At 42.0% G+C, this 544,356-nt stretch overlaps 7 protein-coding genes and 1 long non-coding RNA gene across 16 annotated transcripts; 4 read left to right on the plus strand and 4 right to left on the minus strand.

The window, feature by feature from the left end:
• Positions 1-7,607: 7,607 nt before the first annotated feature.
• Positions 7,608-166,914, plus strand: HHAT (hedgehog acyltransferase). Its single transcript, XM_065631678.1, has 12 exons — positions 7,608-7,678; positions 8,054-8,190; positions 10,485-10,552; positions 12,034-12,147; positions 12,781-12,975; positions 14,263-14,475; positions 17,993-18,164; positions 28,067-28,217; positions 44,661-44,696; positions 84,514-84,715; positions 100,089-100,233; positions 164,591-166,914. The coding sequence occupies exons 2-12, from the start codon at positions 8,097-8,099 to the stop codon at positions 164,686-164,688; spliced, it is 1,488 nt and encodes a 495-aa protein (XP_065487750.1). The 5' UTR covers positions 7,608-7,678; positions 8,054-8,096; the 3' UTR covers positions 164,689-166,914.
• Positions 166,915-181,600: 14,686 nt separating this feature from the next.
• On the minus strand, positions 181,601-359,755 carry KCNH1 (potassium voltage-gated channel subfamily H member 1). The gene is made up of 11 exons (XM_065631601.1): positions 359,683-359,755; positions 346,355-346,478; positions 346,004-346,110; positions 335,642-335,770; positions 326,862-326,980; positions 318,672-319,064; positions 305,374-305,803; positions 270,401-270,600; positions 266,454-266,706; positions 254,261-254,457; positions 181,601-182,449 (listed from the first exon to the last, which is right to left on the minus strand). Exons 1-11 carry the CDS (start codon positions 359,753-359,755, stop codon positions 181,601-181,603), a joined length of 2,874 nt encoding a protein of 957 aa, XP_065487673.1.
• A 1,249-nt stretch (positions 359,756-361,004) lies between these two features.
• Positions 361,005-373,501, minus strand: LOC135987152 (uncharacterized). Of its 2 annotated transcripts, XR_010605969.1 has the most exons (4): positions 372,300-373,501; positions 371,938-372,065; positions 365,230-365,325; positions 361,005-361,368 (listed from the first exon to the last, which is right to left on the minus strand). It is a non-coding gene; the product is annotated as an uncharacterized LOC135987152 (long non-coding RNA). The 2 variants fall into 2 exon arrangements; XR_010605968.1 differs by having other exon boundaries at positions 371,938-373,495.
• Positions 373,502-373,993: 492 nt separating this feature from the next.
• RCOR3 (REST corepressor 3) lies at positions 373,994-398,629 on the plus strand. 6 transcript variants are annotated; one of them, XM_065631433.1, is made up of 12 exons: positions 373,994-374,278; positions 374,854-374,910; positions 380,851-380,928; positions 382,507-382,559; positions 384,286-384,447; positions 384,782-384,906; positions 386,434-386,530; positions 389,184-389,402; positions 391,032-391,109; positions 391,900-391,957; positions 397,374-397,615; positions 398,070-398,629. In XM_065631433.1, exons 1-12 carry the CDS (start codon positions 374,137-374,139, stop codon positions 398,412-398,414), a joined length of 1,656 nt encoding a protein of 551 aa, XP_065487505.1. In that variant the 5' UTR covers positions 373,994-374,136; the 3' UTR covers positions 398,415-398,629. The 6 variants fall into 6 exon arrangements, with proteins under 6 accessions (XP_065487505.1, XP_065487506.1, XP_065487509.1 ...); XM_065631434.1 differs by having other exon boundaries at positions 386,434-386,512; XM_065631437.1 differs by lacking the exon at positions 397,374-397,615 and having other exon boundaries at positions 398,070-398,393.
• A 5,298-nt stretch (positions 398,630-403,927) lies between these two features.
• TRAF5 (TNF receptor associated factor 5) lies at positions 403,928-427,581 on the plus strand. The gene is made up of 12 exons (XM_065631598.1): positions 403,928-403,990; positions 415,416-415,561; positions 415,929-416,266; positions 417,405-417,462; positions 418,753-418,854; positions 419,444-419,608; positions 419,925-420,002; positions 420,382-420,456; positions 420,734-420,826; positions 422,115-422,255; positions 422,766-422,934; positions 423,982-427,581. Exons 3-12 carry the CDS (start codon positions 416,007-416,009, stop codon positions 424,557-424,559), a joined length of 1,719 nt encoding a protein of 572 aa, XP_065487670.1. The 5' UTR covers positions 403,928-403,990; positions 415,416-415,561; positions 415,929-416,006; the 3' UTR covers positions 424,560-427,581.
• A 680-nt stretch (positions 427,582-428,261) lies between these two features.
• On the plus strand, positions 428,262-440,191 carry LOC135986949 (serine/arginine repetitive matrix protein 2-like). The gene is made up of 8 exons (XM_065631506.1): positions 428,262-428,593; positions 428,703-428,938; positions 429,538-429,609; positions 429,855-429,989; positions 436,527-436,579; positions 437,208-437,291; positions 437,527-437,619; positions 439,110-440,191. Exons 1-8 carry the CDS (start codon positions 428,262-428,264, stop codon positions 439,158-439,160), a joined length of 1,056 nt encoding a protein of 351 aa, XP_065487578.1. The 3' UTR covers positions 439,161-440,191.
• Positions 440,192-446,000: 5,809 nt separating this feature from the next.
• Positions 446,001-467,218, minus strand: RD3 (RD3 regulator of GUCY2D). 3 transcript variants are annotated; one of them, XM_065630878.1, is made up of 4 exons: positions 467,164-467,208; positions 466,429-466,641; positions 457,791-458,100; positions 446,001-450,274 (listed from the first exon to the last, which is right to left on the minus strand). In XM_065630878.1, the coding sequence occupies exons 3-4, from the start codon at positions 458,084-458,086 to the stop codon at positions 449,977-449,979; spliced, it is 594 nt and encodes a 197-aa protein (XP_065486950.1). In that variant the 5' UTR covers positions 458,087-458,100; positions 466,429-466,641; positions 467,164-467,208; the 3' UTR covers positions 446,001-449,976. The 3 variants fall into 3 exon arrangements, with proteins under 3 accessions (XP_065486950.1, XP_065486951.1, XP_065486949.1); XM_065630879.1 differs by lacking the exon at positions 466,429-466,641 and having other exon boundaries at positions 467,164-467,218; XM_065630877.1 differs by lacking the exon at positions 467,164-467,208 and having other exon boundaries at positions 466,429-467,086.
• Positions 467,219-519,232: 52,014 nt separating this feature from the next.
• On the minus strand, positions 519,233-528,291 carry SLC30A1 (solute carrier family 30 member 1). Its single transcript, XM_065632744.1, has 2 exons — positions 527,479-528,291; positions 519,233-524,081 (listed from the first exon to the last, which is right to left on the minus strand). Exons 1-2 carry the CDS (start codon positions 528,107-528,109, stop codon positions 523,171-523,173), a joined length of 1,542 nt encoding a protein of 513 aa, XP_065488816.1. The 5' UTR covers positions 528,110-528,291; the 3' UTR covers positions 519,233-523,170.
• Positions 528,292-544,356: the final 16,065 nt, after the last annotated feature.

Below are 544,356 nucleotides of genomic sequence, written 5' to 3' on the forward strand. Positions count from 1 at the left end.
GTAACCTGAGATGTATTTTTTTGCTACATTTATTCCATTCACTGAGTCGATTAAAAAGGCAATGTTTTCAGGAATATAGCTATGGATTAAGTTTAGATATGCATAGATAGAAGTAATTTCTTATGCCACTGAAAAAGATGTGTATAATGTAGTGTCATAGAATGGGATTAGCATCTGATTTACAACCTCATATAACTAAATTTAAAACACCTTTTGGCTCATTTACATTTTGTCGGCTACTTGCCCTGTTGGAGGTCAGGTGTGAGTCTTGCCATTATTTGTAATAATGTAAACTAGAATTGAGTAAACTGGCTGTGATCTGGCCTTTTTTTTTCTGAATTTCATTCTGCTATTACTTAAAAATGGTAAGAAAATTAATACCTAAAGTAGAGTTCTTTTTTTTTTTTTTTTAAGAATCCCTGGTCCCATATTTGGACTGGACCATCTATTCTGCCCAAGGATGACTGAGATACCAAAATACTGAGGTGTTTAAGCACCCCAATAGCGGATTATCCACTTCCTCGCTAGGAATCATGGGAGGTTTCAGTATGATGGCTAAGGTATGTAGGAGTTGACTCACCATCCCCTTACAGAATCACAGAATGTTAGGGATTGGAAGGGACCTTGAAAGATCATCTAGTCCAATCCCCCTGCCAGGGCAGGAACACCCAGATGAGGTTACACAGGAAGGCATCCAGGCGGGTTTTGAATGTCTCCAGAGAAGGAGACTCCACAACCTCCCTGGGCAGCCTGTTCCAGTGTTCCGTCACCCTCACTGAGAAGAAGTTTCTTCTCATATTTAAGTGGAACCTCTTGTGTTCCAGTTTGAACCCATTACCCCTTGTCTTACTGTTGGTTGTCACCGAGAAGAGCCTGGCTCCATCCTCGTGACACCCACCCTTTATATATTTATAAACATTGATGAGGTCACCCCTCAGTCTCCTCTTCTTCAAGCTAAAGAGCCCCAGCTCCCTCAGCCTTTCCTCATAAGGGAGATGCTCCACTCCCTTCATCATCTTTGTTGCCCTGCGCTGGACTCTCTCCAGCAGTTCCCTGTCCTTCTGGAACTGAGGGGCCCAGAACTGGACACAATATTCCAGATGAGGTCTCACCAGGGCAGAGTAGAGGGGAAGGAGAACCTCTCTCGACCTACTAACCACCCCGCTTCTAATCCACCCCAGGATGCCATTGGCCTTCTTGGCCACAAGGGCCCAGTGCTGGCTCATGGTCATCCTGCTGTCCACCAGGACCCCCAGGTCCCTTTCCCCTACACTGCTCTCTAATAGGTCATTCCCCAACCTGTACTGGAACGTGCGGTTGTTCCTGCCCAGATGCAAGACTCTACATTTTCCCTTGTTATATTTCATTAAATTTTTCCCCGCCCAACTCTCTAGCCTGTCCAGATCTCGCTGGATGGCAGCACAGTCCTCTGGCGTGTCAGCCACTCCTCCCAGCTTGGTGTCATCAGCAAACTTGCTGATAGTACACTCAATTCCCTCATCCAAGTCATTGATGAATATATTGAATAGTATTGGTCCCAGAACTGACCCTTGAGGCACTCCACTAGATACAGGCCTCCAACCAGACTCCGCCCCATTGACCACGACTCTCTGGCTTCTCTCCTTTAGCCAGTTTGCAGTCCACCTCACTACCCGATCATCCAGTCCACACTTCCTCAGTTTTACCGTGAGGATGCTGTGGGAGACGGTGTCAAATGCTTTGCTGAAGTCAAGGTAGACCACATCCACTCCTCTGCCATCCCTTAACTCCCACCATTTCACACTTAAAGCTAGACAACTTCTAAGGAGTATTGTGGGAAAAAGAAAAATAACCCCTTTGTGTTTAATAGCTGACTACTTAGAAACCAAGGCTCAAGCATGGTTATTTAAGACTCAGGCGGGATCAAGGTAGTTGCACCTCATCCCAGCTGTGCTAACGCTACACAAGTGGACTCTACATTCATGGTGAGAGCAAGGCGGTATGACTTTGCTTACAACACTGCTTTCATTGGAGGGTAAAATGGGTAACAGGTAAAGAAGTCCATTAAAAGGCTTTTACCAGGAGTCATGGTTTTCAGGGCTTTAGTTAAGCAAAGCAGGTAGTGTGCTGACAAGGAAGTCTCTGAGATGTTCAGCATGAATCCAACTGTGAGCTGCTTAGTTACAATACTGTATTAATTTACTGTATCTTTTACAAAAGTAATTTTATGAATCCCCAGTCAGAAGCATGATGGTAATTTTCCAGCTTCAAAGCATGAAACAAGTTCTCAAAGATGCAAAGGATTCATTAAAAAGAAGCCAAGAAAATTATTATATCTGCATGCACAGAAATACTGACATTGCAATTGCAAGGCTCTCTCTGTAAACAATGTCGACATAGGTACGGGTAAAGGTGATGGGAAAAAAACCAAAAAAGCCACCAAAACCCAACAACAAACAGTTGGCACTTCACAAGAGCCAGTTCCAGAGTTGGGAGACAGAGGAGAAAGGAACCTGTAAAGATGGGGCTATCTGCAATGCTGACCAACTTGGTGTAACATTCACTTTTCATTAAGCCAAGCCAAACAAGACAAAAAGGGCAAACTCGCACGTGGTCTCCAAGAGTCCATAACTCCGTGCCTGAGATCTCTGAGGGAGGGTTCACGTTAACCTCAGTTGTGTCATGTTTAACTTGGCCACGGCAAGACTCACTTGGCTCTCTTCATAAATACCACACCTTTTGTATTTCTGACTGTCCCTATTTTAATACTACTGTTTTGCTACATGGAGATTTCTTGTCATACTTGTGATTTCTTCTGAATATACACGGCTCATCCTCCTGTCTGCTGCTGAGCCTCTAATCTGCAAACTCTCACCATGTGCTGATCATGTCCCATCATTCATACTGCATGCTGAGGGCATTACTGTGTGATTTCCAGAGGGTGAATGAAAACAAGAGGCTTGGTTCAATGCTGTAAGATATCGACCTGTGAGGGAAAGTTCTAGGTCACTGCTTGTAATTCCCAGAGGGACTTTACATTCAGAAAAGCAGTGAGAAGCTCTACACTTTAGCCTGCCTGAGGACTTTACTGCTGGATTCATGAATGCTCATTTTGACTTCTTAACTGCATGCAAAACAAATTATAAGTTGGAAAAAAAAAAAAAGGGTTTCCTCAAAAACATGAGCTTTGGTTTACTTCCCCAGCTGCAAAATGCCTCAGTTGCTCACCACATTGCCTTTTGCACTCCCTACCCTGCCTCACGCTGTGGTCATGACGAGGACCCAGAAATTAGGAGCTCTGTAGTGAGCTCACCTCAGAAGAACTCGCTCAGAAGAGCCCTTTTAAACGGTTTCCTGCTACCTCTGTCCTTGATTATGGAATTGTTTGCCTAAATTTCTGACGATCACATCTATAGCTGATCACATAAAAAAGGGAGACTTCCACCAAACGGAATTCGAACTTTACAGTCAAAACCCAACATTTCCGACTCAGGTGCTATAACAGCTTCATAAAAGATGGAAATAAAAAAGGGGGACATGAACATCTGCTAGAGATGGACTCTCTTCTAGTGATGCTTGAACTGATCTACAAGAGGCTGGCACTGCGCCCACCACTGTATACTGGGGCCGTGGTGGGGACTGGATGCCTTCCTGCTGGGTCCCAGTAGTGAAGACAGACCTGGACTCCTTTGGCAGCTTGTTGCCGGTGCCCTTTGTAGCCATTCTGAAGTAAGAGTGATGCAAACCTTAAAGCAGAAGTGATGCTCTGAATTTGTCCCAGAGAAACACCTCTACCATCACAAATCATCATTCTGCCCAAGGTGGATTGTTTCGTTTGGCCTTGGATAAACCTTCCACAGGTATACTCAGCATCACACCAATTTCTTGCCAAAGGGCAGATGCCTTGAAGAGGCTGCCAGGCCTGCGTGGCTGCTGGGACACAGAGCAAGAGATGTTTAAAAAACTATACCTCCTTGCTGACCAAATGAGAAGTGGGGTTTTCTGCTGCCACTTTTCTAGGGTTTTTACTCTTGGATTCCTCTGCTGCCTGTCAGTGACTACAGCAGCAGCAGGACTTGCTTTTTACTTGTGGCATCTAAAATGTCGAGGACCATCTCAATGCGTAGGTGTTCATGCCAATGATGTTCAGCAGCTTAGTTTAGAGCTAGTCTTGCAAAGTCATTCACTGAGATTTTTGTCGTGTTTTAGTATATAAAATCCTTTGAATAAGGGTGAGGGGAAAAAAAAATAGTCTCATGTAGAAATCCGGGCAGTGACATCTTCCAGCTGGGGCTTTTGTCAGAATTCTTCAGCGTTCCTGCTCCATCGACTGGGTGGTCACAGAGCATACATGGGCTCCTGGATGTCGTCACTTTACTAATGACAAAGACATCCTTTTCAGTGCAACCCGACGTAAAAGCTGTAATTTGTTACCTCTGCCCTTTCCGAAGCTGCAGTACCGCTGCTGCATGCACACGGTTTGTGTTCTGCAGCCACCTAGAGGGCCTGCTGCCTGTGCTGACTTCACGCTGCTGACCAGAAACCACAAACCAGCAGGAAAATACAAGCTCTGCTGACCCTTAGTGGCCGTAACTCGCCTGCAGTGCTGTGGAAAAGTTTCTACAAATTCAGGACTGCTGTTATGGTGCTGTTATGCAGGTATCGTTATATTTTTTTTAAGGGGAAGGTACTGACTAACCTCCTGAGGGCAAAAGTTGGGGAAGCACTGTCAGCAGAGAAGAGGATCTGGGCATCACAGAGGAGTATGTACCTGACTTTGAGATTTTTACGGGAGTTTCACAGAGCACATGCAACATCTTGCATCTAGGGGCTATATAAAAATTGGCTCTGTAAACCAAAGATGAGCCATTCCCTGGCAGAGAGAGACAGAAAGAAAAACTGGAGGCAAAAGGCAAAATGATTAGGGACCACCATGTGGCTCTGACAAAGACAGACATGATTTTTAGAGATACCAGGAGATGCTTATCTGGTTCAGATAGGGAAGATTTAATCCCTTGTAGTGGTGAGACTTAACCTGGAGTATCAGAGACCGGTCTGGCTTTTAAAGATCAGGAAACAGGAATTTTAATATGCAAAGAAGGCCTTAAGGTGATCGAGAGAACTGAAACCCCATTTTATTAGAGAAACTCAAAAATCCAGCAAGATGACATGCAAAAGACTATGAAACATTTCTCCCATTAAAAAACCACATCACCGATGTCAACACAAGACAGGGATAAAAGTCACATGGTGTGAGAACAGAGGAGCATAAATTGCCCAGACTTTAAGGGCTGGGAAGTCAATGCATTTTTAATACTAAGAGCAGTGAGGCTCATCAGCTGTGTCTGAAGTGCTAGGAGCAGGGAACCCTTGCTAAAGTGCAGGTTGATCCATGAGGTTGTTGTCAGCACCAGCACTTCCAGCCCCACATTCCTGCTTTGGTGGTGCTCTTCAGACCTGCTAACTTGTCAAGCTGTGTCATGATGACTGCAAAAAGTGTCCCTGCCTCAGTGTACCTTGCACTGCAGCAGGGGGGGATAAAAGCCTCTAAGAGGCTGTTACGGACATTCTTTTCATCTGAATGCAACCCTTCATTTTTACTTCAGCATTAATTTATACCATGTCTCTTGGAACAACTTTTCTGAGACTGCTATGTTGAAGATGTCTGTCTTTTCACTCTTCCTTGCAGCATCTGTCTCCCAGTGCCATCCCTGTGGCTTGTCCCAGTGCCTGTGAAGCACTGGAGCTGGTGCCCTTTTCCCGTAATACCTTTATACAAGTGACGCTCTCTTATGGTCGCTCAGCCCTCAGAGTGCCTGCATCCGCAGTCAGGTCCTGATAAATGTTATGGGGAACACAGACCAGATCGACAGCTTCCTACCCAAATGGCTCATGCGTTTGACATAAGTCAGCTGCTGGATTCTCAGCAGACCTAAGCAGTCCTGCACGACACATTTCATTCCCATAGACAACGGTGGTTCTTATTTAGTGAGGAGAAAGCTGGGTCTGTTCAGCCTGGAGAAGAGAACGCTGAGAGGGGATCTCATCAATGTTTATAAATATCTCAAGGGAGGGTACTATTCAATATATTCATCAACGACTTGGATGAGGGACTAGAGTGTACTGTCAGCAAGTTTGCTGATGACACCAAACTGGGAGGAGTGGCTGACACGCCAGAGGGCTGTGCTGCCATCCAGCGAGATCTGGACAAGCTGGAGAGTTGGGCGGGGAAAAATTTAATGAAATATAACAAGGGCAAGTGCAGAGTCTTGCATCTGGGCAGGAACAACCGCACGTTCCAGTACAGGTTGGGGAATGACCTATTAGAGAGCAGTGTAGGGGAAAGGGACCTGGGGGTCCTGGTGGACAGCAGGATGACCATGAGCCAGCACTGGGCCCTTGTGGCCAGTAAGGCCAATGGCATCCTGGGGTGGATTAGAAGGGGGGTGGTTAGTAGGTCGAGAGAGGTTCTCCTTCCCCTCTACTCTGCCCTGGTGAGACCTCATCTGGAATATTGTGTCCAGTTCTGGGCCCCTCAGTTCCAGAAGGACAGGGAACTGCTGGAGAGAGCCCAGCGCAGGGCAACAAAGATGATGGAGTGGAGCATCTCCCGTATGAGGAAAGGCTGAGGGAGCTGGGGCTCTTTAGCTTGGAGGAGACTGAGGGGTGACCTCATTAATATTTATAAATATGTCAAGGGTGAGTGTCAGGAGGATGGAGCCAGGATCTTTCCGGTGACAACCAATGATAGGACAAGGGGCAACGGGTGCAAACTGGAACACAAGAGGTTCCACTTAAATATGAGAAGAAACTTCTTCTTAGTGAGGGTGACAGAGCCTGGAACAGGCTGCCCAGGGAGGTTGTGGAGTCTCCTTCTCTGGAGACATTCAAAACCCACCTGGACACCTTCCTGTGTAACCTCATCTGGGTGTTCCTGCTCCAGTGGGGGGTTGGACTGGATGATCTTTTGAGGTCCCTTCCAATCCCTGACATTCTGTGATTCTGTGAAGAGGACGGGACCAGACTGTTTTTAGCGGTGTCCAGCGATAGGATGAGGGACAACAGGCACAGACTGAAGCACAGGAGGTTCCATCTGAATATGAGGAGAAACTTCTTTACTCTGAGGGTGCCAGAGCCCTGGAACAGCCTGCCCAAGGATGTTGTGGAGTCTCCTCTGGAGACATTCAAACCCGCCTGGACACCTTCCTGTGCGATCTGCTCTGGTGAACCTGCTTTAGCAGGCGGGTTGGTCTAGATGACCTCCAGAGGTCCTTTCCAACCCCAACCATTCTGTGATTCTGTGAAATGAGTTCTGCCGCAGCCCTCCAGACGCGCGCCGGCCCGGCCGCAGCGGGCGGGGAGCCGAGAGCGATCCCGGCCTAATCCCCACGTCCCCGGAGAAGCCGCCGGGCCCCGCCGCAGCGGGGGCGCGCTGGGGCCTGCGCGGTTCGCTCCGGCGCGGCGGGGAGCGCTGCAGCGCCGCCCGGCGGCCCGGAGAGAGCGCGCAGGGGCGTGGAGCCCGCCCCGCCCGCCCCACGCGGGGGCGGCACAGCGCACCGCGGGGGGCGGGGCCGTCCTGCCCGAGCCGACTGCCGCGGGGCTCCGCCTGCCCGAGCCAGCGGCCGGAGTCTCCCCAGTTCGGCGCGCCTGGGGACGTGGTTGCTGCTCCTCCCGCTCCCGGCGGCGAAGCCCTCCTCAGGTGAGAGCGGAGCGCGGTCCTCCCTCAAGTCCCGCGTCGGCGAGAGCAGCTGGGGTCCGGCCTGGCTCTCGTCCTGCCCCGAGGGCTCCGCCGGACCTGGGCCGTGCCGAGCCTTCAGCCCTGGGCCCTCCGCAACCGTCGCGGCCGGGCAGGGCTTGTCTCCCGTCAGTTGCCGGCGGAGCCCGGGCCCCTCCGTGCGCCCCGCCGCAGGGCAGCAGCAGCGCGGGGGCCGGCAGCGCGGTCGGTGGCCGCCGCTCGGCCCGCCGGGGTCCCGCCGCGAGGGCCGGCGAGCGGTAGCCGCTGGGGCCGGTGCGGGTTGTCCCGCTGCCCGTGTGTCTTCCGCGGGGAAACCTCTCCCGTCCTCTCTCCGCGCAGGGAGGCGGCCGGCGGGGTCAGCGGGGGAGCAGCTCCCGGGCCGATGCTGCTGCCGGGCTGGGAGGTGCGTCTCTACGGGCTCCTCGCCGTGGGCTCTCATCTCTACGCTTTCTACGAAGCGCACCAGGTGTCTCAAAGTAAGTCTGCAGCGCAGGTGTGCTCGCTTCTGCAGCGCATCCCGCCCGTGGCTGGTGAGGCAGCTCAGCTCGAGTTGTCCCCTCTGGGTTGGTTTCTGCTTTGTTCCTCTGCAAGGAGCACCTGCGTTCTTTCAACCCCAGGTTCCAGTATAAGTTGGGGAACAACCTGTTAGAGAGCAGTGTAGGGGAAAGGGACCTGGGGGTCCTGGTGGACAGCAGGATGACCATGAGCCAGCACTGGGCCCTTGTGGCCAGTAAGGCCAATGGCATCCTGGGGTGGATTAGAAGGGGGGTGGTTAGTAGGTCGAGAGAGGTTCTCCTTCCCCTCTACTCTGCCCTGGTGAGACCTCATCTGGAATATTGTGTCCAGTTCTGGGCCCCTCAGTTCCAGAAGGACAGGGAACTGCTGGAGAGAGTCCAGTGCAGGGCAACGAAGATGATGAAGGGAGTGGAGCATCTCCTTTATGAGGAAAGGCTGAGGGAGCTGGGGCTCTTTAGCTTGGAGAAGAGGAGACTGAGTGGTGACCTTGTTAATGTTTATAAATATGTCAAGGGTGAGTGTCATGAGGATGGAGCCAGGCTCTTCTTGGTGGCAACCAATGATAAGACAAGGGATAATGGGTTCGAACTGGAACACAAGAGGTTCCACTTAAATATGAGGAGAAACTTCTTCTCAGTGAAGGTGACAGAGCCTGGAACAGGCTGCCCAGGGAGGTTGTGGAGTCTCCTTCTCTGGAGACATTCAAAACCCACCTGGATGCCTTCCTGTGTAACCTCACCTAGGTGTTTCTGCTCCGGTGGGGGGATTGGACTGGATGATCATTTGAGGTCCCTTCCAATCCCTGACATTCTGTGATTCTGGCTGTGAACCGGCCCTGTGTGAGGAAGCAGTAGCCATATACCAGCTGGAGTGAGAGCTTTGCCCCAGGCTTTTCTGCCTCAGGTGCTGGGAAGGCCCTTGGCAGTGGTGTCCTGGCACTTGGTTGTTGGGGAACTTGTGAGGGAGACCTTTGAAGCTCAGCTGCTCAGATGGGGGAAGTTCAGTGAAGTTGTGTCTGATTTTTTTTTTTTTTTTTCTTCCTGGCTGGTCTTTAGTGCTCACACCTGCAGCTCCTTGGAGGTGGGTGGTTCTGAAACAGCTGTGCCTCCTGATGGTGCTCGCTGGGGACTGAACCTGGGGAGGCTTCAGGGCAGGTGGGTGCTACCCTGCCTGGAGCTCTGGGTTGTTTTTGCAGCTTTGAGGTTGGTTTCACAGAATCACAGAATGTTAGGGCTTGGAAGCGACCTCAAAAGATCATCCAGTCCAATCCCCCCACCGGAGCAGGAACACCCAGATGAGGTTACACAGGAAGGCGTCCAGGCAGGTTTTGAACGTCTCCAGAGAAGGAGACTCTGCAACCTCACTGGGCAGCCTGTTCCAGTGCTCTGTTACCCTCACTGAGAAGAAGTTTGTTTCCAAACATACACCTGTGTCTTGCGTAGCCTCTCGTTAGCTGCTATGGTGGGTTGGTTTTGGTTCAGTGGGGCTGCATAGTGCAGAGGAGAGGTGAGGTTTTGAACCATTTAAATACAATTTGTCGATTGGAAAAAAGTTGTGTTCTGGCACACTAATATTTTAAGGGAAACAAAGGTAGTATTATCTAATAAAAGTAAAGCTAGTTAGAGAGGCTTGTTAGGGAAATGTGTATTGTATCTTGTTGGGTTTAATCAGCAAGGTGTTCTACAGTAATGACCCTAGCTGGCTCTATTAAGGGAAGAACAGAAGTGCCAAAAGGCACTTGCAGGGCAGTGAAGAAAGTGCTGCGTAAATGGGTACAGGGCTGTGCGCCTGTGTGTACAGTGTGTCTTCCGTAGAGATGGCAAAAATGTCATCGGAACGGGTTCTGGAGGTGGCTTCTCTGAACAGCTTTGCCCTGCTCTGGCTGTACTGGTCACTGTCAGGTCTGTGTGTCCCTTTTGCTCCAGTGGGAGAAGCCAGACAGCCCTGAAAAGGGGGAAATATGTATTAGTGCAGCCCCTGTGTGGTAAAAGGTTGGTCCCTGTCTGCTACTGCCCCTCTTGCAAGGGGGAAATCAAAGCATAAGTTCTGGGCAGGTCAGTGGCTTTGCCTTTGCTGCGAGGCAGAGCTGTTGCCTGGGGAGCAGTGACATGGTGATGTGCCCTTCCCTGGCTCCAAGCGTCCCCACTGGCAGAGGTAGCACAGGAATGTGGTGCTCTTGAGCAGCAGAAGCCACATCCCTGGCTTTCCCAGCTCTGACTGCTGTGTCCTTAGCAAAGGTTTGCTTTCTCTGCAGAGTATGAAGCTGTGTTGGACAGAAGGTTTGCGCTGGAACCAGGAACTCTCTTTCAGGGCCTCAAAAAGGTAGGATGAGTGACCAATACTAGCATCTTTTATTTTGTGTCTCTATCCCCTTTGCTCTCCTGAGCTTCTGGTCTAGCTTCAAAGGTTTGTAATAACTCCAAATTCAGATACCCACAGTTACTTTTGGTCTGTTTCTAATGAGGAAGAGGGACTTCTCAGGTGTGCCTAGATCTAAGAATCGTAACCAAAGTTTTGTTTCTCTTATTGATCCCTGGCCTAAGTGTATCTCCTTCATATATCACTTAATAACCCTCTGTTTTACTGTTTGGCCTTAAAAGCTATGATCGCCCTCAACATTTCCTGCAGCCTTTTCCCCTTTTTTCCTGTCACTGGCTGGTTTGGATAATGCTTAACATCAGTGAACATGTTTTCTTCTTTTTTGGCCTGTAGTCCAGAATAGAGGATAACAGATTTTAGGGGCATAAGGGCTTAAATAAACATGATTGGTCTTAAAAAGAATCTAAGAAGAAAACTCTGCCTCAAACCAAAAAACAACCAGACACCTCCCGCCTTGCTTGCTTTTAACCTCACATCCTTTTGAAGAAGTGCAGCTAATATTGAGGATGATTTACACAAGACCAGGAATGCATGTCTGTAGAAGTATTTTGGTGTTGAGGCCCACCATCGCTGATGGTAAGGGACCCTTGACGTGTGTTTTCAAGAAAGGCATAAAGCAATTGTAGACATGAACTTTTAGTGAGGCTCTGTGTGAGACAAGGGGCTACCAGCTGATCCCTCTTACCTCATTTAGGTAAAAATGTGCCTAGGCTTTGTTGAAACAAGGAATGAAACTTCTCTTCCAGCAAGGTGTCTTTTCACCCAAGAATTGCTTAGGAGAGGTGAGGGGCATGTGCGTGGAAAGCTGTGCTGTGCTTCTCTGTCGCCTTTCTTAAAAGGTTGATGGAAGTTGGGAAAAAAAAAAATCCTGGCTAAACTTTGCATGAGTTAAATATAGTCTAAAACTGTGGGGGGGCCTTTTTTTCTTTCTAAAGTGAAAAAATAAAATCTAAAATTAACAGGATCAGGGCAAGCAGAGGTGTGAATTGTTGGATTTGAAGAGATGAGACTCTTGTTCCTCGCTGCATCTCTGTGTAGTCACTAGCCTGTTCCCCACGTCCTGGTGTGGAGGGGTGCGTGGTTGCCTCACTACCCACTTCATGGTTAGAAAACTCCCATGGCATTTGTGATGAAAGGCAGCAATTGCTGCTTGGTCAGGTTCGGTGCTAGCATGGGGCCTAGGAGTCATGATGTTGTCTAAAACTCTTTTTTTGAATTTCACACCACTGCAAGTCAAAATGGAGCTGTCAGAGCTCACCTCTGTAAGTGATCAGACTGCATTGCTGAAGCCAGATATTCTCCAGGTGTTGATTTCTGTGGTGTTGGGTAAGAGACCTAGTGTGTTACAGAGACATTTCCTTATCTTGTAAGGATGTGCTTTTGTGGCCAGATACACATACTGACCAGTTCCCTTGATGCCTCAGGACCCCATGGACTTTGAGTGGAGCTACTGGATCGAATGGGGAAGGGAACGTATACTGTGGCTTCTGGCTGGTCACCTGCTGGTATCACAAGTGTCCAGGCTCTTGGTGGAGAAGGTATGTATGGATTTTCTTCACAGCAGAGGGTCTATGGGGTTTCAGTTTACTCTGGGCATGGGAAACTCAGCACTGAGGCTACTGAGTGTGGGAAATACTGCTCTGTGGGGTGCATTGTGTGACTGGGTCTGTAATGATGCACAGGTGAGAGCAAAGAGATAAGTTGTCTTAGGTCTGTCTTTGGACGCTTCAGCCTCCAACCCTTGAAAGCATGTGCTTTGTTGTGAACCGTTAACCAGTGTCATTTGTCCTGTACACAAAAGGCAGGTGTGGTTATTCCTTTCCAATACTGTAAAGTGATGACTGCTTGGCTTTTGGCATGACTGCACGATTGTGGGAAATGACTAGCATGTTGTGTCACATCTGCTAGTTTGGGTAAGGAAAGGAGAAAGTTATGTTCTCTCCCAGATCAAGGAGGCTGTGGGTTTCACACACGCTGCTACAGAAAACTCTTCCCTTCCATCTTTATGGATACAGTTGGGTTTCCCTGTATTTTTTCATATGTGTTCTTAACCTTTTTGACTACATTTGTTTCTACTATAGACTCTGTGTAGCACAGCACAGATATTCAGTGGTTTTCTTCTCTAGAAATAATAATAAACTAAAAATTGTTCATTTTTCTTTTTCTCACAGTATAAGCCATGGTGCTTGATGGTTTATGGAATGGCTGCCTGCTGGTTGTTACTGGGAATCAAGGGCTTTGCTGTAATTTTGTTACATGCATCTATTTCATTTGCTGTGGCTCAGTTTCGGCTGTCACTCCTGACATGGTTATCCTCCCTTATCCTGCTGTCCACATTACGCATACCAGCTGTGGAAGAAGCCAAGGTAATGTGGGAAGGGCTAATTAAGCATCAGATGAATTATGGTGGTGGTTGTCTGTTATAGTACCTGTCTTGATGACAGAGTGCTATCGCTTCAGTTAATGTAAGCAGAGAATGGCTCAAAACCTTAGGCAGTAGAGCTGCAGTGATTCGTGCTAGAGCTTCTACAGTTAGCAAAGTTGTATTTCTCAATCACACTGGCCGGTGCATTGAGATGAAAGTACGTGCCTTAATGTGCAAGAGGTGTTCAGTAGAGCTGGGTTGTGACAATACTTTACTAGTGCTCTAGTAAACACATTTGTTGTTCTTTGGAGCTAGAATCCTACCAACCCGTTTTTGGGTTTGTATCCAGGAGTTGCTTAGTCGAGCCTGACCATGTTTTATTTGTGACTGCAGGCTTCTGTGTGGAAAGGGAGTCTGCAGCACTTTGATGTGTACCAGACAAGTTGCTTGCTTACAACGAGTTGATGCAAGCTTGGTTTTGCTCTTTCTCTAATGGTCTTTCCTGGGCAGTACAGACTTGGGAGAAACTGCTGCACAGGTGTGAGGAGATGTCCTTGTTGCATTTGCTCGGACTAAGGGGAAAAACTGGGCATATGTTATAAGGCTTGTTTTTCTGATGATCACAGGGGGAGTGCAGAGGGGAGAGGAGTGGATAGGGTCTCTTTGTGTGGTGTAGACAGCTTTGTGTCTCGCTGAGAGGAGGAAAAGGCCCACTGCAATATAAATGCAAAAAAAAAAATCATGCAGACTATGCTGCTGATTCCAAGTGTTTCTGTGATGATGTGTGTGTGTTGTTGGAAACAGGTGTGACAGTGTCAAAAACTTGATAAAGGCTCAGTAACATCTTTCCAGCCTCGGGCTTTCTTCTTTCTTCCAGATCTGAACTGCAGCCTTGGCTTCAGCCCTATGAGTCCCTTGGCTGTCAGTGGGATTGCCAGCTGGTTTGGATATTGTATTACTGGACCAAACCTGAGGGAGATAATGGCATTCCTGTAAGAAAAGCTCTTCTGCTGTCATAGTTTTTCACAACCTAATATGTTTCTGAAATCAAACTATTGTCTCTTTATGCTGGCTACAGTACCTTTGGAGACCCTTCATCAACAGTCAGTGCTTGTTGTGCATGCATTAAGTAGTACTGTTCACTTCAGATGCTTGTTCCAGCTGCTGTTTGCTTTAGTTTCTTCCTGCTACCAGTGATCCTGAAAATTAGGATCTGGGTGGACATTGCTGTCCTGCCATATAGAAAACGCAGCTTTGCACCATTGTGTTCTGGCTTTTTGTCTTGCAGAGAAAGTGGTATGACACTGAAAACGAGTATTATCTGCTGCTCTTCACGCTGTCTGTCCGTGGTCTCTTCTGCACTAGCTTCAGCCTGGAGTACTGCTGGCATGGACCTGCCCAGAAGTCATCCCACTCATTCCTGTGGATGCTGGCATATGTGTTTTATTATCCTACGTTCCACAATGGACCTCTTATGAATTTTGATGAATTCAGTAAGCAGGTAATCGTGGTTTTAAGATCACACAGTTAAAAATTTTCAGTGCATTCACACCTCAGGTGAATTGGGTGAAGACCTACTGAAGCGCATAGTGATCTCTTTTCAGCTGCCAAATCTAGACACAGACCCTGTACTTTGAAGAACAGATTAAAGCATGATAGGTTGATTTCCGCCTCTCCCTCACCCCCCATCTTGAGAAATTTTTTAATACCAGTCATGAGAAAATATTAGGTAGACAATTTCTTCTAGTTTTCCTTGATGCTCTTTTAATCTTGTGGTTTCATGATGTAGTTTACAGGTAAGCCTCAGTTTTGATTTATTTTTCTACTTACTTACTTGACAAAAACTGATACAGATGAGACTTTGAAACAGATGGTGTTCCTAATGTTGGTCTGTATCTATCATCCTTTTCTCTGTAAGCATTGAAGTATGATGCATGCAAAAGGAAAGGCTGTAGTTAGAAGCCAGTCTTGACTATGTATGTTTGTATGTCAGTCATGTTGTAATACTGAACTTGCATAAGGCTGGTAACTAACACTGAGAATATATTCAGTCAAAATATATTTTCAAAATAAGTCTTTATATGTAGTGCTTGGGTGGAGAGAATTTGATTAGATTCCAGTGTTAGAGAAAGTGGAAAGAAAGCAAAACAGTTTTTGAGGGCTGGATCATTAATCTTCTCTATCAGGCTCTGATCTGTCTTCCTTCTGGCATAAAGATTTTTCCCTCAATGAGGTACTTTGAAAATAACAAACAAACAAAAAACAACCCAGAAAAAACCCCACAAAACAAACAAAATTAAAAAAACCCCCAAAACCCAAAACAAACCTACAGAAGAGGATTTTTTAATTCATGCATATTTTTACTTCAGTAAAAGCATCTAGAACTGATTCTATAATATTTTTCCTACTTAATGGTGATGCAAAGGATGTCAGTTTTTACTTAGTCCTTGGAGTTTAAGAATTGTTTGGGTCTCTAAAGCTATCTTTTTTTTTTTTTGTCTGACATCGTATTCATCCCTTCAACCAGGGAGCCACTGACATATGTCGTTACATTTGGAGAGGGTTCATAATTTTAACATGTAGCTGCTGAGCTGAATTTTTGTTTTCCTTCATCAGATGGAATAATGTAACATTTTCAGCAGCACCTGGCTATTAACTCTGAGACATATTTCAGAGTCACAGAAAGCTGCTGGTTTGTGTTAGGAATTCCTGAATACTCTAGTTTCCCTCATGTTAGTGTGAGAACAGCTGATGATTTAATTGGAACACTTTTCTTCAGACTTCAGCAAGCTGAGCAGCTGCTTTAATGTGAAAGACCTACCTATCGTACTGCATGTTTTTTCTAGTGCCTTGCAGGCTGCTTTTCCAGCCTGCTTCTACATGATGGGGAAACCCCCAGATTTCCATGCTTTGTTTTCCATATTTTCTTGCACACTTGAGTAAGAAGCGTAATCACCACCCGAAATATCTATAGCTAATATCATTGGGATAAAGCAGGTGAATGGACATTTAAAACAAACCTGCTGTTTCAGTTTATGCATAGAAATTTCTGATCAAGCCACAGCAAATAGACTGGGCTTTATGGAAATGAAAAGTGAGATTCTGGTAGACCCCTGAATGAGAAGTCATAAGCTCATTTGTCTTCAGTAGCTTTGGAAGAGACAAGGCTGAATGTTGTTATCCTGGGCTTGGATGTTGTAGGAAAAGTCCACATAGACTTGCATAGAAACTGAGGTAACTTATTTTTCTTACTGTTTGTTTTGTAGCTTCTGAAGTGTGTTAAACTCCAACTATATTCTTGTACCCCTAGGAGGAGGAGAGGTTTTTTGGTTTTGGCGGGGGGGGGGGGTGGTGTTTGTTTTGGTGTGTGTTGGTTGGTTGGTTTTTTTTTAAGGAATGCTTCAGGAGACCTGTGAGACTCCACGTTGAGAGCAGCTTGGGGGTAGCTGGGAGGAAAAAGTGTGTGTGGGGTCTTGCATTGAAACTGAGCTCATTGGATGTGGCTCAGCCAAGACCCCCTGTATTCTTGGTGTGAGGACAAAAAAGACGACTGAGAATAGGATGCCTATATTTGCAGTTAAGTTCTCATTTAAATATGCACAGACCTCTTTGGCTAAAGCAATGAAGAAGATGGGCCAAACTGGACAACCTTAATGTGTTTCTTGTTGGTGTTTGCTGAAGTGCATTGTCAGAGCTCTTACCTGAGCAGAGAATGTTGCTTTGAGAGATGAGGCTGGAGAAGGATTTCGAAGTTCGTACTGCCCAGCAGTTGATTCAAAGTGTGTAATAGAAACAGTGTTTATTGCTGCTATCAGAAAACACCACCTGCAGAACCCCTTCACTGAAGCTGAGACGAGGGCTTCCGCTGAGCACGCTGGAAAGCAGGAGTCCCGGACTTGGAGAAACCGCTGTATGGCCTGAAAAGCATAGTACAAATGCTGGCAGTTGGCTTCTCTTGCCAGACAAAAATGAGAGACTGTGACACGTCATCAATGGCCTTGTTGAATTCTTGGGCTGAAGCACATCATAGGAGTTCTAGTCATGGGTTTGAAGGCCTGTTATGCAAACCCCTGTGATGGTAATCTCCCAGCTTTCATCTAATAGGTAGAAATGAACCTTTAAAATGAGTGTCCTGCTTCATTTGTGAGTAGAGCTTAACTGCCTGTTAGCTGTGCTGTGTGCTGGCAATTAGGGGGTTTGTCTGTGCAGGTGGGTTGGTTGCTATTCTTGTTACATGTGGTTTTGGTGGCCAGTTAGAGACTGGAGGAGATGTTATGCACACATGCAACGATAGATGTGCAAAATATGACTAAATTTTTAGGCAATTCTATGTTTCTGTTATTTGATCATATTCTTTTTTTACTGTGGAAAGAAGGTAAAATAATAGTATACCGATGTCTTTACTATGGTTAGCAGTGTGTTTGGGATGTCTTGAAGCCTGTCAAATGCAAACCTTGTCTTATCTGATATTTAACATACACTTAACTGCCATTTGCTTAGCATGTCATGTAGGTCTTGCTGACCTTGGCAATGCTACAGGAGAAAAATGAAGAATTATCCTCAAATCTCATGCAGCTGGTGGAAGCTGGAGGTATTTTAAGAGCGAGTAGTCATTGTGTTTGGTAGGACTCCTGCTTGGAAAAGCTTCTCCTTTGTAGCTGTAGTTTCTTTAAACATTTTTGATTATCTCTAGAAGTTGATCAAGTTACAGGAATTAAAGAAAAGTATCTCATGTCTGGATTCTGTTCAGGTTAACAGCATTCGTCTGGCCTTTTCTACACCACTTTGGTGCAGGATATGTTCGCATTTGGCTTCTTGTTGATTTCTCCTGCTTGCCAACTTTGAGAATGGACAGACCAGTCTCCCTCAAGAGTACATCAGGAATTTCCAAATGGTGTAGTCAAATGGTCCCTTAGTAATAATGAATAGCAAGTGAAATTTTAAAAAGTTCTCAGGATGAGTATTTGAGTAAAACAGTCAGTTATGTGCCATATAACCTCTTTGGATCTCTTCTTTAGATGAGGAGACAAGAAACCTTCAGTTTGAAGACCAATCTCGGCATCTTAATTGTGGGCGTAATTCGTATTATTTTTTGGTGGTGCCTGGCTGAGCTGATGATTCACCTCATGTATATCCATGCTCTCTACAGCAGTGTTCCGCCTTTGGAAGCTGCATCATACTGGGCCTTGGGTGAGTATAGAAACCATAGCAGAAACCTTCCTTCTCCCTCCACTTCAAGAACCCCAGTCCACTTCTCTTTTATGTCCATCTGTAGGTACTTGTGAATAGTACATTATGACTGATTGCTGTCAGAAAGGTAGTGTACAGACCTAATATAACAAGTAGATCCCATAGGAAGCTCACAGTTAAACTTATTGAGCTGCTTCCTAAGCTAAAAAAAATTCTGTATTTTTTTCAATATTAAATGTGTCTAAACTTTGGTTTAAAGTGGCTTCTCTCCTAAAGTTATAGAATTGGACGCTTAAAACAAAAAGGTTTGTTTTAGTATAGGGATGGAGGAGAGGAGATGTTAAGAATTAAAGCGCTTTTGATCTCCCTCTGTGTTTGATGTTTCTAGTTTGTATTCATGTTGAAAGTTAATGACAGTACTCAGGAAAAGAACAGAGGGAAGGAATTACAAAGTGACCTGAAAGTAGCAGTCAGTGCCATTCAGGTCTGTATTGCTACTTGACTTCCCCTTCTTCTGCCCCCTTCCAGCCTTCTACTATTTCATTAAAATGCTTAGCTGTGGGGAAAAAGTGAGTGCTGGCAAATGTAGCATAAACCAGCAAGAGCTTTGGGTGCTGGTATGTGGGTAGACATAGGCTAATCTGTAAGCAACTGGTGTATGTGATCGCTTTGATTCTTTTTCCAGTCCTGCTATGTGTATCACCAGGTAGGAGGAACGAAAGGAGAGAAACCCCAGGCCCTTAAAACTGGGTTCTGAAAAAGCCAATTGCTGAATTGAAGGAGAAGCCTCTTACTGTACCAGCAAGTAACAGGAATTGATACACACACTGGTACGGTCCTGTCAAGCGTTCATTTGAGATCATGGATGATGAGCAGTGTGCGTGTTGCAGGACACTGGTGTATTGGACTCTGGTCAGTAGAGGGCAATGTGTGTGCTCTGTATGTGTATATATGTATATGCACATATATGCACTTAATATATATTTTGAAATATCATTTTTATATATAAAAAAAAGAGCAAGAGCAGATGGAGAGCAGAAAGTGAGAGGTTTGCCTCTGTGATTTGTTCTACCCCTCCTCACTCAGTCACTGTTTAGAAAGTGAATTGAGTTTTCATCTGTTCTAAGTGTTAATTTATTGATGAAATAAACCTGTTAGCTCCTGGTATTGTCTGTATGTCTGACAAAATGCTTTGTGTTACTGAGCATGTGGAACCTCATAAAGGCTTGCCATTGGATAAGGCAGGCAAGGCTATGGAATTAGGGACAAAATATTCCAGCTTTGGTGTTACTGGCAGGTTTCTCCCTCACTTAAGACTACCAATGTTGATTTTAAACAAAGAGGGGGAAGAGGTGGAAAAATTTACTCTCCAGACAACAGTCAAGTAGGCTGTACATTTATTTGATGAAATCAAGTGTTATATCCCAAGAATTAAAATGCATTTTGAACAGATAATTAGAAAAGGCTAAAATGCCTCAAAGCAACAGGTGATGAGAGCCAGTGTTAAAGCAAGCTTGGACTGTAAAGCTGCCTGATTAAAATAGGATCATTTGAATTTAAGCAAGTCCTCTGTGGAGAGGTGTTCAAAGTATAACCTTACTGTCATTGATCTTTGTCTTTACAGTAATGCAAACAGATGTTTAAATATTACAGTGCAAATGAGATTGAGGCAGAAGTTTGTCAGTTCTTAAAATGTTTTCTCTGCAGGTTTTATCACAATGATTATACCGATCTCCTTAGAGCCAAACAAGTGACGGGCCACTGTTGTGACTTCATTTAGGGAGCCACTGATAATATGAGTAAGGGTACTGGTGATATTTTTCTATTGGTCTTTATGGATCTTACCATGCTTCTACACCAGTTCTTGTACAGAGTCAAACACTCCTCTTTGTTATTTTGCATTCTGTGTTATTAAAACCAGTTACATCAGATAATAGAGTCTTGAGACCAAGGAAGGAGCTTGTTGCTGACTTGGGAGGACTAACCACATGATATATTAACCTTTCTGCACTGCTGAGGTTATTTGTTCATTTTGTGTTTCCCGTTTAACCACAGCAGCTTCAAAGCAGCACGAAGCATCTACTTATATTGTGATGCCTGGCTGCCTTGATAGCCTGGTCAACTTAGGGGAAAGGATGCAAGGCTGTTTTGCAATCAGCTGTAATCAGCCCTAATTGGGGAGACTATAACTGCTTCTCCATTTTTCTTCTGGGTTATTTTTGAACAATGAGCAATAAATTTGAGCAGTGCAGGTAAAGACAAACGTGCTATGGGATTTTTCTCTTAAGGGCCATGATGATGGTCAGTGTACACTTCAGAAGTGTGAAGGTACACAGCGTTCTGTATTGCTTTGTGTGGTGTTCCTGTGAGGTGAGACTGCAAAGAAACAAGAACAAAAAGAAACCAACCAAACAAAAAACAACCAACCAAAACAAACAAAAAAGCCCAAACCAAACCCTGAGTTGCAGTACGTGTTTAAAAATGCCGGTGTACAACATTAATAAATGTGCATGGCCATAAATGACAAGGCAGAAGTGCTGAAGTTACCTGAAGTAACATAACTTAAAGAACTTAAAATAACATAAACTTAAGAAAAAATAGTACCTGGGAGAATGTGCTACCCAGCAGTAAGAAAAGTATTTTCCCATGTGTGGAAGAAATTAGGCAAATGAGTTTCTAGAAGCAGCAACATACAAAGTGGTGCATGTGTGATTTTGATGCCTGTGTATTTTACTGTTACAAAGATGCAAGCTGCATCCAATGTCACTACTGTTAGTACACTTTGAATTGTATAGTGTTTCTTTTTTTAAACTTTAAAAATGTAGAAACTTGTGTCCTTTTGCAACTAAACCAAAGATCCTCTTAGGTCAAATGTTCGGTTTCCTTTCTCCATGCCCTTTACAAGCCAGTGCCTGCATTACTGTAACAGCACTTTTGGCATATAGGTTACGTTACCTCATTCCTTCCAGTTCACTTGCAAATGCCTAGTTTGTGTGTTCTACTCTTCTGAATGCAAACATGCCACAGTTGATGTAGAGTTTTTCATTTTCCAGAGGAAGCCACCTTCTGTTCCAGATAACCCAGCTGGGCTGTGTGTTTCTCGTGACATGCGTTACCAAAGTATCTCAAAGGCTCAGAGGGCGTTGCAGCCTTACTTCACCCTTCGCTTGTTGAATATTCTCCAGTCCCTTTATTGGTGATGTAATCTGGGTAGATGAAGCCTGTCTCTTGGATAAACAATGTGACACGTGCTTTCCTCCGTTGTTGTTGTGGTACTATGGATGGAAGAAGTGTTGTCCTTTCCAACATGTGTTCTTGAGGCTTCTGCAGCTGAATGACAGATTCACTGACTTTACATAGTAACAGGGAGCTCAACAGCACTAAAGATCTTAAATAACTCTTATTTTTTTCTTCACTGTGACAATGTAAGCATATCAATGGTAGCAGTCACTCAGTTGGGGTACAGTCTGTTATATAGAAACTGGAATGGATGATGTGTTGCTAATTCATGTGTTGTCTGATTCTGAAAATGCAGAAATTAAAAGCTGCCTATATTTTCCTTGTGAGGCTCTGCATCCAGCATGCAGCAGCATTTACTTATCTCTGCCCATCTGAGGAGAGCTTCATGTCAGCCTCACGAGGTATAGGGAATGATGAAAGCCAGAATTTTGCGTGAGAATGTATTGTCTAATACTGTCGGTGCACTGGATTAATCCAGGATACTAATAGGTATTGTAACTATGAAAATATATTTAACTAGGAATCTGTATATACATGCTTTGTCAGAGGTGTGTGTCTGATCCATACATCTCGTATGTATGTCTCTGCATGCATGATACAAAGTTGTGAGTGTTCTGTGGGTTTAATTTACTGGTCTTGGCATGTGCCATTTGCTTGTCCTAGTGAAGTACGCACAAGTTAGTGTGAATTAGCTATTGCTGTTTTAATTATTAACTAGGCTCTAGTACTCCAAAAGGGTGTTTATTTTCACGTGAGTAGTATGTAAGTCAATCTGGAATGATATGATCTGTTCAAAGGTGGAGAGCAACTTGGTTTAATCTGTAATTGGTGATTTCATGTTTTGATTTGTTAAAAGAAGAAATGTTGTGTAAGTGCCTCTTTGAAAGTGAGACCTTCAGAGTAGTCTGTGTGAGTTGGATGTAGGATGCTGGCTTTGATGTGTTGTGGTTCTTTTTCTAATAAACCTATAGATAAGAAATGGATTTCTGAGTTCATTTTAAGAAGCATGTAGTGTTTTGCTATTGAAATTAGGTTATCTGTGCATCTGTCTGAATGGTAATGAAATACTAAGAGTAATCTGAGATTTTTTTTTTCCATCCTGTAAGATAATAAGGCAAATCTGATGAATATTTGGCATCTTTGTCTGTTTTGAAAACTGGAAATACAAACATGAATCAGAAAAATTAGTAAGACTTTATTCCCTAAAATATTGAGTAGTTCACTGCTTTATAGAAAGAAGTGTGGGGAGGGGAGGAAGGTAAATTTTTTATAAGCTTTCCCCCAGGCTAAACTTCCAGTTTAGTATTGGCAATTAACCTACTTTTATGACTGCTTTTTTCACTCATGCGTTGTGTCTTAACCCCAACCGGCAACTGAGCACCACACAGCTGCTCGCTCACTCTCCTGGTGAGACTGGAAGGGTAGAAGTGAGAAAGCTTGTGGGTCGAGAGGGAGTGTAAAAGGTAAAACAAAAGCTGTGTGCACAAGGAAAGCAAACCAAGGGATTAATTCACTGCTTCCCATGGGCAGGCAGGTGTTCAGCCATCTCCAGGATGGCTCCATCATGTGTTACGGTTACTTGGGAAGACAAACACCACTGCTCTGAACATCCCACCCTTCCTCCTTCTTCACTCTATTTTTTATTGCTGAGCATGGCGTCATATGGTGTGGAAATATCCCTTTGGTCAGCTGTCCTGGCTGTGTCCCCTCCAGCTTCTTGCGCAGCCCCAGCCCGCCCGCTGGCAGTACGGAGCGGGAAGCAGAAAAGGCTTTGACCCTGTGTAAGTGCTACCCAGCTGTAACTAAAACACCCCCGGATTATCAACACTGTTTTCAGCACAAATCCAAAACACAGCCCCATACTCGCTACTAGGAAGAAAATTAACTCTATCCCAGCCAAAACAGCAGAACGTGATAACCGCTAGTTTTCTTTTAAAGAGTTAATTCCTGCAATTATTCACTGATGAACACAATGCCTACTGTAGATGTTTTGGGAGTATTCAAGGTATAGGTGGCTTTAAGGTATGTGCATTCTTGAAAAAGCTTCTGGTTTTCTTTAACCTGGAATACCTGTCTGTGCCTTGACCAAGGGTGCCAGGGCAGCTCTGTTTAGTCTTAAGTAACTTCACTTTATGTCCATCCAACTTTGTGTAAAAAGAAGCACTTAGTCTTGAGGGCAAACGCTGTGGTATGTACTTTCCTGCCACTGCTCCATATGTTTTAGGATTTTTCTTGTGTGCTACTGGAAGGCTGGGGTATGAAGTTGAGCTGCACAAGTCTCCGTGGTCCTTTTTTTTTTTTTCCATTTATCATTCATTTTGATATTTGTGAGCCAGCATCTCTTCCAAAGCACTGTGAAGCAGCTGTGAAAGACACTGCTGAGCAATATGAGCCTAATTATTAATTGCATTGCTTTCTATTCAAGTAATGAAATTAGGGTGCTGCGTGTTTCTTGCACGATGCTCTTTTTCCATGGCTGAAGACAGGAATAACAGAACTGAGTTGTCACTTTTGCCTTAGTTTGGATGGGTGTAGCAGGGCCAAGTGGAGGGTTCGGGCTGCCTGGGGAAGAGGACAGCACAGCAGGGTGTTGGCGGGGCTGCTGGCCGGGTGTAGCCTCCTGCTGTGGTCGGTAGCAAATTGAGCATGTCGTAGCAGATCTGGTCTTGAGGCTCTTGTGAATAAGGAGCGTCCTGCTGTGAAGAAAATGCGGTAGCCCAGTGTGTAAAGCTTGTCAGTCGTGCTCTTATTGATTGATTAATGGAGCTGGAGACTCCTGATGCATTTTATGATTGTTGGTGTTATGGCTAAGATATGCATGTAGCCTATCTGCTCCAGTGCAGAGCCATATATTATTTTTCATGGAGACTTTAGTTTGAGGGAATCCCTGCTTTTTTTTTGGGGGGTAGGATAAAAGTCATGTAAAAAATAAGAGAGAGGGTAAATGAACCACTAACGCAGGGCTGTCAAACTCATTTTCACCAGCGGCCACATCAGCCTTGCAGTTGCCTTCAAAGGACCGAATGTAATTTTAGGACTTTATAAACATAGCTACTACTACTGCATTTATAAACGTAGCTACTACTACCGCATTTATAAACGTAGCTACTACTACCGCATTTATAAACGTAGCTACTACTACCGCATTTATAAACGTAGCTACTACTACCGCATTTATAAACGTAGCTACTACTACCGCATTTATAAACGTAGCTACTACTACCGCATTTATAAACGTAGCTACTACTACCGCATTTATAAACGTAGCTACTACTACCGCATTTATAAAGTCCTAAAATTACATTCAGCTCTTTGAAGGCAACCGCGAGGCTGATGTGGCCCTTGGTGAAAATGAGTTTGACACCCCTGCACTAAGGCCTGATACTTTGAATTTCATGATATGGCCTCAAATTCTAAACTGTTTCAAAAATCTATTTGCTGTTAGGCTTGTGCCATGTGTCAGTAACCCTTTCAAAATATGACTGCATATTTATTTCTGATATGTGTTTTCTAGTTGAACCTGCCCTGGTAGTTGACAGAAACAAGCATCTGCAGTGATTAATGCCACAGGGTCCATGTAGCTGCAAAAAGGGTAAATTTGTGCTGTTGTGCTAATAATAACATTGGCTGCTGCTAAGTTACAATTCTTGACCATGAGTTTTGGTGATGGTTTATGGACAGAAAAATGCCAAGTGTAGTTTCTAGTACCTGGATCCAAATCTCTTGTTCCTTACTTATGAAAGTGTTGTTTGTTAACTTCTGTCAAACAATATCAGGTAGTTTACAGAATATGAAAACTAAAAAAAAAAAAAATTAAAACAAAATTCTGTGAATATTCTGAATTTTAGTTATCCTTGAAACGAAGTTCTATGAAACTTACAAAATGCTGTTTTGCAGTAAACTTGAGGAAGGCAAATATTTGGAGGTCTATAAATGCATTTTTAAAGCATAGGAAAACTTAATGTATTGAATGTATTGAAAATATCGATTTCTATAAAAGTCAGTTAATCTGGAACTTCAGAGAGCTTGACTGTTAAAGTGCATGGGTTTAAGATTGTTTGGGTAGATTAACTTTTTTTTTAATTCATCTGTTAACATGTCTTAGTTTAAAAAAAAAAAAAAAAAAAACCTTAAGTCTGAATCCTTTGAATTAATTTATTCTGGGAAAAAGATAGCATTTTTTCCAATACTTTTCCCCCAAATGTGTTTTTAATACACACTTGATATAGCTTGTTTCCAATTTAAGATAATATTTGTGTGCAAGTTCTTCTTAAGCTTTTTATTCTCTAATTTTTGATTTAATTATGTGATACTGTTAATGAATTGAGAGAACTAGCATTGATCTGACTTTTTTTTTTTTTGATTTAATGGTTAAAACCAGGTGAAGCAGTGTGCTTCTGGCTGCCTTGTGCTATAATGGAGCAAATGCAGAGCAGCTGGTGTGTGTGGGGTTTGCAGGAAGGTTTGAAGGCTGGGCCTGTGTCCAGGGCAGCCCAGCTGCCGTGTGGCCGTGAATCTTGCCCTTGGTTTTCAATGTGTGGCCAGAACTTGCGGCTGGGATGAGCTGATGACCAATGAGAACTTTATCTCTGTATTTGAACAGGGATCTTCCCATTGCTGGTATCGTGTGTCTTAGAATTACCACCTGCAGAGTAGCCAGTGTGTGCCAGGTAATGAATGGTGTGATGTCTACAATTATTTAAGATACAAGTACTATTGAGCTGTCTGTTAGTTAACAGTAATAACAACTTAGATGCATGTTATTAGAGATGGTGAAAATGCCTTTTTTTTTTCCTTGAAACTTGCGTATTATAACTGTATCTGAGAATGTGGAATTTTTTCATTGTTGGATTTAAAATAAAATATATTGATTTGGGGTCTCAAGAGGGTGGTAGTCTGTGTCTCTAAATCTGTCTTTCCATCATGCACAGTCAAAGGATTTTGAATTTTACCAGTGCACGGACAGCTGTGATCTTCATAATCAGTTTGTGTGGGTGTCAGCATTCAGCTCTCCAATGAAATTTGTCAGAAAGGAAATAAGAAACTGAATGAGATGGGAATTAAAGCAGAAAGTTGGCTGTATAGATGATTTAGCAGTAATCTAATGTGTAGCTTATTGGCTCGTATCCAGATTGTGCTTCTGATTGTATGTTTTTTCTCTGGGGAAGAATGTTACTGAATACTAGATGACTGCTTCCCTAAAGAAAAATACCATAAGCTTCATGTCTAGGTATTTTGTTCTAACATCACTTTTTATCTTGTGTGGCACAACTATTTTTTTATATTGTGCACATGGAACATGATATTAAAACTAAAAATGTTGGATTGTAGCAGCAATGTTCTGGCCATGTGTAGGCCAGCAGGAGTTCTGCAATTTACATTATTAGTGCCAGAATTTCACCCTAGGTTGTTACATATTAGATGAATTTTTAATGTTTAACCTTTTGGTTGTCATCCATAATATACTATGATTTAGATTTTCAGGGACTTGTACTGCTGGAGTCAGACTGAAAACTTTGTCTCCAAAGGAAGTTTGTGGAGAGGTTTTAAAATTACATTAAATATGTAAAGTACTGCAGTCAAATCACAAGTTAATATCAGTGAGGGAAAGCAAAACACTGGAAAGGAAGAAGATGTAACAATTGTGGTTTATATATATATATTTACTCTTTGAAGTTATAGTAATTTTATTTTCCCTTGTTTGGGATTAGATTGTATTTGTATCAACTGTCAGTCAGATGGAAAAGTTCACTAAAGTCAGTGGAACTTTTAGAAGGAGTAAACTCTCACCAGTTTCTGTAAAGGTGTTGGTCTCTGCTCTTCACTGTGTGTGGTGTGGTTTTTTTTTTTCCTTATGATTAGTGGTCAAATACCATGTAAAATATTATTTTTAATAATCTTGCTTTATTTATAATGCACTCTAAAATTTTTACTTGTATGAGTAACAACTCTGAAAATAGTAAGTAGTATTTTCATCTCGCAGCTGTGCTAGGTGCCAAAATTTCTCCTTCGTAAATCAGGCAGCTAGAGCACCTTAAGGAGGCCTTTGTCCCATGGGTTTAAAAACTGAAATATGCCTTATGTCAAGTGGAGTTCCAGACTTCTGTGCCTTGGCTGCAGCAGGAGGGATCTTGGGGAGTGTTTTGGGGGACACAAATAACCTGATAGTACATAGAATGTTTGTGGACCTATTAAGATAAGCTGCAAAGATAACCATTGTTTATACCTGTTCTGCGGAAACAACTGAGGAGTGGTTGGTTGGGTTTCTTCAAAGATTAAAAAAAAAAAAATTGTCTGTGGTGAATGTTCGTCACTTACATGTGTATGTTCTGATTTTTTTTTTAGCCCAGTGTAAGTCAGTGTTTGTTTTTCATAGCAGTCTATACCCACAGTCCAAAGATTTTTTTTTAAGTGGAACTACAAATAATTACTTATGCCTTTATATTGGAATAATGGTATTATTTTTGTGTGTGTGCCTAAAGTTATAATTGCATGAGCATATGTCCTATAGCTGTTGCAAAAGTTGGTATTGTATATCACACCAGCTGATGCTTGCTTTAGTTCTTTGAATAATGGCTGTTTGGAAGTAATCAGTGTTAACAGGTTTTAAAAGTATTTCAGGACTTGTTTAAGGTATGATATTTTTATTTTTTTTCTTTTAGGTGGCCTGGCTTTAGCTCAAGTGCTATTTTTTTATGTGAAATACCTGGTTCTATATGGCATTCCCGCCCTCCTCCTTCAAATGGATGGACTGAAGCCTCCAGCTCTGCCTTGCTGTGTGAGCCTCATGTACAGTTTCACTAAAATGTGGAGGTCAGTCATTATTGCTTCTCAGACAGTTTATTACTGACACATGGCAGTGAGAGTATGAGAACATGCATGTGTGTGTTCGTGGACGCATACACGTTTGCTTTCGTGTCCTCGTGCTTCTTCCTTCACCTCTGTGATTTATCTTTTGCTCTTTCTAAATGAATTTCAATTTGGTGACCTTTTTTCACACTGCAGAGGGTAGGGGCAAGTGCCCCTTTCAGCGTTTTTATCCTCTTAAATATTAGAATTAAACTCAGCCTACTTAGCTTCACTAACATAGCAATATTTTTTTCCAGATATCTATTAAATGGTTCATTTTTCAGTCTTGGTATAAAACCCACATTTCAACTAGATATCCCTCCAGAGAAGGAAAATAAATGCTTGATTAATCACCCTGCGAGGAAACGTGTAGTTATAAAACTTTAATATGTAGAGTCATGCAGTAAAGTCTTCAACACATTAAAAATGCTATGAAAAATGGTAACTTTTTATAATGTAGGATGACTTTCTCAATCAGTACAATATTTCACGAAAAAAGTATCAGTTTTGAATCTTACAGTTGCCTTAAATCAGTGATCACGTAAGTATTTTCCCTGAGAACTCTCTCCCAGTTGGATTCTGCTTGCTGTTCAGCCTGCGTGTAACACTGGATTCACTTCTCCCTTTCCTTGTTTTCCTCTCCACTGTCTCTAGGTCCTCTAGTCTGTGGAATGCTGTGCCCCAGACTTCTAGAAACATGACATAAAATGATTTCGACTTGTGAGCTTTTTAGTGCAGAGCTTAACGCAATGGTGCTTACCCTGTTTGGTCTCTGACTGCTTTGCAATATTAATAAAGCTTTTAAATTTTATTCATAAAAACAGCAGGCCTGATATTATCAGAGCTTTATTTTAATTTTGTTTTTGGCTTGACGCTAGTTGTAACAAGAAAGCTTTATAGTTTTATAATAGTTGGCAACTGTAGATATGTAGTATTCAAAAAAGTGCAGCAGAAATAGAGTACAGAAAACAAATGAACTGTTAAAAATGATTTGAGCCACTAGTAAATGCCTCTGTTTAAAATCTCTTCTGGAGTTTGAACTGAACTTATGACCTACAGAGTTAATATAGAAATCTGTGGCTTTTCCCAGGCACTCTCCTGAGAACAGAGAACAGCATCTCCACTCCCAGCTATTATACCAGGGAATCTGTGTATTGCTCTGGAGGTGCCAAATAGAATCATAGAATCTTTTTGGCAGGAAAAAAACCTTTAAGGTCATAGAGTCCAACTGTTAACCTATCACTGTCAAGTTCACCACTAAACCATGTCCCTAAGAACCTCATCTATGTGTCTTTTAAAACCACCTCCAGCGATGGTGACTCAACCACTTTCCCGAGCAGTCTGTTCCAGTGCCTGACAACCCTTTCTGTGAACTTCTGTGTCAAACAAATGTTTGTAACAAATGATGAAAAGGTACTTTGTGCCTGCGAAGATGTGTGGTGTATCACAGTAGAAACATTGGGTATTGTTTAAAAAAAAATTCATAACAGTAATAAGAAAACTGAAACTAGTTTCTAAGCGTAAAGTTTCATTATTTTTTACAGAAGAAAAATGAACTGCTGATGTTTACCATTTGCCCAAGTATTACATTCACATGTATCAAACATTCAGTGCAGAAATAATAATAAAATTATCTTACAGATGGGATTTGTTTGCTTGCTTCGAAGGTTTTAAAAAAATCAGTTTATATACAGATGATTTGATGTACAACTCTGTGGATAGTAGAATTTCCTACAGCTGCTCGTGAATTATGGGTCAATCTCAATTATCTAAGAAATCTCACATAGCTTGCCATCTGAATTCCTGAATTATGATGCCCCTCTGCCTTTACAGTGAAACTCTTCAATCACTGCTACCCAGAGGCTTTGCAGTCTTTTTATGTGTTTTGATATGTTATATAGGAATGCCAGCGTTAGAAGTGGGAATAGCCTTTGTTTCTAAACTGTACGACTGTCTGAACAGGAGAGGAAGTGTGGAAATAGTGGATTTAGCATAAAAGCTAGCAAAAAAAAAAAAAAGTGAAAGGGAAGAGCTTGTGTTGTGAAGCATTGTGAACAATGACACTGTTGCCTTGACCTGCTAAATACTCGTTTGTAGTAATGCAAATATGCTACTGAGGTGTCTCCCACCACCACCTGGTGTCCTTTGAGCACAGCAACAAAGATTTTGATCTGATGCATCCAGGCCAGTGTCCGTTATAATCGATGTATACTGATTCAATTCACGATGTGATACAGCAGGTGGAAGAGCTTTCAATAAGGAGGGCAAGAAAGATACCGCAGCTCGTCTAAAATTTCTCTAGAGCTGAAAAGCAAAGCAGGTATTAGAAAAACAAATTGGGTACTACGCCTCCCCATTCATGGTACCTAAACAATAAACCAAATTGTGTCCATTCAAACTTAGAAATAAAAGGCTTTAATTAAAAAGGAATTATCAAGTTTATAGTAGATTCTGCCGAATTTGCAATTTATTTATTCAAGACAGTCTCCTGAGTTGAAAAATTAGCAATATTGCTTACTGTCTCAAGACAAATACAGGTGCTGAATGTGTTACTGTGGTTTCATTTTACAAGGATGTCGTTATCTTGCTAAATATGCAGCTGCATAGCTAATAAATGCATGATAAATTTATTACTATTCAAAAGCTTGATTATAGCTGTGAAAAAGAGATTCTGAGCTCCTGACTTCCAGGTGGGGCAGCAAGTTCAGTGACACACCAACTTAGTTTTCAATGTCTGCTTTATGTTAAGTCATGAGGAATTGAAACATGTTTTTTGTGACCAAGGTTAGAAGCACAGTAATGACTCATTTGAGAGCAACCAATGTCATTGGAAGCTTAAGTGCTTTTAAAGAACTGGTCAAGGCTGATAGCTGCCACAGAGCTTCTCAGGCAGGGGCTGAATTGTGTAGTACAACTGGAAAAAGTGCTACTGCCAAGACTTGCAAATTTGTTCAATATGGAAAAACACCCTAGTGGGGCAGTAAGGGTATGGAAGCTACCAAAACAATAGATAGCACATATATAAATCCTATATCAATTTTGACATGTCAGTGAATGACTTTGGCAATGTATTCCACAAGAAAACTTGTCAGTTTGTAAATTAGGACGTTTAGCACAGATGCTGCTCATGTTCAAAAAACCCCATCGTGCTGCCATTTTTATGTTTCCATAGTATGTTACTGAGTGTGGTGAGTGCTCATCTGCAAAGATGTTGGACACATTGATCAGATGTGTTTTGACATGCTGTAGGAACAACATGGTGTAAGAAACCAGTTATGTCTGGTCACACACTGATAAGAGATGTGCAGAAGCACAGCTCCTCTGCCTTTACACCTTAAAACTTCCACATTCCCAGGTATCTTAGCCCAAAATAGTTTGGAGACAAGGTGGTTGGGGAGAAATTGTGTTAAAACTTTGTGTGTTTAATATAGGTTAGCCTCAGCAAGAGTGGAGGTTCTTCAGGAAGGCAGGAAGGAGTAGTATTTGAAAGGTAGATTTCACAGGAAATGGAATTTCATCCGAAGAAAAGAAAAAGGAATTTAAGACATGCTGCCAGATAAAAATAAAGTAATGCAATGATGGAGAAAGATCTGGCCAGTTTCAGCTGCTGTGCTGTAAAGTTTCAGAATCTATCTTGTACATAACACCTCAACTCTTGACCAGACAGGAGTCTGATGTAAGTCACTCCCCATTTATTTTGCATGCTAATGGGTAGGCCAGGAGGGCTATATTTGGTGTGCATAGACACACATACACACTTTTATATGAACACGTGTTAAGTTCATCCCATATGTGTTCTGGTGGTATCCAAAAATGGTGTCCAGGTTAGGATTGGAAAGAAACTGGCTGCCGTTCAGTCTGGTTTACCTGCCTCATTATTGCAAAAGCACTTCTTGCCTTGTACAATAAAAGTGGGCTATATGCAGTGTCTCAGTGAATTGCTCCAGATTATGGATTAGAATTTTTCTGTAGGCTAATCACATCTCTGCTGCAACCATGCTATAGAAAATGGATCTACAAATGAAAATATACTCTGCTCTGCATCTGTTTCTTCCTTATCCTGGTACTTTTTGTCTACCTTCACTGTTGTTCTTTTGTCCTTTCTTTTGTTTGTTCTTTTTGTCCTTTCCCCTCCCTCAGGAAACAGTTCCTTGTGTGTGTCTATTGGAAAGGACCACGCAAAGCCTTTTCCCTTCCTTTCAGCTTCTTTTCTGGGAAAAGACAGGTCTCACACTGATGCTATGTGTGAGTGTGAGCACAAGAGATCACTGTCTCCCCATGCAGTAATTTTGGAATGGTGAATAGCAAGCAAAAACTTACTGTCTCTTACTTCTGGCTTAAGCGCTTGGTAGTATTTACATCTAATTGCTATTATTAGATTGTGGTGAGGATTGGAATAGATTTTTAAACAAGAAGAATGGATTTTCTGACCTGGGGGTGGGGGGGGAAGTAATTATCTAAATCTGTTTTCAGCTGTGCTTCTCATTCTCTCAGCTCAGTTTATCATGTATTTTCCTTCTTTGGGCTTCTGGTTTTTGTATTGGAATAAATAATGTTGGGAGTTAAGTTTTAAAATGTATCACAGAATGTTAGGGATTGGAAGGGACCTTGAAAGACCATCTAGTCCAATCCCCCCGCCAGAGCAGGAAGATGAGTAAGCTGCTGAAAGGCTTTATGTTATATCATTAAGGAAATTTAAATAAGATCAGAAATGGCGTTTCAATGCTTGATTCGGAAGCTTTCCTCCTTAAATTCCCAAATAGCCAATGTCTGGTACAAGGTAACACAAACATAATTGTCCAGCTGGAACTGTGCTGCAGCCATGTGTATTGAGGATGACATCCCTGCATCTGGGCTCAGAAAAAGGTGCCTATACAAGTTGAGAGGCTTGTACTGTAACAAATTACCGTGTAAGACTTTTGCTTTCTATTTGAGTGTTGTAGTGCTCTTTTGCTGTGGTGTTTCTGAATAAGTTGATGGATGGTCTGAAATTTGAGATGCAGATATTGAGATATTTTCTCCTTAAATTTCTCATTCCCATGAGTTTAGTTCTCTGATAATATGCTAGTAATAAAAGCAAATCACTGTTGTGCAACCTGTCATTTGGAGGTAATTACAGGGGGAAAAAGGACAGATGATGAATGATGGATCGTAAACTCCTTCCCGTGGCAGGTATCCTCAGGAGTCAGTTTTGTTACAGATCCTTTGCAAATTTCACAGAATCACAGAATGTTAGGGATTGAAGGGACCTCAAAAGATCATCCAGTCCAATCCCCCAGCCGCAGCAGGAACACCCAGATGAGGTTACACAGGAAGGTGTCCAGGCGGGTTTTGAATGTCTCCAGAGAAGGAGAATCCACAACCTCCCTGGGCAGCCTGTTCCAGGCTCTGTCACCTTCACTGGGAAGAAGTTTCTTCTCATATTTAAGTGGAACCTCTTGTGTTCCAGTTTGCACCCCTTGCCCCTTGTTCTATCATTGATTGTCACCGAGAAGAGCCTGGCTCCATCCTCCTGACACTCACCCTTTACATATTTATAAACATTAATGAGGTCACCCCTGAGTCTCCTCTTCTCCAGGCTAAAGAGCCCCAGCTCCCTCAACCTTTCCTCATATGGGAGATGCTCCACTCCCTTAATGCATGAGGGAAGGAGAGGCAGGCAGCGAAAAGGAACTCCACATCTCCGTGGCAGTGTGAAGAAAGGGATTCAGTCTAAATCGCCCAGAGCCTGGTGGAAATTTGGGTGGCACATCCAGATGTGTGGCTCAGCCCTGCTGCCCACCTTCCTGTGGCAGCGGCAGCCTCAGCTGCTTCCCAGAGCTCCAGGAGGATCTTCCCTGGGGTCCGTGCCTGCGCAGAGGATGCTGGGCCAAGCCTACTTGTGCTACGGACAGAGAATCTTACTTTAAGTGCTGTAAATGGCCTAGCAGTCAGCTGCAAGGTGATCAGGTATTTTGAGGCAATTCATTTTTTATCTATCCTATAGGTGTAGACAGCTATATTTTTGAAAGCTCCCTGCTGCATGCCTCTGACGGGATTCACCCAGCAGCTGGAACTGAGAGACAAGAAAAGGAAAAACAGGAAAAACATATTTCCCTTTTTTCTGGAGATTAGGAATATCACTTCTGGTGTATTTCCAGCCTTTGATATTTTCAAAGAAAAAGTTTCTAGTGTGTTTTAGACAGTGTATCAGGTAAAACAAAAAAGTTTTTAATGATCTAGCTTCTCACTGTTTTTAATTTTTAAAAAATGTTAGCGGTGCAAAATTTGTTATATTTAAAAATCAAAAGGCACTTTTTCCCCACCCTCTTTTTTGAAGATCTTTTAAATGTGAAAAAGAATTGTTTAAAAGGATAGTTGGATTAAATAGAATTATACCCAAGGTGTTGAAATGGCCCAGTGCTCATGAGTAAGGGGAAGTTTTATTGAAATCTTAAGAACAGAAGAAATCAATATTGCAGCAGTGTGCAAAAGTCCAAATGCATCAATGCCTGTAAGCCACGGTAGGCTTTCTTTTGCAAACTTGAAGTCATAAGATCTGGTTTGTGTGTCCTGTCTGGACAAGTACACCGAATTTGGTCTCAAATCGGTAGTAAAAATAAAATGTATAAGAACAGTTGTGTCATGGAAAGCTCGTGTTTGCATGTATTTGTGGGTGGTGTGCTTTAAAAAGCTTAAAGAATATTAGTTTTCATTTTTTAGAGGCTTTTAATGTGATCTTTGAAGATGATGGGTGGGTGAGAGTCTCGGAGAGGAAAGGGCTCTTTTTTTTCTGTCTGTTGGTACAGAAAGACTCAAGGTGAACATAAGGCAGGACTCGCTCTGTCATTCCCCCTGACAGCCCCGCAGTACTTGCAGGTGTGCTCCTGTGTGAAATACCCAGCTGCTGTGCGGAGTAACAACCGGAGTCAGGGTGGCCTTTCGGTGGGCAGAGCCCTCCTTAGGCTACGGAGTTATACATAACCTTTAAACATTGCACCTGCTTGCCAGTATCCGAATACTTAAGTTGCTTGCCCAGAAGTTGGGCATTTAATTGCAGAACTAGTGTGCATTTTTTAGCAGTGGAATAACTTGTTTCTAAGTTGAGAAAGAACGCTTTTCCTGATTTACTTGTTGTATTTTTACATTAACTAGTTTGATGCTTACAGCCAGGCATTGATCTGTGACACATTGTTTTTAGCTAGTGTGTCACCTGAATATGTGAAAGACTCTTTAGTTCTGGACTGGTTAGTCATTCTCTCACCGATAGAGACAAAAGATTTAACTGCTTTTGACGTCAGCCAAATTAGTGCGTGCTACAGTTCTTATCTACTGTACAGCTCAATTTACTGGTTATATTAAAGCTTTAAAAAGCTCCTTAAATCTCTTCAGTAGAGAAAAAAAATCTATTATTTGTCTCTTTGGAGTATAAAACGAGGCAATAACGAAGCACCCTAATCCTTTTTGGATTGCATAAATTGCATAATTGCTGGAAATTTATTTGCGTGGTGACTGCTTTGGTACTGTAATTTAAAATTGCTGGTCTTTTTTAGCAAGCTAAGCCCACCTACTGCTGATCACCCATGAAGCCCATTCTTCACAGTATTTGACATGAGCTTTGCATAGATACAAACTATTTTACTGCTGCTCACATTTGGCACACAGCACTCTGCCTCCTCACAACCACTGTAGAAAATGAGTAATGGCTATTAATAAACTTCATTGTTCTGTTTGCAGTAAGGATAGGGATCTCATAGTAATTGGACAATCGTGCTGCTTTGCAAGAGTCTTCCTTGAGGAAAACTGAAGAACAACTTACTCTGTGGGAGTTTGCCACTAATGGGCATTAGGTTTCACCCATGAGTCTACCACAGGCTTTTGAAGAATTAGAGAAGGTATAAAATTAAAGTAATATTTCTTCTGAAAGGTTCTGGGGGAGATTAACAGAGTACAAATGAGATTTGCGCTTTTTAAGAAAGTGTCTGCTGAACTGTATCACCAAGATCCAATATGAGGGATATGTGAGAAACAGAACTCTTTTCTTGTCTTAAAGCCTCCTAAGTAGGCAGACCTGTGTGTAATCTGAAGTTTAGAGTGGCACTGACTGATGCCTCCTTGAAGTTCTGCTTGTCTTTCTGGCCAGGAGATTGCAGGGGTGAGTGGAAGTCACTGCACAGAATCGTTAAAACTTTCCTTGGACTTTTGGATATAATACAAGTTGTGTGTTGAAGTCGAAATGAAACAACAAAACATATTAGATCATGGATCCAATTTGTAGGCTGGAGGCCACTAGCAGTTCGTGAAGACTTTTCATGTGGTCCACAAAGGAACTTTCTCCTTGCGGCCATCTTATTGTAGATTATGTTTGCTATGCAGGTCTTCAGCCTGAACTCCCAGCTAATAAATGAAACTTCACATTGATATTTTCTATTCAGAGGTGAACGTGTCTGTGACAAAATGTATACCAAAGTTGGACTGTATGCTGTACTATACAGGCTGTCCAGAGCCAGTCCAGGTATTTCTGCTTCTCTTGAAATCAGTAAGGGTTTTGCTGCTGATTTTGCCTGGGTCAGGATTTCACTGTGACTTCCCACCGTTCTCCCTGTGATACTATGGGGGAAGTACTTTGCAGGTAAAATGTTCAGAGTTTGCTCTGATCAACCTTAAAGTAATCGCATATTTACAAAATGCTCTTTTGTGAAGTAACGTGGATGTTTATGCATTGGCCACGTTGGTGCTGAAGAGCTGTACAGCACTGAGCAGGGTCTCCAGTGGGAGGCATCCAGCACAGACTGAACCCAGCGGAAGCTTTGGTTATTCTAATAGTGGAGGAAACCAAAAAGCAACCTGGTACTGGTGAATCACACCAGGAGGAAACAGAACAGAAATGCAAAGTGTTTTATCTAAGCATGAAGTGTTAAAATTTCAGCATGTCCTTAAGCAAGTTTTGGAGAATATGATAAATATATCTTCATATATACACAAGTCCTGCTTATTGTTACTGTAACAAGAAATTGCTTGTCAAAGACATGATATAAAAGCATTTGACAGTCTTCATATTTTTTCTTTCAAATAACATTGTTTTTCTTTTTTACTCGTAGTTGCATTTTTGCATTGAGACAAAGCTGCTACTACTGGTTTGCTGCATTGCAGATGGTTAGAACTTAAAATCAAAGCTCGCAAACAAAAGATAGTCTATTGAAGTTCAAGATCTAGGCTTAAACAGGTCCTTAAGATCTTGATGTGTAAAAGAACTTTGAACTCACTTACACAGGAATTTTCTCACTGAGTTGAGCCAGGATTTGTTTCATTGCATGTTGCATGGTAAGAACTGTTTTGGTTTTGAATAGGAAATGGTAGGATTTGTTACTGTTTATCTTGAAGGAATTCCAAAAGAGCTGCATATATGTATTTGTTCCAGATTCCAATACCATGTTAGTGGGCAGACTAAAATCAGTATGTGGGTGGAATTCAGCAAGTGTCTTGCACTAATTGAAAGGCTGAAGTGAAAAATGAGAGCTCCAAGAACATACTTGTATGTGGCAAAAGAGTCCCCAGAAAATGTTGCATTGTGACTTCCAAGGCTCAGTGTCCAAAAGTATATTCCATCGTTTAGGTAATATTAATAAATAAATCCAAACGGGCTGTTAGATTTTTCTGGTTTATCTGCCTCATCAATCATCTTCCCATCTTCATTTTAAAAACTAACAACCCTAAACAGCCTGGGCTTTTTAGTTGAATATTTGCAGTTTGCTTGCTATGTTTATTTTTACTGTCAAATGTCTTGTAACAATTGCTGTTTTTTCTATTTGAAATTGTGCATCTGCTTTCTAAATAGTCTATCTTAGCATGGTGGCAGTTACATTATTTAGGAAGGAGTGTGATTGTCACTGAGAGACAAGCTATGCTATGAAGGTGTAAGTTTCAAGTAAACTTGCAGAAAACAATATATCTGAATCTTTGCAAGCTATAGATCAGCAAAAGTGTCTTTTCAAAGTATGGATGGCTTTCCCAAGTCTTTATTTAATAATGATGATGAATCGATGGGTAGCAGTCACTACTTGAAAAATACGTATTCTATTTGGTAGGCAGACCTCCTCCAGGGGGTTTGCTTTAGCAAAGTTTTATAGTTTATTGGGACATTAAATAATAGACTTCAGCAAATTCTGTATGCAGGTTTTGTATCTGATTTCGTTGTAGTAATCTTATTCTTTGAACAGCACTCTAAAACGTTTCAGACTTATGTTGCGCACTTGCAATGATTTGTAATTTGGAAGCTTTCATTTTTTGGATTGCCAATTGGGGAGGTTGCCACAAGCAGTGTTGGAAGAAAGATGAGCAGAAAAGGGAGGATCAGGAAGAGTACTTTAGAACTGCTAAACGGTGGGGCATCTGTCAGGCATTTTCGCTGTACACCATCTTCTGGGCATCCCTGCTGTAAGACATTGCTCGAGAAAGAGGGACAGTAAAGCAGTTGAGGAGTATTGTGTTGGTGAAAGCAGCTGTCGTTCAATGACCTCTTGGTCTCCAGTGCAAAGTGTTCTGGTGTGGAGAGACTTTTAGTCAGCAGCTCATCAGCAAAGTGCCAGATGTGTTTGTGACTGCTAATGGAAGTGCTGGTCTTGCAAATGCTGCTCTGTGGTTAAATAGGGTGGGCTCCTCTGAAGATACATGATTGAATTAGACTTCCCAATGTCAAGTTTAGCCACACTGGTAAAAGGAATGGCCGAGAACTGTTGTTGAAGCACTGCAGCAACTACAAAGCCCACAGGGTACAGAGTACTGAAGCTGTAATAAATAATAACCCACTTGTTGGATTTCATCACCAGCATAAGTGGCAACAGGCAAATAAATGTTCTGAATTCTTAAAGATATTGACATTTTTAGGAACACATGTGATTCTAGCACAGGATCCCCAGAACTATCAAGTATTGTTATTGTGAGTGATAGATTTTTTTTTTTGTCTGTTCAAAAGTGGTGCAGAGTATATCTTGTATTAACCATAATAGCTCTCCTTAAGTCCTTTCTCTATTGTAAATATATTTTCCATATATATGGCTGACATATGCCATTATTTTAAGTTCACTAAGGATGTTGGATATATGCCACTCTTGGTATCTAACCTGTTACTCTCTTAGAATGGAAGAGATTGTGCTGTGTATGTGAGTTTTCCCCACGTACTAAATTATATCCCGTAACAAAGAACAATCCATTAAAATCTTACTTTATCTAGGCTCTTAGGCTGATCAGAACCCTGATGGTGGATGTAAGAGGTGCTGCACTTGTGAAAGTAATTATTTCCTGCCTTTAGGGAGTGTGATTTTGATTCTCATCTCTCATCTAAGTGATTTCCAGGCAGTTACTCTCTCTCTATATATATATATTTAATTTTATTTTTGCTTTGAGGAATACTTGGGGATAAGTAGCCCTTGCTTCTTTCTGCGAAGTGTCCTATCTTTAGTCCATGCATAAGACTTTTCAGAGTGGTGACATTCCATGTGCTTGCAGTGGGCATCTTTGAAGTGCACAGTCAGCCAAGTGCATCCCAGATTATGCTACCAGATGCGTCATTTTTGTGCTTTGTTTCTAGGAATAACATGCAGTCCTGGGGAGGAACTGGTGGAAACCAAAACTGTGCTAGTTTCTCTTCAGCACATGGTTTAAAATATGTATATACAAAATCAGGCGTTAGCAACTCAAATGATTGTAATTTAGGTTCATTAAAATTGTTCCATTAATGAGCTGTGCTTTAAATTGATTTGTATGGTCCTGACACGTGCTTGGTATTTTTTTTAATGCTGTAAATCATTGGAAATGAGGTTTTGCAACCAAACTTTGTTGTGAGATGGGATCCTTTAGCCAGCACAATGGAATTGTGGTCCCTGACACAGCTCATTATCAGAAGTTTTCTTCTAGGTAGGTATGGGGTCAGATCCTTAAGTAATGTAATCTGGCATAATTTAATTGAATTCAAAAGTTACACACTGAAGGCTCATACAACTCCTCTGTTCAGACAAGGTTCTTAGGGGTATGATTTAGTGCTAGAGTTAGATTAGGTTATGGTTGGACTCGATGATCCTGAGGGTCTCTTCCAACTGAAATGATTCTGTGATTCTATGTTAGGGAACCTGAGTTTAGACCTCAGTTAAAGGAAGGCCCAGGTTTGCAAAGTGGGACCATGAACAGTCCATCAGATAATGTGATGGTGATTCTCAGGAAACAACAGTCTGTCACTGCATGTCAATCTGTAGCTCCACTGATAGCCACCCTGTCTGCTGTGCTGGCCTAAGGGCACATGGCCAGGAAAATTGGAACCAGCTGCTGGGAGAAGGTCCTGACTAATTTTTAATCCTGATTAGTATGTGCCAGCCTGCACCAGGCAGATACAGTCAGAAAACTCTGCTCTACAGCACTGTGAAGTGGCAAGTGGCAGACACGGGAGTTCAAAATAACAGTGGACTGTAGGATTTGGATAAATGGAATCTTGGAGCACCTCCAAAGTACCAGTGACACAAGAGGGAAACAGGGGGCTGGCTCCTCTGATATCCTATTTGTGGCAAGAACAAAACTTGTCATGGTTTTTCTCATTTGGCTTTTTGATATGTATATATGCCTTTTGCATCCTGGAGACAAAAAGACAGTTTGAACTTTTTTTTTTTTCTGGGAATCATGAGGATTACAAATGTTGCTGCATATGCTATTGCTGCTGACCATGTTTCATACCAGCAGGTTTCTGCGTTTTCATATATTTTCTGTATTTTTCATATATTTCTCTTCTGCCCTCTAGGCTTTGTGCTGAATGCAAGTTAGGAGGCCCCTTGTCGCATTATGCATTTAGCTTTTGATGCAAAAACTTCATGTCCGAAATAATTTTCAAAATGTACCTTGAGGAGAGAGATGTATGCTCGCAGGCAGAGATTTCAAATATCACATTTTGGAAAAGGGCCTTGTTGGTTTAGTATATGTATATTGTCGGTCACTGATTTCTAGTTAATGTACTGGGAAAAGATGAATTCGATTAGGAAGGATTACATGTATAATCTTTCATTGAAGTATATCAGAAAATAGAACTTCCATGCTTAACAAAAGCATTAAATTTCTGTATGGAGCAGAACTGTGATTCAAAACTGATGCCCTTCAGAGGAACAGAATTAGATACATTTTTATAAAGAAAATAGCTATCAAATTGACTGCAATGAGTAACGTGATGATGAAATTGAATATTTCCCCTTATTTTTCCACTAACTAGTCAAGATTTTTCCCTGTTCAAAGACTACTATTTTGATAAACTAGATTTTGCCCATTATTTCTCAAAAACTTAAAATAATATATTGCTACTGACATTCGCACAGTATAGATAACTTAACTGGCAAGTCATTCTTCACTCCCATTGCTGTGGATATCCTTTCCCTTGTTTTAATTAAAATCTAAAATAACCTTTCTTTCAGAAAAATTGTACTCATTAGAGGATTTAAAAAAGCATTTGTAAAACTTATATGTAAGGGATGTGCCCTAAATTGCAAAGGCTACCAGATATAACCTGTATTTTGCGGAGAAGCTCAAGGTTGAACAAGCTGTATAAAGCTGGTTATAAATTATTGCAATATCAAGTATGGGTGTACTTCATAGGCAGTAGATAATGTCCATGTGCATGTGGCAGGTGTAATTCTGAGTTAATTGCGAGGGCATCCTGTCATGCCTGATAGATTCCTGTGATGTCGAAGGGATCACTATGAAATTTTTAATACAAATGCAGTGCGATTACTTGTTCTCTTTTTTTCCATTTAATGAAGTTGCTTATTCCACCCCCAAGTTTCAGTCTGAGCACTACAATAAAAACCCACTTCTTGTTTTTTTCCATCTGAGAATGGAGGGATTAATTCTATCTACTGGTTCTACTTCCATTGCTACTTCACTCTATTTTCTTTTCACTTTTAGACTTAACTGCAGGATGTATTTAAATATGAACAAGTAGAACAGTTGAGAGTAGTGTCCGTGGTAGTGTTTTGTCAAAGCCAACCTCCCAGAACCAGTATTGCAGTACTTTTGCCTAGCACAATCTCTCCATTCATTATCCTAGATGCTTAAAAGTCTATGCACCAAACATCCACAGCTTCAAGTAATGCAACTATTTTTCCCATTTACAGTTTGAGATTGTTCAGGCTTGGTTTTGCTTTTAGAACTAATCAACGATACTGTCTTGAGGTGTGTTTAAGATGAAGGTGCACACTCTGCTGCTGTATATTCTTGTAATTACACCGTGACTAACATAATTACATCTTTAAATGACCACTTACACTGTTGAGAATTCAGGATCTTAGGTAGTCACTTGAAATGTGTCAGTACAGCATCAAACTGAGGAATAATGGGGCCTGCCTATGCTGAGTTCTACCTAATGAGGCTCTGATCTTTTTTCCTCCTTTTCATTTTTTCTGCTAAATTGGATCTATGTGTGTTCATTTTTAATACTTATGGAAGATTTTGTGGAAATATTTTAATAGCTATAGCCCATATGAAATAATGTTAATTTTTTTTTAATAGCAAGTGCATTATGTTCTGGAAAGAGGGAGAAATCAGAGAAAAGATGGCATGTAAGTTCACAGCAGACTGTCTAATCCTCCCTCTCTGTCTGAACTCCTCTGCCTCAGCTTTGTTCACCTCAATCTCCTTCAGCTCTCATCATCTCAAGTTAGCAGGACCATTCAGTTTCCATGGTCATTGTAGCCCAAGTCTTTTGGCTTTTGCTTCAGCATCAAAAAGCGGTGATGTTTTATACTCCACATCCCTGTCCCCAAGAAGCTCAGTTGTTGTGTCCCCTCAGCAGCTATAGCAGGTTCGGTTGTTGCCATCAGGTGATGGTATGGAGGACTTGGAAAGATGAGCTTGGGTGCAGATGTGAGACAGCTGTTCAGCATACGGCTGTTCCCTGGGACTGTATGAGTTTCTTCTTCTCCCCGTCCCAGCACAAACATACTGAAGTGCTTGGTCCTAGAAATAAAAGTTTTCCAGAGCTATAAATATGGACTGTGGGCAGCTGTGATACAGAATCCTGCCTGTACAACACAGGCTATTATAGAGGAGGGGGGAGCCAAATCACAGTATGTGTCCAGGCAGGAGGAATGCAGAAAGATAACTGGATACACTTCATGCAGTATAATTATACAGTAATATAACAATAATGTAAAATGGGGAATTATTTTAGGAAGGGGTTGTGAAAATATAGGTTTAACTGTGTGGATGTACCTGGCAGAGTATTTCTTCTGTTGTGAGACAGCTTTTAAGTGAGAAATTCACTCCCCTGCTCTCCACCCCGCTAATAGGATGCTATTAAATATCTGATGACTTCTCTTGCTGTTTCAGGTAGAAGGCAGCACACTGCAAGCAATGCCATTAAGATAAAACCATGTTGTACTCAAATCACCAATTAGTTGTTTTTTGGAATGGAATGCTCAAGAGCTCAGTATATGCCAAAATGTTTTCGGTGTACAGAATGTGAGCCTATTCCACAGCAAGTCCAGCACTAGAAAGAAGACATTTGGATTTCCCAATTGTCCTGTTAACACACACAGTTAATCACAGAATATTAATCTGGGATTATATTGATAGTGCCATAAAACTAGCACATATTTCAGATATTAGGTAAATAAATCAGCAGATACCTTCTTGTAGTGTCAAGGGTTTGCTAGTACATTATTCATGAGCCTGATTCTCCTGAGCTGGCTGAGGGATGGAGGAAACAGAAAAGGCAAAAAGACGAAGTATGTTGTTAGTGCTGAAGTTTTCAGGCATGATTCTTGTAATTTAGTGTGATCGAACTTGTACTTATTGTCAAAAGTCCTTGAAGTTATGTTTCTCACTAGATCTGAGTGGAATACACTTGCAAGGCCCACTTCTTTGTATATTCTGTGTATCTGAAGGAGGCATAAGGGGGTTCTTTGATTATTCTGTATCGTGGAGAGAATTCTTGGCAATCCCTTACATTTTAATGCAGTACAGAGCAGAAAAGGGAAAGAAAGGGTTCCACAGTAGTTTTGTGTAGAGGATCTACTTACATATATGACAGGAAACACACACGCTCACTGGTCATCAGGATGCTTAAAAAATTATTTCCAGTAACAAAATATACACAATTTATGCCTTATGCTGGGTTATTCTACTCTGAATGTTACTGCCTTATTGAAGAAATACTCAAACAAGGACTTGGTGAGCTTGTTAACGTGAATCTAAATCTTTCTATATGATGATCATCTTAAATTTCGCATACCATTACAGGAAAGAAATTGTGTATTACACTTCTGTTTTTATCGTTTCCAGTAGTGTTATATTTATCTTTGATGTTACTGATTGTTTTGAAACACAGTGTTTGTACCATACCCAATGAGTAGTATTTTTTAATAATTAAAGTATGGTGGATCTTTTGTCTTTCAGAAGTTTTGACGTTGGGTTACATCGCTTTCTGGTCAGGTAAGCTAATGTTTATTTTGAATTGCAATTCCATATTTAAAAGCATTTCTGTTATAAGTAGACATGGCTGTGTGAACTCAATACTACTTGATATTTTTTGGTGGCAAGATCCTAATTTGTCTTTTACTTATATATTAGTTTGAGAAACTCTTAACTGTTTGGCTTGGGTATCTGCACAATGTCAGTCTCTAAGGAACCTCTTCAGGTGTCATTCAGGAAAACCTTGACTCAGAAAATTTAGTGCCAGCATTCTGCTTGTTCCTGAGGAAATCTTGGCTTATTCTTCAGTAGAAGAAAAAATTTTTTGAAGTTTTTTCCACTGGAAAGTCCAAGTACCTTTGTACCTTCTAGTAAGTGCTTGAATTTTGCAGAAAATTATGACTGTGGAGGAGAGTTTTATTTTCTCAATAGAAGACTTGACTGATTCAATGCACGGGATGGACTATGTTCTGAAGGTGAATAAGGAAAGTGGAATAATTGTTGTGTTTTGGTGACATTTAGAGGAGTGCAGCGATTAAAACGGCACTTCAATAATAGAAGGGAGGTTAATGCATTTGAATGCTACACTGAGGAACTGGTTTTGCTGTTTGGAGTTCTTTTGTGTGAGCAAAGTCACAAGTGTTCACTAAGAATGTGTTTGTATTCATGTTTAATAACACACCTATCACTCTCTACTGATCTTTACAAAGAAGTGTGATGTGTAACATGAAAGATGAAGTTTTCCATGGTCTTCAGGCCCTTAGAAAATTAATTCTATAAGTTATTTCATCCCACTGAAATGTTGCAATATCTGTCTGTGTAGAACTTTACCTTGGAAGAATGAATGCAGTATATGAGCCAGAGGGTGCTTTTTGGGTCCCACCATGAGGACTGGATGAACTTAGGCTTCCCTTGATTTGGCCTTGCTACCGAACTCATTATTTCAGGTTACTTTGTCATATTTCCTGGATAAAGACTGTTAAGCCTTCACACTTGTGAGTCCTTGTGGCCTTAACACAAAGGGTATATCTTAAAGGGAAGAATACTGGGTAGGATCATACTGAACACCATGATTTTGTGGTTTAAACTAAATACAAAACCCACGAAAGATTTGAGATCACACAAAGCCTATGTCACAGCGAAAATCAGGTGTGTTTTAAGGCTGCACAGGCAGTCCCCCATCCTGACATCTCATAAGCTTTGAGCAGTTAGCTGTGTAACATTAGTGTTGTTCTACATATTTCTTCGCATGTAACAACAACTTTTAACAGACAGCTGTCTTCACTAAAGCCATAGTGTCAATATTGCTGAAGATATACGCATTTCAGTGTGTAGATATAGTTTTTAGACTACCAAAAGTATTTATGTTCTGGTATCTGTTCTACAGAATTAGTCTACCTATATTTTGACCAGCAGATTTATTTTTTTTTAAATAATCATAGAAATCTAAATCATCGTATAAGAAATGGTTTAAAAACATCCTACTGTTGTAAAGGGAATACAGTGCACAAGATCTCCTGGGAATGAAGACAACTACTTAACCAAGAATAGAATCGTAGTAAGCACTGATGCACTAGGTTTGAGCCCCTGGTAATGCTTCTGCCACAAAACATGCTTTCACTTGGTTGTCACAAAGAATGTAATAAGATATTATTCTCTTGTACTGCATTGTTTTACATCCTGCAGAGATGCAGCACTGGTGTTGGATGCTCATGCAATCTCTGGACTGCAAAGAGCCATTGAATTTGAATGAGCTGAATGTCATCTTTGAGTAATGTGTCATTTTTTTCAAAGCCCAGTGTTGTCTTTATGCAGTGTGGTGTTCTAACCTTAGACAGCTTTGATGCTTCATTCTCAGTCTGTCACTACTCCTGTTAACAACTTGAGGAGCCATCAGATACTTTCTTGGTAATTGTACTGCTGAGGAGGGAACATCATTGCCTTCTGTTGCGGCAGTATGAGTTTTGCTTGGATTTCCTTAACTAAAAAAAAAAAATACTTTGTTTAGTAAATGACTTTTGGACTAGGAAACAGAAGACTTGGTGTTACATCTCTGCTGTTGGTCTGCCAAGTGACCTTTAGGAAGTTACTGCCTTTGTTTTTGCCTATTTAGACAGTCTCTGCTCCTGAGAACTTGCAGATCTTCTCCTTCTGTGTTCATGTAGTATCTGTCATAAATGGTCCTCTTCACAGTTTGGGTTTCTATGTGTGAAACACAAACAGCGTGTGTGTGTGGGAAACCAAACCCAAACAAAACCCAAATAAACTAGAGTTGCAGGAAGTGTTGAAAATCCATGAGTTGAGATTTGAAATGTTCAAGAAACAGTATATCATTTCAAATATAAGAATGCCACCCTGCAGTGGAACAGGGAACCACGTATGACACTTTCAAATGTAAAATTAAATGCAGCCTCTGCTAAAAGGACAACCTGTGTGTAATTAGTTATTAAAATGCTGATTGAAGGAACTAGAACTGTAGATAGCCTGGCATGCACAGCCAATGGTGCTTGCCCAAGTGAAGCGTGGTACAAACTATGATAGAATTACAGCTACACAGCTTCCTCTGTGTTCTTACCAAAAATAAAAAAAATTGCTATCCCTCTATCTAGCTCTGGCTTGAACTGTGCTTCTGATGATTTTAAAGATAGCTCAGAATTGTTTAAAAATCCCACCTTTTAAAATGCATTTGTTATTGAAAAGTGTATATTATACTGAAAGGCTAACTCTGTGGTGTTTATTGGCTTGGGCTGAACTGGATTATAGGAGTAGGTTTCTAATCACTTTACTTGCATCCTGAAATATGGTGGTGTCATGGAACTACTATTCGTGAAATTAAAGTTCAATTGAGTATGTTGGGGTCTGGGCCTTGAACATTTTGTTGGCTACACCATAGTGTTTGAAAGGGGAATCTTGGAATTCATGGGGAAAATATCAGTAATTTCATGATGAAAACTGGGTTTTAATACTACCCATTAAAAATGTACTACCACACTCGGAAGGTCATTTGCCCACAGTTTTCACACAATGATATAAAAGAAAGTATTTGTTACTTCTTTTAAGATCAGCAAATTTATTAATCAGTGTTATTTAAATCACACAAGTACTATATAAACATAGTAATTTTTTTCATGGTGACTACAGGGATAAAAACCCTGTTTCTTTTAAATCTAGACGTTCTCAGAATGGAGCAATGGATGTATTTTCAGAACTCAAAATGCATCAAAATAGCCTTTGGGGTGGCAGTTTAGAGGGCAAAGAGCAAGAGAGAGGCTGCCTGGTGCTGTTTGTTCACTGAAGCAATTTTATCCAGGCATGACCAGGGCATTGGATGAAATAAGATCATGAACATAAGAGAATATTTACTGTCCTAATGCCAAACAGTGCTTCCTTTAGGGCAACATTGATGAGGGTAGCAGAGAAGAGTGACAGTTCCTGGAGGCATGATCGTTTTGAAAAATCTCCAGGCTTTCAGCACTGCTGTGCCTTTGAAAAAAATGTGAGTCATAATCATTCCAGTACTGATCTGGCTTTGAAAAGAGCTGCAGGACCACACACCCCCAATGTCTCCCAGAGGTGTCCATCTGTTAGCAGTGCTGACAGCTCACCCCATGGCTTGCAATTACTTTACCTTGCTTAGAGTTGCAGGTGGTTTAGGTTTAGCTTATTACCTGCTGCAAAGGTTCTCCAAATACAAAGCCTGAAAATCGTCCGTTTTTCTAGTTTTCTTAGGTAAAGCAATGCATACTTTAGCTCTGGCATCAAAATTCAGTATGTGTTGCCACCTCTGGTTTTTAGTTAGAAGCAGAGCACCTCCATGTAAGGGCAGAATGGTCCCAAGGCGAAAGAGGGATTATAGTTCTAAACAAGGTACCGTTATAAAAGAAGATAAGGAGAGAAGTCTGTTCATCAGCTAGCTGAACTCATGTTTTCATTCTCTGTGAAATCCTATACGATGCTACCCAAAGGAATAACAAGATAATGATGTTTGTGAACTATCTGATAACTGGTTTGTTAAGTAAATATTTTTAGAAGTAAAGTTTTTATCCTTGTTCTACTCTGTTCAGAAAGGTACTACTGAGATCAGTTCCTGTGAGATCAAACTTCTTCTGAAGTGCAGACATTTCCTCCCGAAAGACATCTCGACTCTTTTCCGAGATGGTGAGAAGTGTTACCCTTATGGGAAGTGTAGACTCGCTGAAGAGCTCAACAATATTCGGGCCATCCCAAGCTGAAGAGATCTGTGCCCCTGCTTAAAGAAACAAGCATTTCTTGTTATCACTGTTTCTGTTTAAAAACAAAAAAAAAAACCAACGAAAAAAAGTATCTGATGCAACAGTCCCTTTCACTTTGTATTTCATCCTTCCTCTGACTCCAGGGCTAGGTAAGATCAGAGGTGATTCTAGGCTTGGGCAGCTTGACACATGTTCCTTGCCCTCATTTAGGAGCCAAATACCAGTGCTCATTCTGTGCAGTCTCTCTGCTGCTGCTTTGAATGTGGCTGCCCATAAAATACTATTGGTGTTCTAATGTACTGTCCTGGGCTAGACAGCACAGTATGAAAGAGATTCTACTTTTCTTGAACAGAGTTGATCAAGGTATTTGGATAACCACCTCTGCCTTTGAAATTGCTAGGTGTAAAGTCCCACAAGGATGCATCCTTTCTCCTCTGCCAAGAAGTTTGGCTTTTTGTTTCGCTCTGTGTCTTGGTCACCTAGTCATCCTTACTGCCTGCACAATTATCATAGAATAGTTTGGGTTGGAAGGGACCTTCAAAGGTCACGTAGTCCAACCCCCCTGCCATGAGCAGGGACATCTTCAACTAGATCAGGTTGCTCAGAGCCCCGTCCAGCCTGGCCTGGAGTGTCTCCAGGGATGGGACATCTACCACCTCTCTGGGCAACCTGGGCCAGTGTTGTACCACCTTCAGTGTAAAAAATTTCTTATAGCTAGCCTGAATCTCCTCTCTTTTAGTTTAAAACCATCACTCCATGTCCTGTCGTAACAGGCCCTGCTAAAAAGTCTGTCCCCATCTTTCTTGTAGGCTCCCTTTAGTACTGAAAGGTGCAATAACGTCTCCCTGGAGCATTCTCTCCTCCAGGCTGAACAATCCCAGCTCTCACAACAATGTATGCCCAAACTGTCTCCTGCAGCAAACCAAATAATTTCCTGGAGAACAAAAATCTGTGTGTGGTTCTGCGGGTCGTTCACAGCACAGACCCTTTCCGATACGTGGTGTGGGTACCAGTACACCAATTTTGCCTTCCTGTGCCCCATGCAGTCCTCTAGTATTTCCCCAGTAGCTTTTACTCTTAGGACCTTCCTTCTCTTTTCAGGCCATGCTTTTGTTCAGCACATAACCTTTTGCCATAAAAAGCGGCCATAGTGCTGCCCTCACCTTGCTTCAGCCACCTTGATAAAAACACAGTGCCTTAAGGGGCAATTTTGGCATTGTGTGGATTTGGCTGATCTATTCCAAATGACGTTAATCCCGACCAGTTCTGCCAAACCTTTGTGCTACTTTGCCTGCGAGTCCTGGTTGAGCAGACATTTGGCTTTTATATGTAGCCCGTGTGTCTATGGGAGACCCACCAAATAAGCAATATTCTTAGTGTTGCCTGTGACAGTTTTATGTTTCTTTCTCATTTTTCTCACTTGACTCGCTGCTGGCTCAAAGGTGCTGTATTGATTAAGCAGGAAAACAATTTATATTTATCTGTAATCATCAAAGTAACATACAGGGTAAAAACTGCCAAAAATGTAAGTAACACACTGCATCATTCCACTTAAATCTACTGATAACGCTTCCTGGGGAGGATCCAGTGATGCTGGTACATGCAGGTGGGACATACGCTGTGTAGGGTACATGTAACTGCTGTGCTTTTGTTCTCTCTTGGATCCTTTCTGCCTCCAGTCCCTGGCCTTCATACCAAGCGAGGGCTAATAGGGTGTGAGGCTATAGCAAGTGGTCACCAGTCCTGACTCTGTGGGTCACGGTGCTCCGCTGGAGCAGCGCAGGTAAAGCCAGTGGAAGGAGCAGAAGCAGCATGTTCAGCCAAGCGTGTCCAGCTGTGAAACAAGCTTCTAGAGCAGACTAACACAGAAACGGACTGTTTCCAAGTTACACTACAAAAACATCCTTTTGGAAAAAAAAAAAAAAAAAGCCCCACTGTAACAATACCTCCTTAGCCAGGGAGCTTGGAAGAACAAAGGCGATTCTTGCCATCTTTTGTATGACTTGTGGCAGAAATACGATATGCAAGAGTCAGCCTTTGTAGAGAATTATTTGAAATTTTGTGATTAAGTTAGCACATTGAAAACCGAAGAATGTAGTCTTGTTGCTAATGAAAGCAGTTGTAGTAATCGCTAGATGTGATTGAATGGCTTTGTGTCTAATTGATGAGCAGTTTTAAGATTAAAGTGTTTATTTTATTACTGTGAAGAGGTATCGATATTAGCTTAGGAATTATTTCTTGTTTGAATTTACTTTTAATATGGATCCTTAGGGTTTCTGCAAAAAGAATTTTTAAGTTCTAAAATAAAGAAAAGTACATCAATCGATCTATCTGTAGAGACCCCAGCATGGAGGAGCTGAAAGCTGGAGATCTTTTTATAAAATCTTGCAGTTCTGCCCAGCTGCATTGCAGACTCCCCTGAGTTTTGCAATGTTTGCTGGTGTTGGCAATTTTTGAAGGGGTCAGCACTCGTCTAATTGTGTTCCTGTTGAAAGCAGTGGTAACACTGAAGTGGTATTTAAAATAAAAACAACAAAACCCACAACATCCAAACGCAAACCCCAAAACACACAAACAAAAACAACAGAACTCCGCCCTGGGTAGTGCTTGGAAGCTTCTAAAATGTTCCCAGCCACAAGATCCAGCCTTATCGCCACTCAAGGCCGTAGCTGAACTGCTGTGGGTTGCGGTGGGAGGCTCCGTGGATGTTCTGCTCTGTGTGTGTGTGCTGGGCATAAGTATGGACTGTACAAGTGACTGTCATGTATGAAATCAGTTGGGGCTCTTTGCTTTGAGTGGGACGGTGTCCAAAAACCTCAAATTTGTTTTAAAAAAATAAAACACCAAAAACCAAACAACAAAAAAACACTTGATCAGACAGTAATGAAGAATGATGCGGAATTGCTTCAGAGCAACTGCAGTCTCTCAAATGCCATCTCTGAATTAAACCTTTTTTTTTTTTTTCTTTTAAATAGAGAAAACAATCTGTTGTTACATAATGAATTAGCATTGAGCATGTTGCAAAAATAAGGCTGGGGTTTGTATAAACAAAACCGAATCTTTATGTAAATGTTATGTAAATGTGACATTTAAGTTAAACTGTTGGCGTGCGGAAGTCAGGATTAACAAGGTACAGATCTCATCATGTTTATGTGTTGCAACTGTTGAATTAGAGCGGTTTGTTATTTTTGTTGCAGGGTGTTTGAGTTACTGTCTATGGGCAAGAAATACACCGTTTGTGGAATGTGAAGGAGCTTGAGATTCAGTTCAGGCTGCTTTTAAATAATTTTACTGAGTAGTTAAATGGAGCTGGATCTAAGGTTGTATTTCAGTATAACAGAAGAAAGTATGTGCTCATGATTCTTGAACCACCTGTGACTGTAAGGATTCTAAATTTGTTCTTTGTGAAGTCCAGGAAATTATATCATGGGAACATTTAGACTGTAAGGGCCAGAATTTGGCTGGAGTTTACACGTGATTTTAGTCTGAGGGACTTTGCGTCTTTTATAACTGAACCAAACTGTATTTCAGAGTCACAAAACTGAATATATAAAAAGTATTATTTACGTGAAGATATTATTTATGTAATCCTTCCAATTCCACCAAGCACTTTTTGTTAAAGGGAAACGTGTAAAGGTTTCATATGATCTAGAGTATAAATTTACAGATTTCTTTATAACTTTGTTTTCTTTCTGATTAATTCTTTTGTTTTTCTCACCTTTAACATTGTCTTTTTTTTCTTCTGTGCATTTTGGTCCATATTTATACTTGGGCATGCTAAGAGACACAATTACAACTTGCAAAGAGTGGGATACGGTCAGTATAAACTTCAGTCTCAAAGTTATTTCATGTTTTATGTTTTAGATGTGTTTCGGTAAGCTGTGTGCTATTTTTGTGTGATAGTATATTGGACTGTGGAAAAAAAAAACCAAACACAAACTAGGATGAAAAGAGCATTCTTTTTTCTTCTCAGCTTCTGGTAAATTAGTTGTGTGCAGCACAGCTGCCATAAATTACAGACTAAGTCTTGGTAACCTGAATAGCTGCTGCTCTGAGGTTTCCTTTCATCCTCCCCCTTAGAAATAAACGCGTTGTGAACCTCCCGCCCTGTTTTCCCCGCCCGATGCAGGAGGGAACGAACCCTCGAATTGCAGCGGCGTTATTCCTGGCTGGCGGCTGGTTCGGGACCCGGGGAAGCCCCGGCAGGAGCGGTCGCTGGGGAGCGCCGTTTCCGAAGAGCCCACTCGAGTTTCCCGGCCGTGCCGCGGGGTTCAGCCGGGACCCCCACCCCCGCCGGCACTGCCCCGTCGTGCCGCCAGGGGGCGGCCGTGCCCCGCCTGCCCGCGGCGCTGCCGGCGCCAGCCGGGGGTGCGCAGCGGGGGCACCCGCGGTCCGCACCGGGGGTGCTGCCTGAATGCGGGCACGGAGCTGCCCGGCAGCGCCCGCAGCGCCGCGGTTTGTCTTTCTGCGCTTGTACTTCCCTTAGAAACGTTTCAGCTAGAAGAGACCCTCAGGATCATCGAGTCCAGCCATAACCTAACCCAACTCTGGCACTAAACCACGTCCCTAAGAACCTCTTCTGAATGCCTTTTAAACACTTCCAGGGATGGTGACCCCACCACTTCCCTGGGCAGCCTGTTCCACTGCTTCACAACCCTTTTTGTGAAGAAATGTTTCCTCATATCCAATCTAAACCTCCCCTGGCACAACTTGAGGCCATTTCCTCTCATCCTATCACTTGCTACTCGGGAGAAGAGCCCAAGCCCCTCCATGCTCCAGCCTCCTTTCAGGCAGTTGCAGACAGTGATCAGGTCTCCCCTCAGCCTCCTTTTCTCCAGGCTGAACAGCCCCAGGTCCCTCAGCCGCTCCTCATCAGACTTGTGCTCCAGGCCCCTCACCAGCCTCGTCACCCTCCTCTGAACTCTCTCCAGCACCTCAAAGTCTTTATTGTTGTGAGGGGCCCGAAATTGAAGACAGGATTCAAGGTGCAGTCTCACCAGTGCTGAGTACAGGGAGATGATCAATTTTAACTAGCAAGGCTTGGAATGGATGGAACTATGTATGTTTAAGCTGTGCTTTCTCTATAACATATTTCTTTTCATGCTGAACATCATGGGGAATAACATGGGAGTCCATAAGCCTGCCTTTGTGGTTTTTGGAAGACGGTCCCGTTCTACGTAATGTGCATCCCCAAGGATGAAATCTATTATGCGAGCTCTCTGCTTTTGTGTCGTCTTTTCCTGAAAAGTCCCAGTTCAGACAGTAGGTAGTTTTTATGACATATGGGATTCAGGCACAGCCGCTCAGAATAACCGATCTGAGTTAACACAGTGGAATGCAGAACGACTCCTGCTGTCCCTCTGGGCAGGAAGGCTCCTGTGTATTTCTCTTCCCTGGCTACCTTATGGTGTGGAGCGTTCTCTCCTGAAGATCACGGCTCTTTGGCTCATTGTTATGCTTGAGGTCAGCTTACTTGACTTTGCCTGGGTCCAAAGTGGTTTTGAGGTGCTTTGTGATAGAGCACGTCAAAACAACAACCCCTTAACCTGAAGTCAGAAGTTACAAGGTTTTCTCACATTGTTGCACCTGGATAGTCAATTCTCAGAGGCGATACTGAAGTAGATGGCATTACTGCTGATTTTACGGCACTGCGGCTGCGTGCAGCAGTTTCAGTGGGATCGATACCCCAGTAACTCCTGTGGTTGTTAATACACAGTCTGCTTTCATTCCTTGTCTCGGACTGTGTAAGCTCCAGTGTATGGACTTGGTTCTAGGCTCTCTGAATAATCCAGGGGCGTTTATAGAGTTAAGGAAGTTTGTGAGTTTAAACATCTACCTCAGAGCAAGGTGCGAAGAGTGGGCATGAGAAATAAATCTAAAAGAGGGGAGGAAAGGAGGAGCGCAGGAGGCTTGATAACTCATATCTAGTTACCCACAGATCAGGTGCTTGGAGGGTTTCAGTGTGGAGTGAAAATACTTTGAGACACCTGAGTGGTGTCATTAGACCTCGATATCTGTGTATCTGTCTGCAGCAGTATTGATTTCAGTAGTAAAACCCGAGTAGAGGACTTGGCTGCGGTTATTTACAGCACCGGTGTTAACACTAATGTGTTCAGAACTGTAAGCAGGGTACCCAGGAGAAGGCAGAGTACACTACTGAAAAGTGCTGCCTGTTTGGGATGGGAGGCATTTTAGTGAATGTCAAGCTGAATAAGATACCATATTGAAAGCCAAATTCTCTCCAGATTGATTCCTGGGTGGCACATGGAGTTGCTAAGTGCAAATCACAGGCCGGCAGTGTTATGGAAGGCTCTGGGATCCGTCTGCGGATATAAATGCTGTTCTCGCTGGCGGGCGGTGCTGTGATGTAAAGTGCAATCCTTGCTCCACTGTGGACTGTGGGAACTCAGTGAGATCTGAATTTCACCCTGAAGATCTCCATGTTTTTTCTTTTCATAGATGAAGCACGATAATGATCATCCTTTGTAAAATGCTTTGAGATCTATGGATTAAGAATGCTATATAAGAGCTCAACGTTGATATTTACTATAAGCTCTTTACGTAACACCAAGAACAGATGATAAAACAGGACAGGAAATAACTTGGATTTGGAATTGTTCTATCACAGATATAAATTTAAGGTAAAAAAAAGGAAATACTGTGATTTTTTGAAATCTGTATGTGCTCTTAATTGCATTTACTTGTGCGGATTATAAATGTAAATAGGGAACTGTAGTAAAAAGTGGTCTTTTAAGCAGCAAAGGTAAAATCGATAAAGCATGCATAAATTATGTAAGTTAATGTCTTTGCAAATAAATGCTGTTTATGATACACAGTTTAAGGGGAAACACTCCATCTGTAGTTCCTAAAGGAATTGGGCCATGTGAATCAAAATCTCATGCAGACTTCCATCTTAAAGGTCACAAATAAATAATCGGGTAGAACTCATATTTTTGAAGGAACAAGGGGTCAAAACCTGCAGACTTCTATTTATCTTGCTGTCTGAAATAAGAGAGTAAAAGAACACACTGTAAGCTTCCTAGTATATCCCAAAAATGTGATTGCAGTGCTGAAGAATGAGCTAAGGTCATGGCAACTGAAAGATAATACTTTTTATCAGCTCTCATATAGTTCTTGTTTAGTTTCTCCTGGAGAAGATTTAGCATTTTCTTGCAAGCAACGTAGCTGGACACTTGAAAAGTAACTCCACATTCCTCTGCTACTATGTTCTATGGGAACAGCAAAAGGCAGTTGGCTTGCCTGAGTTACGTGATGTCACCGCAAACTTAAAAAGCATTAAATAAAGCAGAATTCTATCTTTGTTGATGTGAAGAGCATCAGGATGCAGAAGTAATAAATATTACTCTACTGTTTTTTGTGAATACTGATATTATATAAGGAACAATATCTTCTCTAGCTATAAGGATAATGGCATTCCATGTGTAGTGCTTTTCAGAGACTTTTCTGGTAGATTTAGAGATTATTTCAAAATGTATGTAACATTTTGGTACAATGAATTGCTTTTCAAATCTGGATTAGACTGTTGCTCTGAAAATATTAAATATTAGGCATTTACAACTTGCTAGTGAGGCAGAGTAGTTTTAAATACCGACCTTAAATTTTTGATCAGTGGTAGGGAACAAACGTTAGAATATAAACTTAAGTAGTTTTTCTTTGAGTGCTGCCAAACTCAAATACACATATATGTAATATATATAAATATATAAAATATATTTTCTGGATGGATGGTATTAGAGTTACTTGTCGTTCCTCCCCCAAGCAATAAGAAGCCTACCTAAAATAAAAGTTTCCAGGAAATCAAAATGAAAATGACCTGATTTAGATGACATTTTTGCTGAAAAGTGCTGTTATACAGAACTAACCTTTCATTTAGGGTGATGACTCAAGATAAGAGGAGCTTCTTTTGCATTAGAAGCAAATGATTAAAAGTGCGGCTATTGAAATGGATAGAGCTCGAGAGCAGCCTTTGGTGGTCGGACAGTTTTAGCTGACAGCCAAGCAAGAGCTTATAAGTGAGACACCTGCAATTTTATCATTGTTCTCAAGGCAAGGAATCATCTTCTACTGAAATTAAATTACACATGAAATAACAGTAAATGAACCTGAGTCAAGGGCTTCCTCTTTCCCTGTTCAATAAGGGTTTATCCTGTATAATGTACGTGAGAGCAATAGCAACTGGTACATGTCCGTGTGCCTTTTAGAGCTTCCTTGGACAGTCAGCTGTTGAAACAGACCTGACATACTGTGGGAGCCTTCTGTGATGTAGATCTTAATAAATATTTCATTTCTTCTTGTTTATAGTGTCTTGTAGGTTTTAAACTATGTAAACAGCAAAATGGAGATGGTTAACAAAGTAACCATGGAAACCTCCTTTATCCTCTTTCTCTCCTTCTCTCTGTGGAAATGTTTTTTGATGATTGTTATGATTTCTCTCACTGTAATTTGAAATGAACTGACAAAATAACCCATAAAAATGGTATTTTAAGTTGTTCGTTATCTAATCACAACCAATAGACCAATATTTGTGTGATCAGTGTAAAGAGCTTCCATTCATACTCTTTATTTGAGGTAGCACTGAAAGAATAAAGTAAGGGCTACCAAATAACTGTATGTAATGCAGGTGAAATGCCCTCTGAGGAGGAGGCAACCCGCAGCACTTCGTTCTGTTTGAACTCTCAGAGTGGGAGACACTCTCTTGGCACTTGCAGTCACTTGGCAGTTTTTAAATGGGAGTGTGTTGATTCCTTTCTGGTTCATATAGCATATTGACAACATACAGTCAGGTTTCGTGGAGCTGTTCATCCCTGGATCTACAGAACTGACAAAAAGGAATGTGAAAGGAAGTTATGTTTAGAAATCATTAAGCTTTAGCATTAGAAGTGCTGGAAGACCAATATTAGGTATAATTTATCTTTCTAATTAATTCCTCACAAAATAACAATTGCAAGTACGAAATACATATTTTACATAATCTGAAACAATTCTAAGAAACATGTTGAAATTTGATTTCAGTAATATAAACTCACATTTTATGTCTTAGATTAACTTAGTTTCAGTGATTAGATATGTATCACCTGAATGCTTTTATTGTCACTTGTCTTCTGTAATTTGGAGTTGGAGAATAACTTCTTAGTGGTCCTCCACTGGTCCGGAGCTTTACTCTGTTTATTAGAGTACTGGATGTGCTGTTTTCAGTCGGGTTTTAAGAATTTCCGTTGCCAGGATTTCCATCACTTTTTGTCCCTGCTTTTATGGGCAACAATTCTAGTCCATTGAGATGAACTTTGCAAGATTTTCCCTGTCTTCTCTGGTTCCTGATTCCAGAACTGAAGATCTGTTGATGTTTTGAACTCTCTAATCAGAGCTTTGCATGACTCAAGAGCAGTGGTTAAGGAGCGAAAGTTATAATGAATAGTTTTGTACTTTCTTATTCATGGTTTTGCCTCAGGTTTTGGTTTGTGGTACTGCAGGGCATTCTGTCTTATGCAGATTTCCAGTTGCTAAAGGAGTTGTTGTAACAGGTAGGAATTAATTCCTGACTTCAAGTAAAGAAATTGTATAGAAGCCATTAGTATTTCACTTCTGTATATATAAAAAATAGCCTTAATAGGGCCAAAGTGTTGAATACACCAGGCAGAAATTTTTCCTGCAGGCCAATCTTCTGTTATTTGTGGTCTCCTGTAGATGTGATATCAAGCTCTTCTGGTTTTAGAGTCTCAAAAATCTATAGTGGCAATGTTAGCATAGCTACAACTAAGTGAAAAGTTGTGATTGAATTCTCTGTGGTTGAACTTCTGGGCATAATCTGTGAAGAAGAGTTACGGGCAAGTGCCAACAGAACTGCAGATGTGGTACAGTGATACATGGATTGCTCAAAGTTGACATGGTCTTATTTGCTTAATGTTACCGAATGAAATATTTCAGTGCTAGGAGGCAAGTAGCCATATTGCAGAAAATTAACCTTTGTTGCTTTCTGGACAGGGCTTAAACAAGGGTGTACAGTGCGCAGGTCAGAGGCATAGTGCTCAAAAGTGAGTTTAGAAAAGTGTCTCTCACCATATGTGCCCTTAGTTCCTCTCCAAATTATTTTTGTTCTTCATGTTGCTATTTTAGATGTTTTTCTCCTCTTCTTCTGGTGAAAGGAGGAAAGATGAAAACTTGATCCGCCTTGGACAAGGCACAGTGACACAAGGTTTCGAAGTGCTGTCAAGTGCACAGACCAAATCAACAGGGAAAGCCTGAAATTATTTTTCTCAAATTCCTTTCACCTTAAGTATGGCTTATAACAAAAGACTCAGAAAGCAATATTCAAGCAGAAGTGTCTCTCTTCAGCTGATGGTGTCTCTGAAGAGTTCAGAAGTAAATGAGAAAAATAATGACTGCTTTCATTAAGATGTTTCACCTGTGGAAGTAAATGTGTTTGAGATACACTCTTTTGCTAGACCTATAGATGCACAAATTGTTTTTAGGGTCAGACTGACAAATCATTTAATCACAGAAAACCAATATATCTTTGATCATGATCAGTGTCTTGGAGGCAGCACATGACTGGACGATTATAATTTCACTGAAGTCTCATAGACCCTCCAGGACTTTTAAAAGTGTAGTAACAGGTGGGTAGCTGTACATATGTGTGAATAAATGCTAGGCCACTTTCCACCTGAGCAAAATGATTTCTTTTTTCTCCTCATTAACAAAAAAGTTACTAATAGTGTGGTCTCGGGTCAGCATTTTGTGCTTTGTTTGTGTCTTTATAACATTCAGCTTCAGACTTTGAAAATACATACCATTTTCTTCAAAAAGTTCCCATGTTTGTGTTGAGACTTTAGGTTTTGGTGCTGCCCCCAAAAACTGCTGATGGAAAAGACTGCCCAGAGGTGCACGCAGTGTGTCCTAGTTTTGTCAGAGGATCATTTCAAAATAAATCAGTGATCAAAATGTCCTGTAGTTCAGACTCAGAAGGCATCAGAAGACTAACAATAAAATTAGTGTTTCTGCCTCTTGTACATTTCCTTTTGATGTCCGAGTTCAGTGAGGAGCTCCCCGCTCACCCATGCAGGCCTCTTGCTGCCCGTGCTTGATGTCTGATTTGTCAGGATGGACCTTTCTTGAACTTGCAGCAGGTGATCCCTGAATGTCAACTAGCTTTCCTGGGCCACTCTTCTCTTCAGAGCCATATATTCTTTAGACAGCTCTCTGAGGAGAATGATGTCTGCTCTCCTGAAATCCAAGGCTGGGGTCCTGCTTTCTGCCCTGCTCCCTCCTCTCAGGTTCCCGAAGCCCAGCTGGTTACTGCAGCCAAGGGTGCCTCTGACTTTCCCACTCCTGGCCAGTTCTACGTTGTTTGTAAGTACAAGGTCCAGCAGAGCACTTTTCCGTGTTGGTTCCTTGATCACCTGTGTCGGGAAGTTGTCATCAGTGCACTCCAGAAGTCTGCTAGATTACTTGAGGGCTGCTGTGTTCTTCCTCCAGCAGATACTGGGGTGGTTAAAGTCCCCCATGAGGACGGGGTTCCGTGAACACGAGGCTTATTCTTGTTGTTTGAAGAGGGCCTCATCTCCTTCATGATCAGAGGGTTTATAGCAGATACCTGCTGCAGTGACACCCAGCCCCAGGTAGAGCTCCACAGGCTCCAGCTACTCCCACAGGTTGGGCAGGTCCCCTCCTGGCCTTCCCGTCCCGCAGATCCTGTATCCATCCATCACAACACGGCGGTTGTGGAACGGCACAGGCTCCCAGCTCCTCCTGCCCGTTCTGAGCCCCCAGGACAGGCTCGAGAGCTTTCTCCCTAAGATGGTTCCACGTTATTATTGTTGTCTGTTGAGCAACATGTGCTGTAAAGTATACAGAGATCTACTTCCGTAGTCCTGAAACACATTACAGAATTGTTTTAAGCTAATATCCTTTCTTGAACATGTCAATTTTTCCTACATTTTGATTTGGTTTTAATTTATGACCAACATTAAAGGGTGTGGGGTCCTTTTTCTGTGTAACCAATTTAGTGCTAGCCCTTAAGAAAGTATGTTAATGAAGAAAACTCCCCAATTACTCCATTTAGGTATACATTCGATGATGAACATGGCTTCCTCTGTTTTGTTGGTTTATCTTGGTTGTAATTTCCAAAGAGCAGTGTGATTTTTTTGGAAAGATGTCTAATTAATCAATATTTTTTGATACAAAGAAACAAAAGGGAGCTTTAAAGGGAGCTGGTTTATTTGCATTCTTTTATATGTAACTCAGCATTTTGTGATCTGTCTATATTCATTTATTCTGGGTTTAATAACATTCCAGCTGTGCTTTTTTGAGTCGTTGCTACTAAACAGAAAGGTATCAATGAAATATTTATATGTGAGCACCTGGCAAACTGTTGTGCAGTGCACAGTTCGGCTGACTTTGTGAGAAATCTCAGGTCAGAAGAGTTATTAGTGGCAGCCTGCAGGGAGGGGAGCACTGATATGGCAGTGCTAATGTTCTTCCAGTCCGGATGGGAATGGGTAAAACATGTTGTCAATCATTAGGCTTAGAAAATTGGGGAAATATAAGGGAGAACAAACAGAGGTCAGTAGCACAGATTTACTTGTCTTATAGGTAGTACTGGCAATACAGTTGTTTTGGAAAATGCTCCTGTATTTCCAATACCTTTGTGATTAATGATTATTTCTAGCCTTTCACCTTTGTAGAGACACTCCTATCTCACAACTGACGCAACTGGAATCAAGATTGAGTCCATTGTTTTTAAAATCCCTGTGTACAACACATAGGGACATAATTATTGTTTCTCCTTGCTCCTGTGCATCTACCTGTACGTGCTCAGTGTACAGTTCACAGTCCCAGCTCTGCTGAAATGCCCAAACATAGGGGGAGATACCATTTAGTAACTGTAACTCTTTCCTAAATACTGTTAGTGCTTTATTGATTTAATCTAAAATGTAAAGCCATACTGTTTAGACTTCTCATATCAGAGGGGAAAAAAAATTAAAATCTCTTCACAGAATCACAGAATGGTTGGGGTTGGAAGGGACCTCTGGAGATCATCGAGTCCAACCCACCTGCGAAAGCAGGTTCACCAGAGCAGATCGCACAGGAAGGCGTCCAGGCAGGTTTTGAATGTCTCCAGAGAAGGAGACTCCACAACCTCTCTGGGCAGCCTGTTCCAGGGCTCTGGCACCCTCAGAGTAAAGAAGTTTCTCCTCATATTCAGATGGAACCTCCTGTGCTTCAGTCTGTGCCCATTGCCCCTCATCCTATCGTTGGGCACCACTGAAAGGAATCTGGTCCCATCCTCTTGACACTTGAGATATTTATAAGCATTTATAAGACCTCCTCTCAGCCTTCTCTTTTCCAGGCTGAACAGACCCAGCTCTCTCAGCCTTTCCTTCTAAGAAAGGTGCGCCAGTCCCTCATCATCTTTGTAGCTCTCTGCTGGACTCTCTCCAGTAGTTCCTTGGCTTTCTTGAACTGGGGAGCCCAGAACTACACACACTATTTCTACTATGCAAGTTGTCTCAGACAAAACTTTGTCTCTCTGGTGTATGTGCTTGTTTCTCTTTTTGTTTTTTGTTTTTTTTTTTTTTTAAATGCAAGATGATGTTGCCAATGTTTAAGATATTGGAATGTGAAGATAAGAACCTCAACTAATCCCATCTGACCAAAGGCACTTTATTAATTTCCTTATAGCTGCCCCTTCACTAATTTGAGGTAAATTGCACTAGAGGAGGTTTTTTCCTCCATTGCCATGGGTCAAGGAAGAGGAGGAACCCAGACTGTTTATTTCTGCTGCATATGCAAATACCTCAGAAGACATGATCTAAAGGCAGGTGGTGCTTGCAAGAGCAACAGGCTTTGATTCCTCTTCACTTTACAAAAAACATAGCCAGAAAATGTACAAATAGGCTGAAAATTGCTGTTGTTTGCTTTTGGTAGTGTCTCCTACCCATGCTGCCAGAGGGTAGATCATAACACTGGGCACTGGAGAAGCGATTCCTCTATATTCAGGGGAAGAGTGAAATGACGGGGAGTAGGAAGATGGTCCGTGGAACGAGTTCTGACAGCACGGCAGGCTGGGCTTCTCGGCGGCAGATGGCATTAAAATGTCAGAGCATTAAAATATGCATGTCTGGAATAGGATTGGGCATGTTAGAGGTAATTATTCCACAGAAAAGTGATATTTCCATAAAACAGATTCTGAGAGGATTTAGGATGGTTGCTGCTGTAATTAGCTACGTTAGGCTTATTGCCTTGTCTTTCAGCCCTGGCAGGAGACTGCCACAACCACGCTAGTTAACACTCTCAATTATTTAAATAAAGGCAGAAATGACTAAAGCTTCCAATCCTGCCTTTCTTATCTGGGAAAGGAAAACATTCTTTGCTTGGAAAAGATCTCCAGAAAGTGTCTTTCCAAGTTATCCAAGAGCTGCTCTGAGATAGGTTCCTATTGACCCTTTTAGGTGTAAGATTATTCTTCCTCAACTGCATGGTTTACTCTTACAGGAGGGCCATCTATTTTCCTGGTCCTTAAAGATTAAAAATCCACTTCTTAAGAACGGTGCTCATATATTTTGCTGTCAATATTTTGCTAATGTCTGGGTTCTGGGATCCTGGTAAATCATACAGGCTGGCCGATAAAGCGCTATATTGATAGAGAAATGTGTTGCTTTTATCTTGTAAAAACAGCAGATAAGCACTGTGTGCTGAATCCTAGCTGTCTGTGGTTTTGGATGTGTTATTTATGTATTATGCAAACTGATGGGCCTAATGAATATCGTAGTAACAGGTGTTCTGTGTGTGAAGGTAAAAGTCCTCTGTAGTGTTTTCCCTGTAGATGCAGTATATGCTTTACTTAGTTGCTTATAGATGTTCTGTTTTCTACCACAACACACTGAAGGCCACGACTTTGCATCTGAATCTAAACCAGGTTTTTGTCAGTGAATCCTCTTGTCATATTGGTTCCAGGGGCTATTGTCTCCATTTTTCAGCAGTTTGGCTGTTAAAGGATTCTGTTTATCCCTCCTACTAGCGCTTAATTCATCCTATGTATTATGATGGCTCTTTAGGCCATCTTGTGTATCTACTCCCTAAACCCTTGTTTTGAGCCAGAATTCCTGTATGATGAAGCGAGTGCACTGGCCCATGTAACTATCTTCTGGACAAAGAAACATGAAAGGCTGATGGAGTCTCCTTGTCCCTACACTCCCAGCTACTGTGGATTCTCGAAGAGAATTGTAGAGGATTCGTAAGTTGATTTCAGAATTTTTCTACACCTAGGTCTTGTATTACTTGGTTGTTTTTAGTATTAGGATCTCAGTACATTAATTCCTTGTAACACTGGTCATGTAAAACCTTGCGTTGTGTGCTAAAGAAGGTAGCTTCTAAGCAGTTTACTGCATTAGCCTGTGTTTAACTCAGTGTCCATACCAGCCACTTTTGCTATGAACTATATACATAACTGAAGCTGAGAGTGAAACTTCCATTGTCTTTCAGTTCCTTTACATCCTCTTGTCTTAAACTCTCTGGGAAGTCCTCTAGTGACCAATTTTCCTTTGGTCATCTCTGCACCTTCTCCTCGTTTGTCCAGCAACTTGCAGAAACAGCGAAGTTCAATCACTACAATGCAGATACCACCGTGAGAAAAGGTGAAGTCGGTAACATGGTCTTTGCCTACTCCCTAGATAACTACACTGATTGTCAGCTTGCTCTGGCTTGGCTCTTGAAGTTTTTAGGATATATATCAAAGACTGCAATGAAAGGTATCTATCTTTAAGGTGAAGGATGTTTTAAATGTTACTGTTGTGAAGCACACATGTAAATTTGGTGTAAATTTGGTATAATTTTTGCTACAATTATCCTTCCCTTCCTTAGACTTTTCCAGAAAACTGCATATGTATACTGCAAATGGAGATACCTATTAAGTGGCTTACCCTTGGTTTAGGAATTGTAGGTTCAATATCCTACTTTTTGATGTGTTTACATAAAACAAATATCTGAAATTCTTAACATTGCAATAGGTAGGTTATTTTCACTTAGGCACTAGTTACATGAAATTTTGTTTTGATCATATTATTCTGGTACAACACCAAAGTTTTCTAACATCATCTTTGCAGCTTGTACATCTAGTGAATAGAATTGTAGAAAATTAAATATGATAGGTTTTGACTGTGTAAAAAAAATAGCATTATGCTATGTTTATGTTATACGTGATAGGGAATTCCATACAGCCAAACATTATCATTTTTTGCCTCCTTGCTGTCAATCACAGATTTTACCTGAGATTTTTCACAAATTTTGAGGCTTTTTGCCTAAAAAATGAAAACTACTCATGAAAATTGCTAAAAATTCCCCAAAATCACATTGTATTTGAGCTGCCTTTTCTGTTGCAGTGCACTCTTTGTTTCTGCAGCTTGTGTTCTTCTAACAGCTGCTCACTCTCTGTCTTTTAAATCAATTTTAATTCTTTGGCACAACCTTGTACATTCAGTGCATTTAAGGGTTTGGAATTTTGGGGGTGACGGGTAAATTTATTTTGTCTCTTTTTAAAACATCTATTCATGTTATCTCTGCCTTTCTCTTTTTCTTATTCTTTATCTGCTGGGGTTTTTTTCCTAGCCTTTATCATTTCTGCCACTCGGGTTTTGCCCCTTCAGCCAGCCTGCTTAGTGCTGTGGTGCCCTTATCTAGCCACTGTCTCAAAATACTTCTTGATGGTGATGATGATAAAAAAACCAACAGTAGCAAGGATGACCGGTAATTTCAGCTAATGAGAGCGTCTGCTCCCTTTCAGTCAACCTTACTCTGCATTCTCCCCAGTCTCTTTTTTACTTTCCAGAAGTCTGTCTCCATGCAGGTGGCTGGAGCAGATACAGCGCTGATGGACAGTGTATGCGGCACTGTGGCTGCCCTGGTCTTGTTAGTTATATCCCCGCCTTTCCATGATGTTCCGTGGGAAGTATTCCTGTGTCCTGATTCACATTTCAGGGTTTCTCTAAAAATATCTGTGTCGAGCAATGTATATACATCCCATGCATATGGAAACACTGTAAATGTAAACTAGGCTCCATCTGGTTCCTGCAGGTTGTTCACTGTTGCTCGGTGCGGTGCCTTGTTTGGGTGGGATAATGGGGGCAAGCTCTGCTCATTTTGCGGTGTTTCATGTATTTGTCTCCTCTCCTTGTGTTCAGGGTACGTGTTTTAGATTCAGATGAACATTTGGCTTTACCCTTTGGAAGGGTGACTTTCAGGATGGTTCTTATTATCCCTTATCTTATTACAATCTCTTTGTCATTGGTGGTTTTTTTTGGTTGGTTGTGGTGTTTTTTTTCCCCTGGTGACATAATATGTTTGTAGGCTATCATTATGCAGTATTTCATTTCTATAGATGGCATCCCTATTTTCATACATAGTTGCAGAACTATAATGGGTAATACAATAAGCAATTTCTGCCTTTGGTGCAGTCAAGTACTAGCTCATATGACTCAAGTGTCAGGGGAGGACAGGACAGGATTTGGAACTGGATTCTAGGGCTACACAGCTTGATTTTCTGTAGTGTTATTTTTTGGGTTTTGGTGGGGTGGGTTGTTTGTTTGTTTGTTTGGTTTTACAAATTGCTTTTTATATTGTGCAGATAGTCTCCAGCTTAGCTATCTTCAGCAGCACAGTGCAGCGTGCCCTTGAAATGACGTTGTTCCATTCAGAGAGTGCTCTGTCTTTTATGACTTCCATGGCTGAGAAACTTATGCTGTTCCTCGATGGCGCCCCGGTGTGATGACACACTGTCGTGGTTTGATTGCGGGATGACAATAAAACCATGAGAGATGTATTGTTAACCTCCTCTTCCCCCTCTTCCCCCTTCAGCCCCTCCCTCTCCTCCCTTCCCACTAAGGACAGGCGATTGGGATGGAAAGGAGGACAGAGAGAAGAAAGCTGGAAAAATTAAAAACGTTTTACTAATGCTACCAATAAAAATAGAGAAAATAATACAAAATATACAAAACCAATCTTGAAAGTCCCACCAACTGCTCCGGCAGATGTAGGGCTGGCACCTGAAGTCCTGGACTGGACTCTGCAGCCAACCGGAGCTGGATTCAGTCTGTCACTGGGCCTCAGTTCGCAGGGACAACTCGCAAGGTCCTCTCCCAATGTCGGCCATAAGGAAAAGGGACGAGATCCTTGTGATCCCCCACTCTTAAATGAAGTATCACATGAATGGGATGGAATACTTCAGTTGGTCAATTTTCAGTTCACCTCCTGCTTGCACATCTCGCAAGATGCATCATTATCAATGACCTCACATTCCATTGCTATGTCTACCAAAACATTTATCTAGCTTTCAGGAAAACTGCAGTTAGTAAGAAGATGTTAGCTGACAGGGAAATTCACTAAAAGAGAAACTTGTTTTTAACAAAACCAGGACACACACATCGCACAGTCCGGCTGGCACCGAATCTGAATCTTCTCGTGTGTTTTATCACTACTCATGGGCTACTACTAAAATGTGAAAGCTGATCTGCAATCTCTATACTCTTGCTCTGCTGAGTACTAATCAAGTTCAATGGTTGGGCTCTGTGGGGCTCAGAGATCCGAAAGATTTCAGTATGAAGATCCAGGAGGCAGACTGGGGTCAGTAACCATAATCTTCAAAAGTAATGAGGCCTTCTACCTGCAGGCTAAAGATGATCTTTTCAGGAGTTTATTCTGTCTGGTAATAGAGTCCATGGTTTTGTAGTGAACACCTGCCCAAACTAAGGGCCATGGTATCACCTTTTAGTCCATAGGCAGAGCAGGGTTCTCAAACCTTGCTTACTTCATATCCAAACATACTTTGAAAAATGCATGCAGTCTCTTTCCGCACCAAACTGCTATGCTATATTGCAGTCATGTTTTTCCCTCAGTGGTGAGTGAATAAACCACAGAGTACAGTGGGTTTAGTGTGCGTGTTTTGGTTTTTGTTTGGTTTTGTTGTGTTGTTTTGGTTTGGTTTGGGGTTTTTTGTTTGTTTTTTAATACGGTGCTAGAATGCATTCAGATACTGTAGTGGTGGCGGTAGGATAAATGTTTCTATAGAACAGGCAAGGATGTGGTTTGACAAGCACAGACTGTTTCAAGTAAAATACAGAACACTTAGCAGTGCCCGAAAGTAATTTTGGAACAAACAGAAATCTTTTGAGTATTGTTTTGAATAGATATACTATCCTTGATCACACAGGACACGCAAAGAATAAACTGTGTTAAGATGACATCCAGTATAGCTGTCTTGTCTGAGAGAGATAAGCAGAATGAATGAAATCTGCATTTTTGACCATTACATTTATGACATATCTTCTTTTGTTTACCATTTTATCAGACTTAATATGGCTTTCCATGTATCTGTTTCATGCAGACAAAGTACGGGAAGCTTCACTGAACCCTATTCAGAGAATGTGAACCAGCTGAACCCTATTAGATCAGATTGCATATTTTAAAGGTATTTTCGTATGAATTTGAAGAGTGATTGCAACATGATAATTTATCTGCCTTGAAAGCAAGTCTCCCTTCCCAAGTGCACAGAAGGAAAGAATATGTTTTTAGAAACGTAATGATGAAAAACAACCTTTAGCATCAGACATATGAGTACAGAATTCATAGGTAAGCTGAAGGGTCTAGAGAATAAAGGACTGCTAACCGTGTTCTTCCTGTATGTTTGTTCAGCCATGAAGAGATACGTAGTCATACATTGATAATGATGACGCTTTATACTTAAATCACTTTATAATTTCCAGGTGCTGCACAGATTTTAATTAGCATCTCACTTTACTTCCAGTCAGCTCATTCTCACTGAGTCAGAACACATTATTCCTCGGTAGGCAATGTTTCAGCATAATCAACTTTCAGCTTGCAAACAGTCTAAAAATCTGTTCTTTCTAGTGTACAAGCAGTTATTAAGACTTATACATGGCAAGGTCACTTGCATTTGAATAATTATGATATAATGCAGAAACATAATTGCCATCTGGGCAGTAAAACCATTTCCATCATTATCGGTCAAATGGCAAATTTCTAAGATACACTTAATTTGTCTCTCATTCCTTCTTCGGCTCTGCTTTAATTTTCAGAAGATGGGTTGTATTTTAGTTACGTAGAAAGAAAAGGATACTGAAAAGGAATGAAAAGCATGACAGGTATTTTCCCTTCTGCAGTTCATTTCCACGTAGACTTCTTTTCATGATATTTTTCTTCACTTCTGCAAACCTGCTGATGAAAACAAGTAGTAGAGTGCTTTCAAATGGTGCCAGCACAGTTAGCTGCATCCTGATCTGTGTTTGCTTTGAAGCATTTGCGTTCAATCATTTAGCTATTACGTGAAGCTGATACCAGTGCGATGTAGTAGGGGTTAAAACTTTGGGTCTATAAAAAAAGGTTTGGGGAGTTTGTTGAGTTTGTTTTCATCTGTTGTTAATGTCTGAATAATCATAACTTAAGAAAGCCTAGAATTGGAAGGTGAAAATGTCAAGCAATTATTTTCTTAGTGTAATACAGCTCTTAGTCATGTTTGACAACTTGAATATTTTGCATACTTGACCATCTCTTGCCAGCAGCGAACATAAATGAGAGACAGTGATTCATGCCTACCTTTGAACTGGTCAAGTGCTGTCAGTAAAACATTCTCTTCTTTCCTCTTGGCCCTTTTTCTCTCTCATATGTACATGCAAAAATCCACATGGAGTTAGCTGAATGATAACTGGGGGTGTTGCGGGCCCTTGCCATGCTCCTTAGTGCTTTAATAAGCCCTGTACAGTGTTACCTAGCAGTAAGCTATTCAGTCTTCTTCAGCAATGAAACCAGGATAGCATTGCAAAATCCCGCCCAGTGTTTACTGGTTTCCTGTCAAAGCATGAGATACGGTGAGTGTTGAGCCAGGGATGGCGGGTATTGCGTTGAGGATGATCAAGCTGCACTGTGCAAGTCGTGATGTTGTCCTAGTTTCTGACCTTTTTGAGAGGCAGAGGTGGGATATTTGAATACTTCGCGCTAAGTGCTGGATCAGTCCGCGTGCTATAGGTTTGGTGACTGGTAATCCTAAGTGGGTTTGGATTTTGAGAGAATACTCTAGGCATAGTAACTAAGAGAAAAATTTGCATCGTGGAAAAAGTTGGGAGAAAACACTATGTGCAGTCCTGGAGCCTGTGAGAAACAGGAAAAAAAAGTGCTGTTAGTTACTACACTTTTGAAAATATATGGAAATGGAAAGCTTCTTGGATCACTTTAAAAAGTTGAGTTCTGCATGTTAAGTACACACTTGATGTTAAGCATGTACATACTGTCCCAGTTAAGCAAGACAGTGAGGTCTCAGCCTAACATGGGATCAGTAGAGTTTAAATATGCCATCTCTGTGCAATTACATCACTTGTCTTGTTCATTCACATACTGGCTTTCAGAGAGAATAACAGTAGAAGAGCGTTTGTACTATCATGGTTTTGTCTGAACAGGCAAAATGTTAAATCTAAGTAGCGTTATCAACTAGAAAATTCTGAAACTTGGACAGCACAGGCTTGTCTTACATTGTAAGCCCTCTGTACAGGCTGCTGTCTGATGCTGGATGTTCTCTGCTGCCAGTCTTCCTCGGTCTGACGTGGCCGTGTTGCATCATTGATCCTTGCAAGATTATGTGCAGGAAAGATAAAATACTTGGATTCAGAAAAAGGTTCTTTGCCGCTTTGTTTTTTGCTGTAAGGAACATGGAAAGAAAACACTTTCTCAATTACTGAATCTCAATGGTTAGACTAGAAGTGGTACTGAAATAATGCTGAAATGTTGATTTTAGTAACGCGCTTCAGTTTTAACTGAGACAGGGCCAAAATGGATCACTTGCTATTAATAGATTACAGAGTAAACAGGTGATGCAGTCCATTTTTTTATCTTGTTTGCACCCAGTGCAAAAAACCCCAAGAGAGAGGAATCAAGCCTGCATGATGTAAGGCTTCCTCTGCCTCTTTTCCAGCAGATTAACATAAAATAAGGAATATATTTGTGTAATACTGCCGACCAGGCTCTTTTATGCAATGGTCTGAATGGTGTTAGAGTTTGTCAAGCACCTGTGGTTGGTACTTTTGGTTTCCTTCTCTCTCTTTATTGAATAGTGGACTCAACCCATACTTCCTTTGTCTTTGAAGTACACAAAAAGTATTTGATACATGTTTTGTCAACAAAACCAAAGATTGATCATAAAGACATTTTCTTGATAATTTAACCTTTCAAAAATTCTGAGTTAAAATGGAACAGCATGGTTGGTTTTTGTATTGCTATTCTCCTTTAGAAAGTGAAAAAGCATAGCAAAGGTGGCTGAAGGTAGAACATGGAGAAGAATGCCCTTGCTATTGATTTAAACTCTACCTACTCAGCAAAACAAGAGCCAGAGGAATCACAGCTAGGCTTCCTTCACAGAGTGTACTGATATTTGACATTGAACTCTATTAACAAGGTTAAAAAATGCCGTATGATAACTAAGACCAGATTTTCTTGCTCAGATACAGCTAGCAAAAAACCTGTGCAAATATCCTGCTGATATCAGGGGTTATCATTGTTAAGAAATGTGTATTTCAGGACTACAATTAGGTCTAAAACTCAATTTGCAATTTAAATTTTGCCTGCACTCACTTTTGTACACTCTTTGTTCTTGTTACAGTAGGAGCTAAAACTCAGCTCCTGATCTGGACGGCAGGAGCCCCACCTGAACTCCTCAACCTTCTGCCAGCAGTGGATGCTTTAAAGGTTTTAACGCCAACCTGCCAACAACGTTGGCTTTGTGCTGTCTCCTGGAGATTTAAAGGGATGTTGGTGCTCAATTGAATGAGCCTGTGATCGAATCCTTTGACTTCCAACCTTACTGCTTTCTTGATGTGCCGGGCAGGAGCAGAAAAGCTGTTACCTAGTGTGATCTTTGGGGTAGCCCTGGCAACTTGTGCTCCCCGGCTCAGAGGGAATGAGGGAACAGTGGCTGTCCGAGAGGGATTACCTCAGGAGGCTGTGTTGTATGCTCAGCTTATCCCATAAAGGCACAGAAAAGAACTGGAGATACAGAAAACAATGCTGGGTATTGTGTTGTGTGCTTGTTCTTTAAATAAAATTTGAGCTTAACACTGATGCCTTGCTGCTTAGCTGCAAACTGTACTGTGCATGTGCTCAAAAAGGGGTTTAACTGGCAGGCTTGATATTAAGAACTGCGATTTAGTTTGCACTATATTTTCTTGATGGTTTCTCCACTACTTCTCAATCGATATGCAAGTAAAAATATCAATAGATCATGGAAGCGTAGCAAGAGTTCTTGTACAGGAATGCTTAGAAGATTAAAACTGGACAGCCAGGTCATAATTATGTATGGCATTCTGCCCAGCATGTGAGACAAGAAAATCGTTGGATCTTGCATGTGGTATCAGGTTTTTATAATAAAGAATTTTAAATGTAGGGAACTTTTTTAAACATTAACATGGAAATCTTTTAATGTGTGTACTTTGAAATAACATTCAAACTGGAAGAACTATCTGTCAAGTTCACTGTGCTAAATCAAATCTCCAGACTATGCTAGTGGTAAAAGAATTTATTTTTGTCTTGCTGCTCTGTTAAATGTATGTTCTGCTTAATGAACCCCACCTCTGCATGCACAAAACCCACAAAATGTGCAGGCATCCAGCCAAAGCATTTGTGTGAATATATGCAGAAAAAGAAATATGATCACACAATTATTCAGTACTTTTTAATCTTGAAATAGCAATGAGTTGTAGCACCATCTCTGTAACTATGGAAAGACCAAGAAATCTTTCTGATTTTTCAGACCTCAAATTCTGAAAAGGTTTGATTTGGCTAATTTTAGGGGGTAGAGCAGGGGAGACTTAGTGCAAAAGGTACTTGGCAATGAAAACGGGCACAGAACCCAGATGCCTGTCCATCTGAAGCTGATGAAAAAAATCTTGCTGGCAATAAAAGAAAATAGGGTCTGGCCTTTTCTTTTAGGAGCAAATAAACCGATCTTAGTTATCGGTGTCCAACAAATCCAGTGCTCTTCTTGGTAATAATTTGGTGCATGTGCATTAACAGAACACTTAGATTTTTCCTTAGGAATAACCTAGCCTGGGTATCTGGTGAAGTGTTTGTAGCCATTGATCATCATTCATGTTTGTTAGCCAGCATTTTCAGCCTGTTACTGTCTCCACGCTAGTGAATCAGCTCTGAACTGTCGTATTACTGTATGTAATTTCTTTTCAACAGTGTTAAAGTGTACAGGATAGAATGGAGACTGAGGCAGTCATAGACTTGCCAGATGGTTACGAGGAGAAGATGGAGTGGGCTGCTGTTATGGGACTGGGGGCTCTTTAGTTTATAGAAAAAGGTGAGAAACACCAATGAAGAGGCTAGCATCACTAATAATCAAATGGGTGAGCAAGTGAAAATGAGGAAGTGTCATTTTGTGGCCACTCCACATTCATTCTCACTGAACTTCAGTAAACAGTACGGTAGAGATGGATCATCATCATAAATCTCTGCAGTGGTGCTGTTAAACAGAACATTTGCAATGTAAACAGAAGATGTTCCAGGACATCATCAACACACTTGACCCCAGACAATTACATTTGGCTTTCTGGTATGTGTAAATTCTGTCCATATGGCTATACCCTGCTACTCTATGAACTCTAAATTGAGAATCATGAGTTTTAGGTAAAAGCTGAGAGAGAATGGGAGACTCTTCCTTGACCTGGCTAAGCATATCTCATCTACTTCAGGGCAAACAGTCAAATCACTGGTGAGGGTGCACCTGCAATTCAGGTTCTTTCTCGTTGCCTCTTAGCTTTTGGTCTCAGCCAGGAGCTGATGGATGCCTAGTTGCCATGTAAATGCCAAACCTCAGCATCCTTCCTTCTGAAGTAATCCATCTGTAAAGGGGAAGAGTGCTCCTGGAGGCAGGGGTCTGTCTCAGCTTGGAGGCAGAAAGCAGTGGACAAGGTTGTTCTGCTCAGAGCTCTCCATAAGTCGCGTGATACCTGTGCGAGCAGTGATTTGCGACAGAGAGAAGCTGTTTTCCAGTCAGGACCAGTCCCTAACAAGGTAGCAGAAAATCAGCAGCTGAGAGCAGGGGTTGCCCACTACCTCCTAGTTGAGGCTGGAGTCAAGGACAAGCGTTCCACCTCCATCTGGCGTTACCCGTGGTTTGTGGGTGCAGAGCGCCATGGTTGCACTCAGTGTGGCAGGACGTTGTCTGTGCCTGTGCTTCGTTTTTTGTCATCTTCGTTGCCACCGTGGCAAAACTGCAGCAGGATGGAGATCTTTTGTACTGTCTGATGCTCTCCCAGGTGTGGAGCTTACAGCCCTGGGAGGTGCTCACACCCTGTTGCTGAGGGGTGCGAGTTATTGAATACTGAAGCAGATTAAATGCTTCATTCAATATTTGGTGAATAATTCTACCAGTTTCAAAGCTAAACCATAGCTATCCTACTGTGGTGTTCTTTTGATTACTGTTTAGACTTTGACTGACAGATTTGGTTTCAATTGAGGTTTTTCAAGGAAAACATGGCAGTTTGGTGTTGCCGTGTCTATTTAACTCTTTGAAGCTACGTGCTATTTCTTAGCTGGTTAGCCCCAAGTACTAAGGGTGGTGTGAGCACAAGCTGCTGTTTCGTAGTCTGTTCCCAAGCACCACCAGGAATTTGTTAGGCAATTCCCAAGCTGAGTGGGCTTTTCTTGCTCCTGCTTGGTTCCACCCACTTTTGAAGAAAGAAAAAGAGGGTTTTTTTGCTTTTTACAGTCTGTTGAAATCTCAAGAAGCAGAAAACAGGAAAAACAATCACTGATGACCTAATATGTAAACCAGATGCTTCCTTGAATACTTTTCAGATAATTTAATGAAGGAACGCTGTCTGGAATGTTGCTGACAGTCTTAATGGTCTTTAACCTGTTTTCTACCCTTTCTGGTCTACATTTGTACTTCCCAGTTAAAGCCAGTTTTGGTAATTCATCATCTTGGGGCTTTTTGTGAAGATCGATGCAGAGAAGTCATTCTTTTATCAAACAATATTTTTTCTCTCTTTCTAACAATCAGATTACCCTTAGACAACTGGTCAGATATACAGCTAAGTGGTGTAGGAAGACAAGAAAATTTATGGTACATTTTCTGCTTACCTGTCTGTGATGCCCTAACTGATGATTTTCCCTGACAGGCTTTTACTGTTCCTTTTTCCTTGAGCATGCACTTTTTTTTTTTTTCCCCCCATTTCTTTCCCTTCCTTACACATATATTTAAATTTCTGGATATAGTTACAGCATTTCTTACTCAACTATTACCTTTGCATTGGGATAATTTGTTGCCCTGTGTTTAAATCTTATTGGTTTGTTTAGCTCTGTCACTGCTGTCTTCACAGGAACTGACCAGGGAAATATCATCCCCGTTTTTAAATGGGGAAAAAAGAAAAAACAGGGGAACTACAGGCCAGTCAGTCTCACCTTTGTGCCTGGCAAGATTGTGGAGCAGATCCTGCTGGAAACGATGCTAAGACACACAGAAAATAAGGTGGCAGCCAACATGGTTTCACTAAGGGAAAAAAGCACCTGACAAATTTGATGGCCTTCTATGATGGGGTTACAGCACTGGTGGATAGGGGAAGAGCAAGTGATGTCATCTATCTGAACTTGGGTAAAGCATTGGACACTTTCCCCTGTGACACCCTTGGCTCTTAATTGCAGAGACATGGATTTGGCGGATGGACCACTCACTGGATAAGGAATTGGCTGGATGGTCGCACTCAAAGAGTTGCGGTGAATGGCTCAGTGTGCAAATGGAGACCAGTGATGAGTGATGTTCTTCAGTGGCTGGTATTGGGACTGGCACTGTTTAGCGTCTTTGTCGGTGACATGGACATTAGGATAGAGAGCACCCTCAGCAAGTTTGCTGACGACACCAAAGCCATGTGGTGCAGTTGATGTGCTGGAGGGACGAGATGCCATCCAGAGGGACCTGGACAGGCTTTAGAGTTGGGCCCATGCAAACCTCATGAAGTTCAACAAGGCCAAGTGCAAGGTCCTGCACTTGGGTCAAGGCATCCCAAGCACAGATACCAGCTTGGCAAAGAGTGGATTGAGAACAGCCCTGAGGAGAAGGACTTAGGGGTGTTCATTGACGAGAAGCTTAGCATGACCTGGCAATGCATGCTTGCAGCCGAGAAAACCAGGTCTGTCCTGGGCTGCATCAAAAGAAGCGTGTCCCTGCCCATGGCAGGGGGCTTGGAACTACATGATCTTTAAGGCCTCTTCCAACCCAAACCATTCTATGATTCCAAGACATTTCCCACTTAAGTTTTATCTGGATTGAACCATGTTCCTGACTGGTGTTACGAGAGTGTGTCTATGCTTTCTTACAAATGAGAAAAAAATGAGGTCATTGTTATTTAAGGACGCTGCTTCAAGAAAAGTAAACGTTTTGCTTCACTCTGCTTAATTGAATTCTATACCCATTCTCACGTATATAACAGTTAGGCAACGCTGATTTGGGCTGATAAATAGGGATTGTACCCTACATGAGAGGGGATTTAACTCTACTGGTGGTTCAAGGGTTTTTGACACAGGCTGGAGAGCGTATAAAAGTTCTTTAGTGTGGGAGGTGCTGTATAATCTTAATATAAGTCATCCCCGCTTTGCCTAGACATCTCAATGCCTTGGCTGTATTTTATAAATAGTCTTTTCCCAGAACTGCAGACAGTATTTTCTAAGAGATGTGAACTCAGGAGAGGTGAGTGAATTACTCAGCTTGGAATAATGTCAAAGTCTAACTCTCTAAATTGTGCACATGCAACTTGAAGGAATATATAACGCTATTCATTATTTAAGCAGATGTATTGATATTGATCAGGTTTCCTGCAATATTTATGCAGCATCTCTTCTACATTTATTCTTTTCATTAATTACATGCCTTCACTTTGTTTCAGAGATGCATTTGAAGTACATTTTTCTGATATTGGCTTATAATCTGAAGGTTGTAACACTACTGAGTCTTCACTGACTTTGGAACTTTGGATCTCAAACATTATTCTGGTTTCACAAAAATTCGTATTTCTGATGTACCCAGGTGAAGCCTTCTGATGCCTTGATTTCTGCTTGTCTGTAGAGCTACACAGCCCAGTGAGGCAAAGGTACTGCATGGTTTGGTGAAACTGCTGTGTGGTCTGTGGATACTAACAAAGCCCTTTGACGTGCCTGTGTGCAAAGCGATGCATAAATGCAAAAGAATCATCAAGCTCTCCACAAAGGGGTCTGTGAAGATTAAACAATCTTTTCTGTTACCTAGCGAACTGCAGAGGGCTGTTTAACTTTTATCACAGTGTATCTAAGCAAAAATATTTTAATAAGGAAAATAGTGTAGGTTCTATTGTAGTGACTACATTTCATGCGCTCCTTTGGCAGGGACTTGCTGGAAAAGGTAGCTGTTAAATGGATGGTGATGAGTGTATTTTAAATATCTGAATCCACAGATGCGGATGGATCTGCATTTTGTCCGATGTACCAGGTGTACTCAGATTAGCAGGATGGCTAAATAGCTTATGCTTACACCTGTGGAATTTAAAGCAGCTTTCTAAGGGGCGAGAAAATGTAGTAGGTTATTCCTGGCATGGTCAAAGCAACAAATGATACTTAGCTAACAGTTTTTCACTGACTGAACCACCAATAGTTTGATATCGGCAGAGACATGCACAGGAAGAATTGGTCTCTGTTGCTTTAGCTGTAGTTGAAAACTGCTGTAAAATGTGCTGTTGTGAATGCACACTTATGATGAGAGGGGAGATGGCAAGGGAAGAGATTTGTTGCAAAGGGTTTATTTGTGTGTGAAAATTATGCCTATTCAGCCTCTGGTGCAGATTTGCAGAGTTCTGAATTTTGAGCTGGGCACTCCAGCTTAAGAGTCAGGAGAAGTAAAGAAAGTAGGTGCTTGTGTGATGAGCACATGCACGTGAAGGGGAAAAAAAAATTCTTTTGTTCATGGTGTTGCTTATGCATGTTGTCTAATGATTGTTTAGGGCACAGCGAGCAATTCCCAGTGCAGAAAGCAGGAGTGGGATCTCTGTATGTCTCTAGGTAATGTTGTAGCCACAGACTTTTTTTTTTCCTTGCGTATTTAGTCTCTGAATCTCATTTTCTTTTCTGCCTAGTGGCAGCCTGGTAACAGGCAGCTGGAGCACTCCTCTGGGAGACAAGATATGTCGGTCTCCTTGGCAAAGAGCCTGACCTCTACCATTTTCTAAGCAAAGAGTGACAGTGCTATTAATAGCTCCCTCCTGGAGCCAGGTTTTCAAAGGAGCAGAGCCTGATTGCTGCGCCTCGTGCTGAGCCTAGATCTTATCAGCCTATGGCAGGTGTATTGTGAGTATCAGGAGTGAACTGGGCCCCTGAAGGAGAGTGAAGTTCAGAGCAGCTCTGCAGTCTCTCCATGGGAGGAGGCAGGAGGTGGTGGCTGCTTCCCAGCCCATCAGCCAGCTGGGGACACAGACCTCATGCCCAGTAGCTGAGCTGTGGGCATTTCACTCTCCACTCTTTTGGCAATAACATATCAGCTCCTACCGTCAAGACAAAAACCCAAAAATCAGGGCCCTGATTTGGACTTAGTGATTTAACCAGTCTTTTTGGCTCTTTGGTCATCTGGAACCTCTCCCATTTCCATTGTGATCAAAGGTGGTTGACTGGTAGTTTTGCATTTGACTGCACACAGGTGGTAGGCAGGGTCTTTCTCTTCTAGATGTGCCCGGGAGAAAACTAAACACAGCAGCCGATCAGGAATGAAACTTTTTCTATTAAAAGGGAGTATTATGATTTAGATTAAAATTTCATTTGAAAGTAAATGAATCTCTTTGAAAACATGAGCTTCCTTGGAAGAGTGAATTTGAAATGATTTGTTCAATATTTCCCAGTTATCTGCCCTTTGACATATGGACTTGACTTGCATCATTTTTGGTGGCATTGAATGCAAGGAAAGAAAAATACATTAGACACTTTTCAGATTTTTAGTAGCAAACTGCACGCTCAGTCTTTGCTAGGGAACATGCTAACTGGAAAGTGAACCAGAATTCAGGTCATATGTCTAAAGCCGAGTGTTCTTGCATATGAGTATTCTCATTAATGCTTTGTAACCCAAATGGACTTAATTCCTCATTAAACATTTTTGTGGTAATTTAACAAGGCATGCCTGAAACCAGCATTAGCTTAGATATTTTAAAGGGTCTGCATTTGTCAGGGTCTCTCTAAACATCACATTAAGCTAGTGAGGTGAGAGAATCTTACAGAGCTTAAAAAGCTTTTCCAACAGCCCCGCAAAATTATTAGACTGTGTAAAAAGAAAAAACCAAAGGGTTTCACAGTAAGAGTAAGGCTTACCTCTCCTAATGGAAATTTTGCCAAATGATATTTCAAATACTAGTGGTTATTTTTTTTTTAAATTTCTGGTGCAAATATGTGGGGCTCAGCCTTCAAAGTCTTGTTTACAGGAGACGTTTCTATGATTTAAAACCGATTTATTCATGTAGGGCCCAGTCTTGCAAAGGCTTACAAGTGTGCTTCACTTATGCACTCTACGTAGCTCCATCCAAGTCAGTGAAAGCTTGAACTGACAAAACAGGAATTGTAAGAGCTCACCCAGAAGTAACCATTTGCAGAACTGGGCCTGATTTTTTTTTTTTTAATGCAGTAGAGAAAAAGTTTGAAATCAGTGCTTTAAGGACACAAAAAGAAAACACAGGATTACATATAAATAAATGAATGAAGCCAAACCCCATTTCCAGAGGGATTTCCCCTCTAGTTCTTACCCTATGTCCTACCGCACTTTTCATTTCAATCAAATCCCTTTTGTGGTGAGAATCTTTGGGATAATTTAGAAGCAAAATGTATGGTAACTTGGCTATTTAAGTTTATCCTCAAAATTGTTCTGGCTCACATTAAGCATTGATTTCATAACTAATGGTGAAGAACTTCCTACTGACTTAAAGCGTCAAATTGTCCAGGCATAATGCTGCCCAGATGAAACTTTGTATATGTGTCCACAAATGGACACCATCACTGTACAGAATCTCAAACTAATTCTGTTGTCGGGATGTAAGATGGGAGACTTTATTATTATTTTTTTAACTTTTACTGTGTTGGCTATGTAACAGTGTGGTTAACCCTTGAATGCTTTGAAATTTAGAGAGGCATTGGAATTTTGTACATCTAATGTTCCCTGAAATAAAACACAAAAAGCTCATAAATTAACTATATTTACAAGAAGTGTACCATTACACATTTAAAAAAAATATATATATATTTCACCTGGTTCTGCATAAGACATTCCAAGACCAATAGCTAAGGAGAAGGGAAGACAAATCATGGATAGTGTGCATCTTGCTGTATGGCTTTGCTTCAGGAAGAAATTTAAGCGCAGGTTGAAGAAAGCCACTGGACAGAACAGCATTGAATCAGGTGCTTTACTTGCACTTCCTTCAAGATTTAAATGTGTTTAAAATTACATGCATGTGCAAGTAAGAGCAGTGTATTCAGGCCTCAAGAAATAAAAGCCCTTCAGAGTGATTCTGAACTGGTTGCAAATGCTCCTTTAGTGGTTTTCTAAAGTTATTGGAATAAAAACTTTATAAAGTGGATGTCGTGAAAAGAAAAGAAACAATGTGTTTTCCAAGGAAGTGATTGTCAGATCTCTTGTGATTGTTCTGTAGATTACCACTTCAAGAAAACTAACAAAATGGTTATTGGATTTAAAACTTATTCTCTGTAAGTAAATGTCACTTTTAAATACCTCAGCTATTATGTTTGTGCTTGCATTACTTTAGGGATTTAAATGGTACCATTTACATATTTTATGCAATTCTCTAATGTTCACTTAGTGAGTTAAAATTAAGATAAGTCGTGTAAATGGAACAGCTTGCTGGCTGTAGATAAGCTGATTTAAGCTACTGTAAGTGGGACTAAAAGTAATGCACTTGGTTATTCAGAAGACGCATACACAGTTACGCTTTGTGAAAGTAACATGTTTAATAGCATGTAAGTTTTAGTTTGAAATCAGAACAGAGCCCATGGAAATGTGGTAAAGACTGACAGCACCTTTACCTGGGAAGGGGAAGGCTAAGAATGTCTGTTTAGTTGTGTCAGATGTGTGAATAATTTTTACTATATAACGTTCTCTCAATATTTATTTATATTTATGTACCTCAAATGCCCCCCGGATGTTTTGAGATATTTAATCAACGTGGAGTTCTCTTCCCTGTTCTCTCCAGCTGATATGCACAACTTTTTCTTCTGACGACGTGTAGTACTTTTCCTTGTTGTCATTAGGGGAGGTCTAGCCAGTCTAGGAGTGGTTGGCAAAGCCTGGCCTGTGGCATTCACGAGTTCCTCTTTGACAGCCTGCCTAGAAAGCTTCTCTGTTCTTCCACCTTCAAATTTCACCTTGGAAGTTTTGGCAGGGATTGACTTTTGAACCCTTAAGTTGTTTTATTTTTGAATACTCACCTGGCCTGCATTTTTTGATACTAAGCATCTTCCACAGGTCTAATCATTCCTGTCTGTAATTTTCATGGATCTTAAGGGGGACGAGCATTACCCATCCCTCTAAAATAACCTGGAGAGACATTGACCAATTATCATCCCCAAATCTACTTGCCTTAACATTCATTTCTCTTTGGTAAATATTTTGTTGCTTTTCTTTATTTATCTGTCTTTGGCTCACTGACTACCATATAACTGTTGTGTTTTCTTTTTCTGTGGTTATGTGAATTAAGTTGAAGTTGTTGCACACTGGCACCACGTTTTTCAGCTAAGTCTGCCTTCCTGCACATCTACGGTAAACGAGTAATCTGCTTATGAGCCGTTAAAAATTCTGCTACAAGGGTGTTCCTTCGAGTTGTGTTAGTCTGCCATGAGGACCCATGATTACTTTTATGTGCTAACAGTCCCCGAACTGGGGGTTTTGAGCTTTTCTGTGGATTTTCTGTGATTAGAGATGGAAATAGTCTTAAAAGCTGTGTGGAAGCTTAAAATGAGATATTTATGTAATACTGTTCTGCATATGGCGCAGCAGATCAGCATGCTCTACAGCAGCCTCTCAGTTTGTGTAAACCCTGAGTTTCTAATCGCAGTACAGAAGGACTGTAGGATAGATTGCGGGTAGATGGTAGTATTGGGATGAAGGAAAAAGCTTGGGAAGCATGCAGATATATAAGACATCAAGTCGTAGTAGCCGTCGCCGCTTTACCTCTCTCCCTGCTTCCCTCCATCTCTCCTCAGGGATTTTGTTAGTGAACTGGAAGGCAGAACAAGTTTCCTCATGTACTACAAGAGGATCCTTTTCTTCCCTATCCTGCCAGGGGGGAGTGAGTGAGGGGCTGTGTGGGGCTTAGCTGCTGGCTGGCATTAAACCACAACAAATCGTTAGTTACAAAGTGTGTGGTGTGTTGTAAATGACAATACAGAAGTAACATGCTTCTTCTATCATCTGACTTAATAATACCATTCACTGGTTTATCCTCTCTCACACTTTAGCGTAAATGCAGCTTTCTGTAACCAGATGAGTGGAAACACACAGGGGAAGTATTGAGAAATTAGATTCTAAACTACCACAATGCTCAAAAATAAGCAAGGTGCATTTTTTGATTTTAATGACAAGGGCTTTTGCAGTGGTTCTTCTGCAAGACAATTTCGGTTGTATCAGAGGGCACAAAGTGATGGCATCGAGCCGGGGTCTGGCCCTGGCTGCTCGCTGAGTTGCTTGTACGCAGCCCTACCACTGTAAGAGTGTAAGCACAAGAACATGACGTGGATATGATGTGTGGATGATGAGGTAGCAATTTTTTTTTCCTGATGTAATAATGGATTTTTCACCAATTTTTCTGCCCTAAAACAAACAAACAAACTAACAAACCACAAGAAAATACAGAATTGCTCTTCATGCCGCTTGAGAAAAATGACTTAACATCCATCAGTCCTTTATATGTACTTTAAAATTGCCAGTGGGACTGCCCTGACAGTGGAAGGCGAGACGACACGGTCCGAGGGCGGTTTGCTGCCTTGTGACAAGAAATGGCAGCCAGCCTTCCTTCTCTTTTCTCACGGCAGCTAGCAGGGAAGGAGAGAGGCGTCGCTTGCTGCTTCGCATTTCTCCTACAGGCAAGGAGGCAGACTACACAGTACTGGAGGGGAAGGTTGAAGCGTTAGTAAAGGTTATGTGACTCCTTTGGGCTTCTCTCCTTGTGAAGACCTGTCTGGAGAAGGACAGCGTGAGTGAATTTCAGTTGCACATGGGCCTCAACTAGGAGCTAAAACTTCACTGACTTTGAACATTCATCAGAATTATGAGTTATCACTGTTCAGTTACCTTGCCGCTGTTGCTAAATGCTAAAAATCAGAAAAGAGCCTATTTTTCTCTGCATGGTAATGTGAAAGCGTTCAGACCAACCTAAACTGAGCCTTTTTTTTTTTTTTTTAATTTTGGAGCTAGTATTTATCTCTGAATTTAAAAGCTGATAACCAGAGATAATTTCACTGCGAAAAATTTCCTTTAATTATCTTAGCAAGTAGGAACAGTCTCAAATATGAGCACAGCGTGTTATGCTGAAGGAGTGACGGCTGAGGAGAGCTGTCGCCAGCAGTTCTCATATACCGCATCTCCTCACCAGTAACCATGAGCTGCGTGGTGACTCCGTTGCCTGATGAGCTTCTTCAAAGTGTTGACAGAAATATGTGACTTTTTCAGATAAAGGCTGGCTGTGCCTTACTCAGAAAATGCCAGGAGTGGATGTGGCTCTCTAGGTAGGAAGGAAGTGAAATGACCCAGAAAACAGTGTCAGCTTTCAAAATCCCATTGCTTCTAGTATTTCTACTGAATGAGCTCTGCTTTCTGGGCACTTATAAGGATCAATTAAAGACAGATTCTGACCCCTGGATTCGGTTTAAATACAGAATATAATAGCATGCAGGGAGCTTCGTATAGGTTTTCGGGGTATTTTTGGTACATGTGCTCTGAAGGTCATCAGGAAGACGTGATCCTGGGAGTGTAATGTGGGAACCAGATAGGAAATATTTTCAGTTCCTATATTTTTTAATGAAAGACTTAGAAAGAAATTATAAGCTTTTAAAAATAAAATATGTTTGCATGTGTCTACATTTCTGCCAAATGTCTGTGGGTTATGACTATATATGACTTCATATAATATTTTAAATTTTTTTGTTAAGAGTCTTATAAATTTGAATTCACATGAAGATTACGTGTAATTTCTGTGTATGTAAGTTGACTTGCAACCACTGGAGTTTAAAAAACCTGAACATTTGTCTTTTGCAATTTTCAGAATATAGTTTGTGCTATACATTTGCCTAACGCAGAGTTCCTGTGACCACAAAATTGCCTTTTTGCCAAATGGCATATGCACATATTTCATGAAGTGGTCTACAGAAACTAGGGCAAGCTCTAGTAAACAGAAAGTCAGATAATTATTCGAACTCCTTTTTTTATGCCACAAAATAAGAAGTTTGTTCTGTAGTGGATATTTTTCTGAGATTTCTGTGAAGTCTCTAATAATGTTGCTTATCTGTCGTTTCGCCTACAGGTACATTTATGTTCCGATGGGAGGATCTCAGTCCAGTCTGCTGGGAACGCTCTTTTCCACAGCCCTCACTTTTGCCTTTGTAAGCTATTGGCACGGAGGACAGAGTTATCTGTGGTACTGGGGCGTGCTTAATTGGCTTGGAGTAATTGTGGAAAATGGCATCAAGAGGATACTTTCTATTTCACTTATTCAAGATGCAATTGTAAGTTGGGTCTCTATTCATTTCACGTTCTTGTTTCCTGGCTCCATGCTCATCTGAAGTTCCTGGTTACTACTTTGGTTTAATCTAGATCAGAAGTCATGGATAACAGATAAAAGTTAGCATTCTCTTGCCCAGCCTCCAGTGCTTGAGGTAAGCCATATAACTAGAATTTTGCAAAGTACTGTCAAGGCAAACGCTGAAATGTGCCTAGTCTTAAAAGCTTCCTCTGCAGTCCTAGAGTAAGCAAGTGCTTGTCACATTGTATGTGGCTGAACAGAAGGCAGTTTTAACATTTGTATCCTGACTTCACTTGAGATAGCCTTAAAATATTCATCTTCACTAAAATTAGGAGTGTGTATTTCCAGTCATGTGTTTCCTGGACAAATGCATGTGTAGCAGCTGCTTGCATCTGGGAACAAGCTTACACTGGGAAATCTTTTACCACTAAAGAGCCAAGTAAAGAAAATATTATTTTGCTCTGAAGACCTCTGATATTTTCACTTTACTTATACTTTTGACCTTCATGCTGTCATTTCCAAAGGAACAGATTGTCTTTAGCACACAATCATATGCAAAAGCACTATTTTAATTTCGATGGTCATTTTAGTCTGCAGGTTTGCTCACTGTTAAATCCCAAATCTTCTAGTAACTGTTTGTAAGAATAAATAATTCATATGTCTTGCTTCTTTAGTAGTGATAAGTGCACAGAATTCATACTCCAATGTAGTGTTGTAGTGGTGGTGACTCACTCTGCAGCCTGATGAAGTCCTGATGCTCAAGTAATTATGCTTGTTCTCCATCCCACTCATCTCAGTTTTCACTTTTGTGGCATCCCATGTGTGGCAACTGATACAGCTAAGTAATTCAGGAGCCAATAACAGCCAGTGCTACCTTCTATCATCCAGCTGTCCATCACCATGAATTCAGCGACAGTCTGAAAGCAGTTTTTTTCCTTCCTAGAGAACGAGTTTATCAGATCCATTAATCCTCTCTCTAGGGTGAAACTGAGCTTCACCACCTGACCGGCTGCATACGTTTGTCTTTGGACAAAGTTTTTTAGGCATCCAGCTGTATGAGGAAAGGGGCTTTTTGTATTTGATGCCACTGTATCAGAAACTTTAAATTCTTAAGGGATTAAGTGCTTACATACCATGGAAATGAAAAGGATGTGGCATTATGAAGGTGGGCCTATATGTGTTCGATTAATTTCTAACACATAGTTCTAATTACAGTTAACTGATGCTGGCAGTAGGCTTCTTTATTTGTGTAAATTAACTCCATAACAATGAACCAAGTGCATTTGAGTCCTTCCTCCCCTTTGTTTTCATCCAGCGTTTTTAAAGGCCTATCCAATGTCTTCTGTGCCTCCCTTGTTTTCCATTTCTGTTTGGAAACGTGGCTGTAGACCTTCCTTAGAAGCCACTTTCACATCTTTCCCTTAAATATTTCTGAAGCCAACGTTTTTGATATGAATAGTTTGGGCATCTGAATTAGTGCGTTGGGCTGATTTTGCTGCATTTGGTTATGGCCGACTCACGCTTTGCCTTGTGCCTCGAAGGTTTCTCTACAACAACATGAGCTACAGTCTTTGGAAACTGCCCTTCATTGCCCTCTCCTCACTCTTCTGACAAAATCCCATTTTCTTCTTCAACACTGAGACAGGGGAGGAGACGAGTCGTTGAACTTTGATCCTTCCTTATCAAGGACGGAGTGATGCGACTTTCCCTACAAAGCGTCACTTATGTTTAAAATGAACTGCAAACTCCTAACGCCCTGTATAAATTTCCCTTTTTCTCTTGTAATCTGGCTTTTATAAGCATTCCCATAGTCTCGTCTCAGCGAGAGGTGTGCTGCAAGCCGAGTCACCGTGGCATTGAGAAGCCCATTCTGTGAGATGGGTTTTTCACTTAAATTTCATGTTGACAAGCTGAAATTGATTGCATTCTTGTGTTTCACTCGCTGTGTTGGCTCTTGAAGGCTATTTTTTGAAAAGGAAGCTTTATTTTTCTACCCAGAATAGCAGATGATTTTTTTTAAAAAATACAGAGCACAGGTTTATGACTTTTTTAACTCATTCTGTTTACCAAACCTCCTCATATATTGTTAAAGTTGAGTTACATAATTCAGCTGAGCAGGAGATGTTTAATTAGTAAAATATTTTTAAAAAATTGAAGAATAACTTGAATTTTAATTCTGCTATCATTTTAAAGTTGAATTGATCACAAAGAATAGCAAGAATTACATCAAAACTGCTTTCCTTTTTCCCCTACTATATTGTCTCAGTTGTCTTGCAAATGAAAGATTTGGAAATCTAAATAAAGCACATTTGAGTCTCGTCCTTCACCGAATCCTTGTGCTGACTAAGAAAATATATATATATATATATATGAAAAGAATTGGACCCTATATTTATGCAGATTTTATGGTAGTTTAAATCTCAGCACTTGAAATGTAGCACAATATGGGTAAATAACACTTTTGTAGCAGCGTGGCAGGTTTTAAATGTCATCTCAGGCATATTGAACTAGAATGATCAAAGAAGCATGGTCGTTATTTGTGAGAAGTAAAATCAGCACATGAAATCAGCATATAAACTGCATCAGCATATAAACTGAAGATAGTAAATTTCCTGACCCAAAAAATGGGATCCGAAACTTTTCATTTGTACTGGTTGCAAACCATCGCCTGGCTTCCTGATTTCAGCTCTGAAAGAGCTGATGCTCCTTCTTATGTACTTATCAGCTTACACTGCTCTGAGCTTTCATGTTGCAGCGAATTGTGTTGTGAGAAGTTATCTGTGTCTCTTTTTTTCCCATAGAGGTTACTTGTTGGATACCGGTAAATTAGAGCTGAATTAAGTAATATTGTCTTTTCATTAAAACATCTCATATAAACAAAAAAATGCCATGCATCATAAGCTAGGGCATATCTGGGAACTTTATATTAAATTCAACAAGTTTCATTGTGTTTTTATCAGGTGGTGGTGTTTGGTTGTTTCGAGGTGGGTTTTTTGGTAGCTTTTTTTGTTTGGTTGGTTTGTTTTGTTTTTACTTTTTTCATGAGATATTTAGACCAGTACTGAGCAAAGTAGCGCTTTGTTTTACCTATTCTGTATTAATTCCTTACAGATGAACTCCAGTAGTAACTTGTTCAAAATCAATGACGAAATTTGTATTGAGTTTTAATAAATAATGTGTCAGATTTCTGAAAGAAAATGCTAATGGCTATTATTCTTCCAGTGATTTAATATTTTTCCTTAAGGAAAACAATGTATAGATCTATACAAGAAATTAGATCTTGGCATAAAAATAGATTTAGAATGATTTAAACCTTAGAATAGATGACAACATCTTTAAATTGATGGATTTTTAAAAAAGAAATACTTGGAAATCATCCAAAAGAAGATGTAGCAAAGGGAGTGAGGTTGGCAGATTATTAAAACTAATGTTTTAATCTCAACTGAAATGGCAACATTTATCTTCTTAGTTCTTTTGTAAAGTGGAAATATGTCATTCAGTCTAGTAAGCATTTTTAAAATTGACACGTAAAGATCTCTCTTCTAAAATCATGCTATGATGAATTTTTAGTTTAAGATTTTATTTCTAGATTTATTTAGTAAGAAACTAAATATGAAATTCAATATGAGAAACTAACCTATTTTAAGCATGGCTTATTTTAAAGTAATCTTTACTGTCTTTGTAAGTGTTTTGGTTTTTTAAATATAAAATACTTTGGTTTCAACGTTTTCCTTTATGGCTGTAACAAGGTGCACTAATTAAGTCCGTTTCAGTACACTGTAATTGTCTTCCCAACCTCTCTTTACAAAAGCAGAAATATTTTGTATGATGTCAGTGTTTTAGGTTAGCGTGTTAGATTAGATTTGCTTTGTGTGTTAGGTTTTTTCCCCCAGAGGAACGAACTCCAGACACTTGTCTTTATAGTTAAAATATCACTGTTGTTCTGGGTACTGGAGGTGTGATCAATGACAATTGGGATCCTCAGCTTCAGAGAGAACAGAATTTTAGACATCTTTCAGAAAGTTGGTTGTAGTGGGGGGTGTGTCTGTTTTGGTTTTGTGGATTTTTTTTCCCTGTTTAATTTATTTTTTTTTAATCCCTGGGCTGTGATTTGACAGGGAGTTCGGCTGCTCTAACAGCTCGCTCTGTTGAAGGAGGAAAGGTTTCATTTGCCTTTCCTCCCTTCCCTGCAGTCCCACCGCTTCCCCCCTGCACGCCTTCCTGCTGGGATCCTTGCTAAGCTGACCTAGTGCTTTATCCCAGCAGAAAGCTTTACTTCCTCTGGTTATTTTATCCCTAGATGATTCGTCTCATGGAGAGGAATCTGAAAAGCACCCAAAGCAGTACAGTGTCAGACACAAAAGCCAAGGAAAGGAAGGGGAAGAGGAGGCGCTTGACTGCTTGGAACCTCCTCCTCGCCAACTTACAGAAGCAGTACAGGGTAATAGGCTTGAGCCTCAGTATTTGATGTCAATTCAAAGAAACCAGCTGGGTTAGGGCCCAAATTTAGCCTAGCCAAGATAAAGCAAATGTATAGAATAGAATGGAATCATTTCAGTTGTAAGAGACCCTCAGGATCATCGAGTCCAACCATAGCCTAACCTAACTCTAGCACTAAACCATGTCCCTAAGAACCTTCTCTAAACACCTTTTAAACACCTCCAGGGATGGTGGCTCCACCACTGCCCTGAGCAGCCTGTTCCAATGCCTGACAACCCTTTCCAGAAAGAATTTTTTCCTAATATCCAATCTAAACTGCTCCTGGCGCAACTTGAGCCCATTTCCTCCCGTCCTATCACTTGCTACCTGGGAGAAGAGCCCAAGCCCCTCCATGCTCCAGCCTCCTTTCAGGCAGTTGCAGACAGCGATCAGGTCTCCCCTCAGCCTCCTTTTCTCCAGGCTGAACAGCCCCAGGTCCCTCAGCTGCTCCTCATCAGACCTGTGCTCCAGATGCCTCACCAGCCTCGTCACCCTCCTCTGAACTCTCTCTAGTAACTCAGTGTCTTTCTTACGATGAGATACCTGTAAAGCTTCCTTCTGCAGCTGACTGAGGCAAGATCTGACCAAACATTAGGAACTCATTCAAGGGAAGTATGTTTTACCCACCTTGCAAGATTAGATCTTTAATAAGATCTCTGTAATAAAAAAAAGACCCTTCTCAGCTGTTCTTCAGCACACACTAGGCTTTGATCTTTATTTCGCTTCATTTGGTGGAAATACTATTTATATCACTGGCTTACTCATGTCAAACCTGTCTGGCCTTTTCTTTTTTATTAATAGTTTTGTGTAATTCATACGTATTTTAATTACATCATGGTGATTCAATTAAGTGACAAGCATTGCCAATGATACTCTCTTAGTAACCTTTTTATGTGCGCTTTTTTTTTAATGTACTTTTGTTGGGCTTGTCACTCCACTTTCTGAGAATCTGTGAGAGTGTAAGGTGGGGCAGTCCCTTAATCATACTCTTATTTTTTAGTGCAGAATTGGGTTTTGAGATATACGAGGTGTTTCAAAAAGAGAGAGCCAATTTGAAATCACATTGCTTTGAAATTGGGTCCATGTTTTTGAAACATCCTGTGGATATCACCCATGTCAAAACCCAGACCAGTGGATGGGGCTTGCTCTGCACCCTCCACCCCAACCTTGAGTTCAGCCGTATCATTGGTCTAACCAGAAATCTCCACTATCCAAAGTAGATGTACTCGGACTCAAAATCAATGGAAACTCCTTTCCCTAGGTGTGAACATTAGCCAGGGCAGACTTGTGACCACTAGTCTTTGTGTATGGTACCTAGAATCAGCAAGTGGAGTTGTCAAGGTGCTGTTTTGTACTGAGCTGATGAGTGGCCATCAAAGGTGAATGTGGGCTGGCTGATGCATCCTAGGTTTTTCCCACTGACTTTTAGCTTTGCCAACAATAATTCTGAGTCAAGTAATTCTTGCCACATTTCTGCTTTTCCTTGATTTTTTTTTTTTTCCTTTCTTCTCCACCATCTTGTTGTAAGTGTTCATTTGTCTTCATGGAAGTGGATCCCAGAACATTTTGAAAGTCCTGTTAAAAATGCCCAAACACGGACACACACAGACACACACTTGCACTCTGACACTGGTTTTCTTTACTGAGGGAACTTCTTGCCCTAGACTCAGTAACAAAGACTTAGAGTCTAATAGGTGTTGTTTTGTGTGAGAGTCAAGCATATGTGATATGGTACAGGCTTTTATACAGTGAATGACAAAAGTGGCTGCAGTAAGATTTCAGAGATAACTTTCTACGATTTCCTACCTTTTGAGTACAAGCATCTGGTTTTTGGTCAGATCTGTGCAAGAAATATGATTCTTGATGCCAGCAGTGGAGAAACTGTTGTGCTTTTCCGTCTGTCTTTAACCAGATGATTGCCGCTTTGCTTCAAACCGCAGCAGCAGCTGGGAAGCCCCTTGTGTAGCTGCTCAGTTGTCATAACAAAAAAATGTTTCTCCCACCTACCAGCATTATTTAATTTATCTTCTGTTTTGGAGACATCAGGCAGTTTTCTGGTGCTCAGGCCATCATGCACTTTGAAAAGCAACTAAACCATGCAATGGGGTGAGAAGAAGGCAGAGTGATGCTGGTTATGTGTTTCTTTGTTACTGTTACGTGAATACAGCCTCCCTCTGTTGTTCACCTCAAAAATTAGTCCAGACAATAGAGGTCAACAGTTAGAGAAATACAGGTTAAAGTACCGAGGAATGGTCACACTCTTGTCTTCCTGCTGTGCCTTGAGCTACAGAAACTTGTCACAGGGAAAGCGAGGTTTGTATGTGCTGAGAGTGTTTATCAGATGTCTCCATGGGGATTACCACTGTCTTATTATTTATTTGTTAACAGTTTCACAGTGGCAGTGTGGGAGGGCCATAAGGGTAGGACCAAAATGCAGCACTGATGATTGGTGGAGTTAGATCCTTTCCCAATTCGATTACAATTTAAAAGGTAAAAATGTGAATGAGGGAACTGAGAGAAACAGAATGAGCCGAATGGGAACCATAAGAACAACAATAAGGGTGTCAAGGACCTGGACACAGAGGAGAGTGCATGGTGCTCTCAACCTGTCTTCCTTGGTGAGAGCTCAGACGCATTTACAGGAGTATGTACGCTGCCATTACTTGGTTAAATTCCCTGCTTTAAACATAAAACAGAAAAGAGGATGGTGCATTTCAATGCTGTTCATTTCACACTTTTCACAAGCTGCTACTTAAAAAAAAAATGTTTGTGCAGGTTCTTTGAGGGTGAAGAGTAAGTGTAGGAGCCAGTACAGAAATTTACTTCTGTGTATGTCAAACTTTCACACATGCATATGTAAGTGTAGTGCATACATACAAGCTGGTAGGAGGCTTTCTTCAAACAGAAGCGGGGGGTGGCTGTTTGCTGAGAGATGCTATAAATGTAGATCTTTTGGAAAATCTAAAAATGAACTGGTGCTAGTGCAAGACAGCGTTTTTGAGTGAATGTTTGGTAAGACATCAATAGAGAAGATGAGTATCTTCTCAAATACTATATATAGCATTTATTCCTAAATTCAGAAACAAGTTCTATTTGTGAAAATGGGTCTTAACTGACAGCTGCTTGATTTTAATTGTGTGGTCCTCTTTTTATGGGAGTGATGTAGGCAATTACAGGTCATTTGTATCATCCTGTGTCTTGGAAAAATGTTGTCAGTCCCCACCTTCATCTGTGACCCTTCCAGGAGCTAATTTTTACTTTTGCTTTGGAAAGAAAGTATATACCTTGACAAAAAGAAACAGGAGATGACCTCATGGCACAGTTCAGCTTGGGGCAAAGGGAGGGAACAACTGCAAGCAAAATAAAATGCCAGAAAAGTAAAGAAAAGTAAAGAAAAGTAAAGGGAACTGTGTCTGGGTTAGAAGTAGATGAAGAATGGAGCAAACAGGAATGATTACCATGATTAGTGAAGGGTACAGTATATGTTGATGGGAAATTAAATTTATTCTTCCATTTGGTGTGGCAGTTGTTGATGGATGAGATCTGGAAGCACATATTGTTGACTCTTTGCTTGCAGGCCTGTACCTTATCTTGTTACTGTTATAGCTGTGGGGATTCCACAGTTTCTTTTGGATTATTTCATAAATGGATATTTTGCATGTGTATTCAACCGGAACTCTCTATTTTTGTTGCTTTTCAATTTTGTGGTACCGTCTTTACTCTTATATCCTATTCAACATCTCTCCCTCAGCTTAAGAGTGCAGGAGTAGGTATTATATTGACATGTCAGCCTCTCACCAGCTGCCTTTCCCTTGCTTCTGCCACTCTTCGAGCCTAACTCCTACCAACACTTTATTAATGAGCACATGCAATCCCTCCCATTGTTTCTGCAGTCTCCCAAACACACTTTTGTCACTATTACCTATTGACAGTGTGTATTAGCAAACATTTTTAGGAGTTGCCCCACTACTTGGACCCAAACCATCTTCATTTCTGTTGCTCACTTTAAAAATTAAATAAACTGACATTCTGTTTGGCAGAGCTTTGTCACAATTTTCAGCCTTTCCTCCATCCCATCTGCTCCCCCAGCTGCTCAGTCACACCCTGCCCTCCGTTTTCGGTGCTCCTAGCTGCAGATCGATAAAATAGCCGGGAACTGTTAGTCAGGATGTGTCACTTCCCTTCCCACCGGCCCATCTGCTCCTCGATCTCTTTCAGCTTTTCTCTCGTGCTCTTGTTTTTATGCTGTCCCGTTATTTTTGGCAAATGGCCGCATTGCGGATGACCCAGATTCAGGGGATGCATTGAAGTGTTCACTCCTGTGGTAATGGGGCAATTACCAGGGTTCAGGGGTAGATATTGAAGAGTTGGAACACCATTTGTCTAAGAATATTTTCTAAAAGAAAGCACTTTGGAAGTGCTTTCAAGATTGACTAGGTGGTTTCTGTTGGGCCTTACTCTTCAGTTGTGATACAATGAGAGGTGAAACCCGAGGTTCAGATCCTTATATTGTGCTGGTAAAAGGAACCTCCTAGCAAGGGGTTTGAGGTTTTTTCTGAGCATTTTCCTGATATGTATATGGCACCACCTGTGCACCACCTGCACTGCAGCAACTTTACCCACAAACATTTTAAACATCCATACTGTCCTTGCCAAAATCCTTGTAAACCCTGTATAACAAACCATTGCAAAGAATGTTTCCTTTCATTGTTTTTTTTTGTGACGTAAAGATGAGTCAACATTACATTAGCTTTTAAGCATTGCTTCTCTAGTAAAAAAATTCAGGAATTAGAAAGGACAGAGCTTTAATAAGTGTCGGAAGAACAGTTACTCCCCTTTTGTACACTGGGAGAGGCAGTGAAAGAAAATACAGGACTAGGTGTTATATTCTTGGTAGCTAGTTTGCTTGATTTCTTCAAAACAACAAATAGTGCAGTTTGTATATCTTTAAATTGTTATGGATGAGTTGACTGATAAGTTTAAGTGGGAGAGGATGAAATCTGTAGAACAGATAGTAAATAAATATATGTTTAAAAAAGACACCTTTTCTAAAAAAATGTACTAAATTATTTTGACCCTTTAAAAACCAAAGGCAGGTGAGAATAGAATAATGTAATCTGTGTAGTGTTGTAGTATCAAGCACATGTTTCATGTCACTCTGGCCATAGTATCTGACAGTCTTATTCCATGGTGCATATGTTCCCATAAGAAATATTCAACTACTTCTCCAGTTTTACCATACGCTCTTATTTTGCCATGTGCTTGGATTGTCATGTCTCTAGAAGAGTAGTTAAAAATAAATAAACCTTGTGAATCTCTGTTTTACTCCACGAAGATGGACGCTTGTTTAAATTGCAGCAAATTTAATTCCCTTTCATGGGACTTGTTTTTTAGTGTGAGCAAGCTCGATAATGTCACTGACTTTATGTAGAAGTTTGCTTTAATCCGTCCCAGAGCTGCTATATAAATGAGATCCATTGCAAATGCAGCACACGTAGATGTTTCCCGTTGCTGTAGGAAGGTGTACAATTGGGTCCATGGTGAAATACTGGGGAATACATTTCTGTAAGAGGAGACTGGAGTGGGATATTTTGTATAGGACCACTTAGTTTTGAGTGCTATAAAGAATTTGGTCTTGGGTGTCTCCTCAACTTTCACATGAGAGGGTGGATGGCTTATGCTAGTCAATATTCCCCAAAGTATTTTCTCTGTTGTTGGCTAGCTGGAAGGTGTAAATGCATTCAGTAAAAACATTTCTGGACCTTAATTTTATCTCCCCATGCCACTCAGTAATACTGTTCTACACAGTCCTGTGAATCAGTGAAAAATGCAAATATATTATTGATTAGCTCTTACCTTAGAGAGAAGTTATTTTAAATGATGTTCTGCTGTCTGAATCCACTTCTCCTGCCACGTTTGTTTGCTTTGCAGTCACAGTGGTGTAATTACCTTGCAAAGCAAATGAAATTGTTATTTTTTCTCACATCCTCTCTGACTTCAAACTTCCACCATGTCCTTTAACTTGACTCTCAATTCTGACCCAAACAATCTATTCTGGCACGTGTTGTCCTTCATAAGCTATCTTTCTCAAGAAACAACCAATATGCAAGCTTCCTATTTTTGGCTTGTTTTTCACTTAGAGGCTAAATATGACACGCATGTGTAACTGGAGATGGATTTAGGAATGGGAATGTTTGGACTGTGCAAATCCTTTTCATGGCTGTCTTCTTCCATCCCTCTCAATCATATACACAGATTTACTTTTCAAGGTACCCCACTACATGATAGTATAATTTAGTTTTGTAAGATGACTGAGAAGGCCCAGTTGAAAGAGATCTGATGGTACCCAATTTTGCTAGACCAAACAATGTGCAGAGAGAGTTTTTTTTCCCAACATCTGACAGAAATGTCTGAGGCTGATCTTCATGCGCGGCAGGAATTGGACTGGAATATTAACCCAAACTTCATTCAGTTCCAGCAAAGGTGGCTTGAGCCAACCTTTGTCAGTCATCTCCTATGTCATGCCACATGTCTTTGGACTGAGTGTCTCAACAATATATATATTTTTTTTTAATATGTTTTTTCCTTTTTTTTTTAGCTAAAATGCTGCAGTACTTTTATTTCACAGTGTGTGAGAAGGTGGGGGTCATCATGATTACTAAAAGTAAAGTATGATGAAGTATTGATGCGAGATTACAAGTAAGATGGAACGTGGAGGAAGGATGCAAACTTAAGAGTTTCATCCAGGCAGCCACAGATTCATTGTCATTTTGACCCTATGGGCCCTTTTGTCACTCTGTCTTCCAGCCGTATTTCCAACAGGAAAGAGGAAAGAGAAAACAGAAAAACACCACAAATCCATAGCAGCTGCTTGTATTGTTGCAATGGAACATGTTGTTAAAAGCATTAAATAGCATAATGAAGAGTTGTGGGTGTGGAGAGGTTTTTTTTTTATTTTGTCTGCTTTGATAAAAACAATTTGCTGTATATTAAGAAAAATCCACACAGTTAGATACTTAAACCACAAATGTCATTATGGGCTATCTAGGCCAGCCTGAGTCCTTTTTATGGGTAAATTAATGCTTCCAGTGTATTAATTTGAGCACAATAGCTGCTCGGGTACTTCGATAGTTAGCTTTTTCTAGATGACATGAGATATTTAAAGAACGTGGTTTTTTGTGGTTTTTTTTGTTTTTTACCTTTGTTGCAGCTGGGTGAAAGCTGCATTGACATCAACGACTCTCAGGAAAATGTTTACTGCTTTTTGGATCAATGCCTAGCAAAGTTAATGGAAATTAGCTAGAGCAAAACCCAGAAAGGGTTCAGTGTTTGTCTAAACTGTTTTTCTCTTAAACTGGCTGTACATACAGACTGGGGGACGAGATGCTGGAGAGCACCTCTGCAGAGAGGGATCTGGGGGTTCTGGTTGACGGCAAGTTGAACATGAGCCAACAGTGTCCCTGGCAGCCAAGAGGGGCAACCGTGTCCTGGGTGCACCCAGCGCAGCATGGCCAGCCGGGCAGGGAGGGGATTGTCCCGCTCTGCCGTGCACTGGTGCGGCCTCACCTGGAGCACTGGGTGCAGCTCTGGGGACACAGGATAAAAAAAATTTTAAGCTACTGGAGAGTGTCCAGAAGAGGGCTACGAAGTTGGTGAAGGGTTTGGCGGGGAAGACATATGAGGAGCAGCTAAAGTCACTGGGTTTGTTCAGCCTGGAGAAGAGGAGACTGAGGGGAGACCTCACGGTGGCCACAGCTTCCTCACAACGGGAGGAGAAGGGACAGGCGACAAACTCTTCTCTTTAGTGACCAGTGACAGAACCCGAGGGAATGGCAGGAAGATGTGCCAGGGGAGGTTCAGGTTGGACACGAGGAAAAGGTTCTTCCCCCAGAGGGTGCTGGACACTGGAACAGGCTCCCCAGGGAGGTGTCACGGCCCCAAGCCTGACGGTGTTCAAGCAGAGACTGGACAAGCCCTCAGACTCATGGTGTGAACTGAGGGGTTGTCACATGCAGGGACAGGAGTTGGACTCGATGATCCTTGTGGGTCCCTTCCAAATAAGGACATTCTGTGATTTTATGATTCACATACCTTATAAATGATGAAAGGCTTTTATGGTCTGTACTGCAGTTAATTTGTACTATTTAATATGCAGCACTTTTGTAGATTGTGATGTTTTATATGTGATAGTTTTATTTATTTTTTTTAGTAACAGCGTTATTATTTTTTTTAAGTAGCAGAGCTTTTTTAGCTATTCATGTTGTTTGTTTTAGTCATACTGCTTTGGGTTGCAAAACAGGCAGATCTCACAAACTCACCAGGTCTAATCAGTGCCTTGGTGGAAGATGCAGTCCAGCAGCAGCTGTCCGATGGGTTATCCATCCCTAGCTCTTTCTACAGCTTTACCAGAAGATTCTTTTTTTTTTTCCTTTCCTGATTAAAACTTCCTCTATAGAGCTGATGAGTAAGTTTGATAGGCAAAGGGAGAGTGAAAGTTAGATCCGATGATAGACTGTGCCCTATAGGTAAGCTGCAGCCCAATCGGAATTAATTAGCATGGTGTAAGAAGGGAGTAAATTTGGTGACGCTTAACACGAAAGATCAAGCTAGCATGATCATAACTATTTAAACTTGATTGTTAACATGAATTTAGTAGGAAGATTTGAAACATTTTATCTGTGTACATACACTTAAGCATTCTGAAAAGGCATACATTTTTCTTATATGGGACAATGGATTCATGCTGTGCATTTCAGGGCTAGACAAACTTAAGATATCCTCTGCCTGTGTATGAACTGATGAGAATGTTTTGGAAGTCCTTGGGCATCTTTGGAGATGCAAAGTACTAGAAAGGAAAAAAGTTGTTTCACTAAGGAGCTGTCAGTGTCTGTGAATATTTATATAATTATCTTTTATTCTCTACCCTTATTCTGTGATGCCTTAGTTTTGATCCAGAACTCTCAGAGAAAAATGTCATTCTCTGTTTTCATACATGCATGTTTTTCCTAGCATTGTATGGAAGATTGACTGTTGCTGTATTGTGCATACAGCCTGATACGGAGTACTTTTCCTTCAAGCTGATCTATCCCCATTTTTGTGCTGACTCAGACTGACTCATACACTAGATATAGTTCTGACTGGGGCTAACACTCCATTTACCGGAGATCTACTTTGCAGTAATACGTTAAAATCTTATATTTATGCTTGTAACTGTCATTTATTTGAAGTTTTGTCACTTTATAATCTAGCAGTTGAAATATTTGTTTTGATGCTTACAAAACTAGCAATTGAGTTGTCTAGCAACATATTTTTTAGGTCTGCTTTGAGCATGTGTTTATGTTGTTTCACGTATCTGAGCACGAATTTTGGTGTGGCTGCAACTATTGAAGATTAATTGCTACTCTTTTTTTTTCATGCTGCAGTCACAAGGCTGACTGTTTTCTGTAACACCACTGTTAATGACATGAAGGCTGAGAAGCTCCTGGTATTTTCCTTAGTTTCCATGCCTGGCAAATGCTCCTCACTTTACACGGAGCATTTGGTCTTTTGCAGATTCAGGCCTTATGTAAAGAGGCTTTTAGCCTGGGGCAGAGATATTTTTCCTTATGCAGTAATGAGACAATAGTTCCATGTGATGTGCTATAATGCTTTTTATAATTTGTTCTGACAAATGAATATTGGAGGAAGCTAAAACTTTCTCATCCTTCTTTGACCATCTTCTTGCAGTGTCTGTGCTGCACTCACACCTCAGGTGATAATGCAAAATATAGATTCTGAAAAATGTAAGCTAGTATATGGTGGAGAGAGACATAATTTATTTGTATCATTACAACAACAGTACCAAAAACTTTACAACAGATGTTTACGCTTCTCAAATGTGAGCAGTTGTATTTGCACTGAAAAAAAGTTTGGGACTGCATGTGTATTTACATTTTTTTAATATGAAATTAGCTATTAATTAAGAGTCATTGCGACAAACAGTTCTGATCTAACTCTAGAATATTTCTGTGAAGTCTTATTAATTAGCCAAAAAATTAATGACTTCCGAAGTTGTTTGATGGTGTTTCTTTTGTACTGAAGTGCTTTAGTCCATGTTGGAAACTATTGGATAGTATTATCCCCGCCAGAAGCATGTCATTACTGTTTACATCCATCAGCAAAAATTCATCAATGAGAACATTTAATTAAAAAAAAAATATATATAGAATGTGTAGAACTGTGTCCAGTTCTGGGCTCCCCAGTACAAGACAGATCTGGACATACTGGAGTGAGTCCAGGAAAGGGCCACAAAGTTGGTGAGGGGACTAGAGCATCAGCTATAAGGGAGACTGAGAGAGCTGGGGCTGTTCAGCCTGGAGAAGAGAAGGCTGAGAGGGGGGAAGAAGACAAAGCCAGACTCTTCTCAGTGGTATTTAGCGACAGGACAAAAGGCAATGGGCACAAACTGAAATACAAGAAATTCCATTTAAATGTAAGAAAAACTTTTTTACCGTGAGGGTAATCAAACACCAGCACAGGTTGTCCAGTGAGGTTGTGCAGCCTTTATCACTGGCGATATTCTAAGCTCGACTGGACACAGTCCTGAGCAGCCTGCTCTGGCTGACCCTGCTTTGATGACCTTTCTAGGTAACCTCCAGAGGTCCCTTCCAGCCTCAACTGTGATTCAAGACCCCTTTTTATCGTTAAGTCTTACCCAAACTTAAATAGCATTGGTGGGAGTTCTGCTAGATGTTTTAAAAGCTTTGGGGTCTGTTCCATAAGGATTTGAACTTCTGTATAAAAGTTGTTTATTGTAACTGCAATTTCTTTTTCTAACCTTACTTGAAAAATTATAGGGATTGTTAACTTCAACTGCACCTTTTTTTTTCCCCTCTCAGGAGCATTTCTTCTCTCCAAGAATTCGTCGTCGACTTCATGCTGTCCTAGCATCTGTTAGCACTTCAATGCTGATTTTATCAAATCTAATATTTCTTGGAGGAAATCACGTTGGAAGAATCTACTGGAACAGGATTTTTATGGAAGGCAAGTTTATTTTTATGTGCTTTCTAGACAACAGAACTTTCCCAATATTACCTTGGGTGGGCTGAGCTGGGTGGTTCTCTCAATCCACTAACTGGGAGTAACTTTTTTTCTGTTGCTGTTCAAAACCGTAAAAAACCTGTCTGACAAAATCTGAATAACTTTGCAGGCTGTGTGACTACAAAGAAACATTGCCTTTCTTTCATCAAATCTAGGAAGGGAGTTATCAGTGAAATTACTGAAGATCAAATAATAAATGTGTGACAAGTTAGCCAGGTTGCATTCTTTTTTCCTTTTCTGCATTTCATGTATGTCAGTAAGAACAGGTGTACTAAAGCCAAGCCCATAGGTTCTGTGGAAGGTTAGTAAATGGGATCTGCAAAATACAGTGCAATTAAACAATTAAGTCTCTTTTTTTTGTAGTGGATCTGTTGTCAGGGTAGGGACATCGAGGACAGGGGAATTTTGCGTGACAGTATCAGCCTGTGGTGTTCCTGAATAAGCAGTATGCAGCGAGCACTATGCTGTGAGCTGACTCGGGGGACAAATCCAATTGTTGGTTTTTTTGTTTGGTTTTTTTTCCAGAGCTCAGTGTAAACAGGAACAGTTTTCTTCTGAGGTTCTTATTGCTGCCAGAGCCCCACATCATAAAATAAAGGTCTTGTAGAGGAATATTTCTTCCTCATGAGGGAAGTACCAATAGGCTTCTGTGCCTAGAAGTGCTGTCCTAGAAAGACCACCACTGTATATTGCTCCATCATGCAGTGTTTCCTCCTCTTGTTCCTTGCAGTGGTTTAGAATTTAGCTCTGGGGTTCCAAGGTCATACTTTAGCATCCCAAAATAATGAAAGTATTAAAGAGTAAGTTATGTGCATAAACTCAATGATTACTCTTCTGAGCTCAAGCAAAAAACCCCATTCAAACAGCCCTAAGAAAGGTACATTTTTAGCATAAAATATAGTGAAGCTTTTTGTTAATATTGGGCTGGGAAGATAGGGTGAAATACTTATTCATGTTTGGTTTTTGTTCTTAAAACATAAAAGATTTGTTTTCTGTTTTCTTAAAAAGGCTTTGTTTTCTCTGAAATTGTTTCCTCCCAGTTAGCTAGTTAATAATTTCAGTAAAAAAAAACAAAATAGCTGAAATAATAAGTTCGGAAGTACAGTTAGACATCACTTCTTATGTATAAAAAAAAAAGCACTAGTGAAATTGTCCGTTTCAGGATTGTTTTCTTAATGCAGTATGTATATTATCAATGGAGAAAGTAAGCGTTCCTCTTCAGAAGGGTTAGCAGTTGGCAGAATGCTGGGGGTTTAGCAAGTGGAACAGTAATTAAAATGGATCAATTATTGATTGTTTTTCTAGGTTTGGGTTGGTGGTGTTGGGGCTTTTTTTGTTTTGTTTTTCTTTAATAGTTCTTCGGCCTATTGCTCTGCATATAGCTTGAGTACATCTAGTTACTTCAGTATTAGGTACTGGATGTCTAAGATAGGAATAGGAAATGAGTTTAGTCATGTGCAACTTTGTCTCCACCATGTGTTAATCAAATTAGCTTTATTTTTACAACGTAAAAGCTTTTGCTTAGTGCAGATCATACTCTGCTAGTAGAAATCTCAGTGTTAAGCTGGATATGCCTGTATCCTTAGATCACACAGATGACTGAGTGTATTCTATTACTGCATTATGGTTCTGACAACTCATGTGTCTGAAACACCCACTAAGATCTTATTGCATCAACACTCCTGCTCCATTGTGGTTTTCCTACTGTGGAACAATTGCTGAGCATTGAAAGTCAAATCCAGAAGGATTATTCAGAACTATGGTCTTCAATTTAGAGTAAATTTAAGTGCTGGTCTGTAGGAGATGTATTTAGAGAGTGCAGTACTAAAAGGTGAAGATAAATCAATTTGTGTATAGTCTTCACTGTTCTGGTGGATTCAGTTCGTCAATATATTTAGACGAAACTAAATACTACAATATATACTCTTCGGGCATTCTTTTGTTAGCCCAAGGACAGATGAGATAATCTAGCTGCTTGTCTTCAACTCAAGTTTTTGTCATTACCTTCATAAAAAATTAAATGGGGATATGCCTGACTTGTTTGAAGAAGTGTATGGGTGGTGGTAGTGGGTGGGTGTTCTGTGAGGCAGGATAGCGTTTGGTTTGGGGTTTTATTTTTAAATTATTGTTCTGGTGTGATGGAAGTAACATTAAGTTCTCATGCATGAATATTTTCTCTTGTGCGCTATGATGTTGAAGAGCTTTGATTAGAACAGATGTTGACCTCCCATCACTGTCTTGTGAAGAGTAGTTCAGAAATCTGGCAAGGGACCCCCAAACCACTTCTCTGCATAATATCCAAATCTGTGTCCTTGCACTTGGTAGACAAAGCAACATTATCATGTCCATTACATTACTAAGATGTGGTAGATATGTATCTAGTTAAATTGAGTCAATAATTTTTAGCTTTGGGTCGAGTAGAGAGAAGATACTTAATGAATTTTAGGCTATAATACAAAAATAATATTCTTGCTCTATTTAAAGCCTTTTTGATCTGTTTGAAATTTATCTTAGTATAGGAAACATAAGCAGGGTTTTGCACGACTCTAAAACCAAATCTAGAGAGTAGACGTTTGCATTTGGAGTACATCTCTACATTCACAGCAACCCGGGCAGCAAGACTTGAGATTAGTTGAGTTAGCAGAGGGCTCTGCAGCAAGAGTGTGATATAAGGAGGTAAGGAATAGACATCAGGTAAGGCACAGAGAGCTGTGGAAAGAAAGCTGTCCACCTGGCATCAGCTGCAAAGAATAGTTCCTTTTCTTTGTTTAAGTTCCACAGAATTACGTCTATAGAGATTTTGTACATATATGGGTAGGAAGAAGAGAATAGATGTGCGTTTCACAGTTTGTAAATATAATTGGTATATGTAGGTCACTAACAAAAATAGTCAAGAACGTATGCTAAACTCAAGCAATAAAATGCATCTCAGCAGAAAGCAAATCTCCAGGTTTAGGTGCAGCTTTAGGTGTCGTGCGTGGCATTTTCAGCTCTAGCAAGTAAATGAACCTCAGAGTATCAGTATTTTAAAATCCTAAATGCCCAATGTATAGCACTTTGTAGTAAAACATTATGAATTCTATTGTATAATATCTAAAAAACAGTGCTTGGAGAGCACATTAGCATGTGTGTGACAGTGATGAAAATTTAAAATGGCTAATGGAAAAGTAAGTTTTACTGAAGCTGAAGATGTATGAAACGCACTTCTAGTTTTGTTCTTCGGTTACTGAACAGGATCTACTGTGTTCTTTTGCAAAGACCAAGTATTACCAAAAGTCTATACAGTTGTCTGAGAGTGGGGAGGAGAGGCCATGGGTGTGAAAGCAGTTAAAGCCCAGGCCAGCATAGTCAGTGCAGGGAGGAATGTGCAAGTGAGCTACCTTTGTTTTCCAAGCTTTGTGGATTTCTTTCTAGCAACAGGATTTGGAAGAAGTGGTTTCTCCTGTGTGGTAGGTTTTGCATGCTGCAATGCCCCTTGCCATGCCATAGTAATCCCTCCTCTTTTCCCAGAAGTCTCACTTGACAGATATTTGAACTGATTTACAGTGCTTTGGCAGTGCTTTCCACAGCTCCCATACCACTGACAAGGAGAACTTATCTTTGAGCGTGCCAGGTAGCAGTATTTGTTAGTATTTGCTTTCCTCTCGTGAAAAATAAATTATATTTATCTGGCTTTACAATTAATTTCTGTGCATCATTAAAATCACTATTGTCAAAATTACGAGAGCAGGAGTGTGTGTGTCTTATATGTATGAGTATTTGTTCTTAAAGTTGTTCTTAAACTGTTCAGACCAGCCTTAATGCTTATTTATAAAACTTAATTTGGACCCATAAGTTATTTACAAAGAAAACAGTTCCTCCAACAAGCATTTGCTCTGACTTTTTTTCAGTAAGACTTTTCTCATATGAGATGGTGTCATTCTAATAAGAAAGCAGGAGAAATGTCTTCTACCTAACAAACTGGTTTTCATCCTGTCTTCAGGGTAATTAATTAATTAATCCTTCACTTCAAAATGAGAGGCTCCAATGAGCGGGGTTCCCTTTGGAAGGGCTCTCTCCTGGGACCAGCACGGTGCAGTGCTTTCGGGTAAGAGGCTGAATTACCTTAGCAAGTGTGGCCAAAGGCATTAAGCTGGGAGGAGACACAAGTATATTGGGTAATAAAAGTATAAAATGCTTCCTCCTCTCTCTTTGGCTTGCAAGGAGCAGAGCCCAGATCGATGAGGACAGCGCACGGTGTGCGTCAGGCATATTTTACTTTGAATAGCTGTCTGCAAATTGGACAGCTGTCATTTAACTTAGCTATAAACCAGTACTTTGAGTATCCAATTTACCTTGCTAAATTGTGAGGAGTGCCTCTCTTGAGGGCAGTTCATCCCACATACATCTATCTTAGCACAGGATAAGATGCGTTGTCACTCTTCACTGAGTTCAGAGGCATTTTGTATAGGCTAGTTTAGATTAGATTGGATGTCCAACCTTTGAGAAGGTGTCCTTTAGTAGACAGCCAGCTAAGAGTGAATTTCACCTTCACCGCAGGAGTACAGTTGGGCAGAAGTCCTGCAATGGACGGTATCTGACTGTTCTACCAGATTGCAAATCTAGTGCATCACCAGCGTCATACCACTTACAACAAAGACCTTACACCAAGATGCATTGGCAGCAGTGTTAAATGCATAAAATAACCTCTTCTCCTACATGATGTTCTGAAGGTTAAAATATGTCCAGTTTTGGTTACTGCAGTTTAAAAAAATAGTTATCATCTGACAATTAGGCAGAGGGAAATACAGCAACATCTTTTGCAAATCTAGGAGCCATGACCGTGAAATAAATGGCATTGTTTTGTGTTGAGAGGAAAGTATTCGGGAGAGAAATAGGTATGTAGATGTTTCTTCAAAGAAAATGTTACCAAGCTATTCTGTATTCCCAGAGAGGTCAGGAGAAGGAAAAAAAAGGTGTAAAATGTAGCAAGGAAGCTTGAGTTGTAGGAGAAATCTTCAAACTGTAAGATGGGGAAAGTATTGAAACACATTACCTATGGAAGCTGTTTGACTGCCATCTTTGGAGGACAGTCTCCAGGTGGACAAAAGTCTGTCAAGCAATGTAGAAAATACTGAACCTCTGAATGGTCCCAGACCTGTTCCAAACTCTGTTTTTTCCAGGTCGTTTATCAGCAGATACAGCTGTTTACATGGAAGAGAAATCTGTGAACAGCACAGCAGGATTTTTATTTGGATTCATATATTTCTGCAGTAAGTTAAGGACCATGGTAATTTACAAAAATGCAGTTTTAGTAACATTTGGTAGCAGTTTCTTTATGAAGTTGGGTGAGTTGATGGGGAAAAAAGTCCATAGTATTGGGGCTGAGGTGCAATTTAGTGGAAGTCATGGTGCAATTTTAAACTGCTGACAAATACTCTCATGGAGAAGTCTGAAATTATTTGCTGTTTCATACTTGGTCTTCTAGTATTTAGGATGAAGTGCATAGTGTTGTATATGAATATTTCATTAGATAAATTTCTGAGAGCATTTAAACCCGATGGTACTATGCAAAACTAAAGCTGATTTCTCAATGTCTAGTATTTGTTCACTGGTTGAAGATGGTGAAACCTTTATTTTGCCTCCAGATTTCCCTTTTGGCTTGCTTTGAAGCAAAATCAGGTTTTATGCTGATCAGAGTTCAGTTATTTGGTTAATTTATAGGGAAAAGACATTTTCTCATCACTTAACCTAGTTTATGGAGGCAGAAAGCCTTTGGACTTCTTCACAGCTGTGCAGTGCTACCTCAGATTGTGTTTCACAGGACACCTTAGACATTGACTTGCAAGTGAGAATTTCCGTGATAATGGCATACAAATGCAGATGTTTGAGTGAGCCAAGGAGTTTGGTGCAACATGCATAAATGTGGAATTTTTGGCTTGCCTTGGCAGAAACAGTAGACCATTATCGTACGACATTAAATTAAAATGATGCTGTTTGCTAATTGCACCTTATGGCAGTATTGAAGATTATTCTCAGAGTTTATGTTTATTTTATGTAAATCACGTAGTGAACGAATTGAGAATTGAAAGGGTATCGGGATCCTTCAGGACATCATCCTGGACTGCTGTTACCATTAAAAATTTTCCCCTTGATTTTGCAGACAGTGAATCTAGCTCCTTTTTTCTACAAAAAATTACTTGTATGCTAGTGCTTGAGTGGTTGAAAACCACAACTTCACTACTGTGTAACTCCGTGTGCGAGATGTCAGTAACAAAGAAAGGTGAGAGATTCCTGTATCGGTTGTTGTATGCTTTAGCCTGGCTCATGTAAGGCCATGTCTGCCCATTAGATGTGTTGCTGATCATATGCCTCATTTGCTGCAATAATGAGTGTAGGAAAAACATCTCAGGATGATCAGCAGTTCATACGACGGCATGTCTCCCTTCAGAGACTATCTGAATATTGCTACTTAGCTTAGTTAAAAGATTTAACTCATTTTAAGGGCTGAAGGAAGCTAACAAAAAGAGGTGGAACAAGGATTCCGCTGTAGAGTAACTGGCATATGGTCTTCCAGCATTTCTGTTCGTCCAGATTTTCACTGAGAAATCCCACTTGCTGCTGTTATGCAGCAACTTAAGTTGATTTTTTCCAAAAATACATTTATGAATGCTATATTGATGGATTGCACAATTTAAAGAAATGTTGCATAGTGGCAGGAATAGTACTGAAAACATCACATTTTTCAAAATGATCCATTCCTCTTCATGCACAAAGGAAACTTGTTTTTACAATTATTTATGTGACCCTGCTTGGTGGGTGTAGTTCATTGGGAAGCGAATTGGCAAAATACCACGAAAAATAAATTTTAGTCTGCAGTAATAAGGGAGCAGTGATATTTTTTCACCTTCACCTCTCAAAGGATGAGAGCTGTATAAAAGCAAATATTCACGCTTTTGGGGTGTTTTCTTTAGAGTTGAAACAATAAAGCATGTTCTGCCATTTTCTGTTGGTTTGAGCCTCCATTCTATGTGAAAATTGTTGGAGCATTGCCACATTTAAATTCAACTGCTGCTGTTGGATCTCGAAAGTTTACTATTTGTCTTTACAGTCTTAAGACCTGACCCTGCAATCAAATCAATGCAGAAAGATCCTTCTATTTGGGAAGCCCTAGAACGTGTGCAGACACATCTGCTGGGATCAATATGACTGCAGGGTCAGAATCAGTCAGAAAGGACCTACCTCTCACATACCATGTCAAAGCCTTTATTTTACTTAGGGCATGCACAAGTACAAAAAATGCAGGGGAGTCTGCACTATGGCTACATGTGCAGCTTTCACGGTTGTGCGTTGTGTTCTACGTGACTTACAGAACTAAGTAAACTACACCGCACACAAAAGACGGGCTCGTTCCTCCATTGCCCTGCCTTCTTGGCAATGTACTTGGCTCTTTTATAAACAGCAAGTTTGCTATTTAACGAGCCTTGCTGGTCACAGCAAAATGCCTCCAGATTTTCAATGACTTGGGCAAGATTCATACAACCTTTTCTTATCATTGTAATGATGCCAGTCAAGTGTAGGATGGTACAAAGAGGAGTTGGTGTAGTGGGCTGGCCAAGTCCACACCTTGCTGGTGGTGATGGGCTTAGTGTGGAAGCTGGAATGAATGATACCACCAAACATGCATGTTCTACTGGTATAGCAGATCAGTACGTGCTGTTTCAGAGGCTGAAGTAGTTTGAATGTGTGGATTCTTTATGTCTTAAACACAGCATGAACATAAAAAATAAAACTAGTTTTTGTCTCAAAAACCTTAAAATTGCCATGACCACATGACTGCTTGTCAACGTGTAATTCAGCTTGTAATTCCTATAGCAGAGCTCAGCAAATAAGTAAGAGGATGAGAATGGTTTTAAAATTCATGGGAGAACTTCTTAAAAAAATTATCTTGTAACACCTCTAAAATGCCTTTCTCTTTTGGGTCCTTATACACAAAATGTACGATGACAGACACGTCAACAGGCCCATGTAGGAATACCCTTGGAACCACATTTTCTTGAAAGCGTTCTTTGGGAATTGCTAACAAGACAGGAATAGCGTTCCTCATTTCCCCTCTGAGTTGTAGGTTAACCAGCAGGGACTCTGCTGGGGGCAGCAGTGTCGTTGCTTCCAGAAGCGCCACTGGAAGGTGGGAAGGTACCTGTGGCTATGCCAGATCTTTTTTGCCATGCATGGCCAGCAAGAGTAATTTTTGAGGACCATCAGCTTTCTTTCTCACTCCAGGTCCTGCTCATCCTCCACGTTGAGGGTAGAGAGACAGTTTTGGCCTTATGTTGCAGAGGAAGAAGTGTAGTGACCCACACTGGCCATGACTGTTTCTCTTCCCAGCCATTGCACATGCTGCCTCTTGCCATGCAAAATAGTCCGGCCAAGAACCTTAGGAGGGCAGAGGAGGCTCACAGTTTTGCCTTCTCATTCCCCTGATTTTTTGGTTTTTTTTTTTGCCATACACAGCAGGAGTGTCAGAATGACTCACAGCACCATAGCCTCGTATAAAATACTCGGATTGCTGTTTTATACTTGCTGTGTCACTGCACTTATCGGGAAATTTGTACAGAAATGAACTCATGGATGCGGTAGCAAGCATGTCACTGATTAGTAACAGCCATAGTTTCCGCTAAGAGTTAACAACAGTTGAAAAAAGTTCTCTGAAGAATGATGCAATCTTCTTTTCCCTTATTCAGAAATTTCCAGGGGTCTTGTAGCTGCTGCTTCTTTCTCATCATTGAATCCTGTTTCTTCCTTCTGTCAGCTCCTTTCATCTGTCTTCAGATTTGAACTAGTCCTGACTCTCTCACTTTTTTTCAAACACTTATGGAGAGTGCAGTTCCCAAATACAGAAAGTAACTCTCTAACAGCAGGAACTGGAACACCAGCTGTATTTAGTTTTGCAATCATTGAGACTTTCATGGCAACTTTCTAAGTTGTTTATTCCCTGAAAAATGATGTTAAAACTGCATTGTGGGGTTCCACAATTACTGCCACTTGGAGCCTGCTAGATGAAATTTTCTCAGCTTATAGGAAAAAACCACACTTTTATTTTTTTTTTTTTTTTACAAATGTCAGCCCTGCATTATCAGCTTGAGATGGGAAATTCAAGCTGTGTTCCTTCTGGCTCTTGCATCTCTGGCAGCAAAGTCAGAGATGCTCTTAACGATTCTGTTGTGAAGGTGCATGGGTCACAGAGGAAGCTGATCCTCTTCTAAAGATTGTGTTGTCTGTGCAACAGGAGGGAAAAGCAGTTAAGAGCTTATTTTTCTCACTGAGAAAGCTTGACAGGAGTTTTTTTTACACTATAGCCCAGTTCTGCTGCATAAGTAGGCAACCTTTTTACACTAATGCTGTTCTGTCTGCAATTCTGTGTTCACAAACAAAGATAATTGTCTCAGACTATTTTAGCATATTTCTTTTTATCTCTGAATGAATTTATTTCTACCATCAATTAAATAGACACTTCTGTAAAGAATAGAAAAACTGAAAGTACGAGAATTCTGCAGAAAAATGACTGATTTAATTAGGTCTTTTCTCGTTGTCTTTTGGGTTTTTTGGGGTAGGGTTTTGGTTTGGGTTTTTTTTCTGAGAAGGAGAAAGTGAAACTTTGTACTCATATTAGATAAAATTTGTAGACTCACACCCTCATAAATGCTGACAGTTCTGTGAAATGTCTTCTAGCTCCTGTCATCATGTTTCTTGCTAACTTGCGTGCTGTGGCATGTTTTCTTAGTGCACTTGGTCCCAGCCCACAAAGATCTGAAACTGTTCATAGTTGGGATTTAAGTTCATGCCCGAATTGGAATATATCAAACTTTAGTGGACTTAATCAAACCCTATGAGAAACGGCCCCATGCGGTGGGGCAAACTTAACCTCAGTAATCCTAGAAATGTTACATTTTTCTGTTAGTTCATATGCGTGTGTGTGTAGGTGACAGTATGTAGCTGAGATACTAGACCAAATAAATGCAAGAAATATTAATGTCTTAAATCCAGTTGTAAAGTTGGAGATCATCATAAGAGTTCCCAGTTGTTATAAATTACATCTGCTGCTTGTTGTTCATTCTGTAGTGAAATAATTATAAATTTCAGAGCAGGGAAATTCCTCAAGAATGTTTCCTCGAAGAAAGTAACAGACTTCCAATATTAGGGTAGTTTTTATTTAATGAACTGTCTTCCATTTTATCTTTCCCTTTTCTCATTTATTATTTCTAAATTTTCTAATATAAGGAGAGCATCTACTGAAACCCAGTTGTGACTTGTTAGGTTGCGGATATCTTCCTAGGTGTTGAATTTTCACTGTTAGTAGGTTAGCCTAAAAGCCTGTTAGAAATGTCTTAGCCCTCCATGCTTTAACAAGATGCGTTTTATTTCTGACAGCTGTTGAGATACCTAAGTCTTTTTTTCTTCAAATCTCCGTTAAGCTGCCAGACTTGTGTATTCCTGCCCATTCTACTAGTTAGCAGTAAATGGCGTGAGACATTTTTAGCTAGAGTGGCATGCCAGTATTTAAGCATCCTAAATACAAAATACGCTCTGTTGTTAATAACTGATTTAGTTATTCTGATTATTTTTAAAGGTACTTCCTTATTTTTGCAGCTTGCTTGGGAAAACCAAAAAATAACATAATAGGGGGTTTTTGTGTTGTTAGCATCCGTGCTTCTAACTATTGATTTTCATTATTTCTGCCCTCTTTCATGTGGTTTTTATTAGACCCATAGCTAAGCCTTCTATCAAATATAATAATCCTTGTGCAAATTCTAACTTAGGCTTTGAAGCAATCCTGGGAGAAGAGTGACTTGTGTATTATAATACAAATTATCCATAAAAATTCTCCCACTGGTGGGACTTTTATGTCTGAATAAAGATTTATCTTGCATCTGTATTGAAAAAAAGTCAAGTCGTGCTACTTGTGTGGAGTATTGTTGTGGGAGAGGGTTGTTTGTCTCTTCAGAAATAGTAGTAAAGTGTTATTGAAGTAGTTGCATTGTTCAGATGGAAAAATATCTTCTTCAGCAGTTCTTAACATTGAAAGAAAAGTGTAACTATCTTGTCCCATTACCGGCAGGTTAATATGCATCCTACAGTGAGGAATAGTTTGCAAATAATTGGAAGTGGTTTAGACTTGAATATTGTGACTATAATGCTTTACCCCAACCCCTTTGTCTGCTAGTAAATAGTGAAGGCATTTTCTATTTAACAAATAGTTTTTATGTAAATAGTTGAAAACCAGCAAATCAGAGAATCTTAATGTTGTCCCAGTTGTCCCAGTCCTATTCACTACCTTTCATGTAGAATGCTTAAAACAGTGACCTTTGTTCTAGCATCTGTCGCATGCAGCTGAGAATGTTTTATATATTCCTTTATTACTGTATATAAAAACTGCCTCAGTTATGTTTTTAATGTAGCAAATCAGAAATTAAAACACACATGCGGAACAAGATCATCTTCAAGACATGGGCACAGTTCAGTACAGATGAAGTCCAACGTGTGGGTATCTTATTTTTTTTTACTCCAGTATCGAGACAGGAGACAATTTGCTTATTCCTGTCCAACTAGTATGTTTAAAAGTTTAAGAAAAGTCAAGCTGTAGACTGGTTAGCAATGTGGAAAATGAAATGACTGAAAAACACTAGAGAATTGCTAATGGCATGTACAGTATTTTGCCTTAGCTTAAGTTCAATTTTTTTCCAGGTCAGGAGCAACTGAGAATTTGTACCGCCTGATTTTTTTACTGTGCCCGTGGTATACAAACTGGGAAGAAGGGTTGAGATAAAATTGCTGTTGTTTAGCAGGAACTTAGCAGGATCGAGGTGGGTCTGCAGACTGCTCTAGCAGTGGAATAAGCTTGGAGACTGAACTCCCTCTCTTGTCAATGGTTTAGCCATTAGAGACCACAGCTATTGCGTAAAAGCTATGAAAAAAGTTATGGATTCAGTTTTTGTCACACCCCAGGTGTGCTAGAAGGAGTTTCTGCGTGGGAGTTTGGATATTACTGCCTGCAAAAGCAGTCTCCCTCTAGCTGGTCTTATTCCTAGCCTTACTAAGGATGTCCAAGCAGAATAAGATTCTGTTTTCCAGCATTTTCTTACACAGATTGGTTGCCATTTCATCAGAAATAACAGGAGATCTGCATGACTAAGACATCTAAGTGCCTCTGTGAGTCGGCAGGTAGAGCCGACAGGGGAAAACCTTCACTAGAGCCCTGATCGAAAACCATCAGTGTCCCCCAAAGAGACTTTTAACATTATTTTAACCATAAGTCTACGAGAGCAGGTTGCTGTATTTAGCACCTTGTTTTTGTCCACATGCCAAAAGCCTTCCTGGTGCTCACCGAAGTGTGTAAACGGTATTGTGCCCGGGTTAATACAACTCTCATAATGTGATTTGGCCAATGTTGCATATTAAGTCAGGGGCACAAGTAGATGGAGAAATCAGGAATCATGAGTCCTATTCACTAAATCATCCTTCTATGAGAAGTTAATGGTTACAACTTGAGCTCTATAATTAATATCTTGTTGCAGGCCAGCCATGTGATACCCTGATAACAGCTAACCTTGCCAGTGGAGAGAAGTTTCATGCTAGACATTGAGGATCTGTCTTCATTTTTCTTGGATGACCATGCAGCAGAAACAGAGAAAGCAGTATTTGTTAGTTAGATGGGGCTAATTCAGGTATTACAAGTAAGCTGCAGCTAAAGACCCTTGAAAGTCTTTTAAAAAGTGCGGATATTCTTGCAGCATTGTGGCAGACTGTCATGTGGACAGAGTTTTAGTAAGTCGGCCAGTCCTGGCACACCCCAAGGTCTGTCTTCTGTGGTATCGTGTATCGTGCTAGCACCCAGCACCAGACACTCAGGGGAAAAAATAAGTAAGGAACAGGCTAGGTCTGGAGAGTGCAGCACAGCAAAAGCTGTTGTTACAGTGGGAGCCAGTGCACGCTCCAGTCTGAGCAGTCCAAGCCACGAGGGGCAAGGTTGTGTAAACATGGTCCTTTTTCATTAGGATTGGGGACGTTCTTGGCAAGGGTAAAAGTTACTTGGGCCTCATTGAAAATCTGGTCAGTGAATGTACCGCTGACTTTGGTGAATAACCTCATACATAGGGCAGAACATAATTGCTGGGCAGTGCTGCCTAATTGCATAGGGCAGTACATAATGTTACACCTCCCTGAAACAGCAGGATTTAATTTCTGTTACGGAACTGAGGAAGCAGTCATTATTTCTTTATCTTACAAGTATGTGTTTGGTCTCTGCTCTCCTCTGCTATAGACGGAGGAGTCAGATATTTTGGCTTAACTACAACTAAAGTGTGAGAAAAACAAAAGACAAAAGCTAATTAATATTCTTTTGACTGCTGCTCTGAAGAAATGGAGCTGTATTCTCAGCTCCTTCTTAAGCTCCAGTGCAGATTAAAAGAAGACAATGACTACAAGGGAGGACAGAAAAAAAAGAAATGGAAACAAGGCAGACTCAGCCAAGAAAGAGGTCTGGCCTAAGCATTTCTTTACACTGCAAATTCGTGCAAAATAAACCTTGAAGAGAGACCTGCATTGAAGCCCACTCTGTCTTTGCAGGTTTACTCCATGGCTTTTGCACAGGGTCTCACTCTCTCTTTGCTTGGAGAAAAGCTGTTGTCCAGTTCCTTTTACTGGCCTGGTTTGTGGAGCAAACAGTCCCGCTCTGAAGTAGCACAAGGAACACAGATGGTGGATCATGCAGCACAAGATACCAGTGGTGTCAGCAACTCAACTGCAAGAGCACATTCCACTGGATGAGTAAGTTATACCTACTTAAAAATGTAATACGGACCAACACTTTCAATCTATAAAAGCAGAGTGCAGATTCACATCTCACGGCTGGCTGCTTTAGCTTGTGTGGCTGGCACTGATACAACCGCTAAGGACAGAGAAAGCAGTATTTGTTAGTTAGATGAGGCTAATTCAGGTATTACAAGTAAGCTGCAGCTAAAGACCCTTGAAAGTTTTTTAAAAAGTGCGGATATTCTTGCAGCATTGTGGCAGACTGTCATGTGGACAGAGTTTTAGTAAGTCGGCAGGTCCTGGCACACCCCAAGGTCTGTCTTCTGTGGTATCATGTATCGTGCTAGCACCCAGCACCAGACATTCAGGGAAAAATGAGTAAGGAACAGGCTAGGTCTGGAGAGCGCAGCACAGCACCCGAGCAAGTTAATTGACTTTGACACGGTAATCCAGCTAGTATGAACTGTAGAGTTGGGGGCACTTTTTTTTTTTTTTTTTTTTTTTTTTAATGCTGTGTAAAGGGTTAGGTACAAATCAGCTTCTGTAGCACCAGGAGCAGTTCGGCACTTGTAGTGAAGAACTAAATCTGTGAAATTACTGGCGTCTGGCATCTGAGATACTAATATATCCAAGGAAGTGCTATTCTGACTTTGCCTACGTTCTTCCTCATCCCCTATTCTCCAAGTTTTAAAAGGATTCTTTTTTCTTTAACACTTTCGATCATTGTGGCTGTTCTGATTGACTTTGCTGGCAGCTCTCTCTGGAAGGACATCTGCTGAGGTTGTGGGATTATGGAGCCAGTGCTAAGGAAGTGCATCGAGGCAGCTTATAGTTTACTCCTTTTCAATATGTATAACAGCATGAATTCCATTTAACAATTCCAATAGATATCCAAGAACACTTTGTTTCAAAGATCAAGCTTTACTTTGGGTTAACACTGGGTTTGATGTTGGACTATCACCCTTGTTTGTGTTGTGGGTATGAGAGGCCAGAGCACAGAGTGCATTAATGCAGCTTCTGAACTCCATGCATGCTGATTTTTATTTGAAGTGTAAACTGAATCTTTTCTGGTTACTGTTAATGTTACCTAGAGAAATATACCCAACCTGTGAAAGTTCCTTCAGCAATCAAAGCTCTTATGTCCATTACAGCTGGCAACAGGTGGGCTTTTTTCCTGTCAAAGCTGATTCTCTCAAAAGAAGTTGGATTGACAGGACAGAAACAGCTCTTTGGACTCTCCAGTAATGAAGACCACCTTTTCATTGCTGGTAGAGGTTAGGGCAGCTGTAAACTTTCTGCTGAAATTGATAACCTACAACAGCTGTCAGCAGACTGGAGACTGCTAGACTCTGCTGTGGTTTAATGAAGTCCAGCTAAGGCCTAGGAAAGATTTAAAGCCCGCCTACTCTGGCTGTGCTACTCCTGACCATTTGTTCTTTTACTTTATTTCTAAAACAAAATATGCTCATTTGTCACATGTAGGGTGACTTGTTTCTCTGCTATGTCCACCATTTTGAAGTGAAACATCATGAAGTATAACACCTTTTGGCTGTATTTCTCTTTCATTTACCTTAAAAAGAATATAAAACCCTTTGAAAGGATAGAAAGCTATGTCATTTCCTGCAACATAGTGTAATCTGGAATAAAACCCAAACCATATTCGGTCATCTCAAATTTTTAGAAACATATACTGTCCCTGGCAAAAATCCTTTTTGTATGTTCATTCCCTAATTCTCTTAACAAACCAACCAAACATTTGGTGGGGTGAGCCTTTTTTATCATTATTATTATTATTAGCAGAGCTGGCTCCAGGAAAGCATATGTGTGTTTGACTTCCTCAACACTTACATTTTACTGAAATACCACAAGACATTCGTGAGGCTTTGTGTTTAGCAGACAGTGTACTTGCAAGGCATGAAAGCAGGCACGTTGCCCTTATTTTGTTGTTTTGTTTACATTTAATCCTTTTAAATCCTTTTTCTTAGTCTTTTCCAGGAAAGAATTAAATGCATGGCTATTTCTCTGACTACTTTCATTTCTAATCATTCTTTGTCAGGTCATTCCTTTTGACAGTTTCGAATTTTACTGGTGGTTATTGAAAGACATCAGAATTCACTCTGGGCTAGAGGATGTGTGGTGGGTAACCTATCACTCTTGACTGGCAGACTGACAGTAATATTGCTCTGCAATAACTGTCACAGATCAGTGACCATTTAGGATATCATGGGTTTTGTGGGTTCCTTCCCTCTCCCCAATCCCAATATCACCCTGAACATGTCTTCATATAGGAGAATAAAAATAGTTTGAGGACGTCAAAGAGCAGACAACTGCGTGAGGAGACTGAGTAGCATACAAATGATTAATGAAATTATGTATTTGGCACTAGCAGCGTTATTTTTTGGATAATGGATTCCGGAGGAGGTAAATCAGTAATGGGATTTAAGAAGCACAAGAGGAGATTTCAGTATAATAAATTGCATTCACAAAGATGTTACCAAATATCAGTAGATATTACAGGAGCTGGGAGGATTTTTGTTTGAACTGCAAACAGCACACTCAAATTTTTAACTCTGTTGAGCACTGGATTGGTAAAGTATCTGTTGAAGATGGCATTAGCGCTTTGCATTACTTTCATCATTCACCGTGCTCCTGTAGGGAACTGAGCAGGTTCTCCTGCTGTGTAAGAAATACCAGATGTTCATTAGTCCTTGCTGGCTCCATGAAGAGGCTGATAACCTCATGGCACCTGAAATGGTCTATCTCACCCCTCACCAAATTTCCAGATTGTTTTGTTGAAACAAAGAGCACCAGTGTGAAATCTTCAAGTCCCACAACATGCTAGTTTTCACAGAAAGTGTTTGATCTTCCCTCTTTGCACTCTGTGTCTGGACAGGTCTTTCTGTTTTCAAAATATTTTGTTCTTCTGTTGAACTACTTGGTGTTCTTCAGTACCTTCTTGTGAATCACCTTATTAGAAGACTTATGGAAGCCTATAAATGTGAAGTATGGTAATTGGTTTTCCCTTCATTCACTGTCTTGGTGTTGTAATAATTACGACAGTTTTCCTATGTGAAACTATGCTGCCCTAATAATTGAAAACAGTGGGAACAGTAGAATTATTTCACTCATTCGTCAGGTATGTGTGTAGGATTTACCAGTCTGTGACTCTGCAGTTTGAACATGTGTTGTTTTCCTCCCTGTTAAACGTGAACGTGTCAGGCAAGGAGGGAGAGAACTGAATTGAGCACAGACACTTCATCATACACCAGGAAATGTAATTGGAAACACGCATTGAGTGGATGGTTGTAGCTGCGTTTGCTCTCTCCGCGTCACAGGTGGTCTTGGCCTAAGTAGGCCCAGGCAGGACCTTCAAGCAGACGTTCTTGCTGCCTGCTGCCCCAGGCAGCCGGCGTGTCCTGGGCCTAGGGAACGTGGTACTGGCACTGGGACAAGGTGCTCCCGCAGCTCTCCAGCGCTGGGCTTCTGGTGTTCTTCAGCCTGCCGGAGCCCGCCCTTCCTAGCAGCCCTGCCTGACAGGCTGAGCTTTTCCGACACAAGGAACTCTTCTCCTTCCCTGGCTGCTACAAGCCGATGGGACAGATTATTTCCTTCTGTTTATAAGTGGCCTTTTACAGACTTTACTGTACCTCCCCATTATTTTTCCTATGTGTCTTTCCATCAGTCTTTCTTTTATGTTGTCTCCAGGTCTCTTATCATTCTTACTGGATGTTTTCCAGTATGCCTATATGCTCAGGTTAGGTAACCTAGTGAAGCTGCAGAAATGCAGTATTCATATTTCATTAAAATCTCGGTGATATGGTCTGGCTCCAGTTACAGTGGGGTAGTGTCAAGTTCAAAGTTTCAATTTCAAATTCATTGAAATGTATACCCATGCAGAATTGGTTTGAATACAGCTGTTCTTCCTGTTGACTAAAGGAGAAGGGTACAATGCTTGCCTGGCATCATTTTACCATAGGATAATTTCAGGTAATGAAGATAAATCAGGTTTATTTTATGAGTGTAGTCAGGTACTTGGTTTTGAAGAAGCTTTAATCACAGTCCCAGAGGTGCTGTAAAGAGAGGCTGAGTATTTCAGTTTACTCTAAACAGATTAGAAACAGCTTTGCCTATGCCATTGTTGGCATCAGTTTTACAGAGCTGGAGTAGGAGTGCTCACATGGTCATTACTGCATTTGCTTAATTAAAATGAGCTGAAAACATACATTTTCATTAGACCAATATTAAGCTACAGTTTTGTTTAGGCAAAAGCAGAACATTAAATAGACATTGAGTATTATCACTGATGTAAGTTTGATCCAAAAAGATACATGTGTTTATAAATACACAGAACCTTAAGCTAAAATGGATCTGCCATTTTTCCTTTTACTTATCATGCACTGGGGAAAAACTCACGAGGTAACTATCACAGACTAATTTATACACAGCAGCTTTTAAGGGTTGATTAAACGTCCGAGATAACCTGTGTGCTCAAATCACAAGTTTGCCTTGAATATCATCTGACAAATTTATTAATGCTCGAGTTTTCAAACAGAGAAAAGGAATGTTAAAATGCTAAACGTGTTTTATGAGATGCCCTGAGGAAACCTCCTTACATGTAACTTTGCTCGAATTTGATGTAATGCTGGCATCGCTTTTTACAGTTTGTAATTTTTGCATTTGATTTCTTCCTGGTAGGTCTAACCTCCTGCCTTATCAGTGCTCTCCAGGTCTCAAAGGGAGTAGTGGCCAGTAGTGAATTCACTGTGCTTATTGCTGTTTCCACATAACTTATCTGAAATGTAATGGGCATACTCCAGGATTTCATCTATCTCCTTTATGACAATAATTAGTTCTCTGGGTTTATATTTTAATTTGTCATTCTGCAATTTCTGTTTCTTAAAATAATTGTTCTATTGCAATATTTTTAATTTCAGTGGGTCTTACAGCTTGTCTATATAGAAAAGTAATTATGAAGATCCAAACGAGTCCTCAATTTAAAGTTGCCAGAGTTACTACAGAATAGCATATTCCTGGTCAATGCTACTGAGCAGACATTCTTTATTATATTTCAAGTGAAGCACAGACATTGTTTGCCCTCCAGATCATAAATGTAAACTGCTTGTCTGGCAATTGAGATCTGGTTTCTTTCAATCTAGTTCTAATAGCATGGCATTTTTCCTCTGAAAAAGGAAGAAAAACGTGTTTGCTGGAGACATGGCATGGAGCTTTTTATCCCAGCAAAGAGTTTGATACCCCATAACACTGAAGTACACATAGAACTGATATGTGTTAGACAACCTGAATTATGGCAAGTGAAAAAAATACTTTGACAATGTTAGACATGAGTGAGGGGCAGGTGAATGGGAATTTGTGGGGACTCCTGTCTTGAGTGAATTGTTTTGGCTAAAAAACATACATTTTCAAGTATATTTCATTAGAAATATTGTCATCTTTGTTACTTCAGACAGAGGACAAGTACATTTTTCTTGTAAAACAAAGTTCTATTCTGACTTTTGAAGCAATATTGAAGAAGCCCTGTAGCTACACCATGAAGAGGTGCCCATGGTAGTGCATCAGGTTGGTTTGGGTTTGTTTTTTTCCTCCCTAGACTTGAGAGTGTACAGTAGCTCTTTTCAGAATATGAGTTTAACATCAAAATAATTACAAAGGGTTGCTTGGTTTGTTTTTTTTTTTAAATAGCTGCTGTTTACCTGTGGCACATCTGTCAGCCGTGCAGACAGTGGACAGTAGAACGTTAGGCCATTGAAACTGCTCCCCACTAGTTGTGGTTTGAACCTCAAGTACTGTCTTTCCTTGTAGTGCAGAAAGGAAAACTTGCTAGGGGATGGGAAAATTTGGTTTTGTCATTATGCTAAGTGTATGTTAAGGAAATGTCTGTACACAAGAGCACGTATGTGGAAGTCATTCACTGAGACCATGCTTTCACTCTGTTTTCATATTTGCAATCCAGTCTCTGTTGCTGGGAAAAAAAGGCAGGAAGCTCATAGCAAAAATAATATTCTGTGGTTGTTTTGTTGGGTTAATGTTGATGTTGTTGTTGTGGTGGTTTTTGGTTGTTTTTTTTTTTTTACTTTTAAAGCGGACAATAGTTATTGTTAGACCATTTTTAAAAGTTACTGTGGAGAAAATCTGTATTTTTTTGTCCTGACAAATTAAAATTAAAAATGCATGGATGAAATTGAAGCTGAAGTAGAATTTGCATTGAAAAACAAGATTTTGTTCCATAACTTAAAAGAAGAAACAAAAATGAAGTGTACAACTTTGCATAACAATATGATCATTATGTTAGGATTCCTCCAGAATACTGTATTGGCATCTGAATTTTGGGGCGCCTGTCATTTATTTCTTTTACTTAATGGCAAAGTTTAAGAGGCAATATCCTCTTTCCTTTTGCTCTGATCATCATCCTGCTATTTGATATAGTTTTGACCTGCAATAACTAATAGCTCTTTAAGGACACTTAGGAATTCTTCTTCCAAGTTTCTGTTGTTTGCATTTCTCCCAGAATATCAAGTATAACCTTGTGAGGGTAGTTTGACATTTCTGCAGCTGCACTCCATCCCACTCTGTTTTCCTCATGACCAGATTTCGTGAATTTCCTATATTCTTTATCCAGAAAGATAATAGGTTTATTGGACATAATTAGTTTGCTTTAAATCATTGCTGCTTATCACTCTTACCTTTGTCATCACAGAGGTTGTTTGTAGTTTTTGTTATCTAAATATTTGCAGCATTCTTTTACTAATTATACATGCCAGCACTTACAGCTGCTCTCCATTAGATGAGCCTAACCGCTCTGCAGCTACCTTTTCATCATTTAAGAAAATCGGTTGGTGATTTGGAAGGGAGATCAACTCCCTTGGCACCCTGGCAAGGGTATCGTCTGGCTCTTGGGCAGCTGTGAGCTGGTGTCAATGGAGAGGCGTTGGGGTATGTTAGCAAGGATGTGGCTGTTGGATGACAGGCTGGGTCAAGCAGAGAAAGGAGGGCTTCCCTTTACCGTTTCCCATTTTACTAATCATAAGTGCATCTCAGTAATAGAGTATCTGATGAATGGTGGGATGGCTGTTGTCTGCATACATAATGGAAAGTTGAGCCGATTCAGACTTTCTGATTTACAGGGTTTTTTTCCCGTCCATCTCTCTGCTTGTGATATTTATCATTACAAAGAATGCCCTGCAAATGCAGCCAGTTCTATGAATCTCTTAGCTTTATTGGAAAGGTAAATAAATCCAGAATAGGCGTTGTAAAGGATTAGCAATGGAGTGAATTGCAGTTATAGTCACCCATGTTCATGATTGTGAGCTGCATTTACACACCTTTCCTCCCACAAAGAGTGACAGAAACAAACTAAAATATGACAGGAAGGTGGTGGATGGAGAGTTGATGGACTCAATTGTCTTCTCTGAGTTGCTTTAAAAAAAAGGAAAGAATTGTTTTATGTTACCATCTTTCACAAAGCTGGTACCTTTTCTGAGTACCAGGGAAAAGGCAGCACAAAACAGCTTTATATTCGCATCTCTGGGGCTTGGGGGTCAGTCACTGCTTCATTAGTTCACGTGCAGGAATGACAGCTCAGGGCAGAAAGCAGATTAGCTTCTATTAATTACTGTAAATCCCTTATAAAATCTTCTGTGGTGGAATTAATAAATAATTAGTTGCTGCTGGAAGCAACCGAGATTTTAAATACATAAAAAAATAGCGATGACTTAGAACTGTATCGCATTAGCTTTGTATTTGTGTTGAGGTTGAGGGTGACCATGAAATTGTGACAGTGGCAAAATCTCACCGGCCATCTAGACCACTGCCGTCTCAGACTGACATTTGTAAGAGCTGAAATATTTTTATTCTCTCTAGTTCCCATCCAGGACTAATACTGAAGGGATGAGTTTGTATTCAAGGGTGTGTTTGTTGGCTGTCTGCTGGAGAGGTTTCGCTGAATGACTTATTTGGGCTAATGTAATTAAGCTTCTCACAGCCTAGAGCCAAGCCAGAAAAATAGCAGCGTAAGTGTGCTGCAGCGCTCTGGGCTCGCTGTCCTTGCGCTCGCCGTCCGCGATCGGCAGGGCACAGCTGCGGCAGGAGCGCATCCCTACCAGTGGCAGTCGGCGCTGAGGGGCTGTGGATTACAAAATGCTTCTGACAAGAAAAATGAAAATTTTAACATGGTCTAAGTGTCTCAGGATGGATACTGTAACTTAGGTGCACATTAGAAATTTGGGCTTAAGGAGGGAAGGCTGAAGGGGATCTTTCTGCCCTCTTCAGCTTGCTAAGGGCAGGGTATGGAGAAGTGGGGAACAAAGTCAACTTAGGGATGCAGGGTAACAGGACGAGAGGCAATGGTGATAAGTTGCAACAAAGGAATATCCAATTAGTTATTATGGAAAGAGATTTCAGAATGAGGATGTTTAAACAGTGGAACAGATTGGCCAGCAAGGCTGTGGAGCTTAGCTGAACAAAGTCCTGAGCAACCTGAGCTGCTGCTACTGGCATCTGGAGCAGATGACCTCTAGAGGTCCCTTCTGACCTAAATTAAGCTGTAGACCTAGCCTACATCCACATCTCCATGGTGTACTTCACGAAGAGAAAAGGTGACTTCAGACTGGGTTTGTTTGATAGCATTTTAAGGTTTTAATTTGAGCAGAGAGGAATCCAGTTCAGGTAGGTCACATCGCTCTGTGATGCAAAGTGCTGTAAACAGACGCAATCCGAGGATTCACTTCTGAAGCGTATCTTTTATTTTTTAAAGTTGTTTTAAAATTATTATTATTTTTTAAACTCTTTCCTAGTGCACTGTGTCAGGAACATCCAGCACAAACTAGATAATTAACACTCACTATCAGATATATTGTTTAAAGTTAATCACAGGTGAAAAAAATGATGTTGCAAAACAACTCTATGTAACAGCCTGGCAGAGTCAGCAATCTGCAGCAGATAGGAAAAGCTCCAACTTGCTTCTCATACTCATATGTTTTCCTGCTCGCTGATACTGTGATAGATTTTTGGTTTCTCAGATTTCAGTTTAGCTTCTAGATTTACTTGAGCTGCTGTAACAGTGAAATGTGGTTGTTCTTTGGTGAGGTTTGCAGCTGAGTGTGGCAGATAAAAAGCTTATCTCTCTTCTACTGTGTTGTTCAACATTTTGAAAAGTTGCTTCTAGTTTCAAGTGGGAACAATACCGAGAGGATTAGCTTTATCTTAAGAAATGCAACAAAACAGTGCTAACGAGATGCAGAAACATCCAGGCTGAAACTTACTATTTGAGGTACCTCCAAGATGGGTGCAGTGTAAGGTTGCTGACACACAGTTCAATGTTCCTCTTTATTCTGGCTCAAATATCTGCTCTTTTGCCTTTTTATTTCTTTTTTCTTTTTTTTTTTTTTTTGGTCTCCTTTTCTATTTCCATTCTTATTTTCCTTTTCCCTTTGCACATCCTATTTTCTCATACCCTACCCCCAGAATTTTTGTTTTGTTATGTCCTTATCTGCTTATGCTGCAGGTCTTTCCTCCTTTTCCTTCTTTGTTTCTTTTTCTTGCTGCCTTTTTCCTGATTTCTTGTCTTCCTGGTTTTTAAACCACCCGCAGCATTACCTGTGCACTGGCCCAGTTTCACTTGTACCCTTACCTATCATTGTACAATTGTGTATTCTCTTCCTTATTCCATTTCCAAGCATGGTAGGATGCGATTTTGCTTCTGCAGAAAAGTAAAATCCCCTGCAGATCACTGAAATGGCTGTTTGCTGACAGTAAGCACCACACACACCTTAGGCCTCCTGACTCCAGGGTCGTACTGAAATAGCAACAAGCACATAACTGGGTGCAGGTCCTGGGGGTCTGCAGAGATTGAGGGGTCTTTGGAGCAGGGGATGACCCGTGAGGTTGGTGCTGTTGAGTTTCGCTGAGCATGCCCTTGCCACGCAGCAAAGTGCCGTGCTGATGCCTCTAGGCTTTCTCTTGTGCCTGTCAAGGATGACCTGTTCCAAGAGTCCTTTCCAAAGCAGGTTTCTCTTTTTTGTCACCTCCGATTAGCCTGATATGAAAAGGTGTTTATTCACTCTCCTGACTTCCACTGATTGATTCTGATCAATGGCAGCCTCTTTAAAGTTCAATTGCTCAGCTTCATTTTTGCATGTTAACTCAGTTCTGCAAATCACTGCTTCCCCCCCACAATTTTCATTATCTTTGCTTGGAGCAGTTATCAAAAAGACAGCTCAGTGGTAGACCTTAAATGAATTACAGCTTTGGCTTCTGAACCTGGTACTTAGAAAGATGGAAGCAGAGGAGCACAGTGTGTCCAGCTTCTGCTTTTACTGGCTGCAGCTGCAGCCACGATGTGGGCTGAGTCAATGTGAGGTCTAAAGCCTATACAGCGATATCAGAAGTTGCCAGAGCCCTATTGCCAGCAGTGCTTGTTGTCTCTGTTGTGAGTTACGTGGCTTGGTATCACAGAATCACAGAATGTCAGGGATTGGAAGGGACCTCAAAAGATCATCCAGTCCAATCCCCCTGCTGGAGCAGGAACACCCAGATGAGGTTACACAGGAAGGCGTCCAGGCGGGTTTTGAATGTCTCCAGAGAAGGAGACTCCACAACCTCCCTGGGCAGCCTGTTCCAGGCTCTGTCACCCTCACTGTGAAGAAGTTTCTTCTCAAATTTAAGTGGAATCTCTTGTGTTCCAGTTTGCACCCATTACCCCTTGTCTTATCATTGGTTGTCACCAAGAAGAGCCTGGCTCCATCCTCCTGACACTCACCCTTTACATATTTATAAACATTAATGAGGTCACCCCTCAGTCTCCTCTTCTCCAAGCGAAAGAGCCTCAGCCCACTCAGCCTTTCCTCATAAGGGAGATGCTCCACTCCCTTCATCATCTTCGTTGCCCTATGCTAGAAAACTTTGTAGCTTTTGACTTTAATTTCACATATTAAAAGGAGAAATTGAGGAAATGTTTTATTTCCCAAGTTACTTTTTTTTTTTCTCAGTAAAATTAGTGATGGAATGAACACAACCTACCTGCCTTTTTTTGTCTGTTGTCTGCCAATGATGCATCCAGTCACAGGGGATGAAATGGAGAGCAGCTCGTGGTGGCGTCCAGCCATCTCGCAGTAAGAGAGGCTGCCTCCAGAGCTCTGCTACGAATGAAACAGGCCATTCCATTGATGGGCATTGATCACTGTTGGCACGTATTCCTGGGGCTCGTTGCCTAGTCGGGGTTGTAGGGAAGAGAACGAGCTGTAGAGCTTGGGTTTGTATCCTGGGCTTGTGCAGACTTGCTGTATGGGCTGAAGTAGCTGTAAGAGGTTGTGAGAGCAGAGGGGATGAGCTAAATGCAGGTCCTGTTGCAACAGGCAGTGCCGGCTCCTGATGATCATATCGGGTGCTGAGAGTGAGGAGAGAAACAGTGGCATCATGGAAGGTACAGAGCAGGAAAGTGGCCCTATTGTCCTACAAAGGACAGAGCTGAGGAAAAGCAGTGACATCCAGTGCTTCAATACTGTGTGTCTTTGCTCTTGTAAGTAATTGGCAGGAATGGTGTGTTTTGGTGCTCAGAATCAGCAGAATGGCTGATCCCTGTAGTGCAGGACTGTCATGTGTGGTATCTCCCTGGGAACATTTCTTTGAGAAGATCTTTGTCTCTATCTCGATTGTTCCTTCCCATGAGATACAATTGCAAGGTGATAAGGGCTGTTCCATAGTTCTGAGTCTGATGGAGGAAATGAGCCTTGTAGAAATTGTTCCTTCTTTGTAGAAAAGCAAACAAAAAGAGGTATTGACAATGTGAACACACCACGTGGAGTGTGTTCCTTTTCTGTCCCTAGCAAAACAGGGGACTGGCACTGTCATTCTCAAATGGGACTCAAACTGCAGAAGCTACAGATGAGAACAAATGGAATACCTGGAAACTCTGGTGATTCTTCTAGTGGCTGGCGCCTAACTGAAAGAGTTGGATCCATAAAACTCAGGGTGCAAAGAGTTACTCATTTATTAAAGAATTCAGCAAGTTACTCGGTAAAACAGAACAAGGCCACTCAGTATTCAGGATGTTGAACCCAAATTATACAGCTGATAAAAAGCAAGAAATAGGAGACTTTACTGTAGCACCTAACTAATAAATCTGTTCTGAGAGAAAAAGCAGGAGCCGCAGTTCTGTTGCTGAGAGTCACTGGATTTGATACATGGAAATGAGTGAGATTCCACTCACGCTGCTATGGAGTGACAAAAATCTGTCTTTCATGTAGGTGAAATGAGGCTGTGCTTTGTAGTATTTCTCTGTAATAATGGGCTCCCTGCTTCTCTTTACTCATTCGTGTTTGAACAAGTTATAATTAGTGGCAGCATAGCTTTGGCAGGCGGCGATGGGCAGGTGGCCATGCCACTTAGCAGAGCTGGAGCCCGGGGAGCGGTGGCTGCTGTTCTAGGGCTTCCCTGCCAGCTCAGGTGTAGCAGTTGACCCTGCTGAAGCCCTCACTTCCCTAGCATTTGATTTTTGGATGCGAATTGTGTTAGCGAGCCCAATTTCTTATTTTATAGTATTTGACAATGGCTTTCCAATAACATTTAGCGCATCTCACAGCTCTTATCTAATGGAGCAAAATCAGGTGTTGGGAAAAAATAGCTATATCATGACGTACAGATGAGCTTATTGGCTTGTCTAGTACTATTTTCATGATGTCCCTCATTAACTACATTACTCCTTGTTGCCATGCAGTTTTGTTAAAGGGCAGTATAGTTTATTAAATCCAGTAAAGGCCAAATTTGAATAAATTGTAGCTAATTATAAATTCAACTGGAAACACGATGTGATATAAAACAAAATTATACAATTCTTCTTCGTCTGTTGTCAGTAAGTGTTTTGCCTGTTAAATGTACTAGCTTGGTTTTCCTGAAGAAGAGCCTCTCCTTTTTTTTTTGTTGTATTATCTTTCCAAAGTAGCTACCTTGAATTTTCAGAGTGGTGATTCAAAATAAAGAGTAAAATTGCAGGAATAATTTCAAATGCCTGAGCCAGTCCCCGTCTACCTTTGCTTCCTTACCTGAGCAAGCACTACTAGATGTTAAAGGGAAAATGTCACAAAAGAACTAATTTGGCCACAGATTAAGACAGTCTCATTCTACAGTAGACTGTGAACTGGTGTCACTTGGATCTTCTCCTCAGTGTTACCAAATGTGAATATCAAAATACCAGAGGTCTGATCACAAAAAATGTGTTAATACCTTAAAAAGAATTTTAGAGATTTGTTTCATTTGCATTTTCTATTGTAATTTTGATTTCTTGGCATTTGGCTGCAGTCCAATTGTGTTTCAGGTAGCTTTCAACAAATACAAAGGCTGAATACAAGCTCTAGTTTCAATGAAAAGCTGAAATTTTTATGCAACCTCAGCATGTGGGGCTTTTTAAAAACAATCTAGTGTTCCCAAGATAGGAATTTTGATTCCAATAGCTTCAGGTAGAAGTTAAGCATTACTATTTCTTCTTGTCTCCATCTTGGAGCTGATTTCCAGCTCAAGAAAGAAGCAAAGAAAGAAAGAAAGAAAGAAAAAAAATGTCAAGTTGAAAATGAGAGTAATCATATCAGGAGCACTCAAATGGACTTGCAGAGGCCATAGAGGAAATGTATTCCTTTATATGTGCCAGTGTTAAGTTCTCTTTTTTGGAAGTACCTTATTTTTAATTGATTGCTAGTACTATTTTAGGAGCAGTACGATTTCTTTGTTGTGGTTTGTTTTATGACAAATATGTCCTGCAAATTTTGCTTTACCAAAAATATTTCAGGATTTTCAGTCTGGCCATTTCATGAGACGAGAAAAAATATTTAGTGAAGGTGGACTCTGGCCATCAACTTTATTTATTTGAAAGGCTGAGACCCTTTAGCCCATTAATTTTCTGCATTTGCAGATGTTACTTGCATGAACTTTCTGTTTTTCTCCACTCCTGTGGAGGAGTCCCGCTTTCAGTAGACTTCACACAGAGATGAATGATTTGTCTTGTGTTGCCTATTGAGACTGTAGTGGAGCCACAAATGGAAATCGGGTTCTTTGATTCTGGTCTAATGCTCCATACTTTTACCCAGGTTTGAGTTTTGCAGGTAAAGTAGTACATGCACAGTACAGCACAAAAGCTTCTGTTGATCATGCAAGCTGTTGATTCTGATGAGACCTTGTTATAGAATCATAGAATAGTTTGGGTTGGAAGGGACTTTTAAAGGTCACCTAGTCCAACCCCCCTGCAATGAGCAGGGACATCTTCACCCAGAACAGGTTGCTCAGAGCCCTGTCCAGCCTGGCCTTGAATGTCTCCAGGGATGGAGCAGCTACCACCTCTCTGGGCAACCTGGGCCAGTGTTTCACCACCCTCAGTGTAAAAAATTTCTTCCTCATGTCTAGCCTGAACCTCCCCTCCTTTAGTTTAAAACCATTACCCCTTGTACTATCACAACAGGCTGTACTAAGAAGTCTGTCTTCATCTTTCTTGTAGGCCCCTTTTAATTATTGAAAGGCACAATAATGTCTACTGGGAACTTTCTCTTCTCCAGGCTGAACAACCCCAACTCTCCCAGCCTGTTCTCACAGCAGAGCTGTTCCAGCCCTCTGGCCATTTTTGTGGCCTCCTCTGGACCTGCTCCAACAGGTCCGTGTCTTTCCTGTGCTGAGGGCTCCAGAGCTGGACACAGGACTCTAGGTGAGGTCTCACCAGAGCAGAGCAGAGGGGCAGAGTCACCTCCCTTGACCTGCTGGCCACGCTGCTTTTGATGCAGCCCAAGATACAATTGGCCTTCTGGGCTGCAAGCGCACATTGCCGGCTCATGTCCAATCTTTCATTCACCAGCACCCCCAAGTCTTCCTCCGCAGGGCTTCTCTCAATCCCTCCATCCCCCAGCCTGTATGGATGCTGGGGGTTGCCCTGACCCAGGTGCAGGACCTTGCACTTGGCCTCGTTGAACCTCAGGAGGTTCACATGGCCCCACTTCTCAAGCTTGTCCAGGTCCCTCTGGATGACATCCCGTCCCTCAAGTGTGTGAACCACACCACTCAGTTTGGTGTCGTCTGTAAACCTGCTGAGGGTGCCCTCAATCCCACTGTCTGTGTCACTGGTGAAGCTATTAAACAGTACTGGTCCCAATATGGACCCCAGGGGGACACCACTTGTCACAGGTGTCCATCCAGACATTGAGCCATTGACCACTACCCTCTGGATGTGACCATCCAACCAATTCCTCATCACCGAACAGTCCACCCATCAAATCTGTATCTTTCCGATCTAGAGAGAAGGATGTTGTGGGGGACCACGTCAAAGGCTTTACAGAAGCCCAGACAGACAACATCCGTAGCTCTTCCTTTGTCCACCAACGTAGTCACTCCATCGTAGAAGGCCATGAGGTTGGCCAGGCAGGACTTGCCCTCGGTGAAGCCGTGCTGGCTGTCTCGAATCACCTCCCTGGTCTCCATGTGCCTTAGCACAGCTTTCTGGGAGGATCTGTTCCATGATCTTCCCAGGCACAGAGGTCAGGCTGACAGGTCGGTAGTTCCTGGGCTCCTCCTTTCTACCCTTTTTAAAAACAAGTGCGATGTTTCCCTTTTTCCAGTCACCAGGGACTTCACCTGATGGCCTTGACTTCTCAAATACCATGGAGGTTGGCTTGGCAACCACATCAGCCTGTTCCCTCAGGATTCTGGGATGCACCTCATCAGGTCCCATAGATTTACCTGTGTTCAGGTTCCTCAGGTGGTCATGAGCCTGATCTTCACTTACAGTGAGAGGGACTTTGCTCCCCCAGTCCCTGCCTTCTGGTCCCTAAACTATAGGGAACTATATAGAAAAGCGATAGAAAATAGGCTCATGCAGAACATCAGTGGCTCTAGCTGTCACCTGTAAGATGGAGACCCTGCCTTCATCCCTTGGCTTCAGTTGCATAGCCATATTATAAGAAAATGCATGATAGAGCTGTGGCACAAGACACAGTCATTCTGGGCAAAATGTATAGAGTGAGTATATATTAAAAAAAAATTCTCACACATGCATAAAAAACTCACTTTCTCAACCTATGCTTTTTATACCTTGTGATTATTTTGCTCATTTGTCAAAGTAGTCTGTGTACAGAGCAGCAAACCTGACCATATGTTATATTGTTTGGATCTATAATAATAAGGTTCTCCCTGAGATGAATTACTTTAAACAGCAATAATGAATGGTGGGAAGTGAATGCATTTAATAAATAAATGGGGTTTTAATGAAATCATTCCGTGCCACTTCCATATGCGTGTATATGTGTGAATTCAAAGGAAAGAAATAAGTAAACATGACATCCTAGCATCCAAAGCTTGTGCCAGATGTCTTATGCTTGGACTCAAGTCCTACACGAATCAAGAAAAGCTGTTGAGTTTAACTGAAAGTCAACTCTGGTCTGCTTTGCTTGGTCTCATGCTCAGTAGAGAGCTTGTCAAATAGGGACCACATCTGTGAAAGAATGGCTTCTTAGAGAGTAGGAAAACCTCTGTTGTGTTGTCTTTAGTGTGTGGTTCCCGGTATTTAAATCCCACTGCACTTAATGAGGCAGAGGAAAAGAATAGGCATCATTTTAGTTTTCTGTAATCCCTACTGGTATCCAAAGAGTTCTCTATGCTGCAGAACAGAGCTTCTGTGATCCCTATAAGTGAGAAGTTAGGAAGCGCTTTCTGGAGCAGAGAGGGAGCTATCGCGTGCCTGGCACCGCATGCTCAACCTTTTGAATACAAAAGGAGACTTCCAGGGCTGGTCTACAAGCTGGCGTAGCAAACAGGGCAAATCGAAATGCCAATATATTGCCATACAAATGAGAATGATAGTGAGATCCGCTTTTCATTAAGTGCATTATCAATGCTTTGTGATCATTGCCATATTCTCCTCTAGAAAAAGAGCTCCAGAACAAAAAATCAGATTGGAGCTGTCAAAGTGAACAGGAGCAATGGTAACTTGGGAAGTCTTCCAGAAACGGCAATCCGTGTATGGTGCACAGCATATGTGATTGACTATAGCGTAATGTTTGTATCTTACATTTCCATTCACTCTCTACACCAAGAATACAAAACTTGTAGCTGGTGCAGAAATTCTTACGATATCCAGTGAAATGGATAAATTTTATTCTTAATTTCATGGAAGAGAAAACTATGAGGTATCGGAAGGTTTCTTTTCCTGGGTGTGGCTGCTGCAGAGCCAGAAAAAGGACAGGAATGGCCTGTTCTGGTTTTCCTCTTTGCGGTACTCAAATTCTGCAGGGCAACTTTGAAACAAAGCAAGCTAAAAGGGCAATACTTATGTGAGCTCAATTTAGCTTTCAAGTTGTGCAGGGTGTAGTGTAGGTCAAACTGGAGGCACAAGTATCTGAGTCAGGTAGGTATATACGTAGTTTGTGCTACTGTGCCTAAAATTACAAGGTTGAATGATGGGAATGGGAGAAGTTTGCACTGTTTTCAGTGATGTCAGGACTCCACCTAAAACTATGGTCTCCAAAATAGACAGGCAAATATGAGGTCAATGTAAAAAAAATCCAGATCAGTATCTCCACTGTGAAATACAGTGGTATCCAGTGGAGTCAGTTCACATTAAAAGGCAAAGTTGCTTTTATTTGAGGTTGGGGGCTCAGCTTTGGCTTTGTTGGTGCACTATAGACAGGGAGTACTTTGGGGAGGACTGCACAGGGGTGGGAGGGTTTCTTTCAGTCACCTAAAACGATCTCCTTAGACCATCCTGCTTCCTGTGCTGAAGAAGGAAGAGTTCACAGTGCCAGAACAAATATGCCTAATTTAGATGCGGGGATGTGTTGCAAACAATGCCGCATTCAGGAATCCTGCCCGGTTTGCTCCATGTGATGTGCTGCCATTTCTTACAGAAAATAAGCAGGATGGCAGGAAGCAGCTTGCTGTGCATTTCTTTCCCGCTTAAATGGCTTGTTGAGCTGATAATTAATAAGCAACAGGACATTAGATTTATCATAACTTTACTGGATGGATGGCAAATTACTTATCACTGCAGGTGGTCAGAAAGTACAGTAAACTTGTTATCTGTCAAGACTTCTCACATCTGTGGGAACTGCAGCCATTGGTTTATGGAATAGAGCACTCCCTAAAAACTTTAATATGCACATGAATTATTACTGTGTGGAAATCCCACATGGAATTCTCAAATTATTCCCATTTGCCTCAGCTGAACACCAGGTACAATAGTATTGCATCATCTTATAGTCAAAATAAGAGAAACTTCTGGGTTGAACAGCGGAGTCGTGTGTGCTTTCTGTGTCTGCACCTCTATAGAGATGCTCTTAAATCGAAACGATGGTTCAGGACTACTCAGAGATTAAAGTATTACCTACTGAATCCTTAAAAACTGAAAATTCCTTAAAGTATTCTCAGAGTTTTCTTTACTAATTCTGCTCAAATCTGATTCTGTTTAGACATGATGCTCTAGTGAGGTAACTGTTCAGTGTCTCCTGTGCATATGCAAAATGAATAGCATAGGCACAAGTATAAGGCATGCTTATATTTAGCAAGGACGTGCTGGCTGACTTGCAACACGTATCCTGTGGGCTGGGTCCTGCCACAAACAGCCGGGTGCTGGAGAGGGCTGCTGAGCGCGGTGCCACGTTCCGTACCCTCCGGGAAGGTGATGGGGAGCAGGTGCTGCTGACTCACGCGCGGACGAGAGGGCTGATGCTCAGCGGCAGCAGCTGGCTGTGAGTAACGCTGCTGCACAGGAAGCTTTTGCTTGCCCGTGGCTATCTTTCACGGCAGTTTCTGTTCTTGTGTTCTCCTAAGGTCAGCTCTTCTATTCAGGTGATCAAAGTGCGTCTTCAAGACGGGAATGAGAAAAGCTTCAGGTGATGAGCGCATTGATCACGCGGGCACCTGCACGCTCATGGATTGCAGCAGCGGGCCTGTGCTTTAATAATGGATCAGCGGTTCCCTGATGTGCGGGTACCCACCTGTTCATCGGAGCTCGGTTCAGTGTGCACGCAGGTGATTGCCTATGCAGTCAACCGTGCCGTGCAGTGAGGCAGCCTCACTTTCTGGAAAAATTAAAGCTTGGAGTTAGTTCATTGCCTTGTCGCTCTGCTTTTATCGCTGCACTGCAGCTAGTGGGAGCAGGTCCTCCTAAGTCTTGTCCCCACTGAAAATACAGCGCTAGAGTCTAGATGTCTGTAAATATAAAAGATCTGTTAAAGCTGCAAGACTCCATGCCAATTGTAAAGTTTCTTTTTATTATTATTCTTTTTTCTTTTTGCTGCTAGAGCCATGTAAAAGAACTTGAAGGATTTTCAGTCCTTTGTGGGGAATCCTCACTCTCAAGCTTCTGCTGGGGAATGGAGTGGAAATGGCTTAGCAACACACTGAAGGCCTTTCTGAATTCATGCTTAAGACATAGTGTTGTGAATGTCACTAGACAGGAATTAAATTCTCCTGTTTGAACAGTTTAGTTCTTTGAAGTGGCAGTTCTTGGTTGTTCTTTAAAAGCTTGAAGCCATTTCTTCATGATAGTCTGCTAATGCAAGGACAGTGCTAACAGGTTGCTTCTAAAAGCTTGTCACATTTATTTATATCCTTGATGAAAGCGTGCCCTGCAAAAGCTTCTCTATTAGGGCTGCAATGTAAGAGAAGTGATTAAGGGGCAGCTTTGAAAGAGCTGCATGATCAGTCAGATAGGACAGTTGCAACACTTCATTCTCTCTGTTTTGGCAACCACTGACTGCTTGGCTTCTTGGAGCCACCTTTGCATCAACAGCAAATGCTTTGGCCTGGACAGAGACAGCCGGATTCAGAGCAGTTATCAGGACTTTTCCAGATAGCCTAAGGCTGGAGGTAACAGTCCTGAATTTTCCTCCTCCTGAGAGGCAGTGGGCACTCTTTGAACTCAGATGGACAACCTTTGGCCAGCATCCTGTGTTAGACTTGTCCTAATACAGCAAAGTCTTTCTTGGAAACTAGAGCACAATGGGAAGCGGTTTTCCTGTCTCAGGGAGGTATCGAGTCTCCAAAAAATTTCCTGTCCTAATATGGAATAAAACCATTTAGTTTTCCTGACCTGTCAGCATCCAAGAAGGTGTGTTTGCCTTAGGTTTAAATTTCATTTAGACTTGAATTTTTTTAATTGAAAAACAAAATCTTAGCTTGCATTTCAAAAGAAGATTTTTGGGGCAGAGATTATTTCTTTTCCCTCCTGTAGGAAATGGTAAAAGGTTCTGTTTCAACACGTTTTTTAATGAGAAACCACACACAGAAGGTTTGTATAAATTTAATTTCCCCTGTCTGAACTTGAAGGCTCAGTGTGACAGTATATTTTGGATCAAAAAAGGTTCTCAGCCAGCTACTAGTATCTAAATACCTTGTGTTGAGTCCAGGCAACATACTCATGCATGTTAAGTTTGAACGTTTGTTCCTGCAAGGTCAGCATCAGATTCTTCAAAGAGAGAGGAGTTCAGTCAGGATTACACAGAATTATTAATAGAATTAATTAATTAAAGTCCTGGATGGAGGCAGTAGACTGGAAAACCAGCAGGTCACCTGTAGTCCTCCAGTTGCAGTCCTTCAGCGATCTTTGCCTCTTTAACCATTGGCAACCAATAATTCAGTGTTTTACAGTTGGTCATATTCAGTCTGTAGCAAAAGGTACCAATTTCTAGTAGCTCTGTAGAAGACATAGGATTAGACATTGGTCCAGTTACCATCATATGGTGTAATATAAATATATCTGTCTAGAACTGGTTTCTTACTGTCTCATACTCTGCAATGCTGTGTATGGCTGTTTCCACTGTGTGCCTTCAGCTCTGACTCAAGCAGCTGGATGATTTCTTACCTGCCTAAGGCATTACATGACCATCCGATGAGGAAGGATTTTAGCAGGTCTGAAGCTCGCTGCACTCTGTTTCTTATATCTTGTTATCCTCACTGTGTTAATTTTGTGGCATACAGATGTGTTCTTTTGTTGCTGTCTGCATGCAAATATTTAATTAAATTAGGAAGTGGTAACGCTTCTCAGAGGCAGCTGTTGTCCCTACCTCCAAATGCAAAGGAGTTTAACAATGGCTTCAAAATGCCCCAAAACAAGCAGTGACCTGGTCAGCAGGTCCATGCTGGCAGCAGACACACGTGCAGCAGATCAAGGAGAGACCACGAGCGGCGTGTGTCCATCAGTACGTTTGCCAGCACAGCTGGGGAGCAAAATGCTTGTGAAGGCATCAGGCTTTAAAAGAAACAAAGAACTTGGAGCTGCTGCGAAGCCGGACAGGCTTGAGTCTCAAAGCAGAGGAGCTGTGATCACTCACTAGTGAGTATTTCAGGGGGCAAGATCAGTCTGCTGGCTCTGCTGCAGCCCTCGGCTGCCCTCCAGCTCTCATCAGCACCACCAAAGTGCGGTTGTTCTTCAGCAGAAAGCAGCACACTGAAAACTGTGGCTAAAACCTCTTTTTTTTAATGCAGCAGAAACAGTTTTGGTGTGTTAAGGAGACAGCATCACATTGACCACTGTCTTTCTCATTAAAATGTCTCAGCAAAGGATGTTGAACAGCTTCCTTGACCTGGTCCTCCCACAAGCATCCAGGCAGCACATTCAGGAGCAGGACATTTAAAAAAAAATATATGGTGCATTTTTTATTTAATAATGAGATCCATTTTCGCTGAGTTATAATCAGAACTTGGTGTATTTATGAATGAAAAAGACTAGCATAATTATCGCAGAAAAGATTGAAAATATACAGCTGCAGAGAGGAAAACGTTGGAAAAAAAGCCTTCAGCATTGTCTTCCTGGTTTGATTTTAGGTTTTTTGATCATAGTCCCAGTTAAAAGCAGGTGTTCCCTCATAAATGTATGTATACTAATTCATTAACTTGCCAGCAGGTGAACAAGAGCCATAGTTGGAGAATGAATTGCCAGTTCACTGATTAATCTGTTGGTTTTACCAGAATACAATATCCCTGACAATGACATAGAAGAATGATAGCTCTTTTTGGAACAATCTGTTCCATGCTGCAGATTTAATAAAAATTAAAAGAAAAAAGCAACAAACAACTGAAAGAATGAAGAAAAAGGGGAGAGAGAGAAACCCACACTCATTGAGGACTAAGAGGCAAGTATATAGAAACCAGTTTCATCATTCTTATTTGTCATTTTTATACGTAGTTTTGAAGGAAAACCAATTAAAGTAATTGAAGTTATTTTTCTCGGTCTGGCATCCATAAAATCTCCTTGAATATGTAACGAATGTGGTTAATATAACAAAAGATCTAAACTGAGAAGTAGGAGCCTCTTTTATCCTGTCTCTCCCCTTACCGCTTCGCCCTGGTGTTGTGTGTTTGAGCGTATTTTTTTAGTATATTTTTAGTAGTGAATACACAATAAATAGTTTTAGTAGTGAATGCACAAAATATTTTTGTTACAATTCTCATTTTAAAATATAGTGTCTTACCTTATCAGAGAAACAAAAGGAAGACTTTCACTCTTCAGGATTGCTGGGCACGTTTTAAAATGAGTAAACATGGTTAAATGCTCTCTTTTATAAAAGAGTGTATTTAGCTGTTCAGATTTAAAAGAAAATCTCCACACGCAGGTGTACACACACACTTGAGTGAATTTGGTGTTCTGGCAAATTACAGGCAGCATCTGATTTAGAGATGGAAAAGCTGTTTATCAACCCAAGAGCTGGAACAGCGCAGGCACATGTTTCAAACTCACCTGGCAGAGGCTTTCTCCACTAATGAGAGAGCAGCTCAGTTCTGTTCTTTCAGCTGTTGTTTGTGATGAGATCTCATCCCAGGTAATACAGATTAACACAGGTGGACTTTTCCTTTAAGAACCAGAGAGCATCCCTAGTTTATTCCCTGCAAAAATAGCTGGTAGATAGTAATGAGCTTTTGCACAAGCTCCTAAGAGAAGCAGGGGAAGAGAAGTTCTTGATCCAGCATCTTCTTTTTCTTCATTTAAAAAAAATCTTTTTAGAAAACCAGAACACAGTTTTGTCTTGATAATGGTGAAAGGAGAAAGCATCACAAGGTATTGCCCTTTTTTCCCCTCTGTGTCCACTAGTATTGAAGGTCTGAGCATCAGTGCCTCTTTCACTTCTGTTCATGCCCTTTTCTCAGTAATTAATTTCTAATGGTGTTAATGAAACTCTCAGTTTAAATAGATGAACTAAAATAATGAAAAGCTTAACATTGCAAGTACATAGTAACTAGCAATCATCACAGTTCACAGCTCCTCGAACATGACAGAAATGAATTGCATGCCTCTTCACCAATAATATATTTTAAAAATCAACTTTAAGAGCAGTAAGCTCTTGATTTGATTCTTGAAAAAAGAGAAAAAAATGGTTATCTGTATTTACTACCATATGTAAACAACATCCACTTTTTACTGTTGTATGTGTCTGTAAAGTGCCTGTGAAAATTAAGCACCAGAAGAATACTGGCTCCAGCAAATATTTTAGTAAGACTGACTTAATAGAATGAGAACCGCTGGGATAATTTATCCTTTTATAATCCTTTTAAATCCACATAACTTCTGTTCAGTGAGGCAACTTGACTACCAATATTCTCTGAAGTTTGACGTTCCAGTCACAGAGTCAGCTAGTTGCAGTAATGTTTATCAGTTGCCTCCATTTATAATAAACAGAATTCTTCAGATTTGCTTGTAGCAAGGGCCCTCTGCCTGAAACAGGAACTCGAGTGCTTGGAAATGAAATGCCGAGATTCAGCTTTCTCGTTGAGCTTTTCTCCAAAGCAGTTTAATGCATTTCATGCATTAAATTCTATGAATTTGGTCGAATAAACATAGGCAATAAGTATTGATTGTGGAGATCCACACATTAAGAAAAACAGTCTTTACTAAGTTTGATTTAAAATATTTAAGCGCGATGCTTTTAAGTTATGATGAGTATCTGGGTGCTCCATTTCAATTCTTGGGCTGTTTAATCAAAATAGAATTATGTGTTTTAAATAAGCTAAACAGTACACTTCTCTGCCATAACTGAATTTAGAAGCACCATCTATCACCTCCCAAAATATGGAGAAACAGTTCTTTTGTGTCATGTTTGTACTTCCCTGCTGAAACAAAACTTCTCTTTGAAATGATTTTACGAAAAAGCTTCAGCTATTTTGTAAGAAAATTGAGGCAATCACAGAAAAAAGGCAGGAAAAAACCCTTAAAGTAAGGATTACAATTTTTGTTAATCAACAGAAATTTTGTGTTGTCTAATATTATTATGAGTGCTTAGGTAAATGTTGTGAAGTCTGAACACTATATGTGTCCCAACCATCTTCTAATCCCCTCTGTTATGTTATTATTTATATCATTTTAATGTTACTGTCCCCTCCTCCCAGAGGTCTGTACAGAGTTCGAAAGAAGGGTTTGCTTCAGGATTTTGAGATCACCTTTATTTACCTGCCAAAGGCATCTTGCAATTCTAATGTAGTGATAAGCAAAGACCAGATGTTAAAAATGACGTGATTTTTATTGTTCAACATCATGTAGCCCAATGGGTTGGCTGCTTTTTACTACTGGAAGGGGGACATGAGCTTTTTGATTTGTCATAGCTTCAAGCTTAAAACAACATTTGGACATCGCTCTTGGTCTGAGTATAGAACAATTACTACACTCATGCAAGTCACGAGACAAATAGTGTAAAGCAAACAAAGATTTTCCTTAGGGTCAGCACTCAGAGGTTTGTTATTCTTTCTTGAAATCAAAAATGAAAAATATGCATTCAAAAGTTAGAAATTCTTGATTTAAGTGCTTTTCAAAATAAGGGAGAGGGGCAATTTGTATTTGTATCTATGGTTCCTATGCTTGGCAAAAAGAAGATTTGGAAGTATGGGTTAATTCTGTGAAAAGCTTCTAGTATTTTAAAACTCTGCAAGTGTGAATACTGTTAAATTGGGGAATCAACTTAATTTTCAAATACGGCTGTAGGAGAATAGCAAAATCTGCTGTTCAGTGCTGACAAGCTGCACAGGTTTTTCTCTCGGATTTAAATAGTACAGCTGCCTATCTGACAATGTAGTTGATGCCTGTTCTCTGAACACAACCCCCTGATACTGTGATCCAACCGAGTCACTGTTTCTCGATATAAATAAAAACATGTTGCATTTCTCTATATGTAGATACTGACTTGGGTTTTCAGAGGTTTCATTGCATTACTTTAAAAATGAAATTTAGCATTTGCATTTTTGGAAGAAAAGTACCTAAAATGGGGCAGAAGTTCACTCAGATACCTCTGTCACAGTATTATTTACTGCATTATTTACAGAAGCTTGAACTGGCATCCACAGCTACAGCTCTTATTTATTCCATTTCTTCATTCATACAAAGTCATCACCTTTTAACTTATTAAACTTCACAGCATGATTCGGTAAGGCAGTATTTCTTATATAAATTATTTGAATAGATTACAAAAAATTCAGATATTCAGGAAAGTCATCATTGGTTCTTACTAAATTTTAAGTTTGTTTATAAAGCAAAATGCATTAAAATGTAATTTACATGCTAAAAAAAAAAAAAGTCATTTGAAATAAATGCCTTATCTCCATCCAATCCTAGATGCAACTATTAAAAATAACTTTTTTTGAGTGTTGGACTGTATCTTTCCTCTTATCAGCTCCCAAGTCTGACCCTGCCCTGTGCTGCACCATTTCCACCCGCATATGCAGGTTTCCAGTGGTTTTGCTCCGTTAGTATCTGCAGTCCTAAGTCTGATCTGCTTCTCCTTTGTGTCTCCTTCCACTGCTATATTTGAGTCTTCTGCTGCATTACACCCTGTGTAATGCCTCCTCTTTCTGCGATCCCTCACCTCTACCATGGAAGAAAATTTCAGTAAGTCTCTGGCTGCTTTCTGCCAACAAGTGTATGTGTTATTTATGTTTGCTGCCTGTTTGGATGCTCTGCCTAAATCTGTGTGACCCTAAGTTTTACACAGAGTAGTTGCTCCATTAGCTACGGAGTGTGAAAGATTTTTACAGGGAAATCTGTCAGATTAGGAGTAAACCCACAGGGAAGCTGGTCAAAGTCTCCTGACATCACGTATTTAAACTGGAGTTACTGACACGGTCATCCTGACAGAGCGTTTTATATTCTCTGAGTCTTTTATTGCAACATATGTGAGGTCTGTAAAGTGCTTTGATGTTGGAGCTGTATTTAAGTGCCAGGCATTATTGTTTTGAATCTTTCAGAGTTCTGGTGGACATGGAGAGGCTGGTTTTTGTTAAACTTTCCTTTTTATCTTCTTCACACGTGGTCTCCTGCTGCGGGGACTCAGCTTAAAATTATGAAGTGCAGAATTAAGTATTAAAGAAAATTTTGGAAGGGTGACTATCACCCATGGGTGCCTGATGAATAATCTGGATTTACCAAGTAAAATCACGTGGAGGAAAAATCCTCCTAACATGGAACTGGAAGAACTCTTGCTCTGCAGCAGCATGCCCTGTGCCAGGCTGCAGAGTCCATCCAAGGAGACTGAACTAATGCATACCCAAGTTCATAAAACTAACAGAAATTACCTTTTTTTTCCTCAGGAGTTGACAATACAGTTTCCATTTTGCCAGTTCTGTTATTTTTTCAATGTTAAGTCTTGGGAACAGTCTTAGGTAGAGGTTGTTTTGTACACTTCTATGGTATTTCCTGAAAAACCCTTTGTTCTTTGCTGAAGAGCCACCTTCCAGTTCTGCCTGGGTTTCTGGGGCTGTTTCTGTTGGTGTATTTCTGTGTTCAACAAAACCTGAAAAGCCTGGAGCTGCTCATTTAGGAAAGTCTGACAGTGATTGCTTCCGCCACCTCCAGAGATCTTTTAAAGTGGAAAGAAGATTGGAAAGATCAGGAAAACAATGTCTTAATGGAAATTCCAAGAGGATATTGGAGAAGTAAATCTGTGGCACTCTGTTGTTTTTTTACCTGAGTTTTGTGGTTTGCGTACATGATGAAGGGAAATCCGAGTTCACAATATTGTGCGCGTAGTTATTTTTTCAACGCTGGTCAACCCTCTCCACTGCTGTTTCCTAGTCAGTGACTTATACAAGTATATATATATGGAAGTATATCGAATGCCTGAAACACATTCACTAAGGCAAAATGCCACAAACAGGTGAGCTGGTACCTGAATGGCCAGCAAAGTCAAGGGCCAAGGTTTACTTCTAACGCCTCTCCCTGACTCGGTGAGTTCTGCTTGGGCATCTGGACACAACCTTCCCTTTCGCATATGAAGGTAGTTCCAGCCCTTTTAGCAACTCTGTGGCTTTAAAAATCTACTCCACTGGGATGAGCTGCAAGATAACTATGAGTAGTTTTCCCACTTACTAGTTAAAAACAGTTACTGAATAAGAATCAACAGGCAATATAATTTTTAATGAATATGTTTAAATTTCTGCCTAAATATTTCTATATCTCTGCACCCTGAGCACTTACTCATGGTAAAATGGGACTACATACTTTTGACTTTTTCTTACAGTGAAATTAGGAGAAGGCTGAAGACTAATATTAACGTTGCTGTATCATACTAATACTGAAAGAAATTGAATTCGTGTATTACGAATAGGGTTAGGAGCACCTCAGATTTTTCGTTATAAGACCATTAATTCTTTATTTGCTTTTTGACGTGTTTTTTTTTTTTTTTTAGTTTTTATTTCTACTTTCACTCAGGTCAATTCCTAGAAGAAAAGACTCAGCCAAAACAGTTCAGGCTTCTCCAAGCATGGAGCTGAACTACATAGAACCAGGTTGGCAGTCTTCTTTGCAAGGTTAGAGGCAAGCCTTGGCATTTGCTTGGAGCTGAGGAGAAGGGGAAGGAGAGAATGAGAGGACTTTGGTTTGTGCCCTAGAGGTGAGGAACAACTGTGTCTGGCAGGATTTGGCCACAGTTACTCTTATTCAGAAATTCCTGCTCAAGTTAACGAGGACAATTGTGCTTTTTTGATATGTAATTGTTATTGGGTGACTTAGTGCCAGCGTAAATCTGTCTGGAGCCTGATCTGAAACAGTTTGTGTTGGGACTGTGGGACAGAGCCATAACGTTGTTACATGCTGGGGCTCCTTTGCATCCTCCGTCTTGCTTCCTAAGAACTTGCTGGTTGTGTGCTCTGGTCTAGGCAGAGATGCAGCCCGGAGCAGGCACCTCTGGGCTTCCCCAAGAGCTAAAATGGACTGTAAAGGAAACGTGACTCTGGCTTCGTCCTGTTCTCTCTCAGTTTCTTGGGTAGAAGTAGTCTTTGCCAGGTGCTTGGGAGGCACATATTACTTGCCTGCTCACATCCTGTGCTAGGTAGTCAACTTTGCTGATGATACTGAGTATTAATGGTAAAAAGGACGCGGGACAAACATGAGTAGGTGCAGAAGGATCTTACAAGGCCTCAGTGGTGTGGCAATAAAATGGCAGATGAAATTCAGTTCACTTACGTGTTAACTGCAGTTCACTTACACATTAACTGTATGTTGAAAGAGGAGAGGGAGGGAACAAAATCCAGTCTTCATACCTCTGAGCCGACTGTTACTGTCTAGGAGAGAGCCTGGCATTATCTTAGTGACACTCCGATGAAAACATCAGCTTAGCAGCAGAAAGCAAACAAAAACAACAACAAAACCAACCCAGACATGAGCATTGTCGATTCTTGGGAATGCCATTTTCGCATGCTACAAGGCTGTGCTGTGCCCATTATCTTGACAGTCACAAACTTGTCTGCGACTTGATTTGGAAGTAGGTACAAAAAACTCCAAAAGTGGGATCTGGCTTGGAGACTCATCTAGTTCTAGGTTGGGTTTCTGCGGTGCTTAAGCCTACTATATGGAAATTCATAAATGTATGACATGTAAGCATTTATCAGTCATAAGCATAAGGCTCAAGCATATATGGATTTATTGCATAGCTCTGAGTTAGCATAGCAGACTTCTGTCTGCACAATATGGAAAGTAGCGCTTGCCATTCTGCTCTCGCCACTCTGATGTTATTTTGCACCAATCTTTCTCATTGATTTCAACATGACAGCTTTGCCGTATGGTCCTGCTTTTCAGATAGTTGTTCCTCTTGTGTTATCTGCTCTATAGATAGTTTCAGCTGCATTCGTTCCTATCCCTGCCACAATTTCTTCCTTTCCCTGCCTGTTACTTTATTTGGACTTTCTGCTTTACCCTGCTGTGTGTATCAGTCCTGGATGGGACTTCTTTTTACACACCACAGTATTCATGTACAGGCAACTGTTAAACCCTCTGGCATTTACATTCAGGCTACTGCTGAGCTCCACAGTCCCTGCAGCCTTCCCCCCATACGAGAAAGCAAACAGGAGAGCTTGACAAGTTTTGGAGAAGAACAGCAAAGACGATGAAAAGGTGGGACGGTTTCCATGCACAGAATGGTTATGCAGGGAAATAAGTTGGGACCAGCAAGGTAACCAAATGCTGCAGTGAAAAAGTTGATCGATGGAAGAATTATTAGTTAAGTTTGTTCAGTGAAGTTTACAGATTCAGAGCAGACACAAGTGTCACCTTCTGTTTTCCAAATGCTTTTCATTAAGAGTAGAAGATCTAACACTTTACAGGAGTCTGTGTTTGTTATTTGTTATCTGTATAGTTATTTGTTAAACAATTTCATTTTCTAGAAGTATTTTGACCTGTCTATGCAAAATTGTGTCTGCTTTTTTTCACTGAAGTAGACAACAAGTTCTGTTTATTTTCCTGTCCTCTACTCCAACTGTTTTACTAGAGAGATACATCATTTTAATACTCAAGTGTTGCTATTTATGAAAATATTTAATGTATTCCTTTTCTCAGGTGTGAAGGTGTGCTGGGTAGTTTGGGGGCTTGGGGGAAGGATTATGAGAGAAGGTCCTGTCATGTATTCATAGATGCAAAGTCCCCCAAGAACAGTCACAAGCAAATGGTGTATTTCCACAGTGATGTAAGCATCAATATTTCAGCTGCTTTCAAGCCAAGTCCCCCAAATTATTGAGTGCTTGTAAATTCTGCCTGAGTTGCTGGGAGTGCTCATCACCATACAGCAAAGAGCATCATGCCCCTGCAAACGGATCCTATTTCCGTACTGATTTTGTCAGTATCAGATTTCACAGAATCACAGAATGGTTGGGGTTGGAAGGGACCTCTGGAGATCATCTAGTCCAACCCGCCTGCTAAAGCAGGTTCGCCAGAGCAGATCGCACAGGAAGGTGTCCAGGCGGGGTGTGAATGTCTCCAGGGAAGGAGACTCCACAGCCTCTCTGGGCAGCCTGTTCCAGGGCTCTGGCACCCTCAAAGGAAATAATTTTCTCCTCATATTTAGATGGAACCTCCTGTGTTTCAGTCTGTGTCTGTTGTCCCTCATCCTATTGTTGGGTGCCACTGAAAAGAGTCTGGTCCCATCCTCTTGTCATTCATAAGCATTTATAAGGCCTCCTCTGAGCCTTCTCCAGGCTGAACAGACCCAGCTCTCTCAGTCTCTCCTCATAAGAAAGGTGCTCTAGGTCCCTAATCATCAAGATTTAAATGTCTGGATCTTCTTTTCTCAGGTAAACCCATTTTCTACAAAAACAACAGTATTTAAATCCGAGCCCAATTATGTTGTATGATCTCACATAGATCCATGCATAGTAACAGTTCAGTAAAACTCGTCTCTGGATTGAAAAAGCATGTGATATCAGGAATATTCTTGTAACTTCTACCAGCAGAATTATGTAGAACAGGGACTGAACGTTATTATAGTGTTACCTGATGTGTGCAGTTTAGCTGTAAGGGACATTTAGATTTGCTGGGGCATTTGATATCATCTTGCTGCTGTCTGCTGAACAGTAAAATTCCTGACCCTGTCACAGCAGGCAGGGGTAAAGGCCTTTCCTAGTAGCAGCAAGGTCATTCTGTTTGGGAGGCATCCTTTCAAGTGAGCCTGATGTTGACTGATGGCGACACCGTCATGGAGCTCTATGCACATTGCCGTATGAGATAACCTGTTTGATAAGATGCAAATTTTACGTCATGATACTGTTTATTTTTTTTAAAAAAAAAAAGCACCTGCCTCTATTGCAGTAAAACCTGTGTTGCACTGGCAACATGTTGGATAAAATTGCTCAAAGAATGTCCTTAGAAACCTGCACTAATTGCCACTCCTGAAAAGAGAGAGCGTAGATTCTCCTCATGTCATTTGAATCTGCTTTGGCCAACTTTAAGGTTGCGGTAAGTTGCCAGGTTTCTGAGCAGTAAAATATAGCAATAGATAGGTGTATCCTTTTCTTGTCCTGTATTGTATTTTTGACCCAAGCATCTGAAGAAGTTGAGGATTCTGGTTGCTTTTCAAATACCAAAGGGAAACAGAGGCACAGAGAGAAGTAGCAAGTCAGTAGCAGAACTGAGAGCAGATCTTGGCTCTCATGCCTGCTGTCAGTAGTAGTTCAGCATTCATTCCTCCCTGTCATGTGCTTTTTCACAGCCCTTCTTAGACACCAAGTTCTTTGGGGTTTGTGAACGGAGCTCAGTAGCACAAAGAGAAGATCCTTTCAGTGCAATGGTTTCTGTGCTTCTTGAGCTGACAGTGAAGTCTTCAGTGATAGCAGTGCATGAAAAATCCACTGTATTGTATATAGAAGGGGTTGCCATGAATTAGGCATGTCTCAATTTGTTTGACCTATGCCAAGTTTAGAAAGGGCAAGTCCTTGTTTAAAAAGTGATGATCGCTCACTAACATGAAGGTGTCTTCTTTACATGGCAATAAGCGTTGCTGATCTGTCTCTCAGGGAAGCTGGCCCCTGCCTTGCCGTCAAATACACAAGCTTTATCTCATGCTTCTTTTTTAAGTAACATTATTGCTGATGAAAGGTTGTGAGATGAGGACAGAAGTTAGGAGAGAGTCAGCATTTACCCGTTTTGAAAGCCTAGAGGAAATGGCTCTTTCTGTCTCATCTCACTTCTTTCATCCAGGCTTGTCTGTCTTAGTGTGTATGTCTGTCATGCATAGGTTAGGGGTGGTTTATGATGCTTTCATCTTTATTTGTGGCATTTTTTCTTCCTCTGAAAATCTGCCCTCAGCTTTACTGCCCGCTGCCTAGGTAAAGTGGAGGTGTCCTCCACATGGTCTGGGCTTTTGATGCCTCCTAGGGAATGCTAAAGGCAAGCTGGAAGCATCTATAGGATGGTTTTGTCTTAGTTTCTGCACTGGAAAGTCAGATTTACTTTAAACAGTTACTGGATTGAAAAAAAATGTAGTCTGTGGAGTGGGGAGGAAACCTCTCTCTTCCATTCTGCGATAGGAGAGTGGGCAAGCCACAAGGCTACAGAAAATCCTGGGGTCTTTATGTAGTGACTCTCTAGCTGAGCCATGGAGCAGCTTCCCAAGGAGGCAGAGAGCTGAGCCCAGCATCAAGGGCAGCTCCATGCAAGCCTCCTGCAGCAGCTTCCCAGGGCCAAGCATGTTTCCCTTGGGGAATCTGCTCCCATACAATTATTACCCCAGCAAATGCAGTAGGTATTGTTGCTACAACGTGGTGTGCAGGTGCTACTATGAGCATGGCCACTTACAAGGTAAAAAACAAACAAACAAACAAGAAAACCCACTGCATACCCAGATGTCACATCTTAAATGCTGAGTCTTCAGCGTCTTTATGAAAAAATAAGGGTGGATGAGGTTTTTTTTGTCCCGCTTATACTTTGCACATTCTGTATCTTCACACTGTCTATGATGGTACATAAAATATCTATGATTTCATTTCAGTGGAGGCACAGTAGTATATAAAACAACTCTAAAGGTCTGCCTACAGTCACCTTCCTGTCCTTCTCTTACAGCAGTAAGTGCTGACCCATCATTTCTCTTGAAACTGAGACCATGGCAGTGCTGTACTTAGCCAAGGACACACACTTTATGAGCATTTTAGTCACTGAAGTTAATTACATCAAGACCATGTATTACATGTAGTACTTTGCCAAATCTGTACTGGTTTTGAAAGATGACACAAATTACTTCTATGAAAATTCATAGATGATTCAAAATGAATGTATAGTCTGATTAGATCTTCATTAATCAAAGGTAGTGGTTATTTTGTTAGAAAAATGTTAACATTTACTTAACACGTTTTACAGAGTGTTTCTACCATCATGTGAGTTCTGCAGGAGTAATTTCATTAATAATTCAATTCAGCTTTATGTACTACCGCCTTCATTAAAAAGGCTGGATACTGACAGCACTTGTATTTAATGTTCTCTTAAGCTTGATTGAAATACAAGATCAAGTCCACTTATATCTCCAAGAGGGAAGACAATAAATTTTTTCTGCATTAGTAAGATTACATCTATAATTAAACTGCTGGTAAACCTGTACCAAGCCTACAGCTCTTCACTGTAGACTAATTTAAGTCTTCAGTCTGAAACAAAATTGGCATAATTAGCTCTGAAAGAAGACTCGAAAGGCTGGACCCATTTTTACCAGGTAAAGGCCACCCTAGTCAGTCGTAACCACAATTTACAAATTGATCATTTTTAGGGAAGTCTTTTGCCAAATGACCTCCAGTATCCATTCTGCACGGACGGGATGTGTGTACGCACCAAACCACCAGGCAAGTGGAGCCTGCTGGTGTCCCTGCTGAGGCACACTCACGAGCAGTGGGAGAAGTTTATGGTGGCATACCAGCTTTGTTTGCTTTTACTTGTAAGATTAAGAATAACCACCTAAGATTTGAAAAAGAATATATTGTTATTGAATCTTTTTTTCCTATCTCCTTTTCTAAAAAACAAGTATTGTTTAACAAGAGTACTTGAATGTTTTGCTCTCTCATAACATACTTGATTAAGACCATTTTTTGTCTAATGTAGTATATAGTGGCTGTTCTTTACCCATTTTCTAAGTGGACTGTTAGATCAGTATTGATGTGTTGAGGAAGCCTCTTATGGCTTCTTTTTTTAGTGAAGAGTTTATGTGTTCAAATTTTTGAGTTTGATTTTTGCTTCCCATCTTTTCTCTGTCACTGTTTACTTAGTTGGGTTCTTAGCCAACCACTGACATTTCTTCCTCCTTACTGGAGATTCACTTGATCACTTTAACCCTTTAATCTTCATTGTTTCTGAGTCTCTGTCTAGAGTGATGCCAAGTCACGCTTCAGCTTCTGTTCTTCTCTGTACTTTTATTTATTGTGTTTTGAGGCCTTCAAGAGCAAATCAAAATAGAGATGTGCCACAGCCTCTCAAGCATTCCACTCAACAATTATAATATCTGTTGCAGTTTGGGTTAGAATTTAAAACAAATTAAGGTACATCATTCTCTGAAGAATAAAAATAATTTATTATTCTGAAGCCATAGAAGATACAGGGGCTTCAGCAAAAGGGAAGGTAAGGATGTTAGTAAATTGCTAATGACCTTGGTCCATCTGCCAGGGTAATTTTCCTGCCTCAGTAATTGAAATCTATTCAGACACAATTTAAAGGTCATCAAGGATGCAAGTCAAAGACTTAAGCAGAGCTTCTGAACAAAGCATTAAGTATTGTGTTTGACTTTTCCTTTTATGAATGGCTGAAGGATTCTGCCAAATGGTAGATTTCTCTTATTTAATCAGGCTTCTTTGTTAAGACAAACTTTGACTGCAGCTGAGCTCTTCATTTGGGTCCATTACTCACTGAAACACTAGAGGACAAAGGAAGGTCTTTTATCCATAGTTATCTTGCAGTTCTGCAGTGAAGTGAACACTGGGACAAATCCAAATAATGCTTCAGAAGGGAAATAGAGGGTCATCTGAGCAGCCTTGGCCCATATGATGAATACAGTGTGAGCAGACATGAAGGATGCTGACACTTGTGTCAGAAAATGTGATCTGAAAAGCAGGACTTTCAAAATCTAAACTGGATACGCCAGTATCCATTCAAAAGAATTTTTGAAGTAAATTAGTAATGCCATATATAGTGGTTGGAGAACCAGATTGTACCTTTAAAATTTCCAAGTAAAGAACCAATAAAGTAAATGGATACTATTACTTATTCTCCATTTTTCCTGTGCAAAAATCAGCTCCATTAAGTGACCATGCATACGATTTTGAGAAGCTCTTCCATTTCATCCAGAATATGAGGAATTGATTTTTAGTAATAATTCATGTAGAACCAGTAGAAGATCCAACTGAAAATGGAGGGGAAGGGAGAAGGGAAGATGAACCTTCTATCATCTCTATTAGGTATCCTAATTGTTGTCAAAGAAATTTGCATTAATCTCCTTGTCAAGAGCAGCAGTAGTACTGCCTTCAGAAGAAAAACAGCCAATTTCAGCAAGGTGAGCCATATTCTCTGTCTCCTCCCTCCCTCACACCCCCCAAACTGGCAATCTTTTGGATCTTCTCCAGCTAATCAGTATAAATGATGGACACCTTGACATCTTCATCTGGCAATATGCTTTCACCAACATACCAAGGGTTGCCAACCTCTTGCTTTGTCAATTCTAGCTAAAATGAAGCCACCCGCAGTCCAATTAACCCCATGCATGTTTTTACTGCATCCCCTACAAAATCACGGCTGCCTTTCTTGGTAGCTTGTTTTCCATGGCTAGCTTTCCTTCTGCCATCTTGCCACATCCATCTAAGTGAATCAGATCTAATAAGATATTTTGTCCACCTCAGGTTTTAAAACATTCCATTTTCACATTTCTTATGCCATGCTAAAACTACAAGCCACATAGCCCCATTACCATTTGGTCATTTATTGACTGTAACAGTGCCATGGGGACTGACGCTAACGGAGAAGCCGTACCTTTGATCACCTGTACCTTTGATCACCTGTACAGCTGTTCCCCAGGTCTTGTTCTTCCCAGCACATGCTCCATCCCGCATGGCCAGGCCTTGCCTGGCTCTACAAGTCCATCGCTCCATCCTACTTCAGCGCCAGCTTTGCCCAAGCCCAGCCAGCCCCCTGTAGCCTCCATGCTCTCTTTCTCAGGTGGGTTACTCCTCTCCCTTGGTGTGTTAGTTTAAAAGTGGGGATATGAGATAGCGTTGATTTGTCATGTAGTGATTGTAAACAAAGATGTTTGGTGATGGTCTGGGCCCACTTGAGATGCGGCATGCATTAATGAGCCCCCAGTTATATTTACTGTGACTAATCTGTGTGGCTGCACCATTGCACGTGAACTGTGATCTTTGAAATAAAACAAATCAGATCCGGCTCTCTTATAGTGGATTCTCTGAGCCGTTGTGAGGGTGCCTAGATTGATTAATTATTCTGGTTGTGTGGCTGCTCCAGTAAAGGAGGCAGCAGGCACCAGGCATGCTGTGGAGAGGTTTGCGGAGATGATTGTTTAGCAGGGCCTGTACATATGGAAATTTGTTCTCATTTTATCCTTTGTGCTATCCCATTTACAAATGGAAATGACTGCTTCGTAGCCAGTTCTCATTATATTTCTCTCCCATGAGATGTGAAATTAGCACTAGGAGAAATCCCGCAGTAGTTGGGGCTGAATCCTGGTCCCTGCACAGGCTGGGGGAGCAGGGAGGCAGCAAGGCCGTGTTAAGGAAGTTCCTTTTCCGTAGGTTTCCCATAGCAGAGACTCAGAAATAGATTCCAGAAATTCTTCTAAATAAATAATGTATTTGCAAGATACAGCGTAGAGCAGCTCGAGCTGGGTGTCTCCTGAAGAGGGACCTCGAACAAAGATAACTTTAGGCAATTATATCCTCACAATCCAGTCCCCCACTCCCTGTGCCTCATTCCAGGCCAACTGCAAAATTAAGAGTCTGAGATCTTCCTGCTCTTCATTGGATCTCTTAATTTTCATCAGGGGGGCTGTCAATTAAAGTTCTGACCTTCCATTGCTATTTTGCACCCACAACTGGGGAAAATAAGTTTTTGGTAATAGCCTAAACAGTTTTCTGTTAGATGCCATTCTGTTCCTTTACTTATCTCGAAGGATGCAGCTCCCCTTATCTTCTAGCTTGAAGACTCTGTGGCCTTTTTCACTTAACGAAGCAGAAAGTTCAAAGGTTCACAGCTTGCAGAAGTTACGTTAAGCAAACTTACTTATGCTAAGGGAATTCTGTATAAGCAGTTTCCAAAGAAGTTCTGTAAGCAGCAGCATACCAAATAATTCAATGAGCTAAGTCAGTCTGTTCCCTCACAGCCAGCAGGACCCTGCCCTCGCCAACACACCTCAGCAAGGGGCAGAGACGGTCACTGGAGGCAGCCTGGTGGTTGATGAGGAAAGGCCAAGGTGGAGCCTGGAAGACTGGAGAGTTGGGCGGGGAGAAATTTAATGAACTATAACAAGGGCAAGTGCAGAGTCCTGCACCTGGGCAAAAACATCTCCAGGTACCAGTATAAATTGGGGAATGACCTGTTAGAGAGCAGTGTAGGGGAAAGGGAGCTGGGGGTCCTGGTGGACAGCAGGATGACCATGAGCCAGCACTGGGCCCTTGTGGCCAGGAAGGCCAATGGCATCCTGGGGTGGATTAGAAGGCGGGTGGTTAGTAGGTCGAGACAGGTTCTCCTGCCCCTCTACTCTGCCCTGGTGAGAGCGCATCTGGAATATTGTGTCCAGTTCTGGGCCCCTCAGTTCCAGAAGGACAGGGAACTGCTGGAGAGAGTCCAGCGCAGGGCAACAAAGATGCTGAAGGGAGTGGAGCATCTCCCTTATGAGGAAAGGCTGAGGGAGCCTCTTTAGCCTGAAGGAGACTGAGGGGTGACCTCATTAATGTTTATAAATATATAAAGGATGAGTGTCAGAAGGATGGAGCCAGGCTCTTCTTGGTGACAACCAATGATAGGACAAGGGGCAAGGGGTGCAAACTGGAACACAAGAGGTTCCACTTAAATTTGAGAAGAAACTTCTCCACAGTGAGGGTGACAGAGCCTGGAACAGGCTGCCCAAGGAGGTTGTGGAGTCTCCTTCTCTGGAGACATTCAAAACCCGCCTGGACACCTTCCTGTGTAACTTCATCTGGGTGTTCCTGCTTTGGCAGGGGGATTGGACTGGATGATCTTTCGAGGTCCTTTCCAATCCCTAACATTCTGTGATTCTGTGATTCACGGTCAGGCACAGCATGCATACAGTATATGCATAAACTATATATTTTTATACAGTTAAATACGGGGGCAATGTGGAGGCCCCTGAAAAGTCTGGTCAGGGCAATGAGAACCTGCTGGTGCCTTCGTGTCCCCAGTGTCCATGTAAGGCTGAGCCATCTTCTGGGGAGGCAAACCAGCAAATCCATCCCTTGCTGCCCTCGGGGCTCGTGCTGCGTCACTTAGTCCAGGGCTGTGCAGCAAACACAACCAAGGCTGTGAATCACTGAAGTGTCACTTCGTTGCATAGCTGGGCAAGGAGACAAGAAACTACCTGAGCACTACAGAGCTGATGTATGCAAATGGGTCACTAGTTTCCTCCGGAGAGGTGTATATGTGTGTGTGTGTTGGTTTTGAGCAAGATGTGTGTATTAGTGCTATTGGCAGTCTTGTTAAAGGTATGCAGTGCTGCTTTTATTACATTGACTAGCAGAGCACAGGTGGGACAGAAAGTATAACAGCCATGCATCAGATCATGCTCCTTGCTAATTTTGGTGGGCCAGGCAAGCACATAGAAAGATCATCTCTCATTGCACTAAGCTACACTTTGTTAAATAGGAGAATTTAAAATATAGGCACTAACTTTCTGGCAAGGCATAGTGAAACTGTTTTGCTTGGTTAAAGTTTGATGTAATGTAACAGAGGTGGTGGTTGCAAGATTTGTTGGGTTTTTTTTCTTTTGGAAGAGGGAATATGGTGCTAAAGATATTAAAACAGAATATATATATATATTTAGAAAATCTTTTTGCAGTCAGAGAATTGTTCCTGTATATGCTTCGTTCCACTAGTGCAGCCATCGTACCTGAAAGGACATTGTTAGTCATGCCATTCAGCATCTGTTCAGGAAAGTTTTTTAGCAGAGCAGCTAGGCTAGTATAACAGCATATAAATATTTCCATGTGCATTCCTCTGAGCCAGCTACAAGGCAAAGAAGCGTTGTTACCTGCAGTGTATGGATGAAGGGGTTTGGGCTGACAGAATCATTTTGATCTCGGTTACCACAGCAGTAGGTAACTCACTTGGATTCCTGCTGATGAGATGCCCCCCCATCCCCAGGTCCCAGGAAAGTGGAATTGGACTCAGGAAAGGAGCAGTGCTGGCAGATTTTGCATGTTGATGTAGCTGCCTGGGTATTTCTAATCCTTGTTTTCTGATGTAGGTGATAAAGGGTTTGGTAGCTTTTGCTTCAGATGGGCTCCATGCTCACACAGGTAGACCTGTGTTTTCGGGTACTCTCTGAGCTCTGTGTTGCAGAGAGCACAATTCTGATTCACACAGAAAGCAGGGAATAAGGTATTTCCTCCCCATACTCACTAGCTATACTCTTGAAATCCAGAATGGGAACAAGTGAATTGTCCAGTTTTGATTAAATATTGATATCTTTCAAGTAATTTTAAGTTTGCTTGGGTTTGAGGTTTGTTGTTTTGGTTTTTTTTTTACTTTATTTCAAATGGTGTTGATGATGAACTAACACAGACTCTTTTTTACACAAAATTTGAAATTAATCTTACCCACAAGCTATCTGCAATTGAACGTTTTTAATGATAATTTTACTGTTCAGTTCCTGTGACTATATTGGCTGCAGCAGGGTCAGGTTAGCTCACACAGGTGACGAATGAAACAATGGTTTTATCACAAACCGGTCAAACAAGGCCAACCCTGTATGGCCCTTTTCCTACAGGTACCTTGCGTGCACCAATTGAATTCCATGTGATAAGCCACCAGTGTGATGGATATTGCTCATTGTCAAGGTTTTCTGTTGACTGATCGCTGCCTTCAGGCTCCACTGCCCTTCCAGGGCCTTAACTCTGCATCAGCCTTTTTCTTTGCCCTTTGGTGATGCTGTGAAAACAAGACACAAGTGGAAGGGGAGTCATTCATACTGAGACCAGCAGCATTACAAACGCCTTAGTCCTGAATCGATTGCTACAGCTCAATAAGTGATGGCAAGATTGCCTGGTTACCTTATCCACACGCTTCCATCCCTCAAGATGTTTGGATTTCTGTTAAGTGAGAACTCGGTTCAGTGTCCTCTCTTGTAGTGCCAGTTTTACACCGATACAACAATTATCCCAAGTGCAGTGTTCCTGTAAATTACCGATGTGCTCTCAGCCCTTCTCTTACTGCATTAAGCTCTAACAGGTAGTACAATTTTCATTACTCAGAGCATTTCAGGTACGAGATCTCTGTGGTAAGAAGTTGCTATTTGTTTATTGCGAGCATAGGTGGTTGTAAATAGTTGTTAAATTTGTCATGCTGTCTGCTTTTTTTCTTATTCTTAATGCTGTGGAGGGACAAGACAGCACCATAGAATTGCTGCTATGGTCTGGAAACATAAGTATTTTTGAGGATGACAAGGAAAAATTGTATATTAAAAAGCGTGTTGCAGGTAAGAAGAGGTCTGTGAATAATTCATCCTTAAATAATTCTTCACATTTAAAAATTAATTATTTTATAGTCATTTAGGCATCTTAAATTCATGACCATTCCAGGCTATCTTAGCCAGAAATCAGGTTGGGGAAATAAATTATAGTACTTCAACTTTTTACCCAAATATTTGCTTGCTGGTGATTGATGACACCTGTCTGAATCCCTGGTTTAAATCCTCTGCTTTTGAGAGTAAGTAGCCTTGATTTCTCAAGAGCTCCCTAGCACTAAAAGGCTAGAGAAGGAGTTTTGCTGTATGCAAAAAGGCTGATATACAAACCTAAATCCAAGAACCTAAATAAGATTGATACAGAAATCTTCCTGAAATTCAAGCTCTAGTAGAGGGGAAGTTAATTCATCCTTCTGCTCAGTGTGTCTTTCTATATATAATGTGGGTATCTCTCTGCTCGATAAGAGGCAGACGCTCACCTCAGGATCCTGCCAGGCAGCAGCGGCATTCCCAGCTCCGCCTCCAGGACGTTCATCTTCTTCTGGGGACTTTGCTTTTTATTCTCCTGCTTCATCTTGCAGTGGTAACGAAAGGAGACTCATGGCTCTGATGTTTTGATTGGCATCTATAATGCTCTCAGCAAATACTTACAAGTCAAAAATGCCCTAAAATCTTTGCAAGTGTTATCTTTCCATAACTGTTCACACTGTGTTTAAGGAAGTTGTGTTGGGAATACCTGAGCAGACATTTAATGATATGGATAGTGCTGTCCTTCTGCATGCCAAGTTAGACACCTTACTCTAAAATGTTTTCTTTACGTAACACTTTGAAGAGATAGCTCTCTTGCTTTGCTTCCAGGTGAAGATGCTTCTTTATTTACAATAATGCTTTTGAAAGCTTTTGTCTCTGTTCTAAAAAGAAATGAACAGTGACATTCCCTATTTTGTGGGCTTTGATTTCACATTAGCTGTGTGTAGGTAAGAGCAGACCTCATGGCGGCTACAGCTTCCTCACAACGGGAGGAGAAGGGACAGGCGACAAACTCTTCTCTTTAGCAACCAATGACAGAACCCAAGGGAATGGCAGGAAGATGTGCCAGGGGAGGTTCAGGTTGGACATTAGGAAAAGGTTCTTCCCCCAGAGGGTGCTGGACACTGGACCAGGCTCCCCAGGGAGGTGTCACGGCCCCAAGCCTGACAGTGTTCAAGAAGAGACTGGACAAGCCCTCAGACTCATGGTGTGAACTGTGGGGTTGTCACATGCAGGGACAGGAGTCGGACTCGATGATCCTTGTGGGTCCCTTCCAACTCAGGACATTCTGCGATTCTATGGTTCTAGGTCTCAACTGAAGACCTGGGAGGAGAAAAAAGTTTGCTTCTGATTTACAGCTTCACCCCTTCTTAATCCGAAAACTAAAGATGTTTGATTTTCTTTTCCTTTCCTATTGGCACTTGTGGCAGAAAGATTCTGCCAGGCAGTTTTAAGCAGTCTTTTTTACTGTTAATTCAAATTCAGCAGCAGCACGAGTATGGTTCTTTTGATTTTACTTGAATTACTCCAGAGTCAACTTGATACGCATGAGACCAGAATTACTGCCAAAAATCTCAGGCTTTTTTCCACTGACTAGCTCTGCTGGAAAAACTAGTAGAGGGTGAAGCTTTATTTTAAAGCGCAAAACAGAAGGCATAACTGCTGTGATTCTTTTGTGCTTTATACGATGTTTAGAGGTAAAAATACTTAAGGTAGAATTATGGTCACGTAATACCACCAAAAAACCCCCAAGAATTACAGAGTGAAGTTACCAACATCATCCTCCTCACATCATGTGATATTTACAGGGGAAATAATGCTTCTGATCTGGATTGCAGAGTATCCTGAGAGCTGCTAATGTCATGGTTAGGTAACATTAAATGACATTCTGGCTCCAAAGACAAAAAAAGAGAATCCGTGCAGGGATACCTGCATCCATGGAGCATTTACCAGCATTTGTAAATAACACAGCAGGGTTGTTGTTGTTTGGTGTTTTTTTTTATTTCATGTACATAGTTAATGCAATTAAAATAGTTTTGGCATTATCATTGATTGTGTTGACGAGTGTTTTATAAAAGCTATAGGATAGGCCTATCTTTAGAGCTCTACTTGTGAAATTGTTTATTTTCAGCTTATATAATTAATAAGCAAATGTATGTTTAGCATCCTTAGCCCTGACATAGGCTGAATTGATTTCTTGTTGTTTAAGAAAGTCCTTGTCAGCAGGCAACTTTCTTCAGTGCTGTCAAGCATAAAAGTAAAATGGCTTTAGCTATGGCAAAGTGTAGTTCCAGGCACAGTAAGAACACAGAAAAGCCACAGCTTTTCTGACCCCTATCTGCTAAATAAAATCTGTTTGCATTATGAAAACACTAAGAGACTACGGCTTTCTGCTCTCAGTGATGCTGATCTGGGTGAGCTGCAGTCATCCTGCACTGCAGACAATGGTCTTGGACTGTTACCTATCCATTTACAGTTTTTCTCAGCAGTGATAAGTACTCCTCAGAAAGCCACAGATGTAAGCATTCTCCAGGATGGTATAATTTAAAATTCATGTAAGTAGACTACTGTTAGACATTTGTTAATGTCTTTAGCTGGAAACTACTTTCTGTCTACTGAAGAGGAAGCTTTTGTGGTTACTGCCAGTGTACCTGGCTGAGGTTCAGGTCTAGACCTGGCAGCTAAAGATTTCGTCCTTTTCAGTCTTGTTTCCAGATGCTGCATGGGACAGCTTCTGAGTTATCCTCACAGTATTTCCCTTGTTTTCCTTTGAAATACCTCTTATTTTAGAGTAATATTTTTCCTGAATATTTGGACCTTAGCTGTGCTTGAAGCTTAGGTATCTTCAACACTTGGAAACCTATAGCAATAAGTAAGGTCAGCCTGGAGTGCCCCAGGCTGGTTCCCCTTGGCTGAGCTGCTCTGCTCCCAATCTACGCAGTGGATGGAGGGGAAAGATGTGGGAGCTTTTTGCTGGGGGCTAATAATGGGACAAGATGACACCTTGAATATACAGACCCTGTGAACCTATATGCTGCTGTATGTGGGCTGGGAGGATGGGGATGCCCAGCTGGGACTTCAAGGGCTGTGTGTTTGCTGTCAGAATTTATTGCCTGTCCCTCACCGCGGCACTGGCGCGCCTCTGTCCTCCCATAGCCCAGGGAGAGCAACATCTGCAATGTGGAGGACAAAAGCAGCAGCAAAAAGAAACCCTGCCATGGCTTAGGTTGAGGCTTTGCTTGCCATCTGTATTCTTTTTGCAGCTGAATTCACTATCCTCTATGTACTGCATCTTACCATCCCTGCAGTTATCCCTGGCTGCACGGCTAGAGGTGATTTGATCGGCCTGATTTGAGTGCTCCCACGCAACAGCCAAGAAGCCACTGAAATTCTCTGCATTTGCTCTTTTTGTCCAGGCTTGTTTGTTAGCAGCAGCAGTTTATGTATGAGTAGCTGAGCTGGAAGCACACAAAAGTAAAATCCTTATTAGTAAGAGCTCCTTCACAAGGATACAGGCTGTTTGCAGACAGCAATGCCTAAGTTAGCCATTAATTTAGAAAAGCACCACAGCTGAATTTAAGAATTTGAATAATACAAACTAGTAGCCTCTTCATTTTATGTTTTAAACCCAGGAACTAGGAGTCATAATAAGCCTTTAGGCCAAGATTTCAAGTATTAAAAATTCTGCTGGATTTGAAGACGAGCAGCTACAGCAAGTAAAGCACACACTTGTAGTTTTAAGGGCCTATCCTCAAATATGGATTAAAAAAAATAGAAAAATAAAGATCACAAATGCTAGATTAAGAAGAATTTAAATAATTAGAAGACTGCTTCCCTGACCAGAGTGTTTTCTACAGCTCTTGATGCACACAGAAGTAGTCTTTTAATAGCACTGCTTGAGAAAATACAGACTGCTGAGAAACTGAATTTCTAATCAAATTCTCCAGGTGGTATAGAGCAGAGTAGTGGGAGGATATTCTGGAGAAAAATTCTTTAAACTGGGTTTAGATCACTGCCTACTCTTGTCAGCTCAAGCAGAGTACACACAGAACAGTGGAGACGAAGCAGATGTGATGGGGATGGGGTACAGCCAGGAGATTTAGGTTCATTAATAAATTTTCTGTCGATCTAATTATGTTGCTGTACCTACAATATAGCAAACAACGCAGATAAGCTGCAGCCACACAAAAAGGGAATTACATGTCTTCATTTAATATTGTACATGATTATTCTTCTCTGCATTTGGCCCTACTACGTGATACTGCAGTAAGTTTATTGCAGAGAGGGTAAAATTTAACTTGTACAAGAGCTTTTCCCAGCTTTCTACCAGCTCCGCTTGCATCTTTGCATCTCTAAATTTTGTTCTTGGGATGAGCTGTAACACAGAAGTGCTTAGGGCAATGCTGTCAGCCACTAATAGACCGCGCTAGAGCTTGCTAAGGGCGAGTCCAGCAATCTGAGGCAATGACTTGCAAACTGAAGAAGTGGGCAATAGAGATATATATACATAGAGACAGACATATAGATATACATGAAAGCATGGAAGCTAACTTTACTGAATTCAAAATCAGTCTAATACTTCCATAATTGCTTCTGTCTTGTTTTCTTTATACCTGGGAATAGAGTTATTTACTATTATAGGTTCCAGCTTCATAGAGATCTCTTAAATGTTTGGCTTTACTTAATGAATGGTAAAAGGACTTAAGCTAGAAAATGAAGGCTGTTCTTGACTCTGTTTTGTCACATGATAATTGAAAATACCTGGTTTCCTGTCTGGGTTAGTTATAAGTGAGTAAAGGGAGGCAAGTAGGAAGGAATTAGCATCTAAAGGCACTTTAAAGGCGTTTCTAGGAAAGCCCTCTCTATAAAGCATGATTTTGCCATTTATCATCTGCGTGTGTTGTTTTGAAGGGTGTATTATAAGGACAAGAATATCCTTCAAAAATAACCTTTAAAGCCAATATCTGAAAATTATAATTTTTTTTCATACTCTGCTTTAGTACCTTCAGAAGAGGAATGAACTCCAACAGAAACAGAAATCTCTTCCATTTGTCTTCATTGAAACACTGAGCTTGGTCTGTTGCAAGAAGAACAGTATCTGTGAGAAGACAGTACAGTGGACGTTGGGTTTCTGTTCAGCTGTGCAAACACAGCACATCCTGCAGTGTCACCCAGACCCAGCATTAAGTAGGGCTGCGTGTATCGTGTCTGTGTGTATGAAGCTGCTGGAAAACTTGCTGCACAACACGTCGAACAATTTTATATAAACCAGTTAGATCACCTCCTATGTTCTTTGAAGTTATCCGGTCCCGCATCTGCATGCTAAATGCTAACACAGACGAAAATATATAGAGTTGCCTTTTCCAAACACCTGACCAGAGTACTTGGGTATCAGACTGCACGGTGTGTGCATAGCATCCTACTGGGCCTGTGCTGCCCTCATGGTCCGCCCAGGTGTGACAAACAGACCCAAAGTTAAAATTTAAAAATCCAGAGGTTGTCTTCCACATGTTGGGCTAGATAATGGGTTTATTTCCACTGATCTTTAGATTTGAATGTGTTATTTTTCCTGATAATGTGGTGGTTTTACTGATCTTGTAAGGATGTTCGTTTTGGCCTCAAATGCTGCTTTGCTTTGGTTTTTTTTATTCTGTTTGACAAACTGGTGCCTGTTCCTCCTCCTCCCCACAGTCATGTCTCTTTAGTTCCACTTTACAAGGGAGTTGCTTCAGTGTCTTGTCACATGTGAGCTTTTGTTTAAGGATAAGTTTTCCTCAGTGTTAAGTCTCATAGCAACTTATGTACTTCCAAATCCAAGTCAGAGTAAGGTGTACGCGCCTGAAGTCAAGCTTTTCAAAGAGATGACTCTTTCTGACTTCTATTGATTTAATAACTGCTTTGTACTTGAAGGCTTCTAAGGGCTGTGCTGCCAGCTCACATCTGAAAATAGCGTTAAGGTCCCTAAGCTACTAAAGCAGTTTTGGAAAGTGCAAAACTCAACTACAGTCCCTTTCTCCTACATCTCACAGGTTGAAGGGAACGAAGGGCAACTTCCTAATATTTTGATGAGAATGTGAAACCTGGATATGCCCAAAACATTTCTGACATGATTTCATTACTGTAGGCGATTAGGAAATTTGAAAGAGCTTCCTTACGGATACTTGATTCAGATTATTTGAACTGAGGTAATAAGGACATAACTGGTCTTTTGAGAGCTGTGATCCAGGCTGTTACGTTTGAGTAGAAAGCTTAGTTTTATCCCACTCCCTTCGAAATCCAGAACGTGCCAGGAACACAGCCTTTTCTAGATGTTTGCAAAGTATCCAGAAGCATTCTTGAAGAGGAGATGGGAAGTTCAAAGGAAGGAGTAACTCCAAAGGCAGTTCCTGTTGCAGTTAGCATTAATTCTGTTTTGACCATGTAATGAAAACAAGTCCTCTATACATGATGGTGAAAACTGGGTACATAACATATCAAACTGTGGCTTTAAACTGGCAAGACTACTGGGCAGTAGTTCAGCTGTGTGCAACAGAGCGTTGCCTTCTGCCCAGTTGGGACTGGAGATGATTTTGGGAAGAGGATGTGTGAGAGACAGATAAAGTGCTGCTGTTACCTCGCCACAGAATTCAGTCCTCTTCACAAAGGAGTTTGTTTGATTTTTTTGTGGAGCAGCATACCTGTATAAGCAGAGAATTTGGTTCTGATGCCATTAATGTTTCTCACCCAGTGTTCCTTTGTTAAATGGGAAGTCCAGCTGTCTTAAAAGAAACTGGTGCAGGTAAAGCTCACAAATATCACTGGGTTTGCAAATAACATACGAATTTTTCTTGGGCTTACAAATAGCATATGTTAATGAATACTAATTCATCTTTCCACTAAAAAGATCATAAAAAATCTGAGTTGTCTCGTAAAACTTGGCCTTCAAGCCTAAAATCAAATTACTGAAGACAGTCAAGAAATGTTAAGATTTAAAGTGTTATGTGGTTTTGAATAGGCAAACTTGGTCATTTCCTAGCAGCTTAGTACTTAATTTGACCCTAGTACTGTTGTTTTTGAGAGTATCATTTACGTATAAGATTTTGTGGAGAGATACTGGTTTAGAATGTGGGTACATATGCTTCCAAGAAGAGTTTGGAGACCAGTACAGCGCAGGTGAGGATGCAGTGGTTTAGGGTGATAAGGTAAAGCTGAGGAGCAACCAGAAAGAGCCCTTTGAACTGTGTTTGAGAGTGGGAGCAGAATGAGTGTCAGCAAAAGGCCTGAGGGAAGAATGTACCTTACACTGCTGGCAAAAAGAGTGGTTTCCAAGGAACTGCGGATCTGAGACCATTGGTACCATTTGGTTGGCTGGGTTTACAAGGATAAACTGTTTCAGCAAGGAAGGGGCTCCTGCGAACTCATCTGGCAAGAAAGCAGCTCATGTTGCTGTTTGGTTACAGAGGTCACTCACAAGGACAACACGCAGGTCATTTACGTGCTCGGAAGAATTTGAAATTGCATGCCTGCTGGGTTAGCGTTGCTTGATGTGCCCTTCCCAACAACATCACCTTCTGGAGACCGAGTTCTTCAGTCTTAAGCATCAAGAAATGCTTTGAGATCCATGCAGCTCCTGCTAGAACAGCTGTGGCAAGATTAAATTTTAAAAATTCCCCCTTTCCCTCGCCCCATAGTGGGTCACTTCGTCTTCACCCTTCTTTTTCATCGTAATTAGATCAGGAGGAGGTAATCTATTGACTGCTACCCCTGACACCTGGTACTGTACAGGAGACACTCCCTGTGTTCCAGAAGGATTAGCACAGGCCTGATTGTATCAGCATGAGAGCCCCATGAACCCAGGTCAGAGGCACTGTGGAGGAATCTTCTTATAAATCTAAGGCATCTAGAAAAGATTTCCAGTGCCTGCCAATGTCTTCTGACAAGCTCTCTTGTACATTGGCTGGGGATAACAAGCAAGTCAGACTAAAGACTACTGTTGGCACATTTGCTGTGTGCCAGAGCTTTAAATTATTTAAAAATGCAAAATACTTACGTAGCAAGATTTCCAAAAGTGCCCTTTAAAAGAAGAAAAAGACAATTCTAGACTTGGTCCTTTCTTACCTTTCGGGTTCTGTCTGTATAAAGCAGCCAGCACAATGTTGCTGCCAGAAGAGGCGTGTTTTTATTACATCTACTGACATACTTTCATGGGCAATTTTATCAGAGACAAAGCATAGCTGAGCTGTAGCTTGCTAATAAAGGTGAAATCAAATCTACAGTGGCCTAATTTCACTGAAGAAGAGACTATTGTTAAAAATCCCTTTGGAGATACCTCAGAAGTTTTGTTGAAACAAATGCTGTGAAACAAATAATTAAACTGAAGGTATAGTTTTGCTTTAGGGTGTTGTGAGGACAAGTGATTAATATTTGTAAACGTGTCGGTGAAAGTCATTCAGGTTACAAGACTGTATTTCATCACGAAACAAGGCCAGAACAATTAGATATTTGTGAAGCAAACACACAACTATTCACAGGGGGGAGAAAAAAAAAAAAAAAAAACCACAAACCACAACCAAAAACCAACACAAAACAAAAACCACACAACTTTTTTGGAACCTGTTCCGGAGTGGAGTGTTACACTGCCCAGGCTCTCGGAGCACAGAGGAAGGGTCCCCAAAAGCGCAGGACTGAGCCCAAGGCCCCGAGCTCTGCTGAGGGCAGGCTGTTAAGATGAGCCCCAGCTGGACATCAGCACAATTAAAACAGTCTCCAGACTGGACAAAGCCAGCCTGCCAAATACCTTGTAAGCATCCCTTCAGAAAGAGCCCTTCCTGGAGTATTGTGTTGTGGAGAGGCTACATCTTCTCTCCATGCTTTCTCCATGCCAATGGGGAATCTCATTTCTGCCAGCAGGTTCCTTCAGACCACAGTGTCCCCCAAGAGGGAACACAGAAGCCCTTTGTTCAGAAGCAGCCGCTGGTAGTACGAGGACAGCGTGCAGAAGTCCAGTCAGACGCATAACCGAAATTCTTATGTCAACAGCAGCAACAAAAAAGCCACCAAAAACCCCTCAAAGGCTTTCCTCCCTGTCCCCTTCCCACAGACAAAACACACTGAAGAACATCAGGGCCTGATGCTGGGGCTTTCAACCTATAAACTGTAAATTTCCTAAATTCTAAGAGGAGGAGGAGGAGGATGGAGAAGGGGAACAGAGGTGCCAGGAAGTTATCAGGAACAGCAAAATCATCTGCCTGATTCAGATGTCTAGAGATATGGATTTTTCAAGTTACCTGCAATTCCACTGGAAAGCAGATGACCTCTTGGCTTGTGACCTCCCGCTTCCTGCTTTAGCTGTTAAAAAGCTAAAATGAAAAGGTGGTGACTTTTCCTAAAAAGAATTTGAAATAATGACAACACACGTAATTTCCCCAGCAAAAGTCTTATGTATAAGAGCAATCAGGTTTTTTTTTTTAGTTAAAAAAAAAAAATCTAACAAGAACACATCAGGCAAATAGGGCTGTCTGTTCTGCATGGGCACAATGGTGTTCTGACCCTGTGAGCTGTTATGGGGCTGTAGAGTGTGCACATCACTTTTACACCCAGCTGCAGTGCATCCAGAACAGCCTTAATCAGCAGTTTCCCCAGGCTCTTTCAGCAGAACAGGTAACTGGATTTGTTCTGATTTCTAATAACCTGCTTTGTGGCTGTGCATCCCCTTGTGCCCAGGAAGCGCCATAGCCAGCCTAAAGCACCAGGGTTCATTCGGGTATCTGCTTGCTAGACAAAGCCTCCACAAAGGAGAGGTTTGAAGCAGAATTCTTTAATTCTGCAAGTATCAGTTGGAGGTACGGAGCAGGAATAAACCTGATCCCGTTCCCTGGAAATGGAAATGACTGGGGCTGCCAAGGGTCAGGCATCCCAGAAGCTCAAACAATCTAGTTTTCCCCTTTCAAATTTGGTGGGTTGGCTCTACTTACTTAGGAGACTGAATTGCTAATAAAATTAATTAGAAGCATCATAAGTTGGTCATCCCAAGAGTGTTTCTACTTGAAGCAGTCATTAATTATTATGACAAGAATTGTCTGTCTTTCTATTTATAGGCTGGCCATGGGCAACACTGACTGTTCTCGGGTTCCTGTACTGCTACGCTCACGTTGGAATCGAATGGGAGCAAATGCATGCTGTGAATCAGGAATGATGCAGAATGATGATTTTTAAGACAGGTTGATGGCTTTTCTACACTGGATATCCTACCTGCAGAAGGATGTGCCTGAACAAGGGATTTGGTTAATGTGTTAAAACCAAAAGCTCATGGAATTTATTCTGGATTGTGAATGCGGGAATTGAACCAGAAACACTGATGGACTATGGCTGGGGAGAAATTATGAAGCATTGTGAATGATTTTATTTTTATAAAACATCATCTCTGTGACTCTATGTACATTGGAAGCATGTATCTCAGAAAAGGTATTTTATATATGTTGAAGATTGTATTTTTGTCTTCCAATATTTTGCTGCCTATTTTGAAATACTGAAGAAAAAAAAGTTTCCTATCTTGCACAATTCAAAAAGCCCAATCTCAGCTCCTGTCCAGGGGCGCACAGGGCTGTGCCCTGTACTTATGTTACTCCATGAAGGGCAGGATGCTCATCAGTTCTTCGTGATTGCTTTCTGATACAAGTTAGAACATTTTTGCTATTCTCGGTGACAGCAGTAGTTCAGCCTTAAGCTACCTGTGTACTTACTGTAGCAAAGTCTGCTTTTTCTCTTTAATTTCTTCACTTAAAATTTTGCCTTTAAAACACTCTCTTTTTTTATAGTCTTAGGAATTGTTTTGTTTCTTTAAAATGAAGGAGAGGTCTTTACTTAAAGAACAGCTTTTCTTTTTAATTGAATAAGACCCTAGAGCTCCTTGGGCTTTCAGTGCTCTCTACCTTGTGTTAGAGCTAAAGCATGTAATATTACCTTTATTATGGGGCAAATCCCACCTTCAAGGGAACTGTTCTGTCCGCCTCTTGTCTTCTTTCTGTTACAAAAGGAGATTAGCCAGCTCTGGCTGAATGGTAAATCTGTTCAGTGTGCTTCATTTTCTGATGTCCAGGCAATCAGCTCCTGCAATATAAAAGACACCCTAGGAGTAGCATTTTAAGACGTTAAAAACCAAACACACACACACACACAAACCCAACAAACCAAAACAAAAACACCACCACTCCCCCCCGCCAAAAAAACCTACCACGAAACACACACAAAACACCACGGAATGGTCCAATACAGTGGCACCAAATTAGCCAGAGCTCCGTGTCCTTTGCCCACAGCCAGACCTGTTACAGCAGCATCTTTGCTAAGGGACGGGGTTGTCCAGAGCTGGGCAGGTCCTGCCTGTGAGCATCGGTGCAGCGGGAGAGCTTCAGCACATGCTTGTTTTCTGAGGGAAGGGAAGACCCTACTCACGCCTGGCACAAGGGGTGTCTCCCAAGCTGTTCTTCTTTCAACTGATATTGAAGAGCAGCCAGAAAACCTTTGTAGACTTTCTGAAGGTAGACATTCCCCCCAGGCCTGGCAAAAGGCCACCAGTCCTGGAGAAGGCTTCTTCCTGCAGCTTCCTGCACCCGAAGCAGAAGGACTCCTACCAAAACTTGTTCTGTGCCCCCCACCAGCCATTTTGGCCTGTTCAGAAGTATGGTTAGCATCCTACTGCCCATCACTCCTGCAGATTCAGCCAAGTCTGATCAAGCTCATCCCTTCAACAAGAAGTTCCGTCCCCAAGATAGGCTTCAACTTAGGGCCCACATTTCTGGTGCCTCTGCTGGTCAGAACTGTGGCAGCCCTTTTCCCCCTTCATTTGTTCCTGAAGAAGTAGGACAAAGTCTTCAGCTCTTTACCCATCTGGAGACTACACGCAACTCTTGCTGTTTCAAGGCAGAATCTTCCACCCTTTATGGCTAGGGAAATTTTTTTTCCACCCTGACAATGCAGTGATTTCCCTTGTAAGTCATTTCTAGGAAATACTGTGGACTGTTGAAAATAGGACTTGCTGCCTGGCCAGAGACATGGCCCTTCTGATTGACTTAGGATGATTGCAGAGATCCTCTCAGCCAAAGTAGTACGTTACTCTCAGCCTTCGAATTTACTAAAAGAATCTGAGATTGGCCTCCATTTTGGAGCAGAACTGAGCTAAGGGCAAGAACTTCCTCAAACTTAAACTTTGTAATTAAGTGGAATTAGCATTGGAGAGAAAAGTCATGAGTCTTTTCTTCAGTCTTATCGATTACCGTTATTACATGAAACAAGGGTCTGCTAAGTGATTAGATTCCAATTTGTATGCATGCAAAACTCCAATACGGAGATGACCTTGAAGGTCATCTAGAGTATGCGTATTTCTAAAGTAAAATGGTTTGGGGGTTTGTTTTGTTTTGTTTTTCCAGTGCTTTGTATGTCTTTCATAATTTTTGATCCTTTTTCCTTTTCTAAAAATAAAGCTCGAACTGACTGTTGGCTTGAGAACTGTCTTAGAAAGCTACGGTTTGGTGGAAGAAAAATAAGTGCTTTGCTGCCTTGAAGAAACACTGCTACACACTGGATGCCTGCAGGATGGGTGCCATGCAGACTGGTCACTTGTGTCCTTCTAGAGCTCTGCGTGGAACATTCAAGCTTAAAAAGCAAAATACCATTAATAGGTCTGTTAAGGTGAGACTTCAACATGTGAAGCTTCTGCGAATGATCACCAAGAGTAGTACACAAGTAAAATGATGCTTCTGTTCAGACTCTTGCTATCTTGGTCCACAGTCAGAAATATGAAGCATACTTGCACAATCTTTCTTTGTAGTTTAAATATTTAGCCTATGAGAAATAAAGTTTTCCTTCATGCTCAGTCCTTCCAGGGGTTCTTTTTGCTGCTTTTTTGAAACACACGTTTCAGGACCAAGCCCACTCACCAAGTTTCTGGGCTGTCCTGCTTGTAGAAGTGCCAGTAGGGAAGGCACAAGGCAAGGTCTGGGGCACGCTTGGGCAAACACGCAGCTCTCACGTGGCACCTGATGTCGCTGAAATTATGTGGTAGCCAGAAGTGCATCCTCCACACACGTGATGGTCCTAGAGGGGTGGGAGCTTGCACAAGTCCTGGAAGAGACTGAACTAGACACCCCACTTATGGCAGAAAAATACAAGTGAGGGGAGGAAGAGAAGGAGACTTCCAAACACTAAGGAAAAGCTAATTAAGGGACCTAGGAAACACTGGGCAAAGGCAGTAAGACATTGGCCATTTTGGTGGGGGTGTGGAGACACTACTGCTGATAGACCCTAAAAGTCACAAATGTGCAGTGACCCAAAAAAAAAAAAAAAAAGATGGCTCTGAAGCTGAGCTGGACAGACACGTAACAGCTACTGAAAAAGTTTACAAGTGATTCTGAAAAACTGCCTCAGCAACTAGCAAGCGTAGCCTATGGCAGTATATGGCTTTTATGGCTACCACAAAAATCAAGTCTGTCGCACACACGCGTCCCTCTCCTAACCCCTCTTTGGCTAACACAGCCCCCAGCCAGTGTTATTACTGGGGATGGTAAGATTATGCTAAGTGGCTCTTTCTTTAATTCTGCATTGATTAGAGGCCGAGCAAGGCTTTGCTCACGTATCTCTTTCACATCTGAGAGCTGAAAGCAGCTTAGTTGGAATTACCACAGGTCAGAAGAAAAACAGCTTAACTATGAAAACCTGCAGCAATTTTGTTATTAGTCATAGCAATGTCACAGTGCCTCTCTGGTCTCTTGCCCACCCACTTAATTTCCCCCGTCACTGCCGACCCTCGGGCTGGTCGCAGCTCATGTTCGCAAAGGGGTGGCTTGCCTTCCTTGGGCAGGCTGGCACGATTTTCCTCAAGGAGCTGCAAAGAGTGAGGAGATTGCTATGCACGGTCTGTCACCGCTTCTCTTGCTTTATAGTCGCCCCCCTTCCCCAAGCAGCGCTGCCCGTTATTGCTTTGCAAAATAACTCTCTCAGCGCACAGCCACTTGTTAGTCAAGGCGTATATATTAATCCAGCAGAGACAGCTGAAATACTGCTCCCTGCAAAGCTTCTGAAGAGCTCTGAGGCTGTGACGCCTTTGAGGAATGAAGGGAAAATCTGCATTACATGAGATTGTTTCTTGTATTAAGGGACCTCTGGGAGTGACCCTCTCTAGTGGCAGAGGGGTGTTGTGGGCACCTGCACCCAATTCAGCAGTTTCAGCAGTAGCTGCTTGTGGAGCGGTTCCTCCATTAGTTGCATGTAAAAGGAAGACAAGGTGAAGCCAATTATTTTATTTGAGGTTTCCATTTTCAGCAAATGCCGTCATATCAAGCACGGGTCCTGCCAGAGCATCTGACAATGAGATGAGTCCCGGCTGCCCATGGCACAAGTCACCTACGCCTGAGCTACTGCAGGTGGATCAGCTCCACTTGGGCATCCCCAATCTAACCCATATACTTTAGACCGAGCTGAACAGCATCAAGGCCTGACTTTCAGGCACCTCGGCACCTGTCCATTCAGGCAGCTCCCTCAAGCTATAGTAGCTCAAGTCCTCCAGCCACGTGTCAGCATTGCTGGCCTCGGAAACCACCACTCCGGGAGGAAACAGTCACACACGCTCGGCTCCCAACGCAAATAATGCCAGGATGAAAACTACGCAGCAGCGTTAACCGAGGGAATCAAACGCGCTTGCAGACACTTGAAAAACTCCTCATTCCTTATGCTGGGAGCCATGAAGGTCTGGGTGAGAGCAGGTTAAGCTATCATCAGGATTTAATGGGCAAATTTTGACCACAAGCTGGGCTGTATCACTTTTCACCATATACAGGGCCAGTTTGGGTAAGTGTAAGTAACCTGAGGTGCCCATGTACCAGCTCCTTTCAGAAATGGGCCCAGTGATAAGTGCTACCTGGGGCATACGCCTTCCCCTACAACAGTCATGCTACAGGTACTAGCAGTGCATCACTATCTACAGGGATTTAAGAAAAACTATACATATGGTTGGGTAGCTGAAGTTAATCATTGCTGACAGTTGCATCAGCCAACCACTGAAAAATTAAAGTTTACTGAAGAAATAATACAGAAACATAACTTCGGTTATGACCTGTGAAGTTCAAGTTGTATTAGTGCTCCCTCTAGAGCTGATCTTTCTTGACAAAATTAATTAATTTTTATGGACCACAGAACTTCCATCCCTGCACTAGTGCATTTGAGTTTCCAAAATTAGGTGTCAAAAATAGAACAACTGGAAATGATACCAGAAACATCTACACTGTTGGGAAATGAATTTAAAAGACAAGTCTTTGGGGAAAAAACCAAGATCCAGTTGATTTTTTTCAGTCTGCTGCTGCTGGAAGCGTTAAGGTTGTTTTAAGGGCTCGGGTATATGGGAAGATTGCCTTATAGTAAGCCAAACTGCAGAGATAAAAACAAGCATTTATGAGACACTTCTTTAAATGACGTTACTGCTAATTTATAGTTATGGGTTTCTTTAGTCTTGTGGTGGTAGTTTATGCTGAAATTATAGGATAACAACATTAATTTGGTCACATCTCTGCTCCAGGCTACAGTGATCTCTCAGCTGCCTTCCCCCACCTCTTGGCACCCTGCCTCAAGGCCACCCCTTCATCAGGTTCAGTTCTCATGACGGTGCTGCCAACACCATAAGGGCACAGCCTGGGTCCTGTCTTGGCAAACGTCCGCCCAGGACCAAGCTGCCCAACGAGGGAGCCGAGTGCTTGCCTCCTCGTTAGTGCCTTCCCCACGTGTAGCCCTATTGTGGGCCCTATGCTAAAAGCCCACCCCGGGCTCTACTTTACCTGCCCGTTATCGCAAACCCATTGTGAATCGTGCTACAAAAATGCCAAAACACAGAGGAGAAAGAACCACGGAGAAAACCCTCAACAGGACTTGGAGACCCAGGACCCTTCAGCGCAGGAGCCTCTGACTCCACCTTCTCCCAGCCTGGCACCTAAAGTGAGGGTTTGCGGAAACAGAGTGGTTTTATCTCCTTTATCTCCTTCAAGCCCCAGGCATATTTTGAGCCCCCGCGCTCCAGACAGCAATATCCCAGTGATGCCCCAGAAGGTCAGCAGGGACGCTGAGCTCAGAGCTTGCAAACTGAGACGCCTCTTGACCCACACTTCACACTCCACTGTCAGTGCTGTCTGCCCAGACTTTTGCAGCCTTCACTCAGGGTACTCATTCTCACAATTCCTCAATCTGATTCAATCCTGCCAACTAACGCTTGTTAAAAATAAGAGACCTACAACAGGTTTTCGGTCTCTGAAAACATCCTACTTGCCTTGGACAGTTATGCCCATAAGCACTGACACTGAGAACAACTGCAGATTACATATGAGCCCTGACATGGTACAAGAGTTTAAAAAGTCTGACAATCATTCAGACTACAGTAGTGTACTGCTTTTGGAGTACTTGGAGGCTATGAACTGTGTATTACTTAGTGCCATTTGAGGAAACTTCCATTTTAAGAAAAAAAAAAAAATCACATTTTTCATAATAATAAGATTTCCAGGCTCAGTCTTTAAAACCTTAACGCTGCTGGCAGTAACACAAGGGCACCCTGCGAGACTGGTAGGGACAACTGAGGCAGGGTAAAGTATCTCACAGCCACACTCCACTACGGAAACTCCAGCAGCTGTAGGAAGATGATAACTCAGAGGGCTACAGCCTGTTATAACCTCCAGCATAAGCAGCTTCCTGGGCAGTAAATCCCATTTGCTCTTGTGACAGTATTGGACTTTCTCGTAACTCCTCCTGCTCCCTGCCCCTTGGTGGGTTTGCAGACTGCACTCACGCTCTCACTCTGTTCTTCTAGGTTTCCTCAACAGCTTTCCTGAGACACAGCTAGGTTTCCTCCAAAACCGAGTTTCCCCGACAAAGGAAATGCAGCAGATTCAACCCACTGGGAGAGGTATCCAGGACAGTACTTTGGCTACGTTATATGCTGCTTCCATTTACTGCCACCACATCAGACTCTTCTACTGACGCCTGGTCTACCACCAAGGTCAGAGCAACCAGCCCGCAGCTTCTCAGCACACCTGACTACAGCTGCTGTATTTGCTGCTCACCGAGGAGACATGCCCAGCCCCATTTTACAGAGCTATTTACAATTCTTGTTGCCAGAAGTGTAATTTCATGCAGTGGTTCGTGCACAGTTTCTGCACTTTTTCCTAAAGGAAGCTTCTTTTTCCAATTTAGCTTTCAGATGAACTGTTTTAGTTTATATTTCTGCCTCCACACTTCCCACAGCCAGGTTCAATATGGTTGCATGTGCACTGTTATCATTCTAAAGGAAAACCAAAACAAATACTTTATTTTGACTTGGGGCTACATACGGATTATCTTCGCTCTCTCTCCTATGCTCACACCACAGCTGAGAATGTTCAATAAATTCTCCTGTTATCATCAGTTCTTCTAAAATACTTTATGCTTAACCGTAAAACTTGCCAAAAAAAAGACTGCTGGAGATGTTTAAGAGCAATCTGTATTTCCTCCACTGTAAGCTACTGCACACAGGGAATCATTTCTTGTTGAGCTGTCTCGTTCCTATTGCTGAGCACACAGTAGCCCCCAGGTTTCATACTGCACTCGGTGTGCTACCGCTGCTCAGCATTCCCCAGTGGTAACCCCTGCTGAAGAAGTGGCCACAGTCCTCCTCTTATAGAAAATCCACAGGTGTAACAGGGAGTCTAGCACAGCTGCTTCCTCCCAGAGTTGTGTATTTCAGCTTGGAGAATGGGGATGAGGAGGCAAACACCCGTACCAAAGCACATCCCCCTCAGATTCGCACGTACAAACTGCGGTGACCTTCGCAAGGGCTACGTCTCCCCCAGGATGGCATTAACAAAGTTGTACCTTTGCCTCGCTCATCATGCACCTGCCACATGTTTAAGAAAACCTCTACAAGTGAGAAAAGCTTAAAAAACCCCACACAACAAAAAATAAAAGAAACACGCATAGAACAGCAAAAGTCATCTCGAAAGCAAACTCATGGAGGTTGCTCACACAGTCCTGCTTCCATCAGTACCAGGTGGGAATTTTAGGGAGAAGGGTTCAGAGTTGGTCATGATGGATGAACCTGCCAAAGATAAGCTTGTTTTAAACCTACATCTGTGCCATGGGGCAGCTTAAACTTGACCTTGGCTGTACTATGACTTGGCTTGAACATAATTAGTAAGGAGGAACAGGAATGGAAAAGGAAGAGGCGAGGAAGAAAAAAAAAAATAGAAGGCTTGAGCACATGTATTTTGCAGATATGGCCATGCACAAGTGCCTTCATATCTGCTTCTGACAGACACGTTAGGAGTTCAGTTTCTCTAATTCCTTCTTTGGATCTCTTGCAGGTTTTTACTCAGTCTGTCTTTCAAGAACAGGACAGGTCATTACTCCCAGCTTCCACATACCAACACTGAGGTTGTGGTGAGTTAGAATGAAAGGAGCAAAAATGCAATCTTCTAGGAGAAAAATATTTGTATTTGCTGATACTCTTCATGTCCTCTGTGCCTGTTGCAACAAAACCCCTCACACCGCTGGCAGCAACAAATACCGTAGCAACATCGCATCCTTCTCAGTGCTTTCCAGCTGGATACGCAGCCTTACTAACCCCATACCTCAGTGGGGCACAAGGTGAGCACAGAAAGCAGCTCGTCAGCCAGGATGTCCCAAGATGTCCCCAAGCCTCGCTGCCCACCGTGGGTGGGCAGGTTGGGGCGCAGCAGCCATCTGTGGCCAAGTGAGGGGGCAGACAACCACGAGGCTCAGTGCTCCCTCAGGGGTTGGTGGGCCCTGAGAGTCAGCCCACACCAGGCAGGTGCATTGCTGGCACACACTGACGTTCCTTTCGGGACGGGGGGACGAAATAAAAGACGTTGCTATTGCACGCGTGTGCGAGGTGCGGTAAACTTGCGGCAACTCAGTCCCAAAGTTCCCACAGCGCAGAGACCTGGGTCATGCTGCTCATATTTACTCCGGTGCAAAAAAAAGTATTGGAACCAGGGTGCTTCTGACCGCTACAGGGATACAAAAATGCACCACAGGGCAATTAGAGAACCCCCATTACCAAGCACGAAGTTTAGAACCACATAAGCAGCACTCACCTCCCCAGAAGCCAACACGCCGCAGGCTGCCCCAGAATCGTTGCCTCTGCCCCTGCAGCCCAGTGTCCTGGAGCCGCGGACCTGCTGGAAAAGCCCCCACGGGGGGTCCCAGCAGCTGCTGCACGGGTGGCATCGTGGAGGCAAGGAAGGCTCCAGGCCCTGCGCCAGCCAGTACCACCAGCAAGGGGCTTCTTTACAGCCCCAAGGAGACAGTTCAGCACCACACACGCTCCAACCCCGAGCTGTCCTGTGGCTGCGCACCTTCAGGCATCTTGTAGGTGCTGCTTTTTGCACTCTATCTCATAATAAAATGGAATCAGCAACACCTGCACTTATTGCTAAGAGAAGTCAGAGGCCACAGCACACACCCCTCGGCCTAGAAAGCTTTTGTCCCTGGTCCGAACATGCTCCCAGGTGCAGTGAATGAGGAGTGGGGGCTGGCACAGGTGGGCAAGAGGTTTAATCACTGCTGCTGCTCAGCTGAGCCCAGGCTGGACAGGCCAGCATGTGGAACATGAGCCTTTGCAATTTTTCGAACAAACGTGGGCAAAAAAATGCTGTAGTTAACAGAGAATTTGGTTTGAAATGCTGTGGGGCTAATAAGGGAAGCCGGGACAGGAAACGATGTGCGGGCAATGCTGTCCCTCTTTGCATGAACTTAAGCTTGCAGCACAACCAGGGTGGCTGCTAAGAACGCAGGAAAAACTTCAACAAAGAAAATAATGGGGAGTTCAGAAAAGGAGAATGAAGGCCTCTAGAGACCTCAAAAAATGCCTTCACTATGGTAATTCTCCCTTTTCTAATAAGTACAGGGAACACTGTAAAACATCAGGCAAAAGAAAGCTGAATTTTTGTATTGGCCAGTGACTACAGATCCTGTCACACTGTATACTACAGCGGGTGCAGAAATGGTGTTAAAAATAGCTCCTCATTTGGCTCCTTGGCTGCTCTCAGTACAGTTTAGCCCCAGCTCTGCAATCTGAAAGCTTACGGTTTATTGCTGTTGGTTTGAAGATGGGATTCACAATCCCTTGAAGTGCCTTAATAGAGGTGACAGCTGCGTTCACAAGACCCTCAAACGAGAGGACGGAGAGTGAACGACAAAAATGGTGTGAAGCTCACAGGGTCTAGGCTGATGTCCTGGAGACTAAAACTTTGTATACAGGTCCAGAGTGGCTGCTGGCCCACAGGAACGGCTGCTGCGCGTGATCCTGTGCTCGTCCTGACCTGAAGGGATCTCCCATTCCCATCACCTTTGGTTATCGAGTTCTTCGCTGAGGTAGACAACAAAATAATACTCATTGCTGCCTGTTGCAGTAGTGTCACTGGCAGGGGACACCCACTAGGGGCTTCCTGCCTGTGGTTTTTGTCTTCATGCAAGTCCATGGTGAGGTCACCTCCTTCTGCAGCAGAGGGGGGGACGTCAGAAGCCTCTTTGATGTCTAGTCCTCTGGTTTCCAGAAGTTTTGTTATAGTTCTCAGATACTGCACTAGTGAACACAGTCTAAACCACAGACGCGTGTACCCTCAGGATATCAAATGATCATTTCAGGTCACAGCCAGTCCTCCGGTGATCTTCCTGCTCAGACAACATCTGACCCAGACTGGAGTCCCCAGTGCAGGACACCTGAGTTCAGTTCACAGTGACCCTGGAAGCATCAGTCTCTGCTGTACTGATACAAAGCAGATGGAAATCTGAGGAAACAACCTGAAATGCTTACGACCAAAACAGTCACGTCAAACTTCTCTACTGATAACACAAAACAACAGCAACAAAAGGGCGAGCCAGAAGTTCTAAAGAGCAACTTAAAACCCCGTTCTTGATCATATAAGCACATACTCAACAGATGGGAAAGCACACCAAGGCAACCGTAATGTATAAAATAGTTTATTACTATAATAAATAAAATTAAACTTTTTTTTACAAATATTATTTGTGCTTGTTTAAAAATGTTGAATAGGGATATCATTAATGTAGGTGGCTGCGTTTGTAACTGAAACATTCCCAGACAGTGCATATATATATGCACATACATACACACACTGTCTATCTATTGGCAGCTGCTTTGCTGACCACAAAAATAGTATCTATTCGTTCTCTTTTTCTAGTCATGCTTCATTGAACAAAGTGACAAATGCAAAGAAAAAGAACCAAGAGTATTTGGTGGATTTCTGAAAGGAAAAAAAAAAGTGAAGTACATTGAAAAGCGCCAAAGCAACTGCATTAACCGCATATCAATAAAGTGTCCGTGCAGTGGTGGCTAAATATTGAAACGCAGACAGGTCTCTAACAGATGTACAAATATCGATTGTATGTAGGTGCAATAATCTAACACATTCATTAGAAAACTTGGTATTTATGTAGCAGTTCATCCTGATACAAGATTATTGAACTTCTTTCATCTACAGCTAAAATGATTCTTTTTCTATGTTAGTGGTCACAGATTCAGTGGGAAGAAGAAAAAAACCATGAGCCTTTCAGAACAGTTAGTGAAAACCCCAAACTGTTTTGTTAACATTAGGCATTTAGATCGAGTTACAGAGATGTTCTGGGATTATACATCAAATATGTTTACAAAACACTCAACAATCAGCTTGAAACAAATTACAGTCGCAGATAAATCCACATTAGCTTTGTCAAACTGTAAAAAAAACATCTTTGAGACAAAAACGCGATATGACAGGTTGGCTCCCTGATATACAAAAGTGTTCAGACAATAGTTACATCTCTTTGTTTTATGAGGGGAGAGGCCTATTGGAGTAATCCATTATCCTAATAAGAAGGCAATAAGTGGAGAAAGAAATGTGATTACCAACAAGTGATTACCATTAGATTTAGAAAGCTAATCAAAGTGCTTCATCTTCAGGCAACACTGTAAATCCTACAGAACATTAAGAAGGAAGGAGAACGGAATCACAGTTTGAATTATATCACTTACGAAAGGGTCTTAAGGCTAAATGTTGGATATATCTTATTGCAAAAAGCTTTATATTTATTTAATTGAATCAATGCTTGCCACAACAATGTGGTCAAAATGATGTCAGACTGGAGGATACAGTAACCTACTGTGCCTCACCTCAAATTTCTGGAGCTTCCCCTGCATGGGACTCTCTCTGAAAGTTTTGTCTTAATGAAACAGAATGCAGCTGAAACACAGACTTTGTTATTGCAAATACACCCACAGGAGACTATGTGGAAATGAAGAATTCAGTAGAAGATGCTTTTCACCACCTTACACCAGGACAAGAAAGCAGAGGTGCAGCGACCACGTGTTACGCTGCCTGTGAGAAGAAGGATAGGCTCAGCACCTTTGAGACAGCCCCTGGTACCAGGAAAAAGAAATCCCTTTATTCCACCATCTCTCTTGCAGGAGAAGCCATGAGAAGCACTACCAGGGCAGCTTCGCCACAGAGAAAACTGTGAGCAACAGATAGCAGCCTGTCAGCCTTATTCCCTTCGATTACAACAGCGTTTTTCCAATTTCACATGTATTTCTGTTTCCTGACCATCACAACACTTACCAGATCTTCCCTCAGTCACAATATTTGCCGGAGTAACAGTATAAAATTGAGGCCGACTAGAGAAACCAAAAGTCATGGCCTTAACAGTTCAATGGTTAACAAACAAGATAGTAACTAGGACATTCAGTGGATGTCTACCGGGAAGATTTAAGCTCCCTTCTTGAACTGGAATCATTAAATGAGGGATGTGCTTTTACTTAACAAAAATGCAATCCATAGACTTATCTATACATAGATATTATATATATCTGTGTGTATGTACACGCATCTGCACAAGTGTAATCATACACGTTTATATAGTAAAGACAAATCATGTATTAAATTCTTTCACAGACTGGTTAAGAGTGATTGAAAATATATCACCAGATATTCACAGTAAATATCTTGTTCGGTTCATTAAAGTGAAGTACTGTAGAAGCAGAATATCACCTTCGAAGCTGCTAAACAGGGTGTTCGCTGGGGTTCAGGGCAGCACTGTGAAAGAGATTTAAAGCAAGAATGGTGTTTTTAAAAGTATACATGTAATAACAGACAGAAGTAAATATATCTGAACACGGTATGGGTGAGGGTCAGGTTTTGCTTTTTTAATCCTGTGCTGCATCTCAGTGGTCTTTCCAACACTTTAAGAATTAACTTATAGAAGTCCATGTTTTCCCAAATCTTAACCCAGGCTCTTTCTCCCAACTACCTGCTTTTGACTGAAATCTAATTCCATCATATAGTAAAAATGGGATACAGCATCTCCTTTAGATTAATGTACGTTATTTAGCAAGTTGTTAAATGGCAGAAGCACTATGCCAGAACACAGTTAAAACTGAGGCTTGTTGCCTTTTATTTTCTCTCATAGTATGTACAGACATTTGCTTGTTAAGGGGCAGAGTCTCATGTTCAGAGATCACTCATTTCTAAGGTGGAAAATAATTTAAGGTAAAAGCCTTAACCTACATGTAGAGAGAGAGAAAAAAAAACCAAACCAAAACAAAACAAAAACCTAACAGCTGACAAATAAAATGAAAGAACAAGTAAGAATTATGGTGGGCACGCACACCATCCAGCCCTAGGCATCGAAGTGTAAGGCTCAATGGAGAAAGACAGATTTGTAACACGGGTGCTTTCAACCACTCTCTGAAGGAGATGTCCTGCATCTGTGGAGCCTGGGCACCACAGCATGAGTCCAAATTAGTCCAAGGTTCAAAGGAGTGACTAGTCCCATAGCAGGCAAGATTTTGCTCATTTCAACCACTTGGTAGTCCTGGGAATCCAAAGACCAAAGCTCATCCTGGATAGTATATTTTTAAAAATTCTCTTACAACATGTATGGGTTACTGAGGGATGATGTGGTCTCCTACAACTAGTTTTAGTGCCTGCCAGTTCATAAAATCATAATAAAATGGGTCTAATCTCAGTTACAGCTATGCAAATCTGAATGACACTGACTGCTGTCAGTGCTGACCCGGAGCAGACACCCTGAAGGTGTCGTAAAAAGCAGAGCTCCTCTGGAGTTTCACGACTGTAACGAAATCAAATTTGGTCATAATCTTCAAAGACATTACATTTTAAGCGTGATTCAGGAGTATATGACCATCTTTGAAGGCTTTACAAATAGATTATAAATGGCTTTATAGGGCATCGCAAGAGCCTTATAAAAGCCTGAAGAAAGGACTTGTGCTGCACCCACCCGCTGTCACACCAGGTGTGCAGGGGTACGGTGTCGTACTGAACGTCAGGCTACACGAGGAGCAACCCCAACAAATGGGGACTTGGGTTCTTTCAGTCACTGGCGTGGCCAATAATGGGGCTTCCAGGGCTGACCCTGCTGTGGCTCCGGACCTGGGCAATCGGCAACACCAGAATAAGCCTTAACATATCCCTGAGGGCACATAAAAATACAACTGAGAAACATCAGCTCAGTATCAGCAGCAAAGGGTCCGGTAACCTGCAACTGCACATTTTATTTTATATCTGTACTGCAGTGCTGGAGATATTAGGCACATACTTTGGAGTTTATAAACATTTCCTCCCTCATCCACCTGAGATAGGCTAATTTCCATGTTTAGCCAGTTGCAGGTAGGTGGGTGACACTTTAACAAAGTGCTAAGTTCAGCGAGACTTGCAGCCTTTCAAAAATATTATGAAGAAAAACCTAGTATGAGGAATTTGCCTGGATCAGGAAACTGGCTCCAAGTCAGTCTCTAAAAACTTGCTGGAACTTTTGGGCATCAGTTATAAATCCTTGTATTTTAGTACACCTCTGTTTTACTTCAGCATAATTTCACTATCCACTGAATTTACTGACCGAGGAGACTAGGAAGAAAAAAGAAAGGAAAAAAATGATTCAGCAGGTTCTAACTGAAACCATTCATATATGGATTCCTTATGGCAATCGTGCCGTAGCTATTACAGGTAACTGTTGTCACTTAAAGTGATTAATGCAGCAAACACACAGGGTGACTTTGGTGAACGAGAGCCTTCCTCAGTACTGCACGTCTGCAGTGCGGAACTGTAAAACACACCAGTTACCACTGGAGACACCTAAACGTGGAACCAGAATTAAACTAAGGAAATGGCACCGGCGTTTCAGAGCAAGTCACCTCCCTACTGCCTTTTCTTGCAGGAGGGAAAGGGTAACTTACAGATTTGATCCCGAGAGCTGTTTCTGGGGAATATTTCAGTCCTTGGATAAGAGTTCACAATCTGTGGGCACTTCCATATCGAACCAAGCCAATCCTAAACCAGTTGCCTGTGGACCTGAGCGGGTGGCTTGGCACAGCACGGCCTCACCACCGTGCCGGTTCACCAGGGGATCTCGCACTGCCCCGGGGATGTCCGACGCAGTTCTGCACCGCACCGCGCAAGCATCAGGCCATCGGAAACCCTTTCCAATAGTTTTTGTTTTGTTTTGTTTTCCTTGCCTCTTCCTTACTTAACATGAACAAAAATCTTCCTCCAAAAGCATGTGTTTTTTGTAAATGACTTTGTACCATAGAAAAAGAACGAAATTTAACTACTCCCACACTGTGTTAAGACCTATTGCCATTAAAAATGAAAACCCAATAAAGTGTTGCCCCATGCTTCTGAGCTCTAACCTATCATTAAATAGTGAACATACCAGATCAGTGGAGAGAATATACTGTGCATATATATATGTCTATATCCCAAGGTGATAACCCAAGCCATTATACCAGCTATGCTACCCTACCTAATGACTAACGAAGGGCAGTTTTGGTAAAGTGCTTCAATCTTCCTCCAAAAAGTCATGAAACTATAAGTTTTGGAAACATCTCCTTCTTTAAGAAGTAGATCCTTTTGTTTCCTTGCTACAATAGCACTTGTATACAGTAAGCACTGTATTTCTACCTCTACTTCCATTTGTTTACTGGCTAGATCAGACCAGGAACAAGACATCTGGATGTAGAGCAAAAAGCCACAACCTAAAATCTTCAAAAGTTCTGTGAAATCCTTTGGCTACAATGAACATTATCAAACCAGGAACTTCTGCATAATAATTTAACAAGAACTAAAAGAGCAGATTCATGGCAAAAACAGGACACAAATGCCACAGTATATTTTCATGGGAGGCAAATCTGCAGGACCCGTTCTTGATGTGGTGCCGTGGGCTGTGCTCAGGTACGCTGCACACCCAACTCTCTGTCCTCCAGCGGCTGGAGTTAAAAGCAAAAGTAACAAGATTCTAAGACGTCTGAGACACAAGTTTTTGAAAAACAGTATCCTTGACTCAGTGAATGAGAATGTGGAAGATCCCACTTATTAACAGACCTGAAATACTGTGGCTGTTAGTGAGGACGTTGTTAAATGTGATTTCTTTAGCAATATGTCAGTTTGCAATTAAAGGATAAGAATTTTTTCAACTTTTTAGCCCTTCCTTGACTACCCAAAACCAGCTTCGGTACTGAGCAGCACATTTCCATTGAAATGACATACATGTCTCCTACTGCTCTTTGTGATTACAGATACATCAAAATATACTGTGACATTTAACATGCTGTACGGGTGACTGAGACAGCGACAACAGCAGCAGCAAACAAAACCCAAAATAAATGCTGAAAACATAAGCACTCTGGCAAGTGCTTATTCATAGGCAAAACCCAAGCTAACAAGGTAAGGCATGCTCCAAAAACCTCAGAGGTCACCTGGGGCTCACGGGGACGGCTGCTGCTGTCAGAATTCTCATTCCAACATTCCAAGGGAGAGACAGGGAGTGGGGAGAATGGGCACCAACAGAGAAAAGAAAAACTTTAGAAACTGTACCCTTGCTGTCAAAAAGGCTTCAGAGTCAGCTGCCATCTTGACATGAGGTTGCAATTCCTGTTACCGTACCTTTCTAGACAAAGGGAACATGCTTAGAGAACTGGTCCCTCACTCATTTTCAAGAAAGATTAAATTTAAAACGTTAGGGGGCTGTTTGTTTGTTTCTTTGTTTGTTTGCTTTTAAAAAGAAACACCTCAGCTAGCTCCAAACATGTCTTTTTCTGATTCTGGAGACTGTGGCCTTGATATTTCAAACAACTCCTGTGGTGACTGGGAGCTTCTTCTTGAGGTTAATATCCTAAGTATCTCAGCCAGCTGTTTTTCTATATTGGTCATTTTTGTGTTTAAAGCCTTGATGTCCTCTTTCAACTCGTGTTTCACTTCTAGCATGGTGGCCTGAAGAGTCTGTTCTGGGATGGGGTAAAAGGAATGCTTGACCTCGGTGAGGACCGGGCTGTGGTCCTGCGGGCTTCTTGTCTCCCCAACGTTATCCAAGCGCAAGTCACTTTTTGTAATGCCACTATCGCAAGAGTCTGTCTTCTTCAGGGTAGCTTCTCCTGAAGCTTTAGTTCTCTCTGGTAAAGTCTCCATGGACTCTGCTTTAGAGACCTTGTTCCAGTCTTCACCTTTCCCACAGGCATCTTTGAATTTGGCCCAGCCTTTTCGTCGGGGGTATTCCCCTGACACCTTACACCCTGCGTAGTCCGATGTCGGGGCCTGCAGCTTTGCCTGGTCAGAGGCCCCAGAGGTTGAAGCGGGCTGGTACGACACAGGGGTGGCCGGGCTCTCTCGTACGGTCACGACGCTGGCTTTGACCACGGAGCGGGTGGAGGAGTGCTCGCCCAAAACGTTGCCCTTCTCCACGTCCAGGTCATCCGGATCTCTGCCCCTCTCTGCCGCCAGCCGCGCTTCCTTCTGCTGCCTGAACCTCTGGAACAGCCGGCGGACCGGGTGGTCCGGGGGCAAGATCAGAGGTGCTTCGTTCTTCCTCTTCATCCTCTCCTCTTCTTCGCGTTTGACATCACTGATTTTCCGGAATACAATCTAGAGGGGGAAAGAGATTTCACTCTGTGATTAACTGCACATTTGTTAAGGAAGCTGGGGTCGCGGGGGGGAAGTTGTAGAGAAATAATTATTTGAAAGAATTTATTTAAACTGACAAATGCACAACCGCTGCACATTTATAGCAACATTTTCAAGTGTCTGATCTTGTATGGAACATGGATTATTTCATTATTTAAGAGTATACACCATCTGTCTTATAAAACCAGGAAAAAAAAATATAAGAAAAAGATTTCTCTGGTTCTGAGAGGTCAGCAAGGTATTGCCGCTGTAAATATAATGATCCCAGGAAGTTACTACTTCTATTTTGTGGTAAAAGCAACTTCTTATATTTCTTTTCCTGACTCTATGGTTTAGAACCAAGTTTCTCATACGATCAAGAGCCACTCCCATGTCTTGCAGCAGTCTCATCCAAGAGCTCACTCACTACATGCCAGGCAGAAGATCTGATATTATTTAGTGCAGCTTGGCCACTAATGGGGTCAGTACAGCAGAGACTACTCCGGACTCTCCGACACCAGTTTGCAGAGTGCTTCTTGCCCTCCCTTCCAGAAGCAAATTGCAGTTTAGGGATGAGGAAAAGCTCAAGTCAGTCCCACAGTCAGGGGACAGTGGTGAATGGGCTCTGAGAGACACGGGGAAGCTGTTTGTGGCTTGATTATCACAGAAGCTTGAAAACCAGTAAGTAGTCTGGTTTGAAAATGGGAGGCCCCCTAAACTGAAGTTTTCAATACAGAGTATTCCATGTGTAGTCCCCAGCTTCTACTGAATGCTGATACCTAATCTCTTTAGCTGCTTTTGGGAAAATCCACTCAAAGTCCTTACACTCCAATGCAGAAATAACTTTTAGATTCAAAGCATTATTAGGAAATGTGCAAATAAACCCATGCCTCTGTTGCAGACAGATTGAAGTTAAACTAAGCACAATAAGCACTGCTTCACTGGCACACACAAAATGCATGTTGGTCCTGACTCCAATGCTTCTTGACACTCGTCGTTGTAAAGCAGGGAAAAAACATCTTAACGCCGGGTCTTTGGAAGGAAGAAGTTGTCAGACTTGGCAGTATTTCCCAAATACAAAAGAATAAAATTAGCAGGAAGGATATTTTATTTCCAAGCTACAATTAGGAAACTAAATGTGAGACAAGAATAAGAAAACAGGGTACTTCACAGCATTTTTTTTCCCCCAGGAAACTCAGTCTGCAGTGAGCTCAGTAGAAAGCGGATAAAGCAGCGTAATCCTTAGAAGTGAAAGAATAGCACTTACTCACTGGGAAGGGAGAATCGATGAAATGCTCCAGGCTAATGGCTTCCCACACACTGGCAGCTCCCCACTTTAATTGAAGGAGGAGCATCAGCCCAGCATGAAGGCAATGCCAGGCTGGCTCTCAGGGGTCACTCCAGCCGCGGGCTGACGCTGGCGCTGGTGGCACAAAACCCCAGCAAATCGAGGCAACTAGAAGCCAGGTCAGTTTGTGCCTGCAAACTTCTGTGTCCCCAAGCCCTCCCTCTCCTGCAGTTCGCACGTTTGATGCTGGTGTGGACACCCGGGTCCCGCGTGGCCCTGTGCCAGACGGTCACGCAGTTAACAGGGCTCATGTCACTTTGCAGATAGAATCGTAGAATCATAGAACAGTTTGGGTTCGAAGGCACCTTCAAAGGCCATCTAGTCCCACCCCCTGCCATGAGCAGGGACATCTTCAACTAGATCAGGTTGCTCAGAGCCCCGTCCAGCCTGGCCTTGAATGTCTCCAGGGATGGGGCATCCACCACCTCTCTGCACAACCTGGGCCAGTGTTTCACCACCCTCAGTGTGAAAAATTTCTTCCTCATGTCTAATCTGAATCTCCCCTCTTTTAGTTTAAAACCATTACCCCTTGTCCTATCCTAAAAGGCTCTGCTAAAAAGTCTGTCCCCATCCTTCTTATAGACCCTTTTAAGTACTGAAAGGCCGCAACAAGGTCTGTTTACTTGAGCGTGCCTTTGTATGTGAACGGCCTCAGCCTGACCTGTGGCTATGGGCTGTATGCTTTCCTGGAGTGCTCAGAAGGGACGTATGACTGGGTGCTGCAATGGTCACCCTCACAGGGGTCACCAAGGAAAGCATCTGGGTGCTTGAAAGAGTGAGAGGCCAGGCTGTTTCATAGAACTCTTATCTAGTGCAACCCCAGCTCCACGCAGCCCGCTCAGCACCTTGTCCGGCAGGCGCTGGAGTACCTCTCGCTATTTAACGGCTGGCTTTTGTAACATAAAGGGGTAAGCTATTTGACAGAAGTTGCCCTTGCTTACAGCACCATACAGATGAGAGGGCAATGGAGCAAGTCTTAAGCAATAAATTATTGACAGCCTAGCCCAGCCCATACTTGTACTAGCCATTGCATCTCATGCAGATGATAGCATGATCTCTGTGCTGGCATACAAGAGAAGCAAATTTACCAGCAAACACAAAAAGGTGAGCACCGAGAGACATGCTGACAGTAACGCTCATCTGCCCACAACCACCACTGTGTTCTGTTGTGCTGTCCAGAGGAGCTCTGTTGATGCTAAGCCCAACAGCAGCTGGAGGAGCTGCCACCAGCTTTCTCACTGTCTGGCTGTCAGCCTTGGAGCCCTGAACGTACCTTCACTCCTTTGCCTTCAGGAGATCAGACTGCAACAGAAACGGGAACATATGCGGGGACAGCAAGTACATAAATACTGCCTTTGCCACGGATAACTGCTACCACACTAACGAGATCTCTAATTTTCATTTTCCACACGAGGCCTTACCCCAGCTACAACCAGCTACACCACAGCAGCAATCACCTGCGTGAATGCAGAAATGCAATCCTCAGGTCTCCTGTCCCGTTCAACATCTTTTATACATATACATTTATGTGACAAACTGCACTCATGCGGCGCAAATCAAACCTACGCACATTTGCCAGAGGACATAGCCTCTGACTCTCGGGTTGGCTGCTTTTAACTAACTCCTAAGACACTGGATAAATACCTGTCAGAGAGTGACTTGTCTTTGGGAAGCCCAGGCAAAGCTGTCACTGGTCTCCTTTTTTGCAAGCTTGCCAATGCCATATTTTCTCAAGACAGCTCCATAGTTATGTATTAAGCAAAAGTGTTGTAACTATGCAAAGCTCGGCAGTAATTGAAAAGACTTTACATATATGCATTTTGGAATTTTTTTTGTTGCTGTCTTTTTTAAGAATAAATGCAAGTCCTTATCAATGAAAATACAAATAAGTGTTTTAAATGGACTGTTTTCTTACAATTGTTGAGGAAAAACCCATTTAAGTGGTTAAACAGCTTCAGCAGCATCCAAGGTATCCAGAAAATGTGTTTGTTATGCTGAATGTACATACACCTGCTCCCACAAGCAGTAAGAGCAAAAAGGGAAAGAAAATAGGTTTTATTTGTCATAAGGAAGATAAGTCCGCACCTACACAGCAATTTTCATGTGGAATTTGATAGGGCTATAAATATGGATGTTAATCAAAGTTAAAACCCAAAATATTACAGCAAAGACCCTAAGATGGTTTTTAGAGCAGTTCCTTTTTATTCAACTCTCCAATCATTCAGTTTTGTCCAGGAAGGGATAGCGCTTTTTACTCTGAAAATCTCCTAGCCTGTGTGTTATACACCATGCAAACACAGAGGTCCTCTACTTTACAGGCTATGTAGTTCTCCCTAACATCATCTCCTTCAAAACCTAAGCACACAGAAAAAAAAAATCTAGTGAGAGCATTTTAACAGTATGTGAATACGAAAATATCAACGAAGAACCCGAACTGAGATGAAATAATAACAAATTTAAACACCAGGGCTAAAAGTGCATACTTCACACATCCACTCTCAAGTCTCGTTTCATAATTTTCTTTTTACTGAAAAGATGCTGAATCTTGTAGCTCCACAGGAAAGCCCCCCAAGCTACCAGAAATGTGAGTACTGTGGGAGTATCCATGTAGATTTGCCAAAAACTTGAAAAATAGCTGTGCTAGGCACAGATTACTGCAATTATATTTAAACATTTAACTGAGGCATGCAGCTATGATGACTCAATGACAATTTTATTTTTGGATAGTGCACTCAGAGATGTGGAGAAATGCGCTGCCAGGTTGGGGTGCACTCGTGCATGAGCTGTGCCCAAGAAAGAAAGACGGGGTTACACCCAGCACATTTCCCTTCCTCTCTACTAACGAGTGGTGAAGGTGACACAGCGTCTGGTAAGTTTAGGGGAAAGATTCTGCCTCTTTTTAATCTTCAAAGAGTTCTCAAGCTGTATTTGTAGAATCAACGCCTTTTAGGTCAAGATTTCTCCCCAAAGTATTAAAAAAATATAGGTGGACATGCAGGAATACTTGAAATATCTCTTTGGTTGTCAAATGTGGAATGCCCAGCAACTGTTACTTGGAATTTCCGGTGCTGAGCACTGAAACCCAAGCACCATTTAAATAATGCAATGTGGACATTTTTCATTAATATGACTTCCATGATTTCTTTATGATCAGGCCAGAAGATCAGACTGCAATGTGACTCCCAGCATAAGGCAGGCCACAGGATTGCTCTGAAGGAGCATTCCCTGAAGGAAATCTTGTTGCAACTGCATCGCATCTTTTAGAAAAACATCCCGTTTGATGGTGATAAAGAATCCATCATTGCATCTTGATAAAAGATTCCTGCAATTTTTTTCTTCAAGACTAAGTTTGTCTGACATTTCTGTTCCTTGCTCCCCCAGACACTTAAAAATTCACTTTTAGAAACTGATTCTAGAGACTTATGTTTAAAAATCTCTACAGAAGCATTACAGCTAGTCAGTTACTACAATGAATGGTTTAGACAATAATGTTTTACTGACATGAAACAGGCAAAGTTCACACCTTTAGAATTTTAACTCAATTTAGCTCTAAGCTTCCTGATTTTAACTATTTGGAGATGTTTGAATTATTTTCTACCTTCCAGCATCTTTAACTCTAATAGGCAGCGTTCAGTGCTTAAATTCTCACACTTGCTCAGAGCTAGAATATGTCATTGATTTACCTAAATACAAGGTTCCTTTTAAAAAGTCAAGTAAATCAACTAATCCTACAAGGAGTCTTCCAGCTGTTTCCCTCTGCCAGCTCACTGTTACCCACTGCTCTTCCCATCTCACTACTCGCACTGAGCTGATGTTTCTCTAGAACTATCTAACGTCGTTCTGCATTGGTTTTCCTGAGCAGTAACAAGAGGGAAACGGACACAGGGATACTCACGTTGTTTCACGAAGACATTTCAGAGAACCTATGCTAAGCTGTCCATTAAAACTGAAGACTGCCTTGCAACGAGATAAAAAAAGGCTGATTGTGCTCGACAACAGCGTCATCTCATCTGACCAGATGCAAATATAGATGCAATAATTCAAGTGCCTACTTCCTTTACACAAAAACGGGGGTGCAGGCGTGAAGAGTATGACATGGCTTTAGCGGGGTAGACAGGGATTGATTATACAGTGTCTTACACAATACGAAAACTACAGCATCACGTGACAGCAGGAGGATTCACATATAAACCAAAGACAAGTTCAGGGTTCTTCATCCGAATATATTAGACATATGGAAGATATTAATAAAGGATGTTGTGAATGCAAAAAGTCTGCATGGATTCAATAGACCAGGCAAGTACTTGGTAGAGAAAGCCATTGAGGGCAACCAAACAGACAAAATTGGTATTCTGCTCAGCAGTTAAAAATAGTTGGAAGCTGCAAACATATTTGTAATAACTGCCGCGTAGGAAAGTTTTGTTCTTATTGCCTCCTTAGCCATCCCTAGGCAATCCTAAATCTGGAACTACTGCTTCACTCACTACTGAGGAAACACTCCCGAGGCAGGTCATAGAAGAAGTGCCAGAAGGAAAAACATCAGAAGAAAATATAATAAAGGCTCGAAGGTCTGAGCCTTAAATATCTGAGCAGGCTGTTCACCTATTTCAGACAAAGGTTTACTCTCATTGCACCCTTCACTTACATATAGGGAGAGGAAGGGCCAATGAGCCGTTAGTGTGTAGTACTAAGTAGATTTGACATCACTTTGGAAGTTGCCCGGGTTCAGATGAAACAACTAAAAATGGAGTGCTGTTTTAGTACAATATGGACGACCACTTGGTGCCCATGGGGAATTAAGAAGTCCATTGTCTCTAGTTACTCTTGTAATGAACAGCCCACTGAGGGGTTTCACCATCTCTGAACTGTTGGTACCCCTCAAAACACACCAGAAAGATGCTGCCTGACGAATCTTAGCCAGGCATGTTCTTTAACACTTTGCACCCTCCTGGGAAGGCAACCAACAGAAGCGTGAGGCAGAAGTTAACGTATTAGCAACCGTATTCTGGTCTTGTCGTTTTCTGGTTGTAAATGCAACCACTGTGCCAACTCTGCATGAGACAGTCTTAAAGATTGGGGGATGCTTCTTTTAAAATGTGAATATGTTGAAAACCTTCTTGTGTCAAATGCTAAAAAAGACCTGCCTCCATCTGAAGTGGAAAGGATCTTTTGGTCTTATGCAAAACCATAGAAATTTATTTTCAACTTTGATTTGTAAGAACTGATCCAAGAGCCACAGGAATAGACAGAAATAAGGATTTCATCACGTTTTGAATCAGACTGTCATCATGGCGTTACTATTATAAGGCTCTTAGTGACAAAACTGCTGCTATTATTAGCTCCCAAGCTTGCCTTCTTTCCACCTCTATAGCATGCACAAATACTGCAAGATTTGGCAGGTCTTCCTCAGTGTTAACAGCAAGTAGCATGGCAGCATTTTTCTCTGATGCTTAATAATTCTCTTTCACAGATACAGAAACATTCAGAAAGTCTGGAAGCACCAGATATCATAAACATAAAAATAAACATAAAATTACTTCATACGGTGCTCACAGAAAATGGACTTAAGTGTGAGGAAAAGAATCAAAAAAGGCATTTATTAGCACACGGTCCATCTAGCATCTGCCAAGAAATGATGAAAATCTCTTCAGGCTGATGTTAGTCCAATGAAAATTGGATCAAATTTTTTTTTTTCTTTAAAGGAGAAAGCAAGAGGAAAAAAAAAAGGCTTGAAATAAAAATGCTTTTGAGATTGATGTTAAAGAAACTAAAGCTGCATGTGATCAACATAGTCTATAATAGTGAAGCATCCCTATAGGAGTGTTTTAGCAGGTGTCAGGGAAAATGGAGAAAGGAGACTACATGTTTTGCAATTACATGGCATGGCTTGTCAGAAAAGAGGGAATTATTGGTCCTACCTTCTCACAAAATATAAGCTCAACAGGGCAGAATTGTGAAGCTTCCCACCAAAATCTCCAATGGGTTTCACTTCCGTTATCTATTAATATAGATAATTCCTGGGTCAAATGCTAGTCTCAGGTGCACCTCTGGGATGTCACGGTGTAGATGTTTGAGAAGGTATATAAGTACATGGGCCACACTTATAAGAGGTGAGAGTGCAGATCCCATTACACATTTCAAGTTTCAAGGCACGACCCTCAAAGTCCACATATCTGTTAAAAGGCTGGTGCAAATCACCCACTTTGTAGTCCCATGCTGTTTGCCTTTGACCCTGGGTTTCTGCAAATGATTTGTGCATAGGACTTAGGGTCACACAAAAAAATCACAAGTCTGCAATAATGCTGCAGACACAAGCTCTCTCTAGATATACTGGCTACAACAGCAAAATTTGGTTTCTGCTTCTGAAGAGGAACAGTTTCCTCTCCAGTTAACATTACATCCCTCCAGGGCACTCCCAAACCTTTCTAGTTTTGAGTAGTAGTCTGAGAACTAGAAGCAAAATAAGATTTGGAAGGTCCTGGCAGAGGTGCTGGTATCAGGAACCCTCAGGTATACCTGGGACACAGCTTGAGAGTCAACATATGGACGAGCACAGAAGTCCTTGTCCTGTAGGGAGTCAACCCTGCTCTTCAGACAGAACAGAACCTGCTTAATTTCCAGACATCAGACTTCTGTGCACTACTGGATCATATATATACAAGTGTTTAGAAGAAACAGGATTTCATAATCTAATGAGCATCCACATTATCCAGATGAATAGAGGTAACAAGGTTTTTAGTCTATACAGAATAACATCTGGGCTAACTGTTACTGTCATGAACAGCACTGGCTTCAACAGTACTGAAGCTCTTCTATGTGACAGCATATTTTGCAGCCTAATTGCAAATTCTAGAAATACTGACTTGAATATCAGTGTTTAATCATGTCACTATTATTTATTTAGAAGTTCTGCACAACTCAAGACTCTATTCCTTTATGTCAAACTCTTCATCCTAATTCATGTTTACAGGCTATGCTACTGTTGAGAGAAAATGAAAAAGATTTTACAAAAATACTACGGAAAATAAGACAAAATTATATGTCCAGAGCAATTAGTGGAACTAATATACAAAGCTTGCCTGATCTACAACAGGCTCACTAGCACATTTTGAGGCATGAAGAGATGCCTCTTCCCCAAAATAGGCTCTAAAACATAGTCATTAGTAAACTTACACAACCACACAAAACTAAAAACCACACCATTGATGCTGGTCAGACATCCACAACTATAGCACATTATAGCTCATTTATCTTCACTAACATATAAGAAGAATAAAAGAATAATATCAAAACCCACAAAAATATATATTACTAAAGATCTACTGGAACTTCAATTATTTTTGAGAGGAAAAGGAGCTGTTACAAATGAATACTTAACATGTAGGTTAAGTATTGGGGAAATGATGCCAGATCAGAGTGTGGAAATGTTTTACCACCTGAGAACTGCTGTGTCCATCAAAATGTGAAATGCTCTGTAGGAACTTATTGTTTGTGGTAAATGAGGAGAAAAGAATGTTTCTGCTTCCTGCCTGCCAAGTGTCACCATTTTCTAGCAGCAGCATCTATAAAATACTATTTCCATGTTTGTTTGTTTGTTTGTTTGTTTCTTTTTTAGCACGAGTTGTTTTTGTATCTGTGTACACACATCAGACACACAAACAGCTCATGTAGACTTATATTTTACTCCAGATCAACGTAATACCCTCATTCTTGGGCAGACAACACTGCTTCAAAAATTGCTTTAAGGAGAGCCCAAGGCACAGCAGGAACTTAGCTCTCCGTCACCTAAACTACAACTGTACAAAATGTCATATAATCTGTACAATGTGCCTTCTCAAGACTCAGAGCCTGCTTCCCCAAGCTCCCTGTGCCTTGCTGCCATTTACCAAGTGTTTCCTGAAAGAAATCAGGCAATGTGTGTGAGTCAAGGATTTGGGATCTCCTCCCTCCTGCTAACTCAGAGACAATTTCCCTTGAGATCTGAAATGGATGCAGAGGTTGTAGAGCTCAAGAAAGCAATGATGTCTTGAGATAATAGTTAAATTGTGTATTTTGCTGTCAGTGATAACCTTTTAGACACTAGCTTGCCATTAAGATAATTTCCTCTTGGCAAATGTCTGTCTTTCATGCACTTTTTTTTTTCCCTGCTTTCATTTATCTGCTTTCTGTCATTAGGCTTATAGTGACTGACAGATATTTTACCTTCCAAGTACCAAATGTATTTTCAAATGTATTCAAATCAATCAGGCACCACCAGTCCCAAGAGCTGAGGAGTCATTCAGCTCCCTTTGAATGCCCACTCACAAACCCATCCACACAAACACAATGCTCAGTGTCCCTGATGTACAAGGCTTGTGCAGCTCTTGAAATTATAAACGGAGAATTACATTAAGCTCAGCTAAAGTTCCTTGTATAAATTACCTAAGACAGCACGAACTCTTTCTTATGTGTCTCTCTCTGAGTTAACAGGCTTAAAGTTCAGCTATAATATTGAAGAAAAACAAACTAACCTGCAACTTTGCATAAAAAGAGAATAAATCTTCTACCAGACAGTATGGCCGCTCAGCCATGCACACCCAAATGCCCAGTGCCACTCAGCTGGTCTGTCTTTTCCCTGTCCAAGAGCACTGCTTGGGTACATTACACAAGAAGGAAACAAACTGTTATTAACTGAATGAGAATCAGCAATAAAAAGTACATTGCTCGCTCTTTCCCAAAGCAGCTGTCAGATCTCTTCAGCCCTAACTAACAGCCACGAGCTTAAAACCTTGAAGGGAAGAAACAGTTGACAGTAGCGAGTCGTCTCAGATCTTCTCATTACAAGGAGCTCCTCTTAGCTAGCAGGTGCTGGGAATAGGTCTCTGCCAGTTTGCTGCAGTCCAGTTGCAGCTGGTGACAAGTGATGGCCCTGTCTTCCTTGTCAAGTGTCAAAACTGATAGCTGTCTCCCGTCTGGTAAATGCACACGTGAGCTAATTAAAATAGCCAAGAACTGACAGATCCCTCCAACTAACTCCACCGAGAATCCGTTAGAGCTGTACTTCCTGATTTTTTACAGGTATTTTTACCCTGCAAAAGCAGACACTTAGGTTCCGTGGCAAAGACATATTCCAATACTGACAGAGGTAGATGCTTTCTATCCTATCAGTGTATTTCATTCACACACCTCCAAGGGTTTTCCAGCAATTCCTCAATCCTCCATATATGACCAAAGCCACAACTTGTATTTATTATTTACATAGCAGCAATGCTTAAGGTTGTATTAGTCTTTCTGCTTATATACACACACACAGAGAGCAACACGCCATTTTCAATGAGGCAAAACAACCTGTTTCATGGGAAGACATCAGAGGCTCAGCACATATTGCAATGACTGATGTCAGCCACACAAATATTCTTGAGCAGTTTGAAACGTTACTTGTGCATGATGTCCCTTTCTGTTGTGACTGGTAAGGTTCACCCTTGCAAGTTGCAGATAAGAGATCCTGAATACAATTTGTCAAAAGAGTCATGATTTGAAACACACTTGACTTAAACATTTCTGAAACTCTCCTGAAGATAACAGCTACTGTAGAAGAGGAAAACCAGGATTATTAAGCACAAGCGTATTGTTTCCGCACAAGTAGATCGATGCACTAATTTTAAAAATACTTACGATCATGTGTATGTCATGCAAAAATGACGAATTTAAATCTGAATATTGAAAACCGCTGCATGCCGACGTCTGTTACCAGGAGCAGTAGGAACCGCGGACTTGGGAATCCCTGGCACCATCAAATGCGAACCTAAAAGCTGCCTTTGGCCCAACCTTCATTTGTATCACGCCTCTACCTCTTGCACACAGATATGGGCAGATATGTATTCACAAAGGTTTATTCACCCCCTAATGCCATTTCAGTGTTCATAAATTCAGACTGCATTTGCAATTACTTTTGTTAAAAGGTTTTGCTTAGAAAAAATGTGCTTGCATCTGACTCTTGGACTACATGGTCGTGGTGTCGTCTCCCTTTTCCTGAGTAGTTGTGAGCACTCATAGATGGCAGAAAGCAAATTCCTTTTTCCACTCTGCCAAAAGGATCTGAACACCCCTTTCAGGAGCATGCTCCAGTCACCACATTATGGGGCAGGGCAGCCCAGCCAGCACAGAAAATCAAACTCTGAGGTGCACGGAGATGCAGTGAGGGAAGCTCTCCCTCCCCTTTCCTCCCTCCCCAGAGTTTTGTGGTGTGACAAGGCAGCTGCGGCAAGAGACGCCTGCTCGCTGCAAGCAAAACAGAGGCCAGAAGGGCTGAGGGTACTCTGGGGAGAGTTGCTCTCAGTCTACCCTTTTGTTTCACTTCAGATATGCAACACGGCAAGCTGTCTTCAAGGCTGCAGAGCCGGTCCCTGTCTTCTTCACCAAATCTCCTTCCAAACATGTGAAACGAGTCCAACAGGAAGGGCTGAAGGAAGTCCTCCTGCTTTTAAAAGCAGGGATTGGAACTGACGTCCCCTAGATCCCCTCAGGCAGGTGACAGATACGGTGCTCCGGCCTGGAGACCCAGGCCCTCTCACCGGGAGGTGGGATCTCCAACATTCTGGCTCCAGCTCTGGAAACGCTCACCTTTGGTTCAAAACAGAAAGTCTTGGCTGGTGAGAGTTCTGGTTAGGCGAATCTCAGCAGTTCCACCATTCGTTCTCTTCATTTTCTCAAATCAATGACAAAAATGAACTTTTTTATCCTGAAAGCTATGCCATTTTTATCTAATAACCCAGTTTTATCTAATAGCCACCTCTTTCTGCTTTGCAACTCTAACCCTTCATTTCCCCAAACAAAAATGTTTCATTTCATCTTACAGGCAACTTTTCATTTCAGCTTTCTCCTCTTCCCCTGTTTTTCCACTTTACTGAGGCAATGCAAAACATTCAATTTTCAGTTGAGCGGCAGGTTTGAAGAGTTCAGCTGTAGCTTAAGTGAGGCAGAACACAGACTGTACATCAACGTGGTTACGCGCTTTTAAGTGATCAATAAAATATTGATCGTTTAACTTATCGTGCCTTGCCATCTCTACCTCTTCCATGTTCTAACGTCACATTGAGCTAAACTTAAATACCTGGGGTGACATCTCCTTGCTTCTTCCAAAGGGGCACTGTAAAACAGTTTTCTCCTTGATCCACTGTTCTGACATGAGGAAAGAGAGACGTGACATAGGGCTTGCCCTTGAGCAAGCTGCCTCTCTTCCACTGGTAACACTGGGATGGTAATTCTTAACCTCCGAGGCTCACCGAAACATGGCTTATTTTGAGTTTCAGAGTTGTACCAGCATCCAGCAGAAGCCACCACCAAAGCCATACCTTGGGTTAGGACTGCAGCAAAGCCTTGTAATCTCAGTTTAACTCCCCCTTACACTGCACCACAGGCTCTTTATTTCTCCATGTGCATTTATGGTTTATATTTACATAGTGTAATTTTCTTATTTTTAAAACGAGAAAGGCATTTTCAAGGAGGTTGTCATACTATGCTTTATGTTACCCATTTTCTAGTCTCATATTTCACACAAACAGATTCTTATGCCAAGTGTAGAAATATAAACCAGAAGTAAAGGCTGTGAGCAGCATGCTATACTCTTACTTTCCTGAAAGCTGGAAGAAACGCAGACACGGAGAGGCTGGGGAAGCTACTGGAAGCCCAGTGGGTTTCATGCTGCCACGGACCATCAGCAGGTGTTGTGACATTCTGCTTTGTCACCATCACATTGTGTTGTTGTGCATGGGGAGAGGAAAAAAAGGTTTGCCACGCACCTTATACAACTTGGGGTACACAACCAGGGTCTTGCACACTTATGATCAAGTTGGGAACAGTTCCCAGTGCAAAGCGTAACCTAAGAGTGGACACTTCAATAGATGCTGTAAAATTTTTCTGTTATGACAATGATTGTACTCAACTACAGCGTATGAATTTGTTTAACTGTTCAGAATTAGGCAAAAAAAAAGAAAAATCACTCTCTTCCCTCTTCGGTGAGAGCTCTCTTCTCTTTTCTGTTCTTTCTTATGTCTTTGTAAGATGTCTAGTCTGCAAGAATTACTAGTCCCAAAATTCAGTTAAATATGTTTGGGTGAGAAGACGGATGATCTTATACCACAGGCATAAGCTGAGACACGAAAAATATCTATCAAGAAATGGAAACTATTTCCTTAGCAACTGAAGAGTGCAGCAGGCACTTCAGCAGTTAAGTACATATAGAAATAATACCAAAACTCCTTGAAGAGAGTATTCCAATATACTGGAAAGAGTAACTTAATGGAAAATTCTAATTAGACACCAAAAAAAAAGACATTATTATCCAAAATAATGTTAGACTTGTATCTAAACTCAAGCAAAGACAACAGCAGATATGGCCTAGTTGACCACTCTGAGTAACAATAGTTAAATCAACCTGTAATTTCTGGGTGTGTATATCTCTGACAATGACACAGCTGAAAAATTTAACAGAGCGCTCAGAGAAAATAAAAGTATTTGCACATATAACAACCTTGAAGAACTTCTTCCTGACAATGTTTTCAGCTAAGAGGTTATGATACTCAAAAACACAAAGCAGTCATCATTATACAACCTGCACCAGTGACCAAAAGCTGGATTTTGGCAATAGTGCCAGCCTTCCACAAAAAGGAAAAGTGCTGTTTTTCACACAGTGGCATCCTAATCAAATGAACTGCTTTGAGGACAATCTCCCTTACTGCATAATAACCCTGTTTCTCACGAGCACTCAATTAGGATTTGCCACCTAACTTCTCTGAACCCACTTCTTGAAGAGCAGTCATCCTAAAAATCACAGCTCAAGACCTGGTGGACCTGGCCCATTGTCATGTCTTTCTAATCACAGGCTATCTGGGGGCTGGGAAGGACTGACAGATTTTAGAGGACTCAGAGGCTTGTCAAGGATGCATCTGCTCCCACACCCCTGCTGTCCTCTCAAATGCCCCTGAACTCTCCCAATATGCATCTTTATCACCAATTTGCCCACAGTATAGATTTATATCAGGCTGCAAAATCAAGTCCTTAAAAGGAGTTTATCTGGCTCTGTGCTACTGATGGCACAGAGGCCTCACTGCAGAGGTTTTGGCTCTGGATTAATAAAAAGAAGCTACAGTGCTTTCAGATTTCAAGCAGGATTTTCAGAAGGCCATGAGAGCAAACATTTTCTCTCAAGATGAAACAACACAACTCCTACAGCTCCTGGCATGCAGACTGCGTGCTGCCCCTGCTGCAGCAAGCCTATGGCATGTGCACACACCTGGGCTAGTCAGCGCAAAGCAGGCTTGCATTCTGCTAAATTATTAATTTTCCAACACTTTGTGCTACTATTATATACTAGGTAAAATCTAGATGAACTTACTTTTCAAAGTTGTGACTCCTGCCCCTCCCTTCCCAACTTTTATCTAATGCTGGACTTTCTAGCAAACGTTTGACTACAAAGGCACAAAAGGGGCAAAGAGATTGTGCATTTGTTATACCAGCATGCTGGCAATTTGCTTCATATTCAGATGAAAATCATTTGGCTCAGAGGCATCGCTGCTTAGTAACTCAGCTGTAATTTCCATTATTCGCATTGTGCTACAGGGGCATCCAGCCCAAAATGCTTGTTTGGCTGAAGTGGATGGAAGCACCAGGAAACTGCCCAGATCCAGCTTTTGTTCTTTGGTGACAGAAGGCTCTGGAAAACGCCATCAAGGAGTGCATGGCATTGCTGGCAGAGATTGTTTAATCCCCCTGAACTCTGAAACCTTCTCACTTGTAACTTGGATCTGATGCCAGCCCTCAGAAGAGTCCTCTGGCAGGATGCCAGTACTGGAGCATCTCTTGATGATCTCTTGATCTCAGTGCTGGGTAAATGAGCTGCCTCACTGTGCACCTCACCTGGGCAGCTGTCCCCGTGCTCAGAGCAGAGCCCTCAGGACCACCAGCCATGCAAGCAGAGGGTGGCATGGTGGCACACAGGGCAGGCAGGGCATCCCAGTCTGCTGCACAGGGGAAACGCAGCCCCCTCCAGTGCTCTCACTGACTGAAAAAAGTGCGCGAGACCAGCAAACGCACTGCCTGCCTTTGCCCTCTCAAAGCCAGCTCTTGCACCAAAAGAGGTGAAGAATTAAAATGCACACAAACTGCCCTCTCCACTCCCCAAAGCTCAGCAGCAGAGCATGCAGGGGACAAAAACCTTTTTCCACCACACAAAGCTGGACCCATGAGGCTCTTCTCCCATGGAAGACAGTGGGAAGTGCTGAACATGACCAGTTTCACCCATCTATCTCTAACACAGTGCCAGATGCTAAGTTTTTTAAAGGAGCTTTCTGAAAATAATTTTTTAAAAAATCATATATTTGACCTCTCAACTCTTAGAAGGCCCTTGGGAAGATTTGTGAGAAATGTCCTGTGTGCAGGCTGGACACAGGCATGGGGAGGAGTGGGAGACGTGTCACCAGCACCTGCTGCCCGGCCAGGTGAGATGTGCAGGCCGGTGGGAGGTCTGCAGGCAGACGTGCAGAGCTTGGTGGCAGACCATGGCAGAACAGGCTGCTAACAGGCATTCCTGCGTAGACAGGTACAATAACTTCCCCAGCAGCTCCAAGGTATGAAGTAGGTTTCACTCGTGATGTCAGACTAAATTAAAACACCCTTTGAAGAAGTAGTGCCCAGGAATCTTTTCAGTTGTGTTTCCAAACTCACTTTTTCCCTTCAAACAATCTTTCTTACCCAGTTAGAAAAAGCCTAGTCCAGCCTCTGTTAGACATTTCTCTAACAGGGAAGTTTGCCAGATCCAACATTTTAAACAGATTTTGTCTTTTGTATTCCTTTTACTTAGCATTTGCCATTTCATACATGACTTCTTAGGAAATAAAGCATCTGGTTTATTAATAAAAAGGATTATTTCTAGAACATTAGTTTGGGTTAAAACAGCTAAAATTCAAGCTGCTGCTCTTCAAAATCATCATCCTTAGAATGCTGTAAGTTGAAAAGCTGCTACTTTAGTAAGTGATGCAATTTTTCAGCATTTATCTTAAATATGGCTATATATCATCACCTGTTCTGCAAGCCAGCTGCCCTCCGCACATGCTGTCTGGAAAAGAGTTTGCTGAAAATATGAGTTACAACAGCATCATCTGATTTTTCTTTCTTTGACTTTGTTTTTTTTTTTAATACACTTCTATCACCTGCATCCAACCTTCCAACCTTGTTCAGGTGCAGTGGTGGTTAAAAGAAGATCCTTTTAACTGTTATTAGCATTTCTCCTTTGGAAGAGCCCCAGGTTTGCTATTAAGGGGTGTAGAGCTGGCCATGAACAGCTGTAACGTGCAGACCCAGAAGGATGGAGCAGAGGCATAGGATGCTGCAATGACTCCCTGTCAGCTAAGTCAAGTTACTTCACAGAGGATATTGTAACTAATCAGCATGCAAACCTCATCTTTGCCTAACTCAAGAGAACAGGATTCCTGACAGGGAAGGCAAATGTTTTTCTGTCTTAATAGATGTTTGGCACATCATGTTGCATTAGGAGAAAAGGAGCCTGAGGGGTGACCTTTTCACTCCCTACAACTACCTGAAAGGAGGCTGTAGCATGGAGGGTGTTGGTCTCTTCTCCCAAGTAACAAGCGATAGGACAAGGGGAAATGGCCTCAAGTTGTGCAAGGGAAGGTTAATTTGGATATTAGGAAAAGTTTCTTCATGGAAAGGGTTGTCGGGCGTTGGAACAGGCTGCCCAGGGAAGCGATGGAGTCACCATCACTGGAGGTGTTTAAAAGACGTGTAGGTGAGGTTCTTAGGGACACGGTTTAGAGGTGGACTTGACAGTGTCAGGTTAGCAGTTGGATTCAATGATCTTAAAGGTCTTTTCCAACCAAAATAATTCTATGGTTCTACGATTCTATGATTATTTTCTTGAATCCATCACACTGGATGCATCTACCACATCAAAGCTTTGAAGAAGCAGACATCAGGCAGACTAGACAATTTAGCTAATTGTGAGAATACTGTTAGCCCATACCTTGGGGGCAGGCAGAAGTTAGGATCATCTCTGCATCACATGCAGCTACACGGGCTTAGGCGAAGCCTCCACTCTCTGAAAACACTTGGCCCTTGTGCCTGTATTGGTTATTGAAACTGCATCTTGCCAAACAATCCCCAGCACTGGTGCTAAAGCAGTGAGTCACCCTCAATTGCCTGAGAATTTGCAAGGCGTTTACATGCTTCAATACAAAAAGCTGTTCTTGTTCTCAGAGAGGCTTCTTCACATTCAAAACCCGTTCAAGGACAAAGCCACAACAGGCAATTACTCACAGCAAAGTGAATGACAAGGAAACACACAACTCTTTGCCAAGGCTCTCCAAAATTTTTGTTGCCGTTGCCTTTGTAGTTGTTTCTGGTTTTCGCACTGTCAGAGACTGAGTGCTATGCTGTTACTGCTTTGTCCAGAACTTTAGCTGTGCTCACAAGCCCTGATGGGCAGCAGGGTGAGGGAGCAGCAGTACAGCTACTCTCCTGCCAGCTTCATGCAGCAATTCCCTGCCCAATCGCACATCACAGATGTGACCCAGCTGCTCTGCAGCCTCCCGCCCAACGCCAATGAAATGGGAGTCCGATGGCAAGGCTGCTCCGTTTCTCTCCTGGGTACCTAAGGAGACACAAACTACCCTCCTGAGCTGCAGGAAAACATTTTGATGACTGTGGTGACACCTGCCAAGCAGATGCACTCAAAACTCCGAACAGATCACGTTATCCTTTATATACACACAGACCATTAATTCTCCTAGCCGCAGTCTGGCATGATGATGCCATATTTATTTTATAAGCAGAGAACAGAAGAAAATAAATTATTTGTTAAAGGCCACCAGAGAAATCTTTTTGCAGAGCAGAGAAATAGACTAGTATTTCCCAAGTCTCAGATCAATACACTACACAAAGGTCCCTCTTCTTCTTGTAGGCTTAGGACTAACCGATCAGAAGCTTTCTATTCAGCTTAGTAATAGCAGCCACTGCAGAGTTCCTGCAGGACCTAAATGCTGCATAGTGTTGCATAATGTCAATAGGCTGATGTAGGAATACAATGATCCAGCTACGCTTTGCTGGATTTGTAGATAGCCACACACAGAGAAGTTAAACTCAGAAGGTTTCTGGCGAATGAAAATGGCTCCAAACACAGCAACAATTGCCAGCCCAAATACCCAAAGGGAATATTGACTGACCTATGTCCTCACTTTAATTGCAGGAACAAACAGGGCAACGCATTTGCAAATGCATCACACACTGCATTGAGATGAGTTTTGCATAGAAGGGAGGCAGGACTGGGGCCCTGCAGACTCCCTGTGGCTGACGGGAGCAGCTCGGCTGGTTTTGCTGCTCGCTAACCTGACCTGGGCAAAGGCACCGGGGTCAAGAGTCAGGACTGGGCTCGCTTGCTGCTGCGGGGGTCAAGCACCATGAGCAGCGGAAGATGCAATGGGAAAATTCATCATCTCTGATGAGGCCATTGCTCCAATTAGGTCTTTTAAAGTCAGATGTTTATAAAAGGAAACCTAAATGCCTGAACGGGTGAGTGACAGTTCTGCTTCCTCTACCTTGTCAAAGCTGAGATAGGATCTGGACTCAGATGTATGTCGTCCCTCTTCCCACACTTCACTGCCAGACTGAGGCCTAAATTTTGTGTCTAACTATAGCTGACAGCACCCTCGTAGCACTGGCAGTTTAAAGCAACAAGCAGACATCACTATGGCCTCTAACACATTGCTGGGCATAGCCTTAAAGCCCCGTGATTTTGTTGAAAACATTTCCAGTTCGTATCAGTATTACAAAACCAAACAAGCAGAATACAGACAAAGTTCAAAGTCTTTAAGAGATAACAAATTCTGCTTCATAACATGCGGGAAGTACATGTCACAAGCAAAAGGCTCAGAAAATCAAATCCTGGCCTGAGCTGAAGAAGCAGACCTCGTCCATACCGTCTCGTTTCCTGGCCACTTTCTATCAATTCTGTAAATATCTGGCAATCAGAATGTCTTCTGCACTCTGTCATATATAGGCAATTGACTCAGAATCAACACAAAAATAACAGTCAGAAGGAAACAAACACAGCCACACAAAAAATTCAACTAAAGTAAGGGTCGGATTTTTATAGGTAGTTTGTTACTAACATGAATCACCATACTTAAACCCCTGCCTGGGACAGTTACAGCACATCTCGTTTAACTTTTTAGGCCTTTTCCCCTACCTAAAGAAGTATTTTAAAGATTGGAATAAAAAGCTCCAGCTATAGTCTTTAGGTCACTAAAGCTGTTTTCTTATGCTCCAGGAGCTCCAGAAGCCACTGTCCTCTTCACGGGAGGCTTCAAAACAAAAGCATTCGCAAGTTCCCGCTGGTGTAATGATATTGAGGAGGAAGACAGGAGATATGTGTGAAGTCCTTCAGTTTGACTAGAAGACTAATAAGCACGGCCAAAACATCAGTCTTGCTGCACATGTAAGAACTGGTGAAAAGTCTCAGTAAAAATAAGTACTTTAGGGTTTGATCCAGGGTTTAAAAACAACAGTCAACTTCATTTTGATTGTTTGTTTGTTTTGGCTACCTATATAGGTTGTGGCATAAGGTTTAATCTCTTAAATAGTATCTGTCCACTTCAATACCATCTTTTACCTGGGAATCTTAAGTAGATTCCACTTCATAACAGCTTCTGCGGCAAGGAAAATATTATTGCTTTTGCTGCCTGGATGGAGAGTGAAGAGAGTGAATAATCAGCCCAGTCTTTATACTAGATACCTGCAGCGGAAAGAAAAGCAATCCTAATTTTCCCAACAATATAAGATGTTCATTGTAAGAATATATATTCCAAGCAGTCATATATGCTTAGAGAGCAGTTATACAGAGTGCATTTAATTACCAGTGCTGTAAATAAATGAACACAACAGGAATAGGTGGGCTCTAGTTTTAGTTGACTGTGGTCAGTTGCTTTCAGGGAAAAAGGAAGAGATAGCGGTAAGGCAATGATTCTAACTGCTACCACCATAATGGAAATGAGAGGAGTTAGCTTATCCAAGAGCACTAGTTTGACCACGCTCTACTAGACTTCTGTACAGATGAAAAAAAAATTGACTTCAGGTAAATGCAAATGGATCTCCCTCCCACAACGGTGTGTAGGTCCCATGAATTTGCATTACTGTAAAGAAGCTCATATTGCCAGGTAAAGCTTGTCAGGTAGAAAACACTGCATACATCAAGTCTGTAATTTGCATATCTTTCCATCACTAGAGGATGATCCTTCTGCTTCTGAGTGCTGGAGGATTTCAGCGATCTAAAAATCAAACCCGGTTTGATCTAGAAGCCTAGACAAGCTTAAACAGCTAGGTTCTCAATGGGGCTGAACACCCTCAGCCTCCCTGTAGCTCAGTGACTGCACAGAGTGCTCAGCACCGGCGCTGCCCTCAGGCATCACCTCGCAGCCCCTCCAAAACCCTCCCAGACACACACACTCAGAAACTGCCCTGGTGCGAGGCTCAGGCAGGGCTGGGGTGTTAAGAAGCCCCAAGTTCTGGTGGCCTCTGACAACTCTCCCTTTACACCACGATCATTATTGGTGAAAGCTCTGCCCTCCGCCCCAGGGCTCCTGGGTTATGAGCAGTGCAGAGGTCATCAGGTGCTATTAATATTTTTCACAGCATTTTGCATGACCTGGTCTGTCAGCCACTGGCATGCGCAGCATCCAAACCCTGCACAGCCAAGAAAGTAATTTCCTGGTTGCAGTGGCTTTATCCTTTCCAAAGATTAATGAATTCCTCTTTGCAATGCCCTGTGACTTTACTACCCATTTACTCGCAGAAGAAAGATTACATGACTGCTCCTAGTACAGACTCATGCTTTACAATCAGGTCAGATTGTTTCTTTAATATCAATGCATGTAGTTCATCCTTTAACCTAAATCAACAAGAATCAAAATAGGTTATGACTTCTACATATACAAAAAGGCTTGAGACAGTCTCTAAACAGCTGTAGGGATTTTGCGGAGCCTGAAGGATAACTTTGTTGGAAGCAAGGAAAGTTGCACATTTTCAAACAGTCAGAAAAGGAGAGAAATGTCATCAACCAGTGTCAGTGCAAGTGCATCTCTCAGGAATGCCAGAAACTAAGTAGGATTGCGGAAATGATTGAAGCGCATTGCAATGCAACATTTACACATACACCTCCACCCATACCCCTTTATATATATAAGTGAGAATTTAGGGAGAACCCATCAAACTATACGAAAACTGTGATCTGTCTTCCTGTAAGATAGCTGTTTGTCATTTTTTTCTAGGCAGGTCTTTAAGGAAGAGACAGATACAAGGAAGAAATAGCAGTCTGAAGCAAAGGATTTCCTTGAGAATGAAAAGTCTGTTTTCAAGAAATTAAAAAAAAAATCCAAAAGAAATAAAACCATATGTACATTGAATTTTTTGTAACAAGAACCAGTGCTGTTAAAATAAAATAATTTAAAAAACCCCAATCTCTCCTTTGTATGCTAGGGCGGTAGAAATGTTTCATAAGCCTAAAGAAATTGAGACAGACAATAGCTATGACTCAAGAAAATGTATTTTATGAAATGTCTGGTTTATCAATTTGATACGTTTACAGTGAAGAATGTTAAAAACCCCATGCAATGGAACAGAAATATAAGAGGCATGAGTCAGCAATAGGACAGGACCCATCTTTCATTTGATTTAAAAGAACTTGAAGAACCTCTGAAACACAGAAGCATTCAGAAGCAAGCAACTTGAGGAACATTATAGTTTTTTCAATCTGTACAATGGGGACAGATCGGACAGAATTAATGGATGTTTTGCAAAAGGCATTCAGTAATACTGAGATGACTGATGCTATATTGTTCTTATACAGCATTTGTGTATGGAAGTCCGTATATCATATTTATATGCTACAATATATTTACATTGTATGCAAAGATTTCATGTGACCAGAACAAGAAAGTGCTTCCTACACTGAAAAAAAATCATTTGTATGCTATTTTAATACAACTGACACCAAGCAAAGAATGGTCTGCAATGTCCACACTGTGCAAAGCCACCCTCACCCTGGAAAGAAGGAATTGTCAGCTTTCCAAAAGATACCCGCAGTAACTCTGCACAACAAAGATGAGATGCCTTGGCTGATGGGGATTTCAGTAAAGACAGGCAGCGAGATGCCATTGAGTTCCAGTGAGGAGCTGCTTGTACTGCTGATGACAGTATAATGGAAGCATAGCCTGGGCAGATAATATTTGAGAAAAAAATCATGGTTAAAAGTTCGTTTCATCATGTATCCATGCAGAATAACTATAGGTAGCTCATTTCAGACAGTACAAAAAGTCCAGACTTCTGAGACTGGGCACATAAAATAAAAAATGTTACAGGTTTTCTCAGTCTCCAGACTTGTTTCACCACCAATTGTATTCATGGAATCATAGAATAGTTTGGGTTGTAAGGACCTCCAAAGCTCATCTAGTCCAACCCCCTGCAATGAGCAGGTTCATCTTCAACTAGATCAGGTTGCTCAGAGCCCTGTCCAGCCTGGCCTTGAATGTCTCCAGGGATGGGGCATCTACCGCCTCTCTGGGCAACCTGGGCCAGTGTTTCACCACCTTTTAATAAAAAATTTCTTCCTTATATCTAGTCTGAATCTCTTCTCTTTTAGTTTAAAACCATTACCTTTTTTTCCTGTTGCTATAAGCCTTACTAAAAAGTCTGTCCTCATCTTTCTTATAACTCCTATTCATTTTCTCTTATTTTTAGGAAAACATAGTTGGAACATCTCTATGAAGTGCCATAACACGATTGTGATGCTCCTGAAAGAAAATTGTGAGGTGGGTGTGGAGCAGAAGCCAAGCCTCTTAACCTGGAGTGAAATTAGATGTCCAACAAATGGCTGAAGCAGGATACCTAATCCTCAGCATATCAAGATGGCAACTTCATTGTTTCTCTGGTGCACTGGAATGACATTTTCAGAAGTCTCACTTAGAGCTTGGCATCATCACATTTCTCTTACCAGTTTCTCTGAAGATTAACAATATTTTTGTGATCACAAAAATGAATGTTACAAAACATCATTAAAGCTATAGTTGAAGTAACTTCCACAGCAAGTCAAAATTGGGAGGCAAAGAGCTGCAAGCAGCTGTAGTTAGAGCCAAACTGGAGCTCTTAAGAAACCTGAGACCCAGCACTTACAGGTAGAAGTTCCCTACAAGTCACCAGTGCTTCTGTTCAAGGGCTGCACACTTTTAGCGCATAAGCTTTTAAAGGAAAAAAGACTTTTTGACAAATAGAAGATTAAAAATTTCAATAATCTAACAGCATCTTACAGCAATGTTCAGAAGTTGCCTATGTGCAGTCATTATCCTGCCTTTATTCACTGACCCACATCACTTCCTTACTGTGCTACGATGTTAAAGCCCATGAGAATACAGCCTTTTCACATTCATGTTTTGCTCATCCTGAATATTTAATGACTCTATTTTACCATCCCAGACAAGTAAAAAAGTCCTACTGAATAGCAGTGCACAAATGAGTAATACTACTGCCTAACAGATTTACCTTTGCTTCCCTCACCTGAGGTATACTTTAAATCATCAATCTACTTTCAGATCTGCAGTGCGAACTCACTGCAAATTTAATGCACTAAGGTTAAATACAAGCATGTAGCCCAAGCCTGCATTTTTGAGAGATGTAACTCTAAGAAGTGACAAGTAGTCAGGAACCCACCTAACACATTACCATTTCATCCTGCCTTTAAAATCCTGCCAGAGGTTAAGAGGAAGGCTAGCACATGCACACACTTGCTGCTCAGGGTCTCTGGTCCCTCTTTCCATTCTAGAAAGGAGCTCTTCTGGGTTGGGCTGCTCCAAAGTGTAAATGCGGGTGTTCAAAGTCTGGATTTTAGTGGATGAGGAGCAATCTCTGTATATTGCTCCGTGTGTCTCTCACAATGAAGAACAGGCAAATTTCCAGACCATGTGTTTTTCATATTTATGTTGGAAGATGCAATGAAGAAATTGGATTGACCTAAAGTGGGACTAAGCAGCAATTCTTGGTACATTCTAAAGCCAGCAGATATAAAAAATAGCATTTACTAACCAGAGGAGAAAGATTTAAATAGATTAATGCCAATGATAAATAGTAGAACTTGGATCTGCATGAGCTACCCTTTATGAGAGTTTTCCTGGGAGTTTTTAAAAGCATGTACATTGAGGAGATTTTTTTGGCCTGAGATTTGGTTTTGGGGTCTGTATTTTTACAAACCAGCATCTGTGCAAATCAGATTTGAAAGCAAAACACAGCACTTGACAGGTATGTGGATTTATCACACACTTCTGGGTTCAGAAGCCAAAAGACTACATTAAAACCCTTTTTAGAGATACACACTGGATTTCTTATGCCGTAGATAAAATCTAATTCCACTACTTTTCTGGTGACTCATGGGAGTACAATGCCAATTTTCTTCAATTCAATGCTTTTGCATTAGAGCAGGTAAAAGATATTGCTCAGCCTTAATAAACTGGGAAATACAGGCCTTATTGCTCATCTTTAGGAGATGAGCAGAATGGGTAAAACTTCAAAACTGGATTTATAACACTGCATTTGCTCAATCACAGCTGAAACAGAAAGCTTTCCTTCAAAATCTAAGAGATGTTTTTTTGCATGATTTACCTGTGGTTCACACATAAGACACAAGAAATGCCACTGCAAAAAAAATGGCTAGGAGAGAGCAAAGCCAGGGGACATCACAATTGAAACAACAAGATTGTGCCTTGTGTGCCTGACCCTTCTGCTAAAATACTCCATTCCCTTCTGCATGATGCTACCCTATAAAAAGGTCAGGTATACTGTATTACTAACCCATAAATAATGCAGGGTTATAAAGCTTCTTATCTGATGTTGAAAATGCAGAGGGCACACAAGAGTGCTCTTTGATTAAAGTCTTCATAAACCTTACGGATGAGAGTATATTAAACTCTGCTGCCTTTACCACAACCCTGCTGAAGGAAGCATTATTCCCTTCGCCTCCATCACACGTCACTGGAAAGTCCCTGGGACTGTCTGCCCATGTTCCCGGTGAAGATATATCACAGAGAAGTTCAGCTACCCAGGCTCCTGACTGAAAGGCTGAGTGCGCAGGCTAGTCTGGGCTCAGAAGCTGGAAAGAAACCATTGATTTGAGTGTGGGCTCTTTCACACTAGACTCTATACAAGCACCAAATAATAACTGATGTTTTCCACAATGAGCTTCGGTCTAAGTGCTCAGGAGAGAAAGATGCACTTTCTACCACCTCAGTGCAAACACAGATACTTGTCAGAAATCAGGGTAACGCTGACTCCACACTTCCGTGCTCTAAACTCACACATTGCTGCACCTGCAAACTTCAATGTGCCCAAAATCAGTGAATACATTCTGGTGACAGCTCCGATACCACTATCCATACATTGCCATTTTCATGTAACGCACAGATTGCTTTCTCTGTTTCTCATCGTAGAGAGATTTTAAAGAGTACTATCAGAATTTTTGGTTTTAAAACTATTCCAAGTATTTTAGCATATAGCTTTTCAAGTTGTTGAAGTAGACCTGATATTAAATACTGAAATCCCAGCCATTTTAGAATCTCATCTTCTGACAATTATTAACAAGAATTAAATCATCTTCTTTCTTCTTTTCCTTACTTGTGACTTAGGAAGTTAACCCTGCTTCTGTATAAAAAGAAGGAAAGAGACAGCTTTGAAAATGACTGGACTTTATTAGCTAAATTAAAGCTAAGTGCTTTTCTTCCTAGATGACATTTTAAAATATTTGCAATAAAGTAAAAATATACCCTTAATCTGGTTGAATAATTTTTTTCCTCTGTATATATTTTCTCACTGTTTCTATGCATTAAAAAAACACTTCAAGAAGAAACATCTGTTTGCCCTTAAAGCATACAATCCATCCATTGTCTCCTATGGAAAATAGAAATTATATTGATTTTCCAGCTTTTTTTCCTCATCTGCAATGGAAAATTGAAAATGACTTCAGCATGCTTAGAAGACCATAGCCTAGATCTGCATGGTCCAGCTGGCAATACTGTAGGCCAAATTGATCCTTCAGGATTTTTTATACCTGTGCAACTATCATTACCTTAGAAAGGATTTGGAACAGCTGCAGAGAGCGACTGCTCAGCACTGACAGATTCCTCTCTCTGCCTGTGTCTGTACCTCCACCCCAAACTACGGCCACATCATCCACTTTGGTGGCAGACGTGGCGTTATGATGCCCCTGAGTCCCAGCACTTAGGAACACTTCTCAGTGGGAATGGGGGAGATGGGGAGGAACCATGGTCCATCTCTTAGTATGCCACTATCATTGCTGATCCTTTACGTATCAGCCCAAAGCGCGCTATGTGCTATACAGGCATGTAAAAAGGAAAATCCTTGGCATAAAGGGAAGCGTGCTATCCTGTGTTATATGGCTACAACGCAGAGACAGCCTTGAACTGTTTTCTTGCATCTTCGAGCACACGTGTGGAAAAGCAAGCTACCTGTCTACCTGATACGGGGCAAAATATGAGGGAGCCAGCCCTCACCTCCCGCCCTGATGAACCAGCCACACAGCACAGGGGGAAAACCCCACTACTGTAGGACAGGTAACAAATGCAACGCTTCTCCTGGAGGCTGCGATTAGAATTTTCTCAGAAAAAAAACAGTGGGGAAGTGGTAATTTTTTTTGATGGAAAATCATTTCTATGGTGTTGTGAGGAGCAACACAGCTACATGCTGCAATTTACAGAAAGATTATGAACTGTGACTGAAGCCCATACTCCCCAAGTTAAATCACTCCTCCTACAGGACTGAATTCTAGCAAGAGACCTACTGCAATCAATCACATTCTCAGAGAATAAAAACAGCAGAACATACAGCGTGAGAGCAGTATATCAAATGGGAAGGGGAAAAAGAAGAAAGAATACAAACAGAAATAGTTATGATTTTCATTTTCTGAGTATTATTCTTCCTTTTCACTTGTTTATCTTGTGCCTAAATTCTTATTTCTGATACAAAACAGGAAAGCAGATCCCAAATGCATTATATAAGGGCCTTAATAATATGGTCTTAAAATTTTAAAATGAGTGCTTACAATGTTATTTTCATTTTATTTTGGTGAGAGAAATAATTAATATTAATGCAGGGAGCACATTATCAGTTTATATTCATTTAGCTTGCTGTTAAATTGCTGTAAATTCCCCACTCACTTTTATTACTCATCGCTATTCTCCAGCTCCTGTGGTAGCTGTAGGAGTGAACTCTCAGCTGCTGTCTGTCCGCAGCATGCAGCTGTCTCTCAGTCAGCTTTAGAGCATTAACAGTCGTGCTCTGATAAATCTGCCATGGTAGGAACAGGATTAGGTCTTACGTTACTTTGGTAGGATCAGAACTAAGCCTTGAATCCTCGCATATGTTACACACACACCCCCCCAGCAAGCAAAAGACCTTAAGTGATTCAAGAGCCCTGTAGTAGCTCAGCTTTGAACCATTTGTTATAAAGACTATTAGGTAATTCAATCAATAGGAGTCTTGTGTCCTATGAGTCATGGTGTGGGGATGGACGTTTGGTTCAAATGAGTGACACCGAAGGAGCCTCGCCGAAGTGCCACCGCAGAGCCCGGGGAAGGGACAGCAAGGGATGCTGAGCACGAAGCTTCACGCCAACAGCCCGCCCTGGCTCCTTGGCTGCTGCCGCACACCGGAGACTGGCCAGAGGAAAGGTGGCTGGAATGCCCAGCAAGCAGCTAGAAGGGGCTGAGCACTGAGAACAGTTCTGTGGATGGCGGCAGTGACATGATGGCTCATGGACTGCGTGCAGGTGTGAGGCTCTCCAGGAGGCTTTCTCCTCATGGTGCCCTGCGCCAAACGCCTGCACTTGCAGCCCTGGCCAGGCCTCCTTCTGGGAGCATGGGAGAGGAGTGTAAAGGGACACAAGCTATACATCCATCCTGTATCAAAAGCGTTGTGCATATGTACCCTTAACGCATGACTTGGGGAACAGGAAAGCTTCCCATGTTCATGATAGTCCACGTGATAATTGGTTTTGCCTTAAAGAGCCAAACTTCTCACTCATTCAGTGGCCCAGATGCAAAAACATTTCTCCTTCCACACACTACAGAAATGGTGCGAGAGCAAACAGTATGTTCTCTGAGACGTCACAGTATGGGACAGAAGTTGCCTTGAGGACTGCCATTGCAGCTTCTTGTCAATATTGTCCAAAGACAACTGTGGCTTCAGGTCAGCACAGGCAAGTGTGACCCCTGGGACAGGCAGAATTGCAACTGCAACATTAAATAACAAGCCATAGCTACAGATATTTCTTACTCTAGAAAATCAGAGTTACACAGGTATAAATTATTATAGCGATATATTAAACAGAAAAGCTTGCTTTGTGCAAAACATACAGTAATGGAACAATGTAACCGGCACACCCACTGCTTCAATATAAAAGGAAATCTAGTTTTCTGGCATTTTAAAACACTTCAAAAGACAAAGGTAAATCCTCTGTCACCTCTAATCAGCTGCAGCTGCAGCCAAGGAATGAGCAATGACACCAATGAATGTAAAATCTACAGCAGTCAACTGCTTAGCTGAGTGGACAGTCCACGTTGTTTTTCAAACCTAACTGATAACAGGCACACAGGCATATGGCAAAACACTGGAGAGAGACTCCTCTTGGCCTAAATGTATGGCTATGCTACCTAGCTAAACAATATAATAAATATAATGCAATGCAATGCAACACAACATAACGTAACGTAACGCACCATAACATAACATAGCTGTAGCGACTTGAAGATATCAGGTGAGTTCAACTTGCCTGAAACACTACAGTATTGGGAATCCACTGTTTCTTTATTATAAGGAACAGTATTATTGACATATTTTCTAAATAAAAATGGAAGAAATAGATGGAAGTAGTTATTGTAGCTACTGTTTAACATTTTGCTTAAATCTATCTTGATCTTAAACCTCTCATTTATAAGAAAACAGGGGATGCTCTTACATGGCACAGCCCAGGCACACAGCTGACTTGGAGGCACCTGCTCTCCCAAAGGCAGGGCCCCATCTCTTAGCCATGCAGCTAAACCACATGTGAGCAACAATAGCCTGATGACCCATGTACATTACACTTTCCATATTAATGGAACTATTAAAGAAAAATAATCAGTCAGAAAAGGGTAGGTTTAGAGGAGGGCAAATGAAACATTTTAAGCTGCCCTTCCCTCCCCAATAGCTATTTCTGGCTTTGCTTTAAAACTGTCTGAAAGATGTCAGCCATGCAGAAGCCCTCCCCTGGCACCAGCTCCAAGAGGAGCAGAGCTGCAGCAGAAGGAGCAGAGGCCAAAGCTGAGCATCTGCTGCATTAAGTGGGAGCTCTGCAGCCCCCAGAGCTCTCCCTGCTCCTTCCATCCCCATCTGCCCTGTACCACCTGCTTCTCCTACAAGGATACAGGTCCTCATCCTTTATTTCTCCTTCCAGTCCTACAGCAGCCTTCTTAGAGCAGAGTCTACTCCTCTCCTGGAAGGTGTACTGCTCTCTGAATTAGGGTACACTCACCTCACGTACCCTTGTCAGACACAGCCCTAAATAGCCCAGATACCGTTCTCAGTGAGAAACCACCAGGCAATTGGTTACCTTTGCCACAACAGAAACTGCTACTGGATTGGGGAACCATTTAGGAAAATATCAAAGGGACAGCATGAAAAGGTCAAGCAGAAAAGAGGAGCTCAGCCCTAGGCTGAGTATTGCTGTATTTGCCGCATCCCTTCTTTTGGGACATGTATGTGTGTGCGAGGATAAGTCTATGACATACACGCACTTTTCTCCAGAAGGCAACTTTTCAGGGAAAATGCTCAGTGAAATTCCAAGTTAGGAAACTGTGGCTTCAGTTACCATTGCTGTCCCAAACAACATTAAAACATCTGTGCAGTTCATCATGTCAGCTACCAGCTGAACATCTCCTCCTGCCTCTTCAGAAAGCTCAAGAGCCTCACTGTTTCCAATGAAAGCAATATCGATGTTTGAATCAGACAATGGGGAACAACACACGCCTGTAGAAAAATAGAGGCAAGCCTCCCTCAGAAATGAGCATGTCACCTGTACAAGCATGCAGCATCTAACCATTAGGCAACACACTTCCTTCAGTGTGTCCCCTCAAAAAACCTAAAACACGTCCCGGCCTTCCAGCAAACCATTCTGCAGACACTGGTGAGATGCTTTCCAGCCTTCCCATAACACATGCAAAGAGTAGCAGCTACTTTTCTCAGTTCAGTGGCAGGGCTTCAGAGTATAAAAAGGCTTTAGACACTGCTTTCATATCACAGAAAGAACTATCAGTATCCTCTTCCATGTCCTGGCTCATCGAATACATGCTACAGAGATGGTCTTAACAACTTAGGATCAATTTATTTTCCTTCAAGAAATGAACGAAAAATTCTGATGAAAACCAGTTTCTGCTTCTCACAGGAGGCATCTTCAGAGCCATTGCACTAGGATGGCAAAGCTGCTCACAGCGAGCTTCCATCATAAGGATGAAACATCAGCAAAATGACTGTTAGTAGAAAAAAGCCACAGTAGATAACCTTCCACAATAGGCAAGATCCATTTGCATGAGAAACTCTGGCTATCCCTTTGGCCACCTTTAGTGCAGACCTCAAGGAAGACAAGAAGTAAGCTGGCTGGAGAAATTGGGGTAGCTCTGTCTGAAAGATCTAGAGGAAACACCCACTGAAACATACCTCAGCACAGGGCCATTACCTGCCACTGAGATTTCATTCAAATAATTTCATAAATAGCTGTATATATGTCACTTCTATTGCATTGGTTAAGCTGACAGCTCTTGTTTATAAAATATATATAGAATAGATAACAACAGGATTAGTTCAGTTTCATCTAACTCAGCACCATTAATATTTTTCCATAAAAATGCACTCAGGAGTCTGCATTGCAATCACCCAGGCATAACTTTGTTATCATGAACTAATTATTATAGACAGTTTGCAATGGCTACACGTTTCTGTCTCCAGTAAACAGATTAAATCACTGCAAGATGTCTACAGCAATAATCATACAAGACTGTTACAGTAAAAACTCCATTTGTTGGGTTTTTTCCTTAATGCTCTGAATATCACAATCAACCAATTCAGTGGAGAGACTGCCTGTAGGACTACCAGTCAACATGCAGTGTAAAACACAGTGCCATAGCGAAAAATGCTGATCTCTTTTGAGGGAGAACAGGAGAAGTACAGCCTCACCTTCATATTTTTTTCCCACACAGTGAGATAACAGTATCTCAGTGCTACACGACACACCAAGTTAAAGACAGTTCACCCTCTCCCCCTATGCAAGGTGGTCAGAAAGAACAAATATTAGCTGACATACAGGGTAGGAGAGGGAATGGACAGCCTGTGGTGATGCAGGACACTGCTGATAAGCAACAGCATTGCCAATGCTCTGTCTACCCATCTGCAGCGATGTAAATGAAAGCTCATCTCAATGATGGTTATTTTTTAAACCTGGGCCTCATCACCTTCCTGTAGATCCTTTCCTGGAATTTATGGGAGTTGACATCAGCCATAGAGGCAAAAAGCAGGCACACCACCCACACAAACCTTTCCCAAAGCAATTCTTTGCTTCTGGTGCTTTGGCACCCCTGACTGACTGACAATAAATCACGTTGGCTGAGTCAAGGACTGTTTAAAATGCCATTGTCTGTAAAAACTCATACCAATTTACTGGTGAATGCTCGAATGAATGGAAGACAACAGTTTCAAAATCCATTTTAGAGTGACACCTTTACTGTCAGTATTTTGTAAACAACGTTGAGGCTGATCTAGGTATCAAAAAGGAGTGTAAGTATTTTGTTACAGCATTTATTGCAGAGATCTTATAAATAAATAAATGTATATACACAGAAATTGCAATCAAAAAATTTTAGTTGATTTTGTTCAGTCCCTTTGTTCTTGGAAGTAAAATTCAGGCTTGTAGGAACCTCACAGTACTGTCACAGCATTTAATTGGAAACAGCTATTTTCTACCATTTGCTTTGATGATTTCCCACAGAAGTTTTGTTTTGCTCCTGGTGGAAACTAAATTTGGTGCGAAATTCCAGAAATTGATGATACACATCTGCAGAGCCTGAATTATAGATTTTGCCAGTATTCAAAAAAGAAAAAGAAAAAGGCAGAAGCAGATTATATACACAATGAACTAGCAGCTTTCTACATTGGTCTTGACCTGAGGGTTGAAACCAGACTGGTTGGCTAATCCAAGATACACAAGAATTTCCTAGAGCCACTTTTATGAAGAGGACAAAAAAAAAACCCGCAATCAAGTATAATGGAACTTGTTTTTATCACTCAATTGCCTAGAAATTACCAGGTACATTCACACTACTGTTGGAAACCTATTATCATTAACAACCATATTGATTTCCATCTACAAAGATGTCTTTGAAAGAGATAATTGCCCTGTTTGACTAGACAATTCACTTTTAACAACACAGAAATCTGTGGCATTACAACCCTCGACTCAACAGCTTGTTCTCTACCTGCACTATGAGTGAAAGATGTAGTAAAAAAGCACTTGCTCCTCTTGTATCTTACGATTTATGGTACAATTCGTGTGATGGCATTCTTTTTTCCTTTAGTGCCTTCCCAGTGTGACTTAAAGTTGACTTGGAAGAATGGTATGTAATATTTCTGCCTGCTCAAGCTGCACGTAAACAAACTACATCTATTAAAATCATTAAGTGTCTCTACGTTATTAAGATGACAAGCAACTAATGGTTCTGGTTTTGTGATGTACACTTCATTTGAACATGGGCCTGTTGGTATTGTTCCGCTAGTCCTCTAAAAGAGGAGGCTGTGATCTCTGTCTGAGGTTGTGATGCTGGGGGGAAAACTTTGTGCAACCTACGGGTCCCGTTCAGGTTTCATCGGAAGGCTGGAACAAATGGCATCATTCTGCCATGAGTCCGGTTGCATGACGGAGCAGGTGTCCAAAGACGAACAGGGCTGGTCACGGGTGCTGATCGCACACACAAAAAGGCAAAAGCTGTTGCTGATGTTGTGACTGATCTTGTTGCTGATCTTGTGCCTCCTGACTAGTCCCCAGATCAGTCTGGTTTTAACTACTTGTGAGTGGAAGGGTAGGTATCAGGAGAGGATTTGCGCCAGCCTATGCTAAGTCAGCAGACAGTGAACTTCCCTCTAGAAGCAAGTTTTAAAGAAATTATGGATCTCCCTGTGACTCTCTGTCTTCTAGAAACAAAACTTCTGAGGTATTATATGAATGCGAAAGCACAGACTAGCAACAGTGCCACAATCTACAAAAAGGATAATTTGCCAGCAACTCCTAGACTCTAATTTGAGAAGGAAATAATATATTTAAATTACATTGCAGGTTCAACAGTTCATAACAGATTTCTCTCAATTACTATGAGAAAAAGCTTTTCTCTTAGTTCTTTTATAATGTTTATTTGCCTTTTAACAAGTTTTCCTGCAGGCATGTACTATAAAGGCAAATTTTTCTACTGCAACATCTGAAAAGCTGTGTGCCTGCAGCTACCTTAATGTTATTCTTTATTGAAGTCAGCACCATCAAATTTATCCTTTTATCATTCATAATCTTCAAATAGCTGATACAACTGTACTAAGATCCAAACACATTTATTACCAATGCATCCAGGATCAAGCCATTTATTTTGCTTGACTGCTGACATTCCTACACAGTAATGGAAAACATTTTTGATTAGCTGAACTAAAGCACCCTTCTAGCAAATGAACTCTTGATGAGGGTATAATTTTCTACCGTTCACTGAATTTGTTGGAGTTCTCAATATTTAAAGTTGCTCAGACTGATACTTCATTTGGGCTGGAATTTTATTCTTTAAACCTGTTTGTACTGCAGTTTATAAATTATTACTTTGATCCTGAACAAAACACCTAGAAAGGAATAACAGAAATATTTCAGTTGTTGCAGATTTAAGGATTTACCTTATCTGCTTCTCTGTCCAATATGGAGCCAGAAAGATCTTACTCTTCAGGGTTTCTGGGATTATATTTTTCACTGTTTTAAGCCAAGATCTTTACTTCTCCTCTTCTGTGTAAAATTCTCTACTCATCCTCCTATCCATTAGAGCCATTCAAAACTTATGCTTACTTACTGCCCTCACCAACACCTGCACTGATCCTCTCTGGTGATGTGACACAAGCATTCTTCCCTGCTTTTTTTCTCCTCCTAGAATTACATCAGACTTATGATGCTGTCAGAGGACAAAGTTGGACCTTTCCTAATTGACTACACAGAGAATCAATAAAAACCTAAAAATAGATTTCCCAAACAATCCTATAAAGGTACCTTTTCTGTTCTAAAAGCCCATTTTGGCTAAACACACCGTACAAATACTGGGCCTTACCCTCTCATAACAGCTCAACACTGAGATTTGCATTATCATCAGTCTGTGCTGCAGCCTTTAGACTTATTCAGGAAGGTTTGCACAGTGTAACGAGGGGAGGCCAGTGGGTTGTGTGGAAACAGAAGGCCAAAGCAACCTTATGTGATTTTAAAATAAGGACAAACTCAGCCACAAGTAAAGAGTACTGTAGTGTCTTTATCCTATGCAGAATGTGCATATAAATGTGGAGGAGATTCCCCCTACAGTTAGCACAGGCACTACCCTTGCCTTTATATTCTTCGCCGAGATTTCAGAAAGCTTTTCCTCCTCTCCCCCATCCTTTCCCTTGATGTCAGTCATGGGCCTTGGTGCACTGGCAATTCCCTGAAGCCGCCACTCACTTCCAGTGCCTAATTTGAACAGGAACACATTCTTCCCCTTCCCTCAGAGGAAAAGGAACATTTCAAACACCAAGCAGCACAGATCTTCCAAAATCCCTCTGAGAAACTCATGGCCTCTCCCCAGTTCTGTTCATCTTTCATGGTCTCCCTGGCAAATGCCATCAATGAGCCCAAGAAGCAGGGACCGCACACTTGGAGGCTACTTGTGTATGGTCCTCAACAGAGGTTCCTCGACAGTGGCCCACCATAGGAAACAATAGAAGGAGAGATGACATTTGTGATTAAGATGTATTTCAGTTTCCCTCTGACATTTAATTGTCCACAGGTGCCGCCTTTTCTTGGTCATGAATGCTATTCTAAACATCAGCTCTTTGTTGCATTAAATGCCTGTCCATTCCCAGCACCAGCAAGCTCCTGCAATGTTCTGCTTCCAAGGCAGAGCACAAGTTCCATAAAATAAATGGAAACAAAGAGCAGATTTGGGGGTACAGGGATGCAGGCAGGAATAGGGAGAGGTGTTCCCTATAGTGAACAGTTCATACAGATACACTTCTGCCCTTTTCTATCTTTAAGATGATAGCAATGCTTTGGGGAGCACTAACAAGATCACTGTTTAAAATGGATTAAGAACAACATCACTTCTCTTTGCTGGGCCTCGCTTTAAATACGCTAAATAAAAATCAATTCATTTTGCAATCAATGGAGAGTTAAATCATAAAACATCTGTTTATCGTCTCTTTGTCAGGAACACTTCTGCATCACCAAAACATTTCTGTATACATTCAAGTCAGCAAACAAACCCTGCCATTTTTAGTGAATTTAGTGAATGTTGTGCTAAGATTGCACAGGGCAAAATCACCAAAATCACCAAAATAAAGACACTGTTGCTGTTGTGGCAACCACAGTACAAATCAGAGATTACTTTCACATTGACTTTTCCAGTCATGGGTAGGTGACAGAGAATCATTTAGCCTTTTAAAAGCCAGTTTTCTTAAAATCTGAACTGGGTTCATTGTTTTCTCTGAGGCATGTTTAAATCCCACTGCAATAAATCCACATTTAAAATTAGCTATCAACACAACTCTGTCATGAGGCTAACTCTCCTCTCTCTCGAGGAGTTAGAAAAACTTCCCATATTGCAATACCGAAACCTTATCAACTAAGCTAATTCTTACTAGGCTGTTATTTTTACTGTTTGAAATCTGTTAATACTATCATTTAAATACAACACACCTTATTTTTGCATTTTCAAATGCTGCTTTAGAGAATTTGTTAAGTTATAATCAAATTATAATCTAGCCCAGTCTATAGAATATACCATCTGACAGCAAGATGGCACAGACTAAAAATATACCGATTTATCTTTCTGCTCTGTAAGAGAAAGATTTCGCCTTTTTGAATTGTCTTAAATTAAAACCAACCAGCTAACAATGCCTTAGCTTAATCTTCTTGTGGTAAGGAATCGCACTAGAGGTAGATACAAATCAGTGTTACCTGCTCAATCTATTTTCATTGCCCAGGCCAGACAGTCCACTGGCAAGAGACAGATTTAGCAGAGGGGGCTGATATCAGTGACTCACAGACACCCCACTATTGTATAATCATGCAGAAGATGCAGTGGCTTCAGGTCAAATTTCTCATTTGTGAAAGCAACTAGAACTAAGAGCAGAATAAGACAGTGGGTAAGCACTTTTATATAATAATTCAAGAGTGATGATAGATGCAAAAACAGGGGAAGGACATTTGCTGCAAAAGTTAATTGACTTGATGTCTCAAGACTGACAAAAACAAGTAATTAGACGTACACAGAACAAAGCCATGCTGGAATAAATGCTAAAAGTGGAGGGCTTATAGATTCCTCAAGTCAAAGACTCTTCCACAATGGTGTGTGAACATTTGTGCACACACAAACCTCTCTGTGCAATACCAGCAAGGCTTGAGAGGGCAAAGGAAGGGGGTGTGAAGAAGGGAAATGCTAAACCTACTTTTGGGTCCCTTCTGGCTCGACCAGCACCTCTGGCTTGGAAATACTGTGAAACACGGAACTGAATCCGCAGGTTTCAGGCACAGCAATAAAATGATTCTTGCCAGCCGGACATCAGAACATATACTTGGAGGGCAATGACAGCTCCTCTAAGTCCAATCCTGTGCTGTCACAGAAAACTGCATCCTCTCTGTCAGCTCACCAAGTTCGGTCTTGGACCTAGTTTGACTTTTTTTACCTCTTTAAAAGCCAGTTTCAACATCTGATCCTTTTAATAATTAGAAACTTTATTTTGAATGCCATCTAAATTTATTCATGATCAATGTAGATATATTTGGCATAAGCCTTACTCTTTCTTTAGTAAGTAATAGTCCTGAAGTCCCACTTTATTTCCTCTTGGAGTTCACCACCATAATATTTTATATCAAAAGCAATGCTATGCCATTCTCTGCCTTCAAATTAAAGAAAACATATTGGCAGAAAACTCTTTGACCACCAACTCTAAAAGGGTTGGAAGAACAGTATGTCTTAAAAGACCAGCACATGAAAAACAAAGATAACCGATGGATGCCGTATTGACCTTGAATCAGCCTGTGAAGCATTTGCTGTGGCCAGGAAAATGTTTTCAAAAAGCCAATTTTGGCAGCAAAGGCAGACTCCCAACTGACAGTGAGGTTGCTCCCTATCTGTTAAGAAGCAGTAGCCTGTTTCCTATTACTTGGAAATTGTTGGGATTTCTCCACAGTTTCTCCAGGTAGCTTGTTGTTGTTGTTTGGTTGCCTGTTTTTGAGGGGGGTTTTTGTTTGTTTGTTTGTTTTTTCTATCAATACTTATTATTTATAAAAAGGACCATATTCCTAAAAACATATTGTCACAATGTGTTTGCTTGTTATTCAAGTAAATATAGTAGGTGGGATTACAAAAAAAGTTTAGGGCTTTTTATTAACTAATTTATCAATAAGTCTAGTGAGATTTCTGTTGTAGTTATATGTTATATTTCCGTGTGAAGTAAAATGTAGTTTAGCTATATGAGTATATGCCTACATCTTTACAACAGAATAGCAAAATGCATTTCTGTGAAAGCCTTGTCATATACGAAATCGTCAATGCTAGTCCTGTGGCTTGTGACCAGATTCTTTTTCCTTTTGTTTATTTTGTATTGAAGCAGCTATTTTATAAATAAATGTTACAGCAGACAAACATAAATGTTTTAATATTATTTTAATGCTTTTAAAATTATAGCCTAATTTAAATAAAAAGAAAATTGTTGATTTTAAAAGATGTTGGCTATATATAAAACACAGGACCAATAAAAGACCTTGAAAAGTAATGCTTAGAAGGGCGTAAAATAAACTTGCTTTATTTTTTTTCCCCTCTTTTCTTCATAACAGGGAGAAGACCATGTTATCATCAATATTATTGCCTACCATCATCATTAAAAAGCCATGAGAATAACTCTGGAATTCAGAAGATTAAAAACCAAAACCACCCTGCTTTTTAGGGTTCGTACCACACGCATTTCCAAAGATGTATAATTGTGGGATTCCTAAACATATGAGTTGGGTTCTTGCATAGATGCTTGTCTCCAGGAATTGTGCCATCAGGAGTAAAAGCAGCAAATGGAGTATTTTTATGAAATTACAGGAGCTGGCAGGAGCTGTGACTGTTGCTATTTTATTGTGAGTCTTAAACTATAAAGTGGTTTTTTTTTTTTTTTAAATGGTCTAGTTCTCAGAGCCAAGTGATGCCTGCAAATAGAAAATACTTTCAATATGCAAAAAGAAAGAGCTGGCTGTTGGTTTACAGCAGTAGGTTGGCTAACACTCAAAAGTGTTTAAATCTGCGGTTAAAAAATTCTTCCCCATCACATGAAATGACACTTCTGGCCCATCCTGAACCCTTCCTCTCATACCCTCTGCTCTGCCTCTCCTCTCTGCTCCACGTGCTCTCATGAAAGCAGCTCTGCCTCCACCTTCCAGCTCCAATGAGGCAGAAGAGCCGCGTGCTGCTCAAAGTGTACTTGCCAGTGTACTTTTTTCTTCTCCGGCTCTTTCACTGATATGTCTTGTTTTCCTAACACTGCAGTAAAGGTAGAAGAACAATCAAATACAAGCCATTCATCGTCTGGAGTCTGTGCACAGAAACAGTGCTGGAAATTAAGAAGTAAAAAAGAATGTATGCTTTTTCTAACAGAGGCAAACAGTGAAAGCCCGTCAGAAAATGGAAACACCATTGAGAATTAATACAGCTTCAGAATCTGAAAAATTCAAAGCAACCAAAGGGAAAAAAGGAAGTAGCTTGGGGAGTACGTCTGTGGGTTCGTTACACCTAAGTCAAGCAATTAAGCCAGGCTCAAGCGGGTTTAGAAAAGAGAAGTACACCTTGGATGTGAAGACCACTCAGAGCAAAATGCAGTTCTGCATTAGGATTAAATTTCATGCAGCATTCACATCTCAGCACAAACTGGAGGCTAAACAGCGGCAGATGACAGAAACAAATGGGGGGAAGAAGAGCAGTAAAAGAGAGAGAGCTTTATCCCATGTCGTTGGTGCGCTGCTGTCAGTCTCTGGCTGCCTTGCCATTTATTTGGCAAATCTCAGCTAGGATCAGACTATTCTATAATTCCAAGTATCTTTTACCTTTCCTACAAATTAAAAATTTAAAGCTAATATCAAAAAGCAAACCATCTATATTGCAATCTCAGAATTTTACTTTTCCCTACTTTGAGAGATTCTTGGCACTGAGGCTTTCGAAGTAATATCAAAGAGAATTACAAAGATATAAGCAAAATCATGGGCTTCACTGCAGAAAAATGAAGTCAACTAAGTACCTGAAAACTTAACTGAATGCTGAGATACTAAACTGTACAATGAATGCAACAGAATGAAAGCAGGTTGCTATGCAGTTTTAAAAATCATGATGAAGTACATTTGGAAAAGAAACAAATTAAAGCCATTTCTACTAACATCAATTACTTCAATTCCACGGGAATTACTCAGACAAGTTGCTCACCCACATTCCCCAAGACTAATCAGTATACCTCTAATATACGTAGAGGACACCACGGAGAATGTCATTTAGAAGACAGACGTGCAAGAAGGGAAAAAGGGCAGGGAATGGAAGAGCTGGAGCCGCTGTCATGTGGGAGGAGGAGGGGGAGCTGGGTCAGGTCACAACCAGTAACGTAGGGTTGTCACCAACCCTGGGATATGAAGTCTGGAACATCTGAAAAAATACTGCATTGCACTGATACTGGGGTGGGGACACTAAAGCACTTATCGGCCAAAGTCTTACAACCAGCTTCCTTATCACTTCTGGTTGTACAGCAAGGTGATAACAAGACCATACTCCACACGGCCCCACCTGGCCTGGGACCTGCCCATTTTCCATCGCAAAAATTATCTTACTCAGAACATTCTCCAAAAATGCTTGAAGCAGCTCCTTCACTTCAGCTTAATCCCTTACCCGTGTTCAGCGGCTCAGCAAAGCTCTGGTTTAACAACGGCAAAAGATGGTCTAGGTCACTGTTCATTTTGTACAGCTTTTTCAGTATTGTTGACAAAACAACTCAGATTCTACTCACTGCAACCAAATGTAATGAATTAATTACAGATTTCATTTCATAAATAACCATTTTGCTCTTGCATTATTAGATGCTTTTAGAAGTAATAAATCAATTAATCAACACAGCAAGTGGCTTTTCTTTTTCAGTGCTGACGAGGCACAAATTCTGTTCATTTTAGACGTCGAAGTCTGTCATTACACTAGTAGGCATACTCTGCCTAAGAAGCACCCAGCCATCACCCTTAATTCCAGTTTAATGTTTGCACTATGACACTGCACTTACATTTGGTATTAAAAAAAAAGACTGAAAATTATCCCTGTTGAAAGAAATGGGGGGGGAGCAACTTGTTATCAGATTGTTTTTATTTCATTCTTTGTTTTAATAATTATACTTTCTTTCTGTATGAATCTTGAAATCACAGAATGTGTAAATTGACCAAGAATTTGTAAGCAAGTTGTTAGAAAAATTGGTAAGAACAGCTATAAATATGTAACTAAATTGCAGTGTATGCGTAACTATGAAACAACTGTGTGCTTTATTCTGCCTGGAAATGTTGATTTGTAAACACTGGAGTAAGTAACATGGTTCTAGAATGGCATTTATATCCCATAGCAAAATGGATGTTCAAATTCTAGCAACATTAAGTATTTTTGTATCTGGGATCAGAGAAAGGAATACTGTAATGCAAACACACAAAACTGGAGGCAAAATTAGCAGAGCGTGCCTTGTTAGAAGTATGTCCAGAAGACTTGAAACAGCCCATGCTGTTCTACCAAACAGCATCAGGTTATACCGAACTATTTACATTTGAGCCCCTTTTTCTCTGTATTGGTTTCTATATTTATTTCAGACAAGTTATTTTTGTATCTGCTACACAGAAGAATGTTTCTCTATTGAAGACTTATACGAATCGCCTCAAAGAAGTTGACACCTACCTGCGGCATGCTTAGCTTCCCAGCACAAAGTAATGCAAGCAGAAATCTAACCTGATGCTTTTGTTTCTGAAACCCCCAATAGTGTAACTCAGATGCAACCAAGAGAAACACGGGAAATAAATTTGCACGTCATGAACATTTTATAATCATTTGAATTTTGTGTCACGTTATACTTTTCAGAACTGGACAAATGAAATACGTCAGGTATGTTCAAAAATATTGTTAAAAAAGTAAATGGACTCAATTAATTTGGAGAAGTAGTTTTGGGGTTTTTCATTTGTTCGTTTGCTTGTTTGTTTGTTTTTTCATTTAAAAGGCATAATAATGCATATGTTTGGGAAATAAAACACAAAACAAAACAACAAAAAAACAACCCCCCCCCCACCTGTAACTTCAAATAATTCTTCTGTAGTTTCAGCAGATGTTCCCTGTTACTAGTTTCCTTTAAAATTTCTGCCCTGCTCCTCATTAGATTTACAGGAGGAGGCTGGGTTGCTGGGCTTTTAGGACAGAAGGAAGAGTAACAAATATATACAGCACTGTCTTGCACTTCTAAGTGCTAACTTTAGTATTAAGATTTATTTTTAAGAGTTGCTTTTCCAAACTGGCTAGCTCCCTAATTTTACTGACTAAAAACCAAATGAAACTGGGGAAGACACATCCCCTCTCCCCTTCCAAATGCTTTCTTCTTTTCCACATTTCTGTTTATTTCTTTGATCTCTATTACAAGATAATTATCAAAAGGACATTTTCAGCTAGAAATTTTTTTTTCCTTTGAAAACTTCTGAGGAGATAAGTGAACTTTTTAGTCCTTTGCAGTATTGAATCTATGAAGAAAATGCTAGGTTATAGATGCATCTACTCTCACAGCCCAGACCAACTCTGATTCCTGATATCTGCTGATAAAGCACTAAGTTCCCAGAAGAGACCACTGCTTAACATTACACTGTTCACCCTCTCACAGATTCTCAAAGTGCTGATTAAGATTTCAGTTTAATGAATGGCTACCTTAAAGTAAAATGTGTTTCCGATTTTAAAAAAAATGAGTAATAAATGAAAGGTTTGTGTTGAAGGAGGTAGAATGTCTATATGCTTAAGTTCTTCAGTATATGCTCTTCAGTATACATTGTTCAAAAAAGCATGATGCTGCTCTAAGCAAAATGATGTGGAATTATAAATGAAGGTCACTGCAATGGTGGCTGAGCCACCTTGTCTCTCCACCAAGGAGGAGTGCAGGTCTGCTGTAAGGAGAGGAGGTGATCGACTCTGGTCCTGCCAGTGGGAAGCACACGGTTTTTCATTACTGCCATCGTGGATGAACTGACAAAAGTGCACGTAGCTCCTATACGTGCAGTAAGTAGAGCCGAGTGGCTGCTAAGCATGATCACAATTGACCATACTTTTGCGTCAAAAGCAAAACTTTAAACGCAGGTAAATGTACTCACCATGGATAAGAAAATGTTTAACAGCAGCAAGAAAACAAATATTTTATCTACATTGACCATCTCATATATTTCATCACCATGCAATAGAAACTGAAGCCAACATCTTTGGTATAATTTTAATTCTCTTCAAATACAATTCTGAATGGTATAGAGCTGTGATGTTCCCACTTCGGTCTTCACGTATTCAAAATGAGTTACATCGGTTGACATCATCTTGTTAAAAATAGAAAAGGGAAAGAACTGTCCAACCATCTATTCCAATTCTAAGCCAAGGAAAAGTTTTTGTTTGGTTGGTTTGGGTATTTTTTTACAGTATATATTTCAGTGATCTGTGCAGAATAGATGGGCACTGTGATTTACATTTCTTTTGTGGAACTGTTTAATGAACTAATTAATTCTACCAGTAATGACCTAGATAGTGCTTGAAATTCTTCTTGCTACAGGAAATAATTTGCATAAAATAATAAAACAAGAGAAGTATTTTCTTGTTGAACCTGCACTGAAATATAGCACACAAGAAAATCTTATCATCTAGCATGTTGCAGAGGAATATCTGTCCATCTAGGAAATAATTCAGACCCCACAAAGTAACAAGCAAAACTGCTTGTTCCCTGTCACCGTTGCTATTTGTGAAAAAGCAAACTGGGAGAAACCTAATAGTTGAAATCTACTGGCTTTGAACTACCTACTCATTGCTATTCATACAATTACCAGCCAATATGTGCATTTCTATTTCTCATTTCTCCCTGGAACTCATCTCTGGGCTGAATCACAACCACATGAAAGATGACTTTTCCAAGGCAGCAGCATTTCAAAATTTAGTGTCTGCATCAAATGTTGCTTGCTTAGTTTGATCACATTGCTTTTACTGAATGCTCTCTGAATTATTAGAACCAACACCCAACCCCCTCTGTTGTCCCTATAGCAGGTGGATTCTCTGCAAACCACCTCATGGTGAAAAAGAGTAGAAAGGATTTGGCTAAAAGGTACTTTTCAAGAAGTTAGTGAGCCTTCCTCAGCTATTAGCAAACAAATCTCATTCCATACATTTGCGTCATGGGCAAAACCAGCCACACGGTTCAACCATGTCATGAAAAAGACACTGGTTATGATTGTTTCAAGGCAATCGTGAAAATGCTTTTTAACTGGAAAAGTAATTCCAATATTTTAAAAGAGATCAAAATGTTCCAGAAGGGAAGAAGGACTACCAGAAATTCTTCAGAAATATAAAGTGACGTCTCTGCTTTGACATACCTACTCGCATATCCCACTCAGATACTTCATCCTTCTATTGAGAGTTAGGACCAGAACAACTGAAGGTCAGGCAGGCAGCGTAATCCAAAACCAGATTACATTATCCCTCTGTCTTTTCACACTTTTAAAGATCCCAGGCACTACTGTAAAGTATTACTAGGCCGACAGTTGTACTAGCTACATTTTGGGTTTAAAATCAAGAAGTAAATGAATAAAAACATAAATCTGAAAACAGCAGTAGGCTCCAAAATTATTCTCTGCTATCCCACTGACATGTAGATTATTTGTTTTTAATTTCCACCCAGTGAGCTGAAAGCAGCACAGTCTTCCAGGAGTTCTTACACGCACGCCCAGCTTTCATGCCACTTGCTCCCCTGAGCAGCTTTGCATTTCCATCTCTTGTTTTTCAAAATGCCTCTGCTGTGTGAAAAACAAATAGCCTCCCTCCTCTACAGCGCTATTCACTCAACGTTGCAGTGCTAAATAAATATTAATATAAGACGAGACTCAGGTTCTTTTATTAGTCGTAAGTGGTACCTCACTCCGCAAATATTTCCATTCTCCTTAACAGAGCAAGGTATTACTCTGCAGAAGTAAAGGAGGCTGAGCCTGGCCCAGGTCAGCAGCACCATCTACTCCTCTTCCTCCACGGCTCAACTCGAGCACCAACACAGACACCGAACCCTGCTGCCCCCAGGGAGGAGAGCAGCGGTGGAGGCAGCCCTGCAAGAGCCCACGCTCCGCTCCACGGCACGCTGGCACCAAGCACATCCACTCCTTCCAGCACACCACGACACCAGGCAGTTCCCTCCCGTCTCCCTTCCTCTGGGAGAAGCGCACCTGAGCGAGGCCAGGGCGCGGAAGGCTGGGCCAGAGCCTCCAAAATACAGCTGGTGTCTCAGCTGAACCCGCTGAAGATTCAGGCGTGGGAACAGCCTGTCAGGAACATGCACATTGATGTACTTGTACCCTTTTTTTTTCCTCTTGGGTTACAAGAACAGAAATCTAACTCCCTTGCTTTTTGAAAAAAAGACAAAATATAATTTGCAGCTATCTGGGCTTGTAGCCACTTACCCATCTAACCAATTTACCTTGCTGCATATTGGCAGTATGTAAAATATTCCCCTTGATTCAAAGACTCATCTAATCTCTCCAGTTTTACTTTGTGGTACTTAGAATAAAATGCCAAACATTATGCTGCTCTGTGCCATTTCTCCACAGCAAAAAAATTAAAAGCTGCAGCTTCTTTTGCTCTTGTTTTCCTCTGATTGACTTTTTTTTCCTTTCTTGATGTGTTTGCTATTTGTATTTTAATGTATACTAAAGTCTTCAGCTTTTAAAAGAAAATTTTAAAGGTATTTAATCATATGGCACATTCCATCCAATTCATATACTGAAATTCCATTGAGTTTCCTTCTTTTTTCTTCCTACATCTTTCATCTTTCTAATAACAAGATGCCAGCAACAAAAAACAATACTTACGTTCAGCCCATACACGAGCTACATACAAAAAAGCATATAATTTTCATCTCTACATCCCCTATCTGGCACTATTTCCAGATTTTCCTCACCATTTTTGTTACAGACTGCTCTAGTTTGCTGAGCACTTTTTTTTTTTTTTTTTTTTTTTAAATAAGGGAGCTCTGACTTGCCAATTTAGGCTTTTCAATATGACACCTATCATAGAAGAAATGTAAAAGGATAAAATCTGAATTGTCTTCATTCTACTTCTTCCAGGCTTTTTGCTAATCATTATTTAGATGCCATTTAGGTTGAGATGTGCTCTGATGTACCTATAGAGCACAACTAGAAAACTTTTGCTCTCAATCAGGTTTCTCACGCTTTTCTCCATTACAGAGAAAACTGTGCAATAACAGCTTAAGAAATCACTCATTATTATTCCCTCTATCATTTTCTTAACTGTTAAGCCTCCATGTACCTCCATAGTGTTCTAAATGGATAAAGTCTGTCAAGAGTCAGTAACTAAAAAATTCTCACTACCCTCATTATGTCATTATGTTTGTTATTGCTATCTAAAACATAACTAAGCATCAGAACACTTACTTTTCTGTGGAACAGATGGCATCATTTTCCTACCTGTCTGTAAACTGCATCAGAGAAAGGTCAGTCAACATTTCCAAAGCGATCTCTGTTTTGACCAAGTCCATTTTAGACCTCTGACTTGAGGCAGATATGGCAGAAGCTGCAGAAATGTTCCAGTTTCTCTGATAACCAGGTCCAAAATATCTCCAACCAGACAACCAAAGATTTCATCACCCCAAAATCAGAGGTATCTGGCCATGAGTGTTCAGGTAATCTCTATGGACACCATTGCCACAGTAGGTAGGAGCCAAATGAGATAATCAACTGCACAGAATTCCAGATTTATCAATAAAACGCATCTATTAGGGTTAATTAATACCACAGAACCACAGAGAAGTTTTGATGATTCTGCAGGTTAGCTATAAAAATAGATTAAAGTTAAAAGAAGGGCCTGATGATGTAGTTGTGGTTTCTGAAGTTGGTGGTTTGTATCTAAGAAGACTAAAATTGCCTTGTGTCCATATTTGTCTGTAGTTTTGCGTAGTATCGTAGTATTAAAATACATATATATATTTAAGCTCGGGGCATTTTGTGCTTTACTTTTAATTTTACAATAAGCAATCAGACTGAAACTTCAAGAGTCAAACTGATGATTAACCTCTCCCTTAGCTGTTAAATCAGTCAGAAAAGGTACGAATCCAAACCAGAAGCAGCAAAGGCAAAAACTCTTGTATTGAGATCTAAACAAAAGCTGCAGGGAGAGTAACTTCTTCACAGTGAAACCTGTTTTTCTAGAGAGCCTGCACATCCTGGATTTTGGCTAGAAGCTGGGGTGGTGCCAGCCAGTGCCACCAGTCTGACCTGGCTCCCACTGAGGAACAGGCGGGGGCCCAAGGGCTGGGAGTGCTGCTGGGCAGAGCAAGGGCTGGGGGAGAACACCTGATTCTCCAAAAAAAAAGGAAAAAAACCCTGTTATCTGCCTTGCATGGTAGAAAATTCAAAAAATGCTGGTTTATCATGGAAGTAAGGTCCTGAAAACATCCTCAAAAGATCTACTTTGAATCAAGAAAAATGCTTCATTTTATTCTCAAGGGGTTTTTCTTCTACTTACATTGGTTTGTGTTTCCAAATTAAACCATTATGAAGTGAAACACCTGACTTTGAAAATGTGAAAACAATTTTACATCATCATTTTTTCTCATCATGCTTTATTAGTCAAATTCAGTATGAAGCTGTGAATAACAAGCAGTCTCACGTCTTCCTTGGGGGTGGGGGAGAGGAAGAGAAGAGAGGGAAGGAGCGGAGTAAGGGAAGCACAAAGCTGTCTACAGAGAGCTATAAAATCATTAGTGTCATGGTAGAGGACAGGGGACGTTTGCTCACCCTCACTTCTGGTAAAAGAATTAAGGGGTATCAAATGATATTAGCATGTTGAAACCAAGAAAGACAGCACTTGTCATGCAGCTGGCTACTAACTTTTGGATCTCATGGGCCCTATTTTTTTTTTTTTTAATTTTAGCTTTAAGGAGATTCAAAAGGTACCAGGACAAAGTTGTAGAAGAAAAATACATGAAGGGTTATTAAATACTAACAAACTGCTTCTGATCCTTTCCCCTACCTGGCTGGGTGCCAGGAGATTATTCCAAAAAGTACTGTGACATTTTCATCCTGCACTTGCGCTGTCCCCTAGGCAGTGTCACCAGACATTGTCCCACACCGGACACCTGGTTAGATGGACCTCTGAGAGGAGCAATCTCTTCATGCTTGTGCTCATGGTCTCAAAGAGTTTAAGTAAATATTTGTTATAAGATAGCAACCAAACTACAGCCACATAACTGTGGATTCCACAGTTACTATCCTGAGCCCCAGTTATTCTTTTTTCTGTTTTACATAAGTGATAGAAAAGCAGAGATCTCACTTTTATCTTCACCAAGTAATTTCACTGGCTTTGCGAAACTGCATTCCCCCCAAATGAAGGTGGTTTAGAAACCACAGCATTCAAATGTATTCTCAGAAGATGTGCTAGTAAAAATGCAAGCACAAGCACTCTCATTTATCAGGACAAACTGAATGATTGCGTGCACAGTTCTAGAGCACAACTGCACCAAAGCTGTGCATGCTAATGCTTGCAGGCAGAAACAAATACAGAGTCACCCTGCAGCTGCCTCTGCCACCAAGTGTGCATTACAACATTGTTAATCAGGTTTTCATCAGGTCCAAGTTTGTATATCTTTAATTTTTTTAGGGCAAATAATTATTTGCACTTACCATGTTCTGGCACAAATTCACTTTGCTTAACTGCTACATATGAAATTCAGTAGACTGATAATATACTCTGGACTTAATAAGGAAGAATACATATTTCATAAGAACTTGATAAAAGCTTTTAAAAAAAGGTAACTAACATAAGAAACACAGACTTCAGTTTCAGCAACAGTGTAAACTAAACATTCCAAAGGGCATCAGTAAGCAGAGAAGGAGAAAGGAACCCAAAGTCAGCGATTATACTTGACGGACTTTATCTTGACATGTAAAATGGCTCCTATCATGTTGTTCTGTAATCCTGAAATTTGAATATGATCACTCAAACCCTAGACAAGAGCTGGAAGTAGGCACCATATGTCCCTGCAATCTCTCTGGAGTTTACTCCAAACCTGCTCCTTCTGCACAGGTGCAGAAGCCAGAAAGAGATGTGATTTATTTATTTTTAACAGTTTGTAGATCTCTTAATTCTTACTAAGAAAACCTGAAAAGCTATGTGCAATCTCCCAGACTTTATCAAAATGCTTGCTTACTTCATTGCTTATAGGCAATGCCCTGCCATCATACAAAGATCCGAGAGGAAAGCAGGAAGATGCTGCAACAGGCACAAAATATATACGAGTGATTGTTATTTGCACTACAAAAAAAGAGGCTCGATACAACAATAAAAGATTGCAGGATCATCCCATTGTGGGTTTTGATATAACAAGTAATACTTAGTATTCAATCAGATATCTTTACAGTAACGCAAAAGAAGAATGCAACACAAAGGCACAGAATCTCTTACTATTCAGGCTGACGCACAAGGTTAGAAAGAAAATCACATTTCTATTTTTGGTCTCTGTGACGTTGAGTACATGGGGCACATGTAAGCCTAACAACTACCATTTCCTGATTGCAAACACTTAGCAGGCACGCCGACAAACTCTTCATTGTAGCTCTGCAGAGACACTGCCATGAAGGAGACTCGGTGCGAGAAGGAGAAGCTGCCTACCTCCTCACCCTGTGAGCAGAAGGCATGCCCGCTGAGCAGCCCCGTCTCACCAGCCGCCTGGGTCTCCCAGCTCATTCCTGGGGCCAAGAGGGTTACACGTGATGGGAGGTCCTGCAGCATCCCAGGAAAGAGGGGAGCTGCTGTGGCCAGCAAGGGATTCCTGTGCAGTCTGCTGCCTTCTTCAACATGACTTGGCAACTTGCTGTGGGCTCCTGGCTGTCATTGTATCTAAGGATTAATTAAATGGTCCAGGGCAACTTGTCTTAGGTGACCGTGCTTGAGCATGGAGAGGTTGAAAAGATGACATCCAGAGGTTCCTTCAATCCTCAACCAGTCTGTGATTCTGTGAACAAGTAGACTGGGAGAGAAGAGTCACCAAGGTACAAGGGATGCTAGCACATTCCTGCCTGCTCTATTTGAGCCTGTTATCATAGACTTTAACATCCCAGAGAAAGATGATGAATGGAAGCTCAGCATGGGAAAACCCAGCCAGCCTCTTCTCTACTTTTAAGGGGCCCTTGGGAAATAGAGTACCACATCTGGGTATGGCACCAACCAAACTGGCCTTAGAGGTCCACTGATATTCCTCTGCTAGGTAATAAATTTTCAATCTCACAGCAAGGATTCAAAGAAAAAAAAAAGTAATTTAATAGAGTGGCTGCACTGGAGACAGCAGAACTCTGTTGCTTGGAGCTTCATTAAGGTGACAGTGCTCTGCCTGACTGTCCAAGCTGTACCCAAACCTGGCAGGAGACTCTAGTTCCAGCCAGCCCATATAGAAAACTTTAAAGTGCACAGTGCCCCACTACATCTCAGCGCCAAAGACAAACTGCCACAACAGCACCAGAAAACAGTGAAATTAAATTGTAGTCCCTCACTCTCTGAAATTTTACCATCAGATAAATGACATCACCACAAATTAGGCACTGTGGATGTATATAATTAAGTCAAGGTCAGTTGTCTCTTCACTAGCTAAGCATAGGATTGTGATGAAAATAAGACTCCGAGGTTTCTATAATTCAAGATTTCAAATGACAGTTTGTACTGATATGTCACTAAAAGGCACACTATTGCTGTGCAAAAGTGGCTACAAAATGCAGGTTACTTTGTAGGTTTCTAGTCTAAGACGTATTACAGCTTACTGGAAGTGCCACTTGACTGACAGGCTTACAGATAAGACACCCCAGAAAGTGCCTAAGGACCTGGACTAGGAATCTGTCCATCTGGGTTTAGATCCTGAGTCTGTGATGGACTTCCTGTGTGAACTTGGGCAAGTTGTTTAATATCAAGGGATCAAAAATAACAAAGATGTAGAGTTAAATTACTAATAAGGTTGAGAGACTTTAATGGGCGACCAGACAGTGACAGGCTTCCAAAGTCCCACAACGTACTGAACTCTTTCGTAACTCCAACCCTTCAGACAGAGAGAGATTATTAACAATTCCCCATCAGTACAACCGGAATAATGGTTCAACCTGTTTTGCTTCACACCAGTATCTTTGACATGCTGACTGCTCCTTGCAGGCAGCAATAGGCAAGTCTGAGGGCCTCAACTTGCTAAGGACATTTTACTGTTACTGAATTGAAATAATGAACATCATCACCGCCACTGCCCTCAGCCCTCAGTGAGGGCACGGGTAAGCAGGAACTTTTCAGCACCTTGCAGTAACACTCATTGCTGCCCAAAACCAACTTTCTAAAATGAAGTCTGGAGTCAGAATAGCGTCAGAGAAGTAAATAGCCATCACTGGTGTATTTTGTGTTCTGAGCCAGATCTTTTAAAATAGAAAATCAAAATAAGCTTATTCTGGTTGGCATAGCAAAGTTGATTAATCTGCTCGGGAGTAGCCTGTACCGTAAGCAACACTTTGATGATCTCGGCTGTCTGATAGGGATTCTATCCCTTCCTCTCCAATGCTGAGCTTATTTACTCATCTCAATTCATTCTTAGTTCGACTATAGATTGATACACAATGCACAATTTTTAATTACTGTAGACCACCAATACAAATCCTCAGTACCATAATCTTTTGCGGTAATAGCATATGCAACCCCAACTTTTCACAGAATTCCCAAGGAATGTAAAATCTTGCTCGGTTTCCCATTTTCTCTTCAGCTCCACAACTTCCAGGGGTATGTTAAAACCATTTAAGTTCTGGGGGAAAAGTCTTGTAAAATCTTCCGTTCATTGGTATGGAATAACTTTGTACTGTAAAGGCAAAGCCTACTTGGGCAGGACATGAGGGTCTCTTAAGTGTCAGAAATACCAATAGAAAAAGTACCCTCACAAACCTTTCAAACTTCAGTCTAAAGCTGATAGGTCTTTCACTGGCCTTTTGTAACAAAAATAATGCCACATGTGCAAAAAAACCCACCAAGAAACAAAACCAACCAAACAAACAAAACACAAAAACAGAACAAACAAACAAAACCAACCAACCAACAAACCCACTGCAACAACATGGTAATACGTGGGAATACCCAAATCTTTCCCAAGGGAGAAAGGAGAGAGAGAAGGCATGTTGGTCATGTTGCCAGATGCTCTAGGCAGGGGGCAGAGCCTACACTAAACATGCAATGCAAGAACCTGCCCAGAATCAGAGCAAATGAAAAGGACGGAGGAATGGCAGCATGACCCACAGCTCACCGCAAGATTCCACAGAGCTGGCAGACCAGGGAGGGGAAAAAGGCAGCAAGAGATGACAATTTTTTTTTTTTTTTTTTTTTTTTTTTTTTTTTTTTTTTTTTTGGTAGGGAAGGTTACATGCAACAGTTGAATTTATCAGCTTGTCGCTGCTAAAAAGGGGGAGACCTCACTAACCTGCTTTCTACTCCAGCTCCCTTCTCACCTCTGCTTCCCAAACACCTCTTGTCCCTTACTGATACCCAATGGTACTCATCAGACTGGAAAGTCCCAGGACCCATCCTCTCTCTTTTTGCCAGGTCGGTGAACGGAACGGGCCTGCAGGTGGGGTCTGAACAGTGTCAGAGCTGCCGGACACAAAACGAGTGACAGAAGTATGCATCCAGAAACAGAGAGAGGAAACAGCAGGAATTCCTCCGTGTCAGCCACTGAGGACTACCAGATCAGGTCAAGTCACCTCACGCAATTTTAACTTACTTCAAGCTACTCAAGCTTCTAGAATATAAATTGTCCTTCAAAGGAAGACTCTCAAAGGAAGAATAACCTGAGGAGCCCTCTGTGTAACTTTTTGGATTAATGGCATGTTCCAGAATCACACACGGGAGAATGCATTTTTAGAAGATTGCAGGACTACTTGAGTGCACAAAAATTATCTCTCTGAAAAAGTATACAGAAAATTTTCCTCCACTTATGAAATTTTATCCATTCTTCACAGTTCAATGGAAATGCAAAGCTGTTTCTTTTTTCTTTTTTTTTTTTTTTTGGTGGGAATTACTAACATATTTATTTCTATATATACAGAAAAGCTCGATTTTTCTCAATACTCACAAAACTTCCTTAGGTATGAGATGTCATGGAAGAAGTCGCATGAATGGCTCCCTACCTTTCCCAGAAAAGTGGAATGCCTAATAGGGCAATAAGAATGATAATAGGTCTCCAGCACTGAAGAAATGATCACAGATAATGAAGAAGAACTGTTCTAGGGGAGAAAGGCAATTCAGAGAAGACTTCAAAGTGATTTCCTTGCAGTTCTCAATACTATTAAGGGATGATAAAAAAGAAACTTGAATAAAGATAAGACAGATGAAACAAAGAGGGTGAAGACTAAAGAGCTACTAGGAATGGAAAAGACAGTTAAAAGCAAAAAGAAAAGTGATTATCTCAGTTTCTTAATGCACAAAGTATCGGTAGATCTATTGAAAGAAGATGTGTCAGTTGTTCCAAGAGACACCATCCCTGCTGTGTTTGCTCCAAGAGCCAAACTCATTACCTGGAATTACCATTAAAAGAGGAAAGAGCAAGTACCCACAGGCTTCCCTTGTTCAGCTCAGCTCGACCAGTAGGTGTCACAGCAGTCAACGTTATCGTTGTACAGCAATGTCAACCCACATAGGTGTGGAGTTGGAAGAAAGCTAAATTAAAATAAATCAGGTTTTATTAAAAAAAAAAAGGGAGGGGAGAAGAAGTCATTAGTCTTTTCTATGACTTTCTATCAGATATTTCAAGTATCCTAAAGAGCTTGGAAAAAAGAATGCAAACCAGATTGCCAAACATCAGCAAATACCACCACTCGTAATGCCTGCACTTAGGGCTTTAGCGAGGCATTAAACGCGCCGTGCTGGCACAGGTGAAAAGAACAGAGATGCTTACTGCCACCTCCCCAGTTGTATTAGCCAGCCTAACCGGCACGCAGGGCTGAGGCTGGTTCTCAGAGATGCCAGGTCTGCAAACTACAGCTAAGCAAACGTCAGACTGGCACAACACAGACGTAAAGCCAGAGCAGTACGACACACAGAAGGAAGATAATTTCAAAGCAATTTGTAAAATGCTGTACTTCAAAAGAAACAGAGAACAAATACATCTGAGAGAGCTCCTCGGGTTTAGTTCCCTCCTTCCTGGTGTGCACGCTCCAGCAGCAAAACTTTGGGTTGAATGTTTTCCTACGCTTCCCCAGCACTAAGGGAAGCAGATGGGCTCTAATCATGCTTCGAGACAGCAAAGAAAAGCACATGATGGCATCCCCATCATGAGTCTGCCTTTATGCTTGCCAGTCAGCTGTGCACATATAAAGCGAGCAGGACTTTGTTTGGCGTTTCCTCTGGAACATATGGTGATTTACTATGCAGTTTCCAGCATATATTGACACTGTTTTGAATTGCAGTTAAATCCTTGTCTGCTATACGCACAAACATAAATACATGTGCTTTTGTTTAGGGACACTCCTACCTGACAGCAGAAGAGTCCTGCCAGTAGCTATACAGCAGTTGCTGAAAGCCCTCCTGTCCCCAGTGCCAAGAGCTTTAAGCGGGAGGAAACGGCTTTGTATTTTGGGGGAGACCACAGCAAATTGCTACAAAGCAATAGAGCTTTAAGCAGATCACCTGTGCCCAGAGGAACCCCACTGCTTGGCTGAGCACATCAAATGGTTTATGTTTATTAGCATCCAATCCTGCCCTATTCCTTTCTGCCTAGTCCCACTGAGTGGTGGGTTGCATAATGATCCAAAAATAGATCACTAAAATATGAAAATTATTAGACATACTGAATAATAATCCCTGGAGCTACAGCTCTTTTCATAGCAGGCAATCGGCTGGCAGGTTACACAATTTGACATCCAAAAGGTGAGTCAGAGCAGAAAAGAAGGAAGTTATAAGTACATCAATTAAAAAGCCCCACAGATTTAGGCAGTACTCAGTACATTACAGACATACAGCAGGTGCAACAACTGCATCTTCAAATGCTGTGCAGCTCTGGAACAAGTAATAGTTTTCTTTTTCTCACCAGTAACTGAAGAGACCAGCCAACAATTAATCTTCTAATGCCAGAAAATACACTATTTTTTTTCTTTTTAAGCAGCAGGTAAGTTAGATTTAGCAGTCTGGGATTTCACTCAAATTTTGTAAAATCAAGAGAAATATCAAATGACGTCCTGTGAAACACCAAGATTGGAATATTCTTTTATTGTATATTTTTCTTAAAACAAAACAAGAAAACCTACTGAATTGCCACTGTGTTGTCTGCTGATCTTTACATAGTCATATTTGTAACACTCTTGAAATTCTTAGAAGAGAGGAAACAGTCTGTCTTTTAAAAGACAGAAGTAGTTCCAGTGAACAACCTTTTAGCCTTTCACTCCTAGGGGACAATAACCATACTGCCCACAAGACGCACCTCATCAAGGAAGTGTAATTATGTGCAATATTAGATGGGGCTCTACTTCACCTTGCTTTTAAGAAGCTGTTACCATTTGCTGTACCCTATATGCAGACTCCACCTTCTTTAACACAGACAAACTAAGAAACCCTACCAAAATAAACCACTATGCTGAACATACATTTACTTGCCCAAGGAAAAAAGACAATAAAGAATTAATTACACATGGCGGATGTTCAGATACTAGTGCTTTTGCTTTATGCCCCACCAGAAAATACTTGGAAAACATGGTGACAAAGGCAGAACGTGAGCCTGTGTAAACCTGAACAGAACTAAAGGGGAAAAAAAAAAAAGAAAAAGTAAACAGACTATTACTATTTTAGTGGTACAGGAACTAAAACTACTTAGGTGAAAATGAGTTATTAATAGCACTTTTAGAACCTGGAAATGTATCAAGCAAGCAAGAAGTCTGCCTTTAAGCATCTTATCTTAGAGTGTGTTAGGCAAGTCAGAGAGAAAGCACTCATGATTGCTCAAGGCACTTAGGTTAGTGGTTCGCTCACCTGAAGCTCCCACACTTCTGTGAAAGCTGCTGACCACTGGCTTTCAGATTTGAAAAAATTTACTAAGGATCAAGAATGGCATGAACAAGAGTGCTTCAAAGTACCACATTCAGTCATCAAAACATTGCTCTCAATGATGGCCTTATCAAAACAGTTAGATTTCTGAATTAAAATTAGACTATTGTTGTCTTCCAAAGCCTCTGCTCCAATCTCAGCTAATGCTGCATGCACACAGATCCTCACTTAAAGGAGGTAAGAAAAAGCTTCAATGCTCTGCATTAAATAGCTGTCTGGAGACAAGTCATAGCCTTGTACCTTGGGCTCTCGTGATGTAACTCACACCAGGTTCTAGGGGAAGAAGTTCTCTCGCAAGCAGAGGTTTCAAGGGAAATCAAAGCAGAAGCTCCTGCCTTGGCGGCAGCAACAGAATCATAATCAAGAAAAATAAAAGGAGCCTGATGGAACCCTAACAAGCATGAGTCAATGTATTTCAGGCTTGTCTGCCATCAGGAAAGGCAGAGACACTTTACCAGTACCAAATAAAAAGAGCAGTTTAATTTCCAAGGTCTAGCAAGCAGCTTGTTCCAAATCTGTTGTTTGCTCCATTGCAGTATAAAACAAAATAAAAATTAAATCATTTGTCTGTTTCTCTAAATCACTTAGGATATCTAAAGGCAATTGAAGCTTTTTAATAGTAAACAAAGAATATTTGGACTGGAAAACGATCTTTACCAATTAATGCTATGCTATTAAAGAAAGTCTTTCTGAGATCTTTTGATGTTCACTCTCTTTCTGCAATAAGTGCAAGTTACAATGTCTATACCCTAAAGAAAAAATAAAGTGGGAAGTTTTCTAATGCAGTGATGATTAGAACGTCCTAAGATAAGCATGTGGGAAAAAAAGAGCCACTGATCCAGCAGTAGCAAAATACCAACTAATATTAGCTACCTTTACATTACACCCATTACAAAGGAATTTGATTAGCTTATTACAATGTCTTAAAAGATTTCTTCCCACCCCATTTGTATCTGCTCATTCTTGCCTTACACTCTGACCATACAAAGAATTGCTTCAGCATTTACCAAAATAAAGGGACTAGAAACCTCTGGCTGAAGAAGGATCAGAAAGTTCTTCAACAGAAGCATTCTCCACCAATGTCAGATCCATTTTAGGAGGCTCCCAGCTATAAGAACTGTTCCTATTTGTTTGTTGTACAGCTCCATGAACCACAAAATACCCTGCACTGAACTGTGCGGGATTTCAAAGCAACAGTTTATGCTTTGAAGAGTTTGTTTCTTCCAGGCCAATTAACATCGACACTCCTGAAGTAAAATTAACAACACTCAGTGTCACACTGCTCTTTCAGAACATTCCTGAGTACCGAGCATGCAAGATGGCCTCAAGCTGGAGCACGAATGCTGTTTTCTTAGCTGCTGGTGTCTCCAGCAGGCTCTAGCTTGTCTTCAGTGCAGCCCTGAGAGGGCATCTACTGCCGTGGATACCACCATGCCTTGCAGCTAAGCCCATTTAGACTTGAATACACACACTGCTTGTCCACACCATGCACACTCCCATAAAACAACTCAGTTATATGGAAGGCGTCCTACCTAGCTCTGCCACCTGCCGTGACCTCTTAAGGCAAGGTGAGAGGAACGGAGAAAGAAATCAGGCCCAGGAGAGATCCAGATCTTTGAGAGGTCACCCTGCTTCATCTGCCTCCCTAGGCCCACCAGGGGGGCTGTACGTGAAAAGCCAACCACCACTGACCTCGAGGCGCTTGTCCCAGCAGACCTGTTTGCTCACTTGAGGCAGAACACCCTTTCTCCCCTCTTCCCCGGGCTCTTGGCTCCAGCACTATCACCTGAGAAGATGCTTTCACAACTCAGCAATGTGACACAGCTCACAGAGCATAAGATGTACCGGCTATCTGAAGGGACATGGCTGGCCCAGGTCACCTTCAAGGCTGAGTGAGCAAGCAGGCATGGGGATCACCTGCCGGTGGGCAGAACAGAGCAAAACACACATGCAGAGTGATTCTTAAGGGAAAACAAGACCTGGCAGGCATGCTCAGGCAGGGACAGGCAGCGGGGTGTGCTGAGGCTGGCTCAGCACATCCCAAGCACACACACGGTTGCTAAGCAAGTCTGGGTAGTCTGACAAACTCATGTCCGGCACTCATCCAGCAAGCGAGGAGCAGCTGACTCCAGCTTGATCACATGTTGTTTCTCTACGGTGGGAGGGCTACAGGATGCAAGTGCGATTTCTGTTCTGGTCCTTAAGCAGCCTTGTCACTCACGTTCACACAGGAGGAGCAGGAGCAGAGGGATCCATCATGCACCATTTGGGTTACCATGTGGAAATACCAATTAAGATTGCCTTTGATGATCACCATGGCACAGGCCCAGCACCACTACCTGCCCAGTGGGAAAGGCAGGCTCCATATCCATGCCATCCAGCTTTTGAAAAAGCATGTTGGGTACCCCTGGTTCTAGGACACTGTGGTAGTAGCAAGACATGATGCTGCCTGCAGCACAGTGGCCTCACACCAGACTTTCTAGAACGCACGGTGTGGGTAGGGTTAGACTTGGATATCCAGATAGCTGAGAAAGCAACTCAAGTGAGGTAACATCACTGGAAGGTACTCAAGTACTCCTGACTTATTCATCTCTTTCTGTTGGCTGCTTTAATACTATTCTTCAGGGATCATGAGAGCACAGATGTTGCTGTATTGCAACTTCTGGTGGCAGGAAGGGGTGGCAGATAGGCTGCCAAATGCTGCAATCAGAAGAGTTTCCTTGGCAGCCAACTAGGGGAAAAGTTGGTACATAAGACAATTTCAGGTTGTTCTTTGTTGCTTTTATTGTGTCCACCTGGTCTATGAAAACACTGAGAGTAAGCTGCCTCTGTCCTCAATTATCTACTGCTGTCCTATGGCCTTGTGGATCACACACCACCAGCTGCTGCATTCATCCAGTTTTTTCCACCCATCTCCATGGAGAGATACCAGACACTCCACTCTTTTTATCTCCTGCCTCTTTCTCTGCTGGATGCTGTTTAACTTGCTTATCTACTGAGGGGCTCTCTTTGTAGATGCAGTGTTCAACAGGGGAAGAGGGACAAGCTTGTGTGACAAGTACCGTTTTTCTAGTCTCTCTTTGCAACCTTGTCTTTGCTTTTGCTCATTCTGTTGCTTCCTTTAGCACACTTTGTATGTACTATTCAATATTTATTATTCATAGGATGACTTGTCTTTCAGACAGAGAGCAGACACAACGGCCTTTTGCAAGACTGCTGCACAAAATTAGAGTATGCTCTTCCACTAGACGTGGCATAATTCAACAGGTAACGCTACATGCTGCAAACCTTCAAAGTTCTTCTACACTGTGTAGAGCATATGGCTAGAAAATCCTGGTTCTGTCCCTCATCATCACTGAGAGACACTTTACAATCCAGCAAGTAATCCTCTACATGTGAGTTTCCCTTCACATAAGGACAAGAAATTATTGAATATCTTATAAAGAAATAAAACCCCATATGAGATCTGTAGATGAAGTGCCCACTTGTAAACCTTAAAATGTTCAGTAAAGCAATTGCAACTGTAAGAAAATTACAGTATTATTAAAGGTAATCTGGTAGGGGCCTTATAATTCTACAAAGTGTGCCTTTCTGAACAGCACTCTGGTGACAATGATGGGGCTCGGAAAACCTTACTGATTAGAAAATGTGGTAAAACAAGCAACATGCAATATTTAATGACAGATTTTCAGAGAGTACAATAAGAAACACTCCCTTGGTATTTTTGAAGTTATGCCTTCATATCACTAACAAATATGCTAGATATCATTAAAATAACAGATCAATAACAAACTTAGACAAACAGTCATTAATTTCTGAAATATATTACAAGCCAGAAGCCACAAGTTCTTCAAACTCCTTTCATAGCTACATCTGTGTTACAGGATGGTTTGGGTATGAATGATGAAGGTCATTTATGAACTGTCTTGATTGTCAAAAGCAAATTACAGTTTTGAATGTTACTTTCAAAGAACATCATAATGCTTTTATGTTAAAGGATAGAACTGTTCCCAAATTACATGCCAAATAAAAGCTTTTCATTATTACTTCCACTTACTCCAATGAATTTGTCATTGGACTAAATGCGAATCTCATCTTTTGGAAAGGGTACAGGATAATCACTGAAAGCATATAAGCCACTTAACTACCCAATACAACTTCTACTCCTACAAGACTTGCTGCCTGAGCAATTTGAAAAACGTAGTCAAGGGAAATCAGAGGCTAATAATATGTTTCTAGGCTACAACACAGTTCTAATAGCAAAGCCAATATCCATTTGTTAGAGATAACACTATTTTCTTCCTCTGCTATTACTTTGTACCATAACGTGGGCAAAGGTTACAGCATCCTCATATTTCACTTCTAGCCTAAACTATCTGATCAAGTATGTGATGGAAGTCAACAGCAATTTTGTTTTCATTAATCGAGATAATAACTGGCCATAAATAACATCTTTCCTGTTGCTGTGAAGTAACAGTGAAACCTTGGAAAACAATTAACAAATTGCCCACTCACTTGAAGGAAGACTGTAACATGCCTCACTTCTGCAACAGTGCAAAGAATGCTGGAGTTTACATGATGTATTCAACTTTTGTAAGAGAAACACGCATCAACCCTGAAGACTGGAGATACAGATTTATCTATTTTGGTCAACCTGTGTATACTATTAGCTCTTTTTAAAGAGTAATGTCCTGGTATTTTTGTTGGTGTTTTGTTAGGAGGTTGTTTGGTCTTTGGTTTTTTTTTTAAGAATAAAGGAAAAAACATTTCTGAAAGGGGAACATAATTCTTCATTTTCACACAAAACCAATGCTTATGGCAGTTTACAAACTAAAACATCCAATGTGCTAAAAAATTATTTTGGCAGAAATTTTCTTGAATCCCAGAGGATGTCAGCTGTGTAAATGAATCACAAAATAATTTAGTTGTGTGGCATATTTTTCATGGAGCATATGGGAGAAATGACCAAGCATGAAGTTAATCAGGATGATGGAAGCATATCCTCCAAAATTTTAAGCTGAAGGCATAGCACCTTTAGATGAATTGCAAGAAAAGGCCAGGTTGGGCTGGCTGCATGGTTCCTGGGGACACATGCGGGAGACCTGGTGTAGATGTGGTTTGACAAAGTCACAAAGACATGGAACAAGGCAGATTTTGAGTGTTTTCCTTTCTGTATTTGGAAAAGACCCCAAAAGATGGGGACAAAAAGAAGAAACACCTAAGTATACGGGAACAAAAGCACGTAGTATTCAAGTCTCAAATATGACTTTAAATTGGTGTCAGGTTTTCACATCCATAATGCTGTACTAATTAAAAATGGATTTAGTAGACTTAGCTCCTGATAAAAATCTGGCAAAAACATTACGCAGTCTCACAGCTGCATAGACAGACAATGCATTTGGACCTGTGTTTAATTAAGAATAGGTCATATCCATCTGTCCAGCGTGGATAGCACTATTCCCACTCCAAGTCCTATATGGACAGTATTTTTGGATGCTAAGTATACTCAAAGTAGCCTGTCACTGTATGCTCCCGCTTCTGTTGAGGGTGATATTACTAAACTCAGTGTATATATATAAGTGCCCTTACACAAGATACTGAAGTTCACACCCCATTTTGGAATGTAGTAGGTAGAAAGAGAAAATGACTGGGAACCAAAAAAAGTGATAGCAAGAGGGACAATATTGACAGTGTTTCCAAGTGGAGCTGAGTGTAAGCCCCCTCTGCAGTTCGCTAATTTAGAAAAGTTACCCTAAAAACACTTAGTACATTCATTTGCATAGGGCTTTAATATTCTACATCAGTGTCAAGTATCATATTTCTGTTTGAAAATCTGAATCCAAACAAGTGTTTGACATGGCAATGCGCTTCTTTTTGAGGAAGGAATCATATACAGTTTGAGGAAAAACCCAATTACCTGCTGCAAAGCTAATACCAAATAAAGAGGGGCTGATTCGTGATCCTACTCTCAAAGTATTTCAGCAAGTTCTTATACTGAGCCACAGCCCAACACAACGCCCTCCCCACCACTTGACCTTAACTGTGGTAATAGTCACTGGTGATGGTCATAGCAGGTGACTGGCATAGTGCCACAGCAAGTTTTGTTTGCGTTGGTTCATTCCCATGGTGGTAAAGCTTACTGGATTTCAAATTCAAAAACTTTCACAATGCCACACCTAGCAGTTACTCCACTTCACGTTCAGCAGTCAAACACTTCATTGTCACGCTGGAATGGGCAGCGGCCTGTCAAGCAGGTTGACATCAGACACCACATCACCTGTGTGACTCTTGCAGCAGGCTTGAGATGAAGGAATGTGGTACACTCCCGGCTGTATCCCCCCAGCAAAATACTTGCTCAAAGGCAACTAGAAGACTGATTCTCAAGAACTGATACAGGAAAAATATCAGGTGTCTAATCATGCACGATAATTTGACACAAATACTGTAGGCACCTCCCAGTGTCCATAAATCAAGCTGGGAAACTGCTTTATTTCACACAAAATCTTAACGGCATTTGTCACATCTAAGGTGAGCTACTTGTTTTATGCACATCATGGTGCGTATCAAATAGAGTCCTTGGATGAGCCATGGAGACTGGCTCAGGTAGACAAAGAGGAAAAGGACCTCCTTTGTCTCGCTATCCAAGAGCTCACAGTTATAATAAAGGTCTCGACATTCAAGGAAGAAAACAGATGACCTGTAGGTAGGGTTTGATCTGGAGCAGGGATCATAAATTCTCTACACAACATTAGTAGTAACCACCAGAATTTTATTCCTTTTTTTTTTTTTTTCCTAGAGGGCAGCTATTTCAGCTTGCATTGGAGACGCAAAGAAAGGACCGATCTGATCACTTAGATTATGAAGTTTGATTGCTCGAGGATCTAGGTTTGCCATTGTAACTCAGCTTTCATACTGCACAGTTATCTACAGTCTCTCTCCTTCATGGAGTGCCTTGAACAGATTAAGTGTTTGGATTTCCAGTCCTATGAGTTCAGCTCTTGATGACCTTAGAGAAGACCAGAAGATCAAAGCTATTATGCCAGGAAATCACACTCTTTTATTAAGAGTTCGTTCTAGAGTCAGCTGCTTCCCAGACTACAGACAGGAGAGATGAATTTAGAGTTGAAAAAAATACACAGGAGGATATTAGGTCACTGTTCTGTCTTTTGCTTGGTCAGTAAAGCTCCACAGTGTATGAAGCACCAGGGTATATCAGAAAATACACTCACCAGGGCACAGAGGTTATGAAGGCATTGACATAATTAGTGCAGTTATAATACATGATAGAGCATGGTGCATACAGGCAAAAAGCCTGTGCAACAGCATTCATATATTAGAAAAAGTGCATAATGTTTTAATTACTTGAGAGATTCAGCAATAGGCCAGTTATTACATTATTAAATGTATACAGTATTAAATGTACACACAGAAGGATGACAGGCACCAATAATAAATTTATTTTATTTTTTAAATAAATTTTTAAAATAGAGAGATTTTGAAACTCTGGCCACTTATGGCAAGCAGTAGAAGATAGACTTCAAGCTTTGGAGAAAGGGCAGAAGCTCTTTTGAATGCCTCTGGAACACCCTTGGTCCAAAAGTAGGCTAAGGCACTACAGTACACTTAACTGTGAGCAGAGGATTGTGCTTCATGCACACAATATAACACAGTACATAGGCTGCTGTTCAGTCTCCCTTAAGTATCCATATTGCACTTCTAGTTATCTAAGGGAACACAGTAGTAAGAAGAATATGAGTTTAAACTAAGGAATAATCCCTCCTACTGTAAAAACAGTAGTGAGCATTTCACTGTTTTCACAATGAAGACCAGATTCCCAGACTCTCTAAGAGCAGTTACACTGTCTTATGGATTATGGTCTTCTGTCCCCTGTGGTAGGCCAAGATTTAGAAGTTCCCCAGTTCCTAGGAAATTCATTTTCTATTTTAAAAAGGCTTATGGGAGCTATTCTGCGGAATCCTCAGTCACAATAAGTAACCTTTGTCTATTTAAAATTATTTCTATGCTTTAGTCCATGTGGGTGGAGGAGGGTAAAAATCAAAGTAATGTGTTCTTCTGATAAACAAGCTAGTGTGGGTGGCTGTGCATGTTAAAAATAAGAGAAAACCCTTTTTTACATTAACTTTCTATTACTCATCTGAAAATAGGTTTACAAAACCCAAATATGCCTCCTTTTTTAAAGGATTAAAATAGTCTGAAAACAAATTTTATTTTAATTCACCATCAACGTTTTTAACTGTATTTTTCATCTACTCAGAATAGCTTTATCATACATGGGAAGACCTCATGAGGACACTATAGATTTTGAAAAGGTCAGTTGTTTTTTTTTTTTTTAACATTTAAGGCTGCATATTTTATGGGTCATTGAGAAAAAAAAACTTTCAAAAACACTTCAAGCAGGTCTACTCAAAAATGTGATAAAACAAACAAAATATCGATCTCATTTTTGGATTAATGAATAAAGTGCTTAACCTCAATTTCAGGATGACCAGAACTTGTTCTGTTTACCACATCTGTTTTCTAAGGACTGACATATCACTGGAATGTCTGTCTTTGACATAACATTGACGTAGTTTTCCATACTTAGAAAACACATTGTGATTTTATAAATTCAGTCTGTACAAATTTAATTTCTAATTCAGTGATCAGAACGCAAATGATCTTTAAGTATTTAGTGACCAACGTGGGAAAAACTATAAATCTTTGATAGGACAGAACAGGAAATATTCTCTTACTGAAGATACTTCAAGGCAGTTATGGTTTTAGTATCAGCTTCACAAATGAATCATATTCTTCCATTTTAAGACGAATTGTGATTCCAAATTCACCACTACCAGCTCTTCCATCAATTTGGTTTACTGAGGGTTATTAATACCTAGGTTACTTTTTTTTTAATGGGATTTACTAGCGAATGACCTATCAGAATTTCAACAACGTAACATTCCTTTGGGGAAATATATATCTTGTTTTATATGGTATATTACATTGTTTCTTTATAACAGTTGTACAGACATTATACTACAGCGTTTAAATGGACGAAAAATTGCTGATTATTCATAGTAGGAGAAGGCATCTCAAGTGATTAATTCATCAAATCAGTTTAAAAGGAATTAATCATTTAAGAGCAGTTTAAAGAAGTGTTTCACTGCTTCCCCACATAATCTAAGTAACAGTTAAAATTTTCATGAAATTGTATCATGTACTGAATACAAATAACAGAACAGTTTTGTTGTCTGTATTCAGTTTACATGCCAAGGATTTGGTAGCAGGGGACTTCAGATGTGGCTTCTGTGAGAAGAGACCAGAAGCTGTCCCCATGTTGGACAGAGCCAGTTCTAGTTGGCTCCAAGATGGACCCGCCGCTGGCCAAGGCTGAACCAATCAGTCACGGTAGCAGCACCTTTGCAACAACATATTTAAGAAATGGTAAAAAAATGTTGTGAAACAGCAGCTGAGAGAGAGAAGTGAGAATATGTGAGATAAACAGCTCTGCAGACACCAAGGTCAGTGAAGAAGGAGGGGGAAAAGATGCTTCAGGTGCCGGAGCAGAGATTCGTCTGCAGCCCATAGCGAAGACCGATATTGGACAAGTTTGTGAAGGACTGTGTCCCATGAGTGGGACGTCATGCTGGAGCAGAGGAAGAGAGTATGGAGGAAGGAGCAGCAGAGACCAAGCATTACAAGCTGACTGCACCATCCATTCCCCAACCCCCTGCCCTGCTCAGCGGGAGGAGAAAGAAGAGTTGGAGTTAATTTGAGCCTGGGAAGAAGGGAGGGGTGCGAGAAGGTGTTTTTTAGATTTGTTCTTATTTGTCATTATCCTACTCTGATTAATTGGCAATAAATTAAATTAATTTCCCCAAGTCAAGTTTGTTTTGCTCATGACTGTAATTGGCAAACGATCTCTCTGTCCTTATCTTTACCCACGAGCTTTTTACCATATTTTTCTCCCTTTGTCTCTCCTGTTGTTGAGAAGAGGGGGTGATAAAGCAGATTGGTGGGCACCTGGCAACCCACCAAGGTCAATCCACTACATTGTCTTAGAAGTTCTTAGTTCATTATGTCTTGCTATTGTACGTATACATTCCCACTATGCAAACTATTTGTCTGTAACAGATCCTCCTCTGTATAAGCATAGTACCCCAAGGCTCAAGGCCACATGGATTTAAATAGAATAGAAATCACTTTAGAGTTTAAAAGTTTTGGAAACTAAACTTGTAAGATGATATATCTGAAAGCTCATGGAGTTACTCTGGGCCAAACACTTACAGTTACTGTAGAAATATGAATGCTAAATGCTTGCAGTTGGACAAATCCTCTCCAAGCCTGGGTATTAAGGCTTTACCTGAAGGGGTCCAACAAGCTGCAAGGAAGGAGAAGGAAGAAATCCAAGGGCACGTCCTCCTCAATGCATGTGGTTTAAACTCACTGACAGTCACATCACTTTAAATTATCCATAGCAGACATGCAAACCTAACAACACGTAACATGCCTCAGAGCACTTTCAGCCCAGGGTGTAAAGACGACTTGCACAAAAATCTGTGAGCTATATGAACAGTTATCTGTTAAAGACAGATAAAATTTAAGTTGTCCAAGGCCGGAAAGAAGATGCAAAGACACAATATGGAATCTACCAATGAGGAAACAGAATAAAATATATTTTACTTAGATTGGCATGGAGAAACAGGGAATATAAGAACATTTGACTACCTGAATAGCTTTTAAAAGGCAGCACGGGAGTTAAGTACTTAAGTGCTTATTTACATTTTGAAGATTTTTTGGAAAATGACAACTTTGCCTCCTGGCCAGCTAATACGACATAACTCCCAAGCCAGAGATCCATTCAGACCTCTCAGTCATGTCCAGTGTCCTGAGTGTTCAGTGCTGCAAGACACATGCCAGTCAAACCCCTCTTCCCACAGGACTTATGAGATTGTTTTGGTGAGTAAAAACACAGAAGAAACAAACAGGTTGTCAGTTTGACCATTCTGAAATCCATCATCAAATGGGTCAATATTCTAAAATTAAAACCTTTCACTCTTCTCGCTTATTTTAAGAAAGCTTTGTTAAAATCTTCCAGCAATTCAGCCTTCCATATCAGAAAGAATTCTGGGATAAAGTTTTAAACCTATATATTGAAAAAGAATTGGAAAACTTGTCATGTGGAAAGGCGGAATACAAGGCTATGGATTGCATCTCTGAAAACAACCTGCTGCCAAGCTCCCCAAGATTTAAAATCAAGGTTTGAAGCATTCCTAGCTGGAATGTTTGATCTGAGAGAGGTTCCCTCTCTAGTTAGAGCTTATGATATAAAAACATGAAAGGTGAAGCTAATTATGAAGAGGAAAGAACAATTATATTATTTTAAAATAGCTTTTAGAAAGAGGTGGCGAGAACACTGTCCAGTGACACAGTTGGAATGGTGTGGAATAAGCACGCCTACACATACAAAAGCAAGCAATCTTACACTGGCAGGGAGACAGACTACTCTGCTGCAATCACTGCTCTCAAGAAATACCTCCTGACTAGGAAGTTTGGCTCTAAATCACTAAATCACACTTTCCTTGTAAAAATGCAGCGTGTTCTTTGCCATTTCCCTCAGTCTTACAAAATCCCAAATAACATATCTACATCCTACTCCATTCCTTCTTTTATTCCAGGATACAAATTTCAATTTCTGGAAAAACAACTTGCGCTTTCCATCATGATACTCCAAAGCATTCAGAATTAGTAATTTAATCTCTATCCAGGCTAAAACGGCTTACTAGAGAAATCTCAGCTTAATAAATTATGTATAAGAATTCTGTCTTTTATGTAGTCTGTGCGATCATTTGAGCTATAATATCATTTATGGCTGCAGCAGAATGAACTGAGCAAATACACTGATACAACCCATTCTAAGTTAATATTAGCCACAAAACTCATACACATGGAAAGACACAACTGTCAAAACCAGAACGTTTGCAAGTGCTGCCAAAGGCCTTTCACATTCCTAAAGAAGGTTCCAGCAAACTTGTATCTCACCACAAGCAAAGGACAACAACAAGTAACTATCATGCAAGCTTCTCTCTTCTTATGCTTCTACTAACCCGGAGCTATGTAGTCCAGGCTGGAAATCCAGAAGTGTTTAAATATTTGCTGGGGAAAAACAGACCTCCATCCAGCCTGTGAATCCTCCTGGCCCTCCAAACCTGCAAAGTTTCTCTTTCATCTAGCACACCCTCCATAAGGGTGAGTTTGCCCCTTGACCATCCAACATAACCCCAGTGTCTACATTGGTTCCTCTCTGAGATTCCAAAAATGAGGAGAAACATCAAGTTAACTTGCCTTAATTTCACAACATTGTTACAGCAGGAAGTGCTCTGAGAACTTCTCTGTCAGCATCCTTTCAGCTGCAAGGCCCTGGAGTGTGACACAGGACCACAGGCTGCAGTTCTAGCTTCTTAAAATGTTGGAGAGATAGATGGAGCAGCTGATTCTCCCCCTGCTTCCAATTAAGATGAAAATGTCAATGACTGGCAGCAGAAAGAGTTAATTAAAGGTCTCCTTTCTCTCTCTTTTCAGGTAAAATAAGGTTTTCTACCATAAGTCTGAGCTCCAGCCAGAGGTAACTAGACAGCTGATAACTTCAGGAGGGATTTCAGCTGCTCGAGGAGCCACCTGACAGTGAGCTGACAGTTTCAGAAAAGAGGCTATTTCACCCGTGTTTGCCAAGAGAGTGAGACTGTTTTCACAGCACAGACATGGACATCCACAGCATGCCAGGGATAGCTCTGGAAGCGTCCCCCTTGGTCACTAAGCTGTAAGATGTCATGGGCAGTAACATTTCATAACTGTAGCCCTAGAACACGGAGGGCACCAAGACAAGACACAGACAGAAGCACCCTGTTCTCCCAGCTCAGTTCAAAGCAAGACTGGTTGGAAGAGGAGCACAGGTAATGGAGGGAAGATGCTTTTTACTTTTCCTAAATCCAGCTCTAGAGTTAGCTGAGGTCAAGATCAACTAGATTTGGTACCTTACAATGTGCCAGCAAGTGGATCCAGACCCCGGTAACTGTGGGGGACATCGGTAAGGTCGGCACTGCTCACTGGCACTGAAGGGTCTGGGACAGGGTGTCCCATCTTCACGAGGGAAGGGATCACTGGAGGCGACCCAGCAGCCAAGGGGCACGTGAACATGCTGAAAGAGTAGACCGATGCTAAAGCTCACTTAAGCTGAGCGAAACTTGGCTAGAAAGCACCTTGCGCTACGCAGTGACACTCAGTACCATGGGCCAAGCGAAGGCATATGTACCCTGGAGATGGGGACACCTCAGAGGAATAACCAAGTCTAAAAATATACCCACGAGATCCTTCAGGCAAAAAAAATTCCCAAAGCTGCTTTTTCATGTATTTGGAATCTGTATAAATATATTTGGGATGAATACACAGTATTTACACTTCAACTAGTTGAACACTTCTGGAGCCAGAGATGAAACTGTATTTGGAAATGAAAGGTGTAATTCTGGTATTTATATTGCAAAGAATATGCAATACATCACAAATGTAACTCACAGAAGCTACCAGCTCATCTGAATTCTACAAAATTCCATTTGCAGAAATAGACCAGTTGAAGTGTTAGAAGCGACAGGCTGGGGAGCTATTTCTAGAAAAGATTCACAGATATTTAAACTAGATTAAATTCCAAACTCTCAAAAGTTGCCTTTTAACGTGCATTATCTCCAGTCTCTAAAGTATTGTACCTTCTATGCGTTTCCAAAAGGATACATTATTTACATTATTGGACATTTGCGTTCTGATTGCAATCGGGCTTCTTTCAATAAAATAAATAAAATTACTGTCTGTTAACCTAGAACCATCAAACTCTCACTTCCATTACCAAGCAATACCATTTTCGTACTGAATGCAACTCAATTAAAATCCAATTATTTGAATAACCGGATGGAAATTGCCATCATAAACTATACCTTTTTATTAGGAACACTTTGTGTAGAAAATTGACAGCACAGGAATTACGATACCACGGTAAAAAGTGTTTTGTAACTTCAGCTGGGATAGGCTATGCCGATGAACATAGTGAGAAAGAGTGTCAGTTCTGGAGTAGGCATTTGATTCTAAAATTGAGACTTTTGGCTCACAGCAGATCCAAAACGATGCAACTCTGCTAGCGTTACTGTGAGCTTTAAGAGAGTTGGTCCTTCTATGCCTCAAAGTTTGTTATTTCTACTGACATTAAAAAAAAAGAGTAGTTACATATTCTTAGACCATCTTACTACATTACCAACAGTTTAATTTTAAAATATGCCAGTCAGTGACATCAATGCTTTAAGTGATCCCAACAACAAATTCTTTCATTTCTTTTACTTCTTCTATTAATTAACACCAGGCAAGTGGCTGGTTTTTAAACTTAGCTTTTAATAGAAGGTCTCTCTAAATCATCTTGCAGCTGTATATCTTCTTCTTGTCCTGCAAGAACTCAGTGTCATTTGAAAAAAATGTCCTATGAAGAAATTCTCGAGTATAAATTTGCTTCTTAGTTTTTAATTACATCAGTTTTCTACCAGAGCTTTGATTATTTGACCAAAGTGTAGGCAGCACATTCTTCTTTGCCCAATACTGAAAAGCTGATTTTTTTATATTGATAACATATTCAGATAGAAAATATCATCACAATTTCAGTATGGCACCACTAGGTTAAAAATAAAAAAGATACTGTAGGCTTAAAGTCTAATTTTACAAAACAGACTTCAAAGATTAAAAGGTTTCTATTTTTTCAGGTGTAATTATCTAGGACTTACTTGGCACCTGGGAGTTACCATGGAGAACCGTTTTTAAGAACAAAAAAAGTCTATCAAACATCTCTCTTTAGCTGATCTCAAGTATTGTTATATCATAATATTTTAAAGCAAATATAGGTGCTCCAATGTATTTCTTTTCAATGTAGTATTATTGTCTTCTACATTGCATCATAAAATCATGTCAACTGAATTATACCCACTACAGTTTTAATAGAATTCTACAGAAGTGGTTCGCTGAAGATTACAGGTTACGATGATTCACTTGTGACAACATAACTTGAACTGGCATGCAGGAAGAAATTAAGAGCCAAAAAATCAAATGTAAGAAAACGGAAACATTATAGATAAGCAAAGTAATTCCAAAATGTGATTGATACTAAAAGAAACAACTCTTGATAGAATCAGTCATGTTCATATTACTTTTCCATTGTGATTACTGTTGTTGACTTTTGTTCCATATATTAGATTTCATACCTTTTCTTCCACTTTCCTCGTAACTTCAGGCAACACCTCTAACATATTTTAGCTGTTTTACAAATGGAAGTTGCAGAAAGTAGTGAACACTGTTTATCACAAGTGCCTGGCTGTTCACAAATCTGCTGGAATCTGTCCACTTCATAGAAATGTAAAATACTTTCACATATACACAGTCCAGCTTCCTTTAAAACTAGCACTGGAATAAATACTTCTGGCCTTTTGAATCCACATGCTAGCAGTGTCTCCTGGGCAAGTTCTGAAAAACTTTCTTATGAGAGACTATGAAGAATGCCAGAATTCGAGCAATTCAGTTTTTTCATACAGACAGTCCTTAAAAGTGATCATTTATACAGTATGTGTTAAAATCAAAGCTACTTACCCTTTTTCTCAAGTTGTAGGTCAAAATGAGATTTCTGGAGAAGGAATGTGAAAAGGCTGTATAGAACTCCAGCACTTTCTGCAAGGCATCTCTCTTAATCACATGAAGATCACAGTAAGTCAAAGCCCTTACATTAGCACAGGACTGGGCGAGGGTAGACTCCTTCCAGAACACGTCACCAAAAACGTCTCCTTTGCCTAAAGAAAGAGCAGCAGCACCACTTTCAGTAATGGTACTATCTCCACCAAAAACATAAGAGAACATGTATCTCATTTATGTAGTCAAAGTTCTTCTACTTCATGTGGTCAGAAAAAAATTCTGTCTCTGATCTTGGGGCAGCCAGTGAAACCCCTACTGAGGAACACTGCGGTGAGGGTGTATGCACCAGTCTGGGCACTACGACACGTGGCAAGGATACCGAAAGCTGCCTGAGGAGCAGCCCCCACTCAGGATTTCACTGGTTATAGCCCAGCTCAGGCTGGGAACAAAAGGGAAGGGAGTGTTCAGTAAAAAGTTGCAAGCTCCTTTACAGAGCAATGGTCTTTTTTTTTTTCTCCTGTTTTCCAACATATAAGGCTAACGAGATAAGAATATTCAGTCATTACCATGATAACAAAAAATTACACTGTTCTTGTTTTGAATGGTATTTTCCTCTTAAACCCCTGCTGTGTTATATCACCTACTGCATATCCTTTTTTAAGACAAACAACAAAGAAATACATTCACAATGTCTATCAAGTTGTGGTAGGGATGAACCACATGGTCTCTTGTCTCATAAGTAATACTTTGCCTGTAACAATTCTTAAAGCCAAAGCATCAAAATAGATATTAGTTTACTGACTTCAGCTGGGCCCTTTTAGATTTCATTCCCTAAATAAATATTCACTTACGAAAGTCTATATGAAAGTCAAGAGAACTATCATGAGTTAAGAGGTCAAGAAAACTTCTGAATTAAACCCAGAACTCCCATCTCAGCCCTTGAGCTGTACTTCCACCATGACCTAATCTTTTCCATTAGATGATAAGCCTTTTCTCTTTAAGGAGAAGCTATCAGCCTGATGGTAAGCCATGCTGTAGTGCAATAAGCTGTGGCTCACACTGGTGTGCTCCCAATCTTCCACAAAAGACCTATGCAGTCCCCCCTAGTTAGTCCCTAAACACTTTGGAGGAGCACAGACTTTATTTCCATTTTAAATGCATATATATACTGAAACCACCTGTTCCATAAGCACATTTTTCCCTACTAGGTTAGGCAAAGGCACCATAGTGATACTCTTTCTTCCACCTCTAGTCTTTTTACATAGGACAGTGCTAACATCCAGAAATACTACAAACACTGCACAACAGCAAGCACGGTGGGTGTCCAATAGCCCAGTGCAGTAACCAACTTCTCATTTTAATGATAATGACTTTTCACATTTTCAATTATTTAAACACATGCTTTTTCAGTAGATACATTAAAAACAGCCTAAGAAAAAAGGTTCCATGCACTTAAAATAGATCTGCAAGGCTTTTAGACAGACAAACACACAATATATTCAAAATTGAAGCGAAACAATTTTTATGCACCATAAAAACCGATATGCTTCACTGAGTAAAAATGGATTGTTTGCATTTGGAATAAATATGCTTTTACTCACAATCTTCCAGGCAATTAGCTAAACAACTGTTTTAATTAACGCTCTGGAATCTATCAAGTATTGAAATGTGCCATCACTGATGAGCAACAGTTAGAGCTGGTAGTCCAAGCATAAGGGAGAGGAATTCTACTTCCCTTCTAAGCGTATTTCTTAACATCTCCAGACAAGTTTCCCTGCCTTAAAATGACAATAATTACTTTACTGCCCCACAGTAACATGAAGAACAATTAGTACAATTCAAGTACAAACAGCATGGTGCTGCTTTGCCTACATACGGAATGACACAGCGGAAGTTAGTAACATCTCGCTATTTTTAAAATTTAGTTTTGCTTTTCACATAACACAGAAAGACACAACTGTGTCCTCTACCTGTGGCAGCAATCTCAGTTTCCCATTGCTACATGTAACTCCCAAAAAACTCTCCCTCCTGCAGTTTCCTGCCACCCCAGGGAGCCGCGTCCCATGGGTGGCAAGAGCAGCACATGAATGAGCTACATCTGCTGGGTGCCCACTGAGCCAAACCAAACAGAGAAAAGCAACACATGAACCACAAACTGAGTCAGATCACAGAAGCCTCAATTTTTAAGAAACAAACCAGGCTAAAATAATAAGTTGTTCTGTTTTCTATCATTAACAATTTCCTTGAAGTAAATCAAGTTAACAGGCAGTGATCTAGTCAAAAATCAATCCTACATTTCAGTTCAATTTCCAAAGCAAGGCGCTCATACAAGCATCACCCTTCTTTGTTTCTGTCAAGTGTATTTTCTAAATGATGCATACAAAAAGTATCAACCTAGATTGTCAGATTCTAAAAGAACTTGTGTTTGACATTCATAGAAAATTTGGGAGAAATGGAGCAGTAGGAAGTATTTATAGCAAGTACGACTTTAAATTACACCCAGGAGTATTTGCACTGGATTAGAACAATTGTCCTCTTATACATAATAAGGAACTGCATACCATCTCCCTTTGTTTATATGATCTTTGTTTATATGATAAAGTAAGATCAAACACTTAGGAAAAAAAAAAAAGAGGGCAGACTAAGTGTGTTTTATCAAAAACATCTGTATTTGGAAAGCAAGAAGAGCAAGGTGAGACTACTAAGTGTGTAAGAACATAGTTGCCAAAGTCTAATGTCTGCATTAGAGAACCTGAGTCAAAAGCCTCTTTTTACATATAACTCCAGGTTTATATATTTTGCCTTATCTCTGAAGAAAGATTTAAAAGCTAGGGAAATGCAGATGGCCATTTGTTTGTCAGTACTTTGCATTTCTTATTCCCAGCTTGCTGAATCCCAGACATTTGCCAGCAACACTGTCTGTCAATCACACTTAAAGTGGATGATCTAAGCTTTTACCATCAATCATTTCTATTCCCTGCTGGATTTGTGGGTTGAGGACCTTTTCCACCGCCAGCTCAGTGTGCACTGGAAAGCCAAATAGTTTTCTGCCTTTTATGTTTGGTTGTTTGTTTTAATTATAATAACAAGTCCCCAAACTCTGAAATATTTAAATGCTGAAGAATTATTTTATAAAACCAGAACCTTCTGTTTCCATATTTATTCTTTTCCAGCCTTTTATCCATATCAAATTTGCTATTTATCTTAAAAGTGAAAAGAGGATTTCTTTGTTAACACTGCAAATTCAGCCTGAGTCAGGCAAAAGGTCAATTCACATTCACTCTGTCTCCCGAAAGCAGCACCAGTAATGAAGATCTGATTATTGCAACCTAGCCAAGTGTTTTGCTGATTCTGTTCTAGAAAAGAACCACACTGGCACAATATAGCTGTATTGCCTTGATGTGCCTACCAGAACAAACTTTAGTTTTTTCACTCCTACAAGCAGGAAGTATTGAAGAGCTCTCAGACAGAAGATATTCCACCCTACTCTGAAAACATATGATTCTATGTGGAATATTTTGACTGATAACCTACTTAGTTCACTTTTGAGTTCTGGGTGTCTGGGAGTCATGGTGTGATAGCAGCTGGGTGAGAAGATGAGACCATGGATTCGTGTGCTGAAGATTTTCCAAGACAGTATGGACTTGGGAGACTGATTTTCAGTACATCAGACAAAATATGTTAGACTGATTTTCAGTACATCAGACAAAATATGTTAGAATCATTCTCAAATCAATAGTAATAGCTGTTAGAGCAGCCAACACCTGAATCCATCTCGGGTCTATTCTAGATCTGCCTTCATTTACATGTTTGAACTACAGAAGAAATATTATCTGACATAGTCTCAGCAGATCCAAAGATAAGCTAGAGTGACCAAACACTGCTTGATGGTACTTCAGTGGCAAGGCAGCACCAAGCACATCTTGGAAATCAGCTGTTAGCAAATACTGTTAACCGTGATGCTGATGCACAGTGGGTGCCGCACCACATGATGACTTTCCCAGCAGAGCTCCCTGAAGCACCCACACCGGCCTGCACCCTTGAGATTTGTTCTCCACCTCCAGGCAGTGGGCGACTCCAATTGCTGTAAAGGAAAACAGAGATTCTCTGCGTGTCAGCCTCTGTTCTAGTGACTGCTCAGTTAAAATGCTGCCGGAATTTAAAACCTTGGCCTGATTCTGATTTTTCTCCCTTCCCTTTTTTGTTTGTTTTGTTTTTCCTCCCTCCTGAGCAGATTTGAAGAGAACCAGAGGATCTGAAGCCAGTTCATGTCACAGGGTTCTACCAATTGTATTCAAGCATAATTCCACTAAGTACAGCATATTTACCTCTAGTGTTCAAAGCCAGTGATGTGACACTGTGGCCAAATCCCCTCTTTTATCACCATGTGTCTATTTGGCTTCAGCTGTAAATCTTTCCCTCTCCTCTCTTCCCTATCTCCTCCTTATCCGAGTAATGCATGCAATTTAAATTTTCCCATTTCAAAGAGAGAAGAAAGATTCAAGGAAAGTAGAGGCGTCAGAGCAGAAGTAATTTTTCCTCTTGGTGCATTGTTTTACGGGAACAAATATCTCCCAGCCAGAAAACAACAGAGCTACCGTTTGGCATCAAGGTAGAGTATTTGGTATCCATTCCACAGGTAAATTGCACAACTTGACAACCACTGAACAGGTCCTCCAACACGGCACAGCTGGCAGATGATGCAGGGAAGTGATTTGCTGCTTTGGATTTTCTTAAGATTTCTCAAATGCAAACTGAGACATAATAAGAAATGAATGGCCAACTGTACTGAAAAGAAAACACTATTTTTCATTAACCAGAGGTTTTGATCACTCTTTTAGTCTAAAAATGACCCTAAGTAAAAAAATCCAGTTTTGATTTCTTGTTTAAATTTCTACCTCTTCATATCTTTGTTCGGACAAACGTGACGGGCAAGCCTTCCTAATGCAGCCTGAGATATCAAGGAACGTGCTGGAACAGAGAGACTCATCACTACCACATCTCAATTTCAGCTGCCAGTGCATCGTGGGTCACTGTTGCCAGCAACCTGCCAGATGTCACCATCTTCCAAAGAGGACTTCTTCCACATGTGGTGGTGTCACACTACTTAAGAGCACATTACGCAAAGTTGCATAACTTCAAAACAATAAAACATGAAAACATACAAAAAACCCAGCTAATCTGAAGTTCTAGACTGAGGCCTCTGTTCTCATGGAATTCCCCTCTTCTGCGGTTATTCCAGAAAGTCGTTCATCAAGTGTTTTAAAAATCTGTTTCTCCGATACCCTCTACAGTCTCAGACCATCCACAGATAGCAGTGGATAAGGGCTCTGGACCCACAAGTCCTTCTCTGTTTGCAAATAACAGGTCCAGTGGGCTGCCTTCCCTCGTTGACTCACTGACCAGCTGTGTCAGGAAGTTGTTTTCCACATACTCCAGGAACTCCCTAGACTGTTTCCTCTGCTGTGCTGTATTTCCAGCAGACACCTGTTAAGTTGAAGTCCCCCACGAGAACAAGGGCTAGTGATGGTGAGACTTATCCAAGCTGTTTAAAGAATATTCCATCTGCCTCTTCATCCTGGTTGGGTGGTCTGTACCAGACTCTCACCATGTTATCTGCCTTGTCGGCCTTCCCCTTGATTCTTACCTATAAACACTCAACCCTATTGGCACCATCATGAAGCTCTAGACAATCAAACCACTCCGTTAACAGATGGGGCTACCTCACCTCCTCTCCTTCCTTGCCTATCCCTCCTGAAGAGTTGATAGCCATCCAACGCAGTACTCCAGTTGTGGGAGTCATCCCACCATGTTCCTGTGATGGCAACTATGTCACAGTTTTCCTGCTGCACAATGGCTTCCAGCTCCTCCTGTTTGGTGCCCATGCTGCGCACATTGGTGTAGATACACTTATCAGTAGCTGGGCTACTGATCCCGCCACCTTCAAAGACACTGTCTTTGAAAATAATTAAAAAAACTCTAATGCCATCCATAATCCTGCAACCACTTCTTCAGCATAAGGGCACAGCAGCTTGACATTTTTAACACAGGCAGATGTACCTAAATTTAAAAGTTAGGTGAAAAATGAAGTAGAGAAGTAAGGGACTTTTTCAAAGACTTGTTTTGAATAACAACAGGCCTCAAAACACATAATTAAATTCTGAAAATGGAGTTGTACACAAAGCAATTTAGTTTAGGGAAACCTGACTTAGCTCAGGTACTGACGACGGTCTAAATATAGTAGTCTGGGCTCAGCACAATTAACTATCCAACATCTTCAAGCCTGCTGAGAAGCAATCTTCACACAACTGTGTGGAAGATGCAATGCTTTTCCACTGAGAAGTTCTAAGACAGACAATACTTCTGCACTGCTATTTTCTCTCATCTGAAATAAACCATCCCTGTGGTGCAGTTGCCCTTGCAGTTTGCACTGTCCTATCTGGATGCAAATCTGTCTCACCAAGATCTGAATCAAGGCCCTTGTGTCTACATCTGAATAAAATGCTTATGGCTAAATGAGTAAACTAAAACAACTGAAAGAAAACAAACAATTATTCTTATAACGTTCCTTTAAGATTGCAATTAGATCAAATTAAATCAGCAGGAATTTCTCGACACAAAGCAAATGGAGCATTTAATATCCTGCTGAAACAAAACATGGCACACCAAGTTCTCCTACAATACCACACTAAAACCACGGTCTCCAATCTTGTCAATGTTATAGCTTTGCAAATAACAATAAAAGATGTGTATTTCAGGGATATGCAATTTTCACTGCCTCAATTCACATGTGATCTCAAAAGTAAATCTATGTGCAATCTTTGCACACTTCCCCCCACTCAAAAAAAAAAAAAAAAAAAAAAAAGGGAAAAAAGTGATATATCCCACTTTCTCCCTGATGGTGAAGGCAGCAGCCAGGTCTAGGCTACAAATTCCCATTCCTTGACATTCTCTTACTGCATATGTTCATACTTATGCAATATCTATATCCTGTTATTTCCCTTCAGCTTTGATAGCAGCAAAAGGAATAGCAACAGCAAACTGAATAGCAACAGCAAACTGTCCTTGTGGAGGGCAACGATTTTCCTTGCTCATAATAAATTACTGCCTTGATTTCCCTTCCTATCTCATTTACTTTACCTGTCCTTTGTGAAGTCAGGAGTTGAACTCGATGATTTTTGTGGGTCCCGTCCAACTCAGTATGTTCTATGATTCTATGACTAATACTCTTTGCTAAACCAAAAGGTGATTAAAAAGTTTATTATTTTGAAAGTTTTTAGCTCAAATGAGGATAGCAATAACATAATAAATGCAGAACAGCTGGGATGCAACACCTGGGATTAACTGCTTTACTCTTGGGACACAATGTTTTGTGTGGGAGTTTTGTTTTTTCTTTTTAACTAAACCTTCTACTAACTGTGATTTTTCTCATCCATTGCTCAGCTCTGAAGACCCCAATGGTTTCCAAGGCTTTGTATTTTAATTGCTAAATAAAGGCTTGAATGCTCCCAGTCTCTAACCAAATCTGCAAGAGTAACCTCCAGTCTTACCATCCATACACACGGGGCCCCCTTGCAGGGATCATCGAGACCACTTCAGCAACTCCAAAACAATCCACATAAGTGAAGGGCTGCTGATCAGTCAGGCCCTCTGGGAGTCATTAATTGCCAAATTTGCAGCAGTCTGAAAATTTAAGGACAAGACACTGCCTTCCTCACTGCTATCTAGAAAAAAAAGCCTGTCACCCTAATTTCAATGGTCTGCTTCTTCCACCCTTTGGCCTTTTACTGGAATGTTTCCCTAAATTTCAAAGACTACCGCAATTTCAAGCAGAAAGGGTTGGAACCAACCTGGGTCAAAAAATCACTTGCTTCCTTCAGATTTCCTAGAGAAGAGGGATTTTCTGTTCAATCTTGGAGTACAATTATGTAAGTCATATCTAACTTAGAATTTATTATTTTCAAGCAAGACAAAAAATGGTTTTCTTGGTCATTCAGATATTCGTACATACACATTAACACAATATAAATCCTTTTGTAAGAAGGCTTCATATCCGGTCCTTCCACGTATTTCCAGAAAATACTTACGAAAAGTTACTTTTCCTACTACACCATTTTTTTCTATAATTTTCATTAAATTTTCTATGCACACAGGCAATTGAAGACATAACGCAAGAACTAGCATTTCCTCTAGCAATGGTGGGCGACGTTACAAAGGTCAGGACTAAAAGGCTGAATGACCGTGGAAGTACCGTGCTAGCCCCAGCAACATCATATCATCTGCTCAGCTGGGTTTCTAACATCAGCTTCTTGACTACTGTAGTTCTAAACTATCTACATTCCCATTCTGCACTAAGGCAACATGTACCTTCATAGTGTAAAAAAAAAAAAAAAAAAAAAAAAAAAAAATTTAAAAAACGCATTGAAAGACAGTTTAAGTTATCCAGCTTCCCTAAATTAAGAAACAACAACTAGCTATGCAGGCTTATTTCACGCTTTTACTATAATTCCTTTTCTCCCACATATTTCAAAGAAAGCTGCAGCCAGACCTTATGGTCCCTGCCTGGAGCACATTCAATTCAGAGGGAATATTTTAAGAAGATATTCTTTAAATTAAAATGTAGCAAATCTCTCCTGAGCATGAGTAAATTTAACTGTTCAGAGACCCACAATAAGGTCAGGTTTTCAGATGGCTCAGTCTGAAAGGTCTGCTCCAAAGCAGAGAAACTAGAGCTGCCAAATGAAGTGCACGTAAAAGGTTGATTGTTTTTAACAGTGACAAAACAACCCATTTTCTCTAACCACATTTGGATAAATGGGCAAGTTTTTTAAGCAAGAGTAGTTCAAAGAGATACATCAGTCTCAGATGGATAAAGCAGCATCAGCCCAAATGGGAAGGCTTAGAAAAGTTAAAAGCAAAGCCAAGTTGAAAACAGTCTGTTAATGGAAGTCCTGCATGACCTGTGCTTCGCTCAGTTCTTTTCAGGGCAGGGACTGTGTGATTTGTCTCTATCTTCCACAAAGTGCTGAGTGTACATCAGCACCTCACCCTACCCAAGAACAACGGTGTAAACGGAAGAACAGTGACCTACAGAAAATCCAAAGATCGTGTTACACAAACATCACTAATTTCTTTATCTTTGTAGAAATTTTGGATAGAATTCAAAAATACATCTTTCGTCCCAACAAATCAAATTTCATACAAAATACATAAATTTCTTTTAATTTTTACTGTAAACATTGCAAACTTCTTAAAAATTTATTTATTCATTTTTGTGTTTGTATCTAATTCAAATTAATGGGGAAGGCAATCTTAGGGGACACAAAAAAAAATGTACATTTTTTCATTGCTGGCCTGTGTGCAATTTCTTCCAATTCAGTACTCTTATTAATCCAAGTCAATCAAAGTTAGGGCTTTGTTATAAGAACGTAAGCCTGACCTGAGAATATACCTTGGGTCTGTCTCTTGGGTATCACACAGAACTGATCTGGAAGGATATTATGCAAGCGTGCACAATACACTCCAAACTCCGGGGCTACACAATACACTTTTATATGCTAGTCTGCAAGGCTAAATTATTTCAGAACTTGAAAATGTTTCATGTGAATTGAATCCTTTAAGGATTAAGTGTAGTTTGCCTTTGGTTTATGTAATGCTGTACAGCAGTCACACAGACAAAGTTCGGGATGCAATTTATTTCTCTATTCTAAGGAAGATACAGGATACATTGCGAATTGCAAAGGCTGCTTTATTAAGACAGCTAAAGCTCAGCAAATAATTCCTCCTGAATAATTTATGCACTTTTAAAAAATTACTTTTATTTCAAGAATGCCTGAGAGAAGATTACAGCCTCTCAGACATACATATTAACTGAAATTACCCTACAGAATTCCTCACATTGTTTGCTGTTATAGGCCTGATGTTCATAGCTATGCCTAGTTGTGACTGGTAAACAAAATTTATGGCATAGGTTGTTCTGGCTGAATGACTAGCAACAATCACATTTCTTGTACAATGTAGACTTTTTTTTTTCTTTGTAGTGCCTTGCTTTACCTGAGGTACTTTTATCAAGAACTTGACAGGTTTACCTAAACATGAAATTTTAAAAAAAAACCAAAACAGAGTACCAAGAAGCTAGGGAGTAAATCCTGACCCATCTCCTACAGCATCCTTCAGTAATGTGGTGGTTACATTATGCAATGCTGAAGGACAAGTAAGTCCAACTGACTTAAAATAGTGAAAAACTTAAATAACCACACCAAGTGTAACGAACTCTTCAACAGAAGGCTTCACAGCCTGGGGGAGGAAGGTACATGCATGTGTGGAATGAAATGGATTCCTTAGTCCAGAAACTGAAACATAAAAATTGAAACACATTTATCCAAAATGAAATCTCACAGAATAACAAACAGATCCCACTTCATTTTATTTTTCTCTCTGACTCTAATATTCACAAAGAAAATGACAGAGCTCATCAACTTCACTGTGAGCCAGAGAACTGACTCCAAATTCCAAGAAAATAAAGGTGTGGAGGGAAGAGGATCAATAGTTACCATCCCAGGAGAACAGCAATAACAAAATATTTCTATACCATTTATCATTTATCTGTAGCTATCACTCTGCAGCAGCAGAGATTTGGGATTCAGGTTTCCTCAACATTGATTTCTCAAGGAGTCTAGGCTGAGTGTTTTCTAAAGTGAGTATTATGATAAAACACAGGAGTTACTGATAAAGATGGGCAGAAAAATTGTATCTTTAAAATGACACTTAAAAACTCCTATTTAAATGCTTTTTACCTGTACTGATTAAATACAGCAGCAAGATGTTTCGAGGTTTTCTTCTTGTGATGGACACAGGAGGCATTATGGGATAAAAGGTGAAACAAACTGAGAAGCTTTAGTTTGTTCTACATTTGCCACATTAATTCCTGAGAGCTCAACATGGCTAAAGGTAGTAAGTTTCTGATGTGCAAACTGGAAAAGTAGAAGTGGCTAGTATCATATAACACTGAACAGCACGGGTGATTCCAGAACAAAAGAGAATCAGTTATCCCCCTGCTTTTCACCTTCTTTGTTTCTTGTGTGGTATGAAATATTATGAACTTGATTGCCCAGGACACTAAATTCACCCTATGCTATATACACAACCCCATTCAGAAGTAGAGAAAAAACTGAGCATATTTATTAACCCCTCTCATTATCCAGTAAACATTCCTCTTAGGAGAGTTAGGTGTATGTGTTCAGAAAGAGTCAGATTACTAAGCTGTTTTCTTCTCTTTTTCCAGGCTGCTATGAGTGACAGATACTAGATTAAGCCACCATGAGTATTTACCTCATCACAAAAGGGTCTGACAGAGTCAAGTGATAAGTATCACCTCCTCAATGCTCCAGCCACCCCATGATTCATCTCTGTCTATTGGATTATCACACTCTTTTCCCCTAGATTTGCCTCAGAATGTTGTTCACACCACTACCAGCTTCTTTTTAATGCCTCCAACCTAAAGCTGTCATTCCAAGTCAACAAATCAACTCTAAATTTTTATATTACTTTGACTTTAAAAGAGATAAATATTATTTCAACATGAGATCCTAAATAAAGCTAATTGAAAAATTTTCAGAAAAAATGGATTATTATCAGGAGAGAAGCAGGGAAGCCAGGCACTTTGAAAATGAGTCTTTTGAAGTCTTCAATGGGATTCCTAATGAAAAGAGATGTGGCAAGACAGGGAGAACCCTAAGAATGACCACAAACCAAATGCTCAAGTACAGCATCCATTGACCAGAAGCAATAGGGTTGAAGCAATCTGGAGATGAGATGATTGCCCTTCCTATTTACCTGTGTGGAGCAGGAAGGACAAGTCGATGACCCTACGCAATGTTCCTGTATGACATTAAGCAAGTTGTGGTTTGTTGTTTGCTTGGGTTTTTTGTTTTGTTTTGTTGTTGGTTTTTTTTTTCCTCTCTTTCAATTTTTCCAGACAATAAGTATTTAAAACCATACAGCTGACAAGTACATTAAAATATACCACACCAGGCTGTGGCGTACCTAGCTTGGCTGAGGCTTTTTAAAGACTAAGTGCTTGAGTAGGAGAGACTATAAAAACACTCTGCATCTGTATTTGTGCACAACACAAATTATCATTTGTGAAACTCACCCAATATAGCAACAACTTCATCATCCTGGATTACTTCCAAAGACCCCGAAACCACAAAGCAAAGGCTGTCGACGCTCTCTCCGGCGTGGTAGATCAGGTCTCCGGGGGCACAGTGCACTGTCTGAAACTCCATGGCAAGCGCTCGCAGGCATCCGTCGCTTGCCAGCCTGAAGGCTGGGTGCTCCTTGAAAACTTTGCGGTTCAGATGCACGCAGATATCTGCTCTCATGTCCTTAGGGCATATCTGTAAAACCTGAGAAAGAAATTAGCCTTAGACTAATTGGACTAAGGCTAATTAATTAATTAGCCAATCGGTCCCTGTGCATGGCTTATACATGCCATGCGATTATCCCTAGTTCACTACTCAGGGTTTAAGAACTACTTTCTTCCATCATATAAAATTTCTCATCTTGATTCGTACATTTATTTTTGTATTATTTATACACACGAGCCACAGCACCTGAGAGAAAATAATGATTTCATCTCAGCAACATGCTCTGCTGGAAATTGAATTACCAGGATAAGGCCTCAGGTTTTTAAGACAACAAAATTAAGAGCGTGGCAGTACAGAAACTGGTGGAGAAAAACTTCCCGAAGGATTGTTTCTAGTGGGTAGGTAACTCTTTTCATAGGCAGATTCCATTAAAAGCCTGCACAAATTATATGTTCCAAGTGAGAGGAATATTGTATAGAGGGTAAGTGTAATCTCATATCCCTTTAGCAAAAAAAAAGTTACTAAAAGTTCCATTAACTCATAATATTGAGATTTGCAGGTATTCAAATCCACTCTCAGTGGCAGTAACAGGTTTTTTTCTTCACACAAGAAGGGACCTTAAGGTATGATACTAAGTTGGGCAACTTTTGATCTCCAAATGTCATGTTCCTCACAGGAATTCATGATATGTGCTCCTAAGGATATACAAACTGACTCCTAGCACAGCAGGTACCAGTCAGCACCATTTCTGAAGTTTTTTAATAAAATACAGACAGCCAAGTGGAAAGAATACAGAATTACTATTGCACGTACAGATTAGAAGTTCCTAGCAAAAACACTGGGAATACATAACATGAACAGGGTTTTGGGATGACAAAAATCCTTGGAGGATAGTCTGTGATGAAGTACATCTCAGAACGTGTTATTTAAGAAAACCATGGAGTAGTACAAATCTGCCTCATTTTTTTCTCAGTAATAACTACTCCATCCAATTAAAGAGCACTCTTTGTGAGCTTCAGAGTTACTCCCACACATTTTCCTGGATGGAAAGAGGCGGCTGCTTCAATGCAAACACTCCTGGAAAGCATACAGGTAAACACAGGAACTGCTACGGCTTTGTCTCCACCTCGCAGTGGGGCTCTACACAAGATGTGAGCAGAGAACCAAGCTCATAACTGTGTGCACAGCACTGGTTCCAGATATTACACTTGCTACTCAAAGGCAAATGACTCCACCACCACCATCATCATCTTTGGCCCACCTCAACGCAGACCTGCTATTATGGATATTGCTTCTGAAAGAGATATATTTCTCTAGTGTTTAAGTGTTGGGCACTCATGGACGATCTCTCTGTGTCTCACAGCGAGTGGCAGCCAAACCTGCCAGTTCTCAGATTTCCAGGCTCACAAGAATGGATTGGGGCAGCAAGACCAGCATTTAACGTGGAACACAGGCACCAGCCACAGCTGTCATTGCCATTCTCTCATTTACTCTGACAACAAAAACATTCTATATTTGCAGATGCTTGCCAAAGTTTGGCACTGGCATTACACACACATACAATTCACAATTACCTGAACATCATGCACAAAAAGGGTTGCTTTACTATAATAGAAATAGGAGTAAGAAAACCTGAATATACAAGAGAATATTTTAAATGAGGCTCTTATCCAAAACCACCTTGGTTTCCCAGTCTAAGAAGTTAACTAATTTTCCATTCTCCATTTAGAGAAGTTATCTCCAGATTTCACAAAAATAAAGAGGGATTCGAGACATTTGAGAGCTACAGACAAACAGCAGAAGACTTCCATTTGTATGGGAGGTAAGAAACATATTTTCATGGATTAATTTTAGAATCTTCCGGCAGCTCTTGGTTAATTTTTTTTCTATACTGGCATTTTCTAGATTTACAGAATTTAATTTTAGCTGATTATTCACTCCTTGGCATGCCTGCAGTGAACACTGAACTGACAAATTTGTGGCCTACAAAATAATGAAAAGGTTGATTCTGTGTTAAGTTCATCTTTAAATATCTGCCTCATCTGTAGAACGCTGCTTTGCATTACACAGCAGCACAACTACCACTGTTCTGTCACAGGAGCAATGCATGTTTTATTCATTGCATGACATCCTAGAAGTTATGCACAGGCATCAAACCAACAGAACTCACACCTGAGAGTTTAGGGATTGGCACAGCCATTAGTTGGTCTTGTATCTGCTAGCTTTTGCTATGCAGATGAAAGTTGATTTCTCGGTTTTACAGTCATCACTACTGGCAGTTCAGCTATGAACACACCAGTTATTGAAATCAACACCATATTATGCTCTTTGATGTCCTGATGAGACTTTTTTTTCCTGTTTATTAAGATCGTTCTCAAAGGCTACAGTGAGTTGTGCTTGGTTTGGCTATCCTGCTGTCTCCAAAGACATTCTTAAAGCATTTCTGTCCTTATCAGGGGAAGCCAAGAATGAACTTTGAAGATAAGCTAAAACAAACATGTTTTACATAGCATTTTTTTCTTGCTGCTTTGTTAAAATGATGACGGCAGCTTGCACTGGGGGGTAAATGAAAGCACCAGCATTCGTTACACTATGTATCTTCAGATCTTGTCTCCCTACCTTCCCCAAAGGTACCTTCCTCAAATCCATAACCACGCACAAAGACATTTTAGGGGAAAACAGGCAGAGCAGTTTCTAATTAGCACTATCCAGTACTAAAATACCATCTATTTCTGAAAACTAGTATGATGGACAGTGCTTCCCGGAACCATGGTCTGGGATCTAAATGGTAGAAATGCTGAAGACCATTTAGGAAAGCAAACAGTACCCTGTGTACCCATTGGTCTCCAGACAGCCCAGTGCAAGACCACATCTGTTCTACTCTTCCATAACGATGCTTTAACAGCTAGACAGAAATGAGATTGTTTGCTCTTTAACTGCATCATCTAAGGTTTAGAATACTAAATTAAGCTGCCAACCAGAAGGCTGGTGACTGGAGCATTGGTATGATTTCCTGAAAGAACCACCCCACAAATCATATCTTCTTAAGACAAGCAGAATAATAATGGTATCTATCTCCATAAAACCTGGCAACTAATGTGAAAGCGGCAAGTAGTTGCTTTTGTACATTTGTTCTGGTGAGGGGCCATTTGTTATTTTAAGAAACACAATGGGAATTTACTTGTAAATTCAATGACTAAGGGTGATAACATTTGCCTCACATAAGGCAGACTTCAAACAATACATTATTATTACAGTAATTACTTCCACCTTTCATTAATATCTTTAACCAAAACACAGAGCATTAAGTTCAAATTCTATGACGAAAAAACAGTTTTTACTTTGTATTCAGGCCAATGGAGCTGCAAAAAAACCTCATGCAACAGAAATATTGCAAAAAAATCTCATTTGAGTAAATTCTGTGGTTGTGTTAGAATTTGGAACTTTTTATTTAGTTATTTTCTTTGTTTATGAAAAAACGACCTCTTTCCTTCATAATTTTTATACTATTTCATGGCATATCACCAGCAACATATACGTACTTTTACTACTAACAAATGCTAGTATGACAGAATAGGTGAAATACTGTATTTGAAAGTTTAAAATTAAGGGAAGCTACTACTCGGAACTATTTAGAGAATATTTGTCTTCTTTACTAAGAAAGTACCTCCTGTTTATTTTAATGAACTACTTTTGGGATGTGACTTGTTTCCTTGCAGTTTAATTTACTCACCTTTTCAGTGTCTATTCCTCTGGACATTGACCAGGTGGAAACGATGTAATCCATCACACGTTCACTCAGTCCTTTAGGGACCTGGTAGAGCTTTAGAAAGTCCCGGACACTATTCAGCATTTCATGATATCTGTTTGTATTAGCATACATTTGCTGAAATATAGTTGTCACATTACCAAAAATGGTCGCATACAGAAGGGCTGTAAAAAAGAAGAAAAACAATAGATATAATAAACAATTAGTTGTAATGATCAGTCTGTGTTCCACTGTGCTTTAAGACTGGAAATGCCAGGCCCATATAAATTCATGCAATATCGGTGCTCTGTTAGGAAGGCCTGATGAGCACAAGCATTTTATAGGTCACCCTCACCACTACAAATTGAGGATCACCACCTACTTTTGTGATGGCGAGTCCTGCAAGAAAGAGTTTCTGAAACACAACTATTTGTCTTTGTCCATCAAAAATCCAGTAGTATCCAAACACTTACAAAACCATGACAGAAGACACAAGAATTTAAAGACAAATAGCTTGATAGCAAATACTTTAAAATTTCATCTCTGGTTTATAGCACCTGTGTTGAAATGCCATCAGTGACAGATTTCCAAGCTTTAAGTGCATTACCACAGTAGTAAGCTGAGTCATCATTACCCATCTCAGTGTGACAGGAACAATGCATCAAAGCAGAAGATAGAATATGTAATAAACAGCTACCATGGGTCAGTGATTTATAGATGTAAGTTTAACAATACATAAAAACTCACACTGTGTTTTATATTCTTCAGGCAGAAGAACAGCGAGGCCTGAGGCAAGAGCTGGAGCCCTCAAACACAGACCAAATGCTGCACAGCCCTTCTGACTTCATTCAACATAGCTATGAAGCCAGCTGGTCCATCAAGATGGGTTGAAGAATAAACATGAGACAGAAAATAGGCAATACTTCCAGGTGTAGAGAGAAGCAGACGAAAACACACATGACTTGAGAAGATTCATCTGCCAAAGCCCAAGACGGAATAGCAGGCAGGTGGGAGTCTCAATGGTCATGTTTTGATGGCTTGCAGAGGCTGGGGCTGAGGCTCCTCCAGCCAACCCAGCCCTGAATGAACAGAAAGGACAGGAAGCCTTGAGAGGAGCTTTCCTGTGTTGGGAATCAGGTCTGTAATAAGTAAGAGGCTGACTGTAGAGGGAGAGGAACAGTCAGACAGCAGATGAGCTGATAACCGCCAGTAAGTGCTCCAGCTTGCTCAGGAAATTCTTCCTCTTTATCATTTCCTGTCCCTCGAAACAGGAACCAAATTGTCGGTATCTCTTCCAATTGAGATAAAAACAATCGAGAAGTCATATTTATAAAAAATAAGATAATATTTTGCCTTTTCTAAATACACCTTTTCACTGTTTACTTCCTCCCTTAGCCCCTTAAAAAACAAAACCAAAACCAACCACCACCACCAAAAACCAATCAACCAAAAAAAACCCCAACAAACCAAACAAAACACAACCAACACTTTCTTCACCCCACTCAATCCTTTGAGAATGCAGCTATTTATTCAGGTCAGTGTTATAGGTAGATATCCTTAAAGCAACTACGATGCATTAGGGTTTTATGACCAACCAAAGAACCTGCTGGTTCATTATCTTGGGATGTATAGCTCTGTGCCAGCAAAGGTAAAATGGAGTCTCCACTCTGTCCCATTACTGTCCAGCTATAAGAAACCTAAAGAAAAACCAGACATTTGGTTCTTCATTTTGATTATTATGAAGAGAGCAGTCCTAGAGCAATTTCCACTGCAAATTGCAGCTACTATACTCCAGTATGACAATTATCTTGCAAGAAAAATTATTCCTGCCTACATTAATTTTTTATTTTAAAAAAAATCCCTAAATTTACAATCCTTAATTTATCATTAGCTAACCACTTTATTACTATTAAAGACACATGAAAGCCAAGGATTTTTGGAGCCTAATATTGGGTAGATACATTAACATATTAAACATTGACCTCTTCTCCGTAGAAATAGCTAGCTGTGTGCCTTGCCTTCTTTTCAAAGCAATAATGAAGTGAAACCACTGCAGTACACTGCAGTCCCAGAAAGATTTCAGAAACACACACTCTACTAAAGGAAGAAAGTTAAGCAATTTATGACAGAGTGATATTGCCAAATTCTTTTTACAAGACTGATTGAACACCAACATTTAGACCAGTGCCTTGCAACAGCAACAGTGCAGGTCATATGCCAAAATCCAAAGGTCCCCGGAGCCCTTGGCCAGACTTTGTGGCATTGCCCTACAGACTCCATAGAAACTACCAACTTAGTCCTATGTGCAGGGAATGACAGGAATCAAGGAGAAGTATTTTAAGGGGTGTAGGAGGGTGGGAGGGAGAAATGTCCCTGTGCGGGATGGATTTGACTCAAGCAAGGCCCCAAGTGCACCACGCAGAAAGGTCGCAAATTAATCTGACCCCAACAGTTTCTTTGGATACATCAGCTGGATGGTGGTTGTGTGGGGGTTTTTGAGGAACTGTGTCCAGGAATAAGCCTGTAGCAACCATGCCCACACATCAACCGAGGAGAAAATTTCTTCTGCAGAACATGCAGTAGCCTAACACTGCACGCAAAGCTGCAGCACGTCAAGCAAGACAGCAAATACCTTCTCTCCACGAATGCCAAGATCCCTCAGAAAAGATAGAGCCCCCACCCAACATGAATATTCTTTTCTGACAATAGATAAAGAAAAACACATTGTCCCCAACAATGTGGCTACCCATTTACAATGCAGTCTGTGCCACCCTGTTTAAACCAGTGTTTAAATAATGTCAAAGATAAAAGCATAGTCATTTCAACAGCCAATTACCCGCACAAGTGAATCATGAAGGTCAGACACAGGTTGGAAAGGTCACCAAATCATCTGCTACTTTTTATGATGTAGCAAATAAGAATAGAGAAATAAATACAAGTCAGTGTAGGTCTCTGCTAGCACAGTAAAAGATTTGGGATCTGATTTTAGAATTATAAGAGGAAGAATTTCTATCTGTAAGAATGAGAGGTTTGCAATTACCCCAATTACAGATGTAAGTGCTGCATGCGGTTCCTGGGATGAATCATCAGATTGATGATGATTTGTTCAAAACGCACTCATCCAAAGCCCTTGCATACAAAATGTGTGCATAAGAACTACACAGCAACAAGTGAGACAAACCTCAACTAGTGAACAACCTCTTACATCTTGCCCCCCAAACCCGCAGTGCTTTCTAAACTGAACTACCTTCATTTTCACTTTCTGGAAAACTGACCCCAAAAGTCTGTCTGTCTACATATAAGTTCCACTTCAGAAAAAACAAACAAACAAGCAACAACAAAAATAAATAAATAAGTAAACAACACCCCCCCCCAACAACAACAAAACAAAATAAATTTTAAAAACCCACAACAAAACAAACAAATCCAACCACAACACAACACCAAAAACTTTTACATACTTAAGGCATAGCCTGTACTAACCTAAATACTATTCAAAGAGTGAGTACCTGGATTTACAAATAGTAGATGATTTAAATATATAATTGCACTTCCGTTTCACTAATAAGTGCCTAGTTTACAAAAAATTATTGAATTCATAGATGGCTGAAAGCACAGCCTTGAAAACCTGTTGCACTATATCACTTCTCACTGAAAACAAATATAACTATAAATTAACCACAAACATTGCATGCCTCAAAGGCATTTTTCAGATAACACATTGTGAGGCCGCACGTTAACATTGATCAGATAAAATGAAGAGCAGAAATTAATAACTGTATGGATTATAGCATAATTATATAAGAAAAACACATTGCTTTTGAATGTGCAATTAGAACAATGTAAGAGCTCATGATTGCCTCAAATTAGGGGTCTTGATTAGTGGTAATTATGCCTACTTATGGGTAGAGAGCATGCAGTTAAAAGAAAAATGCTGAGCTGTTAATTAGTCTGCAAGCAAATACCAAACTGAACAGGTATCTATCAACTAGTTGTTTACAGCACTAATTTTGATGTAATTGTTATTTGTAGTCTTGCAACTTGAAACAAAAGCATCTGAAGTAAGATTTACATATCAAGTACCTATATAACCTTCTAGAACAGTACAGAATTTAAATAGGTTGCCTCATTTTCTGTCAAGACACGTGCAGAGCTACTAATTTGTTGCTTCATAGGAAGCTTTGTATATTATAAAGTTTCCATTTTGTAATATTTTATCTACCTTTTAAAAATTAATATAACATACAGAAGTATCATTTCATTTAGCTAGTAATGAATAAATGTAAACAACATAGCCATGATCTAATAGGTCAAACAATATTATGCATTTTATGAATCGTCACAATATATTTGCATAACATTTTCACATGGTATAAAACAAATTACAATTGCTACTATCTTTTTAGCATGTACATCAGTTCCTGAATTTCACAGCTTGAGGGAAAAAGCCGTGTTTTGAAGTGAAAGTGAATTCCCAGAGGAGCTCTCCCCCATGCTGTTCCAGTGACTATTAGACCCTGCTCTTCCCACAGCTCTCTCGTCTCCCGGACTGAACCGATACACCACTCCACCTCCCTCCTCTTTCACACTTCACCAGCTTGCAATGCGCCCCTCTGCTTACATACCTCCCAAGCAAAAGCAAGGCGGTAGCCACAGCAAAGATCAAAAAACTGGCACGCTACTAACAATTGAGCAAGTCTAAAAATCAATTCAATGACAAAGAGCAAAGCAGAAAGCCTGAATAGACCATGAGGGACAAGAGCATCAAGCTATGTGGCAGAACGATTGACTTCTAGGATGAGAGATCACAGGTAAAATTTATTAAACTCTTAGTCAAATCCAACTGCAAATCTTCTCACGCTCATCAGCACATTTGCTGAAACCACCCTGCTCATGACAGATGGTTCATAGAAGGGACACACTGGGTTCCAGCTGCAATGGAATTGCCTCCCCTGCAGAAGGACAGGCCACCAGTGAGGACACAGTTGATAAGGACTAAACAACAGAGCATCATTGACATGATTTTTTTTCTCCTCTTCCCATCAGCAGAAAAACAAGAACTGCAATGAAATGAAAGTCAGAGACATAAACAAGGGAACAGCTGCTCTAAAAAGCCACTTAAGCAACTACCAAGGACTAGAGTAGTAGAAACATCTGTGCACCTTAAAATAGGCTGTCTGCAGCCTGTAGGGGCAGAAAGGGAAGAGTTAAGAACAGCTACGGAACAAACACCACAAACAGCTCCCACTGCTTCTCTCCCCACACCCTTTCCAAACTCTACAAAATAAAAGCAGACTGCTGCTACAGCAGCACAGACCCACATGCAAATACCATCCTGTTGTCTCGGGGACTTGAAGCTGCTTATATTTTGCCAGTTTAAGGCTTAATATGGAAGAAGTGAGGTAAGTGTTGGTAAAACACCAAACCTTCCAAACATGCTGAACTCCAGCATCCCTAAGGATGCTTCAAAACTGCAGTTTTTTAATTTTGATTTGATCTGGTAGCATCCACACAGCTGACTTCAGCTCAATGTATACACTAGCAGGTTTTACCATGATGAAAATTATTAAAATGGCAAAATCTGATTAAATCTTCTGAAATTTGCAGCAATCACAGGTGCTTTGGCTCACAAGAATTTCACAAACCTGGGCATTGTGGGCAGCACGAGTCTCTAATGGGGTTTGCTTTTGCCTTCAGCGAGTTTGCGCTGAGATAAACAGCATGGGAAAACACACAGACCAAAACTGATCAGAGGAGCAATCAGAGTCAAAGCGAATAAAAGCCAGTAAAACAAACTTCAGCATCAGCTCTGCAAGAAAGCTCTCCAACACAAACAGCTCTCTCTAAACTCACAGTGAAGAGCCAACACCAGTTTGCACTCTATGAAAGGCTGCATCTTGGATCCAAGAGCCTGCTTATGAAAAGAGAGGATGAAGGGCACCTCAGACAATCCATAGAAAGAAAGGGTGGCTATTACCACCAGGGCCAGCGCTCTTACCTCTGTACAGCAGCACCTGACTAAATTAACTCAGTCCCACTAATTAACACTGCAAAGTCTGGATTTTGGCAAATTAAGAAGTGTCCAAACAAGTAAAATGGCAAGCATCCTGATTCACAAAACTCATAATTCATTTGTTTTGACAGCTACAGTTTAGTATAATATATTTACACTGAAAGGTGCTAAGTCATCCATAGGGGTATTTAAGAACAGCCACAGACTCCATGGCAGCCAATATACTTGCAGAAAAGCAGAATACTAAAGTAACCAGATGCACAACAGGTCAGAACTAGCCTGTGAGGACTTGGATGTGTCCTTGGTTGCAAAATTACGGAATAAGAGTCTGGTTCTACGTTACATTTGCTGCAAAGCAAAGCTAACAGAAGACAACATAAGCATTACACTGAAAGGAATTAAGAACATCCTGGATACAGAGAGACTTCAGGCTGGTAGACTTTGAAATTCCTAACCATGAGCTTCTCTCACCTTCAGGAAAACAGGGCTGCATGTTCTTATTCTATGAACAAACACCACTAGCAGAACAACAAGTTCACCTGACTCTTCTCACTTAAATTCTCTGAAGGCATCAATATTTCTGCAAGGCCCTGTACTTTCAGCGACTACCTAATCCCAATGGAGTATCATCATTTTACATCCAAAGGTGCATCATAAACCAGATATGAAGATTATGTTCTGCCTCAACTTACAGTAAATTCTTAAACCTGCCAGATAGCCTTGACTTACTGCAAACACAGTAATGCCTAGCAATTAATTGAAATGAGGGCCTTAGCCCTTGATACCAAGAAGACTTTCAAAGAACCATTACAGTTTAATCAATGAGTCCACACAAAGCTCCTTGCAGAATCAGATTTTATTTCCGTCAAAACAGAATAATATGGTGCAGCAAGTGCAACAGGCAGCAAGATCTGCAAAAGGAAAACGTCAGCGTGATTATTCAAAGGTAAGACTAGAGAAAAAGGAAGATAATTCCACAGGCACTTTCCAGTTATCTCTCCATGTTTTATTCGCCCCCCACAAGATAGGTTCATCTCTGACGAAGGTAAGACAGAATGGCCAGGAAATGTACGGATTTTCACAACTAGTTAAAGCAACTCCAGTTCCTGTAAAGAACAAGACATTTATCAAACACCTTCAGGAGTGTCATAAAGGGTTTTAAATGCGGAGTAGGATCTTGATGATGCTCTGTGTTTTAAGCATATGTACTTCAGTGAATGCTAAGCCTTGCTCTAGACTAAGACAACTTGATTATCAAGAGGAAACTAACTGTACAAACAGATTACAGCTGCAAAACACACCTGTATTCCAAACATACAAGGCCAGATTCACCAGTGGGACACTTTTCTCAACAAGGGATGACTTCAGCTCAGTGTATACACTAGCAGGTTTTACCATGATAAAAATTATTAAAATAGCAAAATCTGATTTAATCTTCTGCAATTTGCAAGAAAGGACATTATTTTACTGTTTTGCAAAATTTTATGCACAATAAAATTTAAATTGTCTAGAAAATTGGAATGGATTTCTATTTCATTTCCCAGTACTACTGAACAGATCACTACTTAAATGATGACTGAATCATTTAAGGGCATCATTTTTCTTCTACAATTTATACAGGATAATGCATGGACATTTTCAATTACTTGGTTAAAATTAAATCTCCAGATACTGCTTCTAGGTTTTTTCTGATTTGCACCAGTATGAAGGCTTTTGCTTTGAAAAATGGTTTTATCTGCCCTCGACTTATCTGAAATGGTTAACCCCAATTAGAAGCAAAGTCTCTTTTTTAAAAAAAATCTATTACTGAAATAGAGGTACACATTAAAAAAAAAAAAAATAGTAAAAGATTAAAGAAAGGATTGAATAAAAAGGAAAAGTTGTTTTCATGGGAAACTGCTTACATACTCTGCTTACTCTGTTTCCTCTACGATTTGTATGATGTTTTCCACAAAGCCTTGCAGGAAGGAAATCAAGAGAGGCTCAAGGAGATCACCTTTTATCCAAATTTTCTGGCCCTTTCCCTACACTGCTGCTGCATGTTCTGCTGAGCTTCGTACTGCTGCCTCAGGCCCAATCCTGTTGGTAATTCCTGAGCCTGACTTTGCAATAACCTCTCAGTGGCCTTTGAAGGTTCAGAACTGGGTCTCAATTTTGCACACCAAAGCCATCATCTAGCACTTACTCGTACTGAATTCCAGGCCGTACTTCCCCCATCATTGATGCAACACAAGAGTTTGATGGCTAAAGGCACTTGCTGACAACGGTCAGTCACTTGCCCAAGCGGCATTCTCCAGTGTGATTCCTTTTGGTCATTCCTCCAGACCTCATTTAATTAAGGTATCTTGCATTTGAGTGAGGTATTTAGACTAATCCTTTGTTCCCAATGATAAACGGATTTGGGTAGATTCCACCAGAGTGCCCACGTGGGAAGTTAGTAGCTGGTTGCATTTCTTGCCGAGTATGTTCAGATCTGAATCCACCAGTAAGACTACAAGGAGGAAGGACTTAAGGCCTCCCCCGAGGCTGCAGGGACCTCACTTCGCATTAGGCTTAAAACCTCAGATATGCACTTAAACATAGGCTTTAAACTCTACTCCACAGATGTGAGCATGTATGCCTGTGATTAAATTTAAGGACACAGGAGACATACTGAGATAAAGCAGCTCTCTTTGATGACTAACTTTTATCCACTGACTTGCAGAAATTTTGCTGTCTATGCAGCAAGTACATCACTCTTTTTTTAGGCTTTGTCTTCTCTGAGAACAAAAGAAAAGTTAAAAAATTTAATGCCTATAAAATTATCCCAAAATAAAAGCAGAATAGGATGAAGGTACTACAGTTTCATTGGGAAGAGAACCAGAGATGGGTGGTAGAGCGCTGGCCTCACCCAGCCAGTTGAAAAAAAAAATTGCACAACCCTGGTCCCACAGACTCCAGAGGGAGTAATTTATCTGGATTAACTGCATTATCCCCAAAGAAAAAAAAAACTAGTTAAACGAAACCCTCAAAACAAAAGAAAGTGTGTGACTGAAATGAAGCCTGAGTCTTCTGTAGCCTACCTGGCTTACGCTGACTAGCAGCCTTCGAGCTGAGTTTGCTCCAAGCAGTCACACTGCAGAACAACCAGTGATCTGTACACCGGCTGCACGGAGAGGTTGTGTTAATCACCGAGGACCTGCCAAGCTGGTTCAGTTGACAGGCCAGCCAGCAAGAGTTAAGAGCACGCCTGCACCTGACAGGATGAGTGGATACCTGAGTTAAGGACAACAATTAATTCTCAGGTCAGATCAACTTAGCTGTGAAATTACGCCCCTACAGCTATTCTGCTTAACTGGACTGTGCTGCCCCTGCAGCTTTGCTTCCCTGCAGCTCAGGCTCTGAAGCTTCTGATGCAATAACCTGCTAAGCCATGCTCCCAGCGTGGTGGTACTTCAATAACCACAGAAGGACTGCAAGATGCTCTTCAGCTGACACTGAGTGACCTGCCAGTTCCCTCTTGCACATACACATCCTTTACTTCTGGGTGCAACAAGTTCAAACAGCTTACGTGACTGTATTGCATACAGGGTTTTCAAACACTTCCCAAACAAGCCTAAAGACACACTGGTCCAAAAGCTCCCCTCTTCTGGTGTCATTAAATAGTTACAAATATTGAATAGTGTTTATAGCACAAATAAGAATACTGAAGTTTTCAATTACATTGAGTAAGCCAATGAGGTCTGAGATAAAGACAACATTCACAGATCAAGAGTAATTTGAGGTGGTTAAAGAATAATTGTCACTGGAATGAGTCGGTCTGAGTCATGCTCCTCCTACACACTAATCACACATGTGCTTGCAGACCAAATGTACATACACTATGTCCAGGAATGTGAAATGGGAGAAACTCAGAGAGTTGCTTCTCTGGGTGGCCTGCTTTACTGACAAGTGAAATGACAGGTTAGTGAAGACACATATGACTTATCAAAAATAACTGAAGCAACTGTTTGGGTTTTTAATGAGAAATCATGGATGACTCCATGTGAGAAGAACATTTTTTTCTCTGGTGTGGTGAAGAGGGTTATAGCCTAACTTTCAGAAATGGGTAATCATTACTGTTCCTATGGCTTCAAACTTGAGGACACTTGTCTTCCAGGCTGACTGCTGTTTTATTAGAACTCAACAGGACTAAAAGCAGCAGTAAAGGCAGGCATGCATACAGCTGGGAGTTCCACACCTAACTTCTAAAACTGTTACATCATTATATTCAGGGGTAGTTGATACTGCATAAGAGATATTGCCGGATTCATTTTTAAAGTAACACATACTACGTAGAAATCATCTGACCTTTAAAAAATGCGTGGTAGCTGTGTTTTGTGCTTTGGTGAGTTTGTTAGTAAGGCAGCACAAAATGTGAATATATTTGCACATATACCAACTTACACAGTGGGAAGTAATGATGTAGTAATATACCATTGGGACCTTTTTAGAGAACTATACTGCTTGTGCAGTGCCTGAACCAGTGAGACACACAAGAATGGCATTTGCAGATGCTAATAAGCTGAAACTGGCCAAAAGAAAGTGCAGAGGATTCTCAACTGTAATTAAATACCTGTGTTGATACTTTGCAGCTACAAACCTCATCCAGTAGGCAGGCACACAAAGCTTTTCCTTGCTTAGGGAAGAATGATTTAGGGAAGACTGCAACTAAACTTCTCTGCAACCAACGCACGCCTGGGATGAGCAGGCCTGTGTTTCAAATCTCGGTGGAGCAGTAGAGGCCTGAACTCAGCTCTCCCATTTTCCTGTAGAGTTCCTACACCTTTAGGTGACTGGATATTTTGAGAGAAAGAGAAAGAAAAAGGAGAAGAGTTTTTACTGTTAGACCTGTTCCAGTCTCCATAAATACAGCAGGGATATGAACCAAACATTTCCATATCCTTGGAGCCTTTTAACCATGAAGTAATCAATTCGAATGGGAGAGGCAGATACCACTGGCCATAAACACAGGCCTCTCTGCTCTCACCTCCCCACAGAGTAATGCATTTTCTGGCAGGCATGCTCCGGGAAGCTTTACTTGGCCAGCCCCAGCATGTGGAGAACACCTACTATCCTAGTACTCCCAAAAGATCCTAGGAAAAAGGTGATTTCTAAGATCGGTTTAAGTGATTTCACACGCGTGCATCAAAAACAGTCTTAGAAACCACTGGGATATAAGGTGGCTGTAGCAACTGGTAAAAGCAGCCAGAATCTCAGTTTAAGTTAGCCCTAGCACATCATCAGGAGTCAAACCTCAGCTTAAACTGCTCAAACCCTGTGATACAGAACACGTAATATGTGAACAACAGCTCCTCCTGAACTTAAATCCTGATCTTTGGATTCCAAAAATAAAAAGTCCTGACAGTTCAGATCCGTACTCTACTCTCTGCTGACACAAGATTGGCTCTAGCCTAATCCTGCAGCAGTCCCAAGGCAGTCAGTAAGGAAGCATTCCCTGGCACTTCTTGCAGATCAGGGATAACTTTCAGAACAGCAGAGAACTTCCAGAAGAGGAGTTTTTGCAGTTATCACAAGTCTTTCCCTTGTTTAAGCACTGAAGAACTTGCCTTCTGTAATTCTCTGCCACATGCAGGATCACCTGAGTAGCATCTACCCAATCTTAAATTCTTCCTTCCCACTGATGGAGGCAACATCTTACAGCTCATACAGTAATTGGAGACTAACAGTAGGAATTGGGCAAACAATTGTGGTAAATATATTCCATGTCATTTACAGGCATTGAAATTCTCAAATTATAAAGAAGTAAAAATGTAGCAACTCATTTTAGCACTTAAGAAATTGCAGTAGTAACCTGCAGCATGCTCATCTTTTAAAAGCTATGTGAAGTGAAGAATTGTTTGTAAGCTGTGTGTGCTACCATGAATATTCACATACTGGTCTTATGAACAAGGCAAGCCTAGAATGCTTTTCAACAGCATGAATTTTTGATATTATATAGCTACTATCGGCTGACAGATATTAATGATTCTTGACAGAATACTTATCTTTGATCTGTTGCTGTAATCAATCAGCACATGAGCACCAGGCTATTAAAATATTTTTCTGTCAAGCTCACTTGACATGCCTTGAATGGTACACAGCCTCAGTGCTGGTTTTGGTTGGGGTTTTTTTAGGTTGTTGTTGTTGATGATTGAGATTTGGGGGGGGGGGGGGGTTGTTTGCTTCTTTTTGGGGGGGGTTGTTTTGGTTTTTTGCAGGTTTTTTGTTTGGTTGGTTTAGTTTTGTTTGTGGGGGTTGTTTGTTTGTTTGTTTGGTGGTTTTGTTTTTTAAATAAGAGAGTCTACCTGCAAACCACACAGCTAGGTTTTCTGAGTAAGTGTCTCTTAAAGTTGTCCCTAAATATCACTCCTGATGTTGACTATTCAGGATCCGGTCACCATGACTTTGGCTCCCTCCAACAAATGTCCCTCTGATGGATAACCATCTGTCCTGCCTTACTCCATCTACCCTACACGTACTCACATACTCTTCTTTAAACCATTTCCCCCTGTCAAATTCTTGTCATCTACCTGGCCCAAAATTATTCTTCCTGTTCCCTTTCAGAAGTTCTGCCTTCCTGTTTTCTCTCACCTCTTCCAATTTTCTATTCAATACTCTGTCTTCCTCCAGCCTTTCAGAAGCATGTCATGGGAGCAGTGATTTAGCAGTCTCTCTGCATCACAGAGCCTGCAAAATTTAAATCAACAGCTTAGCAGACCCATCAAAGAGGATGCCAGACCTTCTTGGCCTCAATAGAGAAGCCTAATGACTAGGAGGGAATCAAAGTTAAATTAGATGGTCAAGAAAACAGGGATTCTTCACAGGCTGGAGGAGGGGAGGAAGCAGAGGGACAGGGATGCAAGCCTAAATAAGTAAAAGCAGGATGGAGGAGCAGAAAAGGAATGTAGGTGAGGTTAGGAATGTGGAACACAAAGCACCAGACGATTGAAAAATACAGAGAATCTAAACATCCACTTTTCTGGACAGGCTTGCCAATATCCTGGATACCAATATCCTGGAAGTCAAGAAGACGCACTTCTGTGGCCCTGCAGAAGGAGGGAATAGGCACATAGTGGTATGGTATGTACAGAGCCCGGTAACAGACACTCTGTACTAGCAAGATGTGCAGAGTTAGAGAGGCCAGGCAGGCAGAGCAGACACAGGGAGCAGTTTGCAAAAGGTCACACGGGACAGCGTGTGAGAAAGCTGGGAACTCAGCCCAAACCTGCCAACGCAGGTCCTCTCCCCTGTGCACTGGCCCCCACTGGCTCCCACACTGTGTTTGTGGTATTTATCAGCACTGATGAGACAAGGAGCAGGGTTTAGGGGGTTTTTTCACCTTTTTATTTGCCCTTTTCCAATCAGCTTATTCCCTTCACAGGCCATGACAGCTATTTTCTGTGTCCAGAACCTTCTGCAGCTTCTATAGGCTAACAAGCACCAATTCTCTCTGAACGTTTAGTAACCAGCACCCAGGAGAAAACAGAAACACCGTCTCTGGGTGAATCTCCATTTCTCCAGGAAAAAGAAATCATAACAAAAGCCTGCTTAATAAAGAAACCGAGTGAGGATGCCATTCACTAAGATCAATAAGTGAAATACAGCAGTAGGAGGCTGAGCCGTGGCTAACAAGCATCCCTAAAAGCTGTGTCTGAAGAGCGTCGGCACTGTGACTGCAATGCAAGAAAATTTAGACTGTGCAAGTCAGACCAAAAATCACAGTGCCTGTGGTAACAAATAGTATGGTGAGATTGTTGTCTTTGCTAGAAGCTAATAAAAATAAATTGCTCATTTTCTTATACATCTTAAATCAAATACTCTGTAATTTTTATTTACTTTTCTTCATTTTTTTTCCATTCTGGAAGCTTAGGCAGTAAGTCAGAAAGATGAACGAATAAACACTTTAGAACAAGCCAAGGGGACTGGACACCAAATCCACAGAGATTATCACAGAGGGCACTGAAGAGAACAAAAATGTTGGGCCTTAACAGTATCCTTCGTACAAAGCCTAAGTAAACAGGTTGTCACAATAAGGATGTGAAAGGAAGGGATAAAGTCCTTTGTGCTACTCTGTATACTGGCAGAAAACAACTTCAAGAGCACATCCACAAATCCCTTGAGAGCATTTTCACTTGCCCAAATTCTCCTCATCACTGTGCCACAAGGGACAGCATCCATCCATCTAGAGATCACTGCTCCACAGCTGGAAGGAGAGGAGACACTGTTCTTTCTGAGCATGCTGCCAATATCTTGCATCTCCCTTCCTCCCCAGATGTGTAATCTATCTGGCTAAGAGCTGTTCCTATTTGACATTATTTTTCTACCACTGACAAGGTAGAGGTGCAAAACCCCAAACTTCTAAATGCTACCCCATTCCGTGCTTCACATTAGTGTGGTCTGAGAGGGGTACAGGAAAGAGGGAAATTGCTCAGTAAAGCACTTTTGATTGGAATGTGTTTCTGTGTTCCTAATCCTAGGACAGGAGGGAGAAAACACATATGTGTGTCGCACACAAGGCAGAAGATTCTTAAAGGAAGTCTTTTTATATCTCACCTGCACATCAAGAATATGCTTTTTCCTTCCAGATGATAACCACTGTGATGTGAAAATCTTCAGCAGCTAATGCCCAGTCCTGACTCCCTCTGTTGGTACTTGCAAACAGTCTCCTCTTCCTCAGCCTTAGAAGATGAGCAATGTCCTTTAGAGTTTCCAACAGCAGTATGATAGTGGGAATGCGTTGTCATAGCAGTTTCATGAACATTTATAAATATTTTGTGAAGTGTTTGAAAAAATACTTTGGAATGTTTGAGTGTTCATTATCAGGGTTTTTTTCCTTCCTGTATTATACTACTCTTGTACTGTCTGATAGACTCATACTTCCAGTTAGACTACAGTTAGAACAGAATTAAGTTGCAATGAATATAAAACCTTTACCTGCCTTAATCCATAGTTTCATACTCCACACAAAAAGGACAACTGCTAATAGAAGTATTAACCCTCCCCCACATACACACACTTCACCACCATTAAAATAAGAGTGAAAGCACAGAGAAAGCTTTAAATACTAAAGTTGCAAGCTGGAAGTGTGGGAGCTCATTAAAAAAGCACTGCACAAGAATGCTCAAGGCAAATGTCGTTCAAACTTTTCCTACTCTGAAGTTATTTAATCGTCACAGCAATCACAAGGGATAAGGCACTGTATAAAGGAATTTGCTTCTGTAGGCTTGCTGCTGTTCAGTCTTCTGGAAAGGCATTCACTGTAAAAGTGCCATCAATTTAAAATGCTTCTCAGTTCTGAAAAGCAATCTTTCTAACCTGAGGCTTGATACTTCAAGCTGCAGAGAACCCTCAGCTGAAACAAGCCAAATGACATGGGGCCCCAAAAGACCAGAACCCCAAAATCAGCAGCTAGAAATACTTGCTGCGATCAGCAACTAGAAATATTTGTTTTACACACACAAGGTATATTCCTCCTCTTTTTTTTTCCTTTTTTTTTTTTTTTTGTGTCACCAATTCACATAATCCACCATTAAGACAACACAGTTCCTGCATTAGTTCTTTCTGCTCATTCCCTGAGCATTAAAAGCTAAGCTACCGGTACAGCGTCGGGAAAGTCTACATTTCCATATCATGTACATTTGCATGGAACTACCAACTTTCCTTTTTCATTTCATTTAGACTCACTGACACTGTTCTGCACAGACTGAAAACATGCTACAAAATCAGCATGGAAATTTTTATACGCATATAAATTATTAAAATTTCTACAAGGCCATGAACAAACCAGTCCTGGGCATGCACTTAAGTATTCAAATTTAGAAGACCTGAGATACTCTGAAAAAGATGTAGCAGCATCAATGTTGCCACAGGACTCACTCCACCAGAGTTGGAGTCTTTCATTGCTAAAGTAACCATTTATTCATTGCTTTCTTTCAGCTAACAGTCCACACAGAAAACCTACATTTCCCCTTGCTTTCAGGAAAGCCACAATCTGGCCAAGGCTTCCCAGCGATGTGTTCAATGAATTGCTGTGAGGGGACACAAGTGTGGTTGAATAACATATGCTGAGGTGAACCTAGCTGCAATCTCTGATCTTCAGCTTCTAGGCACAAATCTATTGGCTTTATGTGCAACACACCTCGTTTCTAAAACTAGTACCACCTCCTCATGTCCACATCTCCTTATCCCTCTAAGATCCTGCCAAAGTACCCCTGAGAAAGCTGCTCAGTTCAAGAAGAACTAACACAAACCACCATGTCATTAAATGATACCGTCCATCGCCAGGCTCTTATTCAACAGCCCAACATTTGCACTGTGCTTGAATTGCTGTTATTTGGTCTCAAAAGTCAGTCCAAAGGCTGGAGCTTTCACAGAGACAAACAACTAGACAACATGATGACTGGGGAAGGAAAGGAGTTTCTTCACTGACCAAGTCCTTCTCTCCCTCATGGTTACCCCAAGAAGAGCATCAGCCAGGCACCCTGTGGCTGACAAACACTGAACCACTATACTGACTCTGCTGCAATCAGAATTAACAGCCACTGCAATATTTCCACATAGAAGATAAACCAATCATAGAATCATTTTGGTTGGAAGAGACCCTCAAGATCATCGAGTCCAACTGTTAATGTAACACTGGCACTAAACCATGTCCCTAAGAATCTCATCCACGTGTCTTTTAAACACCTGCAGGGATGGTGATTCAACCACTTCCCTGGGGAGCCTGTTCCAGTGCCCAACAAGGGGAAGCAACCAGAACTGAAGAGTGAACGATTTAATCAGTGAGTCTCTGCCATTATCTACTTCCAAGAAGTCAAAGATGCTACATTTCTATCTTGAAATAAACTTTAAAAGTGCTTTCCATTGAATATCCACATCCTTACTGATTTGCACTAGACCTCTGCAGACGTTATAAATAGCAGAAACACCAAAATTCACCACTCATTTCAATAGGACTACCGAAGATGGGAATATCTCATAAAGCCCAAAGCCAGGACCTTCACTTTCCTGTCATGCTATGCTACTGCTGCTTCTGCCAAAGCTGACTATGGATTCATTATGGCTCAGCTCCCAAATCCTGCCCCTTTACAAGTCAACAGCTCTCCAAAACAAGCTGTGATGCAAAACAGCTAATTGTACCGAAAACAAAAATTGCTACAGGAGCAAAGCAAGGCTTAGTTTTTCTCTGAGGGTCTGCACACTCAGCACAGCATCCATAATCATAATACAATGTGCACACATGCACCAAAAAGCAAATTGGTGTAAACTAGTACAAAAAGGCTCTCTCCCTACACCCTAAGTGTCATACCTTCAAGAACTTCCAAAGGACAGTACAGAAGTTGATCAATAGCATTTGAAGTTTGACAATAGGGTTTTAAAAAGATGAAGTTTAAGATTAAAGGGGAAAAAAGTCAGTGCACTGTTGGTGACAGCAGCATGCAATCACCACTCAACTCTGCCAACCCAAAACAGCAGGCTTCATAACGACCCCAACTGACGAGGAACCTGAAGGCAAACGATTAAAGAGCTGTTGTCTGGGACAAGAGTTTAATTAATGTAATCTAACCCATAACTAGGTTAATTGCAGCACACAGACATTATCAATTAACTCACAAATTGCCAGTCCCACATATCTAAAAATCAGTGCCTGAAATGAAGCACACATAGCACTCCTTGGTATCACAGTGGCCTAGAGAGAAACACAGCAGTAGGGAATTCACTCCCCAAAAGACAACACAAAGGAAGATGTTTTAAAGAATCTCTGCAAATAAAATAGCACAAAGAGCTCCAGCTTTAGACAATACAAAACACACCAGTTCACACTTGGCTGACAAACAGACATGCTAACAAACACCTGTGCATAGCAACACAGCTTGGCCCATCTTTTCCTGAGTCACACTAAAGTCAGGTATCTCCCTGTCACTTCCATGATTCATTCTCTTGTGATTCATCCAGAGAAGGCAATACATATAATTTTTATGTCTATTCAGCAGTTCCACTAACATTAAACTATGTATATGGCAAGCATAGTAATTGCATAATCTTATGTGGCTTTCAAGGCCAGCATTTTCCAATGGGTCACTATTAAAGATCCTTATGTCGTTGCTATCTTTCTCAAAAGAATGCCTGTGTTTTTTCCAAGAATTCTCCTCTATGAGTATTCTCTTGCTGCCAAATTTCAATTTCCAGCCATGCTGTTCTTATACATCTGTTCTGCAGATCAAAATCTTGCTTTGTTAAATGGACAAACAACACCCTTGCTATCAGAAATGGCTGACCTTGATTATCTCAACTTGGAAATTGAAAGATTTAGAAAATTCGGAACATGAGTCAAACAGAAAATAGAAATAAAATGTGTAGATAACTCTAATTATAGATGTTGCTGCCTTTTGTTTCTAATACTATCATGATGGCAGCAGACAGATAATAGCAGTAAAATCAGAAATGGTAGGAAGTACTCAGAGCACAAGCAATAATATAAAACACATCATCAGCCTGTGGAAGGCACAAAGCCATCAGTAAAAAAAGCTCTTTGTTTGGGGGTTGAGTTTTTTTTCCCTTTCTAATGGGAAAACACTAGTCCAATCAAGCTGTTTTGAATTGATGATCATAGTTGTTACGCTCTGTTTACTTGTCTGATTGTAATTTTTAAAGTCCACAGTCTGAATTACAGCACACCCAGTGTATTCACTACACAATGTTTAAAAGCAGAAACAGCATCGAGATCACACATGGAATACAGAAGCACAGAATGGTTTTGTTGTTGCACAGATATCAGTGCTAAGCTTATCAGCTGATACTGGGAAGGTGCAGTCATCTGTCTCACTAGAGACACTGCATATCTGCAAGTTGCAGCTCCCTCCTGGCAGGACCAGAAAAATTAACACTAGCATTGAAAGTGCAGATGTTTCCACAAATAACTAGGGGGGTTAAGGTGGCAGAATAAGCCTATGCTGCTAGGCTTCTCTATTAAAGCTTTTCATTCCCATTTTAACTTCACAATCCCATCTAGATGTTTACTATTAAACATCTTGCTTAGGTGACATTGGCATCTAAGTATGTACATTATTAACCTGAAAATCATATATTAATACTCTTATACCCATTCTCTGTCTTCCAAGGTCAGGGTTTTCCAGTGGGTCACCAGTAATAGATAGTTAGAATTCTCAAGACCAGTTTGTTGTGGTTTTTATAGGTACTAACCACGCATAGCTGCTGTATTTTGTATCAGAGGCTTTTCAATGTAAAGTCGGTTTTGGTGTGTACCAAGTGGAGAAAATCAGAAGCTAAAACACAAATTTCACCCATGAAAATATTGGTCAAAATAACTTGCCAAGGTTTAACAGAAAAATGATGTGACAGCACACAAAATAGTCTCTGATTCTGTCAACAGGCATTTTTTTGTTTGAACATTCAAAATTGACATAATTTGAAAATCTGCCCCAATAACATAATATATGAGGAAGAGTAAGTGCATTTACAAGCAGAGATTCTGAGTCAACCTCAGAAGAAATCCAACCCTTCAATAACAGATGTTTTGCCTTCCTCCACCGCAAAAGCTCTCAAAAGACTGGCAGCTCCTGTGGGGCCAGAGCCCTTGAAACTCCCCCCAGAACGCTCATGGAACAGCACTGCTGGAGCCAGCGGAGGAGAAATCTGTGCGAAGTAAAATCTCATCCTTAGGGTAAACAGGTTTTGTGGATTGTGTGGGGGTTATTTCCTTCCGTTGGCAGATTTATAAGCTGCCCTCTCTCTCCTAGAGGACCTGATAATTGAGAACTGGGGCATGGAAGAACAGCTTGCTTTCCCTGCCCACCCTGGGCACAGGCTCAGCAGACACTCTAGAGGAAACTTGCTGGTTTTCAGCTGTAATTACAGCAACTGCACTTTCTTCACTTGAGATGAATCTCCAGCCTGTTGAACTGTGAGAAGCAAGCAATCCCGTAGTGTCTAAAATGACCTGCAATTAACGGGCACTTCAAACAGCAGGTCATTTCGGGAAGTAGCCCTGCTTTACAGGAATGCAAGTAGTCCACCAAGCAACTGGTGCCTGATGGCAAGATCCTCAAAGCTGTTAAAACAGAATTACTACTATGTAGCTATTGAAGGACAAAACTTTCCTGTTAGCAAGTGGTGGGGAATTTGGCTGTCCAGCCTCAGGAAAACATTACTGGGTATCAATCATTTTGTACATCGCTGCATAGAAAATGGTACAAAACCAGATACTTTCCCCTTTAAAGTATAAAGCAGTGCTGTCTGGCAGTATGAGGTTAGAGACAGCAATTGCAGGAGGAAAGCAACGCTAGCAGCACACACACACACACAAACATAGGAGTCTCAGATTTAAGTTCTTTCTTTTTTTCCACCCATACTGCCTTCTTCTGGCAAGCAGCTTCTTTCACTGCCCATTTACCCAAGATTAATCAAACTCTTGGCTATCTGCAGTATTACCTTAAACCTGGGCTACAGACCCCTGCCCAACCCCTCTCAAGCCCTACCCAATCAGGACGTTATATCTGCATAGTGTAGGGGATACCTGGCAACACACAACACCAAAAGCTTACAGGAAACAGCATTTCTCATTCATCTGCAGCCACCAAATGCTTTCCCAGATTCCTTTCCCTCTGCTCTCCACTTCTTAGACTATCTCATATTAAATCTCTGCTGAAGAGAAATCACAGCCATCATGTGGCTTACAGAACAGCTGTAGGAAGGAAAATGCATAACTACGAGGACAGTATGTCATCAACACTGATTTATGCGTGTTTGTGCAGGCTCGTGCAAGGCTAGAAAGTTACTTTTATTCCTGACCAGTTCTACCACAGATACTCACCCTATGCATCAGGAGAGGACAAGCTTCATAGCAGACTGCTGTCCCTCCCAACAGAAGGCAAACAGCTTGTGAAGTGTGGCTGCACTCAAGCTCCCTTCCCTTCCCTGCTTATCCAAATGTCTTATCTGCCCCAGTACTGCACCAGCCACTGAACTATTGAACTGAACATTTCACTGTGCTGTGGACTCTTGCAATCATACCGGTACACCACGTGCTCAACCATTCAAATATATTTCTGCTATAGTCGCCTGCTGCATCATATTTTCTATTTTAACCCAAGCTGGTAACGGCTGAGAGCGTTTTCTGCATGTCTGGCTGCCCAGTGCTACAACACAATGGTCCCATAAAACACTCATCTTCCCTCTACTCTTCTGCATTATTGAAGTCTGCATAAAAAAGAACTCCATCCTGGACTGAACTACACCCTCATGAAGGGAGGTATCTTTTATATTGGCATAATCATGATCAGAATTCCATATACTTTGTACAGTGCAATAATCAAACCTGATAAAATCAGTACAGTCAACTGGCCATACTTATCTCATGCCCCAGCATGTACTCTTCCTCACATAAGTGTCTCAAATTCCCTTTTCAAGTCTTTGTCTGCTTCAAAGCATCATGCTTCATGCTCTTTCAGCCACAAAGACTGAAGAACAGAAATATTGTTTGTCTACTGGCCTACAGGTCTGTAACTAGTAAAAGGAAACAATCATTGTAAAATGCACCATGTAAGTTTCTGGGTTTTTTGGGAAGCATTTAAAAAAAAAAAAAAAAGTTTAAGACTTTGAAAAGGAAAAAGAAGAAACCAAGAACTCTGAATTTCAACTTCAGGTACTATGTCTCAAGGCCTGCTCCTCCTTTTGTCCACCCATCCACACCCCAGCAGAACAGCAAAAGAAGCAAGGGAAACTCAGTAGCTATATGTTTTCATCTCACACCCATCAGTGCATTTACTAACAGACCAACAAGAGCCAAAAGAACAGATGGTCAGCTGTACCACCCTGAAAGGACAACCTTCTGATGCCATCCCTGGAAAACAAGAGCATCCACTTGGCAGCTTCAAGTCATACCCCAGGAGATGCTTGGCAGTGTCATACAGATCTCTGCCTCACAGGTAACTGCTGCTCCACTACATCTAAACACAAGGGGAGAAGCTTTGATTAATTTGCCTAGTGTAGTTTTCACAAAGAGTGTGCTGTCTTACACCAGCAAGGAAAAATAAAAATTCTGACCCGCCACTCCCCTTTTCCTGTTTTGGTTTTGTTGTGGTGGCGTGTTTGGGTTTTTGGTGTTGTTTTTTGTTGTTGTTGTTTTGTTTGGGGCATTGTTTCTGTTGTTTTGTTGTTGTTGGGTTTGTTTGTTTTGTTTTTTCCCAGAAAGCTTATCTCATACTCAGACAGCATATTCCAGTACCATTCCCAGCCTGTACTGGGGAATCAGCATGCTTAAATACCTCTCGGAAACACCTAGACCACTGCAACAGCATGGGGAAAAAACAAGAGAAGCTGGAAGACTGTGTACAGCCACAGGGAGATGACCTCATTGGGATCACGGAGACACGGTGGGATGGTTCACGCAACTGAAGCCCTGCAATGGATGGATACAGGCTCCTCAGGAAGGGCAGGCTGCGAGACTGAAGAAGGGAACTTGCCCTTTATTTGAAAGAGCAGCTGAATGCATGGAGCTCTGCCTGGGGAAGGGTCTGGAGCCAGTTGAGAACTTATGGGCCATGATTTGTTGGTAGACCAACATGGGTGCCGTTGTGGCGGGCATCTGTAATAACACCTATTTGCATTTTAGCAAAACTTCAAACTCAAGTTAACACTGATGCTCTTTTGAGATCTCTCCCTGTCCCCCTGCACAAAATTTAAACACATTAAAAGGACAAAGAAGGGACAGTAGGTTACAGAACGTAACACCACAGGTTAACGCCTCAGTTGGGTACCAGACTCAGCTCCCCTGTGTCACACCATAGGGCACCAGCAACTGGATGTGGATGCCTCATCCAGACAGCTTCTCACACAGCTTCCTGTCACTTACATTTATTATATACATGAAGGTTCAAAGCAGCATTAGACATTATGTTCTCTGCATGAGCAGGTCAGAACAACATAATAAGCCAAGGGTGGCACAGAGCTGGGTCTTCTCCTTTTTGCTGTCCACAGTGTGGTACCTACATGACACATGGGTTTGCTCAAAGTCATTTGCCTATTTGGTAATTCCTCTATGATTTTCACAGGAGGTTGCTAACTTTATGGAGAATAAGGCTCCCTTCTAGAGGAATGCTTGTTTTCCCCTCCCACATTCTGCTGCCATTACCTCACTATTGACCTGCAGTCAACTTATTTGCAGGGAGTGTGAGAAAGCCAGTTCCTGGAAATTTTAGTTTTGGCATACTTAATTGATAAATTAGTTTTGGCATACTTAATTCCTAATAAAATTGATTTTATAATTTTCCCAGTCATGTGAAGAAAGGCTTTTATGAAAAAATAATAAGTAGAATCAAAATACGCAAAACAAAAGGCAATTAAAAGTGAATCAAGAAGCCAAATCCTAATTGCATCTTTGCAATACAGGAAATCACCTTCCTTTCCCTTCCCTCTGCACTCAAGTGCACCAAACTGAATGACAAGCTTAAAGTCAAACAAGCGTTTAAGGAATAAGAAGTTCAAGGAATTACAGCTTATAATAACTTTCCTCTCTAAAAGAAAGGAGCACAACAAGGTAAGTTTAATATCTTTTCCAGTTTCTTGCTTCTTATGAAATTCTGTCTGTGAAAGAAAAAAAAAAAACTAAACAAAACAACACAACACAGGATGAAGCTGCTAGTGTGGGATGGCAAACGTCAGAGCCATGACAGGCCCAGAAATGAAGGTTTATGCAGGGAAGTGAGAGAAAAGTAGAAGGAACTAAATGGAGGTCCATTAGAAGAAAGAGAGCTGGAAATAGGAGAGTGGCCACATCAGATTTAAGGTGCACTTCTGCGAACTGTCCTCAGTGGATATGGTGTTATTTCCAACAACACAAAAACACTGTCAAACCTGTGTGTTTGATACAAAAGGACACGCTCTGTCCAGACCTGCACACACAAATGCCAGAGTAGACCTGACCATTAGGAGGTAGAATTCCACTCGTTTGTCCTCTGAGGATGAAAGGTGTGACAGATTTTGAAAAAGGTAAATTTAAATAGTGTTCGTCTAAAATTGGAGCAAGTTTGCTACTATTTAAAAAAAAAAGTACTAAAAGTACAAACTATCAATAGATGATACAACTATAACAAATAAGCTTATGGTTTTTAGAATTCACTTAATGAACTGCCTAGAAGCTCTGAGACTGTTTAAGGTCTTTGTGGACCAGGATGATCTGAAAAACCTGGAATTATTTTCAATTTTTTTTGTAGTAAATCTTAATTTTACCAGAAAGCAACTCCCAAAAAAACCTCATTCAAGTACAGTTTCAAAGACAGAAATTAATTCTTTATCTTGAGTCCAATTTTCTCTCCTTTAATTTGGCCTCTGAACACTCAGAAGATGTTACCAATCTCCAGCTCCTTCTTATTTTGTAGGGAAAATCCCTCAGGATTTTTCCATTAACACTGAAGAACTACAGAACCATGACCATGAATCATCCCACTCACCTGCACTTATCAAGCAACCCGTTTTTGCTTCTGAGATGGTGGCAGGGGAGGGCAAGGTTTGCCTGTTGTCTGGCCAGAAGAATTTACCAGTTAGGATTTTAGATTCTACTGGCTGTCAAAACCCCTTTGGTTAGAAAAATAAATTTTCTACTTTCCTTCCAGGCAAGAGGGCCTATTAAGAAGTTACTTGTCTCCTTCCACATTTTTCACACCAGTTGCAGCAAGAGCTGCTGTACTGTGGATAAAAGATACTGACGTTTTCACATATATTCCATATTTTCTCAGGAGATCAGAATTTCTTCCATCAGGCTGCTGATCCTTATGATATGTCTTCAGAGAGCAACTCAAATTCAGATTTAGAATATTTCAGAGCTCTCAGCTCCAGGAAACAAACCACATATGACCCACAGAAGCATCTATATTCTCTAGACCACTATTTACCATCTTTATAAACTGACAAATTTTTCTTTAAAATATAAAACCAGCCAAATGCATTAAAACTCACTGATCTGGCAAGCACAACTAATCCTTATTCATTCTCCAGATGTCATGAGATAGCTCATCTGAGTGGTTAGGGACATCTCATGATTCATATAACCGCTTACATATTACAGCTAGGTAAGCTGTTTCTACCCCAAAATTTTGTAACCTACAGCAGGTCTGAGTCCCATAGCAATTAGACAGTAAAATATCCCTATCCTTTTTGAATCTGATGCAGAAGTGAAAGGTGCTTAGAAGATGCTTCAGATTTTTTGTCATATTCCAATTAGGTGATGAGTGACATGATGTGTCATATGACTGGATGTGCTATTTTGCTATTTTTCCCACGCATATCTAGCTGGATTTTTCTTAGAGAGAAAGGACTTGCAAACACAGATCATTCTCATGCAAAACCATACCTTTGCCCAAGATTTCTATCCTTCACATAGAGTTGCAGTTTAGGGAAAGGCCTCCCTGGACTGCAAAGAGAAAGACAAATCTGTCTACTTTCTGTGCACTATGGCTATTTAGACAATTTCACAGATGGGAGTCCAGAATAAAATTCCAACAAGACAAACCATGCTCTTCTAGATTATACTTGTATGCCTCAGTAATTTAAGAATAAAATTATAAACTGAACCCTAGGACTGCTGTACTGCATTTCAAAACACAATGTCTCTTGCAGATTCTTGAAAGTTTTTTGGTTTTATTTTTTCCATAGGAAACAAAACACTCTTATATTATCCCCTGACTCACCTGCCTGAAATATTCCTCTGTCCTTTCAGTCCATGTTTTGGATGCATCAGGCACTTCCCTCTCAAACATTAACTTGAGTTAATGATGTCCCTTCGGAATTCAAAATAAGCTGGTTGCACATACTGACAAAAGTTTGAAAGAGCCAGCATGTTTCAGTATTTTAAATCAGCTTTTAGGAATAAATGTTAGAAACAGCCTAAAGAAATCAAAATTCTGCACTAATAAGCATCTGATATGAAAGAAATTAGGTGAAAGTGATACCCACAGCTGGGATACCTATTTGTTTTCCTTATCCTCCTCATTACTATTAAATAATTCAAGGTAAAAATTTAGAAACACTGTGCAACAAAGAGGAAAAAAGGCAATTATCTATAAAATTACTGTAGTGCGAGCTTTCCCCTACATGCCCCAAATTACAAATAATTAACATTTTACAGCTTTCATCATCTCTTCTGTCAAACAGGACTATTTTTTCTACATTTGCATTTACAGTCCTTTCAAAAGTTAACCTTGCTCTCCAAGACACTGGACAAACTCTGATGGAGACAACAGATTGTAAGAACTTTGAGAATTAGAGATTTTCACAAAAATCTCACTTCAAAAACTATCTTGATTGGATTTGCATGACACTGACAGCGATTTGGAATAAAATTTCCTGGCACTGTTCTAGCAACTAAATTATAGTATGTTCTGAGGCAGGGTCATTCCCTAGATCCATTAGGCTGAAGTACAGCCTGAAATTTTTAAAGTCATTAAGGCAAGACGACACATCATGGGGCAATTCATCAGGCATGTATATGTGATACAGCTGTAGAATTTTTATTTTCTTTTTTTCCTCCACAACCAAAAAGTATATAGGCAATTTACCGTTGCCATTTGCAAATTTTGTTTTGCAGGAAGTTTAATAGCAATAATTTCATTTAAGCTTTAATCTAGACATACACACTTTAAAAAACAAGAAAAAGAATATTGCTTACTCATTTCTGCATAGTAAGAAATAACATGTCACAGAGAGTTAATGTTTCCCCAAAACAGGTCAGGAAACAAAGTACTACCATGTTAATACACTCACAAAACCCATTTTATTTCTTCTATAAATATTTCCTTGAAGTGCGTTGTGGTGAGATGACGACTGACTAACACCATATGAATGGGGCACTCCTCCTATAGCCACAGTTGTTAGCTCAGACAGATTTATTACAGCATTAGCACTGGTGCTGTGAACCTGAAAAAACCTTCCAGTCCATCGTAGCCTGGAGACGCTGATTTTTGTAAGAGTTTGCTATTTACATATGTGTCACCTAAAGCCTGCCCTTTTGCTGGCTTTGACACCAGCGTTTCATGTTTCAGTAGAAGCAATGCTTAAAAAAATCTGCAGGCCTCAGACGTCCTTATCCGAAGAGGAGGCAACTTTTAAGAGCTCCAGTTCAGAGTTTGGAGCTTGCTGCGTTGTGAAGTGTGTCAGCACTGACCGCATCCCTCCAGCATGCCCTGTCTGCACGGAATATCAATGACGGAGCCTCGCACAGGCCAGACGCTTCGGCTCGTCGGTGGGTCTGAAAATGCCACCATGACCTGGTGCAGTTCCATGCTTACTGATGAGAAATACCGGTGTGCTTCACTCAAAAATGCATCCCTTAGGACTCAGCTGTCTGAAGGATTGTTTACACAGCCAAAAAGCCTAACAGAATGTTGTCTGCCTTTTTTTTTTTCCTTAATCACAATGACTTTGGGGTTTTGGTAGAGGTCTTTTGTTGTTTTTAAGGGGAGGTTGGGTATTTTGGTTTTGTTTTAATTTTCTGGGGGTATTTGTGGGTTTTGGGGTTTGTCGATGGTTTTGTTTGTTTAAATACTGTTTTACTCATTTTTTACTCTTAACAAGAAAAAATGGGGTATTCTCACATTTAGAGATAACCAGGTAAAACCTTGTCCTAATAACCAAACCCTCCTCCTAACCTTCTGAGAAACTCTATCCACGTTTTCTGCTGGCCTTTCTGTTTTGCTGAAACTTGGTGTAGCTTGAGAAACCTACTCACAACGCTTCTGGTGGTTCATTCTAATGGAGAAAGCATCCAAGCAAAATAACATTCAGAAATCCTGAACAGTTTCTTAACAGTTATAGCAGTAACACGCCAGCTCTTTAAATGTCATGACTAGGTTCAAACAAAGAGTAATAAGCACAGCAGAGAGGGGTGAGGGAATAGATTTGGAAAGATTGCTCCTACCTATTAAAAAAATAATAAAATAAATCCAGGTCTTTAAATGAGGAATTACTAGCTTGAGTAGTGTTGCTGGTGGCTAAGATAGATGACAATGAAAAGCAATGCAGAGCTATCGGCCATATGGAAAGCATGCCGACTGCAACCTCAGTGGCTAGCAAGAAGTCTGTAGCATCTCAGAGATTTTTGTAATCTTGCCAGGGTTAGTGACAAAAAGCAGGTATCCAAGAAACCACTTTTGCAAGGCAAGGTTTTCTTTTTCCTTTCCCAGCATGTCCCCAAATCAAAACATCGCATTTGCAATAACCATGAATACAGAAAAAGTTGCTTCGGGTTTGAAGTCTCATAGGCGTTTGTGCTCAGCCCCTGAATGATATCCACAGCAAATCTAGCCAGCCCTTGGCACACAGCTGGTTTCAGGCCACCAACCTCCAGCAAAACCAATTTCAACATGCCTCTGCCCCCCTCAGTCCCTAAAACAGGTACTATGGATACACATGCTTCTCTTACAAGTAGTTACACGTTTGGTAAGTGCCCATACAGCATGGTCACATCCATTTGCTCTATCAGCTGATGAACTGCATTATCAGGGGACAATCATGTGTCAGGAACATCATCAAATGATGCTGCAATGCATCTGTATTTTGTTCACGTATTTTGATAAGAACAGTCTGGTTTTCATCAGTTCCTGGCTATCCTTGTTCGCAAGAGCCTCTGAACATCTCCTTCCCTGCTGGGGACCACTGAAGCTCACTGCTCTGCTGCGAGGAGCAACACTGACCCATGTGTCACAATACCAGCCACCAAGATTTTCTTATAGTTCAGAGAGATATTCACATTATGAGGGCAGATTTCTGTTCCTTTGAGCAAGAGTGCTGTAAATAAAACTAACTAAGTATGCTTTGAAATTTACTTGATATTATCCTCATTCCTGTTTTTACATCTAATGAGAAAGAATCTACTCACAGACAGAGTTGAACAAAACTGAGGCAGCTACTCCACACTCCTGGGATCTGTGTCCCCCTTAATCAGAAACAACAGCTGAAGTGCTGCGGGACGACACGATGCTTGTGTTGTACAAGACCAACAAAGATGAGTGGGTCTGGTCTCTGGTCTGCTTTGATTAATGAACTCAGTGGCTGAAAATTTATTACAGTATGTGAGCATGTGTGCCCTCGAGTCTGACCTTTTAACTCCTACTTTTGTTCTTTTTCCAGAATGCCTCTCACTATCTGGTCTAATTGTAGTGTTCACAGGACAATTTATGATTTAGTTTAGCATTCAAACATGTGCGTTTTCCTTGGTGAACTTCATAATTTGGGTGAGTCAAGCCCTATAGTCCCAGGAATTTCCTACCCAACAAGGAGACTTCAGTGTGAATGGGCACTAAAAGCTCAGGACCTTTCAGTGCAACCAAAAACACTAACAAAAGGTTCCCAAAATGATAGATTTTGCTTAGTTGCTTGAAATCCAGATAGTTAAGCATCCGTCAGTAAGTATTATGGTATGTTAAAAGTGAAAAATGCAAAGCATTTTTAGAACTGCTCATCCCTACTTTACCTGCACAGCATGGGGATTGCTGACAGCGCCCAGATAGGAAAACTGCAAATGAAAGTCCTCAGGTTTCTGCTATTGCTTAGGAAAAATAAACAATACACAACCCAACCTGACAGCTTCACTGAACAAAATATACAAGAATTGTTATTTTGAGGCATATATCTCCAGAGGGAAGAAACTAAAAATTGAAATAGCTTTTTTTCTCCTCAAGTATTAAAAATGGAAAATATGTCTTTCCACAGACCCAGACAGTGTTTTTAAACCTGGTTTTATGTAACATCTGCTTCTCTGAAAGATCAGTCTGTAGACATACTCCCTATTAATTAGCAATTTAGTGGCCATCTGTGAAAAAGGATAAGCAAATATGTTTTGATTCACTTAAAATGAAGCTGAGGAGCTAATTGCTTTTACTTCCAGTATTAACACTCATACTTCTCTCTCTATATATACACATACAGTCAACAAATAAAGTGATCCAAAACCATGCAGGTCAGTTCATTGACAGATGAGAAGACAGTTTAGTTTACAAAACCGTGATTTACCATATGTTCAGAAAAAAGCTATATAGTAATATGAATTGTGTATCTTATCAGAAGCATCAAGCCTCCACAGAACAGAAATCCTTAAGAACAGCCACTGGATTCATTTCTATTTTAAAATAATTTTTTCTTCCTAAACAGATGTGCATTATTTGAGGTCAAGAATCAGGAGCATTTTTCACCTACCTATGTCACCCTTCAGTGGAGCTGACTGATGTACCATACATCCCCAGGGCTACATGATGAGTATGCTGCGGTCCCACAAAAATCTAAGTAGGGATTGCACAAACCCATGTCAAAATAACCAACAGTAAACCCCTTTCTCCCTGAAAACTGCAGCCACAATGAGGTCAGTAGGACAGTGTGTGCAGTTATTGCATTTGAGAGCACAAGAACACCTCCCTGCAGAAGACGGTCCCAAAGCAGAGACTGGAGCCGCTGAGACCAAGCCATGCTTTCTTATGCTTTGCCCCAAGCGTAAAACCAACCAACCCAGCCAGCCCCACAGGCTCAATACCCACACACAGCTTATTCATCTCAATCGCCCCTTCCCAGTGCCTACATACTGCTAACACGACATACCCAGCCCTCCTTCTACAATCTCGCATATCATAAATTTTTTACTAGGCCAACATTTGCACTCAACTCAGCCAAAATTCCCACTAGTACAGGATATATTACTGAAGCTATCTCTAAATTTTTAATTAAAAATTACCTGGATTTATTATTTACCATAATGAAAGATTGAATAAAAAAGAAAATGGAAGCAGTCTTAACCTACTTTTTTAAACAGCTATCTGCCATTACAGCAAAGTACTGTTACTAGTGGTCAATGGGTCTACAAAGAGTTAATGTAATGCAAATGTATTTCTGTCACAGGATCATCTTTACAGAGGGAGTAAGCAGAAGGGGATATATCAGTGGCTGAACAGCAGAGAAAACCAAATTTTGTCATATAGAAGATGCAACACGATTAAAGAGTATTAATCCCATCTCTCTATGCATAAGCATACTAAACATACTTGGAAGGACACTAGTTATGAATTGCTTACACTTTCAATACCTCTAATATTCTGAGCCCTTCTGACACAAACATCCTGTCTGGATGTCACCATAGTCCTGTGCTGACTGTACCACAAGCTCTTCAGTCAGTTTGACCGTGGAGAAGATAGCAATAAATGTCTTAAAGGACTTATTTACATAGTAACTCATCTGCTGAAACAGAGAGGCTCAACAGACAACACTCCAAGATCAAAGAAAAAAGTATTGCTGCTATTCACGACTTTCCTCCCCAGAAACTATTCAAGATACTCAGCCAGTACACCAAGTAAACCAAAACAAAACTAAAAACTAAGTTTGCTAGAAACAAGGACCAGAAAGCCTTGAAAAACTGCGCCACCTGGCAATGCTTCTCAGGGCAGCACCACGTCCAGCCTTCCCCAGAGATACAAGAACTTTACACAATCAAATCTACTCTATTAAAAATAATTCTGGAACATCAAACATGGAGGAAAAAAAACATGCTCCCTTTTTCTTCTTTTCAGGATAATAATATATGTGCACTCTTTATGTATGTATACACATATGCTATGTACGTATGTATGTATGCAAGTATATAATTTATTTATTCTTAAATTCACTGAGCAGCAAGAGTCTGCTCTCCAGTGAAGCAGTCCTTGAGTGCCCCTACCAAGCCATGGCTGCATAGCTCATAAGTCCAGACCATTGACACCAAATATTAGAGGCAGGGTCCAAACATTGCCCAGAGAGGTGGTAGATGCCCCATTCCTGGAGACATTCAAGGCCGGGCTGGCCGGGGCTCTGAGCAACCCGATCTAGTTGAAGATGTCCCTGCTCGTTGCAGGTGGGTTGGACTAGGTGACCTTCGAAGGTCCCTTCCAACCCAAAATATTCTATGATTCTATGAAAGGAGGTTCTATGACACTAAGCTGGATCCAGGAACAAGCAAGAACCACACTGATGTGATTTCTGTCAGCCACCAGTGAGAGGCAAGTGCTCACTGTGCACTGGAGTGGAACATGCACCGTAACTTTTTGTAGGGCAGCTACACGTACTGCCCGTGCAAGGAAGGCAGGAGTCCGAGACATTTTCACACATGCTGGCCACCATTTCTATTTCAAGAAAATTCCATTTCTTTTACAAATAAAAAGAAGATCAAAATTTCAAAGGTCATCTTGCTAATAATATAGTGACCATGGGCTTAGCTGACCACAGTATTGTTTAATAAGCCACTAGTTTTTTGGCACAGTGCTATTCAAAAAGAGCAGAGGATAAAATGCACAAAGAGAAGGAAATGTTATCATTTTCTTTACACTTATCTAAATCTGTCCCCATCACATTACTGGAAGTTTTACTGTTTATTCACAGGAGGTTAATTAGCTCAAGGGGAAAAAAATTGCCCTCCTATTAAAAATTGCCAGCCAATTTAAAGTAAAAATTTTCTGAAATCACTTTGAAATATTAATGCTGGCTGTTACACATTTGTCCCCAAATACTCTTTTTTTCTGATGACACTATAGTGGCAGTTTTGGGATCTTTTAAGAATGCTTCACTAGATAGCTGCTAAAATAAATGCAGTGTTAACAGCAAAATATGAATGAGAAATCATATATCCTTTCCTCTTATTCGTAGGCAGCAACACACTAGCAGAACTGATTTGAAATTGCTTACTTCTGATGCTTTGGACATCCACAGCCCCTATCCATCCCATGCGCAAATCTACGTGATCTGACATCTGCAAAATGAGGACCAGAACAGGAATGTGTAGCCATCAACTGTGATATAAGCTCAGCTCATAACAAACATGTTACTTGGCCAGGGACAAATATGTATTTTTCTGAGTGACGTGCAAAAGCTTTAGCCGGGAAACTTCTTTCCTTTCCCCCACATCTATCCCCCATACATTTGCTATGTACCTTTCTTGTTCCCAACAGATCAGACAAAGTTCTTCTAAAATAGCCCAAGTTCAAGCTCAGGTCAATGTTTGAGAGCTTAATTCTACAGGCAACATAGTGTTATTTATACATAAAATGTGATGGTGGAAGAACATCCGTCAACAATTAAGTTCTAAATAGCTGCAAACTAAACAAATCCATTTTGCTACTCCCATCCTAGGAATGATCACAGCTCAAAACTACAGCATGTTGAAAGTAATCAATACCCTACAAAAACCAAAGGGCTAAACTCAAAGATTGGGTTACTTAGTTGCCATTCCTTCAAACATACATTGCAAATGGTCTTAATGGTTTCCAAGTAGTTGTTCACAAGCTAAAGGGGCTCAGATACACAGACAGTTACAGGGTTAGAAATGTAAGGTTCCAGAAGTCCAGATACAAACAAAATTGTTTGCCTCAAATGTGCATGTATTCATAGGATTTAAAATAGCCAGAACACTTTTTTACAACTTGCTGAAATTAAAGGTCATTTTAGAATTCAGAGCAGATATCTATCAACATCAACCTTGCATAAATTCAGTTTCTTTGCACCACATTTTCATATGAAGAGTTTGGAGCAGGTACAACTTCAAAATATGCCCATGTACATTCTTGATTTTATGAAGGTTATGTTCATTCAGTATTCATAGTACTAAATAATAACACTGAAAAATAGTAGCTATTCTTGTCTAGGTAGTATCATGAGCATAATCCAATGAACAATAAGCGAAAGGTCAGGATATTTCCTATTAAACAGGTACCTTCAGCAGGAAATAGGTTTGGAAGCCTGTTTTGTACTACACTGCTACATTGTCTAATGCATTTTCTCATGAGGAAACCACGTAATTGTCTCCAAGTTTTATATAAATTTCCCTTCTGCTACATGGGTGTTTTATTAGGATGATTGGACTCTTAGCAGTGGAAAAAGCCAGAAGAACAAAATTAACAATTTTTATAGCTAAAATGTCCCAATCCCTACACAGCCTGCTTAGCACTGCACACATAATGTCAGCACGTTATTTCAGTGTTCCTGTAAAACGACATATCAGAATCAAAAGTTCACTTTTCTACCATAACAGGCACTGTGCTGCTAATTGAGTTTCATTATATATTTGGTTTTAATTTTCTGCTTATCGAGGACTGATTTTTTTCTCCTCTAGATGTCCAGAAGCTTCTCTCTTTCTCCATACAATGATATGCTCTTCCATGTGCAAAGTAGAATTTTTTTTCCTTATTTTAGTTCAAATTCCACTCTTATCTAGAGAAACATGACCTACTTTAACAGTGGCCAATGTATGGCTCTTAACTCTAAGTAGCTATCAAGGCACTTTGAGTGCAGATCCTGTGTTGGATTGACACAACATGGCCAAAAGCTGAACAGCTTGGCAATATGAATCCCTTGCAACAAGGAAATGTGAGCCAGAGGTGCCCAAGGCCAGTATGATCTGGGTTGTTTTAGGATCATACTGTATGCTCAGCCCATCAGAGAATTTGCGGTCTCGAGAGAGCTACTGTTCTCTCTCCCTTATGAGATGCTCTTAGACCTACTCACCGACCCACTTGTCCAATACACACAGTTCTCACACATACAAAGATTTTTGCCACATACTAAATGGAGGCACAAAGGTTGTCTGTGCCCACTCTGGTGCATTAATTTTTAATACTTCAGGCCTTACACATTTTATGGTTTATTTGCAAGAGAATATTGAAAAAATATTGACAGAATATCGCTTCCAAAATGACTGAACTTTTGCTAGTCACAGCAATACTCCCACTTGTAATTTAAAACTAACTGGTAAGAAAGTGTGTAATAACTATATTGCCACCAAAAATACTTTAAGCTGCATAATAACATTTGACATGATTCTAGATGTTCTTACAACATCAGTATTCATGACACACAGCTATTTGGCCTTGTGCGTGTGAGAGACAAAATCTCTAATACTTACAGCCAATCATCATCATAGCAACAGCAAAGATCTTCTCCCCATCGGTAGTTGGAGCGATGTTCCCAAATCCAACACTGGTGAGGCTGGTCATCGTAAAATACAACGAGGAGATGTAGACCGAATCTTTGCTTGGTCCACCTTCCCATTTTCCAAAGCCAGATGTGTTAAAGCGATAAGGTGTTCCTATTGACACTCCCAGCTGATAGAGCCAGCTCTCATGTCGGATGGTGTTTGTATCCTCATCAATAACTTCATAGTCTCCTATGCTGTACCAAATGCAGGCCAACCAGTGTGCTGCAAGACCAAACACACACACCAGCAGAACCAAGACGGCTGCTCCATATTCAATGTAGTGGTCCAGCTTCCGAGCTACGCGACCCAGCCGAAGTAGCCTGACCACTTTAAGTGAACTGAAGAGGCTACTGATGCCCTAGAAGGATAAAGAACAGTGACCATTAGAATTTAATATTAAAGCAATAATATTATCTGCAGCTTCCAAAGACACAGGGTGATCCATCACGAAGAGATGGTTATCAGATAACACCCAAAAAAAGAGACTGTGAAACATGAAAAGGTTAGTGACCCTTTCCAGGGATGGATATGTGCACTCTTGTCTTCATCCACTAACATTTTTTGAGTTGCTCTCTGGACTCTCCTTTCAGATTATTTGAATAGGTCTACAAACACATTTGTGAAGGCCTCAAACGACAGGCTATTTATTGCATGTCCAGCTCTGCAAATAGACCGCCCCTGAGCATCCTGATGCTACTTTAGGCTGACTGAAAATAAACATGGAAGTCACTGACCATTAAGCTATACAAAACTAAGGCTGAGAGAAACATAACCAGAGACTTAATTGAATTCGCTCCAGCACCTGGAGTCATGAATCTCTTATGGCTGTTTCTGACTTAACATTATGATCCTGGGCTACACATGTTCTCTCAGGTCTCAGATATAACACAGTTCACAGTATTTAGCTCAGACATACCAGGAAGATAAATAAGGAAGGCCAAAAAAATACCGGGAGTACATGGCGATTTGTAATTTTTCAGTGTAACCATGTATTTCCTATGACTTCACTTTGATATAAAAATTCACGCAGTGATAATCAGTCCTCTGACATTCCACACATGGACGACACAAAGCTTAACTATTTCAAATACCTCACTGTCTAGACCCTACATCATATTCTTTTTATGACAGCTTTGTTATCAATGTAGTATTCTTGTGCTGATACGAATATGGCTCCCATAAAACAGAATTAAGCCAGCACGTAGGCTTTTGTATTGTTAACTTTTAGCCAGATTGGCAATTCCATACACAAGAAGTTAAATCAAACAAAAATTCAAAGCCATTTGGGGCACTAAAAGAACTGGATAACCTTCATAAAAATCCTTTCTACTGTCTCTTATCAAGACTGTTTCATACATAGAAGTCTGATTAAAATTTAAGCAGACTGGTCTAATGAGTATTTCTGGAACTGCATAATTGCATACTTCTGGTCACCAGCTTTTACTGGAAGTTTGTTTATTCCTGTATAAATACAACTGCTTCAGTATCTTAGGCTGGTTCAATGTACTAGAAGAGATGTTTTATTAAATAATTACATAAAGCATATTGACTCACGTTCCCCAGGATTGCAGCAATGTATTTCCTCTTTATTTCATGAATTTGTCATGATTACATTGACTCATTTTCAGAGACAGATGTAATTTGTTACCTGGGAACACACTATCAATTTCTATTATGTATTTGGACAAGATCTAACACAATCAGGGGGAGGGGAGTAAAAAGGAAGAACGAGAAAGAAAAAAAAAAAGCAGCCTTCCTTTAAGTCAGAGATATTTGCAGAAATCTAGAAAAGACGGAGCAAAGCAATCTATTAGTTTCATTATTATCCATGTCAAACTTCTCAAGGCACTGACGCAAAATTCCTTCACAAAGTAAAAGTTGATTTCCATTTCCCATTCATTCTATACCCAGTTTCATATCGTAAACAATGGAGCAAAGCCTTGATGTGGATTCAGAGAACAGGACACAGAAGGCAAAAGGCCTTCATTCCCGGGGGGGAAAGCAGGTGCTGCTGAACACTCAGTATGGAGAGGAAGAACAAAGAGGAAAACACAAAAAAACTATAACGTGATAACCATATTTTAGAACTGGATATGCAAGTCCTAGAGCACATATAGCCTCCAGATTCTAAATATCCACATTCTAACATTACAACACAACCTTCTGACCATTTTCCCTGGGACCAATGCCCATTTCTCTCTTTCCACTTTACAAACTTTAAGGGGGAAACAAAAATGTTTTACATTTTGAGAGGCATCCAGTAATGGCCACCTTTTAGCTTCAGTCTCAAAGCCAAGTTTTTCAATCACGCAGGGCTTACAAGTCTCAGGCAAGGGCAGGAAATTTTTCCATCCCAATATTCTAAATATCAGGTTTATTTTTGCTCAAAAATAGTGGTGCAAAACTTTTTTTAAAGTTAGAACTCATCCCTGGGATTTAAAAAAAAAATGAATGCTGTTTATCAGTGAGGGTCCTACCAAAAACAAAAGTAATCATGATTCACAAAGGATTAGAAGTTTGGAATTTGGTTAATTCTCAACTGGAAGGGGAAAAACAAAACAAAACAAAACAAAAAATGTCAAGGATTAGAAACACAGAGGAAAAAAAAAAATTACATAAGGGAGTTTATGAAATGGGATATGAAAAATGCAAATGCAAAATAAAATATTTGAAATTAGATTTAAAACATTTAAGGATTTCAGAGTACTCTTATTCTGATTTCCCTTGTGAAATTCACTAAAAGAAATTTTTATAAACTTTGAAAATGTGATAGAACCGCATCAATTGGGAGAACATGATTCTACCAAATTCTGACCAGACGTAGAGAAAACTAGGGTTTTTGTAAAAAAAGAACTTGATTTGGTTGCACTGAAAGGATGCATTTAATATTCAAATTAGTCACAATATTTCACCAGATTGCATTGCAAATAAAATTCTAAAAGTTCAGAAAAAGCTAAAAAAAAAAAACCTAACACATTTATTTTTATTTCAGCATTAACAGTATTTTTTATTTGATTTCCTCAGAGGGAAGGATTTGTCCATTCTAAGTGGATCAATATCAAGAGTAAGAAATGCCCAAGGAAATAATTATTCATATAACTCTCTTTAAAATTTCTAAGTGACAGAATTTCAAATGTGTATGAACAATGGAAAATTAAGACTGTTTCATAGATGATACAGTAGAAAAAAAAAAAAATCGGTTAATTCTCCAATAATTTAAAATAGTACTATCTGTCACTAAATTTAGCAAGCAATATTTTAATGCTCACAGGAATAGATCTGCTGGATTCAAAATTGACATTTTTAGATTACCACTTTTGAAAATAGAACTATACTAGCAATGCTTTTATCAGTGCAGATTATCTTTGTGTTTTTATCATATAGATGGCTCCACGATGTCACGCACAAGAGCCTGAACTAAATTTACTCCTCTTGATGTGTGTCCCACCCTCTTAGCTCTGTTACTCCTGTAAACTTGAGAGGCAGAGGAGGAGACACCCAGAGCTCCTTCTGCCCAGAGGAAAGAGATGAACCTCAGTTCGTAAAGAGCTAGAAATTGCACAGTGGGTCCCAAACAGGCACCCCCAAATCCTCTGCTCTGAAGGATCACCATAAGGAACATCTGTGTGGTAGTGAGGGAAAGTACAAGACTAAGTACTACCCCACGAAGTCCTACCTGCACCCAATTTACTCAGACACAGTTCCTCCTGTTAGTACTCTATCCAAAGGAAACCTTCCCCTGAGGGTAGGCAGAAGGTGAGAAATCTGTTATATGGCCAGGGTAAATAGTACATTTTTACTATATTTTGTTACAGGGAGTACTTGCATGCAGCACTTCAACAGGCAACACTTAGTCAAATATGGCAGAAAATGCTGAATTTCACACAAACTTATATTTCAAATTGTTTGAAGTAACTGAATGGCACTAAATAAAGATTCTAGTGCTGATACCTGCATAGAGTTGTTCATAAATATTTAATAGGTTGGCAGGTTTACTTTCCTTGCTAGTAGATGGCTGATGCATAAAAACGGAAGAATCTGTAGCGAGTTCCCTCCAAACCAAGGGCAAGCTCAGAGCACTGAGAGACAGAAGAAATAATTCTGTATTTACTGACTGAGCAAACCTGAATGTCAAAAGCCTTTAAGATAATAAAGACAATCTCTCCTCCTTCCTCCGCTCCTATGCAATCTTTGCAGAGTGGAACTGCACCTCAAACAGACCAGAACAACAGACCAGCCTCAGTCCGAGAGGAAAGCAGGACCCACATTTCACATCCAAAGAGAACACTTTGTAAGTTTGTCCATGCAATACTGCCAAAAGCAAATTTCCATGTATAATTTGTCGCTAATTAAACCTAGGTACTGCACACATTTACACAGATTTTCTTTTGTATCTCCTTGTTTTCTGCAAGACATGATCTACTGGCAGTGCAGCCCTTGTCCCACACTGGTACCTCAGCCATGTAACTAATCTTGTTTTCAAACACAGGATGCAGGATATCCATGTTTGGGCTCTCGTTTTGCATCAGACAACATAAGATTTGTGCCATAACTTCCATATTCTTAAAGGAGATAGAGAAGAGGCTCTGTGATGAAGTACTTTGTGAAGTGCTTTGAAAGCACAAGGGCTGTAAGCAGAGTGATTATTAGTTACTTGTGTCGTTATGGTCCCCAAGGACAGTAACAGTGGACATTACGGTGCTAGATGCTGTAAAAACAAAAAAGTTGCTGCTCTTCATTTGCCATGTAAAATTATATTTAACACAATTCATTGAATAATAAAATTTCATGTAGAAAAAAAATACAACAAAATTTAACTACAGAAAAAAAAAAGTTATCATCCATTTTCCCTTCCAACAAGATGTAGGATGAACAACTTTAGAAGAGAACTAAAATGCAACTTTCATCCCACCTTCTACAGCTATAGTAGCACTAGCACTTTAGTAATAGATTGGATTTGTATGACAGTGTTCACTTTTCAGGCCATTATTTACTTTCCACATGTACAGAAAGAAAATGCACTTAACCCAAGAATTAAGACTTTTTCTAGGCTCAAATGAAGTATTTACTTCCTAGTTACTATCTATTTTTAAAAAGAGAAATGTTCAGTATTGCCACCAATCTATTCTAAGTTTTCCAGCATTTTCCTCTCATATGAAACTGCTGAAGTTCAGACTTCACCTCAATTAAAGGGAGATGCAGGAGACTAAAAGCTAATCATTAAGAGAATGAGAATGAAACAGCACCAAAAAAATAAATTCTTTATCAAAAAAGGAGGTGATGAACCAAATTTATCAGTAGCGTAAGTGAGGCAAGAGTCACAGAAAGTGCTGCCTTCTTTCTTGACATTTGCTTCTGAAGCCAGCTGTGCCACAGCCTGGCTCTGCCCACCTGCAGCAACACGGCAGCCCTGTCAGGTCATTATTAGGACTTCCCATTTTTGTTATTTGCCTCTCCTGATTTTCTTCATTGGGTCTGAGAACACGACCTTTCCTAGAGATTGCCATCTTTAGCAGCCAACAGATGAGATAACGTTACATGCACAGGTCAAAATCAGTATGTAAATCCTCCGGTTACTGCTGTGTTTTTTAGCACTGAAGAAAGCGTATCTCTAGACTCACAAAGCTTATTTTAGTCCGACATCTGTGAGCTTCGTTAGAATCAAGGGATAATATAACGTTTCATTTCAAGGGATAATATAATAACTCATTTATAAGAGCACAGGGTGGAAGACATGGAAAGGCTGATTTTTCATTTATAAAACTATATCCATGCTTGCCTTACACATATACATTCACACTCAGAAAAAGAGCAAATCCAGGAAACAAACTCTTTTTTTTTTTTTTTTTTTTTTTACTTTGAGAGGAAGGCCAAGGGTAAAGATAACACAAAGGTAATCTAAAGAAATCCCACTTTATGTAGTATCAAATAAAAAATTTACCCCTGACAGACAGCAATGTACTTCCCAATGCTTCTGATTCAGAGAAGCCGTCAGTTCCAGAAGCTTTTTACTTATCTCGAAGAGGCAAAACACCCAAATAAGGTTTAGTGATACTGGCATCTAATACTACTCCATCTTTTCAATTCTAATCCAATCCCTAACATGAAATGGACTATAAAGCAACCATTTAGCTACTCAAATAAATACCCTTTGCCGTCTCATTTGACTTTCTGCCTCAGATCAATACAAGTATGCTGAATGGGGGAAAAAAAATGGAATAACCGATCCCTGCCTGTGAAACATACTTCCCTTTATACGCAGTGTAAGTATCACTCTAACAGCAGCTTTTTGAAAGAATTCAGAATCTAACGCATTCAATTAGCTCTCCTTCTTGCACAAAGGCTATCACCATACATTATCACTGAAAATGCAATTCAACATTTTAATTCTTTTAGCCTTATACAGATTGAATAGCTTATGTAGACTACTATTCTGTCTTTAACAGTACGATAAATCACGTCACGCTTCTCAAAGCTGTGAGGAAGTAGCCCTGAAGCCAAATAATGCCCTTACTTATCTGTGACTTAGTAAAAAGACTAATCTGAACACTAGTAGTGCAGAAGAGGAGCTAACTGGCATCTTAAAAGCCACAGCAGAACCTGCAGAGTAGGTGTTGGGCTGAGACACAATCTTCTCTGGCATTCTCTTTTGGGAGAGGCCATCCATCAGCAGCCAGCATAATTGTCTCTGAGCCACCAAGGTGTATGAACCTGGGAGAGACCACGGAAGCAAGCAGAATTTAAATGAACAAAATACCTTAAGCAGTCTTGGAGCAAAGGAGATAATTTAACCCTAAATGGGTTAAACGGCAGAAGAGCTCTGCAGCGCCTACATACACCACCAACACAATTTGGAAACCAGAGGATTCAGGGGGAAAAGGCAGCCTGGCCCTTGAGAGGGTAGCATAAAAGAGGCACTTCACTAGTAGCGTGGAGGTTGGGTTTTTAAGGAGGGACCAAAAAGAGGAACACCCTGAATCAAATCCTCAAGAGACTCTGAACAGTAAGTGATTCTTTGCCCCCCTGGCTAAATCCTGGCAGTCTGCTTTACCACAGGAATTTGCTTTATTCCATTTGCATTTCCCCAAATGCTCTTTCCACCCACCTGCCTGTTAAGGAGTAATTCCTGCCTGGCACAGACCCCTGGGGCCATGCTGCACTACAGAGGCACCTACAAAGTCAGGCGAACAGCCCTCCTCCTCCATGACCACCTTTCCTTTTTTTTGCGCTCTCTTTCTTCCACAGGTCAGAGCCGCCAAGCTCCCAAAACCACCTCAGAGCCACATCAACAACACCCCTAGTCTTGCTCCAAGGACCTCTGACAGGTTACAGCCCAGAGCACCCACCACCCTTGCACTTTGCCCTGCTTCTCACCAGGAGACATCCAAGCAAGTAAAACTCCAACCTAAAGCCCATGCTCCAGCCCTCCCACTGCTCCACCTGTGTACAGCAACCCGATTGCTTTGTTCTTCCTCAAGAGCACTGGTAAGGAGTCACCCCAGTCCAGGAGGTCTCATTAATCCCTTCTCATCTACTTTCATCACGTCCTGGCACCACAATTTGCCAACATTTCCTCTATGCCTGGATCATACTCGGTGATACTTACCTGCTTTATTATAGGCATTACACAGAAAGCAGGTTATGACTACTTTAATTTTAATTAGCCACAGAAAAATGTTCATTCATTACCAGATTTACCAACGGACTCCCATGCAAAATACAGTATTGCTGAACTGGACAAATCCAAATCAGAGAGGTGAACTACACACTGTTTCAAACAGATTTCACATTATGCAGATGCTTACGGACTTTAAAAATTGTATTTTCCAGTTTGCAAAATTCATCTAACCCAAAATCTTTCTTTATAGGCTCCTGTTTATTCCATAAAACTATAAATATGAGAATTTATTCCCTTGCTCCCTATTGCAAGCAAATGGAAAAACAAGTCTGGAGAAGTTGCATGCTTTTCAGCATAGCTACTTCAGTAATTCCTAGATAGCTAATTTGTATTAGCATGAGAGATTATTCCACTAATAAGGTTTAAATTAATCTATTGCAAAAGTACTGCCTCAGAGAGCTGCCAACAATCTGACCAGCAACACATTCATTTATTCCTCTCTCAACTCACTGTTTATTTTCCAGCTACACCATGCTCACTTAGCACTAAATAGCTTAATCTACTTTTATTACTTCAGAATTGTGGTTTTTTTCTGGGACTTTCTTATCATCATAAATTTTGTCTTTTCAAAGCTATATATCTTCTTTGCCTACATGCTAGCTTCTCTCTTATTCATCCACTTAAGTGAACACTAGATCATTTATACTGAATACATCTTTCTGATGATCTTTTACTATGCATTTATTTCTCTTCTACCTCAACTAACAGAAGTGATATATGGTTCTCAATTTGGCATCAGCCAGCCATAGATCATAGTGTTCTGTCCAAATACAGACAGCAATTACTACTGTAAGTTCCCTGTTTCAGAGATTTATATGGTGGTGACATAACTGGATTCCACTCCTACCATGAGATTTCACAACAGTGTCACATGTAATAAACCAATTTTTTTCCAATATAAATTGTATCTTACGGTATTATGTCTGAAAACCACAGTATAAAATTGCTCAAGCTGACACTGCAAAAATATGCTTCAACTTGTCTTTGGAATTCAAAGTCTTAAATTGCATTGTTCTTGGCAAAAACTGTGGAATTTTCTTTACGCCTGTTTTTTATTAAATCTACTGATTGGTGTCTGAACACAAAATGATAATATTATCCTCCAAAGTAGGTGGTATTTCCTTAAGTGAAGAATAACACTAATTACTGTAAAGTATTACTGTCAAATTTTATTGTGATCATTCAAATTCAAAAGAGACTAATACCACATGTTTTCAGGGCTGTGTAAATTTTAGACCAATATTTTCATTTCTTACTCAAACCATATTACAGCATGATGTATTGTCTTACCAGTAGCAAGTCTAAGCCTACCATTAAGTTGATTCATCAATCAGTGGAATGTTTTCTTTTCTTGAAGTTCTGTGGCAGGCCAAAAAAGTAATTTGTATTTAACCGTATAATCAGCTTGCCATATAGAAAAGCCAGGAGAAACATTTATAACTTCATTTCCATTTGGGTAACAATGGAAATTTCTCTATAGTTATTCATTCCTTCATTTGTTGAATTCTGTTCATGTCTGAACAGGAGATACTGTACCGTCTCTTTGATCACAGCACTTGAGATCAGAAACTTCATACATTCTCATATGTAATTCTATGGCCTTGAACAAAGAAATTAATGGTTTTTTCTTTCTTCTTCCATCTGTAGAATGTGACTATTCATACTTAAGTGTCTCTTGTATTAATTGTAGTTATTAATAGTTGTATTGATTAATACTTAATGACTTCAAGTATCTTTGTGGACGAAAATATTCTCAGTGCAGAAATTGAAATTTCAATTATATTAAAAAATGTGAATTGAAAATATACTAATGATCCAAACTGCAACAAACCCAAAGAACTTTGAAATTCCCTGAAAAATACAGAAGTCTCACTCAATTTTGTTTCAAGACAACATTTTCCATTACAAAATATAATGGAATAATGAAGTAAATTGCAAAACAAAAAGTTACTTCAATATGGAAAAAAAATCCAACATCAGATTTTTTTTAAATTAATATCTGCTCGTCAAAAACACTGATCAACTCTAGTTTCATGTGTTACAACTAATCTTATATTGGTGAATCACCTTAAAGAAGACAAAAATGGTTTCACTATTAACCTATCAAAAGCTAAGTGATGGGACGGTCCCAAAATTACCCAGAGCCAAAAGAGCCTCAACACTCTATACACACAGCTTTTTACTTCTTTGGCTCCAGGTCCTGTGTCCCTTGCAAATCAATTCATTGTCAGCAATTACAGCATTCTTCAAAACAAATTGACTTGTCAACTTAGTTCCTCCATGACATCCTCAGTGTCTTCAGCGACACTTATTTTAACAGAGAATGACAACAGGCAGAAAAAACAGAGATTCCACCTGCCTCAGTCCCCCTTCACTATAGGGACCGCAACAAAGCCAGGATTCTGTTTCCTCCTTTTTAAAAGCGTATATGGAAAACACCAAATCAGGAAAATAGTAATTCAAATTCTTCATCTCATTTTATCACCACTGTTGACACCGGGTATCATTTAATTTCTAGCAATTTTTTAACGAGTATTCACATCAGGACTGAAAAAGTTCCTGCAGCAGCCATGAGCACCTACTAACTCCAGCCTCCTGGCTCCAAGGGAATTCCCTTTGGCAAAAATCAAAGTGACACACAGATAACAGTTCAGTTTGGCTACTTATAACTAGAGCAGTACATTCTTGCAGCTGACTTAATCCAACTGTGAAGTAATGTTGTATGTAACCCAGGGTGAGAGACAGGTAAAATTTAAACCAGCAAGTCTGAAAGAAAGGGAGTTGACCCACAAGGGAATCCTCTTCACAACAGAGATGATGATATAAGGCAAAGCCTTTCTACTTTCAGTACTCCTTGAATGTGGCTTTTTTTTTCCTTCTTTCTCTCCACAGGCAGTTCATAAAACAGTGATCAGCATATACTGCCCTAAATCCTCATCCGATGTGCACTATGTGATTCTGCTGGCAAAGCCCCTCAGGTCCTGTAAACTAGTCTATGAACCCTTAATAGAAGAACAGTAATTTACACCAGTGGAAACTCTGCTCCAATGACCCTACAATGATTTATACCAGCTAAATGTCAGAACTCACTAGGAGAGTTAGAGATGAAAAGTCTTGAAAGGATAGCATAAAGAAAAATGTTGGGTTTTTTTCTTGGGCATGATAGCTAGAATAACTAAAACTAATACTGTTATACTGATTAAGGAGACTGTTGAAGAGCCATACGAAAACTGAAGTACCAATCAGCCCCTCATTGTTACAAGGCAACACTGAGACAGAGAACCTGGAGAAACTCAAACTCACACAACAAGAATTTCTCTGCAGAATTGCTACGATGAGTCTGAGAGCGCCTGTGCTCCGCTCAAGAGCTGTCAGAGCCACTGGTATAGGCATTTTCCTCAGGGATGTTCTGTAGGTCACATCACCAGTCTGCAGTTAGGAAATGTTCCTCCAGCAAAATCATCAGCGGGTTGCTACCATCCACAGCGGGTGAGAAAAGCTTACTTCCTGTAATTTTTGTCTCTTGCTTTTTTATTTTTATTTTTTTTTAAAGTTACTTTTATTTTTTCAGTGTAAATGTTAGAAGCTGACATATGGCTGCTCCTTCCATGGCTTTATCAGTGCCACGGCAAAGTAATATGTGAATGCCCTGCACAGTAATCTGCAGCCAGGGTCCTTTTTATGGCAAACAAACATTTAAGGACAGGTCTCACAAGGCTTTTTTGCTTGATCTCATTTGTGTTATTTCAGCTTTATATAAAATGAAACCCTCTCTAGGGAATTAAATATCAGATAACATTATGTTTTTTCCACTGCATCTAACAGTTTGCCTACTTCCTACTTGTCCTCAAGTCATTGAGAAAAATAGTTCAAATTTGATAAAAACCTGTGTAGTGTTCTTTTATAAAAGTAATGTAGTTTTATGTTTTTACCCAGATATTTCACTTGGCATCATTTTCTTTCAATAGCCGGGTTGTCCTTTGTAACAAGAGCATATTTTAAAAGAACTCACAAAAAATAAATTTTACAGGCTAAAAATTAAATACTAAGCACTGATGTGTATGTTACAGGTTTAGTATGTGCCACATAAATAGAGGCACATAATTAGTTGGTGGTAGAGGTTTTATAACATATAATTATAAAGTGGACTGCTGGAATTCTCTTTAAGATTTTATTAACAATTCATTAACTCTCTGAACCATTTAGGTGTGGAACCTTAATATATTTAGTTTCGGAATATTCTCTTGGGAGCCTGATCCAGTAGGAGAATAAGCAGTCAAAACAGGGTAGTATTGTGGTTTGAAGCATCTGAATGTTAGTTCTTTTGCCAGTTTGCAACCTGTTCCCAAAGAAATGAGTAAGATTTAAGGAAGAGTTTAGATTTCCAGATTTGTCCCTATCCTTTCTTCTAATTATGGAATCAGCAAATAAGCATCAAAATATCATCTTAAATTGCTTCACCTTCCTCTAAAACAACTCCTGCCAGACAATGCTGCATGGATCACCAGATACCCACACAGTACTTTCTTGTGGTCTAAGAAGATTCAGTGAGTCACTACCCGTCTCTTTGCCACCTGTTATGTTGTATTAGAAGCAGCTGAGAAAAGTGTTTCATACTTTCCAGTTGGTCATATAAAGAATTGCCACTGGCAGATGTATCCCATTCAGTCAACAGCGAAAGCAGGAGAACCCTGCCCCAAGAAACTATCTTGACACACCAGTTCAAACTATTCATGGTAAATCAGATGAAGCAGTTTGCCTCAGTGCTGTATAGAGGTTCTGCTGTCTCCTTCTGGCCATCCTCCTGAACTCTGAGGATGCAGAATGAAGGAAAACAAACACAAATTTCAGCCACGACAAAACTCAGCCTTTCCCAGTGCTGTTAAAGATAGTAGAATCACAGAATCATTTTGGTTGGAAGAGACCCTCAAGATCATCAAGTCCAACTATAACCTAACTCTAGCACTAAACTTAAGAGCCTCATCTCTACATCTTTTAAACACCTCCAGGGATGGTGACTCCACCACTTCCCTGGGCAGCCTGTTCCAGTGCCTGACAACCGCTTCCATGAAGAAATGCTTTCTCAGATCCAACCTGAACCTCCCCTGTGCAACTTGAGGCCAATTCCTCTCATTCTATCACTTGCTACCTGGGAGAAGAGCCCAACGCCCTCCATGCTCCAGCCTCCTTTCAGGCAGTTGCAGACAGCGATCAGGTCTCCCCTCAGCCTCCTTTTCTCCAGGCTGAACAGCCCCAGGTCCCTCAGCTGCTTCTCATCAGACTTGTGCTCCAGGCCCCTCACCAACCTCATCGCCCTTCTCTGAACTCGCTCCAGCACCTCAATGTCTTTCTGGTTGTGAGAGGCCCAAAACTGAACCCTTCTGGCTAGGACTCATAAGCAAACTTCTATGTGTGCTGAGGGCAGCTACTAGAGATGTATGTACAGTAATTCAATACATTTAAAAGCATACATTTCTGTCTTCTCTTCCCACCTCCCCCCAACCATTAAGTAATAATTAATGGGTGGAAGTGGAACTAGTATACTGACCTCATCGACGTTCTCAAATGCGTTGATGACATCATATGGCAAGCATGAGAGCAGATCGATCACAAACCAGGTCTTCAAGTAATTCATGCGGATCAGCTTTGGGTCAGAGATCACCTCTCCTGCTGGTCCCACAAAGGTGGTGTGGAAATTAAGCACAATGTCTACCAAAAATATGACATCTACAATGCTGTCGACAACTAGCCATGCCACATTGTTCTGTTTGGTTTTAAAGGAGACATTGTAGGGGACCAAAATAGCAGTGTAGAAGGTTAAAATCAAAATGATCCAGTCCCAGGTAGTCTTGAAAACACAATAATGCAAAATTATATGTGGTGGAGTCTTTGGTGCCTCTTGTTTGTACTGCGGAAGGATTTCAGAGCCCAGCTGCAATACCTGTAGTCACAGAGATTTCAGGAGAAAAAGAAAACATGCTTAATTTTTTAACAATATTTTTCACATTGTAGATTCTCAAGCTCAATACAACAGTTGATAAAAATACATGTCTGTTAACTCCTTTTATCACCAAGCATGTCAGGATGAATATTCTGTTAAACAAATTAGCATCAACCTAAGAAGAATTGTTTCTTATAACGTCATTAATTATTTTTTGACACTAAGCCTAATGTGCTGGGTGAGAAGAGACAGCTCCTTCAGCAGCCTAAATAGAAGAGATAGATAACTGACGGGCAGGAAGGCCATTGCAAACAGAAATCAATGGCAAAACCAGCACCGGGACCACTGGACCACATTGTTTTTCAATATTGTCTATTAACTCTTCACTATACTGTATCTGAAATAGTCTTGTACTACAATTTATCAAGAATGCATGGGCCTTTATTCCTCTTCTCCGCAGGACCAAAGCCCATGGATAACTATAATCAGCCTCAATAAACTAATTTTGGACTTTAACTTTTCACTAAGAGAAGATCAGTTTCTTCACTATCTGATGGTGTACAGTTGAATCACAATGCAGTTAGGTCCGAATTAAAAAACACAAACACTAGAGCAATGGATGATCTGTCAGCATGTGTTTTAAACCCTAGACCTCAAGCTGAGCACATGCTCCAAGTGTTTTGTATAACTGCAATCTCAATCAATGCTGCCCATTTTAAGTCCACTATCTCTCCACTTCTGTACACTAGTGCAAAAAGAGCACGATCATGTATTTAATTCTTGGGAGGCAAAGTTTGGTTTACATAGGTATGAACAGGAATGTGTTTGTTTACATCTATGAATGTATTAAAACATGAGGGTGAAACCAACATGAAGGATCTGTCACCAAATAAAAACAAGCTAAATGTTAAAACGAAATTTACCCTGGATGAGTTATAGGTGGAAACTGGAAGGAAGACAGAAGTTTGCTTGAGTGAGATGTGTTCGCTAATGCCAAACTCATAGAATCTGGGAGAACAATTTAGGAGCACAGTTCCTTTTTCACATTTATTTACACACAGTTCAGAGAAAAGATCAGATAACATAGTTATAATAGAACGATGGCTTCCTTTCATGCTCATCTCAGGTTTTTTTACCGTCAGTTATTTAGACACAGATTTTTATCTGCCCGCTTTTCTGAGTGCTTTTTATTATTCTTCTTTTTGTGAACTGGTGGGCTTTTTTCCCAATAGATTAAGCCAAAGGGGACAAAAGAAAACAATCAGCTACAAGAGTCCTACTTGGACAAAACAGCCTCAGATCAACCTCCCTGCTGCTCTAACCTCACATAATCACTGACTCTTCTGCACAACAGGGGTGAGACGCTGTCAGATCATAGTCCCTTCCACATGTGTAAAAGACAATGGGAGTTGCAAGCCTGCTGATTTTAAACCCAGTATGTTCTCCAGAAAAGAAGTACCATGACCTGCTCACAGCGACCTGCATGTTAGCACGCAGGCATCAACAGTTTGAAAAAAAATAAAAGGACTTAGTATTTTTGTTTCACTGAGTTTCTAGAATGAGAGCAAAGAGGGAAAAGGAACATTTTCCCCTAAGTAGAACCCTTACAGACTAAACATGTCCACTGGAGAACTAAGTACTTCTGCCACTCCTGACCCTGATTCACGCAGGAAATAAAGAAGGGAAGGGACCCTGATTCACACAGGAAATAGGGAAGGGAAAGGGAAAGGGAAAGGGAAAGGGAAAGGGAAAGGGAAAGGGAAAGGGAAAGGGAAAGGAAAGGGAAAGGAAAGGGAAAGGAAAGGAAAGGGAAAGGAAAGGGAAGGGAAGGGAAAGGGAAGGGAAAGGGAAGGGAAAGGGAAGGGAAAGGGAAGGGAAGGGAAAGGGAAGGGAAGGGAAAGGGAAGGGAAGGGAAAGGGAAGGGAAAGGGAAGGGAAGGGAAAGGGAAGGGAAGGGAAGGGGAAGGGAAGGGAAGGGAAGGGGAAGGGAAGGGAAGGGGAAGGGAAGGGAAGGGAAAGGGAAGGGAAGGGAAAGGGAAGGGAAAGGGAAGGGAAGGGAAAGGGAAGGGAAGGGAAAGGGAAGGGAAGGGAAGGGAAAGGGAAGGGAAGGGGGAAGGTTGCCTTGTGGTGAGAAGAGCTGGAAGCGGCATATGACAGAAGCAGTCTCTTCTCTGCAGGAGGCATTGGCCAGCCAGTGCAGTCCCCAGAAGTCACTCGTAGTGACTGGAAGAAGCACAGTGTGTGTACTCAGAGCAGCGTGCCCATCAGGGCTTATTTGTAGTCCCAGCGACAAATGTTAGGACATCTTTACTCAACAAAAGCTCTAGCCTAAGATCAATACTGCAAATACCTCCTGCTCTCCCTTTTGAACATCACAGCTGTACCTGACTCCACTGGAAAGCCCTGAGCTGCTTTTGAGGCTTTTATGAGGATTTGCATAAGTAGCAGCTCTAACATAAGATCTCAAAGCATGAAATGTGCTTCCCTGGGCAAGGAGAATCCTCTGCAGTATTCGCTCACTGGAATAACTGATCAGCAAACCAAGCACTTTCTATCACATAGTAATATTTTTCAGTCAGTTAACTGGATTTCAGTTCTAATACTGAGATCTTACTAGCATGGAGTGACTGTATCACTCCTTAAATGCAGGGTGAAAACAAAATTGCTTCTTTTGCAGTTACATGTCTGCTAGAACTTATTTTTTAGCCTCTGATATCATATGAATAAGTAAAACTTTTTGGTAACCATTCTAATCAGCACGGGATCCTCAACCATGAAATAGTGAAAAAAGAATTTGTTAGTTCTTGTCAGATTCACTCTTATACATAGAGGCATAAGTTCTAGACTGAGAATTGTATAATACACTCCATTTTAGCCACCGCTGGCCTTTTTTTACTCCAAGAACTTGTGGAAATTTTGCATCTTCCAAACTAAAGTTACTGGAAAGTGTACTAATGTATTCTCATGTACCTGAATAGCAGGAACAAAGACAAGAACAATCTCTGGCAATAAAGAAGCAGCTAAATAACAGTGTCCATTATTTTGCTGTAATTAAAAAAAAACCCACCATCACCAAAAAAACCCAGTAAAGCCAGTGGAACTGCAGGTATGTAAAACTGAATGGAATACAGAGAAAAAGAGACTTCTAGTTTCAATTTGTTAAGAAAACAAACAACTTTGCTGCTTCAGTGTCTTAAAATGTCATCACCAAGTACAAAGCACTCTACCCTAGCTGGTTTGAGATTCAAATGGCAACAGCACAGGAAAACAGAAGATTGATGTCTCCTTTTTTTATTTAGAAAGTAAATGTACTTTAAACTATCTGAATGGCTAGGGACCGAATCAAGTTGTCTTTTGAACTTCCACTACCACCATGGAGTCTCTGGTTAAGCTCTACCAAAAGCTATTTAAAGCGACCAGGGGCCATGGATTTAGTTGGTCTCCAACGGAAGGATGTGCACCAGCAGCGTGGGTGTGAATCTTGAAAACAGGGGCAGAGACAGGGTAGGAGACGGGCATCAAGGAATGACATAGGGATATCAATCACTCCCAAGCTGGGGAAGGCCACCTGCAGCAATTTGCTTTACAGACTGGCAAAGGTCTTGCAGCCTCTGGGACCACCAGCCATGAGCTTTCAAAGGCACTGAATTCTTCTTTTCATGGAAGGAAGAGAAAAACCCCTATAAGGAAGGTTGTTTATCTCAGAGAACAAACATGGGCCTTTAGCACTAAGTACAAGGAGTGAGCTCAGTGCTGTACAGAAATGACAGAAGGAGGCCCACGGAGCACAGTGCTGAAGCTCTAGGTTTTGTCAGGTTGCTGCACTGGAAGTTAGGAGAGCTCTTTTCTCCACTCTTCACACTAAGGGCCACACAGAGTCTATTTCTTCGTCATCCTTCTAAACACACACACCACGCCTGGGTCATCTGGAGATTAAGAGCTATAAACCCCACTCTCTCTGCATCATAGAGCAAAGATAGGTAGATACAAAGAGAATTGGGGTGCTCTTGCTGCCTCTAGGGAGTGTAGTGCCCAACTGAAACACAGTATTTCCTGAAGCAGTCAGGTGTGTTTACCCACCCATATGAACGAACTAGATTCAAGCTGCTTTTAAAGGTACTTTTCCTGGAGAGAAGAAAAAAAAAAAACAACACAAATAAACCAAACAACAACAACAAAGACAAAAACAAACAAACAAACCCCAAAGAAAACAAGCGCCAAACAACCAAGACACAAATACAAAATTAACCATGAAGAAAATATGCTGAGCTCCCACTCACGTGCACTGAACAAATATTTCATTGATCTCATTTTCTAAATAACCGAAGCAGCCCTGGTTTTAGAAGATTTTTCTCTATTATGCAGTTATACCATAGTAAAAGAGATATTTGTTTCCTAGAGTTATTGATAAAAGTATTATTCCAATTACTTGTGATTCATCAGCCACTACAGTTGTATTATCTCCATTTATTATTTGTGGTAATGATGTATGATATTTTAATAGCTCTCTAAAGCCAGAGAATATTATTGCAAGGGCAGAAATGACAAATTTCATCATCAGTTTCACAAGGCTGTATTCATTTTTTTTAACATAATAATAAAATATTATCCTAGATCTGTTAAAAAATTGTGAATATATCACAAATCAGGACTCATAAAATTGCATCAGGAAGTGGTTACAATGAATTATTTATTTTTAAGACTGCATTACTGGAGAAAAAAAAAACCTCACACAAACAATCATTCATTTTCAGCTTAATCTCTCCCTTTTGTGTTTTCAACTGCACGTTTGCTTTCTCTCACTCTCCCTTGTTTCTGTATTCACGAGCACCCACAAAAATTGCTCTAAAGCCAAGGGATAGCTGCTAAGCCTCAAACTGAAGTAGATTTTTATGGCAGTTGTAAGTCCCTGGTAAACAAGGTTTACAAAAAAAAAAAAAAGTTTTATTATTAAGCAGTGCTGCTAAGCGCCATTGTAATTTTTCTGCTTTTATTTCTCATAACTATCACATTTTTTAAACTACAACAGAATCTTGTTTACCCAGAACTGCCTGGTAAATATCCAGAATACATCAGCTAACACTGCAGGTGCAGAGAACACCTGTACTATGCAGTGACCAGGAAGAACGGTTCTTACAATCAGCTCCTTGGTGATAAAGCCACAGAAATGTTGCTTCATACTCTTATTGCAAAATGTGCTCTCGGAGTTACATAACACACTTGCATTAATTGCATAATTAATTTAGGCAGTTTTCATATGACTGCTATTAGAGAAGTCAAGTTAAACGTATCTACACACACTGGCAAAAATCAGAGACCAAGGCTTAACAGACACTGCTCGTACTATCCATGGCCTGTGGGTAAGACAAAGTAATTTGTCACTAATGCCCTTCTTAAACCAATATTTCACGAAAGACAAAAGAAATTGTAAGCTTTTGTGGCACACTCCTGTTTTGTATTCGTGCAACACCTTGTCCTACTCAGGTTCTAGGACACAACTAGCTCCTCAGATATTAAAAAATATAAGTGATAAAGAACTAAGAGCAACACAAATAATATTCCAATAAATGAAGAGCCTTCTCAAGCAAACAAGATTGATGTGAAATGCCATACTGAGTAGGAAAAGAAAAAGGACAAATTTTAATTTGAACTTAAGATATCAAATAGGCTACGGCAGAGACAAAGGAAAAAAAAGAAAAAAATATTTGAAAATACAACAGGGAACAGTCAGAGATCCCATGTTCAATATTACTGAAAGATCTTTACAGAATAAGAAGTCTGGTACCCCATATGTCTTCACAGGAAGAAAAGTGGGCTTCCCTGTATGATTGTCTGCATTCTGCTTTTCTCTAGTGTAGTTCTATTGACTTAAGTGGGATTACAGCAGATATACAACAAGGTACCTAATATCACAGTTGGGGCTAATGTTCTTTTTAAAATAATGACTGCAATATCCAGTTGGCAATTAAAGAAACTCATTTTAGACATGTAAACTATACACTTGCCCTTTATTATTTGTAATGAATCAACTGGCTGTGGCAGTTAGAATACTTAACAAAGACTTGTTGAGAACATTGGCTTCCAAGAAGTTTCAGTAATGTGTAGTACACTTAGGTCCAGAGTGAGGTTCACTGAGCCAAACAGAATAACCTCAGACCCTTTGTCTTACATTCTACTGCCTACATTTTAGCATGAACTATAATTCAAGGGCAGACATCTAAAGAAAAGGAATTATTGTTTGATGCTAAGCCTTGAGTAGGATTAGGAGGGAGACTGTTCCAAATTCCAGGACACAAAAGCAACCTCAGGGTGGACACATGATAATCATATGGTATTCCTACAGTGCAGTGTCCATGTGAACATCTGCCCCTCCCCTGTGCTAGTGCAATCTATGTTATTTCTGTAATTCCAGTTTTCCATTCTCAAATTTATCTGTATTAAATACCGAACAGGTAAGCTCCTGTTTGTGGGAATTTCATCATCACGTGTGACAACAGTACAGGTCTGGGCTGGAGCTGTTTATTTTGCATAGAAACTAAGACATATACAGGGCATAATTAACAGAGTATTGACTACATGGAGATCCCATGGAGCCCACCAATGGCTTACACCTCCAGCTACACAGGAAGATTAAGAATTATTGGCAAGAGTCACAGCTGCAGCCATAGCATTCATAGCAATAGGAGATACAGGAGTGCCATGTTATATTTGCCATGTTGTCATTAACACCATATCAAGACTTTCCCTAAGCCATTTTTACGTCAGGGAGACCCTGCTGCTGGCCTAGAAGACAGCTACAGGAAACCTGGAACAGTCTCCCCCTCGTGGCAAAAGCCCTAAAAACATAAGTCCTTCAAGCAGCCTCCTCTGCCTGGAGTTTTTCTCAAAACTTTGTGGGTCTACTTAAATCACAAAGTTTCATTTTCATAACCTGTCTGCAGTGTTGTTTATGGCATCTTACAGCTGTTCTGTCCATAAAACCAGTAACTCAAATCAGTTTGTAATGCAGGATTAGGATCCAACTGACAAAGAACTAGACATAAATGAATGAAGTGAACAACTGTGTTAAGGTTACTCCAGAACTTTCTTCTGTACTAGAATCATAGAATGTCCTGAGTTGGAAGGGACCCACAAGGATCATCGAGTCCAACTCCTGTCCCTGCATATGACAACCCCACAGTTCATACCATGTGTCTGAGGGCTTGTCCAGTCTCTTCTTGAACACTGTCAGGCTTGGGGCCGTGACACCTCCCTGGGGAGCCTGTTCCAGTGTCCAGCACCCTCTGGGGGAAGAACCTTTTCCTCATGTCCAACCTAAAGCTCCTCTGGCACATCTGCCTGCCATTCTCTCAAGTTCTCTCATTGGTCACCAAAGGGAAGAAATCGGCGCCTACCCTACTATCTCGAGTTTTACTCACCTCAGTTTTACACAAGTGAATAGTCCAAGTTCCTGTTAACACTGAGATCCTCAGAAGAACAGAAACTAAGCAAGAAAGTACTACTTTAATAATAACTTTAATAATTTAATAATAATTTAATAATAATTTAATAATAATAATAACCACTGTAAGACTTTGCTGAGATGTGGAACACAACACTTCATTTACGTTACATTAAGTCTTCTGGACACCTATTTCCATTCCACTGTCACGGGACCAATTTCACAGCTCTCATGCCTGCCACCAGGCTTCAGATTCCCAGGGCAAGGGGGCAGACAGCGTTTGGTTCACACAGAGATAACTTATGCACAGAGGCTAAAAACATCTATTTATGGACACCCAGGGAAGGAAAATGTTACCTCAGCAAGTCGTGAATGCTTGTGAACATTCTCTCCTTTCTGCACGCTCGGAGCAAGCTGCTGCAGGACACCTCGGCTGCTTGTGAGGGCACGGGTCAAGCGAGCAAACTTTCCCCAGCCTTGAAAAAATATGCAAGATTGTATGCATTACCAAAAAAAGCTGCAACTGTATCGCACAAAGTCTCTCATACACCGCCCCCACCCTCTCCCCCTCCCAAAAAAGCTCAGTGGCTCTACAAGAGTGCTCTTACATGAACTACATCTTTTGTAAGGATAAACATCCACTTTACAACAATCTTGTATTAAATCCGATGGCCAGATTTGGATCTTACAGCATGGCAGGAGACACTCCAGACTAATCAAGATGTAAGACTAGAATCACACACAACGAAAATTACAGTTGCCTGTAACAGCAGCGAATTTGGCCTCAGATGTATCAAGCATAGATCTGGCATAGGCAGAGAAATGTACATAAGATAATAAAAAGCAGTGCAGACAAAGCAAAACAAAATCATTAATGTTATCCTTTCTAAACCAAAGGGGGAAATATACAAATAGATTTTCTCAAACTCTGATAAAACATTTAGCAGCTTCTGGCAGAGAAGTCATACACTGAATTTTAATTCAATATATTTTTTACAGTCATTTCAAATACTCCTCACAATAGAAGACCTTGAATAATAGTCACAAGAGCTAGTTCTAGCTATTACATCTATAAGCAGTACTTTGTCATAAGAGAAAGTCATGTAGAGTATACATCTAGATTTTTTTGGTACTCTGAAAGGAAAGTATCACTGCATTTAATCCCGATCTTGAAAAATGCTAGCACTGCCTGGGAACTGTTAAGTAGTCTCACTTCCTACTCCAGCTGAGGATGCTCAGCACTTTGCAGTTTCAGTTCTTAATGAGAACGTGGTTCTGGAAAAAGCTCCCTCCATATTATGGTTTTATCACCAAAAGAAACAATATTATCAGCAGTGACTGTTTTTAAAGACCAGTCTGAAGTTTAGCCTGCAAGCGATCCATGACAAGTACAGCAATATGGGTGGTTAAAATACTACCCAGTACTTTGAATATATCTTTGCTTGACACCTCACTTTTATGAAGTTTGCAGGAACATATTCGGTAATTTGAGAGGTAATCACAAAAAAATAAACAAATTACACAGATCCAGTGCAGAACAAGATCTTTCAGGGCAGACCTGAAAAGAGAGTTTAGCATTTTCTCCTTTATGAATATGCAAAATGGTGCATTTATTAAAGGGAAGGTCCAAATTCATCAGACCTCTCCAAAATCTATAATAAAATTGAATATTTTCTTGTGCCTTAAAGCATGTCTTAAAGCAAGTCTGTCACAGGTAATTTAATAGCCAAGTTGAACAGAATTAGCCAACATTTTGGGCAATATTCAGCAACAAGCAGATTGAATTATTTCCATCCGGGAAGCCAGATCTTTCCTTATAAACCCATGTAAGACTAGCTACTATACTAAAGGACTATTTCTCAGCAAAATAAATCAACATGACAGAACTTCAAGGGAGGTCAGTTTGTATCTGTTATGAACCTGAGCCAAAGCACTTCATTTCTCACAATGTATTTCCATGGAAGGGTGTGTGGTTTGGGGTTTTTTAAACAGATTCATTTATAAATTAGTATTCTTTACTGTACATGAAAAAATAATGGAATCATAGAATCATTTCAATTGGAAGAGACCCTCAGGATCATTGAGTCCAACCATAACCTAACCTAACCTAACTCTAGCACTAAACCATGTCCCTAAGAACCTCATCTGAACACCTTTTAAACCTCCAGGGATGCTGACTCTACCACTTCCTTGGGCAGCCTGTTCCAATGCTTCACAACCCTTTCTGTGAAGAGTTTTTTACTAATATCCAATCTAAACCTCCCCTGGTGCAATTTGAGGCCATTTCCTCTTGTCCTATCACTATCCAACTACAACTGATACGCTAAGGCTTGAAGGACTTACCACTTCATGACTAAAGCCAGCAAAGGTTAAAAGAAAGGATTGGGTTGGAGAAACCATTCATAAGGGCTAATCTTCAGCTGATGCAAATCAGACCAGCCTTTGTAAAGCCAACACAGCTACAGCGATTAACACCAACCTAAAACTTTGCTTTTGCGGAACCTAAATGCCAGCGCTACTACGTGTTCCTCCTGTTTTACAGGGCCATGGGACAAGGCTGTCAGCACGGGTATGTCACCAGGGATGCAAACCCAGGCTGCCGAGGCCCGAGCGGGGGGTTGTTCCCAGAGGACACGGACGAAGCGCCCCGTTCTCCAGCCCCGGCTGCGGCGGGAGCGGGCGGAGCTGCGGGAGCGGGCGGAGCGGCGGCCCCGGCGCTGGCCATGGTGCTGAAGCCAAAAAGGGGCCGCGCCAGCGGCAGCCCGAGGGGGCTGGTTTGCAAACCGCAACCCTAGCGACAAACAAACAAAACAACAGACTTCCAGCTTCACACAGGAACTCGAAATCTGCCTCCCTTACCAGACACATAGTGCTTTTAACGCCAGCTAATACAGACAGCCTCTTTTACTAACTCAAAACAGGTAGGGCACTTTCCTGGAAGACTTGCAATTCGTTCAAAACTTGAGGACAAACTCTGAGTGTGTATTTTCTTCCTGCCATTGAGTTCTCTAAGAATTGGGCTGTTCAGACATAAACACAGAGAGAGAGGGGGGAAAAGGAAGCACCTCGCCTGAGCTTTCTTGCACAAAGGCACTGCCAGACAAGTCTGCAGCATGGTTTGTGTCTAGGAATGCTGAGCACCTTCAGGTACCTTCCCTTCTTCTCAAGAGCCATCTCCTTTTGAAAGGTCCAACTTAACCCACTCCTCTGCTCTAAACATTGCAAATTTCATTTGTGTGTGTCTAAATGGTACACGAAATAATCGAATATTAGATCTCTCACCACATACAGCAAACTCTGATCTGACAAAAATATAACTGCTTGTTACAGGCAATAGACTGCATCAAGAGACAGGGCTATTTTGCTTGGTTTTTTGAACCAGCGCTGACCTGGAAAGGTCAGGCTGCCAGTATATATCCTAACTCTCTCCATATATTGGATACAACACATGGGAGCTCAGCTTGCAGTTGCACATGCCATTATGTGAAGAAATGCCTCAACCAGGCACCAAATCACTGTGCAGATGTCCCAGGTGTATGAATCTAATCTTTAGGATAGAACACTCTCCTCCTTGTATTGCCTTTTTTTTTTCTTCTGCGAAAGGAAGATAAAAATATGGGAACTTCGAAGTATAATTATAGTGAATGTGCAGATTGTGGCATAGGAAAAAAAAATGAAAATGAGAATACCAGTACTAATCCTATTGAATGATAACTTCTCTAATACTCCTTGAAAAGACAGCAGTATCTCTTGAATTTATTGCAACTTTTCCTCCAGAAGTCTGGAGACAGACACGGTCTACAGCAAGTTAGATATTTATCCAGCCACGACAGGTCAAATAATGGACTTATGCCACAGGAGAGAACATAAACATTAAATTCTCATGGTCACAGAGCTGATTACAGGAAGAAGATGGAGCTTTCCAAGACAAGAAACTAAGTTTCAGAATGGTGTAAGAATATATTGACGTTAGCCCTGCTAGGGCATTGGAACCAGATGATATGGATTAGGAGTTCTCTTTCAACACAAGCAGTTGGTATATCCTTATATCCATTCTTTTCCTCTAGAAATAGAGAAAATATAAATTAAATTGCAATCTAACCACTCTAGGTGATTCTCATATAGGCATATATACTCTTCAAACCGACAAGAGTTCACATAGCTGAGAAGACAGCTTGGAATTCGGGTACAAAACAAAGCTGGATGCCAGCCCCATGGTTGTGCTTGCCTGTGCCCCTTGTTCTAACCCATTTTTATCATTGTTTGATCCCCTTTTTCAGTTCTGCAGAAAACTTCATGCAGGGAAAAAGCAACAAGATGGCACTGAAACATCAGCTTTAAAAGGATGAAGAACCTTTGAGATTAGCAGCACTGATTTCAGCTGTCCTGCATTCCATGATGCTCTTTCAGTTGTTCACCATTTTACTGCAAAAAGCTGAATAGAAACTGCTTCTGAAAACACCCAAGAAGACAAGATGCCTTCAACAGGTACAAAAACTGTACTCTGAGCTTTGTTTCACTGGGAAACATGGCATGGAAATGTGATGTGATGTTTAACTCACCAAGACTTCTTTAAGGGAGAAACCTTCATTTAACAATGCTCTTAAAATGAAGAAAACAATTTTCTGTATTTTGAGTTGAGCGTGATCTGTTGATACTCTATCCACAACAACATTTATTATTTATTTGTAGGTAGTTATTTGTTTTCTACCACTCTCCTCAATTTGATCATGACTACTTGTAAGTTCAAACTTTAGGAACTGTGGCAGTCACAGAACCCTCGTTATCAAGTTGCTGATTCATGACTTACACAATTCCTAGAGCTACAACAAGGAAATTTTGCCTGCTAGAGAATAAGCTCATTAAGCCATGGGTCTGTTGTTCACACAGAACTGTGCAAATGCAAGTATTAATAAATCAGGATTCCAGCAGTTCTTGCCTCCACTCAAACCACCTTTGTTTCTTTGCACATCAAAGATCTCTGCTTACATCCATCATGCCTCTCTGCAGTCTCAATGCTCCTTCTCTTTGAAACTTCAGGACTAAAACTGTCTTATTTTTCCATATGGACTGGGAAAGCATACCAAAGCTTTTCAATATACTCACCATTTCCCTTTCATTTGTTTCCTTTTTTAAGAAAACATTTCATCTAAATGAAAGTAGAATATAACTTAATCCAAATATTTCAAACACTGGCTCTGCTCATATAAATACATCTTTAAAAAGAGAACAAGAAATTAGACAGCAACAACAACCAAAAAAAAGAAACAAAAAGGAAAAAAGGAAACACTTGGAGTTTTCCCTGAATTAAGATGAAGGAAGCAATCAAGATATTATTTTCTTTTGTGTAGCCCTGCTTGTGATGCAAAGGACAGCTTAGCTGCAAAATGAAATAAAACTGCTTCTGCAGAGGAGATGATAACTGGTGATTGCTGCAAAGCACAGGAGGTTACAATAGCTAGGAGGCTAACAGCCATTCTCCTATATGATTCAGTGATATTGAATTTAATCACCTTTTTGTATAAAAACAAAGTACGAAAAGCAAAAATCAGGGTCCAAAGCGTAATTTTCAAACTTTTATAAAGCAGCATAGATTCATCTGAATATGTTCACATTGTACTCACACATGCAAAACCTGTTCAGGTAAACTTCTTACTGGCTACTCAGAGCGCAGGCACAGATTCTATTTGTCTGCACAAATTATAGCTTTCATAAAGTGATGCATTCCACTTTATAAACTATTCTCAAACTTCTCATACTTGGTGTGTTAGATCTCAAAGCATAAAAGACATATGCAGACAAAATGCATGAATTCCAAATATAGCATATACTCTAAATTCAGCTAAGAAGCTGACCTATCACTTCACAAGCTAAATTTAGCTATGCTATAGCTTGATTTTGCCTACTTCTGTTCAAGTAAATCTATTTTTTCCTGATTTTTTTCAAAGGGGCAAGCATACAAATAAGAGTGTAAAAAGGTTGTTTAAAAAAATTACATCATCAACATCACTGACACACTATTTTTAAGTTGTTTTATTTAGAAAGCACTATTTTTAAAGCTGCTGCATTTAAAAGCAAATTTACTTAACTTCTATGGCAGTCATAAATTAAACATCTTATGAATTATGTGAATCAATTAACAGAGACTGCAAATAGAAGAGTACTTTTTACATGATGTTAGAAATATTTTTGTTTCATCTCTTCCAATGTCTGATATTATTAATAAAAAATTATTAAGAATGAAAAATGGTACTAGGACCTTCTATGTCTCTGAATCACCTTCAGATAAAAGATGCCTATTCATTTTTGTGTACAAGTCAAACATCTGTCATTAGACCTCAACACTTTTCACTCAAGCAGGCACTACATCATTTGCAGCTGAACAATCATGCTTGAAATTGCCAGCAGGTGATAGAAAACTAAGATATACCACAGCTAAGCAGGTTTAGCCTGACAGATTAGTTTATCTTTAAATTGACTGTGTTCATGTACTACATAAAATTATTCTCTACATAGACATACAGGCATTGATTTTGTAAAACTCAAATACTTTATGCTATGCCACTCTACAACTACGCAAATAACATGTAAGTTATTAAAATATCTGCATTTGCAAGCAGCCTGTTACATATTAAGTGGCCATATGCACAGGAAACTGATTTCACATATAAACACATTAAAATAAAAGTAGTTGATAAAAGCTGACTGAAGGTGAAAAAAGAAAAAATCATTGATTTAGCAATCAGTTTTCAGTTTTTTCAATTATTTGATAATCTCTAAATTCATAGTTTTAGGTTTTCAGATTGGGAGTTCACTTGGGTTGAGAATGTGGAAACATTCCTATGAAAATTGCTATCCTTCAAAAGCATGCTACAAAATTCCTGTGTAATGTTGTACGCTGTGCAAGGAATATGCCCTCTTCAAAGCTCAGGTCTGCAAAATAAATGATTCTTAGAAAACGTTAATACAATTTTACATTTTTTAGATCTTCCAAAAATGTTATTTCCCCTCCATGAATCCAAAAGCCCACTACAGACAACTGTCTGACGCTTCATACCTGTCTTTTTCCCCCCACAGTATACAATTGCACAGTGAGATCTAATGTTAAAGACATGGTCATGCATGCAAAATTATTTAATTGTTAGACGAATCAGCTCTTCTCTTCCAAGAAATTACTTATCCAGTCATCAAGTGACTGATACAATAGCACCTCCTGAAATACATGCAACAAAATTCCAAAGCTAGCCTGTAGCAAGTAACTTACAGAAGAAAGGAAGGCATAAGGGATAAATTAAGAATTAGAATAGAATGTGCAGTTTCATTTATATCATGTTTGATTTTTGTATACAGCAATAGAGAACTCTTTACCAGCATGAAACTGGTTCAACTTCATTAATTTGGGGAGATTCAGAGCAATATTTGGAAGACACATTTAGTGCATCACCTCTTCTGTACATAAAGTCATAGCACTCAGAATAAGTATAGAGCTGTGAAACAGGGACCTCTAAATAATACATCCAGTTCTTCTGCCTACAACTTTTGTTAATCACTTAGTGAGTTTCCATGGGCCAGATGAAGAATTTTGCTTATCATCTTAACTCCTCTGCAAGTTGGTGCATTTATAATGTAGGTTTAGTGCTTATATTGCTTTAGATATGGAACTTCTAAGAATTGCCATGATTGCTGTAAGAACAGCATGATTTCAAGATCCAAAGGAGATTTAAAAACAAACAAACAAACCAAAATGAAAAAAAGAAAAGAGAAAAGGCCTTCCTTGAAAACAAATGTGCTCCAGTGTTTCCTTGTATTGAAAGTGAAGGACAAACTTTTTTTCACGAGAGTACATATCACTATCACTTTAAGGATCTTACGTAAAAATGAAAAGACACAGCTACCAGCTGTGACTGAAAGTCCTGCTTATCAACTCATTAAATAAATCAAGGGCCTTCACTCCCAGCAAATAAACACGAGACAGCTTTACTGCATCATGTTGATTTATCTTTGCTGTCAGTCCTCATCAGGATACAGCAAAAACCACTAAGTGGGGAAAAAAATACAGTAGACCCAACCTTTCTGACAAGGTATTTTTTTCAATTTCATTAAAGTAGCAAAGAATCAAAAAAATACCATTAAAAAGAGAAAAAATAAATAACCCACAGAGCCTGGAAGAGGGTATGTTTGCCAAGGTTGTACTTCCTTTTTCATGGTAACAGGTGTTTCCACTTTGAGAAACTATGTTTTTAAAGAATAACATTTTGAGAATAAATGTAAATCCGTTCACCTTCACGGTAAGTTTCCTGTTTAATTTAATACTACAAATATTATTAATAAATACTACAAAAATGCAAACAACAGGAGAACTTACGTCTTCTTTTTACCCCAGAGGACACAAGTGTCTGTAATTCTCCAAATGGGTACAAAAGGTCTGTTTCTGACAAGATCTGAACCTGAGAGCAAGTTTTTGCTGCTGTCACAGCTGAGTTTGCTTCCAGGTTTCCACAGTGTAACTCAGCAAAGGGTTAACAGCAAAACACAGCAATGCTACTTCACTCACCAGGACACCTTAAACCTGATTCAACTAAAGACGATGGGGAATCTTTTCACACATGTTAAAGGAAACTAGTATAGAACTTTAATATACGGAATCCCATAATAATGGTAAGTAATATCAAGCCAGGCAGAATGAAATTATTCAGACCTTTGCTAGACTCCAACAGGGTTAATTCCTCAGGTTTTGCATACAGTGTCTTGCACAATTTGTACAGGGCCCAAGACCCTTTGGTTCCCTCTGACTTCAAAGAGGCTGCTTAGCAACCTCACGACTCCTTGAAGGCTATGCTAGAGTGTGGATTAAAAATGAATTTTAAAGGAAGAGCAGCACCTATTTGCTAAGTAAATGCTACTTCCTGAAGCACTTCGGAGTTTCATTGGCAATGACCCTTTCCAGTGCAGGCCAGAGCCAATTCACTTAAGAAATCAGCAACCATTCATTGCACAAATGCAGTTCCCCACGGCATAGCTAGAAGCTATTTTAACATCTAATTCTTTGGCTTTGGTATTTAAAGGACTTCAGCTCTTTCAAGACCAGGGCAAACAGACAGGAGCAGCATAAATATATAATTGTGAAAAAGACAAACCTTTACATGAGTCATCCTCAATGGGCTGCTTGAAAGCCGTTATGTCATTGAAAGTGCAAAGAAATAAAACCACTTTATCCTGCTCATTTCGAATCGGAGCTATTTTCACAAAGAACCAGACAGGTGTTCCTGGAAACAAACAAATCAAAAAGTTGGTCAATGGTAGGCAGAACAGTAAGTGTGCTAGCTTAGATGTTTACCCTTCAAAATCAGCCATCTGCAAACCTTACTTTAGTGCTGGGTTGTTTGCAAACACCTATTAGGAAAACTGACAAAGCAGCTGACAAGAGCGTTAGTTAAGTTCTCTGTTCTGCCTCTGATTAGTTTTTTAATCTTCAGGAATCACTTGCTATTTCTGGGCTTCATCTACACAGTAAATACTTCAACTTATGAAGTGCTTTGTAATCTCCTGAAAGAAGAGTCCCACGTATGTGCAAAGGGTGCACACAACACAGTCTTGCTGGTTCTGTGCAGGACCTGAGAAAAGGCCAACTGTGCCTAGACCACAACCATAATATAGGGTGTCAACTCAAGAGCATGACCAGTTTTAGTTGACTTTATATTTCTCTACAAACAGGGAGCACCATCCTCTGACAACTACATCAGCCTATGCCCAGCTTCAAGAGACAAGCTCTGGGAGTTCTGGTCTAGCCTGCTAATCATCCTGTGAAAGGAAAACCCTTTGCAAGCTGCATTGCCTTGTCCTGAGCCTGCTCAAAACCTCTCTAGTGCAAAGCAAGGCCCCACTGAATTCAGGAAAGAACACGTTAGCATGACCAGGCCATGGTCTCTGGGTAGGAGTAAGCTGTACTGCATAGAACTGTACTTTTCTAATTACTGCAGTAGATGAACTACTAATCAAAACTGTTTGAGAGATTACAGCCTGTACGTTGCAGAAAAATATTATTCTAGATAATGACCCTTCAGATGCTGCTGTAAATTTTCCTGGACATTTATCCACATAAATCCTCTTGAGGAAAGAAACTGTCAGTCAGCCCTGGTAGTTCTGGTAGTCTCTGGTAGTTCTGCTGAGACTACTGAAAAGATCCTACTGATAGCAACGAAGTTCCATGTAAAAAGAGTGTCTACTGCTCGTTTCACAGGAGCCACACCAATCCTAGTGATATTTGAGTATAAGCTGGATTTGAGGGCTCAGAACAAAGCAGTTGGCTCCTTTATGTCATAACATGGCCTCCTTGAAGGCATCATTTTTTAATCTGCAGTCTTAACATTGTTCATAAAAAGATTATTCCTTCTCCAGTGGTGAGGTACATGGCAATCAGGAGACTCCAGGGTCACCAGGCCTGAGCCTGCAGGGAGCTTGTACATGAGTTTTCAGACTGTCCCTATATCCTCAGTGATGCTAAAACAAACTCACCATTGCTTTTTGCAGGCATAAAATGCAAGACCCAAAGAGAGAATTCAGGCTTGCTTGCTGTGAGCAGCATTTCTCTTGCATCTCCCTTGTGAGCTATGTTTGAGAGAAGGGTCTATATACCAGGGGCCAATATGAGATGTAAAAATCAGCAGGATTTTGGCCATCTCGGAAAGCCAGAATAAACAGCGCCACATGTAATTTTTGTCACTCATGCATGAAAGCCTATTTTAAAGGAGTTGATCTTAGAAGACTATTTATTTTCTTTATTGACTACAGGATGCTACTCTAGGCTAGAGATCAGACCCTTTTTCACCTGAATTGCTCAGTATTTTAACATGAGTACTACATGGTATATTTCATACCACAGTTAGTCATAACTAGGGCCACTTGTGCTTCCTGACTGTCCAAGGGTCATGAGGAAACCTCACGTAGTTCACAATTTACTGCTCAGAAAAGCAAATAAACACAGGGGTTTTTCCAACTAATTAATACAAGAGATGATGTTACTACTGGTGCCTCACCTGGCTGTTTCCCAGCCTCTGTGCTTAACAATGTTTTCTGGCCACAGAAAGCCAGGGCATCTCCAAGACCCATGGATGACTTCCATAAATGAAGAGCTCAGTTCCTAAGGCTCCCACTGTGCCTGCATAGCACAGGCAGTTTCAAACCCTGGCTGAGATTCCGTGCCATACGTACAGCCACCTCCTCAAACAGCAGGGTACATGATGCATGGAGGCCTCTGCTCAAAAAGCAGAGAAATCCAGACGGAATCACTGATGGCCGTTTCTGGAGCATGCCTGCGTGGCAGAAAGTATTAAGGAGCATATATATATATATATTTTTTTTTTTTTTTTTTTTTAAGAGTTAGCATTCCTAAACAGCTCCTTTCAATAAACTTCGGGCAAACAAAAATTTTAAATGCAATAAAAGATTCAAAGTAACTGTGCCAGAAAAATCACCACTAACTTGCTAATGAGCTTAGAAGACACTGCTGCAAAGGAGCCAACAGCAACTTTCAGGACAGTAACACCCTTAACCCTTTCTCAGGAACTCCTAAAATTGCCTGTCTCCATTTCTTCTTGCCTACTTGTTTTTCCCGTCTTCACATGTGAGCTATTCAGAGGATGATCAAATCCATATCTTGCTTTTATGCAGATTCCTTCATGACTAATTGCTTTTGTTTTTACCCACTTCAATATCCTTCACTAGCAGTGCGACTTTTTAATCAGACAGGATCTCCATCTGCAGCCTTGTTTTTTGATCTCCATCTACGTACACTTGCTTTTTTGACTACGGATTTTTTTTCCCCTCCCTAAAAACACTTTATATTGTTTTGCTCCTTCAAAATACAGCCATTCTGGTATGAGCTGCTCATATTAGCCTTCACAGGATTGAGATTGAATTACATATTCAGCTTCATCTCTGTCTCTCACAGCTATAAAAACTTATTACCCTGCTTTTGAAGATGCTGTACGCATCACAGAAACAGAAAGGATGCAATTCACCCTCTTATTCTGGCTATTTGTCAGATGCAAGCTGTCATCTTATCATGATTGTGGTATGATATGTCATTGCGAGATTTTTCTAACATGTTCTGAATGCAACAAGAGGAAGGACTTTTTCTGATAACCTGTAGAAGGCTGCTGCAGGGCAAGGAGCCTATACCAGCAGGGTTCTCACTTTCTGACTCCCTTGACTCCCACTCCTGTGCTGCATTATTCATAGTAAAAAGGAAAACAAAACACTGTTTTACCTCGAACCAGGTGTAGATCTTAGCAATGTGCCCCTCAGGCAACAAGAGCTAGCCAGATATCCTTGATAGCTAAAAGTAGGTGGTTTTGATGACTGTCACTATTTGAGTACCTTTATAATTTCCAGTGTGTCAGAGTGCCATGAACAGGGTGTATTCCAGGGCAGAATGCAAAAAGAAGGTGGCACAGGTGGTCTGTGTAAATCATCTTCCAGGTTTGGATCTACACAGTAACACAGCAACAGCAGAAATAAGTAGATGAAAAATTCTGCCAGGCCATGTATCTGCCTCCACAACACTATTCAGTACTTTTCCCTGCAGCACGTTCCCCACCATCTTGTCAGTGTCTTATGTGAACAGGAGACAAGCAGATACAAAACTACAATCATGATGTGAGTCCTCGCAGCGCTGGGTAACATGGGCTTTCCACAGTGCTCTGCAACCAGGAGCTCGTTCATAGCAGTACTGGGATCTGAACTGTGGGAACACACTGAAAGGCTCAGCCAAGCTGCGGCTGTGCTCAGCTTTTTTCCTGCATACTGCTTTAATTATCAGAAGAATTTTACTTTTTAAACATTAAACTGTTTATTTAACTATTAAACAGGAAAGCTTAAAGTATAAACCACCTATAAATCAGGTCAGAAACTAGAATTTCAACCTCCTACAGGCAGCCCTCATCCTCTTGGTGTCAAAGCGGATGTCCTGCTCAGCTGATCGCTACTGGCAAGAGGCACAAACATTTTAATGAAAAATGTGATTTTCAGATTCAGCCTACGGGTTATTCAGACAGTGAGAGAAACTGCAGCATGTTTCAGAGTCATAGTAAAACAAGAGTAATTTTCCCATATGCTCCCAGTTTGCGTTGATGTACAGCCACGCAGAGACTGTTTACCAGTGTTTCCAACAATACATCTACTTTCATTTACATTTTGTGCTCCGTCCTGGCAAACTCACTGGTGAAGTTCAATGACAATGCCAATGCACAAACAAAGAAGTAAACACTCATGAGCCACGTTGGCTTCTGTTAGATTTGGAATCAACGGTGAAAGAATCCAGAGTTTGTCTAATGGCATAGGACCAATCCTGCTAGAAAAGGGAGTCACTTCAAAGCTGGTAGAGAAGCAGTGTGAACTGGGAAGAAATTAAAATCTACAATGAACTTCTGACAGTAGCCTGTAGGACCAGCCTGTCTTGTGGTACTAAAGTTATGTAGCTCATTCCAGAATTAATAGATACAGCTCTTAATGGTCTTCACTGGCCTGACCACAGGCAAGACAATTTTAAGATTCATGATTCAGGTGCCAAATCTTCTCCAGACTAACACACAGTAAATGTCTCCACACCTTATAATTTCCCATCTGTAACACAAATACTACTGTCTCTTCCCTCTCCCCTTTTCCAGTCCTGTGTATTTCAACAGTGATATGTTCAGGCCCTTGCCAGGAACACCAGCATTTAACATGCTATTTAACTGTGGTTAACGTCCTCCAGAAACTCTCATAGCATGGAAGTGAATGAGACATTAAAGGTCTATTCCTTATTCCTCATTAAAAGTCGTCTCCCCCTGAGCATATAGATGACCTCTCCTTCAGTTTTCCATCCTGTCAAACAAAACCAGGCTACAATGAATATCAAATCACTCTCTAAATGCACTCTTTCCACATACCTTGAACCATCTAATCAAAGAGGTCAATTTACCAGCTGTGTTTCAAAAGTACAAAAAGGATACTGCTTAAACAAAACTGTAATCAGCAATTTTTCTTTCAACAAAGTAAAACAAACTTAGTTTATAAATACGATGAAAAAAACATGTTTTGACATTTCAGCTGATGACTTCGCTGCCCTTACTGAATGGGACAAGTTTCCTCAGAGCAGCACCACCTCTGCATTACTTGATAACATCTCAGTCAAACAGCCACCAGACAGGTACTGCCCTGAAGGTAAACAGTCAAGCGGTATGGAAATGGAAAGGACAGGAGAATGTGCTGTGTCTCCACCATTTCCTACATGCAGCCATGCAGCCAGCAGGACTTCAGTTATATAAACAGCACAGCTGACCATTGCAGTCACTCCTTCGGGAGTTTCACTTATGCCCAGGTACTCAGTATGAGATTGTTTCTCTCTGTCCCACACAGACCAAATAGTTCGTCCAATATCAAATTAGCAAACCAGCTGATGAGGTGTAATCAGAAAGTTAGGTAAGCTACTATATGCACACAGATTTTAACTAGGAGCACAGAGGAGCCTCTGACATTTGACCGTGCAAGACAAAGAACAAAAGTCTTCCTATAAACTCTGTCTTCTAGCAGAGAGTGTGCACTGAAGGAGAAGAAACCAACTCAGTGTGTAGGAACTCACCACTCTGTGCCAATAACAACAGACCTTACAATGCATTTCCAGCACTTTAAAAGCTGTTACCTTCATGTTTTTCACATCTGGTGCTGCTATGCTCTGGCAGCTAATGCTTCTAAAGGTCAAATCATTACATGCTAAGATAAGAAAAAAACAATTTCAGTCCCCAAAGCTGGAATTGTACACACTGGGGTTATCCTATGACACTGGAACAACACAGTAGGAAAAAGGTTCAGCACACACTTTTGTACTGCATCGGTGTTGATATGGTTTACCTGATTCTGAGCTCTCTGAAGAATAGAAAGTGAGTATAAGGAAGGGGAAGAAACAGGGAAAGATTGAAATGTTCCTTCCATTTACCCCAGATAAAATACTGATGGACTACTACTGAGGAGTCTCATTGCTCTGAACGTGTTTGAAGAGGAACAGCAGGTCTTGGCTCAGCAACACATTTGAAGCTTATGAGATCAATGGGAATTATGAGTTTTATTAATCAAAAATACTTTGATTTGACCTTCCTGAAGGTAAGCGAACTCACGCAGATGGATTTCACAGAAGAGGAGATGCAGGTGTGCATGCTGCTTGACAAATATGGAGATAAATTTCAATGGATACGTGTCACTTTACTCCAACACCCTCATTCTTTCCTGCTTCTGGTCCTATACAATGACTTGGTTTAGCAATTTATGTACCAGAGGTCTCCCTCTGCAGACACTAGAGGCATAACACACTTAAATATAAATGGTTTTAATTAATACCAGTTATGAGAAACTCTCCCTAGTTGTGGGTAATCGCAGGTCTACCATCCTGAGGTGAATTTTGCTCTCTATAAATTAGCATGAGATTGTTGTTCCTTTGTTTTTTAACATCTGTAGAAAGCACTGATCCCAAAGATAAGTGTAAGTAGAATCTGCCAAATCACTATTTGGAGCTTATTTGTCATTCTTTGACATCTAAGAATCTCCTAATACACTGTGAGGGGATGGTGCGTGTGTTAAAAAAAAAGTATTCAGCAAACAAAACAAAAACCCTCCACATGAGTATTCGTGGTATTACATTTGTTAAACATTCAAGTACCTAGAAAACCAGGGCACAAATTGAAAGCGAATCCCAGCCTTTGGGACTCTCACCATAATATACGTACTCAGAGAAGAGCTACCGTTTCCTTGATTCACTTTGCAGTGCGCAAAAGAATTACCTACAGCCAACACTTTGGATGCTGCCATTCCACTGGCCTCACTGGTATCATGGCGCTCTGCAGCATTGCTGCAGACTGTAAGCAATGGGAATGTCTTTACTCAGACAGTGGACCCTCAAAGGCTCTTTGTAACTCTTTATGCATTTTAGCTTTGAAGAGTCCACCCCACTTCAAATATTCTTCCACTGAAGCAGATCAAGTACTGCACAGAAAAGAGGGTTAGATTTCAAATGGGCACCACCTCTTCAGAGGCAGACAAAAGTAAATTTATATTCTTACAAAAATTTACTTCAGCATTAATGGAAGCAAGTGCATCTAGAAGAAGCCTGTTTTTGCAGTGCTTGTAATCCAGACCTATGTCATAGCTGGAAAACTAAGCAAAGTCCAAATTCAATTTACTCAGCCATTTTAATTTATGAGGCTGACCATAAAGTATAAAAATCTAACAAACAGCTGTCAGAGTCTCATAAGAAGTCAGACATTTAAAACTGCATCAGTTCAAATAAACTAAGATTTTACTAAGACTAGATACAATCTATTTTCTAATCCATTAGTCCGCATACTTCCTTGGTGTAAGTTAGTACCGATTTCAGTGAGACATAGCAATGTTTTGATTTTCCCATATAAAAATAAACAATACTTCCAGCATCACTGGACACTCACATCTAATCAAACAATGGAACTGAAGCTCTCACATGAAATTATTGTCAACCTGTCTGTTGTCATTTTGCAATCCAGATTAAAGCAAGCTCTCACTTTGTCTCCTTCCAGGTATGATCATGAATCCCCACCGAATGCAACAGGATGGCATCAGAGCGACAATGACAAAAATTTGGTGGCTGTGCACCTGCTTGCTCCGATTGCTTCCAATTACCCTGAAGGAGCTCTGCATTTCTAGGAAGCAATTCTTCCAGAGAATAACAATGATCGTCACACAAGTAATCAAGGGCCTAGCCCAAGGAAACATCAAATGTCTATCACATCCTAACTTAAAGTTCTGAAATGAGGGAGGATAGTCACTTTTGGATGGCACACTGGGTCACCACCATGGAGAGTGCCTTGGCTAAAAAAAGGCGATCACTTCTAGTAGAATTATTAAATGTCTCAAAGTATTGTTGACATGTCTAGTGTAATATCAGGACATAATTTTCACTCAGAGTAAGAGAGATGACTGTTGGACATGAAGATCAACCTGCACTAGCAACATCATAATTAACTTGAAACTCCTGCTTCGTTTTCTTTTTTTCGCCTGAAAGGATAGATTGCATTGTTAAAACAGCTAGAAGCACATTAAACGTACAGGCTGTGGAAAATGTCCCGATTATTCAGCAGGACGAAAAAGAAAGAAAAGCTTGCTATTTATCATGACTGTTAGTTTATAGGGAAGGAGAGGACAGGTGAAGAACAACAAAAATCTGTCTCCTGTCTAATTTACTGCCTAATTTGAAGAAGAAAAATAGAACGATGGAAGAACAGAGAGACAAAAGAAAGAAAAAAAAAGAAGACACAAAGAGCAGGAAAAAATACGTCTAACAAAATTCAGGGTATTTTCCAAAATTTTCAAACTGAGAGTAGGTTGAAACAAATAATGTTAATTGCTCAAGCAGGCAACTACCATACTTAGAGGCAGAGGTTAGGTGACCACAAAGGCAAGACCACTTAGCAGTCTGTGTGCTCAGTGACTGGTAAACAAAATGGTATTTTTCTATGACGTGTCTTATTCTGAGAAAATGTCCCAGGATGTCCCCTTTTTGGTATTTTTCAGTTACAACTCTCTAGTGTTACTAGTCAGTCTCTGTAACAGTAGTTAATGTACCTCTAAAGCCACAAATCTAACAAACATAAGAGCGCTGCGTTTTGTTAAACTTAAAAGCGAGCTCTGTGCTTTCCTTCCTCCCGTGCCGGTGACCCTCTGCGCACACAGCAGAACCGTCGCAGCTCTACTTTTTGGCATGTCGCACGACACAGCTTCTGCACAGCTGGACTTTGTTCCAGGCCGCCTCTCCTCGGGGAAGTGCACAGCAGGGCAGGAAACAATCCTCATTCCACAGTTACCTGGCTTTAACTCTGCATAAAAGACAAGCCCCAGGCTCTACTGCAGGCCATATGCTGCAGCAACGACAGAAGAGTAGCTGCATAGCCTCTTGGTGCCAAATCACTGTTGACTGAGAAAATTCCAGGCCCTCCTAGATGCCATGACTGCAGCTTATTTACTTGGCTTTGGGTGCATAGATGTGAGCTGCATATGGTCCCTACGGCCACTAACCGAGCTAGGAACAGAAATCAGCTTTAAGAAATAGATAAACATTGGAGGCAGACAACACTAGAAGGAAAGAAGCACAAAGCCAGGCCATTGAGATACCACATATAGCTTTTCAAATTAAACGGACCGGCAAAGCTGTGCTCCAGAAGAGCCCTGAGCAATGGCATTGTGTCAGAGGTCATGATGTTCTGAACAGGCTAAAAAGAGAAGAAAAAGACTAGAAGAGAGATGAAGCAAAAATCTCTTGAGATCTTTTTCTCTCTCCAAAATATGACAAAACCAATTCCATGTACTTTGGCACCACCACTTCTTAGAAGAACAGATTAATTCTGATGGAAAACAATCGGCTCCACACATATGCTAGTGCTGATCTGTGCATGTAAGTATTATCTTTTAGGTTTTATGAAGTGTCTGTGGTTCTCTCACCAAATGCTAACAGTCAGTACTAGCTGGTCATTTCAAGAGAAAGACCAATGGTTCTCACACACAGCTAGATTGGATTATCTTCCACCAGAAAACTGGTCTTTCTAACAAAAAACAAGGCATCAATGAGGTTTACTGTTGAAAATTGTAGTAGTTTATGTTATATTTTGTGGTTGAAGTCCCTCATTCCTACTAGTGCAGAACTGATCAAATTGATCAGCATTGCTGCAATGGGAAGGAGCTGCTAGCAGGGTGCTTCTGCAAGGTACCTTCCCCTGTACACAGACACTATCATTTTCGCGATTAGAAGGCAAAACTATTAAGAGCAAAGTTAAGTCACAGAATGCAGACTTTCAGCTTAACATTTGGCCAGGCTGAAGACCCCAGTGTATTTACATTTCAGGTGACATTAAGAAGATGAGAGTAACTGTGCCATGACATAGTCCACACTAGATGGGGCAACAAGCTTAGGCAAGTAGTTCATCTGCTGACATGTGCAGTTATAGACAGACATAAATTCCTAGGAAAAGTCATATCCCAATTAAGGAATTTTTGTGCAAAACAAAAGTTGATTTCATTTGAAAACTTCAGCTTCTAAAATAAAAGATGGGTTCTTTTTATTCTGAAACTACAGTTAAATACTGGCTTTGCTATATCAAATTTTTTAAAATTGAAAAAGTATGCTCTCTGTAATGGAAACCATTCGCACAAAGCTAGCTTGTGTATTATCATTGCTGATGGAATCTTGAGTGTTGACTTAAAGCATCACACACAAATTGCTCTAAATGTCAGAACAAATTAGAGAGCTTCGTCTGCCTCCCTGGGTGACTTTCATCCCTAATGTTCTCATTTTTCCCTTGTAGATCAACTGGTAGAACTGGGGCTCATGTAGCCCTAAAGAAAGCACAGTGCTACAGGCTGGCAGACTTGCAGTTTACACTATAATTTAAAACAACTTTACACAACTACGTTAACAAATAAACCAATCAACTACTTACTGTTCTTCTTGTACATCAAGATTTCAAAGGAGTTCATCTCATAGTTCTCAAATGTCTGACGGACCTTGTCAATTGTATCTTTGTCTGTCAGCTCTCCATACATAAAACTGCAAATGAAGCGAGAAATTCAAGTCAGATACTAGACAGACACAAAACCATTTGTTTCCACTGTGAAAAGGACCAGTTCAGAAACAGCCCTTCTTTGGTTTTGTTTCACCTGGAAAGCATATTTGACAGATGCAGCTCCAGGAAACAAAAGACAAAACTGGAATAAACAGATTACTTTTCTTCTCAAGCAACAAGCACGACACTACAAGCTATTTAACAGAAAATAAATCTGTTCTCAAATACCTGCAGGTGCTGCTTTTTTGCATAACTTCTGCTCTGTGATATCCTGATAGCTTGCAAAATCCATCATTGCTGTAGACAATGGGCCAATCCACTATCTGGGCATTACCCAAGACAAAATTAGTATCTGTTTGAAAGAACACATCAGTTAGACATTAGACAAGGCTACGGTTGCATTAGAGGAAATATTCATTTCAAGACCCGATCCTGATTGCTTTAATCCCTGTACAGTTTTTCCCAGATACTGTTCCCACTACAGTCAACAGGATTATTCCTGGTTTTAATTTTAAGTAAATTCTTGGTTAAAAAAATATTAATTACTGATGCAAAGCTTAAGGGGATGGTTTTATGAAAGAGAAACACATGATGGTTAAGCAGGTAAAATTCATCACTTGACCAAGGACAGATTCACCAAACTGGTTCCCTCTGTACCACATGCACTGAGATCCACCATGACACTCAGCTTGAATGTGAAGCCTCTTACACATGGCCAAAACAGCCCATGACTGATGTTTCTTCTCTCTGAGAGTAGATGCAGTGGCTCCTTCTCAATATAGCCTTCGCTGCTGGCCAGACAAGCTCAAATACTTATTGTGTGACATGTACGGCACAGCACTCCAAACTAGACACCATACAACCAGGGTTAGTACTCACACCAGGACAAAGAACACTTTGTTTGCTGTACAAGCCAGAAGGAGTTTCAAACAGTAAGAAAAAAAAAAAAACAAAACTGAGCAGCATTCATGCCTCCATTCTCACTGGATCCGTGCATGCTTTTTTTTTTTAATGATTCATACCTTATTCAAATTATTAACATACTCAATGCTGAGCCCAGACCTTGCTTTTCTCTGCTGTTTTGGCTCCTGCACAGTCAACTAACTACACCTGTACCAAGACAGATAGCAGAGTGCTGCTTGGGCATTGGCATGCAGGCAGACATGGTGGTCCCTTTCACAGCTGCAAAGATCCCCTGGCTTTTGAAAGAAAGGCTAGGCAGCCACATGAGATGAAGAGTTCATATATATTTACATATATATATATATATGAACATATATATTTAAAGGAAGTCTTTAAGCGAGTCCACCACGCTGCCTGCTTTTCAGAATCTGCCCCCAACTGTTCAAACGTGTAGTCATCATTAATGCTTCCTGCAACCAAGAGGCGCAAACAAGACATTTTATCTATTAATTGCAAAGAGTTTAGTTTATTTTAACTTTCCCTTTCAAAATCTTTCGTCCTGTTGCAAACTTGAAGTGGGTTTAAATAACACATTCTTGTAGCTATCTAAATCCATTGCCCAACTCCATGAGCGTGATTAAGTGTATCTTTATACACTCCTTAGAATGAAATACATCAGTAGTATAACTCCAGGACATTTTAACTGCTTCGTTTCTCACAGCCTCTTCTAAATACCATGAGTTTTGCTTGGTTGAAGCACTTTGTTCCAAAAACAATACGTCTTTTACCCTTTCCTATAAATAAGCCAAATCATTTCTCATTGCTGAAGTGAGTGCTTTTGAGTGTCTATTACAAACGCTACATTGCACTGTGTTAGGATATTTTTAAATTTTCATCAGGAAGTACAAAAAAATGACAAAAAATATGCAAATACAAATGTTAGGCTACGTCCTGCCCTGATCTGAATGGTGTTATTTCATGCATGCCTTCCTTCTCACCATCTCCCCTTCTCAAAAGGTAACTTACCCTTTTCTCCACTTCCTTAAGAGCTCCTTGAAGAGCTTCTGTTAACTTAAGTAGTGACCTTCCTTTCACATTTAAACCTCAATATTGTCTTTGGATAAATAATCTTTTTTTATTAAAAGCTATATAGGGCACTTTTCTGATTACCATTACTGTGCTAATCCTACTTCTATCTAGCCTTGCAATGCTTCTGTGAGGTGGGACAGTGCCCTTATCCCCTTTTTACAAGTGAAAACAAAGCACTAAGTCCACAAGGGGATTTAAGCACTAAAAGGCAAGACCGCTACAGCCTAGCCCCTAGGTGCCCAGCTCTCAAAGACTTGGGAGCTGGATGCTCCATGCATAGTGTTGGTGAGATAGAACTGAAAAACATTAGCACAGCAAATAGAAACCTGTGGAAAACACTGAAAAATGAGATATTTTTAGCATTTTCCCCCTGCTTTCCTATACTACTTAAGATACCTAATGGTTTAACATAAGCCTAGTTCTCAGAGACAATACTCGATATTCTTTGCCACATTCACAGGAGCTAAAAAAATCACATTTCCACTTACCTTTTGGCCCAAAGAAGTCTGATTTTTTTGGATTGGCAGTTTCCAATGGATCCCTAGAGAACATGCACATATTTCCCTCCCCGCTGACAGCCTAGCAGTTTGAGTGTTCTCCTACAAGGTGTGGGGCTACTCAAGAGAATAGATGCCACATGAGTTTTTAAGTCAGTGTGACTTGGGTGTTGTATTATATTTTACGCATCCCTATTAGGCAATCCTGTTAGTCTACACTGAGTGAGCCCCCCCAGGAGGTGGAAGTAGAATGCTTCATCAGAGTCCAGTTTGGGTTTAGTTGTAAGTTACAACCAAGGTGAGAGATCTTTATGTACCTACAAAGCTAACAGGCAAAAACTTGGGCATCTATCAACTCAAAGAGAAAATCTGAAGTTTTGATGCTCTCACTGTTTTATAACTTCTAGCTAGTTCCTATTTCATGCATCTTCACCTTCCTTGATCTAGGCATTACAGAGCTTACAAACAAACAGGAAGCAAATACTGAAGTTGGACCCATTCTCTGGAGCCAACACCACATCCCTGACTTTGGGCTTGTTCCTCCAGCTCCTTACCATGCTTTTTCAGTGCTTGCCCTGGGGTGATCCCTAGATCCAAAAAAATGCCCTGCAGGGACCAGTGCTTGGGAACTTCCCATGTGGCTGAAAGCCTGCAGAGAAGCTGTCGGTGAGCACAGCAGCCAGGCAGCCAAGAGAGGCTGCAGTGTGGCACCATCCAAACTGCTAGGCCAGAAAAGAGGTTTCCAACCCACCACTCTGCCAGCATTCCTTGGGAGGTTACCAAGCTCAGGGTGATCAGTTCCTTTGTTCCTGATTTTGTTGTGAAGGGAGAGAAGATCTGCATTGCTGGTCTCCAAAATTCTCATACCCAGTTGTTGGTTTTTTTTTTTTTTTCTTTAACTCACTGTGGCCTCACAACCCACAAAGTGGGAGCCCCAGCATCTGCAAAGAAAGGGACTCAGGAAAAAAATAGGAATTTCTTTCCAGTTACTCCTCTTTCCAGATTTCTTTAAAGACAAAACAATGACACAACAGTGGTTCTGTGCCTACGTGGAGAACACGTGCATTTCTTTAGGAGTGTCTCCGACAATGGTTTTTTGCCTGTGTGAACACCGGCAAGACACAGCACACAATAAGGACTCCCACTTACAACCCCCCTGCATAGTTCATTCTGACAGATAACCCAGAGGTAGAAGGGCTGTTCCCATTGCTATCATTTCCATGCAATTGCATTGATGTCCCTGACAATGTGCTGCTTGGAGACAACTTATAATCTGTTAAACAATTATTCCTAACATAAGAAAATATTAAATAACATCCACTGAGGCAAATATTGCCTCTCCATCTGCAGGGACACAGGGTCCCAGAGGCCAGGAAACAGCTGTGGCTTTGCTGCACAACAAGCACGAGGGATGCTCCAGTGAACTCTTTGAACTCTTTGCCTCTTTGAGGCAAAGCCTCTTGGGGACTCACAAGTGGGTCAACAAGGCCAGGAAAGGAGTTGGTCAGAGGAAGACCATGAAGAAATCCACTGCTAAATTCTCTTCAAAGGCAGGGGGTAAAATGTACATGTGATAGTTGCAGTACTCAAACTATTTAGCGACTTGAGGCACCTCTTTAAAAGGACTCAAAGGATTCCCTTACCAGGAAATCAATTTCTATCACAAAGTCAATTGGGTTAGCAGCATTGCCTGGCCTGAGGAGAAGTTGTAAGCATCATTAGTTCTTCTTATCAGCTCCAAGAAGAATTGAGCTAGGAACTGAAGAGGGCAGGCTCATATAAAAGACCTGAGATTCTGGCTTGTGCTGTATTTGGCACAGTCTGAGCAAGACCATTGCGGGGCTGAGAAATATGTGGAGGTGCAGCACAGAGTACCTTGTGCTGCAGAAACACAAATAAGAACTGTAGCATCTCAAAGGCAGCCCAGTTACTCGCGTGAGTAGGGCTGGCTTCTATGATGAGCGTCTGCAGCACTGGCTACCTTGCGAAGTGCCCCACTTCACATTTTCTAGTCTGCATTTTCCACAAGTCAGTTCTATTCGCTGCAATATATCCACACATCAGCCTCTACACACTCAAATGTCAGACCCGTTTTGGATTATCACTTTAAACTAGTCACAGCAACTTTAAAGCAACAAGAAAAACATTTTAACTCCTTCCAAAGTGTAAGAGCGGATTTTGCTCAGTCACTGAAACCAGTATTTTCCTTCACCCACAAAATATACTATCACAGAAGAATCAGAAAATGTCTTTCCAAATAACAGCGATCCTTTCACAACAGCAAGTCTCTAGAACACCCAGCTTCACCAAAACTACCGTATCTCCTGAATCTTATTGCTACATATAGCGCTTTATTTAACAGAAGCAATCCATCAGCTCAAACCTTTAAAATGCCTGAGGACAAGAAGCACCTCACAAACGTGTTTATCAGGACCAGCTGACTGAGGTCACCTCCATGCCAAGAACGAGGAGCAACTTACTGAAATGCTTCCTCCCTACCATTCCCAGCCTCTCCTGCAAGGTGGACCTTGTCAAGCTGAGATCTCCACCTCTCTCCAGAGGCCAGCACATCAATTCTTCCTTCTATGTCCCTTCAGTGACGCACAAGCCCACTTCTGGGACACACTGACAGAAGGTCAGACCAGCAGGCAGACGTGTTCCCACACTGCTGCAGCACAGGGGAAGCACACCGGGGTGACCAAGAGCAAACCTCTGCTCAGTGACCTGTAGCACAGACCTTGGTAACAACAGACGCTGGTGCCCACTGCACTTTCAAACATGTATGCAGGTCTGTCAAAGCCCCCCAGAAGCACATTCAAGTTGGTGTTATACACAAATGTCATTTAAATATATTAATATATTTTCCCACGGTCATCGCACAAACACAAAACTCATAAGATTTCCTCCTTATTTATTCCCCGATTAGTGAAAGGAGAATCAGGTTCACTATGATGGGAAGACTTGCTCCTTGTCAAACTTGCTAATTCTCCCATCAGCCTCCAACAGATGAGAAACTGGCCTCCTCATTCCAGACCACAGCCTTCATCATGTTGGGTGAGGATATAATGATGCTGGTTATTGGTCTTTTTCTTTTTTTTTTTTTTTTTTAATGTCTCCTCAATCTCTTCCAGTGGATCTTCACTGGAGCAAACCTAGACCTGCAGCATTAGAAACCACAAACCACTATTACAGCGGAACTAAAAGGACTGCTTAGTAAATACATTTCTTTCCCTACCTCTGGTCACTGGGGGCAGGGGTGGGGGATACAGCCTCCTTAGCTACTGTTCCATCAGCTGGACTTAACAGCAGCACAGGTCCTGTGTCACAGCCAGCCTAGGGATGTGCAGCAGGCAAAAATCATCTGCAGCTGTCTTATGATTAAAGGTTGTATCATAAAGCTTAAGTACAAGGGACAGATGAATTTTTAAACAATTCTGGCATTTACAAACCAGTGCATCAGAAGGGGCATCATTTAGATATGGGGAAGAAAAAAAGAGATGGTTTCATTTTTTATGAGGAATGCAATGCATGGAAATACAATGTTGTTTATAAGTAGACTTCAACAATTCGCAAAGGATAAGGGTATATGAATTTTTGCTCATGTTTAGTCTTAGCTTTGAAAAAAAGTAAAACAGCAGCATCTAGTCACACTGATTAGTTACATTGTTCAAATGTTACCTCTGAAGTCAAAATATGGCCCTAAATCAGTACAAGTAAGTCAAATTGAATTTCAAGCATCTATTCAATCCTTTCTTTGCAGAGATGGGTTTGAAGCCTCACAATTCAGGGGAGAAAGACACGGGAACTAACCAAATTTCCATCTTAACAGAAGTGCTGAGTACAGAGCTGCTCAAAGGACCAAAAGACTATTCTTACGGTAGAATAAAAGTAATAAGACAAAATTCTGCTCTTACATCCACATTCTCTTGCAGAAGTCAATGGCATTACACGGATAAACACATCCCCTCAGTATCTCCTTGTATTCATTACTAGAGTGGGAGTGTGCCAATGTTTAAATATCCCATTGAACAACTTGATCTCTCTTTAAAATAATGATATATGGTGTCAAAAATGTACATCCTTAAGATCAAGACCAAACTATTTTAAGCCATAGCCTCACTCTAATACAAACCAACATATTACAAAAGCCTATAGATAGGTTCATTTGGGCTTACATGTTTTATAAAAGTTTTATATAACTATTTATTTTACAGAAACAAATATGGATTTAAAAGGTCCTTGGGTGATACAGCATGAACACAATCCACTACATGCAGGCATTTCATGCTTTAGTCAAACTTGACTTACACCGTCATGTGTACTCAAAGTACAGTGCAAGGACAGGCTGAAAACTGTTTTTAAAAATGTATTTCACCATACCACAAATAACAAAAGCAAGACTAACCAAAACAACAACTTCAACTGACTCATTTTGAACCATTACAGAAAATGAATGCTAATTTCAGCCAGCAATATAGATAAAAACTACTGGTTCCATGTCAACATTTGTTATTTTGCACTGTTAGAGCAAATATGTCACAGTAGGTCTCTACCATAAGGAAAGTTTAAATTGAAAAGAATACATCCTTCCAACACTAGCAGCTGTAAAATCTTCATAATTATCCGTATGTTTTAAAAATAAAACAAATTAGTGCAGAATAATGGAACAAGAATAGCTGAAATGGAAAGTGCACAAAAGCAGTCGTAGGTATTTTATGTATAGCATCATTCCTTCCCCGTCCCTGAAGTACTGTCCACACCAAGAAATTAACAACAACAAAAAAGGACATTTTGACAAATGTGACATTAGCATGAGATAATTTTCAGAAATTAGAAAGATCATCAGTAGTAAGAGTCATACATTGCACCATTCTTAATAAAGGACAAAAATACTCTTTAGCAGTGAGACTTCACCATTTAATTGGCTGGGATTTGGTTTGGTTTGGTTTTTTTCCTCCCACCTCATCTTAAAAGAAATCAAGGAAAAAGCATGTTTTAGTTGCATCAATTATATGGGTCTTCCATCAGTTTAAAGAAGCCTATTGATTTACCGATTATAGCTACAGCCATCAAAAGCCTTAAAAGCATTTGACAAGACCTAACTCTCTGCTCACTTTTAGCTATACGAGTCACAAAAATGCATTAACACATTCTCCAATGAATGGGTTTCATTAAGATTTGTTTTATGATCTTGTTCTAGGATTTAATGCAGAAATGGATTGATACGTTGAATTATCACAGTAGAACTTCTTGAGCTTCCAGAACATTAATTTTAAAAAACATTATCTATCATCTCTGTGTTGTACTTTTTTTTCTATCTATAAAAGTCATTTTAAGGAAACCAAGTCATACATTTCTAAATGCATAAAGATGCACACACAAAACTAGAAGCTTCTGGTCTAGTAAAAGCCAGACAAAAAAAAAAATTATATTCAAATCAAGTGATACTGAGAAAAAAAAAATTCTTGATAGTGAATAGATATTTCAATGTACTGACCAATTATATGAAAAACATGGATGAAAATAAAAGCACCTCAACATTTGTTAACTTCGAAAAGAACAAAGATCGAAAAGAAACAACACACTTTCCTTTGTTTCATTCTCAGTTTGGGAACACGCGCTTAACATGGAACCTACAGGCTGCTCCCTTATGGTTTTTGAAGGTCTGCTGCTTTCGTGGCCAAATGTCTTGTTTTAATCAACACCAACAGACAGACCTACACTCACGAACTTCACTCAGCCAAAAGTGATTTTACAGGAAATCTTGAATAAACTGGGTCTTCCAGGATTAGATACAAAAGGGTACAGACTCCAGATCAGCCACTGGATGCCAGATTTGGAGCGGATAACATTCACTTTGCCTTGCACAGGGTCAGCCATGGTAACGGCAAGAGAAACAGAATTTCAGCTAAAGGCACTCTATACATATAGCACCATCTTACTGCTGATACAGCAGTTTTTCATGTGCTTTTTGCAAGGTTTAACTCTGGCAAAGAGCCTTCCATACAACAGAACAGAAGCTTTCTCCAGGCCAGACTCCTCTATTCCATTATCTTGGGGGGTTTTTATGCTGAAATTAACCCACTGAACTCTGGAAAGTAGATGAGACTTTAAACCGGGAGCATGGAACAGAAAACCTCCTGCATACCTGCTACCGTCTTCCAAGTCAACTCCTTTGGGAGCTTTAAGAACTGGAACAGCTTAACCCAGACATTGCATCTCATAAGGAATACCTCAATATTGCTCTTCCCTATGCACAGTTAACTTTGTCCTTTTCAGTACTTTCATGTCTAACACACTCACTAAAATGCATTTCCCTATTCAACAGAACCTCACTAGATCACACTAGAATGTAATTTACCTGCAGCACAAGGCTTCTGAGCTGGTCCTCTGCAAATACTGAATTTCACCCAGTGCTGCTTGTAGATTCATTGAAAATTATGGAAATTTATGAACTGTCAGGAAACCAAACATATCGTATCAAAAGGAAACGGAAAACTATACCCCACCACGAAAATGTGCTTGCTGATTTCAACAAAAGTAGCCCTGTTCCCAGTATGAAAATACGTTATTGATGACTGATGGTATTTACTGAAAGCGTTGCAGTAGTAGGAGGTACCCCAGCATTGCCCAGGACCTGCGTACCCCTGGCACATCACATACAGAAGAACGATGCAGAGTTTGGCACATTTATACACATGTTCCCTACCAACACAACAGCTCAGTAGTCTGAAAGCGACAGACATGGGGTGTCAAACTCATTTTCACCAGGGCCCACATCAGCGTCTTGGTTGCCTTCAAAGGGCCAAATGTCATTTTAGGACCGTATAAATGTAGGAGCGAGGCGGATGCATCCCCTGGTGAAAATGAGCTTGACATCCCTGTGACAGACCCACAGCAATTAAGACAGCAAACCCTGCCTTGGGGGAAGCTGCTGGATCCAAACCGCTGCAGCTGCAGCCAGGTCTGCATCTCCATACTGTGCTGCTCGCTGCTATAGGCTTTGAAGGGAAGGTAGGCAGGGCCAGGTTGCAGCAGACACAGCACCATCAGGTTAAGGATCCTTTGCAAACATTTCATTTAAATGAAGATTTCATTCAAGTGCAAAAGTATGACAATAAAACTAAGTTTAGTTCTTCATTCTCTATTAGTTTCCTTTGCATTTCTCTCTAGCTGAACACAAAAACATTTTTTTTTCAGTTTCAGAGCTGTTTATTATAAAGTTAATTTATTTCCTAGGTCTCAGGCAATGGTACAAGGTTAGGTGCTCCAGGTTGCAGAATGTTTATTGTACTGGGACTTTATAGTCTCCAATGGAAGTAATGCCATAAATCATGGAAACGTCTGTTATTCTCAGGATTTGTGTCTGAAGGTGCTTTTTCTCTCCCTCTACAGGGAACTCACTGCATTCTCCATCAAAGGGTGCAGGTTTGCTTCCATACCTGACATCTCCTTGGTGTATTCCCAGGGGATTCAGTGAAAGCAAGACTAAATTCACACAAGCCTTGTGCCCTTTAACCTCCCCTTCTTCAAAATTCCTAATTTTGTCAATAAATCAGAAAAGCATCTGTGACTTTCCAAAGCCATGTAAACACAGGACTTGCTTTTGCCATCCTTACACAAACACAATTATCACGTACCTCAGTGAGAATTTTGACCATGGAAGGACTGCAGAATCTAGCTGGCATTTATATAAACTGAGAAGTATTTCTGTCTCCAGTTATTGATAAAGCACTGGAATATCACAAAGTATCAGTATTCTCTATAATGCACTGCACCATTTGAATTGGGTGCCTTGACCATGAACCAGGATTATAACTGCTATTGTTATAGTGCTTGTATACTGCGAGTGTATTACATTACCCGAGAAAAACATTAATATCACATTAGCCGTAACCATCAGAGGCTAGTTATTCTTTACATACTGCACTGTTTTACAGCATGGACTCATTTTCTGTCCCATTGGGTGTTCTGGTCTTTAAATATTTCAATGCTTCAAACAAATTTTTGTCAACCAAGCACTACAGGCAACATTTATTTTTCTAGCTCTACATGGCTAGTATAGAAACATGACTTTTAGGCATTAAATACAAGACAAGCAGGATTATGGTGTCACTCATTTCAAAGAGGAAAGGACCTTAACTTCACACTTCATCCAAAGTTCTTCTTGTGAGAAGAAATCACAGGGGACCAGATGAGGTCCACAGGTCTAGGTGGATGACATTATATATTCTTTCCAGTGTGTGCTGTCATAAGGCCATTCCATCCCAGGATGGGCTGAGAAATTCTCAATTCCTTCTTTACTCCAATATGTGGAGAGGAAATATTGTGCAGCTTCTAACCCTAGCATAGCTCTTTTGGCTGGCACTTAGTGCATGAAAATCTGTCTCAGTTGATTTACAACCTAAGAAGCAGCTCCTGTTCCTAATAACACTAAAGGAGATGATTCAGACCAACAGAGTTTGAGGTGAGTCTTAATGCAGATGGTGTGATATAGACACGAACAAAATACTAACCCTAACAGAACACCTGCATGCCAAAATACACTGCTATTACCTTTAGTCATTGAAGGTGCATCAGCTTACCAGCCTCACAACCAATATGAAAGGCTGCCCAAAAAATTCCCTGTTAAACCACTGGTTAAAAATGGTATAATTAGTACTGTCCTTCAAGCAATGCTTCCAAAAGAGGCTGCTTGCCAATTACTTTGTTATTACAACAGGGTCTCTTTCACTAACACCCCCTGCCTTGAAATATAACACATAACAAGAATGTGTTTTCCTCAGTTCACCTGTGACTGTGGATGGATGTCATATAAAAGCACCTTTAAGGGAAGCACTTATTCAGTAGCTGTTTCTGTTCTATGAACAAATTCCTCTCCTTTCAAAGGGAATCCTTCCCAAATCAGGAACATTCCTATATGTGTATCAACTCAGTATCTGCTGGCACTACCTAACCTGCTTGCATGTGCCAGCAAATACAGTTTGACAACAAGCCCAAGGTTTATTTGGCAAATCCCAAATGGCCTACATAGTTTCATTGTGGGTCACACTACTACCCAATCGAATGAAACCAAGAAAGGGGAGCCAAACCTCAAGCTTTATGGGCCCATTTAAGCACTCATCCTGTGGGCATCCCAAATCATCTCAAAGGCCAAGCAGGCAGGCCAAGACAAGACAGGCAACAAGGAACTGGCATGTTTCCATACTTCCCTTGTGCTGGCCAGCACAGCCCTGCCTGACGAGAAAGGACACAATCTTTGTCTCCGAAAGAGACGGAGGTTAGAAGAGGCTGATGGTCCCACATTCAAATTGATTCACACAGCCATTGTATGTGACAGCATCACATTTACAGCAAAGCTGGACTGGGTCTAGCAAAAACTAGAAGGCACATTGCAGAAGAAATGGGCTTCTAAACCTGAGTCGCTTCCCTAAGCTTCTCCTAATAAATCTGAACCGCACATCTCCTTCTACCAGGTTTAATCTAAAAACTAACTTGTATTGCTTACAGCCCTCAGGACTTGCTGAGTATTTGGAAATGGAGTGCTGTCATTTTACCTGTGGTGTCTAGCACCACGCTCTGTTATGACACCTTCTTAATGATGGGGAAAAAAGAGGAAGATACAGAGTATAGCTTCTGCTGCATGATTCCCTCCTACCTCCAAACCTCAACTGATTTATTGCATCAAGGTTTTGGCACTGAAAGTCAAAAGACAAAATTGGTTTTTAATGAGGAAAATAATCTACAAACTCAATACAGTTTTGAGAAAAGCCTTAAATAACTGGTGTTGGAAGATTAGAGAAGCAGCCTGAAGTTGATGCAATGTAACATTTCATTTTCTAAAAAGAGGGCAAGATTCACTGTAAGAATAGCAAGTATTTTTCAGGAATGCAGCTTCCGACCCCTTCTACAGGAAAGTTGCAGAAACCACCTATAAAAAGAGCCTCGCAATTTTATGTGAAAATATGGTCTTATCAAAGGCTATTTCTTCAGTAATAGTGCCCAATCGGAAAAAAATTGAAAATAATTCTTTGAATAATTGGAGATTTTAGCTGCTTATCAAGAGGGTTGGTTTTGCCTTATCAGAACTGACTACATTTGTAGTTAAATCATCTTCAAAAGGAGCTTGATCCTGTGATCCTGCGTATTCTCAATCATAGTAGAAGTTCTTAATGCCTTAAGTAACGCCACTGATGTCAATGGAAGCATTAGAAATGGCAGAACTTAGGCTCATAGCTTTAAAAAAATGCACACGCCCAGGTTTAAATGAATACTTAAACGAATACATGGTCGCAGGCTTACTGAGGGAGCAGCTTTTGTCAAGTCTCTAAGTGAAAGAATCCGGATAGCACTAATGCATATTTGCACGCAATTGTGAAATTCGAGGCATTTTCCACTCCACAGTTTTCCAAGAGCGAGACCTGGTTACGGTGCACTAAGAAAAGAAAAAATTGTCTACCCTCAGCCGTCAAAATGGCAAACTCTGCTCACTTGTGACAAATCTTCCCTTCCAACTCAGAGAGGCAGCCCCAGCCGATCCCCCAGCACCGGGCTTTCCCTTCCCAGAGACCATCTTGAATCCCCGCACCGCGCTCCCAGCCGAAGCCGTCGCGCCCCCGCAGCCCCGGCCGGGAGCCGGACCCCACCGGTGCCCCGATCCCCCTCAACCCCGCGCCGGGTCCTGCCCCGGCGCTGCCCCCGCTGGCCCCTCGGGCGCGGGTCTCGCCCCGCACCGGGCACAGCCCGGCCGGCAGCTCCCCCCGAGCGCCCCGCTCTGCCGGCGCACCTGCAGCCGGAGCCCCGCCGGGAGGCGGCCGCCCCGCTGCCCGGCCCGGGGGGTCTCCGCAGGACTTGGGTGGCGCAGCCGGCCGGCGGCACCGGCTTTGGCCGCCGCACCTGGATGCGTCGCTTCGGCGGAACCGCCTGGGAGCGGCCGGGGCTCAGCGCCCCTCCGCCCGGGGCTGCCCCCGCCGAGGCAGCGGCAGGCTGCTTCGCCCCGGTGGGAGCTCGCCCTCAGCCCCGGGGCGCGGGCGGCGGCGCCTCCCCGCCGCCCCGGTTCCCCCTTACCGTTAGACCTTCGCACGATGTTCTCCAGAAACGTGTTCTGAGGCGCCACCAGCCCTCGCCTTCCCCCGGCCATAGTCGCTCTGCCGGAGCGCGGCGCGGAGGCTTCGCTCAGGGCCGCGCCGACCCGCGCTCTGCCGCGCCGCTCCCCGCGCACCTCATGCCCCCGCCGGGACCGGCGCGGCTGTGCGGCACCAGCCCTCCCGCCGCCCCCCGCGCACCGCGGCCCCGCGCCCGCCGCCGGCCCTCCCCGCAGCGCCCCCTGCCGCCCGCCGCCGCCCCGCGCCGCCGCGCCGCAAGGCCGGTGTTGCAGCGCCATCGTCCGGGGCCGGCGCGCCGCTCGCTGAGGGGCGGCCGGGGGAGCCGTCCGCGCCGGGCACGGAGCCCGCCCGCCCCGGGAGCTCAGAGCCGCCACCGGCAGCGCTCACGGCGAAACGCTGGGGCGCTGCTGGTCCCGCAGCCCGCGCCGCCTGAGGGACCGGCTGCCCGGCGGCCGCGGAGCAGGGGGAGGCGGCGCCCCGGAGGGGGCTCTGCCCGTCAGGGGGCAGGTGGCGCTTCACCGGTGCGCCCCGGGAGCTGAGGAATTCGGCGTGCTTTACAACCGCTGGGAAAGCCACGGCGGCAGCTGCCCGGGTGCCACCTCCGTCCGCCGCCGCCGACACCCCGGAGGCCTCGCTCGCACCTCCCGACCGGCTGCCGGCGCGCAGCGCGCTTGCCTGCGGTTATTGCGGAGCGATATGCGGCCAAACTGATTAACGGCCCGGTGGAAGCGGTGAGGTGAACTATTTAAATGTGACCTTTGACAGGTCGTAAACTCTTTGAAATATTTAATTTTCAGCCGTCTGTCATTCAGGGATTAAACGACTTTGTTCTTTCCCCCTTACCAATTTATCGGGAAATGGAAAATACTCAGATTTCAATTCAAAAGGTGCCTTTTCTTGCTGGCATTGGCACTGACTTGCTGTAACGCCCTGTGTAGCGCAGCACCTTCGGGCTCCGCAGCTCAGGGCACGTTGAAGACACAAGTATGTTTCCACATGATCACACATGGGGAAAAGCTGTTTCTCACAATAAGAGCAAACAAAGCATGGCAAAGACAATGGTCCATGTCACTCAGGCTTTTTAAGTGTTAGCATGGCAGCCAGGCATGTGAGGGAGCTGTGCCACAGAAGCCGCTTTTAAACTGGTCATGAACTGTATAGTGGTCATCCCTGGATGCACTGCCAAAGAGAGACAGCCTAGGTGAGAAAAATCAAGCACCTGAAGTTGCAAAAAAGATACAAATTCTCCCTGAAACGTTGTTGGATTTTGAAAAATCCCATGGAAACATTTATTTGCGTCTTTCTACATGTAAATCTATCCCCAACAACTGTACATACGAAGACCCGCGTTTCTCAGTCCTGTTAGCTTCGGCAGCACAGGCCAAACCTGAAGAGGTCTTAAACTCCGTGGCAATTTCCACAGAAAAGTTATAACTGTAACCTTTGACATTGAATTTACACAACTGTTAACAACCAAGAGTGAGGTTTTGAAAAACTGGGATCCAGAAGACTGTGTTGTTTCTCCTCCAAGTCATTGTGCCAGAGAGCTGGGTAAGTGCACGCTATCTCAGCTCCTGCCAGGCTCTGCAGGAATATCTGCGTCTTGGGGATATCTGGCAGCTGGCATACATTACAGAAACTTTGAGGCCTGTAAAGGAAAAAAAAAAAAAACTTTACACTGAATCAGCAAGTATGCAGAAGTGGGAGCAAGGAGACACAGCACAAGGAAGAAAAGCCATATTTTTTCTGGAACTCCATGAAGTGTGGGCTGGCTGCAGTTAGTGTTGCAATGTGTGGTGCAGTCTCCAGTTACCTACCTCTGGCTATCTAATTTTTCAGAGCATCATGCTCAGTCCCACAAGTTCCATGGCAAAGGTACCATTTTGGCTATGTTGGGGTTTACATCTACCTTATAACATTGCAGATGAACACGTTACAGCAAATCCATGATTTCTCCTTTATCTTCTACCTCGTGTAGACTTTCTCCTCACTGCAAAATATGATTCCTGCTGGAGATATGAATTTTTCACCACTAATGCAGAAGGACACTGTGTTAATGTTTCACCGTGATTATTTTCAATCCTATATGCATTTTCTTGCCATTACTGGTAAATGTTGCAAATGATAGAAAGCTGGAAGCGAAGTCCCACTTAAAGCAACACACGTACCCTGACTTCATTATTAGATGGTTACCTCTCTCCAGCTATCACTTTCGTGGAAAAGTTGAAAACTGGAATTGCTTAATTTGCTTGTTTGCTAAAACCCACTGGAGAGAAATTAATACCTAACACTTCCACTTAAGGCTAATATAAAAGATCACAGTTCGCTATAGAGGACGTGCAGCTGTAGTTCATTAGGCTGCTCTTTCAGCCTGTTGTTTTTTCCTAAAAAAGGCCTCAGGTCAGCACTTGTAGTACCCCAGTAAGTGACTGTCCTGTGGCTGCAGAGCCTTAAGCTACTGTTCCACAGTCACTTTGAGCAGCTGCTGCAGCAAAAAGGACAGATTGGCTTTCATCTAAGCTGTGTGTATTTGTCACCCCACTTGAATTGAAAACCAGCCTGAAAAGAAACCCAGCACTGGTGGTGAATGAGGAAAGGCAGCTGAAAAACCTCCCTTTTTGGCAGCAGCCAGTATTTGTGCCAACCCATTTACTAACATGACTGTGACTTCCAGTGCTGATACACAGAAACATGTTGAAAACTCTGTCATCAATAAAAACATTAATTCTGGACACTGATTTGTGGGAATGTCACTAAATCTCATGGTATCTATGAAATAAAAATGCTGGAACAGGACAGAGCTCCTTTCTTTTGTCTCATCACAAGGTTCATTCCTGAGAGATACTCCTGTAACTTCCTTTAAAAACTTCCCCTTAGTCAGCCATATAGTGTCTCTAGGTTATCTGTTCCAACACCTAACAGATCTCACAAGAAAGTTCTTCCCAAAATACAGCTAAGTCATCTGGTCTTTAAAGCTACAAAAACTCATTCTTCTGCAGACACAAAAATCACTCACCTTTCTGCAAGTTTTCAAATGCATTAAAAGTTGCTATAATGCTTCCCTGGCTGCTCTCACTGCCTTTCAGTCTGAAAAACCTCGTACTTCCAAAGTTGCACAAGACTTTTGCAGTTACACTCTGACGGTTCTTTTGGGACTTGTCGTTTCACTTTCACAGCATCCAATCAGTAAAGAAACACAGTGGTTAGGGAACTCTCATACACGTATTGAAAAGCATTGGTTTTATTCAAGATCTTTTTGATTTCTACCCTATTTTGCACACTACCTTTTGCTCTTTGTAAAAAATAAACAGTCAAATAACAGAGTTATAACAACGCAGAGTTATAACAACGCAAAGTTATAACACGCTGCCACCAACCCCGGAAATAAAAAGAGCGTTTGATCTTTAAATTGAGTTCCATTTTCATACTACCATGTGGCTTTTGCTAAACTGTCAAAATAAAATACATTAATTGATAGGATAACTAATTACAGAAGGTAATGCACAAGTTACTCTGCCATACAGACACTAAATTTAAAAAAAAGGAAATTCTGAATTGAAACTAAGATGAAAAACAACTATAATTTTATTATTTTTTTACATTAAAATCAATAAAGCAGTTATTATTCTACAAATTCTTAACCCCAAAAGTTTGCAGGCTAAGGTCTCCATTTAAGTACACACATACATGAATACCTAGTTGCTTGTGATTAACATTATTTGTTATCTTATAGAAAAAGCAATGGGAAACAAAAATCAGATCTTAAAACTAAAATGAGTCCATAGGTTAACAAGTGCATGTACGTCTATCAAAAGGAAAGAATTTGGGAAAATATCTTACTGAAACTGTTCAATTCATTTCTACAACTCATTTTAACCAAAATGCCACAGACATTGGCAAAGTTCAGCCTGAGGTTCCTAAAGGTCCAATTGTTTCTGCAGTCTGACATGAAATGAACCTTTTAACCCAAAGAAATATCCAGTTGCACATCAGACTGTAGACCTAAGAATTGAGGAATGTTAGTATTCCCAAATAGCCATAACATATTTGTCAAAAAATAAATATGGACACTTTTCCAGATTTGGAATTACTAAATTTTCTCTATACTTTCTATGGGTAACAAATATGGAAAAATAACTTTAAAAGTCCTATGTTCTGAACAGAAGAAAAAAATCTCAAAATAAAACTGATGAGTACACAGCCAGTCTTTTATTTATACATCTAACATTTGGAGTGTGGGCTAACAGGGGAGAACTGTTCCTTCTTAGAACAGCTCAAAAGGGCATAGAAAAATTTTCTCCATTTGAACAGCATGTCCATCTCCATTTATTTCAACAGGAGGTGGCATGCTGTCCTTCCAAATTCGGGAAACTAACAAAAAACACCACCACACAACTTAATACAAAAAACCCCACACACACGCCAATTAGGACATCAGCTACTATCACCGTTCCCCTCACTGCAGATGCCTCTTCCCAACCCTGCCCTGCCCATGGTCTCTCCCAGTCTCAGAACAGAGGCAGTGACCCACTGAAGTGTTATTACCCAGAGGAGGAAAAGACATTAACCACAGTTTCTTTGGTTCCAGGTCTGGTTTTTTTTGTAATTGTGTACTTTGTTTGGCTTTGTTTTTCCTGTGTCTGTGTCAATCTAGAACAAGGCAAAACAAAGCAACTCAAGTGCAGCTTGCTTGAATTATAATAGAATGCAGGGGACCCCACTAAGTAATTGTAATAAATATTTTATTTGCACGCCCTGTGCACATTAAGCCGAGGAACCCAGAGTTCCAGGTGACAGTTTTATGTTAAGTAGCAAGGAGCACTACGGGCTGTATTACTATGCTAAGTTACTGACTGCATTTTTATCTCTCAACTGTGGTCCATAGTCCCTGACTTAACAATATAAAAAATCTACCTTTAATCCTACATGTTCATAATATGCTGTACACAGAATAAAAACAAAAAGTAGCTATTTTAGGCCCAAATTCAGAAAAATAACTCCTAGTTAGGAATATGCTGCTGCTAGCTAGCAGGTCTTCCATCTCTTTTTTTCTTACTTTGTCCCTAAAACATCCCCTTTTAGCCACTATTGTTGATCTAAACCATGTGATTAGCTTTCTGAACAAACTTCGGATTCTACTATACAGCAATTTCCAAGAATGTAATAATACAAAGAAGAATTCCAAAATAACATGGAGTCAGACTCCTCAAATTATAATATATACCCTGAACTCTGTAGTTTAATTTAAAAAGCAGAACAATCTTAAAAACCTCATTGTTCTCTGGACAGGAGCATCCTACCTCTGCGGTTAACAGTGGTAAAGACACTGCTGGTGCCTCTTTTACAGTAGCCTCTCCAAGAAACACACCTCAAAAGGTACGCAGTATAAAACTGTACTCAACAAAGTGAATAAGTTTCTTGCACACGGCTTGCATTTCAAAGCTTTTGCCTTACATGTCCTCAGAATTCCTGTTTTGGAGTTATATATTTTATAAAGTTGATCTCTTACCTCATAACTTTTCTGATGGTATCTGCTGCTTGTAAGATTTCAGTTTTAGAAGGTTTGTCAGCAGGCAGAAACCAGCCCTCCCTCCAAAAAAAAGCCCTACAACAGGGAAGAAAGAAAAAAGGAAAAAAAAAATTTCTCACTTCATTTCAAAGTTGTACTGAGCCTAACATTTCACCATGTATTTGCCACTTACTGATCTTCCTGTCAACAGGCTGGATTACTCCTAGTATTTGCTTTCTGTGTTGACAGAACTTTGTTGCATTCTTTGACAGTGGGAGGGATAAGCAGAATTAGCAAAACAACTCAGGAACATAAATCTAGGGAGGAAGGAAGGGAGGAAGGAAGGGAGGAAGGAAGGGAGGAAGGAAGGGAGGAAGGAAGGGCGGAAGGAAGGGAGGAAGGAAGGGAGGAAGGAAGGAAAAAACCACAAACCACTTTGTAAATAGCTTAGTACTGCATTTTTTAAAAATTTATATATAGTGATTACCATTTTTTTCATTCTAACCTCTTACTGTTATCTTCTGCAGTTGCACTGAGAAAAATTCCTAATTTTTTTTAAAGTTTGATCACACCTTAATAGCATTTTTTCCAGGGCCTTTATTGGCACTGGACTTATATCAGAGTCCTAGTGACTAATATCACATGACCCTAAAGCCTGATGGGCTATTGATTTTTGTAAACACTTGGGATACCTGCTGTGGTTTCTTCACACCTTCTCTAATTTCGGTTAATTTTTTTTACAATATATTCAGCTCGGGCACTGCCAGGTACAACATTCACAAGCAGCTCACATTTTACAGATGTTCATTTATAAATATAGATGCTCTATGAAATTCAAAGTGTTTAAACAAGTAGAACAGGATTCCTTTTTGTACTTCCATTGATTATTTTGAAGCAAAGATTGCTACCAGTTAATTGATACAAAAGCTTCTGTGTAAAGTTACACAGTACACTGAAATATCAGGACACACTTTAAAAAAAGATGCACCGTAATATCCAAACCTATCTCCAGCTACCTAACCAAAATACAGCGTACGGCACACAGGAAGGTGAAGTCAGGGAATGAGGAGATGAGCTGGGACACATACTTGTCAGAAGTAAACATTTATACACGAAACATCAGCAGAAGCATCATCTATCAAAGATGCCTTTAGCAGTTCTGCAGTATCCATAGGGAGTGGATCTCTGGCAGCGGGCTGAGAGTGCAACTCTGAAACTTAGATCATCTCTTTGGTTTTTCAGAACACTAGATGTCCAACATGAAGGGACAACAGGCTCCCAGGCTACAACATATTTGAAGTTTTAATTATGTAGACCCTTGAACCAAGGATAAAAGCCACCTTCATTAAAAGGGATGTAATGTAGATGAAAAACAGTGAATTAGATATGAGCAAGTAAAAGCCTCCCCTCCAGCGTAAGAGTATTAAATACATCAGCTGAGAGTGAATTTAAATCAGTATTTTTCTAAAAACTATTGTGGAAACCAATGATATAGCAAGATCCTAGTGGTATCCACCATTTTCACCCTAAAGTTACAAAAGCATGAGTTTTCGGTTTTCTTCTTGGTTTAACAAACACACTGGCAGAAATGCTCTGAGCTGCTGAATCTTCCCATGGAGAATTTTCCTAGTGTAGACTGACCCTTTATGTATTCATCCATATCCTCAAATGCAAGATTGTGGATTTCAGTTTTACATCTCTGTAATTTTATCTGCAGCAGACAGGACAAGAGAATCATGTTTTCTGAAAGCGTTATATGATAAAACCTGAAGAGCCAGACACAGCCATATTGATTGGCTTGTTGTTGGGTTGGTTTTTTTGTTTGGTTGGTTGTGGGTTTTTTAACAAAACAGACTTAAGAGAACAATTTTTACTCCTATAAAAAATTCAGGGAAATGGTATCATGGTAACAATTTCTATGTACGATAATAAATCTTACATATTTCAGAAAAATTAATTAACAATTATATTTTTATTGCTTGCCAACTCCCTCCTACAGATATTCTCAAAGTGAAACCTCTTGCTTATCCTTCCTGAACTGCATAACCATACTGTGGATCGTCCAATCAGTCAATCAATAGCTACAGTAGGAAAAGATCTGATATCTGAATAGTAAGAATGCTTTGGTATCTACACAGTCCAGTCACACTGGCGGCCAAAATCCAGCATAGCTCCATAACACAAGGATTTCTAAGAAACAGTATATACTTTTCTATAGAAACCATGAGATGGAAAACAAAATTACATACTCCTGTAATACCTGAGGAACCTTCTTTTGGTCACGCACACACTTAAATCACAAAAAGCCAAGCAGGATAAGCTATTGAGAACAAAATTTAGCAGGAGGTGCCAGTATGCTGTAGCATGAAATGTTAGTACAGCCCAGGGTCCAAGATAGAGAGCAAAACAAGCTGCCGCTACTGGTTACTATACCAGACTTTATACTTTTTTTCCATATGCAAAGATATATCATCTTCCTCAAATGAGGTTCTTAACACTGCTACCTTTGGTTCTTTCAAATCCCTCGAGAATACTCCTACAATGACACCGTGTCTCAAACAGATGGGCAGTACAGGGTTACAGTAATTTTACATGGTTTGTTCACATTCACATATTACTGACATTTCCTTTATTCTCCCTTATTTTTCCTAACATTGGTTACATACACTGACTGGAACCTCAGTAAACAGTAAGCTGTTTGGGGCAAGGTTATCTCTTTCAGGATTAGGCACACAACATAATAACATACCAGAGCACAATTTTTAAAATTCTGGTATGTGTTAAAGGGCATTTCTCTCAAGGAAGTGAGTGTTTGGTATCATTATCTGCAAGGAGAAAATCTTGCACAGTATGTTCCTTTTGTAAAGTTACTTCACAGAAGGAAAAGGAGGAGAAAACAAAATAGAAGGGAGCATAAACATTATTAACTCACAGCAAATGGTCACTTTGTCAAGTACAACAGCAACAGACAACCAGACAAGAAAGAATAAAGCATGAGTTTAGCACACATTTCACTAAGTGCATAAAAGCACTTGTTTTGCTTTGCACAAAGCACCAAAAAATTCAGATGCCATGCAGAAGTAAAATTGCATTTCTTATAGAAGTCCAACAGCTTTAAGCATCGGTTAGGTGAGATCTGCTTTTCACTGAACAGTCCTGTGAAAAGTAGTAACCATGCAAAAGACAGGAGAAACAAAGTCAAAGCACAGTAGCTTATCAAAACAATTATAATGCCTGGTTTATTTTTTCTTTTATTTTCTTTTTTTCCCCCCCCGCGGGAAACAACTGGTCCTAAACCCAAAGTATTTGTAAAGAGACGCTGCCATTTCAGCCATGTACACAAGCTATTCATGCATAGACTGAGAATCTTCACTGACAATACTGAATGCCAACGTTACCAAAATTTACTTTGAAGAAGACATAGAAAAACATAAGTAGTTAAATGATGTCCGTAAACTGAATTGCTGAAATGACCTGTTGTCCTGAGTTGCCTATGTAACATGAGGTTAAGCCAGGTAAACTCAGTCTTTTCCCACAGTGTGTCATTATAATCAACTGGACACAGAACCTTCTTTACTTTCTGTAAATGGTACAGCTTACCAGATATTTAGGTTAACTCTAGAGAAATGAAATAATGAGACTGAAAGGACTGATCAGGAACACCTGTCCTTCCTGTCAAGAAAAAGGAGATATTTAGAAAATGTTTCATTTTTCTTCTAAAAGGAAAAAAAACCCCAAACCGTACAGTGTCAGTGGAACTCATTGCTATAGAAAGTCACTGAGAGAAGAATCTACAAGTATGTAAAGGTGGAAAAGATATTTTCATAACACATCTAAAGGAATAGAAATTATAATTTTTTAAAAAGATACCAAGCTTTATACTTCAGAACTTCAATAAATTATTAGAAGAATAGGCTCCTTGCCAAGACAGAATGGAGATTATTGCATCTCCCCCAAAATGAGTTCCTCTGTAGACTTTACTGTTCCTAACTGTCAGGATCAAAGTATTGAACAAGATGGATTTTAGTACTAATCCATTACACTAGTTCTTGGATAAGCCCTCCCTGCAACAAACCAATTCAAAATACTATTTTTAACAGGGTGCCAAGTCCTAACATTCCCAGCTTCATTCAACATATCAACCACCAACACCATACAACACAGTCTAAGTCTCACATTTTAGCAAAGGTTTGGGAAGAGTATGATTTGACCAGCTGGTGGCAGATATTTAAATACAGAAAAGTGTTTATGACTGCGGACGTCCTCAGACTTCTCAAAGAAACTGCAACATTAATTCCCAAGAATAAGTTACCAACTGTCCTTATATAGACAGTCTATGATGCTAACTAAATTGCAAAACAATTCCATCCGGATTTGGAGAGCAGATACCTCTGGAAGTCTAGAACTGGAAGACAACATTACAAAAATAAAACAAAGAAAGAAAAAAATCTCAAATCTCAGTTGGAGGATATTAACAGCAGCAAGTCAGTTAGCAAATGTTTTACTGTTGCATTTCACTGGCCAGTTACAGAACAAATTTTTACTGATTTCTGCCTTAATAAAACATAAATACTAGAATGCAGAAATACTAATAAGTGCCAGGTTGAGAGCAATGGTTTGATTTTTCAGAGCTATAGAAAACCCATGGCTTCCACGATCCACTGGTTCCACTAAAACACGGAGTCTTTGGAAAATGTAAGAACATTGCATGGAAGAGAACAACCACCATCAGTCTGAAAAAAACTAATAAATCTCACCCTGTCCACTCTAAGCCTCCCGCTTACCAACCAGCAGGCAGAAGTTGTGTTTAATATAAAAGAAACACAGTACTTGATGGATGACACCTATATGTTTTCCAGCAGAGGAGTGAACAGGCTCTAAGCAGCGTAACTCATCTGAAATTACCTTGATTCCAGGCATGCTTTTCTTAATGTGTTTATGAAGACAAAGAGGACACTTTTCTTTATTAAACATTCATACCAAAGGAAATTATAAATCTTTACATTAGAGCACAAGTTTCCAGGCTGGATATTGTCCAAAGGGTTCACGGTCATCTCATTTTCTCTATGTTTCACACAATACACATTATACAGTCATAATTTTTCCCACGAAGTATTGCGAATTAATCTGAACTGTTTCTAAAAGGTTCTAAAAAGACACAGATTTTATATTGTATAAAGTGAAATTCCCAAGCTAAGTAACTGTCAAAATGCTCTTTCCAGAAAGGCTGAAAGTGTAAAACTGTCACCATATGATAAAAGTACCGCATGTGACCTGCGGTACTTTCCATGAGCTAGAAACATCGTAGGTGAGATGGACAGAACATACAAGAAAGACATTGAGCTGCTGGAGTGAGTGCAGAGGTGATGAAGCTGGTAAATGGCCCGATGAGGAGCAGTTGAGGGAACTGGGGCTGTTTATCCTGGGGAAAAGGAGGCTAAGGGGAGACCTTATCGCTGTCTACAACTACTTGAAGAGAGGTTGTAGCATGGAGGGTGTTGGTCTCTTCTCTCAAATAGCAAGTGACAGGACAAGAGAAAATGGCCTCAAGTTGCACCAGGGAGATTTAGATTGGTTATTAGGAAAAGTTTCTTCCCAGAAAGGGTTGTCAGGCACTGGAACAGGCTGCCCAGGGAAGTGGTGGAGTCACCATCCCTGGAGGGGTTTAAAAGACATGTAGGTGAGGCTCTTAGGGACATGGTTTAGTGGTGGACTTGGTAGTGTTAGGTTAATGATTGGACTCAATGATCTTAAGAGTCTTTTCCAATCTAAATGATTCTACAGTAATATAGGCATGTGAAACCATCTAGTGTTTTAAGAAATTATTTTGTTGTGTATCAACAGTCTTTGCTTTCCCAAGGCTCGCCACTCAACAGTTAATACTATCACTGTCCCCCACTGCAAGAAAATAATAATGAATTGTAGGAGTCCACAGTCTAAGAGCCTGCTTTTAAGCAATGAATTCCCAGAACCTGCTCTAACCAAGACGATTGCAAGAGGCCTCAAACCTGCATGGAGCAACCTCAGAAGTGACGTGGGTTTGAAGCTCAGTTAATTAACGCATAGTGAAAGCTGTTTCCCTTTGAGCTTCTGTTTTTAATAAATCCTTTCAGCAACTCTATTAAAAGGAAGAAGCAACCGCTTCACCTTCCTTGTTTGCAACCTCTTCATTCCTTAATTCCCTCTCTGTTGCAATCCACTTCGCACTCCAGCAATCCCACCCAAACACAACCTTTCTCTCCAAAACTGTGACTCTGGGAAGTTTTAAGAAGAAATGCATAATCTCCAAGAATGAAAAACTGGCTCATAGAAGAAAAAAAAAAAATTTTTAGACTGGCCCAAGACATACCTTCTGAATGCATTGGTTACATTGCTACCCTCCATGGCTTATGTTTAGAAAGAAAAAGGATTCTTTATATGTAGTTTCTGAAACAAATTCAGGACCAATCTCACAAAAACACCCAGCCTACTTCAGCACACAACATCTAATCAAGGAGCACCCAGATACTGAATGTGACAGAGAAGCTATGGAGGAAGGGGAAAATAAAATAAATTAAATTTTTAAAAAAGGGGGGGAAAGACTTCTATACAAGAGAAGGCATATTCCAAGGCAAGCCAACTTTAAGATCACATAGGGAAAAAACTCACTACACACATCTGCTAATATTTAAGTGTTTAACTTCGTGAATCTATACTCTTTTAACATACCTCTGAAATGCAGTTTTAACAGCAGCCACGTGAATAACTGAAGCAAAAAGGGGCAAGCTCTTAAGACAATTCTCCTCCCAGTCATACCGACAAGGAATCTTCCTTCCTCTCAGGAAGGAAGACAAGACCTGTAACAACATAGTATTCCTGAAAACTGTAACAGCTTATTAAAATTTTCAGTGGCTTTATCAGTTATGAACTGACAGACATATGCAGTCATAATGCTGCATGTATGCTCAAACCTCACATCCTTAGAAAATAAAGCTAAAAACCCTGAAATGCTCCGTTCTGAGAGAACTAAAATAACAAAGCCCAATTTCCTGCAAGTTTTCCTATTGATTTTGCATCTACCAAGTGCAAACCTTGGTTGAAGATTTTCCTGTGGTTCTGGTATTTGTGAGTGCTTTCTCTTATGCGAGTGCTTTTGCGTACATTAAAATGTGAGACTGCATTACAGCTTTTTTTCCTTCAATTGTTGAGGCATTTGCAGGTCGTCAACCATCTTTGCTTCTACCTTCTTCCTAGTCTTTCTTTCCAGCTCTTGGAGAAAGCAGACAGCAAGCACACAGGTGTCAGAACTTATTTTCTCCCATTGTTGATGGTCAGCTACCAGAAGCTGTCACAAAAATGGTTCTTTAAAGACCACAATATTCCCAGAGCAGCAAGAATCTTGACGATATTTTTTCACCATGTTCAAGAAAGCAAAACATAGAAAAGTGTAGGATTTGACCATGCTGGGCTGATTTCAAGACAAGTATCAAACAACAGCTCCCTACAAACATGGCAAACTACATCATGTCACAATCCTACTCTAAAGCACTAGGGACACTTAGCAGTCACAAGGAGGGACACAAGTAGTCATTTTGCCTTAGTATCACTGCAAGAAAGCAGCTGTACCATTCTGGCTAGCACTCTTGTATCAATCAACCCATCAACTTGGGGCAGACAGCTGCAAGGACAAAGTTTGGCAGGAACGGCTGAGATCTGACAAAGTAGAATGGATTTTGTCAGACAGTCCTGTTTGGCACATGAGACTTGACTACAACAGATAGCAATGGTAACTTTAACAGCTGAGCTTATACTTTGTCCCCACATCAGGAAATCAGACAGCAATTTACCACGGCCTTACTAAAATCACTTTTAAAACATATTTAAAGTATAGCCACGATGACATTAAATGTATTTGCATAGAAACAAGCGAGACTATCACATCTCCAGATTAAGTAACAAGACTGTTCCCATATTGTAACTCAGCCTCTATCTTGAACCACTCTCAGCCTTTTTTTTTTTTCCCCCCTCTTAAAACCTGGACATTTTGATAAGAGCTGGATAGTGACACCTGAGCACCCGCTAACACACTAGAATTACATTAATGAAATAAAAAATAAGTAATTTCAGGCACTTGGAAAGAAAAAGCAGCACTACTTCGCACACGCTTCACAGCACCTGGAACTACAAGCTGCCCGCTTGTGGTACCGTCTCCCTGTGCCCTCAAAGCCCTCAGCCTGACTTGACCCTGGTTTGAAGCGTTCCGAGGAGCCGTGACTGGGAGGGCGGCCCCTCCGGCCGGAACAAGCCGCTCACCGCGCCAGCCTCCCCGCAGCCGGCAGCGGCTTTTACAGCCGTGGCCCGCCCCACCCCGCAAGGTGACCGCCCGCCCGCCTCACGCCGTGCTCCAGCGCCCCAGCCTCACCCGGCCGCTGCCCCACAGCCGGGCCCCACGCCCCCTCCTCTCCCACACAGCCCCCTGGCTGCCGCCGTGGCCCCCCGGCACCTCCCGCCCGTCACCGCCAGCCGCAGCACCGCCAACCGCCACACCACCCCTCCGGGATCCCTGCGCCGCCAGGGGAAATAGTCCCCTCTCCCCTCCGTCCCCGCCCGCCCCGGGGGCCCCACGGCGCGGCGGAGAGGCCCCGCTATCGGAGCGGACAGTATTCTCCCGCCGCGCCTCCGGGGCTCCGCCGGCATCCCCGCCCCCTCGGCTAGATCCGGTCGGGCCGGCGCGGAGGGATTCCCGGGGGCTGCGCGGCCGCGGCGGCTGGGGAGCGGGGGGCGGTGTGTGGGGGAGGAGGGGCCGGCGCCGCGGCGGCCCGAGGGGGGGGCGGGGAGGGGGCAACATGGCCGCTCAGTATTAACTTCCCCCCCTCGGCAGCCCGCGCTGCCGCCGCTCTCCCCCGCTCCCCCCCTCCAAGCCCTGACATGCCGGGCATGATGGAGAAAGGAGTGGAGCTCTTAGGGAGCAAGAGCCGAGCAGCCCCCAACGGCACCAAGAGCAGCAGCCCCTCCAACGGGCACTACTCGGAGCCGGAGAGCGGCGGCGGTGACAGTGGCGACGAGCACGGTGCGAGCCTGGGGCCGGCCCCGGGCCGCCCCGCCAGCGGGGGGAAGGGAGGGTGGCGGGAGGGGCGGCGAACCGCCTCCCCCTCCCCTGCGCCGGTGGCGGGGCGGCGCGGGCGCTGCCGCCGCCGTTACTGCTCCGCCGCCGCGCTCCTGTACTGCGGCGGGCCGGGCCGCGGACGGGGGAGGCGGGGGGACTGGGGGGGGCGCGGGAGCGCGCGGCGCGGCCCCGCGCCTGCCGGGCGGCCCCGCGGTGCTTAACGATGGGGAGTGTCTCCCGGGAGCCGCCGCCGTCCCCATTGTTCCGCTGAAATAAACTCCCCCTTCCCCCCTCTCCGGCCCCCCTCCCCGGCGGTCGTCGGGGCTTAATCCGCGGCGGCGGCGGGCGGGGTGGCGGGGCGGGGGGGAGGTGGCTTATTCCGCACGGCCGCGGCGAGGCGGCGGGGGCTCCCGGGCGGCGCGTCCGCCAGCCCGCCCGCCACTCGGCGGTAGCCTGGGACGGCGGCCGCCCGCCCTCCCGGGGATACCCCAGCCGTTAATTTCTCTTCCCCCCCCTTCCCCCCCCACTTTGCGTTGCAGATGTAGGAATGAGGGTCGGAGCGGAATACCAGGCGCGCATTCCTGACTTCGAGCCCGGTAAATCGCTTTTCGGCTGTAACCTGACATGCCGCTCCCCGGGCGGGAGGGATGGGGTCGGTGCTGGGGTGGGCTCGGCTTGGGGCTCTCCCGGCGGCGGCTCCGGGATCGTATTTATTCTGCTTTTTCAGCCTTTGTGTTGGCGATGCGGTGGCGGCGGCGGGAGGCTGGCTGGGGCAGCATCTGCTCTGGGTGCACCCGGGGCTTGGGGGCGGCATCGCGGGGGGGAATTTTCACTTCATTATCAACCATATTATGTGTATCCGGCGGGAGGCGGTGAGGCAGGAAAAGGTTGGATGCGCTTTTTAAAATTTTTTCCCCGTCCTTAAACCATAATGCATATAATATCTAACAGGGTGATTTAAAAATATTTGAGGAGGGGTGATGGATGTTCTCGGGCGAGGGTGGGAAGTGATGCTTCCTGCCGGAAGCGGAGCAGACCTGGCTGCGTGCTGGAGGCGCTGGGTGGAAGATGCGCTTGGAGGGAAACTCCTGCCCCTGGTTTTGTGTGCTGTAGTAGCCTCGCTAGCCCCGTTCTTGCAGGCTGAGCTGCTCTCCTCCGCCTTCCTCACCCCCCCAGCCCCGCCCCGAGGAATACTGGGTACGCTCGCATAGCCTGGTACTCGGTTTTAGCGAGTTCATAGCTCGAATGCTATCTTGCGTTACTACACCGAGGAGTAAGACCGTAGGAGCGTTGATCGGTTCTGCTGTAGCGGTCAGATGAAGCCTATCTACTTTCCTGTTCTCCAAACAGGCTCCATTGGTGTCAGATGATTTCCTCCCGGAAGAGGATTGGGCCAGAGCTGCTCACATAGGGCCTCCTAAAGCTGGAGCGAGCCCCTCTTGATGGGCTCAAGTCCTCACAGGCCAAAGAAAAGGCCGGGAGAAAGAAAGGGGGAGGGTGGGATTAAATGGATGCATGATCTTGGCATAAGGGAATGCCTTTCCCCTAGGAAGGAGCACGTAGTCTAGGTCTCTTTGTTAATAAGACTAACCGTTTACACCCTTTATTTTTACATTGCCTACATAAAAATAAACATAAATAAAAATGATCATTTCTAACATGCAGCTTGGGCTTGTTTTTTCCTACAGGCTACTTAAATCAGAAAAACAAATAGTGATTTTCTTTTAATCAAAAGAACTCCTCACCCCTTGTGGGACAACTGAGGTTCTGTGGCTTCAATTTTGTAAACTATATATGCAATAGTATCACTGCATTTCCAACTACAGGACTAATTTTATGCTCTCTTATAACCAGACTTTTTAGAGCTCCTAAGTGCTCTTGGGGGTTGGAATTTAATTGGTGCTCCTTTCCCCAATAACTAGGATTAATATATACTGCTTTACTTTATCAGTTAATTTAATGATGGAAATCTAATAAGTCGTGTGTAAGATGCATAATGTATAGTATTGTTCGTTGCGTTCATATTTTGATTGTTAGGGCAAGAAGATAGTAACTTTTTTGGAATACGAAAGTCTTGTAAAATTTTTTTTAAAAAAAGGTCCATGAAGTCTAAAAGTACAATATATACTTACCATTTTAGCAGGTTGGTTATCTGAGGAGATCTTGGCAAGATCCTATGCTTTTATCTGTTTTGTGTATTTTTCTTTTTTTTTTTCTGGTGAACCATGAGGCATCATTTCTTAAAGATGGAAGTAATGCTGGACAAAAAACTGCTCTTATCATAGCTACACTTTGGGTTTTTTTCCATATCAAGTGATGTAATGGACACGCCATCATACTTCTAGGTGTGCATATGTGGGCATATGCACTATCTTTAATTTACGAAGTTTAGTGCTATTTCTTCTTGGACTTGTTCTAATGGCTTTTTTTGAGGGTTTTCCAGATACATTAGAATGTGTGTTTATTTATCATACTTTTGAGTGCTGTTTTTTTTAAACCTCCTTAAAATAAATAGGTGAGAGAAGGGAATCAATAATGGATGAAACTAAGTAGAAGTTTAAGATACAAAGTAAGCCCTCTGGTCCACACAAAGAATACTGAAGTGAGGAGAAAAAATAACAATCTTGTGGCTTCACTTAGACCAGGAGTGTCAAACTCATTTTCACCGGGGGCCACATCAGGCTCGCGGTTGCCTTCGAAGGGCCAAGTGTAATTTAAGGACTGTATAAATGTAACTACTCCTACATTTATACAGTCCTAAAATTACATTCGTCGCTTCAAAGGCAACCACGGGGTTGATGTGGCCTCCAGTGAAAATGAGTAACACCCCTGACTTAGACTATGTTTAAAAATATTTGTACACAATGCTCTACAACAATACATTGAAGAATAAAACATTCATGATTAAAGTTTTGATGGTAGTAAATTTTTTTTTTTTAGCCTGAGTTCATGTACAAAAATAAGAAATTGCTTAAAGAAAAGAGTGAATCAACTGTTTGTTGGTGTGTCTTGGAAGAAGTGGATTGTGGTTGGAAGCAACAATTAGGAGAAGTTAATTTAAACATACTCTTTCCTACCCCTTCCACCACTATTCCCTTTTTACAGGTAAGCCTTCAGATAACGCTGTAAGGGGAATAGCATTTTTAATTGTCACTAGATCCAACTTCAGTGAGATAAATTTACTTGCCACAAAAAATGGTTTTAATAAAATAAAAATTCCAAATCTCCTTATCTAATCTACAGACTTAATAAACCATCTCTTGCACTCCAGATTTTTGTTGTCTCCTGCTGGTTTTCCTACAGTATGTGATATTCTTGAGGTAGAAATGCACCATACTGTTGTGTCATCCATACATGAGATTATTGCTAGAGAAGTTTTATTCTACTCAGATTTGGACTTCTCAAAGGCTCTAGTATGAATTTTGTGTTCTTAGTGCTGAAATACTTATTTCCCATTTACCCTCTTCTCAGGGCTGGAGGAGGGCTGTCAAGAAGGAATGTTTCATACCTTTTAAGGTCACTTACAGATTCCATTTCTGTGTACATCCTTCTAATTTTTCTCCCTCTAGTCTTCCTATATGAAAACAGGCTTTCTTAACATGAAGCTATTAAATGCTGTGGTGAAGTATATAAAATTTTCCTGTTATTCCATGCCATCTGTCTTCACATTCCTTGATTTTTTTTAAATTTATTTATTATTTAAGATTTTGAGTCCTTTATTGTATAAATAGAGTTCTTCCAGTTAGTCTCTGTGGTTCTGTTCCTACTCTCAAAGCTTAGTCTTGTACAGACGATGGTACTTGGTATGCTGGAAAACAAACACTTTTAAATTGCCATACTGCTCCACAATGCCCTTATTAAGTCACGTATGCTCCAAATTTTCATTTTATTCTCAATACTTGAAGTCATGTGCAGAACAGCATCTTCCACATGTACCTGACTTCTAATGCTGAGCTGAAATCCAGAAAGTGCCAGCTTGCTGCTGCAGGTTTTCTATTCTGAAAGCAGCGGAGAGTGCCTGTGGGTCATCTGAGCCAGTTCCTTTTTCTAAGTGGTATCGGCAGAGGTTGAAGTACAGAAATTTTTTCCTAGGCTTGAGTGTGAGGTTTGGGCAGTGGTTATATATGAGATGTAGCTCATGGTCTTTCTCTTCCCTGCTGGCTTACAACTGTGCTCTTCTAACATGCTTTGGTTAACATGTTGCCTGGTATTTCCAGCCACTGTCCATAATAAGAATGGATCTTTGCAGACAAAGATCATGTTGCCCTTGAGATACAACACAGCCTTTTTGGGGGAGTCAGGTGCTACTCACTTGAATACTTGGGGCACAAAGGACAAGAAGCAGTTCTCATAAAGTTAGATCGTGGTCCTCCCTATGGAGATGGAGGGTTCCCTGTACTGTAGCTGTGGATATCCTGCGTTGAGGACAGGATGCCTGCCTTCAAGCTATCTGTGTGCATCCCATCCTTTGTCATCCTTGCTTTCCTTTTGGCAGTGTGATGATGCCACCTGAATGGAAACAGTTGTCTGATTCCTGCTGGAGAAACAGGACTTCTTTGTAAATGGGTGTTCTGGTGGGAGCTGCTTGTCAGTCACATGGAGGTGGCACCTCAGTAGGGGAGTATCGCCACATACGTGATCTCCTGCAGGTGCAATAATAGGGCTCTGAAACAAAGTTTTCAATTTAGTACTCAAATATTCAATATCTGATAATATCCATGATATCCATTTGTCTGCAGGTGTCTAGTTTTGATTGGTTTGGTTTTGGTTTGGTGGTTTTTTGTTTGTTTGTTTGGGGTTTTTTTTAAGGAGAAACTGAGGGTATACTCATGTTAAGTGTAGACATTTCTTGCTCACAACTTTAAATTCTGATGCATTCTCTAGTGGTCCTGTTTTTTCCTCATCTCTTAGTTGAAGAGTGAAGTATGGGGCAGCGGTTGTTAAGTTGTGGTGAAAAACTAAGTGGACAAGAGAAATGTCGTGCCTGTAACACATTTGTGTTACTCTTCATGAAATATTGCGTTCCTAATGACAAAACCCATATTTTTCGTTCTGAAGTAGAATGTTATATTAAGGAATCTTTTCTTATATATCAAAACCCTTTCAGAGTTTAGTGCTTCTTATGCCCTCAAACTGGTGCTTTGTGAATGCATGTACGTTTTTAACTTGTTACAGAGTTTATGGAGCATTTAGGTTATCTGTCTTGCACATCTCATTTTGGAAGATGTCTGTGTTCTTTTAGTTTTTCTAATTAACTGGTTTTCAAATTCACAGTCATAATGGATCTAAAGATTACAAAGATGATGGCAAATACAAAACACTGCCAAACTGAAGAGGGAAGAGCAAGAAAACGTAGTACATAGTTAGAAAGCACTAAGTCATTTTCCAAAGCATTGAATTGTTTTGCTTTGCTTCCTTTAACAAGATGTAGAACCTAAATATGAAGTGTGGAAGCTTAAAATGGAGTGAAAAGTTGTTTCACTGAATAAAAACATCTGTCCTTCAAGAAGGATGCGAGGAAAGTTTTTTGAGGGTGATTCCTCAAGGAATTAATACTGACACAGGCGTAAATGCTGCAATTCTTGAGCAATGTCTTAGTAAGATAAGCTGTTGTAAACAAATAGATTGTAAGAGGATTTATGTAGTAGCATACATTTGTAAGGTATTCATGGAAAGTAACTATTAGTTAATGCTTTTCCAGTATTGGGGAATTTCCTCTTATTTTACAGTGTGTTTTTAAAAATCAAAGACTATGATTTAGTGGTTTGTAGAAACTTGTGTCAGTATCACAAAAATTGCTCTGTCCTCCTGATAGGTTAGGTAACTTGAACTGCTTCCCTTGCTGCATTGAGGTGGAGGTAAAGCACAAACCAACCAAAAAAACCCACAAACCCCACCAAAAAACAACCAAATTTAAAAAAAAAAAAAGGCGTTTACTTTTAAACCTAACTACTTGCTATGGCTATACAGTTGGTTGGCTATGAATATCTAAATTACATGACTATGAAAATCAAAACTAGAGAGATGAGCAGAATTGTTTCTGGCATAGTTGTTAGTCTAGTTCCTTGTTGAAAGATCAGGATGGTGACTGTACTCTACCCCCTATCTCATATTTTTTGTTATTTCAAGGAAGCCTAACTTCACATAGTAGATCCTGATACTTCTATGATAGGTATAAATGTTAGAGTACTAATAGACAATCATAACTTCTGGAGGACTGTTCCAACACAAGTACCTATAAATTTTGCATCCATGTCAACTTTAGTAATGGGCTTTAATGCTTCAGTTGTGGTAATCAAGATCTGGTCTAATACCCAGTTAGGACTGAACCTCTAAGAATAGTGTTCAAATGCAGCCATTCCAAGTCTTAAGGAAATAATGTAATGTGGAATTAATGACTTTGTTGTTGTTGTTTCCCTCCATTTAGTAGCTGGGCTGGACTTCTTCATGTGGGTGACTTTTATTTACTGTCCTGTGAATAGTTATTTTCTAGCTCGTATTTATAAATACTGAGACTTAACTTTTTTTTCTTACAGGTGCCACAAAATATACTGATAAAGATAATGGAGGGATGCTTGTATGGTCTCCATATCATAATATTCCAGATGCCAAGCGTAAGTCCTTTCCTGCTTAGGAATTTGGATACTTAACTAAATAATTGTTTCTGCTGTGCCTGTTCACTGTTTATTTTACACACAGTGGAACTGCAAATTAATAAATTAAATGCGAAGCTTCTCTTTCATTTTTTTTCTTTAGAGAACTCCAGGGAAAGGAAAGATCACCCTCTCTTATTTTATAGTTAAGTCTTTGTTTCAAATCACACTGCCTGTGTAGTATCATCATCATCAGTGTCTGTGGAACCTTTAGTTATTAGCAAATGAAGAAACCTTCTAAACTTGAGTAACTTGCTGCTCTAAATTTCTGGGAGAAGGAGTTGCAGCGTGGATAAATTCAGAGAAGATGTCTTGAGGCCTGGTTCAAGGGGAAATTATTATTGCTATCTTATCAGGAAAAACTGTGCATTTTCTCCCTTCAAAAGTGACCCGAAATACCAAAGTCATCTGACAAATGTGATCAGTTATGTGTTTAATCTAGTTTAAACCTGCATCCTGTACTAGAATTTCCCATATGTAATATAGAGGAGTAAACATTGAGGATGCAGTCATGAGAACCTGGTCCTCAGGACAGTTTCTACCTATTACCAGTAGTTACAGTTTTGTTTCCCTCTGCATTTGAGGGAACATGTTCTACTACTGCAAAACAGTTAGAAACAAAATACAATTATGATTATTAAATGCTTTCTTCATTCCTTTAAAGTACAATGAACTTTTTGCTGCAAAGCTTCATGGCAAGGCTCTCTCTGGTCCATTTGAATAATGAGGATATAATTATTTCCTTTTCTCAATCATGCTTCCTTTCCACAACATGTAATTGCCACTTTATTGTTAACTGCAGAAGGTGGATGGGAAGAGTTTGTTTCTTTAAAAATAAGAAAGTACCCATGGAAGACGAAAACTAGCAGGACTTAGTTGCAAAATGATGGAAAGTGTTCAACTCAAAGCTATATCTAGTCTGACCAAATACAATTTAAAACATAATTATTGGCAAATCTGATCGCCTAATTATTGGATTTTCATACTCTCTATTGGAAACTGACTTCCCGCAATGGTTAAAATTAATGTTGGTCAGTCAAAACTATGTTAATATTGAGGATATGCATAATCATTGATCTAGGATCTCTTTACATGAATTTTTAACATGTTTGGGAATATGAACAGTAGAAGTAGTTCAATTTAAAACTAACCCAGGTGTCTGGATACCCCCCCAGTGTGTCTGTGCTCTTAGGAATGGATTCCAAGAAGACATAGCCTTTCAATAACCAGCTAGCCTCTGATTTAAATAAATGATGAGCCTCTGTGGCTTTGTTGTAGTAAAAATGTGAAAGAAAGCATCTTTCTCACTGAGAATTAGCTTGTGTAAAAAGTTTATAAAATTAAATGTTGGATTAAAAACAATGGGCTTATGTATTATTAATAAAGCTATGAATATATTTAACATTTTGGGGGACCTGGGCCTACGCAGTGTGTTAAAGCATGGAAAGACTGTTTTCCCGTGCTAGATGGCTAATTCTGTGTCACATTGTAGTAGAACTAAAAGTACTAAAGAATAATTCTGATATTACTTTGTTACAGTGGATGAATATATAGCAATAGCAAAGGAAAAACATGGATACAATGTGGAACAGGTAAGTGCTATGAAATGAGAGTGCTCATTTAAAGGACTTTTATATAAAAAGTATAACATAACTCTTTCTTTTTTTCCCTTGGTTACCATTAATTAACGCTGTTTCTCTTCAGGCACGGCAGCAAACACTGCAGTTAAATGGATCTGCATACAGTTGTGGTCTGGATTCTCTGCAAAAGATTGAGCTCTTTGTTTTCATGACATGCTCAGCTTGTAATGTGCACTTTTGAAAGGTTTGGTATGTTTCTTGATACACTGGGCATGTCATGCAATTGTGTGTGTGTATTTAGCTAAATAATTTATTAGGAAAGCAGCTTACAAATTTAATGTTCAATATTAGAATACAAATATGGTACGATTTTGAACCATTAATTACAATAGGGACAGCACTGGAAAGGTTTGCATATTTAAAAAAAAAAAGGCAAACCAGTTTTAAGTGAGTTTTTTCAGAGGCAGGTAATCAGAATCAAATTCTAGGTTTGAGGGTAACAAACAAATTCACTTTTTTTTTTTTTAAATAACCTTTAGTTACCATCCCATGAAAAGTACAGGATAAAACTTGGGTGGTCTGCACTTAGTTCTATTGCCATTTTCTTCATAAATTTAAGTAAAAGTGAGGTTACCTATTGCAAAAAAAAAAAAAAAATTCGGTGTAAAAGTGGAAACAAGTTTTATGATCAAGTTTTGGAGGATGGAAGCTCATAGTAGCAAAGACGTGCTAGTCAACTGCCATCTGAAAAAGAGACCGCCAGTGTTATGAAGACCAGAATACTTGCAGTTGCGTGATGCTTGTTTATGGTTTGGCTTTTCTTAGGGGAGAGAAGGAACTAAGGAATCTCAAAATAAGTCTACAAAAACCCACTAATTTTCAAAACAACTTGTGGTACAAAATACTTTGTAGACTGTTCACAGTGGAATAGGAATGATCTTTGCAAGAGGTGCTTGTCACTTGCCATTTGAACAGGAAAAGAGATTTGCTATGTCCGAGTTATTAGAAGATGTGAAATCAGGGGTTTGGAGAGCTGATGAATAACGGGTGATGGTGTCTGCACTGTGTAGCTGAAACTGAGTGGATTACATTTCCCAATTCCCATGCCAGACTTGGCATCAAATGTCATTGATTCCCTGGCAGAAAGTCTGTTCAGCATCTGATTCTTTAAGAATATCAAGCAATGAAATTTTGTAAGAAAGTATATTTAAATTTCCATTCCTTATTAGGTGCACTTGACATGGAAGTGGCCGTGCTGTTATTTGTGGATTGGAGAGTTGTAGAGAAAGACCACTCTCACTTTGAACTTTCAGACTTGCATTTTGGATGATCCTCTGGCTGCTGAAAAGTATTCTGATTTTCTTTTTTGAGTAGGCTGGTAATAAAGGTCTGAAGACCTACAAAGAACTACCTAGGTGATACATAAGCATGTAAAGGAAGAAAGCAGGTCAGATTTGAGCCTGTCAGCCTAGTTCGTGCTGCTTCAGAGTTACTGCTGCCATGCCAACCTTAAATTGTATGGCTTTCCTACCTCTATTAAAGTACAGATGTGCCCACTCTTCACATCATCTCCAAAGAGAATTTTTTAACCTATAGTATAGAGGAAATAAAACTGTAAATATATTTTGAGAAGGGGTTCTGGTAGTCAAATTTTATTTCAAATAAATAAATTGCTTTTTTTTTTTTTAATTGTCTCAACATTTTAGAAGGTTGACTAAATCCAAAATTCTTTTCAAAGGCTCTCGGCATGTTGTTCTGGCATAAACACAATATTGAGAAGTCTCTTGCGGATCTACCTAACTTCACTCCTTTCCCTGATGAATGGACAGTTGAAGACAAAGTCCTGTTTGAACAAGCATTTAGCTTCCATGGAAAGAGCTTTCACAGGATCCAGCAAATGGTAATGTAATATTTTAATCAGAAGCATTAAACAGTTCAGATGCACTAAGAACAAAGGCTCTTGGGCTAAAATTTCATGTTGATTTCTGTATGGAAATTTCAGGAACAACCTTGAGTATAAGATTTAAGTTTATTTCATAGCTTTCTCACTTTAAAAAAAAGCCTCTTCTCCCATCCCCCTTTTTAAAAATGTTATACAAAATATATACCTCCTTTCCATCTCATCCATTCATTTGAAATATTTGGGTAAGGGTGGTTGTAAATAGAGCAGAATGAATACTCTTGAGCGGAATTTTAATTTTACCAAGTATTAATATGTTAATGAATTCTTCTAGCTCCCAGACAAGACTATTGCAAGCCTTGTAAAATATTACTATTCTTGGAAAAAAACTCGCTCTAGGACAAGTTTGATGGATCGGCAGGCTCGAAAACTAGCTAATAGAAATAATCAAGGTGACAGGTAAGCTTTATATTCTTCAGTAGCTAACCAGAGACTGAAGTTTTTCTAGGCAGAGGTGTTGCAGTAATTTCCAACCATTATATTTCAGCATGAACCATGTTTTTAGGTTTGAGCATCTGTGGTGATGTCTCTGCCTTTAGCAAGGGGTTATTTGGTACCTGTACTTTAACAACTACATTACTCCAATCGATGTGAGTTGTGGTAACACGCTTGAGTGCTGTAATGGGTAACTGTAAAAACAAGGGTTTAAAAAACCCCTGAAGTCTGGAATTTGGTTCAGAAATAATGCTTTATTTGATAAGTCTAACCTGGTATTATTGTGCGGGGAGGAGAGTGTTCTTGTGAGTGTGGGGATTTCCAGTGGTTTGGTTTGTTTTGGGGGGGGTTGAACAAGAATGGAATTAAAACTGAGAAATCAACCACTGTAAAGAGCTGCAGCAATTAGAATGCCCAAGTGCTGTTTTAGAGCAAAACTTTATAAAACTTATTTTAGGAGAGTTAGAACTGCTATCAGTCAAAGAGAATTAGAGCTCAAAATAGTTTTAAATTGTCTTGGATAGAAGGGAATGACGTTTCCCCTGGTTACTAGGAAATTATAATGCACTTAGTATACTTGAGTAATAACTTACGCTTTTTTAAAAAGTTATTTACTATGTTGAATGTGTAAGTAACATAGTCATGTTCGTATTGGAAAGTATGATTTTACATCTATGGAAAGCTGCCTAGCTGGAGCAAAAGGGTCTATTTAATTATGTTATTGAAAAGAACTCTTGAAATCTAAAATTCATATACGTACTCAGTGATCCTATAGTTAAAAAATTACAGAAGAAGATCAGTTTGCTTCTAATACAGCATTTTTGCCTTTTTTTCTATAATAACTAGAAATTTTTGTGGTGTTTTTACATTCATTTGTTCAGAAATTATGTTGTGTGGTTGACCAGATCAGACCTGAATATATTAACTGTTATCCTTTCAACCTTTTCCCTTTGATTTAATTAAGCAGATGTCATTTACCTCCCCTCCCAAACTGCTAGATCTCGAGCACGTTGGTGAAAAAGTAGTCCTGTGTTTTCCCGCCTCATATTGTCCCCTTTTGCTTCCCACAGACTTCAACAAGTGTTTATTCATCCACCTGGTGCAGTAGATTGAAAATTGATCTATTAAAACTAACATGACAAATGGAAGGTTATTTCTAGCCTTGGTATAGTTGACCATGTAGGTGTTCATACTGGCACAAGTGGTTGAATTGAAGAAAGGTGACACCAAATGTTTTGGCAGAAGTATCAGCACTGCTTAAAGTAATTTTGAAACTGCGGTTACGGATTGCTTGTTTAGCATAATAATTATTAGAATTTAATAAATGAAATATGTTTGTAACGGCTCTTCTGAAATCTACAAATAACTTTGAGATGTTGTAAACTTAGAGTAGATCTTTTAGAGTAGGTAATTCTGTCTCACCTTGATACATATTTGCGTTTGGGGTTACAAAACAGATAAAATGACCAACTTCTTATAATCTGTCCTCAGTGATGATGACGTAGAAGAAGCTCATCCAATGGATGGAAATGATAGTGATTATGATCCCAAAAAAGAAGCCAAAAAGGAGGTAACAGACAGCTTAACGGTGAATGTCAGTTTGTTTGTTTTCTGTGAATTTGTTACTGTGAAGGATATGACTTGTAGTAAAGAGGTTTAGCTTGCAGCCTGCTGAAATCACAGGGGGTTTAGGTGATCAAGATCTTGACAGCTTCTGATGGAAACAAAATTTTATCATATATTTTTGCGGTTCTGTGGAAATAAATGCATCTCATTCCCTTCACTCTCCCTGAGAGATCTTCAAATTTTATGAGAGATATATGTTATCACTACCTGGTAGAACAATGTTCCCCCTCCCTCTGTCTTGATAATATGTTTACAGTTTTACTGGTTGTGAATTATTGGAGTCTAAATGCTTTCTTTGCACTTTAAAATTAAATGACATTTTTCCAAGAATAACTTTTTTTTATTCTTTCAAAGCCACAGTGAGGTTATGCATTTCAACTTACATGTGGCTTTATTGAGACACTTGCTATTCATAAATGTAGAGAAAAACATTTTTGTCTCCTCTAATGTTCCCTTACTGTTAGCTTTCTAGGTAAGTGCTGTGTTTGGGGTATGTTTAAGTTTTGGGTTTTTTGGGGATTCTTTTGGTAAACATTAAGTTATTTATGAACAAGACTACAGTTAATTGTGTAAATGTTTGCGTGTTTCCCTGATCAACTTAATGCCTTTGTAATTTTCCTAAAATGGGACAGTTCATGCCCATTCTGGAGAATATGAGGGGAGAGGTAGTGCAAAACCTCAACAATTCCGTGAAGTGATATCTAGTATTATTGGTGAAACTTTGCAGTTATACCAAAAATGATGTTGAGTGAGAGACTGGTAGTTTTAGATTCTGTTCTCAGCTTTGCAGTGACTTTCAGTGTATCACTTTATCTAACTGCCATGGGTGGGGAAGAAAAGGACAATTACAATTACCCCTTCCGGTAAAAGTTTAGTTTTTTGGTTTTTTTTTTTAACATGTCAGGATATGTTTTTTTAGAACTTGAAATGGCACAAGGTCTAATAAAGAACCTTTTTACTTTTCATTCTGCTGTTGTAACAATGTTCTTGCAATCTGTTGGTTTGAGTTGCTAAATAAGGGCTATTTTGTTCCATTTACTTTCCTTGGCTATTGTTTGAATCACTACACACAGTCCAGAATAAACGTAGTGTGTTCATAGACTTCTAGGAACAGGACAAATAGGTTTGCAGTTTGTGATGAGCTATTTGGATCCACGTAAGGTAATTTTGTCATCTAATATTTCTGGTAGGATTTGCGTACTTTCACTTCCTAAGAAAAATATAAACTGAGTAGGCTGCTTGAACACACCGAGTAATGGAAACTTTCTATTACCAGAGAAAACTAAAACAAGCCACATACTCTAGCTTGGCACCTGAGAGAATGTTTTCACTTTACATCTAGATTGAACAGACAGGAACTGCAATCTCATACTGAAAGAGCAATGCAGAACCAAAAAACAAATGGTATAAATGGGCCAGAAGTAAACTTTAACTTTGGGACTTTCAGATGGCGAAGATATAAGGCTCTGTATCAATTTTCCAAGGAAGAGCAAATATCTTAAGTGCTTTAAAGATGGTCTTTATGAAGTCTGTGGACTGGATTAAGATGTTACATTAGCTGGGAAGAGGATGCGGCAGAAGGTCAAGCACAGTAGAGTAAAATACTGTTTGCTGATCTGTTCTAATGCTACAGAACAAGAGAATAATGGCTGCTGCAATTTGTTTATTTGTTTTCTCTGCGCTGCAATCAGTTGAACTGTTAACCTGTGCGGACGCCAGCAGGAAGGAGCAGTAGGGAGCTGCTTGAAGTAGCAAAAAGCCTGAATCCCATCTCTGTTCTGGTACTAAGCATTACTTTGATTTGGAAAGTCCTTGCAGGGGAAGTAATTTTTGCTTATCCTGGTCTGCAGGGAACCTACCTGGTCACTCTATGGGAGTCACATACCTACAGAGTAGCTGTTGTGCAGCAATGCCCATTGAAGACAAAGCTGAAATTTTTAGGTGTCCAAGCATATCAAAACAGCACTCACGAAGGCTCCATCTTCTCTTTGCTATCCATTTCCACTTCAAATGAGCAAACAACAAAGGCTTAGGTTTGCTAAATTACACAGATTTTTATAATGATTGTAAAAGCACATCTATCCTCTCTCTTCTAAATCTCGTATCCCCTCCCAAAGCAAACAGAACTACTGCTTTCTGTGTGGTACTTGCAGCAAGGAAAAGTGTCATCTTGCTTTCTTGCCCATCCTGGTTGACTTTCTCTTGTTCTTCTCCCCTGATCTTTACCTGAGCTCTTCATATCTGACCAGAAATAAATGTGTAAATTCACTGATTACTTGGTTTAAACATGTAATATGTATTCTTTACCTTTTGTGTACATGAGGTTCTCTATTTTTGCCCTCTTTCACAGTGTTCAGACCATGATTTCTATACCATTATTGTTTTTTCAGCCATGTTAAAAAAAAAAAAATGTAGGCTTCTCCAGCAAATGAGTGGGATGCTCCATCAGCTCATCCACAAGGCTTAGTTTGGATACTACATGCAGAGGAGGATGTTACCTTAGGTTTTCTTTGTCATAAATGTGCTATTACAATGCTATGTTATACTTTATTCTTTAATAAAGTTATATACAAGATACTGTTATTCTTTAATGATTTATTTCTTGTTATTTAAAGGGCAATAATGAGCAGCCTGTTCAGACCAGCAAAATAGGTCTGGGTAGAAGAGAGTATCAGAGCTTGCAGCATCGCCACCATTCTCAACGTTCCAAATGCCGTCCACCAAAAGGCATGTACCTGACCCAGGAGGATGTGATAGCTGTTTCCTGTAGTCCCAATGCAGCCAACACAATTCTTAGACAGCTGGATATGGAACTAATCTCATTAAAGCGACAGGTACCATGGGTTATTGGTCTTGTTTTGTTTTCATCTCAGATTGTTCTGATTGTAATGATTTTGAAGATTAACTGTGAAGATTCTGAAACTTCTTTAATGTGAGTCTTCCTAATTTTGTTTCACAGTTATCACCAGTAATGCTGGACACTAGCTGACTAGCTATTCTTTGGTTTTGTTTTTTATATTCATGTGCTCTTATGGATGACATGAAACAAGATGACTTCTTTAAAAAAAAATGGTGGGGATAATCTATGGCATGAAAACAGTGTTACCCATTTGGTACAGGAGAAAACTGAAGTAAATTTTTTTTTTAACCTTTGAAAGTATTTATGTGACAGGTGAGAATAAGACCAGTGAAGCAGAGGAAGTTATGTTTTGCTTGAAATTGTAGCTGTTTTTCTGGATGTCCTTCCCCACATACCACGAGAGTGTGGGGGTGGGGAAATCATGGGCCTAGTTATTTCTCCATTTGAATTGATGAGCTTTCTACCTCTTATGAAATTTAGAAAAGCTGTGTGGTCCTCCCCTTTAAGAGGACAATTGCCTGTGTTCTTTGCATGAAGAAGTTCACTTTTGGCCCTTGAAGTTGAAACACAGAACCTTTTCAGCTTCTAAGGGTACAGCAGTATGTACGTGCTTGCTTTCTAGGAGCAATGGGGCTACAAAGTCAAGGCTTATCTCCTGGAATTTCTACCTACTTATAGACCACTAAGAGCTGCCGTGTTGCAAAATCATGGAGTGAATGGTTTCATGGGGTTTTTGCTCCCTTGTATTCTTTTACAGGAGAAATATGCTTCTTTCTGTCACAGCAGGACTCTGGGCTAAATAGCATAGGTGGGTTTCACTCTTTAGCCTAAGTGTAGGTGAGTTACAGCCTTGAGGTTGTGTTTCTCTTTTTTCTTGCAGTGATCTCAGAGATGCAGCCTTTGGAATCTCCCACTGGGTTGTCTGCTTTTGTGTCCATACTTAAGAACACTTGTAATAGCTGTGCACCATAGTATGCAAAACTCTTTTCTTACCTATGTTCCCTTACATGCATTGCTGTCAGGTTTAAATGGTTAATAGATATGTATATATAATATATCATTTGGAAGCTCTCTCCTTCTTATAGACTAAGATATTTTATTTAAATATTTTAAATCATTTCAAAAACCACCCTTAAAGGAAATCATGATGATCTAAGGTCAATAAAAAGCTGTCTGTCAGAAGGAACTAACTGGAAACATCTCATAAATATCTTTTTTTTAAAGTGCTTTTTGGAGAAGGAAGAAGTTAATGTATACAGTACATCTCACTTAGATTTCTAAGAACCAAGTTTTGTGTGTAGAATATTCTGCATTCTTCAAGAACATATGCCTCATTATCAAAACTTGTTTGTTATGTCCTACTTTCAACATTCCTGCAAACAAACTGTTCTTTAGAAAGACTGGCTTAAATATTTTTCTCTTCATAGCAAACTGTGCTGTATTTTTTTTCTTTTTTTAAACAGTTAAAAGTAGTGAAGCCTTAAACCATAATATTTCTCTTTCTAACTTAGGAGGTACACTTGTGGCAATCCTAGTGAAGATATATGTGTAAAGTGACCAACTTTCTTTGTGGAGCTGATTAACTTTGTTGTTTTTGACCAAGGTTCAAAATGCTAAGCAAGTAAACAGTGCACTTAAACAGAAAATGGAAGGCGGGATTGAAGAATTCAAACCTCCTGAGGTAAATCAGAATAAATATTAGAACTCGTGGCCTTGCACTTACATTAGTGGGAAGCTACAGAAATGTGTTTCGTTGCAGCATAGTGTTTGCGTTTCAGCAGTAGCTTAAACAGGATCCATTGAATTACAGTCAGGGATGAGTCTTGCTTCTTTACCAGAAGTTAGTGGTAGGCTGTTTTTTATGGCAACTGGCTGAATAAAGAAGCAGAAAAAACTGAAATGTCATGTCTGTTCATGACAATAGAGGGCTGAAATCGAGCCCAAATGTATGGATTTTTTTTTCTGATTAAAGGTAGATAATGTAGATTGCTAGCAGTAAATTCTATGTTCTATGTGAAAACATGACTACATATACATTTGGGCATCCAATTTGAAGGATTTATTGTTACTGCAGTTCTCTTTTTGCTTGTTTTAAAGGCTTGGATATGAAACATAATATGAATGCAAAACACTCCAGACACCAAGTCCTAGTAGTTTAGATAAATGTAACTATAAATTCAAATTCTGTCTGCATGAAGATCATTAGCTTGTGCAGAAGTTATGATATAGCTGATATTAAGAACTGCAGTAAAACAGAGGAAAAACTATTGGTGTAGTCCTAAACTCAAATCCTTAAATGCTGCTTCCTCTTTGTGAAAGCAATCCTAAACTATTAAACTATGGCTTATAAGCAAGAGATTTTTACCTGTGTTACAAAATGTAGTACAAGTAGAACACATTCTGATGCTCAGATATTTTGCAGCTGTTGAAACATTTTAATGATCATTGTGCCATTTTTCTGATTTTAATAGTCTAATCAGAAAATCAATGCCCGTTGGACCACAGAAGAGCAGCTTCTTGCAGTACAAGGTATGTTAGTAGTAGTAGCGACTTGAAATCTGATGCAAAGGATTTGAAGAAGTATTCAGGCTTGTGTTTGTATTTGCCTCTAATGAAAAGCTAAACTTTATCTGGTATTCCAAGAAAGTCACTGGGAAAACATCAAAACTAGTGAGAATACTTAGCACATTCATTCAAGCAACATGACACTAGTCTTTCATTTACCTATATTAAATCTCGAATAGAAAAGCTAAGCTGGGTTTAACAACTGTAGTAGTATCAAGAAGTCCCTTCATTCATCATTTAATAACCTTACATTAATTTCTCTAAAGTGGAAGACTGAAGTAATAGTTGAAGTAATAAATTTTGAAGCAAACACTTGTTACGACATGTCTCAGTATCCTTAAATTAGCAAAAAGCAGACGTAAAACTGCTTTACAGTTACTTTTCACTGTTCATGGGGGAATAAAAGAGCAGATATCTACTCAGTGGAGGCCTTTTAAGAGTCTGAAGCTGGATATGGATACTTGACTAACAGTCTTGTTGGAGAAAAAACTTCTTTTTCTAGCAGACTGTTGATACAGCTGTTTTGCAGTTACTTCATTTATAGGAAGGAAAACTGACTCTTGCTTTAATACGCACTGCCTAATCAAGGAACGTAGAATGGAAATATCTGGAGAGCCTAATGTTGTCTTGAAGTCACTACATATTGTCTTACTTCTATGGATCATCTTTTTTTTTTTTTTTAAGATAATGTAATCAGCCCAGTTATACACATCTGCCTTGTTTCTCTGTATTCTTCACCTCCTCTAAAATGAAAGACTGAATTTCAGTATAAAACCTTCAGATGGAGCAGGATATCAGTGTAAAGTTGTCAGGTGTGCCATACCTGTTAGTTATTAGCTAGATGACTGAACCTGAAGTTAGGTGTATTTTGAAGTGTGAATGGAAATGCTGAAGAGCATGGTGTGTCTGAAGTCATGCCTCTCAACTTGCATGCCTCAGACTGGGATTTGCATCTCCAAACTGTTTTCTGACCTAAGTTCATCCTCTCAGTATTGCTAACAAGCTCACTTTTTAAATTTTGTTCCCAAATGCAACTGAAGGATATGCATATTTTTAATGTGATAGTCTAGTAAGTAGAATGCTTGCTGGAGAAGTGGGGAAAATCCAGGACCATTGTGCCTGCCTTAGCATGAAAGGATTCAAACAATCTTGCATTTTTATAGTTTAGTTATTGGCACTCTCTACTAAGCATCAGTTTGGGAAGCAATAAGAATGCATTGAGCTTGTGTTAAGCTGCGGCACTATGTGACCAACAAGGTAAATAATAAAACTGGAGCATGGGCAAAGGGAATGAGGGTTGGTGATGACTCCCTGGAGACGAGTTCTTGTCTTCTGGTCTCATCCCTATGGAATGTTTAATGTTGTAGTCAGCCTCAATACTTAAGGGTGGGGTGGGAAATCAGGTCTGGAAAAATCCTGTTTTCATTGAATTTACTTGTGTTTCAGATATATATAACTTCCTTCTTATTCCTCTCCTTTGCCACTATATAAAATGGAGATGGGAGAGCACCTTAACACCAGGAACAAAGTGTGGTTTTGTTTGGGTGGTTTTTTTCCCCTCCCTTACCTACTGCCTGATAGTAAAGTCTCCTCGCTCCTGCAATGAGGGTGCTGTAGGTATTAACTTCCCATCCCTCAGGCCAAGGACCTTGATCTCTTGCTTGAAAATAATTGCTTGAGCTAGTAGACTTATGCGTGAAGAAGCCAGGCTGTCTTTTGCGTTGACTCTGTTTTTAGAAGAAAGTAGCCATGGTTGCTGTACTAAAAGCTACCATGATGTGTGTTAGGCTTGAATTTGGAAGTTGACTTGAGCATGGGGACATTTAGTTTGTACACTTATAGATTTATTTCATCAAATGTATTGATACATTTTGGCATGTGCTTTTAATAACTTTACAGAAAACATAAGCATTAAGCAGGTAGGTGGTACTTCCATGATTTGTTCACTTGAATTCAGACATTAAAACCTACTGTGGAAATCATAAGACTAACCAGCAGTAATGTAACTTTGGTACTGTGTTCCCTAAATGTGAGAAACTCTTCTCATCTGTGAACTAATCTCAAGAGACTGGCAGTAACTGAAGAGGAGGTAATGAAAAAGCCACCTTAAAATAGAGCTCAGTGTGTAATTTTAAAAGCAGTGTGGTTGTGGAGTCAGATTTATGACCTCTGAGCTGATCTTTTGCAGTATAATTTATCAGGTTACTGTTCACCTTTGAATAGTTATTGAATGTAATGGGCCAGTCCCATCACTTGAGGTGTTCTTAAGTTACAAACTTTGTGTACAGAAATGTATGAGCATTTTCAAACGTAGATCTCAGCCATATGAAAATTGCAATTGCAAAACTGTTTTAAGACTTGTTTAGAACAAGAAAATTTAGATTGAAAAGTAGTGCATGACTTCCATAGCATTGCAGTGGGAAGGAGTTGGGACAACCAGGATCTGACTGTACATAGGGCGGTGGCCAGCAGCACTGTAATCCTGTCACAGGGAAACTGCAGCTCTCAGAACCTGGAGGTTGCTGTTGATCATTTCTGCCCTGTTGTCGTGCTGTATTATATCGCTTTGGACCCAGGTGAATGTTTTCTGTGCCTGTCAGTGTTTGCTGGGCTGCACAGCATTAAGCAGCGCATGCAGCAGCAAGCTTGGGTTTACGAATTTGAGTCGGACACTGAAGGTGAAACATTGTAGTGGTGAGCACGCACATGTTCAAGTTTACCTTTGCAATTGGGTGAAGTTTTGAAGAGCTTGAAAGATTCCTGTGATCAGGGCTGCTTTCACATGAGCCATGAGAAAGACATTCATACACATGTGAGGTGAGGCTGTGCAGTCATCTTTTGAACTTCACTTTCAGCAACATAATAAAACTATTGAATAACAGATTAAACACTTGAGAAATAATTTGGGTGGTGGTTAGCGCAGAATTTGTGTAAGGATGTCTAAGTAACATGCACCAGTTTGAAAGGGATGATGACCTGGCATCAACTCTTACAGATATTTCAGCACTTCATGCAAAAAAACTTTCACAAATGTGAATTGAACTTCATCTGTTTCTGATACAGCTTAAAAGGGTTCCGCTACATCGTTGTGTAGCGTCATGGTGGTGATGCTGGAGCAGTACTAAATAACACTCTGAAAAGAATCCAACGTGAGTAGTGCTGTGTGTTGCTAACTAAGGAAATTTTATTTTCTTTAGATATTTCTTATCGTTGGATTTTCAGTGAAGGCAAGATACTGTGTTTTCAAGCTGTTTGCTTAGAAATGGGCTTTAAGACTTTATTTTTGACAACTTCAGTTTAAGCTAGCCAAAAGGCTGAGTCGTTTTGCAGATTAAAGGGAAGGAAGAAGTATAGGCAGCAAAGTAACAGAAAAGGCTGAAATGACTAAAAGTCTAAATTAGATTTCAAACAAAAATGTGCTTTGTTCTGCCTGGCACTTTGTTCACTTGATTAATTGTACAGGATGTTAAGAGATGTTGCAGTGGACATTTAATGATCACTATACATTAGTAAGGGTGGTAAGGGGAGGGCAATCAAAGGCTGTTAAAACACTGGAGGGAGCGCTCTGTGGGCGCACACAGCTTTTGAGGAGTATAGCTGATAGCTTGTACAACTGATAAAGCACAGAGCCAAACCCCTGTCTGTGCTCTGCCCTCCCATGTGGCTCTGCTACGTCTCTTTGGTTTGTTTCCAAGGTTCTTGCAGTCAGGATGGTTGGATTCTTTTGTACACCCCAGAAAAGAGCTTAAATAATATAGCTGGGCTCTTGACAGCTGAAACATCAGCCTCAGCTGCAGAAATTGTTACTATCCTGGAGATGAACTTTTCTCTTAAATTGCAGCGAATGTACATTACCATATCAGAAGTGCCTCTTAACGAAGAAAGTAGAAAAGAGCAAAACAAGCTGAAGGTCATACTCTTCACAATTAAGTTGAAAAGGAACATAGCGTTCAGATTTGGAACAACTCTCGCTTTCTGAATCCTTTGCTTCACCTTCTGAAGTGAGGCATGAAATCAGGCATGAATTTATTTTCCTGTAATGAGACAGAGTGCCTGTCCTCTAAGCACTGTAGTATGTTCTGAATGATTTTAGTTATCAGGAGCTTCACAGAAGTTGTCACATTGTAATTCACTCATGCAGAGCTGAGAGCAAAAAATGAGTCTTCTGGTTACTCAGCCTGGAATGAAATTCTGTTTTATTTCTTTTAATCTCCAAACTTTTGGTCACTTCTGATTAAAAATATACTTTGTGCTGTGTTCTAGGGTGCTGGCCAGTTTGAGGATTTTTTTTTTTCTTAAGCAGAAGAGAGGAGGAACAGACACCCTAAATACAACTAAGTGAAAATCAAGAAACTTTAGGTTATAATTCCAATTTTAGATTAAAAACTATGATATTTTGTACTCAAGGGGTTTTTGTGTTATACACAAATGTTCTTTTTTGGTGTACTTTAAAAAGTACATGTTGGGCTTTTCTTGTGAAGTATTTTATTGTCAAGTGCTTGTAAACACAAGTGACCTATTGATGTCAATATGAAAATGAATGAAAAGAACGATGCAAAGATCTTCCATCATGCTGCTTCTCGCTGGAGGATTTGATCCTGGAGGCTTGTGCTAGGCTGTTTTATAGACACCAATAGATTATATTTACTTACATTCCCCAAGGTGGTTGTCCCAAAACCCCCAGTTCTTCTGCCCAGCTCATATGGTGAATGAAAGCTTTAAAAAGACTTTGTCAGGTGAATGTTTGCCAGTTGCTCTTCATAGCCTCAGTAGATCATGTCACAAGTGCAGGAATGAGCCAATATATTGTGATTTACGAAACTGTGCCCTCCCGTTCTGCCCTGTGCTTGCTCCAGCAGCTACTGCCCTCTCCCCCTCCTTCTGCACAGGTTGTGGGTGAAGAAGCATCTGCGTGCAGCTGGCATGGGGGGAACCTGCAGAAGCTGCCAGTGTTCGTCACTTGACTTTTCTGTTGTTATACCCTGTTTACAGCTATACACACATGCTCGGTTACCCTCCCTCTCCTGTCTTAAACTTGTCTTGGGCTTCTGCCCTTACCGCAAGAACGCCAAAGTATTTACTATGCTTGTCAGAGGCCTGATCTCTGTGGTTTTAGGTTGGGAGGCTTGGTGAGTAAGCCAGGATCTTTAAGAAGAGTGGGTAATGACCTTTTAATAAAGTTCCTGATTTGTATGTTGATAGCTGTGCAATTAAAAAATATTTTGTTTTAATGGAAATTGAGGCCTTCTCCTAATTGAGAAGTCTTCCTAATTAGTTGAGCCCTTGGTTTTTAGGTCCCATAGGTTCTCTCTATAAATACATCACACGTAGCTGTGTCTGACTGATTCTTCACAGCTATGTTATTTACTTTGCCTTCCAGGTGTCCGAAAATATGGTAAAGATTTTCAAGCTATTGCAGATGTAATTGGCAACAAGACTGTTGGCCAAGTGAAGAACTTCTTTGTAAACTACAGGCGTCGGTTTAACTTAGAGGAGGTATTGCAGGAATGGGAAGCGGAACAAGGAACCCTGGCTTCTAATGGTGATGCTTCTGCTTTAGGGGAGGACACAAAAAATACTTCTAATGTGCCATCAGGAAAGAGCACTGATGAAGAAGATGAGGTGTGTTTTGTGTACCAGAAATAAGTAAGCATGGGTTGAGGAACAGCATTTTATTTAGTGATATAATGTAAGGTTAACTGGTGTGGAGTGGCAAACCGCATTCTAAAGAATGATGATGAGCTTGCATAGAACTTCAGCCAATGTCGTTAACCAGCTGGGAGCAGGACTGCACCTTTCATAGTGATGATCACATTACTGTTTTATTGTTAAAATACAGTTCTTGTTCTAGAAGAAGACTCTTGCTTCGTAAATATTTTTAGTTCTGCTGTCTATAATGTTTTGGTTGGTGGTTTCTTTTCAGTAGCTTCTCAGTTTTTTGGTTCTGTTTTGGTTTTTGTTTTGGTTTTGTTCTTTTTAAATGCTGTTTCCTGTGTAGTGGACAGTGGCAGCCCAACTGCATGGTGTTCTGGCGGGGATGGCTCTTCATGCAGTCTTGTCTTTGTCCTTTGTGCAGGCACAAAGCACTCCGGCCACTCAGTGTTTAGGCCCTTCACCTCCAGCACAGGCCTCTGCTCCAGCACCTACCGCTCCCATGGCAACTTTAAATCAGCCGCCACCGTTACTTCGTCCAGCGCTTCCCGCTGCTCCTGCTCTCCACCGTCAGCCTCCGCCGCTTCAACAGCAGGCGCGGTTCGTTCAGCCCAGGCCGACTCTCAATCAGCCTCCCCCGCCGCTCATCCGCCCAGCTAATTCCATGCCTCCTCGTCTAAACCCAAGGCCAGTGTTAACCACGGTTAGTGGCCAGCAGCCACCCTCGCTTATTGGAATTCAGACAGAATCTCAGTCCACTCTGCACTGAAGAAATAAAGCAGAATTATGCTAACTCCTACATTTGAAAAGTGGCGTCAATGTACTTTTCTTTTTCCAAATAATGAAGGGGAGAAAAGAGCAAGCCTTCACAGGTATCAGACCAGTTATACAGAGGAGCAACCTAATAACTAGAAATGGAACCACGTGAATGACCACCTGTATAAAAATATTTTTATGTCAAAGACTTGTACAGCAAAACAATGCCTACAGTACAGCCCTCCTCTATATGAATAACTGTTGAAGGAAGCTAACTTCTTAAATGAATAAATGTTCAACACACCAAGATTTTGTTTAACTGATTTTTACTCTATTTATTTTATTACAGTTCTTTGTAGTCAAGCATCTAACTACAGGAAAGTAGTCTGGCAAATCTAGGAATAGATAATATTGTAGAAGACTTAAATGTAGCGTTGGGGGTTTTTTGTGTGTGTGAATTTTTTTTTTTTTTTACTTTTTAGTGCAAAAAAATAATGGCCTTAGGTTCAGAATTTTTAGCCCTGTTTATATCATAGTAGGAGCATTTCACGCACTTGTAAAATGTAGGTGTTTCTTCTCCTTGTGTTTTTCCCAGAACACTTTTTCTTGTTTAAAAAGGTACTGTCTTATTAAATACTCCTCTGGAAGAGTATTCTGAAGACTCAATGAGCTATTGTACGCAACTTAGTAAATCTCATGTGTGTTCTACTCATGGAAGTTAAACTGAAAACAGGAGTCCGGTTTCCTGCTGCAGTTTCTGTGGTGGGCTGGGGTAAAGAGGGAGGCAGCAACTTCCACGACCCCAGGGGATGACAGGAGAGGAACCATATAGCAAGAACCATTAATTTAATTTGTTATTTCACTAGTTCTTCTAATTTAAGTACAGTAGCATTTCATTCCTCTGAGAATGGCTGTCTGCAGTTAAGTGTATGTTAGGGCATTGATATCTTACCTAAGAATTCATGAGGGAAGTACAGAGGCTGGTGGTGGTAGTAGAATATCGTGGCAGCAGAGTTACCTGCTGCCAGCCCAGTCTTACTGTTTAAATTATTATCTCTGGTTTCTGGTATTTCTGGCGGAGCTGATTAGCTAGGTCGAGGCTATTGTGGGGGTTTTTTTTTTTTTTGGTTGGTTGGTTTTGTTTTGTGGTTTTTTTACTAAGTAGAATCTGCACTTGGGCATCACTTATTGCTTCCAAATTTTAGAAGATTGAAAGATTTTTCTTTCCACTGCGTTCTTGTCTGAAACCCTGATTTATGCCCGACAGTGCTCTGGGGATGGGTGGTTTTTAGTTTGGCTGGTTTTGTTTTTGAAGTAGATGCCTGTACCCTCCAAGTAAACCAGCCTGCAAATTTGAGTAGCACTGTTTGAAACTGTGTGATCTGAATCCAACTATTGAAAAATATTGCATTCTTGACTATGTAATAACATTCATGTTGACTGCCATAATATTTAGAAAATTATTTTTGCTTATAGCTGAAATGACATTTGAAAATCCTTTTAAATCCATTCTATTCTTAACTAGATTTGCTCTTGACTAAAATGAGACTTTATTTGAAAATGGAATGTGCTTTCCTTAGGCTTTTCACAGATAAATTGGATGGTCTAACAATCAGTTTAGCAGCTGGCTACGGTCTTTTTTTTATGTGCAAAGGGAAGTTTTTATGAGCATCGGATCCTAATTCATTTGCAAATCTAGTACTAAAGTTTGATAGTTGTGACCTGAATTGCAGTTAAGGCATTTACCTTTATGGTTGAGTTCTTCATTTGAAAAAATATTTTCAGATCAAACCTGAGAGATTTTTCTTTCTGAACAGCTTTCACTGGTCTCATACAAAAGGTCCTTCTTACAAGGTGGTGGGGTTTTTTTGCATCAGGGTAGATGCTTAGCCCCCTACATGAGCATCAGATGACCTCTCATCCAAGAAAAGCAGCGTTGTAAAACAAGCACTGAGGAATTCATGGTCACTGAAACTTGTCTTCTGGGAGTCATAAGTGTCCCCTCACCAGTAGCACACAAATCTGGCTGCTCCCCAGACTTTAAAACCAATATGAAACCAATCTGGTACCTTTGATATCCTAAGTATCTCGGTTTAATTGTTAACAGTGATAAGACACATCTTCAGGATTTTTTTTTTTCCTTTTTTTTTTTTTTTTTTAGCATTTAGTCTCCCAGGTGTGTGTATTGTACCTTTGCTAATTTTTGTCTTGTCTCTTGTCAATAGACTTCAGTATGCAGAATGTTGGGTGTCGCAGTACAGTTGGCCACCACCAACTGCTATAAAACTGCTCAGTACATTGTAATTCCGTTTAATCTTGTCGAAATATTCTATAACTGGGCAAAGATGCTGTATTTGAAGGGGGGAGGGAGGGTCAGAGCTAGGTAGTATTTCTTAATTTACGTACACTGTAGCACACAGTAGGGAACTTCTAGCATTTGTAGTACTAAACAAGTATGTACATAGCAAAATGTCTTTATTGTGTGCTTTGCAGAATATGTGCATACAGTTTGCACGTCCTGTTTTGGGGAGTAGGGTTTGTTTTAAGCAGTGTTTGCCTGGAGAGCGATATGCTTGCTGCTTAATCAAAGGATTAAAGTTTCAAAGAAATCTGTGTCTTCTATTTTTATGTACCTTGTAATGGTCTAATATGTTAGGGCCCTTATACTGTGATTCTCTTCTAAATTCATTTATATTTTTTTAAGAATTAGAAATAAAATTATACAATGGTGTTGATTTCAGTGGGGAATTTCTTTTGCCATATCTAGTCTCCTGTTTTGTAATGTAGTAATGAACTCTGACTTCAAGGTTGGCTTAATTTTGTCACTTTAAAAAATGTAAAATGTTTGCACACTAAAGTTTGGCAGAGAACATGTATCCTACATTGTTCAAAGCTAATGTAACTCTACAGCTTTTTGTACAGTTTAGTTAATAAAGCAAAACGGTACTAAAAAATGACAGACTTTACAAACACAAGGCATCATCTGAATGACGTCTTCTAGGAACACCACTTGCAAAATATGGATGTACAAGAACTATCCGACTTAATTGTTGCACTTTAAATCAGAATGAGTATGAAATTAAGCAGGTATTTCTGCATTAATAAAACAATCACTAAACATTGCACATCATAGTAAAGCAGTTTAATTTGTCTTACAGTTGACTGTGAGCAAAAGGAATTATAATTGCCTTTGTCCTTAGGTTTTTGTTCATCTTTATATACTTTGGATTTCTCTTAAATCATACAGTGGTTATTCTGGAAACTTCAGTTGCTAGAAAACAGAACACAAACAGGTAGCTTACATATATGGGAGTTTTTATATGAAGGGAACAGAATCGCACAGTTTACGGAAGAGTTTCTGGTGAAGGTTACTAAAACAACGTGCCTCTTGCTAGCAAAATAAAGGAATAGACTGAAGTTTTAGCTGGTGCTAGGCAGAAATATGGTTGTCAGACAAAAGCAAAGCCAGGGCAAAGACCAGATTACCAAAATTGTTTGCTTAGAGCTGCATTTCAAAATGCAAAGGAAGCCGTAGAGGAGGCGTTATAGTGGCTGTCGCAGCTCCAGTGCAAAATGGTGCACTGTATGTTGTGCTGAATACAACTTGGTAGTTTCAAGAAATGTGGTGAACCTCCAGCTTTTCCTGAGGTTGAAATAGCTAAACCTCAGTTTGCTTTTCTCTGAGGGAGGTAAAAGCAGGCACATCACAACAGACACCTGCTTTAAGATCACAGGAAGTTGTATGTGAGATATAAAAGGCAAATATAAACCCTTTTAACACCACTTGTTGTCTGTTCCTGATGAATTAAAAATCAATAAAAATCATTAAAAATCTATAGAGAGAATACACAGGCAACAGTATCTGGACTATGTAATAAGAAACTGGCCTGTTTTTTATAACAGACATCCTTAAAATTGGTAGTAAAGTTGAACTTCAGTAAAATAAATCTTCATTGGTATTACTGATGTGGAAGTTTTCCCTTGGACTGGCACAAAAGGAAGCACTGGAATTGTGTCTGCTGCTGCTTCAGGGATGTGACTTTGAATGCAAACCAGGTCCCCTGTTATGCCCACTGAATCTTAAAGAGTTGCGATTTTTTAAAGTAAGGCCTGCGCCCTGATTTTTGATGATCCATTTGACAAATCTTTGTCACCACAAAGCTCCATTCCGGGGGATTGTAAAGTTCTGCAATAGAAGGAGGATCATGAGTGCAGAAAATGTCCATCTTGAGAACTCAATCCCATCTCCAAATAAACCATTCATATTTATAAATATTTACTTACAGAAATATAGTGCCTGTTGTTCTGATGGATGATCCTGTGAATTTCTCAGACAAGTGGTACCCAAACTAATCAGGATATTCCTAAAAGCTAAGAAAAAATAAAATTACTTTTTTCAAGGAGGAGTGTTTTAAAATGTCTCTTGTAGCCTCTACACCTTTGCTGGACTCCCAGAATCAATGCAATACAGACTGACACCCTTGGGAGGGGCAAGTCTGAGTCATTTGAGCAAAAGAAGAATCTGAAACCATTTTATTACTATTATTTTTAGAGCTCATCTTCAGACAATCCAGATACCACAGCCCAATTGTTTCTTTTTTCTCATTGTTTCTTTCTCGCAATCTTAGTGCTTTTCTCTGTGTGCTAGCAGGGTATTTTCCTTAGAGACTGGTTTTCCTAGAAGTGATTTAATGTGAAAGACAGAACGAAGTGCAGCAGTAGGTAGTGGGGAGCGAGCAGTGAAACAGCTGCATCAGTACCGTTGGCTGGAGGATGGCTGTGTTGTCTGTTTGTAAAAAATCCTTTGGCACGTCTTGCGTAATTAGCAAATAATACTGGCATGTGGTAACAGCTAGTGTCTGTGTTCTTTGCATATTTAGCATGGGTTTTGGTTTGCTGTTTCGGTACCGTAGATATAAATAATAAAAAAGAGTAACTGTATTCCAGGAAGGCAGGGAGATGCGAGGAGGGTGTATCGCCCAAAGGCGGGGTGGATGAAGTCTGCTGGTCCTTACCGACACAGCCGCTCGTCGCCACGGGCTCTCAGGAGCCCGTCCTGAAAAACTTCACTTAGTAGCTCGTGGGGGACTTCAGACCTGGGTTTATCAAGCTCTCCAGAGCGTTTGGGAGGCTGCAGAGCCCTGTGGTGAGCTCCGAGCAGGCGGCGAAGAGGGGCTGCCGGGAAGCCTTCCTAAACCGCGGGGGCCGGGAGCTAAAGGCGTGGATTAACGCTAAGCGCCGCTTCCGAGGACGCGGGGGGTGAAACGCCGCCGCTCCCTTTCCAGCCCGGGAACCCCGACGCCGTCCGGAGCGGCCCGCTGCCGTTCCCCGGCCCTGCAGGCGGGGCCGCGCCGCCGCCGGGGTCTCCCCGCCCGGGGGTTGCCATGAAAACGAAAGCGGCTCCCGCTGGCGGGGGCGGCGGCAGCTGCCGGGGGCGGCAGCACTAGCGCTTCCTCGCCGCGCCCCCCGCCGCGCACGGAGCCGCGCCCCGCGCAGCCAGGGCCGGCCCCGCACCTCCCGCGCCCCGCCGGCGGCGGCGGCGGCCACCGGGCCCCGCCACGGCCCCCGCCCGGAGGGCAGCGAGCGCAGGTGCGGCGGGGGGAGGCGGGCGGTGCCGCGGGGGCGGCGGTCACGCCGGGGCCGGCAGGTGCAGCCGCGGCCGCGGCGGGAGCGGGGCCGGAGCTGCGCGGGGCCCGCGGGCCGTGCCGTCCGGGCCCGGCGCCGGGTCGCGGTGGTGGCGGGCGGGCGGGCGGCGGGAGGCCCCAGGCGGTGGGTGACACCCTCTCCGGAGGCTTCCTGCCCTCTCGCTTCCGACGGGAAGTCTGCGCGGCGCTTTTTCGCTTAAAAAGGAGGCTCGTGTGGAAAACCCGAACTCGTTGCCCCCAGGGGTTTTCCCTTGGTGCGGAAGAGCCCCTCGTGGCGCTGGAGGGCTCCTCTGGGCTACAGAGCTGAGCCCAGTCCCTGCCGGGCTGCAGGGGTGCGGGCTGCCGCCCGGGCTCTGCTCCCCTGTCACGAACTGATGCGCCACGGCCGCCGCCCCCAGCGATGCTGTGCGGGGCCGCAGGCCCGGGGGACGCCGCCGAGCTTGGCAGGGCTGGAATTTGTGGAGGCTGAGAAGGAAACAATGAAGGAGGGGCTGCTCTGGTGAATGCCTTTGCAGCGGCTCTGGTCGTTTTTTAAATTGCAGGGAACTGTAACAAGTGTCCCCGCTGGTGTCAATTGGATTCTGCTGAGGAGAGGGAATTTCCTTCCTGTGTGTGATCAGGGAGACCCAGCCAGTCCTCCAGCTTTCCCTGATTAACAGTGCTCGGGGAGCACACTGAGGAAGGAGGCTTTGACCGAATACTTTCAACACTTAAGATTTAGCAGGAAAAATAGAGAGCTCCTATTGTTGCACTTCTTGAATTGTTTTGCCTATTAGCTTGGCTGTGCCTTCCCGCTGCCAGCCAAGAACAACTTTCCTCATAGCTTCCGTTTTATAAATATGGAATGGCTGAAAGGAGTGCAAGCATGTGCTAAAAATAGCTGGGTGTATTCAGGTTAGGCATGTTTCCAGGCTGGCAGCAGTAGCACGGTCGTATTTTTAAACTGCCCCAGCTGATTCTGCACAGAGCACACAGGTTTAACGGTGAATGTAAAATTGAGGCGCCCTGGGATGCTCTCTTGCAGGAGTACCAGCCTGGCTAGCGTTGCACTTCATCTAGTTTCATTTGAGGACAGCATTGCATTGTTGCCTTGGATCTTAGTGCAAGCCTTGGTGGCTGTGTGTTACACTCAGCCTTTAACCACCCAGAGCAACTTCCTTTGCTGTTAGCCTTGATTATCTTTTTTATTTTTATCACGTGGAGAAGAGTTTGCCATGGGTGAGGACCCCGGTGCGCCAGGAGCTGTGTGGGCAGAAGGCAAAACCACAGCCCTCAGATGAAGGGGCTTTATAGTTCAAGTTGAGGGGGAGGGATGTGCCTGCGTGCGAGAGCAATAGGAGACAGCAGGACCCTCCAGACCACTGTGATAGTCAGAATCCAGTTGTTCCTAGCTGCTTGGCAAAGGAGATTTTATAGAAGAGATTTGAAGTAGAAGAGCCTGCTAATCTGCCCTCCCAGCACATGCTTGGTCAAATACATAACAAGGAGGCAGTGGAGCCTGGTGTCATCATTTGGCCAAAAATGAAACCAGCCCTTTTAAATCACTGGAGGTGATGCAGGGGCAAGTGGAGGGAGACTAGAACAGGTTTTGAAAGTCAAGAGGTTTTGGTGCGGTGGGGAAGTGGAGGGATGGGCAGAGAGGTGATGTGGTTATAGCTATGGCTTAGAAAAATGATCCTTGCGGCAGCACCCAGGGTGGATAAAGAAGTAAAAGATTGCATTTCAAGGGAAATGAGTGTTTGGAAAACCAGAGGATGATGATGGACAAGAGTTTTATTTGTGTAAGTGGATGAGAAATATACATCAATATATATCAAGAAATATATATCATACAGAGATACGAAGCAGAAGAAGTTGCTGAGACATTGCAAAGAATTAATGCTTCAATCCCGAGAGAGAGACGAAGGTTATGGACCTAAGTGGAATATGGGCTGGCTGGCTGTGTCAGGTTTGGACACCGAGGGGCTGTGCAGAAGAAGGCCCCTTGGGGAAGGCTGGGGGCAGCGGGCCACCTGCGAGCTGGTGGTCATCCACAGCCCGCATACCAGCGGAGAGGCCCAGAGTTCAGCTGATGCAGGAAGATGGTCTGCGGCAAGAGGGCACATCTGCGAGTATCTGGCAGGAAACTTGTCTGAAGAGGTGTAAGCTGCTGAAAGATAAGATCCAGAGTACCGTCAGGAAGGAAGGAAGAAAAACTTGTGGTATGCACAGAAACTGCGGAGGGAATGGGAGTAATTGCAGAGTTTAGAGAGGATGAGGAATGACATCTGTGGGGGACAAGACTTTAAAGCTAGAAAACTGCTGTTGGAGACTTTGGCAAAAGGAATTTCAAATGAGTGCAACGAGCAGAAACCAGACAGCTCTTTAGATCACCCCACAGGCTCCCTAATCAGTGTCCCTATGGCAGAAGCTTAGTTTTTATGCAGCTGTCAGTGCTGCAGGTCAGGAGCTCATTGTTCTTGTGCCACACATTGTTTGGGTCACTTTGCCAAATCCCTTCGGTGGGCAGCTCTAGACTTCTAAGATGCTTGCTCTCCCAGGCTTTATTTGTGTCCCATCTTTAAGCTAACCTGTAGCCCTCTGTCTTCTTCAGTTATTTGTCTGACCCTTTGGTTTCACATAAATAGACATTATTTATTATCAACAAATAGCTGACTCTAGAGGGGTCTTCCTCTCTCTCACCCTCCAGGGAGCCTGTGTGAGTTGTAACTTTTCTTGGGCTCCTGATCTTCTTGAGGGAGTTGGTGGTGGCTGCAGTGATACAGGCAGTTTCTTCCATCTCGCAGGCACGCCGTCCTCAGCAGCGCTCAGCAGCCTGCCCGGAGCAGCGTGCCGACCCAAAGGTGCTGCCGCGGGACCCGGCCAGGTGGCTGCGGCACCTCAAGGAGAGCACACCCTGAGGTGCAGTGAGGATTTCGGAACCTATTCTTTTGCTTTCTGGTCCTTTTCTGTACAAGTTTCTCGGTGAATGAGTGTGAAGAGTTAATACTCACACTGTTAGTCGTCAGTCCCTTGACTGTACGGGTTTGGGCTGCGATGTGCAGTTGTTCCACCCTCTTCCCACAGCCCAGGTTGTGGCTGGGCTCAGGAAGGTGAGGGAAATTGAGTCATGCGTATTATTAATAAAAATGTTGCAAAAATTTCCATAGACTCCCCAGCTCGGTCTTGCAACGAATAACCAAGTGTGTGAGAAACTGCCTGCACCCTAAACCACCATGGTTTTAATATGGGACTGCCCAGAGTGCTCTGTAGTTAAGCATATTTGTCTCTGAGGGGAGGAACTGATAAAGCAAGTTTTTGTATGTAATATACTGACATTTGCATATAGGGATTCTCTAAAGGTAAGTATGTTGCTGTGTGCTAATTTTGCAGAAGATAATATTGAAATATAGGAATTATTTTTTATTATTGTTACACAAAGGCACCCAGTGACTAACCAAACCTCAAGGAGAAGAACAATCTGCAAAGCAGTTTTTCCCAAACTAGTCACTGTGAGACATGCAATGATCAGACCTGTGTGAAGTCATGTGGTTTTCAGTCTCATCTGCTATATCCATATGGTTGAAACTGGAATGTGGCCCTTACTAACTATGAAACAAAATCAAGGGTTTCATTTCTAAATATTGCCTTAGAGACAACAGGTACAAACACTTGCCAGGTGACACATTAAAATAAAGATATTATGGAAGGCTGCAGGGCATTCTCTGTTAAAAAAAAAAAAAATCTTGTCCATTTGTCTGTCTCACTGTCATCAACATTAAGCCTTGTGTCACGGCAGCTTTTTACTGAGGAATTATGGACATGGACCTTGGTGATGTCTGAGATGCACCTTGAGGTCACTAAAACCAGCGACGCTGCTCACTGGTGAGAGAAATAAAGCTAAAACTGGTGCCAACAGCGAGAGCAGGGCTGGATGCTGCCCACGGTGTTCTTAGCATCCTTCTTACACGGCATCTCACCCGGTGCCAAATGGGACGGTTCTGCCTCTCGCCCCTCACAGCAGGTCCCTGCACCGCGCTCCCAGCGCTCATCCAGCCCACGGCAGCACCAGGGCTCGCTGCGCAGTTCGTACCTCTGTAAATCTCCAGCCTGTCTGGTTTCATCTCGTGGGAAAGCCTTCTTAAGAACACATCCTTTCCCTTGTTGTTTTTTTTTTTTTTTTTAAGAAAAGAAAATGGTGACAATCTTTTCTGTCACTGCTTTCCCAACAGCAAGTTCATGGCGTCCCCGATAGCATTTGGGTTTTGACATTAGCGATTGCCTTTCCAGTGAGGGCTGTGACTAGGAAAATGCGTGTCCGTATGTCATTAAACACATATGCGTTAGAGCAAAATCCACAGAACTCCTGAATTCCTGAGGCCGCAGTGCAGGGAATCGTTTACCCCTGGAACAAGGGAACGTGTCAGAGGAAGTGGGTGGCCAGCCTTGGCGAAGTTTGAGTTCATGCTGGTGATTCGGATGAATAACCATTGAGTTGATTCATAGGTTTCCGTATACATGCTGATTAAGTTCTTCATTAAGACTAAGTCAAAGGGTCAGGGGCATGTAAAATTAAAACCAAGACTCACTTATGCCTTTAGTAGGTGGTCATGGCCAAACTGACTGAATGGTCAAAGCAACTAAGTCCTGGATAGTGTGTCCCCTTGGGGCAGGGGAGGAGATGTAAACTTTAAGGCCCCAAAGACCTAGTTCTGCAAAAGGTGTAATGGCCTATTATTTGTCAGGAAAAGTGAGGACTTCACTTTGGCTCCAGTACACTAAAAGAAAAAAAAAAAATCAAACCCCGTTAGTTGTCTTGCTCTCCATCCTTTAGTGTTGCCTCTTCTCAGTAACTTTTGTTTCCTTGTTTTGTTCTTGTGTCTCTCTTTCTTTTCCTGCATCTTGTTTCCTAAATGCTGTTGCTGTCTGTCTTTTACCTTGAGCCTGCTTGGAACTTGGTCAGGGTTTCAGCTCTGCAGTTGGTGCTGGAGGAGATCGAGGGCTGCCTGTGAACAATAACACCGGCCTATTGCTCTCTACTCATCTGCAGAGTGAAATTGTTTAAAATTAAGATCCTGCTCCTACTCAACTTCTCCATTTGGGGTTTTCCCCAAAGCTTCCCAGAAGCAGATGGTGCTTCCTGGAGCTGTGCTTGCAGAGCATGATGCTTTCTGCAGTGCTGCCTCCTCTCCATGAAACCATCCAGCTCCATCCTTCCTTCAGAGCTGCCAGCTTCAAGGAGAAGCCCACGTATGAGCTGGTTTGCTGTTCTGGTGTCAACCTGTGCAGAGGTTGTGAATAGTCAACAGCTTGACCAGGATGATTTAAAAAAACTTGACTGTAGAAGTGAGCTGAGACTGCATCTAGAAATACAGCTTGGATCGATTAAATTGATCCCAGAAAGAAGCAGCATACCTTCAAATCGATGCCTTTCGTTTTGCCACTGACTTCAGCAATAACCTGTCTGTTCCAGAGCTTCAGGGAAGGTTCAGGAAAACATGCGGTAGGTTGAGATGCCTCCTGGGAGGGAAGATGGAAAGTGAAATAGGTTAGAAATGCCCTGGGAGCAAGCTTGGTTAAAGAGAAAAGGCTAAAGAGGGTATGTGTTAGATTTACTACAAGACAGAAGCTTTCCGTGGAAAAGTAGTATTTTAAATTACAGGAGACTTAAATTTTTTTGCTTGTGTAGAAAATAAGATACCTCACTTTAAGGGAGGGGAAAAAAAAGAGACTAGAAAGCCAGGGGAGGAGGCAGAAGAAAATAAGGGAAGAGTGGGGTTAGAGATGGAGCCCGTGGGGCTGCCATGAGGGCAGCGGGTTTTGGTCCAGGGAAGGAGGCTGACACAGAGTCAGCGGAGGTGAAGGCTGCCAGGGATCCCGTGTGCGCAATTAGGGTCAGGCTACAAACTCATTGGAGTTTACGGCCACTTAAATTATTACAAAACCAAATATAAACATTTATTTTCTTAAAATGGATTTTATCTCAGTTGGAGACTTCTGTTTTAAATGCAAAATGCCCGTGCAGCCTGTGGCGTGGGTTGGTGTAGTCGCTCTGTGACCGAGCTGGTGCCGTTTCCTCCCTGACACGTCCCTGCGCTTCCTGCAACCAGCGGGTCCTCCTGGGCTTGCCAGGGCGACCATGGAGGGAGTTGCAAGGTTCAGCTCAGCTTTTCGTTACAACTTTATGTGTTTCCTGCTGCCCGTGTATTTTTTCCTTTGGTCACATCACTCACCACTTTTGTGAAAGGTGAAAACTCCTCTGTATCTTGGACAACAACCGTGGGAAAAGTTCCTGGTAAGCTTGTGTTGCTCCAGCTAGTAAAATCTGCAGTCCCTACATAAACGCAGTAAGGGAAAATACTTTTCAATGGCTTGCCTTCTGTCCTAACACTTTTAAAACGTTTTTAGACGTGATCTTTTCAAAGCTACACTGGGGGATTTCCACTCCCTTGCTGTTTTAAAATGCTCGTACTGTTGTTTCAACCACAAAGCTTACGCTGGCGCACTCTCTCTCTCGCTCGCTCTCTCATTTTCTCCCCATTGAGGACCAGCTACAGTGTTCAGGTACCGCTTTACCAAAACGTGCCTTGATAATGCTGGTGGGAGCCTAATGTTGCCAGAATTGTTTCTCATCTCCGAAGGGCTCTTCAGGTGTGAGCCGTGGCACTCAGGGGTACGAGCGGCACGGGGTGCGCTGGGGGAAGGCTGCAGACCCTGGAACACCTCAGGGACTGAGTTCAGCGCTTCAACTGGCAAAGCGGTGCTGGGGTGTCATAGGGGTGAGTGGTGGTGCCTTCTTACCAAAATTTCTGTTGGTGCTTGGGAAGGCGGTAGCGCAGCCAGGTGTTGGTGCAGAAGTGATGGGAACGAAATCATTTTCCAGCTGTGAATGAGATTATTTTAAGACAAAAATTTTCTGTATTACTGTCATAATACTGTCTTGATTACATGTAGAGAGATTTCTTGATGATACAAAATTAATTAATTAACGATTAAGAGATCAGGGAAAAAAAGCAGATGTAGCGAATAAGTTGTCCATAAAATCAAAGCTACTTCAGCATCAGACACACTTCGTTAGTTGTAAGAGTATTTTTTTTAATGCTATCTGTGTTGTAATCTTTGCCTTTAAAAACTATGAATTCTTATGGGAATTTATTGTAATGCTTGACTGTAACTCTATGCAAAGGAAACCCTACTGTCTTAGTCTGCTTAGTGAAAATTTGCCTATGGAGATTAGCAAATTGATGCTTGCTTAGTAACGTTTTACTGTGCTTTGAGAATAAGGTAATAGTGGGATTGGAGTTGGATAATATTGTCTATATAGGAAAGAATACAAATTTGTTCTGCTGTCTTCTCCAGCAACATCCCCTGTGGGGCCTCAGGCACATATCCAATAGGAAATTATTGCTGTTAGAAATATTCTCTCCTGGGTACCAGCTGGTCCCTGCACCACGGTTTTTAAGCGATTAGAACAACAGCAGAACAGCTCTGGAGGCTGAATTGCTGCCGGGTGAAGTAGGAGCAAGCCCTGAGGATCAGTGGTGGGTCTGTGCTGGCACAATAGGGGATCCTTTCCCTCCACAACCTCTGGGCTGGGGGCCACAAATGATGCAGCCGGGGCCCTTCTCCCCCACAGGGACTCTGCAAGTGCATCTTCTTGTCAGCAGTCAAAATGTTGTAACTCCTCCTGGGTTGGAAAGAACAAGGATGATCCGTCAGTGATGTCAGATGTCATCATCTGCTGTTTTCACATGGCTCCATATAATCTGCTATATCTTAAATCTGTATTTCAAAGTGTATAGATCATTTTAGTCATTCTTTAGCAGACTCTGTTACCTGTTCCTCTCCATATGTTAAGAGTTGGGGCAGTGGTTTGGTGGAGGACCTTATATTAGTAGTAAATAATATAACTTTGTTATTTTAATTCAAAAATAGTGGAGGCAGCTAATCTACCCAGTTTAGAAGGCAACTTGGAGAGGGTCATGTTAATGCAAGATGTGGTCCCCTCCGTCATGTTTCTGCCTGTCACCTCCCAATGAAGTGAACTGATCTTAGACTTCCAAATTTGACAAAACTTTCGTCACTGTGACTAAGACAGGTTTCCAGTTCTGATGTATCATAAAACATAGATAATTTTCAGAGGGAGGGACAGGGCACCTTCTAAGACTTGTCCCTACCAAGTGCTTTAGGGCAAAGCAATAGAGCTGAACTAGAGCTAGGTGTATAGGAATTTAGGTGTATAACTTCTTTTCTATGCCCTGTTATATGTATTTCATGGAAGCATGATAATTAAGGAAGCAATCACAGTGCTTTTTCTTGAGCAATACCCCAATCCTGGAGGGATTCCTGCTGACCTTTTGAGGGTGCTTGACTTTGCCTGAGAGAAAACAAGAAAAACATATTCTTTTCAAAAAGAACAACCGCATTATAGGGATGGTTTTCTCTGCATGCAGTAAATATGTTTTCATGGCTAAAAAAATTTAACCTGTCTACAGTAGTTCCATGTGTTATCAGTGTTGCACACCACTTCTCTCCATTCTGACTGCTGGTGGCATAGACAGGCAGCAGCGCTGCTGGAGGGGAACTGTTTGACATGGCTTTAAAAATGTTAATTTAATTTTATGTTATCGTAAGTCGTGCCCATGCTGATTTTTCTCCTTCTTGTCATGTTCTGTTCGTCTCTTACCCAGTTTCTGACCAGTAAGATGTACTAAGTGTGGAGCATTTTAATGGAAAACATTTGGGCTCAGTTTGGTGTGGTGGTAGTTAAAACAGGGTAGCCCACATGTAAGAAAGTTTATTTTTGTTATGAAAATTCTCCCTTTTGGATTATTTCCAGTGAGGCTAAAGCATCTGCATACAACACCATTATATGAAGGGTTGTTCCAGAAGCGTTTTGCATGTGCTGCTGTTAGTGTGGGCAGGGCTGGGGCACTGAAACGGTCAGAAGGTGCAGCTGGGAGCTCTTTGTACTGCGCTGCCATGGAGCTCCCACTCTTTGGTAGCTGTTTATAAGGCTTGGGTTTAGCCTTGAGTGATTCAAACTGCTTTTCTATGTGTGGTCAGACTTCCTTCAGTCTGTGGAAATCCGTTTTTTGACGTGTAGATTTTCAGTGTTCATAGATTGTTGGCTTTTGGTTTTTGTTGTTGGTTGGTTGGTTGGGTTTGGGTTTTTTTGGTGCTGTTGCAGTGGAGTTGCAATGAAAATCTCTTTGCCACGTGTGTTGCGCATCTCCCACGAGCATCGTTACGCAGCCTGAGCCTGTCGCTCTCTGATGTTTTAGAACAGCATTACAGTTCACACAGGTGCTGACAACTCGCAGTGTACGCGCAGAAGGGATGCCTTCCCATTGCTCTTAGCTGCGGACAGGGAGAAGTGAAAGCAGAGCTCCTCTCCCATGCAGGCCAGGCATTGGCGTCAGCAGGAAATCGATTCAGTTAACCATTGGTGTACTCTCGCTGTCACAAAAAAAGCTCTTTTTCCCCTGACGGTTTCCCTTTGGTTTCAGTTCAGAGAGCATGGGTGCAGGCGTTGGGAGCCAGAAATAGAAGAAGAGCTTCTGCAATCCATCCTGAGTCACGGGTGGGTGCTGGGACAGGAATTACACACTGCCTGCGGTGCTTTGGATCGCATCCCACCAAGCGCTGGCTGGCAGTAGGTCTGGCTCCTCTGAACCCGTCTCCCCAGCTGATTGACATGGGCATCTCTCCAGCCTGGGTCAAGGTTTGCCATCCGCAGGCCCTTTCCTGGGGTGGCCCCTTTCCTCCAGCAAAACAGCTGCAAGCCCCAGAGCAAAATTCCTGCAAGGTGGGCAGTGGTGGCAAACGTCCCCAGTCTTGTGGGCACCCAGAGGTTTCCGTTCTGCCCTCTGAGATGCAGGTTGGCCTTTCACCGAAGTGCTCTTCCCTGCGCCCTGGGGTGCCCTCAGCTGTGCAACATGCTCCTGAGCGAGGCTGAGGTGGAGAAGACGCTTTTGTGGAGGTGCCACGTCTCCATTTTTAGGGATGGGATCTCAGTTGGGTGGGTTGTGAAAGTGTTAAGGGAGATAAAGTCTCTCATTTCAGCGAGAGAGCTGGAAGGCGTTGTGCCACAGCAGAGGGCTTCTTGCAGAGAGAGATGGGAATGAATGTGGTTGATTCAATGAGCAGCAGCGAGAGCTCTGAAGGAATTTCTGGATGGGATTTTGGACTGGCGGCTGTTTCTTCTTAATGGGTCTCGTAACTTTGTTGCCTAAAACATCTTAACTTTGTTTACCCCAGCTGAAAGTACTTCTGGAGTTAAGGTCTACCCTTAAAGGCAAAATGGGTAAAACATGGAATTTTGTCTTTATGTGTTTTCACACAGTGCAGCATTAGCTTGCTAAACCATACCATCAGATTTGGAGGGACTGAACAAGGTAATTTGCAAACTCCAGTTGGAATAGTAAGTCTTTATGCCTGGAATATGATTAGGTCTCATATTCCTGTGGGTTACCAACAGGTCAGTTGTGCTGAAGTACGTCTGACATTCAGTCTGGTGGAGGGCAGGGAGGCTCCCACGAGCTGAGCAGGTAAATACTGTGTACAAACAAGGGTGCTGAGTTACAGGAGCACGTGAATGTTTGCCGTGAAATACTTTTCTGTTGGTTGAATGCTTTGGCTTGGTTTTGGATCAGGCACTTTACCTGTCCGCAGGTTTTCCTCACCCAATATGGGATATTAAAGTAGAGAGGAAAGTGGATGTTGCTTTCTGAAGGCTAAAGTGGGTTGTGGCAGTGCTTGAGCTACTTTCACGGGCCAGGAACCCATCACAGCAGGGAGAGAGGGCAGCATATCAGTACTCGGCATTCTGTTTCATGCCAGACGTAAAGTTATTAATGGTGACAGCTTGGCCCTGCTTCCCTACAAAAGCAGCAGGTACCCTTGGTGACCTTACAGGAGCTGAGTCAGAGCTCTCGGAGAGGCGCTGATGCCAGTAAGAGTGACTCGAGTGACAGACAACAGGGTGGGTGATGCACACAGAGGAGAAATAGCGTCCCACAGCACAGCTATAAAATTGAGCACTTCCCCCGCAAAACGATCTGAGAGCTCAGGTGCGTTGTGCTTTGTGCACATCCTGTAAGGAAAAAATGTCTTCTGAACGCAAAGCCGCAAGAAATGGAAACCAGAGTGGCTCTGGGTCTTGAGCTACATGCAAAAAAACTGCAGCAAGATTGAGAGACCAGTGGCAAATCTCAAGGTCTGTGACTTACAGCTGGAAACAAATGTTGCTGGTTTTTCCTTTTATAAAATTAGCATTGCATTCCTGTGCTGTGTATAACTTTTGATAGGTTGAGAGAAAAAATCATGTCACGATTTTGATTGCAATCTTGCTTTTCTTTATTTTTTTTTCTTTCCACTGCTTCTTTCAGGCAGGATTAATACAGCCAAGCACTTGCACATAATTAAGTAAAACTTTGAAAAATAGGATTAGTTTACTGCTATAAACGAGTGATCAATGGGAAAAAGAAGGATGGCAAGTTAAGAGGCTTCGACTCCTGTAACACCTAAACTGAAGGTAAAATCCCCTTGCTGCCTTTTTGTGTGCGTGTGTGTGTGCTCCTTGCTGTGAACCACAAACCTGGCTCCTGCTTGAACCAGTGCAATGAATTCATAAAGTCATGTGGGTGGGCTCCATGTTAAGTGTAGACTTTCCTGGCAGACATTAGGGCCAAGACTTGGCCTCTGCTTTCCCGAGCCACGTCTGTGACTCTTGTGATGTTTTTGAGACAGCTGCTGCGAGAAAATTTTAAGGAAACAAAAAAGTCTTTATTCTGGATAATAATTTTTAGATTGTGAAATGCTTTCCCAAAGAAGTGTGCACGGGTGCTTGTCGTGTAACCATCCTTCTGTGGTTCTCCGAGCATTTTGTTCTTCTTCTATAGTTGACACTGCATTTCGCTTCAAAATCTGGCGCACCCTGCTGCAAATGAGAACAGCCGAGGTGGCGTGACTGCCAGTGAATGTTGGAAGGGATTCCCCTGTGTCTGGTTCCCAGTGCAGCTCCCATGGCCTGTGACGAACCCGCTGGTCTCTCGGGCATCTTCACGCGCCAGAACTCTGCTAGCGCCGTCTCTCTGGACTTCGAGCCTGACGCCGACTACAAATTTGTCGAAACCTTAGAAGAGCGGTACAAGTGCGCCTACTGCCACCTCGTCCTTCGCAACCCCCACCAGACGGGATGCGGGCACCGATTTTGCCAGCAGTGCATTCTTTCTTTGAGGTCAGTGCAAACTTCTCCCGCATCCACAAGCTCCTTGTCCTCCCCTTCCTAAAAAGAAGTGAAAGCCCTCTATAAATCAGCAGTGAGTACCATAGTAACAGCACCGATCTGATAAAATGCTGAAGGAGTCCACGGAGAAACTTTGTTGAACTCAATGACTGTGAGCTCAGTGTTTTAAAGGTGTCTTTAAAGACCTTACCTGGTGCTGGTGAGGAATAGTTTGGCAGCTGCAGGGAAGTCAGCGTAAAGAAATTGTTGATGTAAGCTTAAGCACTACTGTGTGAGATGCTGTTTTGGTCTGTCTGTCTAGCATTGTGCTGCTCAGATGAGTTTGTTGCATTGGTGTCTCACAGTATTTGCACTGGTGGTTAGATTAGGCTGTTCTCACCTGCTTCTGTATAATTTCTTTTAGTGGAGTTATAAAGCTGATGTTAGTATTACCCAGTACTACAGTCAGATCACAAGGCTGCTGGCATCCATCTGCTTGGGATTTAGCTGCAGGTACAAATGGGTTTACCCCGCAGACCTGTCTGGAAATGCATTATGTACTGTTTGGTGTACCCAAGGGCAGAATTTGGCTGCAGAGGAGCCTGATTATGGGGATGGATGTCGCCATTTACCTTTTATGAATTTCAGATGTTTCATGTTTCTCTCTCTGGATTGCCTCCCTTTTGTACTGCCTCAATAAATATTTTATTGTCCTGTATCACAGGACTTCTGGAAGCCTTTTAGGACAGGAGCTGTTAGATCTTCCTTTACTAGTGTAGCAAGGAGAGCGCTGCTTGCACTAGGCAAAGGCTGGGTTTGATGCACACGATGGGTTTTTTTCAGATATGACATTTGCAAACAGCAGATGGCCAGAGAGTGACAAAGTCCCCTTAATTAAAAACCATCTTATTAGCACTCATAGGACAAACTCTGCTTTCTGTTACATATTCACTGTTGCAGCTTAATACCCTCTAAGAGCTGTGGGCAGAATTTGGCTGTGTAGTTGCCAGATGAAAGTGTTTTCAAACCACTTTTTTAGTTTTTATGGTACCTAGTACTGACTTCTGCCAGAGTCAGATTCTAGTATAGCCCACTTTCATAAAATAAATCAAATTTTCTGTGGGTTAATATGACTCTTCTTTTGATCTAGAGAGTTGAATGCAGTACCTACCTGTCCTGTTGACAAAGAAACAATAAAAATGCACGAGGTAAGTGGCTGTAGTTTTGCTTCAGCAGTCAACATCTGCATGGAAAGGGCAATGAGCTGAGAACCAGGTGGCTCTTAGTCTGTTAGTCCTCGGGGGCAGCACAGGTTTTGTCTCAGAAATGATGCTAAGGGAAGCAGCATATTCAGTGGTGCTCTCTCAGAAAGGAAATCTGGATATATAGCTAAAGCTTTTTTGTACCTCAAGTTCTGAACTTATTTCATTTCGGTCCTCTGTATTTCCAGCGTCAAAGAGTTTCACAAAGTTTTAAATCTTCCCTAGCTGTCAAATGTCTTTTTTTAGCAGAGAGTTTATTGACTTGCCTTTTTAATGCCCCATCTTGCTGTGGGGATCTTGTTTATTTGATTGTCTGTGTTTTCATTTGGTTATAATTTGCTGCCTTAACTATTTCCATTACGTGTCATTAACCCTGCAGACTTAATTCACTTTTTGGTAACTTTTTAGAGGAAAAGACAAGTTCATACTTCTCATTTTGCAAGCTACTGGTTTTTTGGTTTTGTTTTGTTTTAATGGATTTATTTGTCTTTATTTATATGCCAAGGCTTGAAAGTATGCTACATACTTAGTCCTGCCAGAATAAATCTTCCAGTGAAATCAAATGTCTCCTTCCTCTCTCTCCCTCTCTCTCCTGTTCCTGAGAGAAAATTGTAATCAGACTTTCCACGTGATTTTTGGTTTTCACCCGCTGTCTTCTACTTGGTGCAAATTTTGATGGCAGTAGTGCAATAGTGAGCAGCTTTTTCATGCTGTTATAGGAAGATCTCTGAATAAGACTGAGAGTTTGCTCTGGGGGCTTAATTTGCTTCTGCGTACACAGCTGGGGTCGGTGCTGTTTCTCAGAGTCTGTAGAAGGGATGTCTCAGCACCGTCTCCATCCCAAGGGCGTGCTGCGCGCTCCAACATCGGAGCTGCCTGTGCAGAGCTGGTTTGGCCTTTGGGGCCCATTACCTCCAGCCTCTTTCTTCTCCATACAGGCAGGCTCTGGCAGCGGGTTTGTAGCTTCTGAGCTACCAGTCTGGCTGGTTGTGGGATGGATCAGTGTCTGTGGAATAACTATAGGGGGAAAAACCCTATGGTTATTAGAAAATGCATATAAGTTTTAATTTATATTTTTAGCATACATTTTAGATATGAATTATCAAGAACCATACTCGCAATTATGGAGTCCACACTTGTGTGCTTAAAAGATTTTTTTTGTGATGTTTTGCTTTTTTATATTCTTTATAACATCTTATGTGACTGCATGTGAAGGCTGGCTTGCTTCCTTCACAGGTATTCAAAGACAACTGCTGTAAAAGAGAAGTTCTCAACTTGCATGTGTTCTGCAAAAACATTCCTGACTGCAATTCAAAAATAATTCTGGGACGATATCAGGTTAGTTTGCTTGATCAAATTTTGAAGCCTTTAATTTTCATGCAAACTTTCTGTATTTATTTTAAGTTAAATTTCACTGATTTTCTTCAGACTTCGGAGTTATTGTAGCAGTGTAGTTTAAGTATTATGTATTAAGTATTTAAGATTATGACTTAGCTGCCCACTGTAAGTAATGAATGTTAAGCTCAAAATATTATGGCTGTAAACTTCTTCCAGCTTTGCCTTAGGTTATTTGTTTAATAAGAACCATTTACTTTATGTAGCTGTAGTATATCCATAGCATCTATACATACCTTCTGTATGCTTAGGCGCCATGTCATGTTTGATTCAAGAAAGCTTGCCAGAACATACTGGCCATTTGGGCCTTTTTTGGTCTATCAATTGAATGAAAAGTGTAAGTCATACAAAGGACCCTCCAAATTTTCATGCTCACTTTAGTTTTGAGGTTGGAAAAGGAGAAAGTTTGTGGAAGGAAAGAGTATTTCGAGCTTTGTTTGTTACCAAACTGCCAAATGTTTCTGTGGGTCTGTCGGGCAGCTGGAGATGCGATGAAATACTTTGGGGTTTAATTTGCTGTTGTGTGTTGCAGGAGCATCTTCAGCAGTGTTTGTTTGAAAGCGTGCAATGCACTAATGATGGATGTACCGATCAAATTCCTCGGAAAGACTTGAAAGAACATTTGAGCCAGCACTGTAAATTTCGAGAAGAAATGTGTCAGTACTGTAAGAAATCTGTGGTGTTAAATAACATAAAGGTAAGATTATAAAGCTTTCCCAGGGAACCCACAGCACGTTTCCTCTTAATGTTGCTGAGTGAAAAGTTTCCAGTGTTGCAATGGGGCTTAACAACTCCTGAAACAAAATTTGACTGAGGAGCTGAAGGAGAGAGTGAAATAAATGTGCTTTAAATAATACCAATGGCTGTTGCTGTCTTACAAACAACGATGTATATATGGGGCTCCCATGTTTAGGGTTAACCCTATGTTTAGGGTTACTTTTTACATATCTTCCTCTAGGAATACTGCTTTACAAAAATGCAAAACATTGCCTTGTTTTGCTTTTTTTCCCCAGAATCATGAGAAAAATGACTGTCCTGATTATCCTGTGCCTTGTCTCCAGAACTGTTCACAAATAATTCTGAAAAAGGAGGTACTATTATTTTTTTCATACACTGTGATTCGGCAGATCACATACCTTTATGAAAACCGAAAGTTATGTTGCAGAGTACATTGGCACATGCCAATAAAACTTCATTTCTCTAAGTATTTTCTTTGTTTGGTCCTTAAAGGGATATATGCATCTCACCTTACAAGTGAGGTACTCAGTCACTGCAAACCATTGGCATTTGGCAGTACGGAAAAATATCTGGCTTGCTTATTGACTCTTAATGCTCATTTTCCCATTAATGTGATCTGTGGTGTCATGACATTGTCCTTCGCTCACCCTTTACGCAGGCACTGAGATTTTATCGGTGTGGCACTTTACTTAATATTTATTTCATTACAAGCGTCTTTGTTAATACATGCAGATTGACAAGCACCACGCTGTGTGTCCTGAGGCAGAAGTGGACTGCCCGTATAAGCAGTACGGCTGTCTTGTAAAGGTACTGTTTTCTAGATCTTTGTCTTTACTGGGACTGGAATTTGTCTCGCAAACCAATCAGAATAATTAATCAAAAAAACCCCATGTTTTGTTCTTTCACAACCATTTCTAGTATTGGCTAAGATGCTGTGCTAAAGAATCAGCACTGCCATTCCCTCACTTTCAAAGCACAGAGGAGACATTTTAAATGCTTGCATCAATAAATTTTTTACTAACAGCTTCAGAAATCTGCGTATCTTAGTATTTTATTCTTTCACTTCCCCCTCTGCCTCACTAAGGTTAAAAGAGGAAAACTTGCCGAACATGAAAACGGTGCCCTGCGGGAACACATGCTGCAGATTTTAGACAAGAACTCCCGGTTGGAAGAACAGGTAAGTCCTATTTAATGAGCACTCTTCAGCAGTGCTTGGCTGGTTGGAGGATGACATGAGATTCTGCATTTGCTCCCTGGTTTAGCTCACCTGCATTTCAAAAGACTGTTTTTATCATATTTGCACACCTCAAAAGTCAGAATAAGCTCTTCTAATGAAGTCAGTCAATTAGATAGAAACCTCTCTGTGCTCAGGCATGTATATTCTCCACCAAGCACGGTGAGAGAGGCTCGTTGCTATCGCTCATATCATTTGCTTTCAGTCTCTGCTTACAGCGGATGTGAGGTTTGGAGACAGACCATTTTAAAGTTTCAGTGGACAGTCAGATTGCTCAGAAAAGGAGCCTTTAGGTGCCCAAGTCACCTCCTCTGTAGAGGCAGCACAGAGCAGCACAGAGCCAGTTGCAAGCAATTTTTCCACTCACAATCATTTCTGCGGCTCCCAGCAGGTGACACTGAGGGTATGCCCAGTCCTATCAAGGCAAATGCATCCAAAGTGGTGGGTGACTTGCTCTTCCGCTTGCTCATGCTAAATGTAAATGCCCCAAAGTGCTACAACATGGTTTTGGAGTTAGTATCGCTCATTGACGCATCTGTTTCACTGGTTAGACCTCAGTAGAGGGGGAAAAAAAAAAAAAAAAGAAAGTATACACATACACACAGAAACACTTGCACATGTGCACGTGTAAGTATATGTTATCCCCCTATAGAGCTGAATGGATCATTGTGATGGGGACGAGAGATATGGGTCTCTTTCTGTGCACTTGTTGCCACACAGATCTATTAAAGAATATGGTTACCTTATGTTCCATCCTTGCCCGTGCTTACCCAGGCATTGTAAATTAAGCAGTGCTGTATCTAGCTAAGTTAGAGGCTTTGCATTGTAAACTTTTCCACTTTCTTCTATATGGGGGATAGACTTTTTAGAAGGGTGTGTTTTGACAGGACAAGGGGTAATGGTTTTAAACTGAAAGAGAGGAGATTCAGGCTGGACGTGAGGAAGAAATTTTTTACGCTGAGGGTGGTGAAACACTGGCCCAGGTTGCCCAGAGAGGTGGTGGATGCCCCATTCCTGGAGACATTCAAGGCCGGGCTGGATGGGGCTCTGAGCAACCTGATCTAGTTGAAGATATCCCTGCTCATGGCAGGGGGTTGGACTAGATGACCTTTGAAGGTCCCTTCCAGCCCAAACTGTTCTATGATTCTACAGTCACATATGCTTTAATTTGATCTATATATATTTTGGTGTGCCTTAGCATTTTTACTTTTTTTTTTTTTCCCATCTGTAGATATCTGACCTGTATAAGAGCCTGGAATGTAAAGAGATTAAAATTCAGCAGCTAGCAGAGGCCATTAATAAGTGTGAGAAAGAATTCAGACAATTTACACAACTGTTTGGTAAAAATAGCAACTTGATGGTCAGCACACAGGTAAGACATTAATTTTACCTTTTTTGGCCAATTGCTTTTTTGTATCCTTAAATGTGTTTAACCTCTAATGGTTGTTACTAATAGCAGGGCAATAACAAATATGGTCTCCCAGACACTTCACAAGCCCTTCTTGGTTTTTTTACAATACAGTATTGTCCTTTCATTTTAACCAATAAAGAAGTGTGGATATCTGATCTGGGCAAAAAGCACTGTATAGATCCTCATGACCAGAGCCCCATGGCAGATATGCTGGTGTAAATTTGAATAATCAGTTGAATGAGGTGATGCAGTGTGAATGGATCTGAGTAAGGGGTGGCTTCTCAGTCACTAAACAACGATTTAACTGTAAAAGAGCATTTGGACACGTCCCTAAGCCAGCAGACTACTTTTGAATGCACCACGTTGCTAACATGCTTAAGGCTTCTTTATCTTATTTCAAATGAAATGGCTGATTTTATGAATTTCTCTTGTCTCTGCTTCCACTCTTTTCCAATGGCATGAACTGGGAAGGCTCTGGCCAGCCACCTGGATAAGTCTGCGCGCCTGGAATCGCAGGTGAAACAGCTCATACAGATGGCAAACCAGCAGCAAAGTAAATTGGACTTGCGACCCCTGTTTGACACAATTGAAAATGTAAAACAGAAGATTGCCCTGATGGAGACATATGACCAGCGCTTGGGTGTGTTGGAACTTTTGTTTCTTTTCTACACGAGTGTGGGGCTTCTGCTGATTTACTGGTGGCTTAAGTAGATGCTCTGGTGCTACAGTCAGTTAATTGCACCTATTACAGTCAGTTAATTGCACCTATTATCCACCTATTATTGAGACCTCATCTGGAATATTGTGTCCAGTTCTGGGCCCCTCAGTTCAAGAAGGACAGCGAACTGCTGGAGAGAGTCCAGCGCAGGGCCACAAAGATGACGAAGGGAGTGGAGCATCTCCCTTATGAGGAAAGGCTGAGGGAGCTGGGTCTCTTTAGCTTGGAGAAGAGGAGACTGAGGGGTGACCTCATTAATGTTTATAAATATATAAAGGGTGGGTGTCACGAGGATGGAGCCAGGCTCTTCTCGGTGACAACCAACAGTAAGACAAGGGGTAATGGGTTCAAGCTGGAACACAAGAGGTTCCACTTAAATGTGAGAAGAAACTTCTTCTCAGTGGGGGTGACAGAACACTGGAACAGGCTGCCCAGGGGGGTTGTGGATTCTCCTTCTCTGGAGACATTCAAAACCCGCCTGGACGCCTTCCTGTGTAACCTCACCTAGGGGTTCCTGCTCTGGCAGGGGGATTGGACTAGATGATCTTTCGAGGTCCCTTCCAATCCCTAACATTCTGTGATTCTGTGATTCTGTGATCCAGAAAGGGCTTTCTTCTTCTTGCTTTCTAAGACCAAGCTGTGGTGGTGTGCGCTGTGTCCTCCAGCCTTCCCCTACTCCACAATGTCTCCCAAATTCCTGTGGCACTGCAGGGCCAGAGAGCTGGTGCACTGTGATGTCCATAGTTGGACATTAAATCTGGCTTGTATTTTCCAGTTTTTCTTACTAAACTACAAGCAGCAATTACAATAACAAAGAGTTAACAGGTCTAGTAACACTAATCAACAGCCTGTACTCCGGCTTGAGTAGTTCAGTATTGTCAGCTCAAGTCTGGTTGCTCTTTGTATCCGGCACTCTGAGAGTTTTATTTTAACAAGTGTGTCTCTCTTTCTTTTTTTTTTTCCCTCCAGTTGTTTTGGAAGGTCAGTCCAGCAAACACGACCTCCAGATCAACATTCACAAAGCACAGCTCAATAAAAATGAAGAACGATTTAAGCTTTTGGAAGGCACGTGCTACAATGGGAAATTAATCTGGAAAATCACGGACTACAAGATGAAGAAAAAAGAAGCGGTGGAAGGCCGTGTCCTCTCCATATTCAGCCAGCCCTTTTACACCAGCCGCTGCGGGTACAGGTTGTGTGCGAGAGCCTACCTGAACGGGGATGGTTCAGGAAAGGGAACACACGTCTCTCTCTACTTCGTAGTGATGAGAGGGGAGTTTGACTCGCTGCTACTCTGGCCTTTCAAGCAAAAAGTTACACTTATGCTTTTGGACCAAAGTGGGAAAAAAAATCACATCGTGGAAGTGTTTAGAGCTGACCCCAATAGCAGCAGTTTCAAAAGGCCAGATGGAGAAATGAATATTGCCTCTGGATGTCCACGCTTCGTGCCACATACAGTCCTGGAGAACACAAAGAACACCTACATTAGAGATGACACTCTGTTTTTGAAAGTGGTTGTGGATTTAACCGATCTGGAGGAATTGTGAAAGGTGTGCCCGCTCAGTGTGGCTGCTTTAACCCTTCAGAAATGCTTTCTTGGTGACTACCAGCCATGCAATAGTGAATTGCCACTAGTCAAGCTACCGATAACGTTTCGAGGCTTTTGGACTGCATAACAGAGAATGAATTGCCAAAGCGTCAGCCTTTCCTTTTTTAACCTTTTTTCAAGACTGCGTTTTTAAGGCAGCTACAAGTCCAGTTCGATGCGAACATGTGTTTGACCCAGACTGGGCTCGGTCCAGGCTGGGGTGAATGCTTGGCTCACATCACCGGACTGGCGTTTGGAGATGAAACTCCTTCAGTAAGCCCCCCGGAGCCCAAGCAGGCCTGTGGGCTCCCGTCCCTCACACTGAACTGAAGCCATGCCCAAGTGTGCAAGCGCATTTCACCTGTCTGAAATGGAAACATTTCAACATTAGCACATTTGAATCAATGCATCTGGATCCTTCCATCTCCTGGATTTTCGAACTGGGAGAATGGCTTCAGTTAGGCAGGGAAAACATTTGCCTGGGATCTTGCTGCTTTTTTTTTTTTTTTTTTAAATCTTAATTGTTCTTTCCAGGCAGCCCAGAGGAAGATGCCAATGCCTCTTACTTTTCTAGCTTGGTATTTCAGCTGTATAGAGTACCCCCAGGTCACAATATCTTCGTTATGTCCTTTCTGTTCCTGCCTAGTGCCTTGGGACTGATTTCCACTGCTGGTAAACATCCACAGTCCCCATCTGAAGTCAAAAGAAGCTGCAGGTGCTTCTCACCTCTCAGGACATAGCCAGAAGTGGGGTACTCAGCCAGTCTGCCAGCTCTTGGCTACGCTGTTGGAAGAAGAAGGGCAAAACTCTTGTAGTTTTGCTCCCACATCTGCACAAAAGAGATGTTTTCTGTCTTACCAACTCTACAAAAGGCAGGAAGAGCTTCGGATATCTGCTTGGGAAAAAGCCCACGTAACATGCACTGTTCCCCTCAGCTAGAAATTTGAATGTTTGGGAAAGAAGAGGGAAAATGGATTAGGGAGTGAGATTGCTGTAAGAACCGAATTCTCCCAGGTAGGGCAGCTCTAGTGTTTGTTACAGGGTGAGACAGCTGCTGAGGAACAACTGCTGACTATGAAGTACGTCTGAAGATCTTAATTTTTATTCCAAGTTCCTTCCATCCTGCAAGGGAATGTGTGCATTGTATGGGGTTTATTGGAGACGCACTAAAACCACCAAGATCAGGCACCGAGGAACAAGTGACAAAGAATACACGTGCCTTTTAAAAGCCTTTTGGGTGCCTGTAAGAGGGATGTAATTTTGCACACTTGGTCATTTTGTTATTACGAGTGACAGAATTTTGTGTCTCTCGTCTCTCACAGATCAGGTAGTGAAACACCACAACATTATCCATTGCTCCTGTGGTCCACTGGCAGAGTAAACCTGGACCTTGTTAAGAGACAGCAAGAAACCAAGCTGGGTTTGGAGGAAGATTAAACTAGGCAGGATAAAAATCAAAACAGGGCACAGACTGCAAGGCATAAGGTAGAAAATTCAAGAGGGCAAATATGGCAAAATCAAAAATTACCTTTCTGTGTAGAATGTTGATATCAACTGAAATAATATGATTTGAGGATTGATACTAAGACAAAGGCAAAATGCCATATTTCGTATCAGTAATCTCATTGTTAGACATTTACTTTCCCACACGGTTTCTAGGACATAATTCAGACACAGATATTTTCAAATTCGGGGGTGGAGGGGAAGAGACCTTAGTTATCTGTACCTCATGGTGCATCGGCACATCTGAAATCTTTGGTTTGGTCTAGATATCCTTTTTGCTGTATGATGTCAGGATGTACTGGGCCACTGTAGGGGCTTTCTGTGTTCCTGGGGACAGATGGCGAGGAACTGATTTTATTCTTGTGTACTGCTGTGACTGACTTTAGGAGCCATTCTGGCTGTACAACAGAGAGAATTAGGCCTCATGTCCCTAACACTTCATTGCAGAAAGAGCAAGCGTGGTTTGAAAATGGTGTGGCATTCTAGGACATCAATCCTGAGCCTCGGACATGGACTTCATGTTGATCATTACTTTAGTATTTGTCACGTAACTTTTCAAAGTGGCACAACTTGCATAATAACCACTAAGGACTGACTGAAATGTACCATTTGTGTTTCCTGGGACTCTCCAGTATGTTGAGTGTAAAATACAGAAAGCGATAAAGAACTCGGACGGCCCAGGGGAGCAAGATGAGAAGGATGCGGTCTGTATCCTGGCAAATTCCCAGCCCTCTCTGCCTCCACCACCCCAAGCGTAAAATGGGGATAATAATACTTGCAGTTGGGGCTATTTAAGTGTTTGTGGAGAATTTTGAGCATGAAAAGAGCTAAGTATTATTAAAACTCCATTTCTAATTGTTAGAGTAGGTGATGGCATAGTGATGTGGATAAGTGTCTAGTGTGTTCCTGGGCAGGTTTTGAAAGCATGTTCGGTTTTAGCCAGTCTGTACTGCAATCTCTCCTCTACCTACCAGTTGTGTTTAGGTTTTTGCCACGAATATTCCTTTTAAAGTTTTGAAGCACAAATGATTCATCCTGGGTGATGGAAACATCCCTTTTGAAATACTGCCTGTTTTATAAAGAATTAGTTGAGAAAAATAATTTTTTTAAAGGCAATCTTCTTTAAATTGGTTCTTTTTATTACAACAATTGAGAGATTTCTGTTAAAATTTTCAGCGATTTTTACTACCTGTGAACAGGATTTTAAATTTCATCCCATTCCTAATAAAGTGTTGTATAGCATGAATTGTCAGGAAGAATTTTGATGTTGCATGAAAAACACCAAAAGACTGTTCAATAATATTGTACTGGGTAAGTAACCAAAAGAACCTTGGGTATTTCTACATCTGCATACAGTATGTTTTTAATGTATTTATTGACAGTTTGTAGTCATTTGAATATCTCTTGCTACAATACAGGCATTTTTCTAGCCAAATGCCTTCACTGTATAAGTAAACTAATGTAAGAATAAATAATTTTGCCATCCTTCTGAAGTGAGTGTGGCATATATTCCTTTTGGCTGGATTTAAGCGGACTTTTTAGAAGGATGTGGAATACTGGATATTAAATTAAAAAAAAAAAAAAGTGGACACTGCTTTGGATTAAGAATCAATCTTTCACAGATATTTTGGTTTATACTTGAATATCATAAAGCAGCTGCACATTGAAGTTCAGTAAATTCTAAGTTAACCTAGATTAGACGAAGATCCATGAGGTACGAGGATCCATCGGAATGAAAACAGGATGCTATTTCTGTTTGGAGGAGGTTTGGGTTCAGCTGAGGTTGGATTTGTTTCAGTTCAGGCCAGTAACAGAGGAATTGTTTCAGTATCCCACGATTACTTCATGCTTGAGAACGGGGTGCTTTAAAAATGGGAATGGGAAACTTCGCAAGGTTAAGCCCGAAATGTTGGAAATCAGCTTGGGAAAAAAGTTAGCATCCAACTCCCGTTCCTCTGCGAGAGCTCAAACACCCCCTTGGTACCAGGGAATGTCCCAGCTCCATGAATACCGTACGTAGGACAGGGGTGACGCAGCTTTAGCACTGTGCTGCTGCACGCAGCGCGAATGCAGCGGGAAACCAGGTCCCAGGGCAGGTCTCGGCTCCCTTGGTGAAGTTACAGCCAACTCCGCTTGACTCGCATCCGTGCGTGCGGAGATGAAGACGCGCACAAGGGCTGTGCCCACGGACAGGTGCACAGCAACAGGGCGGCGGGGGACGCTTGGCTGGGTGCGGGGTCTCCAGTGGGGCAGCCACAGCGGGACATGGCTCACCGGGCTGTTCCTTGGGGGCTGTGGGCTGTCCGTGGCCTGGCGAACAGCCCGCGGGGCGAACCGCAGAGCTGGGCAGGTCGGCAGCGGGCTGGGGCCGCGATGGTCTGCGCTGGCCAGGCGGGGTGGACCGGGGGGACGCCCGGCAGCTCCTGGGAAGCACGAACAGGCCTTGTTTGGCACAGGCGGCGTGCCAGAAGCCCTTACTTTTCGGAACGGGTAACATGGAATTAGTAACTTTTCCTTCCGTTGCAGGCGAGGTTCAGCAAAGGCTTCAAAACGCCCGTTGAGGCTCAGGTGGGGGCACTGAGGCTGGGGGTACCCTCAGCCGGGGCTCCCACCCCGTCCCCCGCGGGAGGGGAACGGCTGCCAGGGCCCCTCGCCCGAGGCGCCCACCCAAGCGCGGGGAAGCCGCGGGCAGGGCCGCCCGGCCCCCCGGGGCGCTGCCGGCCGAGCCTGCGCTCCAGGCCGCTCAGCCGCCCTCCCGCCGCCCGCTCGCCGGGCAGGAAGCGGCCGGCACTTCCGGGTCGCCAGCCGTGCGCGGCGGGCCCGGGCCGCCCCTCGGTAAGGGCGGGCGGCGGGGAGGCAGCCGCAGCGGCCACCCCCGTCCCGGGGTGGGTCGGGCAGGGGGGTCCCGCGGCCGCAGGGAGGGGGCAGGAGCCGGTGTTTCCCCAGGAAACGGCGGCGCGGCCGGTACGCTGGCCAGGGGCGGCGCTCGGGCCTGCCGGCGGGGCGGCCGTGGGGCCGTGGCGGCGGGCGGGGGCCGGCGCGGCGGGTGTGCGGCGGGGCGGGCCGCCAGTGCGCGGCTCTCGGGCTCGGGGCCCTCCCGGCTGTGCGCAGCCCGGGGGCTGCCTCGGCGGGGCCCCGTAATCTGCCGGGGGCTGCTGCGGCGCCAGCGGCGGCGGCGGCACTTAGCGGCGCGTTCCGCGAAGGTGACACGATAAAAAAGGGGGGTGGCCTCCGGTTCCTGGGGCGAAAGGCCGAGAGCCTAAACGTGAGCTTCACCGCAGCGTGGTGCAGTTCGGTAGGAGCGGTGCGGGGGCTGCCCTTGGAAGTGGTCCCGGGTTTCCTCTGTCTCTGCAGTGCTCTTCTTTTTTTTTTTTTTCTTTCTCCCAAAGTCTTTTGGAAATGATGTTATCGAATGTACTTTTTGTCTCTTCTAGATATGGATAACAGGAAGGACGAAAAAAGTAGGACACTGTGTGCAACTTCACAGGAAGGGCTGAAAGTCCAAGGTAGGTACTGCTGATCTGTTTCCATGCTGCGGTGACATGCGTGTTGTCATTTATGTCGCTTACCGTGTTCAGCCCTGATACCCAGCATCCTCGCTTGCCAACGGCAACAGACAGTGCAAGAGGGGAAAAAATCCACGACCAGCCCCTCAAAATAGGTGTTCATTGTGTTTCAGTTCTGTGAAGAGTCATTTTTGTAGACCAGAGTTACTGGCATGCTTGTCACTGTTGCCTTGTGTTATCCTAAGGGAAAGAAAAAAGGAAGCGAAAACGCAGTAGAAGCAGATCATCATCCATTTCATCCACATCGTCTTCTAGCACTACATCCACCTCTTCCTCATCATCACACTCATCATCAAGGTCGTCGTCTTCAAGTAGCAGAGGTAAGCTACCTCCATGCATACACATGATGTTTACCAGTTTTGATGGCACTCCTGGAACATTTAAAGATCATTTTAAATGTGGCTAAGCCACCACAAAAGGACAGTGTAAAATACCAGTGTTGCATCTTCCAAGTGTTTCTCTCGTAGCCCTTTCCTGGTGCTGTGTTAAGGTACCTCTTTACACACAGTATGCAACGTTCCTGTGTTAATCTAAGTAACTTCAGCATAGAAAATGCCATTCAAAGGAATGTTACTTTGTAACAACATGCTGTATATATTTAAAAGTCTGTGTTTTGAAAGTAAGAGGAATACAGATCTTTCTCTACTTCACTCCTGTATTTAGACTAGTGTTGAGGTTTTTTATTTAGTCTTACTTCGGTCTTAAAGCTCCAAGCGTTTAACTTTGAGGACTCACATGAAGTTTGTTAATAGCAAGGACTGACTTCAGTGGGAACACGTATGCAGCCATTGCAGGATTAGGACACTCCAATCTAAGCAGCTGCTTACTTAGAGGACTTGAGGTAATTTTTTTTTAAAAAGGTATTATCTGGGAGTAAGTGCAGATTTTTTCTATGGGTATAACTTGTGACCTCAAGGGGAATGTACTGCTGGTGATATCAAGACTACTATGAAGAAAGACTTCAAGGCCTTGGGACGAATGGTGAAAGAGTCTGGGGCTCAAGTTATCTTTTCTTCCCTCTTCCCATTTTTGGGTGATGATGTGGGGTGGAACAGAAAAATTAGGTCCATAAATGATTGGCTTCAGGACTGGTGCTACAGGCAGGGCTTTGGGTTCTTTGATAACGGCTGGTTTTATAAGACACCAGTCCGGTCAGTGATACGTGGGAAAGGTTTATCCCACAGCGGTAAAAGGATGCTGGGACAGGAATTAGCAGGGCTCATTTGGAGGGCTTTAAACTAGATTCGAAGGGGGATGGGGTTGTAGCTGGGCCTGCATCAGTGGGGCAACATGCTGGAATCCGTAAAGACCGGGAGGCCCCCCATACCCCTAGGGCAAAATCGGTGTACTCGGCTTGCTCCCTGAAGTGCCTGTACACCAATGCGCGCAGCATGGGGAATAAGCAGGAGGAGTTAGAAACCTGCGTTCGGTCAGGAGATTATGATCTGGTGGCATTAACAGAGACATGGTGGGACAGCTCACATGACTGGAATGTGGTCATGGATGGCTATGTCCTTTTCAGGAAAGACAGGCCAGCCAGGCGAGGTGGTGGAGTTGCTCTTTACGTGAGAGAGCAACTACAATGTACTGAGTACTGTCCAGCTGCAGTTGAGGAGTGAGTTGAGAGTCTGTGGGTGAGAATTAAGGGGCAGGCTGGCAGGGGTGACACTGTCGTGGGAGTCTATTACAGGCCACCAGATAAGGGTGAGGAAGTTGATGAGGCCTTCTATGGGCAGCTGAGCGTGGCCTCACAGTCACAGGCTCTGGTTGTTATGGGGGATTTTAACTACCCTGATATTTGCTGGAAGGACTACTCAGCCAGCCAGCCTCAGTCCAGGAGGTTCCTCCAGTGCATTGATGATAATTTTCTGATGCAAATGGTGGAAGAGCCGACTAGGAGAGGTGCGCTGCTGGATCTCCTCCTCACTAACAAGGAGGGTCTGGTTGAAGCAGTAAAGCTTGAGGGCTGCATTGGTTGCAGCGACCATGAGATGGTGGAGTTCAGAAGCTCATGTGGTGGGAGCAGAATACCAAGCAGAATTGCAACCCTGGACTTCAGCAGGGCCAACTTTGGCCTGTTCAAACAATTGCTGGGGGAAATCCCGTGGGCAAGGCTGCTTGAAGGTAAAGGGGCCCAAGATAGTTGGTTAACATTCAGGGACTGCTTCTACCAAGCTCAAGATCAGAGCATCCCGACACGTAGGAAGTCAAGGAAGGGAGCCAGGAGACCTGCGTGGTTAAACAGGGAACTGCTGGGCAAACTCAAGTGGAAGAGGAGAGTTTACAAATCGTGGAAGGAGGGGCTGGCCACTTGGGAAGACTATAAGGCTGTTGTTAAAGGATGTAGGGAGGCAACTAGGAAAGCTAAGGCCTCCTTAGAGTTAAACCTGGCAAGAGGGGTCAAGGACAACAGAAAGAGCTTCTTCAAACACACGGCAGATAAAACTAACACCAGAGGCAATGTAGGCCCACTGATGAATGGGGTGGGTGCCCTGGTGACAGAAGATACAGAGAAGGCAGAGTTACTGAATGCCTTCTTTGTCTCTGTCTACTCTGCCGGAGGCTGTCCTGAGGAGCCTCGTACCCCTGAGGCCCCAGAGGAAGGCAGGACAATGGAGGAGTTTGCCTCAGTTGATGAGGACTGGGTTAGGGACCAGTTAAGCAATCTGGACATCCATAAATCCATGGGTCCAGATGGGATGCACCTGCAGGTGCTGAGGGAGCTGGCTGAAGTCATTGCTGGACCGCTCTCCATCATCTTTGCCAAGTCTTGGGAAACGGGAGAGGTGCCTGAGGACTAGAGGAAAGCAAATATCACTCCGGTCTTCAAAAAGGGCAAGAAGGAGGACCTGGGCAACTATAGACCGGTCAACCTCACCTCCATCCCTGGGAAAGTGATGGAACACCTTATCCTTGGTGCCATCTTAAGACATATCAAGGATAAGAGGGTCATCAGGGGCAGTCAGCATGGCTTCACCAAGGGGAAGTCGTGTTTGACCAACCTCATAGCCTTTTATGAAGACATAACAAGGTGGACTGATGAAGGCAGAGCGGTGGATGTGGTCTACTTTGACTTCAGTAGAGCATTTGACACCGTCTCCCACGGCATCCTCATGGCTAAACTGAAGAAGTGTGGACTGGACGATCAGGTAGTGAGGTGGACCGCAAACTGGCTGAAGGAAAGAAGCCAGAGAGTCGTGGTCAATGGGGCGGAGTCTGGTTGGAGGCCTGTATCTAGTGGAGTCCCTCAAGGGTCGGTACTGGGGCCAGTATTATTCAATATATTCATCAATGATTTGGATGAGGGAATTGAGTGTACTATCAGCAAGTTTGCTGATGACACCAAGCTGGGAGGAGTGGCTGACACGCCACAAGGCTGTGCTGCCATCCAGTGAGATCTGGACAGGCTAGAGAGTTGGGCAGGGGAAAATTTAATGAAATGTAATAAGGGAAAATGTAGAGTCTTGCATCTGGGCAGGAACAACCCCAGGGTCCAGTATAGGTTGGGGAATGACCTATTAGTAGTGTAGGGGAAAGGGACCTGGGGGTCCTGGTGGACAGCAGGATGACCATGAGCCAGCACTGGGCCCTTGCGGCCAAGAAGGCCAATGGCATCCTGGGGTGTATTAGAAGGGGGGGTGGTTAGTAGGTCCAGAGAGGTTCTCCTTCCCCTCTACTCTACCCTGGTGAGACCTCATGTGGAATATTGTGTCCAGTTCGGGGCCCCTCAGTTCCAGAAGGACAGGGAACTGCTGGAGAGAGTCCAGTGCAGGGCAACAAAGATGATGAAGGGAGTGGAGCGTCTCCCTTATGAGGAAAGGCTGAGGGAGCTGGGTCTCTTTAGCTTGGAGAAGAGGAGACTGAGGGATGACCTCATTAATGTTTATAAATATATAAAGGGTGGGTGTCACGAGGATGGAGCCAGGCTCTTCTCGGTGACAACCAACAGTAAGACAATGGGTAATGGGTTCAAACTGGAACACAAGAGGTTCCACTTAAATTTGAGAAGAAACTTCTTCTCAGTGAGGGTGACGGAACACTGGAACAGGCTGCCCAGGGAGGTTGTGGATTCTCCTTCTCTGGAGACATTCAAAACCCGCCTGGACGCCTTCCTGTGTAACCTCACCTAGATGTTCCTGCTCTGGCAGGGGGATTGGACTAGATGATCTTTCGAGGTCCCTTCCAATCCTTAACTTTCTGTGATTCTGTGTGATACATTGCTTTGATATTCTGTATCAAAATAATTGGTATCATTGCAGGTAAAATGACCAAATTGCCATTCTGTTTTTGATAGAATGTGTTAGACTAAATACTGAAGTGGACTTTATTTTTTTTTTTTTTTAAATTTTTTTTTTTTTTTTTTACTTTGATTGGGAAGAACTTTTGCATGAACTAGAACTCTAGGAGAAATAGAGTTCTGATGAAAACTCCCTAACTTCAAGAGTCAGGTGAAGTTTCACTACCTGGTACAGGACCTCGTATCTGTGATTGTGTATCCCACAGCTTAACCAAGACCTAGTTCTGCTTCTCTTGGAGTGGGTTTACATGTGTATGGAAATATTACTTGTTCTCATACTTCAGTGGCTTGATTCAATGTATCCAACGTAAATATATTCTGAAAATGTTCAAGTCTATGAGCTTGTACATTTGTTTGGGTTCTTCCTGTCTTCTTGAATGAATTTTATCCCATGTGATACACTTCAACAGTTCTAAAAAGAATTAAAATGTCATGTCAGACACTGACTTTGTGAACATGTTTGGTGTGCTTTCTGGTTCATCGTTTGGAGGGGTGTCAGGAAACAGGTATCTGAGGAAGAACTAATTCTGAATTAAACCCACTTTGTCAGTCTGCATGCTCAGAGATTTGCTAAAACTTTACAGCTAAAGATTCCTTAGGTTTTCCCGTTCACAGGGGAGAGCAGAAGATCTAGCAAAAATGTCCTACAAGGGCATGTTGAAACAACCAGATTTTCTCCACCTGGAGAAGAAAAGATGTGAGGTAATTGAGCTAAGACAGATATATAGGTGTAGGTAGCGGCTACTGTGGAGAGGGAGCAAAAAAAATGTGACTTTCAGAGCAAGGAAAAATGACCTTAAATTGCAGGAGAAGGGATTTGAATTAGATTTAATAAAAATACCCCCTAGCAGCAGAACAGTGGAATAGCTTGCCTAACCTGCAGTCAAAGACCTGAAGTGCTTAAGGTTGCCCAGGTCTGATGTGTTGGGTATGGCAGGAGCGGAGTGAATGTTCCTTGGGATAGCAAAATGGAGATTTCTTCCGGCATTTTTTAATCTCCGTTTCTATTTTCTTATTTAGTGAGTGCAGCTGTAACTCTCGCTGTTAGACACTCAGCAGTGGCTGGGAAAACCAAGAGGAGAGTGGGAGAAACTGTCATCTGCTCTCTTAAGTTGTAGCCCCCATTTACGTTTTCAGCCTTGCTGGTAACATATTTTATATGGAAAATGAAGCTAACTTGAATGCAGAAAGGACACACTTTGCTGTGGAAAAAGAGACATGGGGATACAGAAACTGGGACTGCTGCTTTTTAGGTGGAGCTGGGACAGGGGTTCCCTTCAGACAGGAGACAAGCAGGCAAATCAGTGCTAGAACTAGGGAGGTAGGGTGACGGAGTATGGAAACAGCTTGGGCCAGTGAAGAGGCCAGATGGTGAGGGACAGCAACTCAGAAAGAGCGAATGGGAGGAGAAGATGGCCTGGCTTAGCCTAGGAAGTCAACAGTTCAGCACAGAAGTCTAGAGAAGTTCTTTTAGGGTTTGTGGTCATGAGAACTGTGGCTAGGATGGTGGGAGATAAAAACTGAGTCTGGAAGAGGTGTGGGCAAAGGGATAGAGCTGGGCAAGTGTCCATTCACCATAGTGTACTGATTTTCAAAGCCCGTTGTTCTTCAATGTACCCCTTTCATGATGTTGGCAAACATTTGTAAAAGCCCTCTGGCCAGGTATACCATCTGCTGTGGGCCCTTAGTCCAGTCCATTGTTACCAAGAGACTGAACATAGTGATAGAATTGCGATTTTCATAGTTTCTTCTGACATGCTTGTGCTGCATTTGTCATTAGGAGGCCAAAAGAAGATTGCTTGGGCAGCCTTACCTTAGAGTTTTCTAACTTTTGAGTCTGGCTGTGCTCTGGTATATTCCTATAATGTTATCTTTTGCTTGGAATTTATTGTAAAGAAACGACAGAGCTGATAGCTTGAAGGCAGTCTGTTGGAAGACTAGTAAGATGTTTCACAGTCTCTCCAAGTTTGTAGTCCCATAGTCAAAGCTAGTGCTTCAAAATCGACTTCCTCATGTGCCAGTCAGAATGCTTTGATTTACTCATAGAACTTTGAGTTTCTGCCTTACAAAATCTACTAAAAGCCTTGAAGTTGGAAGGTGAGCTGAATATGTGTGAGAAGTTTTTCATTTGCTTTGAACAGTGATAATATTTTCAGTGGTTTGTCAGCACCAACTGTGCTTTTTGTTGCCTTCTTTGTGAGTCAGGATCCCTGGCTATAAAACAGATGTTTGCAATCTGTTGAGTACAGCTGCAGAAAGAAGAGAGAAATTGTCTCCATTAATATAAGATATTGGTAGAAGTAGTCACTGAGTAAATCAGGTATTTTCAGTTTCCGCATTAGACCAGTAAGTGGCAGTAAGCTGATTAAAAAAAAAAAAGTGTTGCTTTTCTCTGTGAGTTTCAACCAGCGTTAATACATATAGCTGAATTAAAGCATTTTCTTCCTATGTTTTACATTTCTATATGCCTTGTCTGTAAAACCAAGTGCCCTTTTCAGCATGCTAAGCTTACAGGATTTTGGTTTGGTTTGTTGTTTTTGGTTTTGTTTTTTTTTTCCAGATTCTCCAAAGTCTAAATCAAAGAAAAAGAAGAAAGAAAAACACAACAAAAAGGTAAACGTTTACTAAGAGAAATATGTAGTTAACAAACAGAAAATAGTTCTTCACATTTCGATAACCTTCAGTGTCATGTCAGGTGTAATGCTTTTGTCTGTGGCTATGTAAATCTGAATCACACTTTTAGGGTTACAGCAGGTGAGCTGACAGGTTGGCGTATACTTGACTATATACTAAAGGAAAAAGAATTTAAAGGTTCCTTTCGCCAGTTGTTGCTGGCCCAGCTAGAATTTAGAGTAGTCTCTGAAGCAAAAAAGAAGTGAGGAGTCTTGATAACTTTATAGAATTTCTGTTAGAAGAAACTATATGTAGTCAGTGAGAGAGAGTAGTATATCCCTGCTGTTGTAATTTGTCATTTTATTAGGACCTTCTGTTCAGCAATTTTATATATTGAGGTTACATTAAAAGAGAGGAAATCAGGGATCAGGCCATTTCTGTTTCTCAGAATCCCAAGGGCTGCTAACCCTACTGCATTACTTTCTGTGTACTTCAGGTAGTATTTATTCAGAAGTGGCAAGGGCAAGCAGTAGCAGCTGTCTTGACTAGCTGGGGTGTTAAGAGCTACTTGTGGGTTTCCTTTTTTTGCCCTTGTGAATCTGTAAGCATAAGAGTACATGTTTTGTAGAAAAGGATAAAAGAGAACAAAATGAAGAAAAAGAAAGAAAAGAAGAAAAAGAGAGATAAAACAGGACCTGTCCAGCTTTCCAAGGTATGTCTGTGTGAGTCTGAAGTCCCGTTATATTTTTCATCTAAACACTTAATCTGTCCTGTCATAAAAATGTTTGTAATGCCACCAGTTTTGTCATCAGCAAATACAAATCTATCTATGTTGTTTTGGACAGTTAGGAAGTATAAAAGATTACTGTCTGTAATTTTATTTAAGATTTGTAACATTACAAAACAAAGCAAAGTTTATGTCTTTCTAATGTGTGATCTCATTTTAGTTCTTTAAAAACAAAAAGAAGAATGAGAACTACAGCATGATAACGGGAAAGAAAATTAAGATGAAAATAAAGAAGACTAAGAAGGATAAAGAGGTAAGAATTAAAATAATCTATATATCCCTAAGGGAAAATACTGTATCTTTTAATGTTTTTCTAAGAATAGTCTTTTGTAGAAGAGTAGATCTTACAGTTAGGAGTTGTAAATTGATCGTATCTTTTAATGTGGCCATGCTGCCATCTGGGAAGTTTTAATTTATTCTTTTGGCAGGTTTTGTGTTATGAGTGGGCTTGGGATGCTCAGGCATGTGTAGATAAACCAAAGAATGCTTGTGCAGGTTCTTAGAATTTCAGTCTGTACTGTTCAGCTGATTCGTGGTTTTCTCTGTTGATTTAATTTGCACTGTTTTTAATTGTCCTCATCTTCTTCCAGTCTCTTGTGATCAATTGTGGTAATTGCTGCTTTACTGTGTTTTTCTAACGCATGCAAGACTAGCTATTATTTAGAGAGGAATTAAAAAAATATGATAGTGGTGTTAGGATCACGTGCTCATGCATTCTCTCAAAGCAGTCAAATGTTTTTGCTGAGATACCCAGGGAAAGAGATATCATGAATAGCATTTTGTGCTATTGCTACGGGTGTTTGGACTCAGCACTTAAATAATATGTTCACTCTTTTCAGCAGTTTCCATACCTTAGAGTGATCTGCAGGGGGCTTCTGGTATTAGTCAGTATGTGTTAAAAGAGCTCCTTTGCTGAAGTATCCAGTTTGGCGGATTCCAGTTCAGCCATAACAGTTCGTTCTACAGCTATCAAAGCAGCCGTGAGCATTCCAAGTTAAACTGGATCGAAAAACCATTATCTTCTTTCTGTGGCACTGAAGTTTTTGTTGAATCATGCTGAATGCTTGCTAGCCTTATCCCAGTAACCTGCTTGTTACAATATTTGATGTGAAATATTCAGTGTTGGTCCTTTTTTGAATTGGTATCCATGGTCATGAACATGCTAAATTGAACATCTGTTTATCACAATATTTTAAGATTCAATTATTATTTTATAAATTGTGTTTTTTAAAAAACACTGGAAACAAATGTTTTGACTGTTGGGCCATCTCTTAGGTAAAGACAGAGTCTAAATTAATGGTTCCCTTTCTGTAATGCTGCAAGCTGCTGCTTAGGCATAGAAAAAAATACTTCGCAAAGCACAAGGCTTGCTGTGTGTACAGTGAAAGTTGCCTCGAGAGAATTGCATCTCTTCTGCTTGTGAGTTCCCTCCTGAGCAGGCTGTGAGCTACATGATGACAACCCAGTGGAGCCTCCATAGGGAGCCACTTAGAAAATGTCTCATGAAATAGTGGCAGTGACAGCTTGTCTGTCGTAGCATCTCTCCTGAGTACCCAGTGCCTCGCCCTTCCTCCGGGCACTCACACCTAACTGGTAGCAGGCCATATCCAGCTGTTCGAATGTGGTAGTGTTTGTTGTGCAGCACACTGAGATGCAAAAGCCCCGCAGAAAGCAGGGTTATGTAGCCTTGGTCCACTGAGTACAGGGCTGTTAAACCGCTGCCTCTGCTTTTCTGCTGTACAGAGGGACCGGAACCGTGCAGAACTCCTTGAATTTCTGAACTCTGCCTTATAATGCGAAGAGTGCTGACCAGGGACTTGTAAATATACCAAGCCAACGATCATCCTGCTTAGCAAGACACTAATGGGAAACTCAGGGAAGAGGACACCAAGTTTGACAAGACCAGACTCTCCTGCTGGGAATACCATCGGGATGTTGTTTCTTAATGGCAAAATGAAGAGTGACTGATAACTTGTTAATGAAGATCCATGTCCTCCTTTTGAGATCCTAAGGTAACAGCCAGGCTATGGTGTTATAGAAGAACCTAAGAGTATTGTTGACAATGATAAGAAATGACACACTGAAGTCCAATAATGTAACTTCAATCCTAACTGCATGCAGAATGCACTCTTAATTTCAAATGTCTTAGTGCTTCTAGTAGTTCAAGCAAAGCAGAGTATTTGTAAATGTCTGTTTGAAAGATGAGGTGTTTCTATATGTATATTTTTTCCAGTAGTGGTTTTACTTGTCCTGAAGAGCAAGTTGACCTTTGTAAATAGAACATGCTTTTACATAAATGATTTTTTGACACTTCAGTCACTAATATATTATTTTCTTTCAGAGTTTGAGATATGGTCTTTCTCTGGACAGTTGATTGCTCTTTCTCACAAGAAAGTGTAACAGTAAAATACTCTAGAGCAATAATGGTAGCTGAATGATTTTTATCCCAAAATAGAAGCAGAAAAGGTCCCTGGTTTTGTTTATCTGGATTCACTGTTCAAAGGCAGCTCACAGTAGACAGTTAACCCCCACATGTGGAGTTACATTTCCTAGACATAAAAATTCTGGAGTCTGGCCTGCTTTTCTGATCCTGTGAGCTGTGTATCAAATATTCCTCTGTCTCAAGTGCAGCAAGACACGTATCGCGTATCTTAGTCTAATGTAAAGAGAAGGAGCCGTAGGAATGATGTGGTAGCAGGCAGTGACGGGTGTGTTGACAGTCCACTGTGAGAAGAGACAGGTCTGGATATGCAGCTGGACGCAGCATAACTTGGTGTGTGAGTGTGTGTTAGCCATGGTAGTTTGCTCAGAGCTTGCTCGCTTCCTTCCAGAGCCTTGACTTGATGACCACGCTGGTCCCTGTGTACATAACCGTGATGCGGGAATTCCACTTGAATCCCTTGTGCAGCCAGTGCTCCTCGGGAACCACGATTTAGGAATGCCTGAAAAAAAGGAGTCAAGGGTAGTTGACTTTAACAAGAATATCGGGTACACAGTGGTCAGAATGTGTGCGGAGTTCATTAAAGAGCAAACAAATGGAAAATTCTTTGCGTCCGCGTCTGCCATGGTATTTTAAGTAAATCTGAAGATTTGTACCATTGCTCAAGGGATAATTGTAAAACTGTTTTGATGTGTGAAATATTCTGAAGATGCTAGAATCCTGTCTTTTCCCTACATTTTTTTTTGTGAAACATTTTGCAGTTTTTGCAGAGAGGTAACTCTTTAAAGGCTAAAGCCCTGGTCCACATGAGCAAGTCCTTATATCCTTCTGAACATAAAACATGAAAACACATAGGTAAAAACTGGAGTTTCCTTGACTTTTAATCTGTTGATGGAAGCTTTTTTTTGGAAGCAACAACAAACCAACCAACCAAACCTCTCCTCCTTTGTTTCATGGGGATCAGGCTTTGATTTATGCTACTTTGGTATCTTCTAGCTAGACATACCAAAGCATCCTGCCCAGATAAGCAGATTTTCTCTCTGAACTTTTCTTAACAAGGTTAATCCTAAACACACCCTTAGAAGACACTAACATCCTTGCCCTTGCCATTCCCTGGGTTATATAATATGTAAAGATGGTGTAATTTCCTGAAAGTTTAGGAGGGGAAGAAAAAAAAATAGAAATTTGGAAGATGGAGAGCAAATAGGAACGGAAAACCCAGAGATCTCACTTGTAAAAAAGCTCTGTTGATTGGAAGGTTCAGATTTAATTGAAATAATCTGCTTTTTGCTGCCTTATTCAAGATCAGTCAAGATAGTAGAACTCTTTCACTGTTCCATGCTAGTATGGAAAAGGCAAAGGACCTTTAGTAATATGGTGTGGTCTGTTCCTCTTCTAGGGTTTTGGTAGTTGCCAGCTATATGCAAAAATGAGTCAGACCACTTTTTCTTTACAAAAACAAACACAACTTTTTTTTTTTTTTTTCCTGTTTCAGAACAGAGGAATTTTTCCTGTTCAGTTTAGGCATGCTGGATACACTTTAGATGCGTTCGAGTATTTCTGTGCCAGCATTTACTTCTCAACTATCATTTCTTGTGGAAAGCCAAGCTGTTTATGTTCTGTGGCAGTTACTCAGTTATATTCTCTCCTGCCCAGTTGGTTATGAGTGTTGTCTGAGACTTCCCAGCAGCTGGTGCTTTTAGAAGGTTCCTTTTCTTCCCTACCCATCTCCATGTAGATTCTCAGGTTTCTAAAAAGGTTTGAGTTCATGTTGCATCCTTCCCTCCCCCATCTTTCCCCACAAGCGCTGCGATCATGTGCAGCTTCTTGGGACTGAGGATCTTTGAGGCTGCTGTTTTGAGCTGGCCAACAGATTGCAATCTCCCAAGCAAGCACAGGCCTATACAGCCACAATAATTGACCATGCCTTGCCGCCTCAGGAAAGAAATTAATTTTATTGACCTTTTCACTAAAGCATAACTTAATACTGCTTCAGGTTACTACTCTGGCAGCTGAACCAAAGACTGAACCAGATGTGAAGGTTATGATAGTAAGGTGAGAGACGTAGAGGAATGTGATGAAATGCAGATCAAGAAATTTGCATGAGGGAACTGTCAAGTGATGTGGGATGTTGACCTGATATGCAAATGGCTGATAGAGAGCCTTGCTACCGGTTCTCAAAAAAGTGCATATCATGGGGGAAGCTGAAGGTTGGAACAATAGAACAATAGAAGAGGTATGAGATAGGGGTGGTGGGAGACTCCTGGTGTCAGAACTCATGGAGTGGGGCAGAGGTCAGGTGATAAGGAAGGGGCTGCAGCTGCTTACCTGGCTGGACAAGTTGACATTCTTGCTAAAATGCTGAATAATACAAGTCTTTCAGATGCAAACCCTACTTTTTTGTGTATGTATGGCAGTCTTCCCTATCACACCTGCTTGCTGCATTCCTGCACCATTTTCCATGCTGGGAATTGTGCAGAACTCAAGTGAGTGGTTTTTTTAACAACAGAAATTCCAGAAACAGAAGTCACTGGGGTGAGAAGGAGGAGAAGGATATATTCTCTGAGCTGCTGCTGCATGCCCATCTTCCTTGGCACCATTCTTTCTAAGTATTCTGTCCCATTTACAAGAAGTTGGGGCACAAGCAGCGGAATTGATAAGACGTGATCCTTTGGGATTTGTGCCTGTTGTTTTTTAAGCCCTTGTTAGCACCCTAGTCCTACATCCCCTGTGTGTGATGTAGTTAGGCAGGCATAACTGTAAAATGGCTGTGTGGTTTTCATCGGTTCCATGGTGGAGGATGTTCATTTGAACCTCCTGGATCTAGTGAGTAATTGTCACGAAGCAAGAAAGGAACCAGGTATTTCTAAACATTTCTCCACAATATATACAACTGGTAGTAGGCTTAAAAGTCATCTGAAGGGGATAGAGCATACTTACATAAATTTCTTTTCTTGTGCAGCGAAAACAGGCAAAAACTCAAACATGAAAGGGTGGTTGATGCAAGTAATTAAGTGATTCAGCCAGTTCTCATGGGCAATGCAATTCTTTGTTACTCTTGTTTCCTTTATGATTTGCCTGAACTTGACTCCTTTGCCTGTGCAAAAATGTACAAGAGATCAAGATGAGAAAATACTTATAAATACCACTTTGTCTTGGAAGTATTTGCCTCTGTTGGATTAAGATGTACCATTCTGCAGTGCTGAGTGGGGCCTGCAATTTTGATACCTGTTCTATATTTAGTATGGTTAAATGTCGGCAAGTTTTGCTGGTTTGATGTATTTGGATGTTTCATGCTGTAGGACTAAATGAGCTTCCCAGTTATCCTCTGCAGCAGGGAAAACTGAGTGAGCTCTATATGCGGAGCGAAAACAGAGATCAGAGAGGCTGAAGTAACTTGCCTTGGAGTCACCTGCTGAACCTGTCCTGGTGAGTTGCGGGTGGGGGCTGTGACCACTGGATGGAGCTCTCATATGCTTTGTGTTTAACGTGCTCCTCCTGGTCTTCGCTGTGCATATTTAGAAACAAGTTTCCGAAGTTCTTGCTCATCTCTCAAGATTGGGAGCTCCAGTCTCATTTGGACACTCCATGACATGGCTGGATTTTAAGTGGTAGTGGGTTCTCCTGAAGGATATGAGGTCCTGGGCATACCTGAAAATCCTCCAGTCTGCTACTTGGTTATATCTGAAGCTGTAGGGTGAAAAGCTTTTGAGGAGCTGCTTCTTAAAATTATTGGCAAACACTCAGCCTTCTGTTTCCATCTCTGGGCAAAATTAATCATCAAAATTACTCCCCAGTAGAGAGATCACGATTTATTTGGCTTTTGACAGCAGGTGTTTTTTCCTGACTGTTCAATTTTGGTCTTAAATTGTGATTCACAAGGAGTATGAAACATCTGGTGTTTTCTGAGATCAGGACATGGTTCTGAGGGCTCTGAGGAAGCAAGTTTTGAAGAACATCATTAATATCCAGTCTGGTAAGTAGACATCGATCGCAGAGGCCCAACATTAAAGATGACGACTTGTTCTGACCAGCACGCTGGCCACTGGTGCTCTCTTCCAGCAAGGTGCTAAAACACTGTAGCTATTATCAGGTGTGTTTATTTTGCTCTCCGTTTGTGAGCTGTTCTGTGGGTGACAGTGGTGTGAGAGAAAGGTTGTGTGAGAGTGTGACATCTGGGAGAAGTTGCTGCCGGTTTCCTGACTAATCGGTGCTGGGAAATCTGCCGGCAGGTGGCATTGCTGTCCAGCTGGACTGTCATGGACATGTGGTCTTTGTTTTGTTTTATTTTTACCTTTGGACATTGGCTTTGCACTTTCTTATTTTGAAACCGTATAATTAGCCTGCAAAGACCTAATTACGTGTTGTTTATGGGGAACATTTGTTACTGCTGTCCTCTGAATTTAATCCAGTCCTTTGTTCATTTCTTGCTCTTGGTTGTGCTGTGGACAGACAATAGTCTCTCCTGCTGGTTCTTGTGTGCCGAAGGCAGAAGGAAGCCTTTAGCTCCTAAGTAGTTGAATACAACAGGAGCAAGTTGCTGAGAGCCAGTAGAGACCTGGAAGGACCAGGTATTCTTGCACCGTCCCTACCTGGGCTGCTGAGTTATTCAGAAGCTGCATGCTGTTCTTCTCCAGCTTTTAAATAATTTCAGACATCCAGTGCCAGGATATATATTAAAAAAAATAGCTGAGGAGGATTTCACTGTCACTGCTTCTTACCACATCTGGTGACTTAAATAGTCTTGAGACTAAAGCAGGTGCTATCTGTTGTTTTAGGCAACCTGACACGGCAGAGAATAAGGTTGGAAAAGGTACTGCACATGGACTGTGACCTGGTAGAGGCCTCTTGAGAATACGGCATGATGATCACTAGACAAGTGTAACAGTAATTACAGTCTGAGAGTACACACTCTGATGTAGAAAACACACATGCTCTTTCCCACGCTTCTGCAGTATCTGCTACTGGGTCAGGTTAGATTTATTTGGTAGAGGCAAAATGTAATTGTGACTAAAAGGTAGAAGTGAGATGCTATAATCTGGTTATCTGGCCAAGACCCTAGGAATGTGTAATTTTATAACGTGTACAGTATACATAGATGACCATAAGTCACCAGGTAATTCACTGTGCTTCTTGTAGCCTTTTCCTCGCCTTTCTGTCTTTTTTATTAAGAGCTCATCCTGCAAAGATTTTTGCTTATTTTGAGAATATTTTAGTGCAGCAACTGCGCAGAAAATGAATGGCAGTCGTTGGGAGACCTAGGCCTGAGACCCAACTCTCAGGGCCAGCAGTGTCTTTCTGATGGAAGCCAGCTTGAAACGTGGCTTGTCTGATCATACAAAGGGAACAAGGAGTCCCTTGTGCTGACAGCACGCTGCATGGATGGCAGTACTGTGGAAAGGCAGGCACCAAGATTAGGATGTCTCTGCCTGGAACAGGTGGGTAGGAACTGAGAGAGGCTTAACAGCCCTTCCCCTGTTGTAGTGCACAACTAAAAGGGTGTGGACTCATGCAGTCCAGTGCTTCTCAGAATGCTTTCTGGGCAAAGCTACACTGCGGTGTCCTTTATCAGGAAGGTGTTGCAGAACACGTGAACATCAGAATGGCCATCCAGTCAAGTCATAGCTGTCAATAGTTTTTCTCTTGGGAGAGGGCTGTAGCAATGTTTCCGAGAAGTAGTGTAAGCAACAACATGGAAGGATTTGCTTGCCCACAGCTTCTGGCAAGAAGTGGCTTCAGTGCTGTGCTATAGGCTGCATCCTGACCACTGTGGTTTACTAACCCTCTGAGCTCAGGTAGTCCCCTCTGGAGCCACTCATCTGTCTGATCTCCAGAACATGCTGAGCAATGCAATCCATACTTCAGTAATACTTTATGTGGGGGAAAAAAAAATACTTCTTTTTGTTTAACATATGCATGCTTTGCATGTATGATGCTTTGCACAGGAAGCCCTGAGCCATCTGGGGCCATCTGCTAATATTAAGATGTTCTAGTACCCAGGATTGGGTACAGAATCAACAGGAGTGACTCAAAAGTATCTGGAGACAAACCATCCATCTTGTCACTTATATCTTCTCATTTTGTGGTAATACTGGTTAACGTAAGACATGCTTGGAAGCATGTTGATGAAGACATCAATTCAAGGTTGTCTATGTAAACCACTTAACTTTAGAGAATTTCAGACCTTTGCAGTTGTTTAATCTTGGTTATTTATTTGTAGAGGCAGCAAGACAGAAGGTAAGCTGTAGTAAGATGGATTTTTGTTTTGTTTTGTTTAGATCAAGTGCCTTTACCATTCCCACCTTCCTCTTTTGATACATAGACAGTGCTCAGTAGGACAGTGGAACAGCTGTTGTGTTTGGCTAGACATGGACAGATTACATTTCAGGAGATCTTTTATTAAAGACAACAAGCACAAAAAATTGTTTTATATTTCACAGCTTTGCTTTGATTCTCACAGTTTCCATGATGAAATGTATAAACAGTGCAAATCTCAGCAGACAGGTTATTTTCTGCAAAGGTTACTCCAGTTCTCCACAGTGTGATAGTTGTCTGAACTATATCCTGATACAGATGAGGAATCTCACCTCCTGCACAGCTTTGCTGGCTACCACAGCCTGTGGGCCAGACATATCTGTAGAAGCCATAGAAGCGGGGCTGCACAGTATCTCTCGGGTGAGCAGTAACCAAGTGTCAGCCCCTTGAAGGTGAGCAGTGCAGCTGAGCTGCTACAGAGGTGTTGTCATTACTTGTTAGAATGTATAGTAAGTCTGGGACTGCTTTTTCCTGGGTGATACTATGTCCTTTGGACAGCACAGCACTATGAGCCGTGGGACAACAGCAGTGCTCTGGCCTGATACCAAAATCCTTGCTCAGTTTTCAGAGAATGATTTAGAATGCTTCTTGTTCAGATCACTTGTTAATGCTGTTGTGCTGCCATTTCACTTTTTATTCTTCTTAAAGAATTAAGACACTGGACTAGGTCTCAGGCAAAGAACAGATCACAGTCTCATCAGGCCTGTGTAGAAGTGTTTGGGTTTTTTTCTACACTAGCAAATAGTGCAGCTTAGGAGGAATAGAGCTGTAGAGTCAGTTGTCAGTGAGGACCTGATGTTCACACTATATAAGCTTCATTACTTTAGACCAGCATTAGTCCAGTTTTGTGGCCTGTGAGCCAGCTGTGATGGATCATTTGGGTTTGCTTCATCCAGAAGCAATCTGCTCTGCCCGCTGTGCCTGCCCAGTGCCATGGACTGTAGCACAGTAGGTAAGGACAATCAGGAGTTGCATGATCCTGATCTGAACTGAATGTGGCATTAATACAAGGCAAACGTGGATAGGTAGTTGTTGCTGCATGCTGTGACCAAAGGATCATTTGTGGTTCAGTCTACAGCATTCCTAAGAAAAATGATCACCACAAGCACAATGCAGCAGTTGTGCATCTTAACCACCTCTCCAGCTCTGCTTCAGTACCTGCTGGTACATACACAGTGCAGGTCACAGTCAGTCTCCAAGCAGCTGGCTACAGGCAAAAATGATGTTACTTCTATACCTTTAAGAGTACTAGCTAGCATGTAGTAAGAATAGAAACCTCATAGCTTGGTATCTGAATATCCCTTTATCATCAGATGCTACTATGAGCCCAATGTAACTTGCAGAAGAGGTATAGGAGAATTATACTGTTTAAAAGTTTGGATTACATTTTATTGTAGAAGAAATTATAGGTAAGTTGAGGTGAAACAGCTGTCACAGGCACTGCCACAGCCTGGCCTCCATAACATACATGGCTTTGGCCAAAGGTCAGATTTGTCTCCCTTTGCTGGCTGTTAAATGAGGATGGTATCTGCTAGCTGAAGGTTGTTGGTAGTGGTAGTGTGGTAGTGTGAACACCCTTCAGGTGATTTCCTTGGCTTTGTATGTGCTGTTGTGTAGTTACTCCTCATTCTCCTTAAGAAAGAGTGAGAACATTACAGGCGCTGTACTGTAACAAAGAGCTTTATGTCAATGTGTCAGAATGTCCCATCTCTCCCAGCAGTCCATCAAATATTGCATCAATACAGTCAATACTGAAGGTGTCAAATAGAACGCGAGTGCAAATAAAATGGCTACAGAGCTGTAGCATGAAATTCTTGAACTCAGCCTTCAGTACCATAGAGTGGCTTGCAAATACATTAAAAAAAAAAATGGTTTACTTTTTTCCAAAGAAGAATTTTTCTGCAAATTGTGGTGATCCCTTGCTAGAGCCCACCTCTTCTAGACAGCTAAGGCTATGCTAAGTATGTCAAGCCTTTTTTTACTTCATATACACAATCACATTACTTCGCAAGGACATACAGCTGAAAAACACCAAACTGATTGTCAGAAGGCTTTAAACTCTCTCTTGTTGATCTAGAGTTGAAATAGTCCCTCCCAAACTGGATGCTGTATTTGGAAGCCCTGAGTTTTTAATTAAAAGTGAGCTTCTGCTTTCTGTCCCTAGGAGGGTTGCTGGCAGCAGTGTTTACCAGCTACAACCTGGTGCTAGGAAGAAAGCCTTGTCTTCAGTCTTAGCCCAGAGGGGAGAGAGGAAGAGCCAGATTCCTAGAGTCTTAGTGAGCTCTTAAGGGTTTGATCTAGATCTTTGTTTTATGCTGCCCTGCCCCATCTCTGGAAGAAACTGCATATTTCTACTCTAGGACAGATTTCATGTACTGGAATTATTCCCAGAGTTGGCACAGCTTCAGAGGGTTTTATCTTGGGTGTAGTACCCACATGCTGCTGCAAAGATCCCCAGGGAAAAGAGTCAGAAATCGACAAAAGAACAACAAAACTACAAGGTCCTCCAGGAGGCTATACCCCACTGGGATGGTTCCCCAAAAGCCAGTCATATAGGGAAATCGCTCTCTTCCTTCCCCATCTCCCGTTGGTCACCACAAAGCATCCTAGCCCTTGGTGGTTCTACAGAACTCACAACTTTCACAGTGCTCCATTTTCTTTGCTGGTGAGAGCTTTTCCTCAGCGGCATTTTCCTGTTTCTTCAAGGTCTCAGCAGAACCATGCTGGCCTACAAGCTACTCAGTTTTCACTAAAGATTCTTTTGTAATGGTATCAACTCACAGGCCAACAGCCTGTGATACTAGAAAGCTCTCTTCTCAGCATGCATGAGAGAAGACTGAGAGAACAAACCTTCATCTCCCAGAGCCCTTTAGTCACTCACAACAGCAGCTTGGTAAAACTATTTCAGCTGTACACAGAGCCCTGTGGATGAATGCAAATTCCCTTCACCCTTCTCTGTACATTTATAATATACTTTAGTACTCTTTCAGGCTTAGCCATAAACATCATTTTCAGCCCACTGACATTACTGGGATGTGGGGTGGAGCACTTCCCTCAGCAACACAGAACACTGAGGACCAAGACCAGCATTTGACACAGCACTGATGTATCCGCCTGTTTATCTACACAGCAGCTTGTTAACGTTTCTATCTACTCTGCAGGTGCAAGGTTCAGGGGGTTCTGCCTGCACAAAAGAGAAAATACCCAAGAAACCTGAGCATGCATAAACTGGTTGCTGTGGAATAATATTGGTCTTTCATTTCAAAAAGGTTGGGTCTGTTTCTACTCAGTTTGGATTGTGAATTGTCAGCAAAAAGCTGATCAAGAGCAGTGCCAAGGTTAGCTGTGAAGTTTCTTGTGGCACTGAGGAAGGTTATTAGTTGGAAAAGGAAGTTCAGTTCCAAATCAGATACTAGCTTTAACTCACAGGCCTGATCCTGCAAGCCTTCCTTCTGTAAGTGGCTGCCTTGCTTTCAGCAAGGTTGGTCCAGCCAGCAGCTCTTGCTAGCTTGGGCCAAAAGCTTTTACAGATAACTACATCTGGGCTGGGAGGGAAAGGGAAAAGACAGACATCACAGAACTAATTCATTTTCCACAAGAAAGCAGTAATAAAAATGAGATAGTAAGTGAGCCTTGCCCTTAAGGTTACTGAGTAGCTACTAAATTAAAGGAAAGGCTAGTATGTTTGGTAATAAATTGTGTCACACACTGTGGGCATCAGCAGCAGTTACTATGGACACAGCTTCCAAAAGAGACAGGCAGGAAGAGAGAGCTGGAACAAAGAAGAAACCGAGCTAAAAAGAGTTAACTGGGATTTTGAAAGATCACTGTCTAAAAACCTTATTCAGTATAGAGTCAGTAATCCTTGGTATTCCGAAATTCTGGCATGCTCCAAACCCTTCTGGTAGGCTGGGTGCCCCGTTCCACATCCTCAGAGATGGTCTTGATGTCACTGATGAATGGGGAAATCCTGGACCGAGATTTAAATGTTGTTAAGGAGAGGCTGGTTTTGTTCTTTGTGTTCCATTGCCTGGCAAGCTTCTTGGCCTCTTCCTCCTCTTTGATCTTCTCAGCAGCTTCCTGCAGGACAGAGCGGAAGAGCCGGGATACTTCCTGCACTTCTGGTTCATATTCAGCAACGAGTTGCCGGAATCTGAAAGCACAGTCAAGGCACAGCTTCGATTAAAAACAACAAATTGCAGATTGCTGCCAAGTCACTGTGCTAGGCTTGGAACTTGCACTTTCCTGCAAAATGGGTCTCCCTGAACTGAAGGGAACAACAACAGGGAGGGGCCATGAAGATATGCTCAAGGTCTCTAAAATCACAAGCAAGCCAGAGAATGTAAGGAAGCAGCGAATCACCATTTCTCATCAGCGCAAGAAATAATAGGGAGCACTAAACAAAGGTACAAGTTTGAAACAGAAGGAAGTGCTCTTTTCACACACCACCAATTAAATCAGAACTCAATGCTACCAATATCTTAAGAAACAAAATGATTAGACAAGTTTGTGGAAAATGTCCCCATCACTGCTGATTAATCTTGATTGTCTAAATGCAAATCCTTGCTTAAATAGTCCCTGAACTGCTTCTTACCAGAAGCTGAAGATAAACCAGGGAAAGTCCCACTAGACTTGCCTTGCTTCCAATTCTTATTCCCCATAGCATCACTCAGTAGCCACTAGACAAACAAAAAAATCCTGTAAAACTCTTTTTTGTTATATGCTTGTTAGTCTCTCAATATTTAAATTTCAATGAAGTGGTATTTCATCTTTCAATGGATTTCTGTAAGATAATGGACTGGCTCAGCTAATAACACCTTGGCAGCACGATCCTGTATCTAATTAGACAACTGTGAATTACTCCAGTCCCTTCTCAGCAAAGAGCTCAAAATATTTTTTCAACATTTATTAAGCTAGCTTAATATGAGAGAAGTGAAGTGCTACCACTGCTTATTTTGCAGGTGAGGAAGATGAGATGCAGAGCAGGATAGTTTTCTTAAAGTCACAGTCTGGGCCAAGGAGAGAACATACCATTCCTGACACCTTGTTGGGTGATTTGGTCCCCAGTCTGGAGAGTGTGGGATCCACTCCCAAGGCTCACACACTGGTCACATAGATATTCTAGTTGCTCCACAATAGTATGCATTTATTATAGATGGTAAAATGGCTACTCTTCTAATAAATATTCCATTCTTAACATAAAAATTTTATCTACAAGCAAACACAGAGCTAAACTAGTATTTCACTAAAATCCAGCTATTTGTACTTAATGGAAGTTAAAGTGTATAAGGTGTGTAAGCATTTTTTATATTTTTCTGCAATGAGGATGGAAAACAGTAAGATTGCATTTAAATAACCTTAGTAGAGCAGAAGCTGATATAAGATGATCTTGCCTCTTGGTTTTTTGATAAGCCCTAGAAAAGTAGCAAGGAGTTTAGTGCATTATAGAATTGCACTGCTTAATGGTGTACCAGAGGGTACCCAAGATAACGAGGACAGAAAGAAAACCAGAGATAAACCAAAAAGACTCTATACATTTGTGCCTTTTGACTCTTCCTGTGGAGGCCTACCAAAGTCACCAAGATGTCCCTTAACCAAGTCAATTGCTTCAGATAAATTCCTAATCTCCCTCCTCCAACCCTTGCCCCTCCTCACCTCCCCCCAAACATCTAAACTTTGAATATTTGACTGCAAAATGCCTCTGAGGCACTGCAGTTCACACTGGTACATAAGTACTTACACGATGGTGCTAAACTGAATTGTGCAGAGCTGTAGGAGCAAAAGACTAGGTCTTGCTGAGGGTGAGCACATAGCAGTGGCAACAGAGATTTGCTGTACATTGCAAGCATCCTTTCTGCCTTCTGAGGAGGCACTTCAGTTGCATTATCAAAGAGCCAAAAATACAGTTTTCACAATAAATAAGCTTTTCCCTTTATCCTGGTGAGAAGCACAGACAGATGAGTCCATCGAAACTCAAGTCTTCGCAACAATTATTATTATACCAGGGAAAGCACCTTCAAAGGATTTTTATTGCAGAGGGGAACTGAATGAGTCATTCCATTATTTTATCTTCATGTGTATGTTAAAGAGAGATGCTGTCATATTACATGTATCTATCAGTACATCCTCTTCTTTTGTATTGGCAACTGTGCACCCAAAAGCCCTCATCACTGCCTCCAGTTTTAGAGGCCGTATGTCGTACTGCTGGATTGTGGCTCCAGAGCATGTGTCAGGCTATTACTGTACCAGTGACTGGCTCTGGGAACAAGAGGGAAAATGGGTGGTATGACAGCAAATGTACCCCCTGAGCACAGAGTTCTAACGCTACTGCCCTATGTTGCTAATAACACTCCCAACCAGTCTAGCTGAAATAGTTTTCTAAAATCAGTGTAACTTTCTACCTTCATAGCTATCTGCCTGTTTGCACTCTCCTTAGCTAAGGCAGCAAGAATTGTTTTGTGAACTCTGCTTTTGCTGTTAAGATTTGCCTCTGACTTTTCAGGACCAACACAAAAACTACTTCATATGGATTTGAGCAGGTCTAAGCAACAAAGGAAAAGCAATCCACCAGACTGCCTGCTGGTGACCCAAAGAAAAGCCATTCTCATTCAGATGGAGAAGGGAAAGAGGGTTCTTTCCTCTCCCTCAATAGTATGAACTGACATCACCCCTTTATTAATGCCCACCTAACTTCAGTACCAGCACATATGTGTAAGGGACAGCCCATGTATGCAGTGCAAAAGTTGCACATGCCACAAACATTTCGCAGCAGAAAGGATGGAAAGGTTATCAGGGGCTGAGGTCCAGCTAAACCAGTCTGTGTGTTAGAAAAGAGGTGGTTTGCTGCAGCCACCTATGTGTAATTGAAGCCATCTTCCACAGTTATCAGTGAAAGCCAGTTGATGTGCTGGATGATCCAGCAGTCTGCTCTCTGCACAAAACAAGCAACATATAAAAACAGTAAAACCACTGGAATCAAGAAATATGGGCTTGTATCCTGGGAAACGAAACCCCACAGAAAGCTGCTCAGTGAAATTAAGCACACAAAATTGCACAAGGCTCACCTATCTTCTAGCAAAGGTTAACACCCTTACACTTTTGCATGGAATAGTTTCAAACTAGGCAACTGCACAACCGTATGTAGAAATCCCTCAACAGGATTTCCTTACACATCAGAAACGTACACCTATCTATCTTATTTGTGAAACAAATGATAATAAACCTGTAACATATTACACAAGTCACACCATCTTAGGTGTGACTGTCAACAAAACTCACCTTGAACCAGCACAGAAGGCTGGGGAGCACATACATGCACACAGAGGGATGAGCATGTTCCCCAGTCCAGGCTGTGTTTTAATCACAGTTCAAACGAAGTTGTTCTTTAAATTGTGACCCTTCCATTTCCTCATATGGCCATTAGATTTTAAGAATCTGGCTGTGCTTGGCTCGTACTGGCACTGCTTTTTTTAATGTGCTGTCAGCTGCCTGTGTTATTCTGTAGGTCCCCAGTTCAGTAGGTTTCTTAAGTACAGCCTGAACTTTAAAGACCTGTTAAATCCAATGGTAATCTGTAGATTGAAACAATATGGTTATAGTTTGGGGTATTCCTGAGTGCTTGTCTGAGCTGGGAACTCTAAGTAGATTTAGTAATTCGAAAAAAATGTGGAGTGCTTAGTGGTAGTAATTAGTTGCTGACTCCCAGATCTATATTTTGAGCAAGAATTCTGGTTATAGTGTAAAGCTACGAACAGCTTTGTTTTGAGAAGGCTACTTGACTCCCGAAGTACTATGGCATTCATACTAACTGCAAGAATCATGTCCCATCACCTCAAACATAAGCTTATAATTTTAAACAAATCCATTTCTGATTTTAGGCATTTGTTTTACATTCAAGCATACTAGGAACTCCACTTCTGCTATACACAATCCTTAGAAAATTACAGTCCTTAGCCTGTGGTAACAGATCAGCAAAATGTGGGTTTACGTTTCCATATTAGGGGTTTTTGTTTGTTTCTCTCTGGTCAGAGAAAGACAGAAACCAACTTTTGCTGAAACTGAAATAGTCCATAACTAGCTCTGATTAGAGCCAATGCTCTGAGTAAAGATGACGAAAATCAAGCATTCTGTATTAGCAAGCTACTAATCTACTCATTCATTTTGACCATGACAGTTAGGTACAAAGGGCTTAAAAAAAAAAAAAAAAAAATCACTGTCACTTCCTTCAAATTGCTCCAGGATTTAATTTTAAATATAGTCAGTGATCTCCAACTCAGTAACCTAAAGCTAAGTTACACCTAAACGCAATAGCTTTATTTGTGTAAGGTGAATCAGAGCCTCCAGATATTGATGGAAGAAGTGATGGTATTTGCAGTGTACTTGAATTCTTCCAGAATATCAAGAGACTCGAAGAAGAGTTTCTATTGACCCAAAATACAGCTTTTACATAACAGACAAACTAGATCTAAAAAACCCCTCCCACTTAAGAAGGGCTCCTTTCCAGCCTCCTCCACATCTAAAGAAACAAATTTACAGAAACTCTGCTTCTCAGTAGATGTGACTGTAGCCACAGAAAGGGCAATTTGGATTATCATTTAGATCTTTGGAGAATAAAGTGACATCTGACAACTCATACCAAAATGTTTTGTTCTCGCTTTGCCTCTGAGCTTAGAATCTCACAAAAGAAAAGATCTTGCATAAAACAAACTCTGCAGTCTTGCAAGATGCATACTACTTTTAAGAATTACATGCTTGTTGAGTACATCAAAAAGGACTTCAGCTCTTCAAATATCTAAGTTGGAAGGGGAAGGATCAAGCTTGGTATTTCCGACAGAACCAAAGGCTTCAGTAAGGTACATGCTCTGCATTTATTTCCAAATGCAAGCCTGTAGTTTTTTTTTTTTCTGGAAGTTTTTTCTAAAAGTTACTACATATTAAAAAGTCACAGAGTTTTCAAGAGGAAGTATCAGCAATGTAATGGTCTTGTGATTAAAGTACTTCACTGGAAATGTGAACATTTCAGTTGAATTCCTATTATACTCATCTTGCGCAATTTTGGGGAAGTCATTAAAATGTCCATGTTATCTCACTTTCTGAGAGGAGAATTTATCCAGTTCTGGCTGTCTTTTAGTTAGATTGGACGCTCTTCCTTTCTCTTGTACATTTTCAGCTCCTAGCATGACAAGCCCCATTCTTTTTCATTGTTTCCATGTCAGCAATGAAGATTTCTGAACCACAGGGCTCTCGGTTAGAAGGTAGAAAAGAAGAGGGGTCAACTGTTCACATTTCCAATACAAGAAGAAGGGATTATCAAATAAAACTAGTACACATTAGTTTGAGACAAGCTAAATACAGTCTTCTACAGCAAAGCTGTAGTTCAGATGTGGAACCCTGCCATGGAGTGCCACAAATACTAAAAGTTTACATGAGTTCAAAAAAGAAAAGCAAAACGCCACAATCTAAAACTACTGAAAGAAAAAGCCACATAGGGCAATTATGGACAGAAGGACCATCTCTGGCTCCAAAAGTCTTCAAGTTACAAGGCACAGTAAGTTGGAGGCTATATACAAGATACTGTAATTTTCCGTATTGTTGTATTTGCTTGCCTTGTTCTTTTTTCCTTACGCTGATGCCACTGGCTGTTATCTCACATACAGATTGTACATCAGATCAAACAGACCTTTGACTCAATCTGGTTTTTCCATTTTTGTGGCTATGACATTTCCTTCTCAATCACAGAACTGAACCAATGAAGGTTATGCAGGCCTCATTTTCTTCATGTGGCTCTGCTGACTGTGCAAACTGCATAGTATGAAACAAACAAAAACATGCCACTTCTCATATCATAGTGTAATCCAATTTATGGTAGGCTATAATAGCAATTTGTAAGAGGATTTTTAAGAGGATGGTTTTATCGTTTTTCAATTGTGCCCACATAGAGCACACCAATACTGAACAACAGTGAACAACCACTACAAGCTGCGCTGAAATTATGCATCTTGCATGATCTCAGTGTTAAAAAAAAAAAAAAGCAAAAAAGGCTGAGAAGCACCAAGTTGCATATGGCTCACCTAAATATTCTCTTCTGAAGGAGATGATGAACCCTGGGGCCTCCCAACTCCAGCAACCAAAGCCTGCTCTCATGGAATTAACCTGTTTTCCAGACAGGCCTTGCTCAGTGGCCCTGAGGATGGTGAAAATAACCCCGAACCTCAAGGGGTTTGTAGTGGCTTGTTTACAGTGTAGCTCAGTTATACAAATACAAGGCAGGTGCTGTTCCCAGCAAACTTTCACTGGAGTGAACTTGGCCACTGAACAATCCCAAATGATTCTGCCACCATGGCAACCTTTGCAAAAGCCACAGCCCTGTGTCAGCTTGCTTCCAAGGCTCAGCCCTGAGCAAGATGGGAGCTAGAGAGGTGACTTTGGCATCCTTCCCTGGCTGCCCCCACTGTAAGACAGAGGACCAGCTATTTTCAGCCCTATTATGGTTGTAGTTGAAGAGCTGTAGATTCATTTGTTCAAGGGAAAACAAGTGCCAGCATACGCAGTAAGGGATGGCAGGGTGCTGAGCACCCTGTTGTATGTGGCCTGCCAGGACTGTCTTCTTTCTAATCCCAGCTGAAGAACATGTTGGAACAGGGGAAGTGGATTATAAAGGCCCGTTCACAACTTTGCTGTGGCTAAGGTGGACTTCAGTCACTGTTCCTCACTTGCACTGTACTAAGTGAGGGGGTTTAATTTAGAAAAGCCCCCTCCCAAAGGAAGATTCACCTCTCTTCCAGTTTGGATGCTACAGCAGGCTTAGATCTATTCCTGAAGGCATTCTCACAGAAAGTTACTCAGCTGGCAGGCAGCAGTCCCATGTCTAGCACTTAAAAGGCTCAACAGCAAGTCCAAGAGGCTGTGTCTGCAGCTACACTGCAGAAGGCAGAAGCACCACCTAGCTGTTCAAGCCAACTGCATGCCCCACCTGCATCCTACTCCATGTCAAGGGTGTGAAGTGAGAACAGGGGAGAGAGCCAAGCAATCTCTTCTTTCTCTGGGAATACCTGGTTTACAGGCGGAAAAACACAATAGGACCTTTCGGCTAGTCATGACACTAGGGACAAGTGCCTCAACAGAGCTGCTTGCACAACTTAAATCAAAGAAGGAAGGCTCCAAGAGTGCATAAATACCAAAGCAGGTTTTTCAGAGGCTATGGACTCCCCATCCTCAGAGATCTACAACAACGGACAGAACAAGACCCTGAGCAACCTGATCGGACTTTGAAGTTGGCTCTATTCTGAGTAGAAGGTTGAAGCACATATCTCCAGAGGTCCCTTTAAACCCAGTTATTCTACGATTCTAGAGAATGAAGTAAAAGCCATCACAATACTGAAATACTGTTTATCAGGCAAGATTGAACTTCTCTGGCTGCTCAGGAGCACGAACTACTCAACCAAGTCTCAGAGGGAAATGGTATTTTGTAGCTTTTGGAGGAAATGATACCATGTTAAACTGACTTAAAACATGAGATTTCTCCTCTTCCACAAAGACATTGTCACAACATGACTTACGATACAGGTTGCCAATTTTTGTTCTATTAGTCTTAACAACTCTCACTCCCTCCTCACATGCCACGAAGAAGAGAGTGGGAAATGTCTGTATCATCAGATCTTTTACTGTACCTGAGTATGACAGGCCCACAGTAGGAAGGAGGTATTTTGGCACACATATCCTCCAGCTGCAGCCGTTCTCCTGGGCTGATATCATAGCTCTGCTTTGGATAGCTGACCAGCCAGCCATAGTCCACTCCAGTCTTGATCTTGCGATACTCATTCTCCCGCTCTCGCTGCTGCTTCTCTGCCTGCTTGGTCTGCCAGCTCAGCTCCATCATTAGTGTCTCGGCCACCATTTCTGTGGGGTTCCTCTGGGAAATGCGGTTTGGGGGCTCATTCCACCTGAACCAGGATGCCAGTGACATAGTGCTCTGTGTGTCTTCATTGGGAGTGGGTTGAGGGTAGGGAGGAAGAGAAAAAGAACAGTGCCATCATCAACACACCTCAGCTGAGAAGATTCTCCCCCACAACCCTCTAGTCTGTTGTTCACCTAAAAGTGCCGCTGGATTAGCCACTTAGAACTAATTGGTGCTGAGCACCTTGAGAAATCTCACCCATAGCAGCGAACCTGTGTAGAGGGTGAGACAAAGTGTGAAGAGGCACTGTTTCCCTTGAACTTCCAGTCACCATGTAATTAAAGTGATAGTCACAGTTCTTGGGTCTGAAATCAAGTTATAAGGGTACCTTGCTCCCTCCAGGTTAGGCTGGTGAAGCAATCTCCTGCCCACACAGAAGAGCTGGGGGCAGAGCTTGCCTATCTGAACCCTCATGGGAGACCATGACCTTGCGGCACCTTACATGCAAAAACTCAACACATGGAGTCAAACTATTGCTGGGAGCCATGTTCTAGCCAGAAGGGGATCCTCAGGGGAAGGAGGGCAGAGAGGTGATGTGGGCAGGTTTGCTGCTGCTGTAAGTGGTAGAGCTCCCCTGTACATAGCTAGTACTGGCAGGAGCAATTGTTGCATTAACTACAAGGTCAGCAGAAAGGTTACTGCATGCAGGAGAGGCTGCATCATCCTCTACAAGCTGAAGTTCAACTATCAGTCATGCTGGAACAGCACACCTTAGGCACTACCACCAGCACCTCAGGCTGGGCTGGGGGGAAAGCGGCAGCATACCAAGGTTTAAACTGGTATTACTTCTAAGTGAGAGGTTTCTGCTGCTGGGGAGTTATGCAGCACTTAGCAGGCAGAACAAACTGCACCAATACCTCAGTGAAAGATGGAATTAACTCCCCCCACCTATCCAATCACTTCAAGAGGACAATACATGGAACAAAGCTACTTACTATTGTATTTGTATTTAAACACAATGGAGTCCAAAGCAGGCACTAGGGACCCAAACGGGAGAAAAACAGCATCTGTTTATTCACACAACACACTTAACATGCCTTGTTGCTCCCTTCCATTAGCCCCCAGGGAGAAGGGGTGGTGCACATAATGGTTGCAGCTGGGATTACCGAAAGGCTAGTCCTGGCAGCAGCCCAATCGGGATATGGCATCAAAAGTTAACATGAGGGCAACAGATTAAAGAGCTCGATTCTGCAAGGCCTGAGCAAATTCTCACTACTGAGAGACAGAAAGACAGATATAAAAGGGAGAAGAATATTCTTTTGATTTAAGCTACTGTACCGGGGCCTAGGGCCTGTAGTCACACTGCAAGTCACCAGAAGCTAATAACTACCCAGTACTCTTGCTACAGCTGAGAGCTATGAGGTCCAGACTCCCTAGAAGAGCAATGGTCAATAGGATTCTGCCTTCAGTGCCTGGAAAACCATCACCATCTGTGGCAGGTGAGAAGGCTGCTTCAGTTGCTTTCATGCTTTTATCACTTTTTGTAGTGTAGCCTTGTTCTCTCTCAAAAATGTAAATATGTCATACCATTAACAGAAAACGCTCCAAAAGCCTGGAGAGTCAGTACAGTGTCCCAAGTCTGAAACTATTTCATGGTCTGATGCTTAGGCTTTTCTAGAATCAAGAAGTTTGCCAAACTGCATCAAAGGACTGGTTTCTCTAGTCCTGTATCCTACCTCTCCCAGCAAGCAATACCAGTTTCTTCAGAAGGAAGACATAAAAGCACTGAAAACCTTCACAGGGCACAGATCTAGCTACCTAGATGTGGAAGGCCCTAGGTACTCTTCTGAGACTGTATGAACATTAACACCTTTTCTAGTTTACAGTGCTTATACATCAGTGTAGTGACAGTTTTCACCCTGGAGTATCAGCTATCATCATCCTTATGACAGCAACCGTAGTCAGCAGCTGCTGGAAGTAATCCTGCTCCTATCCCATTTCTGTGCTCTGTAGGAGGAGGAGCAGCAGGTCCTTTCATTTGCTTCCATCGCCAGGGTGACTCCAGCTAACAGCTCCCAAATCACCACACAGTGCTCTGGAGGCCTTCTGCTGACTTCCTTCCCCAAGACACGTGAATGAACGCAGGCTGGAGCTGATGTACTGACAGCTTCAACTCCATAATCCCACTGTCCTCACATGTACCTGGATCTTGCTACATGGTGGCCTCCACTCACCGTTACACATTATTAAGGATGAAGATCCTTAAAAATTAAGACATTTTCCTCAGTCTTATCACCCTTTATGTATTGCATAGGTGAGCCCTGCTAGCAAAAGTGAGCAGCAGAACAGACCACAAGCTGTTGTAAATTATGTCTACTGTTTCTTTTCAGCTTATGTGACAACAGCAATTTTTCATAAGATTTTACTGGTACCTGACCAATTAAGGTATCATTATTATTTCCATTTGCACCTTCATCTGATGAAGCTGAGCATGCCCTTCTGTATTTTACCAGCAAAGGGTTAGCTTACTTTACACTTATTCTAGCTATGACCTGGCCTCATGTTGGTTTAACTCTGCTGACTTCAGTGGCATTAGAGATAAATCAGTATAATGCAGTATAACTGTGAGGCTGAGGAATGTCATTCCAGTTATTTCTAGCTCACCAGCTGTTTCATTATAAGAGGAGAATTTAGTGGTCGGAACTAGGAAAGAAAGCAATGAGACATGGGCTCTAATTTGATCTGCCCTGGCTTTCACATGGTCCTGGGCTGTTCTTACTTGCCTTCATGTTTGTATCTCACAGGTCTCCCTTGAAGCAAGTAGTTGTGCATGAGGAGAGCCTTTTAACCTAGTACTAGTATTGCAGAGGAAAATCAGAAAAATTTTTTTATTACCGTGTTTGAGCAAGGCCTGCTGAACCTGAGCTTTGCCCTGTCCCAGAGCTTTCATAAAGCACTGCTAACAGGCAGATTTGCTTTTGATATGAGAACATGGATACCACTGATTCTGAGTGGGGCTTCAGCTTGTCTCCCGTACATTACTTGAAAAATCTGCTTCCACGTAAGGGTCTAACCCAAGCAAAGCACCTCACCTGCAGTTTAAATAGCCTGCTCTGAAATGAAGGAAAATCCCATGCAAGCATTTCATACACAATGGCAGCTTGTGCTGGCTGTTCCTAAGGGAGTCTTGTTTGTATGAGATTGTTTTCTTCCCCATCTCTCATCCATCATCTCCTCCTTTTGAGAGCTGGAAACTGGCCAACTGTATCTAGCAGGCTTGACAAGCCACCAGTATTCCCACTACTGGTCTTTGCAGCTGGCAGAAGATAACTGTGGGCTCCATTAATTGTAGCTGCTGTTTTTAATTTAAAGTTCACATGCAGGCTAATCATTAAATGACTCAAAATGGCTTTCCTATTAGGAAAGACTCAAAGGACTGTTGGCAGAATGTGGGCAACTAAAGGAAGGCAAAAGTTTCAGCCTGACCTTCTTATTGGGGAAAAGGACAAATCTACACTTTGCAAGCATTCATGTTAAAATTATTAAAAGAAGAAACACTGCCCCATCTGAATACAGATCTTTATATTGTACAATTAGTCCATTTTCTGGTTCCTTCTGAGAGGCTATCCTGGGAGCTGACATAATCCTGTTGATGAACTACTCTGGTGTTATTCAAGCAAAGTTTCAGAGCGGTTTATGTAAGTTCCACTCCAGAAACAGATCTATGTTTCGAGACTTTTGCCTCCTTGACCCTAGACCTTTGTCTAGAAGACAAACCTTCCCCTCACACTATTGATTGCAAGTCTGACAAGCCACCTCACAGAGTTTTACACATGCATTTACTTTAGCTATGTCTGGAATACGTCACTTTCTCACACAGCCTCTGAGGGGTTTCTTCAATTTTTAGTGATTGTTAGAGTTAAGTCCCTCTGAGACTTTTTCATGTATAAAAGTTTCCAGTTAGGTTTATTTCTAAGGAAGCTTTTTGCCACTCTCCAAATCTCATTTTTGTTCTCCATGTTGTCAGTAATTCCTGCATTTTTCTTCTCATATACTGTACAGCTTTCCCCATTCTCTTCTCACACACGTTCTGTACAATTTCATCTCATCTCCCACTTTTTTACCTTCTCCCGTATTTTCCCATGCAATTTCCTCTTCTTGCTCTAGAGCAAGTTTGACAAGTCTCCTGTGGTTTGCTTTTGCCTCCACAGTCTGTCAGTCCTGGGGTACTACTGACAACCCTTAGTGACTCTCAGTAGTCCTAGGGGTATGGTAGTTGTGTCAGAGCAGAAGGAGAAAAGTCTTAAGGGGCTGGACAAGTAGGAGCCTAATCCGAAGTCTAGTGATGCCAAAGGAGATGTTGTCACTCAGCTGGCTATAGATAGTCTCCCAGGAAATCCACTGTCATCCAGGCAAAGCATACCAACAAACTAGACTGAGAAGCTGGGAAATGCCTTCCCTCCCTTCTTGTGGGTGGGAGCTCCTTACTACTGCAGTCAGAGAGCAAAGACAAAATCTGTTCACGCAAGATACCCACTCAACCTTTTTCCACACGTGTCAGATCAGAGGGTGACAAACAAGGAAAATAATTTCTAAAAACTGGGACAAGCTCCATCCCCAAATTATGCTCATAATTGTACTTTTAAAAAGACATACAGTCATGGTGTGAAACTGTGGAGCATATTCATTTTCTTTTTTTTAATTTGCGTCTTTAGTGAAGTTTGGATCACACTATACAGAAAAGTTCAGTGTCCTTCACATAGCAAAGGGTATCTAGTATCTCCTCGAACTGAAAATCATAGGTAGATTAAAGCTGGTTGGGCTACACCCATCTCTGAAGTCTGTATGTGCTAACTGATGCAACATTTAACCAGCTTCTCAGGCAGAATTTGTGGTCATGGCTACGCTGCTAGCTATACCATGAAGTAACATTAAGTAGCAACAGCATAATAGATTCTATTCTATTCCTCCTGTGATCAAGATATTTTAAACAAAGAATCTTAGCAAGTTCTAATTAAGAAACTGCTACCAACACCATCTCAATTTTATTTATATAGTCCACCATATCTTTCTAAAAGAATCCCAGCTGTCCATTCTCCGCTGCTTCTCTGCAGTTACTTACCATTATCCTCTCCATACAGAGACTTTTAACTTACCAGGGCCCAAAGAATCCTACTTCCTATCTGTCTGGAATCTCCCTTCTTGTTTAGTGACACGGAGGCTTACAGTGTTTACAGCTACTTGCCATGCGATTGTAATCTCAGTGGAAATTATTATAACCTCAGCCTGAGAGCCAACATCTATCTCCCAAAGTTGCTACGAGGCAATTAATGCTGAAAAAGCAGTAGATAGAGCTTTTCAATCAAGAAAGTAAAAGCAATGCAAATATCACTATATTAATAGAGCAGCATTCCTCATTCTGACCTGCAGAATAAAGAGAGCGTGCTCCTAAGGACACTTGGGATTTGCTTATAGACCACAGCAGAGAACCCATGTTTTGCTTTACAAGCATATTGACTCTCTTGTGATGGACGCAGGCTATTTCTGGACAAAAAAAAATCACAGTGGTTAAAGCATAAGCAGAGACATGACCTTGTTACAAGTAGCAAGGAGTTTTAAATAACAGAAGTATAGGGGATCAAGCCAACACTTTAAATGCAACATTATTTATTGTCAAGTCTTCATGGCTGCAGGTGTTTAAGGACAGCAAAAAGAGCATCACAGCAGTGTTTAAGAGCAAGCTAACTGTGACAGGGCACTGTGGCACGCAGCAGGACCCTGCATGCCAGCTAATGCCTGTCTGCCCCTAGCAGGGCAGTGCTCTTGGTCCCATCAGCCTGCCACAGGCTGACAGCTCCCGCTGGTGTCCGAGGCGGCTGCTGAATGACAAGCACTCTCAAAAATGTGCAAGAAGCATGCTGCTGTTTGGCATACTGTCTAATTTCCATATTAGTTTTTCTCTGACAGACTCTGCATTCTCAGCATTTTAGAAATGGGCTGCCTTTTTATCTGGTGTAATTGCCACAGAGAATTACAAGTCACTTAAGCCATTTGTGAATGTGCACGACTGTAAAAATCACTGCTAGGAAGCATAACAGAAGGACAGTTAGAGCATATCACAAGGTGCTGCAAGACTAAAGAGAAACAAAATTGGTACCATTTCTACCAAAAGAAAGCTGGAGTGGCCTTCTGAAAATACCACAACAGTTATGGCACACATGGGTACGTCACATTTTCTACAGCTAGTAGCCCTCAAAAGATTTTTGTAAGGAAACCCTTTAAAATTGAGAACACACCAAAAATACTGCTCTTACCTCCCCAGAATTTGTGTAGTTTGTAATACATTCTTAGAGCTTCAGTCTTTTAGGAAACAAGTCTATCTGGTGCATTTTACATCTGCACTTTGATTGCAGAGGAATAAAGAAACAAGAATTTAGCATGAACTGTGCTCCAGGTTCAGGTATGAATGAGAAAGGTGTTTTTCAATCAGCAGTCAAAACATGAAGAGAGGAGGTAGCTGATCTAACCGGTACAGCCTCATGATCTTCAGCAGAGCTGCACTAATATAAAACAGATTTGCCTCACTGAAATAAATAAAAGAGCTGTGTTGATTAACTCCAGATGAAAATCCAGTCTACAGATCTTAAAGAAAAAGTGAAGGAAGGGCCCAATAGCCTAAAGCTCTGCTGATGGCTGGGACTCTCTACCGAAGATAATCTTCATGTTATCTGCAGAAGCGAAAGGGTGGGTGTTACTCAAATCTGCTTATGAAGCAGACTAGCATTTTACAGTTCGTCTGCTTATCAAACCAAATGAGTTCCATCTGCTGAGAAACAGGACTATTTTCATGCCAAATTCCCACTTGTGCTTTAAACAGTATTTTCTAATAGCAACAATAAAAACACTCAATCATATAAAACTTATACTGGACTGTTACCTAAACCTACTGAATCCAGGAAGTTAAAACATACTGATTTACTCTGTTTGCCTAACTTGTTATTAAAGCTCCCATATTTTGCTCAGATATGACTATCTTGCTATGGTGGGTCAAACATACCTTCAATTCTATATCCTACTTTGATCTCTGCAGACCATGAATTCAGGTTTCCAGTCAGGACAGGGGGATCTAAAGTATTCTTCAGCATTCGCTCAGCCATGTAAATGGGAGTTCAGAAAGTAACACAGACATGTAGCTTTCCTGTTATTAAAACTGCTCTAACCACAAAAAAATATTGCTGCAATAAAGCAGCAATAGCATCTGATGGAAGGCTGCTCCAGCACAGAAGGCTTTCAAAAGTAAAACTCAGAGAGATCCCCAGCTCATCTTTCTCTATTTTACTGTCATTGTAATTACACAACATTATTAAAGGGGTAGTAATGTCACAAACTGGAGTTTCTAATACTGTCATTCACAGCAGACACATCTATAGAATTTTATAAAGTAAGCACTTGAAGTTCAAAAGCATATTTCACCTGTTGTCGGGTCCACTGACTTTTTTTTTATTCATATGTTGTGGTGTGGATCAGACTAAGTGCTGCAAAAATGGGTGGGTGAAATGTGCATTTTCTACCCAGATTGAGGACTGATTCCGCTGTGAAAGCAGGAGTAACTCATTGCATGATAAGGTGAGAATGCATTTTAACTGATGCCTGTACATTTCTATTCAGTACTGAACATTGTTTACAGTATCTATGAGAAGGAATATTTACTGGAGATCCCCAAAATATCACTCTGTCTCAGTTCACTGCAGAACTATTAACCTATGTGGGAGTTTTCCCTGCATTGGATAATACCAGGACCAGTGTTAAAGTTTGGTCCTTGTGACAGGAGTTCCTTAAAAATACACATAGTTTTAAAATCAGCACCCAAAAGAAGAATGCTACATTTACAGTATGAAAACTTAAGCCTCTCTTTGTAGAGATCGCATATAGCACAGGGAGCAACCAGGAGAACTCTGGGGAAGCTCATGCTTTTCTTCCTGCAATAGCTGTATGACCCACCGATGGCCCATCCACAGACAGCACTCAGACAAGTGGCAAAGAACGCTGTCGGGACAGATTTTAATTAATGTGTTAGCATTAAGAGATGTATAGTGTAGTCTCTTTGCAGTTACACTGCCTTAACTCCAAAGCTATCTGACCTCAGTGGTAGCATGCTGATCTTACTACACATTGGACTTCGGCACTGAAGCCACTTAGTAGAGCAGGTGTCTAATCCGAGAGACCCTAAACAAGAGTAGCGTACAGGGCAGCATAAACCATGCTTTTCCCCTCATCCGCCTGTTCTTTACATAGCCAATTACCCAGTGCTAATCCACGCAGGCAGCCCCACCGTGCCGTGCCGGAGCCCAGCCTGGGAGAGCTGTCGGAGTACCCCCGGCCCCCTTCCTTGCCCACCCAGCCCGGCTCACCTTTGGGAGCAGCGCTCCTGCTGCTCGTGTGGACAGATGGAGCCAGAGTGAGCCAAGAGGGTACCAGAGAGAGGACGTGGTGTGAAGTCAAGCCCTCTGAACTGGTATGGAAGCCTTAAACCCTCCTCGGGGTATGGATTAGCCCTGGTGACGAGGGATGACAGCTGGGCTTACAGCAGCGCTGCTGAGCTACGGGGGCTTGGTCCGCTGCCTCTGGAAGATACAGCTACTGTCGGGAAGCGGACACTTCTCGACTTAGGCAGACTTTGGCACCTGTTTAAAAATCCCTCCAAAACCTGAGAACTTCGTGGGTTTTTCTAATCTGCAGCTGAGCCGGCACTTTGACGAAATGCACACAATTCACCGGTTCGGGATTTTGTAAAGCCGCTAAAGCAGGGTCGCTGTTTGACTCCCGTTGCCCCGCGCCTCCGCCCCCCGGCCGTCGCCCACCCCGGCTCCGCGCCTAACGGTTCCAACGGTCCCAACGGCTCTAACGGCTCTGTCCCGCGCGGGGCGGGCAGCACGCGGCCGCCGCCGCCGCCGCCGCCTCACAGGAGCCTCTCGGGCCGGGCAGCGACAACCACACCGGCGGCAAACGCAGAAACTGCCCGGAGGGCCGCCCTGCGGGGAAACCCCAACCCCGGGACACGCAGCGCTCCGCTCGGCGCCTCCTTCGTCCCGCCGGGCGCCACACGGCACCCCGCCCGCCCGCCGGCAGGGTCCCCTCCTCCTTACCGCGGCCGCCCGCTCCCGTCCCGCCGCCGACGCTGAGGCGAGCGGCCGCGCCGGGGCAGCGCCGCCTCAACACCGCCCCTTCGCCCAAGTTGAGCGGAGCCGCCGCTGCCCGCCCGCTTCAGGCGCTCCCGCCGCCGGCAGCCGCTGTTGCCATAGCGACCACGCTAAACCGCTTTGGCCCAGGGGCGGCGCGCTCGGGCCCGGGCCGGCGTCGACCCTCCCCGCCGCGGGGGCCTACCTCTATACATTAAATTTGCACTGGTAAATAACGGCGCCGCAAATTGATCTATTTAATTTATTTATTGCCGGGGCGGGGGGGGTCAGTAATAGCTACAGCTGTCCAAGTGGCTTCTGTCACACAAGTCACACGGGTTTCACTGCGTTTGGAGGGATGAAGGAGGACAAAGCATCGGCACAGGAGCTGGAAGGGCATGGCAGGGACTACGAGGATGAGGAAGGACAGCTGTGCTGTTGCGAAGGTTGAGGACAGGCCATGTAGCGCTTCACCTGGGAAATAAGCACGTTACGAACAGGTGTTCAGGCATTAGGAGCTGCGAGGGAAGTGCCTGGATTTTGGGAATCCTGAGAGGTGACTTTATTTAGTAAGAGGACAGTGAGGAGAATTGTATTTAGTAAGGGGTCAGTGAGATAAAAAGGAGTTAAAACTGGCCTGGAGACCACCTGAGAGATGGGAGATCACATGGGTGGTCATGGAGCAGCCCCCCACACCATGTGGGGCACCTTCTGTCAGGGGACAGGACCTCTGCGAGCTCCTGGCTCCTCACCCTGCCTCTTCCCGTAGCGCAAAAATGTGCAGAGATGTCCCCAGTGTCACTGGCCAAACCCCCACCAAATTAGAGGAGAGTCGAGCTGCGCCGGAGGGTCACAGAGCTACAGGCTCAGTCAAGGCAGGCACACAGACTGGTGCCACCGCTCCTGGACATGTGAAACCTGAGGGTGTGTGTCAAGTTCGCCAAGTCCCTGCTGAAAAGCCTACATAAATTAGGGCTCACATCTGACACCTTGTTATTTATGCTGTACTTACACAGCCGAAGGACTGTGGCGTTTCAGACCACGTAAGTCTGTACAGCATATGCATAAATGAAAGCAGAGGGAAGGAGGAACCTACATTTCAAAACAGACCAGCTAAACAATTACAGGTTAAAAGATGCCCAGTGCAGTGTAAATTAAAATGTATGAGGAGGGTTTTTTTTAATGTCTAGTTTATTATTAGATCAAATAACACAACCAGACTAACAAAGAGATTAGAAGCATTTTCTGCTCTAATTATTTGTGGAGGATTATGTGTCTGTCCTGAGCTTCAACTCCAGCCCAGCACACATCCCAGTTTGCAGAGGTTTATAACATTCAGGGTATGCTCTGCTTGACACAGGATTGTTGAGTTTTAATTAAAAGTCATCCATTAAAATTTATTTTTGAAGTCATCAACTCTGCCTAACACAGAACAAACCCCATCTTGAAAATACTTAGGTACCAGGTAAATGAGTTGTTATATTTGCAATGCAGTGAATTTTCTGGGAAATTCCTGCCATGAATCAGAGACATTGATGACTGGGGAGTATCTTCAGGAGCATTTCTTTGTAGACATATAAGCTTCACAATGGAAAAATCATTCATCTCTCCTCTACCTTATTTAGCAGTTGAAACCAAGGATTCTTCTACTGTTGTAGTGATATGACTTACCTGATCAGTCAGCACTTGGCTCATCAGTTGCTTAGTAGCAGCACTCTGGTAACATAGATGGAGTAAAGCTTTATTCAGCAGCACATTTTCCAGGACGCGCCACGACAATCAAATTTCACCATAATTGTAACTTGTAGTGCTGTCCATTTGGGACTGCTGTTTTTCATGATTTATCACATGCTGCCCTGGCTCACCTGAGCACATTACTAACACCACAGCTGCAGCCCCTGTGATGTTTATCTGCAGAGCCTTTGTGTTTCAGTGTCAAAGTCATAGATCTCTGACACTGGCACTAAAGATGGACTTCTTCAATCAGTAGCAATCATGCTGCCGCTGTCTTCTGTGTGGGTCCCACCACAAGCAAATAATCTCATTTAATCACTGACAAAAATAAAATACAATGTGGTAGGGTTATAGTGGGCCTGCTGTTTTTTGGCTAAGTTGGTGAAGTGTGTCAATGAATATAATGGGACTCACAGAGGGAACGTTGCATTTTTCGTAGGCTTAAAACCTTGCTTAGAAAAGTGCCACTTTCAGAGCTATTTGTCCTACTTTTATAGCTCTTGTTTTCCCTCAGCAAAGCAGTTTTTCATTCACTGGAAAGATCATCTTCCTGCTGTTTACTTCAAATCCCACCCACACAGATGTGCACTATGAGCAAAAAAGAGAAAGTTCATTCAGTCTTTAACAGCAGTTTCCAGCCTTTTCATAGCTGAGGCTCATTTGAGAAAATCTGACAATGTTACCATGTCTTTCCTAGCAAATATCTCTTTCCCACCTCACTGTGGGACTGCCCCTTTCTCCTTCCACGTGCTATTGCTGGGTCATGGGCACAGGGCTGTGCCCAGCAAGGCTTAAATGCTTGGGTTTGATGCCTCAGCTGCTGTGGGTGTGGTCTCGCCCAAGAGGTATGTCATCAGGGACCACCGATCCAGAAGGTTAGAAAGAGTCAACTCAGAAAATAGTATCCTAGGTCAGTAAAAGAGGTAGGTACTTGCATATTGTGTTCCCTAGCACAGCTGGATGAAGAACATGGTATACAGGTCTTTCTCAGGAAAATCTCTTGGCTAGGACTAATGCAGAAAGGGTTGTACTTCATCGTGGACTTTTGTCTTGGATAAACATACCATAATGTTCTTACAAGGGAAGCGAACAGCCTTTCTCCTTGCATCTTATACAAGTTCCTGAGTGAGAGGCCTGTTACTATATCTGAGTAGGCTCCAATTTTGGTTTTTTCGTCTCCTGCCCTCTTTTAGGAGAACATGGCAGTTGCTATGGTTTACTAAAACCTAGAGATCCTGAAGCCATAGAAAATCATGGGGTGCTACAATGCCAGCAATGGAAAAGATTGCTTAAAAGAAACATTAACTAAAGGAAGACATTCAAGGAAAGAAAATTAGGCAGAATTAGTGACTTCAGATAAAAGATTTGTATCATGGCCAAATATTTATTGTGGATGAGCCCCTAAGCTAAACATTTCAAAGGGCTCTTGGAAAGCAATAGAAATTTCCTTCACTGTAGGGAGGTGGTGTAAGCACTATACCCCTAACCTTGGTGGCACTAGGAGTGAAAAACTACAAATCTTTCTCCTTTGCTGCATGCATTGCCCACTCAGTGCAGTCAGCTTTAACTGCTTATTCCTTCTGGTATACTGTAGTCAGTGGAGAGAGGCTGGATTTACACTGGTCCTTGTGTGCTTCAGAGCATCCTTAACCCTGATGCAGTGGGTGCAGTTAGCTATGGCCCTCAAAACCACTTACACTTGTGGAGATTATCCAGAGCACAATAACCCAATAACGATCCAGCCATGACATAACCCCTTCTCTCTGAAACACCCTGTAAGCTGGGGATTCAGGGTGTGCACCATAGCAGCTGGCAGAAACACTGGTAGCTTTACCTCTCTGCAGAGGTCACCTGCACCAGCAATTTTAAAAATATTGTTGCTTCCTTGTCGCCTCTTTGTTCACCATTACAAAGAGTCACTTAACAGAAATGCAGTGGTCTGTTTAATTGCTGATTATCTTAACTGAACAACTTAACTGAGCAGATATTAGTTCATGTTTTTAGCTCTATGCGTGAAAACAGTAAAGTGTCATGAAATATCCAGCCAAAAAACAGATGTAGAAAGGCAAGCTGAGCAGCAAAAATTACAACACAGATGGTCATGATAAATTAATTGAAGACACTAGGCTGCAGGGGGGGAGATGCAAAAAAATGCCATGGAGCCTAAAAGTAGACAGATGTCAAAAATATCTGTGATTATGCGCTTAATTGCACACTCTGTGATTGCTTGATTCCTAATGTACACTATTAACAAACAATATTATCCAAAGGACATTATCAAGGTTGCTGGCTTTTAAAATGACCACCTCTCAAAAGCTGATACAGACCATAATGTCACCTCTACAGGGGTAATAATTTTTTAAGCACAGACCTTCATTTTGTGATGAAAATTCCTCTAGTACTAGAAACAAAACTGCTTTCACAGCATATTTGCAGGCAGTTTGCCTCTGTCTTACCCAAATATCTGTTATTTTCTCTTATATTGTTTCATGCAAATCTAACTAACAGCGACTGACAGATCATCATTAGTCCCAGTGGGCTTCAAATTGTTTGTTCTCTTTCATCCAAAAGTGAATTTTGTACTGTCCAAAATTTAGTACAGCAGGAATTTTGCCATTAAATTCAACATGACCAAGACTTTGTTCATAGTCTGAGATTGTTCCAAAGTCTACTGAAATCAATGGAGGAGTTTGAACTGATTTGGGAGGGAATTTAAAAAGGCGGGGGGACAGGGAAGATGATAATGCTGTCGTTTCTTTTAATACAAATACAGAACGTATAGCGAATCTAGTTGTTGCTCCACACAGTGCATAACCTAGTTATATCACTGAAACTTTATGGTATGTATTGTGCAAGAAATACCATCTTTATCAGATACATCCTCTTCAGGAGAGATCAGCAGGAGGAAAGACGACAAGGATATCTATGAAACTGCTTTGGGGATTTGAGACTGGAAGGCACAACAGCAGGAAGATCCTCTGGAGGCAAGAATTGAAAACTCAAACAAGTCCCACTGAGATCACACAATTTGTGTAGTGACTTCCAAAGAAATTTGTGACAACTCTTCCCGCTCTGAGGCAGGCAGAGTTCTGGAAGATGCCTGTATCCTCGGTGGGTCTAACAGATGCTTCTTTTAAACACTTAAGATGCAGGGTACAAAATCTGCCTGTCACCACATCCTAAGACCTTAAAGACCTTAAAGCCTACATCCCGCAGACAGGTAAGGGCGATCACCCCTTTCCCATTGCCAACAACTGCTTATGAATAAAAGTTTCTGAAATTATGGTGTTTCAGAGGGGAGAACCCTGTGAGCATTTGTATTAAGCCCACATTCCCCGAGATATCACTTATATTGACAGATTCCTTCCTGGGTCACCCATACAGCACATGCAAAGCACTGGTATCTAAGTAGGTTTCAACCCAGCATTTGAGTTGCCCCTTGCACTGCTCCATCAACATACCAAGCACTCAAACACTGGCCACAAGCAACAAATGCCTTTTGGCACAGCTGGAAACAAAAGCTGGCACACTGCAGCTCTCACATTGGCTCATCCCTGGGGAGGTCTTCCCCTTCAAGGAGGCTGCTCCTCACTTTCCCCACACTTTCTCTGCTTGAGCCTGCAGACAGAGGGGTCTGATGCTGCAGAAGCTGCTAGGGCTCCTCTAGCTCAGCTGGGCTGGGAAAAGTGGGAGGCAGTCATAGAATCATAGAATTGTTTTGTTGGAAAGGACCTTTAAGATCATTGAGTCCAACCATTAACCTAACACTGTCAAGTCCACTTCTAAACCATGTCCCAAAGGAACCTCATCCACATGTTTTTTAAACGTCTCCAGGGATGTTGACTCCACCACTTCCCTGGGCAGCCTGTTCCAATGCCTGACAATCCTTCCCGTGAATAATTTTTTTTCTAATATCCAATTTAAACCTCCCCTGGTGCAACTTGAGACAATTTCCTCTCAACCTATTACCTGCTATTTGGGAAATGTCAATTTATGACAATTTACCCATTCCTGCACGCTGGGTTTTGGACCAGCCTAAGTGAGTGTGTTGCTTCTGCTGCCTCCTGACTGCATATTTAAAGCCTGGAAACCCTGAGTGTTGCAGGACTGAGGGGAGATTTTAGTTGCTGCTTGTGGGTCAAGAACAAGCTGTAAGAGTAGCATCACAAGGGGAGGGTGGGGAACTGGGGAACCCCAGCATAAGGTTATTTTTCAGATCTTCTCAAACTAGTTCTCTTTAAAATGTGAATTCTTAAGGTAAATCTTGAGATAAATGTCTTGAACATAATTCCTTCAGTTAAACGCCCATTTTCCTAAAGATATTTAACATTACGCACCCACAGATCTGTATTTCCTTCAGCGTGGGAGGTCAACATTTGAAACTAATCCCACAAATGCGGAGATTTATTCTAAATCTAGAGCCTGTGATTGTTTTGGTTTGTTTTTTTTTTTTATTTCATCTAAATTCAACCAAACAATTGCTCTTTCCTTACGGCCAGCCCCAGGCTGCCCCATTCATCCATTGCCCAGAATTATTCTGAGACTATCAGCAGCCAAAGACAGTACATCCCACAGGGGAACTTACTTCACTAGGGAAGGTGTTAAATGCAGTGATTTAGCAATACTACATGCTTCCAGTCTCTTAAGCAGACGGGGATCTATGGAAGGAGATGAATCTAGTAAATTGTATTCACAACACGTAGAGAGTCAGTTCAATCAGTCCTTAGCCTCTGTGCCTGCAAGTGAGTTGTGGTATCCCACTGCAGCATGATAAAACTGGAAGGTAAAACTCCATACCTGCAGCATGAGGCAGCAAATGCAAGAGAACGTGGAGACTCTGTTGGGCAGCAGCTATCAAGACATATTTGGAATAACTCAGACTCAGCCTAGATGAGATCTAATTTGATGCTTATCTGACACCCCACCTTTCTGTATGACAGAAATCCTTTTGAGCCTGCCAATAAAATGTCCTACATCATAACTCAAAATATTAATTATTTGACAACCTAGTGTTCATTTTCTTATCATTGCAGCTGTTGGTTTTCTCTTGTGATTCTAAACAGTTAAGCAAGCTGTGTACTAGGAGGAGTAATCTGCTGTAATACGCCATGCTCTGATGCATGCACCTAGATTAGAGTGTTACTTAAGCTTTAATCCCCGAGAAATCAGCGATTACCCACAAGAGACAAATGGAGGGCTGTTTATAGTATAGTTGCTAGACAACAGCACACCATCTAAAGTCTGTTTGTCCAAAGATCAACTGCATTTCAGAGGCTAACAACTTTTCCAACAACCTGTTTATGAAAAACAAAGTTTAAAACATCTAGATTTTCAAAAGAGAAAATGAAGCAATAAAGGAATATGGGTGGCAGGGGAGGGGGTCCTGTCTGTGGAAGGAGCAGAGGGACAACAAACGCAACAGAAGCTCAGAAAAGCAAGATTTTCCTGATCTGTCCTTCAGATCCTGTTTTCATTTTTTAAAGAAGTGTCTGGATCATATAGTCTTTACAATATATGGCATCTGTGTTGCTTGGCAACTTTCTGAAATAATCTTGGGGTTTAGCAGAGAGGGAGCTGTTCAAAGTGTATGAGTGCTTCAAAATCCAATCCTCTTAAGTTACTTTCTCAAAGCCTTGTCAGTGCTCTTTTGTCTCTTCTTAACATATGGCAATAAGACCGTCACGTTCCCTTTTCTTTTTGTAAAGTCCACGTGGCACCTTACAGGCACATGGTAGCTAAAGTGCCCTCTTACAACCTCTTCTTTCACATGGACAAATTCAGCAAGTTTATGCAATTTTCCCAGTTTGCGCAGAATAAAAATCCTGTCCCTCCAGGCCTTATTCTTGCTGCACTTTTGAGGCTGACATCTGGGGACTGTTTGTGTGGTTAAAGTGTACTCCCTCAAATAAGGATTTAAGGATAAAGTCCCCTTCGCTGCCAAACAAAGGCAGAACCAGCTCCAAGCCTAGCAGTGAAACAGCAAGGAGGGACCAGCAAAGCAGTGCTGACTCGCCAATCCCTGTGCCATGGAAGCCCAGGTGTTGAAGGTCGCCATCGCTGGTGACAAATCCCCCTCACAGCAGTGGTGGCTGGTGTCGGTGGCCTTCGTGTGCACCACAGCAGCAGCGTGAGCAGTGTCACCTTCCCAGCGTGCCCCCTTCTCAGCTCTGGATCATCAGCTGGCCCAAGCATGGGGAAGGACTCTGCTGGAGAAGGGGCAATGCAGGTATAACTGGTGTTGCACAGGCTTGAGTGTGCACAGAGCTGCAGGAACTGGGGAGGTCACCTCACCCACTAGGGCAGCATAAAGCACATGGTGGCCATCCCTGACAGGTCTTCATCTAATCTATTCTTAAACCCACGGTAGCAGGGATCTTGTGGCCTCCCTTGGCTACCAGCTGTGCTTCACAAGTTTCACAGTAGCAACATTTTTCTTCATATCTAGCATAAGTTCTCCTTCACACAAATTAACCTTTGTCCTCATACCATGTAATAGGTGGGCAGAGCAACTGCCACAGCAGAATACCTGTGACTTGTATTTATCTCATGACCTGCTACAACCCCATGGTCTTATTTTGCAGTAGTTCTGCCACTTGTACAGTTGTACTTTCCTAAATATATCATTTCACCTTCATCATTACTGAATTTCATTCTGGGCCATTTCCCCTGTTAGTCCAGATCATTTTTCAACTCAGGTCCTCACTCCAGGTGTTTTCAGTCCTTTCTGGCAAGAAGGTCATTGCAAAATGGTATAAATATATTCTCCAGTCAGTCCCACTGGACACTAATAAAAATATCCAGTACAGACAGGCTCATACCAAATCCCCATGAGACCTTATTTGAAATTACCTCTTCCACTGAGATAAAGGAACAAGAGAGGGCTCTGAGAGTGGTTTTTCAACCAGCATGGTACTTCATCTACACCACAGTGTCCCTAGTGCATCATTAACTTTCAAATTGTTGCACAGAAGTCTGTGCAGCTGAGAGCTGGGTTTGGCCTGCATATTACCAAGATTTGCTGTTCTGGTCCATGCTGTTTCAACAGCCATCAAGATGAAGTCTAGCTATTCTTAGCTTGAGGAATGGCATTAATGCACAGCATTGCAAGAAAAGCAGAGAAATGTGTCCCCCAGAGCACTGCCTTTTTGTGAGACAAAGGCAGTCAGAGCCAACTGCAACTCGCAGGCCACCCATTAACACATATTTATATATATACACACACACACAAAGCCTCTAAAGTACATGGCCTGTGTCCTCCCAAGCTGAAAGTATAACTTGTTTGCAAATTCAGAGCAAGATTTTATCCTGGATTATCAGCATGAACTTAAAGGGACAAGTGGAAACTGATACAGACTTCATTGAAGATTTTCTCCCTGTAGATGAACCAGGCAAATTGCAGCCACTCTACCAGAGCATTTGTTTCTTTTCTATGATTAGTATCTCAGGAACAAAATTCAGAACATGCAGGCTCTGATTTTGCAAGGTACTGAGCTCACTGTATCCTTACCTACCAGGAAATCCCAGAAAGTAAGAGATTTTGGTACCTTACGCCCAGTGTAGAAAACACCAGTTTAGTAGGTGAGATCTTTTGTTGAAATAAAGTGGCTGGAGCTGCTGAAAAGCTGAGGACTGGGTGATCAGGCGGCTCTGCAAGCAAGAGCAGAGGCAGTCTGGAGATAAAAAGTAGAAGCAAGAAGTTCTTTTCATATGCAAAATCTGTCCACCCCCTTATATCAAGAAAAGACAAGCCATTCCCTCATGGAAGTTACAAAAAAAAATACTGAACATCTCTGTTCAACGTTGCTTTCAAGTCATTCTCTGTAAGAAGACAGTCTGTGTCCCACTGTACTCAGCCTCTCCATGGACTTAGAGAGGAAGAAGAGGTTACTGGTTATACCAGTTAATTTCTCAACTCATGGCTGACCTGGAAAGGAAGGGTTTAGAAATTAAAGCCTCAGTTCTTTTCTGGGTACAGTTATTACTGTGAATTGGTAGCCTGCTCCGAGCTTGCCTACCAGAAAGAAGAGACTGTCTCATTTGAGAGCAGCTACTACAAGGACACTCTAATTCTGCTGTAAGACTGCTTTTTCCCACTTCGCCCAAATAATATATTACATAATATTCAATACTGTCTTGTTTTTTTCATGCAGACAAGCCTCAGGTGCCAGAAAAAGATAAAAGAGAAAGCTGAATGACCAGGCTACTCTCTTGAAGGGGGAAGGCAAGGTGCTGCTGTCTCTGAGGACTTGTTTCAGCAGCAGGTAGCAGAACTAGAGAGAATACCCTGCAAAATTACTGAAAAAAAGTAAAACGCAAAATAAATAACCCATTCCACTCTCAGCTGCTTATTGCTAAAGCGAAATTGTCTCTCAGCAAGGAGAATATCAATGCACCGTATGTTGTCCATGCCTGACAGCTCGTATCGTCTTCATTTAGCAGCAGAGCCCAGCGCAGGTTCCTGCAGGCAGTGACCAGATTTCTTTGACAGTCGAAGGGCCACTCATAGGGAAGTGCATCCACAGCCATAGTGCTATGGGGAAATGTAACTTTTAGAGTGAGATTGTATTGGCAAACAAACTACAACATTCAAAGCAGAGCATCTGACTGCCGTCTTAGCTTTCCCTCCAGCTGCTGTTAGTTTGTACCAGAAAGCAAAGCGTCCTGGTGGCGGTGGTCTCTGAAGGAACCACACAAACGTGGGGGATGCCGGATCTGAGGAGTGGGCTGTGTTTCGGCAGCAGCAGATCAACTCCTTGGGTTATGGTGCCCAGCAGCTGGCAACCTGCCTCCATGCCAAGGTATACGTCTTCCTCACTGTCCCCAGATGTGCACACCATGCAGCTTGTGGCATAGGCCTCGCTGCCAAGGGGTGTGAGCACATCCCCCTCCTCAGTGTCACAGCGTACCAGTCCCTGCACCTCTCAGGAGAGCTGAGCTGGAGAAATGAGCCTTGGCACTGCTTACCTCACCTTGGTTTTCTGATGTGCTTATGAATATACTTCCACTACAAAGTAGCAGTCTTGATGTAGAGAAATACCAGCCCCAACCTCTTCAGTGCCTGTATAGGGACACTGCTCCTCGATTCCTCTGTCTCGGTCTTTCATAACCTGAGACTCCCTAAAGGCCTCCCAGTAACACGAAGACAGACCAGGGTGACCTTTGGATCTGTGCAGATTTACGAAATTGATGGTTCTGGTTCCTCCTCAGAGCTCCACCCTGCATGCTCACATGAAATGTGGTGTGGAGAGGCTCTGGGGCTGGACCCTGGTGCCCACGCTGACCAGCTGCCTTGCAGGAATGGTGAGTCCTGCACACCTGTGAAGCTGTTCCGTTTCGCAAGGTCTAGGGCAGGTGCAGAAAGAGTCACCTTAACATTTTGTTGCTGACCCAGTGATTGTGGAGGAGCAGATAGGCTGAAATAAACACCAGACCTGTTGACTTAATGTCTCAGGATTTTTTTCCATTCAATAAGGTACATTTCTGATAGCTGCAGCTCAGTAACTGTTACCAGAAAGACTTGATACTCAGCTTAAGGTAGACCACCACAGTTCTGTTGACTTCACTCTGCTCACACCAGCATGGGATCTAACCCATGCATACATCAGAATAGTCTCTGGTTTGGGATGCCTTCACTCTCTCTTTACTCTCATTTCAGTGCTGCTCAGAGCAAATAATCTGTACCTGTCACACACTCAAGCTTTAAACTGGAGATGAGCTCAAAGCAGAAGATCAGATTTAAACCCAGCTCAGCCACAGGGGGTTTTTTTGCTGCAAATATTTATTGAGAACATTCCTGATGCTTTGGGAGATAATGATAGAAGATTAGAATGATTATCATCTCTGCAAGGAGTGGCTTGCCGTGATTCATGTAATACAGCTCAGACAGAATGAGCCTGGTCCTGCACCAGTAGCTGAAATGCAAGGAAGCTGAAGGGGGAAACACTGATGTGTTCTCAGTGACAGGGCTACAGGAGGATTAGTTCTGTGATGTCTGAGTCCAGCATTCCAGAAACTGCCTGGCCTCTGCAGAATAATTCATTAACTCTACTGAAAGGCTTTGCTATGGATTTGAAAAGGGCCACAGAGAGTGGCCAAAAAAAAAACCAAAACCAAAAACCAAACCCACTGTCTCATAAGGCCCAATCCTTGATGTTGAACTGATGTTCACTGTATGCTAGCAAAAGAAAGCTGGAAGGTGAAGGTGGGCACCATGACACTTTATAAATAGCAAGGCCAGCACTCAAAAATGGCTGAGGTAGTGGCGCAAGGGAAAGAAGAATGAAAGATTGAGTTGCGGTAAGCTGAAGTGTTCACTGAACTTGTACAACAATGCTTTTTTTCTCCTGTCATGCCATACCGATGCTTGACAAGGACAAATGCATTTTTGAGTTATGATACCAACTGTAATGAAATCATAACAGCAGTGAGGAATGCTGTTTTCAGCAGAAACACATCGGTCAACTCTCACAGGGGTTGCAGTGTCCTGATTCGGATGGCTCTGTGACAGCATTTACCTGCACATTTATTCTTTAAGGCATTTCCTGACTATTGGAGCTATTATTCAGCTCAGTGGGTGGTTATTTATTCTTTATGAAAGCTATAACTGTCCTGAGAACCCGTCTTCTTTTCAGTGACCAAACAGGTACCATACAGAGAGTTTCTCGCCTGCCATCTGCTCCAACCTGGCTGGGAGGGACCAGTTGTGGAGGCAGCAATCATTCCACTTCCACTGACACTTAGTCCTTGAGGTCTCTGCTGACTGCCCATAACAGTTGAATAAGTCTCACTTGTGATGTGCACAACTACCCAATAAGAAGAGGATTAAGACCATCTGTCTTGTTAATGGCCCAGATTTCTAAATGGTGATTAGGCACTGCAAAAACAGCTAGCTCCTCTGAGAGTAGCACAACCCCAACAATTTATGGCAGCAAGAATCTGGCCACTTCTCTGAGCCGGCACTTAGCAGATGCATTGCTACGCTCTTCCGCTTGGCTGAAGGCACTGGCAGCCCTTACACGGCCAAATGTGGCGTGGCTGCTGGGATAATATTTTGGCAGAGGTCAGCCAGCGCATAGCAAGTGATGTGCGATGTGAGGGGTGACAGTCTGTGCGCAGCTGGCGCCCAGCATGTCGCTTGCCTCCTGCCTGAGAAACATGGAGTCTTGGAATCTGTAATGAGCGGTTGTTCTGTAATAGGATGAACACGTGTATGCACACCCTTAGAATGTTTTGAGATGGTTTAATGATAGATGTGTCTCAGAAAAGGGAAAGATGCATAAACATTCCACACACAACAGTTTTGGGAGCTGATTGCTTACATTAAGCTGTCCTTTCATTTAGGCTTTGGACTGAGGAATAAGACCTCATGTCACTGGTTAAACTGTATTTTGGGCACTACAGGAATCAGGAGTTATGCAGCAGGAACCGAATCACAGCAAGGCACAGAGGCAGAAATTAGTTTTTCAGGTGAGCAAAAAAAGCAAGAAATCGAAATGACAAAGATAGAGTGCAGTCTCATCACTGCAGATTGCACCGCAGGGCTGTGGAGCACCTTGTTTTAGAGGTATCTGAAAGCAATAGAAAGAGCAGGAAATCAAGAGCTCCTGCTGTTCTCTATTACCAGCTCTTACTCCCACTTGCCCTGCCACACACATACCTGCAGGCAAACACCCGAGGTTTTTAAACACATATTCAGCAGCCATCTTGAAGGGGACAAATTATAAGGGTCACAGAAGTCTGGTTTTAGTAAGTGTGCAATGGAGAAACTTAAAAAGTGGAAGCTACCGACTCCAAAGTAAAAGATACTCAACTATAACATGGTCTACTACCTTTAAAGTTAAAAACAAAAACACAACCCCACACAGACAAAAAACAGCACTCCTGTTATTTTACTATCTGGTTTCAGATTAGGTGCCTACTCAGACATTGCCCCAGTTGAGTGTGTGGGTGACTTCAGAAAAACGGTTGTGGAAAGCCAAGCTCTTCTTTCACTCCGCACACTGGCTGCAGGGAAATTACACCAGGCACTGGTCCTGAGAGAAGACCTCATCTCTGCCACAGACAGCTGAAACTCCACTGGAGCCAGTGCCACTGCCCTGCTTCACATTAAGAGCTTGGCTTGGTCTAATGAAACCATCTGTGTGGAAAGCAGATCCTGTGCACAGCTGCATCTACTGCCTGGAGGACAGGACACCCCAGCAGCAACTCACCAGGTTCTGCACCGGGACCACTGGCACACTGGGAGTTACCTGCAACCCTCCTGCAAGGATGCCCATCAGACCAAGCTAGTAGGTGAGCCATAGCATCTCCAGTGCACAATTTAATGCAAAGCTGTCTTGTATCTCCCTGGCCTTTGGGACAGAGCTGTCACCTAGAAGTCACCTGTGCTGCCATCCAGCGAGACCTAGACAGGCTGGAGAGTTGAGCAGGGAAAAATTTAATGAAATATAACAAGGGCAAGGCTAGAGTCTTGCATCTGGGTAGGAACAACCCCAGGTTCCAGTATAGGTTGGGGAATGACCTGTTAGAGAGCAGTGTAGGGGAAAGGGACCTGGAGGTCCTGGTGGACAGCAGGATGACCATGAGCCAGCACTGGGCCCTTGCGGCCAAGAAGGCCAATGGCATCCTGGGGTGGATTAGAAGGGGGGTGGTTAGTAGGTCGAGAGAGGTTCTCCTTCCCCTCTACTCTGCCCTGGTGAGACCTCATGTGGAATATTGTATCCAGTTCGGGGCCCCTCAGTTCCAAAAGGACAGGGAACTGCTGGAGAGAGTCCAGCGCGGGGCAACGAAGATGATGAAGGGAGTGGAGCATCTCCCTTATGAGGAAAGGCTGAGGGAGCTGGGGCTCTTTAGCTTGGAGAAGAGGAGACTGAGGGGTGACCTCATTAATGTTTATAAATATGTAAAGGGTGAGTGTCACGAGGATGGAGCCAGGCTCTTCTCGGTGACAACCGACAGTAAGACAAGGGGTAATGGGTTCAAGCTGGAACACAAGAGGTTCCACTTAAATGTGAGAAGAAACTTCTTCTCAGTGAGGGTGACGGAACACTGGAACAGGCTGCCCAGGGAGGTTGTGGAGTCTCCTTCTCTGGAGACATTCAAAACCCGCCTGGACGCCTTCCTGTGTAACCTCATCGGGGTGTTCCTGCCCTGGCAGGGGGATTGGACTAGATGATCTTTCGAGGTCCCTTCCAATCCCTAACATTCTGTGATTCTGTGATCACAGTCCCAGGAAAATGCAAAGGAAATATCCTTCTTCGTCTGGCATCTCAGTCTCTCTGGGTTCTGTGAACACAAAGCCTCTCCTCCCAATTGTTTTTCGGGGGAGGGTGGTCACATACTACCCCAGGTCCTGCCGCTGCAGAGTAACAAGCTGGTCAAAGAAGGGGTCAGCAACCTGCGAGCCACAGGCATGCAAGGTCCAGTTCCTCCTGTATCAAACCTAAATTGCTGAAAAAAATCCCTCCATTTATTTCTCTATAATATTTGTGACAGCATGGCTAAACAGTTTCATATAACTTAGGAAAATGCTGACACCATTCACCAATAGCAGGACCATCCAGAGTTTTTCGAGGCACTAGTAATATTGCCTTCACTGAGTAAACAAACTGTTATTGTCACTGGAGCACAACTCTAAAAACACGGGCAGATGTGTGGAGGTGTAAAAAGCAGAATGAGGGGGATGAGTCACTGCTCACCCCAAATGCTTGCGATGGGCTGGCCAGGCATGACAGTTCTGAGCACAGACAAACTTCAGAGCTGGATGAGGCATGTTTCATTCATTCCTAACATCGCTGCTTTTGCTTCCTGTGACACTACCAGATGTTTCAGGTCTCTCTGACAAAGTTAAAAACTATATTTTTTCAAGGAGGGGGGTTATCTTAGAAACTGATGCCATTCAACTGCAGTCACCACCACCTTTGAAAGGAAGATAGCTAACAAACCAAAAATGAGCTGAGCTCCCTGCACCCCGAGGGAATTTGGGACCAAGCGTGGGCTGGTATCTGCAAGCAGAGGTGAGCTGCCAGGAGCGCTGACATTTCTTCCTCAGTAGAAACCAGGCTGGGCCCAGGAGCGAGCAGCGTTTCCTGATGTAACTCAGGTTAGAGGCGACAATAACCAACCCAGCCCCAAATCTTGATGGTCTCCGCCTGTCAGTAACATGTGTCCTCCATGTTGCTTAACATGATGGACAGTTTCTGCTGAAAAAAAGAAAGCCCAGCAAATATTACAGGTCAAAAGTGAGCCACTGTGTAAAGCTGAAGGAAGGATTTGGCCCTGGCCAGCACTCCCTGTCAGCAGCAGCAAAGGCACACAGCAGCTTTTAAATGAATAGAAACAGAGACTGCACTACTAGAAGCAGGGCAGTTTTACTGTAAGATCATGCACCCCCTGCCCCATGGGTGGGCTTTTGGCTATTTTATGATTTCTACTGCTCGTTCTGAATGTGACAGGTGCGAGGGCCAAGATGTCCTTTCCTCTCACAGCCTGCTTCCCCCACCAGTAAAAACTCTGGTTCATAGGTGCATTTGAGCCTATAACCAGCTAGAAACAACCCAATTCCAATTTCACCACCAAGTACCACCTGTGCCTGTACATGTCTGTACCAGGTTACTAATGTCATGTCCTCAAGCATTGGTCTGGAAGGAGTTGGTGTCATGGCAAATACTGATCAGCTTTGCCTTAGGTCTGTTCCTAGAACAGCCACCACTATTAATACTGCATGATGCCTGCTTCAACCTGGCATGAAAACTTGCATGCAAGGACTGCTTGGAGGTGGCATCATGGCTAAAACTGGTTTCAGTTGGCACACACTTTCTTGGCCCTAATGATGTGAGCTTCATCCCCACATATTTCAACCTGAGGAGGAAAAGTGAGGCCAAGCTTGGTCTAGAAACTACTGGTGAAATCCTAAAATTCTCATTAAGCAGAGTGACTACCCAAAAAACCAGAGTGGCAGCTTGTGGGTTGAAGACATCAAATTGAAAGCCCAAGAATTTCTATCACAGCGCTTCAGCTGGCTTTGGGCAGGGCCTGTGCATCAGCTGTGTGCCAGCCAACACACACAGAGTCCTCCAGCTAAAACTAGAAACAAATTCACTTTTAGACTCTCCTCAGGCTTTAAAAAAACAAACCCTGTTTGATCCCAACAGCTTGAAGATAAAACTGAGAAGCTCTGGACAAACAAAGCACTGCAGGAGCAGAATCTCAGAGGGAGTTTAGCTGGTTTGCCTGGCCAATTGATCAAAGACACCCACTACTCAAACAGATGGGAGCAGTGCTGGCCTCTTCAGCACCCAGTAGAGAAACAGTTTTCTCCAGCGCCAAAATAGCCAAATGTGAATGTGCGTTACTGTCCAAAACAGCACTGCCTCCCATCCATTAGATAAGGCATAATCATAACCTATGATGTTCTGCAAAACCTGAGAGGGCTCTCTGCCTGAGGCAGGAGTCCCAGCACTGTGTATCTGGAGGTGTTCTCACTGACATCGAAGGGGCGGTGCTGCGTTGGACCCGACCTGTACCTCTCGCTTTTGCCAGAGTCAGCTGGCTGCTTACGGCACATGCCAAGACCATCAGCCCACTGTCTTTCTTACTCTGGCCCTCTCACGCAAATGCCTGGGCTCTTGCCAGGGCTGGGTTTTGTGCCATCTGAGCCACGTCTCCAGCTTCATCCTCACACCAGAGACCTGCCACGAAGGAGAGGAGATTGCTTTTGCTCACATCTGGACTCCACTTGGCTCGTTCCTGAGGATCACAGCAGGTTCCCACTGTCCTCACAAAGCTCCCAGTAAAACCCTCCAAGCTGCCCCTCCATCTCCCAACACCAGCACGCAGCAGTGCAGCCACCTCAGCTCTCTGCTGGACCAGGCCACCAGCCCCACTTGTCCTTGCCAGCATCACAGAGTAACATGACCCTTCCTGGCACAGCAGGGAATGGCTGGACATCCCATGGAGCACAGTTTGGGCATGGAGGCAGGAGAGTGGGGCTGTGCTCCTGGCTGGATTTGCTACAAGAGGGTCTTTGCAGGGAGGAGAAGCAAAACTTCCCTCTGAGTGAGCTGTGAGCAGGACAGCCCTGGCCAGGCAGAGTGTGCTTGAAGGATGCAAGGGCTGGACCAGTTTGGACTCTGTCACTGCTGCTGAAATTCCACACATCTGCCACAAGGTATGTTAAAGGAAATTAAAAGATTTGCAGAAGGACAGCTTGAATCTCAAGTGAATGACAGAAAAATGACGGGCTAATTTTATGTTTCATTTTTAGCAACATTATTCTGAAGTGTAGGATAATGGTTAACTCATTTAACCAGGTTTTTACTTCAGGGAAGAAAGGCAGAACAAAGAGAACTACTTTTTTTTCTTCTTCTTCTTCTTTTTGCACTTTGTCATTATAATCAAGCAGCCACATTCATATCTTTAGCTAGATTTCCATATATAAATTTTTAATTGTCAATGAACGCAATTATAAGAATAGTTTTGCTTAAGACCACCACAGACCACAGTAAGTGTGCATTGAGTTAGGTTTGTGTAGTAACAAATAATTTTACTTTTAAATTCCATGCAATTGCAGTCATCCTTAGACTGGCTGAACACACTGGTGTGCAGTCCTTTGGGATGCCTAAAAAAAGTACAGAAAGCAAGACAAGGAGAGAGCAGCTCTCCCTGGTCAGACCGCCCCAAGGACAGTGCCTAGGGATGGATTCTCAAATCAGGCAGGCTGCGCCAAGGGGGCACAGGCAGTGCTCATCAGCCAGGACAAGCGCAAGTAAGGTGGGTCCTTTCCAGGTCCCAAGCCCTTCCTCTTCACAGAGGGTAGCTGAGCTACTGCATCTCAGCCTCAGTGGGCTCCAGCTTGAGGGACAGACACAAACGCTCCCACTTTCTTTGGAATCATGCCCAGAAGGCTCAGGTGCCAGCATCGTTCTCTGGCAGTAAATGAACTTGTGATTAAATGCACAAACAAAACTGCTAGTGGAAGTCATGCCTACGTTAGGCTGAGATGTAAGGTTAGGCTAATAACCAGCTGTGTATTTCTTGCTGTGTGATTTACACTGGGAACAGGAATCTCCCAGCTGAAGCAGGGATCCTTTGTCCTCAGCCCAAGTTATAGCAAAATCTAGTGCTTCGCAGACACTGGAAGGATGAAAATCCCCTCTTTCCTTGCCAAATGCTTCTTGGCAGGGATAGGGTGGAGATGGATGCAGACAGCAAGCCTCCACAGCCCTTTCAGCCCCTCCTCTCCCGGGAAAGCCCAAGAGACCTCAAGTGATTCAAAGATATTCCTGTCCCATTATCCCTCTGCTAGATCCCATCAAGGTCTCTCAGCAGAAATACATGCACTCGTGACACAGACTTGACTACTGTAATTCCTCTTTGCAGGGCTTGCAGCTTAGCTCCCCCAGCACTCATTGCTTTGGCAGAAGGGACCAGTGTGTTGCACCCATCTCGGGGCATCCTCCACCCTGCACCCCAGCTGCACACCCAGCTGTGCTCCTCAGACTTGCAGCTGGCACTGGTGGTTTTCCAGGCCTGCAGCTGGCACTTGGTGCTCACAGCTGCCAGATTCCCATCAAGGCGTCTCAGACCTGCAGGAGAACAGACTGTGCTACCCTGAACCTCAGTAGATGCTGTCACCCTGCCTTTCTCCAGTCACCTGAGATACACTGACAGCTTTCCTAATAACATTTGAAACCTCTGAAAAACAATTATGTTTATGTGGTTCACCAGTTCTGCTTTCTTTTCCTCTCTTCCATGGGTCTGGTCTCCCTCCTTACAGACAATGGCATTTTTAGGATGTTGTTCAATAACACTCGTCCTTTTACAGTGACAAGATCCTTGTTATTGAGTCAGTGAGTAATGATTATTATTCTGCCTACCAAAGGGCTATGTTTGCATTTCTTTTCCTTCCCGCTCACCTAGCCCTGCATGCTACTCCAAACCAGACCTTTATTAGCAACATGAGCAAACTGATGTTGTGTAGGCTAAGCTGGGTAGGAACATCATCTGCTCAACTACATGAGGTGAGGTGGGCCAGACTTTCACCTGAGCTATATGATAGGTGTAAACCTTCTACACTCCAGTTCCGTTAGAGTTCAGGAGAATTCAGAGTCTGACACACATCTCCGAAGGTGGGGTGTATGGTACAGTTAGGAGCCAGATGCTTTATGGTGTCATGTCCCCTTGTCAGCTCTCTGTAGCTGCTGTCCTTCCTTTATCTATCTTCTGTGTTTGGTCTGAGATACATCCTTGGTGGCAAATGCTCTGTCATGCACCATTTCTGCTCCACAACAGCACCACACATACATTTCTAAGTGCCACTGGAGCATAAGCAGTAATAGTACACAAGTAGGGGAGAAGAAACCAAGGTTTATCTACTGCTCAAACAACTCCCAAGCAGCTCCTTCCTTTTGTGTTTTTTTTTTCTCCTCTCCTGAGTTTTGCCTTTAAAGTTTTCCCTTGAGCCTGCAGAGCAGCTTCTGCTGGTGCCATCGAGTCTGTATGCCCCTTCACCCTGTAGTCCTTAGCTGCTACAGCACCTCAGTAGCTCTGGAGTCTGGTACAGCCTCACAAGGCAAAACTGGTACAGAAATCCACACAGGCAGAGATAAAAAGTGATTTTTATGAAAGCGATTGATTTTTTTAAACTATTTTTTTAAGGCCTCATTTGTTCTCTAAAAGCAAGTCTTTTGGGGTAAAGGGCACTGCCAGGGAACACACCTTTACTGAGCTCACTTACAGTAACAGACTAAAAACCCTTCCCCAGTGTTCTGCCATGCAGGGCATAGGGAACAGGAAATAAACCCAGTGTTTCTTGATCCTCTAGTCTCCTGTAATCCAGCCTGCTAGCCTCCTGCAGCAGTTTCTCCATAGCCCATCATGCAGAGCATGCCCTCATTGCCCTGGGCCTGCTTAACCCAGCTCTACCTTAATTTGCACTAGCAGCAGCAGCATTACATAAACTACTTACTCACTAATGATGCCTTTCTTAAGTAAACAAATGAGATGACATCACTTACCAGCAAAATACCAGCTGCTCAAGGAGGAAGGGAGGGAAGGAGTGAGCGTGTGTCTGCAAGGATGTGCACACAGAGACCATTTGAGCTGCGGCTGCATGGCAAAGCCCAGTCCTTCCAGGAATAGAGGCAAGACCAAGGATAATTCAGGCTGGAAGGGACCTCAGGAGATCTCGGCCCAACCTCCTGCTCACAGCAGGGTCAGCAACGAGGCCAGACTGCCCAGGGCTTTATACAGCTGAGTCTTGAAGACTTCAGAGGATGCAGGCTGCACAGCCCCTCTGGGCAACCTGCTCCACTGCTCAACTGTCCTCACAGGGAAAAAGCATTTCCTTGTATCCAGTCTGACTTATTTTTTCAACACAAGACAACTTTGCTAATTGTAAAGCTGGTTTAAAATACACAAAAATATAATATAGATGCACGCAAATTAATCCACATCTCTGCCCACATCTCTGTCCAGAGCAGCCCAAGCCTTCTCCAGTCTTTAATAAGCTTGTTATACACTATTTGTTGTACACAGCATCATTTAATATATCTGTGGGAGTGCAGGAACTTGTTCATCTCTTAAATACCTCAAGCAAGCAGGACCATATGCATTAACGCAGCTAAAATGACTGCTTACCTTATGTTTTGTCCAGATGCTGTGTTACTCCCTTCATGCCACAGCAACTTACCATTCATGAGTTGCTTACTGCCTTCCTCCAGGCAGGAGGAGCCCTCCCTGCTGCTTCTCTCCAGAAAGTTTCTTCCTGCCCAGCTCAACCTTCCCCTTGGGGTTAGACAGTCCCACGCTTAAGACAGCACTGCTCAGACCCAAGTTGGCTGGTGACAGAGTCATCACCCTCACCAGAGACTACATGAAGTTTCCTGAGTGCTGAGGATCTGGCACTGACCTCAGGCTTCTGTAAGCTGTGCTGTAGGACACCCATCCTCAACCCCCTTAAATTAATTGCTGCTTCACGGGACTTTGCCCACCAGCACCTAATTCTGCACCTCCCAAAAGAGCAGTAAGTGGGATTTGGTGTGAGCTGCTGCAACAGTCATGAAAGCGAATTGTACCCACCTGCCACATTCAGAAATCATCGAGCAAACTGTCAGCTGGTGAAGAGGAAGGAGTGAAGAAAGGCACCGACAAGCACCAAAACAAATGGTGTTTGTTAAAGCCCACCTGTGGGAAGCGAGCTTTGCATGAGATGGTTTGGTGGCACAATGCACAACCGGGATAGCACCAGCTTACATCCCTGGGCCCAGATGTTTCTAAAACTGATTCAGATTAGAACAGTCCTGCCAAACCTCAGCAGCCACAATTTATAGGTTTATGTGTAGGCCAGTTCTCCATTAGACATGTGGCAGAAGTAAATACTTCCACCTGCACTGAGATAGCTATTTCCAACTCCAAAGTCAAGGAGTGAATCAAAATCCACTCATTGCCCACCCCTGCACATAAAATGTACTTTCACAATTGCCAGCTTTAAAGTAAAATAAAATACAGGATATTTTAATTTCTCTTCTGATTTTCAGCATCTTGGGTGCGCTCCAATGTTGTGAAGCATCTTTCTAGAAAGATGAGTGCTAGGATAGATTTTTATTTTTAACCCAAAAGGATGACTACCCCAGAATTTCATAATTCTGTGGTGGCACTTGGGGAGAACAACAAACTATGAGACCTTGCACGGAAGCAATGAGCACAGTACATATTGCTGCAGGTCATATCACTCACACAGGGAAGGAGGGAAGGAGGGAAGGAAGGAAGGAAGGAGGGAAGGAGGGAAGGAAGGAGGGAAGGAGGGAAGGAGGGAAGGAAGGAAGGAAGGAAGGCAGGCAGGCAGGCAGGCAGGCTTGCTGCTCATGACTTTTGCTCCCTGCCTTGCCTGGATAACTGTTGGCCACACCAGCTGCCCCCTGAAATTGGTGATCTACTGCTTGCAAAGTGCTTTGAACATGTATGTCAAAATACTTTTGCACAGAAATACAAACAATGCCGGAGCACTGGAGATGAAGTATGCCCAGGAAATACTGAGCTTTTTTTTCAAAGCTACCCTCAGTGAGTTGTATCAGAGGGAAAGAGCTTGCTGAGACACTGTTGCCTTGTGTATGCCCTGCTGTATGAAATTCTTGCCTTCCATCTCATATTAGATCTGGTGACTTGTTCAAACTGGAGGAGAAAATGGATTTCTGTAGGAAATTTCAGGCATCATAAAGAAACATGAAATTTCAGGCTCTTTAATTATCAAAGCAAATTCTGAAGACAGAGGAAGCAGATAAAGCTATTAAAATCTGCTCAAAGGAGAATTAAGATTCCTTGAAAATGCAGCATGGTTAAATGCTGCCCTTTGTGCACCATGAGAGCAACGTTACTGGCTCAGATATGTCTGCTTATTAGGAGGAAGGACTCTTCTGCAGCAACCCTGCTGATCAGGCTTCTGGCAAGAAGGGGAAAGTTGGTTCTCCTTGGTGAGCAGGTTAATGCCGTGCTCATGGAGATTGCTGGGGAACCAAGGGACCTCCTTTCTCCCTGTGGCTAGATTCCCAAACAGGCCTTGCCAAATCTGCACCCTGCAGAAGACTGTTCTTGAAAGTAAAACAAAGGGGAAAGTGCATTCAGTCTGGGGGCTGCAGAACTCAGCCTTTCCTTGCCGAAACAAGAGAATCCAACACACACCAAAATAGCACTAACTGCCCTGGACTCCTTTCTAGTAGCATAAAAGCCCCATCTGTAACCAGAAAGTTGTGATGTCCGGTGTAAATAACTACCAGCAGGCAACCCAAGGAATGCCAGATGTGTCTTCTCCAAGAGAACTGTGAGGCTTAAGCTTTCCAGCCTGTCCTGTGTTGGAAAGGTGCAGCAGGCAGGTGAGGTGGCGGCAGCTGTAGGTGCTTTTGCAGCAGCTGAACGCCAGCCAGCTGGAAGCTGCTCTAAAGCCTGTGCTGAGGCAGAAGTGAAAATCAATAACACCACTAATAAATCAAAGAGCAACCGTTTGTGCTCGGCCCAGCTTTGCCCCAGGCTCGGATTAGTCACTCCTGGCTGCTCTCCTTGGGCTGTGCAGCCAGTGGAGGTGCTTGGGCCCCACACCGAGCAGTGTCCATGTGGGTTTCTCATGCCAGCCCCGCGCGGGGACCGGGGGCTCTTCTCCGCTCCGCTCATCACTCCGCTTTCCACCCCGGGGAGGGTGAGGGGCGCCTGCCGTGCTCCCGGCTGCCGAGAACCCCGGCGTGCCCCTTCGCGGGAGCTCTGCTGGAGCATCCCCTCGCCCGCGGGATTTGCCGGGGGTACGGGGCGGGGGAGAGAAGGGCTGTGCCGGCTCCCCCGGGGCTGCAAGCCCGTAGCTCACCACCCCCCGCACCCCCGCTCGACTGCGGCGGCCGCCGGGCCGGCAGTGACACCGCGCGGCGGGCACCGGCACCGGCCCCGCGGCAACCGGCGGCGGCCTCGGGCCCCGGGGGCGCCGGGCGAACGGGGGCTGTGCTGCGGGTCCCGGTGAGCGCCGGGGGCACACGCCGAGCGGGAGCACCTGCACTGACGGGAGCGGTGGTCTCGGGTGTTTGCAGAGGACTCGGTGTGCTCTCATCCTTCATCAGGCTTGGGAAAAGGAGCCTTCACCTTCCTCCCCTTCTGAATAGATATATATGTATATACACACATATATGTAGCTGCAGCCCACCACTCTCCTCCTCGACCCAAAGCCTGTGACACCATCATGTCTTGCCCCCGCACCCTGCCTGCCCATCTCCACCATCTGGCCTACAATGTGGGGCAGCAAAGGTGCTGTAAACCTTCCTGGCTCAGTGGGAGCCTCCAGGAAGCTGCCTTGTCTGTAATCAAGCTCACCCTGCTTTTTCCAAACCTCAATCTCTTACACCATCCCCATTTGGCTCGCCCTCCTGGGATGTTTTAAATGAGATTCTAATTTCTTCGGGCCAGGAATGATCTTTTATCATGCCTTGTACAACCCTTACCGCACTGGGGCCCCGGCAGCATGGGACCTGCAGGCATAATTACAGTCCCAATGATAAATACTAGTCATACTGTTTGTCTCCTTGTTCAGGCTGCCGTGCTGCGTTGTAATCAAACTTGCTGATTGTATTTAAAAGGCAGGTGTGTTCTCCAGGCCTGATGCGAGGCTGTCCTACATTCTGCTCTGGGTCACATCAGGCTCTTTGGATTCAATACTGAAGAGCAATGGTACTCTTCCAGCCTCATGTCCTGCAGTGCTGTGGCTCCTTGCCTTCCCCAAAAGACCTGAGACCCCTGCGCAGCACGGTACATCAACACAGCGTGCGGGTGTGATGCTCACCCAGAGAACACACCCTTTTGTTTGTCTGCTGTAAAGGAGGGGTGCGCTGACGCAGGCTTCTCATTTAACTTTTTGAACTGTGGCATTTCCTGAAGGCTGTCAGCCCAGCAATGCCCAGCACAGCTGTCATGCTGGGTACATTTCTCCTAATTTTCCCATTAATAAGCATGTGGTAAATGCTGGTGCCGTACGGCACTGTACTGCCAGCACCACGGACTGCCATGACGAGACATGGGAGGTCAAAATTCCTCTTTGCCTCTCAGGTTAGCATATGCCAAGTCAAGCTGGTCGCTCCAGCTGTGCAGATCACTACAGAACAGATACATCAGCACATCCTGAATTACCAATTTGCAGCTGCGGCTCCCTCTGTGTGGCCAGTCTGCCCTGGGGGAGTGACACACCAGGACTGCCAGCATCTTCAACGAGCACACCGGTGCTTGCAGATGCTGCCGGCACATGATGCTGCTGTGAAGCTGCACCACATACACAAACTTCTGTGGAGATTGTATCCTAGGTTTTCCCCAAAGTAACCGCGTTAAAGGATAAGTCTTCAGCTGTAGAGAGAGGACTAGAAGTGTCACTGCCTGCTCACGTGCTGTTGGCAGATCACTCAGGGAAGGCCTGGGGATGCACTGAGACCCTGGAGGACAGTACTCCTTCCAGATGCTACTGCAACTGTACCAGCAATCCCTGTCAGAGCACTGAGGCTGACAGGGCTCATATCCCTGCACCCAAGAGCCCTTGGTATGTGTCACCCCAACGCTGGAGGTAAGTCACCATCAGATGTCCAGAATGAAAACTCAGGAATATGTCCCTTCCTTCTGTTCGCTCTGTCATTTGAATAGTAATAGTTTCTTCTTTAAGTCTACGGGGTCCTCAGATGCTCATTTTCAAGCCTCCTCAAAAACATGGCTTGGAAAAACGCAAAGCACATCCGCACCTGGCACTGGGCAGATGCCCATCTGGCTGCTGGAGAATGCTACAGAAGAGTCTGTTCTCTGAACATCACCGAGATCAGAGAGAGCTGGGCCTCTCATCTGCTGAGCAAGCAGCAGTTGCATAAATTGAAACTGCCTCGGGCTCACTGGAGTAAACTCACACGCCCAGTATGTCCTGGAGTTCAGGTGCTTTAGAGGAGAAAAGCACGGAAATCTCCTTGTCTGCTAGGGCCAGTTCACTGCTCCGCCTTTTTTCGGCGCTCCTCCGGCAGGTTGTCTTCACTCCTTGCCTGTCATACCGTCTTCCCCTGCCATGAACTCTGGGCAGGTTTCCAGGCTCCAGCTGGAGAATAGTGACTTGATTAGATTTGATTCACAAAGGCATTTCACAACACGTGCTCACTTAAACAAAATAAAAGTCCTGGATCTAAGGATCATAATTAAGGGCAGGATAGATCGTTTTAAAGCAAACTACTGGTAAGTCACCAAATTTTAAATAATATGGTTTCCTGCCAAAATCCCCTGCTGAGGAAAAAGTTCATTTAAGTTCAGCTGTTCAACCCATGACTTCCTGAAATAACAGGTGACAGGTTTTTGACTTTTGGGTCCCTTAAACGTACAGGCTCCTGTTCCAATTTTGTCAAATTAACCACTTGTCAGGTATGCAGGAGTCCTTAGCCATCTCTTCAGGCCTCAGACAAACATGATACCATCAAGGATGAGGAGGACATTGTGTCTCCTACTCCTTTGCCTCTGGTTCTTTTTGCTTGGATGCCCAACTGACATGTGCAACATGCACACTACAGACAAGAGCAAAAAGCCATCACACATGCAGCAGCCTTCAGTTCCCAATAACCTCTGCTCAGGCTGACCTGGGAGGGAAGACTGCCTGGCCTGGTTCCATGCTGTGGTGTCTGTCATACTGAAAATTCACTTTTTCTGCCCTAGCTGTAGCTACAGACAGGTGGGAATGAGCTGGCTCCTTTCTGAAACCTAGCAGTCTTTAATGATTACTGCTGAATGCATAGTGTGGTTTACCATCCAGCCTCTCTGTCTGAAATCAGGTTCAGTTCCACATCTCGCAGCAGACCGCTCACCTTGCCTATCCGTGAGGCTGTAGCTGGAGCTGCTCAAAAAAACAACAATCAAAACATGCTGCACAAGGAGAAAACTAACGGTGACATAGCGACACCCTTCCTGGGTGCTCAGGGAGGATGGCAGAGCTGACCACTTTGGAATGAGGACCAGGGAGCACCATTTGCAAGGCACTGTCTCTCCTGGTGGAGAGGTCAGCCTCCCCAACCAGCTCAGCCACAAGCCCCTCCTGAAGCATCCACAGATGCTGGGGCCAGGCTGGCCTTGGCTCCAGCCCTTCTGGCAGCTTCATCCTGAAAGGAAATCACTGTGGGGTTATGTTCAGTTTCCTCTCTATGTGCCCACTTAAACCGTTCCAGAAAAATAATCTCTACCAAATGTACTTTCTTCAGAAGCAGCACAAAGCCTGCTCTCTGAATCCCAACAACAATGTGCTCATTAAAAACTTCCTGTTACACTGCAATTAAAGTGCTCTTGAGGAACGGGTCTAAAAAAGGGGGTACAGTCAAGAGCACAACAGTAGATGGAGAAAAGAAACCACAGTCAGTCATACCACTCCTTTGCTAGGGACGGAGGTGCTTCAGTCTTACTGGAAAATACTCAAAAACAAAGCAAGAGCTGTTCCTGAGCAGATGAAAAAATGCAGGCATGTGTTTCACCAGCCTGCGGACACTCTTCACGTGATGAAAAGGTCAACTGAGGGCCACATGACGGGTCCCCAGGAGAAGGCCATGATTGAGGTGGACCTCTGAGAAGTGCAGGAGACTGGCCTGAAGCTCAGCTCTGCTCTCATCAGCTTCCAACCTTGCTGAAGGCAGAGGGCTTTCAAGCAGTGTTAGATGCAACATGGGGCCATGCCACTGCAGTGGCCACAACGCCTGTGCCCACACTTGGGCACAATCCCCCATGTTCTCCAGGAAAGCACGGCCCCCACTTCTGCAGGCAGGTCCAGTGCACCACAGTGCAACGTGAAAGAAGAGGAAACGCTTTTGACCATAAGAAAATGGGGCATTTTGATCATGCTTTTAACTGGAAATGTAAGTGAAGTTGAGACCATAATGCAAAATGTTTCCACGCCGATGAATCAGCTTCTTCCAAAGGGAAAATCTGTGCCATTTGAAAAATGTTAGCCCGTTATACATAACAAGCCCTACCCCAGAGACCTCGCAATTAAGGCCTGAGACAAGCTGAAGCAGGCAGGCATAATAAACCCCGGGTTTGGAGGTACCAATTAAGCAAGCAGAGCAGAAATCTGAGTTTACCACTGGCCTGACCAATGCCAGAGGGGAAGAGTTTGTTGGAAAATTTCAAAATTAGACTTAAAAGAAGAAGAGCTGGTTAATAGGAACCAAGCAGCCTTGCTGGCTGGAAAATGATGAAATAGCCCTTTGCATGTTCCTGCCTTCTCCTTTTATGCATATGTCATAAATAATTTACTGGTTCTTTGTCTTCAGCTCTTGATGAATTCTGGGGTGCAATAACAGGAATAGCCGATGATATCTCAACTGTTCTGTCTTCAGACAATACCAGGCTCTTGCATGTAATCCCGCAGTGGTATGACCAGGTTCTCCTTATCCTCCTGATCACATTTCTATCCTGTTCTCCTCCTTCGCACGTAATTATCCTCTGGAGCCACGTTCATGGAAGCGATAGGCACATACACCACTTGGCAGCACTGTATGGACTGGTGGGCCCGCTAAGGCTGGGCTGTAATTATACAGTAGAAGGCCTACAGCGGCAGTCACCAGCCCTGGACAATAACAGCAAGCAACACCTTGTAGGCCAGCTTACCCATTAGGTTTTCTTATTATTTTTGTGGTCATGAGTCACACGGGAGTACCTAGCAGGTAACATGTCACATACAAGTGTTGGGCCTGGACACCAATGGAGCAGACAAAAACATATTTTCTTTGGCTGTAATCCGAACCACCCTCAAGAGACAAGGTGGGTTATCACCCCTGTAGCAGTCATCTGGTGGCCAGGCAGGCTGGGAGCTGGGCACACCTAGCAGCATCACATCTCTCTGGGTTCACAGGGCCATATTTGGTAGAGAAAAGTGATTTCCTGTAATTTTGTTGAAGAAAGCTACAGCTCAGGCCATTGCGACAGGTCAGTGCCTCCTGCCTGGTAAGTGGGTATCTCAGCTGCCTGGTGGCGTCCATCTCCATACAGAGCTGGGTGCCTCTGAGGCCACAGGAGACCATGAGGTGGTCACTCGCTGCGGTCTCATTCACAACTGATGCTCTGTGATGTGAAAAGGCAACGCATTGGCCAGTTGTCCAGGAACCCCAGCCTGTCATCCCTAACATGGCTCCTCAGAGCTGGACAGAGCCAGAAGTCTTCTGGCTCACACAGGGAACATGACCATCTTCCCACCAGCTGCCTTTTCCCAATGCCCAGACATCCCCATCCTCTGTCCCAGGAGACATTACACCTGGGAAATTCCTTGGGATGGTCTCTGCACATCCAATGCTCAGTGGTGTCCCACCATGACCAGGAGTTAGAGAGCTGCCAAAGCAACTGAAACACAAGACAGGAGGTACATGGATAAATCTAATCTACCACCACGGCAGGCAAGTGCAGTCCCTGCTGAGAACAAACAACAGAGAACAGGACACCAAAATAATGCAAATTCCATACTTCCCTTGTAAACCAGTACTGTTTCAAAGGAGATTGTCTGGGCCTCCATCAAGTGTCAGCTCCCTTCTGGAAGACAAGGGCGTCTAGTCCTTCTTTTGGATATCTCAATTTGCTTTGGATGCATATACCACAAACACACATGTAATTTTGCATCTTGATGACAAGTCTCAAAGCTTCATGTCTAGAGGACCCTACCAACCCAAGGCACCACCGAGGGCAGGATCGTCATATTCCACTTTCTAGCAAACCATTCACCTGTCCAAAGCTCAGGAAGTTACACAGGACACATTGCACATGTTCAACCACCTCCTAGAAGCAGCTTGAAAGCGACAGTCACCCTGGAAGTCTGACAATATCGGAGGCTGATCTGAATCACATCAGTGCCTGCAGGTGCCCACATTTAATCCGAGGGGGTTGCGGTGGGGAAAAGCAGCCTGGATGGAGCTAGTGGGTGCTTCTGCTGTGGATGACAATCATGGACCGGCAGAGAGAACCGTGCTTTCTGGGGGAGGAGATGGAGCTCAGTCGGCACAGAGGGCACAGAGACAGGCCCTAGCCAGGGTAAGGCAAACAAGTTTACATTGAGATCTTGGGGGCTGATTAAAAAAATGAAGCACAAAGGCAGACCTGAAGAGTTGCACAAGCAGTCATAGGTGAAGTAGCACAGAACACGTACCACCGGTCTGCATCTCCCTCCCTCTTACCCACACCCCTCGTCCTGCCCTGACTGTTGGCTCCACAGTGCCTGTGTCTCCATAGCTTCCTTCTGGGAAAGAAGAGCTTCCACCCTTCCCCTCTACCTTGTGCCGGCATCTCCTCCCATGCCTCACTTCGCTGCCTTTCCCGCCTCTCTCTCCCCCCAGGGACGCATAAACCTTTTTGCCTTGCACCCTTTCCTTTCCCCTGCCGCCATTTTATGCCTCCCCACCAAGGCATTTCCCTTTCACCCCCCAAGTGAGGGAAGAGCTGAAGGCCATGGTGGCCCGACCTGCTCCACTGCCCATTGTCTCTACAGCTGGGTGGCCCCAGGCCACAGATCCACCCATGGGTACTCTCCACCTACACATTCCCATGGGCCTCAGGAGGGCCATGGATGATCCCCAGCTGGCACCACAAAGGGGTGAAGGGCACCTGCACCCCTCGTGGCCCCTTTCTGGCTTCAAAAAGGCTCCTGCAGACAGAAAGGAAGGAGCTGCGAAATTCCTGGGGTTAAATTTTTCCCTTCCTTCCACTGCATATTAAAAGCCTTTTGTGAAAGCAAAGGATTAAAAAGACAAATTAATAAAATAAAATGGAGAGAGACATGACCTCAGCCTGGCCGCTCAGAGCAAGAAGTGGTGTCTGGACCTGACCAACTGTTGCTACACCTGTGTCACAGCCTGGCGAGCAGCATTTTACAGTGTAGTTGGAGAAAAGGCAGAGTCCATGCTGCATGTTAGGGATGTTTTTTGGTGAAAGAGCAACTTTATAACCCCTGTTTTCCAGCTTTCTTATGGGAGATGTAAGGGCTTGACTGGCAAGTATTTACTCAACCAGTGGAGCCTGGGGTGAAATGTCCGTGTTGCACCCAATAAACTACCCATCTTTTTTCCCTTCAGAACAAATAAAAAGACAGTGGGATCAAAATCTGCTCTTTCCTTTGCTAGAAGCAATGCCTGACTTGTCCCAGCTAAACTAAACACATCTCCCTCCAGCTTTGTCCTTCACTTTGCGTTCACTGCCCCCAGCAAGCCTGGGGCTCCCAGAGCAACATGGAGACAACGTTGGGGACCTGTGCAAAGTGATTGTCTCTCTACAAACAGCAAGGACTCCTTGCAGATACCAGGCATTAAAATGAAGGGCTATCTCAGCTTTGGGAGTGCTTGGCCATGGAGAACAGTGCTCACAGCAAGCGCCTAAGCTTTGCCTCGTGGAGGAACCCGAAGGACTGACGGTCGGGACAAACGCTCCCGCACAGGGTGACAGCAAGCACAAGGCAGGTGATTACTGTGGGAGTGTATCCACCTCAAAATTGCTGTTGACTGCAAAGGTATGATGAAACATGTCACCATTGTAGACAGACGTGTACATAGCGATGTCTGATTCAGATCACTACTAATTACTCTGGCAGAGCGTTTGAGGTGCCTTAGAAAGCCAACACCCACCGAAGAGGCACGATGCTTCCTGAAATAATGTTCTGCTGCTGACTGCTGCTTGGGTGTTTCAGCTTCTGCTTACCTTTCCTCCTGAGAAGGGGGTTACAGCTTTTTCTGACCCTCAGCAACCACAAGTAGTGTATTCACTGTTCTCCCGTCAGCTTCTTAAAGCTCTGAAAGCAAGTAATTTATGACAGTTCGATACTGTGCTATACATAACTGCTCTTGGAGTGTGGGTTCTCACCCAGTTGTGCTATTGTCTGATGGTAAATTCATTCAGGAACTTAAGGAAGGGTATGCCGTGAGCCATGGCCTGGGCAAGGAAGAGCAAGGATGCTAGCTCTGCCCCTCTGACCATGCAGAAGTTCCAAGCAAGACAAAGCAAAAAAATAATAAGACAAGAAGCAACAATGGATGTAAAAGGCGAGAGGGAAATATAGCTATTTATCAGCTAGATTTATCGGGGGGACAAAAAAGCTTCCCAAAACCAAGAACAGTTACAGGAAAGGAGAGGCTGCTGAGGGAAGCGGTGAGAGAAAGAGCAACAACAATGCACCCTCTACTCTCAGTGCAGGAGCTTTACCAGTGACATGAATGAAGGCATCAAGACAGCACGGGGCCAGTGCCAACAACTTCCAGGAGGAGAAGTGCACATGGGGTACCCCTTCTCTGTAGCCAGGGCATCCTATCTCAAAAGTCCACCATGCCACCTCCAACCCCATCATGTGGGATGGGCTTCTGCAGCTGAAATGCCTGCAGCAGGGACCTGAGAGATTTGAGGGTCACTGAGACAAGGCTCGCTGGGTGTCCCCAGGGCACAGGTCATCCTGCCCAGCCACCTCTGTATACCAGCCATTGTGAAGAGAGAGGAAAATGCCAGCTCTCCTGGACCCTCCCAAAGCGACACTGAACCCTGCACTGGCTCCCACATGACACATAGCCTTCAAAAGGACCAGTGCTCCAGGCAGTAAGTAGTTAAGCATATTTTTAATTTGTTTTTGAAGGCTGGAGAAGCCCAGGCAAAGAGCTCGGGAAAGTGGTATGAAATGACCTCACTGGTTTTCTTATTGACATCTCAGCATTGCAGCATTGCTCCTCCACACATGTATTAACAACAGCAAAATGTCCAAGACAAGACATTCAACAAAAATGAGGTCGCAAGAATAAACCTCATTATCACCAAGCCACCTTGCCTCACCACATAACTGTGCCACAAAAGACACTGACTCAAACCTGCTAAGGGATGAAATGTCAGAGGTCACAGCACACATTTCTCAAGCGCTCCCCCATTGATCCCGCCACCCGGTTGAACGTCAGCCTCTTTGACAATTTCCAGTTTCACCAGGGGATCCTTTTATTTCACCCCCTGTGCTGGTGTGAGGCTCCCACATTAGCAGTCCCGTGCGATCAGGAGCTTGCAGCAGTGCCGGTTGCGCTCGCTCCTTCTGCACGGTGTTTGTCACACACCTATGACACTGCCCCTGTGACAGTCATGCTGCTCCCCCAGACCCGCCTCCTCCTGGGCTCCTACGGCTCTTAGTCCCCTGCTAGCTGCAGGAGGGTGTGTGTGTGTAAAAAAATGGAATCAGCTGTGGAAAAAAACCAAATATTTTTGGTTGAGAGATGATTGGCAGTAGCTGATAATTTGGCATTTCAGCTGCAGGAGCCTATCCCACACAAAGGCTGTGTTTTTCCATTCCATGTCATTGCTTACACATTTGTTTTCATACTTTTTTTCTGAAAAGGAAAATGGAATTAATTTTTTTCCTCAGTTTTTTTTTTTTTCCCTGTGTGTTTTGGGGTGTTTTGGTTGGTTGGGGTTTTTTTGTGGTGTCTGTTTATTTGTTTTAAAAAAAACCAGCTTAGTATTACTTGTGGAAAAAGGGCTTGCATTTTGGACCTTGAGAAGTGGCCCGGTGCAAGTGGCCGTGGGTGAAAGGATACCCCCATTCAAATATTGTACTAAGGTCACACAACACAGGGAAGTCAATTAGAATATTTTTATCACTGTTATGTAAAGACTTTGGAAAAAAAACCCAACATTTTGCAACCTTACATTTCCTGGCACATAAAGATAAATTGAAGTCCCAGTTCTGGGAGCAATGACCTTTGTTTCTTTGCTCATATAGAAAAAGAAAGTGGGAAAGGGCACTGTTAAGGGAGGGCCAGATCCAGCTGCCAATCTAGATGGTCTCGGAAAATGGCAGAACCACACTCCAACAGAAAGAGTCAAGCAGGTGCCTGCAGGTGGACTTCAGAGCCATGGCAAAGTTAGGAAACCCACCAGGTGGACTCAGAAAGAAAGGAAGAGCCTTTGTCTGCAGTTGAAAACGTACTTCTTGACCTTTAACAAAATTGTCCCTCAAAGCTCCCAAAAAATCTGAGCTGGAGTTTGACTGATTTTCTAGAGAAAATGACGCCGCAGGTATACTGAAAACTGGAAAATGAAGGTTAGGAACTGGAAGAGGATGGTTTATTAATGATAAAACATGATGACACTCTTCTTTGCACAGAAAACATGAAGTTTCTCTTCTCAGGTGTACCAAGGTCTTCAGAAGGAAATGATTGCATACACAGTTACTGAGTCTATTACAGGTAATTATATATATTTTTCCACTGAGGTAATCTTGCTCACTCTTTTGCAGTTCATCTTGGGTGATAGCTTTCAACACTCTTGTCATCATCATAAAAAGGAGTGTCCAAAGTTCTGTGGGGACTGGGGAAGGTGAATGTGGGACATCGGCTCTGCCTCCTGACCAGGAACATCGAGGGCACCCAGCAGGTGACATGCAGCAACCAGCCTGGGCCAGGGCAATATTATAGCAGGCAAAACCAACAGGTTTCCTCCTCCTGAAATAAAATAAATTTGTTGAGTTTTGAAATAGATTTCTATTTGAAATAAAAAAGCTACCACATAGGAGGAGCTGGGAGGATCAGCGAAGCTGCCAATGCAGGCTGCTCTTGCAGAATGAAGAGGGAAACATCATCCCATCCCACCCCTTCCTATTCCTTCCCATCCCATCCCATCCCATCCCATCCCATCCCATCATTGCTGCTGCTCGGTGGAACCCAGGAGCACTTGTCCCTGCAGCAGATCCGAAGGCAGGGGAGTGACTGGCCCAGGTGCCATGAGGAGTGAGGGATCTGTGGCGAGGGAGCCCGGGAGCTCGCCCTGCACTGCTACTCGTGCTCCCTGTGCCTTCGCACGTGGCCCTCTGGGTCAAATTGGTACAAGTATTTAGATGCCTACAAATGCAAATCAGGCACAACGTGGCGTTTCCCAAAGCATTTGCATCTCAGACACCCACATATTCTTCAAATGTATGCATTAGTTTCTTCGTTTCTAAAATGGATACGGTAATTACCCGCCTCTCTGGCGGCAGCAGCAGAAGAGGAGATACCTGGTGTGCTGCCACTAGCTCAGCAGCAGCGCCTGGTCCCTCTGTCCTTGCAGCTCCACATGCCAGGAGATGCAAGCTACCCCATCAGCACCTCCAGCTGCATCTGCTGATTTTGGGAGAGGAGAGAAACATTAACTCTGAGGCCAGCTCTGTTTAAGACAGTTTTCTGGGATGATGCTTCCTGACTGTTTCCTCAATATCTGCAGGCTTGTGCCTTAGAAAAATTTCAGGTTCCCCAGGCTGGTGGCACATCCGACCATCATGTTTCACACAGGCAGCTGATGGCAGGCACCTGATGGGGACTTGCCAGAAATACCACAGGGTCTTGCATGCACATTGCAAGGAAATTAAATCTGTGTGGGTGCCTTTTAAGGGAGCCACAAGCCTCCCTTTGAGCACTCCAGCAGTCACACAGTTTGGAGGAATCAGCACAAAAAGCAGCTCTGCATTTGCAGCGTATTACCCCTGGATTGTCAGCCTTCCATAGTTTGCTTTCATAGCTAAGCCGTGTCTTCCTCTTATCTTGGCAGCGCTCATTTCTCACAGCAAGAGAGTATAATGAAAATCTAAGACAAACAAACAGAAATGTCTTCTTGCCTTTCAACAGAAAGCAGCCCAGCATTAAACTGACCTGCTGGATAGGGCTCTATATTCTACTTACTCAAACATAAGATCCTATTTTCTTTTATATAGGAAAGCAGCAAAAGTACGGACAAAGGGGTTTCCACTTCAGGAACAGGGAATACCAAAGAGAGTTCCCCGAAACAGTTTGCAGGCTGAACTCCGCAATTAAAAAAATTAGGACACAAGTAGGAACTGGTACGCCCAAATAAACACTTCAGCTGATCATCCAGCTACTTCAGGCAGGTAATCCATCAAGTTTGGCCACTATGACACTTTCGAAAACTTGTGCAAATAAAAACAGTAGGCAGCACAGTGAGTTAGACCTTTAGGGAGGTGCACAGGTTGTGGGAAGAACTACATCCCTGACCTAAAAGCACCGAGGCCAAAGAGAGCTGTGAAGATTGGCGTTGCAGTGTAACACGTATGGCAAGGTCACAGTGTAAAATCCCCAGTGCTCCGGTGCATCTCTCTATCTCCAACCCAACATAAAAGGTTTCATCATGAAGATGGCAGCACAGCAAGGAGAAGGATGCAGGTCCCCTTGGCTGCAGCAGATGCAGCTCAGTCCTTACAGCCGCTCAAGGATGTGCTGAGTGTTATCACGCTAAATTATCAGGAACCCTGCAGCTTACTTTTTAACACCCTCCTGTGGGCCACTGGGCTCACAGAAATTCTGCAGGGCTTAGTGAAAACAGACTCTGCTCAGCTGCGGATCTGTCTGCTCATCCACATCAGGCTCATTTCAAAGTATGCCACAGTGTATGGCAACAGCGCAGTGGTCCTGAGTTTTTCCCTTTGCAATGAGTGTAATGCAGAACAGCCCCGCAGTTTTTACTCAGCCCATGGTGCTGCCTCCTAGGAGTCTGCTACTAGTGGTTTTTTTTTCTCAGCAGAGCACTGGAGAAAAAAATTTTTTGGTTATCTAAATACGCCAAGATACGCAAAACCCCAGGAAGATACTAACAGTGGAGAGCTGGGCATGTGGTGATTAACAAAAAGGGAATATAGGAGAGACCTGGGTCACTGGCTGCTCGCAGGGTTTGCTGTGGCAGCAGCGCTCAGCAGCGCCTTGTAACACCTCCACTGGCTCAGCCACCTCGCCTGCTCGGAATTTTCACTGCAGCCCACGAGAGTTACACTCCAAATTGTGCTGGGGGATTCAAAAATTGCCCATACTACCATTCCACCAACAGCAAACTGGCTCGTGGAGGATGTGTTTCAAATCTTGCAGCATGTGGATGAACATCAGTGCACCCAGATACAGAAGCTGCAAGAAAAACCCACAAGTGCCTTTGTCATTAGAAGATCTCAGGGCTTAGCCCCTAAGCAGGATGTTTCTTCTCTTTGCACAGGATCAGAAGTATCCCACATTCATCAGTTCATAAATCCCTACATTTTTGTTATCTAGGGACTGTCACACTGGATTTGATGGGTCTTTCATTCTAGAGTCTGCCTCCAAAAGGACTCAGCAGTGGGTGCTATTTGAAAGAGGGTGAGAAACAAGGCACGAACTGCCCAGCCCTTCTCTCAGTGTGTGCTCCTTTTCAGAAATTCTCCTTTTTCCTACTAGGTGTGCAAGGCTAGAGGCACATTTATGCTCACAGATAGCTTATCTCCCCGGCTCATCCTCAGCCCTGGGGCCCCAAACTGCATGCTCTGCACACTGCCCAGCAGCAAACCCGCAGGCTCCTTTGGGCAAAATCCAAGAGGAAAAAAATTAACATCAGGCCTCAGGGCTACAGGGGGACCCAGGCCAAAGGACCTCCCAGCAGGCAGCCTGCCCCCTCCCCAGCATCCCCCCACAAACACCCACAACAAACCCCGCTTTTCTTTAGCAGGGGTTTGCCAGCCACAGAAGCAGAGTTGGGCCAGAGAAGAAAGCGGCAAAATTCCTGCCGATCTCTATGAGAAGCAGCAGGCCAAGCCCTGGTGCTGCAAGTATTCCCACCAGACACCGACGTAGATTTTTTGGAGCTGGCTCCTGTTGTAGTGGAAGACCTGAAGCATTTCTCTGGCCTCCTCTGGCATCCAGGGTGTTCTCCTTGGACAGAAAGGTTTAGTAAAGACTTCGGTAACTACTTGTGGAGCCTGGTCTTATGCTACTCCATCCTCTCTGAAGTGATAACTCAACCATAAGCATGGTGCAAATGGGCTAGGACAGAGCCAAAGCCCTGCGATGGGCCTGGCTTGGTGAATGCTGCCTAAGACTTAGCAAGGCAAGGGCTCAGACCTCCTCAGCATTCACCGCTCTGCAGCACTAGCTCCCGTTTTGCTGACAGTGGCAGCTGTGGAGAGCCCTTTGCTGATATACAGGCTTCGCAGGGGTTATTATTAGCTTATTGAAATGAAATGGCTGTTGTTATGAAAGGCTTTGGTACAAAACCAGGACCGGGTGACCTGAAACTGGGAGGACTTCATTTTCTTGATGGCAAATGTCAAGGCCCATCATGAACTCCCCATATGTACATACAAGCTAACAAGCATTAGTGTACGGGTAGCACACTGTTGCCACTGGAAAAACAGCAGCACCCTCCATTCCGCCAAAGAAGCGGCAGCACGAGAGAGAAAAGACCCTCCATGGGGATCCCCGTCTTCCCATCCAGGAGGCCAGGAGCCGGCGGTGGTGCCTTGGCTCTGGGGGATGAGCAGGCAGCGTTGCTGGTCACCAACACAAGGTGACCACCTGCTCAGGGCTGGCTGTATTTTGCTATGCAGTATCTGGCCCTGGCAAAGGTGCGCAATATCTTTGCCCTCTGTCTTCCACGGTCGTCTTAATCCCACGAAACCAACAGTTTTTGTTGTAGCAGAAGTTGGGCAAAAATATTTCCTGCACCGTCCTGCGAATTTTCTGTGTCTCTTTGCTGAAGGGTTCAAGAAGCAGTAACACCACAGGAGAAAAACCGTGGCAGGCACTACACAATCCTTCTACCATCTCTGTAAAACACCGTAGGAAACCAAAGAGAATAATGTATCCTACAACAGTTTGGGGTTTTTTTTTGCACCAAAGCATGCCATTCCTCTTGAGAAGGAAATCGGGTTGCTTCCCTAATGCTCAGTTAAGTCCATCTGCTCTCCCTCAGACGCATGGGGAGGGAATTTGTTGCTGTCATGGCCACGGCAGACTTTTTGGGGCTTCAGACAGGCTCCCACCCCACTTCTCAGATTGATTCCAGAAAGATTGCTTTTAGCAGCACGTTTTCAGGGGATGTTCCCTGTCTGGCCACTGCACTGACAGGTCAAAGCTGAAGTCCCTACTGGTGTAGCACCCCAAGGGGAGGGTGTTCAGGTCAGTGCCACTCAACCCAGGCTGTGCTTGTCACATCAGCCCGTTGAACCTGTATCCAGCTTTGCAAACTCCTGCCAAGGGAAACAAGGGGCACTGTGGTGCTCCAGACAGGCTGATGCCCAACTGCATGCATCTCCCTGATGGATTCACCCCTCAGAGCTGCTCATACAGCTCACTCAATTTCCTGTGCATCTCAATGAAAGAAGAAGGATCAGCAACAGAGTTGACCGCTGAAGCCAGACCTGACGGTTTTCTCCTGTTCAGATCTACCGCCTCCAGAGAGCCAAGTTCAGGAATTACTCTGAGAGTTTCCATTTAGACCCACAGAATTAGTTTGAGTACAAGAGGGCAGCAATCGCACACTTAATTTGTTTCACCCTGGAATACATTATCATTTAAAAGCACAGAATATGTATTGGTGGCAAAGAGATATTGATTGCCTAGCCACAGGCAGAGTAAAAATCATTGAGGAAAAAACAAAACAAAACTAAACAAAAAAACCCCAAACACAAACAACAATAAACAAGCAACAAAATGAACCAGAAAAATTGCTCTGGTGCCTCCCGCCATACTGTCTTGCAACGTGCCGTTTTGGTCTTCTCTGCCATCCCGCATCCCTCAGCTCTTTCAAGCTTCCAAGGCATGAGAAATGGCTTTTCCCTTTGAATTTATTGGCGAATGGTTTTCAGCAGCTCTCAGGCACTTTATCACCTTCCTGCAGAGGAACATAAAACGGGGCCCTTGTCTCAGCCTGTGCGGTAGGAACAAATAAATAAGAGTAGCTCCCCGCAGCTCTGCCACCGGCTCGTCCACGCGCAGGAGCCAGCTGCATTGTACCGACGAGCTCAAGCTGCGGAGTTCAGAGCTAACTCTGCTCTGAACTCCCCACCACCCCTGGATGTTTGGAGCCACTTATTTCCTTCTTAAGGTTTGCCCAACAGGAAAGCTGTTTCCCACCCCTAAAAACCTGGTTAAAAGCTAATGGCCCATTGTGGCTCTTGCAAAAGATGAATTTCCCTGCTAATGGCAGCTACTCCTTTTCTTGCGGTGGCGGTGATCCCAGCACCGCTTGGATGCTGCAGTCGGGTGCATGTGGCCGGAGGGGTTTCATTTCGGCAAATTGCATTTTATAGCACGAGGGCAATCGCTCCGATCACTGGGGTTGTACAGCAGCCCTGTGGTAAGCCTCCTGCCACCCCATTTACCACAAAACCCCTCGCACCGGTTTCCGCCATGGGCTGCGCTCAGGAGGAGCGGTGCTGGGGGGGCGGTGTCTTCTGAGATGGTTGGGGGGCAGCTCTGGAGAGGGACCCACCAGCAGGAGAAAGCAGGACTGATCCTGTGGTCAGTGCCTGGGGGGGAGTCACGGGCACAGGGCAGAGGGCTGGCCTAAAACTTCCTGAGCAGGTGAGCAATGGTGGAGGGCTCAATAAATTGCTGCTGTAGATGGGGGCCAACCAGGTGTCACACCGCTGCTGGCCAGAGCCTGCCCAAGCCTGAGCGCAGCCGTCCCCAGGCCACCCTGCTGCCCAGGGGAGAGGCAGGGTGGTGCTGGGCTGCTTTGCGAGATAACATGGGGCTGTCCTCAGCACGGGCAGCCAAGGCCCTGTAATCAATCCCCTTGCACCTGCCCAGCGCCACCCCAGCACAGCCGTGCACCAGGATTGCAGCTGCGCACGAGCACCGCAGCCGTGCATGGTGATTGCAACCATGCACGGTGATTGTGGCCATGCAAGAGGATTGCAGCTGTGAACGGTGATTGTAGAGGTGCACGAAGATTGCAGCTGTGCATGAGAATTGCAGCTGTGCAAAGTGCTTGCAGGCATCCACGAGGATTGCAGCCGTGCACAAGGACTGTAGCCATGCATGGTGATTGCAGCCATGCAAGAGGACTGCAGCTGTGCAGAAGGATTGCAGCTGTGCTTGGCGACTGCAACCATGCATGGTGATTTGCACTATGCATAAGTGGTGCATGGTGACAGCAGCCATGCATGAGGATTGCAGCAGTGCAGCCCCTCTGGAGGCAGTTGTCTCCCGCAAGCCCAGGCACAGCAGCAAAGCTGTGCTTGCCCATGCTGGCTTCAAACGGAGAGCAACATCCCCACACAGCTGGCCTCTCATTTTCCCAGCACCTTCTTCGCTGGAGCCAGAAGGATGTAAATTAGCACCTCCGCAGGTTTTTGCAGCCAGTCTCTGGAAACCTGGTAGGTGCTCCTCAAGGTTTTGATTCTTCTAATTTAGCCTGGTTTTAAAAGAAAAAAAGCATAAGTTGCCACCCATATTTCAAAAAGAAGTGTGGCTTAGTCTGGCAAGTCAGTTCACAGGGAACAATTTGTTGTGTTTTCAGCAAGCTACACTTCTATTTGTATTTTGCAAAAGAAAAGCATTGCATTTCACCAGCCTAACCTTACTTTTAAGTTAGGGTTAGGGATAGGGGTTAGGGTTAGGTTTAGGGTTAGGGTTTAGGGGTTATTGTTAGGGTTAGGGGTTAGGGTTAGGGATAGGCGTTGGGGTTAGGGTTAGAGGTTAGGGTGAGGGTTAGGGTTATTTTTAGGCATTAGCATTAGGATTGGGAGTTAGGGGTTAGGGTTAGAGTTAGGGTTAGGGTTTAGGGGTTAGGGTTAGGTTTAGGGGTTAGGTTGAGGGTTAGGGGTTAGGGTTTAGGGTTAGGTTTAGGGTTTAGGTTTAGGGTTTAGAGTTAGGGGTCAGGGTTGGGGTTAGGGTTAGGGGTTAGGGTAGGGGGTAGGGGTTAGGGTTAGGGTTAGCTTCCCAGAAGCTCCAGATAATTATTTGATTCAAATTTATCATTTAAAGATTAATTCATATGCTAATATGCATAATCCTACAGCAGAGTTTAATTGCAATATCTTTGCACTACTGTTGAACTGTATTGTTGGGAGTCATTTCTCCCATTCTTTGATGGATTCTAATTAGCTCTGTGCAAATAATTGATTTTCTAGCATGTTAGCAGCTCTGAAAGTCTTAGGCAAAAGCTGCTGGGGTCCAAATGTTTTCTACTAAAAACGTTGTGAGAATTCGAACTTATAATTTCACTGAAAAAAGGGAAAAGTATTTAAACTATTTAAAAATGAAACGTGTTTTACAGTCAGGTGTGGTTTTTACATATTTCAGGAAGTTGAACCATTTTACCAAAAAAAAAAAGTGTCCCCCCTCTCCGAGTCTGTCACAGCAGTGAAACCATCACCAGCTACTGAAATGTTTGTACTGGCATATTCAAAACTTGGGGGAGAATGTACATCTCAGCTCCTGCTTTAACATCATCAACAGGAACAGAAGTTGAAAGCACACACTTACTAATGACCTGAGCAAGGACTTTGTGTGCCCCAGTGCCCCAGATCACGTCTGTGCATCCCAATCCTGCCACATGAGATAGGATCTCTTGTGTACACCTGACCTTACTGGTTAATAAGATTTTTTTTTTCCCAAACAGAATAGTAGCATTTCCAAGACAATCTCTATCAGTTGAAAGCAATCAAATATGCTTCTAGGAGTCTTAACAGGTCAAACATGCATTAAGGACCCTAAAATCTATGAAAAAAATCACTTGGGATGCAGGCTCCTATGTATGGGCTTGGAAGCACTTGGAAGTGCAAACTGATGCCTCTGGGCTTTTCAGAAGCATCTACGCAGCATGTGAACACAGTGGTTTGTCCTGACACCCTATGAGACGTGTGGTCCACTGGTACTTCTGCAGACTGACACGGGTCCTGGAGGCAGCTGTGAGCTGGACACGGTGCCTCCTTGCACCGTGAGGGAGGACAAAGAGGGGGGAACACAGAGTGCTCTGGAACAAGATGGCTATAGGTCTCTTCTGAAATCACAGCTCTTGCTTGCACCTGACATGCTATGGACTTCTCCTGGGCACCAAGACAACCTCTTTCTTTCAGCCCCACTGTTCCTCCCTGCATAAGAAGCCACGTATTGGGAGAGTGATGTTTGTCGTATCTTTGCAGCCCTGGCTGCATACAGTTCGTGGAGGGTTCTCGTTTCACCACCTGGCCCATAAAAGCAAAAAATAAAGAAGTCAGAAACATTATCACCATGGAACTGTTTTGGATGAACTTCGTCTGAGACTAAAACCAAACTAGGAGCATTTTCAGCATGGCAGGCATTTTCCTCAGCTTCCAGAAAAGAAAAATATGAGTCAATAGGCTAAAGAAACCACAGAAACAGGTGGTGAGAGATGCTGCATGGAGTTCAGTATTTGTACAGTTGTTCTGGTCCTTACATAGACCTATTTTAAATGAACCAAAATACCACCCTGTATTTGCGGTTGGTGTACATTTACTGCCTTAAAAGCAATGGAGATCTGTCATAGTTCTGCTCCAGTGATGTTTATTCCTTTACTAAGATAGTCTTTAAACCTCCTCTCTACAACCTGTAGAAGCAGCAAAGTATAGCCAAATCAAAATTAAAACCAAAACAAATCGGAAAAAAAACCCCAAAACAAAACCAAACAAACCACACAAACCCCCAAACAAACAAGCAAACTAACAAAAAAGCCCACATTATTTTGGTGGGGTTTTTTTTCTTGGTTTGTTTTGGGTTTGTTTCTGTGTTGGGTTTGTTTCTGTGTTGGTTTTGCTTGTTTGTTTGTTTTGTTTTGCTTTTTTCTTGGCTCTTCTGGACATCAAAGAGAACAAAATGAGAAAAACCCTTAAGCCTAACTGCTTCTATATCCCTCCTAATTGACGCACACAGGAGTCTGTCTCAGTATCACTTTCAGGCTGCTTTAGCTAAATAGCTTCAGGATGCAAGAGGTTAAAGCATCCTGCCGTGCAGAAAGCTTTTATTTGAAAGGTATAACAGCCTTTCCCTTAATCTGCAGAGTGGAGCTGTGATCATACAACAGCTAAAATCATGAGCTTGTTAATGCTAAAATGACGGATGTTGTAACAACAGGATATTGATTAAGTTTCCCATTACCCTGCTGCGTTCTCAGATCCCAATTTCTTTCCAAGGCTGCTCTTTGTTTTTTTAGTAACCAGAAGTTAACAGAAGTCTGCTTCCAGCCTTCTAACAAGAAGTCATGCAAGTGTGAAAGAAAAAAAACTAAACAGAAAACATTTCTAAACTCCCATTCTCCATCTCAGCTTGACTCCTATTAAAGATGGTAGCAGTACTAATTCTACCTGTCTTTCTGCTCCATGTTATGGCATAAGTTTATTTCAGAGTAACTACGGTTTTAACCTTTTGCCTAAATGCTATATGGCATTGCATGAAAAGGCAGAGTCTGTGTCATTTCAAAGTCCGGGGGACTTCAGTATCCTTCTTATACACCTTCTATTACTTATTTAGTGAAGCACTGCAAAACCTCTCGCAGTGTTGGGTTTTTTTCCCATGACCAGATTAGGAAGCATCCAGCAGCCACCTGCCTGTGTGCCCAGTGCTGTGCTGGGAGGGGACAACCCCTGCCCAAGCAGTGACTGGAAGTCACTGTGCAGAAAGCTGACAAGCTGGAAGAGCCACACAAGGAAAGACAAAGCAACCAGGTTTAAGTAGTCATTTCTGCATGAGCTGAGTTTCGAGACTCGTTCGTCAGATCTAAACTCAGTAGCGGTGTCAATCCCAGGAACAACTGGACCGGTAGCCCAGTATCGGAGTAGCTACATCACTGGCGGTGCCATTTCCACCAGCCCATCTCTTCCTTTACACCTACGCCATACACGGCCTTGATTTGGAGGCCTTTCCTATAGAGAGTGAGAGTTTTGAACATTGAGGGACAACACCGTATGTGCATTTGTCATTAGGTGGGTGTTTTGCAGCAGGAGTTGCTCAGAGCACAGGCAAGCTGGCCCGTACATGTCCCAGCTCAGGCCAGCGATGCCCTCGCTTCTTCTGTGTGCCATGGCCCCAAAACTGGGGTGACGGTGCAGGAGAGCGGGGATCAACCAGCAGCAATTCGGGCTTCTCCCAGGAGGGCTGCTGGTTTCCCACTCCTCAGGCTGGGTCTGCTCAGAGGGCAGTCAAAGGGAGGATGGCTTCTTTCCCTACCATGGCTGTAGTCCTACCTGATGCCCACGAGATGTCCGCAAGCCACCTCCTATCTCTGTTTCCTAAGTCATCCTTAAACTGAAATTTTAGCTTTTCTGTGAAACTGAGGTCCATATGGAGACAAATGAGATGGCTCAGAGAACCACGGTTACTACAGAGTGAGTGGTCACTTTTTCTAGTCTCAGAGAGTGCTTCATATTTCTTTAAACACTATCTAGTGACGCTGGATGGAAGAAAAACGTGACGGAGGTCAGAGCCCCATGAGGGCCATGAACAGAGAGCGCTTTTCACCTCTGTCAGAGCTCCCAACACTACAGCAGGGCAGGCTCTTGTTTTCATAATCTGCTTATCACAGGTACTCTAAGGGGTTCTGTAACAGCCATTTCCATCCTATCCAATTTAATTAATAAACAGCTTAGGCCTACTGAAAAGAGCCTCAGTGAAATTTCAGTGAATCTTAAGCTTTTCTTTCTCTAAATATGAGTGAATCTCTTTTGGATTAATCACATTTACCAAAAAAAAAAAAAAAAAAACACCAAACGAAACAAGACAAACTTTCTTAACAAAGACTAAAGGTGTTGAGGATTAGCCTAGCCTCATCTTCAGAGCATTATTCCACATTTCCAGGTCTTCAGTATACTCCATCCAGTAGGTGACTTGGCTCAGAGTCTTTCATTCTTACTGAGAACAGAAAAATACAGTATCACTGGCTCAGCCAGCCAGCATGTGGCACCTGGTGCTCCGGCAAGGTGCTCCGAAGCCAGCTTGGTTTCAAAATTCTCCTATGAGCAAAGTTGTTCAAAACCCAGGATGACCAGAAGTAGGTAAAACCCTGAACACACTTCCGCATTGTTTGAAAGAAGGAATGTATGTACCCCCAGTATGCTGAGTGCCATACTCATCCAGAAATGCATCTATCATGCCTTCTGCTCTTCCCTACCATATTTTCGCTGCCTGAATAAACCATTGCACAGGACAGGACCTAAACTGGTATTTCTGGAATAAAGTCATCATCACATAAACAGTATCTTGAAGGGTTAGTTTTGCAGGACACTACGTATAGTACAAGCGAAAATGCAGCTTAGGAACAAATACCTTTGCTTACAGATCACTGAAGTAGTTTCTTCTTTGTGAAACTCAAAGCAAAGATTTTTCTGCCCTATTTTATTGGTCTCTATTGTCACAACGTGTTCTACAGCCACTCGGAGCTCTGCACAGTGCTAAAGTACTTGTTAGTAGTGACTGACCTGCTACCAAGACTGTGTAGTTAGCTTAAATTTTATGACTGAAACCTCATTTCTTTCTAGCTGATATTTAAAAAATACCATGCCCACAAAAATTGGACATGATTTTGAAAATGAAGTCTATTTCTATGTTCTGTGAGCTACCTGGATCAGAAACAAGGATAGAGAATCAGTGAATCATTTTGTTGTTGATTATGAAATGCTTTATCAGGAGAACTAATTAATTTGAAAACATTCTTAGTAATATTAAAAAATACTTGTATTTGAACTTTAAAAGCATAGAAATATTTCTGTTACCTAGAGGAACTTTCAAACCTTCATCATCATTGAAATAAATACAATCTATTAAAATGTAGCTGGTTTCAGTAGTTGCAGATGCACTGCATTGTGTGTACCTCAGATTTGTAATTTAAGGTTAAGGTTTAGAGATAAAGGGGAACAGAAAGATGGCAGCAGTCCACCCTTGTTTATCTTGTTTAAGCAATTTTTGTCCTAGCCCAAACCAATGACTTTTTCTCTCCTAAACCGCTGTTTCGAAAGGGGAACTCCACATTGCATAAGAACTCTCTGCATTTGACTTTACCTTAAGTCATTTGGAGAAATAGCGCGCTCTCAGGATTTTCACCACTGCCAGCAACAAAGCCTTCATGCAAAGACATTACTTTTGCTAAGCTGCGGTCTCTTAATATAGGCTACTTCTCACATGCTCAGCTGTGAAACAAAGCTACTATTCCCTGATTTTCTACACCATTTTTGTAGCAGTGTGCTAACCTTGGTACTTTGCACTGTCCTTTCCTGATGTAACAGCTGAGGTTATGCTGGCTGCCTCCTCAGTCTCAGAAAGATTAAGGTTTCGGTTTCAACTGTCATCTGTTTAAGCAATTTTTCTATGTCTTTCGCTAACATTGATTTCCACAGACATCACATGTAGGTCTCACAGTAATAAGCTGTTAAGCACCGCAGAACTATAAAGGAAGACCAAAGAACATCATTACCCGCACCAAAACAGCTGCAGGGGCAGGGGGGGTTGAAATTATAACTAGTTCAAAAGCAAAGTCCCTACACACTCCTTTGCTCATCTTTCTCCTGTGATGCTATAATTTCACTTGCTCTCCGCTAACCAGAGTGACCACCATGGGAGAAGTGATCTGCCTTCCTGAGTCCACCAGAGATGAAAGAATTTTTGGCAAAAATCTCACGGATCAAATTTTCCATTCTTAAAAAAAAAAAATTTAAAAAAATCTATAAAGAACTCCAGTTCCTGTCCTCTTCTTTTTCCACGTCACATTAATTGTCGTGAAACTCCCAAATGTGCAGTAATAGCTGATATAACTACCTGGGCACAGGCCAGTAACTAAGAGCATCATGGATGCTGGTCTTGCGATACATCTGTGGTCAGGAGCGCTGCGAGCCAGCCAGCCGGCCTCTTGTCTACAGAACCACAGAATGGTTGGGGTTGGAAGGGACCTCTGGAGATAATCTAGTCCAACCCACCTGCTAAAGCAGGTTCACCAGAGCAGATCACACAGGAAGGTGTCCAGGCGGGTCTTGAATATCTCCAGGGAAGGCCACTGCAGAAGCTGTAGCCTCTAGTATCCAAACAGCTTTCAGTAGAGAAGTATTATTTTGACATTATCTGGTTTTTGTAGATATTTTTTGAAAGGGCACACAAGGGCAATGGCATTCAAACCCTGGGCTCAATGGCACATTTTTTTCTGGAGCAGCACATGCTGTTGCAACGTGGGTGAATTACACACCATGGTCTAAAGCCTGCCAGCTCAGTATGTAAATCGGTAGTGAGATGCTTAAATTGTGTGGCTAAACTTCTTTGGATATGTTAAGGAGAAAAAAAACTTGCAAGTTTTCAGCAAACATTACTGAAGTTTTGAATAACATATATGGCTTGGGTGGTGCTGAGCTTTTCACATACGGCTAGTGATGTCACGCTGCAACCGTGATGTCAGCACTGTCCTGACACCAGCTCTGCCCACACAACTTGCCTCGATATTTGGTTCTGCAGTTTTCCTACACCTTTGAAAAAAAAGATAACTGGGACATTGTGGTGCCAAGTGTCATTCCACTTCCAAGCTGAAGCATATGTACCAAACACCTCCTATCTAGCAATAGCTTGCCAACCAGCTCAGTGTCTCTGCCGTGCACCTACTCTATGCAGGGAGATTTTCAGACAAACTGGAAACACAGCTAGCCAGGCTGGCTAATAATTCTTGTTATAATTAAACACAACACTTCCTTTTTTTTTTTTTTTTTTTTGAACAGCAATGTGAGAAGAGCAAATCCCTTCAAAACGGCGTGACATAAAAGTCTAAGATCTCTGTTACTGTGGATATTTAGAAGATGCACTGCTTGAGCCTAGATTTTACCTGGTATTTACCTGGTATTTTAACCCAACCTCTCCTTACACTCAGCTAGAAGCACATAGAATCAACCCCATCCATTTGGGTCAGAACCTTGCCACATGGCCACAATAATACAAGTGAAAATTATCACCCAAATTTTGTTAATTCACATAATCCCTTTCTCAAGGGAAAATGAGCTTGTCTGTGCCCAACTTGGGGAGAGTCCTAGAGCACCCCAGGACAAGAATGATGGGTTGCGTCTCCAGTCAATGCTGCCTAATGCAAAAATCTCGAGGGTACAGCAATATGTGCAGCATTTGTCTGTGGGAGTGCTGTTCGCTCCTAAACTAGGGTATGAGTGCCAAGATCAGGTGAGTGCCAATGACCCAGTTACCTGCCGAGACTCACCGTGCTGCACCATCGGCTGGAAGGATTGACTCGGTAACATCAAACCAGGCAGCAAAGCCGGATCCAGGTCTGCAGCCCTTGTCTGATGCTGGAACCTGCACTGTCTGCAGCAGGTCAGCAGCAACAGCTTACGCTTGGCAGCCCTACTCTGAAGCAAAAAAAGACTGGCAGCAAGTGAATAACCCACTCGGCCAAGGTTTTGCTGGTATGGCAGACAGCAGTTGCCTATACTGCAGAACGCAACTGAAACAAGCGTAGGCTAACCCATAGCAAAACTAATCTAACAAACTAAATCTAACAAATTCACCTAACGAGTCCAGCCACACTAGCAGGGAAGGTGGAGGATGACAGGCTCCAGCCCAGGCCAGCAGCACAAGCACAAACGCAGGAAACCCAGCAGGTTGCACATCCTGTTCCCCAGCATCACCATGGCTATTCTTAGCTGCACTAGCTGCTGTGAGGGAAACGCTGGGATGGGATGCCCACCAGCGCTGCGACTAGAAACGGAGCTTGGGTGATGGGAGGGGGGATTACAATTTGGCCTGAGCACTGCTCTAAGGTTGGTGTTGATTGTCACAAAAAATCCCCATAAACAGAAAAAAAACCCCAAACCCGAAACCACAAAAACCATACATATATAAATGCTAACTGAAGTTCCAGCGGCAAGGGTTTCATGCCAGGTTTGGGGTGGTAGCACAGATCAGCCTGAGGAAAAGGTTCCTGCTGGAAGTGCTCTCCTGCCTGGAGTCAGACGCAGCACCACCTCCACCCTGCCCTTCCCATGGCACCAGCTTCTCCGATGCAAAAGCAGCGCGAAGGAGTTGTTCTAGGGCCTGATCTGGTCCTTCCTGTGGTCACGCAACCACCTGCAGTAGGAGGTCTAGGAATGGCGGGGGTAAAGGTACGTGTAAGAGCAAAAGTAAACTACGGACCTTGACCTTCCTTTCCCATCCTTGTAATTAAGAAAATCCCACACTGGCGTGTCTCATAAAGGATGTTCATATTAAGTCTAAATCACATCTTGTCATGATGAGGTAGAAATAGCTTTGGAAAATGGCAAAACTCAAGCTTATGTGCAATGCTTACAGTACAACCGAACATACCCTCCTGCATATATAACTGATAGTATGGAATCACTTTTCCATCTTGAAGCAGAAAAAAGGAGCTGCTGAAGTTGCAGCACTGAAGGGCTTCAAAACAAACTCATCACTGCAAGCCCCTGAGCAGCTCAGGGCAGATATTAGTAACAACCCTGCCCTCCTTGGTATTGTTGCTGGCAGCTCTGTTTTTTCTGCAGTCAGTACTTTTCTCCCAACAAACTTTACAAACTGCAGTGTTTCTGAATTCAAACAAATGAAGCTGGAAAACACCAAAGCATGTTCTGCTCTAAAGTAGCTATCTTCCAAAGGCTTGGACATCAAACAGTACAGATGTCTATTAGGAAGCCTGCCTTATGTTAGATACTTAACCATGGCCAATTAACAAGACAGGAAGATTTTTCTTATTCTTTTCAAAGGCTTAGGAAAAAAAAAATACATTTTGCATAATTAACTCTTCACATGATACTAGAACTGGGCAACCATTCTTCTAATTGCACCTGGAATCCAGACAGTCAGAGGCCATCCCTTTACAAACCATTTGTTAACCTCCTCTTCTACTTCTGCTCTTTGTACTTGTTCCTGAGGTTCTGGGAGATAGTGAAAGTGCATTTCTACTTGTCAAACTTCTTCCTAGGAACTGAACTGAGAAAGAAATCCTGACTAAAAGTATTTGACATTCAAGAGCTCCATTTATTTTCTCATGACTTGATACTTAATTAAAAAAAATATTTATTTTTAAAGAAGGCAAAAAGAAATATCATCAATGAACACCATGTAAACCACATTTTAACATTGCTCAGAAACAGGATCCAGGACACGAAAAAAAAAAGAAGCCACATTAATCCCATGTGCTTTTTGAAGACATGTAGATAAAAGGTATTTTTCAGTATTGTGGTTTTACTCTTCAACTACTTAGATAACATGGTGGATGCAAAAAAAAAAAAATAAATGTAAGCCTGCTAAAACATGGTACTGAGCCTCACAGGCAGCTAACCACACAAAGCAAAGGTCATAAGGAATAATCAGACCTCCTGTTATCAGCAAAGCTACATTTGATTTGGAAAATTGTCAAGACTGGCTTTAGCTCAGGCAAATGGTGCATCCACCACTTTCTGTCTGGCAGAGAAAGAAAAAACTGAAGTTACTACAGGGCTGAACAACTTAAATGCATATCTAAAAAGGGTGTAACTGATGCTGTGCTATGAAACTAAAATAGCCAGAGCATATTTATTTGCTTTTAAATATAGTTAGCAGTATTTCCCATTCCCTCCATGTGGAACTCCGAATATCTAGCTACAAAAGTCACCCCTTCCTTCCCCCCCGGTCTCTCCATAGCTGAAGAGATTAGAAAGTGCAGTCAAAGCAGGGGGCAGGGGAAGGAGAATGGCAAGAATCTTTATCCCTCCTCCCCAGACTGCACTAGGCAGCATTTAATAAACTCAGATGGCCCAAATTCAGAAGCAACGCCAGTTTAGCTAAACTTGTTAACGAGTCTTAGGACACTCAGGGCTCTTTTTTTTTTTCTTTCTTTTTGGAAAATGGGGAAAAGAAATAAATCTTGGAACTAAGCTTATAACATACTGATAGTATTTCTGCAGCAAACTTGGAAACACCACAGTAGTCCCGATGTTAATACATCCATACGATCTAGGTACTTTCAGCCATTCTTCAAAAGCCAGGCTGTACTAGCAGAAGCTTTGGACTTCCTCCTGCAAGTAATTCCTTGCATGCAAGTAACTACTCGTCAGCCCCATGAAACTATGCATGAATACAAAAATTTACATCACTGAGCCCTTGCCATGACTTTTGGGGAGTCACAAGTTGGGGCTAGTTTTGTCTTTTACACAACTATCTGTATGGCCATACCAAATACCATGATGCAGCAATAACAGATATTACCAAAATCCCAGAGTGGATGTTGAAAGCAATTGAGCTAAAATTATAAGGAGTTCCACAGAAGAAATTTACTCTGCTAAAAAGTAAAGCTTCACAGTACTGTGGCTCGCCCACTGAATGTCTGAATTAGTTCTGCACTGCACCCTAAGTTGCGGATATAATCTAAGAAGTGATTCTAAAATAGCATGTTTCTGGTTGAGACATGTACTAAGTGTGAAATACTTTACCCAATGATGACATGTTCAATCAGAATAATCAGAAGCATAAATAATCTAGACACTGAAATACAAACTTTTTTTTCCTTAAAATCAGTGTTCCACATTTTTTTATTTTAAAAATTCAGGAATGTGATACACAATACAATTAGCTCCCCACCACTGCAGTGTTCACTTACATTAGATTCACTAGTTTCATGCTTTGTGGAAAAAAAAAAAAAATAAAGAGACTGTGCAGTGTTTTTGAATGCTCCCAGTATTCTGGAACTGTGATCTTCAGAACAAAACAAGTTTGTGAAACCACAAATAGATCAGGTTAAAAAAAATAATCAAGCTATATCACAGCCTAGCAGGCTACAGTCAGGTCTCATGCAGCCAGAATAAACACAAAAATTGTGTTCCTGCTGCTGTACAGCCACCACCTTGACCTGACTATGCTTTCTGGGAATTTAGCGTTGAGGGCTAAAGAGACTAAAAGGCCCTATTAACACCAGCTGGGGCTGCACGTGCAACACGGCACACGACAGGGAGGCCACGCAACTCCCCCTTCTGCCCCCAGCATCGGCATCATCCTCACATCTACACCCTGTCCTAATAATAAAAATAACATGGGGGAGAGCTTTTTGTCTTTTAAGGTAGCCATTGCCTGCAATGGACACAGAAATAGAAAAATATGACTTCTGGCACACAAAAAAAGATTAAATAGTTACAATGGCATTAGTGACTCCATCTATTCAGATGCATTTAATGAGACTGTTAACCAATGGTGGCAACTGTCAAGACTTAATAGTTGCTCTCTTTTTGCAAAAGCAACAGGAGAGAAGGAAGTCAGGCTTCTCAGTGCTACTATGGTTTGTCTTGGGTTTGTTTTGCTTGTTTGTTTTTTAAGATAAACTAAAGAGCAGTAGTTCTATGGTGCATTAGTGATATACAGCAGGACCTCAATAATTCATACTAATGACTGAGACCAATTTCAAACTAGCAAGCAAAATAATTAGTGAAAGTTTACCATAAAAAGCAAGGATACACATTTCAAAAAAAAAATAGTACTTTGTTCATTTCAAAATTTACTTGGTTAATACTTTGTAGTATACTAGCAGTGGTAGCATATTTTGCAAATGTAGTCTTATTACAAGATCTCATTTAACAGTCAACTCTAGATCATATACAGGTAACAGGAGAAAGAGTTAAGATAATTCAGACAAAACAAAAACATACATAAATACTATATTAACATATTTAAGTTAGTTTATGAGACTATACAACAAGCATAAACACAGAAAAAGGCGAGTGATGCTGATGGTTGCGAAGCACCAACATCCCCAAGCGAGCGCAAAGTTGAACCGACCCATCCACACCCCGCAGCTTCTCGTGGATGCATCCGAGGAGCCACGAAGCAAAATATTAATAAATGCAGGGTGCTGGGCTGCGCCCAAGCCAACACACCCTGCAAGAGGGGGCTCGCGTGAAACTGGACCAGTGCTTTGGCACACAGCATTCGGCCAACGCATTGGTATACGACACAGAGCTAGTCTGGGCCTGTAGACTGCAGGGTTAATACACAACACTGGTAATCCACCCATGGATAATCGAGAGTTGACTGCAATGCTCTGCTAAGACGTTGGGGAAGATCACTGACACGACCTGGAGGTCGGACGAGCAGCAGATCATTTTGAACTACTTAGGAGCAATTATCATACAAGACACGTGTTAGAAATGCAAACTAGTGAGGCGTTCTGCATCCGGAGGCAAAGCTACATTCCCTTCGCTAACAAAATATTCTTAAAAAAAAAAAAAATCTATATTTAAATACTGTTAAAAACCTGAAAACCACAGCATTAAAGAATTTCATAAGGCCAAAACTATCCTCAGTTCCCTCTGTTGTGCCTAGGTATTGCAATTCATTTGCAGAAGGAGTAAATACCACGTAATTTAGTATCTTGTACTCCTTCCAGTGCCTTCCAGTAACAGATCTCAGAGCGCTTCACACAAGAGTTAAGCCTCACAACACCCCTGTGAGGTAGGTATTATCCCCATTCTAAGACAGGGAAACTGAGGCAGAGTGTTTATCATGTCCAGAGTCACAGAGCGAACAATGGAAGATCCGAGCTGTTTTCCAGTTTTGAGCACAGGAGCAGTGGATTTAATCACAAGACATTTCCCATACATAACTTGAGGGTGGATCAAAAGGGTCAGGGTTTTACATTAGATTTCTTGTATGTTTTATCTTCAATTCTTATCTAGCCTCTGCCAAATTCAGAGTCCATAGGCCACTCTCTCCTCTGATAAGGTGTAAGTTGGCAGCATACTGTAACAGCTTCTTTAGAGCCAGTTGTCAATTAACTGAGTTAACATTTCAAACCACAGATTTGGATGCTTAATATAAATGAAATTATGTCATACGTAAACATCTCAAAGTGTTAAACATACTGTGAATGAAATCCTGCTCCCTGCCCCATTTCCTCACCAGTCAGTGGAAGGCTCCTGGGGACACCGCGGGGACCAGGACTGCAGACACTGCAAGTGCTTACAGACACGCGACTACAAGCAAAATGCGCCACTGAATTGTTACGGAGGCTACTTTAAAAGCACGAGTCATAGCGTCAGTGCTTGGCAGATCTTCCCTGACAGAGCACAAATAAGTAATTCTTTTATCTTAGTAAACTGAGCATCAGTTAAAAATGAAGCTCCAGTTTTTCATTCATAGCACTGCAAGTCAAGTATTCTTTGAACTTCAAAGACTTTTATGACCCGGCACAACTTGGAAATAAGGAAAAACATCAGAAAATCCATAAAATATGAAAGTATGCATTACTTTATCGGCCAGTCTCATGTCTTGATCCCAGAGCAGTATACAGTAGCTTGAACTTCCATTCTGATAGAAAAAACCCCTTTCACATCTGATACTTTTCACAAGCAGTTGATTTTAATTACCTCGCTACCTTATCCGAAAAAGTGGGGTCAGTCTTTAACAATCACATGATGTTCTCTTCAACATATGCTATACAATAAATTCATTAGAAAAGCCTTCACATTTATTATTATATAGGTTTAAGAAAAATAGGTGAAACTGCAAAGTGGTTTCCAGTTTTAAGTAGTTATATCTTTAAAAATGTTCTATGAACTTTGGTTTCCTTAGAGCTTCTAAATAAACAATATATTAAAATATCTACAAATCAAATATTAAAGGAAAGAGGAATTCCAAGAAATCTGTAACACAAATTGAGTTCCTACATGCTTATTCCTCAAACACCTTTTCACTGGAAAAAAAAAATTTATTTGAAACACAGCAGAAAGTGTCTCTGCCGAAATCTTGCAACTGGTTTTCTGAAGTTGTTACAGCATTGGTGCATTTTCTGTCTGTCTCAGGACAAAGTCAACACTAACACATTGTAGCATGACAGTGACATTATGTTCTTTAAAATAAGCATTCTAGATTTAGCAATATGACAAGAACAAGTACTTCAGCAATTACACTACTTAGCAAAATTGCATTTCAAATGTCTGTCTCTTCCTCTTGCAATATAGTTGTTGTCAAAGTCACCAAAATTCAGGTAGCACCATTTGGGGAGTTACAAAGATGATTCAAACTGCTCGTTTTGATCCATGTTTGCCTCTAGCTTAACTGAAGGGACGCTCTCTGACTTAGTCCTCCTAGTTTTCGCAATTTCAACGACAACTTCTGAACAAGAAATACTAAGTGATGAAGATTTTTCTGTCTTCTTTGCAGTACTATCTTCTCCTGTTCCGCAACACTGCTTCAAAGCACACTGGGTCCTGCAAGGAAACTCACATTTCCCTCTCCCTGATTCAGAGCCAACGCTGGCAAACTCAGGCTGAATGGTAGTTGCGTGAATCCCTTCGTCATGAAAGATCTCTTTGATGCGCTTTGCCACCATCATGTACGTGGAAGGGTCAGGACACTTTATGTGCGCAGTGCCAATGATCCTACTGCCTGCCAGCTGCCAAATGTGTAATTCATGGACTGCTTCAACTCCTTCAAGGGTACGTAACTTTGAGTTCAAAGAATGAACATCTATTTGTTTGGGAACAGTCTGTAGAAGTATAAGGGCTGACTCCCTAAGTAACGGGTAAGTTGTGTAAAGGAGTATGCAAACCATAATCAAACAAAGGACGGGATCTAAATATAGCAACCAGCATGGACCAGCCACCGTAATGCTCTCTTGCTCAGAATTGTTTCCTCTGCCAAGCGTTTGGGATAAAGTAGCGTTTTCCATGCAGTGGTCATTGACACATGGATTAAAGCAGGGCCCATCTTTGGGACACGGATTCCACAACCCATAAAAGAGCAAGGCATTCACTACCACAATTACTGAACCTAAGGCATCTCCAAAAACGTGCAGAAAAACTCCACGCATGTTAAGCTGTGCACTGGAGTCTTCTTCAACCTCCGCTACATCCACAGGATAATGACCAGCATTCCCATTCACTTGTAGGTCAGTCATGTCATCTTTCATATCACCTGACAAGAAAACAGTAAAATAATTAGGCATATGCTATAATATTACACATTACTATAAATCCACATAAAATAATAACCAACATTAAGCTTGCCACATTAAGTACAAAACTGAAAAACACGCAACTCTACCCAAAACACTTGGCAACATTTTCTCTGGCTAAGAATATTCAGTTATCCCAGTAAGTGATCTAAATAGCATAGAAGGCAATCATTTCTACATGAAGCTTAAAGGTGTAGAGTGGCAAAGTATGAAGATGGCAATGTTTGAAATTTATTTTACTGAAAAACTGTTTTCACATTTTCCAGCTGTTTAACCATTTGACCACTCACTGTTCATTTCTTAAGCAAAATGCAGAATTACGGAGAATATATTAAAAAGCTGGTTAAGTAGCTAAGTAACTTGCATTTGTTCCCTCTTTTGAACAGCCAGAAGGCTAATCACATTGCTAAAATCTCTCTTAAACCATAGGACTGCCCAGAATTGTGAGATAAAATGAGATGAGCTTTTAGGTCTAAGACGCAGAATTCATCAGCAGTGTTGATGACAGGACAGTGCAAGTTACCACTAAAGCTCTCAAAGGCTACAAACTAGTGTTATATATATTTCAGAATACAGGAAACCCATATTTTTAGTACTTTTTTTTTTAAGTAACATACAATTGTTGAGTGACATATACCTGTTGATGCCTAAATCCATATGCCATGGACCATGCAATGCATAAATGAACATTTTAGTACCCTCCTTTGTCAAAACTGCCTGTGATATTTCCGCTCCATCACACCTAACTAGCTATATAAGAATACACATCACTACAAAGAAGAATGCTTTTTGAAAGAAAAATTTTTCCAGTGTTCAAAATTGAAAGTATTTTACATTATTAACCTCTTTTCTTCAAAAGTTCTTCTTTGGACAGAAAACTTCCAATATCAAAGAAATGTAACAGGCACTGGTCACTGGCCTGACGAACTGAAACAAGGAGCTCTTGCTGCTTCCGTGCTTATTCAGTTCAAAGCTTTGTAAACATGAACACGTTAGTACGACCTGCAGCTTCTGCCACCCTGCTCTCATGACTGTGATTCTGTAATCACAAAGTGTCTGTAAGTTCTTTCCTCTCTGAAGAAGGGATGGGCTCCCACAGAGGTGGCTAAGCGGGTCGGTTCCAAGCCCCAGGCTCGTAACCTCATGCATCACCCTTCTGTCCTAAAGCTCCAGCTACATTTTCCACACAACCTCTAAGAATTACGGAATATGGGACCCGTAAACTTCCAGAGAAATCAATAAATTAGAGGAAAATACCTCAGGTTACAGAGTTCAGACCTCAGGGTTCACAGTGAGAGCAAGGAAAGAGGAACTTTTCTGACACTCTACCAGTGTACCAAGTACTCAGAACAAAGAAGATTTGGGAAGTCAGTAGACCTACCTATAAGGGTGGGTAACAGGAAACATGGTTCCAGAAAGCTCTCAAGATTTTTTTTTTTAATGGCAAATGGATAAGATGTGTCAATTTCAAATACGATCATTTAAATTTAACTCTAAACTGATTACTTTACATAAAGTGTACACACAGAGATACCTGTGTAGGACTAGCCCCTAAGGTTATCACTAGCTTTCCACTCCCACCTAAGGAGCCCTTCTTCGTAATTTCTAGTGAACGCAAAGCAGCACTCTCAGTCGTTTCCCTAGTCTTCACCTACACATCTTACCGCTCCTCGCATGTCTCTGAGCACCTTTACCTGTAACATTTCCATGGGTAAACTATTAATAACTCCATCCCTTACATGATCATGACAGAGCATAGAAGGAAATACAAACTTATTTCAAAGTTTCACTGTGACCAAAATTATGCCCTATTACCACCAAAATACCCACAGCAATTTTTTTTTTTTATTGCCAGGACATCCATGAGAAATTCCAGACAACTTAGGTCAGAAAAGTATACATTTTAATCCATGCTATAAGTTAATCTTTTAGTCCAGAACTAGTCCCAAAACTTAGCTAAAAGCACAACTTCAGTTTCACCACGCAAAAACAATTCATAAGCCAAGATATCCAGTAGATCAACAGTTAAGGGAATATTACCTTGTTTGAAACTAATTATTAGGATACCTTTGTTGGGACTAAACCAACATTAAGAGCTTATTATGTGGTCAAGAAAATGGTGTAATATATTCAGACCAACTTTCCTATCCTCTTGCAAAACCTGTCTTTTCAAAACCAACATAGAATCAAAACACGAGAAAGAGAGAGAGAGGGAGACTGCTAAGTTTCTTGAATGTATATTGGAACCTCTGACCACAAAAAAACCAAAACTGTAGCAAAGTTCACTCTGCTCAGTTAAAGCTCAATTTAAGCTAAAATAGTGGTGTTCTGCAGTTGTCCTGATGAAAATGAAGGAGAGACATGGGTTCTGAAGACCAAAATCCCTTCCTCCTGGTAACAGGGATGCCATATGATTAAAGTAAAAAAGTGACAATTCCACACCTTTCACTCTGCTAGCTGCTAGCACACAGTAAGTACTTGGCTTACACCAGGAGACTTCAGAATAAACTCTCCAGGCTTTTGGATCCATAAAAAACCAAAAACAACAAAACAAAACAAAAAAACGAACCACTAAGAAATTCCCTCCCACAAAACAGTTTGATCACAATTGGGAAAGGAAGACTTTAAATTTATCCCTATGTGCAAGTGAGTGGGAAGGTAGATGCTTTAGAAAGCTAAAGAAAACTAATTCAAAGAAACCGCACATGTACTCTGACACCAGTAAGCTCCATATTCAGTGCCTACTGCATGACTTCCACAGTTCTGATTGGTAATTTCCAAGAGTTCTTCCTCTTAATACGGAGGTCAGGAAGAAGTGCAACATTATTGCAATGGAATATACTTCAGTGTGTTACGTTCAGATGGAAATTAGCTTCTCAGATGGCTAATAACTGACCCAAAGGAGAGATCCAGCTGTCAGGACCAAGGTGTCAAGCTGCACTCTGTTTGATGTGCAGCCAGTTCAGATGGCATTAGGGCAATGTCTTGTGACAGCTTGTGTCGCTAGGCAAAAAACACTTGTCATGTCCCTTCTCCACCAGCACCAACTTTTTCCAAGGCAAACTGCTTTACCCTATGACTCTTTCACACTCTGACCTGTCTGCAAGACAAACACACAACTTAGGGCGCTCCTTTTAGCACTTGAAGGAAAGGTGTGAGGCAGAGGCGCAACGGCCCATGTGCCCAAAGCACCGCTAAGAAAGTTTCTTGCCTCTTCCTGAGGAGAAAGGATGGTGGTCCCCACAAAGCCTGCACCAGATGGGACCAGGATGCCCACTACCCTCCCCGGGGAAGGGCCCTCTCCTGCTTTCTCGACACCTCTGTTTTGGGATGGGACAGAGGCACCGGAGGACTTACCCAGCTTCTCCTGGCTCACCCCGTTGGAGCTGCTGCAGTTCTCCACTAAGGTGCTGGTCTCCTCCCGGTGCAGCGCAGCTTCGCCATCCCCGGGCGGCTGCTCAGGCTTGGGGCCGCTGCGGGAGTGCCGCCTGCCGCTGTGTGAGTGCCCGTGGCCGTGGGAATGGCCGTGGCCCCCGACACCGTGGTGGTTGAAGAGGCAGAGCCCCAGAAGGTTGATGATGAGCCCCGCCACCCCCACGCCGATGACCACCAGCGGCTGCTGGATCTCATGGGGCTCCGTGAAGCGCTCGATGGCCTCCAGCAGGATGGTGAAGCAGAGGGCGGTGAGGAAGACGGCGTTGACGAGGGCGCCCATCACCTCGGCCCGCACCCACCCGAAGGTGTTCTTCTTGGTGGCGCGGGTGCGCTGGGCGAAGCGCACGGCCACCAGCGCCACGACCAGGGCCATGACATCGGAGAGCATGTGGAAGGAGTCGGAGAGCATGGCCAGCGACGACGTGACCCGGCTCACCACCACCTCCACCACGAAGAAGAGGAAGGTGAGCGCCAGCATGCACAGCAGCCGCGCCCGCCGGTTCTGCCACCACCGCGGCCCGCCCGGTCCCTTCGCCGCCATCCCCCCGCACATCGTGCCGGGGCAGCGGCTGCCGGCCCGGCGGAGGCGCGAGGAGAGCGGCCGATGCTCGGCGCGACGAGCGGCCCGCGGGTGCGGCGGAGCCCCGAGGGCGAGCGCGGCCCCTTCCCCGCCGCCGGCGGCCCGGCCACCGCCGCTCCCTCCGCAAGCGCTGGGCGAGCAAACTTTGCACCCGAGCCCCCTCACTCTTTCCACACGGAACCCGAGCCGGCACGGCCACGCCCCCCCGCCCGCGTCCTATTGGCAGCCGCCCCCCCGCGCGGCGGGGCCCGCCCGTCCCCGCCCCCCGCCTCGCTCGCTATTGGCCAGCGCGCCCTGGCGACAGACGGCCCCGCCCCCCGGCCCCGCCCATTGGCGGCAGCCGCCTCGCCCCGCCGGGTTGTGCCGGAGGAGGGGGGCGGGGCTGCACGTGACGTTTCGGGACCGGCGGCTTCGATTGGCCGATCCCGTCGGCTTTCCCCCCACATCACCCCGCCCGCCGCTCCGCAAGTTCCCGCCCCGCGGCGAGCGGGACTCGTGCAAAAGGTGCCGCTTCACACGGCCCCGGCCCGGCGCGCGCTGGGGGGCGGGGCGGGGCTCCCCCTGCGGGCGGGGGCGGGAGGGAGAAGCGCCGAGGTGTCCGCCACGCTGGGGGGCGGGGGCTGCGACGTCACGCGGGCGGGCGGGCGGGGGGCGTCGGTTACGTCACGCGGGGCCATTGGAGTCAGCGCCCGCCGCCTCCCGAGCGCAGGCCGTGCGGCCCCTCCGCTCCTGCCTGCTCCGACAGGGGCAAGGAGCCAGCGAGCAGCCCCCCACCTGGGCACCGTCCCCAGCCGGCAAATCGGTGGGCCCCTTTTCCAGCTGCCGACGGCTGCTAAAAAGTCGGTCCCTAGATACGATTTGTTTTATAAAACTTGTTGTATTTAGAAAAGGAAAGAAAAGGGAAAATAAATATTTCGAAAAAGGCAGATTTGACCTGTTACTTTGCCACCTGTGATCGAGGACGCCAAAAACCGTGGCAGTGAGAGTGTCTAAGAATATTTATTCCATGAGTGGAACGTGGAGAGGGAACAAATAGGCATAGCTATTGTAGTAGCTATAGAGGTGTAGCTGCATGTGTGAATGTATAGAGGCAGTAAGAAAACCAGAGGCCTGAAAAGGAAGATCTAGCAAGAATGCAAAAGCCTGTTGCTGTACTTGGAGATCCCAAAAGGATCCTGATTCGGAGTCTGTACAAAGGTTTCCAACAGCTGGAGTTGGACAGCCACTCTCATTTAATTAGTAAAATGACAAATGTTCACACTTCCACAAGAAAAGTGTTGCCAACAAGCGTAACAGACCAGTTGTTCGGGACAAGCCTCCCCTGAGCTCAGCGGTTACAGTGACTCCACATCTGGCTACCATGTTGCTCTAATCTGTGCATTCCATCCCCTCTTCTTCACTTATGCTACGGTGTCATGTCCTTTATGTTACAGACGTGTCTTGGGCACCACAGGCACTGCTGTACTGACCTGTGACCCTGAACCCTGTTTTCTGTGAGATTGTCCATATCTCAAAATCCAGGTTGGCTATGTTTTTAGTTTAGTGGTAGGAAACCGTATGGAATGCTTTGATGACCATCATCAAGAGTACTGTAAGAGAGTCCGCAATTAAGATTGCTATAACATTCTCCTCATCTACTTGGCTTCCTGTATGCCATAATATCACTTAATAAGATGTTGTAAATAATCAGGAAGCTGACCAGCAATTACACCGAAACACAACATGCCCATGTTCTGTCCTCCTCACTCCCACACAAGGCCATTAGTTAATACGAAAGAATTACCCAAATTTAGGATATATGGATCGAATAAACTAGCACGGCTCAAGCCTTTTTTTAATTCCTGCAGGTGGGGCGAGTTATTATTTTACAGGGGCTGGTGTTACTCCAATGGAATCCCTCTAGGAAGGAAGGGAGGGCAAGGATTTTAGTGTCTTTCACTGGCTGGACTTCAGGAATTCCTGAAACTGAGTGTTAGTTGGTTGCCTCTGTGATTTCATCATAATAATCATGATTAAAAGCACTCCGTACCCTTCTGAGTGAAATAAGCAGGATATCAGTATCAGTACCACCCTTATGAAAAAACTTAATTGGCACTGAACATAAACTGTGTCAAGAGCTTTGCATGACTTACAAGAGGTGAGTTACAGCTTTTTTGGCTTCTTTCTTGGTATTTAAGCAATGTCTAGATCAATTAATGATCTTTTAATGTTTCTTCACCACAAGATCCCCTAATCTGCTCAAGGATACTGCACAACTGGTCAATTTGCTGCTGTCTCCCCCTTACAAGATGGCATGTTCTTGATCCTGCCCTTGGCCAGGGATAGCCTTTCTTCCTACTCTATCAGGCTAAATACTGAATTCCACTTGGGGCCAAAAGCCACAAGACATGGACCATGCACCTCAGGAGAGTGGGGGAGCATGGTTTCTTCCCAGGTGGGAAGTCATAATGGTTCTGCAGGCCTTCTACTGCTCCCCAACACAAAGGGCTGGGCGTATAGCTTTGTCCTATGTGCCCCAGCAGCCACTGTTGTCTTCGTCCGCCTCAAATACAGGGACGTTGATGAATAATCCCCTGTGGCAGCCCAGTCCCATTGCTGAACATGTCAGGCATAGACCGGCAGCTGGACCACACGAGAGTTCACGTCGCTACCTCTTCCCCTGGCTCTTCCCTGTAAACTAGTGTGCTCTACGCTGCTGTTCCCAGGCTTTTCTGTTGTATTGCCACACACCAGCATCCAAGACAAACAGGGACAGTTCCTAAATTTAGGGCTGTCCATCTGGCAACATTATAAATTTTAAGAGTAATAGGAAGGTGGCTGATAAAGGTACCTAAGGAAGCCATAAATGGTGTGTTACGGGAGAACATTTTGTTCCTGCTTATGCTTTTGAGGAGAATACTGTGTCTTCAAAGTAGGGAGGACTCCAGGTTTTTTGCCTTTTTTTTTTTCCCTTTTATTTATTTTTTTTTTTTAAGCTTCCAGGCATTGTTCATGACTCACCCAATTCTTTCTCAGCTCAGCTTCCGGACCGCACATGTGGAAGGACCACTCTCCAAATCTGTTTGCTTACCGTAAACGCTCTGTGTTCTGAGGGGAAAAGTAATTCTGAATCTCTGGTATACAGCTTCATACCACCCCAGAACTGGGGACAAGATAGTAAAAGGCTAAACAGAAACTTGCTGCTTGTTGCCTGTTCTGAGGTAAAATGTTTTGCTCCGAGTGCTGCAGAGCTCTTAGGTCAGCTGAGCCCTGTAGGAAGAGTAGGACTTTGGTTGGGAGATTCACTATTACTCAGCATGTTTGTGAAGTAAATAAAGTCATTGCTTTTTCCTTTGAATTTTTGCGCAAGTTTGCAAGTGCAAGAGCTCAGCCATGGAGGGCTCTTTATCACTCTGTGCCTTTCCACTTGGAAAAGGTGAAACCCTGTCTATAAACTGCTAATGCAGTCCCATATGACAGAGCACACTGCCTCCTTTTAACACCTAACTTGTTCCCTTTCTGTGCAGTCATCAGACCTGTCTGCTTTTAATAAAGGCTTGTGGGACTCTGGCAAACATGACTCCATCTGTCTGTTCCACTTCAAGGCTGTCACTGTTCATCTCAGGCTGAGTTTCTTGCAGGCGGTGTCGCTCTCTGGGAGCTGTCCTTACAAGGTTTTGTCAAATTAGATCCAGTCAGCAACACCACAGCGAACAGAAGCACTCACTCTCCAGTTACCTACGTAAACAAATTTGTTCCTTGTAATGAAAAACAACACAAGTGAGAAGTGAGTATTACTGTTCACATAGCTCTACGTCAAATTCACAGTTATATCCTGATTCAGGAAAGCAGCTTTATCAAGGAAAGGACTTAAACGTGTTTGCAGTTAATTACAAGGCCTTCTTTGAACAGAGGTGAGTTAAACATGTGCTTACATGCTTTTGCTTGTCACCTGTGAGGAAACACTATAGCTGTAAGTGGCATTAAGATAGGAAATGATGAACCAGATTTCTTCGGCCCAGTTACTGTGTCTGTGAAATCTGGGCTCTTTGGAAGTCAGTGGCAGAACTCTAGACAAGTTGAGGGGTTCAGTATATTATCCTCTATACTTCTGAACCTTGCAAAGCAAATTAAAACACTTCTTTCCCTTACAAAGTATTTTCTCCCTAATAAAGAAACAACTGTTTTTAAAGTATGCCTTTCTTATGTCCAGTTTTGATCTTTCCCTTCTTGGTCAGTTATTTTGCTTTCTTACTGTCAAGTCATTCATTTGATCCAATGGCATCTGGCAGCCTGTAACTGCTTAACAACTTCTGACACAATGAACTGCACAGCCAATCTATAACTGTTTTTGTGAACATGCATTTTTTTTTTTCAGAGGACTCAAAAGCACTTCCTGCTGCTTTGGTTACCACTTTGTCTGTTTCTGATACAACCGGAATGTTCTTAAAATTCACAAGTAGACAGGCAAAATTGTTGCTCTAATCAGCTGTGAAGTAAATACTATTAATAAGGTATTAGAGTTAATACCTTGTTCAGCCAATGCTCAAGTGGATCCTACTAGAAAAATCACCTGTTTACCATATTAATCATTAAAGGAAAAAATTCAGAAGAAAATCTGATGTTACTCAATTTTGCGCACAGTGCAGCTCTCTGCTGGAAAGATAGTAACAGTGATTCAACTGGAATGGGAAAATTTTGTAAATATGGAATTCATGGAATGAAAAAATGCCTTTGCAGCTGCTGGGTTGGTAACATTTTTAATTTTTACTAAAATAAATTATCCTTCATACAGCATTTTTAATAAGTCATATTGTTAAGCTCTCTGCCTTTTATTATCTTTAGAAAATAGATGAGATCACAACCTCTAATCTAAGCCAATTCTCTTGGACCTGTGGCAGTGAGTATCGATGAATCAATGGGTATTTCCTGAGGACAGACACTGAGAGAGGTATGCTAGTTGCTGTGGTGCCTGCTCCACCTACCTACAATTTCATCTCAAGGAACATACAATATTTTCCGGTGTCAAAGTCGGTTATTTTGGGGCAGGGATTTCTGCTGTGAGTATAGGATGCTGGATTTCATTGGTATAGGATTTCTAAAGTTCTCCAGCTGGAAGAAGGTCACTCAGGTCCTTCAAGGTAGGTCCCTAGAAATCCCTACAAGAACAGCTAATGCTGTAGGGAAATCATAAACATGCATGCTGTGACATTTGAAAAGTCAGTTCGAAACTAGTTCAACAAGTGCAGCTTTGAATCATGTGAGGCTGCAGGACACCTCTGTGCAACACTGCCAAAGAATGCCCCTTGGTGGCACATTTTTCCCTGATAAATGGGGCCCCGCTGGTACACCTCCACATCTCCTGGAGCTCCATGACAAAGATGTGATTTCAGTTCCAGGGACCAAACTAGGCAACGTGAGAACTTAGTAGAAGAGCAGTGTTGGCTCAGGAGACAAAGATCCCCAGGCAAACTGGAAGGAAAGCTTTCACGCTGGCTCAGTATGCGCAGAGTTTATGCAGTGGTTCCTGCTGTTCCAGGAACATGAGCACGGGATATGGCACATCCTATCGTTCCTGCACCGCAAGACGGGCCTGCCTGCAGCACAGCAATCTGCCTGGTGGGACAGGACTCGTAGGGCATCCTGGGGCATGGGGACCCCTGCGCAACAGGCATTTACAGGCTCCCGCTCTGACCCAGCACCGGCAGGTCTGGTCTGCAGAGCAGCCTCAGGCTGGTCCTCAGCAGGGAGCCCAGGGACACCCGGTGTCTCCCCGCACATCCCTGCTGCTCGTGCTGCCACAACGCACACCAGGCAAGAACTGCACCCCTCTGTCTTGATGACACAAAGTATTTTTCATGTAAAGTCCTTACGAGCTCGAGCATGCTCATCATTTTACCATTTACATATTAGATACTAACTGTCTCAGCTTGAGATGGATGGATGTCCCATTGTTATACAAATGGATATATCTGTGGAAAAACGCTGTTTGTTTTGCTGCTTGAAGTGCTTTTGTTAGATCCTGTTTAAGTCTGTAGGTCCTGTTGATATCTGATCATCAGCTGTTAGCCAAGCTCATGACAAAGACTGCCCTTTCTAAGCTGCAGATATTTAGAAAGACACCGTTCTAGCCAATGATGTCATATGATCAATGCTATCTACTAAAAGCAACTGTGCAACTACTGTAAACAGTTTCTGCAGATAACCATTTTGAGACCTGTTTGAAAAGCGTCTTTGCCCAAAGTAGAAGCAGCATTTGTTTTCAGTCCTGACCGTTTAATGTTGCCTCTCCTCAGGGCTGATGCTGTGGTTTGGAACATAGTGCAATCCCAACTCTGAGACCTGCTGGATGCTGCTCCTTTTCCCAGGCACCAAACGTGGCCTTCACATAGGGGTGGCGACATGAAGGTCTGTGCTATGTCTCATCACCTCTTTTTTTTTCAAAGATCAGTTGTGTTTGATGTTTGTCAGATCATAACCCAAGACAGTAAGCATAAACATGTTGACTTTATGTACTGTAACTGAATCTATTAATATTCATGACTGCCTTTGACGAAGGCCATTTTGTGGTCAACTTAAGCCAGTCCAACTAAAAGTTGGTGCCAAAAAGGGCAGTCACATTTACCTTTCAGAAATGACATTCCTGCTCCCAGCCAGGCCTCAGATCTAGCAATTAGGGCATGTGTTGCCACGAGAGGCATCAGCTCTCTCTGCCAGTGCAACCAAAACCAAATTATTTTTCTTCATCATTAGTTTTCAGCCAGTTCAGCAAGTTAATCCTATTTACCTAGGGCTGCAGGATTGCTAGAGCTGACACATAGGACCATGTGATCAGGGCAGGGAAAAGAGTGTGACTGTATACTGGCAACAGCCCATAGTTGCTGATGCTGATCGTGAAACCACAGTCTCAACTGGACAATAAGGGAGGGATTCAAGCCTGGGAATTGGTAGCTGACACAAGCATCTTCAGATCATGAGTCTCCCTTCAGAGTCAGTGGAGATTTAATCAGCCTTGTCAGCTGGAGCCTGCAGTGTGGTTTATCTCCTCCTATAGCAGTGTGTAATTGATTAGATGAATCTCATCCTTAGAGTGCTCATTTCTGTCCATTGACTATAAAGCAAGCCTGGTGTGAAGAGCTCAAAGATTAAGTCAACGGCTAATGAGACGACTCCTGCCCTCAAGTGTTAGTTCTGTCCAGTATAAGACAAGGGTGTTTCTTATTCATGCATTAAAACATGAGTTAAGTGAGTTCTTCAATGCTGCAAACTGAATAATGTCAGAAGGTGGAGTAGAATCCAGTGGCCTTTCCTGCTAATACTAATGCTTATACCGATATACTAGAAATGTGATGTCCAAAGCTGTGTCTCCAAGCCAGAATTCGCAGGCATAGTGGAGGTATTTTGACTTAATCAGTCCTGGGCAGCCAACAGTTCCTTCAGAAGCAAACAGGAGTGGTGGCTGCCTTTGGAAAGCAGGTCATTTATGTGGGCGATTAAGTACAGAGGAGCCTCACTTCAGGCATAAGTTTACAAAAACCTTCATCTAAATCTCTTACAAGCTATTAATCATTCTATATATTTAATTATGAATGGCCGTTTGCCTAGCAAAATAGCGACTGTGAACATTGCTGCTTGGAAGCTCTATCTGTGTTGACCTGCTTTATATCTAGCCAGATGTTTCTGTCTTCATGTTTGGGAAAACAAAAGTTCACATCAGCATGGGTGGATTAAATCATGTGCCACAATAGCTGCAGAGACAGTGGAGGAAACCCATTTCTACCAGTGCTAAGATGACAAAGCAAATGTTAAATACAGCAGTTCCCGTGGCTGTCACAAGAAGGACTCGTCCATCAAGTTTCCAAGTAATCTGTTTGTGAAATATGTGCTCTGTCTCCCTTATTGACTAACAATGTATATTATCTGGTTAGTTAACAGTGGGGATAAAGGTCTTTTTCCTAGTTTATGTCAAGCTCTTGTGCAAAAAAACCTGCAGTTGAACTCTGTATAACCTTAGGATCATGAACAGTGCCAACCAGACATATAGGAATATGCTTATTCAGCCTTTTATTAGCCACATATAATGGGCATACCTTGTGCCTTTGCTAATTAGGTAAACCAGAGCCTACCTATTTCTTGGAAATTTCCCACCAGGAAGATATTCTCCTTCGAAAAAGAAGAATACATAAATAAGCAAAATATATGCTCATTTGATTAACAGCGTCACAGCACACCAGTGTTGTCAATGCACTGGTGTGTGTATTTTATATCACTGTGGTGCGCTATCAAAATACATATAGAGACACTAACTGTTAAAAATCAATGAATTAGTACATCTTTGTCAGGATGGTCTTCAGAGCTTCTATGCTTGTTAATAATGATAGCAAATATCTTTATGTCTAATCCTAAATGGGAAAAATGTCTCCCACGTGGTATTTCAGGTTCCTGGAGGCTTGATTGCAGCCTATAAGTGCACAGAAAGGCAGCTGATAGTGTTCATGTGTTCACGTTTCCCCGAGGAGCCATAACAGGCTGGGCTGACACAGTCGTCTGTGGGATGCAACTATACCAGTGGATTGCCTCCCTGGACACTCTATGCGGGTGAACAATGAATCGGGTGTGCACGTGTTTGTGTGCTCCTGAAACGGTTGATATGGCAGCACGTAGGTTGGGAAGGGTTACGGGAAGGAGAGGAGGAGCCGCTTGATCTCTGCCATCATAATTTACCATGGTCCTATGTGATCCTTTCCTGGTAGTCAGGGCAGCCTGGCAGGGCTACATGGACCAGCATGTCCTAGCAGGGTACGTAGCACAGACTTTTCTTTTTATTGGGCTGATTCACCCTAGCCCCACATACCACGGTGTCCTTCTGGCCTCCTTAGTCTCCCTTTCACCTGCTGTGACTGTGTCACACAGCCTGCTTGTGCTGGTTGAGGCAATAAAACAGGTCCCTGCACATGGACATCCCTCTTTGGCAGCCAAAACCCAACAGTTTGCATGCCACCTAACCCAGCCACAGGTGAAAAAGCGAGTGTTGATCCCATATCATGTTCAGCCTCCTCGGGGCTGCCCGAAAGGCAGGGCAATGGGCAGCGAAGGGGGCTACAAGCAGGGCTGTGCCATCCTGGTCCCCAGCCAGGAGCTCAGCCTTCAGTGCTCCTTGCCTTGGGCAGAGTGCAACTGGCTACTAAGCTTGGAGCTCAGTGCCCTGTCCTCTGACTGACACGTCCCAGTGTATCCCCAAACTTGGAGGCAGCTGGGTTTGATGTTTATTATCTGCTCCACCCAGCAAGAGAACCCCGCACATATCCGTCCCTCTGGGCCAGCGGGATAGTACACGTGTGCTTGGAGACCCTCCGGCCTGCAGCGAGCTGACAGGAGCAGCAGCGCTGCGACCAGCTCCTTACCTCATTCCTGCACAGCTGTTTATCTGGTAGAGATGGAGCCTTCAGAGGGGAATGGTCACCTCCTGCTTTTCCTTTCAAGACTGCCTGGGTGTGCCTGAGTGCCACGATCTGCAAAGCCTGCACCCAGCCTGCTGAAGCCACCGAGGTGACAAAGCAGCTAATAATTAAACCTGCTTTCTTGGTTTTACTGCTGGAGAAAATGCTTCTACAGCAAAGCACTAAGGAGAATACAATACTCCTTTTACATCAAAAGAATATCCAGATACCCAAAGTAAATACTGGCCTGCATTTAGCATGCTCATTTTTGTGCTGCTATCTGCTTCCCCTGACAGTTTGTGTGACATCAGCGAGTTCTTCAGCCCTCTTGACAATCCTCAGGGCTGTTGCTTTTGAAGTGAAAAGGGGAAGTAGTTGCATTTCCAAGATGGTCTCAGTTTGGAAAATTTCAAATGACCACAACTGTGAGACCTCATCTGGAATATTGTGTCCAGTTCTGGGCCCCTCAGTTCCAGAAGGACAGGGAACTGCTGGAGAGAGTCCAGCGCAGGGCCACAAAGATGCTGAAGGGAGTGGAGCATCTCCCTTATGAGGAAAGGCTGAGGGAGCTGGGGCTCTTTAGCTTGGAGAAGAGGAGACTGAGGAGTGACCTCATCAATGTTTATAAATATATAAAGGGTGAGTGTCACGAGGATGGAGCCAGGCTCTTCTCGGTGACAACCAACAGTAAGACAAGGGGTAATGGGTTCAAGCTGGAACACAAGAGATTCCACTTAAATATGAGAAGAAACTTCTTCTCAGTGAGGGTGACGGAACACTGGAACAGGCTGCCCAAGGAGGTTGTGGAGTCTCCTTGTCTGGAGACATTCAAAACCCGCCTGGACGCCTTCCTGTGTAACCTCATCTGGGTGTTCCTGCCCTGGCAGGGGGATTGGACTGGATGATCTTTCGAGGTCCCTTCCAATCCCTAACATTCTGTGATTCTGTGATTCTGTAGCATAAAATGTGCACAAGCATCTATTTTCACACAATCTTGGCAATTACAAATGTGGTCATCTTCCCTCTGAGTGACTGTTAGAGGTATCAGTTTAGTCCACACGTGCACACACAGAATACATGCCGTTCAGGAGGAAGGTTAAGAGCAAAGATTCCTGCTTTCCTAAATCATGGGAAGACACAGTTGGCTGTCTGGTGCTGGAGACTAGTACAGTGGTCAAACAAGCAGTGTAATATCCTGGGCTTTATTTGTTCCATAAAAAACCAAAACAAAAACAAGCAAACAAAACAATGCCCACACATGCACAAAAACACCACAAAAAGAAACCACCACCAGAACAGCCCAGTGTCACCAAAAAATACAAAGGAAATGGAGCAGACAAACAAGATGGAGCAAAGACAGCAAGAGGGGGAAAAAATAGGCAGAGTTATTAATTTTTACTAAATTCAAAATTTTTGCTTCCTTCTGCCAGCCTCACTTGATTGTTGGACAGTGGGGGCAGGTTTCTCTGTAGCTAAAATGGGCTTATTAATAAGACACATTATTTATAATAGACATAAGGGTATCACTTTAGAAAAACATTGTTCTTCAGGAAGTAATAAAACACTTTCTCAGTTTAAAGCCTGTCCTCAAGTGTTTTTGCTGGATGGGTGTTCTACTCATGTGGCTTTATTCCCCTGAATCATCCCCAGAGAGAGTAGAAATGAGAGATGGTGGGGAAAGAGGTTTGGAAACAAATAAACACTCTAAATCAAGAAGACAGGACTTTGTATGCAACCCAGGCCACAATAGCGTCAACGGCTCCCACTGGGCATTTACAGTCGAAGGACAAAGCCTGATAATCTTGTCCCAGCTTTGCATGCTTCAGCAACTTTCCTGGGTTGTTTGCAAACCTCTCAGTTCATCAGCATCTGACTTTATGGCAGATGTCTCCCAGAGCTGCCGAGCACCCACACTATCATCCTTCTGAGGTCACCCAGGCCTGAAACATAAGACGTGTCAGCAAGGGAAGTGCTCAGCATTTATCTGGAGCTTTTAGTAAGACAGTTCTTATTGGGATGTATTTTGCCTAAAAGGACAGGTTTCTTCGAGAATCCCCAGTCCTTCACAGATGCTCTAAGGGACATGGAAGAAAAATTTTCTGATAATCTCAAAGACAAGTTCTCAAGCTGTAGCTCAAAGATTGATCATTAGGAGCTGTAGCATTGATATTACTTTAAACTCTGACTCAGAGATTCTCACAAAGACTCCTACCTAAAGTGCATAGTGTCTTTTTGAAATCTAGCCAGCAGTGATGGAAAGATTTTGGGTCATGGGGAAGCTCATTTCCCAGTATCTTAACCCTGCAGTCTGGTTGTCCCATGGCTGCCCATGTCTTCTGGTGAGACCAGCCACCACCACTCAGGTCCAGATACTGGGAATGTTTCAGAAGTGGAAAAATAAAACATTAATGAGGATCGATACGAGAGAAAATCTAGAGGTAATATACTGCAAAAGAGACGACCCTAAAACAACAGCTGAGGGTGTCACTAGTCTTTTTATTATGCTTTGTGGTCCAAATTTTGCTAAAAGTTTTCCCATAACTCGCAGAGAAGTGATTGTGAAATGGGTCCTCAGTGAGAATTCTCCTTCATAACAGATATCTTGCAAAAGAAATTTCATGGAAATCCTTTGATTCCAACAATGCTAAATTATGGTTAATGTTTCTACCATCCAAGGCAAATTACAATTAAACCCCAAGTAACTGTAAATAAACTACTGTTGTTTAAACAGCCACTCTCACTCCCATGCCAAAGGAGGATTAGCTCAGAGAAAATTAAAAAGGGAGAAAGATATCAAATATTATCATCTGATACATCCTCAGTAACCTATATAAAGTTACCTAAAATTATCCTTCCTCTCTTTTGAAGAAGTGACCGCTTTCTGAAACGAATAAGCAAGAGTGACACTAATCTAAGCAATCTTGATGAGAACACAGAGCACCAAGTGCGTGTAGACAGTCTCACCCTCTTAATTCAGAGTGAACTTCCTCTCCTGTGAAGAGAGGAAGTCAGGCTACTGGGCTGTCAGTCAGAAGGCTGATGTTAAATTAATTAATAGAATTAGAAAGGCAGAAGTTGCCATGGAGAGATTTCCTGTTTACCTAGTGGTCTGCATTGCCGTGTTGCAAAGGACCCAATTGTTGTGCAAAGACAATATATTAGCATGGGTTTTTTTCTACTAGCTACGTCCTTAAACCAAAAACCTCAATGCCAGGTGATGCAAATTCCAAATACAAGTTTCCTTAGAATAAATCCCACGTTGAGAAATGTCTAGTATTCTTTTCATGCATTTATTCTTATCTATTATTTACCAAAAGCAGGAAGGGACCTCACTGGTAGTCAGAGGTCTTCAATGTGTTGTATGAGGTTAGGGACATGCGATGCTGGGAGGTGCTGGGAAAGGGTACACGTCGTTTCTCAGCGCTGCTGAGGCTGAAACAGGATAGAATGATTTACAGCATGATAAATATTTCCCCTGGCATCAAAGAAGTGAGCGGCCACCATTCTTCCAGGCTTAGTCACAAGGGGGAATGAGCCTGTGAATGGGGGAAGGGGCTAATTGTTTTGTGTTTAGTTAGTAAAAAGAAGAGTAGAGGACAATTCTGTGTTTGCATAGACTGAAAGCTGTCCTTACCATTGCAAAGATTTTATTTTATTCAATGCTTTTCTTGTTGGTGCTTCTGATTTTCTGTAAGAGGACAACTGGTGATTTTACTAGGATTGCTAAAAATATTCATTCAAAGCCCAGTACTGTGGGATACTGAATTAGGACTAAAGCTGACAGCATCTTTGGTAGTACATGTTTATATGATAATAACAATAATAAATCCATGCAAAACATACACAGCTTTTCTCCAACTTTGTACCAATGCCAATTGGTAACATACAGTATATCTTTACATGTTCAGTAATAACTCCAAAGTTATGAAGGGTGAAATAGCATCATTCAGCATGTACAGATCTGAAAGTACGTCACTACAGCATAGTAATTTCTTCAATCTCATGTTACAGAGGTGATTATTTTAAAAAAACCAACCAAACAAACAACAGCTTGGTAAGGGGTGCAGGGGCAGGACCTGGAGCAAGCCTTTAGAAACAACTCCCATTTCTGACAGAAAGTTTTGCATGCAACTGAGGCAATGTGGATATGGCAGGCCACTCACAAACACTGCAAATCTTTGCAATAATGCTGAGCTTAGAATTGACCTCCATAGCAAGTGCTACTTCACTTCCAGAAAGTGGCTTTGAAGATGGAATCAAAACTGTAAAAATAATGGGATTAAAAAAGCAAATGACCATTAGACCATCTGGTCAATTAGAGCCAGGGTCTATGATTTTATGTAAGAAGTTACTGCGGAGCCAGATTTGAAAACAAAGCTCATGGTTCCTGCCTGGCACAAACCCAAGGCTGAGCTCCCTGGCTGGGCTTTGCCATTCAGTTGAGCTCATTTCCTGGAGCACAAGCAGAGACCACGCTCCCAAGGCTGTGATTAACTCACTGCTTCTTGCCAACACTGAACTGTCTGATCTGCACCCACAGCCAAGCCAGCAGCAAGTGCAAATTAGCAGCAGTTACAAGATGCATTTAGCCAGAAAGTAAGATGGCAAAATGAACATGAAAGGAGGCTAAAAACATGCACAAGTGAAGGCTGCGGTTGTTCATACACAAATTCCGTCCTAAGCCTCTGAAACGTGGTTTCCAGGGCTCTGCCTGGAGAAATTCCCTGAACTTAAGCAATGCAGGGTCTAGATTTCACTCCCTTACTTAAGATCAGTAACTAGAAAATACAGTTTCATGCCCTTTCCCCTTTTGATAACACATGGAGCTGCACTGAATGGGGCTTTGTACAGAGGTAAGGTCCCACTGTAGTCTCCAGTTTCATCTTGAAACCTCAAGCGTTGAAACAGGAAATTTGCTTTGAAAAAGAGAGGGAAATTTAGAGCAGGGAAATTTAGAACAGGGAATTTTACTTGTTGCATCTTACACAGAGTGACACATTCTTGGTTGCTCACCTGTATCCATCACATTGCTGATCTGTGCCCATCACGTTGCTGAAGTTGACTGAATGAAGATGGGTGAAAAATGATTTTACGCCTGATGAGAGTGAGGCCCCAGCCTGCCTTGCAGGCAGACAGGTCCCTTTGACTGAATGATACAGCAGCAGTTCTCTGATCACAATTGTCCCTCTAGAAACTGGCACAGTGGTGGGATTTTCCTGGCCTTCAGTTCACTTGGGGAGAAATATTTAAAACGTGCCCTAAAGGCAAGTCTGTAATAATTCTCATAAAAATATGTTATTTTTCCAATCAACTAAATGCTTCCTTGATGATATCATTTTCTTTAATGCTGATGCTTCCTCCTGCTTTTATTTGCAACCACAAAGTACTTATAATCCAGGACAAGCTAATTATGCAGATCATTGCCATAGGATGTATTTGCTTCACCTCCCAGGAAATCATTATCTGTCATTTGCCCTGATGGCTTTGCTTATGTTATCATCCAGGTCTCAGAAAGTCCATATTATCTTTCTCTATTGGCATCTAAAGATTGATTAGTAGTTGTCAGAAAAGACTTTACATGGCAATTAACACTCAAGTCAGTCAGTGACTTTAACACTTGTATCTGTCAAGAATGATTTTCTAAACTTCCTGGGTGACCTAAATAGCCATCTAGCTTTGGGGCCACTCCCTGGTGGTCTAGGAAGAGCCGAGAGGTCAGGTAGATAATATTGCTTCTGTTTGCAACTGGATGATAAAACACATTATGAGCAGGGGAAAAAAAAAAAAAGCGTTCACTGTTCCCTAATACTATGTACAACTCCAGAGAGGTCTATGCAATACCCAGGCTTGCCAGGTGGCTATTGAAGCAAATTCTCATCAAGAAAAATCTGATTTGGCAGAAGTCAAGTTCGAGAGCTCTACCTAAAGTGACTTGTCTTCATTTCTGTTGGGGAAGATGGACTGTTTGTTCCTGCTGTGCCTTTTGCAGTGATCTTCCTCCCCAAATAGCAAACAAGTGTAAGTATTTACAAATGTCTAGTATGTCTAATGCTAATGAAGTTGAAGTCCAGCCAAGGGTTCACTGAATCTGAAGGAAAGCTTGTCATTTGTTTTACTGGGCTTCTGTTGTGTCCTTGAGACTTTGACTGAACAAAAATGAGCAAAAAATTTGTATTATGCATACGCTTGCTTCTGCTGACCTTGCAAGAGCAGGACCTGCTAAAAGAGCTGATTAAACAGTAAAAAAATATTTCGCAGCTATCTTTGCAAATAAAAAAAGTTTTTCAGATTTGTATGAATAATTGAAAAAATTACTAGCTCTAGCCAAGTATTCAAGCACCTGCTAAGTACCTGCCATATTCCTCATAAATCTGCATGTTGCATTAATTTTACCACAAAAAAGTACATATGAAAGTTGATAGCGGAAGCTGCATTATTGGTTATTACTCACGGAATGTCATGTCCAAGTCAGATTTGCAGTTGCCAAGGAAGTAGGCATAACGCATCGAGACCAATAATATATTCACAGTAGAGAACAATGCAGTAATAACTGGGCCCATAAATCACCTCTGCTAGAACCAGGTAGCCCAGCAACAAGCATCACCCGAAAAAACCCAGTCAAAAATGAAAGTTAATTAGCTAAAAAATTCCTAAATATATTATATTTTCTTACTCGGAAAGAACCTACATTGGAAAATAAGACTATCTGGAGCTAGCTAATTCTAGGTATCTCTGTAGCCTTTCTTTTCCCTTTATATCATAAAACTCTGGCATGAGTCCATTTTGTAGAAGACAATGGAT

Source organism: Caloenas nicobarica, chromosome 3, assembly GCF_036013445.1.
Source record: "Caloenas nicobarica isolate bCalNic1 chromosome 3, bCalNic1.hap1, whole genome shotgun sequence".
Lineage (NCBI taxonomy): Eukaryota > Metazoa > Chordata > Aves > Columbiformes > Columbidae > Caloenas > Caloenas nicobarica.

Coding starts and splice junctions, on each gene's coding strand:
- RD3 (XM_065630879.1), bottom strand. CDS start 458,086: ATGTCACTGGCATCCTGGTTCAGGTGGAATGAGCCCCCAAACCGCATT. Junction 450,275..457,790: donor TGTGGGCCTGTCATACTCAG/GTACAGTAAAAG, acceptor CTGTGCTTTCAG/ATTCCGGCAACTCGTTGCTG.
- RCOR3 (XM_065631433.1), top strand. CDS start 374,137: ATGCCGGGCATGATGGAGAAAGGAGTGGAGCTCTTAGGGAGCAAGAGC. Junction 386,531..389,183: donor AGGTAACAGACAGCTTAACG/GTGAATGTCAGT, acceptor TGTTATTTAAAG/GGCAATAATGAGCAGCCTGT. Junction 389,403..391,031: donor TAATCTCATTAAAGCGACAG/GTACCATGGGTT, acceptor TTTTTGACCAAG/GTTCAAAATGCTAAGCAAGT.
- TRAF5 (XM_065631598.1), top strand. CDS start 416,007: ATGTTGGAAGGGATTCCCCTGTGTCTGGTTCCCAGTGCAGCTCCCATG. Junction 417,463..418,752: donor AAACAATAAAAATGCACGAG/GTAAGTGGCTGT, acceptor CTTCCTTCACAG/GTATTCAAAGACAACTGCTG. Junction 422,256..422,765: donor ACTTGATGGTCAGCACACAG/GTAAGACATTAA, acceptor TGAACTGGGAAG/GCTCTGGCCAGCCACCTGGA.
- KCNH1 (XM_065631601.1), bottom strand. CDS start 359,755: ATGGCCGGGGGAAGGCGAGGGCTGGTGGCGCCTCAGAACACGTTTCTG. Junction 346,479..359,682: donor CATCGTGCGAAGGTCTAACG/GTAAGGGGGAAC, acceptor TCTTTCAAACAG/ATACTAATTTTGTCTTGGGT. Junction 270,601..305,373: donor TGCTATGATGATGATTGGCT/GTAAGTATTAGA, acceptor TCTTTTTTACAG/CCCTTCTGTATGCGACCATT.
- HHAT (XM_065631678.1), top strand. CDS start 8,097: ATGCTGCTGCCGGGCTGGGAGGTGCGTCTCTACGGGCTCCTCGCCGTG. Junction 8,191..10,484: donor AGCGCACCAGGTGTCTCAAA/GTAAGTCTGCAG, acceptor CTTTCTCTGCAG/AGTATGAAGCTGTGTTGGAC. Junction 28,218..44,660: donor AGTTTCACTAAAATGTGGAG/GTCAGTCATTAT, acceptor TTTGTCTTTCAG/AAGTTTTGACGTTGGGTTAC.
- SLC30A1 (XM_065632744.1), bottom strand. CDS start 528,109: ATGTGCGGGGGGATGGCGGCGAAGGGACCGGGCGGGCCGCGGTGGTGG. Junction 524,082..527,478: donor GGTGAGCCAGGAGAAGCTGG/GTAAGTCCTCCG, acceptor TTTTCTTGTCAG/GTGATATGAAAGATGACATG.
- LOC135986949 (XM_065631506.1), top strand. CDS start 428,262: ATGAAGACGCGCACAAGGGCTGTGCCCACGGACAGGTGCACAGCAACA. Junction 428,594..428,702: donor GCCCTTACTTTTCGGAACGG/GTAACATGGAAT, acceptor GGGTACCCTCAG/CCGGGGCTCCCACCCCGTCC. Junction 428,939..429,537: donor CGGGCCCGGGCCGCCCCTCG/GTAAGGGCGGGC, acceptor TGTCTCTTCTAG/ATATGGATAACAGGAAGGAC.